This window comes from Schistocerca cancellata, chromosome 1, assembly GCF_023864275.1.
Source record: "Schistocerca cancellata isolate TAMUIC-IGC-003103 chromosome 1, iqSchCanc2.1, whole genome shotgun sequence".
Lineage (NCBI taxonomy): Eukaryota > Metazoa > Arthropoda > Insecta > Orthoptera > Acrididae > Schistocerca > Schistocerca cancellata.
In genome coordinates, this window is record NC_064626.1 from 1,185,737,775 (window position 1) to 1,186,314,490 (window position 576,716).

Sequence of the window (576,716 nt, forward strand, 5' to 3'; positions counted from 1 at the left end):
CTGATCTTCGCCGAGGTCGGCTTCTACCAGTCTTTACATTCGTCTGCAAAGAACTCGTGTTAGTATTTTGCAGCCGTGGCTTATTAAACTGATAGTTCGGTAATTTTCACATCAGTCAGCACCTGCTTTCTTTGGGATTTGAATTATTACATTCTTCTGGAAGTCTGAGGGTATTTCGCCTGTCTCATACATCTTGCTCACCAGATGGTAGAGTTTTGTTAGGACTGGCTCTCCAAAGGCTGTCAGTAGTTCTAATAGAAGGTTGTCTACTTAAGGGGCCTTGTGTCGACTCAGGTCTTTCAGTGCTCTGTCAAACTCTTAAGTCTTGTTCATCGAATATAATCACAGTACTGTGTAATTTTTAATTTACATTACTTATAGTTAACTGCAAGTACTGTCATTGACACAATGAACGTACCATTTGCACTGTATCTTACAAAATGTGCTGAAACTGATGGCCATCAGCCTAAACGGAAGCATGACATTGGGGAACGAGAATCTGAAGCAGCCGCACAAATATCCCTGGTGAGTTGCGAATCACTTCACAGGTAGCTACAATTCTGGCAACTAATTCCATCTCCATATCTACTGGGGTCTCAAACACAAGTGACTTTAGATATCCCCATAGGAAATAATAAAGAGTATTCAAGTCAGGTGACATCGCGGTTATGGAATAGGATCTCCCCTATCAATCCAGAGAACAGGATATACGGATATCACACTGAAGTGAGGCGGCGCTCCGACATGCTGTATCCACATCCTCTCAAGAACAGCCAAGGATACGTTCTCCAACAACTCAGATATGACTCTTTGCACGTACCTCAAGAGTAGGTGGCCATTCCGACGGCGTACTGCACCATGACTTGCTAGTAATTAGGCACGTCCTCCTTTTTTCCTTGCAGTAAACAAAGAATGTACATATAAATAAACAGCACAATATGGGTGAACTTGTACGGTGTTACTTTTAAATATGCTGGCAAACAGTAATACTAGGCAAACCGGTAGACAAGATTACTTCCATGTCTCCTTAAGCTGGCTGCTCCGACACCTGGTTCCCAGCCTCAAATTCTTCAGTGGAGCATTTTGTAAGTCCTTTTTTGCACACTCTTACGGAAACACCCTGTGCAGCAGATCGTCTCGGACTGTTAAGAAAACTCTATTATTTTCCTCTAAGCCTTCCGTAATTTGAATGGAAAAATGTAGGACTGTAACCAGCGTACTGGACGTCGTACACCAATATTTTACTGTCTCAATATCGCAGTTTCACGTAGTAATAATGTTCGGGCGTATACAGAGTTTGCACAAAAATATCGAAAAACTGCATGAAGGCAGATGCTAGCCATGCCTACAGGTTGCGCTGCTGTATTTTACCACAGACGGCACCTGTGCGATGTCCTCAATACGTTGTAAGTGTTGATGGTGCTCAGAAAGGTGTTCAGTGTAAAGAGTCCACTATGTCGGAGATAACCGATTTGATTGGTTAAATTTTGACGGGGAAGCTAAAACAGCTTAGGTCTAAGTCGCCACTGCCCGCACCGAAACCGACTTTATTGTGCGGTATTGCTCCCTGTATATCTAGTAATGCCAACCAATGACTTTAAATAGTTCAAGGAGTCCCTTTACCAGTTATTTGATAGACACTATTTCTCCAGGTCTAGTTGTCCCGAAGATTCTGTTTCTTTTGCACCCCAGTGTTATGTATTCGAAGATTAAATGGTGTGTATTTTCTTCACCCTCATCACAGATGATGTCTTCTTCCGTTATACGAATTGCGTGTAGGTGTTTTCTGAAACTCCCATGATCGGTCATCAGTCCAGTCATGAGTGTGATCTCTTTCCTGTTAAATCCCATGATTTCAGAGCGTCTTTCAAAACATGGTTTGGGCATCACTACCCTACCATGTTATTGTTTATGGACCTTGGTACAATATCCTACTTGCTGTTTCCTAAGCCAGTACCGTAGTTCTAGTTTGATCATAGCCTTGGTGACTGTAAGGGCAGGTCCCAGTCCAATAAATGGAGTCATTGGCCTCATTCTGGCCAGTCTGTCGGCTTGTTCATTGGCACAGATCACTAAATGGCCAGGGACACACGGCAGATTTACCCTATTGCTTCTCCCTAGCTCCACCAGAGCCCTGCGGCATTCTGCAAAAATCTTAGGTCTCGTTGCAGGCGCTGCCAGTGATTTCAGGGCTGCCTGGCTGTCTGAATAGATGTAGATGTTACGGCCCTTGTAGCACCTACGCTTATTCTCCTCCACACATACCCTGATTTCAGTAATTTCAGCTTGGAATACCGAGGCCAATTTTCCTAGAGAGATGATGCCCTCCAGTGTTGGCTGAACCCCGTACAGCCGGCTGGGGTGGCCAAGCGGCTCTAGGCTCTTCAGTCTGGAACCGCGCGACCGCTACGGTCGCAGGTTCGAATCTTGCCTCGGGTATGGATGTGTGTAATGCCTTAGGTTAGTTAGGTTTAAGTAGTTCTGAGTTCTAGAGGACTGACGGCCTCAGCTGTTAAGTCCCATAGTGCTCAGAGCCCCTTTTGAACTCCGTACACTCCTGCCCCAACGCCTTGGTCTGATTTCGACCCATCGGTGAGCCAAACAAAATCCGCCATACGGTGTCGAACTGTTTTTCCCACTGCTCCCTGCTTCCAGTTATTATATTCTAGGACTTGCTGAAGCAGTTAGGAGCTATTATATAGTCGGCCGGCATTTCCCCAGCCATTCCTATATTTACCTCACTCACTATCTTAGTGTGTGATTCTGGATATCCCGACAGATACAGTTTTTGCCAGTTTTAAATCTGTATGCCTCAACTGCTGCCTCCATCTTGACCCAGAGGCGTAGTGGAGGCATGTCTAGCATGGCTTACATCCCACTAGTTGGTGTGCTGCTAATTCCGCCTGTTATGGCTTAGCAGGCCAGTCTGTGCACCTCAGCAAGCTCCTTAGGTGCAACGCGCTGTTCTACCTTCTTCCACCACACTACGGTCACGTAGGAAATCCTAGGTCTAGCCACTGTAGAGTATACCCAGTGCATACCTCTGGGGCTTAGGCCCCAGTTCGGAGATAACTGAATGGGAACGTTGTCAAACTGTCAGTGCTCGTACGGGCGGGTGATTCCGTAACGGCTCCGCAGTATTTAATATTTCAAGACGTACAATATCGAATTTATACCGCAACATTAAAAGCGGAAAAACATCATCAGCTAAGTCACAACGTGGACAAGGTGTGTACTGAGCGATCGTGACAGAAATTCATTGAAGACGATTGTGACAAAAAATAAGAGGACGAGAGCGGCAAAATCCTCTGAATGTTCCACCCCGAAACCCACCAGCACAAAAAAAAAAAAAACAAAAAAAAAAAAAAACACGAAGGGAGCACCGTGTGCAAGAAATTGCAAAGTGCGCTAGAATTTCAAAACGACTTATCAGTGACCGATATTACCATAACAGGAAAACAGGTGCCAAAGCCATCAAACATGGTTTATGGAGGAATGGAAGAAATAATTTTGTCGAATGAGTCCTGTTTCACATTGTTTCCAGCTTTCGGCCGAGTTTAAGTCCCAGGACAGAAAGTTGGCGGGTTTTCGGTGATGATTTGGACAGACATATCACGGTATTTCGTGAGCCCTAGGGCTACTCTGCAAGGTCGCATTACAGCGAAGGATTATGTGATCATTTTGGCTGATCCGCACCATCCTACACTATTGGCCAATAAAATCGCTACACCACGAAGATGAAATCGAACCGACAGGAAGAAGATGCTGTGATATGCCAATGATTAGCTTTTCAGAGCATTCACACAAGGTTGGCGCCGGTGGCGACACCTACAACGTAGTGACATGAGCAAAGTTCCCAACCGATTTCTCATACACAAACAGCAGTTGACTGGCGTTGCCTGGTAAAACGTTGTTGTGATGACTCGTGTACGTAGTTGGTTGTTCTTGGTACAGATTTCTCAGGATCTATGCACCCAAATTGCGTAAAAATATAACCATATGTCAGTTCTAGTATAATATATTTGTACCATCACGTTTCCGACTTTGATAAACGTCTGATTTTAGCCTATCGCAATTGCGGTTTATCGTATCGCGACATTGTTGCTCGCGTTGGTCGAGATCTAGCGACTGTTAGCAGAATATGGAATCGGTGTGTTCAGGAGGGTAATACGGAACGCCGTGCTGGATCCCAACGGCCTCGTATCACTAGCAGTCGAGATGACAGGCATCTTATCCGCATGGCTGTAATGGATCGTGCAGCCACGTCTCGATCGCTGAGTCAACAGACCTGCAAGACAACCATCGGCACGAACAGTTCGACGACGTTTGCACCAGCATGGACTATCAGCTCGGAGACCGTGGCTGTGGTTACTCTAGACGCTGCATCACATACAGGAGCGCCTGCGATGGTGTACTCAAAGACGAACCTGGGTGCACGAATGGCAAAACGTCATTTTTTAGGATGAATCCAGGTTCTGTTTACAGCATCATGATGGTCGCATCCCTGTTTGGTGACATCGTGGTGAACGCGCATTGGAAGCGTGTATTCGTCACCGCCATACTGGCGTATCACCCTGCGTGATGGTATGGGGTGCCATTGGTTACACGACTCGGTCACCTCTTGTTCTCATTGACGGTACTTTGTACAGCGGACGTTACATTTCATATGTGTTACGACCCGTGGCTCTACTCATCATTCGATCTCTGCGAAACCCTTCACTTCAGCAGGATAATGCACTACCGCATGCTGCAGGTCCTGTACGGGCCTTTCTGGATACAGAAAATGTCCGACTGTTGCCCTGGCCAGCACATTCTCCAGATCTCTCACCAACTGAAAACGTCTGGTCAATGGTGGCCGAGCAACTGGCTCGTCACAATACGTCAGTCACTACTGTTGATGAACTGTGGTATCGTGTTGAAGCTGCATGGGCATCTGTACCTGTACACGCCATCCAAGCTCAATGCCCAGGTATCAAGGCCATTATTACGGCCAGAGGTGGTTGTTCTGGGTACTGACTTCTCAGGATCTATGCACCCAAATTGCGTGAAAATGTAATCACATGTCAGATCTAGTAGAATATATTTGTCCAATGAATACCCGTTTATCACCTGCATTTCTTCTTGGTGTAGCAATTTTAATGGCCAGTGGTGTATTTGTTCTCGAACGGTGATGCTACATTCCAATGCGACAGGGCCCCTGTTCACACACTTTTAGTGTAGGACCTTTCTGAGCACGAGTACAAACTGCCACAACTCCCCTGGCCACCACGCTCACCAGGTCTGGGTACTGTTTCACCTTTGCGGGCTATTTTGGTGCAAAGCGTGCGTGATGCCATCGACCTCCATAATCGTTATCTGAAATTGCCACTTTTCTGATTCAAGAATGATGTAAGAATCCGTTAAGAACCATGCAGGGTCTCTGTTAATACATGCTGAGGGTACTGAAAGCTGCGCCCGCATCTAGTGGTCGTGCGGTAGCGTTCTCGCTTCCCACGCCCTGGTTCCCGGGTTCGATTCCCGGCGGGGTCAGGAATTTTCTCTGCCTCGTGATGGCTGGGTGTTGTGTGCTGTCCTTAGGTTAGTTAGGTTTAAGTAGTTCTAATTCTAGGGGACTGATGACCATAGATGTTAAGTCCCATAGTGCTTAGAGCCATTTGAACCAAGACTGAAAGCTGTCTTGAATGCCAGCAGTTTTCGCCCACCGTATGACGAATCGCCGCTTACAACGATTCTGGTGTTTCCATACTTTATGTCCACCACCAGTAGTCTATTGAATATATATATATATATATATATATATATATATATATATATATATATATATATATATATATATATATATCCATAAATAAGAATATTATATTTAATTGCGTTCATTTTAACTTTAGATACAAAACATACTAAGATAACTTCCTTTTTTATGCTAATCAATGCGTCTGAGTACATTTCGGTGTTATCTCGACAGCTTTGGAATGTCGACGCTTGGTTCCCATCAGTTATACTCGCCAACTGATGAAAAAATCTTTTCCGGCATTACCATACTGGAAAGGCGTTTATCACACTCACCTATGTTGTTGACAACGAACATAACCGACACAGCACGAACAAGAAGGAGGGTACGGAACTGGAAATAACTTTCCTTATGAGATATGCTACCTTATAAATTTGTGCCAGCGAATCAGCCTGTTGGAAAACTGACTGCGGAATTACGTGAGTGAGGCTCGAAATCACTCACGATATAAAAGTCGCTGTTCACAGTCATTTATGATGTACAACCACCTTTATCAGACATCTTAGTAGAAGTATTTACTTTCAGATGCTTTTAACACCGTCCATAAACGTCTCTAAGATTAGTTTAAAGGATCTTCTTGTACGTGTGATCTGGTCACCAGACTCACTATTAAGAGATCATCTAGCGAAACAAGTGTCATTTCGTAAATATGGATCATCAGATACCTCTATGTCAACACTCCAGTATCGGTCAGTAGCATCGCCGAACTGTAGAGACATCGACGCCGGAAGATCGAAAACAGAATGTTGCAGATGTGGTTCGTGTACTGCAACTAAATCAAATGACTTTGGTATTGAGCCATATGTATTTCACCAATTTTTAATTGTGAAGCATCTCCATGGTCATGTTTTTTATGGGAATATTGAGTTATTGTTAAATCTTTTGACATGGCCAATGAGTTGTTACTTATAATGATTTAGTAATTTATTACTTCATCGTTCATTGCATGGGCTCTTTCAGAATGAGATTTTCACTCTGCAGTGGAGTGTGCGCTGGCAGATTAAAACTGTGCGCCCGACCGAGACAAGAACTCGGGACCTTTGCCTATCATTTGCCTCTCATTCTAGAAAAATCCCCCAGAGTGTGGCTAAGCCGTGTCTCCACAATATCCATTCTTTCAGGTGTGCTAGTTCTGCAAGATTCGCAGGAGAGCTTCTGTGAAGTTTGGAAGGTAGGCGACGAGGTACTGGCAGAAGTACAGCTGTGTGGAGGGGCGTGAGTCGAGCTTGGGTAGCTCAGTGGTAGAGCACTTTCCCGCGAAAGGCAAAGGTCCCGAGTTGGAGTCTCGGTCCCTCACACAGTTTTAATCTGCCAGGAAGTTTCGCCAGGGCTTCTTGATTGTGAATATTTTACCTTAATGTTAGGCGTTTTCTGCTCTGACTGTTAATTCTAACCACTTTCATGTTCTGTCCTATGATAGATGGTTCATGTCGATGTTTTACTGGGTGTTCAGAAAAGGAAGAAAGGCTATTTTCATATTTCTAGTATCTTATGTGTCCATTATAAGTAAATAGCAACACTACATACAGTAAACATAGCGTAGTGAACATCGGAACTGAGGTGCTCGGTCAGAATGCTTTCGTAAAATACCGATATTAGGTCATCCCTATTGTGTAGACCAAACAAGTAAAAATGCAGAACGGCACACGTGCACTAATAAGATCACAATTCCTAAGTAGAAATAAATAATTATTTACCCTCACGAAGATTTTGCTACAGAAAGTTGTTTCTCATCTAAAATAACAGAATCTGCCATTATTATATAACACAGTCATTATGTACAAAAACAAATTCGTGTTACAAGCCACTGAAGATGCTTTACGCTAATAATAAGCGGAATGCTTATAATACAATATAAACAGTCTTACATTTATTTGTACTAGACGAATCACAAGTCCCAGAATATATAAGCTACCAATGTACGACGGAAAGCATAAAAGATGATAAAATTAGATTATGAGCTTTTCCTTTCAGTAACATATACCGAACACTATGATTATCCGAACTCTGGAAGTAGAGTGACTATTGAAAATATTTTAAACCGCTGAAGAAGGAAAAAACAAGTATTTAGTAGGACACGCCAATAACAATTAATTACTAATTTTCTTCTACAGTAATTCCTGTCTTCAATCATTCACAAACACTTACGTGTAATGCTTAGCTTTGCCTCAGTAACATCCCAAGGATCTCAGACACCCTGCTGGCGACTTCTTAATGTAACAGAAGACTGACTGTCCTCCGCTCTCCTATGGAACCGAATGCCTTCCTCCTACCCGCAAATAAACTACAGCGAGTTCCCTTCGGCACTTTACCTTGCGCGGCTAACACTGCGTGTCTCCGCTTTCAGCCGCTCTAGGTAGAGCTCCCAACCTCTTCTCTTAGTGTTGATTACATTCCATAGATTCTCGCTACGGTCTGCACTCTGTCCGCCCACAACAGACTAAGTGCGAAGTCTGCGTTGCCCCCAAGCTCACCTAAACTGACACACTTTTTCCTGTTTACTCATTTGTTTCTTTCACTAAAATTAGTGAAACCGACTTCTCATTGGCGTTATAGCGATTTCCTTCTACAGCTGTAGCCGAGAAACCATCAGTTCCACTTCCTGAAGGGAAAGCAACTCGTTGCAACTAAGAACCTACATCCGTTTCACGTACACAAATAGCGGCGTGTTCACAGAGGGGGCTAGGATTCCATAACCACTTCTGGTGTCTCATAAACTTCGTAGCAAATGTTAGCTGGACAAGTTCACAATGCCAATGATCGATATTCTCTTGTATATAAGGTTCGCCTACCTTTCTGGTTCACCATGTCGCTGCACAGTACAAGGGACCATTAGCCGGATATCATCTTCCCTGCAGTCGAAGTAAGGCCGTAGTCCACAGCAGCTTTCCCCCACTGGTATCAGATCCAAGAAACATATATGGTTAAACATTCCACTAAACAAACCATCATAGCGGTAACTAGTAGATGAAAAGATTTCTTATTTCATGTCTGACGCAAATAATCGCGTTTGGACCATTGTATAGCTTAACCTCAATTTTCAAATACGACACATGAACTACTGTACCCGTCGCAATGAGACCTGCTGAAGCACAAATTGTCCAAAAAAACTGCATATCTCGATATTCTGACCTCTGTACTCTCTTTAGAACCATTAAAATATCCGAGTCTAATTGCTATCTTATTATTTACTACAAATTGTAAACACTAACTGCGGATGTATTGGGCATTAGAAATCTTCAGGTATTTAAAAAATTAACTAGAGAGAAGAATCAGTAATAAGTATTTTGCTGTTCACTTATTTCTCCGAGCGGTCTAAGGCGTTGCAGTCCTGGACTGTGCGGCTGGTCCTGGCGGAGGTTCGAGTCCTCCCTCGGGAATGGGTGTGTGTGTTTATCCTTAGAATAATTTAGGGTACGTAGTGTGTAAGCTTAGGGACTGATGACCTTAGCAGTTAAGTCCCACAACATTTCACACATATTTGAACATTTGAACTTATTTCTCGTCGTTCATTGTCGGTTCTACTCTTTTTTGGCACTGTTTCCTTCATACCATGGCTGCTAAGAGGAACCCGAGTTTTGTTTATCTATACAACGAATCGATAAGAACATGAAAAAGGAATATATTTTCTCTTCAAAATTAATGTATTTTACAATTTGCACTTTCTACGATGCAACACATATCTTAACAAGAACAGACAACTTCCAGCTTTCTCGCGCCAAAAAATAACACACGCTCGAAGTGGACAAGAACAGCGATATAACAATTTCAAAACCCATAGATGTTTACGTGATCTATATAACCGATTTTCTTGACCAAAGACTTAAAACTGTTTATTATGTCACGAAAGTAAAAGTAAATACAGTTTCCTATTGAATCTATCTCTTGGAACAATTCTGGTAAACATTAAGTATGATTATCATACTAGATGTAAATATTCACGACCCCAGTAATGAACAAAACCGTCAAGTGTATTAGTAACACAAAAATTATTTTGTTTCTCATAAAATAGCTAATTTTATGTCAATGCACGTTTACATCACAATTATAGAACACATACAGTTGACAGTTTCGATCTCTTTGGATCGTGTTCGAAGTTATCGTGTACGCGGTTCTTCAATTCTTAACGAAAAAAGCAGTCTCCTGACAAGTTGCATTACAATACGCAAGTTATCAGTATTTCAACGCAACTGCAGGAACATGGGAGGAGCAGCGTTGTCTACCTTCTGTTAAGAAAGATTATGCAGGTGACTACTGACATCTGAACGTTGGTTGCTTGTGAAATGATTGTGTGTTAAGCCTTGGGTAGGAAAGAGCAGCGCCTACAGGCACGCGTCGTAGTTGAACAGCCACAGGATCGTGACCTTTCGAGACCGCAGTTTATCATTTCGCAACACTGCTGCTCACATTAGTCCGGATATCGCAGTTGCTATGCGACTGTTGCGTGGGTGAGTTCAGAGTTATGCTCAACAGCATGCTGTATCTCAAGTACTCCACGCGAATAGCACCCGGAAGGGAAGACATACTGTTCGCCTTGCCTTGCAGGACCCTGCAGCAACGTCACGTACGTTGCATCAGGAAACGAACTTGTTAGAATCAAGACAAAAATCCTTGCAGGCACTGCGATAACGACTTTATTACTGTTTTTGTTTCCTTGTCGGGAAACACCAAAAATCAACGGATTGCCATGTCTATTACTGTGTAGCAAAACCATTGTAATCCACGAGAGCTTTCAGTTGCCTCTAACATGGTCCCTAAAATGGTTTTCAAGGGAATCCTATTATCGCTGGCAGTAATGCAGCCTTGCAGAGCGTTCATGAGGCCACTGTATGACTGTCCAAGTCATCACCGTAGCCCCGCGTTTTACTCTTGGGATGTAAACTCGGCCAAAAGTTGGTAATAGTATGAAACAGGGATCATCCGACCAAATGACTTTTCTCCATTGCTCCGTAATGCAGGTTTTATCGCGTCATCACTACGTTTTTCTGTCACAGTCATTTGCATCACTGATGCACTGCAGTTCCCTTCGTGTTTTTTGGTGCTGAGAAATTTCTCCAGTGCTACATTCAGTTCTGCGATACCTTCAGCAGGGTGTCCCATTTATCTTGACAACCCTAAATAACTGTTTATCCAGACGCAAATTAAAAAGTGTTTCAAGCAAATGTTCTGTAGGCCTAAGGCGGACATCAATCAGCATTAGTGCCTTCGTTGCATATTTGTTATTTACAAAGATATGAACAGCGGTATAACTTTTTTAAATGGCACCCTACATTTTTTATTTGGTAATTCATTTCTTCTCCTAAAGACCTATTCAGAAATGTATCGCAGTGTACCATTCACTGAAACACTACGTTATTAATTATATAACGCAACATTGACTTTGAGCCCAGGATCACAAACTTGTCCACTTGCTGGAGTTGTCAGGAACCTAATGAAAACCAAGTAAAAACATAACACGAAACTGACTTTGACTCTCTTGTACCATTTCCCAGGAGTACAACATTCAAAGGTACTCAAAATGGTGACCCTGGACACCGATACACTGGTACACTTGTTGAATGACAGAATTATTTACTGCTTCCAGTGTTGTCTGCTGAAGAGAATTACATGCAAGCACGGTACGTTCCTGCATGTCCTCTAGAGTTGTTGGAATATCGCTATAGACAACGTCTTTAATGCATCATCTTTAGTACATTCATCGGTAAATAGAACATTGGAGAAGAAGTTCGGGTGGCGAGGATTTGTTGCTGTGCCCACTGACAGAGCTGTACACGATTCTGGGAATCATTCCCATGCAATTCTTGATGTAAGGATGGAACTGGTGACGTGTAAGAATACGATGTACACTGGCAATCTGTATTCAAGCTGTCGCGTGCTCACATGTGGATTCATAGCAACGGAAGCGAGAACAGTAACTTCGGCAGCTTCGTCTGTGCGAGTGCTAGAACGATTGCGTTCTCGTGGGTTGAAACTTGCCGTTTCCTGAAGCGTGGCTACAAAACGAAGAAACATCCATCGGGAAGGTGGATTCTTGTCAGGATATGTGTCTTTGTACAGTTCCACTGCCTGCGTAGCATTTTTCCTACCTTCAACAACAACAATAAAAGAAACGTTATGTCGATGCAGTTTGTGGCAAGGACAGTATTTAAAAGGACTAAACTACTGTACTAAATGTACCTGTACATAAAAAAACAGTATTACAATTACTGTTCTGCTACCTTACATACCCCATAGATGAGTAGCATTTCTACCTCCTCTTCGTTGGTGTACATTCTACTCACAAAAATAATATTATTATCATATTCTGGTAAAAAATTCAGTTAATGTTACGTGTCTGTTATATGGATGTACATGTGGCTCTTGGCGCAACTTTAACAATTACGTTTAGTACCGAAGTATTGATGTGTCTTTCATGTACATTCAATATCCTCTACACCAGACACGCGACAGACATTCAGACAATAATGAAAGTCTTGAGTTACTGCATTGAAAGCTGCTTGTATTGTGCTTCGCTGTTCACCTATAGTTGCAGGACGAGGAAGTGGTTAGACGTTTGCTGACTCCTCCCCAACCACCCAACACCTCGCTTCCCTTCCAAAAAATAAACTGCTGTGCGATATCGGTTTGGTCCTTACGAACTGTCAATACGTGAGGCAACTCATTAAGAAATGATGTTGCATGCAAACGCCGGCACGACGGTGTTCCGTCCTGACGGAAAATGAAATGTTCAGCACGTTTTCGATATTTTGGATGAAAAGCCAGATTTGCGACGTGACCACGTGCGTGATTCCTGTAATCGGTTTTCGTGCAGAAATGAATTCGCCGAAAGTGCACAATGGTTTTTGTAATTAGTGAGTTTAGATAATTTAATATTGTGTTTAATGGTTTTCTTTACTTGCATAATGTTATTTATCAATAAAGCCGGAAAATCGGCCGGCCGGGGTGGCCGATCGGCTCTAGGCGCTACAGTCTGGAACCGTGCGACCGCTATGGTCGCAGGTTCGAATCCTGCCTCGGGCGTGGATGTGTGTGATGTCCTTATGTTAGTTACGGTTAAGTAGTTCTAAGTTCTAGGGGACTGATGTCCTCTGAAGTTAAGTCCCATTGTGGTCAGAGCCATTTGAACCATTTGAACCTGAAAGTCGTCCTATAGAGGGGCTGACCGATACTGGAAGAAAATGTTTGTACTGGCTGAAAACCCACCTGTTTTTACTTCTACATGACCTGTCACTTTTGTTAAATTTCGAGGAAATGTACATGTTCGTTCATAAGGCATTAGTTTAAGTACCAGATTACTGAATTAAATTCCCAAATTTTTAAATATTTCACATTTTCGAAGTTTTAAACTTTAAGTTACCGAGTACTGCAGGACCCTCCCCCGATCCATTACTGTTTCTTGTGTAAATTAATGACCTGTCAGATGCCAACTTTGTCTTATTTGCAAATGATACAAACATTGCAATAAACAGTAAATCATTTAGAAAGGACAGCTAATCAAATTTTTAGTGACATTAATAAGTGGTTCATAGCCAATTCACTGTCATTAAACTTTGAAAAGACCCACTACATGCAGTTCAGAACTTCCAAGAGATTTCCTTCTGGTGTGTGTATAAAATATAATGACATGGAAATAGGAGAAGTTAAGTGTGTAGAATTCTTGTGATTACAACTTGATAACAATTTCAGTTGGGAGCAACATACTAACGAACTGCTAAAGCGCCTAAACCAGTCTGTGCTTGCAATGCGAATGATGTCAGACATAGGAGACATAAATATATAAAAACTGGCATATCTTGCTTATTTTCACTCCATTATGTCATATGGGATCATATTTTGGGGTAACTCCACAAACAGAGAGAAAATTTTTAGAGTACGGAAGCGTATAGTAAGAGTAATGAGTAGTGTAAATCCAAGAACATCATGTCGAAACCTATTCAAAGAATTGGGCATATTAACCACAGCTTCTCAGTATATTTATTCCTTAATGAAGTTTGTTGCAAATAACACATCTCTATTTCCAACTAACTGCTTAGTACACAGTATCAATACTAGGAATAATAACAATATACATAAAGATTTAAAATCACTAACTCTTGCCCAGAAAGGAGACCAGTATTCAGCAACGCACATTTTCAATAAGTTACCAGCAACCATTAAGAGTTTAGTTTCAGACAAGGCACAGTTTAAACATAATTTAAAAGAATTTTTGGTGGCCAAATCCTTCTATTCCATCCATGAGTTTCTCAACAAGTGCACTAGACCATTTTAATTAAAATTTATTATAGTTTAATTTTTGACAATACTTGGTTGCAACAGCCAAGTAACTGCCTACTGTGTGCATGATGGATGTATGGAAAGTAGATGTAAGTCTGAAGTCTGTAAATAGGGGAAGTTTAATTTTAAATCTTGTACATAATCTGACTGTCCTTAACTGAGGATCACTGAAATGACTAATTCACTTTAATTTTTGACCATACTTGGTGGTAATAGCCAAGAAGCTAGCAAATATCTGAATGATGGATTTAATGAAAGTATTAAACGTGTAAATATTAGAAGCTTAAATTTAATTCGTGTACATAATTTTACTGTTTATTGACTGAGGATCATTGAAATTAATGAAACTCAAGTTTTTCTAGTTACATTTTTGTAATGAGTTTATCTGACATCTTCCACACCCAGGAGGATTCCCTCTTTTATGGGTTTATGGAATTAATAATTGATCTAATCTAATCTAGTACAAACGGATTAATATTTTTGGACCACCCTGTACTATACGTCATACGTAGGATTTTTGCCTACTGCAACACACTAATTTAGAACGCTACGGTAGCGTCCGCTGCGACGCTCGAGTCTTAGAGCCTACCTATCATTATTAAGGGACTCGGAGTGCCTAGAGCGACTCTAATTAACTGCGGAGATAGATCGGTCCATCGCCCGATTAATCAGGTGTCGGCTGCGCAGAGTCTGCTCCTCAGATGACGGCCGGCTGATGCCGCGGTCAGATGAGGGCGCCCGCGTCGCGAGCCACCTGCCGGCCGGGCGGGCGTCCATCAGTCAGGCGCCGCGGCGACTGCGGCGTTCGGCCAATCCAATTTGCGCGCCGCACGGCGTCGCGACGCGCCGCGACGCGCCGTGGCCCGCGGCGGCCGGCGTCCTCACCGCCACACGTCTGGTAATCAACCGAGGCGGTGGCAGTGGCCGTCTTTTTGCCGGACCTCTCCTACAGTCGCAGCTGCTGGGGGAGAGAGCCGAGGCTCCCTATACTGCACCGCATTCTCCTCACGTCGCCTGCAAGTCTGTCCCAGCTAATCGCACCACTGACGCATTGTGAGAGACAGGCGGTGTCTGAAATTACCCTGACTTCACACTCTAGTAGGTTCTGGGAATACAGCCGCGTATAATTTGCAGATGTAATCAAATTTTCCTTTGGCTTCAGTTGTCATTTCTTTACCGCTGTAATAAATCCCATCTTATTAAAAATGTATGTGATGAATAAATAGGCAAAATATGTTGCACTTTAACTTCCCCAAAACCTGACGAAAAATATAAAAGGAGAATCGGTATTCCTATCCCTTAAATCTTTGCTTTTGAAGTTTCATAGAGTGAAGCGTCAAAGAATCGGGTACAGCCATGTGTATTCTAATACAACTATATGCAAACAGGGAGAATACGGGGCTTTGATAGGCAACGCCTATATAAGACCACAAGTGTCTGGCGCTGTTCCTAGATCGGTTACTGCTGCTACAATGAAGGATCATCAAGATTTAAGTGAGTTTATATGTGATGTTATAGTCGTTGCTCGAGCGACGGGATACAGTATCTCCGGGATAGCAATGAAATTAGGATTTTCCCGTTCGACCATTTCACGAGTGTGCCGTGAATATCAGGAATCCGGAAAAACATCAAATCTCCAACACTGATGCGGCCCGAAAAAGATCCTGCAAGACCAAGACACACAACGACTGAAGAGAATCTTTCAACGTGGCAGAACGTGACAGTCTGGAAACGCGCGACCGCTACGGTCGCAGGTTCGAATCCTGCCTCGGGCATGGATGTGTGTGATGTCCTTAGGTTCGTTAGATTTAGGTAGTCCTAAGTTCTAGGGGACTGATGACCTCAGATGTCAAGTCCCATAGTGTTCAGAGCCATTTGAACAATTTTTTGATATATAACGTGTCTTCCGATCCTCTCAAATCATTGTAGAGAATGGCGACCTTGTGCCTGCTCAAGTTTGGAGCATGTGAATCTGGAGACGTACTAGCACACTTTCAGAAGAAGACATCCACAAAATCCAGAAGATAGCAAGGCGCGCAAAAGTGAGATATCGCACTATCAACTTAAGAACTCATGCATCCAAGATGCTGACAAGAATGATACGTGGGAAAATAAAATCGAGGATCTGTCGTATGACGATCAGTTTGGTTTTCAGAAAGGTAAGGGAACAAGAGAAAGAGAGTTCTGATGTTGCAACTGATAATGGAAGCAAGATTTAATAAACTTTAAGACACGTTTATCGACCGGGAAAGAGTATCTGACAGTATAAAACAACGCAAAATTCCGAAATTATAAGAAAAGTAGCAGTAAGCTGTAGCAAAAGGAAGGTATTGCAGAATATGTACGAAGAACGAACTGCTCGAATTTATAGGGGTGTGAGGCAATGATGTAGTCGTTCGCTCCCACTGTTCAATCTATAGATCCAAGAACCACTGACTGAAATAAATGAAAGTTCCAAGAGTCAGATTAAACATCAAGGTGAAAGGATATCAACGATAAGATTCGCTAATTACAGTGCAATCCTCAGTGAATGTGAAGAAGAACAGCAGGGTATGTTATGTGGAATGAACAGTATAATGATTGAGGAAAGTGGATTGAGAGTAAACCCGATAGAAGAAGTAGTCGAAATGAGACTAGCGATAGACTTAAAACCAAAAATTTGGGGCACGTTAAGGAATTTTCTGCCTTGGAACAAAATAACACGTAACACGTGAAGAAAGGAGTGCATAGAAAGCAGATTAGCACATACAAAGAGGGCGTTCTTAGACAAGAGAACTTTACTGGTATTAAACAACGCCGTTAATTTGAGGAGGAAATTAGTAAGAATGTACCTGTGAAGCACAGTATTCTAAGATGGTGAATCTTGGACCGTGGGACAATCAGAAATGGAGAGAATCGAAGTGTATGAGATGTGCTTCTACTGAAGTATGAAAATAAGTTGGACTGGACAGCTAAAGAATCTGGACGTTCTCATCAGATTCTTCGAAGAAAGAAATATACAGAATACATTGACAAGTAGAAGGGATGGGTGGGAGGACTCGTGTTACGTCATATGTGCATCACTTCCACAGTACTGGAGGGGTCTGTAGACGGTAAAAACCGATAGGAGAAGCCTGAAACACCCCGTACAAATAAATGAAGACGCATGATCCAAGTGCTACTATGAGAGAAAAAGGCTGACGAAAAGTGGAATTCGTGGCGGAACGCATCAATTCTGTCTGAAGACTGACGATTGAGAAAAAAAAATTGTTTCATCTCTATGTGCAGCTAAAAGAGGAGAGATGAAGAAGACCCACGTGTTATTCAAATGTCTCAGCAACATCATTTAATAATTTGGTACTAGTGTAAGTGAAGTTCCCGTCGTATCTAGTACAATTTTAGTCTCGTAAATAGGAAGGTCGAAGCTGTTCACTTCGTATGTCGCAGTGCAGATACTGGAGAGGAGTGGTGAAATGTCTTTTGTAGCAAAGGAACCGGCTGCATCCTAACGACATTAAATTTACTGAAAGGAAAGGGGAACGACGGTACCAACTTAAAAGACAATGGAACGGGTTTCAACACTTTGAGAGTGCACTGTATGTTTTCTCTGGACTGTGTGAAGGCATTTGGACACAAAACGAAGGTTCGTAGCTTGCAAGTTTACTTTATTTTGCTACGAAAGCCACGTGATTTGCATCCAGCAATGCTTGAAAGTTGTCAGAAAGTTGAGGAACCAAACTCAAGGAAAAGTTCCGTGTCTTAGTTTTGTTAGCTGGTGCTTACGCATGTACTTGGAAAGTCGCCAACGGAGTAAAACATCGGCGGAGGCCGGCACTGCAGTGCAAGTGAAGCCGCGGCCGCCTCCGGTTTGCACGTACACAGCCTGTAGTTTATTGTAGATGCGGGTTTGGCGAGAGCCGCTGGCGCGGCGCGCCAACGCGGAAAGCTGCTGTTCTGGCCTCTGCAAGCTGACCGCACAAGTCGCCCATTGTCTCCCCAAGAGGTGACGCTCGCACTCAGAACACTGGTCAACTTTTCACTTCTGGCGTCCTCTGGGAGGAGCCATTGTCGAATGGCAGTTCGGTCTCTTTGATTAAGGTTCGTATAGTTTCTCTACAGAGAACTGTCTAATGCTACATCTAGTTCTAAGTCAACATACATACTCAGTAAGCCACTGTGCACAGCTTATGAACAATACTTCGAATCAATGTTAGCCATTCCGTGATACGGACAAGGAGGCCTTGCATGCAGTCAACAAAACTTGTCTCCTTTAATCTACTCACCTACCCTTCCCTCCCCCCTTCCCCAAATATCCCCAGCCCACCACTATTCTACCTCTTTCATCAGAGCCTTTTTCTTCTTTTCCATTTATGACAACGCGCTCGCAGACAATGGAACTAGGATTCAGGTGTCCGATATTCCGGACTTAGGATTTCCCTTGACTACTATAGAGCAATAATTTATCATAAACTGCGTAGATGAGTTTTCAGTATTGCGTGTTACTTCAATGACGCGAATATTATAACAGTATCGGTGGTAGGAAGGAAAAGATAATTCCAGTTTACATTTTCCAGGCATCAGTGTCCAGGGCAGCTAAATTTCATTCAGATACTAAAAAAATGAGGTAAGCGCTTGATATGAAATGACTGAAAAACATTTTCTTTACTACAGTTCCAGCATTGGATCGGACTATTTTTAATCAGATTATTAATTTCGGTGGTTCATGGTGTGGGTTCCTGTGGACGTGTCCTAGTTCATGAACCACGGGCAACGTATGAGTGGCCAAGTAAGTGGTTCCGACAGTCGGGATACTAGTTACCTTGGAAGAAGGCTATGCATCTCGGACATATTCTGAGTCGTGGTCACCTTTGTGCTCATACGGCAAAGACTACCAAATCCACCGGTTAGTCCCTCAAACGTTTGGGGTAAAACCCAATGAGACTCGGGGCAAGTAAGGCTAGCAACCTGCTTCCCTGGTACTTTAAATATGATGCTGGCAACAATCAGAGGAAAATGCCTTGGACCTTTGGAGGTGACGGAGTCCCACCTCTAACTGACAAAGCAGGGACTCCTAAGATACGACTTGACAAACAAATGGTAATGAGATGGGGAGCTATTAATATCAATGAGGGCTACTCTGGGAAGAAGGTAGAGCTGGCAGCGGCTGCAAGTAAGATGGGGCTGGACGTTTTAGCTGTTAGTGACATTCGGGTAAGGGGTGAGAAAGAAGAGGAAGTGGGAGAATACAAGGTCTACCTGTCAGGAGTCAAAGAACGAATAGCACAATGGGGTGTAGGGCTTTACATCAGGAAAGAAATGGAACACAGCGTAGTTGCAATAAGGTATGTAAACGAACGACTGATGTGGATGGATTTTACAGTGTCTAGCAAGAAAATTAGGATTGTGTCAGTATATTCGCATTGTGAAGGGACAGATCAAGATAAGATGGATAGTTTTTATGACGCACTCAGTGATGTAGTTGTTAGAGTAAAGGACAAGGACAGTGTTCTGCTCATGGGTGATTTTAACGCCATGATTGGAAATCGAACAGAAGGGTATGAAAAGGTTATGGGTAAATTTGGAGAGGATATGGAGGCCAACATGAACGGGAAACAACTCTTGGATTTCTGTGCCAGTATGGGCTTAGTAATCACAAACTCCTTTTTTAAACATAAGAACATTCACCGGTATACTTTGGAAGGCAGGGGAACCAGATCTGTCATTGACTATATAATAACAGATCAGGAATTCTAGAAGGCTGTGAGGGACACACGTGTATTCAGGGGATTCTTTGATGACACTGATCGTTATTTAATCTGCAGTGAAATTGGGATTGTGAGGCCGAAAGTGCAGGAGGTCAGGTCCATATGTAGGAGGATAAGAGTGGATAAACTTCAGGATAAGGAAATCAGGCACAAGTACACAACAGCGATCTCAGAAAGGTACCAGTTAGTTGAATGTAGTCAATTACAATCATTGGAAAAGGAATGGACAAGGTACAGGGACACAGTACTAGAAGTGGCTAAAGAATGTCTTGGAACAGTAGTGTGTAAAAGTAGGATGAAGCAAACAGCTTGGTGGAATGACACAGTCAAGGCAGCCTGTAAAAGGAAAAAGAATGCGTATCAAAAATGGCTACATACTAGAACCCAGGTAGACAGAGAAAGTTATGGTGAAGAAAGAAACAAAGCCAAACAGGTAATTGCAGCATCCAAGAAGAAATCTTGGGAAGACTTTGGAAACAGGTTGGAGACTAAGGGTCAAGCTGCAGGAAAACCATTCTGGAGTGTAATTAGCAGTCTTCTAAAGGTAGGCAAGAAGGAAATGACAAGTATTTTGGACAGGTCAGGAAAACTGCTGGTTAATCCTGTGGATGCCTTGGGCAGATGGAGGGGATATTTTGAAGAGTTGCTCAATGTAGGTGAAAATACGATCAGTAATGTTTCAGATTTAGAGGTAGAATGGGATAGGAATGATGATAGAAATCGGATCACATTTGAGGTAGTGGAGAAAATGGTCAATAGATTGCAGTGCAATAAAGCAGCTGGGGTGGATGAAATTAAGTCGGAACTCATCAAATACAGTGGATTATCAGGTCTTAAATGGCTACACAGGATAACTGAAATGGCCTGGGAGTCTGGACAGGTTCCATCAGACTGGACAAAAGCAGTAATCACAGCAATCTTTAAACATGGAAACAGAAAAGATTGTAACAACTACAGAGGTATCTCTTTAATCAGCGTTGTGATTAAAGTCTTCTCAGGTATTGTTGAAAGGAAAGTGAGAGTATTAGTTGAGGACCAATTGGATGAAAATCAATGTGAGTTTAGGCCTCTTAGAGGTTGTCAGGACCAGATCTTTAGCTTATGGCAAATAATGGAGAAATGTTATGAGTGGAACAGGGAATTGTATCTATCCTTTATAGATCTAGAAAAGGTATATGACCGGAGCAAGTTATTGTCTGTTTTACGTGATTATGGAGTAGGAGGCACACTTTTGCAAGCAATTAAAAGTCTTCTCATGGATAGTCAGGCAGCAGTTAGAGTTGACGGTAAACTGAGTTCTTGGTGCAGAGTAGTTTCAGGGGTAAGACAAGGCTGCAACCTGTCTCCACTGTTGTTCATATTATTTATGGATCATATGTTGAAAACAATAGACTGGCTGGGTGAGATTAAGATATGTGAACACAAAATAAGCAGTCTTGCATATGCGGATGACTTAGTTGTGATGGCAGATTTGATTGAAAATTTGCAAAGTAATATTTCAGAGCTAGATCAGAAATGTAAGGACTATGGTATGAAGATTAGCATCTCCAAAACGAAAGTAATGTCAGTGGGAAAGAAATATAATTGGATTGAGTGCCATATAGTAGGACCTAAGTTAGAACAGGTAGACGGTTTCAAGTACTTAGAATGCATATTCTCACAGGATGGCAACATAGTCAAAGAACTGGAAGCGAGGTGTAGCAAAGCTAATGCAGTGAGCGCACAGCTACGATCTACTCTCTTCTGCAAGAAGGAAGTCAGTACCAAGAGTAAGTTATCTGTGCACCGTTCAATCTTTCGACCAACTTTGTTGTATGGGAGCGAAAGCTGGGTGGATTCAGGTTACCTTATCGACAAGGTTGAGGTTACGGATATGAAAGTAGCTAGGATGATTGCAGGTACTAGTAGATGGGAACAATGGCAGGAGGGTGTCCACAATGAGGAAATCAAACAAAAACTGGGAATGAACTCTATAGATGTAGCAGTCAGGGCGAGCAGGCTTAGATGGTGGGGTCATGTTACTCGCATGGGAGAAGCAAGGTTACCCAAGGGACTGATGGGTTCAGCAGTAGAGGGTAGGAGGAGACGGGGCAGACCAAGGAGAAGGTACCTGGATTCGGTTAAGAATGATTTTGAAGTAATAGGTTTAACATCAGAAGAGGCACCAATGTTAGCACTGAATAGGGGATCATGGAGGAATTTTATAAGGGGGCTATACTCCAGACTGAACGCTGAAAGGCATAGTCAGTCTTAAATGATGATGATGATGATATTAATTTCGGCCTGTAATGACCATCTTCAGGCCTAAAACGTAGAATCACGTAGAGGTAGCCTACTGTACAGGACAACTCTAACTACACGAACATAAAGCGGAAAGTAACCATAAAACAATTGTATTCTGCTTTACATTCGAGTGGATAGACGTTTTCTGTAAAGTAGGCTAGCTTTACGTGTTTATATTTTCGAGGTCTGAAGGTGGTCATGAGAGACCGAAATTAATAACTTAACTAAAAATAAACGTTGTGATCCAAGACTAGAATTATAATAGAACTTCTATTTTCCTTCATCATTGGAAACATTTTTTTGACCAAGTCACGACTTGTGAAATACTTAAAAGCTCCGCTTTTTTTTGTTTCAAACGTTGATGCTACATGCATATAATTCAAAACTTTTATCATATAAACTAGCCAAAATTTTGAAATAATTTAGTTAACAGCAGACAATGCTCTTAACAAGTCCACTGAATTACCAACGAATTCCGTAACTTACCCACAACCCAGAACAATTCTCTCTCTCTCTGCCACACTTGGAGTCAACGTTTTACCAAAGACAGGAATGTATCAAAGATAAAAGAAGTTACATTGATATCAAAATGTAAACAGCGATAATAATTTTTGACACACTGAAAAGAACAAATTAATGTGCTATTGCAGAATATAATTTGTATTATTAGTCATAATTATCATTTTAACCAGTGTTTTAATACCTGGATGGCTAATCTTTTCATAGTTGCTGTAATAATTACGTCTTATGAGTATATACTAATTTCTAAAACAAACTACAGATAGGCCAAAAGAATTTCTAGTAACTGAAAATAATACAGATATAACGAGCTCCCCTGCAAAAAGCCTGGCTACGCGCGAATTTACACAAAACGGTACTTGTAATTTTAGTTGAGAAAACGTGTAAAGACGAATAATGTAAGGATTACGGATTATCAACCTTGCGTAGTTGTAATCAAAGTCTATGAAGTTAAATCAACAAATTCTTCGCTGTTTTTATCAGATCTGTTCTTGTACTTTAAATCTAAGAAACTAAATATTTATGGTATGTACAACTTATTCTTCTTTCGATCCTCCATTTCCCTTCTGAACTTCAAATCCTGTACACATTCTTCTTTCAAAGGACTTACAATCTTCTGCTAATTTTCATACCTCTTCATGTGCTGTCTGTACAAATTATCAGTCACTCTCTAGTCGCTCTAGTGCCACGATGTCGTGCGAACTCTAACGTAAGTCGTGGACGTGAAGTAGTGTGTGTGTGTATGTGTGTGTGTGTGTCATTTGTTTCTATGGACTCAATACAGTTAGAGAAACGAACGTGGAGACCACACAGAACTAGGAAGGGAGCCATGATCATTTTAGATCCCTATGACCGTATCGTGAATGAAGTTGCTGATACTTTCGCTGCGTCAACCCAGATTGTCTAACATGTCTACATAGAAACATTATAACACACGAAGCTATATGTCACTGTGTAGGGACAATGGTCGTCAAAAGTTCATAACGAACAGAAACCGTTCAAAAAGTCAGAGACATTTTTGCTGCTGTCAATGAAACATTTCAAACGGAAATACTAGTATTAAACTTTTGCCGTCGGGTACCTCGTTACAAGCTACTGCTGGAGGCAACATGTTTTCAGTGAAAGAAACACACAGAAACTGTTCGATATCTGACAGGAGAGTTTTCAGCGTGCTCACGCTGTTTTAATCTTTTTCTCTTTTCCAATTATCCTCGGCGTCCAGTGCATCGTCGGACCTACACCGCTTTTAACCCGCAGCAGGCTATTCTGTGACACTCTGAGTTGTTTCTCTTACAAGCAGCTGAACTCACTCATTAAAGTTACCATAAAAATCTTCTCGGTGACCAAGTGAAGCTCTTTCTTTTCTTCTGTACCTTTATGAAGAATTAGGAAGAATAAGCAGTGGATATTCCCGAGATGACAACGGGCGTGCTCACGGGACTTCATGCCCATATTCTTCGTTTGTCTAGTGTGCGTCAATTCTTCATTCATCACCCTCGGAAATATACTTCAAGAAGTTACAATGCTACAATATTTAACAACCACGAACTATCACATGGATTCATTACGATCTCCTTTATCCACTTTATACTGTCAAATTTTTCACAGATATAGCTGCAGTCCCGAGACAACGGCCTTGCTGCAGTGGATACACCAGTTCCCATCAGATGACCGAAGTTGAGTACTGTCGGGCGTGGCCGCTACTTGGATGGGCGACCGTCTGGGCGCCATGCACTATTGCCATTTTTCGGGGTGTACTCAGCCTCATGATGCCAATTGAGGAGCTACTCGACCAACTAGTAGCAGCTCCGGTAAAAGAAAACCATCATAACGACCTGGAGAGTGGTGTGCTGACCACACGCCTCCCCTATCCGCATCCTGAGCTGAGGATGACACGGTGGTCGGATGGTCCCGATGGACCACTTGTGACCTGAGACAGGGTGCTAGTTATAGTCCCCAAATCATTCTACGAGGAACGTTCTGTAAGTAATCCGACAAACTTCTTTTCTTCTTCGAAAGCCGGTTGGTTTAATTCATGTTCCAATACACCATACTGTTTCTCATTATTTTGGCTGCAAAACCTAATTTTTCAATATAATCTCTGTTCAATGGTACGGCCTTACGCTACGTTACTGGTAGGGCCTGGAGCCAACGTCTTGCAACACGAGAAACCTGCACATCTTCCACATACGTTTTCTCTTGGGGTGCATCCTTGATTCAGCCAAAAAGGTGTTGTTTATGGTCTGATGATAGGCGGCGAGAGACCCAGTGGGCACCACCTCTGAATGTCCCAACTGGTGGGTGAGTCAGCACTACCAACAGAGACGTCCAGTTGAGCATCGAGGTTTATTAAATTTTATCTACACGTCTAGTTCCGTAGCACCAAATTGGGGAGCACATCTCCAAGGTCATGCAACATATCCGTACATGAAATTAAAAGATAAAAGTAATAACAAATAAAATAAAATGTTTATAAACCCAAAAACGTCAAGCCATAAATTTAGGTAAAAGCAATAAGCAATATAAGATAAAAATAAGCTTAATTTTCCAAGGAATTCCTCAACAGAATAGAAAGATTGGCCCTTGAAGAAACTCTTCAGTTTCCATTTAAAAGCGCGTGGATTACTGCTAAGAGTTTTGATTTCTTCTGGTAGCTTATTGAAAATGGCGCAGCAGTATACTGCACATCTTCCTACTCAAGAGTTAAGGAAGTGCGATCCAAATGCAAATGGGATTTCTGCCGAGCATTAACTGAGTGAAAGCTGCAGATACTGTTAAAAAGAAACGACAGAAAAGAATATGTATTGAGAGGGCAATGTGAAAATACCCAGACTAGTGAACATGCGTCGACAAGAGGTTCGCGAATTTACGCCACTTATTGCCCGAACTGCCCGTTTCTGAGCCTATAATATCCTTTTAGAATGGGAAGAGTTACCACAAAATATAATACCATGCGACATAAGCGAATGAAAACAAGCAAAGTAGACTAATTTTCTTGTCGAACGATCACTTACTTAAGATACCATTCGGATTGTAAAACAGGCAGCATTAAGTCTTTGAACAAGATCCTCAAGTGGGTTTTCCACGATAGGTTACTATCTGAAACTTCCTGGCAGATTAAAACTGTGTGACGGACCGAGACTCTAACTCGGAACCTTTGCCTTCGCGGGAAAGTGCTCTGTCAAATGAGCTACCCAATCACGACTCCCGACCCGTCCTCGCAGCTTTACTTCTGCCAGTATCTCGTCTCCTACCTTCCTAACTTTACAGAAGCTCTCCTGCGAACCCTGCAGAACTAGCACTCCTGAAAGAAAGGATACTGCGGAGACATGGCTTAGACACAGCCTCGGGGATGTTTCCAGAATTAGATTTCCACTCTGCAGCGGAGTGTGCGCTGATATGAAACTTCCTGGCGGATTAAAACTGTGTACCGGACTGAGACTCGAACTCGGGACCTTTGCCTTTTGCGGGCAAGTGCTTTACCAACTGAGCTACCCCAGCACGACTCGCGCCCAGTCCTCACAGCTTTACTTCTGCCAGTTCTGCAGGGTTCGTAGGAGAGCTTCTATATAGTTTGGAAGGTAGGAGACGAGATACTGGCAGAAGTAAAGCTGTGAGGACGGGGCGTGAGTCGTGCTTGGGTAGCTCACGCCCCGTCCTCACAGCTTTACTTCTGCCAGTTCTGCAGCGTTCGCAGGAGAGCTTCTATAAAGTTTTGAAGGAAGGGAAGAGATAATGGCAGAAGCAAAACTGCGAGGATGGGCGTGAGTCGTGCTTGGGTAGCTCAGTTGGTAGAGCACTTGCCCGCGAAAGGCAAAGGTCCCGAATTCGAGTCTCGGTCCGGCACACAGTTTTAATCTGCCTGTAAGTTTCATATCAGCGCACACTCTGCTGCAGAGTGAAAATATCATTCTGGAGTTTACTATCTCTTTGAACACCTAGAAATTTGAATTGTTCAGTTTCAAAAAAATGGCTCTGAGCACTATGGGACTCAACTGCCGAGGTTATTAGTCCCCTAGAACTTAGATCTAGTTAAACCTAACTAACCTAAGGACATCACAAACATCCATGCCCGAGGCAGGATTCGAACCTGCGACCGTAGCGGTCGCGCGGTTCCAGACTGCAGCGCCTTTAACCGCACGGCCACTTCGGCCGGCTGTTCAGTTTCACTAATCATATGCCCATTCTGCGAAAGTAAAACGTGATTTAGCGTTAGTTTATTTTCTAGAAGCCTTGAACTTGTGTCATGAATTTGCACTGTTTGAAAGAGAGTTAATGTTTTACACAACATCCTTTAATATTAAGCTAGTGTCATCAGCAAACAGAAATATTTTAGAATTACCTGTAACACTGGAGGGCATATCATTTATATAAATAAGGAACTGGAGAGGACCCAACACTGATCCCTGGGGCACCTCGTCCCCCCCCCCCTTCAGTAGAACCCCTTAAGGCCACACATAACATCTGGAGAGGACCCAACACTGATCCCTGGGGCACCTCGTCTCCCCCCCCCCCCTACAGTAGAACCCCTTAAGGCCACACATAACAGCAGTTCACAACACTGTGAATAGTGACATTTTTCTGTCAATTGTTAAAGTAAGAAATGAATGAATTGTGATCTAGTCCCTGTATTCCATAATGGTTCAACTTCTGGTGCAGTATTTTGTGATCAACACCATCAAACGCCTTAGTTAAATAAAAAAAATACACCTACCGCTCGAAGGCTTGTGTTTAATCCATCCAGTACCTCACCGAGAAAAGAGAATATAGCATTTTCGAACAGTTTGAGTGATCCCGCCACCACTACCCACTACACTGTCCCTTATAAGCTTTGCCTGCCTCCCCTTCCCATGCCTATTGAAACCCGACCTACTGATAGACTCAGCCCCATGTTAACACGCCTAACAGCCACATTAAGATGAGGCCGATCATTACGCTGAAACAGTTGCACGAAATGCACATTAGTGCTACCAGTTTGAATAGCTATATTTACCACCTGCATCATATCCACCGTCCCTATCAAGGCTATTCCCTGCTCCACCATCACTACCTGATCCTCTTTCGTAAAATTCCTACATAACTCCAACAGAACATTCTTATTTCTGTTAGACTTTGCAACAGACCTAGTCCTCCTAACTGTAAAGGACTACTGCGTGTTTCCCACACCTACAGCTACAAGAGGCTCCTCTCCGCTCAACTCTAAAAGTTGGTCAAATCTATTGCATATACGCAAAACAAAAGTGTCTAATACCTCCTCCTGCTAGCTGCCTTTTTGCCAACTGCCACTGCCCAGTCCCCAGCATCCTGCACCCTCCTCAGCCTATCTAGTTCCTCGTTTGTGTATTGTAACTGTACCTGAAGAGCACAGGTCATACGCTCCTACTCCTCTATCAACTCATTTCTACTACAGATTCTGCATTCCCAGGAGAGGATCTTGCCAGAATGCCCACTGGCTTCTCCACTGCATCCCCCCCCCCCCCCCAAAGAAAATACTTTGAACAAATCCAACACCGTAACCCACTACTCACACACCTACGACAAAGCCCACACTTCTCACTTATGGTAAAATTTAAAATTACTGAAATACACTGTGATCCGTCAATCACCTCGACTGAGAGTGTCCGCACGTTCCAACTTTGCAGGAGTCACAGCTGTGTGCGGGCGGCCGGCACTGGGGTGATCGGACATGTTTGTAGTATCTTGTTGCGATTAAGACAGTCACCTAGCCATGTATCCGCAGTTCACCTAAAGGAATCGGACACTGTAGCATTACTGGTTTACATGTGTACAAAGCTTTACCTTCTCGGACTGTGACGATCACAAAAAGGAAGACAGAAGGCAGGATAAGCTGCACCAGAGGACCTCCTTGCCAGGGATCTATTTCCTCCGCCCTGTCACGTTTGAGGAACTGGATCGGTTTGAATATATCCACGCCCCGGCTGTAGAGCACAGCACAAGCCAACACATGGGCAGTTCGCTCCACCGGAGCTCTGCGCCAATTCATGCGCCACCTCTTAACAGCCCATCAGTCAGAGGCTGTTTGGAAGCCACCGCAGCGAGAAATACGACTTTTCAGTGGTATCTTGAGACGTACCTGTCGGTCAACTGCGCTGATCGCGCAACCTCAGTTGTTAGGGATTATCAGTGCCACAGACTTCACTTCCCACTACGTTTATTCGCTATGTGTTCCAGGCGATGCATGTTAATGTCAGAGGAGTCGTATTATTTTTTTTTATCGGGAAGACCTTTCGTTTGTTATTAAATATCTCTACTGAGGTGGTGATGAAACCTTGTTTTTGTTTACCTTTGTCTTATTGTTTAGCATCACACATTTCCTCCTGGAAGATATAGCACGCCTCACGCCCGACTAACGGTGCATTTGTTCACTACCAGTCTCATAGACATTCTGCAAGTGTCTATAAATATCTTCGATGCCTTGAATTTACGCCGAAAGAAACTCACTAACAGCTCTCTGCTTGGAACGCCCATTCGTTACAGACGCCATTTTGAAGGCTACGTGTAGCACTGTCATCTATTGAACCTCATGAAATTAGAGATTGTGAAGTGAGGATATTCCAATGTATCCACAAAAAAATTTGCATTTTTTCGACCGAAACTGGCCGAGAAAAAGAAATGTTTTGCGTTACTTACTGATAGCCCCTCGTATTCTTTTAGTTTGTACTTCATGGAGATTACTTTATTCATCATGCGTGTAAACCAACGACTGGCAACTATGTTGTCGAAATCAGCGTGACCTTCTGACATTCTTCAATACTTCAACTAGCTTTGCAACTATACACCTTCAGTAAGATTGAATGGTGTTATTGATGTATGATGAAATAAAGCAGCTAATGGCTACCGATGTTTGACCTATGTTTAAAAACTTGTATTACGAGTAAGAAACTGACCACCACAGTTGAGCAATAACTGAAGTGTTCTAGAACTATAGAACAGGAACAAATAAAGGTGAAGGCGAATCCCGACGACACATTGACCAAGTGCTACTGGAGAGGAAGAAGATTACGTTATAAATTCTTCGTCTAGATACATGTTATGGGACTTGTGAACTTCTTCGGGAGTGCTTGGCACAGTTCGTCACCGTCCACTGCTTCTGGAACAGCGGTCAATACGTTTGTCATAAGGGAAATTGCTGTATGCTGCAGCGATAGACCACAACGGATCACATCAATCTTTCGTACGTTACAATATGTTCTTGTCGGATAATACGGTCAATATCGTCAAAAATGTACAACGTAACATCCTGACAAATGTTATGCGCCATTGACGGAAAGCGTCTGACTGCCTTGTACGAGTGGTCGTCATCTTTGTGTCTGTCTCTGAGTGAGCAAGTTGAGAATTAGGTTCAGGAACACCAGTTTTAATGTGAGACTTCCTGGTAGATTAAAACAGCAGGCCTGACCGAGACTCGAAACCGGAACATTTGTTTTCGTGGGTAAATGTTATACCGACCGCCCTATCTAGGCTCGAATTACGGCTTGCCTCCACAGATTCACTTCCGCCAGTATCTAGTTTCTCCCTTCGAGCCGTCATAGAATTTCTCTTGCATACTTCGTGGGACTAGTACTTCTGTAAGAATGGTTGGTGTGCGATATGGCTTGGGGGAGTAGTTTTTTCGGAATGAATTGTCACTCTGCAGTTGAGTGTGCCCCATTTGGAACTTCCTCCCGGATTAAAACTGTGTTCACGACGGAGACTCGGAACCTTTGGCATTCGCAGGTGAAAGTTAACAGGTGAAGTAAATCTTTTTGACGTGTGTTCATTATCTTAACCTGGATCGCTCGGTTGGGAGAGTAATTACGCAAGAAAAGTCAAGGTTTTGCTTTCCTGTTCAGGTAAGCCACACTGTTTTAACGTGTCAGGAAAGTCTTTATCGGCGCATAGATTTTTCAAGTCAAGCCAACCTTTGATTCTCACTTCATTTCGTGACGACAGAATGTGATTAATGTTGCAGTAACCTCAAATTTTGCATAAAATGGAATAAGGTATAACGCACAGAAATTTGGAAGGAAATTTACATCTATGAGCACTACAATAATAGCGATATTCTTAACGAACAAAAAAGCTTGAAAAACCTTGTCCTCCCTGATGCCTATAGTGTACTACAATGTAATTAATTTTAGCTTTGTTACGTCTCATTCATTGCACACAACAGACCATAATCGGTATCTGAAGGTTGCCTATCGAATTAAGATCGCATTTGCATGCAGAGATATCGTTAGATGGTTCCGTTTGCTTACTATCGTTAATTTCCAAATATACTTTTCGTTAATCATAGGGGATCTGAGAGTAGTTTAAATAGTTTTGATGTCTCTGAGCAACAGTGATACAAATACTTTTAAATGAAAAAACCACCATTTGACTATATTGTTTAATTAATTACGACCCAGGTTTCGGCCTTTTATGCCATTTTAAAGTGACTGAGTTTATGTTACTAACATATATGTTAATGACATAAGCTTAGTCACTTGGAAGATATGTTAATGGAGTATATGTTAATTACAAAACCTGAAAATGGCATAAAAGGCCGAAACCTGGGTCGTAATTAAATAAACAACAATACAAACGGCGATGTGTTCATTTAAGTGAGAGATGTCTGGTGTCCTGTCTCGTTGCGTAATACTGATATAGTGTTTTTATTACGTATTCATGTCAGTCTTCTCAAGCACAATTGGTGTTTCATTCACCTTCGAAAGCATTTTATCAGATTTTATATCATTACTGTCCTCTGGCTGCTTTACGTTCCTGCTCCCTACAGCACTCCCCTTTACCTACCTCTCCCCTATTTAAATTCCATCACCTGGTAATTCTCAACCGAAATTGTACTCCCCTCTGGGCATCTGATGTGAAACTTGAGGTGACAAAAGAGATTTCGTAAATTGTAACTCAGTTTTTACAAAATCTATGTCATTATGGTGTTTTTCTATGTTCTTCACAAGTTGCTTTTCACATTATTTAGTTTACGTAGACTAACATTTATATATTTTCTTGGTAGACGAGGCCACACTGCATTACTTTAAAAGTTGTTCATTTACTAAATCTCGGGCGATGAGTTTTTTTAAACACTTATGTATTTGAGTTTCTTTGTTGATGGCGCCAATTGCTACATTTTTCACAGTCTGATCAATTATGCTGCACGTTGTTGCAGATACGACCCGATGACTTGCGAGCCGAAAACAGTTGTTGTTGAAAATATAAGAAAACTAAGCTATCATTTTCATCAAAAATTATTTTCGTTTAGCAATCATAATCATCTGGTCATCATGCTCATTACAATAATATCAGCTTAGTAATTAAGCTCTCTTTGGCAATTTATAATTGGAAACTTAAAAAAAAAGTGTAACAGATATCCCTTGTCACATCGATGTTTGCGAAGTTTCTCTCTCCTAATGAAACTATTCTCGTAACCAGATGCCTTTATTATGCTCATGTCGACCAGAAGAATGTCAATAAAGATCAAAGAAAGTAGGAATAATAAATAGATGTTTCTGTAATTGCTAATTTGCTTTTAAAAACCTCATTTTTAAATTTTAGAAAGCACAATTTGTACAACTGTTCTTAGAGTAACAAACTACTATAAAGGTGTTAGACTTCCTGCGAAACTAAAAAAGGGAGGGGAGTAGAATAAAATATCATTTTACATAGTATCGAAAAGAAAACTGTCCGTCAGTGACATTTTAATTCAATAAGTGTTCTACAAGATAGGTTTTTTCCCCCCAGAAAGTGGCAGGAAGGTATACCATGGACATCGGTGAATGCAGACAGGTATTCCATATGTTACATTTAGTGCAGTGCACAAGGGAATTACGTAGTTTTAACTGCAAAGCATGCTATACGAAGTGGTGAACTCGAAAATTATTTTCGAAACATTCAACTTGCACACAGTGCTTTTTGTGTTTGTATAAACTTTAATTATTTAGGAGTGCCGTGAAACGAAAAAGAAAATGGTGTTTCTCAATATTCGATGAACCGAACAAATGTGGTCGAGTTATATATTCCAAAGCTCTGTCCAGCTATGAAACAGAAATTTGAAATATTGGTTTTTGAGGTAGACACACAATGACATTCCAAAGCCGCCAACCATCATTCGACATTAAAGTTTATTTTTTTAATATGAGAATCAGAATGAATTTATTTCATGGCGCCATTCATCTCAGTTGACGAATGGGGGTAACAGTAGTATATTAGCAACAATAACAAGCAGTTTTTTAATAGTTTTAGACTCAATTATCCTTATCTTTTAAGGCAGTAGTTGTGTTTCTTGTTGCAGCTCGTAATTAAGAGAGATATACGTGAACCTCTTGAAAATGCTTCAGAAGTTTAAATTAGATACCTTAGCTTAACCCTTAAATTGAAATGAATTGTTCTTTTATGTCACCATTTGTAGTACTCAAAATTCATCACATGTAAACATGTCTTTATGTGTTAGTGATAATGTACTATAAAGGCACTGCATATGGCTTATCGAAATTATGCATGCGTTTCGCGACTGAATACATTAATTTAATTCATTGTGTATGAGAAACCTCTACAGCAGAATTGTTCCGCCGTAGATTATTGGCAATGATTCTCCACTATCGGTGAACCCAGTGTGATGACATAAGAATTCAGTTGTCCTTGAATTGACAGCTAACTGCATTGCTAATGAATTTCAAAGAACAGCTTATTATGGAGAAAGGCAATCGACACTTCTGTACCGACATTCAACAAAATACGACTTAAAATATTAACGAATTAACTTTGTTAACTGGTTCAGGGCATCCTCGCAGACTGAACTAAACAGGCCTATCACAACGAGAGCAATATCGTGGCAAGCAAAATTATTGTCAGGATAAATCCGCAGTATCGTTTTTTCTGCATTTCTTGTATATGTAACTGAGCAAGTAATTTAATGGCTCAAAAACACCTTACGATTACAAGAGATTATCTCTGAATCGTGATGTAAAAATTCTGTGGCTAGAATGTGCAACATTACGTGTCCAATGGACTTCTTACTTCGGAATTGTGGCTGGATTTTGGTTTCCATCACATGGAACATACAACGTCGTTAGTAACGGGAGAGGTCCACATATGAAAAGCTATTTTTCGGAAATATTCCAAGAGGGTGTTTTAGCACCATCGCTGTTTACGATGCATATTCAGGTCTGTAAAAGGTAAATTTCACAAAGGCTGTTTGTGGATAACGTGTTGTATCTAGAAAAAGTCTGGCGAGAGAGGCCTGCAGCAAAATGCCGGAGGCGCTACAGATCGGTTTTTGCTGGGATGAGCAGATGAGTAAATAAATGTAACACAAGTAGTTGGATTGATCAGTCACTGTTCAATTGTACTGATGGCGATAAATCAATGGAAACAGTAAGAACCGTAAATTATCTGGAAGTAAGCGTCAGGAGCATCCTAACACGGAAAGACAGCAGAAAATCAACTGTAGGAAATGCACAAACATAGCTATTTCATTGGCATAATACGAAGTAATATAATTCATTCCTGAAATCATTGCCTCACAATATGTCCATTCGACAGATTCTTCGTTGTTACTCCTCAGTTGTGACACTTGTCAGGTACGATTAGCAAGAACGGCAGACGATGATCGAAACAGGGGCTCTATGTTCCTTCACGGTCACGTTTACTAAGTGTGACAGCCTTACGGAGATGCTCATTGAGCTCCAGTGGAAGAGGCATTGCTCATCATGGGGATGGTTAGTGCTGAGTTTCAATGGGAGTACGTTTAAAAAACCGGAGAAGTAACGTAGTTCTCCTTCGACATGCTGCTTACGAAATGAAGAATATGGGAAAAACAAAGCAAAAATATTTTAAATATACGGCCCACCCCTTTGTGCCTTCCAACCAGCCCGCAGCCGAATTAAATCGAAATGGAGTTAACGGAACGTAACGGAAATTTTCAATAACTTATCGCAAGAAAGTAAAGTAGAAATTTGTCAGGAAAATAATGTCGACCTCTGTGTTTGGCATATTAAAGTAAGGGAAGAACTTCCTAGACGATACGTTGAGAAATGGGACCAACATATCTTTCAAAAGATTACTTTCCTGGATCCCAAGAATCGAAATCAAAATCGATAAATGGGGTTCCAGGAAGTATCAGTTCTGAGTGACTGTGGATAAGAGTAGACTACACTGGGGCGACAGAAGCCGTGGGATACCTACTAAAATTGGGTCGGATATCGTTCTGCTCGGCGTAGTGCAGAAACTTGACGTAGTATGGACTCAACAAGTTGCTGAAAGTGCCATGCAGAAATATTGAGGCACGCTGCCTCTATGGCCATCCATAATCACGAAAGTGTTGCTGGCGTAAGATATTGCGCAACAACTGACCTCTCCATTATGCCCCATAAAAATTTGATGAAATTCATGTCGGGCTATGTGGGGGGACAAAATCATTCGCTCGAATAGTCCAAAATGTTTTTCAAACCAGTAGCGAACAACTGTGGCCTAGTGATGTGCGTCATTCTCAACCATAATAAACACATCTTTGGTTGTAAGTATGATGTCCATGAATGGCTCCAAACCGTCTTCAAATAGCCTAACATCCAGAGGACCCAGTACATTCCATGTAATCATAGCTCACACCACTATGGAGTCACCATCAGTTTGCACAGTGCCTTGCTGACAACTTGGGTCCATTGCCTCATGGGGTCTGCACTACACTCGAGCCCTGCCTTCATATTTTACCAACTGAAATTTGTATTCGTCTGGCCAGCCGCGGTTTTCCGGTCGTCTAGAGCCCAAAAGATGTGGTCACGAGCCCAGAATAGGCACTGCAGGGGATGTCGTGCTGTTAGCAGAGGCATTCGCTTTTGCCGGTCTATCCTAACGGATACGTTGGTCGTACGCACCACACAGATTTCTGAGGGTATTTTACTCAAGTTGCTTGACTGTTAGCACTGACAATACTACGCCAACGTCACTGAGCTTTATAGTTAAGAGAACGTCCTCGGCTACAGCGTTGTCGGCAGTGAGAGGTAACGCCTGAAATTTGGTATTCTCGGCATGTTGTTCATACTGTGGGTCTCGGAATATTGAATTCACTGAGGATTTCCGAAATGGAATTCAGCGTTGAAAGCCTGTGACTCCCCTTCGTGCGGTCTTGATCACATCGGTCACATTTTTGCAAGGATCACCTGAGTACAAATGACAGTTCAGCCTACTAAACTTGATAAGTATGCAAGTGTGATTACGCATGTCAATCACATCGCGATTACGGGCAGCATGGGGTTCACGCCTGAGCCCCAGGACGTGCGCTGGCAGCGCATGCCGGATGTTTCAAGCGTCAACTTCGTGTCTTAATATCTCGGGATATAATGGTAATATTGCGATGCAATCAACGCCATTGTGTATGTGCTTTGTCATTCTATGGATTGCTGAAGAAAAAATATAGGAGGTCCATTTAAAAAAACATAAGTTTGTGGTAAAAAACACATATGGTTTCGTTTTAGAATGTTTCCAAATATGTACATTCATGGGCCCCAGACCTACATTGATACCGGTGAAAGTCGTTTTCCAATAGCTGTTATTGTTCCATAGATATTTTGGGTGGACAAGATAGATGGAACACCCTATATATATATATATATATATATATATATATATATATATATATATATATATATATATATATATACGGGATGAAAGCTGGAGGATCAGTAGGGGTTTGAAAGAAGTAGCTGGGTATCCACAACCTGCAACCAGGTAATTGCTACCGGAGTGGTTTTTCGTGCAAAATGTGGAGCAGTGTTTGTTCCGATTTTCCACGCTGGCATTGGTCATCATCGGTTATTTTCAATTTATGTAGTGTTGCTTTGGTGAAAGTATGGTCGGTACTGAAGCGGTTTAGTGATGTCCACATTTTTGTTGATTGCTTCGCTCTTGGCTGTTGGATGGTCGTCTCTGTTTCAGCTGTCTCATGGACTTAAGAGAATGTCCACTGATTTAACCCACAGATTTCACCATTCTTCTCTTAAATCAATTCTTTCTGGTGCAATTTGGACGTTGTTTAACCAGATAGATGGTCCATATTTCATTCGGGCGTGCAGTAACTTGTACATTGCTTCATGAACTGCCACGTCTTGATCTTTTGTGTTTCGTCCTTTCATGTGCTATTGCTTGTTGTCGTCGGAGATTTGGTGTCCCAATGTTGGCGCGTAAGGACAGCCGTCATACTGTTGGGGATTTAAGAGCCCATGCCAAGATCTTCGTTACGTTATGTATTTTGCAGATATGGCTATTTCTACAACTGTAGTCGGTGACAGGATACACAGGAGGCTGACATGTAGTTCTAAGATTTCTACATTAGATCCCCAACTATCACCAGTAAGGTTGTGAAACTAAATCGTCAATACGTGTGTCCGATGTGTGTGCTTGTTCAACGTCAATAGCCCGCTTTGTAAATCTGTTCACTAGACTGCTTGCATTCAACATCGAACTCATTCGATGCCGCAGTATGCGCAATATCCCTACGTAGTTGCACTTTAAGCTCTTAGAGAAACTTATTTACAAAAGAATTTGCTGGTGTATTTTGGAACGTATTCCAATACAACAATCGGGATTTAGGTCTCACCGAAGCTGCAACGATCATATACCAGCTCTGAGAGCTTTCATAGAGGCCGGTTCCCAGCAGAAATTAAAAACAGCCTTTATCGAACTAACTACAACATACGACACCGTCTGGAGGGAAGAAATGATTATTTCCTGAAAGTAATTACGTGGCGATAAACAGCTTCTGTTATTAATGATGTGATAGGTAATCGATACTTTCGGGTGTGAAATGTTGGGTGAAAATAGAAGCTCAGTAAAGAATGGCCTGCCACAGGGCACGTTTCTGGTATCTTTCCTGTTCAGCCTTTATATTTCTGAACTTCCTAACACATCTTCAAGGAAATTCTGCCATGCAAATGATATCGCTCTGGCTTGTCAGTCAAAAGTGCTTGGGCAGCCTCAGGGAACATTAACAGAGGACTTACTGGCCCTTAACTCATATTTTAAAAAACGGGGACTGAAGCAAATGAGCAGTAAGAGCGAAGTTTGTTGACAACGAACAAACTAAAACTGACCTCAATATGCAGTTTGATGGCAGTCTTCTCCGCCACAAGAAGTACACAAAGTATCTTAGCATCACACTCGACCCCACAATAAACCACAAAAAAAAAAAGAAAAAAAACTATGTAACACATTAGCCAAGATAAAAACGCGTTGGGGCTGTGTGGCACCGGCTGGGGCCTTCAATGGAAGTTTTGCGGGTATCGGCCCTTGCACTGTTTTTTTGGCCGCAGAGTGTTATGCTTGAGTGTGGTGTACTAGGTTCACTAGCCCCACCGTGGCGTAGCTGGACAATACCAACGACATTATAAGTGATACAGTCAGACCAGTCTACTGGCTTCCCCTGCTTAGCAATATCTACCCCACCACAGATTAGTAGTACTAAGAGCCTGCTTATAGATCACCACACTGCATTTGAGAAAAAGGAATTAGCCATTCATCACGACATACCTGTCTTACAAAGATATAGCCTTCGTTCGTGACACCTGCTACTACTGTACGCTGTGAAGTAACACCAGAGTCAGAGAGCTTTGGAACCATAACTGCCAACACATTCGAACTTGCAAAGAAAGGGAATGTTTCGAGAAATATTACTGTGATGCTGCGGTTGCCAAACATGAGAGAAAACTGTAGGTCACTTTAAATAAAATACATACTGGATACGGTCGTTGCAGTGAGTCACCCTCTAAGTGGAAAATTGTGGAGTCTTCAAGATGTGACAGGAGTACTGAAACAATCTGTCAGAAATATAAGAGGGTAGTACATCCTACATTGCTGTAAAGGCACGTAGAATCCTTTTATGAACGCCGTGCCTCAGTAGTGCAATGGGTTAGAAACCTAGATATCAGTATTCAGTCAATATATTTTTGTTTTATTTATTATTTATTTATTATTTATTATTTCATACACAGAATAAATGCACTGAAAATGTGTGCCATAGGAATGATGATGACTGATGATTATGATGATGATGATGATGATGATGATGATGATGATGATGACACTCGTCACTCTTGTAGTACGACATGCAACAAAGGATCGGTGTGTATTTTGAACTGAAAAACGGAGAACGCTTTATCCACTGATACGCGTCTTTTCTCTGTATGTAGTATTCACCCAGTCTTCCTACAAAACACCCATCATAGTTGTGACTAACCCTATGTAATCGCTCTACAACTGGAACAACCTTTGGATAAAATGCTCTACTTCTGAGAAGGTCTAGAGCTAGCCCATAACTTCTAAGCTCTATAGCTTCGTTGCATGACGTACCAGAACATGGTTCTCTGATCTCAATTTGTTCCTCAAGACACCCTCCGCAAGTCCAGAATTAGTATCAGTATCATTTGGTAACGACCTTCCTAGCTCTTTGCGCAATATCTAATGTCGTTGTTTATAACATGTGAATAAAGTATGAAACCCCGTTTTGATCAGTCCATCAGCTACAAGAACGACTGATGTACTTAGGACAGATCTGAATTCCAACGTTCACTCGAGAACGACGCGAATGTATCCCGCAGGAGTAACTTCTTCATCGGCGCTCATTACCAGGAGCGACAGAAACTTGTGCACCCACGCTCTAGCATCGTGTCTATGCAGAAGTTTTGCGCACTCGATGTTAGCTCCGCACGCAGCACGCCGCGCTAGAGAGGGCCATTAGGAGCCAGTTAGCGACGCTAGCAGCAGACGCCTGGCGTCGCGACGCCTCCTCGGCTGGTGGGGCGGCGCCGACGCCTCTGCCGGCGCCACGCACCCCGCTGGCCGCCGTCCAGCGCCGCCTTGCGGGCAGCGAGGTCAATAGGGGCGAGGCGAAGCGGGCGTCCGTCAAGTAGCCGGCCCCTCAGCTCAGCTGCGTAGGCTGCCCAGCGTTGCATTTTCCAAGGTGGTACTGCACACCAGACACCGATAACAGCACCAGTTCTAAATACCATGTTGCTTTCGAAGGCGGATTTCATTTTATTTTCCTTTGCGAGGTAGACGTTTATCACTTAATTGACTAATCACATGCTCACGCAGTAGCACATACACATCACGTCCTAAATTGCTTGTATACAGAGTTATTCATTTATACGTCCACAGTTCCATGACACGAAAGTATGAAGACTACAAGATGTACAGGAAACAGACATATATCAGTGGATGGGCGGTGAGTCCCAGTTCTACTTCGGCATCGAGGAGGTTAAGCGCAATACTCGTTGTCAAACAAATCTTTGATCATACCGCATGAGCGAGTGAAATCCTTGTTCTTTTCTTTGAAGTGATATTTATGGTTTAGTGAGCTGCATAGTCTTCGAAAAGCTGAGTGACGATATAAGAGAGCTTTGAATTTGAGTGAAGACTGAAACGAACAGATATTTATTTGGTCTAATGATTCCCAAAAAAATCACATTAAAAGTTAACAGAAAAAGGTTCTCTAAAACCCAAATACAATTAGAAAATGACACTAACCCTGTTGAGAGTTACCAAAATGTGTGGAAGACCGGATGGATAATGTTCAAAAAAATTTGCTCAGCTGGTCAGTTTCCGAAATTTAAGTTAATAATACAACAAGGCTCCACAAACTGTACGCAAATTAAACAACACAAGCTTCGTGGCAAAGTAAGCAAGTAACGTGCTACTCGGAACAGGGATCGCACCACCACGGTTACGATACTTACGTTTACCGAAAATCAGCAAATGGTGTGCCAATCAGCACAAGTGACCATCAGGTAGGCGACCATCAAATAAACACTGTGGTGAAATGTATCAACAATGATACTTTTGGAGGTGGTCAAGGAGGTACTACAACACACACACAGTCACATGCAAACACACACATACACACACACACACAAACACACACACAGAGAGAGAGGGAGAGAGAAACACACACACAGATTACTAGAAATGTATAAAAACGTGATCATTGTAAATACTTGACTTCGAAACAAGTAGTGTCCACACAGATGACACTAAAATGGGATAACATTTAGTACTTCATCACAGAATGAAAGTTCTCATCGCAGTACAGTAGTCTTCAACTGATAGTAATGTAGTGATTGATCTATTCACATGCAGCCGGGTCAGTAATACAACGAAACTGTCGTCGTAAGCGATGATTATAATAGACCGATGATTACATAGAGATTGGACTGAGCGGAAGTACACTCGGGCATAAACAGCTTTACGGCCTTGGCAGCCTAACGAAACACTTGGGGACGTGTCTACACTGATGTTCTGATAAGTTGCTGTGTTTGGCAGTGACTGCCTTCACTGGTGGAGCCACCTTGAAGTACCACATTTTGCATGAGACCTTATTCTGTGTCGGCCGCAGTGGCCGACCGGTTGTAGACGCTTCAGTCTGGAACCACGCGGCTACTGCGATCGCAGGTTCGAATCCTGCCTCGGAAGTGGAACTATGTTCTGTCCTTAGGTTAGTTAGGTTTAAGTAGTTCTAAGTCTAGGGGACTGATAACTTCAGCTGTTAAATCCCATAGTGCTTAGAGCTATTTTGAACCTCATTCTGTGATCGACACCACGACAAAATAGAACATATATCTCCTTTCATTATCTTCTTTCACAACTGTCTACTTTCGAAAAAATTCTGTATGCTGGGGACAACTCAATGCTATTGCCAGTGTGACTGATGAGAATATGATTTACTTCACGAAAAATGAGCAGTTGCTGAAGAAAATTCACACATCGTATGGAAACGCACTTTAACAAGTCCGGTGTTGCTACTGGGAGGGAGCAGTGTCTCATAGATTGGTTTGCATCTGAATGCCACACAAGTTTACAGGGCAACTCAGCGCGATTGACTACAGCAAAATTGAAGTGAATGAAATGAAACTTCCCATACGTGTTGGACTGAGTCTCGTCCTCTAGTGTCAGAACACAATACGCAAAAATATCATGATCAGCTATACTCAGCCTGCCGCCGTGGCCAAGCGGTTCTAGGCGCTTCAGTCCCAATCTGCGCTGCTGCTACGGTCGCAGGTTCGAATCCTGCCTCGGGCATGGATGTGTGTGATGTCCTTACGTCAGTTAGGTTTAAGTCGTTCTAAGTCTATGGGACTGATGACCTCAGATGTTAAGTCCCATAGTGCTTAGAGCCAGTTACGGTCTGAGGATGGCAGCAGTAGCATGGCCCTTATGTTCAGAGCTAGTAAATGCACCGACTCTGTCAACAAAAGCACGAATCATGCAGAAGCCTTACTTCGGAGGACACTGCCCAGCTCGCACTGGATCTTCGCCTATCCGAATGCTATTTGTGGACCATCTCCTGCCGACTAAGAGGTTCCGGATAACACATTACCCGTCAGAAAATCCGCAAACATATCCTACAAGCAAGTATATGCAGTTTAAATAAAATTAGCCACGAATTTATGACAAAAATGAATCAAATATCATGCTTTGATGCCTGACAGTAACGTCACAAGAAACTTTCCCATGTTAATGGTCGTTTCTGGCGAATAGTACGGAAATGTCTGTGATGCGGAAAACAACAAGATATGTTTGTTATTTATTGCCCGGGAATGCAGAATGATACCAGCCTACTTTGGAAATCTCTTTATCGGGTTGGCTCTCTGAAGTCACGTACTAATTCTATGCGAGAAAAGGAGCAGGTAATTGTGTACATGTTATGAATGCACCATAATGTTTCGAACTGCAGCTACGCCTTGGTGGGTACCACCGACTGAAATGTGGAGAAACTGTTTCTGTGCACTGGTATGTGCCATTTTTCTGTATACCTTGTAGTTTTCGGGCCGTCATGCGAACGTTTCAATCATTCTAAGCATGCCAAATTTGCTCTTGGATACATATTTGCAATCACAAAATTTAATAAAAGTAAGGTAACAGGTTTATGTGAAATCTCAGTCGAAACTGTGAAATAAGAAGGTCCGGACTGCAGCTTATTAAACTGTGCAATACCTTGTGCTGCCAAGGAGGCGTGGCATCATTATTAAACTAACGAAATATAGAAATCGAACCGAATTTACAAAATATTATGCGTCTCTCAGCGCCAATAAAATTCTTTTGCCTCTTTTTTCTAAACAGGACACGCGTAGCAGCAAATCGTCAACTATGAAAAGAACAGGAAGTCTCTCGAAATCGATGAAATCCTGCTCAGAACAAATAGTTTTCCTGCGAAATGTAAAATAAAAAGTATATAGAATTAAGCTCTCCATGCCACCTACACGTCTCTGATTTTCTTTCAGACTTTTCACAGTGTATTTCGAGAATTATCGTGGAATATTGTAATACTATTGGAATTCCTGATCATCACACTGTTTTCAGAACACTGTATCTAGACGTGAGTTACTGAAAAGAAGAAGAATATGGCAACAGCCCTTTCTTTGGTATACTGACAGGCGTCAGGCAAGGATATAGATTGTCACTATTCCTTTTCGTACGGGATATAGATTTCATAGTGAGGAAAGCTTTGCACAACTCTAACATGAGCGTACGTTCGAATAAGCAATATAGGTTTACGAACCTGGATTTTACTAATGGTATCGTTCTTCTGACAGAAACACCACAAATGTCACAACTAATGACAACCTAGCGGAATGCAACTGGCATTTCAGCAGGGCTAAAAATAGTTAGTCCTTAGACAAACAGAGTGAGCATAAAAAGTGGTAATCTATTTACTCATATAATAGTGCAGCAGAATGAAGGTAAGTAACTCTGCTACCTAGGCAGCCAAATAACCTAACCTAACCTAACCTAACCTAACCTAACCTAACCTATGACGGACGAAGCAAGGAGAACATAAAAAGCAGAATAGCACAGACATAAAAGGCGTTCCTGCGCACGAGAAGTGTACGTTTCGAGCAAAGAATTGTATGGTAGTTGCACATGGGCTGTAGGAGAACCGGTACAAAACAGAATCGAAGAACCTGAGATGTGCTGCTACTGAAGAAGTTGAAAATTAGGTGGACTGATTATGTAAGATTAAAGAAGTTCTCTAGAGAACCGGCGATTAGAGAAATGTATGGATAACGCTAACAAGAAGAAGTGACAGGGTGATAGGACATGTGCTAAGGCTTCAGGAAATAACTTCTATGGTACTAGAGAAAGCTACAGACGGTAAGAGCTTTAAGAGAAGACAGAGGTTGGAATTCATCCAACAAATAGTTAAGAACGTAGGGTGCAAGTGCTACTCTGAAATTTAGATGTTAGAGCAAGAGAGGAATCCGAGGCAAGCCTCGTCAAAGGAGACAGACGAACAATGACTCAAAAAACGAGATGGAGACAGCAGAAGCAGAATTGGCAAAGTCTTTCAACGAATGCGATCCGCATGTCAAGCAGTCTCTAATAGTTTGTCCACAAAGCTTCAACTGTACTCTTTGAGCACCCTACGGATGGGAGTATACTCATGTGGCATCGGCAAAAGTTAGTAAAATCAGCATACAGGTTCAATGTTTGTCACCAACGATGCTTGAAGTGAATTTTGAAAATCAATTATCGCGACCATGTTTCAAATGATGAATTTCTCAGACGAAATTGCCTCAATGCAGCAGGCACAAAGAGTTGCTGGAAGAAGTCTGAAGCTTGCAGGGCATATTCTACACATGAAACAATGAAGAATCCCTAAACCTGTACTCTTGTGCACACCGACGAAGAAGAGACAGAACACCTGGGAACGATCGTTTGGAGATCATCTTCTACTAGTGGACATGAATTGGGAGGAAGTTTAAAACCTCGCAGCTGATAGAGGTCAATGGAGGAAACTTGTTTTCTGACATACTAATAACAATTTGCAGTAATCTACTTAATTCATATTTGATTTATAGTTTATTGAACAACTGTAGCCTTAGAAATTCCGCCCATTGTGCTCATTTAACCAGCAAAAACAAAATGTATCGCCGATAAACTTATTTGCCAAAGTTTACTGTACTGCGCCCATTTGATGGCGTTCTCATGCCCATGTGCACTGAGCGTGTGGTAAAGTATATTGCACGATATGTTGAACGAGTGAGAATATACCTATCTCAAATTGGCATAATTATTGTGCAACACACGGTATTGTCAATAAAATTGCAACAGATTCATAACGTGACGCCAAACTGTTCATCAGATGCCATTGATACTCCCAGTCTATGATCAGAAGTAAATGACTATTCGTTGATTGCTGGTGGTGGACTCATCCAGATCCGTCATTGGGTGGCTACCTATTGGATCATGCATAATCTCGTCCACAGTGAGAAAACCCTCTATGCCATGTGTTGCTGGTAGCAGAGAAAATCGGCACATACCTGGCAGTTTTGAGATGTGTAGTATACACTTGTTTCGGACTGCAGTATACGTCAGAAATTACACTGTGTAAGGCAGAGCTGCTGGAGCCGTGGTATATTTACTATCAACTGAGTTTGAAGCGGCCCCGGAAAGCAGTGAAGCTCATATTTTATTAGGTACAGAAATCTTGATGGAACATGATACTGAGTGGAGTGAGAAATTTCAGGCAACATTTAAGCATATATTGAAGGGATAGGCTACTGGAGAGTCGGAGTGGTTTATTTGTCGCAGTAGACAAAGAAACTCAAATTTACCTAGATAGTAATTGTAGTTGCCTGCGAGATTGTTTGGGCAAGACTCAGTATGAGGGGTTAGCATAAAATAATAATTCTGCTATCGACCACGAGACTAATCCCTTGATGTAACTCAAGATTTTATAGAAAACCTACTAGTATGTAAGTATTCCCACCATATTGTAATCATCAGAGGAGATTTTTTAACCATCCAACAATCAGTTGGGATAATTAGGCTTTGTTGGACGTCGCAAGACATTCCGTGAAACGTTACTCTATGCCTACTCTGAAAACCACCAAGAACAGGTAATTCAAAACCGAACTCACGATAGAAATATATTAAATTTAATGGTATGACCTCTTTGAGGACGTTCACAAGGAAGCTGGTACCAGTGACCACGAGGGAGTTGTAGCACAAAGGGAAACTGAAACAAGCAGAAATATTTGTATGTTTAATAAACTATAGAGAGAAGCAGAAGAGTGATGAATCATATCAAAATGAGGAACTTGAAACTTTTAGCTGAACGGGAGGGTGTAGAGAAATTATGGCTCAAATACAAAACAACAGTTGACCATGCACTGGATAGATAGGTACCAAGACGAAGTTGATGGGAGCTACCCTACAAGGTGCTGAGTGTTGCTGCGAAGGAACAAAGAAAGAATGGCTGCTGCAAAGTAACTGTAAGACCAACCATACTCCCTCGCACAGATGCTGGATGAAGCACGTTTCGCTGGCAAGAAAGTAACGCGTGAAGCGTTTAATGACTACTGTAGCACAATATTGAAGAAAGAAAGTTTATGGTAACAAAACTTACACTGAATTCATGAGAATATAACAACAGATTCTTATCAACTGTCGGCGATCCACTTCTTTCAGTTACTTAAAAATACGCAAGACTAGCATCTTTGCCGTAATCCCATACCTTAAGAAAGATTAAGAAAATTAATAAATTCATAAATAAATATCTTATTTATAACACATTCTGCTTCCTGGTTTGGGGATATTCTAATTGCGCCCAACGAAAAAAATTGAGGTTGGGGAAATATATTTAGCCCTTCTGACGAGTTTTGAGAGTCGTACGATTTCGTCCGACGCATATGCATATTACATCAAAAGTATCTGGGCACCTCTATGTACCGTGAGATTTGCCACTAGACGTGAGCAGTGGCATACGCGTCACTATAAAGGGAGGCAGCAAGGATTGTTTTGTAAGTGTAGAAGCAATGACAGCAAAAGGGGTCGTATAAGGAGAGCCCAATGACTTTGAACGTGGACTATTCGCAGAGGTGCCGACACTCCACCTTTAACCTGCCCACGCTTGTCTGATAGTCAGGTAGGCAAGCTGCCGCATGGTATCTGCCAAACGGGTGGGCTGATGCATGCCAATCCAAGCCAAACTACGCCCAACCGAAGCAGGCTAAAGGAGTCTTGCAAATTTGCCGTCTTCCTGCAGTGCTACGCTACGTAACAGTTCATTCAGTGCGCCTTCATTGTAGTGTTACGAATAGGGCTGGAAACTTTTTTTACGCGAGTATCGCTAGACGAGGCCAAATATGCCACATACATTCATTCTGAGTCATTGTAGATCAGAAACGTGTGGAATTTACTTGTTCTTTTTTTTCCTTTTCGTCATATTTCAGGCTTATTTATTTACTTCGGCAAGAATGCTTTTATCAGCAATTTCACTCTCTTTCGACTAGTACCGACTCTTCTCAATACAAACTATCATCAGACCACATCTAATATATGCTTTTAGCAGTAAACAGAACAGTGTCTAAAAACCGAGATCCGTTGCACTTAAGAACCTGAAGATGTCAATTGTATTACTAAACCAACTGAAGTAAGGTTTTGGAAGTGTAGTTTCTGTAACGTTAGCGTGTTTCAGTCGAATATGAACCAGTTATAATATTTTAATTTGCTTTTTTCGGGATATGTACTGCGGTTTCTCTGAATTCATTCTACGTGGCCAAAGCAGTTCATTCCAGATTATCAAAACGCATTTTAGCCAACACGAATTTTTGTTTTCATATTACGAGAGTTGGAACGTAAATAGTGGCAACAACGTATTCACAATCGATACAACATAATTACATGTTTGCATCTGTTACTCCCCTTCAAACTAGTCACCAGTGTTGTGCGAAAACCGTTGCCAGCGATGTGGAAGGCTTAGTATACCATTAGCATACCCTTTTCTGTTGATGGTGAGAATGGAGCGGTCTAACGTTATGGTGATTATCGTGTACGACAAGATGGTGTTCTCCTAACGCATTACGTTCCTTCACGGGGCACCGTCAATGGACAGTATTACTGTTCGTTTCTGGAGCATCACTCGCGATCAGCTTTCCGAAAGAAGCGGTGACACTTTCTGTGCATCCCACCCATAATTTTGCACGACAATGCGCAGTCACATACAGTGAAAGCTGTGGCTGCTCTGTTCGGTCTTTCGGACTTAACAGATTCCGAAGATGAAGGAACCACTTCGTGGCATTCGCTTCAGAACTGTTCCAGAGATTCGACAGGCAATAGGCCGCTCCATTCGCCCCATCAACAGAACAGGCTCTGCTAACGCTGGCAAACGGTTCTACACAATGTTGGTGACTACTTTGGAGGACAGTAACAGGTGTAATTTCCGGATTGAGAAGGAGCGCATGGTCACCGACATGAAACCGCCAAGCGGACTTGTGTCGAGGTCCGGTGAGCCGACCAGTCTGTGGATGGTTTTTAGGTGGTTTTCCATCTGCCTCGGCGAATGCGGGATGGTTCCCCTTATTCCGCCTCAGCTACACTATGTAGGCGATTGCAGCGCAAACAAGTTCTCCCCACGCGTACACCACCATTACTCCACCACGCAAACATTGCGCTTACACGCGTCTGATGTGAGACGTTCCCTAGGGGGGTCCACCGGGCGCCGAACCGCACAATAACCCTGAAAGAGTGGTTCGGTGTGGGGCGGCAGAGTGTGAAGTGGACTGAGGTAGTCGTCGTGGGGTTGTGAACCACTGTGGCTGCGGCGGGGCGGAGCCTCTCCGTTGTTTCTAGGCTCCCGGTAACATAAAGTACAATACAACAAGTTGTGAATAAATAGTTATCACTATTTAAGTTCCAACCCTCGTATATTAATCTAAAAATTACTTGTCTGAAAGAAAATTGGTTTCTTTCATACTAAAATTTCTTTGCGCTACGTTGCATACCACCAGAATGTGGTTTTTAATATCCACTGGGCAATATAATTTTCTAACTTTAACCAATGTTTGCCCTAGATGTAGAAAGCCTCTATTCTGCTAAATTTTCTCAAGTACTTAGCACAGATTTCCACACACATCTATACCACTACGTCTTCCTCCTTTTAAAAAAAGATGGAGTAAGGAATGTTCTGGTCAAATTTTTAAACATGTCTTTACAAACTCGAGGTTCTCGAATGACTTTTTGCATAATTTGCATAGCGAGACATCTACCGACTTGTTTATAGCTGCCACATAACAGACGAAAACTTTTCCGTGCTGGTTATGGGCTTTGTTTTTGCGACTGGCATACATCGCTATTTTGAGTCGCTTTGGACTGTCAGTGCAACCTATCGTCAGGGGCAGCAGGCAATACGGGCCCTGTGAAGCATGTCAGGATTGCGTTTGCAGAAACCCGAGTTGGCCTGATTTAGCAGCTGTGCTTCACTACTTCTAACATAATTAAACTAATAGCCTTCAAAGTTATAATTAAAAGAAAATCTTTTAAGCCTTAGTGAAACTTAACACCTTTAGAATTGTAGTTTAGAATCATAATTGTATATAAGATCCAACTCCATGCGTCCATCGTGCACATTCCAACCCTTCTAAAGCTGGCCTTGTCGACTGCTGATGACATGACTATGAATTATAAGCGCGAGGATATGACCACAATTAGGCAAACATTACATAAAAACATACCTATACGAGACCAGAAAAGTCTCTGAAATTGTGTCATTTTATGTGCATATGCAACTATACCGGGATTTCAGGTTGAATCAACCATTTACTTTCTATACTGAGGTGGTATTCCAGAATATAGAGAGCCTCGGAAGTTCTGTTTGTGGGTAAGCAGGAATTAAAAGTAGACTGGGGTGGCAGTGAGAATTTGGATCAAGGAGGGATGCGAACCGGGGTAATCTGTGCAGTTGCGTGGACCGCTGTGCCAACGTGGCTTTGTCGTTGACGCACCTGCTAAGCAAGAAGGAGACACTGGTTCGATTACCGGCCCTGGTGCAAATTTTCACATGCCGCTTCAGTCTACAGACACCAGCCCAACAAGAATGGGGCACAATGGTCGAACATCCCACACGTTTCTGTAGTGAGTGCCAATCAACGATTGAACTGCTGTAAAGACCGATGCCACTGATACGTGAATGACTGAAAGAGACAGATTTGATGTGATAAGTTACGCGATGGAGTGATGAACCACGCTGTACCCTGTAGCAGTCCGGTTGAACGGTTTGGGTTTGGTGATTACCTGGTGAACGTTGCAGCTATCATGTGTAATACCGACAGTCAAGGACAGAGGTAGTGCTGTTACGGTATTGGAGTGTTTTCGATGGTTGGGATATGCATCCCTTACTGTGCTTGGGCAATAATAAATGCGGAAGGATATGAACACGTGTTACAGCAGTGTATACTGTGTACAGTAGAGAAATAGCTTGGAATTGGGGATTGATTATATCAGCATATCAGCATGACAATGCACTCTGTCATAAGGCAGCATCTGTGAGACAATGCTTGTGGACAGAGTACCGACGTAAGGCCAATAGAAAACCTTTGGAATGAGTCAGGACGTCGAATTCGCTCCAGACCCCAACGGTCAATATTAGCACCTTCTCCGGTTTCGGCTCTTGAGGAATACTGGACTGTCATTCATCCACAGACTTCTGAATTCATTCATGTAAGTCTGCAAGCTTTCGTGGCCCTTGTCACTAAATTTAAAATCTTCTGAGTTGTTAGGCCTAATCATATTTCCTTCTAAAATAATCGGCGTTTTGACCGATCTGCTGGTAACTTCCTCTGGATGTTTCAGTATCCATACTGCTAGAACACAGCAATAGAGGACACCGAAACATCCTGAAGAAGATCTCAGCTGGGGTGTCGAAACATCGATTACTTTAGAAGGAAATATGACACGGCCTAACAACTCAGAAGATTTTAGCTCTATTGGGGAACCTCAGTGAAAGTGTCTCCAGCAGAGTTCAAATCGTCATAAAGGATGAGGGTGGAAATATAGAATATTAATGTCCAACACTAGGTGCCCAGACACATTTGACATAATTATGAAAAGAAGGAATAGATCCGGATATTTACTTGAAACCAATACCCACCTTAAATTTATTTTGGTTGTAATTATAGACTTGTTTGCAAATAATGAGGAATTAGTATAGCACAGGTCTATTTCGTGACCCTAGCATGTTTCTCATATAGCGTCATAGTGTAACAAAATCCTGGCTAACCGTTTGCAGTAGGACACAATAAATGACAACACATTTGCAGAATGCACAGTCGACTCCGCTTGGCAAAGCTGGGAATTATTGTCAGGGTGGGTGCCGAGACCAGCGGGCAGGTGTTTCCGCGAAGAAATTCAGCTTACGGTGGGGAAAAAATGCTTTCGCCAGTTTCGGCCTTTCAGATGCAGAACATATCTCACATCTGGCGCTCTATCCGTCGTCTTCCGAGTCCCGAATAAAAGGATTCGCGGGATCCAGAATATCAAATTCCCGCATTAAGGGGCGGGGTGCCGGCGGCCTGACTTGGAACGATTACTAAGAGCTTTTCTTTCGCATAAGGGGTCGCTCCTTTTCTTTCTATGCAGCTACTGCTCGGGGAATGATTTCCACGGGCGAAGTTTGAACTGAAGTAAAAAGTCGCCGTTGCTTCAAGAATGTAAATGAAAATGATAGCAACAGTACATTAACTATTAAATACTCTGCAAATTATTCAGCGCTATGTATGTTTTCTTCGGTTCAAATATTTTGCGTAACATATTAATTTGATCATTCTGAAACCTTGCAGTGTTAACATTAATATGCAGAAGCATACACTGACGACGTTTGGAAAAGTTACACTAAATTTTAATTTCGCTCTTAGATTATGAGGCAGTCCTTTGTATGTTGAGCACTGGCACATTATTATGATGTAGCGCTGGTAGTAGTGAACTGGGTTATGCCCCGCCTCTGTACATCTTAAAATGATACAGCGCTTGTTTCGCCTCAAGCGACCGGACACCACTGCAGTTAGTGAAGGAGTTCATTATAAAAGTACGTACACGTTATTGTATAACGCACTCACGTATTGGTTCATGTGGCGCCAGATAAATTTCCGAAAACGTTTATTGTAAATGCTAACTGCATTATTTGAAGAATAGATAGGGAGTCTTTGGACTTAGTGTCTGGAACCGATACATTAAGAAGATATTTAAAGCGTGTTATATTTAGCTCCAAATTATTTCGCTGACAACGATTTCCTTGACATCTGCTGTATTAGGTGTAGAACTACTATCCAGTAGTGACGTATGATAATTTGTGCCGGACTGAGACTCGAAACCGGATTTCCTACTCATTGAGAGCGTCGCCTTAACCACTTTGGCTATCCGTGCTCGCTTCTCGGTTTGTATCAAACTTCCATATATCACACTACCTACATCCTAATATCTAAGCTACTAAATTCATCACCTAATGCTCGCTATATTACTTTGAAACACGCAGCCTCAAGAATTAGATAACAATGAATCGAGACCAATGTTGTCACTGTGCGGCACAGAACTTCACGTCACACTTTACTTGTAGATCTGTATCTGATACAGCGGGCGTCAAGGAATTCACAGTCAGCGAATTAATTTCGAATGAATGGCTCGAATGGCTCTAAGCACTATGGGACTTAACATCTGAGGTCATCAGTCCCTAGACATAGAACTACTTAAACCTAACTAACTTAAGGACATCACACACATCCATGCCCGAGACAGGATTCGAACCTGCGACCGTAGCAGCCGCGTGGTTCCGGACTGAAACGCCTATAACCGCTCGACCACAGCGGCCGGCAATTAATTTCGAAGTAATTCGTACAAATGTGGATCGTCAACATTGTCTGTATCTTCACTCATGTGTTACAACCATAGCTGGTCTCAGAGCGATATCAACAATGTTCTTGATTCCTCACTGTGTCATGCTCCTGTTGCAGGAATCCAAGTAATGTTGCGAGCAACAGGTAATTAATTTAGTGATCTGTGATGGAAGGGTGTTGACAGTGTGACATGTGGAAGTTTGGGGCGGTACGGGGAGCAGGAGCAGATAGCCGAAGTGGTTCAGTCAGCCTTTGGCTGTGGAGCTGTGCGGTACGTCTCAGCTGCTCCGTGTTGCGTTTGAAGGTCAATTGTTGTTTACCATTACACCGCGCTTGTGTCGAGTGTCGTAGTTACATTCCTGCCATCCGATGGCTCTTTCGTATCGGAAAGCCACGATCAAGCGGCCGTTGGACGCAACGTACTCCAGACCCAAGGCCGACGAGCTGGGCGTAAATCATGTTGACCCCAGAGAGCACCTGGTTATCCACTTGTCTGTCGTCTCTAGCGTTGTATAAGTTCCGTGACGATGAGGCCTGTGACAAACTTCTCAGACGCTCGACGAAAGGTTATAGAATCTGCCACACTGACGGAAACTTGGCTTTAGTAACGCTTGAACGTACTGGACTGGGGCGACACAACGTAACTTTGGAAGAACTACAAGCTGCCATTTGAACGTGTAGAGGATTTGGTCACCCCTGCTCCTCGTCCATACAGCCGAAACATGGAAGACCTTCGAAACTTAATGGCTGCTAGAGGCCCGTATTGAACTCCACCTCCATATACCTCCGTATCTCACGATCGCTGGTCGCAGGGTAATAATTATTTACAACTGCTCCGGATGCGGACACGTAGGCCATGTACGTACAGAATGCATGCCACGTTGTCTCATGCAGGCATCCTCAGACGATCAGGTTCGACAGTCGACAGTGACCTTGTGCCCATTACATATGTTGCGGCGACGAGATGGGAGAAGCCTATGACGGCCCTTTTGTGTTGGTGCAAGCCTTCGAGGCCCCTGCAACAGTTCCTAAGTACCACCCAGCGTTTTTAGCATCGATGCTTCTGTTTCCAGGCGGAACAAGTACAACAAGGATGTAGGAGTCATGGAAGTCCTATCCGACCTACTCGTCTCTCGGAATCCACAAGACCATGCTACGCTCTTGTCGGGGGTGACATTGGAAGAACTACAAGAGGCTATGTTGCGCCGCGCTCGCAACAAAATGGCAAGCCATGGCGGCCTCCTTCTTGAATTTTACAAAAGGTTTTTCGATCTTCTGGGCCCAACGTGGGTCAGGATGTACAAATAAAGTTCTGAATCACGATTTTCAAGTACAATCTGAGTTCACTGAGCGCCTTTTGATTCCGATGCCCAAACCCGAACGAGGCAGTTGCCCTCTGGATTTTCGACCATTGACAATGTAGAACATCGATTACAAACTGCTGACACTCATCCTCATTGAGAGGCTTAAATCTACGCTAATGGCGGCCATTCACCCCGATCAAATGTTAAAATGGCTCTAAGCACTATGGCTCTTAACATCTGGGGTCATCAGTCCCCTAGAACTTAGAACTACTTAAACCTAACTAACCTAAGGACATCACACAACACCCAGTCATCACGAGGCAGAGAAAATCCCTGACTCCGCCGGGAATCAAACCCGGGAACACGGGCGTCGGAAGCGAGAACGCTACCGCACGACCACGAGCTGCGGACCCCCGATTTAATCTGCCTCTGAGACAACACTAATGTTTTTACGACTTTGAGCACCTATAGAGACGTGATGGCGCTGATGCAAACATGCCGTCTTCACGGCGCCCTTGTTGGGCTAGATTTTCGCCGTGCCTTCGTTCGCGTCGAACATGGTTTCCTTCGTGCAGTTATGGAACACGTCGGCATCCCTCGCATGTCGACATCTATTGTGCTATGTTTGATCCATGGGGCGCTCACGAGGATTATGGTAAACGGCTGTCGGTTCACCCCCGTCCGTGTCAAGAGGTCCGTCAGATGAGGTAGTCCTCTTTCTGCCACGTTATTTGCCATTGCCGACGAAACCGCTCTTCACGGACTGGGGCGACGCTCCGCTCCGCTCCGTGACCTATCGATGTGGTGCGTACGCCGATGATATGATTCTTTTAGCACGGACTGCTGACGAAATATGTACGACGCTTTCCTGGCTGCTACAGTATGGGGAGGTGGCTGGCGGTGCGATCAACCTACGGAAATCACTCTAAATGGAGGTGTGACGAGGCATGCCTGGAGAACTGGATGTACCTCTGACAGAGGTTCCAACGCTCAAACGTTTAGGGATGTCGCTCAATCGACAACAAGGCGGCCTTTATGCATTGTAAGGTCTTAGAACGAATACGCACACAGGCTCGCCTCAACAAAATTAGATCGGTAGACATTCTGCAACGAGGTCAGTACGTTAGTGTGTACATGACTGCTCAACTTAAGCGTTACGCCCACGTATCACCGGTGACAGACACGATGGCTTCCACGAGATAGACAGTGTTCGGACACGTAGTGAACACTGCTGCAGTCTGTAAGATCCGTTTTGTTATTCTTACTTTACCCTGCCATAGAGGAGTTCTTGGACTCACGTCAAGCACAGAGCACTGGCGCTCTACCCACGCTCAATGCAGCGACTCTGACTTTCACCAACAGACAATCTTCGTGGCATCCTGATAGCAGAAACTATGTCCACTAGTACCTGTTGGACATTTAGCGCCCTCGCTATCTCATCTTAGGACGTATTTCATGGAACGCAAATATATGTTGGGAGTGGCGCCGACGACACGGAATCCGACAGCTACGATTTGTCATAGTGTTCTCCAACGCTGCAATCCGGCTAAAGATGTAGTACGACGACAACACGCACCCTTCCTTTCCACTTGTTGCAGTCGACGTGGTATGTGCTCACTAACGGGAAATTCCCGAGCCGACGAAGGCTAAATGCCATTCACCTAACTGAGATTCCATGTGACCCCGTTGCACGATAGTAGATACGGACGAACACAGACCGAGCTGTGGTACCGCACCCGAGTATCGGAAACTGATCAGTCAGATATTGACTTTCGTCCTGCGCTGTCTCTAGTCTTCGACTAAGCCCCTGGACCTCTTTCATCCCGATGCCGTCTTTTTCCCAATGACGTGAATGAGTGCGGTCAGTTGGGTAAAAGGAATGGCAATACACTACCTCTACCCCAACGGCGAAAAGAAGTCATCGGTATATGGCAATTATTGATTGACGACAACGCAATACCGGAAACTTTTTGCTAACTGTTTGGGGTCACCGTTCATGAACGCCCTGTTGGGGTGTGCCGTGTGTGAGACGAAGCTGACTTGTGGACGTGATGTTTCCATGATCCCCATACGGTAACGGAAACAGTCTCTGGATATGTGCAGCGGCCCCGGATACTCCAACGGTTGACGATTGGTGATGCCCGTTGAAATGACGACCGCCTCGTACTGGACGCCCGCTTCGCGAAGTGGTCCCCGCGGGCAAGATGACTCTTTTTCCTTCAAATTATAGTCATAATTTTTGGCGTATGGCTCCACTGTATTTGTTGATTTAAAAATAAAAAGTTGTGACGGTGCACTTCGGCGGTAGGAAGGGGGGAGACATCATGGCCAAGCCTCGGGAGTCGACCCCTGCCCGCCTTGTCTCCTTCAGCCTGCTGCTGACTGTGCTCCTCAATTAAAAAATAAACTAAATAATAAAAAATAAAAAAATAAACTTCGCAGCCTGCGGTGCTCTTGGAGTATCGACGCAGCATGTGACGAGTTCCACAAGTGTTTCTTCGAGTTGTTTCTTCCTTCCATGCTCAGTAAAGAAACATGAAACAGTGAGCAATAAAGAAACAAAAAAATCAAAAAAGAAAAAAGTTGTTAGAGTATTTGCCAAAAAATAAAATTAATAGTAGGCACTAGCCTGCGACAGGCAAAGGTCTGACAAAAAGTGGTTATGATGACTGCTTAAGATAAGCTGGAAAACGGGGTTCTAGGGGGGTCTGCCACAAATTTGGGTATGTAACTATACGGTAGTAGATCTACCCCAAATACCCTTGATGTCAAAGAATTCACAGTCAGCGAACTAAATTCGAAATATTTCTTACAGCTTTGGATCGTCAATAGCGCCGTTCTTTCAGACGCGCATGTAAGCAATGTTTAGCTGTTCTCATCGGTAGTTTGAAGGTATTGGTGAGAAAATTTCAAGCGTGATAGTCACTTTGATGATTAATAGATAGTGGAAATTTTACTTAATGTAAAGAACGGTCATAGCGAGACCTTAGAGATCAGAACATTTATTCTTTGGAATTCATAAAAACTCTTAGGACTCTGAACTTAAGATTTTACGCAGGGAGAGCATTATTTGACATGCAGTGAAATCCATATCTAGGACCATAAGTAATTTAAATTAATAACGGAGACATCAGAAAGTACACTCCTGGAAATGGAAAAAAGAACACATTGACACCGGTGTGTCAGACCCACCATACTTGCTCCGGACACTGCGAGAGGGCTGTACAAGCAATGATCACACGCACGGCACAGCGGACACACCAGCGGTGTTGGCCGTCGAATGGCGCTAGCTGCGCAGCAATTGTGCACCGCCGCCGTCAGTGTCAGCCAGTTTGCCGTGGCATACGGAGCTCCATCGCAGTCTTTAACACTGGTAGCATGCCGCGACAGCGTGGACGTGAACCGTATGTGCAGTTGACGGACTTTGAGCGAGGGCGTATAGTGGGCATGCGGGAGGCCGGGTGGACGTACCGCCGAATTGCTCAACACGTGGGGCGTGAGGTCTCCATAGTACATCGATGTTGTCGCCAGTGGTCGGCGGAAGGTGCACGTGCCCGTCGACCTGGGACCGGACCGCAGCGACGCACGGATGCACGCCAAGACCGTAGGATCCTACGCAGTGCCGTAGAGGACCGCACCGCCACTTCCCAGCAAATTAGGGACACTGTTGCTCCCGGGGTATCGGCGAGGACCATTCGCAACCGTCTCCATGAAGCTGGGCTACGGTCCCGCACACCGTTAGGCCGTCTTCCGCTCACGCCCCAACATCGTGCAGCCCGCCTCCAGTGGTGTCGCGACAGGCGTGAATGGAGGGAAGAATGGAGACGTGTCGTCTTCAGCGATGAGAGTCGCTTCTGCCTTGGTGCCAATGATGGTCGTATGCATGTTTGGCGCCGTGCAGGTGAGCGCCACAATCAGGACTGCATACGACCGAGGCACACAGGGCCAACACCCGGCATCATGGTGTGGGGAGCGATCTCCTACACTGGCCGTACACCACTGGTGATCGTCGAGGGGACACTGAATAGTGCACGGTACATCCAAACCGTCATCGAACCCATCGTTCTACCATTCCTAGACCGGCAAGGGAACTTGCTGTTCCAACAGGACAATGCACGTCCGCATGTATCCCGTGCCACCCAACGTGCTCTAGAAGGTGTAAGTCAACTACCCTAGCCAGCAAGATCTCCGGATCTGTCCCCCATTGAGCATGTTTGGGACTGGATGAAGCGTCGTCTCACGCGGTCTGCACGTCCAGCACGAACGCTGGTCCAACTGAGGCGCCAGGTGGAAATGGCATGGCAAGCCGTTCCACAGGACTACATCCAGCATCTCTACGATCGTCTCCATGGGAGAATAGCAGCCTGCATTGCTGCGAAAGGTGGATATACACTGTACTAGTGCCGACATTGTGCATGCTCTGTTGCCTGTGTCTATGTGCCTGTGGTTCTGTCAGTGTGATCCTGTGATGTATCTGACCCCAGGAATGTGTCAATAAAGTTTCCCCTTCCTGGGACAATGAATTCACGGTGTTCTTATTTCAATTTCCAGGAGTGTATTACTGTATGCCCAACTCACCGACAATGAGCAGACATTACAGGACCGTGTTAGTAATGCATGTAACGCAATCCGAAAAATGTGTGCGTGATTTACTGCGAGGAAGTATCAACTGAAGTGACAGGAAGCGTAGTAACCACATGCAGCTCTAACTATACTGTCTACATCTAGATAGGAGGGTGCTCGATACCTCAACAGGTATTGGTATCCAGACATTTCATTCTTGTAGTTTTGCCCAATACTACATCCTGTTGAAATCTGTGAGTTTTCCTTTTTTAAACTACCCAGTGTGTATGGGTGGATGGGTGGGTGGGCTAGTCGCCTTTGGGATAATGGCAGCCCCTGGAGCCAGCGCTACCCAGGAATTCTGAACAAAGACGGGAGGCAGGGGCCAGGTGGCGGCTCGCCGCTGCCAGTTAATTATGAAGGACCACTCAGTGGTTCAGCGCGGCCTGCGGTCGTAATCTCCGCCTCCTGTGGGCTGCGCCGCGCTCTCATTAGCGGTCACCACTGCCACTGTGCCCCACACGTGGCCACCACCTGCGAGCTGACACGTGCCGGTACAGTGCAAGCGCATCTCACCACTCTTCCTAAAGTGTGCCCGCATCTGGTTGTCCATGAGCGGCCAGCAAGGACATATACTACATTCAAATAACATACGGGACTGCAGCGGGCCGATGTCGTCACCACTGTCGATATTTAGACTGGAGCACACCACGCCATTTTAAAGTCGTAACTGCAGCAAATAAGCGTTTTACAAGGGAATTTAATACCTCGGTTTACAGAAAAATATCAGAAAGATGTCGCGCACAGTGTAAACATTACCGCCATCACAAACCAAAGACGAACGACGTCGGAATTATCGACAGTGAAATTAATAATCAACGGGTGAGGTAGCATGAACTCTGTACTTCTGTTTTTTTGGAAGGCAGAGAGGAGGTTTCAACGCAGAATTTAAACAAAATATGCCATCTCTATTTGTAAGGTTACTTGCAAATTCAGTGTCAACAATCGCTTTAATAACACTGATCCAATAGCTGGAAGTGCTTGTCATGCAGCGTTTATAAGAGCGCGAAAAAAATTTGCAGAACGTAGAGAATTTTCCACTGAACAGTTCGAGGTAGGGAACCTGGGGTCGGAGAAACCAGTTTAAGTAGATAATAGGAATACACTAATTGAATTACTTACAGTTAATTGCGAATACCATCGCTTACACAATGAACGTACCGTTTGTACATTCCTACTGTATGTGCTGAAACTGAGGGCATCAACCTCAATGCAAGCAGCACATTGGAAAACAAGATTCTGACGCACCTTGACAAAAAGCGTCGGATGCTCTTTAAGGCTACTCGCCGATGACGCAGTTGTCTGTACCAAAGTAGCAACGCCAGAAGATAGGAAGAATTTACAGAACGACCTGCAGAGAACTGATGAACGATGCAGACTCTGGTAGTTTACCCTGAACATAAAGAAATGTAACATATTGCTCATACCTAGGAAAAGAAATCCGCTACTGTAGAGCAACACTATTGATGACAAACAGCTGGAGATAGCGTCTGCCGTAAAATATCTAGGCGTAACTATCGAGAGCGATCTTAAGTGGAATGACCACATAAAACAGATAGTAGGAAATGGAGGTACCAGATTCAGATTCATCTGAAGAATCTTACAAAGATGTAACTCATCCGAAAAAGACGTGGCTTCTTTATAAGCCAAGTACGCCCGATTCTTTAGTATTGTTCATCTGTCTAGGATCCCAATGAGGTAGAACTCATACAGGAGATAGAGAAGATCCAACGAAGAATGGCGCGCTTCGTCACGGGATCGTTTAGCTGGCGAGAGAGCGTTAGGGAGATGCTAGACAAACTCCACTGGCAAACGTTACAAGAGAGGTGTTGTGCATCACGGAGAGATTTACTACTGAAATTTAGGGACAGCACTTTTCAGGAAGAGTCGGACAACATATTGCTTCCCCCCCCCCCCCCCCTCCACATACCTCTCGCGCATTGACCTTGGCGAGAAAATTCTAGAAATTGGAGCCAATACACAGGGGACCGACAATCATTATTCCCGCGCACTATTCGTGAATTTAACAGGGTTGAAGGGATCAGATAGTGGTACCGAAAGTACCCTCCTCCACACACTATCATATGGTTTGCTGAGAATGATGTAGATGTATGTTTTGAATCACTTAACAGGCAGCTACAATCATGGCAATTAATTCCACCTCCGTATCCACTGGGGTCTCATACACAAGTGGCTTTAGATATCGCCATAGAAAAGGGATTCAGGCTAGTCTACCTCTAAGACCGTGGAATGGAACGTCCCCTTGCATTCCAGCGACCAGGAAATACAGCATCGAGATGGTTGTAGATATCCACACTGACGTCAGGCTGTGCACCGTTATGCTGTGTCCACATCCTCGCACGAACAGCCAAGGGTACTTTCTACAACGAGTCAGAAAGAACTCTGCGGGAACCTCACGTACTCATGGCCATTCAGACGGCCATGTAGTAGATATGGCCCAATGACACTGTCATTGTAAATTTGTAGCATATTAGTTGTAAATAAGTCGAAAAACAGTAATGCTAGACAAAGTGGTAGACAGGTTTACTCCCATAGCTCCTTAAACTGGCTTCTCCGATCCAACGTGCCCTGCCTCATATTGTTCAGTGGAGCATTCTCTTATGTCCTGTTACAGTTTTGCACCCTTTTACGCAAACACTTTGTATACCTGTAGGATGACCCGTCCCAGGACAGTGTTCTGCAAAGCCGGTTTTGCTGCGCTCTTGTAAGCGTGTGTGGCGCTTTTGCTCAGCTCACCGGCCCTCCAAGGTCTTAATAGTCTGGGTAATATATAACATGCCACAACTGCAAGGCACAGCGTTTACTTGCTGCAGTTTTATCTCGAAAAGGGCAGGTTGTGTTCCTGTCGAAACATGGACGGTTGTCGACGACTTCACCCAGTTGCGTTCCTGTAATTTATTTGAACATCGAATACACCTCGTGAAACACAGGTCCCACATATACTACGCACTGCTCGCAAGTGACTTACCTGCCACCTGATGCGAACCACCACGTGTCGATTACTCTGAAGAGCACAAGAAGGTGTTCATGCTCCGTGGGTACAGCGCAGAAAATACTGAAACGGCAAGAAGGATATCAAAGAATGATGGGTTGCATATTTTACATTTACACCACAGGAGCAAGCATAGATGAGAGAATTTGTAGGCAATTTGGATTATGGTAAAAACTTTCTAAAGACAAGATCGCTTTAATATTTCTTTATCTACGAGGTCTTTAATAAAATTCGGGAACTTTGACCTCAAAGTTTTTCTGCGCCTACATTTTACTTACTGTGCATGGTCTCCTTCGAAACACTCTCCTCCACAATCGATACACCGCTCGCAACGCCGCTTTCACTTCCGGAAGCACTGTTGGTGAGCTTCTTGCCAGATCGCGCGAAGCGCCGTCTGCAAACTTTATGTTATCTCGTCTGTCGTTGCAAATCTTCGTTCATTCAATGGGGGTTTTCAATTTTAAAAAATCGTAAGGGCGATGAATTGGTTCGCTACATTTCAGGCCGCTTCCCTCTCACCTTTTCTCGCACGTGACGCAATACGTCCCTACAGAACCACCGAGTAACAGTGTGTACCTGTGGCACTAATACATGAGGAACTAACGCTTCAAAGAAAAATAAAACTCTCAGCTTGGTTTGACATTTGACCGGACCCGACGAGCTTTTTGTTGGTCTTGGAGAACCTTTCTTGATCCATTGTGAAGATTGATCTTGGTGTCAACATCATAATCGGAGACCCACGCCTCATCACCAGTTACGATTCTATTAAGGGACATCTCGTTGTCATTTGCGCCACCCAAAATCTCTGCCGATTGCGAGACGAAAGTGCTACTGGTTTTGACTCATGAGCCGTGGTACGAAGTTGGTGGCAACATGATGCACCCCAAGATGCTGTGTCAGGACATCATGATCGAGCTGAAATGTTATATTCTTCTGCAACCTCGTATACATTGAGTGTTTGTCATGGACAATTTCGTTGACGTTCTGATATGAGCGTCGTCGGTAGCTGTCGAGTGGCGTCCTGAACGAAGGTCCTCTTTAACTTCCGTCGGGCTATTATTAAAGCGTGTGATCAATTCGTAATAACAAGAGCGGCTTAAGCACTCATCACCTTAGGCTTCCTGCATCATTTGGTGTGTCTCTGTATAGATTTTCTTCAGTTTCACGCAAAATTTAATGCAGACGCGTTGCTCCTGTGACTTTGCCATCTCGAAATTCTCAAACTTTGCGATACAACGTTCTACTCGGTACACACTGAACAGTAACTAACAGACACACAACGATAAACCTTCCGGCTGTTACACATTAAACACAGGGGTGTGCATGGATTCCAACGTCATTTTGCTCTAACAACCATTGGCGTCAAATTACAGATGTTCCAGAATTTTTAAACAGACCTCGCACAAACTACCGGTTTAGACAGACTTTGCTATTATGTTCAGAGCTACAGAAACTTAAATTATAATATTTTTGAGGACCTGAAGATGATAGCACAGTCTGTCGAAACCGGTTGTTTGTAAATAAAGAAATAGTTATGCCATCTTAACTTAAAATTTTTGAAGACCTGAAGGTGACAGCAGCGTCTTTGGAAACCGGTTGCTTGCACATGAAATATTTATGGGATCTTGGCTTTAGAAAACGTTTACCAAGTAAAATAGCCCAACCGCTATATGTTATCAGCAGGTGGAAATTAAATTTGGAATATAATTACGTGCCAAATGTAATACGTAGCCTAAGTACCTCTTGAAGCATAGCCCGACTCCAGCCTATTTGCTCACTGTATGAAACTCGGATGATAGACACGCGTGTCCAATTCTTTTCTGCTTCAGCTCTTTGGAAGACTTCATCAAATGCCTGTCTACATGGGGAGGGGGCGGATGTCAGTCTGCTGCCAATGAGAAGACAGATTGACCCGTAACTCAGGATGCACTGGCTTCTGGACATTTCATCATACAATTTTTTCTTGTACTTTTGAGCATTTGTACCAGCTGTTGGAATACGTAACACATTTCTTACGGCTATATATTCATAAAGAAGTGAGCGAAATATCTGATAAAATATTAGTCATGTTAACAATCTAAGAAATGATACAGCTGCGGACAGCCTGACTACCAACGATCGCTAACAATCAGCACGCATTCACCAGCCTGCATCTCCACAAGAGAGAAAGAAACACAGGGGTAACAAAAACACTTCAATTTATTCACATTATATGGATGTTATTTCAGGGCTGAAACTGTATTGTAATGTTTTTAAGAAATAAAATATGCTGCGATAGTCACTTGTTACTTATATTGTATTGGCTTGATGCGTTTCGACAGTGTGCTACCGTTACTGGTGCATTTACAGTTACTTTTACAATGGAATTAACTTGAAGTGAGGCTAATTTCCTTTGCTGAGTTGCCAGTGAAGGTACGTGTCGAAAAAGACGACATTTCATGATGATAAATACGTTATAGTGCGTACATTATGCGACAAGCATGATTACTGACCGCACAAACAAGATGACTAATCATGCATATCAAATAATATACACATTTCAACGTATATATGTTCCTGCATGGGAATCGTTCTTGGCATTCATGTAGCAACTGACACTAGAAACAAGTTCTATCGTAACCCTGAGGAGTAAAGTAAATTAAAGGCTGTGGCACGTGGGCTGTTGACATGAATTTCGAGAGACCAAAGCCTTCTTCACTGCTGCACTTGGGTAACGAGAACAGCGCCATGGTCACTTTTTGTATCAAGGATAGAACCCGGTAGTCATTTGACGGTAAGCTGAGTGGCCATTGAGTCACCTTTGTATGACTGGGAACAGGAAAAGTCCTTGACCCATATTCAGAATTGAACCTGGGATCTACAGAACTAGAGTCTAGTGGTCTAGCCGATAGACCGCCGTTGTTCCGCCCTTAAGAGTACCTATCTTAACAGTGATCATAATTTTTGAAAATTGTGTTGTCTAATGCGAAGAACGATTGTGTTCAGACAATTTTGTAGCTTCAAAGGAGGTTTTTTACCTATTGTGTGGATCACAAATGGGGAGGAAGAGGCTTTACAAAGGGCAAACTCTCGGCCTGCTGCGGCCTTCTCAGTGAAGGGTCTGACGTGTGTGTGAAGCTTGAGGGGCGCTCGCGACCTAATCTCATTGTGCGTGGGCGGATGCTCGCCGGCTGCCGCCGTTGTGTCGTCGTTTGCGCTCCGCACGGTGCCGAGATAATCACGTCATCTCGTGGCGGAGAGCGGCGCCGCGCAGCCGTGTACGCAATTTCGTAAGTAAGCAACGCGACACGGCCCATTACGGCGCTCGTCAGCCCCAGACGCGCCTGACAGCTGCAGCCCGCGGCGCACCCCTCGCAGGCGCCCGCTCTCCTGCAAGGCGGCCGCCCGCCGCACGTCTCGTCGAGCCACGTCCCGACGACGTGCCATGGCACCGAAACGCCGGGCTCGTGTTTCGTGCGTAACATAGCTCATCTGTGGTTCTCATGTTTTGGCAAAAATTATGGCTGATCGCTCCAAACAGTTTTCTTTCTTTGACTTTCACTTCTCGTGATCCCCTATAGGATTTTTGAAGGAAAATTATACTTGCCAGTTCACAGGTAATAATATTTTCTTCTTCGGAATTAGATGATCAGAAATACTTATTTTTTGTTTATTGATATTTAATTTCCTTGCTGCTAGATCTGAGTATGCAGATCGATTCTGAATCAGCTACGATACTGAGCTGGAACCAGGAATCATCATAGTTAGACCCTTGTGCAGAGAAATGAGGTGCAATTAAATATAATTAAAACAGTGAGGTGTAGCAGTGGATCATCTATTTCCGAAACAAGACATTTTGTCTTCTTTACCTAGACGAACGCGATATACCGTCATTGTTCACGAAGTCAGTGAACTGGAAACACAGAGCAGCTGAGGTCAAGTGTTAATTGTACACAGGGTGAAACTGCATTCCATTTCTACAATTTTTGAATATTGTTAAGAGACTTTTCTCTATTTTGCTATAAGGAAACCATAGCCTTCAGTGTGATGGGGGAGAGTAGAAGTATAGCTAATATATATTCGATTTGTTACAGAACTTACATCTGTAAACGTAGAAAATATTGTAAAGTATAGTCACTAATATGTGGTTCGGATAACAGTGAATACTGCTGCAACACTCAGACAGAGAAGTACTGTGATGTGATTAATCAGCGTAGTCACTGTTGTGCTGCTCTTGCACTGCAGCCAAACATGAGGTAACAGTTCTTCATTAGTAAACCTGTCCATAAAGCAGTGCATCACTATTAATATGGATAACACTGGAGATAGACTCGAGCAGTACTGAATTCACATTTGAGAAGAAGGAGTAAGTGGGTATTACTGTTCTCAACAGCAAGTACCATTATTTGATGGTGCATGGAGTCAACACTTCATCGTTGGAGCAGATATCTCCAGTGCAATGTAAATGCAGGGAATTACTGTATAATGGGCTGCAATGTGTCCCATATACCAAAATACTCACTCTGTCGATACTGGTCAAAGCGTGCCCTCGTTCGCCTGTAAAGAGAGAACTATAAATTTCTCACAAAATTCACACCCTCACATATATATCTTTCTACCGTAACAAGTGTAATAGGGAGTATGTATAATAATATTGTAGAATAAATTTTTTTCACACATTTGGTCTCAAATTTTTATGTCATCAGACTATCGGTTTTGGTCTGTAATGACCATATTCAGATCTGTTTTACAAAACCATGTTCTAATATACTGGGCCATAGTGGCACAAGTGTCATGAGTTTCATTCATGAAGTACAGAATATCCTACCAAGGAAAAAGTCAAACAGCACATCCATGATAAATATTCGGGCATGCCTCATGACCTGATGACTTTACGAGTTACTATGTATTGAATCAGATCATCTAATGATGACTTCCTAAGAAGCCGAAATCGGCCATGTCAACAACTGTGTTACCTGAAGATGAAATATAGTTACAAAGCAGTTTCTGTAATGTCCTTCATCGTCAAGCCCAGTCTGTGTACACTACATTGCTCTTAGTGATTTTGCTGCTGATTATGTGACAAATGCAGCCAGTCTGCAGCTAATAGATTCTGTCATTTACGTTGTTTTAAAGAAATTTGTATTCTTTTGTATAATTGTGATGGGTCCTAAGGCCAAAATTTTCTGTAAACCTTTAAAAACATGAAACTCCTATTTTGTAACCAAGAAAAAGCCGATTGCAGCTCTTCCTACAACTCAGCTTCGCAGAATAACGCACCTCAATGAGCGCAAAAAGCTTCCTGACATAATGGTTTTATGGTAGCACATCGTGGTGAAAGAGATGTTGGATGAATGTCGTGACCGAGAAGCTTTACTAATTTCAAAAATGACCCATTTTTGCTGGTATCTTACTGTCAAATGCGTGTGCTGGTGGCCATTAAATCTGCAATGTCAGGACGACAGCAATTAACGAAGTTTCCCTTACTGCGCATTTACAGTACAGACCACAATTACTGTAGTAGGGGAATTGAGAGTATACAGGCTGCAAAATTAGCAAGGTAAACTGCAAATCCTGGCAGCAATAATGGCGATATTCCGCCAGGGCATCGAGCACAAATGGGCTTGGATGACATATGCTCATACGTCATTCCACAGTGGTATATCAGCTCATCAATTGTAGTTACTGGCAAGTGGTCTCTCGGTGACCCAAGACTCGGGATTTTCTCTGGATTTAAGAGATCTAGACAACAATTTGGGCAGGCCATCAGCCAAAAGACTGTGCATCATGGCAGTTCAGGACAGCCAAGGCAACGTACAGTCTTGAGCTATCTTGCTGGAAGATAACGAAATGGGGACCTCAAAGATAAGGGTTAACTGGTTATGAATGTGACAGCCGTTGTCCAAGTTACCGGCTCTGCTTACAAAAGATATCGTGTTGTACTACCAAAGAGGACACCCTACTGTCGCAGTAGGTGATGTCCCTTATGACAATGATGAATGGATTATGGTAACAGTCGTTCTCCTCGGAGTCTACACACGCAGATACATCCATCACAACAAAGTATGCAGAACTGTGACTCCTCAGAAAAAAAAAAAAACCATGTTTCCTCTCAAGCATCCATCTACATCTACATCTACATCCATACTCCGCAAGCCACCAGACGGTGTGTGGCGGAGGGTACCTTGAGTACCTCTATCGGTTCTCCCTTCCATTCCAGTCTCGTATTGTTCGTGAAAAGAAGGATTGTCGGTATGCCTCTGTGTGGGCTCTAATCTCTCTGATTTTATCCTCATGGTCTCTTCTTGTCGTTTTGCACTCCACTATCAGCTTCAAAATGGTTCTGAGCACTATGGGACTTGACTGCAGACTTCATCAGTCCCCTAGACCTTAGAACTACTTAAACCTAACTAACCTACGGACATCACACACATCCATGCCCGAGGCGGGATTCGAACCTGCGACCGTAGTGGTCACGCGGCTCCAGACTGTAGCGCCTAGAACTGCACGGCCACTCCGGCCGGCGCTATCAGCTTCATAACGGTGGTCATAACAATGATCACTTTGCTGACTGGCCATAGTACGGTAGAGCCCTCATTCTCTTCTATTGGATACTTGCAGCGAACAAGTCTATTTCCAGTCTCACGGTAATTTGTGTGGCTGTATATCCGGGCAAACACGATATCCTCTGGAGTGGTAGTCACATGGGGCGGCATAAATCTTGCATGACGATTGAGTACTGCCCTCCTGAACCCTTCCACCCCACACTAGCATGAATATCGTCAGCTCCCAGTAATTTGAACAGCAATATTGTTGGACTATTATCTGCAGTACGTGTAGGGAGCGACCACTCTGCTGTCCAAATTCGACAATTGGTGACAGCTTTTGTTCTTCCTGCACGAGGCCTAACAAGATATTTTTAGAAGTAACCAAAATTAAAAGAAATGGAGAAAACATCTTTTCAAGGTGGTTTCCGAATGAAGAAATGTTGAGCGTAATCTTGCCACAAATGAAGTACGTGTTACTTTGTCCACTAGGAGTGTTTACAGTGCAATGGACACTGAAGTATATAATACCCCTCATGCTGAATTGAGTTTTGTGTGACACATTCTTCCTTGTATTGCACTTTTGACAGCAACCAGTCCTCTTTTGGAGCGTAGTATATTGTCCCTTAGTAACTGGAGGTTTGTGTTATTATGGTCAACGACTGCTGTATGGAACAATTATAGATGGCTACTTTGCCCACTCTCACCGTGCGTCATTGCGCTCGTGTTTTATTTGCGAAGCAGCCTGCTCGGAGCTTGCACACTCACTCACCAACGCGCACACACACACACACATACACACACACACACACACACACACGCACATAGAAATATAAACACAGAGACGCTCCCTCGGGCCGGCAGCATTTCTGCCCGAACGGAGCGGCCGCGGCGTTTTTTAATTGGCAGCCGTCGCAATTACGGCGGCCGTTCGGAGGACAGTGCCCGCGCGGCACATTCCTGGGGCCTCTGTTTATTTTTCACGGCCGTCGCGCAGCCGTGGCGCAGCTATGCGAGATGTCCGAATCAATTAAACGCACTCGGGCGCCCTCTGCGGCCGCGAATGCCGCTGTCACGGTCTGCTTCATTTGACTTCGGTAATGCGGCCCTGCAAATATCCTCCACTGGCGCCGACCGGACTCGGGGAAGGAGCACAAAAACGAAATTACTCCCCACACGTCAGTTGCCATGTAAGCTACTTCTTCTCCCGGCGCTGCAATTACATTTGTTTCCCAATGCGCGCGATTTAGCGTCGGCGTCCTCTTGTCTAAATTAATAGTTTGGGGACCTTGTTTCACCGTTAGAGCGATAATGGAACATTTAAATGTCCCTACAAATTTTCTTTATTTATTGAAGCTTCAGAACAAGAATTATTTTCTTTGTGTCGAACGAACTACATGAAAATTCGCGATTTTCTCCGATTTTTCTCATTACATAGATTCATTCGTTTGAGACTTTTTTTAAAAAAAAAGTACTGCACTGAAAACAAGCACTGGCTTAGCGTTCGGTGCTACTCTCGCGTGGACTGCATGGTCTGCCCCGATTATTATGTATTTCTTTAGTCGAATTTTTAAGTTGTTCATAAATCGCAACACCTGTTAAACTAGTAGTGGTAATTCAAGCCATACAAGCACGGTTTTTCGAATGCATTCTGACCAAAAAGCGATTCCGGTAGCTAGAGTCGTAGGTTTTTGTTCATCAAGCCTTTTGTGGTGCTATTTCCGTAGAAAATTTTATCTCCTAACACATATTTCTTTATATCCAATCGCCGGCTGGAGTGGCCGAGCGGTTCTAGGCGCTACAGTCTGGAACCGGGCGACCGCTGCGGTCGCAGGTTCGAATCCTGCCTCAGGCATGGATGTGTGTGATGTCCTTAGGTTAGCTAGATTTAAGTAGTTCTAAGTTATAGGTGACTGATGAAGTCAGCAGTTAAGTCCCATAGTGCTCAGAGCCGTTTGAACCATTTTTATATCCAATCGATATATGAAATACCGAGTCTCATAGATTTAGCTTTAAAAATTTTCAGTGTAGGAAAATATTTTCTTGAGAATTTTCATTCCGTATTTAACCACTCAGTGGTTGAATTTCCAAAGGCAGTGAAACACGTATTTTTTTATTTCTAACAAAGAAGCTAAATACAGTTTTTAATCCCCTATTTAATTTCCTCAAGGGACTAAATTTTCTAGAAAAGTGAAACACGTATTTCTTTTGTTTCTAACAGAGATGTCAAACACCATAAATTTTTAAATGTAACTTCAAAAAAGCTTTAGTACTTCTTTGATAATGATTAATTTTCAAAACAAAAATTTAACCCACTATTTCACCCCCATATGGGTTAAATTTCCAGAAACTCTGAAACACGTTTCAATATTTCTGATCGCGAAACCAAATACCGGTTCCTGTAGTTATAATTCAACATTGTCTTATTAGCACAGTATTACCAACAAACATTTCTTACCCTATTTCATAACCTTAGGGTAGGAATTTCGAAAAATCCCTTTTTAAACGACGCCTACATTATATGATTATTTCCCCCTGCAGATTTCAAGTTTCTGTCCTTAGTGGTTTGGGCTTGGCGCTGATGAGTCAATGAGTTGAGTCTGTCTTTCGGGACATTGCCCGGACACTATATCACGCCGTTCTTCTCTTTAGCTTCTCAGCATATCGATGTCTCGAACCCTATTTTACAATTCTGTTCAGGAATCTTTCGACATGAATGGCCATGAAAAACTGCGACATTTATCAGGTACAATAATGTTTGGCAGGTTTCCTTCCCTGCAGGTGCTGAGACTTAAACAGATAATGGTTCAAATCAGGGACCTGACTTTCATAAGAATCGTGCGGCTTCCTGATGATGACGGTTTTAAAATGCCCAGTCACTGAACAGCTTATGTCGCTTTTTTACATGCAGCTGAATGAATTTCAAGATATATTTTCCCACTTTGAAACTCTCGTTGACTAATAATTTCCTTTTGTGTACTGTTTGAAGTTACAACTTAACAAGCTTTACGGGGAACTGCAATAAAACAAGATGAAAGGAAGATTAACCTAAAATCGGTTGCTGATTGCACTGGTCGATATTGATCATGACTGGAACAAGTCAATGACTGGTATCTGTAAAATGGAAACATATGACACAATGAGGAACCAGAGTTTACAAATGTTGTTAACTGGAAGGTGTCATTAACAGATGTGACGGTATACATTATCTAAAAGAAAGAATGAGGACACCTAATAGCGGGCTTTAACCTGTGGTGAGTCCACACGTTGCTTTTATGAAGGTATGAATTATACTGGAAACACTTTCAGTAAGGTATCTGAACGACTGTGAAGGAAAGGAAGTTCGTTCATCTTCAAAATACGAAACCAAAGAAGGTAGTGGTGTTGGACGCTGGGGTGTGCGATGAAGTCGGCATTTTAACTTTTCCCTAAGGTGTTCCGTAAGGCGCAGATTGGGACTCTATTCAGGTATTTCATTTCAGGATTGTTACTGTCCACAAAACAATGACTCACAGTTGCTGTTATTATAACAGTTTATTGCTTCGTAATTGACGTCACGTATAGTAACTGTGATGTCCTTTGTTACAATGAAGTCTGGATCGTTATTGCCATCTACCATCCTCAGATGTGGCTCCTGGAAGTGCAGTTTGTCAACAGCAGCTTAAAATTAACGTAAAATAAAAGAAAATAAAGAAAAGAGGCTTATACACCCAACTCAACATGATTATTGTGGACTTTGGGAATCCATTACGAACACCGAGAAGAAAAAATTGTTCTCAAATTCAGAAATTTTTATGTGTCATTAATGTTATTACCATTCATGTATAAGCGCTATTTATTTATGCACTTACACGTCAAGTTCCGTAGGACCAAACTGAGGAGCAAATCTCCAAGGTCATAGAACATGTCAGTACATGAAATTACCACATTAAAGTAATAACTGATAAAAATAAAATGTTTATGAACCTGAAAAAAGTCAGTCCATAAGTTTAAGTAAACGCAATCAACAATACAACAAGAATCAGCTTAATTTTTCAAGGAACTCCTCGACGGAATAAAAGGAATGACCCATGAGGAAACTCTTCAGTTTCGATTTGAAAGCGCGTGGATTACTGTTAAGATTTTTGAATTCGAGCGGTAGCAGTATACTGCACACCATTCTGCACAAGAGGTAAAGAATTCTGATTCAAATGCAGGCTAGCCGGCCAGGGTGGCCGAGCGGCTCTATGCGCTACAGTCTGGAACCGCGCGACCGCTAAGGTCGCAGGTTCGAATCCTGCCTCGGGTATGAATGTGTATGATGTCCTTAGGTTAGCTAGGTTTAAGTAGTTCTAAGTTCTAGGGGACTGATGACCTCACATGTTAAGTCCCATACTGCTCAGAGCCATGTGAACCAAATGCAGGCTTGATTTCTGCCGAGTATTAACTGACTGAAAGCTGCTTATTCTTGGGAATAGGCTAATACTGTTAACAAGAAATGATACTATATCTAGAATGAGATTCTCATTCTGCAGCGGAGTGTGCTCTGATATGAAACTTCCTGGCAGATTAAAACTGTGTGCCCGACTGAGACTCGAACTCGGGACCTTTGCCTTTTGCGAACAAGTGTCCTACCATCTGAGCTACCGATGCACGAGTCACGCCCGATCCTCACAACATTACTTCTGCCAGTATCTCGTCTCCTACCTTCCAAACTTAACACGAGAGCTTCTGTAAAGTTTGGAATGTAGGAGACGAGATACTGGCAGAAGTAAAGCTGTGAGGACCGGGCGTGAGTCGTGCTTTGGTAGCTCAAATGGTAGAGCACTTGTTCGCAAAAGGCAAAGGTCCCGAGTTCGAGTCGCGGTCGGGCGGACAGTTTTGATCTGCCAAGAAGTTTCAAATGATACTATGCAATATATATGTATTCAGAGTCCAATGTCAAAATACGCAGACTTGTGTACAGGAGTCCACAAGAGTTTCGTGAACTTACACCACTTATTGCTCAAACCGCTCGTTTCTGAGCCCTAAATACCCTTTTAGAATGGGAAGAGTGAGCCCACAATATAATACCATTACAACATAAGCGAATCAAAAAAAGGAATTTAGACTAATTTTCGCGTCGAACGATCACTCACTTCAGATACCATTCGAATAGTAAATATGGCAGCATTAAGTCTTTGAACAAGATCCTGAATGTGGGCTTTCCACATCTTTCTATCTTTCTGAATACCTAGACATTTGAGCTGTTTAGTTTTACTAACCATATGCCCATTCTTTGAAATTAAAACATCAGCTTTTGTTGAATTGTGTGTTAGAAAACGTAAAATTGAGTCTAACTGTGATTTAGCGTTAGATTATTTTTTACAAGCCAAGAACTTAAGTCATGAACTGTACTATTTGAAACTGGGCCAATGTTGTAAGCAACATCCTCAACTGCCAAGCTAGTGTCATCAGCAAACAGATATATTTTAGAGTTACCCCTAATACCAGAGGGCATATCATTAATAGAAATAAGGAACAGGAGTGGCCCAAACATTGATCCCTGAGGTACCACCTACTTGACTGTACCTCACTCATGCCTCACTTCACAGCCAGTCTCAACATTGTGAATAATGACATTTTGCTGCATGTTGCTAAACTAAGAGGTGAACCAATTTTGAGCTACTCCCCATATTCCATAATGGTCCAACTTCTGGAGTCATATTTTGTGAACAACACAATCAAACACCTTCGTTAAATCAAAAAAATATGCCTGGCGTTGGAAACCTTTTGTTTAACCCATCCACTACGTCACAGAGAAAAGACAATATATCATTTTCTGTTGATAAAGACTTCTAAAGCCCAACTGTACATTTGACAATAGATCGTGTAATATAAAATGATAAATTATCCTTCCACACACAACCTTTTCAATAACTTTAGCAAACATTGATGGCATAGAAATAGGTCAAAAATTGTCTACATTTTCCTTTTGACCCCTTTTGTAAAGCAGCTTTACTACTGAGCAATTTATCATTCAGGTAGCTGAAGATTCCAAAAGGAAAAATTACAAACGAGGCACAATACCAGGCTAACATACACAGCACAGTACTTTAATATTCTACTAGGCACTCTATCATATCCATGAAAGTCCATAGTCTTCAGTGATTTAATTAATGACTCAGTCTCTCCCTTGTCTGTATCACAGAGGAGTATTTCAGACATCAATCTCAGAAAGGCATTTGCCAAGGAAGTTGTATGATTCCCTGTAAAAACTAAATTCTTATTTAATTCACCAGAAATGCTCAGAAAATGATTGTTAGATACTGTACATGTATCTGAGTTATCAGTAATAGTAATATTTTTACTACGAACTGACTTTATACTGTCGATGTTCTGCTGCTGATTAGACACCTTCTTCACAACTGACCATATGGTTTTAATTTTATCCTGTGAATTAGCTATTCTATTTGCATACCATTACTTTTGGCCTTCCTAATAACATTTTTAAGCACCTTTCAATACTATTTGTAAGGAGCTACTGTTGCTTGATTGTGACTACTTTAAACATTTAGACATAATTCCATTTATTGTACATGATACCCTTAACCCACTAGTCAGCCACCTGGGCTGCCTATTACTGCTACTATCCCGTTTACAATGTTCTAATGGACAGCAGCCCTCAAAGATCACGAGAAATGTGTTAAGTAAAGCATTACATTAATCATCTGTGTCATCAACACATTAAACATCTGGCCAGTCTTGTTCCTAGACAAGGTTTAAAAAACTCTCTAATGCTGTTGGATTAACTTTCCTACATAGTTGGTAATGATATGTGACATTTGTCTGAGTACAAAATCTTATTAGTGTTAAAATTTGTTTATCATGGTCTGAACGGCCATTCATACTTTTACTAACAGAATGCCCACCTAGTAATGAAGAATTAATATAAAATATTGTCTATGGATTTGGTACAGTTCCCCTGCACCCTAGTTGGAAAAACCACAGTGTGCATCAGATCATATGAATTTAGGAGATCTACCAATATCCTTTTTCATGCATCATAATATACAAAATTTTAATTGAAGTCACCACATATAACTAATTTCCGGTACTTCCTACAAAGTGAATCAAGAACCCTTTCTAGCTTGAGCAGATATGCTCGTTTCCGTAGATTCAACTGGTCCTGTACATCATTTAAATATCCGTTCAATTCAGTGCCTGGATACATCTGTGGGGACTCAAATGGAATACAGTTCTTTATGTACATAGGTACTCCACCACCCAGCAAGGAACTCCTTGAAAAACAGCCAGCTGATCTGTATCCTTGTAAAGGAAGCCTCTGAATTGTCAAATTATTGAAGTGGTGCTCCAATATCACTACCGTTTCTCTAATACCGCTTATATATTGATGAAATATGCTAATTCCTTCTCTACTTGGAAACATGAAGTCCTCTGAAGGTGAGCCCTTAGTCATAGGGACTTTCTTTAAGCAGGTATACCTATCAGCTGATTTCAGGTTGAAAAAGGTGCAGCTCTAACATGAATTACTACAACAATATTTCCATAAGTGTTCCCACCACCACCACCCACTACACTGTCACCTATAAATTTTGCCAGCCTCCCATTCCCATGCCTATTGATGTGCAAGCCATACTTAGCGAAATCCGATCAACTGATAGACCCAACTGGCACCACTGAAGTGTGACTCACGCCCTCTGCCATCAGCGTCCTCTCTAGCCCCATGTTAAAGTATCCAACAGCTGCATTAAGATGAGGCCATCAATGACGTTGAAACAGTTTCTCGAAATGCAGGTCACCACCTGCATCATAGTCCCGTCCGTATGAAGACTATTCCCTGTTCCACCCACTATCACTACCTGATCCTGCTGCGTAAAATTCCTACATAACTCTCCTATTCTGTCAGTCACCCAAGCCAACCCCGCACTAGGCTTCACAACGCTGGTGACCTGCAACTGCTGGCCCACACATCTACAGTACGAACAACCTAGCAGCAGAATCTTCTTCTCTCTGTTAGACTTTACCACTGACCTAGGCCTCCTAACCTTGTCATGTGGCTCGTTATTCATTAACTCCATTAAAGAACCGTTCAAATGATGTATGTAACATGTAACTAATTAACTTCGTTAGATACATATGAGACAGAAGGCGCTTATTTCCATTCATACCTCACATGGTAGTATAATATGTGGCCATCTATACTTTGATCTACTTCAATTTAAATACTTATAGCCTGTAAACGAAAAAAAAGATAAAAATTTAGTTTTAAGTGTAGTTGTCTGAGTAGGACTAAAATCTAATGTGTTCATTAATGTAAACAATAATCGTGTCTACGTATCCTGTAAACTAACTCGTTACATAGGATATCGATAAAAAATCGTTCATAAGATCGATAAGATATGTATGTAACTGACTCACAATAATGCAAACCCTACAGCACAGTGATGAACTAAGAAAGGGGGAAAGGATAAAATTGGAACTGAATCTTGAACAGTGGTGTCATGTTGTCTTCAGCATCGAGTATAGGATTTACCTGACACGCGACAATCACCGTAAAGCAGTGTAGTGGTACTAGGTGTCAATGAATGTCTCAAACACATGGGCTCACCCATTCAGTAGGTGACTGTGGGCCTCGTATACAGAAGACGTTTCTAATCGATATCAGTGGTAACGTGTCGACTATGAAGTACTGTGACAGGATCCTGCAGCATACTATCTAGCTTCACCGTCAATATTTCGCCGATGGCCTTATCTTTCACGAAGATAGTGCCCGTCGTACCCACGTCATCGTCCGCCTCTGCTGCTGAGTACTCTGCGTGACTGACTACGAAGTGGAGGACCCGAATTCGATTCCCACTACTTTCAAGGGGTTTTCCTCAGTGGGAGGACTGGTCCTGTGTGGCGTCATTCTCGTTAGACCAACTGGGGAACTAGTCGACCGATTAGTAGCAGTTCCAGCGTGAAGAAGCACGACGACTGCATACAGTGATGACATTCCCAGAAGATAACATGGCGGTCGGTCGTACCAAATCGAACCGTCGAAGACCAAAACGTGGAAACTTACCTTACTTACACTCTTTATCAATACTTTTCTTCAGGTTGCGAGATTCAACCGAATGGTTTGACCTATGGACACAAATGGTTTAAATGGCTCTGAGCACTATGGGACTTAACATCTGAGGTCATTTTCCCCTAGAACTTAGTACTACTTAAACCAAACTAACCACAGGACATCACACACATCCATGCGTGATGTAGGACTCTAACCTGCGACCATAGTGGTCTCGCGATTCCAGATTGAAGCGCCTAGAACCGCTCCGCCTCACCGGCCGGCTGTATGGAAACATTTCAGCATTAATTAGACCGGACGAATGTTGTGTATCACCGCAGCTACCCTCTTCATTCTCTATACCGATGTACAGTGTTCTAGTATTCGCGTGTCTCAATCTGTTACATTATGCTACTCTCTTTGTATACGTAAACCGCAGACTACCGAGCACTGACTAAGCGACATGGCACAGGGCTGATACAGCGCTCTCCAAACGGGAAATATTCACGATTCAAATCTTTTTCTAGCCATCCAATTTAAGTTTTTCAAAAGTCTGTTAAAGGGATTAAAGGAAAAGCCGGTGTGATTGCTTTGTGAACAGGACACGACTGGCTCACCGTCGTCTTTCTTGCATACCATGTGATACGGACCTCGTCGTCGGCGGTGCTTTATAATATCATGTTCCTTCCTTACTTCCATTTAATTCCGACCACATCCCATACAGTTCTGAAGCAGTCTCAGAACATATTATGATTTTATAAGTGTATTGTATTCATTCCTCCACTGACTAAATTTATGTGAATTCTTCAGTCGTTTTCAATTTATAATTACAATAGAGCTTATGTGCCTTTACGGAAGCGCTGAAAAGCCATAAGAAGAGCTCTTGTATGAAAGAGTATTGCGTTTATGATGGTGTGAATAAACTATTACGCACCACATGTCATTCCGCTCCAATTTTCCTCGCTAAAGACACTCGATTTTGATACGAAAGAACTGTCTCCAGCCGGATGTAGGTTAATTACACTGCTTCGGTTGTGACAAACTTTTTACACCATTCAAAGTTTGCAGTGCGGTAAGTACACATGTCGATTAATCCGAACGTTCATCGCTCCGTTTCTCTTAGTATTCCTTTTCTGTTTAGTGCAATGCACGTTCCACAGGAGGTACCATATTCTTTTCTTTTCTTCTTCCGCAGCCGACTTAATTAAATTCCCTTCTTCATTAACTCCTTGTAGCGTGGTGTCCCGCTAGCCACTACCGAGCCTGCGCTCTGCGTCTTTTTCCACTGTTACAGCGATACTCGTCTTTTGATCTTTGTGACACAAGGAGTAACTCTCCAATTACACAATTTAGTCTGACCTGCCGCAGCAATCACGTTCACTTCATGCAGTGCCACGTGTAGATTTACAAAACTACAAAAGGGAATACATAGCAAGCGTTCTAGTTACGAAGGGTTTTTGTCAGAGTTAAAAACTTTTAACGATACGCTTCTCTATTCATAAATAAATCCATATAGTACTTCTGTTTTGTACACCGAAGCTGGATACGTCATATTTTAGGGCGACATTAATTCACGTGAAATCTATATTGTGGAAAATATAGAAAGGCAACTAAATAACGGTCTGGGGTGGTAACCAACTTCCGCCGCGGAAAATACAATATACAAAAAGTTAACATACGATCATGCTGAGAGCAAATTTTAAACGTTTCGCGGACAACTGCGGCGCTCGTCTTCCCTTCCTTAGTTCTCTGGCTGCTGCTGAAAATAAACGATATTCAGGTGCAACGTTAAATAAAAATAAATTTTCCACATTTTCAGTACAGCGGAACACATAAAAATAACGGGATTAATTCTAAATAAAAGGAGAACAATGACACTTTAGTTGTTTGTAGGCTAGCTATAGAGGGTAACAAAGCTGAGCAGTGAGCTCAAAATATATCCAGAATGTATAAATGTATTAGCTGCGGTTTTTGACAAGTTATAGTGGACAATATGGGTGAATTTCTCAGAGTTCGCAAATAATTTATATTTCTGAAAGTCGCCGAATTACGACGTCAATTACGTTTTTTTCCCCTAATGGACCTATGAAACTTTTATTATGGCATTTGAAAGAAACTTCTAACAGATTTTCCAACGACACAATTTATATGTCACTCGACACAATATTATCAAGATAATCGCGAACCTTTGTCCCCCTGTCAAGAGATTCTATAAACTCTTCTCTATTACAGCAAAGGTAAGAAAACACGTAACTAAGGTACGGTTCGTGAGTTTACCTGTGCGCTTGAAGCCCATCAGTCTGTGATGTACCAGTCAGATAACTTTTTTCTAAAGTACTAAGAGCTCGCAATGTATACGACGGTCGAAAACGTGACTATCGATTATGGTGAATGCTGGCAAGCTTTCAGAGCTGAAGTGCGGTTGTATTGTAATAAGTATACAGATAGTGCCGGGCACTCACGTCTTTGCAAACGCTACGAAAATATTTCTACGAACTGTAAGTGTGGAGAATAAAATACGCCAAAGGAAAAAGAAGAGCAACTCATGCAAGAACTGACACTAAAATTTTAGCAGCACTAACACACAATGTAAATGTCACTAAGAGGTTCCTCGTAAGTAGAAGGGGAATAAATAAAACAAGAATTCTGCGAACGCTACATTCTGTCACTTCTCATCCTCTACAGATTTCGCTACATCTACAGCTTCATGGCAGTTACTTACCAAATGGATTAAAGTTTTGCAAATTTTATCTACGAAAAGTGCAAAGAAATGTGGCACATACACACATCAAAAAAGGTATTGCACCACCTCGGTTCAAAGAGTTCCGGAACTTGTACAGAAAATTGGAATTGAGATCAAGATAAACATCATTTCCGCCCTTTTTATTGCTTATGAAAACCAGAAATTGCATGTAGTGCCACCATACAACGAGACCTTCAGAGGTGGTGGTCCAGATTACTGTACACACCGGTAACTCTAATACCCTGCAGCACGACCTCTTGCATTGATGCTTGACTGTATTCTTCTTGGCATACTATCCACAAGTTCATCAAGGCACTATTAGTCCGGCTTGTCCCACTCCTCAACGGAGATCCCTCAGAGTGGTTGGTGGGTCCAGTCGTCCATAAACAGCCCTTTGCAATCTATCTCAGCGATGTTCGATTGGGTTCATGTCTCCAGAAAATGCTGGCCACTATAGTTGAGCGATGTCGTTATACTGAATAAAGTCATTCACAAAATGTGCACAATGGGGGCGTGAATTGACATCCATGAGGACGAATGCCTCACCAATTTACTGCCGATATGGTTACACTATCGGTCGGAGGATGCAATCACGTATCGTACAGCCGTTCCATGACCACCAGCGGCGTACGTCGGCCCCACATAATGCTACCACAAAACAGCAGGGAACCCCCACCTAGCTGCACTCGCTGGACGGTGCGTCTAAGGTGTTCAGCCTGACCGGGTTGCCTCCAAACACGTCTCCGACGATTGTCTGGTTGAAGGCATATGCCACATTCAACGGTGAAGAGCACGCAATGCCAATCCAGAGCGGCTCATTCGGCATGTTGCTGGGGCCGTCTGTACCGCGCAGCATGGTGTAGTTTCGAAGATGGACCTCGCCATGGACGTCGGGAGTGAAGTTGTCCATCATGTAGCCTACTTAGCACAGTTTTAGTCGTAACACGACGTTCTGTGGGTGCACGAAAAGCATTATTCAACATGGTGGCGTTGCAGTCAGGGTTCCTGCTCCGTAGGTAGCGGTCATCCACTGCAGTGGTAGCCCTTGGGCGGCCTGGGCGAGGCATGTCATCGACAGTTGCTGTCTCTCTGTATCTCCTCCATGTCCGAACAACATCGCTTTCGTTCACTCCGAGACGCCTGGACACTTCCCTTGTTGAGAGTTCTTCCTGGCACAAGGTAAAAATGCGGACGCGATCGTACCGTGGTATTGACAGTCTTGCGATGGTTGAACTACAGACAACACTAGCCGTGTACCTCCTTCCTGGTGGAATGACTGCAACTGATCGGCTCTTGCACCCCCTCTGTCTGACAGACGCTGCTCATGCATGATTGTTTACATCTTTGTGCAGGTTTAGTGACATCTTTGAACAGTCAAAGGGGCTGTGTCTGTGAAACAATATCCACAGTCAACGTCTATCATTAGGAGTTCCGGGAACAGGGGTGATGCAAAACTTTTTTGATGTGTGTACATTCAAAACATTGTTTAGGAAATAAGCATCGTACAAAAAGAAGGAGCTCGCCAACCATCGCAGTATGCAATAATCGTCACTTGAAAACCAACGCTGACTCAAAGAAGTGCTTACAATACGACGCTCTTGGTCAATCATCGTGTGGTGAATTTTTCGAAGACTTGAATCAGTGCTGATTTATTGATGGGAATCTGAATGCAGGACAATATCTCCATTTCTAAAGGTATGCTACTGCCGTAGTTATTTGAAGTCATACCACAGAGCATAAGGCAGTCAGAGTGGACCACATTTGGAGAGATTTGGAACAGTTGTTTAGCAAACGCAAAATAGTCTACACACTCATGAAACTTAACATCTGAGGTTTTGTCTGTGGAGAAAATTAAAACAACCGACGACACTCGAATGCACGAAAAACCTTACAAAATGGCGATGTGCAGCCGTTAACTTCATATGAAACTCAATATGCGGTATTATTTCTCCAGAATCGTACTGTAGCGTGTAGCAGTGCTCAGAGTTAACATTTTCAGCACTTGGTATGACGGGAGTGATAGTAAAAATATGAATCGTACCTGAGCTACACACTTGGTTGCAAATGTTGTGAGAGGACAAACGTTTGTCGAACCTCCTCTCTTGATGACTGGACAATGTTTCGCCGCACTGTTACTACTATCTGATCAAGCCCCATACATATTATGTCGTTGAAGTGCCTTTGGAAGAAAAAACAATTACAGTTTTGTTTAAGAAAAGTGGGTGTCGCAATTTGCCTAGTATAAACGATAAAAATTATTTGCCAACGGCATGAATTTCGATTCGTCACACTGGCACTAGATTTCAGCGAAAGTACCACCTCGATATATTACTCATTCTGCAGGTACGAGGGCTATACGGAAAGTAGGTTTCGATCGGTTGCGAAATTTAAAGCACTGTGAAAATCAAAAGTATTTTATTTGCAACAGTAAGCTACAACTTACAGCTACTTGTCTGCATAGTCACCTCTCCGACTTAGTCCATTGTTGTAGCGCCGTACCAGCCTTCCAATACCCTCATCATAGAAGGCAACCGCCTATGCCTTATGCTAATTCGCTACGATCGGTTACAACACGTTGTCTTTGCTAAAATGTTACTTCCATAGCCAACGTTCCATGTGAGTAGAGATCAACCTCACAGGGAGCCAGTTACTGGCTGTAGTGTGGGTGATCAAACACTTCCCATCGGAAACCCTGCAGGAGTATCTTCATTGTCCGTGCGGTGTGTGGCCGTGGATCGCTATGAAGAATGAAACTCATGACAGTTACGTTATATAGGCTGCACGACATCAGGCGATATCTCTTACCAGGCCCTCATACTTGGCGGAAGGTATTTTCTAGGCATCTTTACGTATTCGCTGTGCCAGCAGAATTGAAAAGAGCGGTTAACAGACATACTCAATGCATCTGTGCTAAGCATCATCAGCTTTTCATGGAGTTTTCTATTTCGCGACCGATCGGAACTTACGAGGCTTATTCGGAAAGTAAGGAACAATCGGTCGTGAAATGGAAACCACAGCGAAAATCCGATTAAGTTTTGCACGGGTGTGTTGGGCATTGTCTCTAGTATGCCCGTCGATCGCGTTACGCCGTTCTTTTTAGTTCTGAGCCCATAAAGTTACCTAGATCAATAGTGTCTCCCGCCAAGTACGAGGGCCTGGTGAGAAATTTCGCGTGAAGCTATGCAGCCAACATTATATAACTGTCGTGCGCTTTATTTTGAAGACATTTCTCAGCCACATTCTGCAGGGGCAATGAAGATACTCCTGCATCGTTTTCAGTACAAATGTTTGATTACCCACAATATAGCCCGTAATTCTCTCTCTCTGAATTTCATCTCTGCTCACAATAACCGCTGGCTATGAAGACAACATTTTGGCACTGACAAAGGGCTGTACGCGAGCGTAGAGAATTGGCAGAAAGCACTGGCGGCTGCATTCTATAACGAGGGTATTGGAAATTTGGTACAACGCTACGGCAAACGTCTAAGTCGGATCGGCGAGTATGGAGATGAGTAGCTGGAAGTTGTAGCTAACTGTTGGAAATAAAACAGTTTTGATTTTCAATGCTGTTTCAATTACGCGACCTATCGTACCTTACTTTCCGAATAGCCCTCGGACTTTCCGAATAGCACTCGTAGACTCGTTGTGGCCAATCTTATCTACCCCACCTTGTATTTATCTGAATGGCACCACCAGCTGGAGTACTGACGAGGTAAAATACGTCTCACCGTAGGACACACAGCAACAATCATTTTCGTTGTTCAGTGAATTGTTGGGCATACTGCCGAATGTCTGTAACTTGTAGCCAAGACATTTCAGTAGAGAGCCTTCTGATAGCTTCATGTGTATACTGGCGAGGCCGGCCGGGGTGGCCGAGCGGTTCTCGGTGCTACAGTCTGGAACTGCGCAACAGTTACGGTCACAGGTTCGAATCCTGCCGCAGGCATGGATGTGTGTGATGTCTTTAGGTTAGTTAGGTTTAAGTAGTTCTAAGTTCTACGGGACTGATGAACTTAGAAATTAAGTCCCATAGTGCTTAGAGCCATTTGACCCAATTTTTTATACTGGCGAGAATATGCTGAGAACAATCTGCACCGAAATATCGTGCAGCTAGTTATAAACATTGGAAAGTTTATCCTACAATTTATGGAATAATCCATATGCTGGGAAAGTTTGAAATTTCAAATCATTATCATTATAATTATTACAGCTGCCAAGATGAGATTTTTTTTGTTGTACTACGCAAGACTTATCCGTACTCTGCTCCCAAGAATATTATCCAGACGATAATTGAAATGAAAATAACCAAAACGTACCTTTTAACCAATTAAGGCTGTTGAATTTAGAACTGTACATCACTCTCTTTATCTAGCAGATAGAAATAGTTCTACTTTTGAACTGAAACATACTTTTGTTCTTGGTCAAAGAAAATACTTTTGTCTATTGTAACCTCCCCCTCCCTACTCGGCCTACTGGACTGAGATATAACTGACCGTGATCGCATATGTCTAATGAAATTTTACAGTGAGTAAGGCTATCGTTACCAAAGGAAAAAGACACCTGTTAGTTGGAGGAAAGTGTAGAACAGACCCTTCTGGATGAAGAATCTATTCCAAACCTAATGTAAATACTGATGGTAATTTCGAAATGTATGGAATCTACTGGAATCGCTTACGAACCACACAAAGGAGAAAATGGTAACACGTAATGTTTAATACAACAATTATCGATAGTACAAAGAGAACACTGATTAGCTAAACAGGGTATAATTAAACGGTCGACAGTCCGCTAGACCAATGAATCTCTGGAATTGAAATTAGAGTAAATGAACACTGGCATGGAAACAGAAGGTTAACACTCAAAATTGCAATTTAGTTAAGCTTCTTATATGCAATACAGGAGTGAGCAGTTACTGAGGCAGAAAATTTAGACTGAAACTGGTCTTTAGTAAACATATAAAACGGCCAATAAATAGTTAATCAGTTTTCATAATTTTACGACACGCGGTGATTGCCTGGAAAGGAAAGGGACCCTGCTTTGTAACAGTGTTCGAGGTCCATGACAACAACGGCGCCCTACAGGTTTTCAGCTATTGTAGATTAATATTCAAGTTAGTCATACTTTTTGAAAGAAATGCCTCTGGGTAATGACTACATAAGTTCATAATTTTTCACTTAACAGATGTCGTAGTTGTTTGGATGATGAAGAATGTAGACGACGACAGCGCTGAGCTGATGCTGGTTGAGGACCCCGAGTCTGGTCCAGAGCCACGGATAATTATGGGATAGGCAGTAGTTATAATTAGAGCTTCCTCCGCCTGTCCAATACTGCCGTTCTCTCAATACTCGCGCGTTAGCGAATCAGGCGCGCCTACACTGGCGCGATCATTGCTGCACCCCGCGTCTGCGAGAGTCCCTAACAAACACTTCAGTACTCTTTCGACAAAAAATCCTAGCTTCTCTGCTTCCTCTCTGCTCGCAACGCGACAGAGCCTCTCGACGCACAAAGATAAACAACGTCACATCTAGTGCAATTTCGTCTTTGCTATCGATACATTTCAATTAAGTTCCCTTGGCTATTACTCAGTAATTTTCAATATTTTCATTATAATTACAATCAATTAAATACAGTCAGATATAAGTACACTATTACATCGATTACGTATTAAATATGGTTTCTGTAATAAAGCTTACAGATTCGGAATCAGAAGTACAGTACAAGTTATCAACCGATATTAAAGGGCGAATGTATTTTATCTGCATTTTCGGTGTTATAGCATATTTAATGGTGTACAAGAGAGACACACGAATCATTGTCTGCTTTATTATAGTTACTTCCTTTTTGCGCCACCTTTCGGACGCTTTAATATTCAGATTACTTAAACGATATAAACGTAAAGTGAACATTTTCTTTATGGCACCTATTTCTCTGGATGCCCATTAGTTGCATCGCTAAGCATTTCTAAATTGTAACTCCTTTAGATAAGTGTTCAACTTTTCTGTATTTCAAAACTGTGATGTTCACGGAACCGCCGCGCGGGATTAGCCGAGCGGTCTAGGACGCTGCAGTCATGGACTGTGCGTCTGGTCCCGGCGGAGGTTCTAGTCCTCCCTCGGGCATGGGTGTGTGTCTTTGTCCTTAGGATTATTTAGGTTAAGTATTGTGTAAGCTTAGGGACTGACGACCTTAACAGTTAAGTTCCGTGCGATTTCACGCACATTTGAACATTTTTGTTCACTGAACCTCGGCTAGTTTAGGTTAACTGAGGGTTCATGGGATGTTATCAACTAGAAATCGTAGCTGAAGACTGTGCACGTTGGGGTGGAGCCTGATGGTGGGTGATAATTAACGTGGTCACCGTGGTGTGTTTGTGTGTGTGTGGGGGGGGGGGAGGGGGGGAGGGGATGCGCGCACTCGCGAGCGCTCGCTGTCGTGAGTGCGAACGAGTCTGAGATAGTTTTTCTTTCAATATTCATGACGAAATTACTGCCACAGTTAACGATTAAAGAACTTAATACTAATTACACAGCTGTGGAATGTCAGCGTGGTCTTGGCTAGAGTTCAGAAGCTCTTAAACGACTGAATGGAAGACAAGAACCTCGTGGAACATGCCAAAGATTTTCGCGAAGCGATTTACTGAAACGTCAGCAAATCTAAATAAGCAAGATGGGTCTGGTAACTGAATCTCTCTTCTCCCAAACTTGAAATGAAATGTCGTGTGACGAGGGCCTCCCGTCGGGTAGACCGTTCGCCTGGTGCAAGTCCTTCGATTTGACGCCACTTCGGCGACTTGCGCGTCGATGGGGATGAAATGATGATGATTAGGACAACACAACACCCAGTCCCTGAGCGGACAAAATCTCCGACCCAGCCGGGAATCGAACCCGGGCCCTTTGGATTAACAGTCTGTCGCGCTGACCACTTTTTTTTTTTTAATCTCATTTTTGTTCATTTTCGTTCGTTGCCTCTGCTCGGGGCGGACGTCGTAAGACACCCGTTTAAGTTCGTCGTTGATCGATTAACTCAGTTTTTTATTACAGAGGGCAGCTAACCCTCGGACCGATCACGCTGAGCTACCATGCCGGCATCCACTGAGCTACCGGGGGCAGACCTCCCGAATGTGAGAGCAGTGTAATAACAAGTGCCTCACACATTTCCGATTCTGACGTGTCAGCCCCGTGGGATCAGAAATTAAAAGTTAATAGAAGGGGCACTAACAAGGTAAAAAAACTGAACCATTCGCCGAAAATTTCTCTGATGGCTCATGTAATAAAGGCACGGCCGATCAAAGAAATTGTCTTCACTCCCGTTCCAGAAAATGTTTCTTCGCAAGTTTAATTTAATTGATCATTCGTTGCTGAGCGAAATACATGGAGTCCGTTCTTGATTCAGATCGTTCGGCTGTCATTTATTTCTGACATTAGTGCACCTAATACAAATCTCATATTGTGAGTTATTCACAACTTTAGACCTGAAAATTTTTTATGCTTTCATACCGTTCCCACCTCCTGTTTCTGTAATCAGACAGTAAAGCTGGGCCTAAATTATTTGCATCAAAGTGGTTTCTTTAAAACTGATAATGCAATGAAAGTAAAATGCTAACACTAAAAATTACTGTGTAATATTCGCACTCAGTCGGCAGTATATGCTGTGTTAATTATCAAGAGTTTCACTGAACCGAATAAAAGTTTCTAAAGAACGTATTCATCACTGCTGCTTGCTCTCTGTAGCCAGTGCTGCCAACAACCTATGACTCCGATGAATGTTCATTAACTCTGATTACTAGCACTATACATTACAGGCATGCTGTAACTTTTGTTGTAGAAATGTTAGTAATACCAAAAGGTATATTTACAAAAAACTTTACTGGCGAAGTACAAAGAGCACACGCCACATTAACAGAGATTTGTGAAACTCCTCCTTGTGGGAAATTAATTAATAAATGGCCATGTCGAAAATTATCTATAACAGGTGAATAGCGTGAACCTAAATAGAGAACGAAACAGTTCCTGACAAAATTACGCTTTCTCACGGCTTGTTAATGTTTTCCTTCGATCGCCCCTGGGATAGTAACTGGTGTACAAAAGTATGTTTGCTATGTAGGGGGATTTCATTTACACTCACATTTCGTTTAATTCCTCAAATATCTGCTCCATTTATTGTATACTCAGTTAGTTGATATGAATTCCACTGGATATGCAGGCCCCCTATAGTACCGCTGGTATCAAAATAACGGTTTCCTTCAGCGATAAGCCATTCAGCGTTATGGGGTGACCAGATCAGTTCTTAATTCGTTGTAGATCATGAAGCAAGCTTCAAAGCTATGATTATATGAGTAAATCGGTAAAGAAAGTAAAGAAAGTAAGCTTCGGTCATTTGGTATAAAAATTCAGCGAAAACAGATTGTTAATAAATTTACGTGTTGCCACAAGCCGAAGGGGTTTCCGTATCTTTATTTACTGTAACTTCCAATGTAATTGTTTCTAATGTACTGAATCAGCGGTCTAACATTCATAATTTCGACAGACACGAAGAGTTGTTTGCAATAGTTGTTTCATTGTCCACTAGTTTCCTTGACAGCAACGTAAATACAACAGCATTGGCTGCAAATATTCAAACTTGTAAATGAAATAAAGTCTTTTATGTATTTTATGCTTACTATGCTTTTACGAACACTGATGACTGGGGTTTAGATTATGGTACTTATATTTCCGGTTAAGTTGTCACTGATTTTAACCTAATGTTGCAGAGAACGCTTTGCAGCAAAAGAATTTAGTCACATGCCACATGCGCGGGGGTGAGTCAAATGAGTACCGCCTGCTTGACTCAAACGAATTGAAACCTCTCTGGCAATGTTCCCATGAGTACAGTTGATTCAGAGGACTTCCAAATGTCAGATCTGTGATTCAAAAACGCTGAAACTGGGGAACATCTTGCATATTGCGGTGTATTGAGTCACGCGAAAGTGAAACAGTTAAGCACAAAAGAAATAAATAAATAAACAACAAATAAGGAATTAAGAAATACATTGCGCCACTCTCCTTTGGTAATGGGGTGCTATACTTCGTCTTGTCTTCCCTTGGGGTGAGGTATGGTACTACGGTTGTTGTTGTTGTTGTTGTGGTCTTCAGTCCTGAGACTGGTTTGATGCAGCTCTCCATGCTACTCTATCCTGTGGAAGCTTCTTCATCTCCCAGTACCTACTGCATCCTACTAACGGTACTACGGTATAGGGACTGAATTGTGTTCTAGGACAGCAATGTGCACCTGCAAAAACAGATAAGGTATTAACTTTATAGGATAGCCAGAAATTACAGTCATTATTTTTATCGAACGGTTTCCCTCAATTTAACAAGAGTATCGTCAGAAACTGTGAAAATTACAGTTTCTTAAGATACTTCAGTTAAACTGGGCCAAATCGTTCAAAAGAAATATTGACTGCGTCTTTTGCCTGTCCTATAAACATAATTTCAATAGTCATTACTTCACCTGCAGGCACTACCTGCTCTTTCTAAACAAAAGAGTAAGTTTGTAGCATTAGTTTCTAAAGGAGATAGTTAAAGCGGTGAGACTGCCTCTCCTTAGTGTTCCTTCCAGCAGTCACATCCAGTGAAACGCGATCCTGTCACTCTTTAGCACTGCTCACTTCTGTCGCAATTACCACGTCATGTATCTGTTCGATTTCAATTTGCTTTCACCGTTTCTGTCATAATGACGAAGAAATTTCTCAGGTGTTGGTCAATTTCGTTCCTGTTTTATTTCTCATGTGCTTTTTACTTCGCAAAAATTCTCGAAGAACAGCAGAAATGAATTGTTCTTCATGCGTTGTTTTCTTATGCTTTTGTAATTCACGTATGTCAGTGCTACTACACTCATCGACACTAGTAAGAATATTAATTTGTTCATTGATTTCAGGTTTATCTTGTACACAGACGACCGTAAATCTCAATGATGTGCCTACTCACCGTGGGAATAACGAGCAGAAATGGTAGTTTCAGGAGCTGAGTGCTAATTTCAAATTCAAATGTGTGTGAAATCTTATGGGACTTAACTCTAAGGTCATCAGTCCTCAAGCTTACACACTACTTATCCTAAATTATCATAAGGACAAACACACACACTCACGCCCGAGGGAGGACTCGAACCTCCGACGGGAACAGCCGCACAATCCGTGACTGCAGCGGCCTAGACCGCTCGGCTAATCCCGCGCGTTGAGCTGAGTGCATTGGTAGTAACTGAAACAATACAAATTATCTCATAACATCACCTGCTTTCTTCATTATTGTTTTTATATTCTCCCTTTTATTGGAAGTATTCTGACTATTTAATGATGGAACATTCATTAGTGATTTTTCTCTAGAGTTCCATGCGTTGTAACTTCCTTTGCAGGTTTTGTGGTTCTTTAGTTGATACGGGAGCGAGCAACTGATGCCGTTCGTGGACAGAGAAGTCAGACATTATTTCATTGTACATCAAACAGTAAAAGAATACTAACTTTGTTTGGTGTAGTTACAGCGTCAGTTGCTAACAGTTCATCTGAATGTTGAAATATATACAGATGCTAAAGTTTACAATACAGTCAGGCTTCAACACAATGACTTTTCCGTGTACGACGAGCCCTGAACGCTGTGAAAGTTTGCTACCGTTATGAAATGGCAAACACACAAAGTGGGCTCTGTGTGTTAAGTACACACGCCGTTGGAGCTCCGGAGGGGGGGATGCTTGCAAATCACAGGCAGCGGTGTAAGCATTCGTGGCAGTGACCTCATGCAGCAGTGGAGGCTGTAGAAAATGCGGCGGAGCGACTGGTGGCGGTGAGCGAATTTTAGACTGCGGCCGATCGGATGGCGGCCGATACTGCACCATCATCCAGTGCACCTGCTACAAAATAACTGCGGCCTTCGTAAACACCATCGCTCGATTGGTGTCTTACCACTTACAACCCTGAATTCGTCTGTGACGTCATCCGTACTAACCGCTTGTGCCAATGCCTCGTAGTCTCCCCGGCGGTGGTCACTTTATCAGTTGGTTGAGTATTTCTAGATTTCCGCAAGGCTTTTCTCACTGTACCATACAAGCGGCATGTACTGAAATTGCGTGCTTGTGGAATAGCGTCTCAATTATGTGACTAGATTCCTGATTTCCTGTCAGAGAGATCGTCGTCGTTGTTGCTCTTGTTGTTGTTGTTGTGGTCTTCAGTCCTGAGACTGGGTTGATGCAGCTCTCCAAGCTACTCTATCCTGTGCAAGCTTCTTCATCTCCCAGTACCTACTGCAACATACATCCTTCTGAATCTGCTTAGCGTATACATCTCTTGGACTCCCTCTACGATTTTTACCCTCCATGCTGCCCTCCAATACTAAATTGGTGATCTCTTGATGCCTCAGAACGTGTCCTACCAACCGATCCCTTCTTCTAGTCAAGTTGTGCCATAAACTCCTCTTCTCTCCAATTCTATTCAATACCTCCTCATTAGTCATTTCATCTACCAGTCTAATCTTCAGCATTCTTGTGTTGCACCACATTTCGAAAGCTTCTATTCTCTTCTTGTCCAAACTATTTATTGTGCTCCCCAAATAGCAAAACTCCTTTACTGCCCAGCATCACCCGACTTAATTCGACTACATTCCATTATCCTCGTTTTGATTTTGTCGATGTTCATCTTATATCCTTCTTTCAAGACACTGTCCAGTTCGTCCAACTGCTCTTCCAAGTCATTTTCTGTCTCTGACAAAATTACAATGTCATCGGCGATCCTCAAAGTTTTTATTTCTTCTCCATGGATTTTAATACCTACTCCGATTTTTTCGTTTCTTTCCTTTACTGCTTGCTCAATATGCAGATTGAATAATGTCCCTCGACTCTTATAACTGCCACCTGGTTTCTGTACAAATTGTAGATAGCCTTTCGCTCCCTCTATTTTACCACTGCCACCTTCATAATTTGAAAAAGAGTATTCCAGTCAACACTGTGAAAAGCTTTTTCTAAGTCTACCATATTTTGTAATAATTGGCGGGAAGCCATTTTGTGAAACAAAAGTGATTTCTGTCGTTCCCCAAGGTAGTGTTATGAGCTCTCTGCTATTCCTTATCTATATAAACGATTTAGGACGCAATCTGAGCGGCCGTCTTGGGTTCTTTGCAAACGATGCTGTCGTTTAATGCCAAGTAACATCATCAGACGATCAAAACAAATTGTAAAATTATTTAGAAAAGATATGTGTACAGAGAGAAACTTGTCAGTTGGCCATAAATGGTGACAAATGCGAGGTCATCTACATGAGTGCTAAAAGGCATCAGTTGGCTTTGGTTACGCGATAAACCAATCAAATCTAAAGACCGTAAATTCAACTAAATACAGAGGAATAACAATTACGAGCAACTTAAAAGAAAGAACTCAGAAAATTTTGTGGAGAAGGCAAACCGAAGACTGCGTTTTATTGACAGAACACATAAAATATAACAGATCTACTAAAGAGCCTACTGACACTATACTCGTACTGATGCGGAGTCTGGGATCCTTACCAGATGTGGTTAGCGGAATACATTGAGAAAGTTTAGAGAAGAGCAGCTTCTTTTGCGTTATCGAAAAATACGGAGACACATTTACTGACTTCGTACAAGGTTTGCGGTGGACATCATTGAAACAAACGTGTTTCTCGATGCGGTGGAATCTACTGACCGATTATCAATCACCAACTTTGTCCTCTGAATTCGAAAATATTTTGCTGACGCCGACCTACATAGGGAGAAATGATAATCATAATGAAATAAGGGAAATCAGAGCTCTCACGGAAAGATATATGTGATGGTTTTCTCCGTGCGCTGTTCGAGATTGTAATAATATAGAATTATTGAGTACGTGCTTCGATGAACCCTCGGTCAGATAAGTAAGCGTGATTTGTAGAGTATGCATGTAGATGCAGATGGCGCAGCTTATTGAGCACACTCCCATTTTATACGTTGCAGAGAATACAACGCAGATCCTGCAGTGCGACCAAGTCAACTTCGAAGTTCCGCCAACGTCATTATCCATCTGAATGGATAAGGATGTGTTAGTAAATTGGCCGTGGAATTTTTAAACGCCATATCCCAGAATTTTCTTAATGAGTTTAGGAAAAGCAAATAATTAATACTACATCAGGATTACCGAACTTAGTTTTGAAGCGGATCTACATCTATGTCTACGTGATTATTCTGGAAGCCAATGTGAAGGGCACGGAATAACGTAGATTACTTTCCATTGTATCAAGATCTAACGATCTGTGCTGTTTTTTATCGGACAGTAGTTCATTATAGATAGCTGCATCGTCTGCAAAAAATCTGAAGTGAATATTAATACTACTTGCTAGATACATAGTATATAGTGTACACAGCACGCACCTAAAAAAAAAAAAAAAACTGGCTTTGAGCACTATGGGACTTAACTGCTCAGGTCATCAGTCCCCTAGAACTTAGAACTACTCAAACCTAACTAACCTAAGACATCACACACATCCATGTCCGACTCAGGATTCGAACCTACGAGTGTGGCAGTCGCTTGGTCCCAGACTGTAGCGCCTAGAACCGCTCGGCCACTTCGGCCGGCCACGCACCTCAACACACTTCTCTAGGCACATTGGAAGTTACTTCTACATCTGTAAAAGACTTTCCATCAAAAATAACATTCTGTGCGCTTGCTACTGAGACATTCTTTCCCGTTACAAATTTCGCTTGACACCCGACCTGTCGTGCTTTCGATAATACGTGTGTATATGGTATTGGGTCAGATGGTTTGCGAAAGTTAAGAAATGCTATGTGTACCTCACTGCCTTGATCCAAGGTTTTCAAATTCTCATGTGAGAAAAGCGTGATTGTGGATTAACATGATCGATCTTCTCACAATCCATTGTGTTCGAGATACCTCATTACATCCTAGCCGAGATTATGCTCAAAGATAGTACAACAAATGTACACTGCCGCGAAAATATACAGAAGCTTCAAGGGTTATGTTCACTGTCCCATCAGTATAACATATTGAAACGTCCCCTTAGAAAAATTTATACACGACTGTGCTTAAACTGACACACAATATTTTTTTAGCGCAACGCAATCTGACTTTCAATAATCCCTACAAAACAATGGCCCTGACTAACATTAAGCTATACCTTTCACAAATCACTTACCTCACAAAAATCTTCATTACTCGAACTACTGCAATACAGCGAGCGCCACTACTGCCAGCTAAATAACAGATTCAAACTACGGAAGGCACTAACTACTGATAGGCATAGTTAGCAAATGAAAGATTTTAATAGAGAACAAACAATGTATTTACCTTAATGTTCATAATTGACATCCAGTCTTACAAATTTCAAAACTCTGCCATCTCTCTCCCCACATCCACCACTGCTGGCGGCTCACCTCCAACTGCGCAACGCTACGCGCTGTTCACGTCCAGCTGCCCAACACTACAATGGCAGACAACAATGCAAACTAGCCACAGACTGCACACAATATGAGTACTGAGAAGTCGTAGTGTTAGTGAGACATTTGTCACACTCATTGGTCATCAGATGGCGCTCAGAACGCCTGTCTGTGCACCCACTGTTTTGGCTCTGCAGGCTGTAAGTGTGATAAGATTGGAGGGTATCTGCGTTTGTAGCATTCAATCCAGTTAGCACACTGGACTCGCATTCGGAGGGATGACGGTTCAAACGCCCTTCCTGCTATCAAAATTTAGGTTTTCCGCGATTTCCCTAAATCACTCCACGCAAATGCTGGGATGGTTCCCTTGAAATGGCATAGACAATATCCTTCTTCATCCTTGACACAATACGAGCTTGTGCTCCGTCTCTAATGATCTCAATGCCGACACAACGTTTGACCAAATCTTCTTATACTTCCTTTTTTCTAGGGCACAAGCACGCCCCACCGACGAGTACATATTCCTGTTGAACAGCTTCAGCACTTGAACGTGGATTCCGGACGGACGTATTGACTGACAATGATGATCCTCGGTTTGTGGGGCGCTCAACTGCGCGGTTATCAGCGCCCGTACAAATTTCCGGTATTTACACCGTCCACTCGATCCACTTTCACTAATGATGATGGAATGATGAGTACAATACAAACATCCAGTGCCCGGTCGGAGAGAATCCCCAACCCGGCAGGGAATCGAACCAGGGACCCCGTGATCCAGAGGCTTCAACGATAGCCATTAGACCACGAGCTGCGGACGGATGTATTGTCTACTTGCTGCATATGTTGGGAACAATGTATCGGAGTCAGGGGTCTTTATGAAATAATCACACCCGTAGGTCAGGTTGTGTAAGACCGCATAGCACAGGCGAACAACAACGCCGATGCTTTACGCTAGCCGCGGTGGCCTACCGAACGTTAACCAGGGACGAAATCGGGCACATGCTGCACCTGCTGCGTTGTTGCACCTGCTGCGTCACCGGGGACTATTGGAAACCGTCTTCTTGCTACAGACTGTCACATGTGCCTCTGGCCAAAAAGCTACCACTACCGCCACGACTCCCCCAAGCAAAAACGCTCCATAGTCGTGAAAGAGTCGACTGGAGAGTGGAATGACTCTCTGCTGTCGTCACTGAAGTTCTGTCTGTATGCGAGTGATGGACGTACACGCGTACAGTGTCGACTTGGTGAGCTGCCTATTCCAGAGGGCATCTGCCCCCGCGACCCATTTCAGGCTCCGCAGTACGGAGGGCCATCATTTACAAATGGCGATCGAATATGGTGTTCCTGTAAGGTGAAGTAATTGCCCACTAGACCGCTCAGTATGTTAGTCCTGTGCAACTGCTCTTCGACAACAACATAATGTGCCTCTCCAGCAGGATAACGCACGCCCTATACAGCTGCGGGTACGCATCCTACTATTCGTGATGTAATACAAATACCTGGCTGTAAAGGTTACCAGATCTCTCTCCAATTAAACACGTATGGGACATGATGAAGCAGGAACTTATTCGTTCCTTAGAGCCAGCAGTAACCATTGCCGAACTGCAACAAAAGGAGTAAGGTACTTGGGACAGTCTATTGTGGGATGCCATTCGGCATGTTTATCACGATTTGCATCTAACAGTACACGACCGCGTTGCCTCCAGAAGGGACCAGACTGTTTATTTCATTAGGATGGCGTAAGAGATTCATTTGGTGGCTTGTTAACTAAATTACCTTGTCGTTGATGGTATTCAAATTTATTTTTCGGAGCGTATGTCTAGGATATTGGAGTTTAGTTTTGAGGATCGCTTCTTCTAGCCTGCTTGTAGATGGTTAGATCCTACATTCCATGTAAGAAAATCAAACGCCTACAGCCGTCCTTATGATGTTATTTATTGTATGGCTACCACTTTCTGTGCTTCAGTTCGCCATCTTTAGGCCTTAGCTGATGCTGAAGGAGTTAACACCTTCCATATGCACAATGCAGCAGTGGCAAATACGTATAACTGAATTACGCAGAGCCGGCCGCGGTGGCCGTGCGGTTCTAGGCGCTCCAGTCCGGAGCCGCGCTGCTGCTACGGTCGCAGGTTCGAATCCTGCCTCGGGCATGGGTGTGTGTGATGTCCTTAGTTTAGCTAGGTTTAAGTAGTTCTAAGTTCTAGGGGACTGATGACCACAGCAGTTGAGTCCCATAGTGCTCAGAGCCATTTGAACCATTTTTTTGAATTACGCAGACTACATGTAAAACTGCGATGTTGTCTCGCCTACCATCAACAATCAACGATGTTGCTGGCGGGACAGAGAACATCACGGTTGCAATTAGTCTGCGTAAACCACTTACGGATGCTGGCCACTGATGCATCGTTTATAAGGATGGTGTTAACCCCTTCAACATCAGCAGTGAAGCACCGACACTGGTAGCCATACAATAAATGGCATCGTAAGGACGGCTGCAGGAGTTACATTTTCTTACATAAGTGAATGACCGAAGTCCCCCAGATCTCCAGTCAGATAGATAGTCGTTCAGAAAACTACTCCCTGTTGTCGACGTCACGTCGATGGGTAATTCTACGAAAGCTTTGAAAGTCCAAAGCGAATTTAGATGTGGAATGTATGTACTGATCGATAGCTACCGCGGCGCTAAAAGCTTATTAAGCACCGAGAACTAAGCAAGGATGCGGTGGGTTCTGTAGACAGTCGCGGCTGAGAACCTTTTGCTTTTATCGAGATTGAAATGAAGGGGAATGGACGGACCACTCGTGCGGTGTTTCCCGCCCAGAAAGTAAGACGGACTCTGTTTTCACGTGAAGCTCAGTCCCCAGCCCTACCCCCAGGGGGGGGGGGGAGGGGGTGAGCAGTTGTGTGAGGGCGCTTCGGAGGCGCGCGGGCCACTCTTCGTGGCTCCGTGTGTCTCCACTGTGTTTACTGTTATTGCAGAGAGCGCAGCCAGCGCTCGGAGTTGCCGACGGGCCGAGCAATCTTCCTCCTCCACGTAGCAGAGCGGAGAGCCCGAGATACCGCGGATTGAGCACGGCAGCCGCTTGGCGCCCACTGTGTGATTCCAACTGGGGGGAGCGGGCGGGGGAAGGACGTCCAAAGATGATACGCACTGCGGCACTGGATACATTTTTTTTTCTTTATTGTGATTTTAAACACCTTATACAAAGGCGGGCTGTCAGCAACACAATACGCCGCTCTTCAGCCTCGAGTTTGACAACAAGTAGTACATAAAGGTGGCACAGAGAAGAAAGTCAAAAACGGTGGGCAAAAAATGTAGACACTAAAAATCGAAAAAACATGGAGCCGTTCACGCTGGCCGTGAAACAGCACTAACACTAGGCGACACGGTGCACAGAACATGGATGATGGCGACGGCATGTGAACGGTGGTGGCGTGACGGCGAACAACACGACACACAAACGAAGGCACACACACGAAACACTGACGGCGACGATCTCCGGCGCGCGAATGTTCACTGAGCGTGTACGAGTCCGGGGGCCTGCCAAGCGTGGAGGAGGAGGAGGAGGAGGAGGAGGAGGGGAATGGGAGAGGGGAGAGCAGAGATGCCATGGGCAGTCTAGAGAGGGGGAGGGAGGAAGGGGGAGGGGAAGCCCGGGGGAAGAGGGGAGGAGGAAGGGGGGAAAGGAAAGAGAAGGGAAGGGAAGGGAGGGAGGGAGGGAGGGAGGATGCCTAAAGGAAAGGACACAGGAAGCACTGGCTACAATTCGTCACAAGTATTTATGTTCGTAAATATCTGTTCATCGAAAACTGTGATCCATATGGTTGTTACTATTACAGTGCCATCTATCACAAAACGAAAAAAGTGTTTTTTTTGTTTTTTTTCTTTATTGAATTTCAATACTGGCAGCAGCTTAGTATGGAAAAAAGTGGTCCAACTAAGACATTTATATTTCTTTACGTACTACACGAATATCTAATAAAAATGGGGGTTCCTATTTAAAAAAAACCGTAGTTGATATCTCAGTTTTGTTTTACTGCACACTGAGATGACAAAAGTATTGGGACATCGATATGTATATACAGGATGGTCCATTGAGAGTGACTGGGCCAAATATCTCACGAAATAAGCATCAAACGAAAAACTACAAAGAACGAAACTCGTCTAGCATGAAGGGGGAAACCAGATGGCGCCATGGTTGGCCCGTTAGATTGCGCTGCCATAGGTCAAACGGATATCAACTGCGTTTTTTTAAAAATTGGAACCCCCACTTTTATTAGATATTCGTTTAGTAGGTAAACAAATATAAATGTCTTAGTTGGACCACTTTTTTCGTTTTGTGATAGATGGCACTGTAATAGTAACAACCATATGGATCACAGTTTTGGACGAAAAGTTGGTAACAGGTAGGTTTTTAAAATTCAAGTACCGACCGTATAAGTACGTGGTATCACGTAACATTCCGCCAGTGCGGACGGTATTCGCTTCGTGATACATTACCCGTGTTAAAAATGGACCGTTTACCAATTGCGGGAAAGGTCGATATTGTGTTGATGCATGGCTATTGCGATCAAACTGCCCAACGGGCGTGTGCTATGTATGCTGCTCGGTATCCCAGACGACATAATCCAAGTGTGCGGACCGTTCGCCGGATAGTTACGTTATTTAAGGAAACAGGAAGTGTTCAGCCACATGTGAAACGTCCTGTCTCAATAATTATGCCCCAGTAGGTGTTTTAGCTGCTGTCGCGGCTAATCCGCACATCAGTAGCAGACAAACTGCTCGAGAATCGGGAATCTCAAAAACGTCGATATTGAGAGTACTACATCAACATCGATTGCACCCGTACGATATTTCTATGCACCAGGAATTGTATGACGACGACCTTGAACGTCGTGTACAGTTCCGCCACTGGGAGCAAGAGAAATAACGGGACGATAATAGATTTTTTGCACGCGTTCTATTTAGCGACGAAGCGTCATTCACCAACAGCGGTTACCTCAAGCGACATAATATGCACTATTGGACAACGGAAAATCCACGTTGGCTGCGACAAGTGGAACATCAGCGACCCTGGCTGCATTATGGGAGGAAGGATAATTGGCCCCCATTTTATCGATGGCAATCTAAATGGTGCAATGTATGCTGATTTCCTACGTAATGTTCTACCGAGGTTACTACAAGGTGTTTCACTGCATTATGGAATGACATTGCATTTCCAACATGATGGATGTCCGGCACATAGTTCGCGTGCATTTGAAGCGGTATTGAATAGGATATTTCATGACAGGTGGATTGGTCGTCGAAGCAACATACTATGGCCCGCACGTTCAGCGGATCTGATGTCCCAGGATTTCTTTCTGTGGGGAATGATGAAGGATATTTGCTATCGTGATCTATCGACAACGCCTGACAACAGGCGTCAGCGCATTGTCAATGAATGTGCGAACATTACGGAAGGCGAACTACTGGCTGTTGAGAGGAATATCGTTACACGTATTGCCAAATGCATTGAGGTTGACGGACATCATTTTGAGCATTTACTGCATTAATGTGGTATTTACAGGTAACCACGCTGTAACAGCATATGTTCTCAGAAATGATAAGTTCACAAAGGGACATGTATCACATTGGAAAAACCGAAATAAAATGTTGAGACATATCTACGTTCTGTATTTTAATTAAAAGAACCTACCTGTTACCAACCGTTCGCCTAAAATTGTGAGCCATATGTCTGTGACTATTACAGCACCATCTATCACAAAGCGAAAAATGTGGTCCAACTAAAACATCCGTATTTCTTTACGTACTGTACGAATATGTAATGAAAAATGGGGGTTCCTATTTAAAGAAACGTAGTTGATATCCGTTTGACCCATGGCAGCGCCATTTAGCGGGCCAGCCATAGCGCCGTCTGCTTTCCCCCCTTCAAGCTAGATGTTTCGTTCTTTGTAGTTTTTTCGTTTGACGCTTATTTCGTGAGATATTTGGCCCGGTCACGACCAATGGACCACCCTGTATACAGATGGGGTATAAAAGGGCAGTGGCGAGCTGTCATTTGTACTCAAGTCATTCACATGCAAAGGTTTCCGACATGATTATGGCCGCACGACGGGAAATAAAAGCCTTTAAACGCGGAAAAATGGTTGGAGTTAGAGGCATGGGACATACCATTTCGGATATTGTTTATTAATTCAGTATTAAGAGTTCCATAGTGTCATGAGTGTGCCGAGAATACCAAATTTCAGTCATTACCTCTCACCACGGACAACGCAGTATCCGAAGGCCTTCACTTAACGACCGAGAACAGCAGCGTTTACGTAGAGCTGTCTGTGCTAACAGACAAGCAACACTGCATGAAATAATAGCAGAAATCAATGTGGGACGTATGACGAACGTAGACTTTATGACAATGCTGTGAAATTTGACGTTAATGGGCTGTGGCAGCTGACGACCTATGAGAACAGCGCCTTTTCGGGACCCATGACCACAACGTTTGGACCCTAGACGACGGTAAAACCGTGGTCTGGTCAGATGAGTGGGGTTGGTTTGTTTGGCGGATGAGGCCAAACAGCGAGGTCGTCGATCTCATCGTATTAGGGAAGGGCAGGCAAGAAAGTCGGCCGTGCCGTTTCAAACGAACCATCCCGGCATTTGCCTGGAGCTATTTAGGGAAATCACGGAAAACCTAAATCAGGATTGCCGGACGCGGTATTGAACCATCTTCCTCCCGAATGCGAGTCCAGTGTGCTAACCGCTGCACCCCCTCGCTCGGTGGCCAGAGGGGTCCAGGTTTCAGCTGGTAAGGGCTGATGGTGAGCTTAGAGTATGGCACAGAGTCTACGAAGCCGTGGACCCAAGTTGCCAACAAGCACTCCGTCTTCAGGCCACAAGTGGCCCATCGGGACCATCCTACCGCCGTGTCATCCTCATTTGAGGATGCAGGTAGGAGGGGCGTCTGGTCAACACACCACTCTCCCGGTCATTATGAAGGTTTTCTGTGACCGGAGCCGGTACTGTTCGGTCGAGTAGCTCCTCAATTGGCATCACGAAGCTGAGTGCACCCCGAAAAATGGCAACAGCGCGTGGTGACCTGGATGGTCACCCATCCAGGTGCCGGCCACGCCAGCCAGCGTTTAACTTCGGTGATCTCACGGAAACCGGTGTATCCACTACGGAAAGGCCTTTGCCCAAGTTTTCAACATGGCATTATGCATTTTGCAAACTCGTGGTGGCACTACAATGGTGTGGGCTGTGTTAACACGGAATGGACTGGGATGTCTAGTCCAACTGAACCGACTATTGACTATAAATGGTTAAGTTCGGCTACGCCGAGACCATTTGCAGACATTCGTGAATTTGATGTCCCAAAACCACGACCCACCATGTCACCGTGCTTCAGGTCTTTGCATTTGGTTTGAAGAACATTCTGGATGGTATCAGCGAACGATTTGGCCACCCCGACCCACCATGTCAGCAGGCTTCATGTCTTTGCATTTGGTTTGAAGAACATTCTGGACGGTATCAGCCAACGATCTGGCCACCCCGACCCACCATGTCAGCAGGCTTCAGGTCTTTGCATTTGGTTTGAAGAACATTCTGGACGGTATCAGCGAACAATCTGGCCACCCCAACCCACCATGTCAGCAGGCTTCAGGTCTTTGAATTTGGTTTGAAGAACATTCTGGACGGTATCAGCGAACGATCTGGCCACCCCGACCCACCATGTCAGCGAGCTTCAGGTCTTTGCATTTGGTTTGAAGACCATTCTGGACGGTACCAGCGAACGATCTGGCCACCCCGACCCACCATGTCTGCGGGCTTCAGGTCTTTGCATTTGGTTTGAAGAACATTCTGAACGGTATCAGCGAACGATATGGCCACCCCGACAGACCATGTCAGCAGGCTTCAGGTCTTTGCATTTGGTTTGAAGAACATTCTGGACGGTACCAGCGAACGATCTGGCCATCCCGACCCACCATGTAAGCGGGCTTCAGGTCTTTGCATTTGGTTTGAAGAACATTTTGGATGGTACCAGCGAACGATTTGGCCACCCCGACCCACCATGTCAGCAGGCTTCAGGTCTTTGCATTTGGTTTGGAGAACATTCTGGACGGTACCAGCGAACGATCTGGCTCCCCGACCCACCATGTTAGCAGGCTTCAGGTCTTTGCATTTGGTTTGAAGAACATTTTGGGAGGTACCAGCGAACGATCTGGCCACCCCGACCCACCATGTCAGCAGGCTTCAGGTCTATGCATTTGGTTTGAAGAACATTCTGGACGGTACCAGCAAACGTTCTGGCCACCCCGACCCACCATGTCAGCAGGCTTCAGGTCTTTGCATTTGGTTTTAAGAACATTCTGGACGGTATCAGCGAACGATCTTGCCACCCCGACCCACCATGTCAGCCGGCTTCAGGTCTTTGCATTTGGTTTGAAGAACATTCTGGACGGTACCAGCAAACGATCTGGCCACCCCGACCCACCATGTCAGCAGGCTTCAGGTCTTTGCATTTGGTTTGAAGAACATTCTGGACGGTACCAGCAAACGATCTGGCCACCCCGACCCACCATGTCAGCAGGCTTCAGGTCTTTGCATTTGGTTTTAAGAACATTCTGGACGGTATCAGCGAACGATCTTGCCACCCCGACCCACCATGACAGCCGGCTTCAGGTCTTTGCATTTGGTTTGAAGAACATTCTGGACGGTACCAGCGAATGATCTGGCCACCCCGACCCACCATGTCAGCAGGCTTCAGGTCTTTGCATTTGGTTTTAAGAACATTCTGGACGGTATCAGCGAACGATCTGGCCACCCCGACCCACCATGTCAGCAGGCTTCAGGTCTTTGCATTTGGTTTGAAGAACATTCTGGACGGTACCAGCGAATGATCTGGCCACCCCGACCCACCATGTCAGCAGGCTTCAGGTCTTTGCATTTGGTTTTAAGAACATTCTGGACGGTATCAGCGAACGATCTGGCCACCCCGACCCACCATGTCAGCAGGCTTCAGGTCTTTGCATTTGGTTGAAGAACATTCTGGACGGTACCAGCAAATGATCTGGCCACCCCGACCCACCATGTCAGCAGGCTTCAGGTCTTTGCATTTGGTTTGGAGAACATTCTGGACGGTACCAGCGAACGATCTGGCTCCCCGACCCACCATGTTAGCAGGCTTCAGGTCTTTGCATTTGGTTTGAAGAACATTTTGGGAGGTACCAGCGAACGATCTGGCCACCCCGACCCACCATGTCAGCAGGCTTCAGGTCTTTGCATTTGGTTTGAAGAACATTCTGGACGGTACCAGCAAACGATCTGGCCACCCCGACCCACCATGTCAGCAGGCATCAGGTCTTTGTATTTGGTTTTAAGAACATTCTGGACGGTATCAGCGAACGATCTTGCCACCCCGACCCACCATGTCAGCCGGCTTCAGGTCTTTGCATTTGGTTTGAAGAACATTCTGGACGGTACCAGCAAATGATCTGGCCACCCCGACCCACCATGTCAGCAGGCTTCAGGTCTTTGCATTTGGTTTTAAGAACATTCTGGACGGTATCAGCGAACGATCTTGCCACCCCAACCCACCATGACAGCCGGCTTCAGGTCTTTGCATTTGGTTTGAAGAACATTCTGGACGGTACCAGCAAATGATCTGGCCACCCCGACCCACCATGTCAGCAGGCTTCAGGTCTTTGCATTTGGTTTTAAGAACATTCTGGACGGTATCAGCGAACGATCTTGCCACCCCGACCCACCATGACAGCCGGCTTCAGGTCTTTGCATTTGGGTTGAAGAACATTCTGGACGGTACCAGCAAATGATCTGGCCACCCTGACCCACCATGTCAGCAGGCTTCAGGTCTTTGCATTTGGTTTGAAGAACATTCTGGACGGTACCAGCGAATGATCTGGCCACCCCGACCCACCATGTCAGCAGGCTTCAGGTCTTTGCATTTGGTTTTAAGAACATTCTGGACGGTATCAGCGAACGATCTTGCCACCCCGACCCACCATGACAGCCGGCTTCAGGTCTTTGCATTTGGTTTGAAGAACATTCTGGACGGTACCAGCAAATGATCTGGCCACCCCGACCCACCATGTCAGCAGGCTTCAGGTCTTTGCATTTGGTTTGAAGAACATTCTGGACGGTACCAGCGAATGATCTGGCCACCCCTACCCACCATGTCAGCAGGCTTCAGGTCTTTGCATTTGGTTTTAAGAACATTCTGGACGGTATCAGCGAACGATCTTGCCACCCCGACCCACCATGACAGCCGGCTTCAGGTCTTTGCATTTGGTTTGAAGAACATTCTGGACGGTACCAGCGAATGATCTGGCCACCCTGACCCACCATGTCAGCAGGCTTCAGGTCTTTGCATTTGGTTTTAAGAACATTCTGGACGGTACCAACGAACGATCTGGCCACCCTGACCCACCATGTCAGCAGGCTTCAGGTCTTTGCATTTGGTTTGAAGAACATTCTGGACGGTACCAGCGAATGATCTGGCCACCCCGACCCACCATGTCAGCAGGCTTCAGGTCTTTGCATTTGGTTTTAAGAACATTCTGGACGGTATCAGCGAACGATCTGGCCACCCCGACCCACCATGTCAGCAGGCTTCAGGTCTTTGCATTTGGTTTGAAGAACATTCTGGACGGTACCAGCAAATGATCTGGCCACCCCGACCCACCATGTCAGCAGGCTTCAGGTCTTTGCATTTGGTTTGGAGAACATTCTGGACGGTACCAGCGAACGATCTGGCTCCCCGACCCACCATGTTAGCAGGCTTCAGGTCTTTGCATTTGGTTTGAAGAACATTTTGGGAGGTACCAGCGAACGATCTGGCCACCCCGACCCACCATGTCAGCAGGCTTCAGGTCTTTGCATTTGGTTTGAAGAACATTCTGGACGGTACCAGCAAACGATCTGGCCACCCCGACCCACCATGTCAGCAGGCTTCAGGTCTTTGTATTTGGTTTTAAGAACATTCTGGACGGTATCAGCGAACGATCTTGCCACCCCGACCCACCATGTCAGCCGGCTTCAGGTCTTTGCATTTGGTTTGAAGAACATTCTGGACGGTACCAGCAAATGATCTGGCCACCCCGACCCACCATGTCAGCAGGCTTCAGGTCTTTGCATTTGGTTTTAAGAACATTCTGGACGGTATCAGCGAACGATCTTGCCACCCCGACCCACCATGACAGCCGGCTTCAGGTCTTTGCATTTGGTTTGAAGAACATTCTGGACGGTACCAGCAAATGATCTGGCCACCCCGACCCACCATGTCAGCTGGCTTCAGGTCTTTGCATTTGGTTTGAAGAACATTCTGGACGGTACCAGCGAATGATCTGGCCACCCAGACCCACCATGTCAGCAGGCTTCAGGTCTTTGCATTTGGTTTTAAGAACATTCTGGACGGTATCAGCGAACGATCTTGCCACCCCAACCCACCATGACAGCCGGCTTCAGGTCTTTGCATTTGGTTTGAAGAACATTCTGGACGGTACCAGCGAATGATCTGGCCACCCCGACCCACCATGTCAGCAGGCTTCAGGTCTTTGCATTTGGTTTTAAGAACATTCTGGACGGTATCAGCGTACGATCTTGCCACCCCAACTCACCATGACAGCCGGCTTCAGGTCTTTGCATTTGGTTTGAAGAACATTCTGGACGGTACCAGCGAATGATCTGGCCACCCCGACCCACCATGTCAGCAGGCTTCAGGTCTTTGCATTTGGTTTTAAGAACATTCTGGACGGTATCAGCGAACGATCTTGCCACCCCGACCCACCATGTCAGCCGGCTTCAGGTCTTTGCATTTGGTTTGAAGAACATTCTGGACGGTACCAGCAAATGATCTGGCCACCCCGACCCACCATGTCAGCAGGCTTCAGGTCTTTGCATTTGGTTTTAAGAACATTCTGGACGGTATCAGCGAACGATCTTGCCACCCCAACCCACCATGACAGCCGGCTTCAGGTCTTTGCATTTGGTTTGAAGAACATTCTGGACGGTACCAGCGAATGATCTGGCCACCCCGACCCACCATGTCAGCAGGCTTCAGGTCTTTGCATTTGGTTTTAAGAACATTCTGGACGGTATCAGCGAACGATCTTGCCACCCCGACCCACCATGACAGCCGGCTTCAGGTCTTTGCATTTGGGTTGAAGAACATTCTGGACGGTACCAGCAAATGATCTGGCCACCCCGACCCACCATGTCAGCAGGCTTCAGGTCTTTGCATTTGGTTTGAAGAACATTCTGGACGGTACCAGCGAATGATCTGGCCACCCCGACCCACCATGTCAGCAGGCTTCAGGTCTTTGCATTTGGTTTTAAGAACATTCTGGACGGTATCAGCGAACGATCTTGCCACCCCGACCCACCATGACAGCCGGCTTCAGGTCTTTGCATTTGGTTTGAAGAACATTCTGGACGGTACCAGCAAATGATCTGGCCACCCCGACCCACCATGTCAGCTGGCTTCAGGTCTTTGCATTTGGTTTGAAGAACATTCTGGACGGTACCAGCGAATGATCTGGCCACCCAGACCCACCATGTCAGCAGGCTTCAGGTCTTTGCATTTGGTTTTAAGAACATTCTGGACGGTATCAGCGAACGATCTTGCCACCCCGACCCACCATGACAGCCGGCTTCAGGTCTTTGCATTTGGTTTGAAGAACATTCTGGACGGTACCAGCGAATGATCTGGCCACCCTGACCCACCATGTCAGCAGGCTTCAGGTCTTTGCATTTGGTTTTAAGAACATTCTGGACGGTATCAGCGAACGATCTGGCCACTCTGACCCACCATGTCAGCAGGCTTCAGGTCTTTGCATTTGGTTTGAAGAACATTCTGGACGCTACCATCGAACGTTCTGGCCACCCTGATCCACCATGTCAGCAGGCTTCAGGTCTTTGCATTTGGTTTTAAGAACATTCTGGACGGTACCAGCGAATGATCTGGCCACCCCGACCCACCATGTCAGCAGGCTTCAGGTCTTTGCATTTGGTTTGAAGAACATTCTGGACGGTACCAGCGAATGATCTGGCCACCCCGACCCACCATGTCAGCAGGCTTCAGGTCTTTGCATTTGGTCTTAAGAACATTCTGGACGGTATCAGCGAACGATCTTGCCACCCCGACCCACCATGACAGCCGGCTTCAGGTCTTTGCATTTGGGTTGAAGAACATTCTGGACGGTACCAGCAAATGATCTGGCCACCCCGACCCACCATGTCAGCAGGCTTCAGGTCTTTGCATTTGGTTTGAAGAACATTCTGGACGGTACCAGCGAATGATCTGGCCACCCCGACCCACCATGTCAGCAGGCTTCAGGTCTTTGCATTTGGTTTTAAGAACATTCTGGACGGTATCAGCGAACGATCTTGCCACCCCGACCCACCATGACAGCCGGCTTCAGGTCTTTGCATTTGGTTTGAAGAACATTCTGGACCGTACCAGCGAATGATCTGGCCACCCCGACCCACCATGTCAGCAGGCTTCAGGTCTTTGCATTTGGTTTTAAGAACATTCTGGACGGTATCAGCGAACGATCTGGCCACCCTGACCCACCATGTCAGCAGGCTTCAGGTCTTTGCATTTGGTTTGAAGAACATTCTGGACGCTACCATCGAACGTTCTGGCCACCCTGATCCACCATGTCAGCAGGCTTCAGGTCTTTGCATTTGGTTTGAAGAACATTCTGGACGGTACGAGCGAAGGATTTGGCCACCCAATTCGCCAGCCTGAATCTCATCTACGCATTCGTGGGTCACAATCGGACTGGTCAGTTTTTTCACGAAAATCTGCACCGGAAACTCTTTCTGAATTGTGGACGGAGGCAGAGGCAGCATGGCTCAGTATTTCTGCAGGGGACTTCCAGCGACTTGTTGAGTCCAGGCCACGTCGAGTTGCCGCACTATGCCGGAGCTGAAGCAGATTCGACGCGATATTAGGAGGTATCAGATGACTTCCATTACCTCACTGTATATGTATGGCGTGTTTTATAGGATAGGCTCGGCGGAATAAACACCACGCGTAATGTATAAGTAAGCGTGATTGGTGTGGTATGCTCAGTGCGGGGTCCGAACCCTTTGCGGGGATACAGGAAACGCTGTGAGAAATTGGGATAAATGCACAGGGGCTGTACTTCTTAGTGTGTGGTAAGTCATCAGTCATGGGCGGACAGTATGCGTGCTCGGATAGCTGAAGCGGTTTACCGATACGGTAACTGAACGTGTTCTGTCAGGGAGTTGGCTGCCCTCTGTAATAAAAGAAACTAAGTGAACTATTCAACGATGGACCTCAAGGGTTGTCATGTGACGTTTGCGCATACAAAATAACGAGAACAGTGACGAAAACAATGGAGGAGAAAAAAAAACGATTAAAATGATCGAGTTCCGGCCCGACACAAATTTTCAATTCCCACCACTGAATTATTTTCAGTGCTTAATTGTTGCTGACGGTAGCTCCCTCGAAGTATTCGTAAGCTTTGCTCTTGAAAAGAGTTTCCCTCAATTCCTGAATTTAAACATGGGCTAAACTCGCAGTTTGTCTCTGTGCTGCGGCCATACCCATTCTCCTGTGGCTCTATAAAAATTTGCCTCTATTACTTACTTGTGTTTAGGAGCGAGGGAGGGAGTGGGCCATAACGAAAATGTGCGTTTTTACTTTTATCCTCACCGAAATCTAATGAACAGAGGTGTATGCCCACATTTACAACCGGATGTAGCAGTAGTAGTACCTTTATTCACTGCCTGATCACTTTTACTAGGATGTTGAACATGTCGGGGTATTAGAGTTCAAGAGCAACGAAAACCTCGTAATTCATATATACAGGCCTCTAGGTACTTGAACTTCGACAAGGATGAAACAGGTGGTCGGCTGTGGCCTTATATTTAGAACATTCCCGTCATTTGCCTGAGTAATTTAGGGAATTAACAAGTGGCTGGCTGAAGATGAGCTTCCATCTTTCCGAACAAGAGGCATGTCCCTTTAAAACTATGCTGCCTCCTTCGGTTTACACCTAGTGTACAATATTGTTTGACGAAGAAGTTATTTAACAACTTAAAAGGCTGGTGCTGCACAGTTCGTTATTTTGTCACTCCCAGTCGTAGTACACATAAAGCATTGTTTCATAACGTAACACTATGCACACTGTCAGATGATATCAGGGCCATAGTGAAGACACCGTACTGCAACTTCGGATCTACTGAAAGACTGAGCATCCCTAGATAACGAATCATGTGTAGAGTTCAGGAAGAGAGTGAAGTGTTAGTATTATGCGTTGCATAACTTTGGAAGTCCCCCCCCCCACCCCCCATGAACCATGGACGTTGCCGTTGGTGGGGAGTCTTGCGTGCCTCAGCGATACAGATGGCCGTACCGTAGGTGCAACCACAACGGAGGGGTATCTGTTGAGAGGCCAGACAAACGCGGGGTTCCTGAAGAGGGGCAGCAGCCTTTTCAGTAGTTGCAGGGACAACAGTCTGGATGATTGACTGATATGGTTTTGTAACACTAACCAATACGGCCTTGCTGTGCTGGTACTGCGAACGGTTGAGGCAAAGGGAAACTACAGCCGTAATTTTTCCCGAGGGCATGCAGCTTTACTGTATTGTTAATGATGATGGCGTCCTCTTGGGTAAAATATTCCGGAGGTAAAATAGTCCCCCATTCGGATCTCCGGGCGGGGACTACTCAGGAGGACGTCGTTATCAGGAGGAAGAAAACTTGCGTTCTACGGATCGGAGCGTGGAATGTCAGGTCCCTTAATCGGGCAGGTAGGTTAGAAAATTTAAAAAGGGAAATGGATAGGTTAAAGTTAGATATAATGGGAATTAGTGAAGTTCGGTGGCAGGGGGAACAAGACTTTTGGTCAGGTGAATACAGGGTTATAAATACAAAGTCAAATAGGGGGAATGCAGGATTAGGTTTAATAATGAATAAAAAAATAGGATTGCGGGTACTCTACTACAAACAGCATACTGAACGCATTATTGTGGCCAGGATAGACACGAAGCCCACACCTACTACATAAGTACAAGTTTATATGTCAACTACCTCTGCAGATGACGAAGAAATTGAAGAAATGTATGATGTAATAAAAGCAATTATTCAGATAGTGAAGAGAGACGAGAGTTTAATAGTCATGGGTGACTGTAATTAGGTAGTAGGAAAAGGGAGGGAAGGAAACGTAGTAGGTGAATATGGATTGGGGCTAAGAAATGAAAGAGCAAGCCGCCTGCTAGAATATTACACTTGGTTCAAGAATCATAAAAGAAGGTTGTATACATGGAAGAAGCCTGGAGATACTGACAGATTTCAGATAGATTATATAATGGTAAGACAGAGATTTAGGAACCAGGTTTTAAATTGTAAGACATTTCCAGGGGCAGATGTTGGCTATGACCACAGTCTATTTGTTATGAACTGTAGATTAAAACTGAAGAAACTGCAAAAAGGTGGGAATTTAAGGAGATGGAACCGGGATAAACTGACTAAACCAGAGGTTGTACAGAGTTTCAGAGAGAGCGTAAGGGAACAAATGGCAGGAATGGGGGAAAGAAATACAGTAGAAGAAGAATGGGTAGCTTTGAGGGATGAAGTAGTGAAGGCAGCAGAAGATCAAGTAGGTAAAAAGACGAGGGCTAGTTGACATCCTTGGATAACAGATGAAATATTGAATTTAATTGATGAAATGAGAAAATATAAAAATTCAGTAAATGAAGCAGGATATAAGGAATACAAACGTCTCAAAAATGAGATTGACAGGAAGTGCAAAATGGCTAAGCAGGGATGGCTAGAGGATAAATGTAAGGATGTAGAGGCTTATCTCACTAGGGGTAAGATAGATACTGCCTACAGGAAAATTAAAGAGACCTTTGGAGAAAAGAGGACCACTTGTATGAATATAAAGAGCTCAGACGGAAACCCAGTTCTAAGCAAAGAAGAGAAAGCAGAATGGTGGAAGGAGAATATAGAGGGTCTATACAAGGGCGATGTACATGAGGACAATATTATAGAAATGGAGGACTATGTAGATGAAGGTAAAATGGGAGATATCATACTGCGTGAAGAGTTGGACAGAGCACTGAAAGACCTGAGTCGAAACAAGACCCCGGGAGTAAACAACATTCCATTAGAACTACTGACAGCATTGGGAGAGCCAGTCCCGACAAAACTCTACCACCAGGTGAGCAAGTTGTATGAGGCAGGCGAAATACCCTCAGACTTCACGAAGAATGTAATAATTCCAGTCCCAAGGAAATCAGGTGTTGACAGATGTGAAAATTACCGAACTATCAGTTTAATAAGTCATGGCTGCAAAATACTAAAGCGAATTCTTTACAGACGAATGGAAAAACTAATAGACGCCGATCTTGGGGAAGATCAGTTTGGATTGCGTAGAAATGTTGGAACACGTGAGGCAATACTGACCCTACGGCTTATCTTAGAAGCTAGATTAAGGAAAGGCAAACCTACGTTTCTAGCATTTGTAGACTTAGAGAAAGTTTTGACAATTTTGACTGGTATACTCTCTTTCAAATTCAGAAGGTGGCAGGGGTAAAATACTGTACAGGGAGCGAAAGGTTATTTACAGTTTGTATAGAAAGCAAATTGCAGTTATAAGAGTTGAGGGGCATGAAAGGGAAGCAGTGGTTGGGAAGGGAGTGAGACATGGTTGTAGCCTCTCCCCGATGTTATTCAATCTGTATATTGAGCAACCAGTAAAGGAAACAGAAGAAAAATTCCGAGTAGGTATTAAAATCCATGGAGAAGAAATAAAAACTTTTAGGTTCGCCGATGACATTGTAATTATGTCTGAGACAGCAAAGGACTTGTAAGAGCAGTTGGACGGAATGGATAGTGTCTTGAAGAGAGGATGTAAGATGAACATCAACAAAAGCAAAATGAGGATAATGGAAAGTAGTCGAATTAAGTCGGGTGATGCGGAGGGTATTAGATTAGGAAATGAGACACTTAAAGCAGTAAAGGAGTTTTGCTATTTAAGGAGCAAAATAACAGATGATGGTCGGAGTGGAGAGGATATAAAATGTAGACTGGCAATGGGAAGGAAAGCGTTTTTGAAGAAGAGAAATTTGTTAACATCGAGTATAAAGTTTCACGAAGTCGTTTCTGAAAGTATTTGTATGGAGTGTAGACATGTATGGAAGTGAAACATGGTCTATAAATAGTTTAGACAAGAAGAGAATAGAACCTTCGAAATGTGGTGCTACAGAAGAATGCTTGCTGAAGATTAGATTTCGAAAGATGTAGGTTGCAGTAGGTACTGGGAGATGAAGAAGCTTGCGCAGGATACAGCAGCATGTAGAGTTGCATCAAACCAATCTCAGGACTGAAGCCCACAAAAAAAAAAAAAATCTTTGGAAGTAAAGTTTTCCAGAAAGGAAAACAGGAAAGGAAAAAGGCAAAGTGTGAAAGTGTTATGTGTAATACTAGACGTTCTGTGACCGTTGGTACAATTGTTTATGTGTTACAATTTTTAACCGAACCCCTTCTCTGTATTAGCAAAGTAATCTTTCGACATGTAGAACGAGCTAACTCAGTTCAATTATCCATCTCTTTCTGATAATATCGCAAGTTCGGCATAGGAGGAGAACCTTGGTGCCTTCATTCATAGTTAGGTAGTCAAATACCCATTTCCGCCCAATTAGCTCAACTGTGGTGCATGTTTATTCATAGTTACGTGCTATCCTAGTGAATGTCATAACGTAATGCAATACGATTGTAACTGTGTCACATAGTCCTCTGAGATAACTTCTATAGTTTAAGTCGAAAATTGATAGAATAAGGAGTCCGCAGCTCGTGGTCGTGTGGTAGCGTTCTCGCTTCCCGCGGCCGGTTTCCCGGGTTCGATTCCCGGCGGGGTCAGGGATTTTCTCTGCCTCGTGATGACTGGGTGTTGTGTGATGTCCTTAGGTTAGTTAGGTTTAAGTAGTTCTAAGTTGTAAGGGACTGATGACCACAGATGTTAAGTCCCATAGAGCTCAGAGCCATTTGAACCATTTGATAGAATAAGAAGTCAGTAAGTGTTTATGTTTGCTATTTTTATAATCAGTTGTGTACCGGTAAAAACTTACCACACGAAACCATGGTCGTAAAAAAAATAATAAAGATTTATGTAACATGGTAGAAACGGATTTCGATCAGTTACTATTAGTTAACATAATACACAACGTTTACCCGCCAGGTTAGCCGAGAGTGTGCCGGCACGGTAGCTCAGTGTGTTCAGGTAAAGGATTAAACGATTCAACGATCAACGTGAATGGATGTCTTGTGACGTCCGCGCAGACCAAACGCAACGAACAATACCGAACAAAATGCAAAAAAAAATAAATTAAATAGAATAATTAAAGAGCGCTAATGAGCTGCTTCCTGGACGCGGGTAGGCGCGCCAGCCCCGGTTCGAATCCGCCCTGGGGCTTAACGACGGAGGCCGGTGCGCCGAGCAGCCTCGTTGTGGTTTTTAGGCAGTTTTCCACATTCCGCTAGGTGAATATCAGGTTGATCCCCAAGTTCCGCCTCAGTTACACGACTCACAGACATTTGAAAACGTTCGCACCCTTTCATGACTACCAATAGATGCAGACAGCTAGGGTACACTACTTCCGTCCTGGGGGGTACGGGGTGGCGGCAAAAAAGGGCATCCGGCCACCCCTTAAATTAACCTTGCCAAATCCGATTAACCATGCCGACCCTGCATCATTGCGGGAAAACGGCACTAGCAGAAGAAACAGAGAAGGAAAAAAACAGTACACAACGTTTCCCCAAGGATCCACAGCAGAATGAATTAACATGAAATCTAACAAAGTCATGCGATAGCGGAGCCATTTACTGAAACACTGTTTATTTTACGTCTTCTGCTACAAGACAGTGCCACAGGGAGCAAGATCCCCTCGTGAATTTAACCTCAGTATGCCCAGAACAGTCAGTAGTTGCGGAAGATGCGGACAGTCCTTTTAAAATGGTCTTGCCTCTTCTCCTGAGACTGCAAGGATGAGGTAACCCGTTCTTGGATTTACTTACCGAATCGACACATAAGACATCCTCCTACCTGTTCTGAATAGCGTTATCGTTGATGTCGTCGTCGCAGTAGGTAAAGTAGCGCCCCTGCAACAGTTCTGGAATGCGGAAGTTCTACTTTTGCGACTGTAGTAGCATGTGCCAGAAGCAAATCTACGTCAAAAGACAGAGCAGGATGCCATTACGGTGCTCTTAATTAATAGTGTATAATACTACAGAATTAGTCTAAACACGCGTAAATCAGCAAATTACTAAAAACCGAGAGCATGACTGACACCGAGTTCGGGCCAGAAGTACGTCCTAATGTAGATTTACCTGTCACCCAAGAAGAATTACTAGCTAACTCCATACGACATTGGAAGGAGTCGTACGCTGTCGGTAACCTCTCCACCGTCATGTGTGCTATGTGCGCGGACCTAACCGAATCACGCGCGCCCTGCCGTCGCTCAGCCCGACCGCACATGCGCAGTGGTCGGCCTCAGCTTCACGTCGTCGCGGCCGCCGGAGGTTCATGGCGTTGTCTCCGGCTGAAGCTTCGACCATAAATATAATAGACTGGCCTGACGTCATTTTCGTGGCTCCAACATCTCTAGGCTAAAGTCACGTGAATGTTGGCAAAACATGGTTGTTGCGTGTTGCGCTTATGGCTGTACTCAGCGTTTTGTCGGGGGAAATGGCATCACATTTCACGTGTAAGTGTTTCTATGATAGTGCAGATGCGTTTATTGAAATCTGCTGAAATGACTTTTATATGTTTTTTACACTTTAAATAGAGTATCACGTAAATGAAAGTGATGAAAGTGATGCCTGTAAAGTCAGACTCGTATTACATTTTGGAAAGTATCTGTGATAATTGGGTTACAGAAGTAAGTATAACTGTTTCTCGTTCCTTCTTATAGGTTCCCTAAGGATGAAAACCGAAGGCAGCTTTGTATACAGGCCCTGAAACCGAAAACCTTTAAGGCATTTGCACATACGCGCCTTTTTGTACGTACAAGTGAGATTATAATAAGGTAAGGGCACCTATAGTCGACACAAGAAGAGAATTTTTTTTTACCTTCTAATACTATTAAATAAATGTAGGCTCCAAAATTATTTTCTAAAACTTCAAAGTCTCACCTTTCATCTAAAATATCATTTTTTTGAAACTGATCGTTTAAACTTTTGTAAAAATAGTAGGAACTGAACCTTAGAAGTGCACCTAAAATTGATACTCTAAAATGGACCTGCTCCTAAAGTCGACAATTTTGGCAACTATGGTTGACATAATTCGCATATCACATTTTCTTTTATAAGTGACTAGAGCTCAAAGCGCGGCAAATCCAATGTTTAAAGTTTTGACACGAGCCCACTCTTACTGTTTAAAATAATTTTAACGACATTTTACTTTAGTTGATAGTTTATAGCAATTTCGTCCCGCTGCCCAACAGAGGGGCGTTCGATTTATTTGTTAGATTTTATAAATCGTACTGTGAACAAATCCAGGTCAAATGCAGTTCTGACATAATTTTTCGCAAATGGAAAAGTAATTTTTGTCTGAAGCGTTTGGTAGTCAATTCGAAACGTGGAGAAAACACGATTGAAACATAGGATGGCAGACCGCTGATTTGAAATCCCTCCTCGTTTTGCCAAGAGTCACGCGGTTTATGTTGGAGCCACATCAGCCCTATAGCTTCTGCACAGCAAGGCCAGTCTACTAGTATCTATGGTCGAAGGGCTGAAGACGTCGCGCCACTCAATAGCTCTTGCCTGCAGCTCCCTCTATGGCCACAAGATATAACGGGAGCACAGACCTGACGCCACGGCCACTCGCTCTTGCGCGCTAGTTGTGTTAATATCGAAGTGTTATCGTATAGATCCTGTATTACAACATTGGACTTAGAACTTAGTTACGATTTGGATTGAACTGAGGATTTGTGAACTGTATTGTGAGCTTAATGACGTAGCTGCTTGATATGAGACAAATAGACGGTGCCTGCTTCAGTTCAAATGGCTCTGAGCACTATGGGACTCAACATCTTAGGTCATAAGTCCCCTAGAACTTAGAACTACTTAAACCTAACTAACCTAAGGACACCACACACACCCATGCCCGAGGCAGGATTCGAACCTGCGACCGTAGCAGTCCCGCGGTTACGGACTGCAGCGCCAGAACCGCTAGACCACCGCGGCCGGCCCTGCTTCAGTGTGGAGAACAAAGATAAGTCATCTTCCTGATCGCTGGCGCCTTACTTTCAGACTGATCTTTTCTCGGCCATCAGATGTTGCGTCACAACCCGGTCACGTCCCGCTACCAATTCCAACTTACGTTTGCCACACCAGGCAGACATAAAAATATGTTTCTTATTCCATTTAAGTTACTGCGCAGTGTAATAATACTAACGAAGCTTTAATAACTAATAACCAATATTTGATACAGAAAAAAATAGCTGTTTCGCCTCTGAAATTCAGGTTGTCTCCAGAGTCTACAGTTGCGCGGCTAGATAGGCTCTGACGAATCGGTCGGTTCCTTACACCACCAGCGCGACGATAACCGCTGGCTGGTTGCAGACCTTGGGGATACTCTCCCTTAAGTGTTGCCGTAGAGCTCTCTATTACTAGCAACTTATCGAACTTTTACTTAACTTCAAAATGAAGTTCAAAAAATGAAAATAATTGGAGGTACCCTTAAGAGGAACAAGTATACCTCAGAGTCGTACATACAACACATACATCTATTAATTTGTATATATGCACCTGGTGATGGAGATATAAACCTCTGAAATGTAGTGGAAATTAAATTAATGCTGACTGGTGAGACTAAGGTGGTAATTACAACTGAGTATTAACAGTTGAGAAAAAGATACGTTAACAATAACTGCATTTGGAAATACTTTTGTGATTTTATACTTTTATGAATTTAGTCGCAGTAAAATAAAGGAATTTATTTATTTAACACCATTTCTGCTCTCAGTATGTCATTTTTGGCAAAGATAAGCAGACAGATGACATTCCATATGAAGCCGAAGTAGCGTAGATTCTGTCGCAGCACGGCATGAGGAAGTCTAGATGAAGCAGTTTTCCAGCAGAGAATTTCAGATTTTTCATGATTATAATGGTTACAACCTGTGTGCCTCGGTCAATGATCTTCTCTTACCTCCGTAGACTTGCAATTTTACTACTAGCTCCACCTGGCTACCGAACTAGGGAAAGTCGTAATGCAGTGTTTGTAAGAATATAATAAAAAGGTGTAGTGGGTTTGTTTCTTGGGTCTCAATATTGGCCACGATGAGTGTTATTGAGGTAATGTCACATACTAAGCATATCTCAGTGTCAACGCGACTTGTCAGTAGATATAATCGGCAACACAATGAGAAATTTCATTTCATTTATGTCTGAACTATCTAACAAAACGAAAGAACCACACAAACGGTGTGGTGAGATGTCCGCCTTGGTAGCTGAGTGGTCTACCCAAAAGAACCCGGGTTCGGTTCCCTGCAGGGGAGTGGGTGTTGCGCGTCCTTCATCATCATTAATTAAAAAATTATAAAAATTAAAGAAAGAAATAAAGAAATATAGTCCAACCTGATACCTGCTCTTCCTGATCCTTCGAAGACTTTGCTTCGGCATGGCGGCGGCATGGCCAGGCCTCGTGTGACAACCCCTGCCCTACCCGTCGCCCTGCTCCTGCAGCGGCTGGACCGGAGATTTTCTCCGCTCAGGAACTGTGTGTTATTTTGTCTTCTTCATCATCTCATCTCCATCGACGCGCAAGTCGTCGAAGAGGCGTCAACTCAAAATACTTGCACCAGGCTACTGGTCTGCCCGACGTGTGGCCTTAGGCACCCGGCATTTGTTTTCAAATGGTGAGATGTCAGGGTAAGGTTGTACATATACATACTGTCGGCTGGTATGTTAATAATTAGAGTTCCAGTGACTGGTAGACTGGCGCCAGAATGCGATAGTTTTTTCGTGTTAAATTTTTTACCAGGCCTGATACGGCACTGGAGGGGCGTGAACAACGTCAGACGTTGTGTGACAACTGTGAAGGATTTGAAGATGCCATAAATACAGGTGAGGCAGCATCATCAGTATCTATATGTGTTTTGAAAATGGCCTCATTCTAGGTCTTCGTTTGGCCGGTTGTAATAAAATGGAGCACTTACAGCTGTCCTTACAATATTATACGGCTATTAGTTTAGATGAATCAGTTATCCGTTTTCAGGCCTTAACTGAGGCTCAGGGAGTTAACTCCAATCGTATGCAGGATTTATCAATGGCCAAATCGATAACGTCGCAGACTACCTATAACAACGATGTTGTGTCTCCAACCATCAACTACCAACTCACTGGTGGGCTTATAGTAAATAACATCGTAAGGACGGCTGTAAGTGTGCCACATTATTTCATAAGTGAAATCAATTTAAGATCATTTAACCACTAACAGCCATTGTCATATGCGCAGCTGAAGAATAATCAATAAGGGTTTAAATCAACGTGACGGAAATAAATAAATCTAACTATAAAATCAGAAGGATGGACATCCAATAGTTTGACCAGTTGGTCGAATCGTGCAATATCCAAGATAGTCGAGGAATCGGATGTGACTGTTGCCCAACATTCCTCTGACTGTTCGCTTTCAAGGTTCCTGTCGGGCAGGTATGACCTCTGCAACGAAAGGTCGCAACCTAGCATGTCCTGACCTCTTCTCATCAGCACTACCATCTGAAAACACATAACGGAGTCCCTGAAACACTTTATGCTATCGTGACAACTGCTCAGTCACTAACAGCTGCCGAACAACAAAATTTCTGTCCCGTGAGTAGCTTGCCGCTAACACCACAATAGAAAGTGCTGTCTTGAGGATGCCGGTACAGAGAAGCATGCGTGGCAGGACTCCCCGCAAAAAGAATGGGAAATTCGTCATAACGTCTTTATTTCCTAATATTTTTACACCAGATCTAGATCACCTTCAATGTATTCTCCATTGGTCACAACGCACTTCTTCAAACGATCCTTCCGTTGTTCAAAACAGTTTTTAAATTCACCTTCCAGTGATTTTAGTTTTGTCTCCTCCACAGTGGTAAAACGCTTTCTTTTCATGTCTCCCATTTGAGTCTCGGCATCAAAAACAAATATCACGGTTGGCTAGATCCTGTGAGTAGGGGGGGGGGGGAGGAGGGTGGGCAATCGGTGTCATGCCATTTTTGGTCGAAAACTACTTTACAGAGATGGCCATGTGGGCTACAGCGTTGTTATGATGGAACCAGTAGCCTGTTCACCGAATATGTGCCCTCTTCTTCTGGATAGTCTCCCTCAGGCTTTTCAAAACCTCCAAGTAGATCTGCTTGTTGACGGTTTGATCCGAGAGAACGAACTCCGCGTGCACGACGCCTCTGCTATCGAAGAAACAAATGAGCATTCTCTTGATGTGTGATTTCACTCGGCGAGCTTTTCTGGGACGAGGAGAGCTACTTGTCTTCCACATGCTTGATTGCTGTATTGTTTCGGATTCGTATCCATAGCACCACGATTCATCACAAGTAATCACCTCGTAAAAAAGTTCAGGGTCCTCTCTGAGCTGCTTTTGAAGCTCAAAACATGCGTGAAGTCGATGCCCCCTCTGCTCGTCTGTGAGAAAGTGAGAAACCAATTGGGCTGCAACCATTCTCATGTGTAAATCTGCGGATAAAATCCTCTGAATTGTACTCCGTGATATTTCAGATATCTCACAGGGTTGATCAATTGTTCGGCGACTGTCTTCACCACGAACGAGGGCATTTATTTTGTCGACGTTTTCGTCACTCCTTGACGTTAAGGGGCGTCCTGAAAGGAGTTGGTCTTCAATCGACATTTCTTCACTTTTAAAACTTGAAAACCACTCGTAGAGTCTGTTTCACTTAGGGCAGTGTCCCCATAAGCAGTCTTAAGCATTACAATAGCTACTGCGGCAGATTTCCCCAACAGGAAACAAAATTTCACAGCCACAAGTTGCTCTCGACAATCTGCCACCACGGTTTCACCGAAATGAAAAAAAAAGTTGTTTACTACAAAACACTCTCATGGGCGAACCGATGCACTCACAGCGGCACAACCTTGCTTACTGATTCAGGTGGTGGACCGTAACAAACACCTGATAGAATAAGTCTGCAGGCTTTCGTGGCCGTTGTCATTGAAGTTAAAATCTTCTGGGTTATTAGGCCGCGTCAAGTTTCTTCTAAAATGTTCGACGTTTTGACCCCTATGTTGGGATCTTCCTCAGGATCTTTTGGTGTCCACTACTGCTAGAACACTGTGTGGACACCAAAAGATCGTGAGGAATATCCCAGCAGAGGGATCGAAACGTCGAACATTTTAGAAGAAACATGACGCGGCCTAATAACCCAGAAGCTTTTAACTTCGATTCACCTGATCCAATGATCTAACAATGGGTTCCCCCACTCTCCCTCCCCACCGCAGCCCAATTTCCGTAACTTTCGGGTACCTCCCCCCCCCCCACCCCCGTAGGCTGCCAGTGAATGCCGTTGCATTGTGTTCAGCAATGAATCGTCATTCAGCAGTATCCCAGTTAGTGACCGTCAGCGAGTGTCGTGGAGACCAATGGATTAGGTCCCATCACTATAATGTCTTGAAGAGGCGCAATGGTTAAACTCCTTGCGTCATGGTGTTATGGCCATCGCGTATGGCCAGTTCGCCTCAGGAAACGACTGTATGACATCTCTCCCTACCGTTAGTGAATGCAGCCAAACCGGATGGAGTGCAATCTCATACTGATAAGTGGGCTCATACGGCCAAGTTCTTCACATATTTGACTCGATTTTGCAGTTGGGCCAAAAATGGTTCAAATGGTTCTTAGCACTATGGGACTGAGGTCATCAGTCCCTAGACGTTAGAACTACTTAAACCTAACTAACCTAAGGACATCACACACATCCGTGCCCGAGGCGGGATTCGAACCTGTGACCGTAGCGGTCGCGCGGTTCCAAATTGAAGCGCCTAGAACCGCTCGGCCATACAGGCCGGTTTTGCAATCGGTGCAATAACATACCTTCTCACTGCGTGTAACTGCATTTCGCTTCCTCCTCCTTCTCCTGGATGATCCACTTCTTTTTTTGTCAAGCAGTGTTTCATTTTAGGCACCACTCCTACTTCTCTGTGTGAGATTTCTCTTATTGAGTGAGCAGAGATCCGGAGCTAGAATTTGGCACGTCGGCTGTGTGCACGCAATTTCTCGTGCCAGCCACCTGCGCGGAAAGCGGATTCCTGCGGCAGCCGAGAGCCGACAATGATATTATTATTTGTGCTCTCGTTTAATATGCATAGTGGCGGCCGGACAGCGCGGCTGCTTGGCGAATCTCCCAAGCAGCAGACAGGCTTTTAATTGTGTCTGACGGCCGGCGCTGGATATTCATGTCGCTAACGAGCGCCGCCGGATTGACTACTGCTGAGGCGCGCGGGCCGGGGCCGCCCGCTCGCGCGCGCGCGCGTTGAATATTCAGCGGCCGGCGGCCGGCGTCTGGTGGTGGCGTCGGAGGCGGAGGAGGCGGCGTCGGAGGCGGCACCACAGCGCCGCGCAGAACGGCCCGGGACGGCCGATTGGCTGGGCGCGCACTGCAAACACGCCACCTCTGCTCGCCAAACACTGTGCGACGACGCGCCTCGGGGCTGCGCGGACACGTCGCTCTGTGGCTTCCCCCGCTCGTGGGCAGCCAGGGGCAGCAGGTGAAGGCTCTGCGGGGGGACGCCTTTGCAGAGCCCCCACAAAGTCGTGGAATTTGGGATGGTTGGCTCGACCGCTCTTTACATCGCAATTTACATCGCGAGCCAACGGACTCTGATTTATATGGTTTTTCCAACAGTGAATATCAAATTATTCATTGGACCTCGCAGTACCAAGGTGTTATAGTGTGGTGTGTCTGTGTGTGTGTTGTGTGTATGGGTGTGTGTGGGGGTACTTTATGCCCTCATTCTGAAAACATTGCAATCTAGTCATGTACTGTACCTTTTAAAATTTCGGTAAAATTATTTACTGTTCTTAATTATTTCTTATAGCCGGCCGCGGTGGTCTGGCGGTTCTAGGCGCTCAGTCCGGAGCCGCGCGGCTGCTACGGCCGCAGGTTCGAATCCTGCCTCGGGCATGGATGTGTGTGATGTCCTTAGGTTAGTTAGGTTTAAGTAGTTCTAAGTTCTGGGGGACTGATGACCATAGATGTTAAGTCCCATAGTGCTCAGAGCCAGCCATATTTCTTATACCAGATTCCGCAACTGAACTTTTCGGTAAAACTTAACTCTAAAATTTGGAGAACCAGCATTTGAGGCTGACTGCAGTACAATTTTACTGCCGCCAACTTATATTTCGCGGAAAGACCACAAAGATAAGATAAGAGAGATTTGGACTTGTACAGAGGCATATAGGCTGTCATTTTTCCCTCCTTCTGTTTGGGAGTGGAACAGGGAGAGAAGATGCTAGTTGTGGTACGAGGTACCATCCGCCACCCACCATATGGTGGATTGTGGAGTATCTATGTAGATGTAGGTGAACCCAAAGGCGTAAGTCTTAGTACCGAATCTGACATTTGACGAAAAACGTCATATTCCAAATTTCATATTCATGACTGTTCTTACACACACATTGTATTTACAATGTGTGTTGTGAATAAAACTCAACGACAATTAATGATATTTGTATTTTTTTTTAATTTTTATTCGTGAGCATAAAGCACCATCCGTCTCTGTATAGAGTGCACACATAACGGAAAAGACGTTGGTATTGCTAAGATTGTGCTAAAACACGCTTTTTGATTCTGGACCCTACCTATACATCAGTACATAATTTAAAAAGTTCTTACTAGACTACTGGCTATTAAAATTGCTACACCACGATGACGATGTGCTACAGATGCGAAATTTAATCGACAGTAAGACGATGCTGTGATATGCAAATGATTAGCTATTCAGAGCATTCACACAAGGTTGGCGCCGGTGGCGACACCTACAACGCATGGACATGAGGAAAGTTGCCAACTGATTTCTCATACGCAATCAGCAGTTGACCGGCGTTGCCTGGTGAAACGTTGTTGAGATGCCTAATGTGAGGAGGAGAAATGCACACCATCACGTTTCCGACTTTGATAAAAGTCGGATTGTAGCGTATGGCGACTGCGTTTTATTGTATCGCGATATTGCTGCTCGCGCTGGTCGAGATCCAATGACTGTTAGCAGAATACGGAATTGGTGGGTTCAGGAGGGTAATACGGAAAGCCGTGCTGGATCCCAACGGCCTCGTATCACCAACTGTCGAGATGGCAGACATCTTATCCGCATGGCTTTAACGGATCGTGCAGCCACGTCTCGATCCCTGTTTCAACAGATGGGGACGTTTGCAAGACAACAACCATCTGCACAAACAGTTCGACGACGTTTGCAGCAGCATGGACTATCAGCTCGGAGACCATGGCTGCGGTTACCCTTGATGCTGCGTCACAGACACGAGCGCCTGCGATGGTGTACTTAACGATAAACCTGGGTGCACGAATGGCAAATCGTCATTTTTCCGGATGAATACAGGTTCTGATTACACCATCATGATGGTCGCATTCGTGTTTGGCTGCATCGCGGTGAACGCACATTGGATGCGTGTATTCGTCATTGCCATACTGGCGTATCACCCGGTGTGATGGTATGGGGTGCTATTGGTTACACGTCTCGGTCACCTCTTGTTCGCATTGACGGCACTTTGAACAGTGGATGCTACATTTTAGATGGGTTACGACCCGTGGCTCTACCCTTCATTCGATCCCCGCGAAACCCTACAATTCAGGAGGATAATCTACGACCGCATGTTGCTGGTCCTGTACGGGCCTTTCAGGATACAGAAAATGTTCGACTGCTGCCGTGGCCAGCACACTCTCCAGATCTCCTACCAATTGAAAACGTGTGGTCAATGGTGGCCGAGCAACTGGCTCGTCACAATACGCCAGTCACTACTCTTGATGAACTGTGGTATCGTGTTGAAGCTGCATGAGCAGATGTACCTGTACACTCCATCCAAGCTCTGTTTGACTCAGTGCCCAGGCGTATCAAGGCCGTTATTACGGCCAGCGGTGGTTGTTCTGAGTCTGATTTCTCAGGATCTAGGCAATTGAATTGCACGAAGTACCCCCCCCCCCCCCGTTCAACCTTTTCTCACGCCCCCTTGCTGTTGCATGTTACAGAAAATGTTTTGGAACTGCTAGGGTTAATATGATGATACACTATACATGTGTCGCTCATTTGATCTTTTCATACTTATGCAAATGCATACACTTTGATGGCCTAGGACAATTTCAATTGCACTTCTTTACAGTTAGGTGCTGTACTGTACCTACAAACCTATCTCTGAGGTAACAGTGTATTGACACGGTGCACTGATTGAGAAACTATTGTGCTTGTGAAATACAACTAGTTTTTTATTTGCACGAAGTGAGGAGTGCCATCAACAGCGGAACCCAGATCGGTTCCGTATTTCAATTTTTCCAGAAAACGTTTGACTCTGTACCTCAAAAGAGACTTCTAATAAAGTATGAGCCGATGGAGTATCGCTGCAGTTGGACGACTTTCTCCGTATTTCATTCACTTTAAAACTTAACAGAAGCTCTCCTTCTGTGAAGTTTGAAAGATAGGAGACGAGGTAACGGCTGAAGTAAGCCTGTGAGGACGTGGCGTAAGTCGTGCATGGGTAGCTCAGTAGAGCACTTCCACGTGAAAGGAAAAGGTCCCGAGTTCGAGTCTCAGTCCGGCACACAGTTTCAATCTTCCAGGAAGTTTCATCATAAAACCTATTTACAGAGACCTGACTCTCATCACTTCCCTCCAATACTAAATTAGTGATCCATTATGTCTCAGAATGTGTCCTGTCAACCGATCCTTCTTTTGGTCAAGTTGTGCGACAGATTTCTTGTTTCCGTTATGTATTCAGTGTCTCATCGTAAGTTAAGTGAACGACCCAACTAATCTTGAACATTCAACATAAATCTGTGTTCGATGTTAACAAATTTCTCTTCTTCAGAAACGCTTTTCTTGCCAATCCAGTTTACATTGTACATCATCACGACTTCGGCCATCATTAGTTATTTTGCTGCCCTAATAGCAAAACGCATCTACTGCTTCAAGTGTCTCGTTTCCTAATGTAATTCTTTCAGCGTCACCTGATTTAATTCGACTATATTCCATTATCCTTGTTTTTCTTTTGTTGATGTTTATCCAATATCCTTCTTTCACGACGAACGTCAAGTCCGTTCAACTCCTCTTCAAGTCCTTTGCTGTCTCTAACGGAACTATAATGTAATCGGCAACCCTTGAAATATTTATTTCTTCTCTCTGAACTTTAATTCATACTCCTAAATTTTCTTTGGTTTCCTTTACTGCTTATTTAATGCACAGATTGAATAACATGGGAGATAGACTACAACCCTGTTTCACTCCCTTCTTAATCACTGCCTCCTTTGGAGATCCATTGACCCCTATAACTGCCGTCTGGTTTCTGAATGAGTTGTAAATAGCCTTTCCGTCCCTATTATTTTAACCCTGCTACCCTCATAATTTCAAAGACAGTATTGTAGTCAACAGTGTCAAAAACTTTCTCCAAGCCTACAAACGCTATAAACGTAGGTTCGTCTTTCATTAATCTATCATCTAAGATAAGTGTGTCTCCAGGTCTCTTCCACGTACACAACTTCCTCTTATGATTCTCAAACCAAGTGTTAGCAATGATTGAATTATGCTCTGTGCAAAATTCTAGGAGGCGACTTCCTCTTTCATTCCTTTTTCCCACTCCATATTCCCCTACTATTTTTCTTCCTCTTCCTTTGCCTACTATAGAATTGCAGTTCCTCATCACAATTAAATTTTCCTCTCCTTTAAATATCTGAATAATTTGTTTCATCTCATCATACATTTCTTCAATCCCTTCATCGTCTGCGGACCTAGTTAGCATTTCAACTGGTACTGTCGCAGTAGTTGTGGGCTTGATGTCTATACTGGCAACAACAATCTCTTTAACTCATACTGTAAATATTGCTTCTATTTTAACTGTAATTACTTAAATTTGTTTGTATTCATGACAACTGGTGCTGGATAATCATATTTAGCCGGACCTTAAAGAATACTTCAAGCAACAGCTTATGTTGTTACACAAAGTCATTTCTAAATTCAAATCGTTTTTGGGTATTCTTCGCACCGCAGTACTACCAAGTTCATTTGGTCTGGTCTGCAACCACATTATTACGTTGGAGATGCAGTGAGGGACGTAAAGAACTAGCTGGATGCTAGAAAACCGGAATTAACAAGGTTCAACAATGTTACACCAAGGGCCACAGTAAGTTAAAAGACACTGAAACGAGTTTTTAACGAAATGGAGAGTTTGCAGCTAAAGAATATAAGACAACAGTAACACAAAGAAAAGTCGAGAAATGATGAGCTGAAAGCCTAAATTGTAAAATTGGACAAAACATTCAAGTAGACTTGGTCAAATTCTCCTACCTTCGCAGTAAGACATAAAATAAAGATGAATGCAAAACATAGCAACAAAAATTCACAGAGCTAAATATTACTGTGCATTATACAAGCAGCGGCCAACGTCCAGAATACAAGCATCGGGACCAGACACATGTTCAGGAAAAACTGTGTCAGGATCACATCCGTATATGGATACGAAACATGAGCAGTGTGTAACATACATACGAAATGGTCGGAAGCCTTTCAGATGCGGTGTTATAGGTGACTGTTGAAGACGTACTGCCCGAGTGTGGAATATAGATTTTCTACCACGAGTCAAGGAGAAAAAATGGCTAATAATTGAAACTATCGAAAGATTGGGAGCAAATTATTGATGAAAGTTTGTGGTTAGAGGGGTGAAGGGAGAAAAGAACCACAGAATATTGGATATGAAGGCAGACTATTGATAACGGATAATGGTTGATAATTGTGTGTGGGACAACACGATCCTCTCCTAGCAGCAGGGTACCCTATGTTGCTGGAGGAGCGAAGCGTTCCTAGTGCTTGGGAGCGAAACGCAGGTCGTTTCCCAGAGGTGTCTTCGAATCGACACACAAAATTATACGTTTAAACCTCTCACGTCTATGTGTCACAGAACTTATTTTAAGCTCGCGTATTAGGACATTTATGGAGACCAAATCCTTCCTCGGTTGGAATCAGCTTTTGTTTCGGAAACAACCAACGCGTGAAACCAAGCTCACTCTGTTCGTCCGAGAGAAAGAGAAATCAGTGAATGCTGGCTCCCAGGTTGATGGACTGCTTTTCAATTTCTGTAAGGCATTCGATAAAGTTACGCTCCGACGTCTAATGAACAAAATAAGAGCGTATCTGATCAGCTCAGTGATTGAACTGAATGGTACCAGCAGCCAGAGCACGTCGTTCCCAGCCGAGAGAAATATTTAGCCACCAAAATGAGTTCTAACTTACTCCAAGGAATGTCAGAGAGCTATTAAACTTTACAGTAGATATCAGTAACCTAGTGGATAACGTTGAAAGTACGATGAGGCTTTTTGTGGGTGACACTGTTGTACACATAAAAGTCACAATGCTAAAAAAGTTCTAAAGAAATGCAGAAAGATCAGGAGAGGATCAATGATTGGTGGCGAGACTGATAATTGACCCCCAACATATACAAATTTTAAATTTTCCGCTTAAGTAGGCAGTTTTGAAAAATACATGATACATTTGGTGTCTTGTAATGCCTATCCATTACCACCGTTTTCAGTCACTGACCATCCTTAGGGTAAGAAAGGCTACAATCTTAACACCACATGTCATACATGTCTTCACATAGGAAAACCAAACATAGTAAAAACTTGTAAAACGGTGTTCATACGCACAAAAGCAATGAGGCTCAATCAGTAGAAAGCGATGATATGGCTTCCACTATTCTCCAAGAGAGAGAAGGGGAGAGAGTGGGAGAGAGTGCGTATGCTGTTAACTGTCGTTTGAAAAAATGTTCCATTATTGTATTGTTTCATGATTGAATTACAATCACTAAAAGCAGTCACATCCTTAAAACACCAAAGAGTGTGGGTCCGGATTAAATTAGAGTGGAACGCCCACATAAAACTAATTGCGGAAAGGCGGATACCAAACTGAGAGTCACCGTATGAATCCTTAGCAAATGTAGTCCTCACATAAAATAGGTGGTTTATGAAACGCTCATTCCTTAATACTTGAGTATTGCTCGTCAGTTTGGAAGCCGTACCAGATACGATTGACAGAGGAATTAGAGAAGATGCAAAGAGAAAAACGCCTTCTGTTACAGTTTCATTTGTTCAGTACGAAAGGATTACGGAGATGCTTAGTCATCTGCAATGGGGGGTACCCGTGGTCTAAGGGGGGAGATACCCGTGGTCTAGGGGTAGCGTCTTTGATTCATAATCAAAACGTCTTCGGTCCCGGGTTCGATTCCCGCCAGTGCCTAAATTTAGCCGGCACGGTAGCTCAGCGTGTTCGGTCAGAGGGCCCCGTGCTCTCTGTAATAAAAAAACTGAGTCAAGGAACCAACGATCAATTTGAATGGATGTCTTGTGACGTCCGCCCCGACCACACGCAACGAACTATATCGAACAAAATGACTAAAAAAATAAATAAAAAGGCGGTAGCGTCTTTGATTCATAATCAAAACGTCTTTGGTCCCGGGTTCGATACCCGCCACTGCCCAAATTTTGATAAATAATCGGCATTGGCGGCCGAAGACTTCCGGCATAAGAAGTAACCCTCATTCTGCCAACGGCTTTGTCAAAGAGAGCGGAGGAGCGGATAGAGGTTCAGGGCACTCTCTTGTCCTAGGGGTGGGAAATTGCCCCTAAAGGCGGAAGAACCAGCAATGATCAACGACATGAGGATGGAAACCACTGCATTAAAGACACGTAACGTGTATCCACAGGACATGTGGCCTGCAATTGAAGAAGTGTTATGATGATCTCTCCATTGGCAAAATATTTAGGGATAGTTCCCCAGTCGGATCTCCGGGAGGGGACTGCCAAGGGGGAGGTTACCATGAGAAAAAGATTGAATAATCTACGAAAGAATAACGTTCTAAGAGTCGGGGCGTGGAATGTCAGAAGCTTGAACGTGGTAGTGTAGCTAGAAAATCTGAAAAGGGAAATGCAAAGGCTCAATCTAGATATAGTAGGGGTCAGTGAAGTGAAGTGGAAGGAAGACAAGGATTTCTGGTCAGATGAGTATCGGGTAATATCAACAGCAGCAGAAAATGGTATAACAGGTGTAGGATTCGTAATGAATAGGAAGGTAGGACAGAGGGTGTGTTACTGTGAACAGTTCAGTGACCGGGTTGTTCTAATCAGAATCGACAGCAGACCAACACCGACAACGATAGTTCAGGTATACATGCCGACGTCGCAAGCTGAAGATGAACAGATAGAGAAAGTGTATGAGGATATTGAAAGGGTAATGCAGTATGTAAAGGGGAACGAAAATCTAATAGTCATGGGCGACTGGAATGCAGTTGTAGGGGAAGGAATAGAAGAAAAGGTTACAGGAGAATATCGGCTTGGGACAAAGAATGAAAGAGGAGAAAGACTAATTGAGTTCTGTAACAAGTTTCAGCTAGTAATAGTGAATACCCTGTTCAAGAATCACAAGAGGAGGAGGTATACTTGGAAAAGGCCAGGAGATACGGGAAGATTTCAATTAGATTACATCATGGTCAGACAGAGATTCCGAAATCAGGTACTGGATTGTAAGGCGTACTCAGGAGCAGATATAGACTCAGCTCACAATGTAGTAGTGATGAAGAGTAGGCTGAAGTTCAAGACATTAGTCAGGAAGAATCAATACGCAAAGAAGTGTGATAAGGAAGTACTAAGGAATGACGAGATACGTTTGAAGTTCTCTAACGCTATAGATACAGTAATAAGGAATAGCGCAGTAGGCAGTACAGTTGAAGAGGAATGGACATCTATAAAAAGGGCCATCACAGAAGTTGGGAAGGAAAACATAGGTACAAAGAAGGTAGCTGCGAAGAAACCATGGGTAACAAAAGAAATACTTCAGTTGATTGATGAAAGGTGGACGTACAAACATGTTCCGGGAAAATCAGGAATACAGAAATACAAGTCGCTGAGGAATGAAATAAATAGGAAGTGCAGGGAAGCTAAGACGAAATGGCTGCAGGAAAAATGTGAAGACATCGAAAAAGATATGATTGTCGGAAGGACAGACTCAGCATACAGGAAAGTCAAAACAACCTTTGGTGACATTAAAAGCAACGGCGGAACATTAAGAGTGCAACGGGAATTCCACTGTTAAATGCAGAGGAGAGAGCAGATAGGTGGAAAGAATACATTGAAAGCCTCAATGAGGGTGAAGATTTGTCTGATTTGATAGAAGAAGAAACAGGAGTCGATTTAGAAGAGATAGGGGATCCAGTGTTAGAATCGGAATTTAAAAGAGCTTTGGAGGACTTACGGTCAAATAAGGCAGAAGGGATAGATAACACTCCATCAGATTTCTAAAATCATTGGGGGAAGTGGCAACAAAACGACTATTCACGTTGGTGTGTAGAATATATGAGTCTGGCGACATACCATCTGACTTTCGGAAAAGCATCATCCACACAATTCCGAAGACGGCAAGAGCTGACAAGTGCGAGAATTATCGCTCAATCAGCTTAACAGCTCATGCATCGAAGCTGCTTACTGTGGTGTCACCCCCAGAAACCACACTTGCTAGGTGGTAGCCTTTAAATCGGCCGCGGTCCGTTAGTATACGTCGGACCCGCGTGTCGCCACTGTCAGTGATTGCACACCGAGCGCCGCCACACGGCAGGTCTAGAGCGTCTTCCTAGCACTCGACCCCAGTTGTACAGCCGACTTTGCTAGGGATGGTTCACTGACAAATTACGCTTTCATTTGACAAGACGATAGTTAGCATAGCCTTCAGCTACGTCACTTGCTACGAACTAACAAGGCGCCATTATCATTTGCTATTTATCTTGTGATGCATGTACCGTCGGACCGATGTTCACCAATTATGGATTAAAGTTAAGTATTCCATCAGCTACGTACTTTATTTGCCAGTCTCAATCCCTTTAACTGTTCCAGACCTCACGCCAGCCTGCGTGAGCTTAAACGCGTGCCTTTCGGCTTCCTCATAGTGGCTCGGCTGTTTTGCCAAGTCACAACACTTACAAGAATAATTTACAAAAGAATGGAAAAGAAAATTGATAATGCGCTAGGTGACGATCAGTTTGGCTTTAGGAAAAGTAAAGGGACGAGAGAGGCAATTCTGACGTTACGGCTAATAATGGAAGCAAGGCTAAAGAAAAATCAAAACACTTTCATAGGATTTGTCGACCTGGAAAAAGCGTTCGACAATATAAAATGGTGCAAGCTGTTCGAGATTCTGAAAAAAAAGTAGGGGTAAGCTATAGGGAGAGACGGGTCATACACAATATGTACAACAACCAAGAGGGAATAATAAGAGTGGACGATCAAGAACGAAGTGCTCGTATTAAGAAGGGTGTAAGACAAGGCTGTAGCCTTTCGCCCCTACTCTTCAATCTGTACATCGAGGAAGCAATGACGGAAATAAAAGAAAGGTTCAGGAGTGGAATTAAAATACGAGGTGAAAGGATATCAATGATACGATTCGCTGATGACATTACTATCCTGAGTGAAAGTGGAAAAGAATTAAATTATCTGCTGAACGGAATGAACAGTCTAATGAGTACACAGTATGGTTTGAGAGTAAATCGGAGAAAGACGAAGGTAATGAGAAGTAGTAGAAATGAGAACAGCGAGAAACTCAACATCAGGATTGATGGTCACGAAGTCAATGAAGTTAAGGAATTCTGCTACCTAGGCAGTAAAATAACCAATGACGGACGGAGCAAGGAGGACATCAAAAGCAGACTCGCTATGGTAAAAAAGGGATTTCTGGGTAAGAGAAGTCTACTAATATCAAATACCGGCCTTAATTTGAGGAAGAAATTTCTGAGGATGTACGTCTGTAGTACAGCATTGTATGGTAGTGAAACATGGACTGTGGGAAAACCGGAACAGAGGAGAATCGAAGCATTTGAGATGTGGCGCTATAGACGAATGTGGAAAATTAGGTGGACTGATAAGGTAAGGAATGAGGAGGTTCTACGCAGAATCGGAGAGGAAAGTAATATGTGGAAAACACTGATAAGGAGAAGGGACAGGATGATAGGACATCTGATAAGACATGAGGGGATGACTTCCATGGTACTAGAGGGAGCTGTAGAGGGCAAAAACTGTAGAGGAAGACAGAGATTGGAATACGTCAAGCAAATAGTTGAGGACGTAGATTGCAAGTGCTACTCTGAGATGAAGAGGTTAGCACAAGAAAAGAATTCGTGGCGGGCCGCATGAAACCAGTTAGTAGACTGATGACCAAAAGAAAAAACCTCTATTTGTATCACTTTATTTCGTGACACGGTCATTTCAAAGGAGCTACAGCTGTTGATCGTGATTAAAAAAAAAGGAAAAGAAATTGTATCGTCGTTGCCTGTTAAGGTGACTTAAAGGACGTCTAACTTAAAAATTTCGATACGTTCAGAGCAAACAGAATTTAATAAAGAAATTGCGCCCTCGAAGAAAACTCAGGTGCCACTGTATTAAGAGGAGCTTTACGGGAGAGGGAGCGGATTACGTGCGTAAGTATATCCCCGGGTTTGTTACCAGCAGTGTAACTGTGGTACAAAATAATCGGTTTGTCATTCGAGGCGACCCGGCCGCGCAGTATAATGGCCCAGCGTGTGAGTTTTCCGATATTTCGGAGGCAGTAAAATACAGAGTGGGTGTTAATACATAATCCATACACAGAGTTCGACGCATTTTTGTGGAGGGAGGGGGTGTACGAGACTTTTTTAATGGGGTGATTCACTGCGGGTGTGTTAGGTTAAGAGTTGAGCGAAAGTGTGCGATTGTTGCAATGTATGGACCACCCGCAGGAGAAAATAAATCTAAAATATTGATAGAAATTCTCTAAGATTTGAGAAAAATCTTTTCACCGGAAGGTTAAAGGTATTTGAAATACTTAAACATTGAACCAACTGTGCTACATTTTATGTTTAAAATTTTGGAACGAATAATTTCTGTATACGAGTTCAGGTTTCGCGGTGATAGGTTCTGATAAAATTCTCTCAAGCTTCCAGCCACGTCATGTGCTTTAAAATCCACGAGTTTTCGGCCGAGTACTCCTCGGCCATTGGCAAGTGATGACTGTCTTTTGGTTGTTGCTATCGTCATTACATAGTCACGCTGCTTCCTGTGACGTCACTGGTGCTCACGCCAGCGACATATAAGGTAATGCTTTCCTTGCACACTGGCAGTCCCCGCTTCACTCTTCCAATAGCCGGAGCCCAAGCCGTGCTTAGAAGCAGGCCGCCGTTTTTATAGATGGTGTTGTCACAAATTTCTATCTAGATCGCTCCTTTTACTGCGCTATTCCAGGAGCTATTGCTAAGTGTAGTAACGGATGTCTCATCGAAAGCAATACAATGTCTGATTTATAAGGCATGCTCTGCCACCGCTGATTTCTCAGTATACTGAAGGCGAAGGCTCTCTCGTGTTCTACACAGTGCATTTCAACAGCACGCACAGACTGTCCCGTATAAAACTGTCCACCACTACACGGTGTTTTGCGTACCATACTCTTTGCGTTCTAAGGCTTACATCGTCTTTCATAGGCCTCAAGAGCTGTCGAGTTTTTGCTGGAGCCATGAAAACGGAATAGATTTTATGCTTCTTCATGCGCCAGCTAGTCTTTGCTGTTACTAAGACACAGAACGACAAAAAAGGAATCTTCTTCGAGACCTCCTAGGGGTCCAGTACCTAGTAGGTATTTGAAGGACGTGGGCTTCTTAAATTTCGTCTCTTCTACTGGCAGCAACCCAGAAACTTCTTTATTTAAATGAGTGTGTCTCTACGTAAGTTGCTGAATAACTGAGAAGATGAAACTTCTACGTTATTTGATTCTCAAACAGCTGAGTAAAACTGAACGTTCTGAACCTACTTTCTCTTTACTTTTTCTTATCATGTCAACAATGTTCTAGCGCAACGCAATCTGACTGCTCAAAACAAAGTTACAACCTGACTTCAAAAAATTAATACAAGAGCATGGCCCTGAATGAGAAGCAATCCTGCCAATAGCCTATACATTTAATTAAGCACCTACCTTACAAAAATCTTCATTACGTGAACTACTGCAATACAGTGAACGCCAATACTGCCAGCTGAACAAAAGATTCTAACTACTAAAGCCACTAACTACTAATAGGCATGTCGTTAGGAAAGGGAAGATTTTGTTGCAAACCAAATAATGTATTTTTTGCCTTAATAATGTGACATCCAGTTGAAACACGAATATAAATCGTCATTGACATCTAGTACAAATATATATAATCATGAATAAATTTCAATATCCAAGTCGGATACTTCCAGATCGTTAGCCTACGCTAACATCTCAGACCTCTACCCTCCATCAATGTTAACTTCTCATATTTAACATCCATCACTGCTGGCTGTTCACCTCCAACTGCCCAACAGTACTTCCATCACTGCTGGCGACTAATTTCCAACTGGCCAACACTACTAGCGATTAACTTTCAACAACAAGTCCAATCAGCCACAGAGTCCCTTATAAAATAAGCGCAGTCAGAGATCCAATGCAAAGCGCTACACAGCGCTGCCAACGCAGAAGCAGCCCACTTACAACCCGTCTCTATTCCCTTTATTCGTTCTTCTTAGAATCGTACACCTGTATTAACTGATCTTATTTTCACATTTTTCTATTGGCAATTCAGTTCTTTTAGAATGATGTTGTCAACCTGCAGTTGAATGTACGCTGAGCCCGCAGCTCGTGGTCGTGCGGTAGCGTTCTCGCTTCACGCGCCCGGGTTCGATTTCCGGCGGGGTCAGGGCTTTTCTCTGCCTCGTGATGGCTGGGTGTTGCGTGATGTCCGTAGGTTGGTTAGGTTTAAGCAGTTCTAAGTTCTACGGGACTGATGACTATAGATGTTAAGTCCCATAGTGCTCAGAGCCGTTTGAATGTACGCTGATATGAAACTTCCTAGTAAGTTAAAAGTGTATGCCGAATGAGACTGCAGCTCAAGACCTCTGCCTTTAGCTGGCAAGTATTTAGCCAACCAAGCTGCCCAAACGTAACTAGCGATCCGTCTTCACAGCTTTACTTCGGGCAGTGCCTCATCGCCTACCTTCTAAGCTTCACAAAGTTCTCCGGAGAATCTTGCGGGACTAGCTCTCCTGGAGGAAAGGATATTGCGGGGACACTGCTTAGTCACAGCTTGGGAGATGTTTCCAGAGTGAAATTTTCACTCTGCAGTGCAATGTGCTCTGATATAAAACTTTCTGGCAACTTAAAAATGTCTCCGTGAAACGAAAAACCATTCCAAGTTACTACTTTGTCTTTCTTATTCATTCGATGACTGATTACGGGCCGAGACCCACCTTCAAATCATCATAAAAAGCCGATAATGGCATTTTATAAGATGTCAGAAATGTGCAATGAACACCTACAGTGCATGAATGAAAAGAAAAATTTACAACTTGGACTGGTTTTTCGTTCTACTGATTAGCGGAAGTTAGCCAATCCAGCTTGCTGGAAGTTTTTAAAACTATCTGCGCGATCTAGACTCAAGCTTGGGACATTTGCCTTCAACATACAGAGTTTCCTCTTGTTCGGGAAATGCAAGTTCGAGTCTTGGTCCACCGCTCAGAGTTAATCTGCCAGTAAGTTTCACTATAGTTTATCTTCCACCTCGCTGTAACCATCGCATCATCGCAAACGCCAAAAGTTCCAATTGACAACCTACATTTACAACTGTTCGAACCCATTACGCTCAGTTTAGGGCTTTCACTTTTCAATAAACGTAACAATTATTTCTATCCTAGATTCTCTTTATGATCTGCAAATACCGCTATGAATACACAGTGGAAAATTTATATATACGTGACTGCGAGCAGCAGTAAATTGAGACAAAAGTTGGGAAGCAGAAGGTATTGTAAGATTGCATTGACAGATGAGTAAGCTAATATGCGGATCATTATTTATATGCTGCAAAAAGGAAATGAAATCATCGTGTGGCATTGTTCGCCAGCAGGCCCGAAACGGGGAATTTCGGCTGCCGGCTGCAAGTCTTAGCTGACGCCACATTGGCCGACTCGCGCGTTGGTGATGAGAAACTGATAATGAGAGCAACACAACACCAAGTTCACGAGCGGAGATAATCTCCAACATTGACGGGAATCGAACCCGGGCCCACTGCATTGGAGGTACATCTGCATCTACATCTACATCTACATGGTTACTCTGCAATTCTCATTTAAGTGCTCGGCAGAGGGTTCATCGAACCACAATCATACTATCTCTCGACCATTCCACTCCAGAACAGCGCGCGGGAAAAACGAACACCTAAACCTTTCTGTTGGAGCTTTGATTTCTCCTATTTTATTTTGACGACCATTTCTACCTATGTAGGTTCGGCTCAACAAAATATTTTCGCATTCAGAAGAGAAAGTTGGTGACTGAAATTTCGTAAATATATCACGCAGCGACGAGAACGTCTTTGCTTTAATGACTTCCATCCCAACTCGCGTATCATATCTGCCACACTCTCTCCCCTATTACGTGATAATACAGAACGAGCTGCCCTTTTTTGCACCCTTTCGATGTCCTCCGTCAATCCCACCTGGTAAGGATCCCACACTGCGCAGCAATATTCTAACAGAGGACGAACGAGTGTAGTATAAGCTGTCTCTTTATTGGACTTGTCTCTTTTTTAGTGGACTTGTTTCATCTTCTAAGTGTCCTGCGAATGAAACGCAACCTTTGGCTCGCCTTCCCCACAATATTATCTATGTGGTATTTCCAACTGAAGTTGTTCGTAATTTTAACACCCAGTTACTTAGTTGAATTGACAGCCTTGAGAATTGTACTATTTATCGAGTAATCGAATTCCAACGGATTTCTTTAGCGTCAACTGCCACCTGCCACACCATACAGCAATCTTTTCTATATCGCTTTGCAACTGATACTGGTCTTCGGATGACCTTACTAGATGGTAAATTGCAGCATCATCTGCGAACCTAGGTAATCAAGTAACTACTCAGCTCAGCAAACGGACGTTTATTTGCTGTGTTTAACTGATTTAGAATACATCAGCATCATTCAAAAATGAACCATCTAGAGGCAGTGAAATGAAAACCGCTGAAGGCATCCTAATGCCAATAATTCCGCAAGAAGGTGTAGTCCCTATACGAGTTCTGTAACCTTCAAGGATTGGCACAAGCGACTCAAGCAAGAAGCATTTAGTTGGCTGATGACGGCCGGTCTGTAATGCCGCATGGCATTACCAGTACTGTTGCCCAGCAGTTAGATGTCCTTATTATCAAAGATTGGTGCATTACGGAGGCAACCATTGTCGCAGCGATCGGTTTGAGTGTCGGAATTGCAACGGACGTGCAGTTTTCCTCGTACAGTTGCGCCATTCTCCTATGAATTTCAGTTCCCCCCACTCCTGAGGCTGTAAGGAAATGTGCTACACCCCTTTGCCCTTTCGCTGAAGCATCCGAGGCACTGTTTTCGGTACTTCTGGATGCTGCGGACGATTAGCGTGTGCACGTGCATCTCTGTCGCCTCGCTGGTGTTCGCTCGGATCCCTCTAGTTGCGTATTTTGTGCGCCAGCCCTGTTTTAGGGACGACATCTCCTCCCTTCAGCGGTTTTCATTTTACTGCCCCTGGCATGTTTAATTTTGAGTGACACTAATATGTGAAGGTTGGCAATATTCGCTATTGACAATATTCGATATTCAAACCAGACCAAAATGTACTCGTGCATTATGAGGGATCGTATCCTGTGGTCGGCTCATTCACCTTAACTGCGTCCAGTTAATGATTTCTTCTTCTTTTGATCAATATTAAAAATATTGTAGGTAAATGTTCATAAACAATAAAGAGGACTTATTTGCAAGCATTTTTGCTGCTGGTGAAGTCCGTCAAACGACACTGGAGCTGTATCGAACATTCTCGGATTCTTTCCGCGTCAATTCAGGGTAAAACCCGGAGCTTTCCATGATTTCCAACATCGTCATCGCCAGGAGCAACTGATTGTCAAAATCGCTGCTGTGGCGGCCTTATTAGGCCCAAAGACAGCTTCTAATTGATCTGTTGTTACGTCACGCTATCGCAGATGGGGACGCCACCTCTCCTGTCGTATCGTAAATGTTGCAAAGAATATCTAAGGCTCTTCTATGCATCGAGAACTCGCTTCCACGTACCAATAAGATTATATCCGTTGTCATGGTTGAAGGTTTTCTCACAATTCTTATTTTTACAGCCTGTTTAATTATAGAGTCGCAGTATGTGGGAGCCTGGGATAAACGATGGTTTCGTCAAACAGTGTTTTATGTTTGTTTGTGAGGCTGTGCTCAGCAAGTGCGGATTTCTCCCGCCTTTGATGTTCTGCACAGCGGTCGGAAACGGTGTTGATATAATCTTAGCGGCGCATGCAAGCGAGCTCACGACGCAGAAGAGAGCCATAGATATTCGTCGCAACTTTTACACTACGGGAGGAACGGTGGCGCCACCACCGCAGACATTGACACAATCTGCGACCGCATGACGTAACCACCGACAAATCAGAAGACGTCTTTCGGCTGCATAAAGCCACCGCAGAAGTGGTTTTGACAATGGCGTAAATCATCGAAAGCACCAAGTATTACCCTGAATTGACGCGGCAAGAAGTCTCAGAATATTTTATACAGCAGTGTTTTCGAGAAAGACTTCGTTCTGACATTGAATCTGTTCCACTAGCGGTGACAGAACTTGACGCGGCGACATTATTCCTGCATAGAAGGTGGTGTCACCAATTGTAACAGCTGTTATGAATGTGGCATGTTACACAAGTTGTATAATAGTACCAGTCACCTTACGGTTAAGAACTGCCCGTAAGCTAGACACCACAGTGTTTCATAGGACACAGTGACGCATAATTACAATCACGAAGTTCAATTGGGGAAAAAGCCTGGACGGGACAAACTTTCTGCGTAACAGATCCAGAATAAGTGACAATAGCTATAGCCGGGGTATTTAATCGTTTAATTTTATTAAGAATTTGCGTGGTGTAGTGTCAGGTGAACAAGGTATCCAACCCACTGTATCGGATTTTCTTGAAGTTCTCCTTGTTCACGCTTGAAATCCTCAGGAATGAGAATGTCTAAGATTATTGGCGTGCTAAAATTATGAAAACTGATAAACTTCCTTCGCTCACCGTCTTTTCGTTATTCCGTTTCGACATGAAGCTATAAAACGCAAATACGAACGTTTGGGAATATCGCTACATGGCATGTTAAGATAAAACGTGAAATGAAAGCAGGAATGTAAAATAATATCATATTTATAAAAGAGTTTCCTTTGAGCTCATCGAAAACCTTAAGTCATATTTATTATTTACCGAAGCAGTCGTCCGCCAAAGTTTCAGCCGGTAGCCATGGTGGGAATAATCAGCACAATATTATGTCTTTCATTTTTACTTGAAGAATTTGGCTCTTTATTTCGATGTGATAGGAGAACGAGATAGGAAGCTGTACTCGGCAGGACAAATGTTGTTAACACAATTTTAAATTTCAGATAGTGACTGAAAGCGCTACTTACAACCCTGTGGGTTACGCTCAGCCCCAGAGAGAGGTATGCAAAGAGTTATTCGTACGGCACGTGCTAAACTATATTTAGCAAACCGTGACTAAATGCACACTTATTATAGGCTACAGAAATTAGTGTATATATTTATACGTGCGAGCGCGCGCGCACGCGCGCGTGTGTGTGCGTGTGTATATGTTTCACATTTCCAAAATATACAGAGCGTAAAGTGTATACGTGCACATATTTTTCTATGTGGTACCTCATATCTAAACGTACCGGTGGGTTGGTTGTTTCTTGTCTCTTTTGTGGGTTAAGCAGTCTTCCAACAAACATTCACATGCTTTACGACCTGACGTTTTCTGTCCGATCGTGCTGCACCACAAAGTTGTCTATACCTGTTTGTGTGCATAATTAATTAGAGAGACTCGCTTCAGTTGTACTAATATGTATTCGGACCACGACTGACTTGCAGATTTTAAAATCGCATCTTCAAGTATGTGAAATTATAGTATTTTGTAATGCGCAATATGCGGTCGGGCCAGTCATTCTGTGTAGACTAACCTTCTACGTTCATAGTTCTACACCTGGCCTGCCGCTCATGTGAAACTAAGAATTGATGGCTTGCTCTAACCACATGTACTAGGAGGTATTAACCAATCTAAAATCATACGACTTGTATTGGCTTTAATTATTAGTCTGACAGAGGACTTTAATACTGATGTGATGTTGTTCAGTACACCGTTCTCAGTTAGTAACAGAAATATCTGCATTTGTACCAGTTACAATCGGCATAATTGTATGATACAGAGTTTAGAAGGTATGGTATCTAATATTAAAATGTTTGATAAACTGCGGCACCATGCATGACGTTTTAATTTAGTACTACCAGACTACTATCTCTACTCGCAACACATTTGCCTGGCACCAGCCACATATAGCACTGTAAGCACCTGCAAAACTGTATCACTGTCCAGCTTATTGTCCAGGAGGTACGATGTCATAAACACTGAATACTTGGAAATGAAACGGTGGGCTGAATTCGCTGCAGAAAGAGGTGAAATTTATGTACAAATACGTGTGAACTATGTTAAATAAAGGTGAAATATATTAGACGTGTGTGTACCTGAGGAGATCCATTGCAAGAAAGATCATTCTAAATACATTTAATGTTTTCAAGAAATTTTTTTTGGTCTCATTTTAGTTACAGTCTTTCAAGATATGCTGCAGGCGTAAGAACGATCAACGTGGAGAGAGAAGGGAGGAGAAGGATATGGAAAGCACAGGGAAGGAGGAGATGGGAACTGATATGGTGGTGGAGAAGATTGACAGTAAAAGGGAAGACGAGGATATTGACGAAGGGGTGAGGGGGAGATGGAATTAGAGGGGGAAGGAGCAGTTGGACAGATGAGGGAGGAGCATATGGACATAGAGGAAGGAACAGATTGACAGAAAGAGTGCGGTGGTAGAGTTGGTGGACGCTGAGAGAGGGTGGAGGAGATGGACAGAGCAACAGGGGGGGGGGGGGGTGCACGACGAGATGGGCAGTTAGAGGTGGAGAGAGGAGAAGGGCTAGTTGAAGGAGGAAAGGATAGGATAAAGTTCTGTCGACATAGGGGTATTAAGAGATGAAGCTCAAGCTCAGTTTGAAGGATGGCGAAGGAAATCGGCCGTTTCAATTCAAAGGAACTATACCTGCATTTGCGTGGAATGATTTAGGACGATCACGGAAACCCTGAACCAGAATGGTCTGTTGTGGGTTTGAATGGCCATCCTCCCGAATGCGCTACCTCGTCACGTGTGGACTAATAGAAGATCGCGGTAAAAATATACCCGGACAACACCGGCTACTCAGCTAGTAACTTTATAAGCTGCGTGTGATTACGTTGACAAAAACTTTGGTTCTGGCCACACGCATGAAATGGGTAGTCATTTTTGGATATCATGATGTTTGAGTGCAAGAGGGGACGAAAATGAAAAGATCGAAACACTATGATTACAAAACAATGTATTCACTGAAAGTGGACCTAAAATGCGTGCTGTTTTCATTGGAGGTCATTCATTTAACGCTTCACCGATTTCCTGACAGCTACGAGTACGGCAGAGTCGCCGAGCTTATAAGCTTAAGATTAACGAGTGACGTCCAGCCGACAATGAGGTCACTAGAGTCGGAGCACAAGCACAGATTAAGGAAGGATGATGAAGAAATTGGACAGTGCCATTTCAAAGTAGGTACCTCGGTATTTTCCTTAAGCGACTTAGGGAAATCAATGAATACCTAAATGGGACGGGTTTCGAGCCGTCATCATCCAAAATTCAAGACCATTCTATACTCGATTCGCGATTTACTTTCTGCCCCACTTCCGACCAGCTATAGCAGCATCTAATTTGTTTCTGCCTCTTAATTCACAGTTTCATAGAGATGCATTTGACTTTGAACACCGTCCTCAAAACAGTGTAGCGTCATCAAGGTTACACCCCGCGAGTCTGTCGGACATAGCTGTCCTCAGCAAACACACAACAATGACCACACGAAAATACGGCGACATAAAGTTCAGAAAATGCTAAATGCAGAAGGATATGAACACACTTTTCAGTACAATAGAAGAACAGTTCGGAGACAACGCACGCTGTCATAAGGCACCTGTGAGGGAATGGTTTGTGGACGAGACCATTCCTGAAATTGACTGGCATACCAAGATTACCGGTGTGAACCCAATGGAGCAAGTGTGTGATGAGTTATAAAGTCACTCCAGACCACAGCATCCAACACCAAGACCTCCTACCGAGTGAGGTGGCGCTGTAGTTAGCACACTGGACTCGCATTTGGGAGGACGACAGTTCAAATCCTCGTCCTGCCATTCTCATTTAGATCTTCTGTGGTTCCCCTAAATGGGTTCAGGCAAAAGGCAGTATGGCTCCTTTGAAAGGGCATGGCCGACTTCCTTCACCACACTTTACTAATCTGATGGGACCGATGACCTCGCTGGTTGGTCGCCTCCCTCAAATCAACCAACCAACAACCAACACCAGGGAAGACGAATGGAATATTCCAGAATTTGAAACACGAACAGCTGCTAGCATGAGTTTCTAAGAAGTAGATACCTTAGGGGTTGCGAAGCAACTCAAATCGCTTGATACGGGCAAGTCTTCAGGTCCAGATTGTATACCGATTAGGTTCCTTATAGATTACGCTGATACAATAGCTCCCTACTTAGCAATCATATACAACCGCTCTCTCACCGGTAGATCTGTACCTACAGATTGGAAATTTGCGCAGGTCGCACCAGTGTTTAAGAAGAGTAGTAGGAGTAATCCATCAAACTACAGACATATATCACTGACGTCGGTTTGCAGTAGAGTTTTGGAGTACATACTGTATTCAAACATTATGAATCACCTCGAAGGGAACGATCTATTGATACGTAATCAGCATTGGCCGGCCGGAGTGGCCGAGCGGTTAAAGGCGCTAAGTCTGGAACCGCACGACCACTACGGTCGCAGGTTCGAATCCTGCCTCGGGCATGGGTGTGTGTGATGTCCTTAGGTTAGTTAGGTTTAAGTAGCTCTAAGTTCTAGGGGACTTATGACCACAGCAGTTGAGTCCCATAGTGCTCAGAGCCATTTGAACCACTTTTTGTAATCAGCATGGTTTCAGAAAACATCGTTCTTGTGCAACGCAGCTAGCTCTTTATTCGCAATAAGTAATGGCCGCTATCGATAGGGGATCTCAAGTTGATTCCGTATTTCTAGATTTCCGGAAAGCTTTTGACACCGTTCCTCACAAGCGACTTCTAATCAAGCTGCGGGCCTATGGGGTATCGTCTCAGTTGTGCGACTGGATTCGTGATTTCCTGTCAGGAAGGTCGAAGTTCTTAGTAATAGACAGCAAATCATCGAGTAAAACTGAAGTGATATGAGGTGTTCCCCAGGGAAGCGTCCTGGGACCTCTGCTGTTCCTGGTCTATATAAATGACCTGGGTGACAATCTGAGCAGTTCTCTTAGGTTGTTCGCAGATGATGCTGTAATTTACCGTCTAGTAAGGTCATCCGAAGACCAGTATCAGTTGCAAAGCGATTTAGGAAAGATTGCTGTATGGTGTGGCAGGTGGCAGTTGACGCTAAATAACGAAAAGTGTGAAGTGATCCACATGAGTTCCAAAAGAAATCCGTTGGAATTCGATTACTCGATAAATAGTACAATTCTCAAAGCTGTCAATTCAACTAAGTACCTGGGTATTAAAATTACGAACAACTTCAGTTGGAAAGACCACATAGATAATATTGTGGGGAAGGCGAGCCAAAGGTTGCGATTCATTGGCAGGACACTTAGAAGATACAACAAGTCCACTAAAGAGACAGCTTACACTACACTCGTTCGTCCTCTGTTAGAATATTGCTGCGCGGTGAGGGATCCTTACCAGGTGGGATTGACGGAGGACATCGAAAGGGTGCAGAACAGGGCAGCTCGTTTTGTATTATCACGTAATAGGGGAGAGAGTGTGGCAGATATGATACGCGAGTTGGGATGGAAGTCATTAAAGCAAAGACGTTTTTCGTCGCTGCGAGATCTATTTACGAAATTTCAGTCACCAACTTTCTTATCCGAATGCGAAAATATTTTGTTGAGCCCAACCTACATAGGTAGGAATGATCATCAAAATAAAATAAGAGAAATCAGACCTCGAACAGAAAGGTTTAGGTGTTCATTTTTTCCGCGCGCTGTTCGGGAGTGGAATTGTCGAGAGATAGTATGATTGTGGTTCGATGAACCCTCTGCCAAGCACTTAAATGTGAATTGCAGAGTAGTCATGTAGATGTTGATGTAGAAGACCTTCTCCGGTTTCGATTAGTTGTTTGGTTGATTTGGAGAAGGATGGGAAAGGAAAACTGCCGAGCCCTGTCAGAGCCAACAGCCCGGCATTTGCCTGAAGCGATTTAGGGAAATCACGGAAAACACGGGTTTTTACCGTCGTCCTCCAGAAAGCGAGTCCAATGTTGATAACCACTGCTCCACCTGACTCCGTTCTGGTTTCGGCTCTTGAAGAAGAATGTGGTTCCATTCGTCCACATACAATCGAACACCTCAATCAAAGCGTCCCAGCAGAGATCAATCGGTCGTTCTGGGGAAGTGTTGACACACACCATATTAATGTTCGCTTGTGGGTGTTCTGGATATTTTTGAGCAGATAACGCACGTCGATTCTGGCTACGGCTGCATCTATGACTTCGCAAGACAACACGGAATTTCCAAGACGACGGATGAGAAATGACGTCCCACTCATATATATATATATATATATATATATATATATATATATATATATATATATATATGTGTGTGTGTGTGTGTGTGTGTGTGTGTGTGTGTTTGTGTGTCCCTATGTGGACTTTTCAGGGTATAGCAAGTTCCGTTAGACACTATTTTGGTACTGCTAGTGGTTCAGTGTTTCTGGGAATCACACGCGCTCCTGTGAGACATTGTCGACGTCAGCTAGGGTGAGGACGACCGCTCGCGACCCGATATCGGTCGGCCAGCCCCACGCTCCCTGCCGACTGAATTTCCGACCCGGGGAGGGCATGTTAAGCAGCGCGCTGACACGCCAATGGCTGTCCCGCCAGGGAGCGAAGGCGAAGGGAGGTCACTTCCCACGTAGATTCCCTTTACCCTGAATCTTGTTCGCGATATTCTGGTGTAGTTGGAAGTCAGCGTTGCTGCAGATAACAAACCTGTTTGCTGTGGGTGCATAAAAATTTGGAAGTGTGTTCATAATTTTCACGAAATAGAGGGACATTTTAGACAATTACTTCAATTGCACAGAGAGTGTTCTAGCGTCTTTTATTAGCGTTTGGATGGAACAAGTTGTCAAATGTAGTCATTACTTCCAGCTGAGACCAGATTGAGCGCGGAAACCTTTCTTTCTGACAAGCGGAGATCACGATTTTGTGATCACAGACTTACTTCAAACTTTGTGCACATTAAGTAGGCCATTAGAACAACACAATGTGCGAGTAGTAAGTGCACTGCTTTGGCAGTTCCAAGAATGTCGCGAGAGAAGTCTTACGCATCGATTATGTAAGTGATGTATCTGTGGCCAAGTAGGTAGCGTTCGACTGTAATGAGACGAGCGTATATGAAGCGACGGTTCGACTCCGGCTCATACTCCTATTAACTAATACATCAGTTACACAATAGACACGTAAAATTTGTCTTGCGATTTTCTCGGAACTTCCAGAGTAGTGCGCCTTGCTACTTGCACATTATGTTGTTTTAATGGTCTACTAAACGTGTACAAAGCTTGAAGTAAATCCGTGATCCGTACGATGTGGCTTTCTCTTGTCAGAGACATCCACGCAGAGAACTCACCACTTACGCATCCAAGTTTCTGAGAAGAATAATGTACGGAAGAATCAAAAGAAAGTTAAAGATACGTTAAATAATGGTCAGTTTTGCTTTCGGACAGGTAAGGCTACCAGACAGACTGATATGCTTTATAACGGAAGCATAAATTAAGTAAATTCTTGACACACTCATAGGATTTGTCGAACTGAAGTAAGCGTTCGGCAACAAAATGTGAAGTGGTTGATGTTCGAAATTCTGCAAAAATAAAAGTAAGCTGTAGGGAAATGCGAGCAACGTACGATAAGTACAATATGCAAGAGGCAACTATAAAGCGAAAGACCAAGAATCAAGTGCTCGAATTAAACTGAGCGTAACAAAGGGACGCTGTATTTTGCCCATACCCTTCAAATTACACATCGAAGAAGCAATGACGGAAATGAAACAAAGGTTCAAGACTGGGATTAAAATTCAGGGTGGAAGCATATCAACGATAGAGTTCGCTATTAACAGTACTACTCTCACTGAAAGTGAAGAAGCATAACAGGAAATGTTGAATGGAACGAAATCTAATGAGTACAGAAAAGGAATTGAGAATGAGGCGAAGAAATAGTACAGAGGCTAGGATAACTAGAACTTAAAATAAAAATTGGGCCACAAATTTTACGAAGTTACAGAAATCCTCCCGCAGAACTAATTCGATGCAACAATAAGGAGCAGAGCAGAGCAGGGTGCTAAAAACGAAACCTGAACAAGGAACAACCTTCAAGGGCAAGCTGTATTCATGAGAATTCTGCAAATCATATACAGGCTTCATTTTACCAGTGGGACATTGGTACATAGCAATAACATGAAGAAAATTTCGACTGGTTCCCTGATAACCTGTTGTGAGGCACATACGTCCCAATGTTAGCGAAAGGAGTGAAATTACTCGTAGTTCAAGACATACATAGAGACATACAAAGTTAGGACAAAAACACGGAAACACGGAGAAAAATCTTGACCGTTTCGCTATCTGTCTTCAGGCTTTCTGCTACGTGTAATTAGTTCAGCGCATGCACAAAGACATACAGGGCAAAAAATGGGAACACCACAACAAATGTATGCTTTCCTTACTTCAAGAAGCGGTATTGTCATTGACCACGAACGGTACTTCAGTATGTTTAAAATGTCAATCACGATCGGAATAGTCTTTTGCGTAGTTGTACTTGCATTATGTCAGGACCACCTGGATTCGAACGTGAGCAAATTTTCAGTGTTCGTATCGTGGGTGCTTCGACAATCCAGGTAGCCAAAGTGTTAGGTTTTCAACAAGCACTGTATCGAAAATTTCTATGCTTATAAGAAAAGCGGAAAACATAATCCGCAAAGTCACAATGTGGAAAATGTGTGTACACATATTTAAAAAAGGTTTACATCGACTCGGTTCCGAGAGTTCCGGATCCTGTACAGAAAACTGGAACAGAGGTCATGATAAACATCATTTTCGCCCTTTCTATTGCTCATGAAAACCACACATTGCATGTTGTACCACCATACAGCGAGACCTTCAGAGCAGGTGGTCTAGACTGATGTACAGACCGGTACCTCTAATACCTAGTAGCATGTCCTTGCATTTATGCATGCCTGTATTTCTGTGGCATACTGATGTGTTGGCAGAAGAGCCAACACCGTATAGCTAGAGGAGGCCGAAATGCACGCGTTAAAGCTCACGCATGCTGGCGTGAGGTCTGGAAAATGACAAGGAATTATAGTAGCCAAAAATAGTACATAGCTTCTGGAATACTTAACTTTAATCCACAATTGTTGTACATCGCTCTTGATGATACATAAGTGCAATCTCAATATACACTGGTAATGGCGCCTTGCTAGGTCGTAGCAAATGACGTAGCTGAAGGCTATGCTAACTATCGTCTCGGCAAATGAGGGCGTATTTGTCAGTGTAGCTTCGCTAGCAAAGTCGGCTGTACAACTGGGGCGAGTGCTAGGACGTGTCCTTAGACCTGCCATTTGGCGGCGCTCGGTCTGCTATCCTGACAGTGGCGACACGCGGGTCCGTCGTATACTAGCGGACCGCGGCCGATTTAAAAGCTACCACCTAGCAAGTGTGGTGTCTGACTGTGACACCACACATACTATCCACAAGTGCATCAAGGCACTAATGGTCCATTGTCCCACTCCTCAACGGCGATTCGGCGTAGATGTATCAGAGTGGTTGATGGGTCCCGTCGCCCACAAACAGCCTTTCCAATCTGTCTCAGGCATGTTCGACAGGGTTCATGTCTGGAGAATATGCTGGCCACTCTCGTCGAGCGATGTCGTTATCCTGAAGGAAGTCATGCACAAGATATGCACAATGGGGGCGCCAATTGTCGTCCACGAAGACGAATGCCTCGCCAGTATGCTGCCGATTTGGTTCCACTATCGGTCAGAGGATGGCACTCATGTATCGCACAGCCATTACGACGCCTTCCATGACCACCAGCGGCGTACGTCGGCCCCACATGATGCCACCCCAAAACAGCAGGGAACCTCCACCTTGCTGCACTCGAGTAACAGTGTGTCTAAGGCGTTCAGCCTGACTGGGTTGCCTCCAAACACGTCTCCGACGATTGTCTCGTTGAACACATATGCGACACTCATCTTTGAAGAGAACGTGATGCCAATCCTGAGCGGTCCATACGGCATGTTGTTGGGCCCATCTGTACCGCACTGCATGGTGTCGTGGTTGTAAAGATGGACCTCGCCATGGACGTCGGGAGTGAAGCAGCGTATCATGCAGCCTATTGCGCACAGTTTGAGTCGTAACACGATGTCCTGTGGCTGCAAGAAAAGCATTATTCAACTTGGTGGCGTTGATGTCAGGGTTCCTCCGAGCCATAATCCATAGGTAGTGGTCATCCACTGCAGTAATAGCCCTCGGGCGGCCTGAGCGAGTAATGTCATCGACAGTTCCTGTCTCTCTGTATCTCCTCCATGTCCGCACTACCTCGCTTTGGTTTACTCCAAGACGCCGGGATACTTCCCTTGTTGAGAGCCCTTCATGGTCCAAAGTACCAATGCGGACGCGATCAAACAGCGGTTTTGAACCTCTAGCTTGGCTGACCTACAGACGAGCCGTATACCTCCTTCCTGGTTGAATGACTGTCGGAACCCCTCCGTATAATAGGCGCTGCTCACGCATGGTTGTTTATATCTTTGGGCGCGTTTCATGACATACCTGAACAATAAAAGGGACTGTGTCTATGATACAATATCCACAGTCAACGTCTATCATCAGATTTCTGGGATCCGGGGTGATGCAGAACTTTTGATAATGTGTGCATTTGGTAGTCGTGACGGACTGCCAATCAAGAGGATAGTGACGTAAAATAAGACGCCACTGCAGAACTGAATGCCGCTCTCTCAAACGATGTCAGAACCCCTAACACATATGTTGTTCAGTAAGCACGGAATTGCAGGAGGACCTGGAATTCTAAAACAACAACAGTGATGCAGTTTCGAGCATGGATGTGTGTGATGTCCTTCGGTTAGTTACGTTTAATTAGTTCTAAGTTCTAGGGGACTAATGACCTCAGACGTTAAGTACCCGTAGTCCTCAGAGCCATTTTTGTGATCCAATTGCCCGCAACAGTAATTCGCGGTGCCAAAGGCGTATAATCTGGGCTATGGGAATAAGTAATCTGGTCGGATTAAGCTTGTTTCACACTGTTTCGATCTACTGGCTGAGTTTGGGTCCCAAGAGTGAAATATGGCTGGATTTCAATTATGACTTGAACAGTCGTATCGTGATACTCCAGTGCCTACAAGGTCGAACTAATGTCAAATATTATTTGACTATTTGTCTGCTACGGTCCATCTTATGCTACAATATTTGTTCTCCATTGGTTTTAAGACGACAGTGCCCATGGTAACAGAGCTTCAATTGTCCGGAAATGGTCTTGTCAGTATGAGTATGACCTGTCGCAGCTCCCCTGCCCACCACAGTCCCACATTTGCGTATTATTGAGCCTTTGTTGCCTACACTGGAGATAAGAGCATATGATCGCCTTCGATCTCAGTCACCGTTATCTGAATTTCCCACTACTTCCCAGGACTAATGGTACAAGAATCGCTTTAAAACCATACAGGACCCTTAATTATCCATTTACAGGCGAAGCAGTTTTGAATGTCAAAGGTTGCCCTGCACAGAATTAGGCGTGGTACTGCGTTGTGTAATTAGTGTACCACCATTTTTCTCCATCCCTGTAAATATTCACCTGGAGCTAACAAGTATCCTGTTACTAAATCGTCGTCAGTAAAAGGGCACAAGGTCTTTTCATGAGAGTGGCATATTTTTATAGCTGTCGCGAACAGAGGCTTACTTGGTTTTTCTTCGTCTGCAACCTCCTCTTTAGAGAGCTTTAAATTTTGAAAACAACTTGTAGACGCTTAGGCCCTTCACAGTTTCAGCCTTGAAATTTTTGACGCTGTACAACACCCAGTGTCTTTCTAAAATGAATGTCTTGTGACACAGTAAACATTTTACGATGCCATTTTTTGTGTGAAAACAATAAGATACCTCCCACGGTAGAATGAAATGCGAAGACACTGTCGGTGTTAAAAAATGGCTCTGAGCACTATGGGACTTAACATCTGAGGTCATCAGTCCCCTAGAACTTAGAACTTATTAAACCTAACTAACCTAAGGACACCACACACATCCATGCCCAAGGCTGGGTTCGAACCCGCGACCGTAGCGGTCGCGCGGTTCCAGACTGAAGCGCCTAAAACCGATCGGCCACACCGGAAGGCTGTCGGTGTTACCCAATGCTGTTTTGCCATTGCTGGTACTAGGCTGCACAACAATCACTACCTCATTTCACATTTCTCCTGCGTCATCACGTCCATATTGTGCATGCGCGTTTCCTAAATTACCAACACGGGACAACTGCTCCGGTCGCGATCAAGAACCTGACCAGACGCAATTGAAATATTTAGCGACTTGTTAAGCCCCGATTTAAAATGATATTAGAGTTCTACTATCCTTTACAATTGTTATGATTTCTTCTCTTGGTACAAGTATATCACATATACCGATTTCCGTCCCATTTCGATAATTCCTGTGTGGTGCGTCGGTCTTTTTGTGTGTTAGAGCGTATTATTTTTGTGTTAACAACTATTAAGTTTTATAAGTCTCTCATATCTAATCTCCATACTGTGTAAATTAAAGTTTAATAGTATAACAGGTAACAGAAGTTCGGTTAAGATTAGGCATCGTCTTAGAGTAGGTACTTCAAGTTCTTCTATATTAGCTTCACTTGGCGGGAAACTGACATCGGCGAACCACTGTACCAATTCATAGTGACGTCCAGAACCGATATTAGTTGCAGCTCCTCTACTTTCTCTAGGCCTTTTGGTAATAAAATGTGTCTTTAGGACAATAAATAACATACACATCTTGTTATTTAAGGGTTTTAACATAACCGTCACTGCAATTAAATTTTTTGCGTTAGCAGTTTGGTCTACATGTTTTGTTCGCTTATCCACGGAGCAGCTGTCTGCCTTGTCATCTGGTGCAATCTACTGATCCAGTTGTCAGCTAGTGTAATAGTTCTCACGAACGACCCGACATATTTGAAAGTGCATACTACGGGACAGAGACAATAGAGAAGGTACCAAAAGTATTTGATACGCCCTTACATTCCTGACGTTTACTTGGCAGAGGATTTTTCCTTTTCATGTAACGGCAAGGGATACAGAGTCATCTCATATAATCGAGTATAATAATACGACTAGAGATAGATATCCAGAAAATGAAACACAGTCAGTAACGTCTGCGCCAGCCCTGAAATTCAGTGCCGCAAGCTTGCAGGACAGACATCCTTTTCTTACTTTTGTCCTCTTTCAAAATTCTCATCACCAGACAGGATCCAAAATGGAAAAGGAAGTAAGATTAGTGTTAACGTCCAGTCGACTTCAAGGTAATTAGAGAACGAGTACAGGCTTGGACAGCCTCAAAGATGGAGAATGAAATCACCATTGACCTTTCTAAGGAACCAGCCCGGAATTTGACTCGAGCGTCTTAGGGTAAGAAGGGAGAACAGAAATTTCCATATTCGGACGCGGACTTGAACCGTCGTCCCTCGATCCCGCGTCCAGTGTGCGACAGCCAGTTCGTTTTGATAGGATGCCGTAGGTCCCAAACTCATAAATCCTGTCCACATCGTCAATGAAGAATGGTTTCCAACAGAAACAGAAGACTAGGAAGACCGAAGGAAACAGAGAAAAGGAACAGGTTCTTCTAGACCAAGGTGAAAACATCGTTCTGCTTACAGGAATTTGTTCAAAGGTCCTCTGAAACAGAATCCGCAAAACAATGTATTTTCCTCTGGCGCGGATGTGGTTTTTATGAGTAATTGAACCAGTTTGATAGACGTAAACAGCACTGACATAACGATTTTATGAATGACGGATACTTCGAACTTTAGCTCCGTGACCATCGCTGAACAATTTAATGTGTCAACTCTTAGCAAACTATGTGGGAGCATTGTTACCACAAAAGTATCTTCGTTTTTACTTTCTTAAGGGGGAAAGTCCATGTACTTTTACAGTGATTCATCTGCAGGAGCCTGTGTGACATATTTGAAATGTGTATTCTTACATGACATCTATCCACCCAATAATATCTAAACAGCACACTCTGTACAAAATTTATTACATTACCAATACTAAACTCTTTTAAATAACAACAAATTCATATAACTTACAAAACAAATGGTTAAAGAGTGAGCTTTAAAAACAATAACGGCGGCTTGCCACCATAAAATCAAGAACCTTTTACAATAGTGCTTTTAGAGTTTACCCAAAAGACAAAATCCAATAATAAGTTAACTTGGCATTACAATTTAAAATGATTTATACAAAAAACTTTGAGAAAGATAATGGCGCTTGGCACTATAAAATGAAAGACGCGCATCACACAACAAATAAATATAATAACAAATTAATAATTTGCTACAACCAAAGGGCGAGGGCAACTCCCAACGCAATCACAGACGAGCGAGCTCTCAACACTTCGGAGACTTTCCTCTAGAATCGGTCCCCGAAATAAACCGCTGAGAGCTCCCCGACATGCCTCCCACAACTGCCCATCACTTACGCACCTTGGTTATGTTCCGTAACACATGACATATAACATCAACACAAGATAAAACTCAAAAATACAGTATAACATCCCGACAGCACTTGATAACCACAGCGCCGTTAACTCGGGCGCTCTTAATAAGTGCCGGTAGTCAACACACACAAATCTCGAACAATTTTCGCTTCCTAAAACGAAACTATAAAAGCCAAGCGCACATGAATAGTCAAACCACAGTCTTAGAAGTGCCTTAACGACACCAAACACGACTATTCCACTAAGTAATAGTAACGCAGTAAAAAAATACAGAACATACCACTAAATGCTATTACACAACCGAATTGACTAGATCGTGTTGTTCAGATCCCAGAAGACCACATATACCAAGCAGCAGGAATTCACTATGTATATACTGTACAAAACCGCCCTTCCTAGGCAGCCTTTACCTAAGACATCGACTGCCAAATTTACCATACATGAACGCAACTCCAGGCAGGATTCCAGTGGAGCAAATAAATTAGTACCAACAAATGTCGTAACGAGCCACACACACAGAAAAAGGTTCCAACAACACCGTCCCACATCAGAAAAGTTCAGAAACCGCTGCTGGAGCTTCCAGGGGAAGATCTGAAGAGCCAACCAAGCCCACACCCTAACCTGGCAGACGACTCCAAAATTCAGCAACTAGTTGTCTCCGGGCCAGAGTATCACAGGACCCCACCGGACCTCCACATCAGACAGGCAGGAAGAACAAGTACGCCGACTCCAATTAATCATCACCGCATGGCCAGCACAGCGGCGAGTCTCCTCCGCCCCAGACCACTCTCTTCATATTGCGAGGCACAGCAACCCTAGCGCTAGTCCCTAGCAGGTTAGGCAGAGCGAACTTCACGTTCCTTGCAGTACCCTGAAAAGCGACTACCCTCTCGCTTTCCGCCGGCCACCGCGAACACACGTCAGCGACGTCATAGCAAATCGCCACCGGAGCGCCACCCGCACCAGGACAGCAAACTATAATCGATTACAGTGCGCGCTCTGAACGAGATCACAGGTTAGCGGCGCGCGCCATATCAATATTAATGCTCAAATAGGCAAATTAGAGTAAAAGGTTAAGTAGATATCCTTCTTTTTTCTTTAACTACGATGTTTTCCTCTAAGGTCCATTTCGTATTACATAAAAGCTCCAAGAAGGAATTTCCATAAAAATGGTCATGCAAGGAAAATACTAACAATGTAAAGTAGTGGTTCATAAATACAACACGCAATTCCATTTAAATATTAGGGCTACAGTATGCCTTTTAACAAATGTAACACTGTTGTAGCCGACAACACTAATAATAAAATCAATAATCTGAACACCCATTCAGATGAAGGTAACTTCAGTAGGCTCTCTGGGAAACATTTGAGGAAAGACGTAAAACTCACAATGCATAGTAGCGTGTGTAATCCTATTCTGTTTTATGATGGTGAAATGTTGAGATTCTAAGACAAGTGAAAGATAAAACTTCAGCAGCGAAATTCTAGCAACGGAACAAGGAAGATTAACTTCAAAGTATTTATATGTTTAGTGAATTTAATACTTGAAAAATAATCGATAAATTACGTTACAACGAAAGACAGTGGGTCTCACTATCGCGAAGTATGATCCGCGACTGTCTCCAGCGTACTTTTCTAAGCCGAATAGAAGACGAGGAATCTACTTGCAGATGGCAAGATTGGGCCAGTACTTCCATTAGCTTTGGGTAGGGAGTTATCGTAGTCTGTCAACTCATGGCACGTGCACAACTGGTAACGCTCTTGTCTTTGTGCTACCTTTGCACTCGAAGTCTGAAGATGGAAATAATTTCCGAAACGGGTTTATGATCAATAAAGTCATTCTTCATCTGCTGTATGACTTTTCATGCGACATAGCCAGTATATACATACTAGAATGACCACTAGCCTCGTACATGACTTTAATTAGCCAATCTAACTTGTTTGAAGAAGAATACCTAAACACATTTCCAGTGTCAATTATGGCGATAAAATGTGTGAAACTGACATTCTTAGATGGAACAGTTGTTAATCACAGTCCGTGAATGAAAACGGTGAGCCCATAACCACTGAATGTGGCTTTCGCATGGTTTCTTTGGAGTATGATGCCCCATTAAAGGATCCGTTACCACAGATTTCAAGACAGTGAAGCATAGTAGGGTTTCTACACATTGTGACGAATGAATGCCTAAACTAAAATTACTGTGCACTTCTCCTGTCTCTTGGGGGAAAACTCCAAAAATGAATGACACACCCAGCTTCGTTTGTCCCAGTTCCTACACCGTTAATGAGATAATGGTTCCAAGAGAACAACCCCCCAACATGGTCTTGTTGCAATTCCCAACCTTGAAGATGTACAGGAGATCTTGAACGACCACTGGACGAACTACCATTGAGTGTGGATGGGAGCTAATGTGACGGCGCCTGTCCTGATGTTGAAGCAGCGAAAAGTACTATCTGAAACGATTATAGTATGTCATTTATCATCTGTCCCCTTTCTTACAATGTGACGGAGATTATGGTTTCAAGGACAACGGCACAACATGCACTTATCGCAGTTTCCTACCTTGTAGACGTAAACTTTCTTTCTTTACAGACCCTGAAAGAGCTACCCTTGCATGTAGACTGGCGCTAAAGTGACGTCGCATGTCGTGGATTCCTGTAGTGGCAAAAATCCTTCCATTAAATCAGGTTGAAGTATCGTAGCGTACTGTGTGGAATGACAGCAGTACAGTATGTCTACTGGAGTGTCACAATGTGCAGCTGTTCGAGAGTGTCTCTCCATAAATGCACGACTGTGTTGTTATGATCATATGCTAAGAACTACGCATGCAGTTTATATGAACTTCACGTCAAGATTCTGAGGTCCATGCAATATGGACTGACCACCGCCTTATCCTCTAACAGTTTTATGTCGTATAGTGCAGGATGTCGACAGGACACAATTCTTCCAGACGTTGTGAGCTTACTAGACATCGTAGCCTCTATTTGTCATTGAAGTTCTTCTTCGTTTGATATCGACTCCCTTCGCTTTGTTCGAATCGCTTGGTAGTAATGGATATTGAACTCAAAACTGTAATCCGATGGCTCATGTATGTATGTGCACAGCTTATGCAATATGCACATCAAATTTCAATTATGTCGACCATTTGTTTTTGGTAACGCACTCTAATTGAGTAAAATTGTCTGTATCATGCGCTACACACGAGGTTGAGTATTAATGTATAGAGCAAGATAATTTATGGTTAATTTATTTTATAGAAGATGGCTTCAAAAAGGAGAGACACTACACCCCGACATCATTATTTACGTGTGAAATTAATAGAACTGGTTCAGAAACTGACATGATGGACAATGTACAATAAAAAAAAATTCTCTTCCTTTATTTCTTTTATTGGTTGAGTACTTTTTTTAAGTAGTTAACTAGTTATTTGCATGTTCCACAGAAGTCAAACGAATCACCTTAAGGGGTACGTATGTCTTATTTATTTATATTAATTTATGCCGACGAGCTTACTAATGATACAGAAGCTTCTGTTTCATTAAAATGAACGTATCTTAGTGTTTGAGACTTTTTATGTCACTGGTGTCACGTTTTCGTTAAAATGAACGCCTCTTGGTGTTTGAGATGAAGCACGTCGCTAGTGAAACAAAGTCACCTACGATCAAATTCCTGTGTCTTTTACATTGCTCAAGATAATAGACCAATATCTAAAAATAGCTCTACCGCAGTTTAAGGAACTGTTGTTTCAGACTTTTACATTAATGAGCTAACCACCAAAGATACGGTATAGCGGTATACGGAACACCTTCTGAGCCACGGACACAGTTGCTAATGTGTAAAGGAAAGCGTTTTATGTAACCGTTCTTGTCGACTTACGAAGGATTAATTATGAGAATTTTTTTAGAAAATATGTATTATGTTAAAAACATTTTATGAAACCTCAGTGTTACTGTACTCGCTCTCGTACAATGAGTGAGTGATGAAGTACCCAAGAAAACTATACCTTAAGACAAGTTTGAGGGGAAATACACAACATACTGTACATTAAAAAGCCGATGTGTTTCTTTCAGAAAATATCTGTTATACTGCGACCAGATATCTCTGATACTACTTGAGATTCTGAATAACCTGCATAATCCAGTTCAAATTTTCGATGCTGTTCTGTTTTTGTTGCACTGATCGAAATTCACTCCACTGTTTCAAGGAACAATAAAGGCTGATTTGGAAAGAAAAACTTCATAACTTTTTGAGATACGTTGTTAACGATTTAGAATTATTATGAATAAACCGATCATTTGTAATATTTTGGTTTTCTGCAATAAAATCAGCGCTTGGTACTTGGCAAGTTAGAAACTATTCAGATAAATAAACCAAGTTTTGATCCAAAACTGGACCCATTGGTAATATATATAACATCAAGTTGCAGTAGCAGGGATTTGTCCAAAGGTAACCAAAAAAGTCGGTTTATGATGGATTTACGTGAAGCATTCATTGCAGGCAATATTCCTCTTTACAAACGTACAAACCCTAATCTCAAAGGCTTCCTGTACAGATATTGCTTAAATTAAAATATACCAGCTGAATCAACACTGAGTAAAAATTAAAAATTACATACCAACAATTTAAGTAAATTTCGTGGAAGAAATACCTAATGATCTCAAGGACAGCAGTATCTGGATTTCAGTTGACGAAACGACAGACACTTGCGGCCGTTACATTGAAAAAGTATTGTTGGTGCTTTAAAAGAAAAGCCTTCTTCTTCCTATGTAGCGGCCTGCAAAGAACTTGGGAAAATAAATCATTCCACGACCACTAGATTTGTGAATGAGAGTATTAGAAAAATATTTCCAGAATCCTTTGCAGATGAAGGGGGTGTTTGTGTTTGTTTGAAATACTGCTCCCTATATGATCAAAGCAGGAAAAGTCCTACGAGATATTTTATCCGAATTAGGTTTATGTGACGTACTTTGCTCACAGTATACGTCTCTTCGCTGAAGAAGTACGTTCCTCGTATATGAATGTAAATAAACTGATTTCATCCACAAAGAAAGTACTTCTAAAGGCTCCTCCTCACCTCAAGTGCTACGAAGAAAAACTACCGGATGTGGTTTACCTACAGATCCAGAGGTAACTCGTTGGGGTACGTGGGTCGAAGCTGTGTTGTTTTACAATAAACATTAGAAGGGTTGTAAACGACTTCGATAGAGAAGATGCTTTGGCAGTTTGCCAGTGCAAGGAAGCTTTTTAATGATTCCGCTATTTAAAAAGACATTACTCTGATTATCAGTCATTTTTCCCATATACATGCAAATATTGAAAAGCTTAAATCTCTAGGTTTATCGTTGAATGAATCAATTTAGTTACTGAATAAAAGTATTCCAGTGAACTCCTCATTGCTGGAGGCATTCCCTACAAAACTTAAAGAAAAGTCTGATAACATTTTAAACAATAACCCAGGCTTTGAACCCTTGTGGCAAATTGATAATTTTATTAATGGGACGGATGAACTTTTACCAGAAACAATAAGTGCCAACATTGTACCTAAATTCAAATACTGTTCACTTACCTCAGTTGATGTAGAACGGTTCTTTTCTGCTTATAAAATGTTTCGAGTCATCGAAGACACAGTCTTACTACAGAACATTTGGAACAGTACTTGGTCGTTCATGATTACAATGGTAGGAAAATGTAAAGTAAGTTGTAAATGATGCTTTGGTCCAATAGTATTAATCAAAAGTTAATGCTGTTCAAAAAAAAATCATGACTGTATGTTGTTTTTTAAATAAAATATTAACGAGTTTTTGAACGTGCCCCTCTGCGTGCGACACATCTTTAAGTTGGTCCTGTAGAAATCGACTGTTTCGATGCGACTCACTCGCATCGCATACGCTTGTTACCCACAACAATACCAAAGATGGAACAATTCTTGAAACACGGTATGCGACCCCATTTTGCATATTTTTAGAAAATAATCCCAGAAGGGCCCCGTGCCTAGCCGATACCAGGAAGTGGTCTGCGCTCTTCCTAGTAATAGATATGAAGAGGTTCAACTTTAAGATATAATACGCACAGTAACTACCATGTTTGTTTATTATTTGATCTTGCATGCTTCGACATTTTTCATGCATATATGCAAGCGTATGTTACGGTTTTTATGATGCATATAATCCGATCTCTAGTAATATATTTGCTATTTCTTCCTTCTATCTCCAATTTCGATTTGTTGTTCAGCACCGCATGTTGCACAGGATTTTATATTGTCCAAACCGTGCTTTTTAGAGAGCATTACATTAAGAACAATAAAATTCAGTATATAACCCATAAAACAAACAAACTATTCAAATTTCAATTGACGATCCTTGCGATAATACTGTATCCATCTTCGCAGAATACGTGAGTTTTTGTACTGATACCTTGGGAGCTGGATGAGCGTGATCTGCCGCCCTCTGCAGTTGTAAGTAGGAATGGATTATGAGGGGGTTCCCCTCGTGTGTTCCGCCCACTCACTGGCACCTTACACGGCGTAACGCTCCCACGACGCCTCATATATTCACAGCGCCCCAGCATCTGCCGAAGAGACCCCACGAGCCGCGGCCGCGTGATAAATGGCTACCTTGCCCGGCCCATATTCTCCGCCGGCACCTCCGCCGTGTTCCGCTGATCGCCCGTCGTTCTGGGGGAGTGTCCGTGTGAGAGCCGGCCATACGTCAGCGCCCCCTGATGCTCTGCAAACGAGCCGGAGTGATTCTCCGAATCTTTCCGGAACGAGAAGCACCTGATTTTCTTTCTTCGTACCTAGAACTGTAGGAGCAAATCGTTAGGGCACAGAAATATTTATTTCATTCTGGGAGGTAGTACGTTATGGGATAGTAAACACACCTCTCAGTGGAGCATAATCAGGACGTAATCAATATACATACTTCTAACCATCGTTATGTGTTTCTACCACATACTCAGCCATCTTATTTTAAAACGAGATGCACACTGTCATTCCAAAATGTTCCGAGAGATTTTGTTCCTGGCGTATAAGCGGCGACATGGCAATGAATACTGTTGCAAACTGAACGAACAGCTGTAAACAACAGGTGTTCATTGGGTCAGGCAGTTCTAAAAAGTGGACGTGCGGCTACATCGGCTTAATGTATTGTGTCACAAATCGCGAGGCAGTAGCATCTCCAAATCAAGTGTCAACACACTTCTCCAGGGTGCCCGGAAGCAGAGGAAAGTGTGTCTTGATCATCTTAACTGACGAACGAAAACGTCGACATGTGCATTTCTGACGTGACGTGACTGAAATGCAAAGTGTGGACATTTATTATTTTCTGGAAAATTAAAATCATCACCCCTGACAAGACTCGGTGTTAACAGTAAGAAATTACCACATAACGACAAAGTGCAGAAACTCACTTGAAGGGTCAATGCTTTGACGACATAACCAACGTTCAAGACAACCTGACATGTGAGCTGAGCAACATGGTGAATCAGGATTTCTCCGACAGTTTTACACGGTTGTATGAACGCTCTGAGGGGTGTGCCCGACACGTGAAGCACTGAAAGAATCTTAATTTTTCTCTACTTGTTATCTATTCAGTCTGTAAACTTTTTCACTGACAGTGTGTAGTTTCTCAGATGTTAATGTACTGCAACAATGTTTCCATAAATTTATATCCTTTCGAAAGTATCGTGACTCCAAATTAAAACCTGAACATGTCACCACTGGTGATGGGATTCACCCTTTCCTTTTACCACCCCTTCCCCAACACCACCACAACCACCTCCGCCCAGATACATACTCGGTCGTTGACTGTACTGCAGAAATTTTGGAAAGATGAGAGGTGAAAGAACTGAAATACTATCTTCCCTCTTTCATCATATGTAAAATTCTTTATTCATATATTTGGTTTTCATTTTGGCCAAATTATCAGGAAATTCTAGAACATGCTTTTTTTCCATGGTTTGAGAACCTTTAAGTTCTCAAAATGTCGCTGAAATGGGTTAAAATCTCTTTACCTGTGCTTTATCTCTGTTCTAACAGTTATATCCTGAAGACGGGTTCGAAGCAAGTTTCCAACCTCGACGCTCCCAATCATTCCACTCGATCTTTACATAACAGCCTAACCACTGTATTTCCATTAGAACATGTTTACTTAATTCTAGTTATGGTCTTAGTCCCCATTTTCTCCCCTCCAGACCTAGCTCTATTAGAAAATCAACATTTTCTGATTCTTGTCTGAACTACAAAGAAAATGACAGAGATATCTCTCCAAAAATGTGTTTTTTTTTCTTTTATTGGCTACTCTTTCTCTTCATCAGTCCAGCGCTTTTCCTTTCCCTTTCCTTCAGAATTTTTTTCGGCGTCATTGAGTAGCGCTGATTCATTTCCTTCAATTCTTTTTTTTTCACATCGTAGTTGAAGAACTTTCAGAAATTGTTACACTCAATGAACGACACTGTCGATGAACTAGTTTGATTTTTCCATTGTTGAGAAAGTAAACTGATTTTGAGTCATCCCCAAGACACATGTTTAATTCTCAACGAAGTATCGAATTGATATCTGCCTCGTAATTCTGTATAAAAATAATTTTAATGAACAATCATTCGATATTATAATAATGTATTCAGTTTCTGTCTGTTTGTATTAGTCATGTAGGCTCTGTACATTAAATCACTCATTGACTTGAATCAATTTCTCGACAAATTCGGACTTTGGAAAGAGTTCAAATGGCTCTGAGCACTATGCGACTTAACTTCTGAGGTCATCAGTCGCCTAGAACTTAGAACTAATTAAACCTAACTAACCTAAGGACATCACACACATCCATGCCCGAGGCAGGATTCGAATCTGCGACCGTAGCGGTCGCTCGGCTCCAGACTGTAGCACCCAGAACCGCACGGCCACTCCGGCCGGCTTGGAAAGTGTGAAAATCTTTTGTGACAGACATGCATGGTAACAGAGATGTATCTAACTTCGTTGTGGACGCTTCCCGTAGTATACGTACTATGTTTCTCTGGCATACAATTCTCGCTTGTGTACCGATCAAACAAACAGCTGCAGCTTTTGACAGTGAGTCCTCGACACCAAAACTCGAAATGAATGTTATGTCTCTGTGGCACAAATGATTCCCCAGATTCGTTGTGAAACTGAAGTTGTCATTTACTCTGAGCGATTATGAATGCGCTTACCACGACATTAGTCGTTACTGTCTAGTAGCAAAAGGACTTAAGGTTTCTGTACAACTCTTACTTCACACGTAAGCTTCCTTCAATTCGTGTTCTTCATAACTTAATTTCGCTTACTACTTCTACAACCTCCAGAAGTATGTGGCAGAAATTGGCGGCAGCAGTGTAGAACCAAATCGGCCGTAGAACTCGGTCTAGGAAAATACGCTCTTGTTCCATCATAGAGCGAACATAAAGTTACGCAGGATTTGAAATCTTTGCGATCTTTTTGCGGATCTGTTTCCAATCACTGTTTTCGTACTAGTGTGATCCGGGGACTACGCCGTGTCGAGTACACCGCAGTAATGGATTTCGCCCTTAATAATTCTTCACAATTTGAGAGGAACAATGACGTCCATATCTTCAACACTAGGGAGAAAATTGACGTTCATTACCTATTATTAAACCTGTCAGTGGCTGAGATAGAAGTTCAACACACAGCAACAAAAATTTCTGATCATTGGAGTAATAACATAAAATGTCCGATAGGCGGAAAAGAAACTTATAAAGCTAAACTAACAATATTTTTTCAGGACAACTCCTTCTATTCCACCGACGAATTTCTTCATAAAAAGTAGTATCCAATGACAGTAATAATAATAACTTGTTTTTATCTTAGTTGCTTGGGTAGGACTAAAAAACGTAATGTGTTCATTAACGTGAACGCTAATCATGTATGCATGTCACGTAAACTGACTCGTTCCACAACTATTCGATAAAGAATGGTGCAAATGATCAGTAGAATATGTAAATAACTAACTAACACCATGAACCATGGACCTTGCCGTTGGTGGGAAGGCTCGTGTGCCTCAGCGATACAGATAGCTGTACCGTAGGTGCAACCACAACGGAGGGGTATCTGTTGAGAGGCCAGACAAACGTGTGGTTCCTGAAGAGGGGCAGCAGCCTTTTCAGTAGTTGCAAGGGCAACAGTCTGGATGATTGACTGATCTGGCCTTGCAACAATAACCAAAACGGCCTTGTTGTGCTGGTACTGCGAACGGCTGAAAGCAAGGGGAAACTACGGCCGTAATTTTTCCCTAGGGCATGCAGCTTTACTGTATGATTAAATGATGATGGCGTCCTCTTGGGTAAAATATTCCGGAGTTAAAATAGTCCCCCATTCGGATCTCCGGGCGGGGACTACTCAAGAGGACATCGTTATCAAGAGAAAGAAAACTGGCTTTCTACGGATCGGCACGTTGAATGTCAGATCACTTAATCGGGCAGGTAGGTTAAAAAATTTGAAAACGGAAACGGATAGGTTAAAGTTAGATATAATGGGAATTAGTGAAGTTCGGTGGCAGGAGGAACAAGACTTCTGGTCAGGTGCCTACAGGGTTATAAACACAAAATCAAATAGGGGTAATGCAGGAGTAGGTTTAATTATGAATAGGAATATAGGAATGCGGGTAAGCTACTACAAACAGCATAGTGAACGCATTATTGTGACCAAGATAGATAGGAAGCCCACACCTACTACAGTAGTACATGTTTATATGACAACTAGCTCTGCAGATGACGAAGAAATTGAAGAAATGTGTGATGAAATAAAAGAAATTATTCCGATAGTGAAGGGTGACGAAAATTTAATAGTCATGGGTGACTGGAATTCGGCAGTAGGAAAAGGGAGAGAAGGAAACGTAGTAGGTGAATATGGATTGGAACTAAGAAATGAAAGAGGAAGCCGCCTGGTAGAATTTTGCACAGAGGACAACTTAATCATAGCTAACACTTGGTTTAAGAATCATGAATGAAGGTTGTATACTTGGAAGAACCCTGGAGATACTAAAAGGTATCAGACAGATTATATAATGGTAAGACAGAGATTTAGGAACCAGGTTATAAATTGTAAGACATTTCCAGGGGCAGATGTGAACTCTGACCACAATCTATTGGTTATGACCTGTAGATTAAAACTGAAGAAACTGCAAAAAGGTGGGAATTTAAGGAGATAGGACCTGGATAAACTGAAAGAACCAGAGGTTGTACAGAGTTTCAAGGAGAGCATAAGGGAACAATTGACAGGAATGGGAGAAAGAAATACAGTAGAAGAAGAATGGGTAGCTTTAAGGGATGAAGTAATGAAGGCAGCAGAGGATCAAGTAGGTAAATAGACGAGGGCTAGATGAGATCCACGGGTCACAGGTGAAATATTGAATTTAACTGATGAAAGGAGAAAATATAAAAATGCAGTAAATGAAGCAGGCAAAAAGGATTACAAACGTCTCAAAAATGAGATCGACAGGAAGTGCAAAATGGCTAAGCAGGGATGGCTAGAGGACAAATGTAAGGATGTAGAGGCTTATGTCACTAGGGGTAAGATAGATACTGCCTACAGGAAAATTAAAGAGACCTTTGGAGATAAGAGAACCACTTGTATGAACATCATGAGCTCAGATGGAAACCCAGTTCTAAGAAAGAATGGAAAGCAGAAAGGTGGAAGGAGTATATAGAGGGTCTATACAAGGGCAATGTAATTGAGGCCAATATTATGGAAATGGAAGAGGATGTAGATGAATATGAAATGGGAGATACGATACTGCGTGAAGAGTTTCACAGAGCACTGAAAGACCTGAGTCGGAACAAGGCCCCCGGAGTAGACAACATTCCATTGGAACTACTGACGGCCTTGGGAGAGCCAGTCCTGACAAAACTCTACCATCAGGTGAGCAAGATGTATGAAACAGGAGAAATTCCCTCAGACTTCAAGAAGAATATAATAATTCCAATCCCAAAGAAAGCAGGTGTTGATAGATGTGAAAATTACCGAACAATCAGTTTAATAAGCCACAGCTGCAAAATACTAACACGAATTCTTTACAGACGAATGGAAATACTAGTAGAAGCCGACCTAGGGGAAGATCAGTTTGGATTCCGTAGAAATACTGGAACACATGAGGCAATACTGACCTTACGACTTATCTTAGAAGAAAGATTAAGGAAAGGCAAACCTACGTTTCTAGCATTTGTAGACTTAGAGAAAGCATTTGACAATGTTGACTGGAATACTCTCTTTCAAATTCTAAAGGTGGCAGGGTAAAATACAGGGAGCGAAAGGCTATTTATAATTTGTACAGAAACCCGATGGCAGTTATAAGAGTCGAGGGACATGAAAGGGAAGCAGTTGTTGGTAAGGGAGTAAGACAGGGTTGTAGCCTCTTCCCGATGTTATTCAATCTGTATATTGAGCAAGCAGTAAAGGAAACAAAAGAAAAATTCCGAGTAGGTATTAAAATCCATGTAGAAGAAATAAAAACTTTGAGGTTCGCCGATGACATTGTAATTCTGTCAGAGACAGTAAAGGACTTGGAAGAGCAGTTGAATGGAATGGATATCGTCTTGAAAGGAGGATATGAGATGAACATCAACAAAAGCAAAACGAGGATAATGGATTGTAGTCGAATTAAATCGATGCTGAGGGAAATAGATCGGGAAATGAAACACTTAAATTAGTACAGGACTTTTGCTATTTGGGGAGCAAAATAACTGATGATGGTCGACGTAGAGAGGATATAAAATGTAGAGTGGAAATGGTAAGGAAAGCGTTTCTGAAGAAGAGAAATTTGTTAACATCGAGTATAGAATTAAGTGTCAGGAAGTCATTTCTGAAAGTATTTGTATGGAGTGCAACCATGTATGGAAGTGAAACATGGACGATAAATAGTTTGGACAAGAGGAGAATAGAAGCTTTCGAAATGTGGTGCTACAGAAGAATGCTGAAGATTAGATGGGTAGATCACATAACTAACGAGGAAGTAAGGAATAGGATTGGGGAGAAGAGAAGTTTGTGGCACAACTTAACCAGAAGAATGGATGGGTCGGTAGGACATGTTCTGAGGCATCAAGGGATCACCAATTTAGTATTTGAGGGCAGCGTGGAGGGTAAAAATCGTAGAGGGAGACCAAGAGATGAATACACTAAGCAGATTCAGAAGGATGTAGGTTTCAGTAGGTACTGGGAGATGAAGAAGCTTGCACAGGATAGAGTAGCATGGAGAGCTGCATCAAACCAGTCTCAGGACTGAAGACCACAACAACAACTAACACCAAACCGACGTGAAGCAAAAATAATCATTCGTGTCTTTTTAATAGAAATATATGTTTATTTAGGGTATATCTTATGGGCCAAATCGTGAAGCATTAAGTAATGAGTGAAACACTTAATATCAACCATTTTTCATGCAGACCATTTATCCACTTCATTAATATATCGTTTGAAAGGGGTGGGTCTAATTGATCTATTCTCTTTGCGTCTAACAATGTAGAAGTCATATATCTTATGACAATTTTTAGTAAAAATTGTACCTTTCTTACCTCTTACTAAAGTGTTCCAGGAAACACATATTTCAGGTGGAAGAATCTTTGCTATGCCTTTTTTGCAGGTATGCAACATAAAAGTAATTTCTTAAGAGGTATTGTTTGAAAGCTCTCGCAAGGTATCTGGGTAATTCATTGGTACCTCTTCCATATACTGTCTAGATTCGAAAGTTGCCTTTTCCTGGATACTAGAAGTGTGCTCTATGGCAGTAAACATTGATTCAGTAGACAACGATCTCTACCAACTATGTTAACTACATCCAGCAAGCATTATACTGCTGTGTTGATGCAAGGTTTTTTGGTTTTGGAAAACAAAAAGTGAACTTACAGAATATCTTAACCGCTTTGTGATTCTATGCAGAACACAATGACATATTGAATTCAGCACGCTGATCTTAACGGGGATGGGTTGAAAACAGTTCCAAGCATACCACAAGGAAGTGCTATGCAATGCTTCTTTCATGTAATACTTGCAGGTTGCTTTTACTTTTGAAAAAGAAAAGGGTCATATATTTCTACGGTATTGGTCATAACTAGAAGAAAAATTCCAGTCATGATTTTTCTCGCAACCAATATCTGTTGCGGTATGGACCAATCTGTCTCTCACACTTAACTGCTGAATATAAATATACACCGTGGGCAGTGGTGCATATGGTTACACGCTTTCTGACATTCTTCAAAACCTCTTACCAGTGAAACGCGCACGCATTCAAGTACATGCATTTGTCACATGCTCCTCTAACGTTTGCACATTGGTGATGATTAGGGGACACACCAATGCATTTAAATGTGAAATCCAACAGGTTAGGGGGAGGCCATTCTATCTGACCTCTTCGATCAGTTCATCACATATCGAAAGCAGCGCTGAGATACTGTTGCACAGACGCCGACAAAAAGGAGTGATATCCCACAAACCATTGTAGTTGCCTTTCTGCAACGGTTATGTATGTTATCCAATAGCCCTGGTAACTCTTTCCGCAGAAATCTCTTGTTAGTCCTGCGTCATCTGAAAATGAAATTCAGGCTATGACATGGAGGTCTTGTTGTTGTTGTTGTTGTGGTCTTCAGTCCAGAGACTGGTTTGATGAAGCTCTTCGTCTCCCAAGTACCTACTGCAACCTACATCCTTCTGAATCTGCTTAGAGTAATCTTGTCTTGGTCACCCTATACGATTTTTACCCTTCACGCTGCCATCCTATACTAAATTAGTGACCCCTTGATGCCTCGGAATATGCCTTACCAACCGCTCCCTTCTTCTAGTCAAGTTGTGCCACAAATGTATCTTCTCCCAATTCTATTCAATAGCCCCCTCATAAGTTATGTGATCTACCCATTTAATCTTCAGCATTCTTCAGTAGCAGCACACTTCGAAAGCTTTTATTCTCTTTTTGTCTAAACTATTTATCGTCCACGTTTTCTTCCATACATGGCTACACTCCATACAAATACTTTCAGAAACGACTTCCTGACACTTAAATCTATACTCGATGTTAACAAATTTCTCTTATTCAGAAACGCTTTCCTTGCCATTGCCAGTCTAAATTTTATATCCTCTCTACTTCGACCATCATCAGTTATTTTGCTCCCCAAATACCAAAACTCGTTTACTACTTTGAGCGTCTCATTTCCTAATCTAACTCCCGCGGCATCACTCCATTTAATTCCACTACATTCCTTTATCCTCGTTTAGCTTTTGTTGATGTTCATCTTATATCTTCCTTTCAGGACACTGTCCCTTCCGTACAGTCGCTCTTCCAGGTCCTTTGCTGTCTCTGACAGAATTACAATGTCATCGGCGAACCTCATAGTTTTTATTTCTCCTCCACGGATTTAATTCAAACTCCACATTTTTTTGTTTCCTTTTCTGCTTGCTCAATATGCAGAATTAATAACATCGGGGATGGGCTACAACCCCCTCACACTCTTTTCCAACCACTGCTTCCCTTATATGCCCCCGGACTCTTATAACTGCCATCTGGTTTCTGTACAATTTGTAAATAGCTTTTCGCTCCCTGTATTTTACCCCTTCCACCTTCAGAATTTGAAAGAGAGTATTCCACTCAACATTGTCAAAAGCTTTCTCTAGGTCTACAAATGCTAGAGACGTGGGTTTGCCTTTCCTTAATCTGTTTTCTAATATAAGTCGTAGGGTCAGAATTGCCTCACGTGTTCCAACATTTCTACGGAATCGAAACTGACCTTCCCCGAGGTCGGCTCCTACCACTTTTTCCATTCATCTGTAAAGAATACGTGTTAGTATTTTGTAGCGGTGGCTTATTAAAGTGATAGTTCGATAATTTTAACATCTGTCAACACCTGCATTCTTTGGAATTGGAATTATTATAGTTTTCTTGAAGTATGAGGTATTTAGCCTGTCTCACACATCTTGCTCACTAGATGGTAGAGTTTTGTCACGGGTGGCTCTCCCAAGGCTGTCAGTAGTTCTATTGGAATGGTGTTTACTCCTGGGGCCTTGTTTCGACTTAGGTCTTTCAGTGCTCTGTCAAACTCTCTATGCAGTATCATATCTCTCATTTCATCTTCATCTACATTCCCTTCCTTACCTATAATATTTTCCTCAAGAACATCGCTCTTGTATAGACCCTCTATATACTCCCTCCACCTTTCTGCTTTCCCTCCTTTGCATCTGAACTCTTGATATTCATGCAAGTGGCTCTCTTTTCTCCAAAGGTCTCTTTAATTTTCCTGCAGGCAGTATCTATCGTACCCATAGTGATATGTGCTTCTACATCCTTACATCGAGGTCTTAAATAAACTATATCTTAACAGGTATTCCGGACGTTTTAACATTTTATTATGATGGCAAAAAGTTGGCAGTTGAAGGATGCCATCGGCGATTCCTCAGCATCAAGAATTGTAGCATTTTGTGCATGTGGGAAACATACATGATTGGTTCATTACATCATGTGTTATCATTCACTGGAAACATGCTTTAAATATTTAACTGTAAGCATCTGGGGCTATTTAATATACAAGGACCACACACAACCAAATACATAAAAACCATGACATCCATTTGTAAAATCATTCATGCATGAAAGAAGTAGGTTTCAAAATCACTATTTGGCCGATTCTTCAATCTGAGACCCTTGTCAGTTAATGTTAGTCGAGATCAGTTTACATCCAAAGAAGAGCAGTGTGTGTCGTTACTTTTTCGATTAGTATACGCGAAATTATCGACAGTCTCACTGACTGGAGCTTCAAGACAGAGCGTTGGGCGTCATGGGGTATTTTAAATAGCGATAACGAACGTCACACGAAGAGTCAAGCAACCCAACACGAAGTACTTCTCAATATGAATGAGAGAAAAATCCAAGAAATCGATCACATATAGAGGAAAAGGACGAAAGGACGTGCGTCCAGACATCAGTCAATAATTGTCATGACTCTAGAAGATGCCATTTTCTTCGTCTCTCAGTAGTACAACCATCCACTGTCTTGAAATGTTTGGAGTACATTTGAAACAAGAACATGCTTCACCATAAAGAGTTTTCCAACAATTTTTTGTCAAAAACTAATTTGAGTCCGCAGACAGCCATCAGATATCATCAGTATCTTCCACACTTAGAAAGGTGATATAAAATCAGTGGCGTTAAAAATATAATGTCCGTTATTAGTTGTGAATTTTACTTTTGGCACCATTGATTTTATGTCCCCATGCAAGCTGCTATAAACATTTTATCATACCTGATGATGGTCTGCGGACAGAATCTGGTTTTATAATACAGAAATTTTATCAGCAGCTCTTTGCCGTAAACCGTGAAGTTTCTCAAATATTTACGAGCTGTAGGATATACTGCATTGTCTCTCTTCTAAAGCTGCCTCAGGTATCGTGGATGGTATACCACAATGTCTTAACATAAGAGGGCATATCACCCTATGGCCTCTACTTTTTTTTCCCACAGTATCTAATCGTCGATTCTGCAGAAGACTTCCTTCGCCCTCACCGGTAGCAAGTTAGCAAACAACAAAAAGCTATAGACGTTCACGAACAAGCCTACGTCACATGCAGCAAGTAGGCTGGCGGGCTGTACCTGGGGATGCAGAGGGCTGCAACTGCAGCTGCGGGTAGGAGAGTTTTCATCCCCCCACTCCTCTCCAGTAGTTACCGATTCGTCGTTGCTCCCCCTCCTCTTCCCCCCCTCCCCCCTTCCACTCCTCCCCCAACGTACGTCCTCGGCTGTAAGGAATTACTTCCGTGTCGTAAAACATGCAGCCAGCTCCTGTTGCCGCTGTTTACGCAATCTCTCGAAGAGCGTCGCTCTGCATGCAACATAAATTGTTTGCGATTTTTTTTTCTCCCTCGCTCTGTTTGTCGTGGCTAAACTTTGCAGCTAACGTGCATCTCTTCTTTCGGCGTGACAAAGGAGCGATACCTAGTGCAATAAACTTAACGTACAACGGACTTGTCGATCTTTATCATTATTTCTCTTTACTACTTGACGAAAGGTGTCACTGACGTGATATGTTGATCTTCTTACATACTAGAAAAGACATAATAGTGTCTTTTACTAAAAGACAAATCTGTGTTAGGAAAATTTTATTTACTACTGCGATAAATTTGCATTCGATATATACGTCTGATCGAGCATCAACATTTCCTATGCCAACTGCTCTCGCTGTAGAACAGATGCTACAAATGCACTTACTCTACTGGCCATTAAAATTGCTACACCAAGAAGAAATGCAGATGATAAAGGGCTGTTCATTGGACAAATATATTATACTAGAACTGACATGCGATTACATTTTCACGAAATTTGGGTGCATAGATCCTGAGAAATCAGTACCCAGAGCAACCACCTCTGGCAGTAATATCGGCCTTCATACGCCTGGGCATTGAGTCAAAAAGTGCTCGGATGGCGTGTACAGGTACAGCTGCCCATGCAGCTTCAACACGATACCACAGTTCATCAACAGTAGTGACTGGCGTACTGTGACGAGCCAGTTGCTCGGCCGCCATTGGCCAGACGTTTGCAATTGGTGAGAGATCTGGAGAATGTGCTGGCCAGGGCAGCAGTCGAACATTTTCTGTATCCAGAAAGGCCGGTACAGGACCTGCAACATGCGGTCGTGCATTATCCTGCTGACATGTAGGGTTTCGCAGAGATCGAATGAAGGGTAGAGCCACGGGTCGTAACACATCTGAAATGGAACGTCCACTGTTCAAAGTGCCGTCAATGCGAACAAGAGGTGACCGAGACGTGTAACCAATGGCACCCCATACCATCACGCCGGGTGATACGCCAGTATGGCGATGACGAATACATACTTCCAACGTGCGTTCACCGCAATGTCTCCAAACACGGATGCGACCATCATGATGCTGTAAACAGAACCTGGATTCATCCAAAAAAATTACGTTTTGCCATTCGTGCACCCAAGTTCGTCGCTGAGTACACCAGCGCAGGCGCTCCTGTCTGTGATGCAGCGCCAAGGGTAACCGCAGCCATGGTCTCCGAGCTGATAGTCCATGATGCTGCAAACGTCGTCGAACTGTTGGTGCAGATGGTTGTTGTCTTGCAAACGTCCCCATCTGTTGATTCAGGGATCGGGACGTGGCTGCACGATCCGTTACAGTCATGCGGATAAGATGCCTGTCATCTCGACTGCTAGTGATACGAGGCTTTTGGGATCCAGCACGGCGCTCCGTATTACCCTCCTGAACCCACCGACACCATATTCTGCTAACAGTCACTGCATCTCGACCAACGAGAGCAGCAATGTCGCGATACGATAAACCGAAATCGCGTTAGGCTACAATCCGACCTTTATCAAAGTCGGAAACGTGATGTTACGCTTTTCTCCTCCTTATACGAGGCATCACAACAACGTTTCACCAGGCAAAGCCGATCAACTGCTGTTTGCGTCTGAGAAATCGGTTGGAAACTTTCCTCATGTCAGCACGTTGTAGGTGTCGCCACCGGGTCCAATCTTATGTGAATGCTCTGTAAAGCTAATCATTTGCATATCACAGCGTCCTCTTCCTGGCAGTTAAATTTCACTTCTGTAGGACATCATCTTCACGGTGTAGCAATTTTAATGGCCAGTAATGTACATCCTCGTTTCCTACGAAATCCGTTACAAAATTAAGGTAATCGATTATGTTAAGCAACACCTAGAAGTGATTATGCCGGGAGTAACATCATCTCTGCAGGTGAGTGAAGGCTAGCAATATGCTTAGGCCTTCCAAATGAACCGTTCCTACATTCACGCAGTTTATGTTGGGTAGTGTGGTGACGGGTGGCAGAGGGTTTGAGTAGGGTGTTGGGGGGGGGGGAGGGTGGGGGAAGGGGAGCTCATCTTACAGTACTCAGTGGACATCTACATTTACATCTCCATGGATACTCTGCAAATCACATTCAAGTGCCTGGCAGAGGGTTCATCGGAACACCTTCAAAATTCTATATTATTACAATCTCGTATAGGGCGCGGAAAGAATGAACACCTGTATCTTTCCGTACGAGCTCTGATTTCCCTTATTTTCTCGTGGTGATTGTTTGTTCCTCCCTATTTAGGTCGGTGGCAACAAAATATTTTCGCTTTCGGAGGAGGAAGTTGGTGATTGGAATTTTGTGAGAAGATTCCATCGGCAACGTAAAACGCCTTTCTATTAATGATATCCAGCCCCAATCCTGTATGATTTCTGTGGCACTCTCTCCCACATTTTGCGATAATACAAAACGCGCGGCCTTTCTTCGAACTTTTTCGATGTCCTCCGTCAGTCCTACCTGCTAAGGATCCTACACCGCGCAGCAGTAAAAGAGGACGGACAAGGGCAGTGTAGGCAGTCTCCTTAGTAAGACTGTTACACTTTCTAAGTATCCTGCCAATAAAACGCAGACTTTGGTTAGCCTTCCCCACAACATTTTATGTGTGTTCCTTCCAATTTAAGTTGTTCGTAATTGTAATACCTTGATATTTACTTGAATTAGGCTTTAGATTAGGATGATTTATCGTGTAACCGAAGTTTAACGAGTTCCTCTTAGCAATCATGTGGATGACCGCTCACTTTTCGTTATTTAGGGTCAACTGCCACTTTTCGCACTATTCAGATATCTTTTCTATTTCGTTTTGTAGTTTGTTTTGATCTTCTGATGACTTTATTAGTCGATAAACGACAGCGTCATCTGCAAACAACCTAAGACGGCTCCTCAAATTGTCTGCAAAATCGTTCATATAGATAAGGAACAGCAAAGGGCCTATAACACTACCTTGGGGAACGCCAGAAATCACTTCTGTTTTACTCGATAACTTTCCGTCAATTACTACGAAATGTGACCTCTCTGACAGGAAATCACAAATCCAGTCACATAACTGAGACGATATTGCATAAGCACATAATTTCACTACGAGCCGCTTGCGTGGTACAGTGTCAAAAACCTTCCGGAAATCCAGAAATACAGAATCGATCTGAAATCCCTTGGCAATAGCACCCAACACTTCGTGTGAATAAAGAGGTAGTTGTGTTTCACAGGAACGACGTTTTCTAAACCCATGTTGACTGTGTGTCAATAGACCGTTTTCTTCGAGGTAATTCATAATGTGCGAACACAATATATGTTCTAAAATCCTGCTGCATATCCACGTTAACGATATGGGCCTGTAATTTAGTGGATTACTACTACAACCTTTCTTGAAGGTTGGTGAACGTTAATATAACATCATATAAGATGATTAATTTGATTAAATTTGCATTTGATGGTGCACTAACAGTGCCTAGATACAGAGTAATACTGATACACTCTTTGCCAAAATTTCGCTCTGTCTCTGTAGTAGCATACGCCCCCTCTGGTGGTATACTAAACCTAAGTACTGGGTATGGCGCCGCGGTATTGTTGCATCAGTTACATTAGATGATATTCACCGTGACATGCAGTACTACTTTTCTTTGCAAGACGTGAGATCTCTAGATTTCTGCAGTAACTGTAGTGGCCATTATGGCTACAATCCTTTACTACTGGTAGAGATAGATCTCAGAGCGGAGCTTATAAAGTTGCCTACCTATTTTCGATGTTCAGTGAAAGTGACGTTATGGTGTTTCATACTTCAACTCTGTGCACTTGACGTTTTTCAAACAGCAGTCTTCAGTAGTTGATGTTACGCCACGGAGGTTCTAAGTACAAGCAATGTGATCAGTAGTTTCCAGGAGCGTTGTCCTGCAAGTAGCATTCTGCGTCAAGTAAGTGAGGAAGTCAGGTGTGGATAGCACTACTAAGGCGTCTGGAAATTTCTAACAGAGCACAGACGTAAAAATGCAGACGATTATGAATTTTTGAAATATGATTTGGTAAAAATTGATCATGAACTGTGAAGATGTTTAAGGTAATGTTCCAGCAGTACTTCTCTGGGCGTAGTTTATGATGTGTTTGAAAAGGGGAAGTTTATAGCGGGATTCTTCTTTATTGGTTCGGGTCAGTTAGTGTGATTGTCGAGACGAGATCGAGTAAAAATTACCTGCTCACATTGTTTGCACTTAGAAGTTTTGGATTTACGGCGCCTTTACCAATCTAGTAACTCATTTTGTAAAGAGAGTGGTTTTTGTTAAGGTCACTGCAGTCATTACGTTATTAGATTTCTCAGTACAGTTTTAGAATGCTAGTCTCTTCTACATCGTTTAGTAAATGCAATTTCCGACATGTCTCCTCACGACTATTTTGATTTTTGATTGTGTATCGCGGCATTGCACTTCGAGGATCACAATGGGTAACGCGTTAGTTTAATGTGATTAGAATTCTCTTAGATGCGTTTCCTTGCATTGCAGTGCACATGGGGCATTTTTTTCTTTTTTAGCTAGTTTTCTGCTGCGCTACACTTAATATTAATCACTTTCGAGCAATACCGATTTTCCACAGGCAAGTCATGAAAATCTGTCAGGGTCAGGTTTATACCACAGTCAAGATAAGAAGGTCATTCACAGTAATGTATTGCATTTCAAAGTTTATGTCAGCTACAGATTTAATTCAGATCTCATTTCTGTTAGAGAGTCTTATTCTGACGCTGCAGTGTTACATTTGCGTTTGTATCATCTACTGTTTGGAATTTTAAGTAGTCGGTTTGCAGACGTAAATTTAAGGGCATTTTAACAGAAACATTCTGGTTAATGTATTATTCTAAATTCGGTTCGTAATTTTATGTTTTTATTTTTATTCTGTTGTGTGGCGGAACTGCAGGTCGCGCACTGTGACGTCACGCATTGTAGCACAGTTCATTACGCTTCACAATTCTTAGTTACTAATATTGGCCAGGCCAAATAAAGCGCAGCCGGTCCTTGTCCTCTGTCATTCAAGCCTTCTAGTTCTTTCTGTCAGAGGCATCTTCATCTCTCAGACCAAGTATTTGCATGTCTCCCATGGTATTATACTTCCATCTCGTTTTCGGCAGTCCTAGTTGTCTCACCCCTCCGGCTTCACCATCCGTCACTTCCGTTGTTACCGTGTTCTCACCTCTCCCCCTCAAATGTCCGTAACACCAGAGTCAAGTTTTCACACTCGCAACGGTGTCAGGTAGTGTGCATAATTCCGTTCTTTTCCTATTCTCCGCGGTTCATATATTTTTCTCAGTACTTTATTTCCAAAAGTGGTGAGTTCTCTCTCTCTCTCTCTCTCTCTCTCTCTCTCTCTCTCTCTCTGTGTGTGTGTGTGTGTGTGTGTGTGTGTGTATGTGTGTGTGTGTGTCAGGGTTCACGGAAGCGCCAAAGATACTGGTATAGGCATGCGTATTGAGATACAGACATATATAAACAGGCAAAATACGGAATTGCTGTCGGCAACGTCCAAGTAAGACAAGTGACAAGTGTCGTCTACTGCTGCTAAAATGACAGGTATTCAAGATTTAAGTGAGTTTGAACGTGGTGTGATAGCCGACTTACGCGCAATGAACGCAGTATCTCTGACGTAGTGATGAAGTGGTGATTTTTCCGCACGACAATTTCATGAGTGTGCCGTGAATATCAGGAAACCGGTAAAACATCAAATGCCCGACATCACTGCGTCCTGAAAAAGATCCTGCTAGAACGGGAGCAACAACGAGTGAAGAGAAACCTTCAACGTGATAAAGTGCAACCCTTCCGCAAAGTGCTGATGATTTCAAATCTGGGCCACTAACAAGTGTCAGCGTGCGAATAATTCAACGGAACATTATCGATATGAGCTTTCGGAGCCGAAGGCACACCCTTGATGACTGCACGACACAAAGCTTTACGCCTCACCACGGCACGTCAACACCTACATTCGATTGACAAAACACGTTGCTGGTCGGGCAGTCTCGTTTCAAATTGTATCTAGCGGATGAACGTGTACGGGTATGGAGACAACGTCATGAATCCATGGAACCCGCCAGTCGGCAGGGGACTGTTCAAGCTGGGGGATGCTCTGTAATGGTGTGGGGCGTGTGCAGTTGGAGTGATATGGGACCCCTGATACATCTAGACACGTCTCTGACAGATGAAACATAAGTAAGCATCCTGTCTGATCACTTGCAACCATTCATATCCATTGTGCATTCTGACAGAGCTGGGCAATTCCAGCAGGGCAATGCGACGTACAGGATCGCTACAGAGTGGTTTCAGGAACACTATTCTGAGTTTAATTACTTCCGCTGGCCTCGAAACTCCCCAGACATGAACATTACTGAGCATATCTGGGGTGCCTTGCAACATACTTTTCGGAAGATATCTCCATCCCTCGTACTCTTACGGATTTATGGACATCCCTGCAGGATTCATGGCTTCAGTTCCCACCAGCACTGCTTCAGACATTAATCGAGTCCATGCCACCTCATGTGCGGCACTTCTGTGTGTTCGCGGGGGCCCTACACGATATTAGACAGGTGTACCAGTTTCTTTGGCTCTCCAGTATATTTCCTAGTTATCTTCCCGGGGTTGAATTCTCGTTATGATCTCTTGTTCCATAAGGTTTTGTTGCTTGATGTTAACAACGATGTACATGATTGTGTCTCTCTTCTGTACCGGTAGGTTCCTGATTGTTAGATCGCTTGGCCCTGACTGAAATCTTCTTACTATTACCACGAACTTCGTTTTATTTTCATTCATGCTTTGACCTCATTTCTTAGCTTCTGGACTGCACAGTACAGAATACTTTTTTAAGATACAGTTTTACGTTTTCTAATTATTTCTGGTAGAGATTAACTGCAACACAGTTATTCAGTTTCAGATATTTAGTGACTCTTTATGAACAGGTATATGCGTAATTGCACTACTTACACTGTTCAGGATCACATTCCACACAGTCAAACACGAAGTTAAGTATAGGTAACCAGTCAAGATCAGTTTCGAACAATTATGCCTCTTTCAATATACGTACATGTTACAAGAAGCTCTCGCAAATGCGTTACATCCTTATGCTTCAGTTACTCGTCTACCCGTTGTCGTGCACTATTATCTATCAAATGGCAACCAGATCTGTAAGTGTTACATAAACACCATAGGAGTAAAATGTTGACAGGGGCTCCATCGGATTCATTTAAACTTATATACAGGGTGCTCCATTGATAGTGACCGGGCCAAATATCTCACGAAATAAGCAGCAAACAAAAAAACTACAAAGAACGAAACTCGTCTAGCTTGTAGGGAGAAGTCAGATGGCACTATGGTTGGCCCGCTAGATGGTGCTGCCATAGGTGAAACGGACATCAACTGCGTTTTATTAAATAGGAACTCCCATATTTTATTACATATTCGTGTAGTTCGGAAAGAAATATGAATGTTTTAGTTGGACCACTTTTTTCGCTTTGGGATAGATCTCGCTGTAATAGTCGCAAACGCATAAGTACGTGATATCACGCAACATTCCACCAGTGTGGACGGTATTTGCTTCGTGATACATTACCCGTGTTAACATGGACCGTTTACCAATTGCGGAAAAAGTAGATATCGTGTTGATGTATGGCTATTGTGATCAAAATGCCCAACGGGCGTGTGCTATGTAAGCTGCTCGGTGTCCTGGACGACAACATCCAAGTGTGCGGACCGTTCGCCGCATAGTTACGTTATTTAAGGAAACAGGAAGAGTTCAGCCACGTGTGAAACGTCAACCACGACCTGCAACAAATGATGATGCCCAGGTAGGTGTTTTAGCTGCTGTCGCGGCTAATCCACACATCAGTAGCAGACAAATTGCGCGAGAATCGGGAATCTCAGAAACGTCGGTGTTGAGAATGCTACATCAATATCGATTGCACCCGTACCATATTTCTATGCACCAGGAATTGCATGGCGACGGCTTTGAGCGTCGTGTACATTTCTGCCACTGGGCACAAGAGAAATCACGGGACGATGACAGATTTTTTGCACGCGTTCTATTTAGCGACGAGGCGTCATTCACCAACAGCGCTAACATAAACCGGCATAATATGCACTATTGGGCAACGGAAAATCCACGATGGCTGCGACAAGTGGAACATCAGCTACCTTGGCGGGTTGACGTATGGTGCGGCATTATGTGAGTAAGGATAATTGGCCCCCATTTTATCGATAGCAATCTAAATGGTGCAATGTATGCTGATTCCCTACGTAATATTCTACGGATGCTACTACAAGTTGTTTCACTGCATGACAGAATGGCGATGTACTTTCAACATGATGGATGTCCGACACATAGCTCGTGTGCGGTTGAAGCAGTACTGAATAGCATATTTCATGACAGGTGGAATGGTCGTTGAAGCATCATAGCATGGCCCTCACGTTCACCGGACCTGACGCAACAGTTTTATTTCTGTGGGGAAAGTTGAAGGATATTTGCTATTGTGATCCACCGAGAACGCCTGACAACATGCGTCAGCGCACTGTCAATGTATGTGCGGATATTACAGAAGGCGAACTCCTCGCACGTATTGCCAAATTCAATGAGGTTGACGGACATTATTTTGAGCATTTATTGCATTAAAGTGGTATTTACAGGTAATCACGCTGTAACAGCATGCGTTCTCAGAAATGATATGTTCACAGAGGTACATGTATCACATTGGAACAACCGAAATAAAATGTTCAAACGTACCTACGTTCTGTATTTTAATTTAAAAAACCTACCTGTTAGCAACTGTTCGTCTATAATTGTGAGTCATATGTTTGTGACTATTACAGCGCCAACTATCACAAAGAGAAAAAAGTGGTCCAACTAAAACATTCATATTTATGTACGTACTACACGAAAATGTAATAAAAATGGGGGTTCGTATTTAAAAAAAAAACGTAGTTGATATCCGTTTGACCTATGGCAGCGCCATATAGCGGGCCAACCATTGCATCTGGTTTCCCCCTTCAAGCTAGATAAGTTTCGTTCTTTGTGGTTTTTATTGTTTGACGCTTATTTCGTGAGATATTTGGCCCGGTCACGATGAGTGGAGACCCTGTATATATACAAGTAAGAGACTAAAAAAATGAAAAATTTTCATGCAGTCAGTCGTTTCTTACCACGCCGTGTACAAGAGAGGCGCGGATATAAGAATTTCTTCACTTCCATTTTAGCCAGTGGTCTCGTTAAGGTTCGACAGCCCAGCAAGTTTGTAACAGACGCCCACTACAGCTAGAGGCCGGCAGAGAGTTGGTAACACGGCGACGGCTGTCACAGGAAGCAGAGCTCCGACGGCTAGACAGCCGGACGGTGCCACCTGCCGCCAAGTCAGCGGCAACTTGCAGGCGGCCGAGTCGCAGCGGCTTAGCTCTCCGTCCCCACAGGCGGTCAGCGGAACTCGAGTGGGCTACGGCTCCGGCGGAGTGCGTCTCCTGAAGTGTCACTGGACGCTCCAGGACAGAGGCGCAACTAAACGGACGTGGGAAAGGTGTAGACCATTTACCACAACTCATTTGTTACTTCACAAAAGTCCAAAGATCTTTTATTGCACAGATACCAAAAACAATAATAATATACAAACGATAATAGTTGCTTGCAGTGAACGAAATTAAGAATGTACAACTGATGAGTGACAATAATTAGCACTAGCAATAGGTCTAAAATGTTAACAGCAGCACAAATTTGAGCAGAAATGTAGACAGAATACGACCGTTGCCCAGAAAGTACCACACGGCATTTTTCCCTTCTCTATTCAGCCTTATGAGAATTACAAACACAAAGAATGGTGTTTTACCTAGACACCCTATTTTTCCACGTAATCTAAATCCATTCTATGGCCTCCCTCGTGCACGAAACAAGGGCGCTTATGCCCTGTCGGTACCAATCTTTGTTCTGGTTGCGGAGCCAGTGATTAACTGTGTGAATCACCTCATCGTCCTTTTTTGTGTCTTCCTCGAATGACATCCTTTATTGGTCCAAACAAGAGAAGACAGATTGTGCATCAAGTGTCTCAGGTGTGACAGCCGTGGATGGTCTCCCCGACTGCTGCAAATGGTGGAGCTCCGCCTAACTGCCTTCTGACGACCTCACCCTCCCTGCCCAGTGACTAACTCTACTTCTGTCGACAGCAGATGCCCCATAGGCTTTGCACAATAGTTTGTGAATATTGCCCACAGTTTCTCTCTCTGCAGTGCGAATTTCAATGGCGGCACGTTGCTTGTAATGTACATCACCTGCAGACGCCATTTTGAAACTGTTCCGCAGCTACGCCGTCAATCGTAACTGACGGAAACTTGGCGCACTCACTCATTAGCCTTCAGAAAATACACACGTAACGTGTCGCTTTCGTAACATTGTTTTCGGCTGAGAAATAAAAATGCGGTGCATTCCTTTTTCTGGGCAACCCTCGTAATTAAGGAAAGGTATTCAGACAGTTACTCCAAAACTTCTTCAGTTAAATTAGTTGAAGATAAATTAGTTAATTTAAACGAGTAAGATGTATCAATTTAGGAAGAACTAACAAACTAGTAGTACAATAAAACTCAACTCAAACACGCGCTTAGCGCTGGGCAAACAATGACCGTCATGACCCTGTTGTTGTTGTTGTGGTCTTCAGTCCTGAGACTGGTTTGATGCAGCTCTCCAAGCTATCCTGTGCAAGCTTCTTCATCTCCCAGTACCTACTGCAACCTACATCCTTCTGAATCTGCTTAGTGTATTCATCTCTTGGTCTCCCCCTATGATTTTTACCCTCCACGCTGTCCTCCAATACTAAATTGGTGATCCCTTGATGCCTCAGAACATGTCCTACCAACCGATCCCTTCTTCTGGTCAAGTTGTGCCACAAACTTCTCTTCTCCTCAATCGTATTCAATACTTCCTCATTAGTTATGTGATCTACCCATCTAATCTTCAGCATTCTTCTGTAGCACCACATTTCAAAAGCTTCTATTCTCTTCTTGTCCAAACTATTTACCGTCCATGTTTCACTTCCATACATGGCTACACTCCATACAAATACTTTCAGAAATGATTTCCTGACACTAAGACCCTAAGAATTACAATTCCAACATTTTTTCGATCAAAGGAGGTGTTTAACACTAATGAAAATGACCTACAGGAAGTGTAGCAACGTGAAATTTCACAAGTTTGGTATCTGACGAGTTGAGGTCCGTTGAGCATTACATATTTTACGCAATGAGCACATGAACAATTTTCAACTCAAATATCCTATATTCGATCAATCACAGAAGCCCTTGGGCACAATCTAGATACAGACGTGGAAAAATAATAAAATTCCGTTTAACAGATTGAGCATTACACCAATATTAAAACTATTACGTAAAAACCAAACTTAAACAGGGAAAACGTGGAACGGGCAGGTACGGCCGGCCAGATCTGAGTAAGATCGGTTAGAATAACGGGCATTTCAGCTTAAATTAGGCCCTATTGCTACGAGATAGAAAATCAGCTTATGAGGGATGCCATAGCAAACTGGCAGGCTGCAACGTCTCAGAGGCTACGGTGAGACGGGAAGTAGCTCGCCGCCCACGCGCGCGCACACAGTCGATGTCGAGAGGCTACGCCAGACAAACAGGTGGTTATAGATAATTCCCAAGAAGGGCAACGGCTCCAAACGCCACGAACAGCTCGGAAAGCCAAGAGCCAAGAAGCAAACATCTAATTCATGCATATTAATATGCATATATTATATGAAAATGCTCAAACCAAGACAAGAAATTCAATGTGAACATTGCCCCAAGCCCTAACCAACCTTACGTATTACAACAACAATAATACAATATGAATTACTAAAAGGATTAAGCGGCCAGTCTTACCATAAAATATAAGAAGAAGTTTATATAATAACCAACAAATCACAGGGCTACTCAAATACATTAACTTAAGTGGCTTAAAAGGAAACACGAAAATCTTGAGGGCTTACATTCAAACAACGACAATAGTAACTGTATTTACAACAATAAATATTAATTTTTTTGTCGGGGCAAAGTGTAACTAGAGTTTATGGAACATAATTATCCAACCGCCATACCGTCGTAACAGCAAATAATAATGTATTTGGTACCAGCATACACCAACATAACAGTAACACCATAATAACAAACAAATGAGAATTAAAAAACTACCGAATAGTCTTAAATAAACTAATCACCTAATTTCTCCATAATACATTGGTCTAAAATCACCATTAATGTAAAATAAAATTACATGGTTCCTATAAAAAAGTTGTAGAAAAAATTAAGGATATACGTAACTGCCATCTAACAAAAGTAATGGAAAATGCTACGACAGTGTGTATGAGGAAAACGACGCATACGAAGAGGCAGTCCAGTTGACAAATATCTCGGAACAATATTTACATAGTCGCGACTAAGGGCTTGAAATTATTAAAAACAGCTCTACCTCCCAATTACAGTGGTTCTTTTTTGCGGTTAAAACCGTCTAAATCGCTTAATAGTTGTCTTTATTCACAATGTCGATTCTGTTACAGCTATCATCATATCTTTAGTTAATATAAAAGAAATATGAGAACGAGAGACGTACAATATCACGCTACAAAGTCGCTCAGCAAGACTTAGAACATGTAAAGCAATGTTCAGTGTCACTCAATTAAACCTATACCTATGCGGGATGTCAACTATCTACTAGGTTCAAAAAGTCTTCAAGTTGTACTATACGAGCAAGCGCTAATCGTACGGTGTACGTTGCCTCTATTTTTCTTTCCCTGTTAATATTTTTAAAATATTAGTCTTTAAATTACAAAGACTCGAAGTGAAACCAGGATAGTGGCTTATTCTTAAAGTTAGTTTTTTAGTGGTTTTTTTTTTAAGTCAACATGAACATCTTAATCTGGTATGTATCCATTAAATCTGTTTTACACCCACAGCTCTACAGTAGCAGCATAAACTGTACGCATTAAATATATGTTCCCTTAGCACCGTATCGTAATTATAAAAGTTATTTTTGCTATTATAATTACGTCTATCGGATACGTGAAACGGTACTCCATAAAGCCAAGTAATGTAAAAATGTGTTAACTTGTTAAACATATTTGAATACTTAACTGAAATGTTCTTGAAGGCAGCTTCACAATACAGAAGAATCAGTAACTTGCTCCTCGACGCACCTTTGTTCCATCAACATTAATTACAGATTCGTTGACGGATGTGGAAACAAAGTCATAAATGAAGAAATATATCAAGCGACCTAGACTGTTTTGTGTACAAAATACTCTCAATGTTCGAGGCCCCACCCGGAAATTTTATTTCCCTTATTAATATGCTAATTTATCGGTTTTGGAATGTACCTGTAAGCACAGAATACCCCTTATCGTCAAAAGTGATGTTTCACAATCTGCGACATCGTCGCGAATAAAACAGTGACGCGTATATACAATAAGTTTCCTTTAATTTACGTCTATGGTCACAACATTTTGTTAACAGACTACCGGTTTCGCTCTATAATGACCATCATCAGACCTGTTTTATAAAACCAAAGTCCTGCTGATTCTGCATTTAACATTTGACGATGCCACTATGGCTGCAGTACATTAGGACTTTGTTTTTATAAAACATATCTGATGATGGCCATTATAGAGCGAAACCGGTAATCTGTTAACAAAAAGATTATGACCATAGACGTAAATTAAAGAAAACTTAAAAGTGGTGTTGTTCCACTAGATACAGCTATATATTAGAAAGCTTTACTAAAATAATATCAATGCTTAATTCTCAGAAAAATTTTAGGACCACAAAAGAAACAAACGATATGCTAACGGGAATTTTTTTAACTTTATTTCCAAATTAAAAACCACAACGGGATGGCCAGAAGAGAAACGAAGTGATTTGAGAGAACATAATGTCACAGAAGACACAATACAAGGGAGGAAAATTTTCAGTCTACTAATCAATACTGCAAAATTTCCAATTCAACAAAAAAATCCACGACCTAAGAAGGTGACGTCAGATGAACAGAAGGCACGAATAAGTTCTAAGGTGATAAGAAGAATAAGATTCCATCATAGTTTTAGGTTCTAAGCGTTCTAGAGTTGGCAAAAATGTGTAATTAAAACTAAAAAAAAAGTCAGATTTTTGACCATCATCCAGAATTTATATGAAAAGGAAATAGATAATAATTATATAAATGCTAGATACTAATTACGTGACCTGCACAATCATAAGTAAAAGCTACTATTATTCTTGTATTATTCACGATGTGAAGAGCCAAAGATTTACTTGATTGTCGTCAAACGACATCGATGGTTGGCGAGAAAAACATACCGAATCGGACAGGTATTTGAAATGTTAAAGAAACGGCAGACAAAATTTACTTATTACCTTCTTAGAGTACCATGCAGTCTACAATGACGATATAGATCACCTTCTTTGTACCACAACCTTTAACCTTTAACATCGTTAATTATCAGGAAGTTCACAGTATGACACTTCCTGATACCATGCCCGAATGAGAAGGTTGGGATCGTACCGTACTTACAACGACAACTATCTTGAAATTTATGTAAATAGGAATTAGGAACGACCAAAGAATCTTAAACTTACATATTGAATGTATCTGCGATGTAATTTGTTTCAATGATGTACACGTCACAGGTTTGTTTATATGGTACAGGCAAGTCACTCCGCGTGAAAATCATGTGTTTACACATGACCTGGCTCAAATATTGTATAAGTTCATTTCGGTGTCGATCTGTAGGTATCATGCTTACTGATTAACATTCTTCTAAGTAGAATCCATTCTATTTTATAAAGATCGCTGAAGACGATCTGTCATCCTACTGCTCAAATAAAAATCATTAATGTAAAATTTTGGGGAGTGGTACAGAATGGTTCTTCAAGCGTTCCTCCGAAGTACAAATCCTCGCTTCTTCACGGAATTTCTACAGGTTTAACAAGTAATATTTATTAGGATATGTTGCCCTTTCATTTATGTCTCTAATTTCCACAGCAGGAACCATTTCTTTCTTTTTTTTTTTTTTTTTGAGCCCCCCCCCCCCCTTAATTCTTAGACTACGCACCTTTCACCAGGTAAACTACCTGTAAGATGACCGATTAATGGAAGCTGGAGAAGATTTCTTCAACAGTATACGCCGGGAATGTCAACATTCACATATACCTGCGAGAATTCGTAGCAAATTTGTGAATGATAGTGCACACGTATCTCCACTTATAACATGACATTTAGTTATTTTCCTGAGATTTATGACGAGGAGTAATACTTTTTAAGGAGAACATTATTCTTACAATTACGTAGCTGATGTATTTATACCAATCGTGGAAAAACCAGTTTATATCAAAGTTCCATAATTTTAATTTCCTGAGCCAGAAACGGTCAAAGTTTTAGAACATGACGGAGCATTTGGTTGTGTTCAAAAGAATATTCAGGTGGCGGAAGGTTCATTTATGTGAGGTGATTAAACGAGAACCCATTTTCCTGAATACTTGATGGAGCTCTTCGATCAGAATATTTTACGGCCTAACCACATGACGGTTTCATAGGCGTCACCTCGACATTCGCCAAGCATCAGCGACATGTCAACCTGCTCGTGGGAGGTGTACGGTGCGTTTTTCTATGTCAGCACCCATGTCAGCCCGACCGTCGTCTCTTTGCGCAGTCTCGTATACGAGAATATTCATTTTACAATCCACCCAAACGTGACTTCGAACAGCCCATCGAGGAAGAGTGTTGCTCCGTGTTGCCAGCAACTTTGCATCTCGTCCTCAGGGCATGAATATGGGCTGGCGTTTGAACATCTCATTTAAATGAGTAATCTGCCACTAGAATATCGATCTGTAGACACTGAAAAATTATCTTCTATAAAAAAAATATAGCTCCTCTGGTATATAAGTAAATAAACTATGTTCGTCACTGCTCAGGAACACTGGCCTTTTACGTTTACCTATGTTAATAAAAAACCCTTTCACTTACATATAAAATGTTTTATTCATAAAAGTATACAGTAGGATTAATTATATCTCGTGCTACACGTAGCCCCTTTCTGTAACATCTGCTTTATTTAGTTCTTTCTATAGCACTAACCTATTAGAAATGTCAATGTCATCGATTTGTATGTGTGCTGGAACCTTTGATTTACCATGTTCTATTTACAGTCTAAAATCATGGTCAGGACTCTTCGTGATGTTGATTTATTCAGGTGTACTCCAAACATGTCGTGTTATAAACAAGAGTGAATAAAGTAGCCATCAAAACAAAACAAAATTTCTCCATATTCTAGATTTTATCCTTGCGGATCGAGTAAACTGTATCAGTCGGCGTGGAGGAAAGGAAAGATCGAGCATCATCATCATAACCAGTATCGGTTTAGGCATCCATGCCTGTTCCATTTTCAAGTAGAACGGAGCTGACCTTTCGATGGCTTCTTAGGACACCCAACCTTCCTTTTCCCCTTAAGGTGTATATTTATATATTAATTTAGGTATTCGACTTCTGACATGCCGTTTTTTCTGTATTCCTCTATTTCCTGAAGTATGAGGTCACTCCTTACTTCGCTATTTTTATCCCATCTATGCATCTGTAATCAGGTAGAGGTCTTAGGAGTCTCAACCCTGCTACCTGAATCTTTCCCCTTTAATTGGCGATTGGGGCCCAAGTCTCTGACCCACACATTACAACAGGCGCTCCCATCACGTTATAAAATTTTAGTGGCGTCTCTTTTCCACTTTTTTGAGGACTGTACGATTTATAATGCCTAGAAACTGTTGCATTTTTTGCGAAATGTATTCTTGATTATTGTGTGTGATATATGAGACCTAACAGCCCCAAGTATTGAAAATTATTTATTTGCTTCTAGCTGTTTATCATCAATTATTATTTTTGCTTTTAGATGCTCCCTACATTGGAGTACCGCTATCTTAGTTTTAGCTTTAGATATTGTCATATGACTATTTGCTACCATTTAACACGAACAAACTGCTCTCTGTAATTTTTCTTGTGAGTCTGCTAAGATTAGTCCACCATTTGCAAACAGAAGTGCATCTGTAATTTCACGAGGGTTGCCCAGAAAGTAATGCACTGCATTTTTCTTCTTCAACAATTCTTTATTGAACATAGTGAGAATTACACACGCGAAAAAATGATGTTTTACCGACACAGCTATTTTTCCAGTTAATCTGTATTCCGTTCTATGGCCTTCCTCCAGCGCGAACCAAGGGCGTTTATACCCTGAAAGTACCAATCCTTGTCCTGGCGACGGAGCGAGTGCTTAACTGTGTGAATCACCTCCTCATCGTCCTCAAAATGTCTTCAACGAATGGTGTCCTTTAATGGCCCTAACAAGTGGAAATCCGAGGAGGGTTAGGTCAAGGTTGTTGGGTGGATGGTCTCCCCGGCCACGGCAAATCAAGGACCTCCGCTGAATCGTCTTCTGATGACCTCACCCTCCTTGCCCAGTGACTAACTGTAGTTGTGTCAACAGCAGATGCTCCATAGACTTTGCACAAGGGTTTGTGAATTTTCCCCACAGTTTCTTTCTCTGCAGTGAGAAATTCAATGACGGCACGTTTCTTGTAACGTACATCACCTCCAGACGCCATCTGGAGGTCCTGCAGCTACGCTATCTGTCGGAAGTCACGGGAACTTGGAGCGCTAACTCAGAAGACGTCAAATAATACATAAATAACATTTCACATTTGTAGCATTGTTTTTGGCAGAGAAAATAAATGCGGTGCATTACTTTCTGGGCAACCCTCGTATTATGACGCTTGTAATTAAGTACTACTTTATTCCAACATATATTTACGAGGTCACCAGAAGCAAACAGCGACAGTTTCATTAGCTCTGTAGCTAATGTAAAAAGTGCTGTTGTTGCAGTCGACTAGACTAACAGAGCATGACGAGGAAAGCCGACGTGAGTGCTGCGGAGACAACGATGCCTGGAGGGTAGGCTCACCGTGGGGGGCACGGTTGGGGTTTACCGGCTGACCTTGTCTACCAGAGAAATGTGAGTGCTGACGGTCATTTCGGCGATGAGATCAGCCAGTCGAACCCCAACTCGCAGCGCCTACCCAAGACGACCGACGACGGCGCTGGAGTCGGCGACTGAGGGAGGGAGCCAATACCAGGCGCCAACTCCTGACTGCACTTCCAGCGACTTCCAACACTTTTCATACAGACTCAATACATCAGTGCTGAAGAATTTTGAGTGAGAGTGCCACTGTTCGCTAATGATGTCAATTTTCATTGTGTTTTCTACTTGGAGCGCTAATGTATGGATTGTTCAAACAAGTGTCATGTAACACTGTATGAAAGCAGGCATCTGTATGTGAAAAGTATGAAGTGTGCCTCTCATTCCTGATGATTTTTTTTTTTTGTAATGCCGTTCACACGCTAGGAATTACCGGATTTTCAAAGCAATATTATAACTGTAAGATTTCTGTCAGAGAAAACGCCTCATACAACTGAGTACAGTCATCGATTTATAAAACACGTTAACTGTTCAGCTGAGGAAAATTCCTTCCCTTCCGACGTACGGAGTGGCCGCGCGGTTTGAGACGCTATGTCACGGATTGCGCGGCTCCTCCCGCAGGAGGTTCGATTCCTCCCTCGTGCGTGGGTGTATGTGTTGTTCTTAGAATAAATTAGTTTAAGTTAGATTAAGTAGTATGGAAGTCTAGGGACCGATGACCTCAGCAGTTTGTCCCTTAGAAATTCATAGACATTTGAACATATTTTCTTCCCTTACAACTGCTTGTTTTTAACTGTGGGAAAAAGCGAACAGCACCTTGTGATATAATGAGAGATAGATGAGTGGCACGAACTATATGTGCAACAGTTTCCAAGAGCAGTTCACTTCTGCTATCTCAACGGTCGGCATTTTTGTAGGTATGTGATGCCAATGAATCTCTCTGTTCATAAATTGAAGTATTTTTTTTTAATTCTATTTTTATAAAAAGGTGAACTAAGTGGGACGCTACCCTTGGAAACCATTGCCGTCCATTTTATCACCTGCAGAAGCTTTTCTCGCTACTTTTCGACGGGCTTTCACCTTAAGAACTCATCGATTTGAATTTAATTTTGTCTCTAGTCATATGTGACGAATGCATATTACGACTACAGTCACGCAAATGCCATAAAGACTGTGGGGACTGTCTTTTCCAAAGACGACTTCAAAATTCATCGCCTGATCTCTAGATTCAACAAAGATATTTCCTTAGAGTAGTTTATTCATCCATGTGCAGATCGTCTTACCGAACGTGACATATGAGATGTGCATAGTTACAGCTTCAGTGCAAAACGCTGTACAAAGCTACTGCTCAAAATGAAATCAGATTTGAAGAACATGTTATTGACGTCGAGGGAAATATCACGGAAAGGAAGATGGCGCTGTAAGTCTCTTAACGTAAATTTGTTGTTCTGAGACAAAAAAAGCCCAAAAATGCCAAAAGACATCGGTTTTTAAGTGCCCTGCCTCGAAAAACAGTATAAAGAGAAAAATGACATCGGTTTCGTTCGTGAAACTGGTGCAAGCCCTCTTCAGTATGCTACCCACCGTTTTCGGGCATAAGTTGAAATCGGGAGACAGCGTGTTCCACGTATTACGTTGAGAATGCATTGCGCAATGCGTGCTTTCGGTTAAGACACGTTAGTAACTGGAGCACTGAACACAACATCTTTCAGGTAACCCCACAGAAGACTGTAAGGAAATGACGGTTGATAATTCTAGCAATTCCGAAACGACGCTGCAGCAGCAGCTGTGCAGTGTAAGGAGGAGCGTCATCTGGCATTAAAATGATCCTAACCACGCATCCATGCTGTTGAAGTATTGAAGTGTTGAAGTGTTGGTGGTCAGAAGACTACTGTAGCGTTTGCCAGTGACGGTACAGGTAACACGACACGCGAGACTCATCTCGTAAAAATACGGCCTTATGATAAACGACGCCGTCGTCCCGTACCGCTCAGTCACTTTGCAGAATGAATTGGTACCGTCTGATGTGTGTGCGGGTCTTCCGTTGCCATTATTCTGCATTTCTGGTTGGTGGCAGAAACAGGCTTCGTCTGTCCACAGAATGTTACATCGCCATTCATTGTGTACTTCTATGCGACCATGAAATTTCAGAACGAAAGTTTGTCTCGCTCTCAGGTCACAAGAAATAAACTCCTGAATGTGGATGATTTTATATGGACAGCGATGCAGGACCCTTCGTAGGGTTTTAAGCAACTTGCACTCCGATATGTCCAACGTTCAGGCGATTCCCCATGCACTGCATGTTAGCTCGACCCTTTCTGCAGTATTGTGACCACAGCTTCGACAGACGTCGAATCCACTGCTTTCTTCCCTGTGTTACATTACACTTACAAAAACCTGTGTTTTCGAATTTTTCTCTTTTCTTCTTCTTTAGGGCTACTGCTTCAAAGGCACTATTCTTGTAACAGAGCTTTATCAGCAGTGCTCGATCCTTCGTAGAGGCACTAAAGTTGGGCGTCTCAGAGGCTAACTGAGCAACAGCCGTGTATCGCGCGTCTGTTGGTGTGTGCATTCCGACCCTTACAGCGCCATGTATAGGTCAAATTTTCGTTAACTTTGCTGTGCTCCATGACCTTTACCCCTGTGTCAGTAATACTCTGTTCAAATGTACGTCATTTTGAGCGTTGGTCGTCTTTCTAAGGCATTTTGAAACTAGAATTTTAACAATGGCCACCCTTTATATGTTCATACGAGATGTGTAGACCAACAATCAGGCGTCTCAATAAATGTTTGTCCCGTTTTACCTACATTTTCCAGAATTATCAACCAAATTTTGAATGGCCGTCCATTTTGTATATTGTACAATTATCCTCAGACCAGTGCATTAAAACTGAGAAATCTGGAAATGTGAAGTCCTAAGATGGACTGCCTAATAGGCGGCGATGCCGGTGACAGGTTAATATGCAATAAGAGGCTTCGCCTGAGCTCATTATTTCGGTAAAACAAGGAAGATTATTTTGTATTTTTAGGGACGTATTGGAAATTATGAGGTTCGAGTCCTCCCCCGGGCATGGGTGTGTGTGTTTGTCCTTAGGACAAGCTTTTAGGGGCTGATGACCTTAGCAGTTAAGTCCCATAAGATTTCACACACATTTGAACATTTGGAAATTATGAGTGAGGGAAAAATGGGTAAAGAAATCGTCAGTATCCATTTAAATGGAACTACATCGGCGTTCGAGAAAATCAGTTTAGGAACACCATACAATGTCTGAATCTGGATGTCCAGGAGGAGAATTGAACCCCCTGTGCTCTGGAATGGGAGGCCAGTTCGTTACCACTGCGCCAATCACGTGTGAACACGAAAGGAAAACCTATTTTACCTGAGGAGACTCCTTTCTGGCACACAACGTAAACGTAAATTGCTCAAGCAAATCGGCCTTGGAAGTTGAACGACCTCATGTTAGGATACCGGTGTAACGTAGTGCCGCAAATTGTCAAAAGTATGAGTGGTGCGCGATAGGTTATTCGTAGAACAGTGAGGATGGTTTCAAGAAAACTGTTATGTCATGTAAAAATTTAAACCGTCAATTAATCCTTCAAACATTATAATATTTGTGTGTATATATAGGGGATAATGTTTTATCTTCGTACACAGCCGTAAGGCAGCCCTGTACAATAAGTTTAAAGCATTTTCTTATTTTATTTTGAAAGTATGGCCTACTTCTGAAATTGAAAGAAGTACTCCAGAAAATTAAAGTTTTTACCAAAAGTGAAAATACACTCCTGGAAATTGAAATAAGAACACCGTGAATTCATTGTCCCAGGAAGCGGAAACTTTATTGACACATTCCTGGGGTCAGATACATCACATTATCACACTGACAGAACCACAGGCACATAGACACAGGCAACAGAGCATGCACAATGTCGGCACTAGTACAGTGTATATCCACCTTTCGCAGCAATGCAAGCTGCTATTCTCCCATGGAGACGATCGTAGAGATGCTGGATGTAGTCCTGTGGAACGCCTTGCCATGCCATTTCCACCTGGCGCCTCAGTTGGACCAGCGTTCGTGCTGGACGTGCAGACCGCGTGAGACGACGCTTCATCCAGTCCCAAACATGCTCAATGGGGGACAGATCCGGACATCTTGCTGGCCAGGGTAGTTGACTTACACCTTCTAGAGCACGTTGGGTGGCACGGGATACATACGGACGTGCATTGTCCTGTTGGAACAGCAAGTTCCCTTGCCGGTCTAGGAATGGTAGAACGATGGGTTCGATGACGGTTTGGATGTACCGTGCACTATTCAGTGTCCCCTCGACGATCACCAGTGGTGTACGGCCAGTGTAGGAGATCGCTCCCCACACCATGATGCCAGGTGTTGGCCCTGTGTGCCTCGGTCGTATGCAGTCCTGATTGTGGCGCTCACCTGCACGGCGCCAAACACGCATACGACCATCATTGGCACCAAGGCAGAAGCGACTCTCATCGCTGAAGACGACACGTCTCCATTCGTCCCTCCATTCACGCCTGTCGCGACACCACTGGAGGCGGGCTGCACGATGTTGGGGCGTGAGCGGAAGACGGCCTAACGGTGTGCGGGACCGTAGCCCAGCTTCATGGAGACGGTTGCGAATGGTCCTCGCCGATACCCCAGGAGCAACAGTGTACCTAATTTGCTGGGAAGTGGCGGTGCGGTCCCCTACGGCACTGCGTAGAATCCTACGGTCTAGGCGTGCATCCGTGCGTCGCTGCGGTCCGGTCCCAGGTCGACGGGCACGTGCACCTTCCGCCGACCACTGGCGACAACATCGATGTACTGTGGAGACCTCACGCCCCACGTGTTGAGCAATTCGGCGGTACGTCCACCTGGCCTCCCGCATGCCCACTATACGCCCTCGCTCAAAGTCCGTCAACTGCACATACGGTTCACGTCCACGCTGTCGCGGCATGCTACCAGTGTTAAAGACTGCGATGGAGCTCCGTATGCCACGGCAAACTGGCTGACACTGACGGCGGCGGTGCACAAATGCTGCGCAGCTAGCGCCATTCGACGGCCAACACCGCGGTTCCTGGTGTGTCCATTGTGCCGTGCGTGTGATCATTGCTTGTACAGCCCTCTCGCAGTGTCCGGAGCAAGTATGGTGGGTCTGACACACCGGTGTCAATGTGTTCTTTTTTCCATTTCCAGGAGTGTATGTTGAAGAAAGATGGTCGTCTACCTACGAGAAAATCATCCATTCATATTTAGCTTTCTAGGCAAGAAAATCTTGTCATTACTGTATTTAATAGTCTGTCTTAAAATATTGCTGTACTACACCCCAATAAGCGCATAAGAGAAATGAAACTAAGCGAAAGTATTATTTAAAACCAGTCACAAGTTAAATACATTTTTAAATAGCAAACATTGGAGACTAACATAGTTTTTAATTTTCAAGCGAGGTAAAACTGTGGACATTAAACGTTTGCGATAGAAGCTCCTGAACTAAAATCACATATTCATCAATGCTTTTAGGTGGCCCAGATGTAGCGCTTGAGACGAATACCCGATTTCAGAGTATTTCTCCTTGGTCTGAGCAGAAAATTTTAATTATCATTGCTTCTTACCCCGTGCGGAAGAGACCGAATTCAATTTGGAAGTGATGTCACAAAGGAGATAAATTACAGAGACGAGAATCTGCATCATGGGACAAGAAATTTTCCTTTAGATTACAGTAATCTTATCACATTTATCGAAAAATTTGTAAATATGAATGGTACAAATCGCTTCACGGCCCTGTACCAATTCAGTTACATTTATTCCATAACTAAAAGAAGGCAATACAAGCTACTGGGTTAGCGCTGAAAGATTTTTAAGCAAGAAAGCGACTACCGGAATATTAAGCATTTACTGTGGGATTGCGGCTGACAAGTTTTGCTCAACTGGGGCGGAATTATGTGGATGGTCATGGCCACGCTCGCCGTTTTCTGAAATTGGGCTTTCCGCGCGATAACCCCTTACGTGCAGTTCCAATGATACATTAGCTCCAAAGTGCCCACTTGAGATACAGCAAGAATGTATTCACCATGGATGACAAGAAGTATTCCATTTTCCTTTTCCCAGGAAACGCGAGAAATTTGATACCATCTCAGCAGTGTTTCTGTTCGTCCAATTATATGTTTTGCCTTCCTTAGTTTATGTACACTATAAAGCTACACCAACCAAGAGCTATAGAACTTCAAAATATGTAACTACATAGTAAATTGTTGATGGACATTTGTTTGTAGTATCAGGGAAACTTTTGCAGCGTCCCCTCTGTCTCCATTCTTCGAGACATACACTATGTGATCAAAAGTATCTGGACACCCCAAAAACATACGTTTTTCATGTTAGGTGCATTGCGCTGCCTCCTACTGCCAGGTACTCCATATCAAAGACCTCAGTAGTCATCAGACATCGGGAGAGACCAGAATGGGGCTGTCCGCGGAGCTCACGGACTTCGAACGTGGTCAGGTGATTGGGTGTCACTTGTGTCATACGTCTGTGCAAGAGATTTCCACACTCCTATAATTCCCTATGTGCACTGTTTCCGATATGATAGTGAAGTGGAAACGTGAAGGACATGTACAAAACAAAAACGTTCAGGCCGACCTCGTCTATTGACTGAGAGAGACCGCCGACAGTTGAAGAAGGTCGTAACGTGTAATAGGCAGACATCTATCCAGACCATCACATAGGAATTCCAAACCGCATCAGAATCCACTCAAAATACTATGACAATTAGGCGGGAGGTGAGAAAACGTGGAATTCATGGTAGAGCGGCTGCTCATAAGCCGCACATCACGTCGGAAAATGCCAAACGACGCCTCGCTTGGTGTAAGGAGCGTAAACACTGGACGATTGAACAGTGGAAAAACGTTGTATGGAGTAACTAATCACGATGCACAACCTGACAATCCGATGGTAGGGTATGGGTATGGCGAATATCCGGTGAACGTCATCTGCCAGCGTGTGTAGTGTCAACAGTAAAATTCGGAGGCATTGCTGTTATGGTGTAGTCGTGTTGTTCATGGAGGAGGCTCGCACCCCTTGTTGTTTTGCGTGGCAGTATCGGAGCACAGGCCTACATTGATGTTTTTAGCACACTCTTGCTTCCCACTCTTGAAGAGCAATTCATGGATGGCGATTGCACCTTTCAACACGATCGAGCACCTGTTCTTAATGCACGGCCTGTGGCGGAAAGGTTACACTACAATAACACGCCTGTAATAGACTGGCGTGCCCAGAGTCCTGACCTGAATCCTATAGAACACCTTTGAGATATTTTGGAACACCGATTTCGTGCCAGACGTCACCGACCGACATCGATACCACTCCTCAGTGCAGCACTCTGTGAAGAATGGGCTGCGATTCCCCAAGAAACCTTTCAGCACCTGATTGAATGTATGCCTACGAGAGTGCAAGCTGTCATACAGGCTAAGGGTGGGCCAACACCATATTCAATTCCAGCATTGCCGATGGAGGGCGCCACGAACTTATGAGTTATTTTTGGTTAGGTGTCCGGATGCTTTAGATCGCATAGTGTATATATGTTCTCCATATTATCTATAAGTGTAGTGCTGCTCCTTGGCAGAGAACTTTTTCACTCAGGACTCATCTAATGGCTGTCGTCCTGTGCTGACCGTGCAGTTTCAAGATGTGTCACTTTTACTGATGGTATTAAGCGTTAGTTTTGTATTAATGACAGCTCTCATTTGTTTGGTTATATGTGCATCTTAAATACAGGGGACTTTGCGTTATTTCTCCTGTTAATTCTGAAAATGCGAGTTGTGCAGATGAGAAAGTCTGATTTTCTTCTTTCACTCCTCGTAGGGATGTCAATCAAGGTCCCACATAACTGATTTCAGTACTCCACTAGAGTTTTCTGGGTTTTTGTTTCTCATAGGTGACATTGGAATAAGATTCCATGTTGATTTTGAATATGAATAAATGTTTGGTTATTCTGATATCGACTTCCATTTACGGACTCTACTGATTACGAATTCTCCCTTGACTAGGCGACCCTTATTTACCAAATCAGTAATACACTAAAAATGGTTCCAATGGCTCTGAGCACTATGGGACTTAACATCTTAGGTCATCAGTCCCCTAGGACTTGGAACTACTTAAACCTAACTAACCTAAGGACATCACACACATCCATGACCGAGGCAGGATTCGAACCTGCGACCGTAGCAGTCCCACGGTTCCGGACTGAATCGCCTAGAACCGCACGGCCACCGTGGTCGGCAGTAATAGACTAAGGCGTTGTTTTAACATGACAGTGTTTCCGTTTTATGCAGTGTCCAAATCATTAATGGAATGCAGCCTAACATCCAAAGCTGTTTATTGTGGTGGCGAGTGATAGTACTTACGGGTTTTTATTTCTGAGCTGAAATCGTTACAAATGCAGGATGTCTTTAATTCCCTAGGAACACCCAACACTGGCCACAAGACAAGCGAAAACGAGGAGACGGTCGTAATAACGTTTTCCCTAAGGTTAATTATACAGAGTTTACTTTGGAGCGGGCAGTTCTGTCGGTGCCTGCGGCTAAGAGGAGAAACATTAAGGACCCAGTGGAGAGCGTAACGCTTGGCAGGTAAGCCTGTGCCCTCAAGCTGTGCCAGTAAAGATCACGAGCCACGCACAAGGGGAAGAGATTCAGCTGGGACCCTGTGGTGAGTCGCTCATTAAGAGGGTATTTCTGGTTTGCGTAACGGCCACTGTAAATAACATTTTCTAAACGGACTTTGCCATCTATATTTTTTGACATTCTATGACGAAACAAAAAAAAAATTGAGAAACGATTTTGAAGCACTTAAGTTTGGAATTAGCTTGGGGTACGTGTCCAAAATCTTACATTTTCACATAATCCTCTCCACAATATACATTTTGTGACTATAATTCAATGTATTTTTGTTTCATCTTACTGGAATTTCACTACATGTTTACACACGGTAACTCGCTTAATTTTTTTTTCTATTCAGTGAGTGAAACTGAACCAGAGTGATATGAAGTCTGATGCTATGCTTCACCGATTCATAGCGGTAAAGTACCATACAGTGTATAGACAGCTTGCCGAGGCGAAGGTTTGATTAGACGACAGAAAAGACGCTGCAAATTTATAGTGTGAATTAAGTAATATATAGAGTCATTCAGCTGCCTGTACTTAAGGATTTTATGCAAGTTGCAACGCCTTAAATTTACCACATTCAAATGTTCATATACTTTTGCTCACAATATGCAAACTATTAGCTGTACAAAAAAGATTAACAGGGCATTTTAGTAGGATATTTAATGTAGTTAAATTATGAGCCGGGATACCTTTTCGCTGGAGTCCACGGTTTTAGAGCTATTCAAGAAAGCCGAATTTGAAGCTCACTTTCGTGCCTTTTTCTCGAGTAAATCGGAAACTGCAGCCTCTAGCGCAAACGTACAGTACTAAATTTAATTGTATTAAATTTCGTACAGAAAAGTCCTGTTCACTTTTTCTGTGGGACTAATAGTTTGCATGCATCGAGCGGGAGATAAGCATTGCGGGTTGCATAAAACCGATAGGTAGGGGCAGTGAATCACCCTGTTTGTAAAGGGTGACCAGAACTAAGCCTACAAAATGTTGGTGGTAATTCAGGGATATTTTACGAGTACTGAAGTGTAAAAGACCTCTAGCCTCCGGTGGATAATTAGAGATTACTGCATTACGTTTGACTTCTTGACCTCATTGATCTTTGTATTGCACTGTAAATATCTCCATGACTACTAAAATGTCGACAATGTGCTCTACGTGTCATTTTTTAGGAATACCTGTTCCACTTACTTGTGGTATTCGTTATAGAAAATAGTTAAATCCACTTTATTCTCCTACCTCAAGATTGCATTCAGTACTGCTAGGTTCTGTTTCTTTTTCCCATCTGTGTTCGTCGTTCGTTAACAGTGAGACACAGCAGATATACAGTATTTACTGATGGTTAATTTGGCGAAACGCACCACTTGTGTGGGTTCAGTAATTGTAATGGAAGAGCGACACAAGGACGCTATACTGAGGTGTTCTCCCATTGACAGCGATCTTGTTTTACTACTACTGCATCTATCTGAGGGTTGTTTCCAGTACAAAGTGTTTAGCGTTGTCTTATTAGAGACGTTTCCAGTGTTATCAAGTGTTTACCCACAAACAAACTTAACTGGGAGACAAACTCGACAAGTAATTTCATCATTGCACAATAAAGAGCCATCAGGGACCTTGGATCCTTATGTCAATTTTCTCAAAACATTTCCGTGGACAGGCTACGAAATTTTGTTGACAGAATACTGTTCCACACTCTATATACAGGATGTAGCCGTTATAAGTGCAGATATTTTTATTGTGGTACCTTAATATGTACAAACATCAGTGATTTGGTTGCTTTTTCTCTGCCTCAAACGATCTTCCCACAAAAGCATCACGCGCTTGATGACTTAATGTATTCTTCTTGGTCATGACTGCACCACTGAGTGGACTACGCCGGTTGGTGTTGGCTAACGGCTTTGTTTCCACTCATCCACCGTTCAATACCTGACCTGCGGCCCAGGGGAAAACAAGCATTGCTGGGTTGGTCTTGCCACATGTCCTTGGAGGTACTACCCAACCTAAAAACAGACTATTTGCAATAGCTATAATTATTAGTCTGCAAATAACGTAAATACAAATGACGTTGCTCAGTACACCGTCTGCAGTAACCAAAAGAAAAGTCGGCACTTTTACCCATTAGGCCCTTTATACGATGAGAGTGTGTTTAGTTCAAAATAATTTCAGCTAGCATTCGAGAATTATTTCCACTGCGTATTGTAGATATAGTGGTGAAATATGGTGTGCATGTCCAGAACGGGTGGTTAAGACGTTATTTGGTGGCATTCTCTATAGTAAGTTCCAGGAACGCCTGCGGATTATTGTTTCTCGTATTTGGTGGGTATAGATTTGATTGCGGCTTGAACTAGAAACCACCAATAAAAAATCCTACATGGAATCATTTGCTGACAGATAATGATCACATAATCCCAACTGATTCTGCATCGGCAATTCATCTCAAGATAACCATAGAGATCATCGTAATGATGATGGTTAGATTGGCTGCATTGTATCATATGAAGACTCCTAGCAGCCTACAAAGATACCAAGCACAGTTTCCTGCCGGTTCCTAAAGTACTATAATTTCTGAAATTGCCATGCTTGATGAAAGTAGATGCATCTCAAGTGTTCAGGGTCACAGTAACATGTCTATTTCCTTTAGAGGTTGTACACACTAACTGTCCTAGTAATGAGCATGTAAGAATCTCCACCAAAAGAGCAGTCGTCAGAGGATGTAGAAAACATTTTAGCGACTTCTATAATTTATTCTTCGCAGTATCGTGCAACTGTTGTTCTATTATTGAGTGGACATTTCTTGGGTTGATCCATTTTCTTTGCTTTGTTCGCTTCCCTCTGTTTCCGTTGGAAGTAATTAATCCACTGGGCAGAAACGACCGTACTGACTAGAGTACGTATATGTTTTTTTTATTTCAGTATTAATGTCCAAAATAGAGTTATCTAATCTTCGTCTCTGTCACATTAACCTGCGTAGTGCTGAGCGACGTAGTTACGTCTACTCCTTTTTGATCTTTTAAGGAATGTTTTCTGCTTTTGAAATGTATGTACTTAAAACTTCGGTCTTCTCTTACAAAAAGTAACTTTATTTTAAATTAGGAACGATAACATCCCCAACATTGTGAATACCATTTCACTTGCTCTTGCTGTTACGAAGTTTACATGTTATTTTTTGTGTGCTTCTTACATTTTATTAACAAAAACAGTGTTGTATCGAGTAGAGTTAAAGAATACTATGATGAAGATGTACTATGTACGGACGGATTTCATAGTAATGGGATATCGTAAAATAGTTCCAAAACAGAAAATCCTACAAGCTAATATAGGCCAAAATCTCAAACTATCAACGTAATAACCTGAACGGTGTGTACAATACATAAAAACAATAGAAATATTCAACTACCTGTTAAATTTAGGTGTGTGTACTTTCGTAGTCAGGTTGTCTGACGACCGTGTGGATGACTCACCTTCAATCCCCGGTGCTGCTAACGCACTGATGAGCTTCTGGATGGTGTAGGAAGTTCACAAGGACTGGAAGAGTGGTATGCCCGCCATACCGCATTCATATGAAGTCATTTGACAGAGGATGACACGACGACTGCATCACATTAGCATCTGTACCCGGAACTCTTCCTAAGTTTAACGAAATTTTTAAATCATTAAAAAATATAGTAATAAACTTTGTTAATCTCTGTGTATAGACGAAATGCTATATCTAAGTAATAGAAAATTATTAAGAATTAATCGAATGTCCACATACAAAGACACTGAAAAGTTGTTTCTTTAAATTTCCGTTCTCCCGCTCAGAACATTTGCTGTCTGCTCAAATATGTGTTACGAAAGTTCCTCCTCTTTTATGACTCAGCTGCTTTTTTTATGGCGTATGGAAGACAAAGGATTCAATCTGCTTGAGGCATTTTGTGACTTGCGTCGCGTTTGGCTACACATGGTTTACACAGGATAACCCAGGAGTATAGCACCAATTTAATCCTCGTACCAGTGAAAAGATGAGTGATATAGATAATAGTGTCAGTGGTGTTGAGAAACAGATGAAATCGTTAAAACTGAACAAAGATCTAGCGCCCGGCTGCATCTCTATCAGATTCTGTATCCAAGGTGCACCCCCTCTGTTAAATGTGAGCTATCGCACATCCGTGTCTGTTAATTGGATGAAAGCGCAAGTCACACATGTCTACACGAAGAACATGAGGAGATATCCACAAAACCAGCGTTCAGTATCCTTGACATCCATTTTTCGCAGTATCTTAAAAGACTTTCTGAGCTCAAACGCAGTGAGGTATCTCGGACAGAACGACCTCCTTCCCACCAATCCGCATGGATTTAAAAATATAGATCATGTGAAGCTGGACGCACTTCTCTCACTTAACTTCATAAAAGCCACGAATTGAGGCAGTCAGATAGATGCAATATTTTTCGATTTCCCTATTTAACTCAATAACATACTTACAGTTATTATCAGAAGTATTATCATATGGGGTATTAGGCGAAACATGTAACACGATCGAGGATTTCTTGGTAAACTTGGACGGAGAGTCATCGACAGATGTAGCAATAACTTCACGTGTACCTCAGGGAAATGTGTTGGGTAGCTTGCTCTTCGTGCTGTATATGAATGACAATGCAGATAATATTAATAGCAATATTAGACTTTTCACAGATGATGCAGTTATTTACAATGAAATACAGTCTAATCGACGCTGCCAAAATGTTGAGTCACACCTTGATAACAACACTAGCAACTTGCTGTAAGTAATCAGAAATGTAAAACTGTGCAGTTCACCAAACGAGAAAACATAGTACCCTATAAATATAATATCAGTGAGTCACAGTTGGAATCGGTATACTCATCCAAATACCTGTGTGTAACACATAGTAGAGGCATAAAATGATCGCTCACATATCCTCAGTCGTGGGAAAAGCAAGTAGAGGACCTCAATTTATTGATAGAATACTATGTGAATGCAATTAGTCTAAGATAAAGTCTGTTTACAAAATATTTATGCAACTCATTCTACAAAACTGCTTACGTGTGTAGGACACATACTAGATAGGAGTAACAGTGGATGTAGAATGTATACTGAGAAGGACAGGACGAGTGATCAGGGATTTGTGTGGTAAGCGGGATAGTGTCACAGAGATGTTGAAAGAATGGAACTGGCGGTCTCTTGAAACTAGACGTAATCAGTTCCTAGAAAGAATTTTGACAAAGTTTTGAGAACCGGCTTTAAATGATGACTCTACGAATATATTATAAAGTATCCTTTAATCCCGCGTATATCTGTACCACAGGGATGGTAAGGGCAAGAAAACATTAATTAAAGAATGCTTGGCGGCAGTTAAACAGTCATCCCGCAATCCATAGGAGAATGGAACGGGATAAAAGCTCTAGTACGAGCCATGTCCTTCAGAGTGGTTCGCAGGTTATAGATGTAGATGAAAACTTAGATTTGTTGAAGTGTCTTAGCCTAGTTGCCATATTAGCATCCCTGCATCGTAGACATAGATGATATCCCTGCTAACATGTATAAACAGGACAGTTTCACACTAAGTTACTGTGACCTACATCGACCGACTATTAAACATGAAATAATATCGCAGTGTCAGTGACGACGCTTAGCTCTTGATGATAATGACACGGGAAATCATCGCTAGCTTGAGTTCTTAGTCAAATATATCAGACCAAGACGATCCAGAAAGTTGTATACAAGAACGGCGCCGCAGTACGTAACCTAGCCACAGGCATCGATGGTAAATAATAAATCACGAACTAGTTTTAAAAGCGGTGCAATTTGATGCTGCGCTGTCGCGATTACCCCATTAATTGTACAAATAACTCCCCCCTCCTGAAATTAATTACGGTCAACAATCAAACCCACTACACTGATTAAGCCACCTAATTAGTCGTAACTTCTATTGATCACAACAGTCCAAATCAACCTCAATAATTAATATAGGACGATGTATAAGTATACACCCAACAACAGTATTGCATGAAGTCCATGATGTGCACTGTGAAACGTCCCCTTTGAAAAATTATACATGACTGTGCTTAAACTGACACACAATATTTTTTTAGCGTAACGCAATCTAACTTTCAATAATCCCTACAAAAGAATGGCCCTGACTAACATTAACCTATACCTTTCACAAATCACTTACCTCACAAATATCTTCGTTACTCGAACTACTGCAATACAGCGAGCGCCACTACTGCCAGCTCAATAGTATTCAAAAGTCATAATGAATACAGCAGTTCATGCCATCCAGTCTTATAAATTTCAAATCTCCGCCATTTCTCTCCCCACATCCACCACTGCTGGCGGCTCACCTCCAACTGCGCAACGCTACAAGCTGTGTTCACATCCAGCTGCCCAACACTACAATGGCAGACAACAATGCAAACTAGCCACAGACTGCACACAGCACAGCCAGTGATTTTCATACAGAGCGCTACGTAACGTTGCCAATAAGAAAACCTAAACAGCCTACTTACAACTGAAAAACAATGTAGTGCTCGACGAACGTTGTCAGATCACTGCAGAGAAATTCGGCATCACACACACACGCAGATCACTGCAGAGAAATTCGGCATCACACACACACGCTAGTCAAAACTCAATCTGTTAAAACCACAACAGCGCACGAAGAAGTTAATTTACTTAATTTAAGCATATTCCTTATGTACCCTGAGGCGAAAAAAGGAAGTCATGGGATAGCGACATGCGCATATACTGATGGCGTTATCCGAGGTACAAAAGGGCAAAGCATTTGCGGAGACGTCTCTTGTAGTCAGGTGATCGATGTGAAAAGTTTTCCGGTGGGATTATGGCCGAAATACCGGAATAAACAGACTTTGAACGCAGAATGGTAGTTGGAGCTGGATGCATGAAACATTCCATTTAGAAAATCGTTACAACACTCAATAGTCCGAGATCCATAGTATCAAGAGATTGCCGAGAATATGTTTCCGTCATTGCCTCTCATCACCGACATCACAATGATCGAAGGCCTTCATTTAACGTCCGGGATCACCACCGTCTGCGTGGAGTTGTTAGTGCTAACAGACAGGCAACACATTGCGTGAAATAAGCACAGTAATCAACGTGGGACGTATGACGAACTTTTCCATTGGGACAATGCAGCGAAATTTGGCTTTAATGGGCTATGGGCAGAAAAAGACGGATGTGAGTGCCACTTCTAAAAGTATGACATCGGCTGATTGCCTCGCCCGAGCTCGTGACCATATCGGCAGGACCGAAGACTACTCTAAGACAGCGAAATTGTCGGATGAGTCCCAATTACAATTGGTAGGAGCTAATGGTAGGGCTGGAGTGTGGCACAGTTCCCACGAAGTAATTGACCCAATTTGTTAGTAAGGCACTGTGCAACCTGGCGGTGCGCTGTCTTTATGTGGAATGGTTATGTTTAGCTTCTTGCAGACCATATGCAGCTTTTCATGGATTTTATGTTCCCAAACAACGTTGGAACTTTATTGGTGACAACATGCCATGGCAACGGGCCACTATTGTTCGCGATTGTTTTGAAGAGCATACTGGACAGTTCGAGACGATAATTTGACCGCCCAGATCTCCTGACATGAATCCCATCGAGGAGACAGTTCGTTCATAAAATCTGCAACGGCAACTCTTTCGCAAATATGGACAGTTATAGCGACAGTATGACTCACGACTTCTGCAGCGGACTTCCAACGACTTGTTGGGTCCAAGCCACGTAGAGTTGCTGCATAACACAGGCCAAGAAGAGGTCTGACACGATATTAGCAGGTTACCCATGACATTTGTCACCCCAGTGAAAATCGGGATAGACAGCGGGCTGCAATGTCGTCAGGTCGTCAGTAGTATTAGAATTATTAGAAATGACTAACTATTTAGCTTTGTATATTTCAGGGCTGCATGATATTCAAATCTTTTCGTGTGACTCTACTCTACCGGTAATTTCCTGTGAACTCTTTAACTGACTCGAGTACTATAGTTACGCTCAATGGAAATAAAACTAAGTGAAAGAGGTTTAAGGAACAATAACGTCCAAAATATTCGAGAATTTTAACTTTGATATTGTTCATATTCCAAATGAAGTCGAATAAATGGTAACGTAAACATAGTCTATTCTACGTCAATGTTCTTTCTTCATTTACAGACGCTACATTCTTTACTTGGCTATGATACAAGGGTTTTGTATCACCATCGAACCATCGTTCTTAACACAGCGAAATCGTCAAACGGAAAATTAGTTTTGAGGGTACTCCCGTGGTTGTAATTAGGCCATTATACCTCGAGATAAAAAAAGATCTTCTGTTGTACACAGTCGGTATCTCCATGAGTAAAGTGGCAGATATTACTATTGTATAATTTATACGTAAGTCGTAGCGCAAAATGCGTTGACAACTATACGGGATGGACGCAAGGTGCAGGGTTTGATAACAGAGCAACACAACTGAAATTACGTATTGATTTTAAATATAGCCAAGACCTATCATTTTTCAACTGAACTTTGCTAGGAGGAGAAATCAATCTTCTGATTCAGTTTATGTGTAGCACACACAACATCTTCAACTTTTCATGTATTCCAATTTCTGTCTACCCCTCCAATGTTGGCTCTCTACATCTTCAGTTAGTTGCTGCATATTTTGATATTTATGTCTACCCATGAAATAGTCCCTGTAGTACATGGAAACTATTCCCTAATGTCTTAACACACGCTCCGTCATCCCGGTCTTTGTTCTAGTATTTTCTACAAATATGGTTTCTGTAGCGTCTATGGATAGTCTCGTCGTTTGATTTAAAGGTCCACTGCATTTTAAGCCCCATCTTTCAATGCACATGTCAGGCACTACGATTTCCTTCTTTCCGGGTTTTCTCTCAGTCCTTAATTCAATATGCTTCAATGAATTTCTGACCACGTCCGTTATCGGTAATAGCCATCCTCTGACAGGGAACTCTGTCTTTATCGTGCTCGGTTTCTTTTTCCGTCCATCTTGTTTCCTTAGTCGTGTGTTATTTTGCTTACTAGGTAGAATTCCTTGGACGTGTATTCGACTTAAATGTTAAATTTCTCTGGTGTTCCTTATTACTTTCGATTTTTGTTTTTATCCTTAATCCATATTACTCCAATTCCAGCCAACATGACGCTTAATTCTTCCTCAGTCTCATTGAAGATTGCATTGTCATGAGCGAATTTTGTCATTATAACCTTCCAGATTCAGTTTCAATCTCATATCTGAATCTTTCTTTTGCTTCCTGCAACAGTGTGCACTGAAGAAGAATGGGACGTACATGAAACTTTATCTTAATAGTAATTGGTATCTAGATTTTTGCTGTTTCTTGTTTTGTATATTTCAGTGTTTTAGGAACTTTCTAAGTTAGTACAGGTTAAGATTAGATTTTTTTTAAATATCATTCTTTCTTTTAATTTTTTGAAATTAACATGTATATTTCATGTAGGGGGCTTTCATACTAGTTCGCAGTGGTTAATGAACACTGATTAACGGTGGCATGAAATCAATTTTTTGGTTAACATACCGTTCACATTAGAAGACAGTATCGTTAGTTTCTCCCTCTTTTACTGGAGTTGGCCCATGCTGAGGTGTGATCCTATACATTCATAGACTACACACAGTAAAGATCATTACACGCGGGAGGCGGCTACACGGATAGCGGGAGCAGTGTGGCGTGGACTGCGCGCCTTTTAATGTTAGCAGGTCTTAGAAAGGGCGTTCAGTCTCAAAAAGGGCTCAGGTCGAACACAGGGAGAACGTAGATCTAGGAATCATCGGTATAATAGTTGTACACTGTCGTATTTGTGTAGGGAAAGTATCACAGCTCCAAGCGCTAATAGCAAGCACTGACGCTCAAATCGCTGTAGCCACTAAGAGCTGGATAAAGCCGGACATAAGTTAAGCAGAAATTTTTGCGAAGACCTGATGGTGTTCGGAAAGGATAGGCTAAAGACAGTTGGCTGTGGCGTATTTGTTGCTTTTAGATGTGGTTTATCTTGCAGCGAAATTAAGGTAGATAGTTCCTCTGAGTTAGCAAGGGTAGAGGTTATTGTTGGCAACCGGAATAAAATAATAGCTGGATACTTTTAACGACCTCGTAAATCAGATGATACAACTTCTGGAAGGTTCACAGAAAACTTGAGTCTGATTTCAATAACGTACCAGCTCATAGAATTATAGTTGGTGGTGTCTTCAACGTACCATCGGTATGTTGCGAAAATACATGTTAAATCCGAAGGTAGGCATAAAACATCATCGAAATTTTGCTAATCACATTCTCTGAAAACTATTTCGAGTAATCAGTTCATCAGCCCACTCGAAGAGCAAACAATTGTGAGAACACACTTCACCTTTTAGCAACAACTAATCCAGAGCTAATAACGAGCGTTAAAACAAATACAGGAATTAGCAAACGCAAGGTAGTCGTAGCTAGACTGAATACCGTTACTCCCAAATCCTCCAAAGTAAATGAAAAATATACCTACTCGTACTCAAAAAAGGAAATAAAAATTCCCTTGACGCCTTCCTGAGAGACAATCTCCACTCCTTCCAAAGCAACAGCGTAAGCGTAAGCGATATGTAGCTTGATTCCAGAGAAATAGTGTCGACAGCAATTGAGACATTTATACCAAATAAATTAGCAAATGATAGAGCTGATCCCCCTTGGTACACATAACGGGTTAGAACACTGTTGCATAAACAACGAGAGTGAAAGTCTTTTAGAGAAGCTCGAAATTTAGCACGGACTTCAATGGGAGCAGCTTAAAATAGAACTTTGTCTCAGACCTGGTAAAAAGTCTAATGAGAGTCTGGTCGTATGTAAGTATGCTAGTGGCCAGGCAGAATTAATACCTTCTCTGAGCGATAGCAATGGAATTATTATCGATAACAGTGTTACTAAAGCAGGGTTACTAAACACAGCTTTCCGAAATTTCTTTGCCAAAGAAGTCGAAGTAAATATTCCGAAATACGAAACAAGATCAGCTGCCAACATGAGTAACTTACGAGGTGCATTCTAGTTCTAAGGCCTCCGATTTTTTTTCTAATTAACTACTCACCCGAAATCGATGAAACTGGCGTCGCTTCTCGACGTAATCGCCCTGCAGACGTACACATTTTTCACAACGCTGACGCTATGATTCCATGGCAGCGGCGAAGGCTTCTTTAGGAGTCTGTTTTGACCACTGGAAAATCGTTGAGGCAATAGCAGCACAGCTGGTGAATGTGCGGCCACGGAGAGTGTCTTTCATTGTTGGAAAAAGCCAAAAGTCACTAGGAGCCAGGTCAGGTGAGTAGGGAGCATGAGGAATCACTTCAAAGTTGTTATCACGAAGAAACTGTTGCGTAACGTTAGCTCGATGTGCGGGTGCGTTGTCTCGGTGAAACAGCACACGCGCAGCCCTTCCCGGACGTTTTTGTTGCAGTGCAGAAGGAATTTGTTCTTCAAAATATTTTCGTAGGATGCTCCTGTTACCGTAGTGCCCTTTGGAACGCAATGGGTAAGGATTACGCCCTCGCTGTCTCAGAACATGGACACCATCATTTTTTCAGCACTGGCGGTTACCGAAAATTTTTTTGGTGGCCATGAATCTGTGTGCTTCCATTGAGATGACTGGCGCTTTGTTTCTGGATTGAAAAATGGCATCCAAGTCTCATCCATTGTCACAACCGACGAAAAGAAAGTCCCATTCATGCTGTCGTTGCGCGTCAACATTGCTTGGCAACATGCCACACGGGCAGCCATGTGGTCGTCTGTCAGCATTCGTGGCACCGACCTGGATGACACTTTTCGCATTTTCTGGTCGTCATGCAGGATTGTGTGCACATAACCCACAGAAATGCCAACTCTGGAGGCGATTTGTTCAACAGTCATTCGGCGATCCCCTAAAACAATTCTCTCCACATTCTCGATCATGTCGTCAGACCGGCTTGTGCGAGCCCGAGGTTGTTTCGGTTTGTTGTCACACAATGTTCTGCCTTCATTAAACTGTCACACCCACGAACGCACTTTCGACACATCCATAACTACATCACCAGATGTCTCCTTCAACTGTCGATGAATTTCAATTGGTTTCACGCCAAGCATGTTCAGAAAACGAATGATTGCACGCTGTTCAAGTAAGGAAAACGTCGCCATTTTAAGTATTTAAAACAGTTCTCATTCACGCCACTGGCGGTAAAATTCCATCTGCCGTACGGTGCTGCCATCTCTGGGGCGTATTGACAACGAACGCGGCCTCATTTTAAAACAATGCGCATGTTTCTATCTCTTTCCAGTCCGGAGAAAAAAAATCGGAGGCCTTAGAACTTGAATGCACCTCCTAGAAGTCATTTCCTCACACTAGTGAAGCAACTCAGAACAGTTTTGCGTCCTAAAACCATTAAAAAAAGAAACTCAGGTTAATAATAGCAAATCTTCTAATCCAGACGTATAACAGTTATGTTCCTTTCAGAGTATGCTGATGCAATAGCCGCATACGTAACAACCATATACTCATACAACCACTCGCTCGACTTAAGATCCATACCCAAAGAGTGGAAAGTAGCACAGATCACACCAATATTGAAGATAGGCAATTATCCACTAAATTACACGCCCCTGTCATCAACGTCGCCATGCAACAGGATTCTGAAACATACATTGTGTTCGAAAATTATGAATTACCTCGAAGAGACACATAGTCAATAAGGATTTAGGAAACATCATTTTTGTGAAACACAACTAGCTCTTTACTCACAAGAAGTGCTCCGTCGCCGTTGACAATGTATTTCAAATCGATTCGGTGTTTTTAGATTTGCAAAAGGCTTTCGACACTGAAGCTAACAACCGGCTTGTAATGAAATTGCGTGCATATGAAAAATCGTCTCACTAATGCGACTGGATTCGTGATTTCCAGTCAGAAAAACCACAGTTCTTAGTAACTGACGGAAAATCATGGAGTAAAAAAGAAATGATTTCTGGTGTTCACCAGGTAGTGTTACAGGACCTCTGCAGTTTCTTATCTGTATAAATGATTTAGGAGACAATCTGAGCAGCTGCCTTAGTTTGTTTTCAGATTACGCTGCCGTTTATCGTCTAGCACAGTCATCAGACGATTTAAAAAAGTGCAAAACATTTAGAAAAGATATCTATGTTGAAATAAAATTGGCAATTGACCGTAAGTAATGAAAAGGGTGAGGTCATCCAACAGAATACTAAAGAGGATCCGGTAACCTTCGGTTACACGACAAATAAATCAAATCTTAAGGTCGTAAATTGCACTAAATACCTAAAATTTGCAACTATCAACTACTTATATTGGAAATAAGACATAGAAAATGTTGTGGAGAAAGTGAACCAAAGACTGAGACACACTGTAGGAGCACTCAGAAGATGCAACAGATCAACTAATGAGACTGCCTACGCTGCTCTTGTCCGCCCTGTTTTGGATTACTGCAGTGTGGTGCGGGATCCTTACCAGATAGGATTAACAGAGTACATTGAGAGGGTTAAAAGAAGAGCAGCACGTTTCGTATTATCGAGAAACAGTGGGCAGACTGTCACGCACATGATGCAGGATTTGAGGTGGACATCATTAAAACAGAGGCCTATCACGATGTCAAGGGAACTTCTCACGAAATTTCAATCACCAGCTTTCTCCTCCGAATGCGAAAATATTTTGTTGATGACGACCAAAATAAGGAGTAACGATCCTCATAATAAAATAAAGGAAATGACAGCTCGCACGGAAAGGTAAAATCGTTCGTTTTTTACGCACGCTGTTCGCGAGTGGTATAATAGAGAATTATTGTGAAGCTGGTTCATGAACCCACTACCAGACACTTGCAGAACGCCAGTGTGGTTAGATGGCTGGGAAACGATTCATGATCAAATCTCGTGTGAATTACTGAATTTGTAAACGTTCCATTTTACCTTAATTCTGTGGAAACAGGGTACTGATGAAATCTTTGGCAATATTTTTCCACGATGTTTTATTTTACAACGTTCACTTTTCCTCATTTGCGTCTCACTCTTCTATATGACTCAATTATCAAGTCTGATGGTGGAAATAATGTGTTACTAAATGTGCCGTTTTGAGGGAAAATGTACATTAATTCTTCTTCTGTTTACTTGTATTTAATTCTCCTTTAATCCACATAGAGTTTACGTTCTTGCCTAAGTTTTCATTTACGTTTGTGGCTTTGTTAAAGTTCATTAACAGTAAACTAATTTTATTTAGAAGCTCCTACGACACGTAAATCAAAACGTATATTTTGAGAGACTCTGGAAGTAATCTAGTTACAACTGCGATGCCTGCGTAAAACTATGTCACTGGGAATCGAAATCTATTTCTTCTAAACTTTGCTGTGGCACGCAGACGCGAAGCACGTTCTGCCATTGCCTGTGGACTCGGCACCGTCAGTATTCATCTCGAAATACTCTGGGAAATCATCAGCAACGAAGGCTTTTAATTATCGCACTTCGCCAGCGAATGTTTGTGTTGAAAAGTATAAAACGTCGACTGGTGAAGCTTTTTCGCTATATTCACGTACTACATTCACATATGGTGGGTAAAATTTCTTTTAAATATCGAAGCTTGCTCGTAACTTTGATTTTAGTACATTGTTTATTGTTTATCCATTCATTCCAATCAAAACACTCTTCCGAACTTCGGTATTAGTGAGAGATCAATTGCAGAAAGTTTTTTTTTTCCTTTTTCTTCACGAGGAATACATCTGCCGTTAATTTGAATCTGTATGCGTAGGGCATTTCTGCAATTTCCGGTAACAGTGCCTTTGTTGGCGTGGAACTCATAGACACTGGGACACTCCAGATTCATCTAAATAGGCTGTCATCTTGTTTCGCAATACAAATTAGCAAATGTCTACGAAGTCTCTCTCAAAGAAGCCGTTAAAAGTAAAGTTCTGAGTTAAATATCCGTGTCAGACCTGAATAAATTCCAAAGCATTACATGACAGTCTCCATCATCGTCATCAGGGCATAAATATTATTGTAGGGGAACTGGCGAGTCTTCAACTTTTATAATTTTTTTGAAAACAGTATCAGCGATCTTATATTTATATGATAATTAAAAAACAGCCTTGATGACAAATTTCTTTTAATCGGTTTCAATCCTTAAGGATCATCTTCAGACTCTGAAACAACATATGTACAGATAGATGGATCCTTCCGTATCTTATATACACTGAACTACAATTATAAACTACATATAGCCAGAACGGCAGGTGGATTTCCATGGAGCAAGCTACATCGACCCACGACGCTGAACTGACTGCTAAATGGATAATCAGGGGGTGGTTTTAAATAGCACTAGTCCCGATCACCGTTCTGTGTGTGACATCAGTGCTAACAAGTCACAAGTACGTTGTGTACTAGTAGCATAAAATGTATTACAATAGTCTATTTTATTAAGATTTGAAGAAAAGTCATAGTTAAAATAGTTCGTAAAGTCGCTATGAAACAGCTTCCCGTCAAAAAATATATAGCTTAAAATAAACTAGTCTAGGCTGCCCTCTTTTATCCGTTCCGTAAAATACGCGCTTTTGGCAAAGATATATTGAATAGCTCTCAGAGGTTGCTATAGCGATATAGAGAAGCTACTGCCAAAGATTATCTATGTAAACGTTGAGGGTTGCCGTAGAAACGGCGTCCTCTGTCGATGCAGCATTCTGAACAGCAGGCACAAAGTGCCGTAACGACAGCAAAGACGATCTATGTAGCTGTTAATGGTTGCCGAAAGGACGGCGTCCTCTATCGATGTGACATGTCAAAAATAAATAGAATATAGTAGTGAATATAATAGTCGTTGAAGGTTATTCATAGTAATGTGAATGGCAGAATAGCGAAAGATGGGATGTTATCTTGCCTAATATTTAGGAAGGAAACGTAGATACAAAGGGTAGCTTAAAGTTTTAGATATGCAGAGTTCCGCTGTATCTTGTGTCACACACCATATGGTTATAAATTCATATAATAGATAGTAGTGGTTTTGAGGAAATATCCCACACAATATTAAAGAATGCAAAATCGATTAAAAGGAGACTGTTAGTGAAAAAACTGTTTGTGAAGAAAAAAAGGAATGGTTGGGGACAAAACATTAAGAATACTAACATAACAACAGTGATAAATATGAAGAAACTATAGCGTCAGTAATCATAGAAAAATTCCAATAATAAAATCACGAGTCAGCATTATTTGTATAAAAAGGAGGTAAACTAAAACATAGACTGGAGCAATAAACGAAAGAACAGTCAAAATTATAATAAGTCTTCAAAAGGATCAAAGAAATATTTTTTTCCTAAAATCAAACTGATTGTTCGTCGCAGTGGTACTGAATGAAGCTACAATGAATCAAACTACGCACTATCCCGTAACGTACGTCTTGAGATCCCTTACTCAGGAACAGAAAACAGGCGGGGATTGATAAACAGGGAATCCTTGTACCATCAAAGTTACCAATTTTCGTCCCTCGTCTGGATCGAATTGAGAGGCAGTGCAGACGACAGCGGCGCCCTGCGACATAGGCGCATTCTCGCGGTGTCGTGTGACATGCTGGAGAACGTAGTAGCAGTGGGGGAGGTCGGGGGTTGTCTGCTCGTAAGTCAGAGCGCGTGTGAGGGCGCGGCTGATCCGGGCCTGGGCTTACGGCCCAGCACATCATCATTACGGCGCCGGCAGCAGCGCCGGGCCTTATCATAATAACTCATCATTGCGCCGTAATCAGTGCCATCAGTCTGTGCGTACGGCGGGACAGGGGCGCAGCAGGGGCCACCTCCCCGCGAGTTACACGCCGGCCTCCAGCGCTGTACACGACCGCCGCTGTCGCTGCAATGAATTTATGGCGCCACCGCATCACTTGTTGGGACACACTTTGCTGGTCCGATTCTTGCTTTTCAGTTAAGGATTGTAGATTTGTCTAAAATGAATTTTCACTCTGAGTGGAGTATGCGATGATCTGAAATTTTCTTGGCAGCTTTAAACTGTGTGCCGGAGCGGGACTCGAAACTGGTACCTTTGCCTTTCGCTGGAAAGCACTCACCCGCGTGAATTATCCAATTGAGACGCACGATACCAGTCGATTAAAGGGTTTCAGGGATTAATTTTGGCCATAACTTGCAGAAACGACTTTCAAATACCTCTCAGAGGTTTTCTTTACTCACTGGAAGTCGGCACTGAAGATTTGATATAATGCGCCTGCGTTAAATCCCACCGCAATTATAATTTGCCACTACGTCGGCATCTGTGGAAGTGACAATAGACAAGTTCATCTTCATTCCGAAGTTGGGTACGTGTCGGTCAAGATATGTATCGAGCAGAACTGAGGAGAGCAATGTGACACTGCAACGAGGACAGACAGTAGCATCTGTTTATGCAAAATTTCTCGGTTTTATTGTTCTGATTATAAGAAATTATGTTTTAGAGACCTGAATTTGAGAAGAGCATTTCTCATTTTAAATTTTATCTCAAGCTTCCAAAAACCTAAACGTGGATTTTTATAGCTGGGTGTTGATAGGGAATGGTTGTGTGGTTCAAAAGCTGCGTTCCAATACCTTAAACCTTATAAGTTAAGCACTATGCAGTTTTGATATGCAGGGAAAGTTTCAAATTAGCACACGCTCCACAACACAGTGAAAATTCCGTCTGGAACCAAACCGCAGGTTGTGCCGAAGTCATGTCTTCACAATATCCATTCTTCCAATAGTGTTAGTCCCGCAAGGAGTATGCGGGAGAACTTCTGTGAAGATTAGAAGGCAGAAATTCAGGTTACGGTGGAAGCAAGGTAGTGAGAGCAGGGCGTGCACCGTGCTTCGATAGCTGAGTCGATAGAGAAGTTGCCCGTGAATGGCAGAGTTCCGAGGCTCTAGCGCTGGGGCAATACACAGGGGTTAATCTGACAAGATATCTCACAGGTGTTCGTCTAGCCTTACTACGGGGTTCTGCTTTTTCGGGAACGATTGCAGCATCGAGGAACAAAAAAGAGAGCCTAATTAATGCATTCGTGGAAGGCCAGTTGCTCAGCTCGTTACGGTTCAGGTCCTACGCGGGATTGACTGACGTCAGGTGGTGCGAGGGGCCTACAACACGTTTGAAACTGCCCCCTCCCCCTCCCTTAAAGCGTCCAGGACCCACATTCCTTTTCGCTAGATGTAGATATAGCCTCAAAATCTCCAGTGCTCAACTGAAAATTACGTGAATTGCAAAATCGCAAGAGCTTATTCAAATTTCCTAGATGTTCCCTATTTAAGCGTTTAAAGCATGTAACTTGAGGATAACGATACATGCATGCTTGTCGGAAGGAACAATTCATCATACTTCTTCACAACATAGGCACTACCATCTCGTATTTATCAGGCAGTATAAAATGTCTCCTCTCCACGGGAATAACATGAATAGGATGTATGAGTAGAGGTATTGCACAAGGACGACGACATATGGTAGCGGGGTCTGGCTGTAAATCGTCCTCTAATAGTCGAAGCAGTTAATGTAACCATTCACATATAGTTGGATATCTCGTTTTCAGGTGCTTTGGTACCCAGATTTTCATTGTCCTCATTTCTTTATACAGCTGAAGGTGGTTCATACTTGCAGCTGCTAATACATTTCATTTCGGCAGAGAGCGTCAACGATCCTGGAGAAACGTTGTCAGAGAGTGCCACAGCGGCATAACTAGTGGTGGTAATTCCAATCCCCGTGTACGTTGAACACTTAGCTAAACACCGAAGAGATCGGGTTATAATAGCTATAACCCAGGGATGTAGTCGTTTGCTCCTGTAGTTCAGTCAGCATACGAAAGAAGCAATTAAAGACTGAGATTAAAATTCAAGGCTAAAGGATGTCAATGATAAAATTCGCCAATGAAATTTCTGTCGTTATTGATAGTGAGGCAAGTTACTGGTGCTGTTAATTGGAACGAATAGTCTAATTAGGACACAGTATGCAATGACGATGAGGCGGAGGAAGACAAAAGTTATGAGTAATAGCAGAAATATTATTACCATAAACTTAACTCAATAGCTCGGAACTACAACGAAGACGAGATGAATAAATTATACGTTGCAAGCAAAATAACATGTGATAAACAAAGCAAGGACATAAAAAATTCAATACAACTGGTGAAATAGGCTGAAGTAAGCGTATCAGTATCAAACATTGGAGAAGTAATTTATTATCATTTCCTGTGTTTGTTGTATGGAAAAGAAACATTGACTGTGGAAAACCTGTTAGAAGATAACTAAAGAGTTTGAGGTTGTTATTTTTAAGGATGACAAAAATTAGGTGGACTGATCACATGAGATATGAGGAATCTGTGCACAGAACCAGTGAGCAGAGGAACATATAGTAACACTGATTATAGAACATGCGTTAAGATATACCGAATAACTTCCGTGGTATGTGAGGGACCCATAAGATTAAAAATTGTAGAGCAGACTTTAGAATATATTTAAGTATCACTGCAGTTCATTGTCAAATATTTACTGGTACTGTACGGGAACTGGGTGATATTCAGTACACTCAAAGCACAAGAATAAGGCATCAAATAACTGTATCAAGTAATTATATTGTACATCATGGAGAACACGATTAAGTAATTCGAAATATAGTGGAACTGATGTAACACATCAGTGGCTGTTGACGTGCAATTAAATCATTACCACCGATGGTGCAGTAGACAGAGAGGAATTCGCTATTTCGATAGCAGGAAATAAAACAAAATATTTAACTGTAGTTTTCCGTGCTGTGGAAGATCGTGAAAAATACTGTACGCCTTGTAGTGCTCTTGGCTTCATGAATACGAGAGCGGAAAGTGAATTTCAGGAAGTTGTGGAGCGAGGTGCCACACCCAGTGAAGATAGAATTCCTTGCAAAGTTTCTCTCGCATTAAGTTACGAAGGCGAAAGGATGTCGGCGACGTAACGACCTCCTGAAGCAAGCTCTCGGAGAACGCCAAGTCCTTAAGGCGGCACTCGGCCGAGATTTTCGGTTGCTGGCAGAGTCGTAAGCTCTGGAGCCAGCTGATCCCGGCTCGCTATGTACGCCATGACTCACGGCCTAATGGCTTAATTATTCTCGGGGGAGGACGCGCAGTAACGGGCTGGAAGTAAGGCAGCGCCTACTGCCCGACGGGTCGGCAACCCGCGTAACGAGGGAACCCCTGCCGCTGCAGGTGAGCCAACTTCGCAGCCACTTCGCAAGTTTGATCGTTTTGTAGCGACTGCACCACCTGCACAGGAAGAATGAACTTCTCGCTCATAGTCACTAAGTTGCTCTTTCCAAATTGTTAGTACCATTGAACAGTGTACGCTGGATATCCATAAGTAGGATGTTTCTTATTACTGGCCCAAAAATTAATTAATTCGTAGGTGTGCGTAACGGGCCAAATGCGACTATTTGATCATTCTCAAATGAATCCCCTAAAATAGAGAGATAGTGTAACATACGCAGATGGAAATTTGAAAAGAGTTAAATCTGGCAGTAATAAAAGAATTAAAATATGTTACAGTTCACACTTTATATGTGACAGATTCGTTAATGCACTGTTTGCAGCCACTCGTTACAGTATCCAAACAATGGGCATAGCGAACCGTTACACATTTTGCTACAAATTACTTAACTAAGATAGCGTGTGGGACCGATCTGAAAAACGAAATGAAACTGCAGATACCAACGTACAAAACTTAAGTATATTTTCACGTTTCGACAATGTGTCTACATATCGACTGAGTCATGTTCTGTCGTCTTGATAGGTGGGACATTGTAAAAGTATCAGCATAGAAGAGTAACGGCTTGTGCTATTTTAAGATTAGTCTTCATAATGTGTTGTGCACATAGGTGTGGGAAATCAGCTGCTAAATAATAGTTGAAATTCATGGTAAAAGCATTCAGCCGTCTTTAATTAGCACAGTGGTTGTAGTTACTATCGTAGACTATTTTAACCTTAGCCTAATCGATGAAATACCAAACGTTAGAGATTGTACAAAGTGAAAAGTTAGTGTAAGGCTATAAGCATCGCAGTTACAGGCGTAAGTGGCAGGAATAATATACCATGATGTAAATTATTACACATTGCTGATGCAAGCCAGCCATAGTGAATAAAATTGTCAGCAATATAATAAGTAGACGAAAGTATTTGTCTCTTAGTTTGTTAGTGACTTTCGATGAGAATAAGGCTTCTGGCGAAAAATGCTCTGTACATTTATTATACTGCTGACAACAGCAGCTTGTAATCTTTATATCATGTTATAAAATTACGGCCATCTATGCTTGTAAGTACAATGTTTATAACCTTACAATAACTTCTCAAATTATACAGTCTATAATGTTCTGAATTTCCACATTTAGGCTAAGTATAAAAATTGTCTACGACACCACTGCATAAAACAATAGGTAGCTGAAATGTTTTACTATGAAGTCCAACTAATAATATAACTTACCGGCAGTATGACTATTGTATTTTTTAGAGAAGTGAAATCCTTTATTGATGAGACCTATAACAATCTGCTATAGAAGAAAAGGTCACAAAACATAATAGACAATCATAAAGAAACAATTTATAATTTTAAACTTTAGCATCATACATTCATGCATATTCATGGTATGTTAATGCGTGACACCTTTCCATAAATCATAATTCAACAATAGAGCGAGGAAGCTGAACACAAATCTAGTCTGACAGGTACTTAATTATGACCAGTGCAGTTGAATAACGAATGAGATCGTCCAGTAACAATGAAATCTAGTTCAGAAAGGCCACTGACATTCTTTAATAATGAGTGTAACAATGAAAAACAACGAACAATAATCGATATACAGGAAACCAAATTTACAAGATCCAGTTTTATCTTTAATTGCTGACTAGTTCCCTGTTACCTGCAATCATTTTCAAAAAATCTTCCCTCTCGGCAGTGTATATATATATATATATATATATATATATATATATATATGTGTGTGTGTGTGTGTGTGTGTGTGTGTGTGTGTGTGTGTGTGTGTGTGTGTGTGTGTGTCTATGTATGTAGGGACCGATGACATCAGCAGTTTGGTCCCATAGGAACTTATTATATATACATACAAGTCATATGTTTTATATGGTATTTTGGGAAAATACTGTTTTGTCTGGATGATTTGAAAATGAGTTTAGGTCACCCAAAACTCTTCATCAATTAAATAGAAAAGTGAATATAGCAACTTCGGCCGTTTTCATATTGGACCTGTTAACATAGGTTCCTGTCCTAAAATTAATCCAGCGTGCTGGACAGCCGACAAACTAACTTGCTCCCAACAAAGCTACAGAATTATTGGACTAGTTATTAGCAAATTTATAGCAGAACACCGAATCCCGACTAAAGTGGTCCACACCAGGATTAATGTTTGAAGGTAATATGTAGAAACTCATGCAGTGGTTTTCTGCAAAACGCGTTATAAGCAAACTCTGTCCTCGTTTTAAGCTGCAAAAAGCTCAAAACTGAATAATGATGTGTCTTATGTGACGTTGTGTGGACTGTTGCTGATGCTTAGCTGCTAGTACGCGTAAGAGTGTTCAATGAACACTGTTGACTATGTATGTTGATGTTAAATTCGTTAAGGTATCGCCTGTGAACTACGTTCCAGTCTTTCAAATTTTATTTTAGCACTTCACAAAAGCTTAGCTGTCATTCCTGGAACTGACACTACTATCCTGTTTATGCTGTTTATCTCAATTACACCGTCATCGTACAGGGATTACTTAGGACCGGGCAACTTTTTCATGATAGTCATAAAGTGGAAAACTATACATTTTTTTCGAGTCACTATCTTCTGGCTAGTTTGATGCGGCCAACCACGAATTCCTCTCTTGCGTCAGCATCTTCATCTGAGAGTAGCACTTAAAACATACATCCTCAATTATCTGCTGGATGTCTTCTAAATCACTGACTCCTGTACAGTTTTTATCCTCAGCAGCCCACTCCAGCACCATGAAAGTTATTCCCTGGTGTCACAGCAGATGTCCTATCATTCTGTCCGTTCTCCTTATCACTATTTTCCACATATTCCTTTCCTCGCCGATTCTGCGCAAGACCTCCTCATTCCTTACCTTATCAGCCCATTTAATTTTCAAATTTCGCCTGTGGCACCAGAACTCAAATGTTTCGATTCTCTTCTGTTCCGGTTTTCTCACGGTCCATGTTTCACTATGAAGTGGGAGTTCCGGCTTCAATAACAAGAATTAATATAAGATATAATTGTCTTGACCTGAAGGTCAAATGATCTAAGATATTCTTCCTTTCAGTACTTTTATTTTCTGAATGAAATTTAATTAAATTAAAATATATGAGATAGTATATAGGTATATTCAACTTGAGCCCGAGGACACCAGAGAAAATCGTGCTCTCACGGATTAGGAACGAGTTACGAGTAGTCTTTGAATAAGATAGATATATCTCTCACCTAAGTTCCACTTGTTGTGGTTGTTGAGAACAGGCAGACGTTTCGGACATTCAGTCGCGAGTTGTCAGTTAGTGGGGCAGTATAGAGATGGAACACAATTTCGCCTCGTTTTATTTATAACTGCAATCGATCGTTCTGTTCTGAAGTGTACGTTAAAAGGGTGTACTTCGACGAAGTGAAGTATAAGTGAGTTAAATAAGAGAAAAAAAATGGGTATCATTTATCATTTCCAGTTGTGTGAGAAAAGGTCCTTACAGAAAAAGAATCTGTAACAGGGAACTGAAGTCTATGTAACTGCATGGTGACCGAACTTTTACACAGGATCCAATGAACAATTAATACTCCATCACCTCTTAAATAAAATATGAAATACAAGATACTGTCATAACTGATTAGCAAAACTTGTAAAAATAGAGAACAGTTCTGTATAAAGAAGTACTCTGCAGGAAGTCACTTAAATTATGTTCCTATAGGGGAAATAAACGATGGTATTCTAGAACTGTATCAAGAAGTATCACAACTTCCAGTTGAAGACATTTAAATGTAGACATATAGTGTAGTTTATACAATTAAATAACATCTATCTATTATTCATGTTGTATACTTTGATTACTTTTTAATTAGAGTCTGCTTCACTGGCCACCATGACAGGATCTGTAGCTCTGTTGGAGTACAATTTGCTAACATATGTCCTTTTCCTTTTGTGAGTATAATCACATAAGTTAACAATGTGGTATCAACACAAGCAAATGGATAAAGTAATTTCGACGAATGGAACCATTAATTTTTGGACGAAACGAATGGGTATTTTTCTGATGAGGTAGTAGAAGGCCGCCAAATTTGCTTTTGTCATCCACCGCTGTTGTGACTAATTTCAAAATTTATTGAATTTGCGCAGTAGTAGTTCTATAGAGTGTGCTTAACGTATTGATGAAAGTAGTTAGAAACATATTATTGCAATCCACAAAAAACAAGGAGATTTTATTTGGAGTCTTACGCATCTGGTACAAATTTTTAAGATACACGACCAGGGACGTCAAAATGGCGAGAAGTAATAATAATGAAAATTATTTGAGTGTTAATAATGTTGTAATCTGTGTGAGGCTAATGCACACGTATAAACGCTGCAAAATTTGATGGTCTGTAAAATAATTGAGAATAAACAACTGTCAGGGCTTTTGCAGAGTTCAGTGTGGGTTCCAGATGATGAGGAGTGACGGCACCAGGGCCAGAAGAGGCCAGACTGACGTCACCAAGAAGCGAGGACGTGACGTTGACACAACGATATGATATGCTTAGAGAATATGTTGTGGGAAGTGGACATTTCCTATAATCCCAAACTGGGGAGCCCAATAAATATCTGGAGTAATTTTGCACCAGTAGTACGAATCGATGTGATGTTAGATAGCTGAGGTAATGATAAATTAATCCAACAAATACAAGCCCTATTGGGTAGTAGTATGAAGCAAATGAATGACACTATTAGAAAAATGGCCAGTGGTATAGATGAAAAAATTAACAGTATTGCTAATGATAACAGATAACTGGTTTACTATTTTACAAATGATTGCACTAAAACGCGTCATGACCTTACCAAGGTGCTTGATGATTAACAGAAACCTACAAGTAACTTATATCAATTGTCTACAGGACCTTACTTGTAGCACACATCGAACTAGAAAGAGATGTAATGCTGATAGTGAGTTTTATCGAGTCGTGAAAGGAAACACCAGAAAAGGTTAAGAAACTGGCCAAGGAGGTAGATCAGTTGAACTTACAGTAACAGTGTGCTTTGACAGAAACACAACTCTCGAGCAGAAAGTGATAAACGAACATGGGATTTGTAGCGAGGCTGCTGGAAAACTTGTTACTGAGAAATGAAACGAAATTTCCGCGAGGGTAGATGAGAATATTAAAGCTATTAGGGAGCAAATCCTAAGTGAATTGACACCGGGCACTGGAAATAACTAGAAAACGAATATAAAATAAAAAAAACTGCCAATTTGAACTATATAAGTGTAAACTGGGTATGTACGATGAGAAAGGTTTACAAAGAGCGCAGTAAAAAAACTACTGTACAAGGGATAAATAATGGATAGATGTACAAATGGTGAGAATGGTTTCATGTAACATGAAATCTCAGCACCAACACAAAGTTATATGTACTGAGAACAGATAGAGTGGGAATGTGTGAAGCATGACTGAATGTGCTACAGAAATTAAGTTTTAAACATTTAAGAATATTAAGGAATGATCAAAACAGAAAATCATTTCCAAACGTCATTTTTAAAAAATGAGATTTGGAAGTAACTTTCTGTTTAGCAAAAGCGACAATAAACAGATTTCATAGTACTTGACGGCTCAACCCAAAAGTTTTGAGATGGAAAAGAGCCACCGTGGTACGACAACCGAGTTAGAAAACTGCTGCGGAAGCAAAGGGAACTTCACAGCAAACATAAACATAGCCAAAGCCTTGTAGACAAACAAAAATTACGCGAAGCGAAATGTAGTGTGAGGAGGGCTATGCGAGAGGCGTTCAGTGAATTTGAAAGTAGAGTTCTACGTACTAACTTCGCACAAAATCCAAAGAAATTTTGGTCTTATGTCAAAGCGGTAGGGGATCAAAACAAAATGTCCAGACGCTCTGTGGCCAAAATGGTACTGAAACAGAGGATGACAGACTAAAGGCCGAAATACTAAATGTCTTTTTCCAAAGCTGTTTCACAGAGGAAGACTGCAGTGTAGTTCCTTCTCTATATTGTCGCACAGATGACAAAATGGTAGATTTCGAAATAGATGACACAGGGATAGAAAAACAAATAAAATCGATCAAAAGAGGCAAGTCTGCGGGACCTGATGGGATACCAGTTCGATTTTACACATAGTACACGAAGGAACTTGCCCCCTTTCTTGCAGCGGTGTACCGTAGGTCTCTAGAAGAGCGTAGCGTTCCAAACGATTGGGAAAGGGCACAGGTCGTCATTCTCAATGGAGAGAAGTCTTCGGAAGTAAAAGTGATTTCAGGTATGCCGTAGGGGAGGGTCGTAGGACCGTTGCTATTCACAATGTACATAAATGACCTTGAGAATAACATCGGAACTTCACTGAGGCTTTTTGTGGAGAGGTTGTAACAGACGAAAATTGTACTGAAATTCGACCGCAGCTCGTGGTCGTGCGGTAGCGTTCCCACGCCCGGGTTCCCGGGTTCGATTCCCGGCGGGGTCAGGGATTTTCTCTGCCTCGTGATGACTGGGTGTTGTGTTATGTCCTTAGGTTAGTTAGGTTTAAGTAGTTCTAAGTTCTAGGGGACTGTTGACCTTTGATGTTAAGTCCCATAGTCCTCAGAGCCATTTGCCCCATTTTTTTTTTGTACCGAAATTCAGTAGGAACTGCAACGAATTGATGCATGGTACAGGGAATGGCAATTTAATCTGAATGTAGACAAGTGTATTGTGCTGCGAATACATAGAAAGAAAGATTCTTTATGATTTAGCTAGAATATAGGAAGTCAGCAACTGGAAGCAGTTAATTCCATAAATTATCTGGGAGTAGACATTAGGAGTGATTTAAAATGGAATGATCATATAAAGTTGATCGTCGGTAAAGCAGATGCCAGACTGAGATTAAATGGAAAAATCCTAAGGAAATGCATTCCGAAATCATAGGAAGTCGGTTACAGTACGCTTGTTCGCCCACTGCTTGAATACTGCTCAGTAGTGTGTGTTCCGTACCAGATAGGTTTGATAGAAGAGATAGAGAAGATCCAACGGAGAGCAGCGCGCTTCGTTACAGGATCATTTAATAATCCCGAAAGCGTTACGGAGTTGATAGATAAACTCCAGTGGAAGACTGCAGGAGAGACGCTCAGTAGCTCGGTACGGGATTTTGTTGAAGTTTCGTGAACATACCTTCTCCGAGGAGTCAAGCAGTATATTGCTCCCTCCTACGTACATGTCGCGAAGTGACCCTGAGGATAAAATCAGAGAGATTAGGGTCCACACAGAGGCATACCAACAATCTTTCTTTCCACGAACAATACGGGACTGTGTAACCTCCCCCTCACTTATCGACCTTAATGACAGTGAAAAATGAAACCGCGTGTATCTAATGGGAATTTGGGAAAAGCAATCGTCACCAAAGTTAATTTGTCGGTAAAGAGGGAGGAAAGGGTTACATCTAAATGAAAGGAAAAATGCTAATGAAACTGGTGGAAATTAATTTTGAAAAGGGTAAAGTTAATAAAGAAAGTAAATGTGCGGCCGTTACATTAACAATCAACTAGCGGTAATTAGATATTTGAGGTTTGGGGGAAATTACGGTCGCCAGTCCTAAGGACAATTACTATAGTAACTGAAAAAGAAAGATTATTACACATATAATTAGCACTAGAAGCGTGGCAACTGAAGGTTGACAAGTGTAGTGTGAAAACTGAAAGTTTGTCAGAAGTAATAAATTTCGTTACACACTGACTTAATTTAGCAAAAGAATTAATGAAACCGGAAAATCGAAAGTTAATTTAGTGACTGAAGTTAATAGTGAGCTTTCTTTCTGAAGCACAACGAAATTCAGTAAAACACGGTTAGTGTTGGACTACCTCAACAATCATTTCAAGAGCTACTTGAATCTACGCAATTTAGAAACAAGAGATTTAACTTTGAACTTGAATTAAATGATTCTGAACAATTAACAATAGTAAAATGTAGTATGTACCAAGCTGTGCTGCAGTCACAGGTAAGCTAAAATACGGTAACAAAACTCGCACTCTTAATTTGTGCTTGTGTAATCTGAATATTGTAGCCAGCTATGAATACTTTAACTGAACTTTGAAATTAAAGCAGTGAAATCTAATGATGCTGGCGTTTGAATTTCAACGACACTCAGGTTCATTCCTGAAAAGGAAGGGATCCTGCTTGGTAATGCAATTGGGACAATGAGCAACAAACGTTCATGCTAAGTTGCTGTGATTTTGTGATGCAACAATTTTAAAAGTTTGAAAAGCTGAGGTCTGCCATACAGTCCTAAAACTTTACGTGCTTCCAGTCTTCCTTGTTGGTTGATTGAAGGTTTGAAGCCGTCGATCGAGGAGGTGGCGACAGTCACTCATTGTCGGCCGTCGCTGTTGCAGAAGCTGGATGTTGGCGCGCCTTCTTCTCGACACGGTCACCAGACGAAACGGGCTCTTGATGTGCGCTAGCTAATGCTTCCCGTCCGCGACACCATGTCAGAAACTATCATCGGAAGTCGAGCGCAATTACATGCTGCCAAACCCCGAAAGCGCGGCAACTCGCGGGAGCTTCACACAACACACCTGCTCCACTCGCTACTCCAGCCAGACTCCACGCGGCAGAGTCCACACTACCAAAGATCCTAAGCACTTTGGTTCTCCACACGACCTATCGATGTATCCGTTCGATAGCATAGTTTTCCCTAGGCCAGACCCAGCGTATAAATACAAATAATATTCACAAAACAAACAAACATAAATGCATAAATATATATATATACAAACAGTAAAACAATTACAATATATAAAGAGACAGAAATGTCATATCTTGAGGTAACAAAACAAGGAAAAAAATTATAGTACAATAGACAGAAATAGGAGGATATGCATTTCCGGCGTTACAACTGGAATAGAAGGGAGAACCGATAGAGGTACTCAAAGTACCCTCCACCACACACTGTCAGGTGGCTTGCGGAGTATGGGTGTAATTGTAGATGTAGATAAGTAATAATATTCCAGTACAAACGCAGTGCTGGTATCGTAGGTGGGCCACACTGACATAGATTTATGTATACTGAGTGTGACTGCGAAATTGAATGAATATGCATGTTCATAAGATGTGGTTACAGTGTTTCCCTGAGGCAAGGTCTCAGAAGCGTAATGAATATTATGAGAAGGTTCTGCAGTACTTACATGTGAGAATGATATGATTGAATCAAGTCCTCTGAAGATCAGATCACAAGTGATGTTAAGCCATAAACGCCTAGTAACTTGATGAAGAGGTAGCTTAGTGCACCTCATCCTGGCTGTGCAGTAACTCTACACGTTTACTTACGTAAGATGCAAAAGTGATAGTTAAGAATAAAATTACACAGACAAAATAGTTGTACATAGAATAATAAGATAAATGTACACACGAACGTGTTCGATATTACCAGTGAAAAAGGATTTTAACCATTTAAATGAAACGGTCTGCTTTATTGTTATTTAAATATCAGTAATAACAGAGGAAGATTAGTCACACATATTCAATACACAGGTAGGCATTAGATTGTTGTCGTCTTAGCTGTCTGGTTTTCTGTTGGTGCTGTCGGAGATTTACTCTATAGTATGAAACAATTAATGCTTAAAAATCCTATAGTGCTAAAACTTCTTCAAATTGCCAAAGAAATGATCCATTGGAGTGCATTTAATATCAGACGTTTCTGACTTTTCCACTCATGCAAACGAGGAGTAATCGCGAATTAAGGAGACATTTGACTTTTATGAGGTCATTTTATTCCAAGAGAGGAAAAGAGGGAAGTTGGTTGTTACTCCACGCAAATATTTAGCAAAGACGGTGATAACAAATGTTTCGTGATACAATTAATGTGATATGGCGAAATATGTTGCCTATCGGTATTTCCATATTGCTGATGAAATTCAATGATTTGTTTGTATTGTTGATATGTTTTAAATGTGAAAATAAATAATGACAGTTACCTTTAATTAAAGACAGTTGTAAACTAAATTACGCTTTTACATGATGGTTCACTTTGAGCTATTATACCTCAACCAACTATGATAGCACTTATAATGTTGTGTACAGTGTTCCTATTTTTACATTAATGGAAGTGTTCTGTGAAATACAGATTGATCACTGTTTTCAGGAAGCAAATGTATTAATTTTAAACTTACGTTTCTTTTGCAACAGTAATGTGCGTTATTATTTATAAGGAGATAAGCTTATTTTCCTTTTAATCTAATGTGATTCTTATGTACATGGGAAACATAAGTTTGCATGCTTTCACGCTTTTCAGTTTTGACTACAATTTATTTCGTATTTGAACACAGTTGCATTTCTAGTTTAACTTCCACAGCTGCAAATTTTGTTGAACTAATATGTTCGTTAATGTGTTCCAATTATCGGTTATATATCTGCACCTATTTACGCTATAACAAGGGAAGAGGTGCTTTCAGTTTTATATGTATTATTTCACTGTTGCTACGTGATCCGGAGTTTAATGCGAATAAGGAGATGTGCAGGATCATTAAATGTAACACGTACCTAGTTTTCGCATCGCAGGATGGGTAAAGACCCGAATATCAACCATTAGCGGATACCGGAAGGAACCCCACAAGGGGTATATGGGGAGTACTGGCAAACAACATACTTTCCTCCGATCTGGACGGCTGCACCCGAAACGGATGGAGTCAGCTACAGAGGCCTATTCGCCCCATCCACCCACTGCGGGAAAGTTGATCTGCTAATAAGCAAGTACAGTGCTCTGTAACGAACTAGAAACTACCCGCGTTCTTCACCTCTGGGGAATCACATCTCCTTACACCGAGACAGCTGCCCACACAGCTGTAGAATGTCAGTGCTCTTCTCCATACTTGATGGCGGGACAACGGTTTCCAAAACCTGGACCAAGCATTAAGTTAGCGACGTTAGCAAGTTGTACGACACAGGAAAGAAAATAAAAAACTGATACAAATGCCGATTGCCCAATATGGACCGGTTTATCGTACTCAGAAATCTTTTATGTCTTTTATAAATAGCAATATAAGTTGTTCCTAATCGTTTCATTTCTATGTTTGACAAAGAATAGTATTTATCGTGGGTGTGACAAACGTAGTAGCCTTCGTATTTATACATGTAAGGAACAGAAACGGTCAAACTTCACTGATTTATGAACATGGAACTGTTATTATTATGAATGAAAACCTTTATCCCTTGCAATTCATGATGTAGTAGTTAGACAAGTGGGCATAAGCAAGTGCAATGTGCCCACAGTACTATTCATTGCCCATTCAAAGCAAGTGCAATGTGTCCACAGTACTATTCATTGAACATTCATGCCCCTGCGGCCATTGGGGCCAATGAACTGGGAGACAGGTGGCAACGACAAGAAACTATTATGGGATTTGCTATAGATAATGCAACGTTAAAACGATTCTTCAGATTTCATTTTTCACTACGTATCACCGTGGCTGCTGCTGCAATTCACTTATTTTTCTACACCAAACAGGTGGACTACGCAATTATTCATTTAATTATTTTATTTTCTAAATTACATGTAATTAAACTGAATAATCTGAAGCAGTATACAGAGATATTCAACTTGGGCGTTAGGACGCCACAGAAAAATGTGCTATGATGGATTAGGAACGAGTTACTACGAGTCTCTGAATAAGATAGGTACATCTTTGAGCTGAGCTTTTCTTGTTGTGTTAGTTGAGCCCAGGTAGCCGCAGACGTCACGGACTGTCAGTCCTAAGCAGATGGGAGGCAATGTCACCTCGTATTATTTATACCTGAAATTGTGCTTTCGGTTTTGAAGTTAACGTTAAAAGTGTGGTTTAGCATCAATGGAAATAATAAGTGAATCACGGGAGAGAAAAATGCGTATCCGATATTATTTCAAGGTGTGCCAAAAATGCTTTACAGAAAAAAGATTTCTGCAACAAGAAACTTTAGTCCCCAAACTACTACACATCCGACGAACAATGCTTACGTCTTCGCCTCTTAGACAAAATAGGAGATACAAGGTACTGTCATAACTGATTAGCAAAACTTATAACAATGGAGAAGAGTTCTATAAAGAAAATACTCTGTAGGAAGCCGGTTTAATTATGCTGCGATTAAACGATGGGATTGTAGGACCGTATATACACGCATCACGACTTCCAGTTCAACACATTTACATATAGACGTATACCCTTATTTATGTAATTGAATAACGTCTCTTTATTACTCATTTTTTATAATGTAATTACTTTTTCCAATAGACCCTTCTACAACTCCCGTACAACGAAGCGCTCCAAACGTAAATTCCTCAAATTAAAAAAAATGTTCAAATGTGTGTGAAATCTTATGGGACTTAACTGCTAAGGTCATCAGTCCCTAAGCTAACACACTACTTAACCTAAATTATCCTAAGGACAAACACACACACCCATGCCCGAGGGAGAAGTCGAACCTCCGCCGGGACCAGCCGCACAGCCCATGACTGCAGTGCCTAGACCGCTCGGCTAATCCCGCGCGGCTCCTCAAACTAATTTTTATGTTTCATACTAATAGACTTCCATCGGGGAAGAATGCCCCTTTTTGCCAGTGGTAGTCTGCTTTTTATGTCCTTGCCACATCGGTCATGTTGTTATGCTGTCTAGATAGCAGAATTCGTTAACTTCGTCTAATTCGTCACCATCGATCCTGATTTTAAATTTATCGTTGTTCTCAATTTTGCTACATATTGTTACTTTCGTATTTCTTCGATTTACTCTCAATCCACATTCTACACTCATTACACTGTTCACTCCATTCAGTAGACACTGTAATTATTCTTCGCTTTCACTTAGGATAGTAATGTCATCAACAAATCCTACCTTCGATGTACCTTTACCGCGAAATTTAATCCCACTCTTGAACCATTCTTTTATTTTCATCATTGCTTCTTCGCTGTGTTGGTTGAACAGTAGAGGCAAGAGACTTCATCCCTGTCTTACACCATTTTTAGTTTCAGCACTTCGTTCTTGGTGTTCCACTCTTGTTATTCCCCCTTCACTCTTGTTCATGTTGTATATTATCCGTCTCTCCTTATAACTTACTTCTGTTTTCCTCAGAATTTATTATATCTGGTATCATTTGATATCAAAAAATGGTTCAAATGGCTCTGAGCACTATGGGACTTAACTTCTGAGGTCATAAGTCCCCTAGAAATTAGCACCTAACTAACCTAAGGACATCACACATATTCATGCCCGATGCAGGATTCGAACCTGAGACCATAGATGTCGCGCGGTTCCAGACTGTAGGGCCAAGAACCGCTCGGCCACCTTGGCCGGCCATTTGATATCGTCGAATGCTTTATCCTGCTCGTTAAATCCTGTCAACATATACTGATTTTTCTTTAGTCTTTCTTTAATTTTCAACCGTGATGTCGGAAATGACACTGATGACTTCATCTTTCCAAAAGTCAAACTGATTGTCATCCAACAAATCCTCAATTTTCTTTTCCATTCATCTAAATATTATTTTGGCCAGCAGTTTGGACGCATGAGCTGTTAACCGGATGGTGCGATACTACTCGCACTTGTCAGCTGTTGCAATATATTGTATGATTCAGTTATAGTTTCCCTAAGTTTGATTTTGAACTATACTGAAACCTACTCTTATTCATGAATGGAAGCACTCGAACAGACAGCATCTGAAAAAGCTACGTTATTTCGATAAATCTAAGTTTCGGCATACTAGTAAATGATCTATTCTCTTGTTGTCGGTGTCTGAACTGTGTTTATTTTTTGTAACCATCACTACACATGTTCTCCTATAGCAATATGACAAATTTCCGAAGCCCTATGGGGACTCCATCTGGTCGACAAACATACGGTTTTGTCGAAATGTGTGACATATCATATTTCTTTGCTGTGAATCGTATCATATTGTAAAAAGAATCAATATTTCGCCAATTTTTGAAAGAGGCCTACCTCAGAACGTCGTAAATATATCACCCTAAAGAAACGTACAATTTTTTTTACCTCTGTTGTCAATTTTTCTCTACCAACAATGCCATCGGTACAGTACTATTACATAACTTGATGAATACCACTTGCCACTCGCCGAATTGCTGCTTGGCATTGATTCTGCCACATTAAATGAAAGATACATGCAGTAATGGTGGGAGCTTTCACTCGTTTTAGAACATGACACGCCCCACAAAATCAGATGGGCTTTGTGGAAAAGGACTTCAGTCGCGAAGTTTTGACGACAAACGACACTTTGTCTCCATGCAAGGCTGATAATGAAAGTATGTATCTCTTTTTTCTTTCCTTATAGGAATTAGACCACCGTTCATACAGTTCGTTGTAACTCATAGACTGCAGTGGTCTGTGCTGTTTTGCATACGGTGTGATACATTTTAAGGGGTAACACTACATGACGCGTAATTGCAATATTCTCCATAAGATACTCTTCACTTTTATTTCTCTAACACCAATGCAACGACCATCTCACCACTAGTCGTGGGTCTGATGGGATGGGGTGGCTTACCTGCCTAAACGACACAGGTAGCCGTAACGTAGCTGTAATCACGTGGGAGCAGTGTCGTGGAAGTGGTCAGACACATCTCTGGTTCCTGAAGAAGGACAGTAGCCTGTTCAATAGTTGAAGTAGTGAAAATTTGGACGATAGACTGATATGGCCTTTCAACGTAACTAATACAGACTTCCCATGGTTCTATGAGGGCACTTCAAAACGTATGTCACACACGTTATTCCAAGCTAAGACCATTGGGCGCAGTGTCAGAAGAGAATACGTGTTCTGAGATTCGTAGGGACGCAATTCTGCTGTGGTGGTGCGCTTAGGTGGTGCATCACAGTGTGGGAGTGAAATGCCACGGCCACAGGAAATGTACGTGGGGCGTTTCATAATAGATGTGCCTAGTAAGTAAGGAGATATGGGTTCACGCCCTGCCCATGACACAAATATTAACCCATTTCTTAAGATTCTATTATTTCCAAAATGGCATTGCTGTGCTGGTACAATGAATGGCTGAAATCAAGAACAAAATGCTGCTGTTATTAGTTGTGAGGGTAAGAAGCTTTACTGTATGGTTAAATGATGACGGCATTCTCTTGGGTAATGTATTCTTTCTCGACCAGTTTCGCTTTGCAGAACTGCGGAATTTCTTGTGGAACATCGTGGAATAATCCCACCTCAACCTCTGTTGCTTCATGAAGTTTTGATTGGTGACGACGCTATACACATCCTTCAAAATAGTCTCTGTAACAAAGGTGGGTACGTAGAAGAGAACTGTCACTGAGTTTCTTTTGGCGGAAAAGTTGAGCGTCGCAGACATTCATAGGCCCTTGCAGAAGTCTACGGAGACCTGACAGTGAACAAAATCACGATGAGTCGTTGGGCGAGCCGTCTCAGGTCTCCTGCATGCCGGCCGGCCGCACGCGGCGTGATTCCTGCACTGCTGGAACCTACTGCAACTCTCATTCGAAGTACCTGAATAATGAAAATTTGGAGCAACAACTGTACTGTAATTCAAACGTCGTTTATTGAAAACTCTCAAAAATTGAAATAGGTGAGACAGTACGATTTTTTAATTAAAATGTGTAAACTACACACAGATTCACCGTAAAATTCTGGTGTGTATCGACAATTTACCGTAGCGAACTGGTACCAACGATAGACCAATGCAACACAAACATGGATGATACTAATGAGGACGAAATGCTAATGACATCGAACACTGATGACATTGTCCATGCAGTCAAGGAATTTATAGCAACAATCGCTTGTTTTTTCAAAGAAAATTCCGCGCTGGCTGTATAAACGATTTTTATTAAATCTGCGACCGGTTTGCCACCACTTATCGGTGCATCCTCAGGCAATCTGTACAAAAAATCATATAATAAGAGCTCATATAAACTATACGATCGCCAATTCTGAGCCGGCCGGAGTGGCCGTGCGGTTCTGGGCGCTACAGTCTGGAACCGAGCGACCGCTACGGTCGCAGGTTCGAATCCTGCCTAGGGCATGGATGTGTGTGATGTCCTTAGGTTAGTTAGGTTTAATTAGTTCTAAGTTCTAGGCAACTGATGACCTCAGAAGTTAAGTCGCATAGTGCTCAGAGCCATTTGAACCCAATTCTGAGGCGTAAATTAAACTTTTAAATAGCCAGTTTTTTGAATGATACAAGAAAGTACTCACATAAGCTATTTATAACATACTAATGTTGGACATAGCCCTCTAGCCACTCCCTACCATTCATGTCCAATATACCGTCATCTGGAGAAAGCGGTAGTTGAAATTTAAAAACCTTTTCTAAAATTTTTTTTTAATAATGGGAGCCGCAATGACCTAGAAAATTAACATTAAATACGATAATGATAATACTCCCCTAAACACGAAAAACGAAGAATCGAACATTAGCATGAATTAGGGCCATGTAAACATATCAGAACATACCGTGCAAGTTGAGAGGAGCCACGCTGCAGCGCACACGTCCTGACTGGTCAAAACCCGGAAAGCGCTCACGCAGTGGAGCGAATCGCCAGAGGCCGGATGACATGTACAAAATGTGAAGAGTGGGGGGGTGCTGAAAATTTGATAAACAACTCCTTATATCTATTTTTGAATCTAATACCATACTATGTGCCCATATAAAAAAATGTGTAGTTAGTTAAAACCATAAGAATACCAAATGTGGTGGTTCTGAATGCGTAAGGAGCGGATTACGCTTGAAAATATATTGGATATAACCTACTAACAAGTAAGCTATGGGAGTAAGGCTACCTGTTTAAGTAATCAAAATTTTCTGAAAGATCCTTGTGCCTCAGATCGGTCTGGGCATTAAGTGAGGAGCAAAGGGATTTCTTCAGAACTCAGAAGATTTCAACCTCTTCCTAAACATTAAGGGTGTGGCCCTTACTTTCCAAGTGTAACACCCACATGTTGTTCTGGATACCGATGATATGGTGACCCGTTTCCCGCAAATGCGCACCTACGGCCGATTTTGAGCCTGGTCGCTGATGTGCTCCTTAAAGCGGGTCTCAAAACTTCTTCCTGTCTTGCCTATGTACTCCGTATCACAATCATCACAGGCGATACTATATACCCCCGACGACTTGAAATTATTCCATGTTGCAGCCTGCTTGTGCCTGAATTTCTGTCCATTGTTGAAAGTCATCTGGGGTATATAGTATTCCCTCCGTTGTTTACACAAACTTACTGGCTATGTTTGAAAAATATGGTCATAAATCTGTGTCACTTTGAAATGTAGTGAAGCTTTGGATAAAAAATACTTTGCCTGTCACAATATTGTTTAACTGACTTTTTGAAGTCCTGTTTTGTACTGTTAATAAAATAGAAGAAAATTACAATCGTTATGTTTACTAAGGACATTCAACTCTATTGTTCTGCTCAACGCTTATCATTCTGTCAAGTAAATTTTCCAGAGGTAAAATAGTCCCTTATTCGAATACTCTGTTCGATACTATCAAAACGGATATGGTCTTCGGGAAAAACAAATCCGATGTTCTACGCGTCGGTGCGTGGACATAGAACCCTTAATAAAGCATGTAGGTTCGTGAAGTTAAAAATGAAAATGAATATCTTTTTTCTTCCACCTCGCTGAAGAATGCGGACGCCGGCAGATGCAGTATTGTTACACAGAATAGTTCTTTATTCTCTTTATTTCGAAATTAATCCCTGCAATCCGTATCTGAAGATGTTCCTTTACTATGATCGATTTCGAATCTCTGATTGCTTCATCATCCGGCATATACACTGATAATCAAATCGCTGCAAACCTGCAATGTATACATCTGCATAATCACGGGACGTCATCAGTATAGTTTCAGTGTAACTGCCAACATGAAACAAAATTCCAAGACGATCACCGATTGTAATGGATGGTTACACACAAAATATACACGTATTCATGTGTAACTTGTAACTTCATCAAGAGTACTGGTCACAATCTGTAGGTTTTAATGGTGTACGTAAATTATAAATATGTCTTGCTGATGAAGATATTTCAGAATTGGTGTGAATTGTAAGCCTAGGCACTTTTAATTATTTTCCAATTCAATTCAATTCAATTTTTAAAACATTATGTACAAACCTGTAACAGTTAAGCTTTTTATTCTTGTAAATATGCATTTCTGTATTTGTTTATTCAATTATGTGTACATTGTCACTACGTGTTACCGATGACTAAATTGAGTACGCACTCAAAGGCCAAATAAAAAAATTAAAAAAAACTTAACAATCGACACTTAAGAATTTAGTTGACAGTTAAGACGACAGTTAGGTTGCAGTTACACTTGTATTCATGTATATTTTGTATATTACTATCCTCGATGATTAGTGTTGGGCTAAATATTTTAGCTGATTATGCCAGTTAAGTGGAAGCCATACGTGGATGAGTTCCACGATCATGTGGATATACACTTTTGTGGGTGAGAAACAAACGGTGTGACTGTTCCGGCTTCACCCGATGATGATGCCATCATTTCAGTATAAATCGTATGACATCAACATAATCAAATTCAGCTGTTTGCATCTAATCTAAAAATGAGTAGACATGAACTGGATGAAATTAGATATAGTGACAACCAGTGAGATGCAGTGGCAGGAGAAAAAAAAAAAAAAACAGGAGTTCCGGTTAGGTGAGTAGAGAGCTATCGACACAAAATCGCACAAGCGTAATGCATTAGGTCTAATAATCAATAAGAAAACTGGGTTGAGTGTACTTAGTAGAGACAACACTATCGTATCGAAGGTAGTTAAACGGTAACACCCACTGTATTAGTACAAGTTTATATGTCTACCACCTATACATATGATGAACAGATTGAAATAAACCATGACGAGATAAAAAGAAAAACTATTTCTGTTGTTAATGGAAATGACAGTTTAGTCCTGATGGGAGACCGGAATTCTTTACTAGGGAACAGAAGAGAAGGAAAAATTGATGAGACTTGCGAAGGATAGACTGACACATAGAGCCGCATCAAACCTCTCTTCTCATCTACATACAAATTCTGGAAGCTACCATACGGTGCATGGTAAAAAGTACCTTCCACCACTGGCAGTAATTCCCTTTACTGTTCCAGTTCCAAACTGAGTGAGAGGGAAGCGACTGTCTGTATGCTACCGTAAAAGCCACTGAATTTTCTAATCTTACTTTTGCTGTTCGTGCGCACGATGTATATTGGTGGCAGTAGAATAATTCTGCAGTCTGTAGTAAACGCTGGTTTTCTAAACTTGGACAGCAGAATTTCATGTAAAGAAGGCGTAGTTCTCTGCAGGGATTCCCATTTGAGTTCACAGAGCATTACCGTAGTACAGGCGTGTCGATCGAAACTATCGGTGATGTATCTAGGAGAATAGCTCTGAATTTTTCTGATGGCACCGAGAATCCGACTCGAACAGTATTCAGAAAGAGTCGCACAAGTCTACGCTGTCTCTTTTACACAAGAGCAACACGTCCCTAGAATTCTCCCGTCAAGCCGAAGTCGCTTCTCTACAACCAAGCTTAGGTGCTCGTTCCATTGCATGTTGCTCTACGGCAATACACCAAGATATTTGAGCGACGCGAATGTGTGAACAAGCACACCACTTATACTACATTTGAACATTACAGGACTACTTTTCCGCCAAACAGATATTCTCAACATGTTGTTTTTCGACCTGTTTTCAAATGGTTCAAAAGGCTCTGAGCACTATGGGACTTAACTTCTGAGGTCATCAGTCTCCTAGAACGTAGAACTACTTAAACCTAACTAACCTAAGGACATCACACACATCCATGCCCGAGGCAGGATTCGAACCTGCGACCGTAGCGTTCACGCGGTTCCAGACTGAAGCGCCTAGAACCGCACGGCCACACGGGCCGGCCGACCTGTTTTTCTCTGCAGTTGCAGATATACAAGTCGTATGAGTGCAACTGCAATGAAATTGTTATTAAGACCAAACGCGTTTCCTTCATTCTAAAGCATATTCAGTACTCACTGGAACGATATGGCTTCTTCCCTTATAACTTTGGACGCCAGCATTTCGCATGCTTTAACTCATTACTGTAAACAGTATTACTTCTTACCCTTACTCAAGTTTTCTTTGTTGTTTACGTCATTCCTCTTATTCTTCCACACATATGAACTCGACTTTTGCAGACAATCCTTTCACTAACACTAAATATATGTATGTTTATTTGTTGTCTCTCATTTTCGCCTGTTCTGTTTTGCTATTGTGGGATGCGTTCGTCTCGTCTTTTGCTTGTTTTGATATTGGTGAGATCGTTTGATAGTGCTCTGTGTGTGTAAATGTCTATATTGTCCGACTAGTGTGTGCGTGTGTGTGTGTGTGTGTGTGTGTGTGTGTGTGTGTGTGTGTGTGTGTGTGTGTGTGGAGGAGGGGATATCGCATAGTTTGTGGTACCACTTTTGGTAGGTTCTGGAAATGTTTCTTGTTAGTCAAGCTCATTATTTTCATATCCTTTTCTATTATGGTAGGGTGGTGGCGTTTTTGCCGGAGATGTTCACGAAATGTCAAATATCTGGCACCGTATTTCCAAGCTCTTTTGTGTTCCTTATCCTTTATTTCAAAAGTTCTGCCTGAATCTCAACTGTTACACTCGAGTTCTCAAATGCCTGATCTTCGTTAAATGTCAGTGTGACCTTCCTGCTATAGACATTTCTCTAGAAAGTTATTATTTGGTGTCCTATTTTTATTACTTGCCCCTTAAGGATTTTCCAAATTCTGCATGTCAGTTTGTATCTGTATGTGAATGTGTACAAGCTTTTCTGTTGATTTTCTGTGTTGTGGCCTTGTTCTGTAGTGGTTGTGGTGGTGAGTGGGTATGTGGTGGGTTTTAGTTGGTCTTTAGTATTGCGTGTTGTTTTTAATTTTTATGTTCTTCTGGATTTTCTTGTTCAGGTTAGTTACTAGGTGTTCTTGGTATTCGCTACAGTTTGCTATCTGTATAATTCTGTCCAAACCAGTATGAGCCTGCTAGCATGGCAATAACTTATAAAAAAGGAAGAGATTTCCAGTTTCACGGTCTGTTGATCACGTGAAATGTATTGCTGTAGTAAAAATGCCTGCCCCTTGTCTTTTTGGACAAAACGTATTGCATGCAAAGTAGTCACTTATCGAGGGGCATCACAAGTATTGTGGTCTGTGTGGGCGGCCTGCAGAGAGGAACCGAGGCGGGTCGTCCATTGTTCTTGCGACTGGGACGCCGCCAGATGCCGCGGTCTTTCTTCTGCCCCACTTGGCCTCCCACCACCTCCACCCCACACCCCCTCGCTGCCACCCACACCGCGCCCACTCCATCAGCCTCCGCGGCACGCACCAAATGCTGATTTCCTCCCCTCGCGGTTCCTCACGAGGACCAAATAGGACGGACAGTGGCTGGAATACAAGGCGCGCTGAGGCCCTTGTTTTCCCTTCAGGTTCGTCTGTCGCTGGGTGAGTGCCGTCGCCCTCTCCAACTAGCGGACTCACTCGGGAATACGGACCGTCGGAACATCAATGGCACAGTGATTACAGCAGGACTGCTTCATTGGTTCGTACACATTTATCATACATCTACATCTACATCTACATCCATACTCCGCAAGCCACCTGACGGTGTGTGGCGGAGGGTACCTCTATCGGTTCTCCCTTCTATTCCAGTCTCGTATTGTTCGTGGAAAGAAGGATTGTCGGTATGCTTCTGTGTGGGCTCTAATCTCTCTGATTTTATCCTCATGGTCTCTTCGCAAGATATACGTAGGAGGGAGCAATATACTGCTTGACTCTTCGGTGAAGGTATGTTCTCGAAACTTTGACAAAAGCCCGTACCGAGCTACTGAGCGTCTCTCCTGCAGAGTCTTCCACTGGAGTTTACCTATCATCTCCGTAACGCTTTCGCGATTACTAAATGATCCTGTAACGAAGCGCGCTGCTCTCCATTGGATCTTCTCTATATCTTCTATCAACCCTATCTGGTACGGATCACACACTGCTGAGCAGTATTCAAGCAGTGGGCGAACAAGCGTACTGTAACCTAATTCCTTTGTTTTCGGATTGCATTTCCTTAGGATTCTTCCAATGAATCTCAGTCTGGCATCTGCTTTACCGACGATCAACATTATATGATCATTCCATTTTAAATCACTCCTAATTCGCACTCCCAGATAATTTATGGTATTAACTGCTTCCAGTTGCTGCCCTGCTATTTTGTAGCTAAATGATAAAGGGTCTATCTTTCTGTGTATTCGCAGCATATTACACTTGTCTACATTGAGATTCAATTGCCATTCCCTGCACCATGCGTCAATTCGCTGCAGTTCCTCCTGCATTTCAGTACAATTTTCCATTGTTACAACCTCTTGATACACCACAGCATCATCCGCAATAAGCCTCAGTGAACTTCAGATGTCATCCACCAGGTCATTTATGTATATTGTGAATAGCAACGGTCCCATGACACTCCCCTGCGGCACACCTGAAATTACTCTTACTTCGGAGGACTTCTCTCCATTGAGAATGACATGCTGCGTCCTGTTATCTAGGAACTCCTCAATCCAATCACAAAATTGGTCTGATAGTCCTTATGCTCTTACTTTGTTCATTAAACGACTGTGGGGAACTGTATCGAACGCCTTGCGGAAGTCAAGAAACACGGCATCTGCCTGTGAACCCGTATCTATGGCCCTCTGAGTCTCGTGGACGAATAGCGCGAGCTGGGTTTCACATGACCGTCTTTTTCGATACCCATGCTGATTCCTGCAGAGTAGAATCTAGTCTCCAGAAAAGTCATTATACTCGAACACCATACGTGTTCCAATATTCTACAACTGATCGACGTTAGAGATATAGGTCTATAGTTCTGCACATCTGTTCGACGTCCCTTCTTGAAAACGGGGATGACCTGTGCCCTTTTCCAATCGTTTGGAACGCTACGCTCTTCTAGAGACCTGGGGTACACCGCTGCCAGAAGGGGGCAAGTTCCTTCGCATACTCTGTGTATAATTGAACATAACATAACAAGTGCCTCAGCGCATCTCAGCAAAGTGTGAGAGTAACATGAACCAAATTACCCGTACCCCGTGTATACCTTATCCTTGGTGTGAATGCACCTCAGTATCTGACATCGTGGGGTCAGTACGTGTGACGTAGTCGCACCCTCAAAATTGACAAGCTCTTATATTACTAAACACTATTCCGGTTCTAAGCGCTTCAGTCTGGAATCGCGGGACCCCTACGGTCGCAGGTTCGATTCCTGCCTCGGGCATAGATGTGTGTGATGTCCTTATGTCAGTTAGGTTTAAGTAGGTCTAAGTTCTAGGGGACTGATGACCTCAGCTGTTAAGTCCCAATGTGCTCAGAGCCATATGAACCCCTATTCCGGGATCCGGTACGAATTGCCAGTTGCTGTGTAACGGTTTCCAGGAGCAACAAAATATTTGATTTTCAATGTATCGCATAATTATTCGCCGAATTTAAAAACCTTAAATGCTGTCACAATTTACTCATTAAAACATATAATCTTAAGGTAAAAGCTTAACACAATAACATAAGTGTTTATCTTAAAGCAGCGTAAATGATTGCACGCAAATGCTACGACTATATTTGTCCTGTAATTAAGAGTGAGAGCCCTTATAGACTTATAATGCACTCTACGAAACTTTTATCGCTAACACCCTCCACCAAATGATGATTGGAAAAAAATTCGATATTGAGCGTCGGGTATGACGTTTTAACTGACGGATTCTTTACTACCGACGCTGTTCGCAACACGGTTTGCATCATTATCCACATGTACCACTGACTGCACCTGTAAAATTACACCATTGTACGACATATAGATCAGGAGATACGTCATTAAAATTTAGATTCGCGAAAAACTAGCTTCTGCATAAAATGGTGCACAGTAAATCTTCAACGTCACACACGGTGTTTTAATTTACTATTTGTAACTCCTTTCGAAACATACTTTAAAGGCAGAATTTATCACTGAATATACCAGCAAAATTGTATCGTTGACCAACATATTGTTTAGTAGATGTATCTTTATAAATATTCATATTCTTGATAAACTAGCTTTAGCTAAACATGGCGCACAGGCATTCAGTTTTAATTTACCATTTCTTTACTGCAAACTCTGTTCGAAACACACTTTCCATGGAGTATCTACATAAATCACTCAATGTACCTGCAAAAATTATACAAATATTCGACAAATTGTTTGGGTGATATGACGTCATAAGTATTTACATGCTTGAAAAGCTGTCTTATGCTTAAAATGGAACGCATATTACCAAAATTATATTCTTTCATTGTGTCATAATGAGAGATTTAGCAACTTCCAGCAAAGTTTAAGCATAACTCCAAACCTTTACTAAACTTTTTCCGGAACACGTTAACTTATTTGTAATGTAGTCAGACGTTCAAACCTATTTTATTCACGGCAACTCCAGTCCTTAGAGGACTGGGTTTTTCAATGTTCTTGAAAATTTCTCGGGTATTCAGCTGGGTTGCGTCATCCAAATGGTGCGATGTTTCGGCATGCCGACTTCTTGCCATCTTCAGGCGTTCTTGGAGTCTGACCGATCTCTGATGGATGCCGAATTTGTATAATCTCCACCCCTCTCACGCAGCCTCCGTCTGGGCGCTTCCCAGCGGTCCGCGGCCGGTGGTGGGGGAAGGGCAGTGCTGGGTGGTGGAGGAAGTGCGGCTCCCCGCGATAGATCATTGGCCACAGTCCTTCCGCGGCCACGCCCGATTGCGGAACTCTGCCGTCGTGGTGACAATGCTTCTTCTTCGTTTTCGGGTGTCTTGACACGAACTGATTACCGTGTAGACTGTCGTTGTGTTTTAATCATACTCAAAGCTTGATCCCAGGCCTTGCTTGGTGGGAAAACGCTGTCTTTATTTATTAGTTCGTCATGCAGCCGGAGCTCCACTGCCTCTTTGAGGATACAGTCCCAGAAGGTGTTCGATTGTTTTAACACCTTTGTGCCATCGTAGTTCATGTCATGTCCATGTGACATGCAGTGCTCTGCCACGACGGACTTGGTCGACTCTGCGTTGTCTATGTGGCGTTTAATCTCTCCTGTACCGTCCGGATGGTCTGGCCTTCATGCATTTTCCCGCACTGGCAAGGGATGCTGCTTCCATGTTCATTATAAAGCAGCGAAGGTACTGTTGTAGTCGCGGATGATGGGTGGCTTCTTTGTACAGGGAATAACTCTTGCCTTAATGCGCCGCCAAAGGGCTGTAGTTATAAGCTGAGTGTCGCAGGCTAAACTCATGGCTGAGCGGTATATCAAAATTTCAAATACTATTAGCAACAGAGGCACCGCCATCAGTTAGAAATATCTAGAACTAAGATAGTGTTGTCAAAAGCCACAGCCACAGTGGCCTAAGTAACGTCAGCCAGCAACTTTCCAGATGTGGTTCTAGAGGTCAATAAACATTGGCAGAATGTAAAGTCTGGATACCTCGCGATGATGATGATGTTTGGTTTGTGGGGCGCTCAACTGCGGGGTTATCAGCGCCCGTACAATTATCCAATCTTTGCTCAGTCCAATTTCGCCACTTTCCTGGATGATGATGAAATGATGAGGACAACACAAACACCCAGTCATCTCGAGGCAGGTGAAAATCCCTGACCCCGCCGGGAATCGAACCCGGGACCCCGTGCTCGGGAAGCGAGAACGCTACCGCGAGACCAAGAGCGGCGGACAGGATACCTCGCGATGTTCCATACGGCAGTTCTGGCGTCGATGACAGTAATTATGACCGCGGACTGGTATTCCGAGGGCTTGTAATGGTTCAGTGCTGAGTTAACAGCTACTGGGAGGCTTTAAGTCTGTCGAGGCAAGCTCCATAGCTGCGCTGCCCGTCTAAGCCTTGTCCTTGTATTCAGAACTGAACTGAACGTAGGTAGCAGTTAGTTCCAAGTATGATTTCAGTCATGGGTCGACTGAAAGTATTACACAGGTAATTGTTTACACTCTTTGTGTATTTTATTAACGAAGTCATGGGTCGAGAAAATTAACTCATATGTGAACATTGAGTGGTACATTAAACTTCAGCGTGTTCGTCGTCGCGAAAGTGCAAACGAACTTCTCCTTTTCTAAGATAACGCAAGGCTTCACATAACCCCGAGCACCCGAGAGGAGCTTACAAAGCTTCATTAGACTGTTGTTCCTCATCCACCCTACAGCAGTGAAGCACTTCACAGGATTTAGTACGTGTATGATGGGCAACTTACTGAAGTTGCAAAACGTTGTCTCCAACGTCAAGCAATAGAGTGGTACCACGAGGACATACAGGTCCTCCCTGTTCGGTGGGGAAATGCCGGTTCATTGAAGGAGATAATTTTGAAAAATAATATGATTTTGGTAGCCAAATGTGCTGGGAATAATATGGTGTATTGGAACTCTGAATAGAACTAATCTCCTCTCAGATAAAAAAAGGATTGCAATACTTATTGAACGTCTCCCGTAGTAGGCTGTTCTGCCGATTTTTGACTCCATTTTCCCGTAGGAGGTGTCGACAGTCCACACTGTTGTCTTCTTCAGGTGCAGCGATCTGTATTATTACTCGTTGTTGCTACCAGTGCACAGAATTTCGCTCCATGAACTTTAAATTTACCCATGTTTTGTTGTTACTGTACGCCATAAGTACAGTAAGTGCAATTGCGTTATTTTCTCTACTTCCTGCGTTTCTAGTGTTAATAGGGAGCAATGTTGTTGTTGCTGTGGTCTTCAGTCCTGAGACTGGCTTGATGCAGCTCTCCATGCTTCTCTATCCTGTGCAAGCTTTTTCATCTCCCAGTACCTACTGCCACCTACATCCTTCTGAATCTGCTTAGTGCATTCATCTCTTGGTCTCCCTCTACGATTGTTACCCTCCACGCTGCCCTCCAATGCTAAATTTTTGATCCCTTGATGCCTCAGAACATATCCTACTAACCGGTCCCTTCTTCTTGTCAAGTTGTGCCACAAACTCCTCCTCTCCACAATTCTATTCAATACCTCCTCATTAGTTATGTGATCCACCCATCTAATCTTCAGCATTCTTCTGTAGCACCACATTTCGAAAGCTTTTATTCTCTTTTTGTCTAAACTACTTATCGTCCACGTTTCACTTCCATACATGGCTACACTCTATACAAATACTTTCAGAAACGACTTCCTGACATTTACACCTACACTCGATGTTAACAAATTTCTGTTCTTCAGAAACGCTTTCCTTGCCATTGCCAGTCTACATCTTATATCCTCTCTACTTAGACTATCATCAGTCATTTTGCTCCCCAAATAGCAAAACTCGTCTACTACTTTAAGTGTCTCATTTTCTAATCTAGTTCCCTGAGCATCACCTGAGTTAACTCGACTACATTCCATTATCCTCGTTTTGCTTTTGTTGATGTTCATCTTACATCCTCCTTTCAAGACAATGTCCACTGCGTTCAACCGCTCTTCCAATTCCTTTGCTGTCTCTGACAGAATTACAATGTCATCGGCGAACCTCAAAGTGTTTGTTTCTTCTCCATAGACTTTAATACCTACTCCGAGTTTTTCTTTTGTTTCCTTTACTGCTTGCTCAATATACAGATTGAATAACATCGTGGAGAGGCTATAACCCTGTCTCACTCCCTTCCCAATCGCTGCTTCCCTTTCATGTCCATCTACTCTTATAACTGCCATCTGGTTTCTGTGCAAATTGTAAATAGCCTTTCGTTCCCTGTATTTTACCCCTGCCACCTTTAGAATTTGAAAGAGGGGATTCCAGTCAACACTGTCAAAAGCTTTCTCTAAGTCTGCAAATGCTAGAAACGTAGGTTTGTCTTTCCTTAATCTATTTTCTAAGATAAATCGTAGGGTCAGTATTGCCTCACGTGTTCCAAAATTTCTGCGGAATCCAAACTGATCTTCCCAGAGGTCAGCTGCTACCAGTTTTTCCATTTTTCTGTAAAGAATTCGAGTTAGTATTTTGCAGCTGTGACTTATTAAACTGATAGTTCGGTAATTTTCACATCTGTCAACACCTGCTTTCTTTGGGATTTGTAATTTGACAGTAAAAAGTAATTCAACAATCAGTGATAACCTCTTAGCGAACGAGATGTCGTTGATTCTATGAAACAAACCCAATAGGGATGTGACAGTTGATCCTCCATGTTGCACACGGTGCCCGCAGCAAATGGTAGTGCGCGCCCCTGACAGACCACAGCCCGCGCAGCACTCTCCGAGGCCCCGGCGCTCTGCATAAATCTGCGTGGCGACTCGACAGCACAATCTCCGCGGCCCGCCTTAAGCGAGTTCCGCGACTCGCGACGTCTGTGGCCGCGTCCGCACCTCGCAGATGCGCACGAGAAAGCAGCCATGTCCGCCGAGAACGAGTCGGCGCCGTCACGGCGAAATGAGACCTCCAGTCTCCACGACTGCTCCTACCACTTCTCCTTGTAAACTTTTATAACTAAGCAGCAAGTTTCCAACTCATCCTCCAGACAAAGATTTACCACTTAGAGTCTCCTGTGATACCCACCGTACACGTCAGCTGAGCACTATAATTTTTTAAGCACTGTCTCGAGGTCTGATACTTAAAAAGGTGTGAATGCCCCTAGCATGATATTGAATTACGTAATATTTTGTTTTTCCCCTCCCTTTTGGGGCTTTGTACTTCAGTCGGAGGAAACGGACCTCTTACAGTATCACTTTTTGTCCAACTGTCGGCTGTCCAAGCATTCAGAACCATTTTTATCCAGTATGGGTAGAGGCATCAAGTTGAAATGTACGTCACATGTTGAGGTTTTCGGTCCCTTGGCGATGAAAGAACTGAAGCTTCTGATTCAATGCAGTCAAAAGATACGTCATTTTATGTCATATTTTGATAATCGCTAACGTAGTCATCAAAACCTGCAGGATACTTCATGTTGACCTAGAATCGTGAAATTTACCAAGAAGCAAGGATTCTCACTACAAACAAAGGGGAATATCCGAAATATTTTAATTTGTAATTGTACTCGTATTATAAAAAAGTGTAATTTGATGTCAGAATGTCTGTCTCTCCACCCCTCCCGTAAGACCCCTTTTTCTCAGGAACAGGTACACGTAACAAGTTGAAATTTAGGCACGGGAGGAAATAGAAGCGTTTTAAATGTGATGTTACAGAAGAATGTTGATGATTAGAAGGGTAAATCAAGTAACTAATGAAGAGGTACTGAAGATAATTGGGGAAAAGAGGAATTTGTGGCACAATTTGACTAAAAGGTTGGTAGGACACATTCTATAGTGCTTCTAAGTCAATGCAGTCAAAAGATACTGCAATTTATTTCACACGTTTTGATACAATTTGTTACACAAGTATCTACATGGTACTTCCCTTTGATGTACAGTCATGAATGATACGTGAATTCCTTAATCGTACCACACTTACCCACCTTATCTTAATTACCATAAAAGAGGAAGCGTGATGAAATCTTCGTTGGTAGTCACAAATTATAATTAAGATAGTTTATTGACATAGCCCCTTTAAAAATAATTGACAATTACAAATTGTGGACGAGCTACTAGATAGGACTTCGCAAATACAGTTATAAACCCAACGTACTCAGTACTCTACCAAACAATTTTAGATTAAGATAACCGGATTACTGACAAACTTGAGAACTTTTAACTCTCCATATAGGACTTCCCCCAAAATAGGTATAATGAGACAATTACAGGTAAAGGGTTACTTAACACTAGCGCCTAGCTAAGATTCCATTACATAACATGATAGAACCATTTGAATACAAAAAACTACAACAGACACATTGATCTTTAAAAATAAATGTTTACGTGCGCAGACGTGTTAATAAAAAATTACTAGAAAAAGCTGCACAAGGAACTCAGCAGTTGCTATGCAGTTTACGGTTCAAACAGTTGCCAGTCCCTAATATTTAAGAGAACAATTTCACATACAAATAGGTTACATACAATATACATACCTACGAGCTTAACCCGCCTTGACGGAAGGAGGATAAATGCTAACCTTGGGAAGGCGATATGTAATCAAATTCGGTAGTGGCCAGGTTCTTAAATACTGCCAGGCCTAGACCTCAGATGACATTTCACTCCCCGACAAGGTGCTGCACAATCAATAGTTTCTACCCGAATCACAAAGACAATACAATAAGTCTGAGGCTTGGAGACACTCGGCAGAATCTTGGACTCACTTACACGTGGACAACTATATTAATAGTGTGCTCACTTTAAAAACGGCAACATAAAATCGTTTGATTGCAAGAGACACAAAGTACTAGTAAAACTTCTGGGAAAATTTTCAGATAACGGCTACCATTTAACTAGGTCTTCCAAACCGTCTTAAGGTTCGACTATGAAAGTCTCACCATAATAATAAAGTTTAAAATCTCTGAGTCCTTCGGTAAACAAACAATTACGACGACTTACTCCATATCAGGTACACAATACGAGGGATTGGGCTCCACAGCTTCACCGATTCCCTTCAAAGTTTGTTCTCAGCTAAGTCACAGAACTTGTATCTCCAAGCTGCCCGTGTCGGCAAAACGCCCAACCAATAACAAACCACAACATGTAATGGTCATTACGCTCGTACGGCAGACGTTGACACTCGTCTCCCCGTGAAAGTCATGAGCTCTTGAGGGTTACCCGTCGAAGGCTAACAATCAACCCGCTTCACCTGCCAAGCCGCAAGATAAGACACGCGTAAAGCAAAGATAGCTTACCTCAACCACAATCGATCTCAACGAAACATGAACAAAAATAAGACTGGCGCCAGCTCGCCACTGCTCAATAAAATTTGACAAGAAGAGAGGTTTCACAGTAAAGTTAATGAAAAAAAATCACAAAAATGTTGAATTGTAATTATATCACGCGAAAAAAATATTTCGTTTGTCATTTGTTATCCGTCTTCACTACTGAAAGCAAAACATTCTAGAATGTCTTAGAATCCCTGGAACTGATATCTTGCCAGTATCAACGTCGATAACAGACCAAAATCATCGAGATCCTCGATTTCCACAATGGTAATCTGCCAATGTACATGGTTAAGGTTGTACGAAACCGTCATTTCGCGAGTTCTACTCTCACCTGGCTAATTTTATTCTCTTTTCTTCTGGCTGCTTTGTAGCGACCAACCTCGACACTTCAATTCAGAGTATCACTGCCACCTCTTTATTATTTGTTAAATTTATCCCAGTCTTTGCCTTTTCTATAGTACCATAGAAAATAATTCCTAATGCCTCGAAATGTGTGTCTTATATGTACTAAAGCAACAGTATCAAATGTATTTCCTCATTTTACCCATACGTAAACGATTTTGGCGTTACACTGCACTACTTTCAGGTCCCGTTATGATTCATAGAGGTGCTTGAAAATAGTTGAGTGTGGCACTGAAACCAGTTGTGTATCTGTAACACCACATCTCAAATGTTTCGATTCACTTCTTTTCGAATTTGCCTCAGTCCAGTTTTCTCGAATCAAATCTTATATCCGATAATATAAACCTTTTTATGTCGAAACACGCCTACTTTGACTGTGCTAGTACTATTCTTATATCTTCCTACCTGTTAATTAAATGATTTAAAAATCTATTGTCTCCATGAATCGGATGATTCGACAGAAGCCTAATGGTCACAGAACTGTTCCTAACCTTCCTGTAAATTTCATGTTATATGACCACTTCCAACTACATTTTAACCAAAAATTTTCTTGGGGTTTTATAAAACACTGCCTTAAAAAGAGCCACTCCTCTTTCCAGTCGAAGCTATGGCAATCAGTGAACATATAATTACATATGATTGGCTCAAATGGCTCTGAGCACTATATGACTTACCATCTGAGGTCATCAGTCCCTTATAACTTAAAACTACTTAAACCTAACTAACCTAAGGACATAACACACATAAATTCCCGAGGCAGGATTCGAACCTGAAACCGTAGCGGTCGCGCGGTTCAAGACTGAAGCGACTAGAACCGCTCGGCCACAGCGGCCAGAACAGATGATTGCTTTGTTTACCACAAACTCAGCATATATTCGCGTCTCTACTAAGACAGTTTCTTCTCTGGATGGAAATCAGGGAATTACCTAACGGAAATTAAGAAATTAGTCTGATAGGAATTTTAATTAGTCACGAGATCATTACAAGGCCAAGATCACATGGTTGTGTACCACCATAAATGTATGGCCTCCCAAAACATAATAAGGAAAGTGTTCCATTACGTTCAATAGTGAGCAACACTGGAGCGCCTACATGTATATTTAGCCAAACATCTCGCATCTTTGCTGAGGTCGTTGGTGGGAAAATGCCTACACCACATTCGAAACTAAGCTGACCTTATCAATAGATTGGGGGCTCTCCACCTAAGCAGTTCTGATCGTTTTGTTAGGTTTATTGTGGTAACACTTCCTACAAAGCCCCTCTCGCAGATTCTTCGGCATTAATTGGCAAAAGTTTAGGGTAGACGTCACTGCTTTGTTTGGTACACTATCCTCAAACTGATTTATGTTCAACCAAGAATATTCTAACAGGCTGACGGCGTCGCCATGGGCAGGCCATTGTGTCCTTTAGTGGCCAACCTTTCTGTGGAGGACTTCGAAGACGAACCAGCTGTTTTTGGAGGAATGAGGACTCATGGATAGGATGTACTGGAGTTCCTTCACCACCTCAACTCCGTTCATAATAACATTCGCATCTCCATGGAAAAAGAGAAAAATGTTTTTGTGTACCTTTGCTGGATACCTTGTTTAAAAGAAAGTATGATGGCTCTCTGGGGCAGTTTGTTTATTGCAAACCCACCCATAACAATTTGTATCTCCAAGCGTCAAATTGTCATCACCCATCGCAAACTATGAGCGCCCTGAAAACACTCATAAACAGAACTCAGATCTAGATAGTTTACCTAAAGCGCTCACCCACCAAAAGAGTCCAGAAAAAATTTATATTCCACCCAGCAGTCCGACAGTGGAGAAAGAGGGGAACAAGATGGAAAAGCTTTAGCTTATCTCTCTATTCTGGGCAACATTTTGTTTAATAAAGCAAGAATTCTGTGTAAATTTCAACTGAAAGTGATTTTTCGTCCTCTACCTAAGATTGCAGACATTTTGGGACCGGTGAGGGACGACTTGCTTTTCTTTGCGGAAGTCTGGAATTTACAAAATATATTATCAGTGTCGTATGACATTCCGAAAGAACGCCGCACTGAGCATGAGCTTTGCACTAGCCTTTTGCAACCCAGCAAAGTCCTCTATTGCCAAACATTGTGTTTCCAATGGACATTCAATGGAGTGTGATAGAACTCTGCTTCTGACCACAACTACATCTTTTTGGGATTCTATTATTAAAGAATCCGTTGAAATACCCCTGGCGGAAAATTTGATGAATCGTGATAGCAGATATCAATTGGACAGTGCGGGAACCCCGTCATCTCAGAGATTTGTTCGAATCGATGACGACAGAATGCGCCAACGGCCACGGCGAATGGTAACACAAAGGACAGCTGTGTTCCACGGTCCCACCACGAGAACTCTAACGCCGAGAAGTGTGATCCGTCCGTGAACTTGGATTTTGGCGCATGCGCGAATAATTGGCAGTGGGCTATATAGTGCGCAAGTCTTCACCAGTCTTCGATGGCTCACCTGAAGATGACTGGAAGGTGCTCAATCGAAATATCGTGCAATGAACGACTGGCTGCACGTCTGAAATTTGTTTGAACAAGAGGTTAGTCTGTTCCAATAGAACTACTTACACAAATAAAACATTCTCATCTCATCAAAGAGCCAAAATTCACCAATGATATGAAGTTGGTAACCAATAAGCTACCATTCTCATTTAAAAGCTTCCGAAGCACTGAAAAAGAAGAAAACTAATAATTCATTTATCCTGTCAGTGTTAATTTTCTATATTTGAACGAGGTACACAGAAAACTTTCTAACGGCGATCCCCATGTGCGCTGAAAATACTTTTCTGCTAGTTACCTGCATGCACAAGATTACCATTGACGAATCAGTGTAACAACTGATTGCATTATTGTGGCCTGTATGTGGGATAGAACACGATGCTTCCGAAACTTTGTGGATCGCAGTCCTCTTCACTGGTTTTGTCTTGTTAGGGAACTGATGGGTCAGTTACGACATGACACTTACAATATTTCAAGAACGTGTATGTACATCACCGTATGGCTTTGCTAAGCTATAGGGGACGATATGACAATTTTCTCGCGTTCGCAATTAGGTTTTAATGTACGTGCCGTACAAATGAAACCAGTTTTTTTTATGGCCGTGTTTTCCTTTTCAGTGGCACTGGAAAGAGGGCCAAAAGAAGGCATCGATAGCATCTACGTCTACATCCGTACTCCGCAAGCCACCTGACGGTCTGTGGCGGAGGGTACCTAGAGTACCTCTATCGGGTCTCCCTTCTACTCCAGTGTCGTATTGTTCGTGGAAAGAAGGATTGTCGGTATGCTTCTCTGTGGGCTCTATTCTCCCTGATTTTATCCTCATGGTCTCTTCGCGAGATATACGTATGAGGGAGAAATATACTGCTTGACTCTTCGGTGAAGGTATGTTCTCGAAACTTTAACAAAAGTCCGTACCGAGCTACTGAGCGTCTCTCCTGCAGAGTCTTCCACTGGAGTTTATCTATCATCTCCGAAACGCTTTCGCGATTACTAAATGATCCTGTAACGAAGCGAGCTCCTCTCCGTTGGATCTTCTCTATCTCTTCTATCAACCCTATCTGGTACGGATCCCACACTGCCGAACACTATTCAAGCAGTGACCGAAAAAGCGTACTGTAACCTACTTCCTTTATTTTCGGATTGCATTTCCTTGGGATTCTTCCAATGAATCTCAGTCTGGCATCTGCTTTACCACCTCCTAATGCGTACTCCCAGATAATTTATGGAATTAACTGCTTTCAGTTGCTGACCTGCTATTTTGTAGCTAAATGATAAGGGATCTATCTTTCTGTGTATACGCAGCACATTACACTTGTCTACATTGAGATTCATTTGCCATTCCCTGCACCATGCGTCAATTCGCAGCAGATCCTCCTGCATTTCAGTACAATTTTCCATTGTTACAACCTCTCCATACACCACAGCATCATCTGCAAAAAGCCTCAGTGAACTTCCGATATCATCCACAAGGTCATTTACGTATATTGTGATTAGCAACGGTCCTACGACACTCCCCTGCGTCACACCTGAAATCACTCTTACTTCGGAAGACTTTTCTCCATAGAGAATGACATGCTGCGTTCTGTTATCAAGGAACTCTTGAATCCAATCACACAATTGGTCTGATAGTCCATATGCACTTACTTTGTTCATTAAACGACTGTGGGGAACTGCATCGAACGCCTTGCGGAAGTCAAGAAACACGGCATCTACCTGTGAACCCGTGTCTATGGCCCTCTGAGTCTCGAGGACGAATAGTGCGAGCTAGGTTTCACAAGACCGTCTTTTTCGAAACCCATGCTGATTCCTACAGACTAGATTTCTAGTCTCTAGAAAAGTCATTATACTCTAACATAATATGTGTTCCAAAATTCTACAACCGATCGACGTTAGAGATATAGGTCTGTAGTTCTGCACATCTGTTTGACGACCCTTCTTGAAAACGGGGATGACCTGTGCCCTTTTCCAATTCTTTCGAACGCTACGCTCTTCTAGAGACCTACGGTACACCTCTGCAAGAAGGGGGGCAAGTTCCTTCGTGTACACTGTGTAAAATCGAACTGGTATCCCATCAGGTCCAGTGGCCTTTCCTCTTTTGAGCGATTTTAATTGTTCCTCTATCCCTCTGTCGTCTATTTCGATATCTACCATTTTGTCATCTGTGCCACAATCTAGAGAAGGAACCACAGTGCAGTCTTCATCTGCGAAACACCTTTGGAAAAAGACATTTAGTATTTCGGCCTTTAGTCTGTCATCCTCTGTTTCAGTACCATTTTGGTCACAGAGTGTCTGGACATTTCGTTTTGATCCACCTACCGCTTTGACATAGGACCAAAATTTCTTAGGATTTTCTGTCAAGTCAGTACACAGAAGTTTACTTTCGAATTCATTGAACGCATCTCGCATAGCCCTCCTCATACTACATTTCGCGTCGCGTAGTTTTTATTTGTCTGCAAGGCTTTGGCTATGTTTATGTTTGCTGTGAAGTTCCCTTTGCTTCCGCAGCAGTTTTCTAACTCGGTTGTTGTACCACGGTGGCTCTTTTCCATCTCTTACGATCTTGCTTGGCACATACTCATCTAACGCATATTGATCGATGGTTTTGATATTTGTCCACCTATCCTCAACACTATCCGTAATTGAGACAAAACTTTAGTGTTGAGCCGTCAGGTACTCTGTAATCTGATTTTTGTCATTTTTGCTCAATAGAAAAATCTTCCTACTTTTTTTAATACTTATATTTACAGCTGAAGTCATCGATGTAGTAACAGCTTTATGATCGCTGATTCCCTGTTCTGCGTTAACTGTTTCAAATAGTTCGGGTCTGTTTGTCACCAGAAGGTCTAATATGTTATCGCCACGAGTCGGTTCTCTGTTTAACTTCTCAAGGTAGTGTTCAGATAAAGCACTTAACAAAATTTCACTGGATTCTTTGTCCCTGCTACCCGTTATGATCGTTTGAGTCTATATCAGTCAAATTAAAATCTCCACCCAGAACTATAACATCGTGGGGAAATCTACTCCGGTCCGCAGCTCGTGGTCGTGCGGTAGCGTTCTCGCTTCCCACACCTGGGTTCCCGGGTTCGATTCCCGGCGGGGTCAGGGATTTTCCCTGCCTCGTGATGACTGGGTGTTGTGTGATGTCCTTAGGTTAGTTAGGTTTAAGTAGTTCTAAGTTCTAGGGGACTGATGACCATAGATGTTAGGTCCCATAGTGCTCAGAGCCATTTGAACCATTTTTGAAATCTACTCGAAATATTTTCCAAATTATCCTTCAGGTGCTCAGCCGCAACAGCTGCTGAGCCAGGGGGCCTATAGAGACATCCAATTACCATGTCTGAGCCTGCTTTAACCGTGACCTTCACCCAAATTATTTCACAATTAGAATCTCCGTCAATTTCCTTCGATACTATTGCACTTCTTATGCCATAAACACGCCTCCACCTTCACTGTCCAACCTGTCTCTGCTGTATACGTTCCAATCTGAGTTAAGGATTTCATTACTGTTTACGTCTGGTTTCAGCCAACTTTCTGTCTCTAGTACTATATGGGCATTGTGACCGTTTATTAATGAGATCAGTTCTGAGACCTTTCTATAGACGCTCCTGCAGTTTACTATTGGCACATTAATATTTTTATTCCCTGTTGCATTTTGCCTACTCCTACCTTGCCGCGTCTCAGGAGGCGTCTTGTCGGGACTAGGGAGGGAATTCTCTAACCTAAAAAAAACACATGTGCACTCCACACGTACTCCGCTACCCTTGTAGCCGCTTCCGGCGTGTAGTGCACGCCTGACCTATTCAGGTGGACCCTACATTTCTCCACCCGATGGCATAAAATGAATATACCGTGCCGGCCGCGGTCGTCTAGCGGTTCTGGCGCTGCAGTCCGGAACCGCAGGACTGTTACGGTCGCAGGTTCGAGTCCTGCCTCGGCCATGGGTGTGTGTGATGTCCTTAGGTTAGTTAGGTTTAAGTAGTTATAAGTTCTATGGGACTTACGACTTAAGATGTTGAGTCCCATAGTGCTCAGAGCCATTTGAACCATTTTTGAATATACCGTTGCCCCAAATATGTTCAGAAGTGACAGGTCAGGTGGTTGTGTAAGACTTGATAGTGTTTTCTGAGGACCTAGTATCTCTAGTGAAATTCCCTGCAATAAATGTAGCATTATATCCCTTAGCAACTACAGAGACTTGTGACTAGAGTCTCATCAAAAGAAAAGGAAGCAATGATGCGATCCTTGATACGTCCGCACCATATACTGACAGACTGTGGTCATTCTAGATTCAAAATTCATCAGTCAGTCTAAATTTTCAGCTTATGAGCAGTGCGTATTGTTTCGATTTAAAAGCAATACTTCACATATGAACACAATACTGCAAATATGCATCTCATTAGTTGTGTTATCATAGACATCTCTGGGAGAGTCGTATGTTTTGAAAATCATAGCTGCGTACATGTTAATGGTGCAAAGCGTGGAAAGAATGAAATGCGTTGCAGTTTAGTATAGCAGAACATTACTTTGAACGACACACATTGGACCTGCCTCTTAGTGGAATGTAGACAGTTTGTTATGAACGATAAAAGTTATTTACATTATTCTTAACAGGTACTGTTTTGCTTCACAGGCGTATTTCGTTCATTAGTATGCAGTTCGTTGAAATTTTTATAGTACCAGATTTTTGCCTGTGCTTGGCTAACGTACCTGTTTGATAATTATATTGCACACATGTTTTTTTCTTCCTCTATCTTCACCTTCACCCTCCCCTCATATCTACGTCTACCTAATCCTCCCTACCTCTGCGCCCATCTTCTCCTCCCCACTCCCTTTCTCATTTCATCTCATTTAAGTGTGGTTCATCTGTAAAGGAGACCACATATAACACACTGGTGCGACTTTTCCTTGAATACTGCACGGGTATTTGGAATCTGTACCAGGTGTTATTGAAGGAGGACATCGAAGCAGTTCAGAGGTAGCAGTTAGATTTGTTACCAGCAGGTTCCATAATATGTAGATGTTACAGAATGCTTCGGGAACTCAAATGGGAATCCCTGGAGGCCAGGTGACGTTATTTAGGAGGAATACTATTGAGGAAATTAAGAGAACCAGTATCTGAGCCTGGCTGCCGAATGGTTCCACTGCCACCAACATACACTTAAGGGCCACAAAGATAAGATACGTGAAGTTAGGGCTCATACGGAGGCATATAGACAGTCGTTTCTCCCTCGCTCTATTTTCGAGTGGAACAGGAAAGAAAATATTAGTAGTGATACAGTGGCTTGCGAAATATCTATGTACATATAGATCTCCACCTCTCTCTCCTTCTCAATCTCCTGTATCCCTCTTTCCGACCATATCTCCCTCCCTCTGCCCATTGTCCATCTCCTCCAGTCTCCCCTCTTTCTCTTACATCTGCCCACTGACGCCTTTCATCCTCCTGCCCCTCCCTCTCCTCATCCTCTCCTTGTCCTTATCGTCCTCCCCTTGTGTCCATCTCTCCTTCCCTATATCTCTGTCTATCCACACATTATGAACCTCTCTCTCCCTGTCCGTATTAACCTCTTTCACACTCCCACATTAGCCACCTAATCGTTCTTCACTTGTGATCGGGCTGGAAGGGTACATCAGCGTGTTCAGTCTTAAGGTTGGCTGCCCTCTGTAACAAAAAAAAAAAAAAAGAAGAATAAAAAAGAAAGAAACTCGTGAAGTATCCAACGATGAACCGGAAGAGGTGCCACGTGACGTCAACCCAGTCCAAATGATGAGAAGAATGACGAACAAAATGATGAAAAAAAGTGATATCCTCGTTGACTAGTAATCAAAACTTCTTCCGTTCCGTTTTCAACACAGCCACTGCTTAAACTTTAAATAAAACTTCTTCAGTAACGGCGGACGAAAACTTCCGGTAGCAGAAGTCACCCACGATCTGCCAACGGCCTTGTAAAATAGGGCAATGGAGCGGATAGAGGTTGAGAGCACTTTCTCGCTCTTAGGGTGGGAACCTGTCCTCTAAATGGCGGAAGAATCACCAACGATCAAAACTTTGAGGTTGCAGAAAGCAATGGAAACCATTGCATTGAATACACATGACGTGTACCCACAGAGCATGTGATCACTTTATTGATTTACTGGGAACAGATTCTGGACTACTTCTTCATTCGGATCTCTGGGAGAGTACTGCAAGGAAGGGGTGGGGGCTTGACAATGAGAAAAAGACTGAATAACCAACAAGTTGAAGGGAGTGATGTTAGAAGTTTAAACGTGGTAGGGAAGCTAGGAAATCAGGAATTGGAAATGCTAAGGCTCAAGCCACGTAAAGAGGGGGTCAGTGAAATGAAATAGAAAGGAGAAAATAATTTCTGGTCAGACGATTATTGAATAATAACAACAGGCAGAGAATGAGTCACTGTGACGAGGTCATTGATAGGAGTTTCCTCATCAGATTCGACATAAACCCTACACCTGCTACGATAATTCTTTAAGGACTTTGTAGGGCTGCATTTCGATTGAACGTGATCACACCCTTTTGGAGTGCAGCGCGACCACAATTTTTGCCCTCCTGCTCCGTTTGGAACGACTAGAGAGCGTTCAAAATCGTTAGACAAAATCTGAACATGATTAGAAGCAACAAAGGATACTTACGCATTTTCAATCTTCTTGTTTCCACCCTCCTGTGACGTGATCACGCGAGAGTGCCACATTAACATGTGCGTTACTAAAACGTCCAAGTGTCGCTCTAAGAGCCCCCCCTGTCAATTCGTTAACACCCTCGATGCCACTTATGCGACTTTGTTAACCATGTTACAAATGTACCTGTCAAAACCTTTTGGCTGGTGGATACACAAACACCTGAATATAGGCAGGGCTGTCGAAGAGGTTGCCTAACACTCAGATGCTAGAGTTTATCTCGTCACTGAGCCAGAGGGTGACGTCGCAGAACGCCACGCTTTTGCACCGTTATAGAGGAAGGTTGAACGCAAATTTGAACCGAATTTCTTACACATCGCAGTGGGAGATTTAAAAAAAGGGGTCTTTTGATCCTTTAATTGTTTTGTGCAATGTTTATGAGGAAATTGAACGGAAAATTCCGTCTCCAAAGGGAGATAAAAATCTAATCACGAAGGGGAATTAGAAGCCAATTGTATGTTTTCCTTGAAATATTCTAAAACACCGCCTGTAACTAGAACGTATCCAAGTACATAATTTAACTATATAAAACTTCTGTTAATTTTTTTGTAAGACTGATAGTTTGCACGTAGCAAGAAAGGGAATATAAAGATCTAGCCCAAGGTATTTGAAGGCGTTGTGAGTAGCATGGTAATGGCCTGTTAATCACCCTGTCTACATAGATTTAGGACACTTCTTGGGGGCTTGGTATCATCACGGTAGTTTGCAGCAAACAACCTTGGCACTGCTCTAACAGTTCGTCGACATTCACTATAAACGACAACTATGTCCGCTTTTGCGACTTTCGTATAAGTTAGAAATGTTTGTACAGCTTCACAAGTATGTTGCCCGATCGATGCAACAGTGAAGCATGGTCTTCAAGCGCTCAACTAAATACGCGAACCGAATGTGGGTTACGTATTTCGTTACATTTTGTGCAGTAAAAGAGACGTTTGACGGACTCTCTCCCCTGATTTTGGAACCCTTGTTTGCGCTGCTGTGTTCTTCTTACTGTTTGATTAAGATCCACGCATTTTACGTCTCTGAAGATCGCGTCACAAACTGCTTCTAGTGCCACTGGCAAAAGAGTAAAATTCGTCGCCACTTTTTGGCAACCACAAACATCAGAAACTTCGTAAAGACGTAAAAAAATTGACAAAGTCGTCCGCTACAGCCTTGCGAAAATTACGTCTTGATATACTGAATCGTTTTGCATTTATATGGGATAGCCTAGATTAGCAGCTTCAACCCGTATATTAAATGGAAACACGATCCAGAATTAATCTGTTTACAAAGCTTAATCGGGCCAAACGATTAGAAACTACCCATGTAACCAACGTGTATGTCTCGTGGTCTGCTGCGCTGAAACATATGGGGTGCAAAGTGTTCAGCTCGGGGCAATATAAACACCGCGCTTAATGGCACACCACGCTAGAACAAGATTTGCTATACGCATTGCAGTGAAAGGTTAATTTTCCTATTTATCGCCAGCTACAGAGGGCAGCAGGATACAGCATTTGGAGCGGCGTTTTGCTTTCAATTATTTGCTCGTTAATACTTACAGCATGACTAACCCAAGGACACCTCAAAATAATTCTCTATCATTACCTGGTAGATTCCTTCTTCAGCGTCACTGGCCTTGTTATAAATTTTTAACTTAAGTAGGGGAAGAGATACCTCACTTTTCGACTAATGTAGTGGACATAATATATTGGATACAGAGAAAAGCAAAGAATTCCTAGAAATAAAAATCCACAGCTTTGTAAGAAAGACGAAGACATATACCTAGTTATAGGAAATACATATACCGGGCTGAGAATCATGTGAAGAATCGTAAGGAAGTGTAATTCATTCACGAAAGACGCAGCTTATAAAACTCTCTTTTGACTGATTCTTCCCTTCTGCTGACTCTTACCATGTTCGCTTAATAGATCTAATAGACTATATCCAACGAAGAGCGGCGCGTATTTCTCCATTGTTTCGTATATTAGGTGTGAGAGCATTACGGATGCTGAAAACCTCAATGACAGAATTTAAAAGAATGCGTCAAGGAGAAGTTTACCAATAAAACCCCTACGTTCAAAGAAAAGTAACATACTATTTCCTCCAAGAAAGTTTCACAAGCTGAAAAATCACAAATATTAGAGCTCATTGTCTCACATAGCATTCGCGCATGGAACAAGATAGGATGGGATGTAGTATGGGGCAAGGAGTACCCTCCTCCACAAATCCTGAAATGACTTGCGGAGTACAGATGTAGAAGTACATGTGCGTCGCATATCCTATTTTGAGGTAAACTATATGCGGTATTAACATAGTGCATAACATGTTGAGGAGGTGTACAATTTAGGAATTACCATGTAGATCGAATAGCTAAGGAAGATGTACTGAAGATGTACTTGAATAAAAGAAGGGTTCGCTCGATAGATCAGATCCTGAGGCATGAGGGAATCGTCACGCTGGTAATGAAGGTGTGGGGTAAAAATTGTAAAACGAGAACAGTATCTACGTTCCAATGTATATCAGTTGCAGTAGTTATGTTGAGGTTAAGAGGCTTGTACATAGTGGAGTATCCCGAAGAGCTGCATCATACCAGGAAAATCAGAAATTCTTTTAATTTGTTTCTAAATGTTGGTTGGCTATCTATCAGACTTGTAATGCTCTTTGGCAAACGACCAAATACCTTTCTGGCAGCATAATTACCCTCTTTCTGTGCCAAAGTCAGATTTATCCCCGAAGAGTAAAGATCTTCCTTCCTTCTAGTGTTGTAGCTATGCTCTTCACTATTATTTTTGAATTGGGATGGCTTATTAATAACAAATTTCATAAGTGAATGTACGTATTGCGAAGGTGCTATGAATGCCCCAAGTTCCTAACAAATGTCTGCAAGGTGATAATGAGTGTTCTCCACCTATTATTCTGATTACACGCTTCTGTGCAAGGAATTATTCTTCTTTTAATGATGAATTACCCCTAAATATGATGCCATATGAAAGCAGTGGATGAAAATGTGCATGTTGGCTAATATACTGATATGTTTACCATCAAAATACGTAATAAACCTAATAGCGTAAGTAGTTGATCCTAACCGTTTTAGCAGATCCGCGATGTGTTTCTTCCAATTCAGTTTCTCATCAATACACACACACCCAGAAATTTTTGGATATTCTGCCTTAGAAACAGACATCTGTGCTCAAGTAAGAACACAAGCCATCAACTTCTATTAATTGCGACAACTCATTATTAAGGCATTCACGTATGCTGCTTATAATTTGTGAAGCAGGCATTGTGTATCACAATATTGGTTATTAAGTATTTAGACGAGGTATTTTGTAACGCTGTTACTTTGATTTTATGGGATTTACATCTAAGTACGCGCAGTCGTGGTCAAACAAATCAGATGTGAGAACTGAAAGTTATTGCATGTTAGTATAATTGAAAACACACTCTTATCATTTAGCACAGGCCTACCTCGCAATATATTACAGCCCTGCGCAGTAATGTCATACGTAGTTACCTACCAAAAATAACTTCCTTAAACTTTTCAAAAATTTTCTATTTTAATTGTTTACTAAATCCTGTGAGTTATGCAGTAATTTTTTCCACGATGGGGTATCTTTCTTTTATGTGATACCATGGAATCGGACAGCAAAAAATTAAATCACTAATCTTTTCCAGTTATTGCAGTAAATCAAAATTCTGTTAAAATTTTTTCTCGCTCCCTCCTTTCATCCACTGATGAGCCACAAAGTCAATCTAAGCCAATCTCTAACTCCATCATTAGAAATTTATACTATTACTTTATAGTGCCAACTGATTAATCTAGTGTATTCTGTGCAATAATCTTTTTAATAGAGGATGTTTTAACTTGCAAGTAAGGTACCAATTAATGAGCAAGTAAAGACAGAAGCTCTACAACGTTGTCACCTTCGTCAAAAGCCTCGTTATTTCTGAGAACAAGAGGTAGTGTTTAAGAAGACATTTCCTTCAAATTCCCTTTCTTCCATACACACCATCTGCTAGTTATTCTCTCATATGTATGAGTTTTGGCTACAACGTAATGGTTTATCGTTATACAAGGGCCATGGTGTTGAGTCCAGTGACCCTAGTTTGTCACGTAACGCCAATCTCTGCGCTAAGTCGCGGTGCTGGAGATGTGGCTGTAATCGCGAATTAGAGGAGGAAACCCACTTGATTGCATATTCCTATTACTCGCGGCTCATGCCTCTATTAATTAGCAACTGTCGTAAACGGGGACAAATACGAGGCGCTGTTTAATTAATGCCTAACCCAATTTCATGGCCTGATATACGCTTCGCGAATGAGCTTTGTTATGAGTTGCGTAGGAGCACCTCCGATGATCACGTACTAAACCAATGCGGCCCCGCCCACTCCGAGGCGATTTCGCGTATGAGTGCCCATGAACAAAGCTTTATTTCAGGCAGATTAAAAATACGGTTCCGTTAACTGCTAAAATTTCTTTTACCATTCTACAGACGTGACACCAGATAACAGTAGGTTGCAGAGATTTCTTGCGTCCTCTCGAAATATTGTTCGTGTCAACTGTTTTCTTGAAGGTATGCATTAACTCCCCGAAATATTATTTGGAGATAACAAACTGGATAACATTTGGGGACACCTGAAGCTAAGTTGTGAAATCTTGTTTCTCTTTCGCTATGGATAATGTGCTTTTGCACGTCTATGTGCTATTTAACAATGGTACATGTACATCATAAGTAGACTTCAGTTGAGTTATCCACTTCTTAAAGTGTTATTTAAATCTGTAAAAATTGTAAATAATGCCGTTTTAGTTGTCAATTTTCAACATGATAATATTACAGGAATGTGAAATATAGATAGCTGACAGCTTCTTTGAAGAAAGGAACCATGTATTCGACCACACACGTAATTAGCCTGGTTTGCAGTTCCTATAAAAATACTGATGTGATTTGTATTACGACTTGTAATCGGACAAAAGATCTGCGATTGAGAAAGGTAGGGAAATTTGTAAAGAGAAAGAAAGTTCTGTTGTTAGGTAGTTCCCATGGTAGAGGTGTTGGCCAACTACTGCAGGAAAATCTAGGTCCAGAGTACCAGGTCACAAACTTTTTCAAGCCTGGGGCAGATCTGGGTCAGGTAACAGAGGATGTAGGTACTTTATGCTAGGACTTAACAAAGGAGGATGCTGTGGTTATAGTGGGTAGTCCGGAAATAGCTTGACAGAGACTCGGAATATTCCATACAGATGGACCTGGTGAAGATAGCATCAGCAACGAAGCATACGAGTGTGGGATTTGCGTCTATGTTGAGACGCCATGATCGGCCTCATTTGAACTCTTTCGTTGGAGTTGGAGTGGCTGCTTACGACGGATGTAGGGTCCCATATTGGTTTGATTCCTGTGGATGCTATCGATAGGTGGGACTACACTAGGCATGGTCTTCACCTCATTAGGAAAGGGAAGGGAAAACTGTCTCGGTTGATTGCAGAAAACGTAAGGGGGGACACTGTCACAAGTGGTAAAATACCAGTGGTCACAGGTGTCAGAGGGATTCCTTTTTTAGGATAGGGAAGGGGGAAAGAAAACGAGTTTTAAGAGAGATTGGCAGACGCACTCAGTTTGAGAAAACAGATGCACAGGAGTCAGATTTTAGCATACAGCCTCCATTTAAACAATGTTTAACAGAAAGTAATCAGAAACTGCCAGTTCTTCTTCGCCAATGCAATGATAATCCCATTGGCATGCAGTATCAGTTATCTTTATTACAGCAGAACATTCCGGGACTCAGAAATAAAGTTGATGAACTACTCATTTGTATCGATGAAATGAATTCATCTAACCAAATTGACATAATCAGCGTCTCTGAACATCAAGTGACAACTGGTATAGATATCTTAGACATTTCAGGATTTAAGATAGCTTCCTACTTCTGCAGAGTAGATATGGATGGAGGAGGAGTTGCCACATTTATTAAAAACTGCCATAAATTCAAGAACATTGACATTAATATATTCTGTTTAGAGCAACATGTAGAAGCATGTGCAACAGAAGTAGAGTTCCATAACAGATCCTATTTAATAGTAACTATTTACCGAGCACCTGCAGGAAATTGTAATCTATTCATAAATAATCTAGAAGCTCTTTTCGGTTATTTAATAGGAAGACAGAAAGAAATTTTGATTGCTGGTGACTTTAATATAGATTATCTAATGCAATCTTCCAGTAAACATTCACTGCAGTTAGTGATGTTGTATTTCAATCTAACTCACACAGTAAACTTTCCAACTAGAATCACTAAATCCTCAAGGACAGCCATTGATAACATTTTTATAGACAAATCAAAGGAACAAAATCATATCATAAAACCTGTTATAAATAGACTATCAGATCATGACATGCAGCTCCTTGTTTTAGATGTAAATTCTAAGCAGATTATCAAGACTGCAAAATCTGAGTACAGGAGAGTAGTCAATCAACCAAAAGTTGAGTGTTTTAGAAAGCTGCTCAAAGATATGAACTGGAAAGATATTTATAGTGCTCATTTCATGAATGAAAAATATAACACATTTATGAACAATGTCAGTACCATGTTTGAAAACTGTTTTCCTCTAAAAGATACTCAAATTAAACAGAAGTCTATAATAAAACCATGGATTACACAAGAAATAAAGATTTCCTGTAAAACGAAAATGTATCTATCGACCAAGAATAGCTCCAATGCTGATGATTTAGCTAAATACAAGGAATACTGCAAAATATCAGAAAAAGTAATTCAGACGTCTAAACAAATGCACTACGAGAAGAAGACAGCAATGTCAGGGAACAAAATAAAAACAATATGGGATATAGTGAAAGAGGAGACTGGTAGAACCAGAAAGGAACACGAGCAAATAGCACTAAGGGTAGATGACACATTAGTAACTGATGGGCATAGTGTGTCAAATCTATTTAACAAGTACTTTATATCCGTTACTGATAGAATGGGACTTTCAGGATCAGTAAATAATGCCCTTGAATATTTGACAGTAGCCTTTACAAATAGCTTCAGGTACATGAATGTGTCACTCACTTCACCAAAAGAAATAACTTCCATAGCAAAATCTTTAAAAACAGGGCATTCTAGTGGTTACAATCAAATTTCAACAAAGTTAATTAAGGCATATTCTTGTGAGATTATTACAATTCTAAGTTACTTGTGTAACCAGTCAATTATAACTGGGACATTTCCTGACTGGCTAAAATATGCAGATCTTAAGCCTCTATTCAAAAAAGGGGATAAAGAGATACCATCAAACTACAGACAGATTTCACTTTTGCCAGCATTCTCAAAAATTTTAGAAAAAGTAATGTACATGCAGCTGCTCAACCATCTGACCACAAATAACGTATTATCAAGAACACAGTTTGGATTTCTGAAGGGTTCTGATATCGAGAAGGCTTTTTACACCTACAGTGAAAGTGTACTTAATTCATTAAATAACAAATTACAAGCAGCAGGTATTTTCTGTGATTTGTAAAAGGCATTTGATTGTGTGAGCCGCAACATCCTTTTAAGTAAATTAGAATTCTATGGTGTCACGGGCAGTGCTGCAATATGGTTCAAGTCATACCTCATTAACAGGGAACAAAGGGCGTCAGTGCAAGGGACTAGTGAATTACGTCATCAGTCATCATCAGAATGGGAAGAAGTTACATGTGGTGTCCCACAAGGACCCATCTTATAGCCATTGCTTTTTCTTGTGTACATTAATGATCTTTCATCAGTTACACTGCCAGAAGCAGAGTTCGTTTTGTTTGCAGATGATACTAGTATTGCAATAAATAGTATGTCGAGTGTAGATCTAGAAAGATCTGCTAATGATATTTTCATGGATATTAATAAATGGTTTAAAGCCAACGCACTGACATTAAACTTCGAAAAGACTCACTATATGCAATTCAGAACCTGTAAGAGGTTTCCACCCAGCATATGCATAAAGTACGAAGAAGAGCAGATAGAAGAGGTTGACAGTCTTAAATTCCTGGGATTACAACTTGATAATAAATTCAGTTGGGAGGAGAGCACCACAGAACTGCAGAAACGCCTTAACAAATCTGTATTTGCAATTCGAGTGTTAGCAGACATAGGAGACATAAAAATGAAAAAGCTTGCATACATTGCCTACTTTCATTCCATAATGTCATATGGTATAATATTTTGGGGTAATTCCTCAAGTCAAACAAAAGTTTTCAGAGTTCAAAAGCGTGTAATACGTATTATTTGTGGAGTAAATTCACGGACGTCCTGTAGAAACCTCTTCAAAGAACTGGGTATACTAACTACTGCCTCCCAGTATATTTACTCCTTAATGAAATTTGTCCTAAATAATATATCTTTTTCCAACAAACAGCTCAGTTCATACATACAATACCAGGAACAAAAATGATCTGCACAAGGACTTAGAAGCACTTACTTTAGCTCAAAAAGAGGTCCACTACTCAGGAACACTCATCTTCAATAATTTGCCTGTAAACATAAATAATTTAGTTACAAATAAAGATCAGTTTAAAAGGAGCCTGAAAGACTTGCTAGTGGCCAACTCCTTCTACTCGATTGACGAATTTTTTAATAGAAACAAATGATGTATTGTATATATTCATACTATTAGTATTGTTATTTCAGCTTACAAAAAATTATATATTCCACATCCACGAGGATCTCCTCAGCATGGATCTATGGAACGAAAAACTAATCTAATCTAATCTAATCTAATCCTCGGACGATACGAAATTCTTCGTGAAAATGAGTGTGGTCGTCAGTTACTTGCTCACATATTTAACGCAGTTACCTGGCTTATAGCTTTCAGTGATTTTTGTTGAGCATAATTTCTCAGTCACATAAAAAACGGTGATCAGATACAATGATATTGTGGAGGAAACCGCAAAATTTTGCAGACAGTGTAGAGGTGTAGAAATTTTGTAATTTTTGGAGTACCGTATGTTATCGTCACGATGGTTTGATGTAGCTCTTCACGATGGTATATTCTGCACAAGGCTCTTCCTCTTATCACGTGTAGTGCAACCAGCTTTCTTCTCAACCTGCCTAACAATTTTACCAAAGAACGAAACACGCAGTTGCTTGTCCGATTTTAGACAATGATGTTTTCCAACTTCGTGAAAATAACTGGACAGATAATGGACAACCAATTAAGTGAACAACAAATCTTTTTCCTTAGTGATCAATAACAAGAAACTTCCAACAGAAGTGGTAACACTGACTAAGGAAAATGAAAATGTGACGCCACGGCAAATCACATCTGATACTGATTATCATACCAAGACGAAACAGTATTACCAAGTAAATGATTACTGTGTGTCTTGCACTGTTGGTAAATAAAACTGTTGGCGTGAGGTAAGAATAAATGCGCCAATTTGTTGTAAGAACAAGGGGCTTTCAGAAAGCGGGTTGGCCTTGTTCAGGATATCAATACACCATATAATATCCAACTCATTCGGCTATAAAATCTTACTTTCAACACTTAGTGGGAGGACCCATATCCCTGCGTGGTACCACTCAACAGGTTTACGCTTGAGCCTGTGACGATGTTCGACGCAATACTGCCACGGTCAGCCTCGTAACGTGCAAGCAGGGCGCAAAATTGGTCATTCGTTGCTCTTTACGCCCTTCTGTTAGGCAGAGAGGAACCCAGCTGGCTCAAACCACTGAATACCGCAACTGGTGGACGAGTGTGTCAGCACTACCAACAACGAATTTCAGCGAGATGTTTCACTGTGATCCGTCGATCATCTCGAATGAGAGTACTTGCAAGTTCCAACATTGGATCGGAGGAGATTCTCTCTGGTTCAAAAATGGTTCAAATAGCTCTGAGCACTATGGGACTTAAATTCTGAGGTCATCAGTCCCCTATAATTTAGAACTACTTAAACCTAACTAACCTAAGGACATCACACACATCCGGCGACCGTAGCGGTCACGCGGTTCCAGACTGAAGCGCCTAGAACCGCACGGCCACACCGTGGAAACCACAGAAAGGGCGCCCGTCTAAAAGCGGACTGGTAAAACTCAGTTAGTTAGTTGCAGAAACGAGCGGTATTGCAGTTGTAAGTTCTCGTAGCTGTGTTTGTAAATAACCAAAGCTCCAAGCCGTAAAAGAAAGCACTCAAGCTCAAATAAAGTTACAGAAAGATGGCTAAAGGCGGAAATAAGTTCAGCCGAAATTTTTTCAAATCGGTCTAACAGTGTTCAGGAAGGACAGATTCAATATAGTGGGTGGCGGAATATTTATTGCTCTCGGAAGTAGTTTGCCTTGTAGTGACGATGAAGTAGATAGTTCCTGCGAAATACACTCCTGGAAATTGAAATAAGAACACCGTGAATTCATTGTCCCAGGAAGGGGAAACTTTATTGACACATTCCTGGGGTCAGATACATCACATGATCACACTGACAGAACCACAGGCACATAGACACAGGCAACAGAGCATGCACAATGTCGGCACTAGTACAGTGTATATCCACCTTTCGCAGCAATGCAGGCTGCTATTCTCCCATGGAGACGATCGTAGGTAGTCCTGTGGAACGGCTTGCCATGCCATTTCCACCTGGCGCCTCAGTTGGACCAGCGTTCGTGCTGGACGTGCAGACCGCGTGAGACGACGCTTAATCCAGTCCCAAACATGCTCAATGGGGGACAGATCCGGAGATCTTGCTGGCCAGGGTAGTTGACTTACACCTTCTAGAGCACGTTGGGTGGCACGGGATACATGCGGACGTGCATTGTCCTGTTGGAACAGCAAGTTCCCTTGCCGGTCTAGGAATGGTAGAACGATGGGTTCGATGACGGTTTGGATGTACCGTACACTATTCAGTGTCCCCTCGACGATCACCAGTGGTGTACGGCCAGTGTAGGAGATCGCTAACCAAACCCTGATGCCGGGTATTGGCCCTGTGTGCCTCGGTCGTATGCAGTCCTGATTGTGGCGCTCACCTGCACGGCGCCAAACACGCATACGACCATCATTGGCACCAAGGCAGAAGCGACTCTCATCGCTGAAGACGACACGTCTCCATTCGTCCCTCCATTCACGCCTCCGCGACACCACTGGAGGCGGGCTGCACGATGTTGGGGCGTGAGCGGAAGACGGCCTAACGGTGTGCGGGACCGTAGTCCAGCTTCATGGAGACGGTTGCGAATGGTCCTCGCCGATACCCCAGGAGCAACAGTGTCCCTAATTTGCTGGGAAGTGGCGGTGCGGTCCCCTACGGCACTGCGTAGTATCCTACGGTCTTGGCGTGCATCCGTGCGTCGCTGCGGTCTGGTCCCAGGTCGACGGGCACGTGCACCTTCCGCCGACCACTGGCGACAACATCGATGTACTGTGGAGACCTCACGCCCCACGTGTTGAGCAATTCGGCGGTGCGTCCACCCGGCCTCCCGCATGCCCACTATACGCCCTCGCTCAAAGTCCGTCAACTGCACATACGGTTCACGTCCACGCTGTCGCGGCATGCTACCAGTGTTAAAGACTGCGATGGAGCTCCGTATGCCACGGGCAACTGGCTGACACTGACGGCGGCGGTGCACAAACGCTGCGCAGCTAGCGCCATTCGACGGCCAACACCGCGGTTCCTGGTGTGTCCGCTGTGCCGTGCGTGTGATCATTGCTTGTACAGCCCTCTCGCAGTGTCCGGAGCAAGTATGGTGGGTCTGACGCACCGGTGTCAATGTGTTCTTCTTTCCATTTCCAGAAGTGTAGTATGGGTAGAGGTTATACCTGCAATCGGACTAAACTATTAATTGGATCGGTTTACCAACCCCCGTCTCAGAAGCCTCATTTCAAATAGGTTCCCCACACATAGAATTATAGTCGGTGCTGTCTTCAATCTACCCTCGATATCACGGAAAAATTATACATTTAAAGCCGGCGCCAGGCATAAAACGTCGCCGGAAATTGTACTCAGTATTCTTTCTCAAATAATTGTGTTGAACAATTAGTTCATGAGCCCACTCGAAGCGTAAATGGTTGCGAAAGCCAAATGGCTCTGAGCACTATGGGACTTAACTGCTGAGGTCATCAGTTCCCTAGAACTTAGAACTACTTAAACCTAACTAACCTAAGGACAGAAGACACATACATCCCCGAGGCAGGATTCAAACCTGTGACTCGAGCGGTCACGCGGTTCCAGACAGTAGTGCCTAGAACCTTTCAGTCACACCGGCCAGCAACCTGCGAAGCATACTTGACCTCTTAGCAACAAATTAACCTGAACAAATTGCGAGTTTCGTACGAATACAAGGATTAGCGACCACAAGGCAGTTACTTCTAGGCTGAATACCGTAACGCCTACAACCATTAAAAAACCGCAAAATATATCTATGTAAAAAAGCTGATAAAAATGATCTTAACGCCTTTTTAAGAGACAGTCTTCATTTCTTCCAATCTGATCATATAAGCGCAGAAAAGTTGTGAAATGATTTCAAAGAGATAGTGTCGACAGCAATTGAGAGATACATACCACATAAATTAGTAAGTGATGGTACTGATCCCTCATGGTGCTTGAAACGAGTCAGATTGCTGTTGCAGAAGCAGCGAAACAAGCAAGCCAAATTTAAAAGAACCCAAAAATCCCCAAGTCTGGAAAAATTTTACAGAAGTTCGAGATACATCGCATGCTTCAATGCAAGATGCTTTGAATAATTTCCACAAGTAAATTCTGTCTCTAAATTCTGCAGAAACCCTAAGAGATTCTGGTCATACATAAAGCATAACAGTGGCAAGAACGCAATCAAGACCTCACTGCGCGATAACAACGGTGAAGTCACTGATGACAGTGCCACTAAAGCAGAGTGATAAAACTCGGTTTTCCGAAACTCCTTCACCAAAGAAGACGAAGCAAATTTTCCTGAATTCGAACCAAGTACAACTGCAACATGAGAGTCATAGAAGTAGATACCCTCGGTGTCGCAAATCACCTGAAATAGAGGCAAGGCTTCCGGTCCAGATTGTATACCAGTCAGGTTCCCTTCAGAGTATGCTGATACAATAGCTCCATATTTAGCAGTTATATACAACCAATAGCTCACAGAAGGATCCGTACCTAAAGACTGCAAAATTGCTCAAGCAACACCTATACTCAAAAAGGGAAGTAGGAGTAATCCATTGAATTACAGGCGCCTATCACTAACGTCGATTTGCAGTAGGATTTTGGAACATATACTCTATTCGTATTTTATGCAGTGTAGGGTACCTCGAACAAAAGGATTTATTGACACACAGACGGCCGCTGTGGCCTAACGGTTCTAGGCGCTTCAGTCCGGAACCGTGCTGCTCCTACGGCCGCAGGCTCGAATCTTGCCTCGGGCATGGATGTGTGTGATGTCCTTAGGTTAGTTATGTTTAAGTAGTTCTAAGGCTAGGGGACTGATGACCTCAGATGTTTAGTCCCATAGTGCTTCGAACCATTTTTTTGTTGACACATAGTCAGCACGGATTTAGGAACAAATCCTTCTTTCGAGAAACAACTCTCTACTCATTAAGTAATGAGTGCTATCGACAAGGGATATCAAATTGATTCCATATTTTTAGATTTCCGGAAGGCTTTCGACGCTGTTCCTCACAAGCGTCTTCTTACCAAACTACGTACCTATGGAATATCGCCTCAGTTCTGCTAGTGGATTCGGGATTTCCTGTCAGAAAGGTCACAGTTAGTAGTAATAGACAGAAATTCATCGAGTAAAACAGAAGTAATATCCGGCGTTCCCCGAGGAAGTGTCATAGGCCATCTATTGTTCCTGATCTATATTAACGACAGACAATTTCAGTAGCCGTGTTAGATTGTTTGCAGATGATGCTGTCATTTACCGTCTTGTAAAGTCATCAGAAAACCAAAACGAATTGCAAAATGATTTAGACAAGATATCTTTATGGACGAAAAGTGGAAATTGACCCTGAATAAAGAAAAGTGTGTAGTTATTCACACGAGGACTAAAAGATATCCGCTGAATTTCGATTACGCTATAAGTCACAGAAAACTGAAGGCTGACAATTCAACTAAATTCTTAGGGATTACAATTACAAATAACCTAAATTGTAACGATCGCAGAGATAAAATTGTGAGTACAGAAAACCAAAGATTGCACCCAATTGGCACAGCACTTATAAGTTGCAATAGGTCTACTAGAGAGACTGCTTACACGGCGCTTGTCCGGCTTGTTCTGGAGTATTGCTGTGCGGTGTGGGATCCCCGTCAGGTCAGACTGACGGTTGACAGAAAAAGTACAAAGAAGGGTGGCTCGTTTTGTATTATCGCGAAATAGGGGAGACAGTGCCAGTGATATGATACGTGAATTGGAGAGGCGATCTTTAGAACAAAGGCATTTTTCGTTGCGAAGAGATCTTCAGTTTTCACCTGCGATTGCGGAAACATTCTGTTGGCACCATCCCACATAGGGAGAAACCATCATCACTATAAAATAAGAGAAATCAGGGCTCGCACAGGAAAATTGAAGTTCTCGTTTTTCCCGCGCGCAGTTCGAGAGTGAAACCCCACAGAGCTTGAAGATGGTTCATTGAACCCTCTCCCAGGGTCTTTATTGAGAATGGAACACTAATGACAAAGATGTAGATGTGCAGGCTAGCACACGACAGATCGGACAGCTTTGCACGACCATGTTGCGATGATGACAGATGCTTCGCCCACTCACTGTGCATTTATTCTCTGCCAGGTCTCTAGAATATCTGTGAATATTGCGAAGCTCTTGTTTTTAGCCAAAAGAAACTCAAAGACAACTCTCTGTTCGGAATGCACCACCGTTAAAGACGCCAGTTTGAAAGCTACGCATAGGGCCACCACCTGTCGGAACTTCATGAAACTATAGGGGCCGAAGCTAGAGTATCCGACGATATCCCACAACAAATTTTACGTTTTTTTTCAACAGCAATTAGCCGAAAAGATGTATTACATTACTTATTGTACGCCCCTTGTAATTACAAGAATTCAAAACATTAACTTCCTCAATATCTCCTGCAGGTGCCTATTAAATTTGTTTTATACATAAAACGAGAAGGCAGCAAATATCTCTGTAGCTGACACGTAGGATGATAATGCTGTTGTATGACTAATAAGACGAGGAGATAAATGTGACAACCTATGCCTAAGATAAGACGGTGATGTGTACTTGAAAAATGGTTCAAATAGCTCTGAGCACTATGGAACTTAACATCTGAGGTCATCAGTCCCATAGAACGTAGAACTACTTGAACCTAACTAACCTAAGGACATCACACACATCCATGCCCGAGGCAGGATTCGAACCTGCGACCAGAGCGGTGGCGTGGTTCCAGACTTAAGCGCCTAGAACCGCTCGGCCACACCGGCCGGCACGGTGATGTGTACTAATGCGTCACCTTGTAAGCTGCAACAGTACCAGTAGACAACAAATCGCCAATCTAACATATGAAGACGTAATCACAATGAAAATAACAAACCGATACAGCGTGCGCACAGCAGCTGTCAAACATAGATATTTCCCTCTATACAACTGTCAACTAAAAGTAGCACATAAAAAAACCTGTTGCATTTCCAGCGTAGTGTGTTAATAACAGAACAGACTAGCAACTAGTGTTAACCAGTCCTGGTGCAGGAAACAGTAAAATTTGCGAAATTCATTTTACTTTATTTGCAGATGTCGGGTTTTGGATATCAGGAAGCATTCGTAAATTTCTCTTAGGATGATTTGAGAATTCGTCCTGGTACCCAACCTATAATCAACTGATTAAAAAGAAGTGAATTTCTTAGGTTTGAGAGTTTTCTACATCAAGAAACTTGTGGTTGTCCAGAATGTGACCTTTCAATAACAGTTCAAGTCATTAGTGACGACGATATTAAAAACATTTACCACGAAAGTAGTTTTCGTCCTGTTATACTGAAAATGCCCAGTTATATGTTTTCGGTACTATAAATTTTGCTAGGAAAATAATGGAAACGAGCAAACTCAAAGAAGCAGAAAACTATTCTATTTGGTACGTAAATCGTATACGCCCTCGGAATACTGTGATTTAATTTAAAGTGATGGCTTAGGAAGATATTTAGTTTTTCTGTAATAAAATATTGAGACTGAATTCAGCTAGTGAAACTACGTACTGTACTTATCGACATCAACGACGTAGATAATTTTTAAAAATTATAAAAACAATTGTTTCCAAGATACAAATGAGTAAAGAGTTCAACCTGACTATTGTCTGTACGTTTCTAAAATATAGACCGCATATTATTATTCGCTGTTCGAAAGCAATTAATTACGCAACTTGCCTCCAACAATTCGCTATTTCGCTTTTATTGCGGTGCTGCGCGGTGGTGCGCGGTGGTGCGCGGTGCTTCTTTACCGGATTCCACTATGCGCCGTTCATAATAAGGCGCGTGCAACAACGCGAGGCGATTGTTTTATATTACCCGCCAGTCTACTTCAGAAGATTTGCAGTGCACTTGCTCCAGTCGTAGCTGAGTAAGACTTTTTTTTTTTCATCAGTCTACTGACTGGTTTGATGCGGCCCGCCACGAATTCCTTTCCTGTGCTAATCTCTTCATCTCAGAGTAGCACTTGCAACCTACGTCCTCAATTGTTTGCTTGACGTATTCCAATCTCTGTCTTCCTCTAAAGTTTTTGCCCTCTACAGCTCCCTCTAGTACCATGGAAGTCATTCCCTCATGTATTAGCAGATGTCCTATCATCCTGTCCCTTCTCCTTATCAGTGTTTTCCACATATTCCTTTCCTCTCCGATTCTGCGTAGAACCTCCTCATTCCTTACCATATCAGTCGACCTAATTTTCAACATTCGTCTATAGCACCACATCTCAAATGCTTCGATTCTCTTCTGTTCCAGTTTTCCCACAGTCCGTGTACCCCATACTTAAATCCTCAGAAATTTCTTCCTCAAATTAAGACCGGTATTTGATATTAGTAGACTTCTCTTGGCCAGAAATGCCTTTTTTGCCACAGCGAGTCTGCTTTTGATGTCCTCCTTGCTCCGACCGTCATTGGTTATTTTACTGCCTAGGTAGCAGAATTCCTCAACTTCATTGACTTCGTGACCATCAATCCTGATGTTTAGTTTCTCGCTGTTCTCATTTCTATTACATCTCATTACCTTCGACTTTCTCCGATTTACTCTCAAACCATACTGTGTACTCATTAGACTGTTCATTCCGTTCAGCAGATCATTTAATTCTTCTTCACTTTCACTCAGGATAGCAATGTCATCAGCGAATCGTATCATTGATATCCTTTCACCTTGTATTTTAATTCCATTCCTGAACCTTTCTTTTATTTCCATTATTGCTTCCTCGATGTACAGATTGAAGAGTAGGGGCGAAAGGTTACAGCCTTGTCTTACACCCTTCTTAATACGAGCACTTCGTTCTTGATCGTCCACTTTTATTATTCCCTCTTGGTTGTTGTACATATTGTATACGACCCGTCTCTCCCTATAGCTTACCCCTACCTTTTTCAGAATCTCGAACAGCTTGCACCATTTTATATTGTCGAACGCTTTTTCCAAGTCGACAAATCCTATGAAAGTGTCTTGATTTTTGTTTAGCCTTGTTTCCATTATTAGCCGTAACGTCAGAATTGCCTCTCTCGTCCCTTTACTTTTCCTAAAACCAAACTGACCGTCACCTAGCGTATTCTCAATTTTCTTTTCCATTCTTCTGTATATTATTCTTGTAAGCAGCTTCGATGCATGAGCTGTTAAGCTGATTGTGCGATAATTCTCGCACTAGTCAGCTCTTGCCGTTTTCGGAATTGTGTGGATGATGTTTTTCCGAAAGTCAGATGGTATATCGCCAGACTCATATATTATACACACCAACGTGAATAGTCGTTTTGTTGTCACTTCCCCCACTGATTTTAGAAATTCTGATGGAATGTTATCTATCCCTTCTGCCTTATTTGACCGTAAGTCCTCCAAAGCTCTTTTAAATTCCGATTCTAATACTGGATCCCCTATCTCTTCTAAATCGAATCCTGTTTCTTCTTCTATCACATCAGACAAATCTTCATCCTCATAGAGGCTTTCATTGTATTCTTTCCACCCATCTGCTCTCTCCTCTGCATTTAACAGTGGAATTCCCGTTGCACTCTTAATGTTACCACCATTGCTTTTAAAGTAACCAAAGGTTGCTTTGACTTTCCTGTATGCTGAGTCTGTCCTTCCGAAAATCATATCTTTTTCGACGTCTTCACATTTTTCCTGCAGCCATTTCGTCTTAGCTTCCCTGCACTTCCTATTTACTTCATTCCTCAGTGACTTGTATTTCTGTATTCCTGATTTTCCCGGAACATGTTTGTACTTCCTCCTTTCATCAATCAACTGAAGTATTTCTTCTGTTACCCATGATTTCTTCGCAGCTACCTTCTTTGTACCTATGTTTTCCTTCCCAACTTCTGTGATGGCCCTTTTTAGAGATGTCCATTCCTCTTCAACTGTACTGCCTACTGCGCTATTCCTTATTGCTGTATCTATAGCGTTAGAAAAATTCAAACGTATCTCGCCATTCCTCAGTACTTCCGTATCCCACTTCTTTGCGTATTGATTCTTCCTGACTAATGTCTTGAACTTCAGCCTACTCTTCATCACTACTATATTGTGATCTGAGTCTATATCTGCTCCTGGGTACGCTTTACAATCCAGTATCTGATTTCGTAATCTCTGTCTGACCATGATGTAATCTAATTGAAATCTTCCCGTATCTCCCGGCCTTTTCCAAGTATACCTCCTCCTCTTGTGATTCTTGAACAGGGTATTCGCTATTACTAGCCGAAACTTGTTACAGAACTCTATTAGTCTTTCTCCTCTTTCATTCCTTGTCCCAAGCCCATATTCTCCTGTAACCTTTTCTTTTACTCCTTCCCCTACAACTGCATTCCAGTCGCCCATGACTATTAGATGTTCGTCCCCCTTTACATACTTCATTACCCTTTCAATATCCTCATACACTTTCTCTATCTGTTCATCTTCAGCTTGCGACGTCGGCATGTATACGTGAACTATCGTTGTCGGTGTTGGTCTGCTGTCGATTCTGATTAGAACAACCCGGTCACTGAACTGTTCACAGTAACACACCCTCTGCCCTACCTTCCTATTCATAACGAATCCTACACCTGTTATACCATTTTCTGCTGCTGTTGATATTACCCGATACTCATCTGCCCAGAAATCCTTGTCTTTCTTCCACTTCACTTCACTGACCCCAACTATATCCAGATTGAGCCTTTGCATTTCCCTTTTCAGATTTTCTAGTTTCCCTACCACGTTCAAGCTTCTGACATTCCACGCCCCGACTCGTAGAACGTTATCCTTTCGTTGTTTATTCAAACTTTTTCTCATGGTAACCTCCCCGTTGGCAGTCCCCTCCCGGAGATCCGAATGGGGGACTATTCCGGAATCTTTTGCCATTGGAGAGATCAACATGACACTTCTTCAAATACAGGCCACATGTCCTGTGGATACACGTTACGTGTCTTTAATGCAGTGGTTTCCATTGCCTTCTGCATCCTCATGTCGTTGATCATTTGCATTGAGGCCAACCTAAAATTCGTCAGTTACGTACACTACCCCACATTAATTTCAATACAGCCTGGTATTTCAGATTTACAACACAAATCAAAAGTTATTTGTCACAAATTATGATTATATTAACTTCCACATATATAATAAAATCCCCTTATATTTTACTTTCTTCAAAGTACCCTCATTTGGATATAGTAAATGCCTCACAAACTCGAGGGATGCGATAAATCAGTTTTTGTAGGTATCGTGAATCTATATGATTCTACACACCTTTAACAATATTCCAGAGACGTTCCTTGTTGGATATATTAACTTCCCTGACACGTCTGTCCACTTCAGCACAGGCCATATCAATGGGATTGCAATAGGGTCATTGAGGTGGTCATACCATATCATTCAGTACTTTTGTTTTTCCTTTGATGCAATGCATAAGGGGCATTCAAATGAAACCCGGCCGCAAGTGTTAGGTAACGGCAACGATTTTATTAACTCAAAAATGTAGTTATAGACAGTATACGTAATCAAAAATAGTCGCCAAAACTGTTGGCACATTTACCCCATTGCGACACTAGACGGTCGATTCTGTCCTTGAAGAAGCTAGTACGCTACTATCGGATCAAGGCCTGGACCCTGTCACACACTTCGTCGTCCATTGCGAATCGATGTTCGCGAATAGCTTCTTTTACATGTCCAAACACATGAAAGTCACACGATGAAAGGTTGGGACTGTACGATGGATGTTGACCGCTTGCTTACCGGTTCACAATTATGACAACATGTTTCGTCACCTGTGACAATACGTGACAGAAAGCCGTATTCTTCCTCATGATAATGTTACAGACGACTCAAAGACAGCGCCATTTGAGTATTGTGCTTTTCGGCGGTCAGTTGGTGGTGAACCCACTGTGCGCAGATTTTTCAGAATTTCAAATGTTGCTGCATTATGGTGTGGGCGGTGCCTACGCTAATTCCAGTATCATTGTAGGCAAAACCACCCCTTCCTTCCGCCTCCTTGATTTCTATCTCACCATCTATGGCCGTCGTATCGCCCTCACTCCCACCCTTAAGTACCTTGGCGTCACCCTCGACCGTCGCCTCTCCTGGACTCCCCATTTCCGGACAATCCAAGCCAAGGCACGCTCCCGACTCCGTCTCCTGAAGCTCCTTTCCGGCCGTACGTGGAGTCTGGACCCCTCCACCATCCTCCACACCTATAAATCCCTCATCCGCCCTATCCTTTGTTACTCCCATCCGGCTTGGATCTCCGCCCCCCCCCTATCTTTTATAAATCCCTCCAAATCCTAGAACGCCATGCTCTCCACCTCGCCTATCGCATCCGTCTCCCCTCCCCCACGCGGATCCTGTATGATCTCATCCCCTTCCCCCATCTCCTCTTTTTCCTTGAAAGGATGCGGATCCTGTACACCTCCCGCAAATTCGATCCTCCTCATCCGCTTGTCTCACCCATCCACTCCCACCCCCGCCCGCTACCGCACCTGTATTCCCACATCCCACCCGGTCTCCATCTCTCCACCCTCCTTACCCCCTCCCAAGGTGGCTTCCGTCAGCTCCCCCTCCCTGATGATGTCCTCCTCCCCTCTGTCTACCCCTCCTATCAACTTTGATCCTGCCCCCCCTCCCACTTCCGGTGTCCTTTCCTTTAGTCACCCTCCCTCCCTTCTTTTCCCTTCCCTTCTCTTTCCTTTTCCCCCATTCCCCTTCCTCCACCCCTCTTCCCCCGGGCTTCCCTTCCCTCCCTCCCCCTATCTCCCCTGCCCGTGGCATCTCTGCTCTCCCCTCTCGCTCTCCCACTCCCCCTCCTCTTCCTCCTCTCTTGGCAGGTCCCCGGACTCGCACACGCACAGTGAACATTCGCGCGCCGGAGATCATCGCCATCAGTGTCTCGTGTGAGTGCCTTCGTTTGTGTTTTAGTGTTTGTTCGCCATCACGCCACCACTGTTCACGTGTACCGTCGCCATCATCCTTGTTATGTGCGCCGTGTCAACTAGTGTTAGTGAAGTTTCTCGTCCAGCGTGAACGGCTCCATGTTTTTTGTTTTTTAGTGTCTACATTTTTTTGCCCGCCGTTTTGATTGTATTCTCTGTGCCAACTATATGTATTACTTATTGTACAACTCAAGGCTGAAGAGCGGCGTACTCTGCTGCTGACAGCCCGCCTTGTAAAAGGTGCTCAAAATCACAAAGCAAGAAAAAAGCACTGCTGGGCTAACCCTTCCCCTAAAAATCGCCGAACACATATTCTCGAATTTCGATTGGGCAGTGAATAACATCTTCGTCCACTCTTCTGATATCCAAATGCGAGGTTTTCTAGCCCATTCAAGTTTCTTCTGTTTATTTATGAGTCTTAGAATGGGTTTTGTTGCTGTGACACATCCTTTCAACCCGGCTTCATTCAGTCTCTTTTTTACTTTTGCAATAGATATTGTTGTTGTGTTTATTTCTACCAATTCTAAACGAATGTGTGGCTCTGTTTTGAATCTGTTTGTCCTACTGGTAATTCTCATATATTTATAATCACTTTTAGTTGTTTTACGAGGTCATCCTGATCTTGGTATGTCCTTATTGCTACCTGTTGTCTTCTGGCGGTGAAGGGTGTGTTGCACTCCCCCTACAGACACACTACACTGTTTCGCAATTTGGCGAATAGACAAAGTTGCTTGGCTAAGCTCTACCACTGCAGCATGTTTTTATATGGATATCTCCACTCATAGAGCCATACTAGCGATGTGCACTCTTCAGTGTCACAAAGGAACTCAGGTCCAGGAACCACATGTTACGTATCGTAGCAGTGATTTTAAACATGGCTGTGGCAGCAACTGTTAAAATTCTTCACAATAAAGGATGACAGCCAAAAACAGTTGCAGGATAAAATTTTTTATTAAAATTCTTGACCAAGGTTTCGGTATATATAAATATACCTTCATCAGAAGTAAAACTTCCTGAACAGAAAGACACATTCATTAGAAAAGCCATATCAACGAAAGTGAGAAACAGAAGCTTAAGTAACGGTGAAATTACTACAGTAATGTAGGCACAAAATCATTAGTACTTACTAAAATTACATCATGCAATGGAGAATAATAAAAACAATTATGCCAAAGGCGTCGTCAATAATTAAAACATCATCTCCATTTGTACAACATGTGTAATGGGCACAAGGTCGAAGCGAACAGTATTAACAGCATTACTTCACTTATGAACTTTTGAGACACGAGTGTGAAAGCACTAGGGCAGATGGTTTCGCCGAGAGAGGGCACTTGCATGTGCCAGACTCGCGCATATTACAATCCATAAGTACTTACATAAGCGCATCAAAAAATTATTAAAAGTTGTGTTAATTCAAACTCTGTCTTAATAAGTAAAACGTATCAGGCCAATTAAAGACATTTATATAAAATAGAAATATAGAACCAATTTATCTGTATCCTAGTGTCAAACGGATAAAGCTTGCGCTTGGAACATCTGACGAGAGAGGGCACTAGTGTAATGCGCGAGAGTCTCGCGTAACATAGGCAGTGAAATACATACTAGCGAAACGACCAAAAACTGTTATAATAAAACGAAAACATCTGTCATTATGAATAAAACATAGTAGTCATTTAACCATACATACACATTGAAATTCATAACGAACAAACATCACAATACGTAGAATCCCAACAAGACAGGAAAAGCGCATTTCACCGGCATTAACAAACAAGAAAATAACTGCTAGTCAGCCAGAATATGTTACATTAAGGCAATGAGGGGTTTGAAACTATCTAAAAAATTTTTGTTTCGAAGCTGCACCTGTTCATTAAGAACAAAACCGTCATTTAGAGACAGATGCTTGAAAATCTCTAATTCTTCGAGCAAGTCTAGTTTGTAACCTTTATTAGCTTCATGAAGCAGCTCTACGTCGTCCAGTTCACTTGGCGTGTGCCGTAAGAGCCATAGATGTTCAGCAAAGGTGGAATTATAAACGTTTTCCCCATTTTTACCTAACAAGTGTTCTTTATACCTAACTTTAATGGGTCTACCTGTCTGCCCTATGTAATAGTTTGGGCAGTCGTTACACGTAATTTTGTATACCCCGGACTTAGTGCTGAGTTCTTCTCGTGTTCCAATATTATGAATTACTCTACGTTTCAGGCTATTATTTACGGAAAAGGCAACTCTATAACCGTATTGTTTCTGTAAAAGTCTTCTTATCTTATATGAAACGTTCCCTAAAAATGGAATAGAAATAAAGCTATTACTCTCATACTTTTTTCCTCTGTTATCTCCTAAAGTAGAAAATTTTACAGCTGTTTTTTTCTTAGCAATTAGGTCAATTAATTTAGGGTCGTATCCATTGTTAGCAGCTATTGATTTTAATAAAGATATTTCATTTTCAAAACAATTCTGTGCTAAAGGTGTGTTCACAGCGCGATGAACTGCGGAATGAAAAAAGGCGATCTTGTGAGTTTGAGGATGACAGGAATCTGCTGGAATAATATTATCAGAAAAAGTTTCTTTACGAAAAATGTCGAAGTTAATAGTGTTACCCGATAACTTGAGTTTCAAATCAAGAAAATGGAGTTCTCTCTCGTTATTTTGAATCTCTTTTGTGAATTTCATTTTCTCATGTAAACTGTTGAAAATATGAAACAGTTGTTGTAGATCTTGGTCACACCCTTGAAACAGTATGAGTATATCATCAACATAACGAGCATAAAAAGAAATCTTATTGCCTAACGTAGGATTGTTTTTGAAGAAATTTTCTTCTAGTGCATTCACAAAAATGTCAGCTAAGATGCCAGCTAACGGGCAACCCATGGCTAAGCCAAATGGTTGTTCATACATTTTACCATTAAACTGGAAGTAATTGTAATCTAGTACAACATGCAGTAGTGACATAAGTTCCGACAACTGTAGCTCACTTAGAGTTTTATGTTGTCGAATGTTACCTTCAATAATCTTAAGAGTGATATCCACTGGAACATTAGTGTATAAACTTACGACGTCAAAAGAAACCAAACGAGAGGAAGAAGTGATCTCTATCGACTTTAGCTTGTTTATTACCTCAGCACTATTTTTAACAGAGTAGTTGTTTCCAAAAACAAAGGCTTCTTTAATTTTAGTGTGTAAAAACCTCGCTAGTTTATGATGTGGGCTCTTTATTCCGTTAACGATGGGACGAACTGGGTGTTGTCTTTTGTGTACCTTAAACTGACTTCTAAGCATAGGTGCTCTAGGGTTCATATTAATTAAGGTTTTCTTTTGAAACTCTTTCATAAGGTGTTTACTTCTTCTTAACGTATCCCTAATTTGCTTTTGTAACATAGGGGTATGATCCTGCTCAATTTCAAATATACCATTTTCTTCGAAAAAAGCCAAAGTTTTAGCAATATATTCACTTTTATAGGCTACAACAAGCGAATTTCCTTTGTCTGATTTAGTGATGAGAGCCTCATTATTTTTTAGTTTACGGTTGATACTAGTAATAATGTTAAAACTCTAAGTGAGCTACAGTTGTCGGAACTTATGTCACTACTGCATGTTGTACTAGATTACAATTACTTCCAGTTTAATGGTAAAATGTATGAACAACCATTTGGCTTAGCCATGGGTTGCCCGTTAGCTGGCATCTTAGCTGACATTTTTGTGAATGCACTAGAAGAAAATTTCTTCAAAAACAATCCTACGTTAGGCAATAAGATTTCTTTTTATGCTCGTTATGTTGATGATATACTCATACTGTTTCAAGGGTGTGACCAAGATCTACAACAACTGTTTCATATTTTCAACAGTTTACATGAGAAAATGAAATTCACAAAAGAGATTCAAAATAACGAGAGAGAACTCCATTTTCTTGATTTGAAACTCAAGTTATCGGGTAACACTATTAACTTCGACATTTTTCGTAAAGAAACTTTTTCTGATAATATTATTCCAGCAGATTCCTGTCATCCTCAAACTCACAAGATCGCCTTTTTTCATTCCGCAGTTCATCGCGCTGTGAACACACCTTTAGCACAGAATTGTTTTGAAAATGAAATATCTTTATTAAAATCAATAGCTGCTAACAATGGATACGACCCTAAATTAATTGACCTAATTGCTAAGAAAAAAACAGCTGTAAAATTTTCTACTTTAGGAGATAACAGAGGAAAAAAGTATGAGAGTAATAGCTTTATTTCTATTCCATTTTTAGGGAACGTTTCATATAAGATAAGAAGACTTTTACAGAAACAATACGGTTATAGAGTTGCCTTTTCCGTAAATAATAGCCTGAAACGTAGAGTAATTCATAATATTGGAACACGAGAAGAACTCAGCACTAAGTCCGGGGTATACAAAATTACGTGTAACGACTGCCCAAACTATTACATAGGGCAGACAGGTAGACCCATTAAAGTTAGGTATAAAGAACACTTGTTAGGTAAAAATGGGGAAAACGTTTATAATTCCACCTTTGCTGAACATCTATGGCTCTTACGGCACACGCCAAGTGAACTGGACGACGTAGAGCTGCTTCATGAAGCTAATAAAGGTTACAAACTAGACTTGCTCGAAGAATTAGAGATTTTCAAGCATCTGTCTCTAAATGACGGTTTTGTTCTTAATGAACAGGTGCAGCTTCGAAACAAAAATTTTTTAGATAGTTTCAAACCCCTCATTGCCTTAATGTAACATATTCTGGCTGACTAGCAGTTATTTTCTTGTTTGTTAATGCCGGTGAAATGCGCTTTTCCTGTCTTGTTGGGATTCTACGTATTGTGATGTTTGTTCGTTATGAATTTCAATGTGTATGTATGGTTAAATGACTACTATGTTTTATTCATAATGACAGATGTTTTCGTTTTATTATAACAGTTTTTGGTCGTTTCGCTAGTATGTATTTCACTGCCTATGTTACGCGAGACTCTCGCGCATTACACTAGTGCCCTCTCTCGTCAGATGTTCCAAGCGCAAGCTTTATCCGTTTGACACTAGGATACAGATAAATTGGTTCTATATTTCTATTTTATATAAATGTCTTTAATTGGCCTGATACGTTTTACTTATTAAGACAGAGTTTGAATTAACACAACTTTTAATAATTTTTTGATGCGCTTATGTAAGTACTTATGGATTGTAATATGCGCGAGTCTGGCACATGCAAGTGCCCTCTCTCGGCGAAACCATCTGCCCTAGTGCTTTCACACTCGTGTCTCAAAAGTTCATAAGTGAAGTAATGCTGTTAATACTGTTCGCTTCGACCTTGTGCCCATTACACATGTTGTACAAATGGAGATGATGTTTTAATTATTGACGACGCCTTTGGCATAATTGTTTTTATTATTCTCCATTGCATGATGTAATTTTAGTAAGTACTAATGATTTTGTGCCTACATTACTGTAGTAATTTCACCGTTACTTAAGCTTCTGTTTCTCACTTTCGTTGATATGGCTTTTCTAATGAATGTGTCTTTCTGTTCAGGAAGTTTTACTTCTGATGAAGGTATATTTATATATACCGAAACCTTGGTCAAGAATTTTAATAAAAAATTTTATCCTGCAACTGTTTTTGGCTGTCATCCTTTATTGTGAAGAATTTTAACAGTTGCTGCCACAGCCATGTTTAAAATCATGAAATATGTACCTGCCCAGGTTTCAAAGGCTGTTTCTAAATACATGGACATCTCATTTAAAATCCTGAAAACAGGTATGGCTATTGACTTCACTAAACAGTGTGAGAGACGCCATTTGACACCGAATTACGTGAAGGCCTTTATCAATGTAAAACAGTGTAAGAAGTTTCCATCTACTAAAGCTAAACTGGTGAAACAAATTATGAGTGACAGAATCAGTGACCTTTATAAGAAGAAAGATAAACTAAATGAAGAAGCTTACTCTTTGTATCTCTATATTACTAGAATTTTTAAAGATTATTTTAACTTTCATGTAGACAGTATTTGGCATAGTGTTAATGAGTGGTTACACAATCGTAAGGTTGAAATTCAGTGTAGGCATGATTTTAAACTTCATAAACTGGAAAATGTTACCCCAAAATCTAATGTAGTTCATGCAAAAAGAACTGTCAATTGCGAACACCAATTTTTCGACAGAGTAATAAACAAAACTTCTATAAGCTTTACCCCTCAAGAAAGCGCCATGCTAGCGAGAGGTTTTAAATATAATTTCATGCCTAATATTAACGATCCTAAAGTGGTAGATAATTTTATTGTTGACCTTAAAGTTGGTCTTGATTCTGTAAAAACTGAAAAATCCCAACAAAATAGGATTGCTCATGAATGTAGCGCAATTATAGAAAGAGAGGTCAAGTCGGTAAAAAACAGTGATTTAAAACAGAGAGGGGGTAACATTATTACTAGTATCAACCGTAAACTAAAAAATAATGAGGCTCTCATCACTAAATCAGACAAAGGAAATTCGCTTGTTGTAGCCTATAAAAGTGAATATATTGCTAAAACTTTGGCTTTTTTCGAAGAAAATGGTATATTTGAAATTGAGCAGGATCATACCCCTATGTTACAAAAGCAAATTAGGGATACGTTAAGAAGAAGTAAACACCTTATGAAAGAGTTTCAAAAGAAAACCTTAATTAATATGAACCCTAGAGCACCTATGCTTAGAAGTCAGTTTAAGGTACACAAAAGACAACACCCAGTTCGTCCCATCGTTAACGGAATAAAGAGCCCACATCATAAACTAGCGAGGTTTTTACACACTAAAATTAAAGAAGCCTTTGTTTTTGGAAACAACTACTCTGTTAAAAATAGTGCTGAGGTAATAAACAAGCTAAAGTCGATAGAGATCACTTCTTCCTCTCGTTTGGTTTCTTTTGACGTCGTAAGTTTATACACTAATGTTCCAGTGGATATCACTCTTAAGATTATTGAAGGTAACATTCGACAACATAAAACTCTAAGTGAGCTACAGTTGTCGGAACTTATGTCACTACTGCATGTTGTACTAGATTACAATTACTTCCAGTTTAATGGTAAAATGTATGAACAACCATTTGGCTTAGCCATGGGTTGCCCGTTAGCTGGCATCTTAGCTGACATTTTTGTGAATGCACTAGAAGAAAATTTCTTCAAAAACAATCCTACGTTAGGCAATAAGATTTCTTTTTATGCTCGTTATGTTGATGATATACTCATACTGTTTCAAGGGTGTGACCAAGATCTACAACAACTGTTTCATATTTTCAACAGTTTACATGAGAAAATGAAATTCACAAAAGAGATTCAAAATAACGAGAGAGAACTCCATTTTCTTGATTTGAAACTCAAGTTATCGGGTAACACTATTAACTTCGACATTTTTCGTAAAGAAACTTTTTCTGATAATATTATTCCAGCAGATTCCTGTCATCCTCAAACTCACAAGATCGCCTTTTTTCATTCCGCAGTTCATCGCGCTGTGAACACACCTTTAGCACAGAATTGTTTTGAAAATGAAATATCTTTATTAAAATCAATAGCTGCTAACAATGGATACGACCCTAAATTAATTGACCTAATTGCTAAGAAAAAAACAGCTGTAAAATTTTCTACTTTAGGAGATAACAGAGGAAAAAAGTATGAGAGTAATAGCTTTATTTCTATTCCATTTTTAGGGAACGTTTCATATAAGATAAGAAGACTTTTACAGAAACAATACGGTTATAGAGTTGCCTTTTCCGTAAATAATAGCCTGAAACGTAGAGTAATTCATAATATTGGAACACGAGAAGAACTCAGCACTAAGTCCGGGGTATACAAAATTACGTGTAACGACTGCCCAAACTATTACATAGGGCAGACAGGTAGACCCATTAAAGTTAGGTATAAAGAACACTTGTTAGGTAAAAATGGGGAAAACGTTTATAATTCCACCTTTGCTGAACATCTATGGCTCTTACGGCACACGCCAAGTGAACTGGACGACGTAGAGCTGCTTCATGAAGCTAATAAAGGTTACAAACTAGACTTGCTCGAAGAATTAGAGATTTTCAAGCATCTGTCTCTAAATGACGGTTTTGTTCTTAATGAACAGGTGCAGCTTCGAAACAAAAATTTTTTAGATAGTTTCAAACCCCTCATTGCCTTAATGTAACATATTCTGGCTGACTAGCAGTTATTTTCTTGTTTGTTAATGCCGGTGAAATGCGCTTTTCCTGTCTTGTTGGGATTCTACGTATTGTGATGTTTGTTCGTTATGAATTTCAATGTGTATGTATGGTTAAATGACTACTATGTTTTATTCATAATGACAGATGTTTTCGTTTTATTATAACAGTTTTTGGTCGTTTCGCTAGTATGTATTTCACTGCCTATGTTACGCGAGACTCTCGCGCATTACACTAGTGCCCTCTCTCGTCAGATGTTCCAAGCGCAAGCTTTATCCGTTTGACACTAGGATACAGATAAATTGGTTCTATATTTCTATTTTATATAAATGTCTTTAATTGGCCTGATACGTTTTACTTATTAAGACAGAGTTTGAATTAACACAACTTTTAATAATTTTTTGATGCGCTTATGTAAGTACTTATGGATTGTAATATGCGCGAGTCTGGCACATGCAAGTGCCCTCTCTCGGCGAAACCATCTGCCCTAGTGCTTTCACACTCGTGTCTCAAAAGTTCATAAGTGAAGTAATGCTGTTAATACTGTTCGCTTCGACCTTGTGCCCATTACACATGTTGTACAAATGGAGATGATGTTTTAATTATTGACGACGCCTTTGGCATAATTGTTTTTATTATTCTCCATTGCATGATGTAATTTTAGTAAGTACTAATGATTTTGTGCCTACATTACTGTAGTAATTTCACCGTTACTTAAGCTTCTGTTTCTCACTTTCGTTGATATGGCTTTTCTAATGAATGTGTCTTTCTGTTCAGGAAGTTTTACTTCTGATGAAGGTATATTTATATATACCGAAACCTTGGTCAAGAATTTTAATAAAAAATTTTATCCTGCAACTGTTTTTGGCTGTCATCCTTTATTGTGATGTATCGTAGCAGTGCTTGCCGTTTGCTGTGGACATCACATCATACCACAGGGAACAACACAGGTGCACCAAATGCGGCGTCCGTCGGCTAATAGTTAAACAGACGTACTAGATAGGTACTCAACGTTTATGTACGCAAAAAATTTTTGTTGGATGCTATTGTATATGGACGATCACAAACAAAAATCATGAAATGTGTACAACTGTTGTACTATTCCTTTGCTTCCTCGACCGTACCCACGGTATTAAACCTTATCTGCAGAGAACTAGATGTCATTTATTGGGTGTATTAGAATTAACACGCGGTAGTGTAATCACTTCCATATGAGACAAAAGAATAAAACCAAATAACTTCCAGCACCATTCTTTCTACAGTAAATATAGAAACACATATCAAATTCACACTACAGAAAAATAACTACACATTTTCCATTACGGCAGTATCTATAGATACTGGCTATGAAGTCACAACAAGATACTATAATGATCTTCTTTGATCTCAGAAGAGTCAATACAAAGGACGATTTGGTCAAATGCACGACAGAAGTGAAAAAGTACCCTCTTCATTCCCTCTTACGGCATGGACCTCGAGGATGAGAGTTCAGTCACTGTTATTTCCCTTTAAACAACTATATATTTTGCAAACTTCCAGTATAGGTACCAACTGTATACTGACTATCTTCACTTTTAAAGAAGATTTCTATGGTTCTTTTAAGTAGAACACCTGAGTGGGAGCCTAAATGAACTACACTTTATCGAAGTAATCCTCATATAGTAACCACTCAGCAGTTCTCATATACGTGTACCCGTTAATTCAAGTCATTCTAAATTACTTTCAAAGTCTCATTCAGATTTTCATGTAGTTGAGTACTGGTATCGGAGCAAAATACAGTATATTTGACGCAAGTTGGTCGAGTCATTTTATGCTACACACAAACACAGGACTTTTGAGTAGAAACAACTGAGATAAGCATCATTGTTACCAATGAAAACTGTATAGTACAAAATTCCTTTGTGGGAACAACATAGACCAATATTACTACTGAAGTTATATTTGTTTCAAGTTTCTATGTTCCACATCTAACTTATCTGTAACATACAGTATATAGTTTAAAAGCACGTTCATAACCGTATCTACGAAACTTCAACTTTAAACCGACAAACTGAATTAGGTGGTGTGTGATTGGGAAGCTGAACTTACTTTAGTTATGGGCTAAGACCAACTTTATATTCGGTCATATGTAGATACTCAACTGTTGGCTTAAATAGGTTGAATTCTGTCTCTAGTTCATCGATCTGAAGTCCCACTGTCCCCAAGACCTCACCATTGACAAGGCATTAAATTATAATCTTCCTATTTCTTCCTTGAAACTGGGTTTACTTTGCATTTCTAATAGCCATGACAATGATGAATAATTAAACCGTTTCATTTTTCCCTCCATTGTCACGGTGACATACGTGATATCTATAAAATACAAAAGCAACAACAGTAACTTTTGTCAAAGTGGCCATTTTGTTAGTTATACGAGCATCCATTTTATACATGCATAAGTGTGATGTGTATATTAAAAGTATTTCACAGAAATAACATAAACAAAATATAATGGCACTTACTTGTGTCACCCACAGAATTATCTCGCTGTAGCTAAATTCCATCGTAATTTGTGTTTCTGCTAGTTCAGTTCCTTTATATATCTTTGAGGAGAGTAGATGTCTGAAACATTAGTTAATGAATGTAATGGAACTATACGTTGACAGATATCGTTAGTATCAGTCATTACTACAGCCGAAAAGTAAAATAAGTAAAGAAAACTAAACAATGTCTTATATTATTAGAATCTGCTCCATATTCTTCTTTGAATGCTTGAAATTTGAAGTACATATGTATAATGATTCTGTTCAGCTTAAAATTAGGCTCAATATCGAATTTAAAATTAATCTGAACATCGACATGATTCCAACAAGGAAAATTAAACTGCTTATTTGATGAAATTTCACAAGCTGCAGCGTTTTATGGAGCAGGCAGCTACAATGGTAAAATCACAAAGAACTTTACCGTTATGGGACTAAATAAAACAATACTGTACAACGGTCTTAGTCGTTGATAAAGTACTTAATGACAGCTTTCAGTATGTACTACAGTCTTAATATCTTACGAAAATGATATGCATTTTTAATCCCCATGGAAAAGATAGACCTTCTAATATTCTTAATCTATACCAAAGACGTAGAAGAGAACGAAATAATTTGACTAGGTATTCGCATGGTGTAAGAAGTAGGGGTGGACCACCAACAAATAAGGATGTCAAATTAAACACCTTTCAGCTCTCTGGATTCCAACCTTACATTATTTGACAACCAGTTTCAGCGTTTTACTGCACCATCTTCAGGTCCCTGACCGACGTGTAGGAAGATCTCGGTTGTGAATGAAACAGGGGCCAATAATACTGGTATTAGTAAATTTTTCCTATAGCGATAACTTCAACCATCTGGCTGGCAGATGATGATTGAAGTGTTCGCTACAGCATGTATCTACTAATACTAGTGTTATTGGCCCCTGTTTTGAGCACATCAGAGGTAGAATCTTCCTACACGTCGGTCAGGGGCCTGAAGATGGTGCAGTAAAACGCTGAAACTGGTTGCCAAATAAAATAATGTTGGGAACTAGAGAGCTGAAAGGTGTTTTATTTGACAACCTGTATCGAACAGACGAGTCCCACAAACCATCTCTAAAAAGATGGACACACAGAGACAAACAAGTAAACCCTCCACGTGAGTACAAAAAGAGATCCGTTAAATTCTGGTCAACAGGTAAAGCGCTCAAATTTAAAGTTTGTCGTTTCAGTCAAATACGAAGAGACTGCAATTACGAAAATGAAACCATCACAAAGGACACTTAGAAGGTGCAGCAAATCAGCATGGTAGAAATGACCGTTAAGAAAAAGCGAAAGAGAGAAATCAGAGTTCATACCGAATTATTTAGAAGTTCATTTTTTCCACATTTCACATAAGTGTGGAATGGACAAGAAATAGCCTTCATCTGACTCAATGCGCCTTCTGCCAAACACATACGTGGTTGCTACGATCATTAGAGGTAGGTGGAAATGTACATGAAAGTTGTCCTGTAGTTAAGCAACAACTGTTTTTAGAGGATTATAGTGGTGTAATCATTGTAGAACCTCTCTAAATTCGCACAGTGGGTCTGAAGCTGTGAGGACTTCGCTGCCACTGGACTCTGTGGGATTAACAGCTGGAACAAGCCTCGGACGACACAATGCTCAGTGTGGGCACAGGGGCTACAGCGTCTGGTTGGCACCGCAGTCGGCACGCCGCATAGAATCAATCTGCGCGTTTGCCGGCCCGCGAACAGCACCCGCGAGCGACATAACGTAAAATGTTACGAGCGCGCGCCAGGAAATGTGTGGCGGCTGCCTGCGACTGCGGCGGTTTCCTTTCCACCCCGTGCCTGGCGGCTGGCCACGGTCTGCCCCTCCCACCCTCCCACCTACTCTCTCCAGCTCGTCCTCCTACGAGGACTTCAGAGGTTCGGCTTGGACGCGCGCCATCTTCTGTGCGGTCACGATCCAGGGTGCTGACCTCGACCGATTTACCGTGAGCTGCAGTCTCAGTGAAAGTAAAGTAAACTAAAGTGATTTATTGTGTTCCATCTTAGGGACTACACTGTGGTGTTAAACCTCTTATCCCCATTCTTGGACGCAATATTATTTGGTGAGCGTTAAGAAAACAGTGAGCAAACCACTCACGTTGCTATAAAATGTAATTATTTGGATATTAAAGGACAAAGCATTAGGAGTGATTTAAAATGGAATGATCATACAAAGTTGATCGTCGCTAAAGCAGATGCCAGACTGAGATTCATTGGAAGAATCCTAAGGAAATGCAATCCGAAAACACAGGAAGTACGATACAGTACGCTTGTTCGCCCACTGCTTGAATACTGCTCAGCAGTGTGGGATTCGTACCAGATAGGGTTGACAGAAGAGATAGAGAAGATCCAACGGAGAGCAGCACGCTCCGTTACAGGATCATTTAGTAATCGCGAAAGCGTTACGGAGATGATAGGTAAACTCCAGTGGAAGACTCTGCAAGACAGACGCTCAGTAGCTCGGTACGGGCTTTGGTGAAGTTTCGAGAACATACCTTCAGCGAGGAATCAAGCAGTATATTGCTCCCTCCTACGTATATCTCGCGAAGAGATCATGAGGATAAAATCAGAGAGATTAGAGCCCACACAGAGGCATACCGACAATCCTGTCCACGAACAATACGAGACTGGAATAGAAGGGAAAACCGATAGAGTTACTCAAGGTACCGTCCGCCACACACCGTCAGGTGGCTTGCGGAGTATGGATGTAGATGTAGATGTAGAAGCAGCTGGATTAAGTCCACCTTTTACCTTTTCCTTCTCCAATTATTATTTTTCCTGCAGATTTTTTAATATCTTGGATATTGTCGTTTATTCAATATGTGCTCATTATCTAAAAATCTCGAATATTGGCCTAGGGCTAAGTGAACTTAATTTACTGTTACTTTATTTTCATCACCAGGAGTACACTGACCTACCAAGTTTGGGTAAGACCATGTCAGGTATGGAATATCAGTGGTTTCAAGTTGCATTTTCTTTGTTCATATACTGGGTGTTTCAAATAGGACTTTACAACTTTAAAGTCGGTCGGTGTGGCCGAGAGGTTGTGGGCACGTCAGTTGGAATCGTGCAACCGCTACGGTCGCAGGTTCGAATCCTGCCTCGGGCATGGATGTGTGTGATGTCCTTAGGTTAGTTGGGTTTAAGTAGTTCTAAGTTCTAGGGGACTGATGACCTCAGATGTTAAGTCCCATAGTGCATAGTGCTCAGAGCCATTTCAACCATTCGAATTTACAAATTTAAATATTCACATAAATTTATTGGAAGATGATATAGGGCTGGTTTTTTTTTTTTTTTACCTTAAACTACTGATGTTTTATATGGCTTCCGTTGGTTATCCTGCACACATCACATCGGAAGTCAATTTCTTCCCTAACACGCTGCAGCATTTCAGGTGTAACTTTCTCAGTGGAGGCGTAAATTCTTGCTCTAATTTCAGGTAGGGATCCCGGCACTAGAGGTACAAAAACGATATCGTTGATGAATACCCTTAAGAAAAACATCGAGTGGCGTCAGGTCTGGGGAACGTGGGGGCCATGCAATTGGCACATCATGGCCAAACCATTGACCTTGAAAGGGGTCACTGAGAAAATCCCGGACGTCAGTGGCGTGGTGCACCGTCTTGTGTGAAGTAAACATTTCGTTCTTGGTCATCCTCATCGACCTGAGGTATAAAAAATTACTATAACCAATCCAGGTACGCCATCCCATTGAGAGTTCTCAAACGGAAAAAAGGGGCTGTAGACTATGTTCTGGCTCAGTGAACAAAAAACTTACAGTTTAGGGCTAACGAACTACGCGAGACAAAACATGATGTATTTCCCTTCAAAGACACTTACAGGGCTACTATGAATTAATTTGTATGAATTTTCAAAGTTGTAAAGACCGTTTTGAACACACTGTATAACCATATACACGATTCCTAACTTCCAGATAAATTAGATGTAAAAGCCATACAAATCAATAAGGTAAGAACCATTTACGTAATAGCAACTCCTGCACTCATTTAAGTACAACCTGTAGACAAAACATTGTCAATGAAATATATTCTAATATTTAGGAAATTTAAGCAGTGTAGTACAGAAATTATTACTCTATCTGAAAGTTCTTGTTCAAACGAACCTCCAACCTCTATTCAGTTACTCAGAAATACAAATATTTAATTGTAATTTGTGAAGATCTGCAAATGAACAATGAACGAATTAACTTTTACTATAGGAAAATTACGTAACGTGCAGGTTGGAAGCCACGTTATTTCAGCTTGAGTTTAGTCTGTGGTAGGTTTTCAACATAGCTGCATCTAGGTACGCCTGTATAGCGTAATTTACCACGTTCATTTTAGTACATATTACAGATCGGAAAATATACATGTATTTTATCTAAATTTTGAGACTAGAGTTTATGCCATAATGGAGTGACTGTTGTAATGATAATTTGGACCATGAATATGTAATTTATCTCAGAGGCTGCGTCAAACTTCAATAATAGTTATCACGTACTGTGAAAATGGAGATAGGTTACGAGCATTGTTGTTTGCAGAACTCATACTTATAGCGCATGCTTTATTCGTTCTGAATGGTTATCTGTTTGGAAGGACAGTGTAATGAGTTACTTTTATGGTGATTCTGTCAATGATTTACTTGCCATACATTTACAGTAATTGTGATCATGGTTAGGTTACTGCACTTCAGACAATACTATGGGCCATCAGCCGTATGTTATATGTGTTTACGTGTTTATCTGTACATAATTAAAGAAAATGAGACTATAAGAGGCCATAAACAATAGTTCAACAGCAACCAAGCGCAGTTAACGTGTATGAACTTTAATTTTTAGTGTGGACATTATTACCGACAATAGATTATTCCTACCACAGACTTCTCAGCCAGTTTCAACGAAGGTGCAGTTATTGAGGCTGACTGCTCGGAGAAAACAGGTAAGTTATAATTAGAGCACTTCATTAAATTAATTTCATTTGTCAACAATTTACGTTGGGCTAAAGGTGGGAACCTACAATTAAAGATACCAAGGAAAGTAATGCATTTGTCATAGTGGGTTATTTTATTTTTGGAATAATCACCTCATTTCATGATACAGCTATTAGCTACTTTCATTCCCTTGTGCATTATCGAACTACCTGTTACTTACGTCACAGTGAAGAATGGTAAGCATATAACAAAATAAATTCCAGACAACTATGCAAAGGAAGCCATATCTGGTGGCTTCAATAACAGTTTCTCAAAATCGTGATAGATAGGGGCACAACTTTCTCAGACATGTAATCCATGTGTAAGAAAGGGAAAAGTACGACCCTTACGCAGGTTTTGTCACCGCCCCAGTGTGTAACACATAATTTCGTCCGTCAGAGCAGCCGTCTTTCACTCTTTGAACTGAACTGAAACTCCAATATCCGACTGACATTGTTTTCTCATTTCTAGCTTTGTGCGTGAGAACTGTAGGCCGTTTAGATGTCTCCATCTTAAGAACTACTGATAACATGACAAATACTATATACAGAGAAGACGTACACGTCTGAGACTTTTGTGCCACGAACTGTACGAAAACTGATTGAAACCTCGGAACGTTTAGATTTCTGTTTCGTAGCCTATCATTCTGTTTAGTGAATTCACGTAGTTGCATCGAATTATGATTGATAGAATACAATACAGTGAAAGTACATTGTAAACAAATTAAACTAAGTATCAGAGACACATTAAAGTCATTGCCACAGAAACTACAGCGTCATTAAGACTCTGGCAAATATCTTGAATTTAATGCTTTCAAGACAACTTTTTAGATATCTGCTGTACGATGAGACTAAAATATTCTACTTCTCTGATTGTGTGTCAGTAAAATGTTGGTTCTACAATTCCCCTCAATAGCTATATGGAACAATTATATTGTTAAACGTCCATTTATTTTTGTAACTCATTCTCTTGAGGCGACAGCATCGGGGGCACTAAGGAGGTGAACATGATAGTCGAATAAGAAAGCCGTGATCGATACGGAATACTCATTTCAGAACTAACCTATAGTAGGGCTCTTACAGCTAGATCAACAGATCCCTCAGCGCTTTCTTTCACGAGAATCGTTTTCACTATTAGTGCACATTCCGCCTGCAACTCTAAGAAGAGAAAAGAGTCGTGTAAAGAAAGCAGTTTGGGTGGCCTAAGGTAAAGCTTTACTCAAGAACCAATGTAAATGCAATTTCAGGAATGTACCTTTGACGTTTCTATCCTCGGCTGGTGCGTCCTCTTCAGAGGTAGGACAGGCACGGTCGCGCCAGCCGGTTATTAAAACTGCCATTGCTGTGGCGTGGGGGTTGGAAGGAGAGGGAGGGGGGGGGGCAGGGAATCGCGCATTTACTGCATCGCCGCCGCGCCAGCGCCCGCAAACTTTGACGACGACATCAAAGCGAAGAACTCGCCATATAGAGGCGGGCCACCGCCTCCTATGTGGGCGAGGGAGAAAATTTTTTTATGAAACCCAATAACAGTATACGGCTGAAGAAAAGTCCTTAAAAACAAGAATGTTTTGCAGAAATTGTTGTACCATGATGTTTTGGCGAGGAAGGATGGCGGCTACCGTTCCCAGCGAACACAGCACTTTGAAGGTAGCCGACTGTGCGGCTGATCCCGGCGGAGGTTCGAGTCCTCCCTCGGACATGGGTGTGTGTGTTTGTCCTTAGGGTAATTTAGGTCAAGTAGTGTGTAAGCTTAGGGACAGATAACCTTAGCAGTTAAGTCCCATAGGATTTCTCACATATTTGAACCTTTTTTTTCGAACATTTTTGATGGTAGCGTGCTTCTGCTTAGCAAAAATAATATGTCAGTTATATGTAGACTGATGTATTTGACTTCTTTAAATTAGCCGCATTATGCCAGAATATCAGCAGTTGTTAGTTACTAGTAACCAGTTTTATATTCACCCACACTCTCAACAAATCTTACAGTTGTTTATAGTTTACATTATTCTCAGCAAGCTAGTACAAAAAAAGAAAAAGATTATCACTACGTTATGCTTCAATGTTAAAACTAGAACCTAAAACACATTCCACATAAAATAGGCACATAAGAAGAATGAAGAAATATATCGTTCAGCTTAACTTAACTTACTAGCTGTTAGCTGTGGCGGTGCTTGCATATCAGCAGCTTTGTTATGATGAGTGACGGAGACATAGTAAGCCACTGTGCGTGCAATAACGTCAGCTGCCCTCATAAGTCAGCCTGTTCAGGTAAACATAGCTCGTGATGTGTGTCACACCCCCAACCGTCCCACAACGCGTGCATCGCCACCGACCGATGGGAGCCGAGGGGCGTAAGCATTCATTAAAAACATAAACATTATGGAAGAAATTTCACAATTTTTTAACACAGCTATGGTTCACGGATGCGAAAGAAAGATATGTTTCATTCCTTGCTTCGCATCCTTTGCGAAATCTCCACACGGAAATTCACTGAAATCAGTTCAATAGTTTAGTCGTGAAAACGGAACCGGTGGAGTTGCTCCCGCATTTACTATTATGAAAGAATGGATCATGACAATGAGAATTGTATATTTATTGTGTTCTAGCTGTTACCCGTTGCTGTGGTAGCATATTTGTAAAATTAAACGAATTGCGCGTATTGCTTAATTGGCCAGAAGACCTCGTTCGGCATGTTTGGCCGCTTAGTGTTAGTCTTTTTATTGTACGTCACGTCAGTGAGTTCAACGAACTGCTGGTGGATGATGACGACAACAAATACGCACCCAGTCCCGAGCGATTCGGACCGAGGACCCCGCAATTGAGGAATAGCATGGCTGATCACATTGCAAAGAACTGTTGACACGTATCAGTAGTCGCTCGACAGGTGTTGGCTGAAGTAATCACTACAGCCAAAATTTACTGAGACCAGTATCGCCGGCACCTGTTTTGATCACAACGGAAATAGATTCTTCCTACACGTCGGTCAAGGGCCTGAAGATGGCGTAGTAAAACGCTGAAACTAAGTCTCAAATAAAATAAAGTTGGAAGCTAGACTGCTGAAAAGTGTTTAATTTGATATCCTTTATCGAACAGCCGAGTTCCACAACGATCTCTAACAAGATGGACATACAGATACTGCTAGTAATTCTGCTATTATGTGTGATGGTGACAAAACTAAACTAAAATGTGTACTTTTTAAAGTTATTAAGTAACTTTAAACTGATGAAGGAAGGGTAAAAATAATTTCAAACTGTGCGCAAAACAAGTTTTATAATACTTGCATACATCAGCACCCCTTACATGTCTGTCTGTTGCAAGCCACTGCGTTCGCATATCATAATAAAATGTAGGCTCACTAAAATCCACGCACGTCTTACACGCAGAGGTACAATGTCTCTCTATTTGTCTTAAATCATTTAAATGACGCCGCCGTTGAGAGTCTTGAAGCACCTCAGAAGGTATAAGATATGCATGAACATCAGCGGTTGAAGTACAACAGGCTGGCGACTAATATTGGCATGGAAGTAAAATTAAACACGTTGGGGATTTACTCATTACATTCAATCGCATTGCACTGTACGTATCAACCAACAGAAGAGTTTTCAGAAATATGATAAAGGTCAAAAGTGAAAGAGTAAATAACTTCTTCAAACAATAATGTTATTCCATATTTCACATTGTGTTCTTCAAATCAATAAATGTCTTGTACTACACGCTTTCCCAAGTAACTTACATTCTTTCTCAGTATTTAAGCTATCACCAGTCCAAATTTCACGAAAATCTGTTAGGCGGTTTAGTCGCGAAGGTGTACCAGACAGAACTACTTTCTGATTTACAATATTAGTATCAAATTGGATTAGTATGGGTTATAGCTCTTGTTTTGCCTGTGAACGTCGTCTTCAGTAATCCGGCTGGTGTTTTTGTGATTGCGATCTTTTCCTAATTCCAAACAAGAAAGCTACAGTGTTTTGACGATGTTTTATTGAGTGTCAGCTATCAGATATTTTCTAATAATACCAACATATAAACGATTGTTTCTATGAGTAAAGAAAACAAGTGCTCTGAAAGCGCTATTTAAAAGCACAGAGTACTTCATCTTAATTGAATTTGACTGCCTCGGTATGTTTAGCTGCGGATGATTACTGAAGCCGATGTCTATACCCGAATCAAGATGCACGAAAGGCGAATGTAAAGTGATTTGCATTGTTGCAAGTGTTTAAACTTCAACGGACATGAGCCAGGTAATACACTGAGGTGATAAAAGTCAGGTAGCATACACAGATGGCTGCTACAGGAACTACAGGTATCACTGTCGGACGTACGATGAACATTTCCGTTTGGTCAGTACTACGTCATTTCGAGTTAACCGGTTATAGCAATAGACAACAGACGCCACTGCCTTTGGTAACAGCAGAACCTCACGTGCAGAGCCTCTCCTGATCTCGTCACCATATCCGTTGGATCCTAGACGACTGAAAAGCTGTGGCCTGGTTAGATAAGTCCCGATTCCAGTTGGTAAAGGATAATATTGGAGGTCGAGAGTAGCGAAGACCTTAAGAAGCCACGTACCCAAGTTGTCAAGCTGATGGTGACTCCAAAATAGTGTGGACAGTCCTTACATGAAATTGACTGAATTGTCTGGTCCAAGTGCACCGGTCACTGACCGGAAATGGTCACTTTCGGCTATTTATAGACCTTTTGCAACCATACATGAACACAATTTTCCCAACCATCGATAGGACTTTTATGGACGACAATGCGCCTGTCACGGACCACAATTGTACGCAAATGGTTTGAAGAACATTGCGGACAGTTCGAACGAATGATTTGGCCATCCACGTCGCCTGACGTGGGTCTAATCGAGAGCTCATTTCGTACACAAAATCCCGCACCAACGACACTTTCGCAATTATGGGCTTCTGTAGGGGCAGCATGGCTCAATATTTCTGCAGGGGACTTGCAACGACTTGCTGGGACCATGTCATGTCAAGATGCTCCACTACGCCGGACAAAAGAATGTCCGATTCGATATGGGGAGATACTCCATGACATGTGTCACCTCATTGTGTAACAGTTGCCTGGATATTGTGTCACGTCGCACTTGGAATAACTGTCAGTGAATAAAACCGACTGTCCTAGCAATGCTTCCAGTGGTCAATCTGCGGTTCTATTGCCTGCTCATCATAATAGTTTTTGGCTTGTTTCCTTGTGATAGAGTTCTTACGGACCTGGTAACAGACACAAAACTTGTTTACAAATTGAAATTAAAATTGTTTTATACTTTAATTCTTCAACATATTGCTTTATAGCAAAAATCAAAACTAACGTTGTGAGATCCACCGCATCAGATCTGTGCACATTTCGCAACGAGACTGTCCAACACTTAATTCTTTTCAAAACCTTTTGCAGAAATAGCCCAAGTGACGTGGATTATGCAGATGCAACACTTCGTTCTTTTTACTGTCACTCCTGGCCTCAGAACGTCTGGTCGGCAGAAGCTGGAAAATCTACGATGAAAACGTGTACGTTCTTCTGGATTACCATTCGTTACACAACAATAAATATTTTCTTCTGGATGCGCAATGGCTACGAATCTTTTGAATGACTCTATGATTCCTGTAAATTATAATTTTTATTATACTTTTGTAGAGTTGTACAATTTCAGCCTTTAAATAATATTACACCCGAGGCTTCAGAAAAAGAAGAGTATTTTTTTAAGTAAACAAGGCAATTCGTACAATTAGTTTCTTAGAGCTTTCATTAGACTTCTCAGAATTTTTTTCATATTGACGATTGAACAGGTTAATTCAAATTCCAATGGTTAATTTATTGAGAACACCAGCTCACTGTTACAACTATTATATTATTGCCTTGTTTCTTGCCACGCCAGCACTGCACCCACTGAGAGACTCTTTTCCACCTAGGGCTTGTTTGGTCAAAATTAGCAACTGAGGCAGGAGAGAATATAATGAAGATCTATAAATTGCTGCAGACTTACAACAAGATGTAAATTCAAATTTACAGTCATGACAATTTTATTTCTACAACTTAAAGCGTTCTTTTATTTTCTAGAAGTGAGAATGTTACTTAGCTGTGTTTCTTATATCGCAAGAAAAGTTGAAACGCAATATTAATAAAATATACTCTTGTGACGGTTTAGCTGTTGCAACAAATATGATGGCTCTTTTTAGTTTGTGTGAGGCTAAATAAGTAACATTTTGTAAGTTAATGAAGTATCGTTGGGCTTCACTGTGCTTTGGCGATTATTTTAAATGCATTCTTTAAAAAAATCCTCATGTTCTTTTAAGGTCGGTTTACTTTACAGCCCTGTTAGACGTACAGTGTAGCAAGTTAGAGTATAATATCTCCAGATTTCGGAATAATCGCAGATAATCTAGAACACTATTTCAAGATCAAAAGGAACTTACAACTGTCTTTGTATCGTACCCCGAAAAGCTGAAGCATTTTCAAAATCAGGAATTGACAAGATCACCTTCGAAAAATGCCATTGATTTTAAATTGGCCAAATGGCAATAACATTTAGCAAACATTTTAATGAATATTCGACCATGTGTGAAATAACTCTTCCATCTCGTTAGGGATCGTACTGTAAACCACTTAACTCTAAAGACTGGACCCATGCTCTACTCGAAAAACGTAAGTTTAAGTTGATGCACATATTGGAAGAAGTGAAAATTTACAGTCATTTTTAAGAAGAGTGCGACACATTTTAAATGAAGATAATTTCTCGACAATTAGGTACTCGTTTTACTACGAATTCATGCAATACCTTAGAGCTCACCAGCTTCGTCACGATGACACAAAATAAACGCAGACACAATTAGTTATGAAAATACCTTAATCCTAGAACTTTGGGGTTTTGATAGGTACATGTAAAAACTACCACATTTTATTATAAATGGTAGATTATAAACTGTTATAGTTGAATTATTGTTAACGTTACCCACTTCTGGCAATTTATCACTGAGACATAGATAAACGTATGAAGTATGTGTGTTTTATCTTTGCAAAAAATTCAGGTTGTGGTATGCATAATATTTTTGTGACAACACTTTCCACTAAGTTGGCAATACTTCTGACGAATTTCAACGAATCAGAATGCTGCGCGATATATTTCGGTTTGGAAGTCTCGTGACCACAATATAAAGAGATATTCCTCTTGCGATCCCGCTTGCATTGTGGACATGCCGCTTTGTCTTGTGATAGCTTAATGGACACAATCGTCCGACTTCGTTCTGGATTGTGGTGAGGTTGTTACTTTCTTTGTTCATTTGCGCTACGTTTACGTGATTGTGAATAACGTGGTCTTTGAAACCCTGAAGAATTCCGTTTCTTTCCGTGATATGTTTTGCAACTGCATTTGGCTTGTGGAATGTTGGCTCTTCGTTCGCCCTTTCAACTTCCTTAGATCACTTGAGGAACAGCAGCTATTTCTAATTTAACCATCCATTGTTTCAAGTGACTTACCCCAACACTCTTCCACTCGTAAAGCGAAGTTTCATGAACTCATAATAACATTATGTAATTCTCTCTTGGTAATCATATCTCTTGGAGACGTAAAACCATATTGTCTGTTGAATCGTATCTACCCACTAAGTATACTAAACTGAGTACTAATGTCGATTACATTTTAGAGCAGTTGGTATCGTAAGCATTTATTGGCATCATCTCTCTTCTTTGTTTAATTACTCTTTCCACTTGTTCCAGACCTCCACATGTGTTCACTAATGAACTTGTGGAGCGGTCGGGTAGGAGTATGGTGTTTCTCTACTTTGGAACTTCGGATGTTAGTTAGTCCTTTGCAGTTTTGAGATACCACAGTCTCTTACAAAAACCTGAAAACTGTTTATGCAGACTGGTAGAAAGCCATAGAGAACGTACTGTCCACAGTCTTCATTGCACAGTATCACATCTCAGTTTGCTCAGCCTGAAATAAAATATTCTAACTCTCTAAGAATAATTCAAAAGACTCATGAACTACGACAATAATCAAAAGTCTACTGTCTATTGAAAAAAAAAAATATGGTCAATGTTCACATGCACACGAATGAGTGTAAGGATCATTAAAGCTTTTCCTATAATTCTCAGCACTCGAAACCGTCCAGAGACGATTTCTACTCTTTCTTCCCATGTATGAAAAGTTGAATGTACGACTTAAAAGTGCAGAATAATCTTCGACAAGTGCCACACGGTTTTCTACAATATAGCGGGTGGCATACAAAACAGAACACTGAGACGGTAGCACTAGTTTTCCAGATAAATGCATACTCCAAATAAATTCACATTTGCACAGTTTCATGAGTTTTAAGCTTGATGTCATTCGACAGCAACACAGTAATCTCAGCCATTCCCAACGCCACCAGAGTCATAAGCCAATGCGAAACAGTTTCATAGCACAATATAGCACGTTCCTGTATGACTGAAAACTTTTCAGGTGCAGGCATCTCGTTACTTATAAATGCTTGTTGCGGATAGTAAAGGGAACACTTGCTAGAGCTGCTTCAAGTATTGGCAACACTGTCCAGGGAGCAACCCTTATGAATACAAAATTATTTATATAGTTACGTCCTTGGCAAGACAGTGCTTATATTTTGAACTCCATAATTTTCCAAACACAACCAACGGTATGAAGTCGCGTGTGACGTGTCTAAGTTATAGCTTCTGAGCCTTGAAGCTTTACAATATTATCTTATTCTTGATGCGTCTTCATAATTACACATAATGAATATAGTATTGTTATCATGGCGTTGTTGTTAATAACAAAGATTTAGTTAATCTAGCTGATTTCACAAAATTTAGGTACAATATTTGGTTTTCTCTTAAAAACGCAAAATGTATATAAGTAATCTTCATGGAAACTTCTACTATATTTTTTTGTGATAACTTGAACCCAGTTCAGCCGGCCGCTGGTGGCCGAGCGGTTCTGGCGCTACAGTGTGGAACCGCGCGACCGCTACGATCGCAGGTTCGAATCCTGCCTCGGGCATGGATGTGTGTGATGTCCTTAGGTTAGTTAGGTTTAAGTAGTTCTAAGTTCTAGGGGACTAATGACTTCAGCAGTTGAGTCCCATAGTGCTGAGAGCCATTTGAACCATTTTTGAACCCAGTTCCAGGAGTCAAATTTATAGCATACTTGCTTCAAATAGTTCGAAGAAAGTGGAACAATTCAAAAGTGTGCAGCTTCCTGAAAACAGTGATCATATGTTTTTATGGTAATGTGTATCATATTTCAAAAGTAGATTTTTCTAGCATTAATATTACGCGACTCGTATAATTCATTGGCAAGCCATGTTGAGATTCTCAATATTGAACCTTTGATTCCGACTAAGTTTTGAAACAGCATCTAATTTTGTATAAGTATAAGGTGAAATCTCTTTTTTACGGCTCACAGCATTAAGTCCTGTGATCTTTTGGGCTGACTTCGGCTGAGCAGTTGGGAAAAATCAGTTCTTCACTCGCCTCGCTACAATTACTTCCTTGGTCATAAATTACGTTTTCGAAAATTTCCCCATTTGTTATTAATTGTATTTAAAGCTAGGATGAAACAGCCTGCATCACAATTCTGTAAGAATTTCAACTTCTGAAGTAAGTCTATGACACTGTGCACTTTGAGCCACATACTGACAGAGACAGAGTTATTGCAATGACTTCTGTCGGAGACGGAGTCACTGCAATGTTTTCTGTTGCTAGAAAACTCCCGCTTAGTGTCACGCTTGGGAGCATTTGCACCAAGTCGATGTAACGCCTACCTGTCCAGCGCGGCCCCAATCGTTACCGACCAATGACAGTTGGATTGCCATCCAACAGCAGCGCCTGGCGGTCATGTGGGTCGTGGACGCTGCTAGCGAGTGCCAGAAGTAAATAGCAGCTTCACCTAAAGTCTTCACTGCCAGTCTGTCACTCTACGTACCTGAGAAACATCAGGCTCGGATCTGATGGAAGACGGGCTTGATATTTCGTCCACTGTTTGGTATCTACGGAAACAGCATGCATAATGGAATAGTTGACCCATACGGACTTTCTTGGTGATCATCTCAACGTGTAGACTGCGCGAGAAATTAGTTGGAGCTATCCTCTGGGCTGTGGTGTTCACATACTGCGTGCTTCCTTCAGTTAACGCCAATGTTGCCAAGAGGTGCTTACCATTAGTTACAATCGTTGATTTGTTCTGTGTCACGTTTATGGCAGTCAGTAGCCTTTATGCTCTGCGAATAATTGTGAAATATTACGATTTGTGTCTGTAAAAAAAATGGAATTGGGCGTATGGCATCGTTTGCCGGGATGTCTTATCTGAAGAAGTTCAGCCGCCAAGTGCAAGTCTTATTTCAGTCGACGCCACATTGGGTGACTTGGGCGCCGGTGGTGAGGACAGCACAACACCCAATCTCCGAGAGGGGAAAATCTCCAACCCGGCCGGGAATCGAAGCCGTCCCGCTTGCATGGGAGGCGAGCACGTTATCACCCAGCTAAGCAGACGGACCTGTGTCTGTAATATGCAGTCAGCATAAAAACAAAGTTCAGTTTTCCTATCTTGACTGACACAGTGTGGGCATTCTGGTTCAAATTATACAATTATATATGAATTTTAAAATTCAAAGCAATGTACTTTGCTGCCGGTGTCTGTCCGTTTATGTTACAAATATTCCCGTACATTGGGCAGGAGACCAATTTGTAATTTGGGAGTATTATTTGGGATGGCTTCGTGAACAGGGGTAAATATATTACTGTTAGTTGAAGCCTGATGAGCATTATTTCTAAAATTTATTTTTACACCTTTTCTAGTGGCCCATTTGTTTTACAGTGATTTTTAATAGTGGATCGTTGCCTGATGTGAGCTGATAAATAAATATCAAAATGTCGATTTATGTTAATTTGTTGATATGCAACATCTGCTAATGGATATCCTTTTCTGTTTCATTATTAGTTAATATGTGTTGTAATAGAGCCACCCTAGTGAGGTGAAGTTTAATAGAATGCTATCTCCAGCTAAATATTTCAGTCTCCAAAACTGAGAGTTTATTTATTTATTTGCATTTGCTTGGACTTTACAGTTAGCTTTCTTCAGTTAAACTTCAGTTTCTAATTTTAAAATTGTACTGTTCATTTGTTTGTTTTTATTGAAGTTACTAAACACATGCTAAGGAAATATGTAAATGTTTGCGCTACTATTTTGTAACTATTTTGTTATTTTCTGTTTAAAATGTTATATTCCTGAACCTGGCACTTTACTACAGTCAGGTGTTAGTTAGCTATAGCGTTTCTATGGTAGCAACAATTGTTTTCAAGATGCCATGATGAAAAACGTAGTCTGCTTTTCACATAAGTCATTTTTTCCCAATCCATGACGAGATTTTGAAAAAAGTTTGTTTTCTTCATGGAATGTCATAATGTCTCATCAAATACTGTCTTTATTTTACTTGTTTCAATTATTTAATGAAAATTGTGGCATAGTTACAGTTTCAACTATAATACCAATGTTTTTCCTGTTTGCTGCTTTTGTATTTGTGTACTGTTCAGCCTCTTTTACCTTTTAAAATGCAGTACCACCACACTCTCAAAGATTGCATTTACAGTATGATCCCTCACATCCCTTCATTTTCCTGCATTTATTCATATCCTGATATTGCGTAAGTTACTTGTATAATCTGTAGTTACATTGATAATGCTTTCTTCTTTTAATTGGTTTGTGTATGCCACTCTCCATGTTTTATACCTCCTGAAGTAGGCTTGTTGAGTACTAATTTTATTTTATTTTGTTAGTTTTGTTTATTAACAGAAACTGTTACGTAGGCATGCTGTTCCTACTTTGTGTTAAAGTTTCTTGTTGTCTAGTCCATTTTTAATTTTATTTATTTACTGTTCAAAAATGTTCTACTTTTTACATTGCATTACCACGACACTGTCAAAGATATTACTTACCTTATGTTCTTGCTTCAATGTAGACGTTTAAGTTCTCTTCCAATGTTGTTTACAGACATTGGAACATTTTTGGTGGCAAGACTCAGTAACTGTCTGACGATCGCCTTGTAAGCCAGAAATCCAATAAAAGTAATACTGCAAAACAAAAGTAAACTAGTGCTTTCCATTCATTATAATGTTGTTCTACCAAGAACCGACAGAAGATTCAGTTAACATGAACGTCATAATGTTTGAGCTTATGCTCTTAGAACCGCAGCCCACGAGAAATACGAGCATTGCAACTTACTTGTGACATCACACTTGTTCCCTTGCCCGCCATACTTCGCGAGCGATCGGCTCTGTGCATACCCACGGGAAATCAATATGTCAATGAAAATACTAAAAGTTTTAAATGTATCAAGTCCTCACAGGAGATGCCTTGTGTCACTTGCAAGACCTTCAGTGTCAGGTTATGTGGCGAACTCGCCACTGTCTGACTTCCTTTGGACCTGACGTTATAAGATTGGTCTCTGACGCAGCGTATGAGGTATGTTATATCTGGTCTGTCACCCTTTTTGTAAGTACGGGTTATCCGCGCTCTTGTCCTTTGACATTGGTCTGTTCACTGTGTAAGCGATTGTCGTTAAACGCGAGCTGGCACAGGGGATAATTCCGCGGCGTATTCTGTGTAAAAATTAACTACTCTCCCGTCAGAGCCTGGTGCTTTGTTCACTTCAACCAGCTTCAATTGCTTTTAAATACAGGTGGCTTTAACACTGATATTGCTCGTTTATGAGTCTATGTGTAGGTCAAAGATTGGTACGCATTTTAAAATGAGATATTTCAAACCTTTGCTTCCCCTGCGCTGCGTTGTTTTTCGACAACGCACAGGTCCATGAGAGATTGAATCGCATTTTTGGGAGCGTTCGTTGACATGACACACCGTAAAATGCGGTAAATAGAAAGTTTTCAACTTCAAAAGAGGAAATTAATAACTTTAAAAAGAAAAATAAGTATCAGAATTGTATAGGATTAAACTAAATTATTGGCATAACATTTAACTTTGTTGCAAAAGTTCTTGTTCACGCAGAGAGGGGAGAGTAGAAACAGCAGTGGCAATTTTATTATTTTCTCTATTTATTGGTTTTTGGTGTGAATAACTAACAGTGTACATAAATTTGTTTTGAAGCTGCACCAATAAGGAAAAGGATTTTCGGTTAAATACTTCTTATTAAATACAACAGCAAAATATTTTGGATGAATTGATTTTTTAGTTCTTTTTTCAGAATACATATGTAATTTTTCTAAGGACTTTATTATAACATTAAGTTTATGAACTTGGTTGTTAACACATTAACTCACGTACATCACTTTCATTTTTATTTACCCCATTGCTTCTATTGACCCCGTTTTATTGTATTCATAGTTTTTCCCAAAGCAGCCACTTTTGTACGTTACATTCGAAGATGCAATAGAAATTCTGTTTATGTCTTCCGATTATGCTAGTGTGGCTTAGACTTAATTGTTATGCTACATATACTGCTTTAATCAGGATTGGAAGGGGTATTTACTTGCAGAAAGAGACTGTGTGATGACATTTTTTCTGATCATAGATTAGAATTAAGATCAGAGGGTGCAAGGATGCGCCACACGGCTAAGATCCGAATCTAATGTTTCTGTTATTTCTGAGAATAGTGTGGCAGCCATGCATTTTCAGTTGAGGGCTTTTATGGTACAAGAGGTAGGTGTGATGTGTTAGCTGTTGGCGCTTTGAAACTCTCGACGTATAAGGTCAGTTTATGCTTTCGAACTTTCGACCTAAGTATGCTATTTGTCTGCTATAACAAAATAGCAACGAATTACCAGTACCTCATATGTAAGTATATTACCTAATTCTCGCTAAGGCGCTGGTTCAACAAGTAGCTATTAAAGGCAGCTGATACCAGAAGTTCAGAAACAGGGCCACGGGGCAAAAATCCTACAACACGAAGGAATTATAGTCGTGGGCTGCAAGCAGGCATTGATTGAAATTAACAGAGAAAGTTGAAAATTATTTTTGCCGGTCCGCTTGCAGCCAATATCTACACTCTTGGAAATTGAAATAAGAACACCGTGAATTCATTGTCCCAGGAAGGGGAAACATTATTGACACATTCCTGGGGTCAGATACATCACATGATCACACTGACAGAACCACAGGCACATAGACACAGGCAACAGAGCATGCACAATGTCGGCACTAGTACAGTGTATATCCACCTTTCGCAGCAATGCAGGCTGCTATTCTCCCATGGAGACGATCGTAGAGATGCTGGATGTAGTCCTGTGGAACGGCTTGCCATGCCATTTCCACCTGGCGCCTCAGTTGGACCAGCGTTCGTGCTGGACGTGCAGACCGCGTGAGACGACGCTTCATCCAGTCCCAAACATGCTCAATGGGGGACAGATCCGGAGATCTTGCTGGCCAGGGTAGTTGACCTACACCTTCTAGAGCACGTTGGGTGGCACTAGATACATGAGGACGTGCATTGTCCTGTTGGAAAAGCAAGTTCTCTTGCCGGTCTAGGAATGGTAGAACGATGGGTTCGATGACGGTTTGGATGTACCGTGCACTATTCAGTGTCCCCTCGACGATCACCAGTGGTGTACGGCCAGTGTAGGAGATCGCTCCCCACACCATGATCCCGGGTGTTGGTCCTGTGTGCCTCGGTCGTATGCAGTCCTGATTGTGGCGCTCACCTGCACGGCGCCAAACACGCATACGACCATCATTGGCACCAAGGCAGAAGCGACTCTCATCGCTGAAGACGACACGTCTCCATTCGTCCCTCCATTCACGCCTGTCACGACACCACTGGAGGCGGGCTGCACGATGTTGGGGCGTGAGCGGAAGACGGCCTAACGGTGTGCGGGACCGTAGCCCAGCTTCATGGAGACGGTTGCGAATGGTCCTCGCCGATACCCCAGGAGCAACAGTGTCCCTAATTTGCTGGGAAGTGGCGGTGTGGTCCCCTACGTCACTGCGTAGGATCCTACGGTCTTGGCGTGCATCCGTGCGTCGCTGCGGTCCGTTCCCAGGTCGACGGGCACGTGCACCTTCCGCCGACCACTGGCGACAACATCGATGTACTGTGGAGACCTCACGCCCCACGTGTTGAGCAATTCGGCGGTACGTCCACCCGGCCTCCCGCATGCCCACTATACGCCCTCGCTCAAGGTCCGTCAACTGCACATACGGTTCACGTCCACGCTGTCGCGGCATGCTACCAGTGTTAAAGACTGCGATGGAGCTCCGTATGCCACGGCAAACTGGCTGACACTGACGCCGGCGGTGCACAAATGCTGCGCAACTAGCGCCATTCGACGGCCAACACCGCGGTTCCTGGTGTGTCCGCTGTGCCGTGCGTGTGATCATTGCTTGTACAGCCCTCTCGCAGTGTCCGGAGCAAGTATGGTGGGTCTGACACACCGGTGTCAATGTGTTCTTTTTTCCATTTCCAGGAGTGTATTTTCCCTGTGTCTTATTCCATAATGGATGCTGGATCAAAATGCCTGTTCTATCGAACATGTCCGAAAGAACAGACACTACATAAATAAATATCCTACGAACTAGCTGGTACAAATGTCTGCATCTCTACCTTACTCCCAAAACGTTTTGTTTTATATTTCGGTATTATTGCAGAACACGACGACAGTTACAGTATCAATAAAACTACTCCAACTTCACGTTACAGAGGCTATGAGAGGAAACGTCCACCATCCTGCTGTCTTCTTAAACGTCAGATCAGGTTTAGAAGGTAATGGAAAATATATTAAGAATGTAGCTAGAATGCTTGGGTGTAATGAATCCACATTACGTAAAAGACGTATAACGAGCAATGGAGTGGCATCATTGGGAGGTTTCTAAAGAGTATTCTTGGTCAGTTATAATGTTTACTACTATCACTATGATGGTGACAATACGATAACGATTGTGATGACGGTGATGATTATGATACAGTACAACATTATACGGTTTATTTCTCAAAAATATTAAACTTCGCGGACCCTCAGATAACCTTCAACTTTGCTAAGATCGAGAGTAACAGCAATAATACTGACGAACACAGCATCACAGAGACGAGGACCAAGTATCACCACAGATGTTACAAGAGGGTGGAGAGGCACTTCACAAAGATATTTATAACCTTATCACAATGATCTAAAAAACTGAAACACTACCTAAAGACTGCTAAACTACAATAAATCGCCCCAGACACAAGAAAGGAAACGAAATTGAATATGGATATTACAGAGGAATCAGTTTTCTAAACATAACGTGCAAGGTACTGTCAGTGATCATTCTCGAAGAGATTATGCCTTATACAGAAAACGTTATACAAGAGTAACAAGCTGGATTTTGGCCAAACTGTTCCACAAAGAATAATCTGTTTACTCTGTGGCAGATCTTTGAGAAAGACTGGGAAATTAACAAAAGCATCGACTGTCTCGTTATTGATTTCCAGCAAGCCTATGACAGCATCCACAGAAGTAACCTCTACAACACACTAAGTGAATTTAAGATAACCAGTAGAATCATTAGGATGATACAACTGTGCATGGATGGCTCACAGGCTGTAGTGAAGTTCAGAGGATTCATTTCCCCCAACTTCCCAATCGAAACAGGGCTACTACCGGGAGACACCTTTCATGTGTTCTGTTCAGCCTTGCATTAGAGAAAGTTATTGAGAGAGTAATTTACATCTATTCAAAAGTCTCCGATACGAACATAGTAAAGTAAAACTCCTGACATATGTGGACAATATACTCTTACTCAGTGAAACAGTAGAAGGGCTGAAGGACATGTACAGATCTCTCAGGCACAGTGTCAGAAGAACTGGACTTTTCATAAACCAAGAGAAAACAGAATATATGGAAATAGCTTGAGTCATCAACCCAAATCCACGATTTGAAACCGACCAATATTTTTAGCCGGCCAGGGTGGCCGAGAGGTTCTAGGTGCTTCAGTCTGGAACCGCGCTGCTGCTACGGTCGCAGTTTCGAATCGTGCCTCGGGCATGGATGTGTGTGATGTCCTTAGGTTAGGTATGTTTAAGTAGTTCTAAGTTCTAGGGGACTGATGACCTCAGATGTTAAGTCCCATAGTGCTCAGAGCCATTTAAACCAGTCATTTGAACCATTTAATGCAAGGGCCGGGGCAAAAATCCAATTTCTTCATTTGTAACATTCTGTTAAATATAATTTTTATACATCATAAAAGCAATCTTGAACTTATGGTGTCGTGGAAAGTATGAACCTAATTTTATTGTGTACAATTTTCAAAAAAATTGTTTAAATGGCTCTAAGCTCTATGGGACTTACCTCCTGAGGTCGTCAGTCCCCTAGAACTTAGAACTACTTAAACCTAACTGACATAAGGAAATCACACACATCCATGCCCGAGGCAGGATTCGACCCTGCGACCATAGCGGTCGTGCGGTTCCAGACTGTAGCGCCCGGCGTACAATTTTCATTGCAATGTAATGTGAAATGTAAAAGGAAAAATAGAAATTTCGTAAGTAAGCACCCTTGACTTGCCTAACCTACAGATTATATAGTTCTGTAATTGTTAGATCACTTGCTTCATTCGCGAATATGTCGCTGCTGATAGAAATATTAAAATCCTTCTCTGAGTTCGAGAAAGGTAACTAAAACGGACGCTGACAACATTCGGCTACCCTCAGACTCCAGCGTACAGAGATATGGTGTGGAGTCGGAGTGTGGAGGGCAGCGATCTATGCTAATAGACGCTGGGCAGGCGCAGGCGGTTGTTTGCACACGCGTCTCAGATGCAAATGACCGGCCGGCCAGGGACTTCTTGCGAGTCTCCGCGCGCTGGACCACGGCCATGTAACCCGGAAGAATTATCAACAACACACAGAATGATGTGGTGTAACATTTTATACGGATATGACCTGGAGTGATTGAGTATGCTCGAGCCTATCGAAAGCAGGTGGTAGACTTCGGTTCATTGGAACGAAAATACCAAAACGCAGACAGCTTTCATATGAGGTACGATAAGTAACAAAACATTGGTGCGACCCACCCTAGAATAGTGGCTATTTGTTCAGGATCCATACAAATGGGTCTAACAGGATACAACATATAACATATGCGTAGTGCCACATCAATGGTGAATGATTTCATTGATCCATGCAATAGTGCTGGAAATACGCAAGAACAAGAACGGTCCGTGATTTGAAGATGGGCGCCAGTAACCTCATTAAATATATGTGTTTCATAAAGTCATGAAGGAGGCAGGCGACTCTTACTATAATAATCAGTAGTTCTGCATTAGGGCTGACTGGGTCGTGATGGCAAAAGTCAACCATCAGGCAATGACCTTGTTGTTCATGTGACACGTTTCGTAATTTCTCTATCGTCAGACTAGTGTGCCAATATTTGTTTCACATACAGCTTGACCCTGTTAGACTGAATGTCGAAATACTGATTATTGTCTTAAAATCTGCTTTCTAATTTTGAAAAGTTGCATTAAGTGATATTTCGAGGAATATAGAGCACCCTGCTACGTATCGATCCTGCAGGGAGACGCCGCAGACAAGTTTACACTAAATACAGTCCGCACAGCGTGAATTAAGTGGACAATCTTCTCGTGCTTTTACTTGAATGGAATCTGAAGAATCCTTAATACTTAGCAACTCGGGAAGTAACCCCTACCACACACTAAGGTGATTTTCAGCCTCTATTACTTATCTCTTTCAGCACTGTCGGTAGGACTACAATCCCCACACTGTTGACCAAAAGTAGTTTAGCTAGTATACAAATCAAATTTCCAGCTACCTTCTGTAGATGTTTCTATTGTTGTTAGTTGTAAAAACTAGTCGATATAACAACTACCTTGATCGTTGTGCCAAACGATCGAATACTCAGTACTCACTTTCAATTATTTCTGTTGCATCGTTAGCCCATTCTATTAGATTTTACCGGCTGTACTCGATTTAGAAAAAACTATATTCCTGATGTGGTACAAAAAGACAAAGAATCTCCTTCACGAAAGATGACGATTTATATAGTTCAAAATTCGGATCATGAACAACTGCCAATATAACTAACTTAGAAGAGATGCAACTTAAAACACGTAAGAAAGGCAGGCTTCCGGTCCAGTTTCTATACCAGTCATATTCCTTTCAGAGTTTGCTGATACAATAGCTCCATACTTAGCAATAATACAAGATCGTTCGCTCATAGAAAGATCTGTACCCAAAAACTGGAAAGTTGTACAAGTGACAGGAATACCCAAGAAAGGAAACAGGAGAAATCCGCCAACTAACAGACCTGTGTCACGAACGTCTATTTGCAGCACGATTTTGGAACATGTACTGTGTTCGAATTTTATGAATCGCCGCTCATTAAATGATATATTGACAAATAGCCAACATGGATTCAAAAGGTATCGTTCTTGTGCAAAACAACTACGTATTTATTCTCGTGATATAGTAAGTAATCTCGACAGGGGACGTCATATTGATTCCATATTTTTGGATTTTTCAGAAGGCTTTCGACACCGATACTCACTAGCGACTTCTAATTAAACTGCGTGCCAAGGAAAGTCATCGAGTAAAACAGATGTAATTTCTGGTGGTTCCCAAGGAGGCAGTTCCCTATTTACATAAACGATTTAGAAGACAATCTGAGCGAACCCCTTAGATTGTTTACAAACTATGCTGTCATTTACCATCACGTAAAGTCATAAAACACGAATTGAAAAAATTTGTAGACAAGATATCTGTATTGCGACGAAAGTGGCAATTGACACAAATCATGAGAAGTGTGGTTGTCCCCATGAGCACTAAAGAGATTGGGCTACGTTTTCATTACACTGTAAATCACACAAATCTAAAGTCTGTAAGCTCAACTGAAAACTTAGAAATTACCATTACGAATAACTTACATTGGAACGATCACATAGATAATTTCATGGGGAAGGCAAACCAGAGACTGAGATTTATGGTAGAGCGCTTAGAATATGTAACAGGTCTACTAAAGGGACAGCTTACATTACGCTTGTCCACCCTCTTCTAGTGTATTGCTATCCAGTGTGGGTTTGACATCAGATAGGACTGACGGAGGACATTGAAGAAATTCAAAGAAAGGCAGCTCTTTTTTTATCATCGCTGTATTAGGGATACCATGGCACGGCTATGATACACGTATTGGGATGGCACCAATTAAAACAAAGTCGTGTTTCGCTGTCACAGGACCTTGTCATGAGAAGTTTCGATCACCAACTTTCTCTTCAGAGAGTGAAAATATTTAGTTGGTGCCTATCTACATTGGAAGAAATGATCATCATAATCATATACGAGAAATCACACGAAAAGGTTATGTTTGTTTTCTACCGCCTGCTGTTCGATAATGGAACTGTAGAGAAGGAGCTATAAGATGGTTCGGTGAACCCTCTCCCAGGTACTTAACGATGAAGTGCAGAGTGATCATGTTTATGCAGACGTAGATGTAGAAAAAAAGAGGTCATATTCGAGAAATCTGGAGGGAAAACACATGGTGCACCTTAGTGTATCCGAGAATGTAGCGTGAGCGTAGTCTGCTTCATACCCGTTATCTGGCATCATGTTATAGGCCGTTTTTTTCCAGCGTTATGAATTTTCGCCGGTTGCAAGATTTCCGTATTTACCGCATATAATTCTTGCTCCACTCACTCTTAAGTTATCGAACACTACCTGAGGACTTGATCAATACCTCTTAGTAACCCTGGACCTAAATGCGGTGTTGTTTACCTCCGGAAACTTTCTACGGACTTGCAGCATCCGTGTCACTGAAGATGACGCAGCACGCTATTAGGGTGGTGTTAATAACGTTCTGCCTTATCATCGTATGCAGATAGGTGTTCCGCTGCACACGTGCTTGACATATAACGATAGGTGATCAATCACTGCGCAAACCGACAGGTGAAACAGCGGACGACCGCTACGAATAATGATCTGCCCACCCTCGTTGTCGTAATGAAAATATTCATAAGCCGCATAAAGCAGCGCAAAAACAAACACGTTTTGAATTGATCATCACTCACGAATTCTGTGTCCTTACTCTGCAAGACTGTAATGAAAAAGGCGTTAATTTTGCTATTAAATTTGTCTAAAATACAAGGATAAAACAGTTGCTAATTCTATTACTAAATTTATATTCGTGTTTATGTATATACATGGTTTTCAGAACTTCACTATAAATTTTATGGTGTAATAACTGCAGTAGTTCAGAGAGTAGCTGTTGAGCTAGTGGACTTGATGTGTGATCGCACTAGCATGAAAGTAGGTTCTGAGATAAACACGTGTGTGTGCTGTGATCCCATCAGCGTGTCGTTGCTGTCGAATAACTGCATCGCTTTATCGAAGAGCAGATGAGGTACTGGTGATTAAGATCAGCAAGAGAGATTAAATTTATTAGTAATATCTAACGTATATTTACGGATACCCTGAGACGTTTCCATTTTTGCGCACTTTACTTCAACGAGTGAGAAAAAGTCTTCATCGGGTCCTCTTACGATTGTTCGCTGCAGCGGATGATTCTTCTACTTACGCACTTCTTGTGTTTCCTTACCCTTTGTTGGTTTCCCTTATTGTTGTTAGGGGATGTCATATATAATGATTGTTTCTGATGTTGAAATTTTCCCGTTGTGGACATTGGTAATATGGCCTAAGTACTAGGTGGCTATTTAAATATGCTAGTAATTGGAATGTAGCCTCCTACTTGCATCCAACTACTTGTATCCACCTAACATTTTCTGTAACAGGAACGGATCGTTGGCCCAACAACATACAGTGTCTGACAGGGAGCAAAGCAAGTGTTAAATCTTATATTAGATCATTTATCGTGGACAACTCGTTCTGTTCCGTTGACGTCTTTCTATTTAAAGGACTTGTAGCCAGTAAGAAAAATATTAAAAAATTATGTGTAGTTGAGTGAGTAGAAATAAAAATAGTAATGTATTAATTAATGTTACCACTAATCACATATACATATCCTGTAAACTGACTCATCCACATAATTTCGATAAAAGAATGGAACACGTAACTAATTAAGTAACCTAACCAAGGAATCAGTGATAAGTGATGAGTGAGGTCCTATTCAGTATTCTAATGTATATCATCACATGCGTGCCTCAGCGATACAGATAGCCGTACCGTAGGTACAACCACAAAGGAGGGGTATCTGTTGAGAGGCCAGACAAACGTGTGGTTCCTGACGAGGGGCAGCAGCCTTTTCAGTAGTTGCAAGGGCAACAGTCTGGATGATTGACTGATCTGGCCTTGTAACAATAACCAAAACGGCCTTGCTGTGCTGGTACTGCGAACGGCTGAAAGCAAGGGGAAACTACGGCCGTAATTTTTCCCGAGGGCATGCAGGTTTACTGTATGATTAAATGATGATGGCGTCCTCTTGGGTAAAATATTCCGGAGGTAAAATAGTCCCCCATTCGGATCTCCGGGCGGGGACTACTCAAGAGGATGTCGTTATCAGGAGAAAGAAAACTGGCGTTCTACGGATCGGAGCGTGGAATGTCAGATCCCTTAATCAGGCAGGTAGGTTAGAAACTTTAAAAAGGGAAATGGATAGGTTAAAGTTAGATATAGTGGGAATTAGTGAAGTACGGTGGCAGGAGGAACAAGACTTCTGGTCAGGTGACTACAGGGATATAAACACAAAGTCAAATAGGGGTAATGCAGGAGTAGCTTTAATAATGAATAGGAAAATAGGAATGCGGGTAAGCTACTACAAACAGCATAGTGAACGCATTATTGTGGCCAAGATAGATACGAAGCCCACACCTACTACAGTAGTACAAATTTATATGCCAACTAGCTCTGCAGATGACGAAGAAATTGAAGAAATGTATGATGAAATAAAAGAAATTATTCAGATAGTGAAGGGAGACGAAAATTTAATAGTCATGGGCGACTGGAATTCGAGTGTAGGAAAAGGGAGAGAAGGAAACGTAGTAGGTGAATATGGATTGGGGCTAAGAAACGAAAGAGGAAACTGCCTGGTAGAATTTTGCACAGAGCACAACTTAATCATAGCTAACACTTGGTTTAAGAATCATGATAGAAGGTTGTATACATGGAAGAACCCTGGAGATACTAAAAGGTATCAGATAGATTATATAATGGTAAGACAGAGATTTAGGAGCCTGGTTTTAAATTGTAAGACTTTTCCAGGGGCAGATGTGGACTCTGACCACAATCTATTGACTATGACCTGTAGATTAAAACTGAAGAAACTGCAAAAAGGTGGGAATTTAAGGAGATGGGACCTGGATAAACTGAAAGAACCAGAGGTTGTACAGAGTTTCAGGGAGAGCATAAGGGAACAATTGACAGGAATGGGGGAAAGAAATACAGTAGAAGAAGAATGGGTAGCTTTGAGGGATGAAATAGTGAAGGCAGCAGAGGATAAAGTAGGTAAAAAGACGAGGGCTAGTAGAAATCCCTGGGTAACAGAAGAAATATTGAATTTAATTGATGAAAGGAGAAAATATAAAAATGCAGTAAATGAAGCAGGCAAAAAGGAATACAAACGTATCAAAAATGAGATCGACAGGAAATGCAAAATGGCTAAGCAGGGATGGCTAGAGGACAAATGTAAGGATGTAGAGGCTTATCTCACTAGGGGTAAGATAGATACTGCCTACAGGAAAATTAAAGAGACCTTTGGAGATAAGAGAACCACTTGTATGAACATCAAGAGCTCAGATGGAAACCCAGTTCTAAGCAAAGAAGGGAAAGCAGAAAGGTGGAAGGAGTATATAGAGGGTCTATACAAGGGCGATGGACTTGAGGACAATATTATGGAAATGGAAGAGGATGTAGATGAAGATGAAATGGGAGATACGACACTGCGTGAAGAGTTTGACAGAGCACTGAAAGACCTGAGTCGAAACAAGGCCTCAGGAGTAGACAACATTCCATTGGAACTACTGACAGCCTTGGGAGAGCCAGTCCTGACAAAACTCTACCATCTGGTGAGCAAGATGTATGAAACAGGCGAAATACCCTCAGACTTCAAGAAGAATATAATAATTCCAATCCCAAAGAAAGCAGGTGTTGACAGATGTGAAAATTACCGAACAATCAGTTTAATAAGCCACAGCTGCAAAATACTAACACGAATTCTTTACAGGCGAATGGAAAAACTAGTAGAAGCCGACCTCGGGGAAGATCAGTTTGGATTCCGTAGAAATACTGGAACACGTGAGGCAATACTGACCCTACGGCTTATCTTAGAAGCTAGATTAAGGAAAGGCAAACCTACGTTTCTAGCATTTGTAGACTTAGAGAAAGCTTTTGACAATGTTGACTGGAATACTCTCTTTCAAATTCTAAAGGTGGCAGGGGTAAAATACAGGGAGCGAAAGGCTATTTACAATTTGTACAGAAACCAGATGGCAGTTATAACAGTCGAGGGTCATGAAAGGGAAGCAGTGGTTGGGAAGGGAGTAAGACAGGGTTGTAGCCTCTCCCCGATGTTATTCAATCTGTATATTGAGCAAGCAGTAAAGGAAACAAAAGAAAAATTCGGAGTAGGTATTAAAATCCATGGAGAAGAACTAAAAACTTTGAGGTTCGCCGATGTCATTGTAATTCTGTCAGAGACAGCAAAGGACTTGGAAGAGCAGTTGAACGGAATGGATGGTGTCTTGAAGGGAGGATATAAGATGAACATCAACAAAAGCAAAACAAGGATAATGGAATGTAGCCAAATTAAGTCGGGTGATGTTGAGGGTATTAGATTAGGAAATGAGACACTTAAAGTAGTAAAGGAGTTTTGCTATTTGGGGAGCAAAATAACTGATGATGGTCGAAGTAGAGAGGATATAAAATGTAGACTGGCAATGGCAAAGAAAGCGTTTCTGAAGAAGACAAATTTGTTAACATCGAGTATAGATTTAAGTGTGAGGAAGTCATTTCTGAAAGTATTTGTATGGAGTGTAGCCATGTATGGAAGTGAAACATGGACAGTAAGTAGTTTGGACAAGAAGAGAATAGAAGCTTTCGAAATGTGGTGCTACAGAAGAATGTTGAAGATTAGATGGGTAGATCACATAACTAATGAGGAAGTATTGAATAGGATTGGGGAGAAGAGAAGTTTATGGCACAACTTGACCAGACGAAGGGATCGGTTGGTAGGACATGTTCTGAGGCATCAAGGGATCACCAATTTAGTATTGGAGGGCAGCGTGGAGGGTAAAAATCGTAGGGGGAGACCAAGAGATGAATACACTAAGCAGATTCAGAAGGATGTAGGTTGCAGTAGGTACTGGGAGATGAAGAAGCTTGCACAGGATAGAGTAGCATGGAGGGCTGCATCAAACCAGTCTCAGGACTGAAGACCACAACAACAACAACATCATCACATGTAAAGTGAGATGATGCTTGTTAAGCACTAAGCGTATACTGTGTACCAGCTTTTGAATAAATTTTGGTATAATGTGGAATGCACTAAAACAAGAAAGTGGAACTCTACAATGCATACCCTTATACATGCCTAAAGCGTTCTTAACAATCAGGCTCAGAATACCATATTACCACCAATATTACGATGGTGGCAAACCTTATACGTTCGATATTATGACGAAATCTTACGTAAATTCTAATAGTTAAAGACGTTCGAGTGATCAGGAGAGGATCAGTTTATCGACATTCTACAAGTAACTAATATTCTATTCCTGTGTGTGTGTGTGTGTGTGTGTGTGTGTGTGTGAATCATCACTTTTCTGATTGGTTTGATGCGGTCCAGCACTGCTCTCAGTTATTTATGTATTCCAATCCCTGTCTTCGTCTAGAACTTTTACCCTCTACAGCTCCCTCTAGTACTATGGGAGTTATTCCCTGATGTCTCTCCATATGTCCTATCATACTGTCCCTTCTTCTTGTTAGTGTTTCCCATTTAGTCCCTTGTGCGACGGTTATCCGGAGCACCTTCTCATTGTGTACCTTATCAATCCACCTAATTTCAACATTCTTCTCACAAATGCCTCGATTTTCTTTAGTCTTCGTTTCCCCACAGACCATGTTATACTAACATACAATGATGTGCTCCAGACGTACATTTTCGGAAATTTCTTCCTCAAATTATGGCCCATGTTTGATACTAGTAGACTTATCTTGTCCAGGAACGGCCTTCTTCCAGTGTTAGTCCGGTTTTTATATTCTCCTTGCTCCGTCCATCATGAGTTATATTGCTGCCTCGGTAGCAGAGTTTCTTAACTTTAGTTTCTGGCTGTTCTCAGTTCTGCCACTTCTTATTACTTTTGTCTTTCTTCGATCTACTCTCTACCAATATTCTGCACGCGTTAGACGGTACATTCTGTTCAGTTTGTCCTATAATTTTTCGCTTTCCCTGAAGATAGCAATGTCATCATCAAATATTATCATTGATATCCTTTCACTTTGAATTCTAATTCCACTCTTGAATTTTTCTTTTCTTTCCATCACTGCTCCTCCGATGTACTGACTGAACAATAGGGGCGAAAGCCTACATCTGTTTTTTTTGAGACATTTGTCTTGTGACTGATTTTATGCGGCCCGCCACGAATTTCTCTCCTGTGCCAACCTCTTCATATCAAAGTAGCACTGACCTCAATTATATGCCGGATGTATTCCAATCTCTGTCTTCTGCTACAATGTTTGACATCTACAGCTCCATCTAGTACCACGGAAGTCATTCTTTGATGTGTTAACAGATATCCTATCACCCTGTCCCTTCTCCTTGTCAGTGTTTTCCACATATTTCTTTCCTCTCCGACTCTGCGTGGAACCTTCTCATTCCTTACTTTATCAGTCCACCTAATTTTCAAAATTCGTCTTTAGCACCGCATCTCAAATGCTTCGATTCTCTTTTGTTCCAGTTTTCCCGCAGTCCGTGTTTCACTACCAAACAATGGTGCGCTCCCTGCCTTACACCTTTTTTAATCTGAGCAATTCATTCTTGGTCTTCAGTCTTACTGTTCCCACTTGGCTCCTGCACATATTGTACTTTATCTGTCTTCCCCTATAGCTCACTTCTATTTTTTTTTTTCATAATAGTGGACATCTTACACCAATCGACATTGCCGAACGCTTTTTCTAGGTCGACATATCGTATGAAGGTGTCTTGATTTGTCTTCAGTCTTGCTTCCATTACCAGCCGCAACACGAGAGCTGCCTCTCTGCGGCCTTTACATTTCCTACCGCCAAACTGATCGTTATATAACAAAAACTCAGTTTTTTTCGTTCTTCTATATAGTATTCTCGTAAGCAACTTGGAGCTGGTAAGCTGACTGTGCGTAATTCCTCGCGCTTGTCGACTCTTGCAGTCTTGGGAATTGTGTGGATGAGGTATTCCCGAAAGTCAGCTGATAGGTCCCCAGACTCACACAGTCTACACACCTACGTGATCATTTAGTTGACACTTCCCTCAATGATTTTAGAAATTCTGATAGAACGTAGCATATCCCGTCTGCCTTACTCGATCCTAACTCTTCCAAAGATCTATTAAATTCTGATTTTACTCCTATCTCTTGTATAACGACTAGTGTTTCTTCTTCTGTCACGTCATCAAGAAAATTTTCCCCCTCATAGAGGCCTTCAATGCACTCTTTCTACCTATCCTCCCTCTCCTCAGCTTTTAACAGTAGAATCTCCAATGCACACTTAATGTTATCACCCTTGCTTTTAATTTTCTTCTCTTTCTCCCACCTTAGTACCTTCTTTATTATTGTGATATCTGTGATCGCCCTTTTTGGAGATGTCCAATCCTCTTGAACTGAACTACGTACTGAGATGTTCCATATCGCAGTACCTATGCCTCAGACAACTTTAAGCGTATCTCTTCATTCCTCAGTACTTGCATGTAATATACCATTGTGGAATTATTCTTCCTGGTGAGTCTCTTTAACTTCAGCGTAGCTTACTCTTTATCATGACTGTGATCTGAGTCTATATCTGCTTATTGGTACGCCTTTACAATCGAGTAACTCATTCTATTCGTTAAAATTATGTAACGAGTACCGCAGTTGAGTGATCCATTTAATCAGATGAAAATTATTCTCGTTCATATTCGCCAAATATTTTTCATTTACCCGTAACCATCCCTCTCATCAGTGTTTGAAATGACTGCGAGGATTTTATGTAGCTCTGTGACTTCGTTAGATTTCAGCTTAAACTGGACACCCAATGTAGTTACTCTACCCTGAGTTAAAACGGTATATTGGATATCCGAACAGTCTGCTCTGCAGGGCATGTTCCCTACATAACTCAAAGAGTAAACCGCGTGTCGTAGCAAAGGAAGTCTTGCAAGGAACCACACAAAACATCGAATGTAGTGAATTCTGTAGTACGTAAATACCATCATTTGGAAACATTATGCATGCAAATATCACCAGCCCTCTTTGCTTCATTAGATCATGAAAATTCCTATACAACCCACTCATCAGAATCCAATATGCGTAAAATATGTACCGTAACAGGAATAAGAGCTCTTCTCTTGTCATCACATTTGTTGCTTTCATTGAATAGCAGTCAAACTGTCACATTTCAGCTTAATCTTCACCTATGAAACCATTATGAAACGGGTCAACACTGAAGTCCGCTATCCACAGATTCAACTTACGCTCTCACAGAAGTCATTAGCTGAAGAAATGAAGATATTTTTGGCCAAATTTCATTCTCATTATTGAAAGACTCTGAAGCTTCAGTTATAAAACCCAAATGGAACGGAAATATAGGTTTATAGTGGAAATTGTGAAATGAATTCCAATTTTAAAACATCATACTCATAAATGTAATAAGATATTCATAAGAGCGAATTTGTTAATACTGTAAAGGAAGAAAACTAATAGTTTGCGTTAGAGGCCTGCAGTGACTCTTTGTCGGTTGCCGAATTATCAAATTCAGAGACGTGAACGGCGAGTTCTGTGTACACTTAGGGAGCCTGTATAGCTGTCTTCAGTGCCACGGTTGATTACAGTCATTATATTACACGGCAATACCAAGAAAACCGAACTGTCTTTCTTGTGTGGTGTTTACCTAAATGCCGCTGGCGTACGTCACCTCTAAAAACGTGAGGTCTATGCGTCACTTATTCGATACCCTGAGGGCGTATCCATACCTGTATGAGTTGCGGAATTCCTAGTGGTTACTGTCGCTCATGGAATCGTTGCCTCGTTATAGTAATACCGAGTAGTTGGTGAAGGAGCTGGCTAGTACAGGCAGACGTTATTCTGATTTTACTCATTTGTTCTACTTTATTTAGTTTGTTCCCAAATGAACGGATAAAGGGAGAGAGCGCAAGTATTTTATTCTGTATTTGTTCTTGTTTTGTGCCCCTTTATGTGTCACTAGGTTGTATCTAAAGTTGAGTTATTGTTTAAATAACCTTTAATTCATTCTGTGGTTACTGAACCCAGTTCGTTCAATTACTAGCACTGTACTATGTGCTACTGCGTTGTCATTATTGTTTACTATTATACTCCTGCAATTTGTGTATGTTAAGTATTAAGGCCAGTAATAAACATTTATCGTAAAATAAGCCCACGGCTGTGCAACCCCCAGGTCATACCCAATTCCACCGACAAGCTATCCTGTATGTGTGCTTCATGATGTTGCGATGTATTACGAGGGCTATTCGGAAAATAAGGAATGATCGGTCGTGAAATGGAGACACAGATATGTTGGACAGTGTTTCTAGTATGCCCGTAGATAGCGTCACGTAGCTGTTGTCGGTTTTGAGCATACAGTGAGCTCGTAAAGATGCCTAGTTCTGGTGCCTGCCGAGAGGTTTCGCCAGATTTCATATAACGCCACATAAGGTAACTAACATGCAGTTCCTTCTTCATGACAGTCCTCGGATGCCACTGCAAGGGAAATGACGATGCTCGTACCGAATTTTCGATGGAAGCCGTTTAGTCACACGCCATACGGGCCAGTCATAACCGCTGGTTATGAAGACAACATTTTGGCTCACATAACAAGCTGTAGTACAGCGTGGAAAACGGTCTGAAAGCACGAAGGCTGCTTGAGTGGCGAGGGTATCGTTAGGTTCGCACAACGCTACGTGCATACGTCTAAGTCGGAGCGGAGCCTATGTACAGAAGCTGCCGCAAAGCGACATAACCGTTGCAGACAAAACAGTTTTGATTTTCGCAGTGGTTTCCATTTCGCAGCCGATCGTTCCTTATTTTCCGAACAGCCCTCGTATAAGAGAAAGTCAAATGAAAGCGAAACAGTAAAAGTTAAGTAAACTGTTTATTATTTCAAAAGTAATCGCCGTAACAGTTAATACATTTAAGCCACTCTACGTAACCATGGTTGTATCCAGGTATGGCCATTATGTTGCCAAAGTTGTTTCGAATATGCTCCAGATGTTTCACTTTGAGCTCTTACACATCCTCTGCACAGTACTACACAGAACTGATCTCTCTTTTTTTCTTTACTGTCGATTTCCACATTTTTGGAGCCCTGAATAAAGACATTTGGGGACTTGGATTTGCTTCGGTCGAATAGGTCCACACCTGGTTGGAATGATTTTTCCGTAGGCAATGCAACCATTTTTTCCACAGATGGCACTGACCGTCTTGTCTCACAGAGGAATAAATGTACTTACAGATATGGCGATTCCTTTTGAAATAATAAAAAGTTTACTTACTTTTATTTCCATTTGTCTCTTTTTCATCTGACTGCCACTTATATAACAAACACAGACTTTATTCATGTTCAATCAATACCATATCAAACGTTATGCGGAGAGTTCAACCTACGATGTACAATAGCTTTTCAGCTCAGTTTGCATAATGCTACGAAGAGAAGCAAAGGTATCATTACCGCCAAAGTATATTTAAGAAACGTAGTGCTCAACTACGAAACGTTTTATTGGGGATTGTAGTACGTCGCTTCCCTCTCACCCGTTAACCGGCTTGCTTCGTAACTTACACAAGACCTTACGACTTAAGTTATTGACATATTACGTACCCACAAAGTATTGTCTCCGGTCAAAGGCCCTCAAACCCATCGTATGACCGTGGGATCCACAACATGAATCTTTGACTTCTTTCATTTGGATTACGAACCGTAGTCGCGTCGTTTTCTTACTCACTGATAAGCAATTGACACTAGTGGTAGTGGATTTACCTGTAATCAAGACATTCTGATGCCTGTGCACCGTGTTTATCCTGTGAGCCTTAAGCACATATTAGTTCATGGACAGAGGTTGTCAACAGAAGACCAGAGGGGTAGCTCAGTGGTTAGCCCACTGGACTAGTATTAGGGAGGACGACGGTTCAAACCCGTATTCGGCAATACTGCTTCAGGTTTCCCGTGATTTCACTAAATCGCCTAAGGCAAACGCCGAAACGGTTTCTTCAAAAGGGCACCGCCTCTTTCCTTCTCCGGTCTTCGCTAAACCGAGCTTGTGCTCCGTCTCTAATGACCTCGTTGTCGACGGCACGTTAAACACTAATCTCTTCTTCTTCCTCTCCTCTCCTCAACAGAGGAACACGTCACGCACTGGAGATCTATCGCAGTCGTAGCTGGAGAGGCTGTCCTGCGAATCGGCCTCGTGTCGGCGGAGGGGTGGCTGGGGGTGAGTGGGGGAGGAGGACTGTTGACAAACGGCAGACGTGGGCGTCGATTGCCGGCCGTTGGACGCGCCGCGCGTTGAATGTAACGCGGCCACTTATTGGTTTACGATGGCGCTCTGTAAAGCGCGAGCAACAGCTGCTTGCCAGAGTGAGGCTACTGTGCACGCCTGGGGGTGTGGATCGCTGCACGAACTCGTGGGCGTTGTCCGGGGAACTCTGAGCTACTGTAGACTCCACGAGTGAGGTAGTCTCCTTTCCATTCCTTCCAGTAGACGCAGGTAGTGATCACTCATAAAGCGCAAAAAATACGTTATTCTTTACTTTTAATTGACAGTGTTAAACAGAACGATTATAAACTTCATCGTCTTGTTTAAGTGTGTAATTGTGTGACTGTTTTCGATTTACTCACTTTCTATTCGATATCTAAGAATTTGGTTAAATTTATTTGCGAAATTCCAGAATCCTGGAGTAACTTGGGTCAGCAACTTCTGTTAATCAAGCGATCGAAAAACCAATCAGAATTGCAAATATTTTATTTTTCATGCGGTGGCTAGTTTTGGGCCGACACCCATTTTAAAACCAACATAACAAATTTGGAAATGGCATTTCAGAAGATGTCGAAAAATGTGTAATTTACGTGACAGTGCATATGGGTAACTGCAGTTGTCTAGAATGAGATTTTCACTGTGTAGCAGAGTGTGCGCTGATTCGAAACTTCCTGACAGATTGAAACTGTGTGCCGGTCGAGACTCGAACTCGGGACCTTTGCCTTTCGCGGGCAAGTGCTCTACCAACTGAGCTACTCGAGCACGACTCACGGCTTGTCCCCGCAACTTTACCTCTGTCAGTACCTCGTCTCCTACCTTAACACATAAGTTATTGACATATTCCGTACTCAAAAAGTATTGTTTCCGGTCAAAGGCACTTAAACCCATCGTATGATCGTGGGATCCGCAACGTGAAATGTTGGCTTCTGGAATTTGGATTACGAACCATAATAGCATTCTTTTCCCACTCGCTGCTATTCAAATGACACTAGTGTTGGTGTAGGTAGGAGACGAAGTACTGGCAGAAGTAAAGCTGTGAGGACGGGCAGTGAGTCATGCAGTTGTCCGTATGTACAGTAATGTACAATACACATACTTAGACATCTTAGGAGAAGCCATTTTCTACTTTGTTATGTTTATCTGAAAATGGGTCTCTGCCCGAAAGTAGTCATCGAATGAAAAATAATACAAAAAATATGTGCAATTTGGACTGGTTTTTCGCTCTCTAAGTTAATTTGGTTGGTGCAAATTTCGTAGCGGTTTTCCATACGTTTAAGTGGTAAGTCCATAAGTTTAAGTGGTAAGTCAGGCAGATACACATTATAGGGAATTTTTTCTTAAATAATATATTCTTATTCACTATTTACAACCGTCTGCCAATGATGGAGTAACTTTTCGAGTCTGTGACTGTACACATCACGTGATTAGAAAGCAGGAAAGGTGAAAGCTAAGGGTACAACATCAGGTGAACAACGTTGTGGTTGCGGAATGACTTTCCAGCCTAACGAATGTACAATAATTTTTATCACTGTGGAAGAATACGGTCGGCCTTTATCTTTGAGTAGGATTACTTCACGCAGTCTTTCTGGTTGTTGTTCTTGCTTTTCGTCTGCATGACAACTCAGTTGTTGACAATAAATATGAGAACTGAATGTTACACGTCGGAAAACATTTCACAGTAGCCCACATCGTCACTATTGTCAAGATGCAAAACATTATCTTTTTTGGATGCGCACACTTCTTTGTATGGTGACTTGCCGTTGTGTTTGAGCTTAAACATTCTATTATTTCTCTTATATTAGCGCAAATGCATCATTACGCGTCACAGTAACGATGCAGGTTAAGATGTGGCCTGTGACGTTCACGAGCCAATTGCTGACTAACAAGCAGAGGTGAACATGTGGCTACCCGCTGATTTCTGTGATTTTGTCTTAGAGCACGCGGTGTCCATACATCCGGTTCTTGAACCTTTATCATTGCATGAAAATGTCACACGATGGTGGAATGATCGCACTTAATCACATTTGTTAGTCACCTAGTACACTATGTGGATCGTTGTGGACTAATGCTTTTAAACAATCTTTATCAAACCCCGAAGGTCTCCCTGAAAATGGAGGATCACTGACTGCAAAACGAGCCCCCCTAAAACGAGAAAACCATTTTCTTGCTGTGTTTCGTCCAATGGCGTTATCCTCATACACGTCGCAAATGTTTCTAACTGCCGTCACTTCTTTTGAATTCAAACAGAAGAATTTGTCGCAAATGTCCTGATTTGTCCAATTTGCATTCCATTTTTCTGGCGTCCCCAGCACCACTCACTATGTCCAAGTGAGAAAATGACGTTATATAAAATCGAATAGCGATAGTCAACTACAAATGAAAAATGACAAACCGATAAATAAACCCACAGTAACCGGAATAACATCTTTCAACACAAAAACGCAGAATCGAAGATGAGCAGATCGACCGAGAAGTGAATAATTCATACTCTTGATAGTTTTCTTCTCTACAGACGAATAAAGTAAATGTCAACGAAAATCTTACCATTTCTGTAATACAGATACTTTTGCTATGCGACACCCGATCTATTTCGAAATGTACATCTTCAAACGATCGAAGGTTGACAAACATCCATCGTAATTTATTCTCACAAAGTGGTGAAAGTGAGCTATTATCATGAATCAAAAATGTCGGCACAATGTTTCAGTATGCTATACGTTTTTGAGAATGTGCCTTTTAGCGCCATGTATGGCAATTAGACATTTTGCAGTCATGAGACTAGCACTTTTCTAAAGGTTTGTGAGAATTAGCTGTAATGTCTATTGGGTTAACTCTGGATCACCTGATCGTGTTCACATATGGCGAATACAACTGTGGTGTATTAAACGTACCTGAACTACAACTATGGTGGTTTTTATCGACATGGGAAATCCATGAGAATAAACACAACTGGGAAGTACAGCCTCGAAGTAATTATTTTTTATTCAAAAAACAGTAAGTACAAAAAAATACAGTACATAAATCCAACACGTGCCGACATAGGTGCTGGGAAGATCCACAATGGAAATCTGAACGCCATTTAGAGCTGCCTGACAGAGATACTGGATACAGCCAGCAGTAGGCACGTAGGCCATGGTTTGCAATTCTGCACAATCTAGGTTAATAGTGATGTCTGGAAATCAGAAATTTTTGTTATTATACCTGGATGTGTCGTTTCCAGAGCGTAGACGACTGAGACCACATCTCCCGGTGGCCAAGAGGGAGGTTTTCAGATGGATGGTCATGGTTGGTGACCAGATGTGTCCCTTACACGGTGCCAGGAACCACACGACTCATGTCTAGGGAAGCAGCACTTGCAAGATGATGCACCTTGCCATTTGAATAATCAGGCTATAGTAACTAAACTTAAGTGTATGGTTATCCATTTTCAGGATGCAAGGTAGCACTTGTTATATTTCAACAGTAGTAATTGGTAGCAGTCATATGTTTCACTTCTTGGAGACTATTCAACAACGACGTCAGGTTGATGAGGCTACAACAATAAAAATTCTGGCAATAAATTTGCGTCGTGTATGAAATAAAATTAATACCGTCGACTTGTGTCCCATCCAGTGCCGTACCGTATTCTTTGGTACGTCCTCCTGATTAGCTCTGGGCTCCAAAATAACGCAAGTGTCTGCGAGTACTTGTGAGCTGACGTGTTAGAGATACTACTGTGTAAGCGCAGCTATTGGCTCAACTATGATGTTATTCTATTGGTCAACCAATTTTCCTGTCTTCAAATGTGTTACCTGTGTGCTGTTTTTTACAACCGTGAGACTCTACTTGTTTCGTCAAAGAATATTTGCAAATTTATAATTACGAATCTGATTCAAAATACACTGACGAGCCAAAGAACCCGGTACATCTGCCAAATATCATTTAGGTCCCCAACGAGCACGCAGAAGGACCGCAACACAACACGCTGTCCATACATCCTTAAGAGTACGAGAGGGTGAAAATCTCTTCTGAATAGCACGTTGCAAGGCATCCCAGAGATGCACAATAATGTTCATGTCTGGGGAGTTTGGTGGCCAGCGGAAACGTTGCAACTCAGAAGTGTTCCTGGAGTGGTTCAAAATGGTTCAAAGGGCTCTGAGCACTATGGGACTCAACATCTTAAGTCATAAGTCCCCTAGAGCTTAGAACTACTTAAACCTAACTAACCTAAGGACATCACACACACCCATGCCCAAGGCAGGATTCGAACCTGCGACCGTAGCAGTCCCGCGGTTCCGGACTGCAGCGCCAGAACCGCACGGTCACCGCGGCCGGCGTTCCTGCAGTGACTCTGTAACAATTCCGGACGTGTGGGGTGTCGCATTATCCTACACGAATTGACCAAGTGCGTCGGAATTCACAATAGATATGAATGGATGCAGTCTATCAGATAGGATGCTTAGGTACGTGTCACTTGCCAGAGTCGTATCTAGACGTTCAGGGGTCCTATATCACTACATTTGTGCAAGCGCCACACTATTCCAAAGCTTCCACCAGTTACAAGAATCCCCTGCTCGCATGCAGGGTACACGGATTCATGAGATTGTCTCCATACCCGTAAATGTCCATGCGCTCGATACAATTTTACACGAGACTCGTCCGACAGGGAAACATGTTTCCAGTGAGCAACAGCCCAATGGCGGTGTTGACGAGCCCAGGCGAGGTGTTAAGCTTGGTGTCGTGCAGTCATTTTGATGATGTTTCGTGGAATGGTTCACACACTGGCACTTGTTGATGGCCCAGCATTGAAATCTGCAACAATATGCGGCAGGGTTGCACATCTGTCACGTTGAAATGGTTCAAATGGCTCTGAGCACTATGAGACTTTTTTCATCTGAGGTCATCAGTCCCCTAGAACGTAGAACTTCTTAAACGTAAGTAACCTTCTTAAACGTAAGTCACACACATCCATGCCCGAGGCAGGATTCTAACCTTCGACCGTAGCGGTCGCGTGGTTCCAGGTTGAAACGCCTAGAACCGCTCGGTCACTGCGGCCGGTCTGTCACGTTATAAGATTCTCTTCAGTCGTCGTTGGTCCCGTTCCGGCAAAGATCTTTTTCCGTCAGCATCGATGACGGGGATTTGATGTTTTACCGGATTCCTGATATCCACGGTACACTCGTGAAATGTTCGTACGGTAACATCGTCACTTCATCGACGCCTCCGAGATACTGTGCCCCAACGCTCGTGCGCCGAGTGTAACACCTCGTTCAAACTCACTTAAATCTTGATAACCTGCCATTATAGCAGCAGTAACCGACAGTACAACTGCGACAGAGATTGGTTGCCTCATATAGGCGTTGCCGACCACAGGGCCGCATTCTGCCTGTTTACGTATATCTGTATTTGAACACGCATTCCTATGACAGTTTCTTTGGTGCTTCAGTGTAATTGTAAAAACCTGCAAACAAATCTCTTCTATTACGTTTCAATTAAAGATTAACACTCTTGCCATATTTTCTTTTTTCAATTTCCCATTGTCCTAGCAAGTCGAATTTTTATCCCTTCTTTTCTATTTGCAGGATTTCTACGACCTTTTTTCTCTTAACGGGTTGACCTGCTTTTTCCACATAGATCAAAACTGTTGACCTTTCGTAGTTATTTAGTCTGAAAGCACCTTCATGAAACTTATACATGGTCGAAAATGTTCTTCCGCTTAGTTTAGTGTAAGTTACTTTGCATAAGAGGAAGTTTTATGTATTTCATATATTGCCGATGTTTCTAACTTGTTTACTCTCTTACCATCATTACGCTTTCAAGACATATTCCCACCGATTTTTTGTCTAGATCGCTATTTTGATACCGTAAAGTTTAAAAATGTTCGTGATATTTTGCGAGGCTATTCCATAACACTGCATGGAGAACACTTTCATTTTTTCTTTGTTTAGTTTCTTCCTCCCTTTCTTATTAGTTTTCCGCTGGAATTTATTAACAAAATCTACTCTGTAACAGTTGTTGTTCGTTATCTTCTTAATAACCTTTCAGTTCGTCTTTTTCCTTTCATGCTCATTCGGACATTGACCGTCTCGTGCACCAATAAGAAAAGCAGCCTGCCTCTTTATGAGCTTTTGAATGGCATAAATTATTGGGAAATACAGCACCAGCTGTTCTCGGTTTCCCTTTAAACAGTAAATGCCTTTTTTTGTTCATTTCGAGAAAATGAAAACTGCTGTCAGTTTAATGCTACAAGGGGAATTCAGTATTTCTGTGGGTGTCGTTAAATATACATTATTTGTTCTATATCTTCCTCAGAACCGTCTGGGAACAGTAGTCTGTCGCTTGGGAGACGTTTATAATAAAGAGTTTTACCCCTGACGGCTTGGCCAGATTTGAAAGCTTTATTTTCCACGTAATTGAGTTGTGAGTAAGAAATGAAACTGTTGATTTACTGTTACATTTAAATACTTGACGTTACACATCAGACACTAAATAAGATTGGACACTGTGTCTAGTTCCTGCCTGAAGAAACGAGTCACGCTACAATAAACTGAATAATCCAAATCAGAGTTGTCCAAATCGCATGACTACTGGGAACTTGACTATAGCCCTGCTAGGCTCCACGGATATTTTTAGCCATGTCGATAAACTGCTTGTCAAAGGTGCAACTGAAGACCTGCTGTTAATATAGCTCTTTCTGTGGTACTGCAGTTTTAATTCTCCGGAGATGTACATAGGTAACTACATTTCTCCAGAACAGCAACCGTGTTATGTATAATCTTAGATACATTTTATCGTTAATAGCGGTGAGAAGTTTCGTAAGGCGGGAAAAGTAATAAAAGACCATCTTCCTCACGTATTTGCTGTTTCAAGACAGCGCTCTCCCCTATTCACACTACGGAGGGATGCTGCTAGCGCTTCTGAATGTCACTGACAGTGGCAGGCAGTTTTCTCTCTCAATGGTAGGCGTCATTACCTCATCTTCTAAAAAATTGTCTCATTTCTCCTTCATCTAACGCATTACTTCTTCTCTTTTGATACTGGGAAAATTTGTAGAGGGCATCGCAGAGTTCCCTGACCTCAAGAAGGTACTGCCATTTACCTTAGAACTGTGTCCGACGAGTTTTCCTTGAGAGATTATAGACCAGATAGTGGTATTTCGTTTTTACCGGACCGAAAATGGATCCTTTTCTGGGTGCCATGAGGACGCCTTTTGCGTCAGATGGAAATATGGTCACCTTCTGGGTATCTCTGCTAGCGGTTATATTTACTCGAACGAGAAAATCCACACTTGAGTGTGAAAAACTGTTTAGGTAAGTGATCCAAAACTCGCTACTACATTTGATTACACTTGCGATTTCTGTTCCGACGTTCTTAAATGTGTATGCAAACATCTTCATAATTGATAATGCCGATGTATATATGTTGCATGCAGAATATCTCGTATTGATAAATGACCTGCCACTGCGACAAGATTTCGTTGATGATATATTGTCAAATATGCTGTCTTAAAATCAGAATCACTAGAGTATCCCAAATGAAAACTATAAATCTAATAACTTACGTTAACAGAAGTAGGTTATAAATTGAAAGTGAATTAGCTTTATCTGAATCATAGCCAGCGCATAACCTCTTTTCTTCACGGATGACGCCATACAAAACTACTTGTTATAGACATTTGTATTTCCGCAGCATTTTGTGTTTAGATTAGAATGTGTGCCACGTAAGTGTGGTGTACCTTCCTCAGTTTCTGTTAGATACCTATAGGTCAGCAGTGGTTGTCGAAGAAGTGTAGTAGATCGAGTTTTACTTTTGATCATATGCCCGGAAGCGGACTATTGGAACTTGTGTTATGATAATGAACTGACTTAAGCAGTCATTTACGCGAGAAATGGACGCCGAATGACTTAGCATTCTTCACATATCTAAACCACTGGAAGGGTGAAAAATGGGAAAAGGCACAGGAAACATCATGAGTTAAATCAAGGTTGGAGACTTGGCCTTTGGAATAGGTCTGACAGATACGAGCCATCCTGCTACAGCCAGTACTGTCATAATAATCCGCCATTTTAAGTTCAAATGCAATGTATCGTTAAAAACAACTTCAGCCGTCTACATTTGAGTGTAATTTATTCATGCAATAAATTTCGGCGGTTCACTATGCTCTCTTCAGGCCCCCTGACTAACGCCGAAACTGGTTGCATAAGCAAATTACATTCAAAATGTAGACAGATGAAGGTGTTTTTAGTTTGACATTTTATGCTCAACAGTCGAAGTCCTCGGACATCTAGCGCAAAAAGAGACTTAACAGAAATTTTAAGTTCGCACCACTCCTGAAAAACAATTTAGAGCTTTTGTGTTTCCACCGATAAAGTAAACAAAAGACTGCATTTGTAGTTTCATTTCGACGAAAGACTTGGGATATTTATCAGCATGACACGACACACGATGATTTTCAAACAGAATGGATTACACTAATGGTGTACTTGTTTCCATGTTATGTGTTATATACTGTTAATCAGCCGCGCCGAAAAGTCCTGGGAGATCACCTGGAATACTGTAGTTAGCATAAGAGGCAACTGCCTCAACAGTGTGGCAAAAGAATCGTCAGCATCGTGTATCAGTCACAAATTTTAGAGCTATAGATTGGTGAGGAGCTGATGAACGCAGTTACCAGGCTGAGATGTATGTATTTAAGTTACAGTGATTTCTACCTGTCACACGTCATTCAACTTCTCATGTTACAAGAATCTTATCACAGCACATGTGGAAAAAGCTAATCTCAGGTATCTCCCGACAATTCATTTTTAGGTGACTTGTGGTGCCGACCGCGGTGGCCACGCGGTTCTAGGCGCTGCAGTCCGGAACCGCGCGACTGCTACGGTCGCAGGTTCGAATCCTGCCGCGGGAATGGATGTGTGTGATGTCCTTAGCTTACTTAGGTTTAAGTAGTTCTAAGTTCTAGGGGACTGATGACCTCAGATGTTAAGTCCCATAGTGCTCAGAACTATTTGAACCATTTTTTGACTTTTGGTGACAAGGCAAAGGAGAAATCAATGTAAAGGAGAAATCCAGGAGATGTTTCTTCTGCAACGATCAGTGTTATGGAGAAACCGAGGAGATGCTTCTTCTGCAACGAAAAGGGCTCTAAGCCACAGCTCGTTCTGTTACAGCGTTACCTGAAATACGCGTCGGGGTTATGTGTGAGCCGCATCTCTCATTTTTGTGAGTAAACTAGGACACTTTGTCACCAGTCTCGAAAGGACGCCCTGAGGTTTTCAGGGGACGTCCCCATCATCAGCAGTTGCTCAGCAAATTTTGCATCGTTGGCATAGAGAGCAAGGAAATATCATCCGTAAGTGAATTGTTGTTGTTGTTGCTGTTTTTGTCATCTTAATGGTCTTTGTCGTTAGCGTTCCTCTTTCATCGACTCTGCATAGTTACTGTAATCTACGTGGGGTATTTTTTTAAGATCCAGTAGGTAGCGAAATCAAAAATGTTTTTATTTTCAACATTTAGCTGCACCTTTAAGACTCTTCTCTGTATAGTTGTCGTTCATATTTAGACATTCGTCGCATCTAGTACCAACTTCTCAATCCTGTCATCATCTTCATAGCCAGCGGTTCATGTGGACAGAGATGAAACTCAGACGCAGCCAATTACGGGCTGTATTGTGGATGAACAAACACTCCCCACTGAAAACACTGCAGGAGTATCTCAGTTGCCCCTGCAAAGTGCGGTGAGAATTGTCGAAGGAAAAGCATGACAATTATATTGTTCGGGCTGGAAGACATCTGGTGAAATCTCTCGCCAGGCTCCCTTACTTGGCGGGAGATAATATTTTCTGAACATCTTTGCGTGCTCACGGTCAGCTCAGAACTGAATAGAGCGGCGTTAACCGATCACAAATCTGTGCATATCTTCTTCGGATTTTCACTCTGGTTTCCATTACGCACCGGATCTGATTTTACTTTCCGAATAGTCCTCGTACCCATTTTAATATGCGTATTAGATTATTAAACCTTGATTTCCCTCCACAAGTTATTGTGTTCCCTCTCCCAGCCCCCTCCATTTGAGTCTGCATTAGCAAACAGTGTATTCATTGATGCCTACGGACATCTCCTGTCATTTCTTTCTTGCACTCAAGTTGTATCATAGAGTCCTTTCTCCTCTTTCCCCATAAATTAGATATGTGATGTACCCAGCTAAGCTTCGGCACTGTTGTGTAATACCACAACTTTCATTCTCCATTCACTTCAAGTCTACAGGGTGGAAAGTATTTAAACCGACAAACTCTGGGAGGTTGTAGGGAACATCAAAAACAAATATTTTTCCCTGATGTCATTTTTTCCTATGAGGATTATTTAAACCATTGGAGGCCATATTACGCTCCTCAGTTGTTAGTTGTTAGAGGGCGTATTACGCTCTTCAGTTGTAGGCAACTGCTGTCCACCAGTGTAGTAGTGCATTGTCTCTGTTTACTAATGGATCGATACACCTGGAGTGAGTACACTAATATGGTTGGTACGTACTACGTAGCACACCACAACGGACGAGCTGCACAGCGGGTTTATCAACAACAGTATCCTAATCGCCGTATCTCGCATCATACGACTTTTGCTGCTGTGTACCAACGTCTGTGTGAGACCGAGTCATTTAGCAGATTACCTGGAAAGGGACGCCGTCGCACGGTAAGAACGCTGCAATTTGAGGAAGCTGTCTTGCAGCATGTGGAGCGGAATCCTTCAATCAGAATTCGTGCAATTCCACGTAACATGAGGACGAATCAGACGAATGTAAGAACAGTCCTTTGTGAGTGATTGTTACGTCCATTTCACTTACAGCGTGTCCACAACCTGGAACTAGTTGATTATCCACCCAGAGCACAGTTTTCGCAATGGTACCTGGAACAGTGTGAAATGCATCCTACATTTCCATCCCCTATGTTGTTTACCTATGAAGCAACGTTCGGGCGTGATGGAGTCTTCAAGATACACAATTCGCATGTTTGGAGTTAGGATAACCCATATGCCACAGTTACTAGCGCTCATCAAGTGCGGTTCTTCTTTAATGTGTGGGTCAGTGTTGTTGGCGACTGTTGAATTTGGCCGTATCTGCTACCTAGGCCATTAACTGGCAGGTACTATTACAATTTTCTCGCCAGACCATTGCCAGAAATGCTGGAAGACATCACGCTCCCTACAAGACAACACATGTGGTTCCAACATGACGGGGCGCCGGCACATTTCAGTCGTCATGTGCGTCGATTACTGGACCGACGGTTCCCAGAAACGTGGATTGGCAGAGGAGGTCCTGTACCATGGCCTGCTCGATTCCCAGATGTGACCCCTCTGGACTTTCTTGGGTTCGGAGAGATGCGCAACCTTGTTTACGCAACTCCTGTTGCACCAGAAGAGGATCTGGTTGCCCGGATAGTAGCAGCAGCAGGAACAATTCAGGATACTCCTGGGGTTTTTGCCCGTGTCAGACAGAACATGATTCGACGGTGTAACCTGTGTTTACGTGTCAATGGAGGCATTTTTGAAAATCTACTGTGATTGAAATTAAGTTGTGTGAATGTGTTGTCTCTTGGTCATAAAAAATGGAAAAGTGTTTGTTGGTTTATTTAATTTGCCGCCAGATAAATCTTCCTCTACCGGTTTAAATACTCCTCATAGGAAAAAAAATGACATTAGTGGAAACTATTTGTTTTGATGTCCCCTACAACCACCCAAACATAATAATGGTCCTTACGATTATTAAACGATGCGTTTATCCACCTGTCTAGAGCCAAGGCCCTTTTTTGGCGTATTGTAAATCGTATTTTTTTCGGTTGTAACACAACAATTAAATGACGTCAGAAGTATTACAAACACCCAACCGAACTGAAAACTATAATTCTGTAATCATTTTAGAGTAAGGCGGCAGGACGCTTGGTCTGAACAGAAGACATACTCATCGTTACACATTGGTATTTACTGACTGACACATTCACATCGCATTCACGGTTTCGGTGCGTAGAACAGTTCACTCGGCAGAAATTTTGTACGTGACTGACGGAACGAAATCGGTTTTGAAAGACAGGAAGTGGCCCCCGCCAGCACGTTCTCAGATTTTCGATGTGTGTGACTCGAGCTGAATCAGCGTTCATTTGGCGGCGTTGGCTTTCGCTGGCAAATTTTCCTTCACCTCGCAGGTGTCCCAGTGGAGGTGAAATATTTGACTGCTCGTAAAAGCTGTGCGGCAATGGACATATCTTTACAGCTGCCGTAAAATTTACGGTTTACGCTCTGGCGTAATGCTTCGCGACGTTAGGGCACATTGTACTGCCGGTGGCCCCCAAGACCCTCTGCGATCTCGCACCTCACGAGCGACGTATAAAGATTTAATCACTCGTAATGTGCCACCGGTGACTAGCAGTTAACGACGAACTAAGCGAATTTTATGAGACTGTAAGAAAACTACGCTCATGATGGTCATTCTTGTATCTCGCCGTAGAATAACCATTTGATGGCACTTGCAGTGGAGGTGAGAACTTATGATGTGAAGTACTTTCACTCTCCAACTACTTAATAGCTAATTTTTGTGTTGAACATTCTTACCTCTTTGTTAACTGGCTATTACAGAGTGATATGGTTACTCCTTGTAGCACTTTTTTGGTCATAGAGAAGTCCTACTGACATTTCATGGCACTGGAGATTGTTTCCATGTTGTAAAATGTCCGTTTCATCAGAGGACGACAAATTTTGCGCGTAATTCGCAGTTTTAGGAAGGACTTGCAACGTGATTTCATTCATTTACACATCGCGACGAGATGGAATTATTTGTATACGAATGAGAAATGGCAGGAAAGACTTTATCGTAATTGCAATACACCACATCTCTTCAACATTCTTGTTTGTAGACGGGAGGACTCCATAAAATAAGTTAATGTTAATATCAGAGGCCAATCCTACCAGATCTAATCCCACCTTTCCCCTCTCCCCTCCTCAGAGCTCCCTCTCTCCATCCCTTTCCCCCCTTCCCTTCTTTGTCCTTTTCCCCTGCCACCCAACTTCTTTCTCCTTTCCACACCCCCTGGCCTTCCTCCCCTCCTCCATCCCCCTCCACCCATCTTCTGGATTTTCCTTACCGTCTCTCGCCCCTTCCTTTTTTTCATCCCCCCCTTCCCTTCACATGGTGTTAGGTCCACCCACTTTGGTGCAGCGGTTTTTAACGTTTTTGTTGTAGTGTCACTGTTTCTCCAGTGCTGTGTGCAGTGCTAGTTACATCTCCACCAAAAGTGTCGCCACTGTCACTCATTTGTGTTCCCACTGTGGTACTTCTTTGTATTCGCTTTGGTCTACAGTGCTCATTCGCCGCATGTGTGTATGGCTCTCATCTATGTTTTTTAATCTACCTTTTATACTCATCCGTTTTTTTATCGTTTATTCACCCATTTTTACCATTCCCCTTATGTATTCTTTTTTCATGTGCTTTTAGCTGAAGAGCGGCGTATTGTGCCACTGTCAGACCTCCCCATTATGGGGAGTGAAATAACAATAAAGGAAAAAAAGTCAGAGGCCAAGTAAATTTTATTGCATTCTGTACACACACTGAAGCGCCAAAGAAACTGGTATAGACATGCGTATTTCTATACAAATGTAAACAGGCAGAATACGGTCCTGCGGTCGGCAACTCCTATATAAGACTATAAGTGTCTCGTGGAGTTGTTAGGTTACTGCTGTTACAATGGAAAGTTATCAAGATTTAAGTGAGTTTCAGCGTGGTATTATAGTCAGCGCATGAGTGATGGGACACAGCATCTCTGAGGTAGCGACGAAATGAGGATTTAGCCATATGACCATTTAACGAGTGTACCGTGAATATCAGTAATTCGGTAAAACATCCGATTCCTCATATTCACAGTAACTCGTGAAATGGTTGATGGGAAAATCGTCACTTCATTGCTGCGTCCGCGAGAGGTCCTGCAAGAATGGGACCAATGACGACTGAAGATGAGGAGGACGATGGGGAGGAGATCAGCATTTAACGTCCCATCGACAATGAGGTAATTAGAGACAGAGCACAAGCTCAGATTAGGGAAGGATGTGGAAGGAAATCGGCCGCGCCCTTTCAAAGGAATCATCTCGGAATTTGCCTCAAGCGGTTTAGGGAAATAACGGAAAACCTAAATATGGCTAGCTGGAAGCGGGTTTGAGCCATAGTCCTCCCGAATGACGACTGAAGAGAATCGTTCAACATCACAGAAGCGCTACCCTACGGCAAATTGCTTCAGATTTCAGTGCTGAGCCATCAACAAGTGTCAGCGTGCGAACAATTCGACGAAACATCATCGATATTGGCTTTCGAAGCCGAAGGTCCAGTCATGCATCCTTGATGACTACATGACACAAAGCTTTACGCGTAGCCTGGGCCTGTTAACAGTGACATTGGCCTGTTGATGACTGGAAACATGTTGCCTGGTCGGAAGTGTCCCGTTTCAGATTCTGTCGAGCGGATGGACGTGTACGGGTACGGAGATAACCTCATGAAGCCGTGGACCCTGCATGTCGCTGTTGAAGCTGGTGGAGGGTCTGTAATGCTGTGGGACGTGTGCAGTTGGCGTAATAAGGGACCCCTGATACGTCTAGATGCGATTCTGGCAGGTGGCACATAAGTAAGCATCCTGTCTGGTTACCTGCATCCATTCTTGTTCATTGTGTATTGCGACGGACTTGGGCAATTCCAGCAAGACAGTGCGACACCCCACACGTCCAGAATTGCTACACAGTGGCTCCAGGAACACTCTTCCGAGTTTAAACGCTTCCGCTGGCCACAAAACTCCCTAGACATGAACATTATTGAGCGTATCTGGGATGCCGTGCAACGTGGTGTTCAGAAGAGATCCCAGCCCCCTCGTACTGTTACTGAATTATAGACAGTCCTGCAGGATTCATGGTGTCAGTTCCCTCCGGCAATACTTCAGACATTAGTCGAGTCCATGTCACGTCATGTTGCGACTCTTCTGCGTGCTCGCGACTAGACATGAGTATCAGTTTGTTTGGCTCACCAGTGTAAATGACACTGTTTTTCGACATGGTTACTAACTCTCGCTAAACAATTGTCGGAATGTTGTAGAGTCGTTGAGATCCTCGACGAAGGATATTCCCTCCTTGGTCAATGAGCCAATCGAGAACTGCTGTGTGTATATCCTCAGTGTCGGAAAATCTTTTCACCCCAGGTTCTTCCTCTTGTTGAAAAGATGTAACTGATACAAGATCTTGACTTTATGATGTACATTTTCTAACGTTCCATCGAATGCTTTGAAAAAATGCTTTTGTTGTGCGCACCTTGCGGGGTGTTTCACTCTCGTGCAGGATAACAATCCTTTTCTTTGTTTTCCACACCTCTTGTTCTTTATGGAGTTTCGCACCAATGTCAGTGTTGCACTTTACGAATCAGCGTTAGAGATTGTGCCATTGCCATAATCTCTTAGTACACAATCCCTTCATAGTGAAAGTAAAAGTTGCCTGTGCCCTTCTCTGCTGATGATGTAGTGATGGGAGAACAGGCTGGTTTTAACAACCAGTTGATGAGTCGATTGTTCTTCAGTTCGGTCGGTTTTTTTCAGAGGAATGAAATAACCGAACTCTGGTGCCATGTCAGCTATATGAATGTTTCCAGTCATTCAACGGGTTTACGAGATTTGACTCAATGCGGGACAACCGACTGAAACAAATCTCTGCGGCCGTGGTATGAATGTTTTCACTCACTGACCTGGTTTGAGTGGTTTCGTTCAATGCCACACAACCGACTGACAGAAGTCTCTGTCCGTTACGACGGTTATATGAATGTTTTCTCTCAGTCTCCGGGCTTGAGCGATTTTATTTACGCATATTTTGAGCATTTTTGTCTATACGCGAAGCATGATTAGGATCGACACCTTTTTTACAGACATATATAATATGTTATTTCAAGAAGATACGAAAAAAGTTACATTTCTAAATATTTTTAGAATGTGTGTATTTACGTACTTAAATAGGAATTTTTGTGGTTATGGCATTAAATGTAATTTTTTCCTTCTATTAAAAAGGTTATATCTGTTGCTGTAAAAATCACTTCTTAACACGTTTTCCTCATTCGATCTCTTCTCTGTTTTTGAGGTGCAAATTTCGCAATTTATTTTATTTTCAAATAACTTCCGGGTAAGCTACAGACTTGAAACTTCCAGCATAGCTCAAAACTGGATGACAGTGCAATATTAACTCGCTTTCGAGTTTTGGCAGAGGGTACTTTGTTTTTCGGTGTGACTATCCGTTAGGTACAAATATTGCAACTGATTTTAAAGTGAACTTCCAGACAAACTGAAGACTTGAAACTTTCAAATTAACTCAGCAGTGGATGACAATGCAGTATAAACCCACTTTCTTTTCTGGTGTATGGAAGAGAGTACCCGGTCTACCAATAGACTTGGTTTCCTGGTCCAGTCGCGAATGTTTCGTATTTAAGAACTGTGGCTGCTAAGTTTCCATGTGAGTTCTATCCTCTCTAACTTTTAAATTTGTGGCCTCTTCGTGAGATGCATGTAGGAGGAAGCAGTGCTTTGACAGGGTTGAAGAAAACCTGAAATAAACCTAAAATTGACCGTATGTCTCTCTTTTAATCTCATCAAAATATTTGAAATAAGCTGAAAAATTTCACATACACAAGACTAAACTGCTGAAAATAACTATTTCATTAAGAAACTTTTTAATGCAACACGTTTCGAAAACTGACTAACAAGAAATTAATAATACCTCCTAGCCCTATACAGGCTCCTAATGCCACACAGATAGTCTTGAAAATTTATAGTGTTCGTGAATTTTCAGTAGCTGTGACCTTACTTGTAACTGTGAAAACGGAAAACATGGGACACGTGCAGTGAATAATGATAAAAGGTGTAGAGAGTAACGGCCGTTGAGAAACCACGGAATACTTCCTATATTTTGAAGCGCAATAAAACTGTCAGCGTCGTAGGTGAACTATTCGCGAACATTAACCACTTACTATTTTTATTGGTTACTTCACTTGTAGCATTTTAAGCATGTACTGCAACTTGTGGGAAGTATTTTCTAGTTAAAAATATTGGTCAACATGTGTTAATTTCCTGTGAATTTCATAATATGAACCATCCTTGCAGACACTGTACATCGCGCTTAATTCCTCTTGAGATTCACGTCTTATCCAGTCATATGGTATCTTCCATTCATATGTATTACTCTGATTCTTATATAGATATATTTATGTAATAGCTAAGGCTTCTTTGCTTTCATCAGGATTTTGGTAGGTCAGAATCACTCCCAGTGTTATTTGTTTCCATTTAAGTGACAGAAACGAATATAACACGTTTATAAATTAAAAACTTTGCACATTCTTAGAAGAATCGAATCAATAATATTGACGCTGCATTCCAAGGTTACCTTTGAAGGCAGTCTTGTAGGTATTGAAATGTTCCTGAGTAATAGTACTAATATATTAACATGTTTTTCGTGTTGTAAGCCTTGGTGTATCGTCTAAATGAGGCTGAAATGGTAAACCAGCTCAGTATTTCCCTAGACGAGTGTGGACAATCCGCGTAAGAAATCCCACTGAGGCTGGCTGACCAAAGCGATTCGAAGTGGACGTGAATCAAACCGAGGTGGGACTCGTCTTTCCAAGTGTGGCGCACAGACACACTTTTGCAAAATATACCTTAAAATTTCGCAGTTGATTAACATTGTAACACCTTTTACCCATGTTAAAATACGCCGAGAGCGTGCTCGCACGATTTTAGTATGAACTGAAAAGATACACCATTTAATTAGCTTCGGAGAAGCTTAATGCTTGCAACACTGGATTTCCCCTGAGTGGTTGCAGTTGTGATGGCGACCTGGGCATACTGGAGGCCATTTATACAACTGTCTGAACTAAATGGTGATCGTTTTTCGTGCCTGAGAAAATCCGATTGGTTCGAAATAAATACACTGTAATAAACTTGAGGTAAAATTCATTGAATGAATTGTTATGTCGTGATATGAACGACACGCTCCTCAAATCATCTCACCGGACACAGAAACAGGGAACAACAACATCAGGGTGCTGAACCGTGTCTCCTACAGAAGCAGCAAGACACAAACACGTGCAACGAAGTAGTTGGTAGATTCTTCGTTTTAGCCTACTAAAAATCCAGAATCTAGCACGCTTAGATGCTCTCCTCTACACTTACAGGACTTCCAAAAGATCTGTACGACTTCGATCATGTATGTTTCTGAAGCGTGAACTGGTAGAATTGTGCGGTTTGTGGCATAATGTTCATACACAACCCAAAGCCGTGTTATTTTTCTTACTTTTCCATGTTAGTTATTGGACAAGTTGGTACAGTGTGTTGAATGGTTGATACAGACCAGATTTGACGCCCAGGTCCTGTGGAAGCACATTACAATTTGTTCTTTGGGCTTGACCTGCAGGAGTTGCGAACTCCCATTAAAGCAGCGACAGCACACGGTGACGAGGTCTCGCTTGGCTGGACTTGGAACTGGAATATCGCTCATCTGTCCTGTGTCCTACAGATGACGCACACATTTAAGATGACCATTCGTCCCTCCTCTTTTTCCCAGACAGTAACGGTTTTTCTAGCTGTATCCGGATTGTTTTCATAAGTTCTTTGGGAAGCCCAGTCGTATCGAATTTAACAATTATGAAACTACACTCCTGGAAATGGAAAAAAGAACACATTGACACCGGTGTGTCAGACCCACCATACTTGCTCCGGACACTGCGAGAGGGCTGTACAAGCAATGATCACACGCATGGCACAGCGGACACACCAGGAACCGCGGTGTTGGCCGTCGAATGGCGCTAGCTGCGCAGCATTTGTGCACCGCCGCCGTCAGTGTCAGCCAGTTTGCCGTGGCATACGGAGCTCCATCGCAGTCTTTAACACTGGTAGCATGCCGCGACAGCGTGGACGTGAACCGTATGTGCAGTTGACGGACTTTGAGCGAGGACGTATAGTGGGCATGCGGGAGGCCGGGTGGACGTACCGCCGAATTGCTCAACACGTGGGGCGTGAGGTCTCCACAGTACATCGATGTTGTCGCCAGTGGTCGGCGGAAGGTGCACGTGCCTGTCGACCTGGGACCGGACCGCAGCGACGCACGGATGCACGCCAAGACCGTAGGATCCTACGCAGTGCCGTAGGGGACCGCACCGCCACTTCCCAGAAAATTAGGGACACTGTTGCTCCCGGGGTATCGGCGAGGACCATTCGCAACCGTCTCCATGAAGCTGGGCTACGGTCCCGCACACCGTTAGGCCGTCTTCCGCTCACGCCCCAACATCGTGCAGCCCGCCTCCAGTGGTGTCGCGACAGGCGTGAATGGAGGGACGAATGGAGACGTGTCGTCTTCAGCGATGAGAGTCGATTCTGCCTTGGTGCCAATGATGGTCGTATGCGTGTTTGGCGCCGAGCAGGTGAGTGCCACAATCAGGACTGCATACGACCGAGGCACACAGGGCCAACACCCGGCATCATGGTGTGGGGAGCGATCTCCTACACTGGCCGTACACCACTGGTGATCGTCGAGGGGACACTGAATAGTGCACGGTACATCCAAACCGTCATCGAACCCATCGTTCTACCATTCCTAGACCGGCAAGGGAACTTGCTGTTCCAACAGGACAATGCACGTCCGCATGTATCCCGTGCCACCCAACGTGCTCTAGAAGGTGTAAGTCAACTACCCTGGCCAGCAAGATCTCCGGATCTGTCCCCCATTGAGCATGTTTGGGACTGGATGAAGCGTCGTCTCACGCGGTCTGCACGTACAGCACGATCGCTGGTCCAACTGAGGCGCCAGGTGGAAATGGCATGGCAAGCCGTTCCACAGGACTACATCCAGCATCTCTACGATCGTCTCCATGGGAGAATAGCAGCCTGCATTGCTGCGAAAGGTGGATATACACTGTACTAGTGCCGACATTGTGCATGCTCTGTTGCCTGTGTCTATGTGCCTGTGGTTCTGTCAGTGTGATCATGTAATGTATCTGACCCCAGGAATGTGTCAATAAAGTTTCCCCTTCCTGGGACAATGAATTAACGGTGTTCCTATTTCAATTTCCAGGAGTGTATTTATCGCAAATTACATGTTCACTTCGCCTGTATCAGTATGCTGCTACTGAATGGGTATTTTCCCAAATAAGTAATGTATGGAACCAGGAAAAGTACAGGTTGTTGTAGCAACTACATTATGAAACAATTATGAAACTATTTATCCCAAATTACATGTTCATTTCACCTATATCAGTACGCTACTATCGAATGGATATTTTCCCAAGTAAGTAATGTATGGAGCAAGGAAAAACATAGGTTGTTGTATAAACTACAAAAGCAATGAGGGAACTTGAGGGAATTATGATGAAACTTGAGTTTAATGTTTTCATGTGCTGTTGAAGAATACAGACGCGTTGCAGAAGATCTGCAGTGGCGATAAGTACTGGATGTCTGCTCGCACTCCATCTTAGGCGGTGATAGTTAATTTACTTTCTTCAATAAATTAAAGTGGAAACTTGCATTTATTACATTTAATTAACACTTTTTTTAAAGTATCAAATGTCGAATTTCGGGGTTAACAGGCTAAACTATGTTAAATGGCTACTACAACCTTACGTGTGTATGAACATTACTCCGCTACCCACACGTTTGCATCTCTCGGAAATGGCTACTAGAACCTTAGGTGTGTATGAACATTACTCCGCTAACGACACGTTTCCATCTCTCGATATTTCCGAAATGAATGTGATCAAAATTATAAAGATCATTTTCGAACACCCTGCATTTTCGGTAATTCTTTAATGAGACAATAGAAGCCGCCGACAATTGGCCATCGCATGCAGCAGGACGCCTTACATGTCAGACAACAGGATATTTTAAATGTCATTCCTTCTACTCACTGAGCTGTATTAAAGCTGACATAATTTACGATCATATCCCTTACTGCAAATGAATACTACGTTTGAACACGAATGTCTCTACAGTGCAGTTCCTCAAATCCCTGTTACTCTCGTGTTCAAATCACATCTGCTGATCGGTAGGAGTTTCACGCACCGGAACACAACATAGGAAAGATTCCTCGCCTCACGTCCGGGCTACCCGTGGTACATCGTGGCCAGCGGCCAAATTATTGTCCACAGACTGTGTGTGTCCGGGACAATAACCCGATCTGACCCACATGTCCGGGGTTTCCAAAGTTTTTATCAGGGTCGGCAGTTTATGTGATGGCAGGCCTACACCAGTGATACGTCAGCTCATTTAGTTAAGCGTTAATAGCACCTGGAACAATTTAATCCACAATATGTGAATCAGTTTTAAATGACGAAAAGAAAAATTACTTCTTTCACTACACTGTTTTCACTTGGAAATAAAGAATGAATAATTCAGCGAAAATGCAAAGCTACAACGGTGTCGGAAGTTTTCATTCGGTTTCTCCCGCAAAATGGTTCACTCGAAAAAAAAAAAGAGTAATGGTACAACCGACACGTATCTTACGCACTACCGTCGTAAGGTTGCCTGGGAGTGGAATAACCGGGCAAGCCCGCATCTCGTGGTCGTGCTGTAGCGTTCTCGCTTCCCACGCCCGGGTTCCCGGGTTCGATTCCCGCCGGGGTCAAGGATTTTCTCTGCCTCGTGATGGCTGGGTGTTGTGTGCTCTCCTTAGGTTAGTTAGGTTTAAGTAGTTCTAAGTTCTAGGGGACTGATGACCATAGATGTTAAGTCCCATAGTGCTCAGAGCCATTTGACCGGGCAAAATAAGGGTTGAACATCATTCGTATCAAAATATTTGTTAACACTCTCCAGGAAAAGTAATTTCACCAGTTAGGTCAAAAGGACCTTCACAAATCAACAGCAAACTATGCAGTTGGATACAGCAATTTAAGAACAGATACTGATAATCGACCAACTATGCGTTTCAGTGAGATCAAATAACAAAAATGTTGCAGTGTTAATTCAAATACTTGCTTTCAACACTGCAAAAGCAATTCATGAGAACCTGAAGTACGGAAGTCGAAAAGTGAAAGAAACAATTTTTAAATGTCGCTGGAATATGATAAGGTAAACGGCCAAGGCGCCCATCCCGCAATTACACCTGCTAATGAAGAATTTCAGCGGCCTACTGAGATTCAGCTTCAAATCACGCCACGAAGCAGAACGGAAAACATAGGTGGAACAAAGACGCGAAATGTTGGCAGGTTGTTAAGACATCTGTTAAGATATCAGGGAAAAATTTCCAGCCAGCTGTTGTGGCAGAGCGGTTCTAGGCGGTTCAGTCCGGAACCGCGCTGCTGTTACTGTCGCAGTTTCGAAGCCTGCCTTGGACATGGATGTGTGTGATGTTCTTAAGTTAGTTAGGTTTAAGTAGTTCTAAGTCTAGGGGACTGTTGACCTCAATTGTTAAGTCCCATAGTACTCAGAGTCTTTTTTTATTTATTTTTTATTGGCAGATGAACCTCACCTCCGTTAAGCACAATCTTGGCTTGGACGTATAACACACCAATTATATGCAACAAGAGTTGCCGCGTAAGACGCGTAGGCTTCCAGCCTCCAAATAACTAAAGAAAGCGACTTGGTGATTTAGTGCACTACATACCAGGCAAGAAAAGTAGTTTTTAACGTCATGAATGATGACATATTGAACATAAAGAGATGTACAAAACCCGAGTAATTTAAAACACACAATCAAATCAAAACACTATGGCAATTACCGAGTGGAATCTGTTATGTTTTGACACAAGCGACGCGCTCCTCAAATCATCTCACCAGACACAGAAACAGGGAACAACAACTGCAGGAGGCTGTACTGAGTCTGCTAGAGATGCAGCTAGACACAAACACGTGCAGGAAACGAACCAGTCACAATCATCACTCTCACAGCGGGGTCCGAGATTAGTCTTTAGTAGTGGAGTCGAAACAACGAACTAGAAGCAGTTCACCGAGCGTACAAAGCCGCTCTGCGATGACAAAAAGTTGAAAAACTTGGAGCCGCAAGGAGATTTGTGGATGGCGACGACCAATCGCTGGCCTCCAGACCTGAAAGTCCCAAGAAAAGTGTGTCCTCTCCCGTGTCCGGAAAATGCTCACATAGACATGTAACCTCCCCCTCACTTATCGACCTTTATGACAGTGAAAAATTATACCGCGTGTACCTAATGGAAATTTGGGAAAAGCAATCGTCACCGAAATTAATTTGTCGGTAAAGAGGGAGGAAAGGGTTACATCTATATGAAAGGAAAAATGCAAATGAAACTGGTGGAATTTAATTTTGAAAAGGGGTAAAGTTAATAAAGAAAGTAAATGTGCGGCCGTTACGTTAACAGTTAACTAGCGGAAATTAAATATTTGAGATTTGGGGGAAATTACGGTCGCCAGTCCTAAGGACAATTACTATAGTAACTGAAAAAGAAAGGTTATTACACATATAATTAGCACTAGAAGCTGAAGGTTGACACGTGTAGTGTGAAAACTGAAAGTTTGTCAGAAGTAATAAATTTCGCTACACTTTGACTTAATTTAGCAAAAGAATTAATAAAACCGGAAAATCTAAAGTTAATTTAGTGACTGAAGTTAATAGTGAGCTTTCTTTCTGAAGCACATCGAAATTCAGTAAAATACGGTTAGTCTTGGACTACCTCAACAATCATTTCAAAAGCTACTTGAATCTACGCAATTTAGAAATAAGAGATTTAACTTTGAACTTGAATTAAATGATTCTGAACAATTAACAATAGTAAAATTTAGTACGTACCAAGCTGAGCTGCAGTGACAGGTAAGCTAAAATACGGTAACAAAACTCGCACTCTTAATTTGTGCTTGTGTAATCTGAATATTGTAGCCAGCTATGAATACCTTAACTGAACTTTGAAATTAAAGCAGTGAAATCGAATGATGCTGGCGTTTGAATTTCAGCGACACTCGCGTTCATTCCGGAAAGGGAAGGGACCCTGCTTGGTAATGCAATTGGGACAATGAGCAACAAACGTTCATGCTAAGTTGCTGTAATTTTGTGATGCAACAATTTTAAAAGTTTGAAAAGCTGAGGTCTGCCATACAGTGCTAAGACTTTACGCTCTTCCAGTCTTCCTTGTTGGCTGATTGAAAGTTTGAAGCCGCCGATCGAGGAGGTGGCGACAGTCAATCATTGTCGGCCGTCGCTGTTGCAGAAGCTGGATGTTGGCGCGCCTTCTCCTCGACACGGTCACCAGACGAAACGGGCTCTTGATGTGCGCCAGGTAATGCTTCCCGTCCGCGACGCCATGTCAGAAACTATCATCGCAAGTCGAGCGCAATTACATGCTGCCAAACCCCGAAGGCGCGGCAACTCGCGGGAACTTCACACAACACACCTGCTCCACTGCACCACCCCAGCCAGACTCTCCTCTGCCCGCGCTCCACGCGACAGAGTTAACACTACCACAGATCCTAAACACTCTGGTTCTCCACACGACCTATCGACGTATTCGTTCGATAGTATAGTTTTCCCTAGGCAAGACCCAGCGTAAAAATACAAATAATATTTACAAAACAACCAACTATACATCGACACACACACACACACACACACACACACACACACACACACACATATATATATATATATATATATATATATATATATATATATATATTTAACAAACAGTAAAACAATTACAATATATAAAGAAACAGAAATGTCATATCTTGAGGTAACAAAACAAGGAAAGAAAATTATAGTACAATAGATGGAAATAGGAGGATATGCATTTCCGGCGTTACAGACAAACTTGGGAGTCATATGGGCTGCAGAATAAACAGCCGGCCCGTTGCCCCGCACAAATGCACTTACCGTGCTGCTTCACTCACTGCCTCTCCGGGAAAACAGCCTCAACGCCTCGCACGGCAAATGGGCCACGCCCCCCTCACGCCGAAGATCGTGGTCTAGGAGACGTTTCGCGAGCTATCAATCGCGCAACGGTTCAGTGCAAAACTACAACCGACTGACTCGAAAGTTATCATTCTGCTGCTCCCAGAAACTGATTTCAGTCAAAAGAATGGATGAGTAGTCCAACCAACTGAATAGATTGTTTTCAACTAGTTGCGCCCACAGGCTAGTTTCACACAAAAGAATGGACGAATAATTCAACCGCTAAATAAAACTGCAACCGAATGAGTCGATCGTTTTCCAACAACCGAATGCAGTGATCGTTTTCATTCGGTTGTTCCCGTCACTATTGAATGCCTTCCGCGTAGCCGGCCACTGTGGCCGAGCGGTTCTGGGCGCTTCAGTGCAGAACAGCGCTGCTGCTACAGTCGCAGGTTCGAATCCTGAGTCACGCATGGATGTGTGTGATGTCCTTAGGTTAGTTAGCTTTAAGTAGTTCTAAGTCTAGGGGACTGATGACCACAAATGTTAAGACCCATGCTGCTTAGAGCCATTTGAACCATTTTGAATCTTCCGCGGAGGTGAAGAGGTGTGCTTCCCTTCTTGCAGACTTTCACTCCGTTGCAGATGGGGAATGATGGTCCCATGTCTCATCACCCGTAATGCCTTCCGCAGTGTAACGCTCAAGGATGAGAATCACCTTGAGCGTTTGTGTGCAGGTGACACTGACAACGGAGCACATCGTGAGCATAAGTGATACTGCAGACGACCTCGGATGATAGACTCAGCAGTGCTTATTGAGGTGCGCCTCTGCTGAGCAACTCCCGTGGTATCCACCGTGCAATGGTACTCACCCTGCAATGGCCGCGAATCAGTTCTCTGTTTGTCTGGACATTATCACCTGTGGGCAATGTCTATGGTCTTCCTTACTTACAGCATCAACTAAGTTTTCTCCACGTACTTCAGCTTTAGTATACGTTTCCTGTTGGTGGGCAATTTCAATCCCACACTGTGGTGCACCTGATAGATTTCAGCCGTCCTGCAGTGAGTCCCATCATGGCCATAAAAAGGGTTGGGTTCAGAAAATAATCTTTCCTGTGCTGGGCAGGGCGAACCGAAACAACGTGATAAAAAGTTGAAGCAGGGAAGAGAACGGACGTCGAATCTAGCGAAGTTTTTACAGTGCACAGGCATGGAGCTACGACCATAAAAAGCAATCAGCGAAGAGCGCACCAAAATGGGTGCGTTTAAAGTAACTCGAGCAAGCTAATACCTGCCGTGCTAAAGATGAAAGTTAATAAGTGAGGATGAAGGAACAGAATCTGGACTGTATCTTAACTGAATATTTAATCTCGCTGACTTTGGAGCGTGGGTTCGAATCCCGGTACCATATCAGATTTTTCTAAGCTAGGCTGATGTGGAATGGTGTTCATTCAGCATCGGTAGGAAGGATAATGACCTTCTTTGATGAAGAAGCAGCTCCTTCATCAGGATTAATCCACCGGAAATAACGGCTGGAGGGACTGTGATATGCTGATCACATGTGCCTAATCTTTGAGTGGTAATCTAATAGGTTAAGGTTGAACTGTCGAAACTAAGCCAACTTTAAATTCCTGTCCATAGCTGGTTACGGTAGATGCAAATCTTCTTGGATGTTTATTGTGTAACCATACCGTAATGTCCTAAAGCTGTAGTGCAAGAACAGTTCCGCTGCAAGATAGTCAACATATGATACTATAAGAAAAAACTGCTCTAAACTGGTCTCCAACCTCCCTCCACCCCACCCCACCCCCCTCGTTCTCTCGTTCTGCATTCTCCTGAACGCTAGTGTAAACTGTAGTTTAGCCTCCTACCAGCATGTAGCGTAGCGCACAACTTGCCCACTATACCTATCTCTAATCAGCTCGCCGTTATATGTTTTGACAATTTAAAATAGTTTACATTGTACCACATTTTTCATTACTTCTAGATATTGGCAGGTGAGCTCTCGACCTGTATATGTTGTTCAGCTGCGTGGTTTAAGGTTATTGTTTATGCTCGAACTGCTTTTTCAGATGTTTGGTTAAAAATGTACGGGATGAACAAAATAAAAGCTATAGAAGCGATAAATGGATCTTCAGTAGCTTAAACCGGACCCGTTACTAGACCCATGTCTGCTTTTTCATATTTCAAATCTGCCTGTAGTAGTGCACACTTTTATTCTGTTGGAATTCCAAGATGGCAGTGGGAAAGGTTTATCAAAGAAAGTGGAGTACGTCTAAAATTACTCAAGCTATTGATGCAGTTCAGAAAAAGAAGAACTGGAAGAAGGCAGCAAACACTTCAGTGTTCCAAAAAAATCACTTACGAGGTTGTCCAACATGAAGGACAGTGCAACAAATACAGTAAAAAAAAGCGCAGACGTACAATTTCGGTTTATGAACTTGAAGAAGAGATGGTTTAATATTGTTCTGCTAAGGAAATATCTTTCTTTGGGCTTACTTCTAATGACTTGTGAACAATAGCCGTATAATTTTCTGAGAGAATTAATAATGAATACCCTTTCCAAGACAAAACTGATGTGAAAAAGTTGGTTAATCTTTTTATTAAAGGCCAAAAAACGAAACGGTCAGAAAGAAAGCCCACAGGAACTTCCTATAGTAGTGCTCTTGCGTTCAGCAAAGAAAACAGACAAATTCTACACCTTCTACATGATATACACGTATCATTGTAGCTACGATGAAACTAAATTATTTTTGCTCTGACTTAAGATGTTTCTGCAATTTTCTTTACTGTTGTTTTGATTCTTTTTATAATGCAACTAGCTTTCTAATTCTTTAAATGAATTGTTTATGGAGATAAGTTTTATAATAAATTTTAATTATATTGTCTAAGAGTAAAATGTAAATCCTACATAACATTGTACACTAAATATACATGCGTTTAAAACATTATTTTTCACTTCTTTTTTTTTAAACCAAATCGGTGTCCAATTTTGGACATTTGGTTGTAATAGTGAAATCGAAATGCCACAAGTATTTTTTTTTGGTATTTTTAATATACAGAGAGTATATTTTCAATCATCCGCTGTGGCCGAGCGGTTCTAGGCGCTTCAGTCCGGAACCGCGCTGCTGCTACGCTCGCAGCTTCGAATCCTGCCTCGGGCATGGATGTGTGTGGTGTCCTTAGGTTAGTAACGTTTAAGTAGTTCTAAGTCTAGGGGACTGATGACCTCAGATGTTAAGTCCCATAGTGCTTAGAGCCATCTCAACCATTTGAAACATTTTTAATATACAGAGAGGATGAGTTAACTCTTATACCGGTAAGGAGGATACAGGAGGCGTACATCACTATGTGTGAATTAAAACAATAGTGAAGAACCTAATTGAAATTAAATACTATATGCTTTTTTTCGGTAGTCACATGTTTTACAATAAATTCCTGAACATCAGAACAAAGCTAAGAATCTCTACCAGCGCAGCTTCTAGAATATTTCTTGCGAACACCCAAACAAGTTTATATAAATTAGGGTTAGGGCGCGAGAAAGTAAAAGAAAGGAAAGAAAATACTGATGTCAGCTTCATCGGGACTTCGAGCGGAATCAGCGGCGATCAGTGACAATGTGTGCCGGACGGGGACTCGAACCCGGGACCTTCTGCTTACTAGGCAGTTACCTTAACCACTACGTCACCCGGAGCAACTGCACGCCTGTCTCGGTCCGCCCCTCGCACTACCCACACTCCCACATAATCCCACCTACCCACTGTCCCTGTCCATGTCTTCCATGTTCGCTAGTGTAAGACGGCGCGGGAGGTTGGACGTAATGGTGAATCCGCACTGAAGAAGTTGGATCCGTTGCCAATTAATTAAATGAATGCGTTGTGGCTGTTTTATCGTATATGTCCGAATGCAAAGACACCACACATTCATACAAATGAACTTGTTTAGTTAGCAAGAAATCCGCGCACTCGACGCTGATTTGCTCTTGTTTAATGGAATTAGCTTCAGTACGGTGCTTCTCCAACATATTGTTGTCTGGTGAATTGTGCTTGGTCCGGTATCACTACTGTGCTCTGACCCTATTCCAAGTTGTTTCCCCGTATACTATCTCTTCTCGTTGTCTTGCTGAGGAACTTCACTGAAACGTCCATAGTCAAGATACTTATTCACGGATGGTTATACGCGAGGCTATCGCTTGCTCTATTCGAGCATGGCATTTTATTCCCCTGCTGCACCAGATCTTCGAGCACCTGCCATCTGGCGACCACGCGCCTGTTCTTGGAGCTGGATCACTGGCTGCCAGGACGTGGACAGCTTGTATGCTGCTCGAGGGCTCGAAGGTGCCACGGGTGGGAAAAAGGAAGATTCCATATTACTACACAGTTTCAGTAGCTCGAAGGGATATGATTAAATGGAATACGGCGAAGACGATGAAAAACTGATACTTGAGTCCATATATACACTCCTGGAAATTGAAATAAGAACACCGTGAATTCATTGTCCCAGGAAGGGGAAACTTTATTGACACATTCCTGGGGTCAGATACATCACATTATCACACTGACAGAACCACAGGCACATAGACACAGGCAACAGAGCATGCACAATGTCGGCACTAGTACAGTGTATATCCACCTTTCGCAGCAATGCAGGCTGCTATTCTCCCATGGAGACGATCGTAGAGACGCTGGATGTAGTCCTGTGGAACGGCTTGCCATGCCATTTCCACCTGGCGCCTCAGTTGGACCAGCGTTCGTGCTGGACGTGCAGACCGCGTGAGACGACGCTTCATCCAGTCCCAAACATGCTCAATGGGGGACAGATCTGGAGATCTTGCTGGCCAGGGTAGTTGACTTACACCTTCTAGAGCACGTTGGGTGGCACGGGATACATGCGGACGTGCATTGTCCTGTTGGAACAGCAAGTTCCCTTGCCGGTCTAGGAATGGTAGAACGATGGGTTCGATGACGGTTTGGATGTACCGTGCACTATTCAGTGTCCCCTCGACGATCACCAGTGGTGTACGGCCAGTGTAGGAGATCGCTCCCCACACCATGATGCCGGGTGTTGGCCCTGTGTGCCTCGGTCGTATGCAGTCCTGATTGTGGCGCTCACCTGCACGGCGCCAAACACGCATACGACCATCATTGGCACCAAGGCAGAAGCGACTCTCATCACTGAAGACGACACGTCTCCATTCGTCCCTCCATTCACGCCTGTCGCGACACCACTGGAGCCGGGCTGCACGAAGGTGGGGCGTGAGCGGAAGACGGCCTAACGGTGTGCGGGACCGTAGCCCAGCTTCATGGAGACGGTTGCGAATGGTCCTCGCCGATACCCCGGGAGCAACAGTGTCCCTAATTTTCTGGGAAGTGGCGGTGCGGTCCCCTACGGCACTGCGTAGGATCCTACGGTCTTGGCGTGCATCCGTGCGTCGCTGCGGTCCGGTCCCAGGTCGACAGGCACGTGCACCTTCCGCCGACCACTGGCGACAACATCGATGTACTGTGGAGACCTCACGCCCCACGTGTTGAGCAATTCGGCGGTACGTCCACCCGGCCTCCCGCATGCCCACTATACGCCCTCGCTCAAAGTCCGTCAACTGCACATACGGTTCACGTCCACGCTGTCGCGGCATGCTACCAGTGTTAAAGACTGCGATGGAGCTCCGTATGCCACGGCAAACTGGCTGACACTGACGGCGGCGGTGCACAAATGCTGCGCAGCTAGCGCCATTCGACGGCCAACACCGCGGTTCCTGGTGTGTCCGCTGTGCCGTGCGTGTGATCATTGCTTGTACAGCCCTCTCGCAGTGTCCGGAGCAAGTATGGTGGGTCTGACACACCGGTGTCAATGTGTTCTTTTTTCCATTTCCAGGAGTGTAAAATGTGCTGCAATGGCGTTATTAATAGGTCAAATAGAACGCTTTGCAGAGGGCTGGACTGCAGGTACAACTCCCATTCAGCCATTTAGTAATACACATACAGACAAACACACACACAGACACACACTCACACATACACACGCACACATACACACACACACACACACACACACACACATACGTGCGCGCGCGCAATGTACTCACAAGATCCTCCATATAATAGAACATAATAAATTACTTTCACAATAATACTGTCGAACGTAGTTTTGGAATACGGCGGACTACCGTATTCATTTTTAAACGGAATGAAATGATTATAGTACGCAGTCACCATGAACTGAGTGTCTGTTGCAGGCTGACACTGAACTTCGTTTCAGAAATTTTAAATCTGAATGTGTCATAGCATATAATGAAATGCTGTCAAAACAACTTAGAAGGGATCTAAACAATATTGTTGGGGAAAAAATTATCAAAGTCAGTGGACCATCACATGTACTACATCTCCATAAGAACAAGCCACACACACACACACACACACACACACACACACTCACACACACACACAGACCAACATCACCCGAGAGAGATAGAGGGGGGGAGGGGGGTGAAGAGAGAGAGAGAGAGAGAGAGAGAGAGAGAGAGAGAGAGAGAGATCTAGCAGCAAAGCAGAGAACAATAACGCAAGAAAAGAGAAAGAAAGAAAGGAAGTGAGAGAGGGAAAGAGAGACAGATCGGGAAATCGGAGGGGCGTTTCAAGTTAGTGGAGACCGAATGAGAGACAGAAAGAAAAAGATGGAGAGGAAGAGAGAGAGAGAGAGAGGGGGGGGGGGGAAGGTTGGAGATTTGTGGGGACAGTGAGAGGGCGAGAGAGATGGCGGATGATGAAGAAAGGCAGGAAGTGCTTACCAATTTTTATGCTCCTAAACGCTGCGCTGCTCTTCAGACACTAGAACGAGTTATGCAAAAAGACGTAAAGAGAGACTTTCCGAACAGGTTCTGCAAAGAAATGGCAGAATGAAGGCACCAACATAGCTGGATGGACATTTCGACAGCTTCGTAGACGTTGGCGATTGGACCGTAATTGATGTCGTCTTGTACTTCATTTCTTAGGGTTAATTGGCTAAGTTTGATTGCGCCGCGGGCGGAGAAGGAAGAAAAAAAATTTACCTATCACCGACCCGCTTCTCTGTTTCTTACAAAAGTCATATCACTCAGCGGACTCGTTCCAGAAATTGTGGTGTTACGCGTTTCTTGTATTTTCCTTGTATTTAAATTCAGCGACCCGTCAAATATTGACCTAGTACAACTTTGTAATTCTTGACGTCTTAAGGAAGCAGCATGCGGTTTCCATTTGGCATTTCCATTCGGCGACTATATTACTGACAAGGGAACCTCCCCATCGCACCCCCCTCAGATTTAGTTATAAGTTGGCACAGTGGATAGGCCTTGAAAAACTGAACACAGATCAATCGAGAAAACAGGAAGAAGTTGTGTGGAACTAGGAAAAAATAAGTAAAATATAAAATTTGAGTAGTCCATATGCAAGATAGGCAACATCAAGGACGGCGCGATCTCAGGAGCGCAGTGGTCCCGTGATTAGCGTGAGCAGCTGCGGAACGAGAGTCCTTGGTTCAAGTCCTGCCTCCAGTGAAAAGTGTAATATTTTATTTATGTGACAAACTCTTATGTTTTCATCACTTTTTTGGGAGTGATTATCACATCCACAAGAAAACCTAAATCGGGCAAGGTAGAGGAATCCTTTTACCCATTTGCCAAGTGTACAAGTTAGGTGGGTCTACAACATATTCCTGTCATGTGACGCACATGCCTTCACTAGTGTCGTATAGAATATATCAGACGTGTTTTCCTGTGAAGGAATCGGTTGACCTATGACCTTGCGATCAAATGTTTTCGGTTTCCATTGGAAACGCACGTCCTTTCGTCTACTAATCGCACGGTTTTGCGGTGCGGTCGCAAAACACAGACACTAAACTTATTACAGTGAACAGAGATTTCAATGAACGAACGGACAGATCATAACTTTGCGAAAATAAGAAATTAAAATTGTAACTCGAGGGCGGACTTGAACCATTGATCTTTCGTTCCGCAGCTGCTCACGCTAACCACGGGACCATTGCGCTCTTGACCTCAGACTATCATACATGTTGCCTATCTTGCACATAGACAACTCAGTTTGTATATTTTGCTTATTTTTTCATAGTTCCATACAACTTCTTCCTGTTTTCTCGATTGATTTGTGTTCAGTTTTTCAAGGCTTATCCACTGTGCCAACTTACAACTAAATCTGAGGGCGGTGCGATGGGGAGGTTCCCTTGTGAGTAGCACTACGAAGCTACTTTAATCTCGTAATCTAAAACGTATCCGCTCTGATTTCATTTAAAACTACCCTCAGTGTGAACAAAAAAGTTCATAATCATCTAATTGGTGTTATCCAGTGGTTTCTTCACTTTCAAAGTACGTCTGTATACACCAGAGAAAAAATGACTTTGAGTACTATGGGACTTAACATCTGAGGTCATCAGTCCCCTAGACGTAGAACTACTTAAACCTAACTAATCTAAGGACATCACACACATCCATGCCCAAGGCAGGATTCGAACCTGCGACCGTAGCGGTCGCGCGGTTCCATACTGAAGCGCCTAGAACCTCTCGGCCACACCGGCCGGCTATAAACCAGAGAGTTATCTTTTTTACTAATGTATAATTGACTTCTGGCGTACGTACGTCTTACTGATCGCAAATGAAAAGGATTTGCTGAGATATTTAAGTAGCATTTGACTGTCTTCGTATAAATGTTCAGGACACTCTTTCTTAAATTAGTGTTTAGATGAAAACTGTATATTCAATTATACCACCAGGCCAGATACACGTTAACGGCTAACCAGTTGGTTGTATGAAAACCTCCATTTCAGTTCTTTAGTTAATTTCAAAGTCCATCAATTCTTTTAAATTTTTGTGTCATCCAACCTTGTAAACTTGACTGTGATAGGTCGTGCGCTCCTGGTTCTATTTCCAAGAATGGGATACTGTAAAGCGACAACCCCTTCACAGAAGGGTGTGTCTAACACGCAGAATTTATGTAAGTGGGTGGTGGATGATACATGACTGAGACACGTACCTCAGAAAGGGCAAGAACACTGGTAATAACAACAGGGTGTCCGTCGATTATCCTGCATATGTTTTTTCTTCAATGTATTGAGTTTTTGAATGTCAATGAACTGTTTACTTAGGATCGAATTAGAGCATTGACACAAAAGGAAATACTGTATAAGATATTAGTTAAGACAGTTATTCTTGAACATTGCTTTCTATCTGCCATCGGACTTGATGTAATTTTTATCCTGACATCTTTCCATCTTTTAATTAAAAAATATACTGATGTGTTAAAATTCAAGGCATAGCGGTATGCAAATACAATGATGGCGGTTGTATCGCCTCCACAAGCTATAGTAGGGCAGAGCAATGGCAGAGCCGTCATTTGTACCCGGATGTTTCATGTGAAAAGGTCTCCGACGCAGATATGGCCGCACGACGGTTATTTATAGATTTTGAACGCGAAATGGTAGTTAGAGCTGGACGTATGGGACATTCCATTAGGGTTCAAATGGTTCAAATGGCTCTGAGCACTATGGGACTTAACTGCAGGGGTCATCAGTCCCCTAGAACTTAGAACTACTTAAACCTAACTAAGCTAAGGACATCACACACATCCATGCCCTAGGCAGGATTCGAACCTGCGACCGTAGCGGTCGCGCGGTTCCAGACTGTAGCGCCTAGAACCGCTCGGCCACTCCGGCCGGCGAAGTTGTTAGGGAATTCAATATACCGCGAATCACAGTGTGCCGACAATACCAAATTACAGGCATTATCTCTTGCCAACGACAACACAGTGGCCGACGGCCTTCTCTTAACGACCGAGAGTAACGGCGTCTGCGTAGTGTTGTCAGTGCTAACAGACAAGCAACACAGAATGAAATAGACGCAGAATCAATGTAAGACGTACGACGAACGTACGTGCGGTGAAAGGGGAGAGTGCGGTGAAATTTGGCGGTATTGTGTTATGGCAGTAGACGACCGTCGCGAGTGCCATTACTAAAGGCACGACATCGTCTCCAGAGCTTCTCCTGAGTTCGTGACCATATCGGTTGGAGCCCACACGATTTGAATTGGTAAGAACTCATGGTAGGATTCGAGTGTGGTGCAGACGCCGCGAATCCATGGACCCAAATTGTCAACAAGGCCCTGTACAAACTGGTGGTAGCTCCCGACTGGTGTTGGCTGTGTCCACATGCAATGCTGAGGTCCAACTGAACCTTAATTGACTGCAAATGGCTATGTTCGACTACTTGGAAACAATTTCTAGCCTTTATGGAATTCATGTTCCCGAATAACGATATCATGTCCTTGGGCCACAACTGTTCACGGTTCGTTTGAAGAACGTTCTGGACAGTTCCAGCGAATGATTTGGTCACCCACATTGCCCGTCATGCATCCCATAGAATCTTTACGGCGTAAATAAAATATCGTGTGACTAGGACCTCCCGTCGGGTAGACCAGGTGCAAGTCTTTCGATTTGATCCCACTTACGCGACTTGAGCGTCTATGGGGATGAAATGATAATCATTAGGACAACACACCACCCAGTTCCTGAGCGGAGAAAATCTCCGACCCAGCCAGGAATCGAACCCGGGCCCTTATAACTGATATTCTGTCGCGCTGACCACTCGGCTACCGTGGCAGACCTACGGGGTACAATTGCGAGGTTAGTTCGTGCATATCCTACACTACAACTTTCGTAATTATGGACTGCTGTACAAACAGCATGGCTCCATATTTCTGCAGGCACGTAGGGTTCGCGCGAACGAAAGTATGTCCGACACGATACTGGCAGGTTTCCTCCAGTGCTTGCATGCGTCTTACATACTGAAACTCCGTTATCGCAGAACGTTATTTTGACATTGAGAGAAAATTAAACGCCTCGCTATATATCGCTACCAATTAAATCATTATGTTCCACGATCCCTATTTCACACAAACTGTTACATACCTAATTTTCACTTTTTACGGAAGTTATACTATTTTGGGTAACCTTGCTTTATATGTTACAGTGATTCCACTGACACACTTGTTTATAGAATTTGTTACTAGTTTTTAATTATTTTAATAAAAAGATTGCATGCAACAAACTAAAACTTTTAGATGTGGCGCTTTCCTTTGGTAGCGGGGCCAAGTGGTTCGTTGCCAAACACTGTTAACAGTTGCAAGGAACTATGACTGATTTCGATGCATGGTGTAATGAGACAGGCACCCCTTTCCTCAATCACATTTGCTGGGGTTGATGAGGGGTTGGCGGCTTCCGTCTCATGCTTCTGCGACGGCGCCTCATGCTGCTGAAGCTGGCAGCATCTGTAGGCCACGGCCGTTGACGTCAGTGATGCGTTGTGTTGTGCTGCCATGGAGCCTACTTGGGGAGGGGGGGGGGGGGCGGCGGCGGCTCAAGTCTGCGGCGTGCGGGGTACATCTTGCTGCCCTCGGACAGAAGTCAGCCGTTGGCTGGCTTTTGGCGTGAAGTCCTACTACGTACCCAGTGTCAGTGGTGGCACGTAAGAACTGCATACCGGCAGGGCGGTGGCACCAAGTCTCGTGAACGAAGGCGGGTGCAACATGGTCTCGAACCCGCGGCTTCAGCTGACGGAGCCCAGTGGTCTCGCTGTCTGGCTTTGCCTTGGCATCCTGGTGGTACTGATTGCTTCCAGCGGTGACAACTGCTCCCCGCCTTAAAATCCAGGCTATATGAGCTATATGAGCTATCTACGATCCGCAGTCCATTGGCTTGTCTGTTATTGTGACCAACATGTTCTCACACTAGTGTTTACTAACCCATGGCCGTTAATGCAAAACTCAATGGCGCCTCCATGCTGCTCCTTTTTACTTTTCTTAAAGATTAATAATATTCTGTTCAAAGACAGGGTCGCGGCACTACAGATTATATATCCGACATAATGTATGTACTAGCGCGATGTAGCAGACTAAGATTCATTACTGGAGGTAGGAAGTGTGTCAAAACTGCTCAAAAAATGCAGATGAAGGACACCACTCACAAACGTCCCGTGAAATTGGGCCAATAACAGTCTGTTTTACGGATTATAAGTTGCCGTTTAACACTCCAGTGTACAATGGCGTAAAACATAATGTCCATATCTCTCGTGAGCGGTTCAAGATATCGAAATAATTTTCTTCCATGTTCAATAGTTTAACTATCGTATCTATTGAGAGTCTGATTTAGATATTCTTGTCTGATTGAATTGTTTACATTTCTAAAGATATTAGAAACTTCTTAAAAAGAGAGTCCACTGAGATAAACCATGTTAACGTTGGTGCTGAACGTTTTTCAATGATATCAGATAAATCTGTCATGTCGCTGTGCTATCCTTAGCGGTAGATCAGTGCGCTGAGTGCGCTCTACAAGTGGGTTGAAGACGCCACTGAACAGAGGTTGATTGTCTGCCAGAAGCTGAAAGGCTCAAGAGCAAATAGCTATAAATTTGAGCTAATAAGAATTTGGTTGACAGCTTAGGAGATTCTGAAAGTATTACAACATAAAACATGGTCCGATTTAACAATTTTTAACATACATTATGTGATCAAAAGTATCCGGACACCCCCAGAAGCGTACATTTTCATATTAGGTGCATTGTGCTGCCACCTACTGCCAGGTACTCCATATCAGCGACCTCAGCCGTCATTAGACATCGTGAGAGAGCAGAATGGGCCGCTCCTCGGAACTCAGGGACTTCGAACGTTATCAGGTGACTGGGTGTCACTTGTGTCATACGTCTGTACACAAGATTTCCACACTGCTAAACATCCCTAGGTCCATTGTTTCCGATTTCATCATGTGATAGTGAAGTGGAAATGTGAACCTCGTGATGACTGGGTGTTGTGTGATGTCCTTATGTTAGTTAGGTTGAAGTAGTTCTAAGTTCTAGGGGACTGATGACCATAGATGTTAAGTCCCATAGTGCTCAGAGCCATTTTTTTTGTTTTTTGAAATTTGAAGAGACACGTACAGCACAAAAGTTTACAGACTGACCTTGTCTATTGGCTGACAGAGACCGCCAACAGTTGAAGAGGGTCGTAATGTATAATAGGCAGACATCTATCCAGACCGTCACACATGAATTTCAAAGTGCATCAGGATCCACTGCAAGTACTATGACAGTTAGGCGGGAAGTGAGAAAACTAGGATTTTATGGTCGAGCGGCTGCTCATAAGCCACACGTCACGCCGGTAAATACCAAACAACGCCTAGCTTGGTGTGAGGAGCGTAAACATTTGGACAACTGAACAGTGGGAAAACGTTATGTGGAGTGACGAATCACGGTACACAATATGGCGATCCGATGGCAGGGTCCGGGTACGGCGAATGCCCGGTGAACGTCAGCTGCCAGCGTGTGTAGCGCCAACAGTAAAATTCGGAGGCGGTCTTGCTTCATGCTGTTGAAGAGCAATTCGGGGATGGCGACTGTATCTTTCGACTCGTTTGAGCACCTGTTCATAATGCACGGTCTGTGGCGGAATGGCTACACGATAATAACATCCCTGTAATGGACCGGCCCGAGCAGAGTCCTGACCTGAATCCTATAGAAAACCTTTGGGATGTCTTGGAACGGCGACTTGGTGCCAGGCCTCACCGACCGACATCGATACCTCTCCTCAGTGCAGCATTCCGTGAAGAATGGGCTGCCATTCCCCAAGAAAACTTCCAGCATCTGATTGAACGTATTCCTGAGAGAGTGGAAGCTGTCATCAAAGCTAAGGGAGGGATACCACCATATTATGATGGAGGGCGCCACGGAGTCATTTTCAGCCAGGTGTCCGGACACTTTTGATCACATAGTGTACCAAGGAACGATTATACAAGTGTTTCTCTCATTCGACCCAAATTGAGATTCAGTGAAGGTCTTAAGTGATGCGTTGAATAAATGAATTTTCTGACTTGTTTCAGTATAATTGTAATAGTAATCGCAGCCGAATGATTTTTCTGTCTTAGTGTCTCTAGATTGAGAGACCCTGAGGCTTTCCACGGTCAGCTATTTATAATTTTTTGTTTAGTTTCTTCATTCAGATTGGAAGAATCCTCTGTTAGTGCTAGAAGTCACATTTTCCTTCTTATCTGGAAACAGAAGTACGGTATTCAGTTGGTGGTCCGATTTCAAATTCTGCGTCGCCGATTGACCTATACTTCCGACTTTCAAATCGTCGGACCTTTCTCCCGTTTCACTTTCGTTATCAATTTTAATGTGTATCTGCTGTAATCGTGTATTTTATGGCTGGAAGACTGTAAGAATTTTTTATTACTTCGTCTCGGTGGGCCTTTAATTTTCAGTTTTGGACATCACTTAAATGTGACATATTTGTGCACATTGTGATTTTGTCTTAATGCTAGCATTTAAAAGCAGCCTATATCACAAAAACTAGCATTTCTTTTTTAGTAATGCATGCAAAACTTAGATGAAAATAAAATAAAATGCATTACACAGATTACTGACATAAACAATTGAAATGTCCATTGACTTTCTGTTAGCAGTTCGCTTCCACAGTAGCACTGCGCCTGTCACAAATACACACATGGGCGGAGGCAAGGGGGGAGGGGGCTATGGGGCGTTTAGCCCCCCACCCCTCACCAACGGAGTGTCATATTACACTAGAAAAAATGACTACAGAAATCAGCGAATGTATTACTGCAACAGATTCAATCTTTTTTTTATACTTATGTAGCAATATAGGTTGCACGTATTTCAAACGCATTTTAACATAAGAGCGGAAAATAGCTTGCTATCTAAACCAATAAATATTATTTAACTTAAAACTGTCGTCTTATTATTTATTAATACACATTGGATGTATATTAATGTACTACTTACAATAACCAAGAAAGCTAAATATGCCGGGTATCCCTACCAACACTTAAAATGCTGACCCCAGACAAAAACTTCGAGGTCGCTTGACACCTGGGTCAAATCGTACCATTTTCCCGGACACACACTCTCTGTAGACACGGTTTTACCCCGAACTCCAAAACAGTTACCAAAAACTACTTTTTAAACAATACCAGATTTTATCAGTTTGCCGGTGGAGGACCCCAACTCTCCTTTTGTTAAGCTGTATTCCATTCCCCCAACCACCCCCCCTCTCCCCACCTCTAGCTCCCTCACCCTTGACCTCCTTCTAGAATTGCCACTGAATATACAAGAAAACTAGATGACTGTCATTTAAATGTGCCTGTCTGCAACTTGACACACGTTCTTTACCGGTAAGTTGCAATCTTTCTTTTCCTGCATTGTTGATATTCCTAAATAATTGTGAGAGTGCGTATTGTTGTCAACAACAGTTGAAGCAAACACACAATAAAGGAAGTAGCACAATTCTGAGCGGTACTTTGCTTACCGGCCACAGCTGATGTAGGGAATTAAAACTCTACGTGCAATGTTGGTTCCACCGGCTCTAGCATTCCAGCTAACACAAGACAAGAAACGAAACGAAAGATCTGTCTGCTACTCCTTAATGAGTTTCCATGGCTAAACGGAATATAAGAATACATTTTTGAGTAAACCGCTACATTCAACTTGTCCCCCCCCCACCGGTCCCCCCCCCCCCCCACACACACACAGTGCGTTGTCTCCGGGACCGCTACTTACGTAACTTCCGGGGCTATGTTAATTCACCCTCTTGCTGGAGGTCACAGTTAACAAATGAGCACACAAGAGAAACACACAGCTATTCAGTTAACCGGCACCAGCTGAAGATTTGCGTGAATGCAGTCTACAACTACACAAATGAAGAGGAAGTAGAAAGGCTTCATCGAAATCAAGTTTGTGTAACGTTTTTTATTACGCCAGGTTCACGAGAATGGTACGATACGACAGGGTTTTGAACAACGCTTATTTTGCTTCTTGACGCCGGTCGGAGTGGCCGTGCGGTTCTAGGCGCTACCGTGTGGAACCGAGCGACCGCTACGGTCGCAGGTTCGAATCCTGCCTCGGGCATGGGTGTGTGTGACGTCCTTAGATTAGTTAGGTTTAATTAGTTCTAAGTTCTAGGCGACTGATGACCTCAAAAGTTAAGTCGCATAGTGCTCAGCGCCATTTGAACCTTTTTCTTTTTATTCTTGACATAAAAGATGTTGTGATTGATCAAGGTAAATGGAACAGTCGTACATCAACATTGCAAGGAAATTAAATGTATGCAGTGTGTTCCAGAAATGTTGCGACAGACGTCGAGGTGTTGCAGAGCGTGTCTTGAGGAAGAAATCGCGGATAGGAATCCGTGTCTGGAAATGTCATCCAACGACGCTACAGACTGGCTGCCTATGTGACTTTGTGTGTTAACAGGACGTCCCGGAACGTTGTTTGTTCTTCTGTGATAGCGACCGACTGCCACGATCGTCGGTTGAGGAGACCGCTGTTGGATCACCTGCTGCACTAGCTGCGCATTGCCCTCTGTGGTCGCTGTATGCGGTCGCCCTACCTTTCCAGCGATAGAAATACACCGTTGTTGCAATATGCTTGGGACAACAGTACATTTTCAGGCAGACAAACTTTCGAAATTATAGCAGTTACAATTGTCAACAACAGATGGCGCTGCGGTCTGGGAAACTCTATAGTGCGATATTTTCCACATATCCACCATGCATAGCAATAATATGGCGTAGTCTCTGAATGAAATTACCCGAAACCTTTGACAACGTGTCTGGCGGAATGGCTTCACATGCAGATGAGATGTACTGCTTCAGCTGTTCAATTGTTTTTGGATTCTGGCGGTACACCTGGTCTTTCACGTGTCCCCACAGAAAGAAGTCACAGGGGTTCATGTCTGGCGAATAGGGACGCCAATCCACGCCGCCTCCTGTATGTTTCGGATAGCCCAAAGCAATCACACGATCATCGAAATACACTCCTGGAAATGGAAAAAAGAACACATTGACACCGGTGTGTCAGACCCACCATACTTGCTCCGGACACTGCGAGAGGGCTGTACAAGCAATGATCAGACGCACGGCACAGCGGACACACCAGGAACCGCGGTGTTGGCCGTCGAATGGCGCTAGATGCGCAGCATTTGTGCACCGCCGCCGTCAGTGTCAGCCAGTTTGCCGTGGCATACGGAGCTCCATCGCAGTCTTTAACACTGGTAGCAGGCCGCGACAGCGTGGACGTGAACCGTATGTGCAGTTGACGGACTTTGAGCGAGGGCGTATAGTGGGCATGCGGGAGGCCGGGTGGACGTACCGCCGAATTGCTCAACACGTGGGGCGTGAGGTCTCCACAGTACATCGATGTTGTCGCCAGTGGTCGGCGGAAGGTGCACGTGCCCGTCGACCTGGGACCGGACCGCAGCGATGCACGGATGCACGCCAAGACCGTAGGATCCTACGCAGTGCCGTAGGGGACCGCACCGCCACTTCCCAGCGAATTAGGGACACTGTTGCTCCTGGGGTATCGGCGAGGACCATTCGCAACCGTCTCCATGAAGCTAGGCTACGGTCCCGCACACCGTTAGGCCGTCTTCCACTCACGCCCCAACATCGTGCAGTCCGCCTCCAGTGGTGTTGCGACAGGCGTGAATGGAGGGACGAATGGAGACGTGTCGTCTTCAGCGATGAGAGTCGCTTCTGCCTTGGTGCCAATGATGGTCGTATGCGTGTTTGGCGCCGTGCAGGTGAGCGCCACAATCAGGACTGCATACGACCGAGGCACACAGGGCCAACACCCGGCATCATGGTGTGGGGAGCGATCTCCTACACTGGCCGTACACCACTGGTGATCGTCGAGGGGACACTGAATAGTGCCCGGTACATCCAAACCGTCATCGAACCCATCGTTCTACCATTCCTAGACCGGCAAGGGAACTTGCTGTTCCAACAGGACAATGCACGTCCGAATGTATCCCGTGCCACCCAACGTGCTCTAGAAGGTGTAAGTCAACTACCTTGGCCAGCAAGATCTTCGGATCTGTCCCCCATTGAGCATGTTTGGGACTGGATGAAGCGTCGTCTCACGCGGTCTGCACGTCCAGCACGAACGCTGGTCCAACTGAGGCGCCAGGTGGAAATGGGATGGCAAGCCGTTCCACAGGACTACATCCAGCATCTCTACGATCGTCTCCATGGGAGAATAGCATCCTGCATTGCTGCGAAAGGTGGATATACACTGTACTAGTGCCGACATTGTGCATTCTCTGTTGCCTGTGTCTATGTGCCTATGGTTCTGTCAGTGTGATCATGTGATGTATCTGACCCCAGGAATGTGTCAATAAAGTTTCCCCTTCCTGGGGCAATGAATTCACGGTGTTCTTATTTCAATTTCCAGGAGTGTATTCATTCAGGAAATTAAAGACGTCAGCCGTGCGATGTGGCCGGGCACCATCTTGCATAAACCACGAGGTGTTCGCAGTGTCGTCTAAGGCAGTTTGTACCACCACAAATTCACGAAGAATGTCCAGATAGCGTGATGCAGTAATCGTTTTGGATCTGAAAAATGGGCCAATGATTCCTTTGGAAGAAATGGCGGCCCAGACCAGTACCTTTTGAGGATGCAGGGATGATGGGACTGCAACATGGGGCTTTTCGGTTCCCCATATGCGCCAGTTCTGTTTATTGACGAAGCCGTCCAGGTAAAAATAAGCTTCGTCAGTAAACCAAATGCTGCCCACATGCATATCGCCGTCATCAATCCTGTGCACTATATCGTTAGCGAATGTCTCTCGTGCAGCAATGGTAGCGGCGCTGAGGGGTTGCCGCGTTTGAATTTTGTATGGATAGAGGTGTTAACTCTGGCGCATGAGACAATACGTGGACGTTGGCGCCATTTGGACCGCAGCTGCAACACGGCGAACGGAAACCCGAGACCGCTGTTGGATCACCTGCTGCACTAGCTGCGCGTTGCCCTCTGTGGTCGCTGTACGCGGTCGCCCTACCTTTCCAGCACGTTCATCTGTCACGTTCCCAGTCCGTTGAAATTTTTCAAACAGATCCTTGATTGTATCGCTTTTCGGTCATTTGGTTACATTAAACCTCCGTTGACAACTTCGTCTTGTTGCAACAACACTGTGTTCTAGGCGGTGGAATTCCAACACCAGAGAAATCCTCTGTTCTAAGGAATAAAGCATGTTGTCTACAGCACACTTGCACGTTGTGAACAGCACACGCTTACAGCAGAAAGACGACGTACAGAATGGCGCACCCACAGACTGCGTTGTCTTCTATATCTTTCACATCACTTGCAGCGCCATCTGTTGTTGAAAATTGTAATTACTGTAATTTCGAATGTTTGTCCGCCTGAAAATGTACTGTTGTCCCAAGCATATTGCAACAAACGGTGTATTTCTATCGCTCGTTTAGTTTTTATTGCCGTTTCAAATATACCGGTCATTTTTGAAACACCCTGTAGCTGCTGCCTTTTACGTCCTGTCCCCTATGAATGCGATGATCTTTGTGGAAGACTGTTTCGGACAAAGAGTTTCATCTGTGGTGCATTGCTTTCTTGTCTACCGAAATAGAATTGAGATTTTAGAGAGTTCCTTGAAAAAGTTGACTGCAGATGGAAACGCACGTCCGAAAACGTTCTCCACTAGGGCATTAGAGAATCGCATTAAGAGGAGATAAGGCGTTTCAACGCAGCAGGTAACTCCCTGTTCTCGCTGGCGATCGTGGCAATCAGTCGCGATTACTGAATAACAAACAACACTGCGAGACGTTCCGTCAGCGAGAGAAGTCACGTTTGCTGTCGAAAGAGTGGCCGAGTGGTAGGCGCCAGCACATTTAACTTCGACGCCCTGTTGCACCGTTAGATGACATTTTTGGACAAGAGTTCCTATAATCTATTCGTTCCTGAAGACACTTACATCCCCTCGAAGTCAGTCGCAACATTTCTGAGAGACAAACTGCATAAACTAATACTTAGCCATGTCAATATAGAGAGTGCCTCTTCACAAAGCATTTCGTCCTGTCCTCGATTAATTCGTCAAGTCACACTCCACGGCTCTTGCAGTTTGTCGCACCATTTCTGTAACACCATGTATAATGTTAAGCATCAGCGACGATGGTGATGTTTGGTTTGTGGGGCACTAAACTGTGCGCTCATTAGCGCCCAGACAAAGTCACAAATTTTACACGGTCCGATTTCTTTCACAGCCCAATCTAGCCACTGTCACGAATGATGATGGCCATTATGACGAAATGACGAGAACAACACAAACACCCAGCCCCCGGGCAGAGAAAACCCCAACCCGTCGGGGACTCGAACACGAGACTTAAGCATCTGCGATGCACTATTTAGTGATTTGCACTTAATATAGATGTCACTCTTTTCCCACGCCATTGAGAAAAAAACATGGTACAATTTATCGCCAAAGTACGTCTGCTTGTACTGAAAAGAGAATCGGAAAATATTAGTGATATTTGGTTGTGACACAAGCTGCGACATCGTCACGAAAAAACAGTGACCCGTATATGTAATAAGTTTTCTTTTCATTATGGTCGGTGTGTTGTTCTTAAGCTGTATACAGTTTGGCAGTGCATTTATGTTTTTCCCATTTTTGCAGCACATCTGATGATGGTCATTAAAGACCGAAACCGGTAATCTGTTATCAAAAGTTTGTCATCATACACGTAAATTAAAGGAAACTTATTTGGTTGTGAGTTTCAGGGAGAAAAAAGTTTATTTATTACCAAAGAATCTGTGATAATAGCTCGCAGTTGTCGGTGAAAGTGTAGAATACACTCGGGAACAGGTGTGGGCGTTGGTACGACATGAGCAGTGAAAGTGCCATTTGGCGGGACAAGAACTATCGACGCGGCGACAGCGCCAGGTGGGGACGTCACGGGAGCTGCTGGCGGTCGCGGTGTGACGGCTGACGTAGTGACGTGGCGGGCGGTGCTGGCGCGTCGGTGCCGTCAGGGCCAGTGCGATAATAGCGGCGAGGGGCAATTAGGCGCGCTGCGGGCAGGTGGCTAACGAGATGGCGCCAGTCCCATGTCGCCAGTTAGCGGCGGCTCCGTGTCCAGCTGCAGGCTGGTCTGCTCGCTGTACCTCGCCGTTCACTGTGGGTGATTTGGTTTTCCGGCGAAAGAGACGTGGATTCTGAATAGAAAGGGGACGTTGTAACAGCCTCTCGCAGTCGAAACAAAGTCAGAGCAAATATAAAATGATTTGGTACTTGTGTACATTGTGAATGGTGTGTAATTACTTTTCCTTATACTTCACACCAACTAATGTTTGAGCTGTTCTGATTGCCGCGACAGTAATTGAACAATTCGCGGCGAAAATTATGGGGCAGTACTTTATACAACTAATACATGAATGGTTCACCAGATGTATACTGAATGTGCCCCAAACTTACTCGTTATACACTAAACCTAAACGTTATGTCCACCGCGGCATTGGACGCCACCTGGTGGCGTTGCCGGCCTGTGACCGGTAACAAAAGTATGTCAGTGGAGTACATACGGACGGAGTTAGCCTAGCGAAGATATGGGGCAATCCGTTGAGATAAGCGACTCTGATAAAGGGCAGATTATTATTACGCAGAGCCCGTGAACGAGTAATTCGAAAACGGCGGAGCTGGTCGAATGTTCACGTGCTACTGTCGTGAGTATCTACAGGGTGTTTCAAAAATGACCGGTATATTTGAAACGGCAATAAAAACTAAACGAGCAGCGATAGAAATACACCGTTTGTTGCAATATGCTTGGGACAACAGTACATTTTCAGGCAGACAAACTTTCGAAATTATAGTAGTTACAATTGTCAACAACAGATGGCGCTGCAGTCTGGGAAACTCTATAGTACGATATTTTCCACATATACACCATGCGTAGCAATAATATGGCGTAGTCTCTGAATGAAATTACCCGAAACCTTTGACTACGTGTCTGGCGGAATGGCATCACATGCAGATGAGATGTACTGCTTCAGCTGTTCAATTGTTTCTGGATTCTGGTGGTACACCTGGTCTTTCACGTGTCCCCACAGAAAGAAGTCACAGGGGTTCATGTCTGGCGAATAGGGAGGCCAATCCACGCCGCCTCCTGTACGTTTCGGATAGCCCAAAGCAATCACACGATCATCGAAATATTCATTCAGGAAATTAAAGACGTCGGCCGTGCGATGTGGCCGGGCACCATCTTGCATAAACCACGAGGTGTTCGCAGTGTCGTCTAAGGCAGTTTGTACCACCACAAATTCACGAAGAATGTCCAGATAGCGTGATGCAGTAATCGTTTCTGATCTGAAAAATGGGCCAATGATTCCTTTGGAAGAAATGGCGGCCCAGACCAGTACCTTTTGAGGATGCAGGGACGATGGGACTGCAACATGGGGGTTTTCGGTTCCCCATATGCGCCAGTTCTGTTTATTGACGAAGCCGTCCAGGTAAAAATAAGCTTCGTCAGTAAACCAAATGCTGCCCACATGCATATCGCCGTCATCAATCCTGTGCACTATATCGTTAGCGAATGTCTCTCGTGCAGCAATGGTAGCGGCGCTGAGGGGTTGCCGTGTTTGAATTTTGTATGGATAGAGGTGTAAACTCTGGCGCATGAGACGATACGTGGACGTTGGCGTCATTTGGACCGCAGCTGCAACACGGCGAACGGAAACCCGAGACCGCTGTTGGATCACCTGCTGCACTAGCTGCGCATTGCCCTCTGTGGTTGCCGTACGCAGTCGCCCTACCTTTCCTGCACGTTCATCCGTCACGTTACCAGTCTGTTGAAATTTTTCAAACAGATCCTTTATTGTATCGTTTTCCGGTCCTTTGGTTACATTAAACCTCCGTTGAAAACTTCGTCTTGTTGCAACAACACTGTGTTCTTGATGGTGGAATTCCAACACCAGAAAAATCCTGTGTTCTAAGGAATAAACCATGTTGTCCACAGCACACTTGCACGTTGTGAACAACACACGCTTACAGCAGAAAGACGACGTACAGAATGGCGCACCCACAGACTGCGTTGTCTTGTATATCTTTCACATCACTTGCAGCGCCATCTGTTGTTGAAAATTGTAACTACTGTAATTTCGAAAGTTTGTCCGCCTGAAAATGTACTGTTGTCCCAAGCATATTGCAACAAACGGTGTATTTCTATCGCTGCTCGTTTAGTTTTTATTGCCGTTTCAAATATACCGGTCATTTTTGAAACACCCTGTACCTAAAGAGGTAGAAGGGCAATGAAACTACCACCAGACGCTAAATGGTTGGACTTCCATGACTCTTCACAGAACGTGGCATTCGGAGGCCTTGCTGCTCTGTAAAATTGATGTGATGTCCTTAGGTTAGTTAGGTTTAAGTAGTTCTAAGTCTAGGGGACTAATGACCACAGATGTTAAGTCCCATAGTGCTCAGAGCCATTTGAACTATTTTTTAGTTCAGACGATGGGAACTCGACCGTCGAGCAAAGGAAATGTGTCGGCTCGTCGGGCGAATCACATTTTTGTTACACTAGGTTGATTGTCGTCTTCGCAAACGCCGTCATCTACGTGAACGGTGACTCGAAAGGTGCAGCGTGCCACGGACGCAGGCTAGTGGGAACATTATTATGCTAGGGCAGACATTCTACTGCGCTTGCATGGGACCAGTGGTAGTAACCGAAGAAAAGCTCACAGCTGGGAACCACCGGCATGTTTCATGCCTTCCCCGACGGAGATGTCAACTTTCAGCAACGTAACTATCCGTCTCTCGGAGCAAGAACTAGACTACAGTGGTTCGGGGAGCATTATGGTGAACTCAACTCATGCTGATGTCTCGGCGACCAAATTCGCCTGATGTAAATCCTATGGAAGTCATCACTGTGTACGCAAATCAGCGGCTCGCTGTTTATGGGAATTACATGCAACGAGATTAGATATCTAATGCCACATACCTCCGGAAACCTACCAACAAACTGTCGAATCCAAGATATGTATAATCAGTGACGTATCTCGTTGCATGGACAGAGCCATTAAGCAGATGGTCTTTATGTTTTAGGTCATCAGTATAAATCATCAGTATAAATCTCACATATATTTTCATAGCTATTAAAAATTCTCAAGCATAAATTTTCTGTACTGCCTCTATGGAGTTAGGAATCTGTGTTCGGAAATATGAAAAATATTGTATATTATTTTAGCGTATTTAAAGCGTGTTATGTACGGAAATTTGATTTTATTTAAACAATTATTTTCTACTTTTTAGTCTTGTGTGACATGTATGGTAATGAAACATGGACTGAGGGAAAAACAGAACAGATAAGAATCGAATCATTTTATATGTGGTGCTATAGACAAGTGTTGAAAATCAGGTGCACTGGTGAGGTAAGGAATGAGGAGGCTCTGCGCAGAATCGGAGAGGAAAGTCTGAGATGAAGAGGTTGGTACAGAACAGAAATTCATGGCGGCCCCTTCCGCCGAGGGTTCGAGTCCTCCCTCGGGCATGGATTTGTGTGTTGTTCTTAGCATAAGTTAGTATAAGTACTGGGAAGTCTAGGGACCGGTGACCTCAGCAGTTTAATCCCTTAGGAATTCACCCACATTAAACAAATATTTACATGTGTAGCATCCTTTTATTCGCAGCTTCATCTTTACACACGTATGTCTCATATTACTCGTGAGCTCAAATACCACCTGGAACGCATTCTGTTCCTAAGTGCACGGCACGCAAGTACTGCAGGGAAATCCTAAACATTTTAACACCTGTTCCCAACTTCCCAGTCACCTGTACCGAGCAGACCGACAAGTGAGCGAATATTGCATTGTCCTCCAGTTGTCAGCTATGTTTAAAATCTAGCTGATCGGAAAGTTAGTCAAAATCAGTTGCAAAATTTGTACCAAACAGAGAGACAGGCAAATAAGTGATGGGATAAAAAGTTGTTAAAAATCATTGCTAATACTCTATTTGAAGCAAGCGCAAGACACAAATATCCGTTTTGTGTGGAATTGATTGAGGTAGGCGAAATAATTTTTGTGAAAAACTATTTACTGCTTGAGACCTTCACAACTATTTATTATACAGATGCGTTTCAACAGCCAGCGGCCATCATCAAGTGCACTACAGTTTCATGTACATCAATCTCACGTGTGAAGACCTCAATTCCCTTGGTATTCTGGTGAGGTCATGTATTGAAATATAACCCTGTGCATAAACATTCGTTTGAAAGCTTTCTATACAGTGTTAAAATTCAGAATATAACCATACTGGCACACACGGTAGATAAGACTTTAATATAGCCATAACTGTGATGCACCTGACGACAGTAGTATGCAACAAATTTTCTTCTTGCTAAAAAAAATATTAATAAAAAGTGACTGAGGTAGTAAATATTATTTTATAAAAAAATACTGAGGTATGTAATAAAGTGACAGTTCTAAGCGCAATCGTATATGGAGCTCATCATGGGTATTAACCACCGGCTAAGAACACACTGCATTCCCATACTGACACACTTGCATGCATACTCAAAGACACTCTCACAGACAAAGAAAACACAATATACACTAATATACTGAACGTGGTGAGAGTTACTGGTAGCAAAGCAGTCAGTTTGTTTGCTGGAACAGCGTACGTATTTGTGTCTAGGTCTGAACGATATCACACATGCACGTATGTCGAGGCCTCTTCTTCGTGTGAGGCAAACACAGGCGCACGGCGACAGGAGGCAAGGTGCAGGCGTGTAAACGCACCTTTGTGGCAATGTCTGCCATTGATCATATGTTGTTTTGTGGTCACGATTTGATCACAATGCGTGATGTTTTCGTGCATACTGCGTCTTCCGATTTCTGGATGGTGCAGTCCTGCCAACCAAAGTTTGAAATACCGGCGGTTGTCGACGATGATGCGCGGCTGCATTCCCCCAGGTCATGCGAACAGTCACGGACCGGAGACTGAAATTTTGGGTGGTTACACTATTGCACTCTTCTCCCTGTTCATACAACGTCAAATGGGACTTAAGACTTGAGCTTTCTGAGAGTAACGCCATATTCTTGATCAATAAGTGACTGCCAGCAGAGAGCGGAGGCTGCTTTCTTGATGGTCGCATTCAAGAATTTAATTGATCAGGGGGCGTCTCTTGTTCTCTGTAGGCTCTGTGATGTCAGCTACTAGTATCCTGATGCAGACTCACGGATGGGCACAAAACAACCTATGAGAAAATGTAAGTCCTCTCCCACACATCGATATACTGGGAAACCGCAATAATAGAAGGTGTAGAAGTTTGTATGTGCAGTAACGATTTTCGCAGAGACCGTGGCTACAATCTGATTTGGTGCCTGGGGCCCTATTCTGTATCTTTCATACCGATCGGTGTAGTAGGTTAGTCTCGGTAGTGACGTCATTTTCGGTTGTTTATCGAAATATCCTATGCAGTAAGCTTCTGAGACCTGTTACCGAACGGTCCTCCCACCGATTTTACGACAGATGTACCGACAGGTTTTGGATTTCGGTGTGGCCCTGTCGATCGGTGAGCTATGGTTTATGTACATCTATAATTTCTTATTTTAAACATATTTAGCGGTTTTAGCGATGGATTTAGTGATTTTGTTAGTAAAGAATCACCACAGGATGCAACGAGTTGGAAAGTTAGTTTATAGTAGACTATTTTCTTATGTTAAAAATATGGTTAGGTTAGGTTGTTATTGTGAATGTTTCCATCCAAAAAAAAGCGTTTTCGGTCAATATTCTCTCGAAATACGTGTTACTTTTATGCAAATAAGACTTTAAAGATCATTAAACGTCAATACATCGGCTCTGCTTATGTATATTACATGAGTGTGAACTGACGTTACTAATGACTTTGTGTACTTTTTCCCACAAATGATTTAGTTAGTAATTATCGAAGCGTGTTTACAACTTTCATGGAACAATGGAAAGCAATTATGTGATGCCTGATATTGGTAACCTTCCAAATTATCATGCATTTATGACTTACGCAGCACCGTTTGGCAACGAAGTCAGCCTACGTTCCTCTTCATAGTAGTATAAGAATTGAAGCGTACGTTCACGTTGTTTGGCGTGGCTAATTGGTTAGCGCGCGTTTATGCGATATGAGAGGACACGGGTTCGAGCACGTTTGGGGTATAAATTTCTTTTGTCTTTTTCATATATGCAACACGTTCTAAGACAAAGTTATTTGTGTAATTGAAGATTTTTCTGCAATATTTGCTATTAATTACATGTAAGAGCGCACTTCCTCAGTAATGATTCCGTGATTTCTGTGTGTTTAAAAATCGAAATATGAAATTGCTGTGAGTGAAACAACCGACAGTGACCTTTATATTTTTTCTTGTCCGAAATAATTCACCATTTTTACCGAATATGTAGCGATTTCCGAGTAAGCGGTTTGACAGGAATCTAAGAGCACAAAATACTGGTAATGTAACCAGCAGCAGTCATCTTCATAATCTTGCTTGTCATAAGTATTTATCTGCGATCGAATCTTCAACAGGAGTAGACAGAGATTAAAGATCTCTGCTGTAATATTTTTAGACTGTAGCATCACATAAGAAACATTTTCACTCATGAGATGCATGTTATGAACGTCGACGAACTGCAGGATCTCTCGAAAATACGTTTTTTTTTTCAATTTTGTTTTTAATAGGCAAATCGTTGTATCATATATGGAAGTGTGCTACTTAATCATTTGCATCTTTTGGAGCGAGTTACAACCATATTCTGTTTATCTTCTTATTCGTTGAAACTCTCAGATTGAATTTTTCGGTGATTTTGTAGATGTGTTAGTACAATGTGGTTCTGCACACTATTCCTGACTCATTTTCCGAAACGTAAAATCCAAAACACGATGTCAGTGTGAAAGAGAATAAGATGACATAATGCGGCATTTACGACAATCTGCAGAATACAGTCAAATACGCTATCTTTTCGGCACTTCGAAGAATATCGCTCCTGTGTCGTCTGCTAGCTGCTTTGTGTTCGTGGCGCTGTGCGCTCTGCAGTGTGCATGCGCCGGCCTCTTGCTTTTGATTGGCTTGCGCGACGCGAACCGACAACAGTGCTTCGGTTCTCTAGACCCGAACGGTAGCGTACCGAAACGATCGGCACAATAGCGGAAAGATACAGAATAGGCACCCTGGAGACTACTACCTGAGAAGGAGTCTCTTCAAAGAAATTCAACTCAAAATCGTATTTCTTAAGGGGTTTAGTGGTGCCTTTTTCCCTTCCACAGGGAGATAGTATACTGCAAAATAGGCTATGTCCTGCATTTGTGCACGCGGATAACGATCTTCAGCTGACGTCACATCGCCGACAGTAGTTTGAAATCCAAGCGACTTCAGCTTAACAGTGACAGTCTTGAACGCCACTCTAACTGAAGCAGACTTTTCTTCCGACAGTCAGTCATCTCCTAACGCAGAAAATGGTTATAATCCCTAAAGGGTCGAGTCTTAACTCTGATTTGAGGGTGTCTGAAATCCGAAAAGATTTTATACAATCAGGGTCAGCTCGGCTGCGGTGTAGTTTAAACGGAAAGTACTGTCACCGTTGGTGAGTGGTTCGCTTCTCGGCCACCGCCGCGAGCGCCCTGGTGAGAACGCGGAAGCGCTTTCGCTGCCGCGCGCAGCCCGGCTGCAGTTGTTGCCGCGGCGGCACCTGCAACTACAACTGGACGGCAGGCGGCCGGCGGAGCGTGTAACCGGCTGTCCGGCTGCGGTGCTGCCGACACAATGGCCGCCGGGCGATAATAGAGCGGCCAATTAGGGGGGCGGCAGAGGGAGGGGGGGGGGATGCGGCAAGTAGCGCGCTGCCGGGGCGGCGCTAACGAGCCGAGTGCATCCTCCGCCACACTCCTCTGCCGCCCACCGCCGCCGAATTTAGTTCCGAAAGCGGTGCGGCCCCGCCGGTAGCACTGTAATTTTTGGTTAGCCCAAGTGCCCGTTCACTAAATTAGTTCGAAAGTTTGTGTTGCACGCTGTGTAACGGGGTAACAACGTTTGCATACTACTACACGTTACTGAAACAAGATGGGGCGAAACTGTCTACCGGTTGATCAAAAAGTCAGTATAAATTTGAAAATTGAATAAATCACGGAATAGTGTAGATTGAGAGGTACAAATTGACACACGTGCTTGGAATGACTTGGGGTTTTATTAGAACCAAAAAAATACAAAAGTTCAAAAAATGTCCGACAGATAGCGATTCATCTGAGCAGAACAGCAATAATTAGCATAACAAAGTAATGAAACGTCCCCTTTGAACAATTTATACAAGACTGTGCTTAAACTGACACGCAATATTTTTAGCGCAACGCAATCTGACTATCAAAGATCCCTGCAAAAGAATGGCCCTGATTAACATTCAACTATACCTTTCACAAATAACTTACCTCACAAAAATCTTCATTACTCGAACTACTGCCATACAGCGAGCGCCACTATTGCCAGCTAAATAAAAGATTCAAACTACAGAAGGCACTAACTACTGATAGGGATAGTTAGCAAATGAAAGATATTAATAGAGAACAAACAATGTATTTACCTTAATAGTCATAATATAAATAGCAGTTCATGACAAATTACAAAACTCCGCCATCTCTCTCCCCACATCCACCACTGCTGGCGGCTCACCTCCAACTGCGCAACGCTACGTGCTGTTCACATCCAGCTGCCGCTGCCCAACACTACAATGGCAGACAACAATGCAAACTAGCCACAGGCTGCACACAGCACAGCCAGTGATTTTCATACAGAGCGCTATGTAACGTTGTCAATAAGAAAATATAAACAGCCTACTTACAGTAAGACAAAGCAAAGTATTTCTTTACAGGAAATGCTGAATATGTCCACCATCATTCATCAACAATAGCTGTTGTCGAGGAATAACATTGTGAATAGCACTGTAAAGCATGTCCGGAGTTATGGTGAGGCATTGGCGTCGGATGTTGTCTTTCAGCATCCCAAGAGATGTCGGTCGATCACGATACGCTTGTGACTTCAGGTAACCCCAAAGCCAATAATCGCACGGACTGAGGTCTGGAGACCTGGGAGGCCAAGCATGACGAATGTGGCGGCTGAGTACACGATAATCGTCAAACGACGGGCGCAAGAGATCTGTCGGACATTTTGTGAACTTTTTTTGGGTTCTAATAAAACCCCATATCATTGCAAGCATGTGTGTCAATTTTTATCTCTCTATCTACATTATTCCTTGGTTTATTAAGTTTTCAAATTTATACTGAGTTTTTCATCACCCGGAATATTCAAGACACGCATGAAAGCCATTTTTATATCTTGGTAACGAAACTGAATTAGATTTCACGTCTCACGCACCTAATATGAAATTTAAAACTGGCGTTTCGTACCGGAACATGTTACATTACTTCAATATCCTGTATTAGTTGACAGGTTACTAATACATAGATTGTTCCGAAAAAGAGTCGACATTTTAGCGTATCTGCTGGTAGCATGCTAAATGGAAACTTATATCCTTATTTAATTTAAAAAAAGTTAGATTTTCCGAAAAAGAGTCGATATTTTAGCGTATCTGCTGGTAGCATGCTAAATGGAAACTTATATCCTTATTTAATTTCAGAAGAGTTTGAAAACTATGCAGGACGCTTATCCAGAAACTGGATCGTGTAGAAAGACTCTCCCCACACTCATTTACACTCCTCCTGTCCACCTCAAGCCAACCCCCAACCCCCCCCCCCTCCCCCGAAGTCACTACTAAGAATACGAAAAGTGAAATTATAAATATGTTTAGTAGGATTATACGTTTACTGTATTAATATATTTGCTAGAAGTAACCATATCTGACATACAGAGTCAGGACACGCAGATAACTAACAGGCTGCTAAATGCGCAGCATATGTAAACGAATTCTGGCAGATTTACATAAGTGTGACTCTTTACTTTTCTGTACAGTTACCTAGTGATTGTTAGGTGTCACCGGGTGCGCTTTTCTGTTTCATAATTTGCATTTTATTTGTTTTCAACTTTGCGGTCGTTCACAGTTCCACCCACCCAGTTGCGGACTTGTCTTGTTTATTCTCTATATCGTGTACTCTGACCGAGCGAGCAGGGATCAGCCTACCATTTTGCTAAACGAGCGCGGGAAACCGCCAAATACTTCTCGCGATGCCGGGTGCAACTGTCAGTTTTATGAGGGCGGTCTGAAAACTACCTGTAACGTCCGGTGCGAAGGCTTAAGAAATCAGAATTCTTCATTGTATCATTAATCTGTAACTGATTATTTTCCCGTAGTTGTGCTTTCTCTGTTCTCAGAAATAGTACAGACTTTTTACTTACAATGACAGGTCCCCAGAACTGCGATCGACTTTTTGAAACCATTTGTACGGTGATGTAGGTTGAAAGGGTCCTATAGTCCCCTTTCGTTATTTTATTTGCTTTTAGTGCACTTTGCATACTACAGAACAAATCTGGTGTTTTATTTTCTAAACCAAAGAAGACTGAGCTATGATTCAATATAGCCCTAGCCTATTTGTTTCTACGATTTGCAAGCATCATATGGCTGTTATGTTGGTTCCATTCAGACTTGAAAATGCGTCTATAACACCATTATAAGTCTTCCATGTTTTTATATGTAACCCAACTCACGACTGCAATCCTGGAAATGGAAAAAAGAACACATTGACACCGGTGTGTCAGACCCACCATACTTGCTCCGGACACTGCGAGAGGGCTGTACAAGCAATGATCACACGCACGGCACAACGGACACACCAGGAACCGCGGTGTTGGCCGTCGAATGGCGCTAGCTGCGCAGCATTTGTGCACCGCCGCCGTCAGTGTCAGCCAGTTTGCCGTGGCATACGGAGCTCCATCGCAGTCTTTAACACTGGTAGCATGCCGCGACAGCGTGGACGTGAACCGTATGTGCAGTTGACGGACTTTGAGCGAGGGCATATAGTGGGCATGCGGGAGGCCGGGTGGACGTACCGCCGAATTGCTCAACACGTGGGGCGTGAGGTCTCCACAGTACATCGATGCTGTCGCCAGTGGTCGGCGGAAGGTGCACGTGCCCGTCGACCTGGGACCGGACCGCAGCGACGCACGGATGCACGCCAAGACCGTAGGATCCTACGCAGTGCCGTAGGAGACCGCACCGCCACTTCCCAGCAAATTAGGGACACTGTTGCTCCTGGGGTATCGGCGAGGACCATTCGCAACCGTCTCCATGAAGCTGGGCTACGGTCCCGCACACCGTTAGGCCGTCTTCTGCTCACGCCCCAACATCGTGCAGCCCGCCTCCAGTGGTGTCGCGACAGGCGTGAATGGAGGGACGAATGGAGACGTGTCGTCTTCAGCGATGAGAGTCGCTTCTGCCTTGGTGCCAATGATGGTCGTATGCGTGTTTGGCGCCGTGCAGGTGAGCGCCACAATCAGGACTGCATACGACCGAGGCACACAGGGCCAACACCCGGCATCATGGTGTGGGGAGCGATCTCCTACACTGGCCGTACACCACTGGTGATCGTCGAGGGGACACTGAATAGTGCACGGTACATCCAAACCGTCATTGAACCCATCGTTCTACCATTCATAGACCGGCAAGGGAACTTGCTGTTCCAACAGGACAATGCACGTCCGCATGTATCCCGTGCCACCCAACGTGCTCTAGAAGGTGTAAGTCAACTACCCTGGCCAGCAAGATCTCCGGATCTGTCCCCCATTTAGCATGTTTGGGACTGGATGAAGCGTCGTCTCACGCGGTCTGCACGTCCAGCACGAACGCTGGTCCAACTGAGGCGCCAGGTGGAAATGGCAGGGCAAGCCGTTCCACAGGACTACATCCAGCATCTCTACGATCGTCTCCATGGGAGAATAGCAGCCTGCATTGCTGCGAAAGGTGGATATACACTGTACTAGTGCCGACATTGTGCATGCTCTGTTGCCTGTGTCTATGTGCCTGTGGTTCTGTCAGTGTGATCATGTGATGTATCTGACCCCAGGAATGTGTCAATAAAGTTTCCCCTTCCTGGGACAATGAATTCACGGTGTTCTTATTTCGATTTCCAGGAGTGTATGATTCGATATTATGTTTATCCCTTGTCCTCCTATTCCAAGATGCTGTGGCATGAGTGAGTGAATGAATGTGGGTGTGTTTCATTTTGCTGTACAGTGGTTTAGTCTGCTGCAGAGAATCAGCGGTAGTCTTACAGAATGGCCAACCCTTGCAGTTTTCAGGTAGCAAAGAGGTTTGTTCCCCTTGTGTGAAAGTTACCGGTGTTAGGTTGGTGGTGGAAGCCTCATCTCTGGGTTTTCCTGGCCACGGGATTATGTGGGAGAAGTTTTAGTGTGAGATGGGCAGTCTGCTTCGAGCTCTCCAAGGGTCTTCAGCCGAGGTCCCTTCGAAGAAGGGTAAGGTGATTTAACCGCGTGGCGCGTTGTCTCATAGCGAGAAGGTAACTTTTAATTTTGGGCTCGCTTTCCGTTTTATAAAGATTGTTTTGCTGGGTCGCAGTAAGGAATGCAAAGCTTTTACAGACTTTCAGTTTGATTCCTATTGCAGACTTCCGTCGGTAAGAAGAACGTAGCACAAAGGTGTTGCATATGTTGAAACGATATCACTTAGGAAGTGCGCCCTCGGTTCAGTGTGAATCTTTGTTTGCCTACGACTGCGTGTGTATACATTCTAATCTTTTCCGAATTTTGATACTTTTTGCCTCTTTGTGAATTTTCTTTGTTTCATTATTATACGTGCGTTGGAAACCAACCAGATGAGTTCATATTAGAATCTGTTGTCCCTCTGCCGTTACCCTTTTCTCTGTTCTAATGCATCCTCTGTAAACTGTTTATTGTTCGCGGCTGCGTATTTTAATTTTGCTAAAATTTGGCCGTGATACGTAGAAATTCTCTCTCCACCAACCACGTGACCACACGAGTTAACTGTGAGCGTAACATTCCTCTGGCCCCTGCCTCTGTCCTCGACTTTACTTATTGGTCTGATTATCGAATATTAAATACATCGTCTCCGGATTATTCAACTGTATTTGTGGTTTGCGATTTCACGTTAAGCGCGTAAGCGCGTGTGTGTGGCCCTCGTTGAGGCTGCTTCTCCAAACCAAGTTTCAACTTTAAACGCAACAATGTTATTCGGATTTACTCTTTTATTTAATAATTTCTCAACTCAGCGGAACAAACCTCCTAGCTGTTCTTTGAGTCAATGTGAGTCTGAATGCGAGTATTAAAACTGTCCAGGCCCCGCTCCAATTACGACCGCGATACAAAATTAAGAGATTCCGTTGTGACTGTATAGCGTTTGACAGGAAATCGTACGTAGTTACCAGGCAACAGCAGTTACATAGATGTCTTTCATCATTGTCTTAAGATATAATAAGTCCATCGACAGCGTATCCATGCGCACAGGTCCAATAATTGGTGTTCCTTTCTATTTAAAAAGAAATCTTTTGGACAGGTCTTATATTCAGTAATGTTGCTGCAGGTTGCTCCTATTCACAGTGATCACGCACTTTTTATTTTAATTTAATATTTGGCGCATGTGAACAATCCCTGGCTGCTATTAATAATTGCGTCCCATTTTTTGTGAGTGACATTACCATGAATGTTCTTTTATGAGTTTTTTTCTTATGACTAAATTAATTAATTTTCCAAACGCAGTCGAACCTCTTGTTTATCGTGTGGCTAGGGCTGGTGGCGACCCAATCTTTTACTTCGATTTTATGTCAGATAGCATTTCTAATTGTGTGTGGCTCTCTTACTCATCAGGATATGGCTCTGGGCTCCATTCGCTTCATAAACACAACTTAACTGCGCGTCAGTTACAAAGTTAAGATCGCACGTGTCACACGCCGTAGCCATTCACCCTGGTTGTCTCTCGTTTGTGAGTAACTGACGATAAAGGAAATCGGAATTTTATGTAGAAACCAATAGCATTAAGAAAGGTGCATCGGCTAGAATGATTGAGTGGTGTAATGGACAGAATAAGAGCTTCAAATGCGTGAGGTCGTCTGTTCGCGTCTTATAAGGTGCTCTTTTTCTTTTTTTTTTTTTAAAGTCTATCGAAACTACGTTGGTAATGTAATGATTATGAAAATCGATTCGATAAAAATTCTAAAATGAAAAAAATTCTATACCTGATGAATTTCGAATGCACAAAATCCTGCACGCCAGGCTATTATCCTATTCATAACACAACGCAGTCAGGTAATATAACACATTTTTCTTAACGCTATTGAGTATCACACAAAATTCCGATATATTTTTTCCTCAGTTAATCGCAAATGAGGGCCCACCAGGTGAATGCCTGCAGTGTGTGTTAGCTGGCATCTTAACTTACAGCACCGTGCCGGCCGCGGTGGTCTAGCGGTTCTAGGCGCGCAGTCCGGAACCGCGCGACTGCTACGGTCGCAGGTTCGAATCCTGCCTCGGGCAAGGATGTGTGTGATGTCCTTAGGTTAGTTAGGTTTAAGTAGTTCTAAGTTCTAGGGGACTGATGACCACAGATGTTAAGTCCCATAGTGCTCAGAGCCATTTGAACAATTTTTTACATCACCGTCTTACATAGTTTCAGAAACTCGATCGCACCGGGAACGTCTCCATCTTAGTTGTTAACGTGTAGTTTGACGGCTTGATTCCCGAGGCAGGATTCGAAACTGCGACGGTGGCAGCAGCGCGGTTCCGGACTGAAGCGCCTAGAACCGCTCAGCCACAGTGTCCGGCCACTTTCAACATTTAATGTGAAAATTTGTAAGTAAAAATTATATATATGTATATGATCCGTCAGGGTAGCCGAGATGCTAACGCGCTGCTTCCTGGACTCGGGTACGCGCGCCGGCCCCGGATCGAATCCTCCCGGCGGATTAACTACGAGGGCCGATGTGATGGCCAGCCTGCATGTGGTTATTAGGCGGTTTTCCACATCCCGCTAGGTGAATACTCGGATGGTCCCCATGTTCCGCCCCAGTTACACAGCTCGCAGGCATCTGAACACTTTCGCACTATTCCATGGATTACACTCGACGCAGACAGTTGGCGAATACAAATTCTGTCCCGGGGGGAGGGGGAGGTGGGCGGTACTGGGTGACGGCAGGAAGGGCGTCTGGCCACCCCTTAACCATTGACATGCCAAATCCGGTTAACGATGGCTGACACTGCGTAACTGCGGGACAAGGCTCAAGCAGGCACGGGGCATTGTCGGTAGTAACAGCAGAATCGGCTGGGAGAGCTACCTTAGTGTGTGGTCTAGTTCTCGGATAGCACCTAGCAGTCTATCAGGGAGATCTGAATCCTTCTAAACCCGTCCAGGATCACCAATGTAATTGTGGAGAAGAGAAAGAGCTACCCACATAACCACGATAACACTGCGCTTAAGTGCGTATTGAGGAGTGTAGCTCTAAGAAATAATCTGAAATCAGCGGAAGGAGTCACTGATGAGTTGCAAAGTGCTACCTGCAGTCCACCTACCAAAACTTATCCGTTGGAAGTTAAATGCACTGGGGTACATTGGTCGAGCAGCTTCTCATAGACGATTGGCAAGCGATGTTGATGTAAAGAGCGACACCACTGGAAAGTGGACGACTGGAAACGATTTGGAAGATGAATCACGCTGTACTCTTTGGCAATCCGACTAATGGATTCGCATTTATCGAATATGGGAAACGACACCTGCCATCACGTGTTGGGCCAAAAGCGAAGTATCTTGGAGGTGGTGTTGAGGAATTGGAAATGTTTCACAAAGTTAGGGTGTGACATCTTAATGGTGCTTAAGAAGGATCTGTCCACGTTTTACAGCTTTTTTTTTTGCTGTGTACAAATAGAGGAACAGCTGGAAGATTGTACTGATTGTATCAGAATGACAGTGAGCGTTGTCTTAAATCAGCATCTGTGAGGCACTAGATTGCGGACAATAACAGTCCTGAAATGGACTGCCGAAGTCCCGACTTGAACCCAATGGAACACCTTTTGGGATGAGTTAGAACGCCGACTCCGTCTCAGCGACCAGCATCATTATCTCTTCCGGTTTCGGCTCATGAGAAAGAATGGGCTGCCATGCATCCACATACAATAAGGCACCTAGTTGAATATGTCCTCAACGGATTTCAAGACGTCATGAAAGCTAAGGGCGGACACATTCCATATTGATGCTTAGTAATAAAAGATGGCTCAAATGGCACTAAGCACTATGGGACTTCAAACCTAACTAACCTACGGACATCACCCACATATATGCCTGAGGCAGGATTCGAACCTGCGACCGTAGCAGCCGCGTGGTTCCAGACTGAAACGCCTAGAACCGCACGGCCACAGCGGCCGGCGCTTAGTAGTAGCTGTCCGGATATATGTAATCGGAAAATTTAACAGACAATATTTTTGGTAACATTTTTGGGAACAGCGATTTTGTAAGATACATAAAATTAGTGAGAAGACAGTCTAGATCCCGATGGTTATTTTGTTTAAAATGACGTGTTTCTGCCTAGTCGTAGGGCATCTTCAGAACAGCAACAGCAGCTGAAGTTGTCGATGTCCAGAACAGTCAGTACATACACGTGTCACTGAAACTGATCCCAACAGTATTTTAAATAAAATAACCATCGCGATATAAACTGTTTCTTCACCGATTTTAAATGTAACGTATTTTATAAATGACTCGATTTTAAAAGAAACTTAGCTGGCTATTTGCGTAATGAAATAACTATAAACCAATTAAAGAAAAGTAAATATATAATAAACTGTGACATGCGGCCTCATTCGAATGCGATATGGAGGGACACTGCTGAGCGTTGTCGACTTTCCATATGGCGTCCCCATATGTTATCATGAAATGCTGTTCGGCGAAATATATATGAGGCTGTATGAAATTAGCAGAACACGTCATGTGGACGTACGGACAAATGTGTTACCCTAAATAATTACATTGTAAAAGTTACTAATACACTGAATCACTACGATATGCATCGTATAGACGTATTATGCTAACTGTATTGACAACAACTCTGAGACCTCTTGCAAGATGAAGTTTTCATGTCTCTTACCTGATCGACGGTGTTCTCACTTTTTATTTTGTGAGCAAGCACAAGGGTGCTTTAGCAACCTTTTGGGTGGTACACAAGACATTGTGATAGTTAGGGTGGAGATAGGGCGAGGCCTTTCGGTAAGAAATGTGGAAAGTGATTCAGAATTTTTATTAAATTAAAATGAAATATGTGGAGAAATAGTTGTTCATCGCTTAGTTGCTGACCGAGGACTGTAAACTAAGAGACCATTTACCATATCAACAAATCAGTGTTGAAAAACATCAAGTGGCGTGATACTGAGAGCTGGGGAGAGACGTTGGAACACATAATTGGGGCTGAAGTAAGCACTGAGAGATGGTGAGATTCTTAAAGTTCTCTCAGTCTGCCAGCACCATTAGCGTCGAAGTAATTTAGTTAAAGATTTTGCCGCTGTAGAATAGTCGCTCCTCAATGAATAGTGGCAGTGGCCTAGTGTGAACTTAGGGTTACGTTGTGAAATAATCACGCAATAGATACAAGCGAAAGAAGAAGCACTGGAATAACAATCAGGTAAATGGAAATTTAAATATTTGTATTTAGCTTTTTCCTTGAGATAAAGTGGGGAAGAAATAACTTCCAAGGAGACAACTGGGAACTACTTTTGACAGAAGCGTAAAATATTTTAAACGTAGGGCCTATTGTCGGCAACCATCGTCTTTAAAGTATTAAAATGAAAAAAAAGAATACCGGTATATATTGTGAATCTTTCAGTCGTTATTGGAGTGTGTTACACTGTATACCTTAATTTTATTTTGTATACAGTTTAGTTAACAAGAATTTGAACAAATCGCTGCTATAATTAGGATAAATCACTTATTTCATATCTTAAATCAACCTTTTTTTATGAATATTTAGTAAAAAAGTGACATTTTCTGTACATGCAAAAATTATTTTTTTCATGGATAAAAAAAAATTATCAAAATTATCCAGAGGAAAAAAAAAAGATACCTCCGTTGGTAAGAACACTGATCGTGGATGGGAAGGTTCCGTGATCCAGTGTAGGGCACCGATTTAATCTGCCATGTGGTTTCAAATATTAATTACTCCATGACACCTGAACGTATATATATAACACATTGCGCATACATAGGAAAAACTCGGCTACTGTACAATTAAACAATTAATGACAAACTGCTGGAAGCAGTATCTACCATAAACTATCAAGGAGTGACTCTCTAGAGCAACCTTAAGGGAAATGACATCATAAAAAGAACGGTAGGAAAATCAGATTCCACACTTATTTCACAGGAAGAATCGTGAGGAAATGTAAGTCGTCCGTGACACAAGTGACCGAGCGAGGTTCGACTCGCATTCGGGAGGACGACGGTTCAATCCCGTGTCTGACCATCCTGATATAGGTTTTCCTTGATTTCCCTAAATCACTTCAGGCAAATGACGGAATGGTTCTTTTGAAAGGGCACGGCCGACTTCCTTCCCCATCCTTCCCTAATCCGATGAGACCGATGACCTCGCAGTTTGGTCTCTTCCCCCATATCAACCCAATCACACAGAAGTGACTTATAAGGCACTTATTTGCACGATTCTTGAGTATTGTTCATTAATATGGGATCATTACGAGGCATCACTGGTAAAAGAGATAGAGATTATCTAACGAAGAGCTGCGCGTATCGTCACGGCATCGTACAATATACGTGAGAGCATTACGGAGACTTTCAACGAACCCCAGTGGCAGACGTTACAAGAGGGGCGTTGTGTGTCTGGATAGAACTTTCCGAGAATACTCGGACAACACATTACTTCCTCCCACTTACCTCTCGCGAAATAACCACGTCGGCAATATTCGAGGAATTAGAGCTAACATAGAGGCCTATCGACAAACATTCTTCTCACGTCCTATTCACGATTGGAACAGAGGTGGAAGGGATCAGTTAGTGATACCAGAGGTATCCTCCTCCACAGTACATTAGGTGGTTTGGCGGAGTATATTGCTGTGGATGTAAAACGTCAGTGACAATGTTTTGAATATAGACAATTTTTCGCGCTCTGTTAAATAGATATAATTGGAATATTAGCTGCATTACAAAATTGTTGCACTGTTATCGTATGAAAATGATAAGGTCAGAATACGCAATTGGCCATTAAAATTGCTACACCAAGATGAATTGCAGATGATAAACTGGTATTCATTGGACTAATGTATTATACTAGAACTGACATGAGATTACATTTTCACGCAGTTTGAGTGCATAGATCCTGAGAAATTAGTACCCACAACAACCACCTCTGGCCGAAATAACGGCGTTGATACGCCTGGGCATTGAGTCAAACAGAGCTTGGATGGCGTATACAGGTACAGCTGCCCATGCAGCTTCATCACGATACCACAGTTCATCAAGAGTAGTGGCTGGCGTATTGTGAAGAGCCAGTTGCTCGGCCACCATTGACCAGGCGTTTTCAGTTGGTGAGAAATCTGGAGAATGTGCTGGCCAGGGCAGCAGTCGAACATTTTCTGTATCGAGAAATGCCCGTACAGGACCTGCAACATGCGGCCGTGCATTACCCTGCTGAAATGTAGGGTTTCGCAGGCCCGCGGAATTAGCCGAGCGGTCTATGGCGCTGCAGTCATTGATTGTGCGGCTGGTCCCGGCAGAGGTTCGAGTACTCCTTCGCGCATGGGTGTGTGTGTTTGTCCTTTGGATAGTTTAGGATAAGTAGTGTGTAAGCTTAGGGACTGATGACCTTAGCAGTTAAGTCCCATAAGATTTCAGTCACGGTTTCGTCGGGATCGAATGAAGGGTAGAGCCAGGGGTCGTAACACATCTGAAATGTAACGTCCACTGTTCAAAGTGCCGTCAATTCGAACAAGAGGTGACCGAGACGTGTAACCAATGGCACCCCATACAAACACCGGGTGATGCGCCAGTATGGCGATGACGAATACACACTTCCAATGTGCGTTCACCGCGATGTCGCCAAAAACGGATATGATCATCATGATGCAGTAAACAGAACCGGCTTTCAACCGAAAAATGACGTTTTGCCATTCGTGCACCCAGGTTCGTCGTCGAGTACACCATCTCAGGCTCTGCTGTCTGTGATGCAGCGTCAAGGGTAACCGCAGCCATGGTCTCCGAGCTGATAGTCCATGCTACTGCAAACGTCGCCGAACTGTTCGTGCAGATGATTGTTGTCTTGCTAACGTCCCCATCTGTTGACTCAGGGATCGAGACGTGGCTGCACTATCCGTCAGAGCCATGCGAAGTTGCCTGTCATCTCGACTGCTAGTGATACGTGGCCGTTGGGATCCAGCACGACGTTCCGTATTGCCCTCCTGAACCCACTGATTCCATATTCTGCTAACAGTCTTTGGATCTCGACCAAGGCGGGCAGCAATGTCTCGATACGATAAATCGCAATCGCGATAGGCTACAATCCGACCTTTATGAAAGTCAGAAACGTGATGGTACGAATTTCTCCTCCTTACACGAGGCATCACAACAACTTTTCACCAGGCAACGCCGGGCAACTGCTGTTTATGTATGAGAAATCGGTTGGAAACTTTTCTCATGTCAGCACGTTGTAGGTGTCGCCGCTGGCGCCAACCTTGTGTGAATGCTCTGAAAAGCTAATTATTTGCATATCACAGCATCGTCTTCCTGATGATTAAATTTCACGTCTGTAGCACGTCATCTTCGCGATGTAGCATTTTAATGGCCAGTAGTGTAATAGGATAAGCCAATGCTCATACATTAATGTACATTTCCGGTGGTTCCTTTTGTTGCGGCCACGGGCTGAGTCGCGTATGTAAATGTATGCTTCTCTCGTAACTTTTTGTTTGTACAGTACAACGGGTTGAAATCATTAAAAGCAATTTTCGGCCACAGTGTTTAGTCCTCAAATAGCGCAGTGCCATTTGTTTAAACACTCCCCCGTTTATTTTTCGCTCGACGCATAATTCGGAGAGGTGCAAAAGAGGAGTGAGTCGTTAGCAGTGCTGAAGCGTCGATAGTGCAGATTTGCAGTGTTCGGCGTTGCAGCTGTGCAGCTGTGAGACGGTCGCAGCTGCAGCTGACGGCGCTGTGGTAATGGGGCTCGAACGTGCGTGCCGCGGCACCGACAACTGCATGGTAATGAGGCCTGCATTCATTAGAGGAGGGGGAGGGGGCGGCAGCCGAGATGAGGACCGGCTTAGGGCGCGGGAAAAACGGAATCAGCGCTGCACGTGCTGCCTCTATCCTAACGATCCTTCGCCACAAGAGCAGCCCCTCTCGGGGCTGAGTGAGTGATTAGGGATTAGCAGCCTGTCGGCTACCCCGTACACACCACCTGCTCTTTCCGTGCTCCTTTTCTTGGCCCGGTGTCCACTTGTGCCCTACTTCACACTGAAGTTTCCCAGGCGTCGTTTGGAAAATTTCGATTGTAGGTTTCTAATAAATCTGACGTACGTCTCAAATTTCAGAGTTTTTGTTTTGCCCCTGATAATCATACGGGGGACCCGGCTTTTACCATCCTTTAAAATGTGGATAAATTGCTAAGAAGGGGAGAATAGAGGTGAACAACAACAAAAACAATGCAGTTATAGAACTGTCCTCTACCCTTCGATAGCAAAGTAGAATGTGTCCTCGGAGTCTTTCGCGGTGACATTTTGTACAAAATATGCTCGGGTTTCAAGTCGCAGCAATTCGAATATAATTCTCGTGGCTTCGGTGGCTATCCCCGCCATCGTCTTCAAAAATAAAAACGACTGACTTTCAGGCCTGGCGCCATTTTCCACTTATACAGGAACGATTGAGCCTCTGCCACCAATCAGTGAGGGCCGAAACCACACGTACGCGTAGGTGAGACAGGTAGCTAATAACGGCTCTAGAACGCCACGGGAGCGAGGCCCACGTGAAAGACAGGCCGTGGAGCGTACGTCACACTACGCAATACTGCAGGCCTTACGAGTACCAGCAACTGTCTCCGGTGGGGAGTAAGTATCTGTTCCAGAAGGGGTTATCAATTCATAACTGCTCGTTTAAATGCATGCAAGTTCTGGACAGAGCACGACAAAATTAAGAACTTTAATCAGTATCTTTTGAATTAAACACTGATTTCACGTGGGTCGTGCATAGAGCCGAGCATTGCCGAGATATGGCGGACAAGCCTACTAGTGTGACGTCATATGTTCGTTGCAGGGTCCGTACATCTTGTTTGCGTTGTACAGGACCGGGGCGAACGAGGTGTAGGGGCAACGCAACGAACCTGTCACATCACACTAGTAGGCCCGACCGCCACATTTCGGGATCGCTCGGCTCCGTGCAGGGACCAAGAGATATCATCATTTAAATGATAAGGCACGTACTAAAAGTCTCAATTTCCTCGTGTTCTATCGAGAACTTGCAAGTAGTTCAACATGCAGTCAAGAATTATTAAACTCGCCTGAAATAGTTACTCGCTCCCCGCTGGAGTGTCACGTACTGTGATGTACGCGACTCGGCCTGCCCCTCTCGTGGGCTCCTGCACTGGACCAAGTCACGTCAGATCGCGCGAGGGGCTGGTGCCACATTTTGACCTACAGTGTTTGCATAGAATTCTCAGTCCTAACAGACAAGCAATACTGTGTGAAGTAACAACAGAAATAAATGTTGGATGCACAAGGAACATATCAGTTAAGAGTGTGCCGCGAAATTTGGCGTTAACGACTGACAGTGCTTTTGCTGAGAAACACGGCATCGCTTGTAGCGCCTCTCCTGTGCTCGTGACCATATCGGCTGGACCCTAGCCTAATCGAAAATTATGGCCTGGTCTGATGAATCCCAATGCAAATCTAGACACAGTACGTGATGTTGATCCCCTGATCTGTCCCTGGTACTACATGTATGGGACTATCTAGGCCGTCCATTCCGTTGCAGTGCCAGTATCCTCGTATCAACGACCATTTACAACAGTTATCTACCGGCTTGCCTCAGGAGAGGATACAATGCCTTTTTCATCTACATCTACATCTACATTTATACTCCGCAAGCCACCCAACGGTGTGTGGCGGAGGGCACTTTACGTGCCACTGTCATTATCTCCCTTTCCTGTTCCAGTCGCGTATGGTTCGCGGGAAGAACGACTGTCTGAAAGCCTCTGTGCGCGCTCTAATCTCTCTAATTTTACATTCGTGATCTCCTCGGGAGGTATAAGTAGGGGGAAGCAATATATTCGATACCTCATCCAGAAACGCACCCTCTCGAAACCTGGCGAGCAAGCTACACCGCGATGCAGAGCGCCTCTCTTGCAGAGTCTGCCACTTGAGTTTGTTAAACATCTCCGTAACGCTATCACGGTTACCAAATAACCCTGTGACGAAACGCGCCGCTCTTCTTTGGATCGTCTCTATCTCCTCCGTCAACGCGATCTGGTACGGATCCCACACTGATGAGCAATACTCAAGTATAGGTCGAACGAGTGTTTTGTAAGCCACCTCCTTTGTTGATGGACTACATTTTCTAAGCACTCTCCCAATGAATCTCAACCTGGTACCCGCCTTACCAACAATTAATTTTATATGATCATTCCACTTCAAATCGTCCCGCACGCATACTCCCAGATATTTTACAGAAGTAACTGCTACCAGTGTTTGTTCCGCTATCATATAATCATACAATAAAGGATCCTTCTTTCTATGTATTCGCAATACATTACATTTGTCTATGTTAAGGGTCAGTTGCCATTCCCTGCACCAAGTGCCTATCCGCTGCAGATCTTCCTGCATTTCGCTACAATTTTCTAATGCTGCAACTTCTCTGTATACTACAGCATCATCCGCGAAAAGCCGCATGGAACTTCCGACACTATCTACTAGGTCATTTATATATATTGTGAAAAGCAATGGTCCCATAACACTCCCCTGTGGCACGCCAGAGGTTACTTTAACGTCTGTAGATGTCTCTCCATTGAGAACAACATGCTGTGTTCTGTTTGCTAAAAACTCTTCAATCCAGCCACACAGCTGGTCTGATATTCCGTAGGCTCTTACTTTGTTTATCAGGCGACAGTGCGGAACTGTATCGAACGCCTTCCGGAAGTCAAGGAAAATGGCATCTACCTGGGAGCCTGTATCTAATATTTTCTGGGTCTCATGAACAAATAAAGCGAGTTGGGTTTCACACGATCGCTGTTTCCGGAATCCATGTTGATTCCTACATAGTAGATTCTGAGTTTCCAAAAACGACATGATACTCGAGCAAAAGACATGTTCTAAAATTCTACAACAGATCGACGTCAGAGAGATAGGTCTATAGTTTTGCGCATCTGCTCGACGACCCTTCTTGAAGACTGGGACTACCTGTGCTCTTTTCCAATCATTTGGAACCTTCTGTTCCTCTAGAGACTTGCGGTACACGGCTTTTAGAAGGGGGGCAAGTTCTTTCGCGTACTCTGTGTAGAATCGAATTGGTATCCCGTCAGGTCCAGTGGACTTTCCTCTTTTGAGTGATTCCAGTTTCTTTTCTATTCCTTGGACACTTATTTCAATGTCAGCCATTTTTTCGTTGGTGCGAGGATTTAGAGAAGGAACTGCAGTGCGGTCTTCCTCTGTGAAACAGCTTTGGAAAAAGGTGTTTAGTATTTCAGCTTTACGCTTGTCGTCCTCTGTTTCAATGCCATCATCATCCCGGAGTGTCTGGACATGATGTTTCGAGCCACTTACTGATTTAACGTAAGACCAGAACTTCCTAGGATTTTCTGTCAAGTCGGTACCTAGTATTTTACTTTCGAATTCACTGAACGCTTCACGCATAGCCCTCCTTACGCTAACTTTGACATCGTTTAGCTTCTGTTTGTCTGAGAGCTTTTGGCTGCGTTTAAACTTGGAGTGAAGCTCTCTTTGCTTTCGCTGTAGTTTCCTAACTTTGTTGTTGTACCACGGTGGGTTTTTCCCGTCCCTCACAGTTTTGCTCGGCACGTACCTGTCTAAAACGCATTTTACGATTACCTTGAACTTTTTCCATAAACACTCAACATTGTCAGTGTCGGAACAGAAATTTTCGTTTTGATCTGTTAGGTAGTCTGAAATCTGCCTTCTATTACTCTTGCTAAACAGATAAACCTTCCTCCCTTTTTTTATATTCCTATTAACTTCCATATTCAGAGATGCTGCAACGGCCTTATGATCACTGATTGCCTGTTCTGCACTTACAGAGTCGAAAAGTTCGGGTCTGTTTGTTATCAGTAGGTCCAAGATGTTATCTCCACGAGTCGGTTCTCTGTTTAATTGCTCGAGGTAATTTTCGGATAGTGCACTCAGTATAATGTCACTCGATGCTCTGTCCCTACCACCCGTCCTAAACATCTGAGTGTCCCAGTCTATATCTGGTAAATTGAAATCTCCACCTAAGACCATAACATGCTGAGAAAATTTATGTGAAATGTATTCCAAATTTTCTCTCAATTGTTCTGCCACTAATGCTGCTGAGTCGGGGGGTCGATAAAAGGAGCCAATTATTAACCTAGCTCGGTTGTTGAGTGTAACCTCCACCCATAATAATTCACAGGAACTATCCACTTCTACTTCACTACAGGATAAACTACTACTAACATCGACGAACACTCCACCACCGGTTGCATGCAATCTATCCTTTCTAAACACCGTCTGTGCCTTTGTAAAAATTTCGGCAGAATTTATCTCTGGCCTCAGCCAGCTTTCTGTACCTATAACGATTTCAGCTTCGGTGCTTTCTATCAGCGCTTGAAGTTCCGGTACTTTACCAACGCAGCTTCGACAGTTTACAATTACAATACCGATTGCTGCTTGGTCCCCGCATGTCCTGACTTTGCCCCGCACCCGTTGAGGCTGTTGCCCTTTCTGCACTTGCCCGAGGCCATCTAACCTAAAAAGCCGCCCAGCCCACGCCACACAACCCCTGCTACCCGTGTAGCCGCTTGTTGCGTGTAGTGGACTCCTGACCTATCCAGCGGAACCCGAAACCCCACCACCCTATGGCGCAAGTCGAGGAATCTGCAGCCCACATGGTCGCAGAACCGTCTCAACCTCTGATTCAGACCCTCCACTCGGCTCTGTACCAAAGGTCCGCAGTCAGTCCTGTCGACGATGCTGCAGATGGTCAGATCTGCTTTCATCCCGCTAGCGAGACTGGCAGTCTTCACCAAATCAGATAGCCGCCGGAAGCCAGAGAGGATTTCCTCCGATCCATAGCGACACACATCATTGGTGCCGACATGAGCGACCACCTGCAGATGGGTGCACCCTTTACCCTTCATGGCATCCGGAAGGACCCTTTCCACATCTGGAATGACTCCCCCCGGTATGCACACGGAGTGCACTTTGGTCTTCTTCCCCTCCCTTGCTGCCATATCCCTAAGGGGCCCCATTACGCGCCTGACGTTGGAGCTCCCAACTACCAGTAAGCCCACCCTCTGCGACTGCCCGGATCTTGCAGACTGAGGGGCAACCTCTGGAACAGGACAAGCAGCCATGTCAGGCTGAAGATCAGTATCAGCCTGAGACAGAGCCTGAAACCGGTTCGTCAGACAAACTGGAGAGGCCTTCCGTTCAGCCCTCCGGAATGTCTTTCGCCCCCTGCCACACCTTGAGACGACCTCCCACTCTACCACAGGTGAGGGATCAGCCTCAATGCGGGCAGTATCCCGGGCAACCACAGTCGTAGTCCGATCGGGGGATGCGTGGGACGAGCTGGCCGTCCCCGACAAACCCCCATCCGGACCCCCACAGTGATGCCCATTGGCAACAGCCTCAAGCTGTGTGACCGAAGCCAACACTGCCTGAAGCTGGGAGCGAAGGGATGCCAACTCAGCCTGCATCCGAACACAGCAGTTGCAGTCCCTATCCATGCTAAAAACTTGTGCAAAGAACGTCTGAACTAATCTACAGAGAGCGCAAACAAAACGACACAAAATTGAAGCGGTTATTAAAATACAAGATTGCCTAGTAAATGCAGTAATGCTGCCACTTGTGCACTGCTGACACACTGCTCGGCGGCGGAAGGAGACTACGCGATTTAACACTATTCGATTACTAAAACGTGATGCTACAACTCTCAAATACTATAATACGCCCGAAATTTATGAATTAAACAATGCAAGTACCAAAAACACGCAAAGAAATTAAGAATTAAACTATGTAACAAATGAGTGAGCTAGGAGTATACGACTTGCTGCTGCAGCTGCTTATCCAACGGCGGCAGGGAGCACTCTTTCCAAGCCGGCCGGGGAGGCCGAGCGGTTATAGGCGCTAAAGTCAGGAACCGCGCGGCCACTGCGGTCGCAGGTTAGAATCCTGCCTCGGGCTTTGATGTGTGTGTATGTCCTTAGGTTAGTTAGGTTTAAGTAGTTCTAAGTTCTAGGGGACTGATGACCACGTAAGTTAAGTCCCATAGTGCCATTTGAACACTCTTTCCAAACGAATCAGTGCCTGTGTCCAGGCCAGTGAGGGAGCTACCTCGTATTGATAATTGGGGTCACAATGCCGATTTTATTGTCAATATGAATAGATTGTCTAATCAGTGAAGGAACGTCACATTCTCTGTCAATCCAAAAACTTTCCTTTCGTCCGCCTCACCTTCAACGTGCTTCGCATTGTTATAAGTGTGTATGTATAATTATTTTGCTCTGAGCCACTGCATATCATAATATCCACACCAGAAAAAGTTTTGCATCACCCCGGTTCCCAGAACTCCTGAAGATAGACGTTGACTGTGGTTATTGTATCAAAGACACAATCTCTCTGACTGTTCAGATATGTCACTAAACCCTCCCAAAGATGTAAACAACCATGCATGAGCAGCACCTATTAGACGGAGGGGGTCCTAAAGCCGATCCAGTCATGCCAGCAGGAAGGAGGTATACGACTCGTGTTGTCTGTAGTTCAACCATGCCTAGACGATCAATACCGCGTCCACGTTGTTACTTTGAGCCAGGAAGGGCTCTGAACGAGGGAAGTGTCCAGGCGTCTCGGAGTCAACCAAAGCGACGGTGTTCGGACATGGAGGAGATACAGAAAGATAGGAAGTGTCCATGACATGCCTCGCTCAGGCCGCCCAAGGGCTACTACTGCAGCGGATGACCGCTAAGTACGGATTATGGCACGGAGGAATCCTGAAAGCAACGCCACCATGTTGCATAATGGTTTTCGTGCAGCCACAGGACGTCGTCTTACGACTCAAACTGTGCACAATAGCCTGCGTGATACGCAACTTCACTCCTGACATCTATGGCAAGGTCCATGTTTGCAACCACGACACCATGCTGCGCGGTACAGATGCGCTCCACAACATGCCGAATGAACTGCTCTTGATTGGCATCACGTTCTCTTCCCCGATGAATGTTGCATATGCCTTCAACTAGACAATCGTCGGAGACGTGTTTGGAGGCAACCCGGTCAGGCTCAACACCTTGGACACACTGTCCAGCGAGTACAGCAAGGTGGAGTTTCATTGTTGTTTTGGGGTATATTTATGTGGGGCTGACGTGCGCCTCTGGTGGTCATGGAAGGCGACGTAACGGCTGTACGATACGTGAATGCCATCCTCCCACCGATAATGCCACCATATCGGCAGCATATTGGCGAGGCATTCGTCTTCATGGGTGACAATTCGCGACCCCATCGTGCACATCTTGTGAATGACTTCCTTCAGGATAACGACATCGCTCGACTAGAGTGTCCAGCATGTTCTCCAGACATTAACACTATCTAACATGCCTGGGACAGATTGAAAAGAGCTGTTTGTGGGCGACGTGACCCACCAACCACTCTGAGCCATCGCCGTTGAGGAGTGGAACAATCTGGACCAACAGTGCCTTGATGAACTTGTGGATAGTATGCCAAGATGAATATAGGCATGCATCACTGCAAGAGGTCGTGCTACTGGGAATTAGAGGTACCGGTGTGTATAGTAATTGGGACCACCACCTCTGAAGGTCTCATTGTATGACGCTACAACAAGCCATGTGTGGCTTTTATGAGCAATAAAAATGGCAGAAATGATGTTTGTGTTGATGTCTATTCCAATTTAGTGTACAGGTTCCGGAACTCTCGGAACCGAGGTGATGCAAAACTTTTTCTGATGCTTGTGTATAATCCATGATAATTTGGTTCGTGTCTTTCTCTTACACCGTTGTTGTTAACAATGAATCACATTCAGTCTTATGATGACGAATTAAATCAATGTCCTACAGCCTTTTACTGATAGTAAGTTATACTAGGTACCAACATTTGAGAAAATGTAAGTTCTTTCATAACCTAATTTCCATGCGGTTCCTTCGTGCACTCCGTGACATCGTATTTTACCTTGAATATATCTGTAAATATTCTTTATTCACTGAAAATCTTAGTGGGATTTTGGCTGTTACTTTGGAACTTCATTGAAATTTTTGCTGTTAAAATATACTAATCATGACAGTCCAGGGACATATCGCCTGTGAATAAGCATTTTTTTTTTTTTTTACGTTGATCGACATTGTCTGTTCTGGAAATATTGAACCGTTCTCAACTTCAGGAATGCTATGGTATAGTTCAAATGTGAAAAAATCTGGAAAATTATTTCCTTTCAAGCTGAGTCTAGGCGGGTTTATAGCTATAAATAAACACTTTAGGCATGTCACTTCGTCTATTAAATGTAATGTGTTATTTTGGATCGTTGGAAAGGTTGACACCTAACTATTGAAACAATGTGTGACTACTTCATTTAAATCTTTCTGGGTTCACTGCTGCATCGTCTTATAAAACATTGAACTACACAGACATTTAGGTCGAGTTCCTGCAGCGTTCCTCTGGGCAAGCAAAATATTTGTACCTAGAAGCTCTGTCTACGGATAGACTTTTTGTGTAGTGCCGCGTTCAGAAGTCTCGATATTTGTGGAAGATGACTCTCACACAATTCTGTTAGGTCACGAGCCGTTCTACTGAGCTACGGCAGTGCAGTTACATCCATTAGTCTGTTGGACCACTAGTGCATTAGCAGCTTGATTATAAGAGGGTGAGCGCAACGCGTTTGTCCCGAAATCGATAACTATTATTATCTGTAGCCTGTATGGAAAAATCTGTTGTACTCGTAAAAGTTACTGAGTTTGAAATCTGACACACACTGTTTTCACTCTCGTTTAGGTTAATCACGAGAATAAGCGATACTTACTTTCTGATCGTTACAGTTATTGTTGTTGTTTCGCTCATCAGCCGCTATGTTCTTCATTCCTGTCAATTGACAACCTGTGGGGCGGCGAGTTACTCGTGAAAATAAAAATTGCTGTATGAATGCTTGCAATTCAAAATGTTTGAATCAGTTTCAGGCTTTTAAAATGTTGTTAATGCTGTCTTTCGCCGTTCTCAACACTGGCTCTCTATTTACCTTTTAGCACCCAGAAAGTGATTTAATAAAACGTGGAGCCTGTAAAGAGAGTTCCTAGTGCCCACTTCATCTGAGAATACCATTATAGCTGCAGCTTATAGCTCTGAGGAATTAGGAGATTGTTCGGGATTTCTAATCAAAACGATTTTCCAAAATAGTTGAGTATATTCTGAAATTCACTGATAACAAACACAAGTATCCCTACAACCTAACTAACAGAGCAGTTCAGAGTCTAATGCGCTGATGCAACTATAAATGTCCGAATTAAATGTTAAAAGAATGCTCGCCAAGATTTGATGAGAATATTTCATCAAACGCCACGCTATAATAATTGGTAGAATGTCTGTCCCGCGACGGCACGTGAAAATACGACAATACGCAAACTGAAGCTAGATAATGCAAATCATCTCAGAATTAATCCTTTACTTGAAATGCTTTCACGGTTCCGCGTATCTCTAGTAACTTAATACGGCACCCGAGGCTGTTTGTAGCAGTGCTTCCGAGCGAAGCGACTCCCGACACAGCTGACGTGCTATTCAGCGTCTGGAGAGAACTGTGGCCTTCCTTCCTTGCGCAGCGCTCTTATATATATATAGCCGCGGTGCGGACGGCTAAGAGAACGCCTGTTCAAATCGGCTCTCCCGACTAGCCGCTGGGCTAGTAACGCACCACTTCAAGTTACATAATAATTTATAGCTTCTTTTGCTGATGGCCGATGAAGCTCTTAATTTAAACGTGCATTCACCACGCAGGTAAGTATTGATAATAAAATTTTGACGTGGATAAGTTAACTATTTTTGGCGAGAGAATTAATTAAATTACGCTGCACGCAGCAGATGAGCTCTGAACTGGCCCTTTTGAGATCCGCTATCGCTATAATTTTATAGGTATTCAAAAGAAACTTTTCACATCTTCATAGTCATAGCGGACCTCCAACCTATTTAAATCTAAACATCCTAGCCTTATTTATTAGTCTACTTAATCTATCTTGCTTCCTTCAGTTTTGAGACGAAAACCAGAAAATCATGAATTTCCACTAAAGTCTTAATCTGTGAAATCCAAAGTACTGTTTTTATTAAATCATTATGAAAGATGAATCTAAATATAAATTTTGAAGTCTCTAGCTCTTTTCTGTTGCGCCAATGATTTTTTCAGAAAAACGTCCAAATTTCAAAAATGGCTAAAGTTATCGAACTGATATATAACACACATTAATTTAGTATTATTCCTCACATGCTAGAAAAGTTTTAAGTCATTTGCTTGATTTTTAAGGTATTGCGCAATATTTATGACGTCAGAGCTAGTTACAGCAGACTAGCTGGCACACAATGGAAACTGATGTGAATTTATTACAGCGTGAGTAGGCTGCTTCCCTACATCACCCTGTACTTAAATTTTTTGTTTATGAATGTTAATGACAAACAAACACATACGAATTGAAAAATTATGAAAATCTTAGATCCATTAAATACATTAAATACATTTTTACATACACAAATTCAGAGAAATAACATGATACATAAACAGATGATTATCTCTTAGCAGTCTTTTCTAAACCTGAAAGAAAAGTTCACAAATAATTTTTACACACGTGGTTGTAGCCGCTTTGGCTGGCGTCCTACACTTCCATTCACAAGGGTAGAGGAGGGGAAGTTGCTATGGTGTGCGTCCTTCACGTTCTCTCTAAATTACATGGGGGAAAGGGGAGGGGTCACTGTGAGTTGTGTCCAAGTCACTCCACACTTTCACGCAGCTACCAGGCTGCCATTATCTGGTTTGTCCTGTAGAACAAACAAAAAGAGTGCCTCAGACTCTGTTCACTTAACATCTAAGGGTGGGTCACAATGAAATGGGGATATATACATTTTATCCTTTAATATGTTGCTGGAACAAAGTTAACAGAACTTTTTCAACATTACTCTCGCGGTTACTTAAATGTCATGAAATCGGTAAACAAATGGCTCAATACGCCGTTAAGTCACTTACTAGAGAAAATTTATGCTCAAGGCATACAATCGTGAATTCTATTTAATTTCAATTTATTATTTCTGGGCCGGAACACTGAACCAATGCTCGGTACATTCCTGACACATTTGTATTTTAAGCACTTAACTGACTCATCTTCAATTACCTTATTCTTAGAGATAGTATGAGTATGATTAGTGGTTGTTTTCTCAGCTTCTTTGTACATGTGAGTAACTTTTGGTAATAGTACAGTTGTGAGTGTTCAAAACACACTACGTTTAGTTGACTACAAAATCCACTTATTGGTCCTCTGCTGTTGTGTTAGTTCCACATCTGCAATTAGGTACTTACTTACTTTGAAGTGTACTTATGCTGAGCAAAAATTAATGTTTTACGTCTGCCATTATGTTATTTATTTACTTTGCTAGTGTATGAACTTAAGTAATACTCACTCCATTAAAATTTAAAGCATAGGATAGCACATTTATTTCATATTCATAGTGTATTTGCAGCTGATTAGTTTGCTCATGTGGCAATCCATTTCCACTTGATCGGACGCTGAAACCTCAGGTAGTCTCTCTCAGACCTACCACTAAACTGCATCAAGTAATTATGGACGAGCGTAATGCTAAATTCCTTAAACCTATGGGACACCATGAGCTGCTCTGTCTCATCTAACATAAGGGTACCTACGGTCGCATTCACGCCTCCAACTCATAACCTCAATACGTGTAGGTGTATCCTGTCACACTCTACACTAAAATAATGGCCAGCTCCAACCTTGTAAATACTTCAGGGACGTGTCCTTCACGTCTCAACCACAAACTCTGCTCAATTCTATTACACTGCCTTTCCTTGCTACACCAGGTGAGTTTAATCTTACAACTTATCTGCATATTTTTCCTAACACTAAGCAATGTCTTTTACTATTTCTTGGTTAGCTCTAATGCATACATTAGGTTTCACTACCACTTCAGATCCTGCTTGTATATGAACTCATATATCTTTTTAAATTACTGTTGGTGGACCATTTCCAATAAAACAACACTTTGTACTTACTATATTACCAGGGTACTATACATAATTGCTACTCAGATACATTTGTATCTTAATTACGTCATACTTCTCTATTGTTTGTCACTATTAGGTTTGTCACATTAGGTATTTTTCTTCACTAATCGGTAGATAGAATGGTTACATAACTCATGGCTTGATAGTCATGACAGAAAATTTTCATGTCTGGAAAGAAGGGGTCGATTTTTTTTTTTTTTTTTTTTTGTGGATAGGAAAGATGAAGAATGAGTGAGACCTGAAAGGGAAAGATCTCACACAGCTGGGACTGCACAGCTGCCACACTGTGTAGAGGTTACAGAACAACCTCCTCCCTACAGCATTCATTAGTTTAATGATGTATTGATAATCATACCGGAAAATTTAGTGTATGAAAGAAGAGGTGGAATTGTTGAGGACAGGAAAGAGGAAGAATGAGTGAGACCTGAAAGGGAAAGAAGATCTCACACAGCTGGGACTGCACAGCTGCCACACTGTGTAGAGGTTACAGAACAACCTCCTCCCTACAGCATTCATTAGTTTAATGCTGTATTGATAACCATACCGGAAAATGTAATGTATGAAAGAAGAGGTCGAAATTTTTGAGGACAGGAAAGAGGAAGAATGAGTGAGACCTGAAAGGGAAAGAAGATCCCACACAGCTGGGACTGCACAGCTGCCACACTGTGTAGAGGTTACAGAACAACCACCTGCCTACAGCATTCATTGGCTGAATGCTGACTTGATAGTCATGACGGAAAATTTTAGTATTGCAGAAAAAGGAGTCGAAACTTTGGTGGATAGAAAAGATGAAGATTGAGTGAGACCTGAAATGGAAAGAAGATCTCACACAGCTGGGACTGCACAGCTGCCACACTGTGTAGAGGTTACAGGACAACCTCCTCCCTACAGCATTCATTGGCTGAATGCTGACTTGATAGTCATGACGGAAAATTTTAGTATTGCAGAAAAAGGAGTCGAAACTTTGATGGATAGAAAAGATGAAGATTGAGTGAGACCTGAAATGGAAAGAAGATCTCACACAGCTGGGACTGCACAGCTGCCACACTGTGTAGAGGTTACAGGACAACCTCCTCCCTACAGCATTCATTGGCTGAATGCTGACTTGATAGTCATGACGGAAAATTTTAGTATTGCAGAAAAAGGAGTCGAAACTTTGGTGGATAGAAAAGATGAAGATTGAGTGAGACCTGAAATGGAAAGAAGATCTCACACAGCTGGGACTGCACAGCTGCCACACTGTGTAGAGGTTACAGGACAACCTCCTCCCTACAGCATTCATTGGCTGAATGCTGACTTGATAGTCATGACGGAAAATTTTAGTATTGCAGAAAAAGGAGTCGAAACTTTGGTGGATAGAAAAGATGAAGATTGAGTGAGACCTGAAATGGAAAGAAGATCTCACACAGCTGGGACTGCACAGCTGCCACACTGTGTAGAGGTTACAGAACAACCTCCTCCCTACAGCATTCATTAGTTTAATGATGTATTGATAATCATACCGGAAAATTTAGTGTATGAAAGAAGAGGTGGAATTGTTGAGGACAGGAAAGAGGAAGAATGAGTGAGACCTGAAAGGGAAAGAAGATCTCACACAGCTGGGACTGCACAGCTGCCACACTGTGTAGAGGTTACAGAACAACCTCCTCCCTACAGCATTCATTAGTTTAATGCTGTATTGATAACCATACCGGAAAATGTAATGTATGAAAGAAGAGGTCGAAATTTTTGAGGACAGGAAAGAGGAAGAATGAGTGAGACCTGAAAGGGAAAGAAGATCCCACACAGCTGGGACTGCACAGCTGCCACACTGTGTAGAGGTTACAGAACAACCACCTGCCTACAGCATTCATTGGCTGAATGCTGACTTGATAGTCATGACGGAAAATTTTAGTATTGCAGAAAAAGGAGTCGAAACTTTGGTGGATAGAAAAGATGAAGATTGAGTGAGACCTGAAATGGAAAGAAGATCTCACACAGCTGGGACTGCACAGCTGCCACACTGTGTAGAGGTTACAGGACAACCTCCTCCCTACAGCATTCATTGGCTGAATGCTGACTTGATAGTCATGACGGAAAATTTTAGTATTGCAGAAAAAGGAGTCGAAACTTTGATGGATAGAAAAGATGAAGATTGAGTGAGACCTGAAATGGAAAGAAGATCTCACACAGCTGGGACTGCACAGCTGCCACACTGTGTAGAGGTTACAGGACAACCTCCTCCCTACAGCATTCATTGGCTGAATGCTGACTTGATAGTCATGACGGAAAATTTTAGTATTGCAGAAAAAGGAGTCGAAACTTTGGTGGATAGAAAAGATGAAGATTGAGTGAGACCTGAAATGGAAAGAAGATCTCACACAGCTGGGACTGCACAGCTGCCACACTGTGTAGAGGTTACAGGACAACCTCCTCCCTACAGCATTCATTGGCTGAATGCTGACTTGATAGTCATGACGGAAAATTTTAGTATTGCAGAAAAAGGAGTCGAAACTTTGGTGGATAGAAAAGATGAAGATTGAGTGAGACCTGAAATGGAAAGAAGATCTCACACAGCTGGGACTGCACAGCTGCCACACTGTGTAGAGGTTACAGAACAACCTCCTCCCTCTAGCATTCATTCACTACCTATGAATTTCTTTAGGTCGATCACGTTCCTGAGACCTAATAGCTTTTTACTTTTAGGGTACTCTAGCCTATATGCATTGGCATGTGGTTTTCCTATGATCCTAAAAGGTCCTTGGTATACGAACATGAATTTCTTTGTTTCTGCATTTACTTTCTTTGATTCTTCTTTGGTTTTAACAAGGACTAATTGACCTATTTCAAAGCTAGTAGGTACAGCTTTTGCGTCATGACGCTTCTTCCTTTCCAACGCTCTTTTTCTCATATTAGCCCTAGCCTTTAGTTTCTTCTCGTCTGTGTTCAGCTTACTGTTACTAAGATTAACACCTTCGTCCCAATACCTCCTATTTTTCAGAACTCGTATAGGCAGATCCCAAGTTTCATCATCAGTTACTACATGTTTATCATTAAAAGGTACTATAATTACTCCGGTTATTGGCAAGACCATTTTTAACTGGCTTCTTTCAAAGTCAACAACACTCTGATATTTTGACAAGAAATCTATGCCAATTAAAACCTCAGTACTGAGATTGTTTACAATTAAACATGGATGATCAATTAAATTACCATTAATGTTAAAAGGTAGTAGAGCTTCTTGCTTTACCGTTTTTGAAACCTTGCCAGTAGCACCAATTATTCTTAGTCCTGATACCCTCATTACTATAAGCTTGTCTTTACCAGGTAACGCATCAAAGAAGGACTGAGATATAGCACTCACCTCACTTCCACTGTCTAAGAGACAACGTACATTGATACCCAACATATTCACTATTATTATAGGGTGGCTTATTCTAGGTAGTACAGGTGGTTTCTCAAATTCATCTAGTAGTTCCTTTTGGATTTGTCTCCAACTAAAGTGATTGACATCTGTCTTCATTACATTTAGGTCACAGTGTGTAGGGGTTTCCTGAATTACATTTTCAGCTACCTTTTCCAGTCGGTCTATAAATTTTAAATCGAAACACCGCACGACTTCATTACATTTAGTTTGCTGAACATAACCCAAATTACTATAGTCTGAGCGATTCTGCGTCTCCAGACCGGGCATAACACTAGTTACAGCTAAACCACTTTCACCATTATCGTCGGTTTCCTTCTCAAGTGACAACTGGTCACAGCTACTGGGTTCATCGACCCTCAACAGCCTACCCTCTACATTCTCACTTATCTCCTGTCCTAAATTTATAAGTACATTATTAACATCCTGCACAGGCACTTTAGATAAGAGCATATCATCCTCATCGTAAATATAAGCATGAATTTCTTCTGCTTCTTCACCTGTCAATTCAGTATTTTGTAGCTCCTCCCTATTGTTACACTCTGCGCCTTCTCTTTCTCTTTCCACTTAGAAAGCGTTTCTAACACGGTATCTATCAAATACTGTGAGTGATCTAATATTTCTGTTGTATCCTTAGATGCTACCGACTCTTCATCCGCATGTTCAGTTTGAGTATTCTGATCTGTCTTATCAATTCCCTTAACTACTGGCTTAGGAAAAGTAACCGCCTGGTGAGCGCCAGTGTCCTCATAGACGGGAACTAGTTTTCCTGCCTCGGCCTACTGCTGTTTCCTTTATTTTCATTATAGTTAACTGGCACAGCATTACTTTCCGTACTGTTGTTTACATGCATATTTCTGTTTGGAACAAAATTATTATCCCTTGGACGCCATTGTTGGTTCTGATAATTATTTCCCCGATTCCTACCTCTCTTAGGATGGCGAATACCTACTGTTCTGATGTTTACATTGCCATTTTGCTCGTTCCTAAAATTACTATTATTGTTATTGGCATTTCTGTTATTACGTGCTTGCTCCTCATTGGCCGCAACACGTTCTACACGTTCCAGATACTCAATGAAACGATCCAGATTGTCTCTAGGGGCAAATATAATTCTAGTTTGCCAGTACCATGGCAGTTTGGCTTCAAGACCTAGTATAATCATTTCAGGTTTCAGCTTTTCGTCCAAATGTGACAAACGTGAAATCCATGACCTAGCAAATTCTTTAATTGATTCCTTGCCTGCATTGAAGCGTTTTCCACTCAAAAATTCTCTCAACACTTCATTTTGCTTATTGCTAGACCAATATTCATTAATGAAAGCTGTTTTAAACTCCGCTAATGTTTTACACTTCAACATAACATCAGCTGACCAACGCATGGCGTCACCTGCTAAATGGCTTTTAATAAATGAGATTTTCTCTCGTTCAGACCAAGTTGGTGGAATCACATCTTCAAAATCGTTCCGGAAATCTAGCGGGTGGATATTTTTATCTGGATCAAACCGCAAGAACTGCCGACACCCGATAAAAGCGGCGTTTGCAGCTACAACTTGTTGTATACTACCATTACCAGAAGTTACTGAAGCTACTTTACTCTCAATGTTAGCAATGTTAGTACTGATATTTTCTACTTTCATTTCAACATTATCTACTCTTTGTACAATATGAGTAGTATCAGTTTTAATTGCATCTACGTCTGCTTGACATATGTTTACTTTAATATTAACATCTTTAAATCTATCTGAGCACAGTTCAGATTCCGCCTCGATCTTTTCTGTTAACTTGTGCTCCAGCTTCGCATCTTCCATTTGGAAGTCTTTGCGAACCTCAGCAACTTCGGATTTAACTGTTTTATACATTTCAGAAAACTGTTGAGCAACCTTTTTCTTAATATCCTCATGGTTGTAGTCAATTTTATAATTCAAACTGTCTAGATCCTCTTTCAACTTATTGCAACCAGCCTTGAAGGTATCGGCCATTACCTCCATTCGTTTATTAAAATTAGTTTGACTGGCCACAATCCTGTTATTTACCTCAATTATATCAGATTTTAATTCAGCATTACTGGCAGCTATTGCTTGTAATATAACATTTAAATCAATAGCCCCAGCATCTTTGGGTTGCTCACTAGCTGGCTTTTTATCACACTCAGGTGACGAAAAACTAGCTCCAACACCAGAATCATCAAAATTAAATGAAACTTCTGATTGATTAGTCCTATCTAACTTCTCCTTCTTAAACTCTACCATCTCTGATGACTGTTTCATTTTTAATTCATCAGAGAAACTATCATCCAATAAATTTACAATTTCTACTTTCTGCTTTACTACAGGGGTCTCTATTATTGAATCATTGCCCCTTCGCACACTACTGTCAGGAGACAATACTTCATATTTCACTTTAACATTACTACTTTCATGCATATTTACACTTGAACCGTTGTCTGGATTTACAGTTCCTTCAACAGACATAGGTTCTGATTTAAGTTTAACCTCAGTTTCTTTTGGCGGTTCCATCGCAGACAGTCTTTTAGTGCAGGTTAGTAAAATTTTTAACAGTTTTTCACTTAACTTATTTCCTTCTGCAAGACGTTGTCGGTGCGGCGTACCAGGATTACTGATGCGACGTGACACGTTGAACTGCAGACGGCACTCCGATGGCTGATGTGTTTGCGTGGCCCGCAACTGCAGGCGCGGCTCCGGCTGCTGCGGCGGACGACTGCGGTACGGCGAAACTGTCTTCTCGCGATGCCGGCAGCACCGCTAAACTCAGTGCCAGCTCCGTCAATCCAGATGCGTTGTTAATCCAACTGCGTTGTCCACATGCCCACGTAACACTTTCACTGTTCTATTACTCAGCTGCGTGTCGCATTCCACTCGCGAATCCGAATAGTTAAAAATCACTTTCACTTAGTGGATTTCCCGGCCGATGCACCGTATGTGGGGCGGCGAGTTACTCGTGAAAATAAAAATTGCTGTATGAATGCTTGCAATTCAAAATGTTTGAATCAGTTTCAGGCTTTTAAAATGTTGTTAATGCTGTCTTTCGCCATTCTCAACACTGGCTCTCTATTTACCTTTTAGCACCCAGACAGTGATTTAATAAAACGTGGAGCCTGTAAAGAGAGTTCCTAGTGCCCACTTCATCTGAGAATACCATTATAGCTGCAGCTTATAGCTCTGAGGAATTAGGAGATTGTTCGGGATTTCTAATCAAAACGATTTTCCAAAATAGTTGAGTATATTCTGAAATTCACTGATAACAAACACAAGTATCCCTACAACCTAACTAACAGAGCAGTTCAGAGTCTAATGCGCTGATGCAACTATAAATGTCCGAATTAAATGTTAAAAGAATGCTCGCCAAGATTTGATGAGAATATTTCATCAAACGCCACGCTATAATAATTGGTAGAATGTCTGTCCCGCGACGGCACGTGAAAATACGATAATACGCAAACTGAAGCTAGATAATGCAAATCATCTCAGAATTAATCCTTTACTTGAAATGCTTTCACGGTTCCGCGTATCTCTAGTAACTTAATACGGCACCCGAGGCTGTTTGTAGCAGTACTTCCGAGCGAAGCGACTCCCGACACAGCTGACGTGCTATTCAGCGTCTGGAGAGAACTGTGGCCTTCCTTCCTCGCGCAGCGCTCTTATATATATATAGCCGCGGTGCGGACGGCTAAGAGAACGCCTGTTCAAATCGGCTCTCCCGACTAGCCGCTGGGCTAGTAACGCACCACTTCAAGTTACATAATAATTTATAGCTTCTTTTGCTGATGGCCGATGAAGCTCTTAATTTAAACGTGCATTCACCACGCAGGTAAGTATTGATAATAAAATTTTGACGTGGCTAAGTTAACTATTTTGGGCGAGAGAATTAATTAAATTACGCTGCACGCAGCAGATGAGCTCTGAACTAGCCCTTTTGAGATCCGCTATCGCTATAATTTTATAGGTATTCAAAAGAAACTTTTCACATCTTCATAGTCATAGCGGACCTCCAACCTATTTAAATCTAAACATCCTAGCCTTATTTATTAGTCTACTTAATCTATCTTGCTTCCTTCAGTTTTGAGACGAAAACCAGAAAATCATGCATGTCCACTAAAGTCTTAATCTGTGAAATCCAAAGTACTGTTTTTATTAAATCATTATGAAAGATGAATCTAAATATAAATTTTGAAGTCTCTAGCTCTTTTCTGTTGCGCCAATGATTTTTTCAGAGAAACGTCCAAATTTCAAAAATGGCTAAAGTTATCGAACTGATATTTAACACACATTAATTTAGTATTATTCCTCACATGCTAGAAAAGTTTTAAGTCATTTGCTTGATTTTTAAGGTATTGCGCAACATTTATGACGTCAGAGCTAGTTACAGCAGACTAGCTGGCACACAATGGAAACTGATGTGAATTTATTACAGCGTGAGTAGGCTGCTTCCCTACAAACCGTCCTTTTTATTTCAACAAATCTGCTGCATCTTACACGCAGGTGTTGGACAAAAATATTGAAACACTACGAGAAACGCATGCTTGAAAATAAATGCAGATGCTAGCCAAGCTTGGAGGTTGCGCTCTTATATCTGACCACGAACAGCACCTGTGCAATGTCCTCAAGAAGTTTCTCAGTCGTGACCAGAACAGTGTTCGAAGAAGCTGTGAGTGCGTTACGTCTGATCTAATTCGAACATGGGCAAACTGTTGGCGCTCATCTGGTGGTGCTTCCTTAACCAAGGTAGCCGAAGTGTTTGAGACACCGTATCGAAGATATATACTGCTTACAACGAACGTAGTGAAACATTATCCGCTAAGTAAGGGCTATTACAAATGATTGAAGCGATTTCATAAATTCACTGTAGCTCCATCCATTGACATATAGTCACGACACACTACAGATACGTAGAAAAACTCATAAAGTTTTGTTCGGCTGAAGCCGCACTTTAGGTTTCTGCCGCCAGAGCGTTCGACAGCGTAGTGAGACAAAATGGCTAAAGGAGCCGAGAAAGCATATGTCGTGCTTGAAATGCACTCACATCAGTCAGTCATAACAGTGCAACGACACTTCAGGACGAAGTTCAACAAAGATCCACCAACTGCTAACTCCATTCGGCGATGGTATGCGCAGTTTAAAGCTTCTGGATGCCTCTGTAAGGGGAAATCAACGGGTCGGCCTGCAGTCAGCGAAGAAACGGTTGAACGCGTGCGGGCAAGTTTCACGCGTAGCCCGCGGAAGTCGACGAATAAAGCAAGCAGGGAGCTAAACGTACCACAGCCGACGGTTTGGAAAATGTTACGGAAAAGGCTAAAGCAGAAGCCTTACCGTTTACAATTGCTACAAGCCCTGACACCCGATGACAAAGTCAAACGCTTTGAATTTTCGGCGCGGTTGCAACACCTCGTAGAAGAGGATGCGTTCAGTGCGAAACTTGTTTTCAGTGATGAAGCAATATTTTTTCTTAATGGTGAACAGACACAATGTGCGAATGTGGGCGGTAGAGAATCCTCACGCATTCGTGCAGCAAATTCGCAGTTCACCAAAAGTTAACGTGTTTTGTGCAATCTCACGGTTTAAAGTTTACGGCCCCATTTTCTTCTGCGAAAAAAACGTTACAGGACACGTGTATCTGGACATGCTGGAGAATTGGCTCATGCCACAACTGGAGACCGACCGCGCCGACTTCATGGTGCTCTTCCGCACTTCCATCATGATGTTCGGCATTTTTAAAAAAGGAGATTGGAAAACCGATGGATCGGTCGTGGTGGAGATCATGATCAGCAATTCATGTCTCCCGACTTAACCCCATGCGATTTCTTTCTGTGCCGTTATGTGAAAGATTCAGTGTTTAAACCTCCTCTACCAAGAAACGTGCCAGAACTGCGACCTCGCATCAACGATGCTTTCGAACTCATTGATGGGGACATGCTGCGCCGAGTGTGGGAGGAACTTGATTATCGGCTTGATGTCTGCCGAATCACTAAAGGGGCACATATCGAACATTTGTGAATGCCTACAAACCTTTTTGAGTTTTTGTATGTGTGTGCAAAGCATTGTGAAACTATCTCAAATAATAAAGTTATTGTAGAGCTGTGAAATCGCTTCAATCATTTGTAATAACCCTGTAACAACACGGACGAAAGTGTCTGTTGAGTGATGGTGGCGGACGATCAAATAAGAGGATTATGCCGAAAAATGAGAGGTCGACGGCTGTAAAGTTACTTCAGAATTCAATGTCACACTTACAAATCCTCACACCAGCAAAATAACAGAAATGCAGCACCATAATCAGGAAATTGCAAGGGGAGCTGGAATTCCGAAACCAGTCGCCAGTGCTGCAAATGCCCCTAACAAGAAGACGTGGTGCTGAAGCAACAAATTCTGGACTATTGAACAGAGGAGGAAAGTCACTTGGTGGGATCAGTGTTGCGTAACACTGTTTCCAGCTTCTGTCAGAGTCCCAAGAGTGAAATATCGCGGGGTTCTGGTGATGATTTGGGGAGACACATCGTGTTATTGCACAGGCCCCTTGGATACTGTGGGAGGGCTCATTACTGTTGAGGATTTTGTGACCACGTCGGCTGGTCATGTTCATTCATTGAGACAATGTTTGTTCTCCACCGATGATGCTGTGTTCGTTGATGACAAGGCCATGTTCACAAAACTCGCATCCCCGAGGGCTCGTTTTGTGAGCACGAGGATCGCAATATTGGTGAGCTGTCCATGTCCTTCGTCGTTATCTGAACTCGCCACTTTTTTTAGAGGAACAATTGTAGAAGATTCCCTTGAAAGGTGTACGGGTATCTATTCTGAGAATCCTGGAAGCAGGTATCCTAAACCATTTTAGGCACAGTAAGGCATTGCGATTTTCGTGTCTCCATATTTTTCTCCACTCTGTGTACAAGTAGCCCTGCACTTGCAAATGTTTGCTTTCACCACACTGTAACCGAAGATGATGTCACATGTACTCGATCAGAATTTCTCTAAGCTTCCCTACGTTCTTCACTTCATTCTTTTTTGTCCTCAATTCACTACAGCACGTCTCCATTCCTTTGTCGATCATTCATCTCACCCTGAACAACCTATTGCAAAACCTCATTTCAAAGGTTCCTAATCAATCCAGTCTGCATCTAAATCTTCTGTCTGGGAATCACTGAAGTGCGTGAAAGACACTACTTTCACTGTACCATATATTAACGTTTTGCACTTTCCATTCAGCGTTGGAACGTGAGAAAGACAACTACTTATCTCAACTACACGAACGTGTTAGGTATGTCTGCTGCTAAGAAATATTTAGTGTGTGCACTGCAAACTATTGCACGAACGGGATAGATATGTGGACGACTGAAGAATACTCAGATTCTGCATTGACAAATATTCTTCAAGATTTATGAGAAGGTTGTAGCAACGTGTACGGAATTCTTCTTAGATTGTCTGTCAATTAACATTTTCCAACATTACTGTTACACCTTCTGGTCAGTGAAACAAATCTATAACCATTCATAGTCCCTTATTAGTGTATGATTGACAGTTCATGTCAGCTCGACCTAATAAGGCCCAAATACACTTTAGCAGTATCGATGTTTGGGCCACACTTGAACTGCAGCTTCCCAGAATTGTAACAGCAAATCGTAGACTGTCAGCAGTTATACATAATACTGAGTCCCATATGACCGTTCCAGATAATGTTTGCTCTTAGATATTTATATGACATTAATAACTGTAGTTTTTATAAACTTTGCTGTAAAGAATGTCTAGCTTTCATGTTTCTAATACAGCATAACTTGTCATTTCTGTTCCTTAAGAGCTAGTTGCCAAAAGTTTGCACAAGACCGTTATCCAGCCAAACTTCATTGCATTTTATAGCGGTTAGAATTTCATTATTATACATCTTCATCATTTGTGCAGCTAATATTATCAACCGCTAATGTGTAATGTCAACAGATATAGTGCTTTTACTGTCCTCTGGGGCCTTTCGATTATTACTTAATCGTCTGTAGTTGACTCTACTTCATGAATTATGTGCTGCGTTCCAGCAAGTATGAAATTTTCGATTCAGTGGTAATCAGGCAAGATGAATGAATGACGGTTGGTACCTAAGTTTACCTATGACTTCAGATTGTCTGTGGAGTTGATCAGATGATCCCATGAATCCAAGTTGTGAATTGTCTTGTGCTGGTTCTCAATACATAGACAGGGCCTTACAGGTTGCTGACTATTACTCAGATTTTGACTACACGCCCCACTGGCCACAGATGGCCGTACGGCAGTAATAATCTAATTACGCGATTTTGATAAAAAAATGTTCATGTCTTCAAAAGGACTAGAAGAAATAAATATCAATTTGGTACAATTTCCATACTTGGTCAACATTTCCTGTCTGTTAATACTGACCGTCATCATGTCAGATATTTACTTAGCTGTAGTAAACAATTAAATCTCCACAAACTGCATTTAATTATAACTCACAATATCTCTCCCTACATCTTTGTAATTAAGTGTAAAACTTTACAATTACACCCTTGGTAAGAGGAGAACACTTAAGTCATGAAGCCAAGTTCGCATTCCATTCCAAATGCGATTGCAGGTTGTAGTAATGGACTAGTTGCTGACTTTCGACGTAATATAACTAAGGATCGCAGACTCTCATTCCATTACAATAAAGTGATAATTATCAAAACTTGTTAGATAGTTGAGTGTCTCACAGTTGAATGTATTTGACTGTAAATATGGCAAAGAACTATCAGTTCAACCACTAGAACAATACTTGTCGAAACTGTATCACATTTAATTAGCAACCTCTACCTTAAAATAGAGTTAGTTCGCCATATCGCGTAAACAGCGAATCCCGCTGGGAAGTGAGATAGTCTTTTGACTGGTTTGATGGTATCGTTCCACTTTTCGAATACAGTGCTAGTCTTAGTACGTCGACATAACTATTGCACTATTGTACAGTCCACAGACTTTTGAACAGGCACTATTTCCTTAAACACTGTGGTTTCAAGTACGCTTTTTTAACTGCTTTCCCGTTTCCGTTTCGGTATATCATATAAAAACAAATCTGTTACAGAACAAAGCATATTTTTCACCCTTTTGCCAAATAACACATCATTTACAACTTTAGTGAATTTTGTGCTAAACAGTATTATTTCTTGAACCCCTTGTGCCTTCTTAGTCCTTACAGTCATTAAACATTAAATAAATATTGTACATAAGTACAAAGTTTTACATATGTGTGACTCCTCTTTACTTCGATCCTAGGTGACTTGCTTTGCCCTTCTTTGTGCTTTTCGTTGAACATTTTTGTATTTGCTCTTTTCCGTGGATTAACTGAATGATTTGGCCTCTTACCGCTACCTTCCTTGTTGCTACCTTCCTTGTACTAATGTCTGTCCGCCCAACTTCAGTGAGTGTCGATTTTAGAGACGTTCATTTCTCCACAGCTAAAGTGCCTACCATTGTATTCGTTATCGCAGAGTCTACAACTTTGGATAAATGGTAACAGGTCTCTTAATACCACAGTTCCTCAATATTCCCTTTCTTTTCATACTGACATGTCCGAATGATTCTCATAAACTTCAATCTACTCCTCATTGTTACTAAATTCTCATTCGAGACTGTATCAGCTTCTAGGTACAACTTGTAATTCAGTATATAACTTCAGAACATATGTTTGACTATGATTTAATCGAGATTGTGTCTTCTCGCCTTTCCAGATTCTGCCTCCTAGACTTGTGATTTTTGAATAGTGTATTCACTGATATTAGCTGAAATTAACTGCAGTGCTTAATTAGTCTTTGTGCTCTCTCATTGCTAATACCAAGTCCATATTCTCCCGTAACTCTTTCTTTCATTGCTTCCCCTATTGCAATACTCTTTTCTCCCACGATTATTAGATAGCGACCTTCCTCTACATACGTGAGAGATATCCTCATGTACCTTATCTCATTTTCTGCTTCTGACGTTAGGAGGCATACCTGAGCTATCGTTGTTACATTGGTTTGCCGGAGACGCTGGCGATAACAACCCTGTCACTGAAGTGTTCGTAACTCGCTCACTGCCTTCTTTCCTATTTATAAGGAGTTCTACATTGGGTACACTATTAGTTTTTTTCTTGTCGGTGATATTACTGTATTCTTTTCACCAGAAGTTCTAATGTTGAAATGTGGGTGAATTCCTAAGGGACCAAACTGCTGAGGTCATCGGTCCCTAGACATACACACTACTTAAACTAACTTACGCTACGGACAACACACACACCCATGCCCGAGGGAGGACCCGAACCTCCGTGCGGCTGATCAGAAGTCTTTATCATCCATTTCAGTTCTCTGACCCCTGCTAGATCTATATTGAGGCTTTGTGTTTCCATTTCCACATTTTGTAACTTCCGATATTCCACACTCTGACTCACAGGATGCTATTCTTCGACTTATTATTCAATCTTTTTATCATGAGAACTTCCTTTTTGGTCGTCCCCTTCCAGGGTTCAGAATGGGACACTAATCTGCAAATATTATGCCAAAGAGACATGACAATTTTTCAATTCCACACCACATAACGTTTGGATACACATTGCTTGTCTTTCATGCCATGCTATGCATTGCATTCTGCATCCTCATGCCATTGAGCATTGTCGATTCTTCTGCATCATAGGGGTGGTATATTACCACAAGCAACAAGAAAGTGCTCTGAAACTCTGTTCAATTCTCCACCATCTTTGACAAGTCCTATGGGCGACTCCTTTTAGCGAAAGTCGTCAGCGATCACTGCTGACGATTTTTATTAGAATTAGCTATACGCCCATGCTTCGCAACGGTAGTTACAGAAGGACCTTGGCATAATGTCCCTCAACTGGTAAAAAAGGAAACTTTACAGAATCGCTTTGTCAATAAATACGCGTTTCTAGCCAAGAAGTGAAATATAAATCAAGCCTAACGAAAGAAGAAAAACAGTTTTGATAAGTTTTCAGCACACAAAACGAAATTAGTACATCCTTGCATGCGATCCAAGTAGCTCAGTGTTAGTTTTTATTTTTTAAGATAAGACTGCGGCGACAATTCTATCATTAACACAAAATTTCGAAAACACTTAAAAATACTCAGATGAAAAATACTTAAGTGATGTGTATTGGTTCTTTGGTGAACTACGCCGTCACTAAGAAAACTTAACGAACTACTAAACTGAGCAGACGCCCCAAGCTACTCTCAAATCTAGTAGTTTGGGCGATTAGCGCATTCAACCATACAAACAGATAGTACGGGGGTTTTAGAAAAAACTCTAAAGTACAATATCATTTTTTCCGTTATCAAATTGATGAAATAAATCGGTAACTTGTAACAAGTTAGGCTGAAGTTACCTGTGAAAACGCCGTGAAAATTCGACAGGTAGTTTTGGAGATTAGCGTATTTAAGAAGACGGACCCGGCGATTTTACAACGTTTTTAGCATAAATTTAAGCAGTGGCTGGACTATAGCCCGGGACACAGGACGTTTTGTTGTTTTACATGAAATGTATTCCCTGTTGCGAATGCGGACAACCATTTGTCGTACATTAAAGGCGCCAGTGAAAATTTGTGCTGGTCTGCGGGACCGAAACCCCAAGTTTCCCATCCTATCACGGATATTCTATTGGCACCCACCTGCACATGGGGGAAATGATAATAGTGATACAGTTTAAGAAATCAGAAATTGCACAGAAACATTTAAATGCTAGTTTTTCCCGAGCACTATTCGAGAGTGGAACAGTAGAGAAACAGCTTGAAGGTGATTCGATTAACCCTCAGCCAGGCACTTTATTGCGAACTGCAGAGTAGTTATGCAGTTGTAGTTATAGACATAGGTATAAATTAAACTATCCGAGCACGCTTTACAGCCAGACCAAAACTTCCGTCTGTGTACAACCAGCACTCGTACGTCTATTAGGTGTATTCCTATGCCGGTGAGATATTCAAATTTAATCTCACTTGTCCCGTGTCGCCGAATAAATACCATATTTCACTGCCTGTGTTATAAAGTGTTGTGCCTGTGGTTCATCACAGTATTTTCCCGTAGACCACGTCACGTAATTTGGCTCTTGGACCCCACATTGCTAAAGATGTGTGGATTCCAGCCACGTCTGCGTGTGGGAGTTCATACGATATAACTCTGAAGCAGATGTCAAATTAAACACCTTTCAGACGTCAAATTTCCAACCTTATTTCATTTTATTTTATTACGCAACCAGTTTCAGTGTTCTAGTACGCCATCTTCAGGCCCCTGACCGACATGTAGGAAGAATATTGTGATCAAAACAGGGGTCAGCAATACTGGTATTAGTAGATACTTGCTACAGTGATCACTTCAACCATCACCTGCCGACAGTCTGATATGTGGTTGAACTGATCACTGATCACTGAACTGAAACGTCCCCTTTGAACAATTATACATGACTGTGCTTAAACTGACACACAATATTTTTAGCGCAACGCAATCTGACTTTTAAAAATCCCTACAAAAGAATGACCTCGACTAACTTTAACCTATACGTTTCACAAACCACTTACCTCGCAAAAATCTTCGTTACTCGAACTACTGCAATACAGCGAGCGCCACTACTGCCAGCTAAATAAAAGATTCAAACTACTGAAGGCACTAACTGCTGATAGGCACAGTTAGCAAAAGAAAAATTTTGATAGAGAACAAACAATGTATTTACCTTAATATTGTTCAAAAGTCATATTATATATATATATATATATATATATATATATATATATATATATATATATATATATATGTATCAGTTCATGACATCCAGTCTTACAAATGTACTGTCTCTGATGGACACACGTCCAGATTATCCACTCTCAAAAATCCGCTATCTCACTTCCCCACATCCACCACTGCTGGTAGCTCACCTCCAACTGCGCAACGCTACACACTGTTAACAGCCAACTACCCAACGCTACAATGGCCGACAACAATGCAAAGTGGCCACAGACTGAACACAGCACAGTCAGTGATTTTCATATAGAGCGCTACGTGGCGTTACCAATAAGAAAACATAAACAGTAAACAGCCTACTTACATAGCCCCCATGCTCCCCCCAAAATTTTTACAAATTGTTATGGGCACTGGCCAATACATATTTGTTAAAATTTTTTCACAATTACAATAACAACGAAATCATATGCACACACTTATTGATACAATGTTGGTCAAATATAAAATTTTCTCACAGTCCATAAAGACAGTCCTCATCGTTCATCACAGTAAAATAGCAGTGCTTTTCTCAAAGTCTGAGCAGTAAAAGAAAATGCACACAGAATTAGTGGATTTCCATGCAGTTTTGAAGAAGTAGTGCTGTCCTTCCAACGGAAAGACAGTGCTGACTCTCGACATGCAGACAGGTAATGGGCCACAACAGAGCAAACCCACCGCAGAGTCAGTCGAAGTTTTGAAGAATATTGGTAGGTAGGTCATCACAGAGTAGACCCACTGTAGTCCTGGTAGAGACTTCGGTATTGGTGGGCCATCAAAGATGCAGACCCACTATAGTCCTTGTAGAGATAAAGGTATTGGTGGGCCATCAAAAGTGCAGACCCACTGTAGTCCTTGTAGAAATGATTATATTGGTGGGCTATCAAAGATGCAGACCCACAGTAGTCCTTGTAGAGACGGCCAGCAGCCATCGGTTGCGACTGTGCAGGTGCACAATCACCATCGAAGAGTCTTGCGGACAATATAGCAAGTCCATAAGTCCATAAACCACCACTTGTGCACTCTCAAATCTGCATATACTATGACCACCAGAAACGTGTGCAGTGAAATGTAACTTACAAGTTACTTAATTTTATGAACTGCTGTCAATTACAATTTTATAACATGAGAATACAATAACAAAGGTACAAAATACATCATTAAAGAACATAACAATACAGATAACATTTGTAGTAGTACAGGCTTTACAAAAGAATAGAAATAAACAGATACATCACTGTTACAGGAATTATGACATAAGTACATACATAAAAGATCAGAATAACTTTTGAAACATCAATTTCCTACATGAGCATTAAAACAGAACAGAATAAATAATTATACAAGATAAATCTTATTAGCTAAACCCATAAAGACAGGTAAGAGACAAATACACAAGGTTACATAAACCCATAGCGGAATAGTACAAAAGGAAAGACAGGATTCGTTTTCAGTGTAAATTTGGTTCTGCAGTCCAACCCAAAACTTCATTCCATAGATCTTTCCTCTTATTTCAACATTTGCTTCCACCAAAAAAATCCTATCCGAGCATGCTTTCTGTATTTATATGTTCACATATTTCTTACCTCATTATTTATTTTCCATTATCTTACTTCATCATTTATTTCCAAGAAAATCGTACCTAAACCTGTTGTCCCTAAACCCTACTTCTTTTTCATATCCTCTTTCAAAATACTTTTTTGGCCAAACCATTTTCGTATAGCTTCTCAATGCATTTCCTCCAATTCATTACAACTCGTTTTCTTATATAGCCTACCCCATCCTAATCTAACTTAAATCTACTGAGCTCAGATGCTAAACTAAGGGACGAGGCAATGCGCCAGCACAAAACAATTAACACAAACAACAATGACAAAAAATGGAAATGGCAAAGCAAGCTACAGTAAATCTAAATTTCCAAGAAAATGCAACATTACAACTAATATGAGCCAATGTGCAGCAACAAGAAAAATAAATCAGTAGTAAAACTAGCTTAACAGCGTAATACAAAGTGAAATTTAGTAGCACTATGCCTGGCAAACAGCAGCAGCAAATGCAATAACTTATATCTAAACATGACGAAGCTCAAGCAGAAAAAGTATTACAGTAAAAATGGCCATGCTTAATACCTATGTCACATCTTAACACTAGAGTGATGCATCACGATAACTTACTCTACCAAAAAAATTACCAAGTAGTTGAAAAGAAAATTATGTATGCTGTTACTGTTATTAATCACTTCTTATTGTTCTTTCCATTCCAAGTGCTCCTTTTTCGAATAATATGGATCATAAAATTATTATTTAATAGATCTGTTGGCAGAAAGTGTTCACATTAGAAAATTCACTTAATTTTATTTTATAAAGCAAATGCTGCAACACAGCTGGAAACCAGATATTAAACAAAATGAGCAATCTCTCAACCAGAAAGACAATAGATGTAAAATGTTTCTCATCATTTCATTAGGCATTTTAGTAAATATCATAAATTAAGAGCTCCACAGTGTAATCATATATTTTCAAGTTTGAGTGTGTCGTATTTGTGATGCTTTCGACAAAGAAATGTCAATAGCTAGGATAATGGCCTCTTTTTTTCCTCCACCTAATGGCTTTCTTTTGTCAGACGACTATCTCTCAGCTGGGCGCCCAAAACGCATTACGTCAAGGTGACCTACCTTCCTTACCGAAATATTTACGACATCAGTTTCCACTACAGTGACAGTCTCATATAAAAATTTCACAGGTCGAGAATTTGCGTTACAAATGTGTAGAAACAAAATCCTGTAAATATAACAGTGTTCAAAACATTTTTGTAGGCATTGTGGTACATTGACGCATTTACACACATTTGATAACTCTTAAAGTACGATTCTTGGTTTCCAACATCCTTTTTCACAAGTCAGAGTCCCTAACCACTACTCATTATTCCTTACCTTTTTACACATACAAATATTCGTCGACACTTCTTCAATATTTTATCATAATAAATACGTAGCATAATCAAATTCCTCATATAGCATCAGCTTATTGATCATAAACATACGTCAACAGCATAATCAACGTTGTCATTGTAATAATAACATCATAAAAACTCAGCCAAATCTCAAAAACGTCGTAGCTTTCTGCAATAATTTCGAAACCTAAAAAAATTCTCTGCTCATTTCAATAGTGTCATCTACCTCAATCGTACTTTAAAAATCGTGAGCCCATACCAAATTTATCATTCAAAGCTCTCATAATATCACAATGGTTCCGAAAAAATATGAACAGTTCACAAAGTACAGACAAAATACAATTTCGTAAGTGTGAAGTTATCCAACAGTGTAATTGTGTAAACATGTGTCACTAATGTAGTGAAATAAATGTTTGTCTCCCTCAGTTAAATGATCAGATAGCTGTGTAATTTATGTGTTAGAGAAATATGTTACCGAAGTGTAAAGTTGTATAAGCAAATACCATATTAGCTAGGGCTCCTTGTGCTTGCCAGACACATGGTACACAAATTAAGCGTGTACCCCCTGAGGATTAATCTAATTATACCCTCAGGTGTTACAGATTACAGCAATCGAATGAAATGTATCACCGAAAACTTTCTTTGTATCTTTGTGATACAAACATCTTTAAAAATAAATGTTTTAAGTACAAAATTAATCACTCAAGTGCGTGTCCGGTAGCGCTAAATGTGCATCTTGCTGTAAGATAATTCTGCGGAAGTCTCGTAGTTATCGTCCTCTGTAAGCAAAGTTCTGCTGAAGCCAATGTACTCACCTCATCATAAAGAAAAGTGAAATTCCATGCGTATAGATATTGTAGCTATTACGTACATTACTGTGATCAAGAAAGTACTATACTGTAACGTATTGTTGTGATATGAAGAAGGCTGACTCATTGTCGCTATACCACAAAAGTTACTACTAAAACATGTTTTACTTTCCTGAAGAATTCAGAAAAACTGTGCAGATATAAAACAGATACACCACAAAAGCAACAATGTAAATTGTGTCACACATTAGTAGCATCGTGATATAATCCTGTAGCTGTCAAAGAAACCAAATGCTAAGTCATCATTAATCTTACAGAATGTACTTTAAATCCAGAATGTATTCTCAAGTTAACCAAAATGTTGCATTAAACTCTCGTTAGCAGTACCGGTATGTTCTAAGTATGTGAACCTTATAGTCGTTACGTAATCGTACAACTAACAAGCAAGAATGTACACACACAATAACACTATGTCATCTGTTTACTATAACAACATATTTGTAATTACTGTCTAAATATGTTTCCTAGGTTCTAGACTGGATAGTTAACTTTAAAACATAGTTGAATGTTAACAGTTTCTAAGTCTGACAAAGCATACTAGTAACGTGAAGTGAAAAAATTTATAGTAAAGACTAAGTTAAAAAACAGGTTACCTCTCAATAAACGGTTTTACAGGTGAAATGTGGCGTAATCTTTTACCTTTTCTAATATGCAGAGTCTCAACATCATAGCAATTATCATGTTGCATACTTCGGTAAGGCATACTAAAATTTCTCTCAAGTTTAGCGTCTGTACCATTTTTCTCTGAGCCAGCCGCCGCACGTGGCTACCTGCGGTGCGTGTCATTGTCTGTCTCTTTGTTGGCGCACGTTGTTATTAGGGTTAGGAGACCTAACTTCTACAAATTCACCTTGTGCAAAGGGCCCTGCCCTGTTTGAATCCCGCCAGTTATGATGAAATTCAGGTCTGTCGTTATGAATATATCGTCTCTCGTCATGTCGATAGATTCCATGGTTTCTTTCTTGTCGGTCACGTCGTGGAGAATTTCTCCCTGAATCGTAGCTGTGCGCTGCACTGTTGCGTCTGAAGTTATTCTGTCTCCCGTGATAATAATTGTTTTGGTTCCCATATTGTCTGTTTCTGTGGTTACCTCTGTCATATTCATTACCACGGAAATGCGATCTTTCTCTGTAACTATTATTCTGCCAATGGTTGTCATACTGGTGGTGTCTGTTTTGTTCACGATTTACGTTGTAAGAATAGCCTTGTCGTGTCCAGTTATTATTTCTTTCATTGAGGAACTGTGACGGATGTGACCTGTAATTGTTTTGTTCTTGTTTTCTCGTCCCGCGATTGTCAGTGACAATTTCCAATTCTTGTAAGAGTCTCTGAAAAGCTTCAATGTCGTCTTTGCAACGTCCTGCTAAAATAATATGTCGTAAATGTTCAGGCAAATTGATTAAGCAAATGCGGATGAGTTCTGAGGGGCTGTATGGGTTTGAAAGATACTGATTCTTATGTAATATGTTTTCGAAATATTTGACAAGACTAGATAATTCCGATTGTTCGAAATGTTTTATCATTATGATGCTGTGTTTTACTCGGTCTTGTGTAGCTTGAGACCAATATGCTGAGAGGAAGGTATGATAAAATTCTCCTTCACTGTGACAATCGTGAATGACCGATCGCATTCTTACAGTTGGATCATTCTCTAAGTAGCCACACATAAATTCTAACCTTTGCCCTACTGACCAGTTGGGAGGAAAACAATGAGAGAATTGATCAAGCCCCGCTTGTGGATGAATGTCGTTGCCGGAATTCTTAAATGCTTTGAATTTACGTGTAGTAATGAACAGCTTATAGTCAAAATCATCGTGTCGGCGAGTCGCATATCGGTCATTGTTACGTCGTGTCGGCGGTTCCATCTCAAAATTCGGTGCACCTTGCCAATTTCTTTCATAATTTCCGAAATGCCCTGTGTTATTATTTTGTGGCTTTCCCGTATTTCTAAGTCCCTCTTCCGGTGTTGGACTGCGAGTGTCCTCTCAAATATGTAATAATTGTATAATTTGTGCCAACTGATCTTGTACTTCCCGGATTTCTCTTTAGTGTTGCGTATTAATTTGATTCTGATTTTGTTTGAAATTCCTAATTTGATCGTACTCTTCTGTGTCATTAAATACTACCGGTCTTGCGTCATTCAGATTATCATCTACCTTTGTAGATAAATTATTTAGCTGATTTGAAAGTTCGACTACTTTCTCTGATAATAAACTAATTTCCTCCATGTGTCTTTCTGAACCAATTTTCAGAGTATCTACTGTGTCTTTTAAGTTTTCCTGATTTTTTAAAGTAGCGTAACCGAATCGGTAGATGCAACTGAGACAATTTTAGCCGACAAGGTCTCATGATTTTCATGAACAATGGATTGCAGCTCTTTTATGGCTGCTTCGTGATTCTGTAATGCATTTTCATGCCGCGAAAAAATAGGCTAAAAATGCTCACAAATTTGTGTTTTTACGTCAATACAGACTTTTTGACATTTCGATTCAATGTTATATAACTCAATAGATAAATCTTCACGTGTTTGTTCAAGTGTGTGTTCTACTGAGTCTAATTTTTGAAGCTTTTGTTCCATTGCGTCTAACCGTTGCTGTGTTTGTCTCTGGTGTTGTTCCATTGTATCTAACTTTTGAAGATTTTGTCCCATTTGGTTCTGATTTTGTTCAAGCACTGTGTCTAACTTTTGTAGCCTTTGTCCCATTTGTTGCATTAAGTGTAATAACAATGCACTGGTGTATGAAACATGTTCCTCAGTGCTTTTCGGCAGTGAAGTTGCACCGGCAACATTCACATTTTGACAAGCAGAAATGTGTCTTGACTTATTTGAGAAAAAGGTGAGGGCGCAAAACCTAAATCTACAGTATTTGCAAGATTGTGTCCTGTCATTTCGGATTCCTGAGGCGAGCTGTTGCCGACGGATAATGCTTCCCTGTTCACTAATTGTTTCACAGTCTACACCATTGTTTGCCGCCCGCTCCACTTCCCTATGCACAATTACCAAATTACTATGTTGAACATTAGTTAATTCATTACTCGGCGGCGCTAACACACTGCTTTCGTCTTCACTGTCATTTCTCAGTTTACTTTGGAGCCTAGTATTACGTTTTTCACACGCCATTATTGTCACAATATTTCACAAGACAACACAGAAAAGCACAATTTGAAGATCAAAATAAGAAAACACATTAACATAGCACTGAAAATAATATCTAGTAAATCGCAAGTGCAGCTGCGAAATACTTGGTGCAAATCTACATGCATGCCACAACTGTTTTACTGTACAACAATGAAAGACTGCAACTACTAAGGAAATTCTCTCTACAATTACGTGCTAGCAATAAACAAAGGCTGCAGTAATTACACAAAGTACAAGGAAAATATCAGAAGATTCCAGTGAGGTATCCTCGGCTAAGGGTCGACATATGAAACGTCCTCTTTGAACAATTATACATGACTGTGCTTAAACTGACACACAATTTTTATAGCGCAACGCAATCTGACTTTCAAAAATCCCTACAAAAGAATGACCCTCACTAACATTAACCTATACGTTTCACAAACCACTTAGCTCACAAAAATCTTCGTTACTCGAACTACTGCAATACAGCGAGCGCCACTACTGCCAGCTAAATAAAAGATTCAAACTACTGAAGGCACTAACTACTGATAGGCACAGTTAGCAAAAGAAAGATTTTGATAGAGAACAAACAATGTATTTACCTTAATATTGTTCAAAAGTCATATTATATATATATATATATATATATATATATATATATATATATATATATATATCAGTTCATGACATCCAGTCTTACAAATGTACTGTCTCTGATGGACACACGTCTGGATCATCCGCTATCAAAAATCCGCCATCTCACTTCCCCACATCCACCACTGCTGGCGGCTCACCTCCAACTGCGCAACGCTACGCACTGTTAACAGCCAACTGCCCAACTCTACAATGGCCGACAACAGTGCAAACTAGCCACAGACTGCACACAGCACAGTCAGTGATTTTCATATAGAGCGCTACGTGGCGTTACCAATAAGAAAACCTAAACAGCAAACAGCCTACTTAAAGTATCTACTAACACCAGTATTGCCCCCGATTCTTCCTACATGTCGGTCAGGGGCCTGAAGATGGCGTAGTAACACGCTCAAAATGGTGGCCAAATAAAATAAGGTTTGAAATTTGACGGCTGAAAGGTGTTTAATTGTATCGAACACCCGAGTCCCGCAACCACCCCTATAAAGATAGCCATACAGGAACATTGAAGCCCCTAGGACGAGACGGTAGGAACGTGTCAATCGTGTTGCGTTTTATTAGTCAAAAGTTCAACGACAGAATTGCACACGTGTGTGGACACTCGACAGCGTCTTATTTTGGCAATGCTTCTTGAGGTCAGAGTACAGGCAGGCCACCTGTTTGCTGGTGGAAGGCGGTCGCCCGCAGCAGCGCACCTGAGGCCACAAGAAGGCGCGGCGCCTCTGCCCGCCCCGCTCACAGCGACGTCGTAAATAATCGGCTGCAGCTACTGGGAGGGCCGTCCCACCGAAGCGACGCGACGGATTAAGGCGCCGGAGACGCCACAGACGGCGCCTTCCGAACGGGAAGGAAGCGGTGCGGTCGGGCGGGTAGCCGCTGCCCAGATTTGTGCGCCTCGCGCCACCTCACGCGGCGCTCCAGACCGTATATATACGAGCTGCAGCGCCGACCGGAACCAGAAGAAAGGGACTCCTAAGTACTTAATGTTGTAGGGAAAACGTACGGGGCCGGTGCTACGCTCCTATTTTGTGAGATCCAGTAAGGTGTACGTCGTCGGATGGAAACGAAGTACCTCCACCCGTGATACAATGTACAGTGCCGTTGCAGTGAGAATTCCCATCGCAGCGGACGACAAAAGAGAGCTTTCCGCTGCGATGCAACAGCACTTGAGCTTGCTTCATTGATATCTCAGTAAATCACTTGACTAAGAAGTATCGCGCCTCAGTTCCTAAAATCGAATAACAGACACAAGGCTGCAGACGCTGTAACTGTTTACAAAATCTGAGTTATTAGGTTGTCTTTTATTCCTATTCAAACTTCTAGAATATTCGGCGTTTTGACCTCTCAGCTGGGATCATTTTCAGTAGCCCTCCTTACGACATTCCAACCACTCCGAGCTAGAAGAAAAATCCTGAAGAAGATTTCTACAGAAGGTTCGAAACGTAGACTATTAGAAACCTGAATATCTTATGAATCTGCGGGTAGTTGCTCTCTCTGTTACTTTTCTTCAACCACTTTCTTATTCTTTTGCCTCACACATTACTTTCGTGTAAATGCAGAAATGTACAGACAAACGACCCTGACGGTGCTAGAGCAGACACGTCAACTAATTGTATTATCATGTTTTATACGGTTTTAGCCGTACAGCTTAGAATATTGCCCTAGTATTTGTTGAGTGGTGGAGATCTGAAAAAGAGTTACACGTCTGTCAAAGCATGCTGACATGCTTTGCAAATATAGAGTGCAAAGAGATCCGTCCGGTGTAGACCATTTGTCTGAGAATTATCAATAGTTGTATACAGATAAGTAATACTGGTGCGTGTAGAAGAAAACCTATGCACTTGTTTGTGCAAAGCCAGCACAGGTTTATTCATCTCAATTGTTCCATGCATTCTTTCTAGGCGCCAGATGATAAATCTGTCTGTCTTAAGAGTAGCTGAAGGAAAGAAATTGAACATTCCTTCGTCAGTATTGACCAACTAACATCCCTTTACATTCTGTGAATATGTAAGAAAACCGATTAGCAAAAGAATGGGTGCATGAACAATTGTGGCTTGCAGAACAGTACAGTAGCAGTACCATTTCATTTCTCTTTTCTGTCTACTTGCGTCGAGACAGCTCTGTATATTTTAGAAAAAGACTGATGTTATTAACAGTCCAGGTGGGAAATCATGTCCTTTCTACTTTCGGCCGAAACATAAAGCTAGCTCTCTCTCTCTCTCTCTCTCTCTCTCTCTCTCTCTCTCTCTCTCTTTCACACACACACACACACATACATATTTCCCATGGCTTCGTCCACATATGCATTCGTCGTACTTATTAAACTCATTAACAGATCTACACATCTCCTTCTTCCTCTTTCTGTCCCCTCATCTTACTCCCTCTGTCTGTCCACATTATCCTATCAACCGGTTCGCACACGATATTCGTGTGGTGCAGGGCAGCCTACATGAAAAAGGCTGGATGAAACACATTTTTGCGCATATCTCCGCATATCTCTGCTCCTATTGGAGATAGTAGGTTATAAGCTACTAAGTGCTTATAGTGCGAAGCCTGATGTTTCTTTGCCAAATTTTGATGGAACCGATCAATGGGTTTGGGAGGATATCACTGACATACACTTGTACACTCTGCTTTAGGTACGTAACAGATTGGAAAGAGGAACACGTAACTGTGTTGCTTCATTAATATTCTTAAATGTCGTATAAACAGAGATATTTCAAAAAGATATATTTTTCCTAATGACATCCAAAACGTCTCGAAAATTATAGTTAAGACATATTCGCTTGTTGGTGTTGCTGTTGAAATTTGTCACAAAAATATCAAAGCCATGTACTAAAATGGAAGGAGAAGTGGCTGGAATCGACTTTTGCAGTGTAGGAGTCACCTCTACCCCTCCCCCACCAGAGAGGGTCTCTGATGCCACACTCCGCCGCTGAATCAAGATTTTCACTGGTAAATGTTTCAACCAAATGGTTCATCTAAATCCGAGCATGAACTCAGATCTAAATTGTTCTCCTAAGCAGCTCCTAAAATGCTGCAAATTATGACTTACAGCAGTCATAACTGTCACTGAATCTACGTAGTATGAAGTAGGGTCAAGAGAACTTGCGTTTAATCTTAGCAGCATAGGTCCACCTTCTTCCTGGATGTAACGAAGAAACCAGGTGTGATAGCTACAACTGCTGTGCTTGCGCTGCAATAGATGAATTCAATTACGAAAGAAATAACAGAATTTCAGATACTTTTACTGGTCCGATATGAATATAATCTGAAGTGGCGAGTGAAAATTTGTACCAGTGGTCTCCTGCTTACGAAGCCACCTTGGTACATGAAGAGCCTCAGCAAATCTCTTCGCATGTCAGGGAGAATTTAAAGTAGACTGGGGCGGTAGTGAGAATTTGGATCGAGTAGGCAGGTATGCCAGGGTAGCCTGCACAGCTCTGGGTGCCATTGTGCTGAGGTAGCTTAGTGGCTAACGCACCTGACTAGTAGGCAATAGAGTGGGCTCCATTTTCAGCCTTGGTACAAATTTTCACTCGCCGTTTGATTCAATACACAAAGGGTTCCAACTACCTTACATTCAATTTATTGGATAACTACACCATTAACAAGCGTTATATGACTGTACTCCTCATTTCAGTTGCTTTCGAATGCCATCAAAGAAAGTATACCGTTGCATTTGAAAAAAAAGTATTCATTTAAACAATGAAAAATACTTTCTCGATACCTTGATTAATTTAGAATTTGTGAATACGACCCATTCAATAAAATTTATTACCCATCTGCTTACTACCAGTTCCAGAAAATCTCATTTTGATGTATTAATACAAAGGGTAGAGTAAAGATAACAATATAAAAAGAAACAGAAAATATAGTTTGGAGAAGTTCATGTTTCAAAACGAAAGGTGGCAGGTGGTACAATAATAAAAATAAAAGGACAGATAGATATATATACGTTTTTCTGTAGTCAAAACACTGTTGAGAAACAAAACTACTTGATAATGAAATCAATGGTGTGTCTAACTGAATTCCAGGTACGAATCTATGTAAAAAATTAAAATCCGTAGAAGTTGTAGATGTTTTGGCAGAAATGTTTAATGCTGATACAAAAGTAGCTTCCAAAAATGATAACACAACGTCCAAAATTGCAATAAAGCTGCAATTGTGCTACTTTAAAAGATAAAGATGTACATGACACCAAAACCTTCAGACTCTTAGCTTCCATCTCTTAAGCAATGTGCATACAAAATACATACCGAAATCATTAGCAAGATTTTGAAGTAAAGGATATCGGTTAAGCGAAAGTATTGGCTTTTGATGTGAATATAGCACCTCAGAACCCTGTCTGACATCATTCACAGCTGCTGTGCCAGTTGCTTATCATTCGAGTCGCAGAATTACAACGTGCTTCTTGTGCGACTTGTGGAAAACAGTATTTTATTCCTACTGTTCGTAATTTTAAAGAGCTTGATCCAGTCGACATGTTCCTATCTTTCTGTAAATTTAAAAATACAATAAAGGTAGCTCCACCTTTTCGTAACCCATTTCGCAACATCAGTCGGTGCTACTACAGTCTCGCTTGTTGCTATACTCCCTGAAATAGGAAGTGAAAGGTTCTATTGGTCTTTCCTTTTGTCCGAACTGTTTTCGTAGGTTCTATTGGTCGTTACTTTTGACTGAACTGTTTTCGTATTTTGTGACCACGGTTTTTTAAATTGAAGGTACGTAAATATTCGTACCCGTCGTCACATACCTTCTTTCTAATTGATATATGATGATGATGATGAGCCTTTCACATATTTTGCATACCATGTAAAATAGTTTTTTCGGAGATAGCTTGCAAAAGTGAGGACATCACAGCAGTGTCCAGCAGTGTCCATGGCTAGTAATGGATAGAGGCGTGAATACACACAACTACTACAAATTCTATGTAATGATGGAATAAATGTATGAAACTACTGTAGCCAGCTTAGTCGATTCACATTGAACGATAGCTTTCTTAAATATATTCATTCATTTATTTTTTCGTCCCTTTGTATTGCTGTAAGGTTAGTGGGACAAAACACGCGTAACACGTTAAAAACACAACTACAAATATAAGAAATCGAGTTCCTTTGAGAAAATTGAGTATTGTCACTACAATGTTTGTTTTAATGGCACGATCATTACAGTTCTTGGTTTACCTGTAACTATAAATCCGGAATGTCGGGAAAACGTATTGCTAAAATGCAGGACGAATTTTTAAAAATTCGCTGCTGTTTCCTGCGCACATATTCGTCCCTCCCAAGGAGTGATGGCCGACCCACATTTCAACGCACGCAGTGGGGAGAAACGGGAAGCTGCTTCGTGCGAGTAGAATGTGCCATAAATGTTGCCAACGATACGCTGCAACGCGAGAAGGTTTGGATCTGGCAGACCTGTTCCAGAGGCGTAACATTCAAACTGCCAACATCCAAACTGTCCATCCACATATTTTTGCGTAAATCGTGAAACAAAGCTATTACAAAAGTTACTTAGAAGAGATAGCGATCGTTTTCCTGCCGAAATTTCGTCCAGCTGGACCTTTTTCTCCGTCTAAAATAGCCCATCTGTCTTGCCATAGGTCTTAAATGCGAGCTCTCCTTCCGATACAGATTTCTGTCGGCAGGATAGATCACAGCAGTGCGTCGTCTCACAGAAATTCTTTCCTTCTCTAAATAGGACCCCTCGTTTATCTCAGACAGCACGATTCGCAACCACTGCAATTCCCGGTCCCAGATTCTCCTGAAGCGATGTGGGACAGATGTCAAAAAGCAGTTTTCGAGTCGACAGCGGAGGTCTTCAGTCCTCATCAACGCAGATCTTACTGTGCGCTGATCTCGCCGCGCCGATCCGACTTGCGCTGCGGATATTGGTTTCAGCGCAGCTCAGCGCCACACACTCACAGACACACACACGCACAGCGCCAGCATCGCTCTACATGCCGTTGGCCGCCTCTCCGGTGCCGACTCCCTTTCCGCCAGACCGGAGACAATCTCATCAGCCAGTCGCAGGCAGACAGCCAGCCAGTTCTGGTACCTCCCCTCCTTCCTCCTCCCTCCTTCCCTTTCCCAACACTCTCAGCCCTCCAATAATATTCCTTTCAGCCGTTTCGCCACGCCGGCGCCGGCGGCTAAGGCCGTGAAATTGTCGCCTCGATGTCCGCGAATCTGTGCCTGGGAGGGCAGATCGTTCGTATGTGTGGCCACGCGTGCGCTGGTCCATGTGTGCGTGTGTGCGTGTGTGTGTGTGTGTGTGTGTGTGTGTGTGTGTGTGTGCGCGCGTATGTGCTACGCGCCTTCCGTTGGTCGTGGGCATGCATTTGAAAAGGGACCTCACATGAATGAAAAGCAGGCCAACAGACTGCATCTCAAAATCAGAAGTTACTTGTTACATATCGCACGTACCTTCCTGTTCATCTTCATAAAATAGACGAAAATGTTTCTGCTGTACGATACCCACATTGCGTCCCATAATATACCAGGCGGTTGCGATTAAACTGACGGTATTCCGAATGTTGCAGTGCGGGTTGTATACATAGCAGGACGTTGAAACATCGTAGGTATGTTCATTATTCGTAGCGCTCGCGGAGTATGATGAAATGCTAATTCCACTTTCTGGCACTAGGTCAAAATACTTTTCTGTAATGTATGTGCTGTACTTGACCAGGGTGCACATCAGGGAAATTTTGAGAAACCATTTTTCTTCACAATAAAACTGGTCACAGTGAGCAGAGAGAATGTGCTGTGGATGATGCAAAGGGAAGGAACGGGGTTCTGAGACACGTTTATTAAGATATGGTTACAAGTTACAATATGTGTTCGTACGGTATCGACAGTCAACAATACGCTGCATTCGTAACATGCAAATCAACAGTTGCTTGCAGCAAATCAGTTGTAATAAGGAGTGATATGTTGTCGTGTGTCATTCTTCCAATCAGGAGAAGTCCGTATACATCCGTGATAGACACGATTTTCAGGTGTCTCTGCAACAAGAAGCCAGAAGTCAAATGGATTTAAATCGGGGAAGCTGGAAGGCAATACACCTTCTAACTGCCTAGAGATGATGCGGTCGCTACCGAATGTTTCTCGAAGTAGATCTTCAAAATGACAAACGATAAGCGGTGACACCCCGTCTTGCAAGAAATTAGCGGTCGCACTTATTTCGAAGCTGCAATCACGTCCTACAGAAGGAGGTCCTCATAACTAGAAGATGTCACTGTCATCTCCTGGAGGAAAACCCGACTAAGAATGAAGGAGCTTGTGAAACCACACTGCACAGTAACATAAGCCGAGGACAGTGGATCTTCCTGCCCAAAATGTGTCGCAGTAAAACGCCGTAAGTGAGTTCTGTGCATTCACGGCACCCTGCAGAGTAAAATGTATCTCGTGCGACCAAGGAATAATCTCCAGCCAAATGTCTTCCATTTCCAAGGGTGCCAAAAATACGAAGCGCAGAAAAAGGCGTTGTATTATCTCGTGCCTATTCTGAATCTGGCAGGGATACCAGTGTAAAGTGTGCCGCAAAAATGTTTGAACTTTTGACCACCGGAGAAAAAATTCCCTTGACACAGCTCAAGAACTGGCTGCAGAATTTCAGGCATGTGCTGCACAGTCGGCTATAGCTACAACAGCTTCATCAAGAACTCACAATTAATAAAATGTTCCGGGCTGTTATACCGTGGTCGAATGAATTTCGCCTTAATATATAACGTTTCGTCCTCGTCTACGAAGGAAATTTTCAAGGGTGATCATAGCTACTTTGAATTCCTAGTTAACACCCTTGCTTGCAACTTAGTAGGGAGCCAGGGTGTGAATCCGACATTCAAAGCTAAGATTCCCCTCGAAAATGTCTTCTCAGATTAGGACGAAACATTAGGTTTTAAGGTGCAATTAATTCGACCGCGGACTAATAGGCCGGAACACTTTATTAATTGTGACATTTCCTTCCGTAATGTTTACATTTTACGATTCTTCAGCAACCATCGTGCAGAAGGGCCACCTATCTCTCCCTGCTGCACCACCACATCACCTAATTCATCTGTTGCTTCAAACTTCTTGATCATCGTTTATGGACATAGTAACTCTTTGCGGATGTTTCTGTCGGCGATATTCACGCAAAGCAGCGCCGCTATTGCTGCTGTCCTGGTAAAATAAATTTACCGCCAGTGGACGGTCCTCTTCTGAAGTGCCATTGCGATTGATAAGAAAACCCCTTACATTAACAGCCAATTCACAAAAGAAATCGGCGCGAATAGGCATGCGACAAATAGCATTCTGACGTCACAAGAAGAAATGTTTCACATCCTGACTCCTTACCTCCGTAGATTTTCACTTGGTAGCAGAGAGTGGGACTCCTTCGAGCTCATCGATTCATAAACATACATACTGTGTTTCCACGCTGTGCGATGTATAAATTTAGCACTGCAGCCCTCTGAACACTGTCAGTTCAATTGCAACCACCCAGTACCGGAAATACCGGTAATTTTTAGCTGTTATATTCACGGTGATTCAGTGAAGGTCTGTGGTCATCGTTCATTTTTTTCATTTTTTTGTTGTTGAGTCATCAGTCTTGTGCCTTGATTGATTCGGCCCGCCACGAATTCCTCTCTTGTGTCAACTTCTTCATCTCAGAGTAGCAGTTCCTGTCTTCAATATACAGTTTTTGGCCTCAATAACTCACTCTAGTACCATGTAACTCATTCTCTGATGTCTTAACAGATGTCCAATCAACCTGTCCCTTATCCTTGTCAGTGTTTTCCGCACATTCCTTTCCTCTTCGATTCTGCGCAGAATCTCCTCATTCGTTTGCTTATCGGTCCACCTGATGTTCAGCATTCGTCTGTACCACCACATCTCAAGAGCTTAGATTCTCGTCCGTTCCGGTTTTCCCACAGTCCATGTTTCACAACTAACGCTGTGCTCCAAACGTACATTCTTAGAAATTTCTTCCTCAGATTAAGGCCTATGTTTGATACTACTAGTCTTGGCGTTGTCCAGGAATCCCCTTTTTACCAGTACTGGTCTGCTTTTGATGCTCTCCTTGCTCCATCCGTCATTGATTATTTTACTGCCTAGGTAGTAGAATTCATTAACTTCATGTGCTTGGTGAGCGTCAATCCTAATGTGAACTTTTTCGCTGTTATCATTTCTACTACTTCTCATTAGTTTCATCTTTCTTCGATCTGCTCTCATTCCATATTCTGTACTCTTTAGACTGTTCATTCCATTCAGCTGATGATGCAGTTCTTCTTCACCTTCACTCAGGATAGCAATTTAATCAGCGAATCCTATATGTGATATCCCTTCCCCCTGAATTTTAATCACACTCCTGAACCTTTCTTTATATCCATCATTACTTCTTAGATATACAGATTGAAGAATGGGGACGTAGGACTACATCCCTGTCTTACACCCTTTTTAATCCGAGCGCTTCCTTCTTGATCGTCCACTCTTATTATTCCGTCTTCGCTCTTGTGCATATTGTACATTATCTGTCTCTACCTGTAGTGTATCCCTATTTTTCTCAGAATTACGAAATTCTTGAACTGTTTTACATTGTCGAACACTTTTTCCAGGTCGACAAATTCTACCAATGTGTACTGATTTTTATTTACCATCCATCATCAATCGCAACGTCAGATTTGCCTCTCTGGTGCTTTTCCCTTTCCTAGAGCCAAATTGATCGTCATTTAACGCATCCTCAAGATTCTTTTCCATTCTTTCTATATTATTCTTGTCAGCTTGGATGCATGAGCTTTTAACCTGATTGTGCGATAATTCTCAGATTTTTCAGCTCTTGCAGTCTTCGAAATTGTGTGGGTGACATTGTTCCGAAAGTCAGATGGTATAACGCAAGATTCACGCATTCTACAAACCAACATGATTAGTCGTTTTGTTTCTATTTCAATAACGATACTCGAAATTACGATGGAATATCATCTTTCCTTTATGCCTCCCTTGAGCTTAAGTCCTCCAAAGCTCTTTTAAAGCCTGTTTCTAACACTGGATCCGCTGCCTCTTCTAAATCGACTCCTGCTTCTTCATGTATCACGTAAGATGAATCTTCCCCCTCATAGGGTTTGCATTAGTACGTTCAAACTGCATGGTTGGAGGTGGAGGCGGTGCATTGTGGAAATTAGAATGCGCATGCATGGTTTGGTTTAGCGACGAAGTACACTTTGGTTCGTTAGTTTCTTTCGTCAGTCGACACAAGTACATCGAGTTATCGAGGAGCTGTACTTTCCTAAGTAGCACGCGCGTCCGCTGCCTGTTTGTCCTAGACTATCCTACTATGTACACGTTGTACAAAGTATTTGCTCGTCTATCTGCATCTATTGCTACAGTAGAAAGACGTTTTTGAACATTGTGGCGCACAAAGACATGGATGAAGTCGACGATGAAGGAGGATCGACTTAATGGCCTAGCTCTGTTGAACACTCACCCTGACATTGATTGTCGTATAGACGATGTAATTAACCAATTTTCCAGGAAGAATAGGGGTATAGAACTCATCATTTAAGGAAGGGAACCACAATTGTAACTATTTTGTATCATAAGATGGCATTGTCTTGTATATGTGTATAATCAGTTTAAATAAAACGTTCTTAAACCTTGTTTGTGATGTGATTTTTTATTATGGTAATAGTGGAGGTAGCTCAGGATATCTTTAGCGCCCCTTCCTTGAGTTTTTTTTTGTATCCACCACTGCAGTTCAACGCCTGTGCACAAAATTAAGTATGGTTTGGGGAAGCGCTGGTGTACTAGGCAGAAGATGAAGAGAAAGCCTGAAACGACTGGTGAGCTCAAAATAAATGTCTAGACTCATGCACCAGAGTAATTAATATGCCTCTCGAATACGTCTGCCTAACATTGTTCGCATTAGCCGCTCAAACAGCTTCCAACCGTATCAAATGTCTTTTTACCAACAGATTAACTAACGGGACTGCAGAAGACATATGGAATTGTGTCGCCCAATTATGAATCGCCATGAGCGCAATAGGTTATTTCTTTAAAGAAGTACTTTATTGCTGGAGGAGCCCTAACAAATCCCAGAAAGCTGATGTGAGAAACAAAGCGTTGTGGGCCACTGTGAACACGCTCTGGCTGAAGCCGGGTTGGACATCTGAGACAGAAGAGTATAGAAATTTCGTGCGAGATTACTGGAGACTACGTGAATTGTCTTTACTATACTGAATACATGTTAATAGGAACGGATACGCACAGTATCTTACATATTTACTGTCAGCTTTCCTGTAGGAGGAAACACTTGAAGTGGAAGTACATGTCCCTAGCACGGAGGTTTCCCGGCTCGATACTAGCTTGCGGCCAGGAACGCGCCCGTAGCACCTTCCAAGTCGCTGGATAGAATGCTAAGGCGTTATCAGTTGGCGTGCACGTTAGACAGATTTGGCGCTAGCGGATATTTTACTCTGGGGTTGAAGATAAAGATGAAGTCTGCGCAGAAGTTCCGACGACCAACACATATTTTAAACCTCGCATGTTGCAGCATGTCCAATGATATCTAAAGAATCATCTTAGTGTATTCAGAAGTCCTTGCACTAGTGACTATAAACGTCTTTTGCTGTGGATGGCGGTGATTTCGAACACTTCGTGACGTAATTGGAATTTCGTTGCGACGGGTCCATATCCGAGATAAACTACGTAATGAGCTAAACATTTTACTAGACAATTCTTAAACATGGGAAACTTCGTAGTACAAAAAATAAAAATTATTTGGCAATAAATAACGTTCACTGCAGGAAACTTATTTCTTTCATAAATGGAATTTTAAGGAAGCGCTTATGATCACGTTATTTTGAGATTTCCTTTTTTGTTGCTGTTGCTAATGCAGTGTTGCAAACGTAAGTGTGTATGTCGGCATTAATCTCAAGACAAGAAGTTATTACTTAACAATCATCGTACCTCATTTCTGTGTTTCTCTAACCCATTCAACTTTTGACGTTCATCTTTCGTTCAACGTTCTGGCAGATACCTGAATATATTGTTGCCGCAGTTAACTGGTGGATCATCCTCAGTCATCCTTAAATGTTACGTCCTTTGCCTTCCAGCTGGCGCGTCGGTAGCACTACAGGTAGCAGAAAGTGATTACTGTCAGTATAAAATTCAACTTTTCTCCACTACTCCGCTTTTGTAAGCAGGCTCTCTTAGCTGCGTCAGGCACAAGACCCTCATCAGCCTGGCGCGACGATTCCGTGTGCCGACATGAAACTGCATAAGACAGAAACCGGTTTCATGTTCTAAACGGATAAATTCTAATTTCAAAGTATCGCAATTTTTCCGAAACTACTGATCTTATTTAGTAGTACATTAACATCTCCGAAACTATTACTTAATTCATTATATAATAAATTACAAGCAGAAGGTATTTTCCTTGATTTGTCAAAGGCATTTAATTGTGTGAACCACAACATCCTTTTAAATAATTTAGAATTCTATGGTGTCACAGGCAGTGCTGGAAAATGGTTCAAGTCATACCTCGCTAACAGTAAACAAAGGGTGTCAGTGCAAGGGACTAGTGAATTAAGTCATCATCAGAATGAGAATAAATTGCATGTGGTGTCTCACAAGGATCCATCTTAGGGCCATTGCTTTTTCTTGTGTACATTAATGATCTCTCATCAGTTGCACTGCCAGACGCAAAGTTCGTTTTGTTTGCAGATGACACAAGTAATGCAATAAATAGTATGTCGAGTGTAGTTCTAGAAAGATCTGCTAATGATATTTTCATGGATATTAATAAATGGTTTAAAGCCAACTCACTGACATTAAACTTCGAAAAGACTCACTATATGCAATTCAGAACCTGTAAGAGGTTTCCACCCAGCATATGCAGATAGAAGAGGTTCACAGTCTTAAAATCCTGGGATTACAACTTGACAATAAATTCAGTTGGAAGGAGCACACAACAGAATTGCAGAAACGCCTAAACAAGTCTGTATTTGCAATTCGAGTGTTAGCTGACACAGGCGACATAAAAATGAAAAAGCTTGCATACTTTGCCCACTTTCATTCCATAATGTCATATGGTATAATATTTTTGGGGTAACTCTTCAAGTCAAACAAAAGTTTTCAGAGTCCAAAAGCGTGTAATACGTATTATTTGTGGAGTAAATTCACGGACGTTCTGTAGAAACCTTTTCAAAGAACTTGGTATACTAACTACTGCCTCTCAGTGCATTTACTCCTTAATGAAGTTTGTCCTAAATAGTACATGTCTTCTTCCAACAAACAGCTCAGTTAATACATACAATACCATGAACAAAAATGATCTGCACAAGGACTCAGAGCACTTACTTTAGTTCAAAAGGGGGTCCACTATTCAGGAACACTCATCTTCAATAATTTGCCAGCAAACATAAAAAATTTAGTTACAAATAAAGATCAGTTTAAAAGGAGCCTGAAAGACTTACTAGTGGCCAACTCCTTCTACTCCAGTGACGAATTTTTTAAATAGAAACAAATGATGTATTGTATATATTCATACTATTAGTATTGTTATTTCAGCTTTAAAAATAATAATAATAATAATAATAATAACAATAAAGACATTGACATGTTCCACATCCACGAGGATCTGCTCAGCAAGGATCAATGGAACGAAAAACTAATCTAATCTAATCTAATCATACTATCTTATCATAATTTCAGGTGTGAATCATAGTTACGTTTGTCCCTTTTAGAACTATGATAGTAACAGGAGCAATTACTACATATCGATGTGGACAACCTAAGTTGATACCTAAACATCCGTAATTAATTTAGTTGTGAAACGGGACTGTATGTGGAGGGTTAGTACGGGCTCTTTTAGAGTTCATGTTCGTGAAAACAATATTAGAATACCTTAAGCGGTGTACTAAATGACTAAGGTGAGAGACTTAACTGAATGTATTGTCTAAAGTTTGAAATATGTGCATCCGCCCCCTCGCCCGGTGGTGACGTTCTACATACGCTGTGTGACAGCACAGCTTAAAGTAGCTTGTAGCTGACGTATAAAGTCCAGTTTTACGACGTCGTCAGGACAAATACTGTTTGCAGTTGCCACGAAAACGCTGCGCATTCCACCGCCACAAAACATCATTTTAAATTATGTATTTTCTACTAAAATCACGCACAAAAATCTTAAATTCGCGGACGCTATAGATCTCTGTAGTGTCTCTATAAATGGACACAATGTTTTGTTAACTTTGATTAAAATCAGAGCTAGTTCAGTTTCTTTCAAACGGATGAAATAGTTCTAAACATAACGTCATGTAACAACTACTGAACTGAAATACACTTTTTATCCGTTTATTACCAGAATACCTCGCCCAATAACGGGTTCTCCAAAATTAGTTTAGCAACTGTTATGCACAGCTTTCGGAAATGAATTTTTTTTCTTGATACTTCTATAGTTATAGGTATGAAGCTTAAGATCTATATTTCCGTAAAATAGCACGTAAAACTCCCAGAATTCACTTGTGGTGTAGTTCTGTGTATTGACCCGTACAGGTAGTTGAGCGCTTTAGTGCACCGCTTCTGGGACTCCATGAGGTGAGCAACTCCCGGATCAGATCCACCACGCCGATTTGCGACGAAGGCTGGTGAGCCAACCAGCCTAGATACGGCTTTTAGGCGGTTTACCGGATCCAACTAAGTTAATACCTGGCTGGCACCCACATCCTGCCTCAGACATTTAGAAGACGGTCTTGCACTTCGGCATGAGATTACTCTAGACGCATATAACGGGATACATTGATCACAAATTCCGTCCGGCAGGGATAATGGAGGGAGGGGGGTTGTAGTGACGTCAGTAAGATTTTTCAGCCACTTAAGATGCGGAAGTGACAACAAAGAGCCTACAGTGACAGCACAGCATCCACTGGTGAACTGCTGACGGGAGCAGCCACTAGTTATCGAATGGGAATAACGTAAACCTATGTTGGTTAAAACTCGTGTTCCACATAATGAGATTTTCACTCTGCAGCGGAGTGTGCGCTGATATGAAACTTCCTGGCAGATTAAAACTGTGTGCCAGAGCGAGACTCGAACTCGGGACCTTTGCCTTTCGCGGGCAAGTGCTCATCTGAGCTACCCAAGCACGACTCACGCCCCGTCCTCACAGCTTTACTTCTGCCAGTACCTCGTCTCCTACCTTCCAAACATTACAGAAGCTCTCCTGCGAAAGGCAAAGGTCCCGAGTTAGAGTCTCGGTCCGGCTCACAGTTTTAATCTGCCAGTTAGTTTCATATCACGTTACGCATGTTTGAGAAATAGGTCGAAATCAGTCTCCCGTGAAGAGCATCATTACACATTAATTAAAATAACAATTGCAACTTAATTGATTCTGAAAATCTAACTGGTAGAACGTTCTGGATTCAACTGAGATTTTCAAACTTACTTTAAGTTTATGGGAGCATTTTATTAGGAAGAAAAAAGAAAGTTTTCACAAATGAGTTCAGAAACATATTTTATCTCATGACAATGAAAAACATGAAATATTGCGTTCAATGTGGTGTTTCAGGTTTTCTCGGCGCGATAGACTAATGGTGTGCTTCTTGGGGTTCTGCCGAGCTGTTGCTTCCATTTTAGTCTCAATACTTTGAAGACCGACTCAGCCGCCATCTTCAGGTGCAGTAAGTTTATCTAGAATCTGTACTCTCCGCTTGGACTCCAGCTAGACTTGCTGGAGACCAGGCAGGGAGTGCAGATAATAGCAAAACTCGGAGCACCTGAAGAAGGCGTCTGGGTCGGTCGCCGAAATGATGTGCCCAAAATGGACGCAACAGCTCGGCAGAACATCCGGAAGCGCACCATTATTCTGTACAAATTATCATAACATTTTATGATGGTTTTTGTACGTCACATACAAGTGTCTCTTTTCTTTGTTTCATTTACATTTTATGAAGATTGCTGAAACATTAACTAGCACTAGGTTATCCTTTGGATAGTGGATGAAGAACTTTAAAAAAAGCAAAAATGTTCACTTACATACAGTCTCTCGTATTTCCTTAGTTACAGACACATTTTTGTTGTTAAATGTATCCTTCGTTTCTTTGTCATTTCAGAATTTCACTGGTCTACACACGTGCAGAGTATGGTAGCATTATCTTTGTCTGCCGGTTTCTTAATGGGAATTCCAGAGCAGCTGTTCGCGTCCTAATCGCAGGGTTCCAGGTAGCATCGTATTTAGGAAGGTGTTATACCGCATGGAATGCTTCGAAGCGTAGTGTTCTGTTTGATCGTCCCGACCAACAGGATCTAGTGATGTTGAGAACATTCTTGAAATGATGGAAGGAAGCCTAATTACCAGCTCTAGAAGACTTGCTGCACAGCCTGGTATTCGACAAACCTGAGTGATGCGCACAGTAGATGAGTAGGGTCTGGATCCGTATCATCGACACTGTTTTCAACATCTGCATGTCGGAGATGATGCAAAAATAAAGGAGCTCTGTCAGTGGACTATTGCCAATGAACGCTTTATTCCACGTATTCTGTTCACTGCTGAATGAACAGTTATGTAAATTGTTGGTGGAGGGATGGCGGGAAGAGCAAGGAAACGAAGGGGAATGGATTACTGATGTCAGCTGCGTCGGAATACTACGCGGACCTGTAGTCAAACCCTGGATCTCCTGTTTACTAGGCAGTTGCGTTTATCACTGCCCCATACGGAATACGTTTGAGGCATCGTGGGATACCACTCCTTCAGCACGTACAGCTTCATGACGCTGTAAGTAGCCTTCCAAATAACGTCTATAACGGAGATGCGTGGCAAGCAGAGAGCTATCATTGAGTTTCTTTTGGCGAAAGACTAGAGCATCCTAGGCATTCATAGGCCTTTTCAGAATGTCCGCGGATACCTGGTAGTGAACAACGGTACGGTGAGACGTTGGGCGAGTCGTCTGTCATCAATCCAAAATAGTCGCTCAAATCTATCCGATTTCCCGCATGCCGGACGGCCGTAAACAGCTGTGATTCAGGCAGTGTCGGAACATGTGGGTTATCTCATTAGAGGGATCACAACCAAACACTTCGCTGCTCAGCTGGACGTCTCTGTTGTTAGTGCTGATGCAGTCGTCCACCAGTTGTGGTACTCAGAGGTGTATGCCAACTAGGTTTCTCGATTTGGCTCCCACGTCGATAATTAGAGTGGTAATTGCGGGCATACAGGCCCTGCCAGTAACAAGGCGTAAGGTCGTCGCACAGAACAGAGATTCTGTTGAAAAACCGGGTTTTATACCCAAAAGAGTGCGGAATGATCGGATGTTATTAAGATACGGAATAAAGCCAACGTACTTTAAGAAAAAAAGTGGTGCATCACTTGTTGAACCCCCTTCGTACATAATAGGTTATGACGCTTACGTTCGTTTGCAGATATGGTCCTCTGCAGTTCATTAACACTTTCTGGTCACTTGAAAGCACTTGAAGTGCAGAGCTAGAAACGCATGTGAAATGGGAAAGATTGCTGTGTAAAGCCACACATGATCAAAATAATTACAAATAGGCCACGAGTTCGAATCGACAAGACTTTGGGACGGAATCGACGTTCTCTTCTAGGAACGGAACATTCAAACATACGAGGGTTCGTCAATATTTGCTGTTGCCTATCCCCGGACGTATCCAACATCCGCCACTTTTCTGCAGACAGTGGCACTCGCCGTTCCCTCTAAATACTGAAGGAGCTGTTCTGAAAGATGGCGACTACTAATGACACCAGTACCTTTTGGCGAGGGGGCGAAACAGGGCACAGTGCGACTGAACGTATTCAGTTGTTCTGGCAAGAGTCTTCGTTTAATTTCCGATATCCACCGTTGGAAAAATACGGCTAGCACGAACGCTCGAAGCAATTTGTGTGCAAACTTTGTTTTCGAACAAAGCCATTCGGCTTAATATAATCTTCAGTGAAAGGTTAATAGTATTTCTGTCTACTTTCTTTCAGCACGGTTCTCTAAATAAAGGCTTTGCAAATATTTTCTGCCTGTGTACACTTGCTGGAGCTACAGGCTGAATTAGGACAGCGTGGAAATTGAGCACCGCCTTATGTTTCATACAAATTAATTGATTCATTCAGCATATAGAGTGGTGGCCTGGTGTGACGAATAACTGTTTTACATGGACCGTATTTTTCCATTTGTCCAAATTTCAGGCGAGCATCCGGGACATCATCCCTTCCTCTCCAATACTTCGGCTGTGAACATAATAGCCACCTTCTAGCCAAGACGGTGAATTCCAAGTGGCTGTTTTTTTTTCTCTTTAATAATCATATCATCCCTTTGCCCCCTCCCCCCCCTTTTTCAAGCAAATGATGTTCATATATATCCACATATATTTTGCATTTAAAAAATATTACGATGATAAAATTAAAATGTAACTAAAGTCTCTTCTCCTATTGATATATACAATACGCAGATAGCGATAGTATCGTTGGTGTTCTGATGATGATAATGGTGATTGCGACGGAACCTAACTGTTACTGCTGAGTTCTCTTCTAAACAGCAGTCTATAACAGCAAACCATTTGCGTCTTTGATTGTAGTGATTTGTACTATACGTACGTGGGCTATACTCGGCTGTGTTTAAAGACAACAGCTCGATGTAGTCACAGGGTTGAGCTGCGCACGTCTGCTTCTAAGCCCCACAGCTAATTCACTGCAAATAATATCCTGTAGCTTTGATCCTTCGATCAAGCAGTCTATAATTACGATTTAATAAATTACACAGATTCATGAAATTAAAAATTGATTACTTTCATAACAAGGGTTATATTTTTACGCCTGTAACTGATTTCTATGATCGAGAATTATGCTGAATAATGTTTATTCCACAAAGAACATCTCAAATAACTAGAAAGTATTCATACGATATTCATTTAGTTAGCTACATATTCCATGGATAATTTTGTACGATAGATAAATATCGAGTGGAACGACTCCTTTTAACTCCTTTTCCATTCATATTCATATCGCAAATTAATTTATACGTACGGTTACATTCTGAACATTTCTAAGTTTTTCTTGCAAAAAGAAGAAAAAGTACGCAGATGTGTGTTAGCAATTCCCACCCACCACCTTTTACAAATTCCATAAATACCAATTCTCCTGCGGAATAGAAGAAATTGTAAAGGAGAAACTTTCTCAGATTGTTATCAGATTTTACTTTGCTGTCTGTCGAGCATTTTATATCATTGGGTAAGTGATCCAAAATTTTTGTTGCAGCATTGTGCACCCCTTTTTGTGCTAAAGACAGCCTTAATAAGAAGAAACTAATGTCAGTTACAATATAGATAGACAAGACCCTTATCACATGCAGTAAAGTTACTCTGAGAGCATTACGAGAATGTTAACAAAATCCCCAAACTAAAGCCTCTTAGAAGATATGCGGAGACTAAGCCCATGTCGTAATCACCATACACGAAAAGTTCACCAGCTCAAAACAGTTCAGAGCCCTACATGGTGATTCATGAATTAATATGCGTGGTGCAAAGAATATTAACTCATAATGTGTCTATTCTTACTTCCGTAAATCAAGCTACAAAAGTTAGAGCCCTATTATGGAGCACATTCAAATCTTTCGAAATGTCGGTCTCTTCAGAAGTTAAAGTACTGTAGCGGCTTTTCGCGGCCCAGAAACAATCTCCTGGAAGACCGAATCACGCTCCTTGTCCTAAACAGGTCGGTCTTCTTCTACAGCTCGGGTGAAAGTGTGCAGAATCACTCCCTTGAGCGCTTTAGTAGAAAAATCGCAGTCTCCAATAACGTGATTTTCTCTTTATGGGTTGATTGTAAGTGATCGTTATGTTGCGAGACGCCAAGTCTTTAATAGTTCCCTCTAATAACAGTTAACTTCGTTTCCAAAATTCCCGGTCGCCGTCTTGTTCTCTCATGAAGTAGAGTCATGCTGTGTAGTGCCACGTATTTGACCGCTGACTGATTTTCTGATTGCCGAGGGTCGAGGGCTATAAAAGAGCTTCTACATCCAAAGAACTAACTACGAAATCACAAAAGATGGTTTCCGTAATTACTCTATATTCAATCAAGGTTTTGAGTCACAACAACTGATAATTAATAAGCTTTTCAGATGAAATGTTCAGTACTTGACCAAAACCATCATTTCATACTTAAATTTAATAGTATAGAGTATATATAACAACATTAATTTAGTCTTTAGTGCTCCACAATTATCGCCAGACTCTTTCTTCTGTGGAGTCCACCACATCACCAAAGCACTACTGCAAAGAGCAAGTGATCCCTCACTTGCCAGTCCAAATTATACATCCGTTGTAGCTTTTGGAGCTGTGCCCGCATTTTTCTGTCTCATATCTGTGCACAAATTCCAAAAAACCCAGGCAGAGTACACGCCCCCTACGCTAATACTAATTAATGCTACGTTTTTACACACATGTCTTTCATCGGTCTAGTAAAAGGAACGTGAGGCTTGTTGCTACACTTTCTAGAAACATGTACCACTAGATTCCATCACTAAGATGAACGATATTGTCTGGAATAGCTTACACAACTAGAGATATTGTAGATTATGTTATGAGAAATCCATAAATTAATTTCACTTTTATGCTGAGGTCTCATGTGATCTAAATTCAGTGCATTCCTTCCAGCATCAAATCGATACATACAATCGTCATCACACACACACACACACACACACACACACACACACACACACACACACACACACACATATATATATATATATATATATATATATATATATATATCACTTATCGCCAACTTTCACACTATACTTCTTTAAGATCACTATTTTAATAACATGGTTACTTTAATTACTATAAAATGCTAAATATACCTTAAGGTGCTACATGTTGACGTTTCATCTTATCTTACTTTCCACCCTCACAAACCTCAGAATTATTCTCGTTCAACGTGTATTTAATAAGGAAAAGTCTAAGGCCTCAACCGAGTCCCAGTACGTCCATACGCTGTGTTGTAGATTACTTTTTATTTAAGTCACTTTTCCAGTTTTGTATTTTTGTGTTCACTGCATTCTCATCTGAGCGTCTAGACAGATACATCTAACAGGCTGTATTGCCTTCACCATGTAAGTAAGTGCTCCTGGACTATATATGATTAAGAAAAAATGGATCACATCCTATCTTCTTTGGATCAACCTGACCTTAGGTATAGGTTCCCTCTTTCATAAGCAAACCTAAGCTTTCATTCCTACCATAATGGTTCAGGTCCTTCCTTCTTTGGTTTCACCTGATCTCATGTATAGGTTCCCTTCTTCATGGAGAAACTTACCCTCTCATCCTCCTACTTCTCTAAAAATATGGATAAATACTTATAGTCATGTGCCTAGTCTTTTACCATTTGTAATAAAGAAGTTTTGTCCTCAGCATAGTTATCTTACCTAAAATCTATATAAAATATTGGTTTCCTACTTCCTTCTTTCTTCTTATCGCTCCCATATGTCAAGCTCTTTTATTTATGTATTACCTAAGTGCTTATGAATAACTGAGCCTACATTAGTACGTCACTTTGTAATTTCTAACCTTTAACCCCTTCTGTCCTACCTCATCCCCCTCCCCCATTCACATGAGATCACTAATATAAGCTAAACCATACAACCATTGAACATACTGGAGATAAATAACCGCCTTAATGAGAGAAAAAAATTCAGGCTGTGTCACAGTGCCTTTTTTGTTAAGATCTCTCGGTTTCACCTGTGAAAACAGTGTGTCACTATCATCATATCTTTCAAATAAGAGAAGTGTTACACTGATGATAAAATATGCATATGGAAAGAGGGAGGAATGAGTTGGTACTCCTAATGGAGATAAATGAAAAGAAAGTATAAGAGTAACTGTCTTAGGATCCAGAAGAAGGATACGATAAACCCCAAACGCAGATTCTCTTACCGCCCCACACCCAAGGTTTCCTCCCTGCTCAGATTCTTGACTGTGACACCGGAAGAGAAGATGGTTGGAATTCGCATCAGAACGGACTTTCACAACTTCACCATCGCAGGCCACTATGGATAGCGAGAGGACATGTGGTAGTCACACGGTATTCGTCATTTTGTTGTTTTCATATGTCCTAATGGCTGTGTATCTTAATAATCGTGTCGTTACTTGGTCATTCTATATACACCCAACTTGTGACGGGTACTACTGTACATAGAAAAATATATTACTCATTCCAGTAGTTAAAATCCCATACAAAACATACATAAATCTCTACCTATTGTTTATGTGGAAGGAAAAAATACGAACTCGAACATACAAAATACATAAAAGTATTTGGATCATTTCCATGAATGTTGTACAAATAAATATCTAATTTTATTGTAGTCTAGTATTTTCCTCAATTATTATTGAAAAAGTTTAACCTCCTACAACGACTTACGAGGATTATGCTGATCTTATGTATTCGAAATGTAGGTATATCTGTACTTTTTCATGTTGACAAAATCTCACTAACACAGTAGTAGAAAGTTGAAAGACTATAGAATACTTAAAGAGGAAGGAACTGCCTAATAGTAAACTAAAGTGGAAGAGAAAATGATGCGATTACCTCAGAACCTGGAGGTCGGCACCCCACCTAATCAGCAAAGAGGGCAGAGTAGCCTGAAGACTACACATTTTCACTGTACCAATGTTATAAAGTCCTTTTTCGCAGTTCGTATTGTGATCGATCAGAAATACTGCTTTGGGATGTGGTATCCCTAATGCCTTGAAACGTCCAGCAGACTTTGGGAGAAAAATACTCGTCTGTTTCTTTATATTTGAATTCTGGGTCATAAATCGAGAAAATGCTATTATGAAATACGTTGGATGAACTTCTCCTTCCGGCTTAAACTTTGGAAACTGCTAATTCTTCTAGTGATTCTGGCTATAATCCTTTGTTAGAAGCAGCCATTTTGCTCCTAAGTGCCTATTTAATGTTTATAATTCTTTCCACAATTTATGTAACTCATTCTTGTTATTAATAGTTTCGCTCACAGAATTACAGACAACGCTGTTGGTATATACTTTTCGGTGTACCTTTTGCTCTTCCACTTCCTCCACCATTCTCCAAATCAGTTAAAGTGTTTCGATAGCTAGAAGTTTAAGTAAATTTTATTGTTTATTTCTAATGTCTCTACCCGGTCCTGAGTCCCTGAGATTTGATTGCATATAGTTTCATAATTAAATCGGCAATGATTTTTATAATTTTGTCATCTCACCATTCACATTTTTAAACTGTGTTTTCACTTCTTTCCTAACCATCTCACAATGTTCGACTAATTTCGTTTGGAACGCCATGGATACATTAGCTAAAAATTTCCCTAATTTCGACATTTTTTCAGTTTTTGTCGCCAAATCATCTTATTTTTTATTGTTTTGAGGTAGTTCGTGTAGTTGCTCAATTTTACCAGACATCTCTTCTAGTTTTTTTAGTTGTTCATCTAGTTTTTGTAATACGTTAAGTTTATCTATAATTGCCACTAAGACCGTGCCATCCATACTCTTGTTTGTGATAGCTATATAATCTAAATTACCGTACAACGTAAGACTTATACCACACTAAGACACTTCATTGCTTATCAATGTATTTACACCATCACCAAATATTATTCAATGTTATTCACAGTCAGGTATTTCAGACAAATGTGGAGGCGGAACATTGTGCAGCTCATCTAATTTGCCTAACCAGCTGCTGCAGCGCCCTATCTATGCCATCGTGTGGTAGTGCAATCTCGGACACCCTCTGTGTAGCCACTGCCATAGTCAGCTGCATTGCCAATGCGAGTCAATGGATTGTGGCAGTAAGAAGCCGTAACATCACTCGTGGTGATCGAACCCGTTCGCCAAAAACTCCTGTTTATCTTCTCGTGATTTATGCACCGAGAACGTTCTCTAACGCATGGATAAAATTCGTTGTTGACCAGTTTGCACCACTACAGCGTATATGTTTTTGATGTAATTGGTGATTTTTTTATTTCCGTCGTCCTATACAACGGCGTACATGTTCTCCTTCCTCGTAAATATTAGTTTTAATTTCTTTTTATAGCTCTCTTACTTTATTTCCTCTCGTATGTATCTTTTAATGAAGTTATCAGCTCACAACAACTGATAATTAACAAAGCTCTTCAGGTTATATGTTTCAATACATGTTTCTTCAGTGCTTGACAAAAAGCATAGGTTCGTACTTAACTCGAGTTAGCATACTACAGAATCACTTGCCTTCGCCGCCTCCCGGCCTGCTGACCTACTGTCGCCGATTGCAGCCTCAGCTCAATCGACCGCTGACGTCACCTGGTTGCTTCGCCTGCTGCAACAGTCACTCTTCGTTTTTCAATTACAGAATGTACGCCTCCGGTAGCTGAGTGGTCAGCGCGACAGAATGTCAGTCCTAAGGTCCCGGGTTCGGTTCCCGGCTGAGTCGGAGATTTTTCTCCGCTCAGGGGCTGGGTGTTGTGTTGTCCTAATCATCATCACTTCATCCCCATGGACGCGCAAGTCGCCGATGTGGCGTCAAATCGAAAGACTTGCACACGGCGAACGGTTTACCGGACGGAAGGCCCTAGTCAAACGATATTTACATTTTTAATTACAAAATGATACCACTATCTATATTCTTAAAACATTCCGTCTTATGTACTAACACTCCATGGTATCACAAGTGAAATTGTGAGGCGCATACAGTGCGATGTACAGCTTTTCACCATTTATCTGCATAGATATAGCATTCAAGCCCATTTTCATTTGTTTTTATGGTTTTAACTTTGATCTTATATAGTACATTACATTTTTTATCACATGTGATTTTTCCATTTATTAACTTTTTTTATTACTATGCTGCATTTTTGAAATGTGTAAAAACATTTCCTTTCTACATCTTCTAACACTTTCAGCTGTCTGTAAATGGTATGTAACTAATACCACTCGCATTGATCACAGTAATTCCTAAATTTGTACTTGATGCTCTTTTTCTTTTATGTAGGGGGAGTGTTGTGTCTAGATGATAGTCCACAAGGTACAGGCGATGGGATTTGGTGGTACTCCAGTGTAGTGCGTTGTTATAGCGATGCCCATAATCATTTTGCCACGTTCTACAATTTTTTTTGCTAGACATGACATAACGTTTCGTGCAACGTTGTCAGCTAGTTTACTTTCTACTCTTTTATAGTAAGTGCTGTGTAATATATTAAAGCTATCTGTAACACACTCTTAATTCTTCAGTTACACAGATTTATGGTGATTAAAATGCTATATATATTTACAGAACATGTAACCAGATAGGTTACAATTTGTCAGTTATGTATCTTGTACCTTGAAACATGTAGCACTTGCAGCTGAACTGTCTTAGAAATTTTACCTCTCTTAAAATGGAAATTCATTTTAGTTTCCAGTGGCTTATGTTTCAAAATATACATAACTTGTGATTGTTTTTTGAGAACATTTCACCTTCATTTGATATCAGATATTGATTAGTGGTATGTAACAGTGTAGTAACGTAACATATAGAAGATTAAATACGGTATTAACAGGATTTTGTCGGTTACAACGTTTTTAAATTTCGATAGAACATTCGTTCCTGGGAACATGACCATGTTGTACTTTGGAACATGTTTTCGCATTTAGAAACATATTAATTTCCGGTAGTAAATCTTCGTAATTTCAGGAAAGTACTGCAACACACACTGGACTTTCGGTATGTTTTGGAAGACGACAGGCGACTCATAGTTACCACCTAGACAGTAATCATTTTAACTAGTAATCCTTCCACTGGTTACCAGCTCCATGTGTCTGCTAAATTGATTTTGCGCTTTTCTTGAATTTTTTGGCGATAGGCTGCATTAGAAGTTATCACAGTTGTCAGAATGTAAGTGAACATAAATGTTGAAGCGGTGTTAATGAAATGGCGGCCTGCTAAATGTTGATGGGTGATTATTATATCAAGAAGGAAATGATCTTTTACAAAAGTAATAGCACAAGTTAATTGATTAAGAAAGGATACAAAAATACATGGTAAGTGTAATGACAATAACAACATGACCTGATGGCAGCACAAAAATGCAATGAAAAGCTAACAACAATATGTGACGGCTGATTGATAAAAACTGCATTTTGTCTCATTGAACTGTTTTCTCTGGTTCAAAATATGGATAACGCAATCGAAAATTGTCTAGCACTGAATAAATCTTTGTGGCGTAGTGCCTTCATCGCTCCTGTCACCCGTTAGGACGATATCGTTATAGGCATGAGTCATGGACAGATGTCACCAGCTGACATGGACCTGAGTTACAAAGCTGCACGTAGTTGTACTAGTAGGCGGAAGAGGTCAGCAGTTGACGGACAGTGCTAGCAGTCGTAGTCAAAACAATGTTGTATTGTTATGTTTGATTAATATTTAATGTATTTGCATAATTATAATTGTTTTATATGTGTAGTAATTAGCAGTGTGAGTGTTGTATGAGAAAAGAAGAACAGATGTAAATGAAAATTGTTTGGTTTATTCGCGAAGTACCAGTTAAACTATACAGGGGATTTACTATAATTAAATGTGCAGTCAGTTTGAAACGTCCCCTTTGAACATTTATACAAGACTATGTTTAAACTGACACACAATATTTTTAGCGCAACGCAATCTGACTTTTAAAAATCCCTACAAAAGAATGGCCCTGACTAACATTAACCTATACCTTTCACAAATTACTTACCTTACAAAAATCTTGGTTACTCAAGGTACTGCAATACAGCGAGCGCCACTACTGCCAGCTAAATAAAAGATTCAAACTACAGATGGCACTAACTACTGATAGGCATAGTTAGCAAATGAAACATTTTAACAGAGAACAAACAATGTATTTACCTTAATAGTGTTGAAAAATCATAATATACATGTTCATGACATCCAGTCTTACAAATTTCCAAACTCCGCCATCTCTCTCCCCACATCCACCACCACTGGCGGCTCACCTCCAAGTGAGCAACGCTACGAGCTGTTCACATCCAGCTGCCCAACACTACAATGGCGAATATTACAACAATGCCACCCAGCCACAGACTGCACACAGCACAGCCAGTGATTTTCATACAGAGCGCTATGTGGCGTTACCAATAAAAAAACCTAAACAGCCTACTTACATAGCCCCCATGCTCCCCACAAAAAATTTTACAAATTGTTTTGGGCAGTGGCCAACACAGATTTGAAAAAATTTTTCATAATTACAATAACAAAGATATCAAATGCACACACTTATTGATAAAATGTTGGTCAAAAGCTAAAATTTTCTCACAGTCCATAAAGACAGTCCAGATCATTCATCATAATGAAACTGCCGTTTCTTTTCTCAAAGTCTGAGCAGTAAAAGACAATGCACACGGAAGTAGTTGATTTACATGCAGTCTTGAAGAAGTAGTGTTGTCCTTCCAACGGAAAGACAGTGCTGACTCTTGACATGCTGCCAGGTAATGGGCCACAACAGAGCAAACCCACAGCATAGTCATCCGACGTTTTGAAGAATATTGGTAAGTAGGTCATCACAGAGAAGACCCGCTGTAGTCCTGGTAGAGATTACGGTATTGGTGGGCCATCAAAGGTGCAGACCCACTGCTGTCCTTGTAGAAATAATGGTGTTGGTGGGTCATCAAAGGTGCAGACCCGCTGCAGTTCTTGTAGAGATTGTGATATTGGTGGGTCATCAAAGGTGTAGACCCACTGTAGTCCTTGTAGAGATGGCCAGCAGCCATCTGCTGCGACTGTGCAAGTGCACAATCACCATTGAAGGGTCTTGCGGATAATATAGCAAGTCCATAACCACCACTTGTGCACTCACAAAGTTTTTGGAATTGTTCTTAGAACGGCAGGGTCGCCATATGAAACGTCCCCTTTGAACATTTATACAAGACTATGTTTCAACTGACACACAATATTTTTAGCGCAACGCAATCTGACTTTTAAAAATCCCTGCAAAAGAATGGCCCTAACTAACATTAACCTATACCTTTCACAAATCACTTACCTCACAAAAATCTTCGTTACTCAAGCTACTGCAATACAGCGAGCGCCACTACTGCCAGCTAAATAAAAGATTCAAACTACAGAAGGCACTAACTACTGATAGGCATAGTTGGCAAATGAAAGATTTTAATAGAGAACAAACAATGTATTTATATTAATAGTGTTGAAAAATCATAATATACATGTTTATGACATCCAGTCTTACAAATTTCCAAACTCCGCCATCTCTCTCGCCACATCCACCACCGCTGGCGGCTCACCTCCAAGTGAGCAACGCTACGCGCTGTTCACATCCAGCTGCCCAACACTACAATGGCGAATATTACAACAATGCCACCCAGCCACAGACTGCACACAGCACAGCCAGTGATTTTCATACAGAGCGCTATGTGGCGTTACCAATAACAAAACCTAAACAGCCTACTTACAAGTTTATGGTACTAATAAATCGCAAGTAGAACACAAATTAATTGGAAATTTCAGGAGTAATTTTATATTTGATACTTTTCTAAATTTATTTATTTAGCAATTGTCATAGAAAGAAATGTTTTACTATGATTGGTCATTGAAGTAAAGCGCGGGTTAGCGCGGGATAATACTGCAACCTGATTTGCTGTTGGTGATATCAACCAATCAGAAAAATGCGTAGATCATTTCAGAAACGCCATAGACGTTGCACTCCTTCCAAAATAGTTTGGCAGGCCTGAGGCTTCTGTAGGCCAAGGGACAATACCACCTGACTGCTCCGTCGATACTGTCCTGTTCGCTGTAAACATGGAAACTCGCGAAAGTTTTATGGTCGCCATCCCAATTCACAAAGGGCACTTCCGATGCTGTCGTAACGCCTTTGCTGCAAGACCTACATTTGTCTCGCATCCCTGGCTCGTACTGTGGCAAGAAGCGCCTAACATCTAGGTCCAGGTAGGCTATTTTTCTGCCTCGTAGACCGACCGCATTGTCTTGACACTGCAGAAGAAATTCTTGGGCCCAGCATTGTATCTGCAGTAAGTGCTTTGAAATGTTCCTTTGCTTAATAGCTGCACCTGGCTTTCAGGCTCCAAACGTCTACTGCAAATTTACTGTTAAATGATCAAACTGCCTGCTTCTTCTCAGCTCCAGAAAAAAATATTCAAAGGAGAGTCAGCACAAAGACCCCATGGGCATTTACGACGTATATAATCCCATCAATACGTGTTCATGCTGATAACATCCTGTCGTCTCACAAAGACGGTGCCTTCGGTGAAAATGTAACCTAAAACTGTACTTTTGAACATAGAGACCAGTCAGAGAGTGACTCGTCCTCTCTCAATTTAAATGAAGAATTACACTGTTGGCTAGAGGCAAAGATGGGAAAAGTGTGGCGAGGTTCAACACTATCCCATGCTCCTTAAGTTTTAGGTAACCTCTTCATTTTATTCGTTCATTTAATGTCCTTTTCTTATTTTCTAAGTTTATTGATACGTTTTTGTTTATCTTGTCTCAATTTTGGATCTGATGCTAGTTGAAGAGCCGAAACCGGTAGTCAGCATTCACAAAACAGTGTGCGACCAAGACAAAGACTTTTATAGTCTAATGACGTGTAGAAGTCACCAGTTACCTCAAGAGCTATGAGGGTGTGCTTGGAAGTAATGCCTCCCCTATGTGAAAACTCTTTATATTTTTTAAGTAAAAAAGTTATTACCATTATACTTTTTATTCCTCATGTCTACTTCTTTATTATTTCTCCCAACGACAGATCAGTTTCCTGACAGCGTAATGTAGAATGTTCGACACTGTTGAACGAGCGACAACTTCACTTCTGATTGCGTCTCTTGATCCCTACCAAGTTGAAGTCCTCGAAGGTGTCCATTAGGTTTTGGAAACAGATGAAATCTGATGGAGCCAAATAGGGACGGTATGGACGATGATCGATGTCTGACATCTCGAAGCGTCGGATTGTTCCAGACGTAGCTACCCTCGTGTGACGTCTGTCATTGTCGTGCTGAAGAAGAGAGTGCTTCATGAGTGAACAAACTCTGTCAAATCGAAACTCGATTGCATTACGCAAATTCTCACGAACCGACGTAGTTACGTTACACAAGGCCAGGTTATACTCTACATTTCAGAGCCCTCTAGCGGCAGTGGGCTGCAAATATATAGAAATGATTAACGAAGAAGTATAAGGTCAATCACGCTAGCGTGATTGAAAAAGCATGAAGAGTTTTCACACATAAAACTCGGAGGCATAACTTTTCAGCAAGCCCTCGTGCTATCGGCTTCCTTTCGAAAAATGCGTAGTAAATTATTGTCACATTCGTAGTGGTCGTCATTTTGTGTCGATATTGTGTACTGATGATGCCAAATAGCAGAGTGTTGGGTACGATGTAGGAACTATGGGCCTGGTCGTCTATGCAGCAGGCTGGTTCCAGCGACGTGAGGGGATCGGTGCAGACGCTCGCAGGTGGTGCGCGGTTGCCTGATTTAAGGCGCCGGCGCCGCAGTCCATCCCGGCGTTGGGCGTCCGCGGGCCCGGAATTCCGGCACTAAGTCGTCCTAACGAGGCCGCAACTTGGCGCCACTTAATTGCAAATTGCAGGCCCGGTCCGGGAGTCAGCGCCAGCGCCTCTGCCTTCCGACGGAAGACAAGCGCCGGGGTCCTCGCTCGAGACAGCGTCCGGGTGCGTCGCTGGTTGCCGCTACGCCAGGGACAGAAGGGACCGGCCCGGACTTACGTAATGAAGCCGCGTGCCAGCTGAGATGTAGGAGCGCGTTTATTACGTGTAGCCTAAATCAGCTGCAGTAACTACAAAGTTATGAAAGTTATCAGAGGACACATGAAGAAAAATACACTATAAGAAAATGATATAACTACAACACGAATGGAAGAAGAGGTAAAGCTGCTGACTACCGGAGCTGGTGTCATCGATCACGAACTGCTCTAGAGCAACAGCTCTATGACGTGAATTGGTACCGAGCGAGGTGATGCAGTGGTGTAACGTACCCACAACAATTATAGCCTACGTTCGTCTGTGAAAATGGACTTTATAAGCCACCTGAGCTATCAGTAATCGGAATCTAATCTGCATAGCACTGCGTGCCTGTTGTATGTGTGTCAGTTTCACTGTCATTTAAACCTTCAACAGATCGTTACATGAAAAAATTAAGACTAACACTTGGATAAGCAATCTGACTGTGTAGTTGAACATGAAGAACTACAGGAACAAATGAACCTGTTACAAGGAATACCTAACCTATCTGACTGCGTATTTGAATAAAAATTTACAAGTGATACAGAATCTGCTTTATGCAACGGAATTTACTGGATTAGACTACACGACATGTTGTGGAATGTCAGTGTCTCTGTTTTGGTCCTATGTTTTGCACTCACCTCGGTATACGACTGCATTATCCCACGTGGTTTACATCAATTCGCAGCAGCACGCAAGAGCAGCGGCTAAAGCTTATTGTTACAAAGAATGAACTTAATAAAAAGGAGATTGCTTGGATCCTGTTTACTACTAAATAAATTGTTGCATGGGATTTCATAAATGAAGTGTATTCAAAAGCTCCTGAAATCGTCATGACCAATAACAGTTTGACAAGTATTAATAATACCGAAATGTCTGACAATGACCTTGTAAGTGTCAATGACGAGCCGCGCGAAGTGGGCGTGCGCTTTGAGGCGCTGCGTCATGAACTGCGCCGCCCCTCCCGCTGGAGATTCGAGTCCTCCCTCGGGCATGGGTGTGTGTGTTGTCCTTACCATAAGTTAGTTTAAGTAGTGTGTAAGACTAGGGACCGATGACCTCAGCAGCTTGGTGCCTTAGGAATTCACACACATTATTATTATTATCAATAATGGCTGAGTTCCACGTTAACAAATTATTTCAGTTTCAAAAGTACGTTAACATTTTGTAGCCACAGCATATTTATGAATTAGATGTGGAGAATAATTATTACCATTTTGATGATAAGGAGGGTTCCTTAAGTGACAAGCAAAACAAGCGATTAATGCCAACTCAGACTAAGAATCACGAGCCCAACCCTGCAATTGGGCTCTAATGTATGCTTGCGAATTTTACCTTTAATTCCATCTTCAAGAGTAGTTAAGCCATTTATACCTCTACTAGCGATATAAATGGGATCAGTCCTTCACTATGATAATACCTGCCATGACCGACGTGAGGGCAGACTGACACGTCTTCTGTCTCCAAGCTCTCGACCAACACAACTGAAATTTTGTTGTCGGAGACACACCTCACGACAGTGCTTAGAATCTGGTTCCCATGTTTCGCCCTCAGATTGTTTCTATCGACATCTGAGTGCTTATTTATTTCCATAGAGAATCACAGAATCTTATACAATGCAAAGAATAGCCTTAACTTGGCTATATTGCTCTCTATACCGAATGTAATATTTATTCAATGGCATGGAGAGTTCTGATACACTCCTTTCAGTGGTTAGCACACCACACTCGCATTCGGGAGGACGACGATTCAAACCCGCATCCCGCCATACTGAATTAGGTTTTCCGTGGCTTTCATAAATCGCTTTAGGCAAATGCTGAAATGGTTATTTCAAAGTGCACGGTCAACTTCCTTTCCCATCCTTCCCTAATACAATGGGGCAGATGACCTTACTGTTTGGTCCCCTCCCCAAAATCAACCAGCCATCCAACGCGCATTGGCTTCACATAAATAGCGACAGCTCCGGCCACTGTCTCCAGAATTCCGTCAATGACAGCCAATAGCCGTGAAATACGAATAAAACGAGTAAAAACACAATTGTAGATCACGGCCACAGACAAGTATATATAAAAATAGCCTTGCATAAAGTATAATAAAGGAATGTGTAAAAGTAGCATAATAAAATAACAGACCTTTAGTATTCGAAATACTCCCAATGTAACCTCTACCTTTGAGTAACTTATGTACAGCAAAGGTATTCAGTAGGACACCACCAGTAACCATAGTAACGGTAAAAAGATCGATGTGTTCCGATTTCTAGTCAAAGATCCAATAGTATGGCTTACAACGTCATAACTTATGTTATATACACTGAGGTGACTAAACCATGAGATAGCGATATGCACATTTACAGATGGCGGTAGAAACGCGTACACAGGTGGCAGTGCATTGGCAGAGTTGTCCTTTGTGCTCGGGTGATTCATGTGAAAAGATTTCCGACGTGATTATGGTCGCATGACGAGAATTAGCTGACTCTGAAAGCCAAATGGTAGTGGCACCTATTCTATTTCGAATATTGTTAGAGAATTCAATTTCCTGAGATTCACAGTGTCAAGAGAGTACCAAATTTTGGTATTACCCCCTCACCATAGACAGCAAAGTGGCTGATTGCCTTCACTTAACGTGGCGTATGCATAGAGCTGTCAACGCTAACAGACAAGCAACACTGCATCAAATAACTGCAGGAATCAATGTGGGAAGTACGATGAACGTATTCGTTAGGAAAGTGCAGCGAAATATGGCGTTGATGAGATATGGCAGCAGACGACCAACGCGGCGGCTTTTGCTAACAGGACGTCATCTCCTGCAGCACCTCCCAGGGTTCATCACCATATCGGTTGGAGGCTAGACGTCTGGAAAACAGTGAACTGGTCGGATAAGTCCCGATTTCAGTCCGAAAGAGCTGACGGTAGGGTACTAGTGTGGCGCAGACCCCATGAAGTTGTGGTCCCAAGTTGTTAATAAGACACTGTTGGTAGTACCATGATGATGTGGACCGTGTTTGCACGGAACTGACTGGGTATTTTTGTCCAATTGAAACAGGTCAGTGACAGTTTGTGGTTATGTTTGGCTACCTGGAAACCATCTGGAACCATTCATTGACTTCTTGTTCACAAACAGCGAGGCAATTTTTATAGATGACAGAGCACCATGTCACCGACCCAAAACTGTTCACAACGTGCTCACAGAACATTGTTTGAATAACATTCTGGACACTTCGAGCGAATGATTTGGCCACTCAGATCGCCTGACATTGGACATAATTGAGTGGTCATGGTAACAGCATAAATATCAACGTGCTCCGATACACATAGCAGGTACAGAAGTATTGGGTTGTTACTACAACTTTCATTCAAACAGTATAGACACCATAATATTATTACGTACAACAGAGGTATGGGTACACAAAATAGATTAGTAAGAGTGCCACTGACTATAAATGTCAGACACACGGTACCTTCTTGTGCCTAACGTATGTCTAGCAGAGGTGGCCCTAAAAGGGCGGCGTCAGTAAATATGGTTAACTTGATAAAGACTAATATGTTCCGATTATACAATAAATATTGTCCAGTTATTACAGCTTCATTCGGAACAATATGTGCGTCATGATATAATTATCTACAGTAAAAATAAAACATTCATTAGATACATTAAGAAAATTATTCATTATACCAATGAAAATGCATATATAGCCATTAAGTGTCCTGAGTATAAACTTCCACAGAACGTGTGCAAACTGAAAACAGCTCAAAAAAGAAAAAAAAAACAAAGTACTCTGTGTATACCAAAAGGCATTCCTAGAACCAATCACAAAAGTATAGAAGCATTGACCAGTCATTGAAACTTCGTCTTGAAACAGATACGTCTTTTAATGAGTAACATAATAACGTCAACTTATTTCATCTATCAAATGCCAGCAATTAATGAACACAATGGTTAGTACAGCATGCAGTTACAGCGTTAACATTGACGAAAGGAATATAGATGTTTTGTGATAAAAGAGATGATCTGTTTCTCAATCTACAGGGTAACCGTTTGAGAGTGATCAAATGATTAAAGATTGATGAAAGCCAGTCACAGTTTCTAAGGTAAAATATTTTGTGCAGTCTGGATTGTTTCCATTACATTTTTAATTTTTCACTATTGCTCACAGAAACCAGCTGCGGCGGTAAACCTTGTTTTTAGTTTGCTCTGTGTATCTATCATTCCATGTGACTTGTGTCACCCATCGAGTGTTGACGTGAAAGAGACCTTAGTTTTAGGAGTCTGTAATATGATTTTTGTCGTCAGTGAATAATCGTAGTGATCGTTCTAAAAAAGAGGACCGAAGTAAAGTATTTATTTTTAATTTCGCCGACAGAAACTGCGGTAAAGAAGATCAGGTTCCTCAACAATAAGACTGACAATGTCGGCCTACAGATACCATTCGCGAAAAAAGAGTGCATGTCAAATCAAAAAGATGAAGTGGTTAGGTTAGGTTATGTCAGGTGCATGTCAAACCAAAAGGACGAAGTAAAAACAAAAGTAAAACAGGACAAAATATGGTGAGATCAAGGGAGCTCAAAATAGTAAGTATGTTACGGAAATGATACCAGCAAATGACAGAGAGAGAGAGAGAAAGCTCTCGGATAGATGTAAAATACAACATTCTCATCAAGCTAGAAAACTATTGAGCATCACAAACGTTGGCCATGGATAAGAAACGTTCACTAGAAAGTATTAAGAAACAAGGGCCCAGTCAGCAGAAGAAGCCTACACACTTTTGACTGGACATGAGACCGTACAGATATCTAATATTGTACATCACCCACAGGTAAACTGACTGAAATTTTGAAAAATACCAGGAGAATGCCAGACTCCGAAATATAAGCAGATCTTTGAGAACACAGAAAGCACTAAGTACGCGAACTGTGAGATGCGTCGTCCAACGTGCGTCTCACGAAATTTTTTAGTTTTGCTTTATAAATTTCGGAAGAATATCATTTATCTGCATGTATTTCCTCATATTTTCCATGCCAGGGAGCATGATCAAGCTGGAAAGATAAACTGAGCGGGCTTACTTTCATCTGAATTTCCATTGGCAATCAGTAAAAGTTGTGATTAGTTCCAAAAGTGGGGGATTAGTCGGTTTAAGCGAATACGCGTGTATTTACAAACGCATGCAACTGGGCAAAATCAGACGGAAGTTTCTCAGATTTCAAATAGCAGCCTGGTATGGCAGTAGTTTACTGTTTAAGCCCGCTCTGATGGCGACAGATTGTCGTGACACTTTGTCGGCAGTCGGCTTTACCTCCATAGACGTGCGGCCACGCGGTTGGTCATTTCGAATCCAAGCGCAGGTATGCCGTCTTAAAATTTCAGCATTTCAACAGAGAGGCAAAGTTTAGGCTGAAAGAACCAGTCGTGGCCTCTCCTGTCTTTGATTGCAGGAGATGCAATCTCTTAAGAGAACTCGTCTTCGTGATTGGTAATTACACCTACGTAAGTCTGTACACTCTCTGTACCGAGAGGCGAGGCAATTTAGTTCTTAAAGACAATTTACGGACTACGGGAGAAATGAGACACAGCATCAGTCGCTGCTCCGTGTTGAAGGAAGTACGATTCAATCGTGAGAGGCAGTGCCGAAAATTTTCGAGTAAGGATTTCAGTATCATTTTACGTAAATTCAAGTGGATCTGAACTTGATCCTTAATCGGTTTCCATTCTCTTCACGAACCGAGTGCCCAGTTACATTCCATGATTCCTTTCGTTGTGTGTCACAAACTGACTTTAATGATTCAGTTATTAACGGAAAGTGGTGTAAATTACTTTCGATCACTCGGTGGGCTTAAATCTTCGTGTGCGAGCAATTTCACGCCTATGTTGCTTAAGCTTCATCCATTAATCACGGCTAACTAGTAACATCGGTGCATTATTATTGTTTGTTAGTAAGGACCCATTGGGTTGTTTTCCCATGAAGCAGTTTCATGAGGAGACTCCACTAGTTACATAAATCTTCATTATACAGCTTACCTACTTTGTTAAACCTCGTCATAGCATGCATACCGGCACGGCTTACCTCCTCCTGTTACCTGTAGCCTAATGTACCCAGGGAGAGAAACGTCCTCGAAATGTTTAGTTACTTGCATTCACTGATCCACTGTTCAGGAGTTCACTAGCTATACATACATGGTGCAGTCTTCTCCTTAGGACAAAAGCTGCTGCTAATAACCAATAATCGTGGAAGATAAGACGATTTCGCACTCAGCCCAAGGAACATAATGTTAAACAGGATGTTTGTAAAGCAGACAGTTAATGTCAGAAAAGATCTGATAGATGCTGGCAAGAGAGTCTTTTTTGACTCATCAGTCTTTGACTGGCTTGATGTGGCCCACCACGAATTACTCTCCTGTGCCAAACTCCAGCACTTGAAATCCAATGTGCTCACTTATTTGTTGGATGTATTCCAATCTCTGTGTTCCTCTATAGGTTTTTCCCCTGCAGCTCTCTCTAGTACCATGGAAGTTATGCCGTGACGTCTTAAAAATGTCGTACCATCCTGACCCTTCTTCTTGTCAGTGTTTTCCATACATTCTTTTCGCCACTGATTCTATGGAGAACCTCTCGTTGCATACTTCACAGTATAAGCCCACTTATTTTTCAACAACCTTTCGTAGTACCATAATTCAAATGCTTCGATACTTTTCTTTTTACATTTTCCCACAGTCCATAGTTCACTACCATTCAATGATGTGCTGCAAACGTACATTCACAGAAATTTCTTCCCTCAATTAAGGCCTATTTACGACATAAGTAGACTTATCTTGGTCAGAAATGCCCTCCTTTCTTTATGTCCTTCTTGCTGTGTTTGTCATGGGTTATTTTGCTGCCTAATTAGCAGAATTATCTAACTTCATCTACTTAGTGATCACCAAACCCGATGTTAAGATTCTCGGTCTTTTCATTTCATTTCTGCAACATTTCATTACTTTCACCTGTGTTCCATTTACTCTCAGTTCATATTCTGTACTCATTAAACTGTTCATACCATTCAGCAGGTCCTACAAACCTCCTACACTTTTTCGGAGGATAGCAAAGTCATCAGCTAATTTCACTATTTAAATTCTTTCACCATGAATTTTAATTCCACTCTTGAACCTTTCTTTTATATCCTCCATAGGTTCTTAGACGTGTAGATTCAAAAGGAGGGGCAAAAGACTACATCCATCTCTTACAGCATTTTAATCCTAGCACACCGTCCTTGGTATTAAACTCTTACTGATGCATTTTGGCTGTTGTACATTTTATTATCCGTCGTTACTTATAGCTTACACCTATTCACCTACTTCAGTACTTATAACGTCTTGAACCATTTTGATATCGAATATTTTTTTCCAGGTCGACCGCTCTTATGAACGTGTCTTGATTTTTTCTTCAACGTTGTTTCCATTATCAACAGAAACGTCAGAATTGCCCCTCTGGTGCCTTTACCTTTCCTAAACTAATCGTTTTCTAACAAATCATCAATTTTCTGAGATAAAAACTCTAACACAGGATAGCGCTGAGAGATGTATGAAACCATTATTGAAGTACTAATGACAATAAGAAAAATCATACCACATACGACACCCCAAAACAGCTTGTTTTACCTCCGAATTAATATGTCCCTTTACACATTTTTGCAAAGAAATTGTAACGAGAAATAGATTCCATTGTAAAAGGTGCCACACTGATCGAGTTATCAGTTGCCAACGACGGAATATATTCGTTGAGAGAGGATACTACACAACACTTTTACGTAAAATGAAGCATCATAATTCAATTTACAAGTGCTTCATTTGGGTGCTTGCGTTTTCACCTCCGACTCTCTCGCTTTACAGCGGCGTGACTTTAGTTTTCCAAGTCGAGAATACAGGAAGGATTTTCCTTATCTCGCGTTATCCAGCCCGCCTACGTTGCCGGCCCCGGAATCGTGACAGAGCGCTGACTCACGATTCCACCGCCGCGAGCGCTGGCGTCGCCGCCTCGCGCGCGTGCCGTCGCTACGGCGGTTTCTCATTACGGACGGCGCGGCGCGGCCCGGTAACCGTGGTAACAGGATTACAGGCAGAACCCGGCGTAGCGCGGTGCGGCGTTCTGTTGCGCGACAATTGCGCTCTGCCCGCGAGCTCACGCGCCGAGAAAGGCAAGGCGATAACTGAAACGAGGCACACTGCGAGAATCATTAAGGGCGAAATAGTGCTCTCTTCGCGATGTCAGACTCTCTCTGCTTGGAGCATGTGAATGAACAGTAGCCGTATTGCAGTGTTAAGCTATGCTCCGCGCTATTATCAACTACGCTACCCTGTTACCTAGTAATAATAGAATACGTTACCATTAATGCCTCACTAAATCTCACTAAAGGTGCGTTTAAAGCCGTGCGTCCTGCGCTTAGTCGCCTTGCGACTGTGGTGGTCCCACATGCAATTAACGGCAAGCGTGTCGGCTACTTGCCTCTTCCTCAACATGTGCGTGTCAGTGTTTCCACTCTCACCCGTTTTCACTCTGGGCGCCTCTTCTTCTGTGTGAGGCAAATCTACAGTCGTGTGGCGACTTGCCGCAAGGCGCACAGGTGCAATCTAAGAATTATTTTTTCCCTGATCTCGGATGTATGCTGATCCGATTAAGATGGAGGTACGAGTTGTAACTATCTAGTGTAATAAAGTGTTTGCAACGAACATTCATAATCTTACGTTACCTAGTTTCTTAGTCCTGATCGATGAAATATTTAAGAGACTTTTCAGGAATTATGAATATCACGTCTGTTGACCTGAAACAAAAGTTAAAATTTGACGTGAGTTGTGGAATATCGTCCTATCTAGTGCTAGTTAACTTTATAACTCTCCCGTTTGCTACTGCTATACCATAACCTCAAAGCTGGAGGCAATTTGTAAAACAGAATTATTTTGTTGGATTAATAATGGTATAAAGCAACAGAGCAGTGTTACCCTCTGAGAGGAATTTTGTTATGTTGACCGTGATGTTCCTAACGGACGTGGCTTATCGGAAATGAAAGTCAGAATTACGTAAATATTTGAATAGTAACAAACAAAATTTTGCCTAGCTATACTGTTTATAGAATAAGGGAAACGGTCGCCAGCCTAATTAGGCAAGAGAAAGATTACCGTTCTCGTTTAAGAAAGTAGGTTTAAGTAACTACAACGGACAAACACAACCTAGACTTAGCCACACGCGAGTGCAATGAACTGTGACAGACGTATGCTTTAAGATTGAAGCTAACAACTGGAGCAGCACAAACTATTTGCAAAATTATAAGAGATACCGAAACACCCTATTACTTTTAGGCTTACATAAAGTGAATGGTCTTTAGAACATTACTATTAACATGCACTTCTAATACACAAGATACACAAACACTTAGCAAACATAAATATATAATGTTTCACAACTGCAGCTTTCTCACTTTCACTACAGCGAAACACACTACTGACCAAATTGCAATAAACTGACTCACCTTTTAGAATTTACTACAGACAATAATGTGATCATTTGCCTTATAAGCCTCAGTCTTAAGAACTTTTAATATTGAAGTTAGCAACAGCACTTTAAATAGCAGTTTTAATAGGAAAATTATTTTGAGCAAATAACATTTACTTTAACTCACTCTAGTGCCACATTAATTTTAACTTTCTTTTTACTAAGTTCAAGGGGCATTAATTAGCAAAACTCTAGGCTTTAATTTCTTTTAGTAAGGACACTCGGATATCACTTTAGCTCAAACGGAGAGGAACCTGAGAGGTGTTATGATGAGGAGAAAAATCAAGGTAGGTACATAAAATCTGATACAAATTACATTATATTTCAGCACATTAGCACGTCCATTAAGCTGATCCTTCACTGTACATCATTATAGTATTACGTTGCCATGATTGCGCAATGTGGTGGCAACTGCATGTAGGTAGGTGGAATTGTAGGCAGAATTTCTGGACTATGTCATTTCTTGGTGGCGGTGATAGATACAAACTCCAGAATAGTTCCAGCTATTTATCCATCCATCCGAGGCCTTGGAAAGAAGCAGGAAAAGCCTCTCTCGGAATCAGCACAAAATGCATCTTTTACATGGCAGTGCACGGACTCGTAGCTCGTCCCCGACTGCTGGCTCGTCCCTGACTGACTATCAGTTCCACCTTTTCTACCTAGGCCAACCACAATTTGCGCGCGCTACACAGTTCCGTTCCCGAGGGGAACCACAACAACTTTTACATACACAAAAACTAAGAACCCTAAGTGAGGATCAGCAGTTTACATAACAGCAAACAAATACATTAAATAAGACAGAACATTTGCACATATTGACATTTCTACAAAAAATTATTCACACAGAAATTACAATTATATATTGTAAGTTTTGTTCCCTCCAAATGGGACAAACATTTTAAATTACAGATACACTACTTTGCATAGAATCAGACCATGACTCAAAGTTTGTACAAAGAAAAGAGTATACGTTTTAACGTTATCGATTCAAACAAACATTTACAAATACTCAATGTTATAACATTAAATAAAACAAAAACAAAATAGATCTGTACAGCAGAAGAGGAATGGTGTTACAACTTCCATGATTTTTAGTTATGCTTTCGTTTTGCTGCAAATTAACCTTTACTCCTGATACGAGTCCGATGCAAAGCTGAACTTCATTCACATTAAATTTCAGTTATATTCATATTATTTACACCAGACCGGACAAACAGCAGAAACTAGTGCATATGATACCGAGTCTCGGTAGTGACCGTCTCCTTGTCTGCTGACACTAATGCCAACTTTGTCGGATCCTCAAGGTCAGTTTCATGCCATGGTATTGTTACACAGTACATGACGTCGTAGAAACTATTTTCATTCGGTGTACTGAACGGTAGTTCTTTATGTGTTCTCGTACCTAAATACTTCAGAAACCTCTGAACTATGCTTCGAGGAAGATACCTAGGACTCATACAAGGGATTTTCTGTTCCAATCTGTTCATGTATGGAACATGGAAAAATGAGTATAGTTACATATCATCTACATTACCTGAACTATTTTTTGTTGAAATAATATAGAAAGAGTTAGCTTAGAGGAGAGTCCACAACTGATGTTCTACGAGACAGTTTACACGAGAGTTATTTCTCAGAGAATCATAAAATAACCTATGAGAATCATCGTTACCAATATATTCCGAAATTCACTCTGTTGAGATTTTATTGCAACACAAGTTCAAAATCGTTCAAATGGCTCTGAGCACTATGGGACTCAACTTCTAAGGTCATTAGTCCCCTAGAACTTAGAACTAGTTAAACCTAACTAACCTAAGGACATCACACACATCCATGCCCGAGGCAGGATTCGAACCTAAGACCGTAGCGGTCTCGCTGTTCCAGACTGCAGCGCCTCGAACCGCACGGCCACTTCGGCCGGCTGCAACACTAGTATCGTCTACAAAAAGTACCAATACTGCATGATGAATGTTAAGTGGAAGGCTGTTCATATTACAAGGAATAGGAGTGGACCGGGAATTGAACCCTCAAAGATTCCACAATGATTTCTGTCCAGTCACTGGCAAGTTCTCTTCTTAGAGCAATGTGAGCGTTTCAGTACTAATATTTATATTTTGTCTGTTAAGTATGTTTTTATCTAATTGTAGGTAAAACCATCAATGCTATAAAATTTAACTTTGTCTAAGAGAGTGACATGATCTCCGCAAGACAAAGTTCTCAAAAAAACAGTGAAAATGACAACTGGCGATACTGTTATTATTCAAGGCTTGTAATAATTGATGACTGCATGCATGGGCTCCATGGTTACTCTGCAAGGTTGCATTATCGGTGATAATGGCCAATGTTTGTGCATTCCCTGTATATGAAAGACAGCTGACCACCACTACTATCGTAAGCGTTGAATATCCAGTCCTTTTTCTGTGTTATTTATATTGTCATGATTTCCCTCCTTAGACGAAGTCATAATGTTATGCAACTCTGGCAGCTCATTACCATAGTTCAACGACTATGTTGTCGTGTAGAAAGGAAAATTGTTAGTGAACAGTCATATAATGCTAAAATATCGATATCGGCAAGGACAATACTCATACTCAAGTAAAAGATATCGGTATTAGATTTCCGGGCGAGTGCTAAGCTTCTGTACCTTGCGACATCGTTTAGAAATGCTTCTAAGTAGAACGAAGACGTTGGATCCGGACAAGAGTATGATGTGCTAGTAGGATTTAGGCTAAGAATATATTCTTTCGTCTCTTCACTATAGAGAAACATCCTATGAAGTGCAAATGCAAAATGAGGCGTCGCAATAACTCGTAAGTTAACTACCGCAGATAACTATGTGTATATAAAATATTCTTTCGTTCTTGTGTTAAGAATAACAATATTTCTTCTTACGATACTTCCGCTGTTAAACGTATGCACCCATCTTCAATTAGGTGAATGACTCAATTAAATATTGGAATGGTTTTAATTTCGGATTACTATTGTCACGAATGCATGCCTGAAGCATGATGGATTATTCTGTCTGTTGGGGAAACTACAAGAATCCCAGTTATATTTTTACTTTCAATTTTAGGTTTTGTTGAACACTATATTCTTTGTGGACTTTAGCCACTTGTTACCTGACATGAATTAAAAGCCCGAAACCCTGTTCGTGACGAAAACCTGTTCGTAACGAAATTCTGTTTGCAACAAGTACATACTAATGAAACAAAGACGATATCGTAGGTAGTCACTCTTAGACAATGCATTGGTTTAGAATATCGCATGGACTACTGCAACATTGTCTAGAGCATAATCTCCGTGTCTAGAGTGAAATTAACCTAAAGAAAATTGAAAGAACTGAGCGATATGCCGCTATGTTCATAGCAAAACCATAAATTCATTACGAAAGTATAACAAAGATGCAAACAGAAATTAAACGAGAATAGCTGAAAGTCGTGTTTCATTGCTCTTGTGGATTTCTGTTGAATAGATCAAGGGAAACAACACGCCAGGTAGACAGTTCAACATCTCCGTGAGGGTAATACAGCTTATGACCAGTACTAGGGCTTTTACGAAAACTCCCCGCGTCACTGATATAAAACATACGTATGCAGTATGACCGTTACCTACAGTGTTATTAATTTTGTCAGATTACATTGCGAAACTGTCGTGAAAAATGTAAACGCGCAATGACAATACGACCGGCGAAATTATAAAAGCTTCGCGGTGGCAAGTGAAAAGGAAGTTGCAGTATTTCCAGCTCCGAAATGATATTGTAATTAGCTTATGGAGGCCTTGTCCATGTCGTTATTCATGACATATGCTAGATTATGTTTTATCGCAGAGAGGATAGTAAATATTAAGTGTTGCGTCAGTCAATGATTATCAATGTGGAGTGACTGAGGAAATAGTATACAATAGAAATTATGGTGCATTCCGTCGGAGGAACCGTGGTTGTGAAATCTCAGAGTAACGTTAAAATTTCCACAGATAAGTGCCTTTATTTTGAAAATGTGACTAAATAAGTAGTGCTTTAGACATATAAAAAATAAAGGCATTAAATCATGAAAAAATTTTCATTTTATTTGTTTACTGTAATAATCCTTTCGGATGTTACAATAAATCAACTTTTGTTTTGCTTCTTTGTGTTTAATTTTCGTGCTTCCCAGAACTCCTCCATTTTTCAATAGTGTAGTTCCTTTTCTTCATGCGTCCACTTTCTTCCATTTGTACACTTCTTTCCTTCCTAAAATCTTGCCTCTTGTGTTGGTTTCCTAAAAATTATTCTATTATGTATTAAGTCCATTCTAATTTCAGTGTCTTTCATATTCTTGTCAATCTCATTGAACCATGTGGGTTTGGATTTGTAGCTGTTTATTGAATTGAATATCAGCATAGTTAGTCATCGTTATCCATTCGGTTTATGTGCCCGTAAAACTGTAGTCTTCTTTCCTCAATAAATCAATTAACTTTCTCAGTTTAATGTATAGCCCCCTGTTTCATCTTAAAGCGTATTCAACATTAGCATCATTTCTAGGTCCCAGTATTTTACTTAGAATTCTGCTTTCAACTTTTCCACTTTTTCAAGATCCCCAAATCATGTCAGTTTAAGTGTTTCTGCCGCATACAGATTTCATGCCTTCCCACTGTTAGATATTGTCTTACTTTTGTGTTCAGGTATAAAGCTGTTTTCTGTATGGTTTTTGTCATTTGGATTGCCCCTTACATTTTACGTACTCTTATTTCTTTTGTATTACTTGTTCTCCATTCTCCTAGGTATTTGAAGCTGTTCGTTTTGAATATCGTGTTGTCGCTAATTTTAATATTTAGAGAGGAATGACTTATTTGTTATGAACTGCGTTTTTCTTTTCAAATATTTGTAGTCTCATATCTTACTGTTAGGTTCAGCAGTTCTGTGATTTGTTCTTTGCGGAGTCAGTAATTATTGCCCCATTATCTTAAAGCTAGATAATCTATGGTGATTTTATTTGGATTTATTTCTAGTTATACATCCTTGGTGTTAATGGATATTCTTCATTCTCTCATTACTTCCTCTGGTGCACAGTTGAAAAGTAGGGGCAATAATCTCTTCATCTATTATAAATTTCAAGCAGAGACCTGCCACCCAGTCAAAATAGAGAAATTTTTGCCTTGAAATACTGACAGAGATAAAGTGCATAACGATAATTAGATGAAGCATAAAAATTACAAAGATAGTCATACTATATATACAAAATAACACATTCTAAATTGTAGAAAACTAAAATAAGTTACTGGAAAATGAGTTTATAACGAGACATAATTTAACAAAATTGACTTATTACAGAAATCTTCTAGTTCTACTCGGGTAAAATTTTTGCCATCTGCTTTAAAACAGTTTTCAGATATCTTCGTAGCACTTGCGAGATATGTGGTACAGAAACCGTGCGTGCCTGTGTGCATGCGTGGTTTTGTGTGTGTGTGTGTGTGTGTGTGTGTACACGTCAACGTGTGGACGGGCAGACACGAGTTCTCTGCTGGATCCCTGGCGTGCACGCACCTCCACGAGCTGTTTCCTCCAGGGCCCAAAGTTCGTTATCAGGGCTCAACTTGCGGAGCTCTTAAGCACAGCGGGGCGCGAGAATCCACTTGAGTACTCTAACAGTGCCGGAGTAGATGAGAGATGTCTGGAGAGATAAGATCCGCATTGTTGCCAGGATAAACGAAAAAGGTTCTTAAACCAAGGGATGTTATGAAGGTCCCCGAGAGAGGGTCTTTTCTTCATTAGTTGTTTGCGTGTTAACTGAATTAAGTTTATTTCCACACACTGTTTGTTGATGGTGTTTTTGCAGAGTTCCCAGCACGAATTTAGTAACTTACCCTTAGAGGTGAATTAGTTCATTGTATCTCCAGGGCTTCACCTCGGGCATGTCTAATTCAATGACTTCATTTTCGCTCGTCGACTATGAACTCCTAGAAATAAGCAAAAGATTAGATACGCTGATAATTTCTATTCTGGTAGGATTTTTCCCCAGCCAAATATTTACTTCTTTCTCTGTAACAATTCAAGCTCAGACCCTCTGCAACTAGCATGCAGTTTGTCGTGTTGACAAAATTTCACAGTACGATCTAAAGAGTAACGTTTCACTGTCTTTCCCGGTGATTCCAACTTAAGCTTTCTGCTCTGCGCACTCGTCGAGTTCCGCCTTGAAATCATAGAATATTGTATCATTAAATAAAAACTTGTTTGTCGAAGATGAAGAGTTGCAAGTCAACAGTACAGGAACATTTTTGCCAAGCTGCATTCTTTTCGTTCCTTGGAGCGTGGTAAGAATTACAGATTATACGAGGTGCTGCTTGTGTAATCTATGTATAGCCATACTAGGGGACGAGTGTCAAGAGTTTTGCAGACTTCCTTCAAATTTTAACAAGTTTTCAATATTTCATTTGCACTTTTTCGCAAGTTCACCCTGGCAGCCTTAATGCCACACTTCCTTCCAAACTTTCTGTGTCCCCTATTATTATAGCCTGACGGTGAACCCATACACTTCAGCAGTGTTAAAGTTTCGTACGTGTTTACAATGCAAACTTTAATACAAGCAGCAGTGTGTTATTCTAGAGATGAGGCTACACTTCATATGTCCACAACTGTTTACTAAAAATTTTTATATGATGTTTCTGCAATACTTTTAATCTTGAAGTTGTGAAACACTCAACTTTATTTGCTTCAACACTAACGCCTTTCCCCATGCTTCGTAAAAAAAAATTTGTTCACCATATGACTGTCTATACTTAAATGAAAAACTTTGTTTGGCTACAGCTTTTTAAACTGTGTAATAGTTCGAAACAGCTCACAGTAAATACAGATTTTGGGACTGCTGGAAGCCTTAGGGTAACGTAACATAATTCTGAGAGTGCACTCGGAGCATGTTTCTTAGCCAGTCTCACGCAGTGTCTCTTCGTAAGGCGACGCTTCAGTATAAACAACGTGACAGGCACACAGTAAACTTCGTCTCGAAAACTGCATCGCAAAGCAAGCACAGTCCTCTCCCTCAACACCCGCTGTTGCATACAGGGTTTCCTAGGAGGAATAGTCAATATTCAGAGGTATGAGAGAAACGATCATTCGAATCTAAATTTCTAGTGAATATTGGCTATAAAAGGCATACCTTAAGAGACATCAGCACTTCTTCATCTTCGATAAAGTGAAACAGATCTCTATAGCGCAAGCCCTTTCCTTTTCATACTTTGAGAGGTGATACCCATAGTTCTTAACGTAGGCGTTTTGCAGCCCATGTTTATTGGTCATTTTTTTTATTTTGGTCCATATTACCTCCTCCCAAGATACTGGAAGCCAAAAGCTTGCAGTACAAAGGATTTCCTTTACGGTATCGAAGTGCTCATAAGTCTTATAGTGTGGATCTTAGGCTCACTTTTTTTTTTTCGAATGATCGTTCCTGTCGCATCCCCGAATACTAACCATTCATCCTGGGACATCCAGTAGAGCCCGGTGACGTACAGCAACAAGTGTATACTGCACTACCTTGCGCTGTGTTACCTGTGTCACGGTGGGAGCCTGGCCTGAGTGTACTGTACGGGAACTTTTTTTGGGGAACGTACCGCAGGAGCTTTAACGGGACTACACATCTTCATTTCAACTGCACAATTTATCAAGCGTCGTTTTGTTTCGCGTGACAAGCAAAATTATTTTTAAATCGGAATTTTATGTGCCCATTCGACAGAACGTTCCCCTGTTAGTCTAGTATGGTATTCGTTTTATTGATATATATTTACAGAGACAGTAAGACACGAAGAATAACCGAATACTTCAGCAGTGGCCGAACATTATTGCTGCATGGCGGTAAACGTCAGCGTATTTTATTGTTCCTGTTAATATATGTATATAAAGAGAATATCGCACTAAGCTCTGTCGAATGGGTACGTAAAATTACGATTTAAAAGTTATTATCTTTCTAACGTGAAACAAATCGACACTTTCTGCCGACACTGGGCGTCGTGTGAAAGACGTGACGACCATTTTCTATTTTTGGGCTACTTGCACCTACACATCTCAAAAAATTGCTGAAACAACTGAGAAAATGTGCTTGACAACTCTTAGGAGAAACACACGATATGCGACTTTCCTACCACGGTCTTCTTTTTAAGTTTCCAGAATTTCCTTACTTCTTGCTGAAGGCCTCTTTAAATGCCCAGTACCATTATCATTTTGCATTCATATTCTAGGTGGCCTTCTACGTTTACTTTGTTGTGCTGGAGATAACTGAGAGATCAATTTCGGACATCGGTTGTCATCCATTCGTTGCAAGGCTACATCAGGTTAACATGGTAACCAGGATAGTGCTTTTTTTCTCCTATAATTTCCCATACCATTTCATTCGTGTCGTTTTCCAGTTTGGAGTTGCGACAACGCCTTCCCCAAAAATCCATCTCTAGGTAAATTGTTTATCTCCTCTTTGGTTGTCAAAAATTGGTTCAAATGGCTCTGAGCGCTATGGGACTCAACATCTGAGGTCATCAGTCCCCTAGAACTTAGAACTACTTCAACCTAACTAACCTAAGGACATCACACACATCCATGCCCGAGGCAGGATTCGAACCTGCAACCGTAGCAGTGACGCGGCTTTGGTTGTCGAAGACTTGATTTATACAAGCAAGACTTTCGTTTCCTTATTAATTTTGTGCCTCTATAACAAGGTATTAAGGGTACATAGCAAGGGATTTAGGTGGATTAAGGCCATGAAGGCAAAATTAGAGAGATTTGAGCTCATACGGAAGCCTATCAGCAATCGTTCTTCCGCAGACGATTCTTGACTGGAACAGGAACGGGGGGCGTGACTGCAGTACACAAACTACCCTCCACGGTACACCTTGATGTGGCTGGTGAAGTATAGACGTAGACTTAGATGTAGAACTGAGAGCAAAACTAAAGGGACAAATTAATGTAGGCTGCACACAGTCAGTTCCGATACCCACAGATTTTAACATGGATGTATATGTGCACAGGTGATCTGAAGTTGCGGAAGCCTCTTTAGAGACCTCCAGGCGTGAGGAAAAGTTTACCGACCGGCTGCACTGGGGGGGGAGTCGCCTCCTTTTCGGTGTTACTGTGCAGTGCCGGGATACGGGAAGAGAGCGCTCCATTAGGCTAGGGGCCCGGCCAGCCGGACCCAGCCGGGTCATTAGAGCGGCCAGCCGGTCCGTAATGAGTGACCCGGCCCATTAGCCGCTGCCGGCGCACCTGATAGCACCAGCCAGACGGCGGGCCAGCCAGCATGCGCCTATCAATCACCAGGGCGAGCTGCGCTGCGTAGCGCTGCGCAGCGGGTGGTGCGGCCCCCAGGCGCTTAGCGGCCCCGTCTTGCGAAGTATACTGGCTCAACTGGCAGCAATCAGCGGCAACGTCGAGACACTGGATTATCGAGCTGCATTCCATTAAGAACAGTGGTGCTCAGCGACCGTGCAAATGCTATAATCAGTGATGAGCACAGCAATCAGTCACATGTAAGTGTGTATTTTGTTACACAGTGCTAGAAAGGATACGTTAAATAGGGAGCTGACATTTGAATTCGATATAACGAAAAGCATTTTAGCAGTTCTGCAGCTTAAATATTACATTAGAAGACAAACATACCCATTGGTACCCAGTGATGTAGACAAATGCATCTAAGTGCATATGTTTTCAAAATGAATTTGGCCTGCCCATAGTTGAATTCACATTGACGCTGTTGCCAGTTACTGTGCTTAATGTCTAATTCCTATGTTATACCTTTCAGCACTGCTGATGGCAGTTTTGAAACTCTCTAATTGCCTCTTATTACGACCCAAAAGTTTCAAACTCAGCTCGAATGTTTCAGCCCAGGTGACGCTTCGAAAAGCAAAGTGTCGACACATGCCAGGAAAAGGCCAGGATTCGGAAGTTCATCTGAGTTGTGAAGTGGGATACTGAAGTCGCATTGGCACTAACCCCATAATTCTTTCCCGCTCACCCGTGGATGTAACCTACACCGTGAGAAGGTCATCACAGCACCTCTTTCCCACATTTCATCCCTTCTTTTTCTCTCTCTACGGTGGAGGTAAGTACCGTGATAAACAGTGTTGAAGTGACCCAATTCAGAAACTCCGCCGCTCAGAATTGACACAAAGAGGCCTCAGGGTGATGACATGAAGGTCGTCAATGAGACGAACCTGCCTGTGGGGCATTTATTCTCACTCACCTAGCGACTGAAAATGACAGTTGACTGTGCGATGAGAAACAGGACGTTGACAACTTATCACTTTACAACTCTTCTCTACGGACACTGTGGGACTGCATCCTCACTGAACATGATCACATCGCTTTCGAGTGCAGCGCAACCACAATTTAAGCGCTTGTGCACAAGCTGGAAAAACTAGAGACATTTTAGAAGTATTCCACGAACTTTGAACACGATGCGAAGCAGAAAATGATACTAACGGTTTCCTAACTCTCTTTTTTTCCACTCTCCTGTGTCGTGATTAACATGTGCGTGAATGAAACGCCGCCTAGCCCGAGGATAATGTCGCAGGACACCACAGTTCTGGGCCATTACAGAGCAAGGTTTTAGGGAGCTTCGAGCCAAATTTCAAAGTTGTGCGTTTGGACTGATTGCTGTGTTCACCCATAATTATAGCAGTGGATTATGTAAAGAACGGTAAGCCGTCATTTTAACGAAACGACAAATGTCTGTGTGACTAATTTATCATATTCGGGGTTCATATTCATTTAGATTTCTTTTCTTGAGGACGTCACATTCACCGTTGACTTAAAAATGATTTATTTCACAATTTTAATTCGGGCATTTGTACCATTTTCAAGTGGTACTGCAAAATATTTTGCTTCAGCACATGTAAGACTTTAAATTTCCGACATGTACACGATGACGAAATGTATAGGTGTCGGAGGATGTCAAGGTCTGACATGTGCTGAACCAAAATATTTTGCAGTACCACCAAAAAATGGCCCAAAGGCCAGAATTTCGTTTGTGAAGCAAATAATTTCTGTCGTCAACGGCGGATCTCATGCCCATGAACAAAAGGGGCTGCCTTTAGGCTGTTGTGTCTCAAGAGGTGAAACTGCACTCGTTTTGTTACGAAGTTACATAATAAATTAAATAAAGTTAAAACACTGCTGTCCCAGTTCTGTATTTGTCCAAGAGATGAGAGTGGAACGGAAATTCCATTTTATCTATTCGTCTGTATAGAAGTAATTGTGTACCACGTTAATATTAATGCAAGGCGTTGCAAAGTGTAATTATTAAGTGTCCGGTCCGCTGCAGGGCTCGGGACGCAAGTTCCAGAGGGATACCTCCTTAGGAGGTATTTGGCGGTTTGGACCAACCATGTAATAGGTACCAACGTAGCTCGTAGCTCGTAGGACAAAGATATTTTTTTTTATTTTGTTGGTAGAAACGCCACTTGACGGAGGTACAGAAAATAGTACCTACCCTGACAGTTTACTGTCATCTCGCTGATGTCGAGTTTTTAAATAAGACCTAGCAGGGTCTCTCACGTGTTATAATAACGGACTTACATTACTGACCTGGAGCAGGCAACATGTAGTGGCCACGCAGTTAACCGTAGATAACTACGTGGTAGGCATTATATTAGTAAAGGTCTGGTTCTAGGACCACATACACTTACAGGAGTGCTGTGAGTCTCTGAAAATGGAAAATGACGTGCACTACTCATGAGACATAAATGACCCACAAGGTCATGCGGTCAGAAGACAACTTCCTGCCACCATCTGCGTAAGCCGGCATGATGCTACGGCGTGCAGACTAGGTAACACACAATTAGACTCCACTGTTTCCGCTCATCGCTTGAAAATGTCCCTCTCACTCGTCTGAACAAGCCAGAGATTCCATATTTGATGCTTATTATTGGTCTTCGTTCCTCTCCATTGACATTTTAACTTTTCATGTTCACTAGCATTTGTACCCATGGTATTAGGTACTTCACGAAACCCGCAATTATTATAAACTCCTAGCTGAACCAGTCTCAATTTCGTCAATGACACGCTTGCTATTAGCATGTTTACTAAACGAGAGAGCGTAAATTGTTTGCCTGCGCATGAGTGATAAATAGCCATTTCTTTCTTTGCCAGTGTCAACATTGTCCGAATCTGTGTCATTTTCCTCTAAACCCATTTGTTAAAATTTGGGACATGCAATACCTTTGGATCGTTGATAATTTGTTTCATCGTATCCTCTGCCATTAATCAACGTTGCGTGATAAATTGCTGGGTGGACTTAATCTACGATGATAGCTGATTGCAAGTTATTAACTGAATGGCCTTGACTCTGTACCAACGTGTTGTGTACTCCCCGAACTGAAAGCAGTTTTATTTTAGTTTGCTGTATGTCATTGCTTTCAGCGATGGCGCACGCACCTCAACAGAAATATCATGGTCTCTAAAAGGAGCAATAACATGACTGTTTGCGTTAATCCTACGTCTGGAAGTCTGTTTTTACACTGTGCACATTTTTCCTGCTCCCAAAATGTAACGGACAATTTACAAACTGTTCAAACTTTTAATAAGGTATCGGCGTCCGCAATGGCCAGATGTATCTACGTTTCACGTCGAACCCGCGAGACAGTTCGCACGCAAATTGCTTCTGTAGAGAACTACAAACGAGAGACACGGCTCGCACACTTGATTTCTCACATCTGTGGCTTTATGTGAAATGCAGTTTTTTCAGTTATCGGAATGTAATATTTTTCGCTCTATATGTTGCAGTATTATACTTAATATCCCAACGATCTCCCATGTACATGGTGTTCGAAAATTCCCGTTACAACTTTGTAAGACTAGTGGAGAGGAGTACACAATATTTTCAAAGGAACCTTTGTCCGAAAACATGAGTTCATATGTGTGTCGCGTCCACGTCAGCTAAGGAAAGGAGAAAAGTCTCAGAGTTGATTCCAGTAGTGTGCAATTGGGCCGACAGGACTACCTCTTGTGGGGTTGTATGAGAAGTTTAATTTTCAAACTCAATGTTTTTCAGACTGAGGAATATACGGTCGCACGAATTCTGTGCGCTGCACTAGAAATTGAAGAGGCATCAAGTGGGATGGGAAGTGTTTACCAGAACATCATTGGTTGGTGCAGTGCCTGTCATAATGTTCATCGTTGCCACATCGAGCCGTTGTTGTAATGCATAAGAACTGTTCTGAGGGTATAGAATTCTGGTTTCCTTCTTGTTTTGGGATAATGTTAACACGTAATGTTTAGGTGTTAATATAAACAAATGTGCTTCAATGATAAATGGATTTTTCGTTATTTTCCTTTCCAACTGTTAACTAATTATTGTATGGCATCGTGCCTAATTCTGTCTCTCAGGCAGAAGTGGATGAGTTACTCATTTGAATCGAAACGGCGCGATACGAACATGGGTTCCTATTAAAAATATTACGAATTCCGTCCTTTCTGCAAGTCGTAGAATTTGGCAATGGGAATTTCGGAGCATACTGTATATTCACAGTTTTGTCTTCCGTTGCTAATTGCATTCCTGAACTCAGATGTGCTATTAAAATGCCGCTTGTAATAAAGGTTTCCACGCACCTGTTTCTGCTAGTCCCTCTTCATTTCATGCTTTATCTGACGATAATATTTTTAAAATCCTTGTATACTGCCAAATTTCAAACACTACCAACTTCTCCAGACATCATATAGTACGTGGTTCGTTTCCACGAAATGCTGTGTCCCAGCTATAGAAACAGAGTAAAGTTGTTTTCAATTTTATGTCAACGCCTGATTACATTTGAGATATTTTACTGAAGAATGCGGCCACAGCTTTCCACAACTGATGTCTGCCCTCCTACCTTAAATTGCTTCCTAATAAAGAAAATTCTCTTTTTATAGAATAATGTGCCAGGGAAAATGTACGGTAATCAAGCGACTCTCTTTTCTACTTCCGTTACGCAATGTCGTCCATATATTATTCATTTGAACCACAATATGTACAAAATACGTGATGTATTCCGTTAAAATATCATTATAAATCCACAAATCCTGCATAGCTTTGGAGAGAAGAGGCAGTCATCTGTCAATTGCAGCTTGCAGCTTTTATATCTCAACATACAGACGTTTTATTGTTTTATCGGGTTTTCATTCACTGTCTGTTTTCTTTTTTTTTAACAATAGGAAGTATAAGTTGGGATACGGTCTTCTATTCTTCTCCTCACGATTTCCCTTCATCTCCTTAACATTGGTATTACTTTTTATACTCGATTTGGGCCCCCTATGGACTAAGTAACTTACTTTATCTGTTTTGCGTTTTAACTTTCGGTTTTTCCAACATCTTTACATTTGATGAGTGTGTTGTTATGTGTGAAGCTCTGAAGACTTTTCTCCAGTTTTCCTTTTTCGTTTCCTCTGGAGCTGGGAATCTAATATCTTTCGAAACGCATCTCCGTCCACAACTTTAAATCTTCATCTCGTTCAGATTACATCTCATTTCGTGGAGCCACTTGCAACGGGAAAATGTTATGAAGTTGATACGTGAAAATATTCTCTTGAATATCCCGTTTTCATTCATCCGAATCAGTTGGTAGTAAAACACCGTTGTATGCTTTCATATCCTTTCGATTAGTTGTTAAATGTCCATGTACAGATCTTCATTACTCCTCTTTCCGTATGCACTACTGCATCTTTATTAGTCTCAACATCATTCTTTGGACTCTCCTGTTTCTCTTTCACATGATTTCTACTTCTGTCTCAATCAGATCCAGGTATTCGCTTGCACATTCTGGTTTTACTACTTTAACACAGTGCTCTCACATTACTTCAGAGTAGACAGATTGTTTATTGCACTCATTGTCATTCAACTGGTAGGCCATTTCCATGTTCTTGTCTTGAGTTCATTAGCTACCGCCTCACAGCCGCCCTTTTCTTTATGACATATAAATTTATTGACTAAAATCTTTCTTTATTCTGTATTTATGTTCCATCTGTTGATTCCTTTAGATTATCTGTTTGAGCCTGTACGTTATCGTCGTCCGTCTAGTGTTTTATAAAAAATTTTCACGCTCTCTCAGAATTAATAATTTAAAATATTCAGCCTGATAGTAAATATCTTAACCGCCCAGCTACGAGTTAATGAGAGTACGAGAGCTATGGTATAGTTTAATAATTATCTTTTGAATTTACAGTGCACATTACCAAATGTTTCACCTACGCAAAATTATTACTCTTACTTCCAAATACTCAAGGAGTATTGAAATGGCATATTCCGTTTCCTTGAATGAATTTTATATCTCCTGCCGGAGGAACCAAATAACGACTAGTGCCAGTGGGACAAAAATTGTTGTTTTCTAGCTGAAAGGAATAAAGCAATACGAATAATCTAGAATTCTATTTCAGCACTCTAAAATTCCGAAATACTTGGTAGTTAGTTTGAATCGAACTGCATCTGCAAGAAACAGTGAACGAACACTAAGCGATGAATAACTTTTGGGAACATTGTTGTTGGTTCAAATGGCGCTGAACACTACGCGACTTAACCTCTGAGGTCATCAGTAGCCTAGAACTTAGAACTAATTAAACTTAACTAACCTAAGGACATCACACACATCCATGCCCGAGGCAGGATTCGAACCTGCGACCGTAGCGGTCACGCGGTTCCAGACTGAAGCGCCTTTAACCGCACGGCCACACCGGCCGGCAACATTGTTGTTCTAAAGTATTGAGAATATCATATATGAGCCATGACCTGAATCCACAGTTAAATTGGAAACAGTCTACCGTAGATCTCATGAACCAAAACAGTTCTCAGTAACTGGAAGGAAGCATAGGTCACACACGTCTGCAAGAAGGATAGCAGAAATTATATACAATCCTAGACATGGATTTGTTGTAGAAACTTAGGACATATTCTTAGCTCAAACGTAATAGGCTTTATCGAACCCTTTGCTAAGATTGTTTCGACTACACATTTTTCATACGGTACCTAATGCTTCCAAAAGTTTCCACATTTTAGGAGCCCTGCAGAAAGATATTTGTGGTTGTCGATGTGCTTCGAATGAAGACATACACGCTTGAGGACAGTCATGGTCCCGTAGCCAACTTCAGATATTTTTACATGTGGGCTTTAGTAGTCTTGTCTCACAGTAGGATAAATGCATTAAAAGTTATGTGTATTACTTTTGAAATAATAAAGACGTTGACTACTTTTGCTCCATCTGTCTCCTTTCCATTTGACTGCTCATCATTAGTTGTCCCTTTTGTCACCTAATCTAAGTTGCACATTAGTTTGACTTTCACGTAATGACGTTCTCAAAGATATCTTCTAGTCTTCAGATACCTCTTCTGTTAACCACTTATATGATTTCGATTAGCTTGTCCAGAAATTTGTAATTAGATTATTCATTTTATTTGTCACATATTATATTTTTTTGTTATTTTCGCGTAAACGAAACTTTTCTTTAGGTGACAAACCGAAGCAGAAGTAACAATCCCAAAAAATCTCAGTGTAGTGTCCGAAAATTGAGTTTTAGCTAGAAATGCGTTGGACGTGAGGTAAAATATCGACGGGATGTCAAATACTAATCTTCCTCCTTCCCTTCTGTTAAAGATTGGAAACAACGTATTGTTTCTGAGGACGATGTATCACCAATAAAAGTATTCCTGACCTATGGGTCACGCTAAGCAGGGAACACCAGGAAAGACGAATTGGAATTAGGAAGGATACTTAGAGACTACAATTCTTAGAAGCAGTGCAGAGATGGAAGATTCAAGAGTTGAACGAAAACATAGCGTGAAACAATAACAATCATACAATTCGGTAATGAAATTGGTATTCACAATGAAAGTGAGGAAGTGTTGCAGGAGGGGAATGGACCAGGCTAATGAGCACACGCTATGGACAGAGAGGAAATAGATGAAGGCCGAAAGTAATACGGAGTATCAGATATAAGATAAGCGATAAACTTGACATGAAAATAGGGGCAATGAAGCCGAATAAATGATGGAATTCTGATACCTTAGAAGTTCAACACATAACGGACGCAGCAAGGAGGACGCAAAGAGGAGGTTAGCAAAGAAGGCATTCCTGGCCTGGAGAACTCTTGTACCATCAAATATCGTACTTAGTTTGAAGAAAATGTGCCTGGGATTATTCATTTGGGGAACGGGTGGGAATCATGGACTGTGTAAAAATGGTGCAGTACAGGGTGAAAAGTATTTAAACCGACAATCTCAGGGAGGTTGTAAGGAACATCAATATATATATATATATATATATATATATATATATATATATATATATATATATATACTCTCCTAACTTTCTGACAACATTGCTTAATCCGCTAGAGAGCGAATTTGTCATAATGATCTCTTCCTGCTTTGTCGGTAGAGGGCGTATTTCACTCTTCAGCTGTAATACTTGTTTCACATTCACATTTAGTTGTACGTCTTGACTCAACACTGTACTTGCTTACAATTGAGCGATGCACCTAGTGAGTACATTGATATGGTTGAGGCTTACTACATAGCGATGGGCTTTTCACCATCCACAATTCACATGTTTGGAGTGAGATGAATTCATCTTCCACATTTATTCAAGCTCATCAAGTTCAGATCTACGTGAACATGTGAGCTGTCGTTTTTTCGTGAGTTTTTAAAATGGCCATTCCTCGTTCCTCAGCCGTTAAATGGCAGGCGTTATTGCACGTTACTCGCCAGAGTACTTTCAGAATCCTGGATGACTTGCCACTCTCTACAGGACAGCGCATGTGGTTCCAGCATGACGAGGAGCCGGCACATTTCAGTAGATGTGTACGTCGATTCTGGAACCAACAGTCTCCAAAAAAAAATTGCAGTGGCAGAGGTGAGCCTGTTCCATGGTCTACTCTAACCCCTGCTTTGACTCCTCTGGACTGTTTTATGTGGGGAGAGATTCACTGAATTGTTTAGAAAGCTTATATTGAATCAGAAGAGGATCTTGTTGCCGAGATAAAAGCAGCAGCGGCAGGAAAAATTAAAGACGGTCCTGCACTCTTTGACTGTGTCGAGAAAATACGGCCCTGCGATGTAATCTTTGTTTGCAAGACAGTGGAAGAATTTTGAAGCTGTTGTATCTGGGTAGTAAAGAATTTAAAATTGTTTGAGTTTACTTTTGTCTGTTGTAGGTACAAAAAAATCTTCAAATGTGTGTGGATTCCTGAAGGACCAGAGTGCTGAGGCATCGGTCCCTAGACCCACACACTACTTAAACTACATTATGCTACGAACAACATACACACCCATGCCCGAGGGAGGGAGGGGCCACGCAATCCGTTACATGGTGCCTCTAACGGCGCGGCCACTCAGCGCGTCTGTAGGTAAAATTTGATATCGTCGTACAACGGTACTTCACAGGAAAACGTATTAGAAGAAGTGTTTTCAGTATCCCGTGCTACCTTATTGTTAGTTCAGTTGACTTCCATCCAGAGAGAACTCCTTTCACCGGTTTAAAAAGAAAAATCCTTGTAGGAAAATTTGACGTTAGAGAAAAATACTTGTTTTGGCGCCCGTGGAGCCTCCCAGAGTTTGTTGGTTTAATAATTTTTACCCTGCAGAAGGACGTTGAAAACGAAGTGGACTGATGAGGTAAGACGTGAGGAGGTTCTTTTCTTCGCACAATCGGCTGGAGTATGTGGAAAATAATTACATGAAGAAGGCATAGTATGATAGGACATCTTTTTAGACATCAAGGAATAAGTGCAATGGCACTTGAGGGAGCTGTAGAGGGAAAATACTATAGGGGAAGAGGGTGCAAGATGTACTCTGAGATGAATAGGTTGGCGCAGGAAAGAAATTCGTGGCAGACCTCATCGAACCAACCAGAAGACCAGTGAAATAAAATTTACAGACTGACCCGTGCGAAACGAATGTTGATTAACTACAGCCCTTAATTTTAAAAATTTAGAGGCTTCCTTTGAAAAAAAATGGAATGTTATTTTCTCTTGTTCCACTATTTAAGCTTGCACTCCGTCTCCAGTCACCCTAATGACTGAGACAGTAGACAGCACAGTGGGCCCGATTTAGGAAGCTCGACGCTTTTATTATCCTTGCAGCAATCTAAATTTAGGTTCTCCGCGATTTCCCTAAAAGGCTCCAGACGAATCCCCGTATGGTTCTTTTGAAAGGGTTCGCCCTCCACATTTCCCCCAATTCCTTCTCCGAAAGACATCGCAGTCGATGGGACGTTTAATTCGTCCTTCTCCTAATGACCCCGCCATTGGCGGGACATCATGTAACAATCTTCCTTCCTTCAGTTGTGGAATTTCACTGGTTTCGACCATTGGATTGTACTGCTGCTGGGAATTGTGGTTCTCGGCGGTAACTGCAGCGCCGGAGAACGGCAGAGGAGAAGACTAACGATACGTGTGGCCGGCCAGCATAAGGCCGGTTCCCGGTGACCACCGCGCGACGCCGAGGTTTCGGGCGGCCCGCGATATAGTAGGGACGGCGGTATTGGAAGGGGCGCGCCGGCACGCCTGCTATCGACCGTTCGATTGGCGCGTCGGCAGGCCATTGCCGCCTGTTACTTCTGGGCAACTACGCCGCCGACTCCGGGCCAGCCCGCTGGAAATTGCTTTCCCGCTCTTTATGTGCGCCGGCCAAGAAACGCCGCGGGACGACAGCGCGGCTTCAGCGCTGGCCGTTGGCGTCCCGTCAGCATGACGCTCCAGTGTTCCGTAGCGCCCGCAAGCGACAACCTCTGTCTGAAGTTGTTGGTGATGTAGGCTGACGAGCCTTTACGTTCCTTTTCTTAATTCGTATTCAATAAATGCCAAGCGACGTATCATAGAAGACAGTTAAAGTATGGCAAATGTGGTTGTGTAGACTAGAGAAATATTTAGAAAACATTCGTGGCAACAGGAGGTTTATTTAACGCATGCCGCCGCCACTGCTTCAACATGAGGCAAAAATCTAAAAGGACAAAGCTGCATATAGCATATGGTGTCCATCTGGAAAGAGGCTCACAAACAAACATTTGCCTACACTGCACTTAAAGGCTTTGCGTAAAACTCAGTAACTATAATGAAACGAACATGTCATTCCTTGTTCATGGGGAACTAATGTTGAATCACAAAGGGTGCTGGAAGTGACCGCCCTCAACTTGTAAACAAAGTTGAATACTGCAAACGGACATCCTTCTATAGCACTACTTTTCCTCAACAGGAGTAGTCGGTACCAGAAATACTTTTCGAAGTTTCGACTGGTCAGTATTATTTAAGCTGTTTTTCTGGAAATTTTCACATGCTGTATTTCAAGCTAAATTTTATTAAAAGGGATTACTTTATTTTCTTTGTTACAATCGATATGTACTAGCTGTGAATGAGAAGTTAACTTTTCTTTGAAACATTTGAAATAATGAAATATTCGGCACACTTAAAATTTTATTTTATTTTCATTTATTTATTTATTGTTCCGTGGGACCACGTTAATGAGAAGTCTCCATGGTCATGGAACGAGTCAAGACATGAAATTACAACATGATTGTAGAAACAGATAAAATGAAATATAAGAAACATATTCAGGTGACACGTCATTAGTTTAAATAAAGAAAATCAAGAATGTAACAATGGAATTTGCTTAATTTTTTAGCTCTTCCAGGAGCTCCTCGACAGAATAGGAGTGAGCCATGAGGAAATTCTTCAGTTTAGACTTAAAAGCGTTTGGGCTACTGCTAAGAATTTTGAGTTCTTGTGGTAGCTTATTGAAAATGGATGCAGCAGAATACTGCACTCCTTTCTGCACAAGAGTCAAGGAAGTGCGTTCCACATGCAGATTTGATTTCTGCCAAGTATTAACTGAGTGAAAGCTGCTAACTCTTGGGAATAAGCTAATATTGCTATTCTATTATGAATTACGAATTATATTATGAATTACGCAATCTAGTACTGTTTATTGAGTTTATTTCTGGATTCATTTATAAAACAATAATTTAAACTAACAGAAATTCATTTGTCAAGACGAACTGTAAACCCTTTGGAAAATTGTTATTACCGCAGAGTGAAGTAGCAGTAAGCATGCGTCCGATGTGATCAGACGTATTTCTGTATTCTGGAAGCACAATGCAATTTCGGCTTTGCTAATGTGAAAATTCAAAAGGCAATCTGATATGGTAAAACGTGAGACAGTAAATTATCGTCAAAACAAAAGTTCTGTAAAGATATTCTTCAAAATTATTTTGATCAATCGAACCGTAACAACTTAAAATGTGAGAATTTCAGCTTCAAGAATCAGACCCCTAAACATGAAAAACTGGAACCAAATGTGCCAGAAAAGATAAGTAAAACGTTTATTGTAAATATTACTCCTCTCGAGTCTTCTGAAAAGACTCCACCATCGCGGACAGTTGCAACAACAAGAAAGGCAGGGGTAGATTACAATACGATGCTCCAGATTCTCGAATCTTGCTGCTAGAACCTCTGGTGTCACTGCCAAGATTTCATCTTCCAGGGAAAAATGGTTCGACCTCAGCCATGGACACTCGAGACGTGTGGCATCTGGTGCCATCCCGTTGGTATTAACCGAGGGTAAGTTCTTCATCGTCAAACTGGTTCACAAATTCCCGAAACATTTCGATATAAACTGCCCTTGTCACAATAGACTTGAAAAAAGTTGGTCTGATGATGCGACACTGTGATATTGCTCAGAACACGCGAATATTTTGTGAACGCAGGGGTTCTTGGACCAGTGCACTTTGAGTTTCATTACACCAAAACCGTGTATTCTGGAAGTATACATAGCCACAGAGACGGAACCACGATTCATCACTGAACCACGTGTACTGCAATGTTCCTGGCCTCTGAGCAATGAATTGCTGAAACCAACGGCAAAATGTAATGCTTTTGTCGTTGTCATTGACAGTTATTTCCTTAAAAACTGTACGGATAAATGCCGACTTTCTTCGCAGCTCTGTGACATGTGCTCTGTCATATTCGTCGGCCACTGTGACTGAGCGGTTCTAGGCGCTTCAGTCTAGAACCGCGCTACCGTTACGGTCGTAGGTTCGAATCCTGCCTTGGGCATGGATGTGTGTGATGTCCTTAGGTTAGCTGCATTCAGACGGTATACGCCGGCCACCAAACCGTTCAACATATATTCGCTGATATGTCCTAATGGAACCACTAATCCAATATTGTTTCGTAGGGAACACGCGCTCTTCGAAAGAACTGATGACCTCAGGTGTTAAGTCCCATAGTGCTCAGAGCCATTTGAACCATTTTAGAACCGTCATATTCTACATTCCTGATGTAAACGTCGAACCGACTTCGCAGGAGAGGGCAACAATCGTTTGATCACGTCAGCCACTTTTCTCTGGTAATGGTGGTTGTTCCCATCCGTGAAGGTCCAACAGTATTCCACTTATCCCCACTTGTTCACTAACTTTTGTATGCTGCATTCAGACGGTATAAGCCGGCCACCAAACCGTTCAACATATATTCGCTGATATGTCCTAATGGAACCACTAATCCAATATTGTTTCGTAGGGAACACGCGCTCTTCGACAGAATAGCGATACACTGTCACTAAACACTGGACACTGAGCTCCAGCCGCAGTGATAAGGAAACACACTTTTGCCTCAAAAGATATTGCACAGTGCAGTGTTGCCGCGTTAAAAGTCTCAAATTACACGGTGCAATTTCAGAGGAATTGCTACGCATGTATGTGGGGCCTCTTTTGAGTGGGACACCCTTAGCTTCAATTCAACGTTGACCAGTGCCTTTGAATCTCGGACTGTGAGTAGGAAAGCCAGATGTAAGCAGCAGAATATACCTCCGAAAAAAAGAAAACAATACCAGGAGGCACAGATTCCGAAAATCGGGTAAGCACAAGTTGGGAAGCCTATGGGGGAGATCATGCAAATACTGAAGTGGTTTGGACATCTTCAGGGGCCGGCTGGCGTGGCCGAGCGTTTCTAGGCGCTACAGTCTGAAACCGCGCGACCACTACAGTAGCAGGTTCGAATCCTGCCTCGGGCATGTGTGTGTGTGTGTGTGTGTGTGTGTGTGTGTGTGTGTGTGTGTGTGTGTGTGTGATGTCCTTAGGTTAGTTAGGTTTAAGTAGTTCTAAGTTCTAGGGGACTGATGACCTCAGAAGTTAAGTCTAATAGTGCTCAGAGCCATTAGAACGATCAAGCCATCTTCAGGGAACGTTAGGGTTCGGGTGAAAATGCTAATGAAGGGAAAAAGAATTAGGATAGTCAAGAAACGCGGTGGAGAACATGAAAGAAGAGTCACAGGAGGAGCTTGCAAGTACAACAGGAGACGAAATATCTCTTAGTCTCTACATCTTGAATTAAATGAGAGCTAGATTATAAAAATACCTATGATGACTCTTCTGTCACGCTTTACAGCACTGGGAGGTTTTGTTTTTGTTACAGTGGTGCGCAGTGGGACACTTGATAAAAATATTGTCTCCATTGAGTTACAAGTTTACTGTGAGAGCGAAGTTGTCTCTTCGTATATAACAGGTCTAGGTGAAAACAAGTAAAGTGTTGGATGCCTTCAACGGCCACGAAATTTTGCTGTGACACTTCTAGAGTCATTCAAAGAACGCCTGTGGTCGGTAGAGCGTAAATACTCAGATAATGCGTTGCTAGTAGGAGGCAACTCTAGCATACCGAGTATAGACGAGGATGTCTTTGAATTCATTACAGACAGATAGTTACGCGAAGTGGTTTTGAACATGTTTTCTGAAAACTGTCTTGAGCAACTAGTTCGGCAGCCTAAACACAATGGAAATATTTCAGATCTTTATCTTTTTGAGTCGTTTGCCTTCAGACTGGTTTGATGTGCCCCTCTACGAATTCCTTTCCTGTGGCATCCTCTTCATCTCAGTGTAGCAGTTGCAACCTACGTTCTCAATTACTTGCTCGATGTGTGTCCAATCTCCGTCTTCTACAGTTAATGCCTTCTATAGCTCCTTCTAGTACCGTCATTCCCTGATGTCTTAGCAGATGACCTATCATCTGGTACCTTCTCCCTGTCAGTGTTTTCCACATACTCCTTTCCTCTGCGATTCGGCGCAGAATCTCCTCATTCCTTACCTAATAAGCCCATGAAATTTTCAGGCCTAGTACCAAAACATAGGCCGGATCTTGTCCACAACTATAGTATAGAAACGGGAATGAGCAATCACGATGTCATTATAACTGGTTACTTAGACAGTGATCACTTACACCGTGACTTGACATCACTTAATTGCAGTAAAATAGACATAGAGGAATCATAGGCAAAATTTAGGCAGATTGTGAAACGTGGTCTGATGAAATATGTGCCTAGTAAGTGGATTAAGGACGGAAGAGGCCAAAAATAGTTTGATAACGAGATTCGGAAAATGCTGGGGAGGCAGAACCTACTGCACTCTCGACCCAAAAGAAAACACACAAATGAGGACAAGTTAAGATTTAGTAGATAATTGTGCGTCTGTGAGAAGATACAACTACTACCACCGTCATACCTTAGTAAAAGATCTGTCAAAGAACCGAGAAAATTCTGGTCCTATGTAAAATCGTTGAGTGGCTCTGTGGCTTCCATCCAGCCACTTGTTGACCAGTCTGGTGTAGCAGTAGAAGATTCCAAAACGAAAGTCGAAGTTTTAAATTTAACGTTCAAGAAAACATTCACGCAGAAAAATCGTAAAAACATACCGTCGTTTGACCACCGACCAGACTCCCGTGTGAACAACATAGTAATAAGCACACGTGATGTAGAGAAACAAGTGAAGGGTTTGAAACAAATAAATCACCAGGTACAGATGGAACCCTAATTTGGTTTCCAAAGAGTACTCTACGGCATGGCCCGTTATATAGCCTCCATTTATCGCGAATCTCTCGCCCAGCGAGAAGTCCCAAGCAACTAGAAAAAAGCGCAGGGGCTCCTACGTATAAGAGGGGCGAAAGAACGGACCCCAAAAATTACACAACAACATCCCTAACATCAGTTTGCTGTAGAATCCTTGAACATATTCTGAATGCGAATATAATAAATTTTCCTGAGACCGAGGATTTTATGTCCACTAATCAGCATGGTTTTAGAAATCATCGCTCTTGCAAAATTAAGTTTGCCCTTTCCTCACGTGACATACTGAGAACTATGGGTGAACGGCAACGGGCAGATTCCATACTTTTATATATTCGCAAAGCGTTCTACACTCTTCCGCATTGCAGGCTGCTAAAGAATGTTTGAGCATACGTAAGAGATTCACACAGTAGTGCCCCAGAGACTATTATTCTCTCTCATATATATATATATATATATATATATATATATATATATATATATATATATATATGTGTGTGTGTGTGTGTGTGTGTGTGTGTGTGTGTGTGTGTGTGTGTGTGATTTGGCGGACACGGTCGGCAACAACATGCGGTTGTATGCTGACGCTGTGGTGTACGGAAAAGTGTCGAAGTTGACCTACTGTAAGAGGATACAAGATGACTTGGATAAAATTGTTCGGTTACAGTGGTAGTAGTGTCCTACTTGACAATGCCACATTGTTTAATATCTGGTCATAACGTTACAAAGCTATATGAAATGAAAAGAGCATGTGAAGGGTGTGGTAGGAATGGGGAATGGTCTACTTAGGTTTATTGGGAGAATTCTAGAAAAATGTGGTTCATCTGAAGGGACACCGCATATAGGAAGCTAGGTGACGTATTATTGAGCACGGTTCACCAGGACGGATTAAAGGAGGACATCGAAGCATTTCAGATGCAGGCTGCTAGATTTGTTACTGGGAGGTTCGAAAATAACACAAGTGTTACGGAGCTGACTTAGGAAAAGTGGTTCAAATGGCTCTGAGCACTATGGGACTTAACATATAAGGTCATCAGTCCCCTAGAACTTAGAACTAGTTAAACCTAAGTAACCTAAGGACATCATACACATCCATGCCCGAGGCAGGATTCGAAACTGCGACCGTAACTGTCGCGCGGTTCGAGACTGAAGCGCCTAGAACCACTCGGCCACAATGGCCGGCGATGTCTTAGGAACTCAGCTGGGCATTCCTTTTTGAGAACGCTGTCGAGAAAATTTAGAGAACCGGCATTTGAAGCACGCTGCAGAACGATCTTGTAGCCACCAGCGTACATTGCCAGTAAGAAGCACGAAGATAAGATACGAGAAATTAGGGCTCATGCGGAAGCGTATAGATAGTAGTTTTTCCCTGGTTCTATCAGCATGTGGAACAGGAAAGGAAATGAATATAGCAGTGTTATGGCGTACCCTCAGCCACGCGCCGTAAGGTGGATTGGGAAGTATCAACGTAGATGCAAATCTAGATGAAACGACTGATGCGCAAAATGACCTGTTAATGTTTGATGTCTTAATATGATAAATTCACAAAACCGACAGTACACTATTTATACAGAAATTACACAGGCTGGACTAACCGTTTTCTACTGAATAATTTTAATATAAAAACTTTGTTTGTCTCGACCACTGTTTTCAGTATACAATTAATGCACGATAACACGTTTCAGTTGTTTTCTGCAACCATCCTCAGATCGTTTAAATCGTTAAAATGGGATGAACGTGCATTGAGAAATATCATCATTAACTGTAATCATACGATGAAATGCATTCTTGTTATGGCTCAACAAAATTATTATGACAGTTTGTATTTAAGAACTTCACTGTAAGCGTGTCAGCTTATAAACCATAACCTCACTACATGACGGTAATAAAGAAGGAAAAGCGCTAGTTGTACTCGTAAAACTTGCACGACATGCATTCGAAATGTATTACACTACCGTACTACTGCTAACCACGGGCGTGTGATGCAAGTTCTACTAGTGCAACCGGCAATTTTCCTTCCTTACTACCGCCATATTGCGCGATTGTGATTTATAACGTGGCACGCCCATGACGAAGTTCTTAAATATAATCTATCTTAGCAAAGTTGAACCGTAATACGATTGCGCTTCGTCTCATGACTATAGTTAATTATGTTGTTTTCCAATGCATGTTCACCGCTTTTCTACAATTTGAACGTTCTGAAGAGGGTTGCAGAAATCAACCGAAACTAGTTGTCATGCATTAATTGTATACTGAAAACCACCGTCTAGGCATAACTTTTTGATTTTAGATTAAAACGGTTTTTACTTAATAAGTTACACTGAAACCGTCGTCTCGTCCCTGACAAAAGTCAGGCTTCACTATTAAACATTTTCATTACTACTGTTAAGCAGGTGCCTTCACTCCTTAGTGGAATACACTCATCAGCAGCTTACAGGCCATCAGTCTCAGACGGTGGTTCTTCACCACCAAACTGAGTGCAATACGCAGATGAATAATCTTACTAACTTGGAGATCATACGGTACTAGAATCGTGCCAATATGGCAAAATTACGGTCTCCTTTCTCAGCATCGGCGCAGAGTCGGCATGTTTACTTTAAGTAGTGGCAAATTGCCCCTCGTGTAGCCATCCCATTACAACCAGGGACAGATTATGGTACTCCAAAACTCTGTGTTGTTATTCATGTGAAAATGATCCCATATATTTCTAAATATATGCGAATGATGTAAATGAGTCGTGACTGGTAACCACCACCACCTAGTGGGATTTGGAAGACCGCATAAAGACCACATCCAGACTGACCACCAGGCTGAGCCTGGACATTAATACGTCAGGCGGATTCGATTTGTGGCCGGTGCACCTCCAGTGCTGAAAGCTGCGTTTTAAAACACACGACAATCGGATGGGGCCGAGACGGGGAAACAACAATACATATTTAGAACGGGTGGTAGGGACAGAGCATCGAGTGACATTTTACTGAGTGCACTATCCGAAATTTACCTCGAGCAATTAAACAGAGAAACGACTCGTAGAGATAACTTGTTGGACCTACTGATAACAAAAAGACCCGAACTTTTCGACTCTGTATGTGCAGAACAGGGAATCAGTGATCATAAGGCCGTTGCAGCATCCCTGAATAAGGAAGTTAATAGGAATATAAAAAAAGGGAGGAAGGTTTATCTGTTTAGCAAGAGTAATAGAAGGCAGATTTCAGACTACCTAACAGATCAAAACGAAAATTTCTGTTCCGACACTGACAATGTTGAGTGTTTATGGAAAAAGTTCAAGGCAATCGTAAAATGCGTTTTAGACAGATACGTGCCGAGTAAAACTGTGAGGGACGGGAAAAACCCACCGTGGTACAACAACTAAGTTAGGGCCGGCCGCGGTGGTCTAGCGGTTCTGGGCGCTCAGTCCGGAGCCGCGCGACTGCTACGGTCGCAGGTTCGAATCCTGCCTCGGGCATGAATGTGTGTGATGTCCTTAGGTTAGTTAGGTTTAAGTAGTTCTAAGTTCTAGGTGACTGATGACCACATATATTAAGTCCCATAGTGCTCAGGGCCATTTGAACCATTTGAACAAAGTTAGGAAACTACTGCGAAAGCAAAGAGAGCTTCACTCCAAGTTTAAACGCAGCCAAAACCTCTCAGATAAACAGAAGCTAAACGATGTCAAAGTTAGCGTAAGGAGGTCTATGCGTGAAGCGTTCAGTGGATTCGAAAGTAAAATTCTATGTACCGACTTGACAGAAAATTCTAGGAAGTTCTGGTCTTATGTTACATCAGTAAGTGGCTCGAAACAGCATATCCAGACACTCCGGGATGATGGTGGCATTAAAACAGAGGATGACACCCGTAAAGCTGAAATACTAAACACCTTTTTCCAAAGCTGTTTCACAGAGGAAGACCGAACTGCAGTTCCTTCTCTAAATCCTCGCACAATCGAAAAAATGGCTGACATCGAAATAAGTGTCTAAGGAATATAAAAGCAACTGGAATCACTCAATAGAGGAAAGTCCACTGGACCTGACGGGATACCAATTCGATTCTACACAGAGTACGCGAAAGAACTTGCCCCCCTTCTAACAGCCATGTACCGCAAGTCTCTAGAGGAACGGAAGGTTCCAAATGATTGGAAAAGAGCACAGGTAGCCCAGTCTTCAAGAAGGGTCGTCGAGCAGATGCGCAAAAATGTAACCCTATATCTCTGACGTCAATCTGTTGTAGAATTTTAGAACATGTTTTTTGCTCGAGTATCATGTCGTTTTTGGAAACCTAGAATCTACTATGTAGGAATCAACATGGATTCCGGAAACAGCGATCGTGTGAGACCCAACTCGATTTATTTGTTCATGAGACCCAGAAAATATTACATACAGACTCCCAGGTAGATGCTATTTTTCTTGACTTCCGGAAGGCGTTCGATACACTTCCGCACTGTCGCCTGATAAACAATGTAAGAGCCTACGGAATATCAAACCAGCTGTGTGGCTCGATTGAAGAGTTTTTAGCAAACAGAACACAGCATGTTGTTATCAATGGAGAGACGTCTACAGACGTTAAAGTAACCCCTGGCGTGCCACAGGTGAGTGTTATGGGACCATTGCTTTTCACAATATATATAAATGACCTAGTAGATAGTGTCGGAAGTTCCATGCGGCTTTTCGTGGATGATGCTGTAGTATACAGAGAAGTTGCAGCATTAGAAAATTGTAGCGAAATGCAGGAAGATCTGCAGCGGACAAGCACTTGGTGCAGGGAGTGGCAACTGACCCTTAACATAGACAAATGTAATGTATTGCGAATACATAGAAAGAAGGTACCTTTATTGTATGATTATATGATAGCGGAACAAACACTGGTAGCAGTTACTTCTGTAAAATATCTGGGAGTATGCGTGCGGAACGATTTCAAGTGGAATGATCATATAAAATTAATTGTTGGTGAGGCGGATACCAGGTTGAGATTCATTGGGAGAGTCCTTAGAAAATGTAGTCCATCAACAAAGGAGGTGGCTTACAAAACACTCGTTCGACCTATACTTGAGTATTGCTCATCAGTGTGGGATCCGTACCAGATCAGGTTGACGGAGGAGATAGAGAAGATCCCAAGAAGAGCGGCGCGTTTGGTCACAGGGTTATTTGGTAACCGTGATAGCGTTACGGAGATGTTTAACAAACTCAAGTGGCAGACTCTGCAAGAGAGGCGCTCTGCATCGCGGTGTAGCTTGCTCGCCAGGTTTCGAGAGGTTGCGTTTCTGGATGAGGTATCGAATATATTGCTTCCCTCTACTTATACCTCCCGAGGAGATCACTAATGTAAAATTAGAGAGATTAGAGCGCGCTCGGAGGCTTTCAGACAGTCGTTCTTCCCGCGAACCATACGTGATTGGAACAGGAAAGGGAAATAATAGCAGTGGCACTTAAAGTGTCCTCCACCACACACCGTTGAGTGGCTTGCGGAGTATAAATGTAGATGTAGATGTAGACACCCCTGAAACCTATGCCCCTTAAACATGTATGGAACATTTATACCGAAGCGCAAAAGAAATTGCTGTAGGGATGCGTGTTAAAATACAGTGATGTGTAAACAGGCAGAATGCGGCGCTGCAGTCTGCAACACCTATATAAGACAACAAGTATCTGGCGCAGTTGTAGATCAGTAACTGCTGCTACAATGGTAGATTATGAAGATTGAAATGACTTCGAACGAGGTGTTATAGTCGGCGGACGAGCGATGGGATACAGCATATCCGAGGTATCGATGAAGTTAGGATTTTACCATACGACCATGTGACGAGTGTACGGTGTATATCACTAATGCGGTAAAACATCGAACCTCCGACATCGCTGCGGCCGGAAAAAAGTTCCTGCAAAAATGGAGACCAACGTCGACTCAAGAGAATCGCTCAGCGTGACAGAAGTGCAACTCTTTCGTAAATTGCTGCAGATTATAATGCTGGGCCATCAATGAGTGTCAGCGTGCGAACCATTCAACGAAACACTATCGATATGGGCTTTCGGAGAGGAAGGCCCACTCGTGTACCGTTGATGACTGCACGACACAAAACTTTACGCCTCGCCAGGGCCCGCCGACACCGACATTGGACTTTTGGTAACAGTAAACTTGTTGCCTAGTCGGACGAGTTTCGTTTAAAGTTGTATCGAACGGATGGACGTGTACGGATATGGACACTACCTCTTGAATCCGTGGAGCCTGCATGTCAGCAGTGGACTGTTCAAGCTCATGGAGGCTGTGTAACGATGTGGAACATGTGCGGCTGGAGTGATATGGGAGCCCTGGTATGTCAAGATACTACTCTGACAGATGACACGTCCGTAAGCATCCGGTCTGATCACCTGCATCCATACATGACCATTGTGGGTTTTGATGGAGTTGGGCAGTTCCAGCACGGCAGTGCGGCACCCATCCAGAACTGCAACCCAGGAACACTCTTCTGAGTTTAAACACATCAGTTGCCAAAAAACTCCCAAGGCATGAACGTTATTGAGTGTATCTGGGATGCCTTGCAACGTGCTGTTCAGAAGAGTTCTCCACCAACTCGTACTCTTACGGATTTATGGACAGCCCTGCAGGATCCATGGTGTCAATTCCCTCCAGCACTACTTCAGACAACAGCCGAGTCCACGCCAAGTTTTGTTACGGCATTTCGGCGTGCTCGCGGGGACCCTACACGATGTTAGGCAGGTGTACCTGTTTCTTTGGCTCTTCAGTGTAAGATAGGTTAATTTTTAGTGAAACAATGCTTCATAGTCGAGGGTGAAACATAGACACGCTAGTGACCTTGTTAAGACTGACGTCGTCGTAAAAAAGACCAAAGACCTTAGCGTGTTCAGCACAATTTAATTTTTAAAAACTACGTTTTGGCAACATCTAATATTCAGTCGTAGTAACAGCGACAAGATTTTTCCATGAATTGAGACGTATCAAAGAGGTGCATTAACGCTAAGTACGAAAGCCTGTGAATATAGCCTCTAATTATGTACAAAAAAGTACTTAAAAGTTGCCTATGTACTCTTCTACACAACATACATCGGTAACAAGAGACCGTAATTAATCCGATTTAATGCCTACTGCAAGCTCTGTTTTAAACAAAAAGTAGCAGAAGGAAATACCGTCAGGCGCAAACCAAACACAGGATCACACTTACAGGGTAACATAAATGGTAATATCCGAACGCTAACAAAGTAATACGTCAAGAACGTCGTTGGTCAGGATGTGGTTCTCACAGGTTAACGCAATAGGTAATATTCGAATGCAGACTAAATTAAACGTCGCAAAACATCAATGGTCAGAACCCAGTTCCATTGTGTGTGAATTTCTAAGGGACGAGACTGCTGAGGTCATCGGGCCCTCGAATCTCACACTACTTAAACTAACTTAAGCTAAGGACAACACACTCACTCCCATGCCCGAGGTAGGACTCGAACCTGAGGCGCGAGGGACCGCGCAGTCCATGACACGACGCCTCAAAACACGTAGCCACTCCGCGAGGCTTAGAACCCGGTTTCATGGAAACAGTAATTTGTTTTATTTGTTTTCATAGTACCTCCGCCACAGTCCGAAGTTCAAATCTTGACAAGACGAGACAGCCAATTACACAGTCTATAGTTAAGAAGCAGGTAAATGGCACAAAAACAAAACTTACTTCTTGCATTCAGTAAATTGCTGAATGAAATGAATCTCTCCTCATACATGTTCCCTCCTGCTGATTTACGTACTGTAGACCAGCAGATAATAAGTACCAACGCAACAAATACTTGAGGTTATCAAGGACGCTACAGTACGCGCTGCTCTTCCATTAAAGTGCAGTCGGTGTTTTCATACTCGTGGTATTTGCAGAACTGTGTTCTACGTGAGGCGAACCTCCTCATTCTGAGGAAAATCCAAGGCCACCTGCCCTGCTGCTCCGACAACCTCATCGACTTCACTGCGGACGGCAGTAGAAGCATCAACCCCGAGGACAAAAATACAGCCGGTGAAGTAATGTGTTGCGCAATGGCATAGAGTTGTTATGATTTTCAGTCACAAGACTGGTATGCTGCAGTTCTCCATGACAGTCCATCCTATTGAAGCTTCTTCATCTCCACGTAACTTTGCAACCCTCATCCATTTGGAAGTGCTTTGTGTAGTGAAGTCTTCCTCCGTAGCCATTACGAAACCGACAATTCATCATCATCTCCTTCTCCTCCTCCTCCTCCTCCTCCTCCTTCTTCTTGTTTGACTTTTCTCGCTAGAAGTTAGTCGTTTCCTTCTCTCAAAAGTCTCGATTACACCAATAGAAAACTGTTAACCGCTTTTCAAAAAAATGGTTCAAATGGCTCTAAGCACTATGGGACTCAACATCTGAGGTCATCATTCCCCTAGAACTTGGAACTATTTAAACCTAACTAACCTATGGACATCACACACATCCATGCCTGTTCGAACCTGCGACCGTAGCGGTCGACAAAGCACCTAAAACCGCTCGGCCACACCAGCTGGCCAACCCCTTTTCATCCATTGCTTGAGCAATATGCAGGATGCCCAATTAGGAATGGTCGGTTTTCAGGTATATGATAAGAAAGATCATATGAAGCAAAACTGTCCAGTAAACATGGCTCTAAAATGCATACCTTAAGAGCTCTGAGCATTTGTTCATTATATGTCCTGTGGAACACATCTATTCCATTTAACCAGTGCTCATAACTTTTAAGGTAAGCATTTCAAGACGCTATGTTTCCTAATTTTTTGCTTCAAATGCTCGTTCCTGTCATATCCCTGAGTATCGATCACTTCTCCTGGGACCACCTGTGTTGTTGTTGTGGTCTTCAGTCCTGAGACTGGTTTGATGCAGCTCTCCATGCTACTCTATCCTGTGCAAGCCTCTTCATCTCCCAGTACCTACCGCAACCTACATCCTTCTGGATCTGCTTAGTGTATTGTTCTCTTGGTCTCCCTCTACGATTTTTACCCTCCACGCTGCCCTCCAATGCTAAATTTGTGATCCCTTGATGCCTTAAAACATGTCCTACCAACCGATCCCTTCTTCTAGTCAAGATGTGCCACAAACTTCTCTTCTCCCCAATCCTATTCAGTACCTCCTCATTAGTTACGTGATCTACCCACCTTATCTTCAGCATTCTTCTGTAGCACCACATTTCGAAAGCTTCTATTCTCTTCTTGTCCAAACTATTTACCGTCCATGTTTCACTTCCATACATGGCTACACTCCATACAAATACTTTCAGAAACGACTTCCTGACACTTAAATCTATACTCGATGTTAACAAATTTCTCTTCTTCAGAAACGCTTTCCTTGCCATTGCCAGTCTACATTTTATATCCTCTCTACTTCGACCATCATCAGTTATTTTACTCCCTAAATAGCAAAACTCCTTTACTACTTTAAGTGTCTCATTTCCTAATCTAATCCCCTCAGCATCACCCGATTTAATTTGACTACATTCCATTATCCGGGACCACCTGTATAATCCCACAATAAAGATGACCGCCGCCTTTTACGAGTAGTATTCTCAGTGCCCTCTTTCCCACAGGGCTCTCTGGGCAAGTGCCCAGGGCCCCGCGATCGATAGGGGCCCCCTAGTTCCTGCCAGATCACCAAACGATAACCGATATGTTACCGAAAAATATATATATTCGAAAAAGTCGAACGATGATGACTGACTACAATATCTAATTGCTTACTAGCTTCGCACAGTGCTCAGTTCTACACGGAGCGAATAGCGACGATAAATTAAACATGACCGACCGACTTAAATAAATCGACTCCAAAATCGGGAAATCCCCTTTATTTGTCTGTGGTGTTGTGACGTTTGTTTTGGGTGTAGTTGTTACTGACTGTGCTCTGAGGTATTCTTTGATTAAACCGTCGTTTGCCTATTTTGTATTGTGTAGCGAATATTTTCGGTGTAAAAAGAAATACTGAGGTATAATATAACATGTTGAAATAGTCATATCCTAGTAAATCTCCAAAAAGGAAAAAAAAGGCAGTATTACAAAAGGAAGTTATTGAAAAGTTAACAAAATTTACAGCGTATTCTACTGCTACTACTGGATCAACTTGTGTAAGTAGCAATCAAATAATCAATCTTCCACGTGAGGAGTCGTGTCGATCACAAATTGTGGGAATTCCTGCATGTTCATGTTCTACAAATGGCGTGGCTGAAATGGCTTTGAGCACTATGGGACTTAACATCTATGGTCATCAGTCCCCTAGAACTTAGAACTACTTAAACCTAACTAAACTAAGGACATCACACAACACCCAGTCATCACTAGGCAGAGAAAATCCCTGACCCCGCCGGGAATCGATCCCGGGAACCCGGGCGTGGGAAGCGAGAACGCTACCCCACGACCACGAGCTGCGGACATGTTCTACACAAGTTTCACATTTCTACCAATTTAGGAAAGGAAATTGAATCAGAAAGCGACCATCCCTATGACCAAAAGTGTAACATCATCGGTCACTTCTACATCTACATATCTACATACATCCTCCGCTACCCACCAGGCGATGTGTGGTGGAGGGCACTATTCGCGCCAAAGTCGTACTGCCCCCCCCCCCCCTACCCCTCTGTTCCGATCGCGCATCGCGCGTAGCATAAACCTCAGTACGAGCTCTAATTCCCTCTTATCTTTGAATGGTGATCATTGGGCGATATGAAAGTTGGTGGTAATAATATATGCTCTACATCCTCGGCGAAGAACGGACACTGGAATTTAGTGAGCAGCCCCTTCCGTTTAGCGCGTCGTCTATATGCAAGTATGTCCCACTTCAAACGTTCTATGAGATTTGTAACGCTCTTGCGATTGCTAAACGTACCAGTAACGAATCTTGCCACTCATCTTAGGACCTCCTCAGTCTCTTGAATCAGACACACCTGGTAAGGGTCCCATACAGACGAAAAATAATCTAAGACTGGACGAACGAAACTATAGCAACCAGTTACCTTTTTTGAAGGACTGCATCTCTTCAGGATTCTACCAACAAACCGCAATCTGGAGTTCGCCTTACCCGTTACTTGTGCCGTTTGATCGTTCCATTTGAGAGCATTCCGAATAATCACACCCAGATACTTGACGGATGGAACCGCTTCCAAAGACTTGGCATTTATTTTGTACTCGTCCATTAATGGGGATTTTCGCTTTGTTGGGTTACACTTACTAATATTAATAGATAACTGCCAGTAATTACACCACGCATTTATTTTCCGCAAATCCTCATTGATTTTTTCACAATTTCCTGTGATACTACATCCCTGTAGACTACAGCATCATCGGCAAACAGTCTAATGCCGATATCAAAACCATCAAACAGATCGTTTATGTAAATCGTAAAAAGCAGCGGACCTATTACGCTGCCATGGGGCACACCTGCTCTTACGCTTATTTCTGTTGAAGTCTCCCATTCAGGACGACATACTGCTCTCTGTCTGTTAGAAAACTTTCTATCCAACCGCATATGTCATCGGATAGACAGTAAGCGCGCAGTTTTTGGAGCAAACAACAGTGCGGAACTTCACCAGCGTCAACACTGACAAAAGTTGCAATTGAACAACAGCTATTCAACCCAGAATAAATATCACACGATCTCGCTGGTTATTTTGAAGACAATTTTACAGAAAGAAATCGCGAAATTTTGATTCTTAAGGGATCTCTATATTTTCAAAATAAAGATTATAACTTTTTCGAGGCATCCAGAACGCGCAAAGATGGTAATAAATCGGTAACCAGGTATTTCAACAAAGCATTGTTTATTCGCTAATTAAAGAACAATGAAAGCGTAGAAAGGAAATAGTTTTTGTACTCGCCTTCCAAAACCTCTCTTCTGCTATTCATGCTGCTTATTTAACCCTTCTGGTGAAAATCTATGCTCTCCGAGTGGATGTAATAATTAGAAGCTCATTAATCACATAATCTTAACACATGAAAATAGCTCAGAACATAGGCAATCTATGCTGACTTATCTGGCACGAAGCGGTTGGTAGAATAGATACAGACTTATTGTCTCGACATAAAAAAGTGGATTACTGGAGAAATGTACTGAAACTGGTTGTAGCTGTTGTAAAACTGTTAGCATCGAGAAGGCTTGCATTTTGCGGTGTCAATGAAATCGTAGAATCTCGAAACAAATTCGGGATGCGTGGAATTATTGAGTGAATTCAAACCATTTCTTGCCGATCACTAACAAATATTTGAGAATCCAGGAAAAGGCAATATTTATTATTTATCAGCAAATATCTGTAACGAATTTATTGACGTAATGGGAAAACTGGTCCTAAAAAGCTTATAAATGAAGTTGAATTAGCAAAATATTTTTCATTTAGCGTTGACAGTATGCCCAATCTGTCTCATGCTTGAACACATAACTTTTATAATTCCATACGTCAAAGACCGTCTTCCCGTTGAAAGGTTCCTGAAATTTATACCTATTAAAGGGAGTTTCAGGGAGAGCATAAGGGAACAATTGACAGGAATGGGGGAAAGAAATACAGTAGAAGAAGAATGGGTAGCTTTGAGGGATGAAGTAGTGAAGGCAGCAGAGGATCAAGTAGGTAAAAAGACGAGGGCTAGTAGAAATCCTTGGGTAACAGAAGAAATATTGAATTTAATTGATGAAAAGAGAAAATATAAAAATGCAGTAAATGAAGCAGGCAAAAAGGAATACAAACGTCTCAAAAATGAGATCGACAGGAAGTGCAAAATGGCTAAGCAGGGATGGCTAGAGGACAAATGTAAGGATGTAGAGGCTTATCTCACTAGGGGTAAGATAGATACTGCCTACAGGAAAATTAAAGAGATCTTTGGAGATAAGAGAACTACTTGTATGAACATCAAGAGCTCAGATGGAAACCCAGTTCTAAGCAAAGAAGGGAAAGCAGAAAGGTGGAAGGAGTATATAGAGGGTCTATACAAGGGCGATGTACTTGAGGACAATATTATGGAAATGGAAGAGGATGTAGATGAAGATGAAATGGGAGATACGATACTGCGTGAAGAGTTTGACAGAGCACTGAAAGACCTGAGTCGAAACAAGGCCCCCGGAGTAGACAACATTCCAGTAGAACTACTGACGGCCTTGGGACAGCCAGTCCTGACAAAACTCTACCATCTGGTGAGCAAGATGTATGAAACAGGCGAAATACCCTCAGACTTCAAGAAGAATGTAATAATTCCAATCCCAAAGAAAGCAGGTGTTGACAGATGTGAAAATTACCGAACAATCAGTTTAATAAGCCACAGCTGCAAAATACTAACACTAATTATTTACAGACGAATGGAAAAACTAGTAGAAGCCGACCTCGGGGAAGATCAGTTTGGATTCCGTAGAAATACTGGAACACGTCAGGCAATACTGACCTTACGACTTATCTTAGAAGAAAGATTAAGGAAAGGCAAACCTACGTTTCTAGCATTTGTAGACTTAGAGAAAGCTTTTGACAATGTTGACTGGAATACTCTCTTTCAAATTCTAAAGGTGGCAGGGGTAAAATACAGGGAGCGAAAGGCTATTTACAATTTGTACAGAAACCAGATGGCAGTTATGAGAGTTGAGGGGCATGAGAGGGAAGCAGTGGTTGGGAAGGGAGTGAGACAGGGTTGTAGACTCTCCCCAATGTTATTCAATCTGTATATTGAGCAAGCAATAAAGGAAACAAAAGAAAAATTCGGAGTAGGTATTAAAATCCATGGAGAAGAAATAAAAACTTTGAGGTTCGCCGATGACATTGTAATTCTGTCAGAGACAGCAAAGGACTTGGAAGAGCAGTTGAACGGAATGGATGGTGTCTTGAAGGGAGGATATAAGATGAACATCAACAAAAGCAAAACGAGGATAATGGAATGTAGTCGAATTAAGTCGGGTGATGTTGAGGGTATTAGATTAGGAAATGAGACACTTAAAGTAGTAAAGGAGTTTTGCTATTTGGCGAGCAAAATAACTGATGATGGTCGAAGTAGAGAGGATATAAAATGTAGACTGGCAATGGCAAGGAAAGCGTTTCTGAAGAAGAGAAATTTGTTAACATCGAGTATAGATTTAAGTGTCAGGAAGTCATTTCTGAAAGTATTTGTATGGAGTGTAGCCATGTATGGAAGTGAAACATGGACGGTAAATAGTTTGGACAAGAAGAGAATAGAAGCTTTCGAAATGTGGTGCTACAGAAGAATGCTGAAGATTAGATGGGTAGATCACATAACTAATGAGGAAGTATTGAATAGGATTGGGGAGAAGAGAAGTTTGTGGCACAACTTGACCAGAAGAAGGGATCGGTTGGTAGGACATGTTCTGAGGCATTAAGGGATCACCAATTTAGTATTGGAAGGCAGCGTGGAGGGTAAAAATCGCAGGGGGAGACCAAGAGATGAATACACTAAGCAGATTCAGAAGGATGTAGGTTGCAGTAGGTACTGGGAGATGAAGAAGCTTGCACAGGATAGAGTAGCATGGAAAGCTGCATCAAACCAGTCTCAGGACTGAAGACAACAACAACAATACAAAGGCCATAAATCTGAGTATTTAGCGTAAACCAATTTGAATTTCTTAGACAATCGTTATATTCCCATAGAATATTGCAGAGGGCAAAGCTACGACAATTCTTCAAATATGTCAGGGAAGTATACTGGTCTGCAAGTAAGAATCAAGGATAAATGTGAATTTGCTCTCTTTATGCGATGTGCGGCAAATTCAGTAAACTTGGTAGTGTTCAAGCTGTTGGTTGTGTATCAGAGGCAAAAAAGTTTTTTGAAACGGTTCACAAAGTGTCCAATTTCATGTCGAGCTCTACCCACTGGCGAAATATATTGACTGAATATGTACGTTCAAAAAAGTTGTTACAAGTCTTTCACAAACCGGATAGTTAACCAGAGCTGCTGCGGTAAGTGCCTTGCATGAATGTCATAAACAAATTTTAGAAATTTGGATGTCAATCCTAGAAGTAGTAGAACAGGCAAGAGAAACTAGATACAAAGGCCATAGTCTCTCCAGAAAAATGGGAAAGCTATAATTTATTATACGAACGGAAATTCGGAGCTCTATATTGGAAATAATAGACAAAATAACTTATTTTATTCAGAAAGAAACGTTAACACTGCACGTTGCAATCCATTTGTTAACTTCACATGAAGATTTTATTTTTAATCTCAGGGATATATTGGATGACTTTCAATCATCCGCCAAAGAAAGAAACCCGAAATATGGTTACAAGGACCTATCTCAAAGAACAAAACGTAGAAGATCACGCCAGAGTTTTTGATGGCTCTGCATAGTCAGTCCATCTGAATGGAAAACAGAAATTCAAAGTAGAAACCTTTCTTCCCATAACTGACACCCTGAGCGTTCATCCACAACAGCGATTAAGTTCGTATGAAAACAATAGTCAACGTTTCGGATTATTTTTTCACTTGAAAACTTTGAATTCCGAAGATCTGAAACAAAGTCGCAAAGAATTTGCTGAAATTTAATATGAAGATGTTTACGAGCAAGAGTTGGAAACGGAATGTCTGCATTTATCATAATACTCGAACATTTTTCATAGTCAAAATGGCAAACTAACCGTTTATTGGAAATATATCACCTTTTGAAAGAAAACAAAATAGAAGACACATTTTCAAATGTAGAAATAGCATTGTTCATTGAAAAGAATAGAAAATGAATTAAGAAATACAATGCTTCAAGAGAGATTACCCAGTTTATCACTGATGTCCATACAATATGATATGCTCAAAAATATAGATTTTGAAGAAGTAATTAACGACTTGCCCATCTCAGATCTAGAAGGATACCTCTTCAATCAACATAGATTTTTAAGCATTAATCTGTGAAAGCTGTAGAGTTACTTTTGTTGATTATATTATATCATCTATTTTTTTATGTGACTGTAAAGAAATAAAAATATATCTACAATCTCGCTTACCTACTTTATTTGTCTTTTCTAACAAATTAGTGCCCTGTCAAGGTAGTAGGGCAAAAATGTTCAAATGTGTGTGAAATCCTATGGGACTTAACTGCTAAGGTCATCAGTCCCTAAGGTTACACACTACTTAACCTACATTATCCTAAGGACAAACACACACACCCATTCCTGAGGGAGGACTCGAACCTCCGCCGGGACCAGCAGCCCATGACGGTAGCGCCCTTACACTGCTCGGCTAATCCCGCGCGGCGTCATAGGGGCCCCATTAACTTAATGTGCCCAGGGCCTCCTATGGCTTGCCATATTAACAGCTGCCTAGACCACCTGTCATTCCTCATTTTTATAACATGCCCAGACCGCTGCAGACTATTACTGTGTGTACTGTTCGTTATGGACTGTTTCACTTAAATTTTTTCCCATATATTAGATGTTTTGGTTTTAGCTGCACAGGTGACCTGAAGGCATCTTCTAATCAAATCTTATTTAACTGTACTGATATTTCCCCTTCTTTTCTTCGCAACTGAGTACATTGTTTACATAATAAGTAACTGTATTATCGACGATCAGACTACCCTTATTTTAGTCTCTTGACTAATTTTACTTTTCCAAATCAGCCCATATAGCGGCTTCTTAGGTTTGACGGTTCCTTGACGTGAAAGGATGCTTCCAGTGATCCCTTCTCTCCTTTAGTCAAGTTGTGCCACAAACTTCTTTTCTCCCTATTTCGATTAAGTGCCCGTCCACTGGATGGAAGGCATGTAATTTGTTTTATCAGAGGAAGAAACTATAGTAGTAACTTGTGATATAGAACAAGTTTCCAAGCTGTGGCAAACGGTCACTTACGTTACAACGACATGACCAGCTGGTAACAGAAAAACAGGAATAGTAAGTTTTTCACAGACAAAGAAAGCCATTTTACGATCTATACTAGAGTGCATATGGGATCGCTAAAAGCTCCCCAGGGCTTAAGTGCAGTTAGTGAACTCGCTCGTTTGTTTGCGAGCCAGGTCTTCTTCACGAGAATATCTTTAGGCGTTTGGGCGACATGAATTTTCATTCCGGCGAGAAAGGAGCGCCGAGGAAAACGTCAGGGGCTTGTTGAGCAGGTTGCAGAATTTACGAGGCTGCCCCTAGTTAGTGGGCCGGGCCGGGTCGCGACGTACGTGACCGCCCTGGCGATCAGAGCTTCGGCGCTGCCCCTCAGGATCCTCCAGGGAATTCCGCGCCGTCGTTTGGAGTTCAGGGCCGCACAGAGTGTTGGCCACCATGTTGCTTCGTCCCTGTGACATCTGTTGCGGTTCCTTCCTCCTGGACGATTTTCCTCGGTTGCCACTCTGTCGTAGGGGATGAAATAAAAATATGAGAGTCGATAAATACACAATGGCCCCCTTTTTACAGCCTTTCAAATATATATTTAGTAAAACGTCCATTTGGTGCTTCAGATTTTATTTTTCTCCTACACATGTGCGAAGTTTCGAACGATTCTGGCAAATGACAGACCCATACTAGACCACCATGAACTGTGTTTGAATTGTTGCTTGCGGAATAACAAAGCGTGCTGAGCAAACGTAAACGTTACAGCACAGTGTATGACAATGATGCAGTGAATATGAGTACTGTTCAGCAATGGGCAAAGAGACTTAAACCGCCAGGATGTGCAGAAACTGAGCTCCATGGTCGGCCACATTAGAGACATTCTTTCACAGCCGCTGCACCGGATACGGTGAGTCTTGCGGAAGTTTTAATTCCACAGTTGGCACGGATACATGCTACATAAGGTCTTTGAGAGACCCTTCAACCATATTCTGCACTTATAATAAAGCTCCCATCTTGGCTGCAGGTATTTACTATATTTCTTTAACGCTTAAGCCCTTCAGCATTAAACTATTTTTAGAGAAACTAAATGAAAAAAAGCTTGCATTGAGAAACACCAGTTTTATCTAATATGAGCACACCAAAATTTCTACTTACAGAAATTCTATTGAATGAATCTATCGCGCCAGTTACATAACGCAAAACTACAAAGAGGACTACTTGCGACCATGGAACAATAAGGAAAATAGCCCTACCACATGGTGCTTGAATACGTGCATACATAAATACTTACATACATACACATACGTGGAATTTTCTTGCAGTGAATACATATTTTTTTTTTACATTTACTCATACAAAAATAAGGAGTGCAGATTGTACAATAATATAAACACATTGCATATTACACTACCGTACACAAATATCGAGAGCTCAGATGGAAAACCAGTTCTAATCAATGAAGGGAAAGCTGAAAGGTGGAAGGAGCGTATAGAGGATCTATACGAGGGTGATGAACTTAGAGGTAATATTATAAAAAGGGAAGAAGTCGAAGATGAAGTTGAGATGGATAACTCTATACTGTGAGAAGAACATGACAGAGCTCTGAAAGATCAAATTCGAAACACTGGAGTAGACGACATTCCGTCAGAACTACTGATAGCCTTGAAAGAGCCAACCATGAGAAAACTCTTCCATCTGTTGTACAAAATGTTTGAGAAAGGCGGAATACCATCAGATTTCTAGAAGAGTGTAATAATTTCAAATCCTAACAAAGCGGGTTCTGACAAGTGTGACTGTTTACGAACTACCAGTTTAATAAGTCTTGGTTGCAAAATACTAATGCGACTTCGTTACGGAAGAATGGAAAACCTGGTCGGACTCGACCTTGGAGAAGATGAATTCAGATTCAGAAGAAATATAGGAACACGTGAGGCAATATTGACGCAACGACTTCTCTTTGAAGATAAGTTGAACAAAGGCGTACCTATATTTATAGCATTTGTAGACTTTAAGAAAGCTTTTGACAATATTGACTGGAATATTCTCTCTGAAATTTCGAAAATAGCGGGGACAAAATATATGGAGCAGAAGGTTATTTAGAACTTGGCATAAACCAGGCAGCACTTACAAGAGTCGTGAGGCATGAAAGAGAAGCAGGAATTGAGAATTGAGTGAGACAGGGTTGTAGGCTAACGTCGATGTTATTCAGTTTGTACATAGAGTAAACAGTTAAGGAAATCAAAGAAACCCCTTGAGTAACCATTAAACTTCAGGAAGAAGATTTAAAAACTTCGAGGCTCCCCGATGGCATTAGAATTCTGTCAGAGATAGCAAAGAACTGTGACGGGCAGCTGATGGAATGGACAGTGTTTTCAAAGGACGTTATTCACATCAAGAAAAGTTTTGTATCAACCAGTTCCTAGAATTTCTGAAGATAGACGTTGACTTTAGCTATTGTATCACAGACACAATGCATTTGACTGTTCAGAGATGTCACTAAACCAGCACAAAGATGTAAACAACCATTCAAGAGCAGCGCCCATTAGACGGTGGGGGTCCGACAGCCGAACAGTTCCAATCATTCCACCAGGAAGGAGGTACACGGCTCGTTTGTCTGTAGTTCAACCAGGAGTAGATGGTCAATACCGCGGTTCGATGGCGTCCACATTCTTACTTTGTGCCAAAAAGGGCTCAACAAGGGAACTGTCCAGGTGTCCCTGAGTGAACGAAAGCGATGCTGTTCGGACATGGAGGAGATACAGAGAGACAGGAACTGTCAATGACATTCCTCACTCAGGCCTCCCAAGGGCTACTACCTGCAGTGGATGTCCGTTACCTAAGGATTATGGTGCGGCCGAACCCTGACAGTAAGGCTACCATGTTGAACAATGCTTTTCGTGCAGCCACAGGAAGTCGGTTTACGACTAAAATTGTGCGCAGTAGGCTTCATGAAGTGCAACTTCACATCCCGACGTCTGTGGCGAGGTCCATCTTTGCAAACACCCCACCATGCAGCGCGGTACAGATGGACCCAACAACATGCCGAATGGACCGCTCCGGATTGGCACCACGTTCCCTTCACCGACGAGTGTCGCATATGCCTTCAACCAGACAATCGTCGGAGACGTTTTTGGAGGCAACCCGGTCATGCTCAATGCCTTAGACAGACTGTCAAGCGATTGCAGCAAGGTGGAGGTTCCCTGCTGTTTTGGGGTGTCATTATGTGGGGCGGACGTACGCCGCTGTTGGTCATGGAAGGCGCCGTACGGCTACATGATATGTGAATGCCATCCTCCAAACGATAGTGCTACCACATGGGCATTCGTCTTCACGGACGAAATTTCGCGTCCCCATCGTGCACATCTTGCCAATGGCTTCGTACAGGACATTGCTCGGCTAGAGTGGCCAGCATGTTCTCCAGACATGCTCGGGATAGATTAAAAAGGGTTGTTAATGGACGACGTGACCCACAAACCACCCTGAGGGATCTACGCCGAATCGCCGTTGAGAAGTGGGACAATCAGGACCTATAGTGACTTGATGAACTTGTGACTAGTATGCTACGACGCATACAGGCATACAAGAGGGCGTGCTACTGGGTATTAGAGGTACCAGTGTGTGCAGCAATTTGGACCACCACCTCTGAAGGTCTCACTATATGGTGGTACAACATGCAATTTGTGGTTTTCTTGGGTAATAAAAAGGGCGGAAACGATGTTTGTGTTGATCTATATTCAAATTTTGTGTACAGGACCTTGAACTCTAGGAACAGAAGTGATGCAAAACTTTTTTTCATGTGTGTATAAGATGAAAATCAACGAAAAAGGACGGATAATGGCATGAAGTCGAATTAGGAGAAAATCAGGAAATGCTGAGGGAATTAGATAATGAAAAGTTACACATGAGGTAGAAAATAAGGTTTTCAATCTGGGCCTCGTAATAACTGACGATATCCGATGTAGAAGGACATAAAATGTAGACTGACACTCGCTAAAAAAGCGTTTCTGAAGACTGGAAATTTGTTAACGTCAAATATGGATTTAAGTTAGGAAGACTGTCCTGAACGTATTTGTCTGTAGTATGACCAGGTATGATACTGAAACATGGACGGTAAACAGTTCACACAAGAAGAGAATAGAAGCATTTGAAATATTGTGCTACAGAAAAATGCTGAATATCATGTGAGTAAATCGCGGATCTAATTTGTATTGTACAGAATTGGTGAGACAAGAAATTTTGGCACTAATTGACTAGCAGAAGGGATCGGTTGATAGAACATATTCCGAGAGATCAACAGCTTGCTAATATAGTACTGGGGGGAGGTATGGGCAATAAAAATAGCACACGGAGACCAAGAGATGAATAAAAAAAGATAAAGAAACAAAAACAATAAAAGAACTTGGGAATGTTCATAATGTAACCGTAAGCCAAATTAATTTTCGATGTAAATATAAAAGACTCGTTCCATATAATTACGATTTAGCGTGCAAAATGATCCATTGAACAGGTAACTAACTACAGTAAGCAGATACAGAAGGATTCAGGTAGCAGTAGTTACTCGGAGCGGAAGAGCCTTGCGCAGGATGGTCTTTTATGAGTAGAGGCATATCAAACTAGTCTTCAAGCGTATGGATTCAGTCTTCAGGCGTATCATATCAGTCTTAGGACTGAAGACCACGACAAAACGTAAACAGGCAATATATATTAGCCACGAAATCTTGGTAGAAGATTGTTGCAGTGTCTGTGTGTTTATGGGTTGCATTTTTTCATATGACTTGTCAAGCCAATGGCAGCACGGCATCTCTTGCCGCAATAGTCACAAGTGTATTTGGCTGCTGAGGGAGGAGCAGTGGTAGCATTGCGAAGCTTTTTCTGCCTTAATCTGTCTAACAAGCCTTCATCATGCTAGTGTATATTAATATACTAAATGTGAATATTTTCAGTATTCCCTGATCACTGTTCGTAGAGGAGAAAACAAAATACAAATTTATTTACTGCTTCAGAATTAATTTGAGGCAACAAGGTTTGTTTGTTACTCACATAATTTCTTGGGATTTTACTTTTCACGGAGAACGGTTTACCGGGACATTCAAGCGACGAAATATCTATTTGTGATTCTTGAGTGGAACGCATTATGAAAAAGCGTTTGAAACGCCAAGAGATTGAAACTGCACTCAAATCTTGGTATTACCACTTGCAAAGCAGTTTATGAAGTACACATGATGATCGATGTACGAACACAGCGCTATAGAGAAAATGTTATGCAGAAATATTTGTGACGTATGATGGGAAAAACATGAAAGCTAACGAACCTATATAATATATGCAAAAGGTAACTGCCATAGCCTAATACGATTCATTATTATTCAATTCATGCTGTTAAATCACCAATTTCTTCAGAAGTATGGCAAAAATGCGGAAACAAGCTACGTAATTGGAAGGCTGCGATGCTTTGATGCTGGGAAGGCATTTCCCATACCGGGCGCCCTTCATCTACAGGCTTCTGAGGCCTGTAATCTCATCCACCCTTTCGGACCATTAACGAAGCAAATGACTCCATTACGCCTTTACTGAGCCAAGCTGTAGCAGCTATGGAAGTTACATGTAAATTTCATTAACTCGGCGCTGAGGTTAGTCTATTAAATCCGCTTACGTGGTCCTTGCTTCCAAGAATTTTGTGGTTGAGTGGTTAGAGGTTTAATTTCTTCACATTTTTTTTTTAAAAGAAAGGTGCATTCAAATATTGTTTCAGTGCAAAGCGATGTTTTTCTTTCAGTTACTTCAAGGATTATATATTTATTACATTCTTATTGTTCTTCATATTTCCAGTAGCTTTTTTGGCAACACACCTCACATAAATCACTTTCGTTAGTAGGATGATGTCATTCCCCTAGGAACATATTTCATTATTGTTCCGAAATTATTTAGATTCATCACCTTTCTACATCTACATGATTACTCTGCAATTCGCATTTAAGTGCTTTGCAGAGGGTACATCGAACCACAATCATACTATCTCTGTACCATTCCACTCCCGAACAGCGCGCGGGAAAAACGAACACCTAAACCTTTCTGTTCGAGCTCTGATTTCTCTTATTTTATTTTGATGGTCATTCCTACCTATGTAGGTTGGGCTCAACAAAATATTTTCGCATTCGGAAGAGAAAGTTGGTGACTGAAATTTCGTAAATAGATCTCGCCGCGACGAAAAACGTCTTTGCTTTAATGACTTCCATCCCAACTCGCGTATCATATCTGCCATACTCTCTCCCCCATTACGTGATAATACAAAACGAGCTGCCCTTTTTTGCACCCTTTCGATGTCCTCCATCAATCCCACCTGGTAAGGATCCCACACCGCGCAATATTCTAACATGAGTGGAACGTGATAGAAAAATAAGTGATATTAAATAGCACACCTAATGAAGCTAATCTCTAATAGGCTAACGTCACCAAGTTTCAGAACAGATTGAAGCATTCAAAAACAATGCCTGAAACGAACACGTATAATTTAGGAGGTGGTTGGTTATTAATTAGATGAGGCTAGGAAATGAAGGCACACAATCACTCGACGATCACTACACAGGAAAACTGTTTGAACTTACTTAAAATCTCATGAACCACAGTGCAGAAGTATATCCACCCTGCACCGAGCGAGGTGGCGCAGTGGCTAGCACACTGGACTCGCATTCGGGAGGACGACCGTTCAAACCCGCGTGCGGCCATCCTGATTTAGGTTTTCCTTGATTTCCCTAAATCGCTCCAGGCGAATGCCGGGATGGTTTATTCGAAAGGACACGGCCGACTTCCTTTCCCGTCCTTCCCTAATCCGACGAGACCGATGACCTCTCTGTTTGCTTTTCTCCCCCAAACAACCCAACCCAATATCACCCCCTAGTTTTCCTGGGAAAACTTAAAAATTTCAGTGATAATCCAAAGGTCTCTAAATCTAAGATAAATATTTTATGTGTGTCACACTACTTCTATAGTTTGCAGGAATTACTAGTAGATTAGAGCGTTGATCTTTGACGTGTTGTTTGTTGTGTATCCTTTCGTAAATAAAGTAGTTTTGTGTCTATTGTTTTATGGCCTTGTTTTTCATTTTTAAACTTTCAAGTCTCACTTATATGTTATATAAAGTGACTCTTCTCAAAAGCACGAGATTGCTGTACTTCGGTACGGTATGACAGGAATTAAGCAAAATGATATAAAATTCATGTTTTCGTTTTTAAGAGCATCGACAGAAGGAAGTAGTGAGATGAGTGTTTAATACTCGCATATTTTTCCTTTGTCCTATGTTACCTGAGATCCTCCAATTTCTTAATGTTCGTCATCATCAATTGCTGCAATTATGATGCATTTGTTAATCTTAGTTACGTAGGGCAACAATAACAGCTAGAGGGTTGGTTAAATGTGTGCAAAGGATACAGAGACGGAACTAAGGCATAACAGATACTGTTGCTTCACATAAGTATTTATATTTAGCACTTTCCTCACCTTTCTTTGGGAAATTATTTACCCCAATGGTGCATTCCTGTTTACAATAAGGGGCGATCACAAAGTTTTCGTTTGAAGGCCGTACAGTTCAGAATCGGTATCCCAATAAGGTAAAATCGCCGTGAGCACTGACGCAATCGTCTCATCAACAAATCCGGTTGAAGATACTCGTCTGATAGATTATCGTGTTATGCTACGTGAAGAAGTCAGTAACTGCCTGCTGCACGTCCTCGTGGGATGGGAACCTGCAACACTTCAAGGCTTTTGTCAAGGGATTGAAGGCATGATAATCGCATATGTTGGTGGTCGTAAAATCATTCTGCAGTCCATAGAAAATGACGGTTCCCTAGACCTTCACAATAGTGTTTGACAAAAAGAAATTCTTCCCTACAGGCATTTCCAGGGCGGAACTTGGAGGCCCTTTCCAAAACAGTGATTTTCAACAGACGGGCAGCTCCACACACGTTATTAATTTTGTTATACAAGTCACCAGGTGTTTGTCTTTCGGCAGTCAAGAAAATAATAGCAGCGTGTAGGTCCTGTTAGAACACATTTGATATAGCTTCGCCATAGTTTATGATTCCGCGGTTACTGCACACACGTCGGAAAGACACTAATGGCAGTCCAATACCTTGTTTTTTTTTGTCTTTGCCCCATCTGGGGAGGGCTTTCAGCAGCATAAGCCCTGCTCTTCAGCAAAAATGCATTAATTACACAATAGAAGACATTAAAACTAACACAAAGGTGAAAATATGGCGTACGTAGATATAAAAAGGGGGTATGTTATGGAAAAGAACAGAGAAAAATGGGACGATTCCTTGTTTACATGTTGGTGCTTATATCTCCGCATATGAATCGTGTTACGTTGCATATACGCTGCAGCGGCGCCCTCAAAAGGAAAATGTTTGATCGTCCATCATAATTCATCCATAATATCATAAGAGCCTACGTATTTATTAGCGTAAACAGTCCTGAGCCTCTTCAGGAGAGATGCTCGACCAGAGGAGATAGTATTCCTGTATGTACCAGCCTGCAGTGATTTCTGTTCAGAAACTCAAAGATGGAACTTCCAACCGTACCTGACATTTAGGTGTTCTCATCGAAAGATTAGAATAAATGTCTCTACACCAAATGCTAATCGAGCGGACAATAATATATTGTAGAGTGCTTCTTTGGAGCAAAACTGCTTTTTTCTCGAGCTGAGCTGCATTACTTTATTGACGCAAGGTTTAATGGTCCCATTATTGAAATATTGAGTCAATAGAGGCCACTACATTGCCTTACAGTACAGGGAAGCCGATGGAGAGAACGTAATGGTGACTAGTGCATCTGCAAGAAGTGCTATCCAAAATGTCTGCAGTAAATTTCGTAGTCAGATACTGCCAAAAGATCTATCCAAATATTCAAGGAAATTTGAGTCGTATGTAAAGTCACTGAAGGTATCCAAACTGTCCATTCAATCACTCGTGGTACAGTCCTGTAACGAAAGTAAAGACAGCGGACAGAATCCGAAAATATTAAATTCCGCTTTGAAAATTTGTTATTTTTTATTATTATTTTCACACCAATGTTCGGATGTCTCCCACGCTCCGATATGAGAAATACTGAAATAAGCAACCTCGGTATTGAGAAAAGAAATGCAAATATCTGTAATGATGGTGAGCAGATATGTAGGAATTGTAATGCATATGTGAAGGCTTGACATCGCAAGCGAGACGTTAGTGTAACTAATTTTAGTGATTCTACGGTTATTTATTCCAGTGTTCGGAGTCCTTATCTACTGGGAGTAACAACAGAACTCACAGAACTGTAACAACTAAGTATAAACCGTAGCAAAATGCTGAGGAATGTAAGCGGAAATCTTTTAGTGCAAGGCGAAGTCTTCTTGCGGAACCCTCCAGTTACAGAACTGGGATCCGAGAAGACTTTCCGAAAATTCTATTGTCACCTCCGTGTATAGGATGTTTCAGGAGGAATAGCAGATATTTCAGAAGGGGCTTATAGAGACTGATTCGAATAAAAAAACTGCATATGAGATGTATCCGACTTTTTTAGGTTTCAGATATAAAGCTCTTAAACCGAAATCCAAGCAAATAAGCACAGATGACTGAATCAAAGGCAGAAGACTAAGTTCAATGTTGATTTCATGAATTCTACCTCCAACGTCAAAGAACTTCCGAATTCTCTTGACATCACGGCATTTAGCTATTATTAAGTTGTTTTGGCATCCTTTTATGGGAGAGCCACTATTCATAATCCGAACTATAAGTTCGTCTCTTACGTTTGCAGTTCCCCATGAGACACTGCACACACGGACCAAGAGAACAGGATAAAATAGTGTTAGGTGGTTACGTACAGATGTAGACAATCATTTTCGCCTCTTTCAACACGTGGCTAAAATAGAGCAGAACATACTGGTAGAAAATAGCATCCGCTATTCACTCATCTGTAGCTATCGATATGTATACATGCACTAGTAGCCATTAAAACTACAGCCATATGATAGCAGCATGCGACATACGTGACACTGACATGAAGTGGATGCTTAGATACGCAAATGAGTAGCTCAGCAGCGTAATCGTATAATGCTGGTAGGACTATACCACCTACGTTTTGTATACAAAGACACTGCAGCAAGTTCTTTACTTAGAGACTGCATATGAATGTTGGCTCATTGTGGGATTGTCATTTTATACAATGGATAGCAGGGGCACATGTGAAGGTATTAATGAGACTGTAGTTTATCGCCCTATGATATTGTTCCTCAGGTTGGAGCAGATGCCCCGAGTTCCATGAGAACTTGAGATCGGAAACTTCACGAGGGCCTTACACAACACAAGGCAGGTTTTCAGTGACCACAAGAAATTAGCGCTCGAGAAGACGTGTATTGTTGACTCATGCTTAGAGAATTGTACAGCTCGACACGTATCATGCAACAAGAGAAAACTTCCATCCTAACAGTGCGCCGGCGTCTGGAACACAACGGACTGCCCACACGGTTACGATTTTAACGTCTCGCTTGATGAGGTAGCAGAGAGAGTTTTGCCGACTGTGATGGGTTCAATGGCGACGCAGCACAATGGAATAGTATCACGTTGCCGTTTCAGTACAGTCCCAATTCTACGCGTCGCTTGACGGCGGACGTATTCATCTACCGAATCCTCGAGGAGAACAAACGTCGCCATACTGCATTCGTGGTCATCATGCAGAATCAGTACATGACATTTTCGAATGGCGTGTCATTGGCTACACAACACGACTTTCTTTCATTCATTTACACAGTAATTCAGACAGCAGGTGGTACGTCTTGGGAGGTAGCAGGCTACTTTCCTTGAGGTCCAAGATAAGCAGGGCAGTGTGTTGCCCTATGTTTCTTCACCTACCTCGATAGAAAGAGTACTTCAAAATTTCTCTTGCCAGCGTGTTGGCAATATCTGTCGTCCATTGAAAACATCTGGTCATGGGTTTCCGAAAGAGTAGCACACCACCACTCTCCAGTCAATAGGATTTATACATTCTGGCTAGAACTGAAGCAGTATGGAAGTACTTATCCGCATTTATCATCCGAGCTCAGGACTCGATACCCACACATGTTAGAGCAAATCATAATGAAAATGACTCACTAACATTATTAAAGAAACTGAATGAAATGGAACGCATAGATTCATGCTTTGTGTTAAATATGATATTTGACAAGCTGGGCATGTATTCGTCTATGAAATTACAGATTCTGTACATGAAACCCACAAAATCACTTCTTATCCAAAACTAAACGGAATTACATTTATTTGTATTTGAAACACAGTGTTTGTGGTAGATTGCATGATACTGCTTGTCAAGGAAACTAAACATGGAGAACTACGTTTTAATTTTCATTTTTTCTTTCTTTTTACATCGGGAATAACTGGTTGTCTTCCAGGGCGTTGATCTGAGTGACTGTCCTCGGCCCAAAATTCTGTGTTCCATCGACATTGCAATGTCATTCAACGACTGTCCTGTTTTTATGACAGGAATATCATTTCCTGACAGCCCAATCAAGCTGAGGGACCTGATTTTTAAGGACGATCAAAATTTTTTTGCATTCTGCATAAATGTAAAATAAGTTCTCATCCTTTATCATTATTACGTTATTAGACCATATATCTCAAGTACTTCCAAATGATTTCTGCTGCCTCTTCTGGAATCATTGTCTTGCTTCTCTTTTGTTTTTTTATCAATGATGCCGATGGCATGTAAGAATGTCTTGAAATTACAAGTTTCAACTCGCCATATTAAATGGAAAATGTTTTGGCGGCATACTGATTTATAAGCACAGATCTCTATCAGAAAAAACAACTACTTGTTAACAACACGACATCCTCCGTTGGCGAGATACTGTTAAAGCAGACTTTACCGTGAAACTTCCTGGCAGATTAAAACTGTGTTCCGGATGGAGACTCGAAGTCGGGACCTTTGCCTTTCTCGGGCAGGGAGTGCTAGTTCTGCAAGGTTCGCAGGAGAGCTTCTGTGAATTTTTGAAGGTAGGAGACGAGATAATGGTGGAAGGAAGGCTGTGATGCTGGGTCCTGAGAAGTGCTTGGGTAGCTCAGATGGTAGAGCACTTCTCCGCGAAAGGCAAAGGTCTCCAGCTCGAGTCTCGGTCCGGCACACAGTTTTAATCTACCAGGAAGTTTCACATCAGCGCACACTCCGCTACTGAGTCAACACTTTGTTCTGGGGACATTACCTTGTCCGCGCCAGCAGCTGTGCACATACAGCTTTCTCTATGTAGCGAGTACGTTTTCAGCTAAATCTGATTATATCCAGACATACCACCTTATCTGTGCTACAGGGCTGACCACATGCCGCTTTCTCGATACAAAACCTGAAAAATGGAATTTTTTATAGATGCGACCTTTTCCACGTCAATGCTTCAACTGTTGCTGCCACAACTGTGTACTAAATTTCACTTACTGTATATCCCGACTAAAATAAAATTTGGGAAATATTCTACCACTAATACTGTATGCGCACAAAAAGTAAACTTTCGTTATTTGCTATCTTTACTGGTGTTGTCGCAGTAGTCTTCAGTCCAAAGACTGGATTGCTTCAACACTCCAAGCCACACACACACACACACACACACACACACACACACACACACACACACACACACATACATACTGCCGTTACAAATAGACGACACCTCGCTGTCTTAGGATGTGTCCTTTCAACCTCTGCCTCTTACCAGATTATGGCACAAACTTCTTTTTTTCCCCCGTTTGATTCAGTACCTACCTATCCATCAAATCAACAACAACCTTCTGTAGCAATAGACCTTAAATGCTTCACTTCATTCCTTGTATGCATTGTTAATCATCCTCATTTCACTTCCATACAAGGCTACTCTCCAGACAAATACCTTCAGAAAAGAATTCCTAGTGTTTACATTTGTATTTAGAGTTAACAGATTTCTATTTAATGTCCAAAATGTGCAAAAGTGTACATAAAACGCCTATTTGTGCATATAAAACTAGTATATGTATATATAAAATGTACTTGTGTACTGCTTGGCGTTGGAATTACATTATAAAAGATTGCAAATAACAAATATAAACCGAAGTACGCCTTCTTTAAGTATCACTATATACTGGTTATTCAATAATTCACTTACTCTCCTCAAGGGCTGTTAAAAACACTTGTGACGTGCCATTCACGTAAACATGGTATCATTAAAAACTTAATACAGAAATGGACACTGACACTGATGTATTTGAACATATCGCAAGTACCTGAAAGGACGAAACTCGTCCACTTACTGGAGCTGGCAATAACCAAGTAGAAAGACAAGAAAAATGCGCACTGGTCATTGAGTGAGGCGTTTTCAGATTAAGGTTTTTGTAAGGAAATCAAAGACTACGTTTACTGTTCTTCTAACTACTACAATATCTGTCCCGCAAATAAGAAAACATTGTTGCAGTTACTCTCTTGCTAGCTCATATTCTCCATAGGTGAGTTTCTTTTGTACCATCTCTTCTTTGGTGCTCATTGTAGCCGGTTGTTACAACTAGAACCCTGCGAGTGACGCCTCAGAAGCCAAAGTGCGTGTCCTGCAGGGTTGCCTCGTCGGCAGGAGTTAGGCAGTGAGCGATCGCATTACTTCTGGTGCCAGCCCCGGGACTTGCGTAGGCGTTAGGCGCGAATGGGAGAAGGGGAGGGGGAGCATGAGAGGGAGGTTGGACGCGCCTCTTATTGCATTCCGCACCCACGGCGAAGAAGACCACTGGCCCGCAGACCGGAATATCGATATACCGCGAATAAGGTGCTTAAAGGCGGAGAGCCGACCCGCTAATATGGCCTGTGGACGGCGTAGTTAAGTTGGTTACCTCTAATCCCTGCCCACACTAAAAGGCAGTTAGTCCACGGCAGTCTCCAGCTGCGAAGGTGATTCTCGAAGCTACATACGATGAATCCTTGTTAAATAGACTCTATGTTTTTGTTAAATGTTCCTGTTATACTCCCTACTGTCTCCATTACTTACACTGCTAATGTTTGTTTGTAGTCATTAAGAGTGATAATGAAATACTCTTAACTGTGTAAAATTCTGTGTTATACATATGTTTGTAGCTCTATAGCGACATTCGTAGGCACTATTTTGTAAATCTAGGTCACGTTTTTATTTATATGTTTAAGGACGTTGAAACAGTTTTAGATTAGGAACACTTCCTCAAAATATTCACCATAGATAACGTAATGCAGAAAAGTAAAACTGCCGCTTTGTCTCAACACCACTGTGTTGCACTTCTAATCGTCCCATATCAGGGCTTTGACTTTTTCCGACCTGTCAAATGGCTTAAACAAACAGTTATGGGAGAACCTACTGCCTAAAACAGATCTGGAATTTTTGTGTATCACGAAAATACTGACGTAAAGAAATATGGCAGACAGAAACGCAGCCTGAAGATAGTCGGCGGTCGAATGCCTGATCTTTTAGTTTGGCATTTATCGAGTGATATATGTGAATGCTCTATACTTAAAGGTATCAATCTCAAGCTCTGAAGGACGTTAGTGTATAATAATCACTTTTATTGCAAAGGTGTATCTTATCGGATACACATTTTGACATCTTTATTGACGACATTGTTAGACTTTGGACATCCAAGGTCAATCGGGCATATTAAAATAACTGGTTAAACTGCTTTTCTTTTACTTACGAGCTATTAATTTTACAGCCGAGAGGGCCATCTGAAAATGACAAGACACTGCCTAGTAAAGACATGAAACTACTACCATTCTAATATCTCTCACAGACAGACCTAGGTTATGACTTTTAAAGACTAGAACTCTGAAAATTCCATGTGTGTGTGGTAGGTGGACACGTTTTACACTGAAGTGTCAAAGAAACATATATAGGCACGCTTATTCAAATGCAGATGTAAAGACACATAATAGGGACCTGAGGACGGCAACGCCTATGTAAGACAGCAAGTGTCTGGTGCACTTGTTAGATCGGTTACTGCTGCTACAACGGCAGTTTTTCAAGATTTAAGTGATTCTGAAAGCAGTGTTATTGTTGGCGCACAAGCGACAGGTAGCATCTCAGAGGTATCGATGAAGTAGGGATTTTCCCATACGGCCATTTCACGAGTGTACTTCAATATCACTAATCCGGTAAAATATCGCTGCGTCCAGAAAAAGATCCTGTAAGAACGGGACCAACGACGGCGAAAGAGAGTTCAACGTGACTGAAGTGCAACCCTTCCGCAAAATCCTGCAGATATCAATGCTGGGCCATCAACAGGTATCAGCGTGCGAATCATTCTACGAAACATCATCAATATGTTCTTTCGGAGCAGAAGGCCCAGTCGTTACCCTTGATGACTGCGTGACACAAAGGATTAAGCTTCGTCTCGGTCCGTTAACACCGACAATGTATTGTCAATTACTGGGAACATGTTGTCTAGTCGGACGGCTCCCGTTTCAAATTGTATCGAGGAGATGGACATGTATGGGTATGGTGAAAACGTCATGAATCCATGGATCCTGCACGTCAGCAGCAGGGGGACTCTTTAGGCTGGTAGAGGTTCTGTAATAGTGTGCGCCATATGCAGTTGGAGTGGTATGGGACCCCTGATATAGTACGTCTGGATATGACATGGCACGTACGTAAGCATCGTGTCCGATCACTTGCGTCCATTCATGTCCATACAGCATTCCGACGTAATTGGGCAATTCCAGCAGTACAATGCGGCACTCCACACGTCCAGAATTGGTGCAGAGTGGCTCCAGGAACTATTTTCTGAATTGAAACACTTAAGATGGCCACCAATCTTCCCATTCATGACCATTATTGTACATGTGTGGGAAGCCTTGCAACATGCTGTTCAGAAGAGCTCTCCACCCGCTCGTACTCTTACGGATTTATGGACAGCCCTGCAGGATTCATGGTGTCAACTCCCTCCAGCACCACTTCAGACCCTAGTAGAGCTCTTGTCACGTCATGTTGTGGTACCTCTGGGTCCTCCTGGCAGCCCTACACAATATTGGGCAGCTGTACCAGTTTCTTTGGCTCTTCAGTGTAGAACAGGATTCATATTTTAATCTGGTAGTATGCAACTCCCGATACTAGCTCGAAATTAACATAGAGTATATATCTACATCTATGGCTACCCACCCTACTTTTTGTGGCGGAAAACTCTTTGTACCATTTGTTAATTTCCCCTTCCATTCTAAGTAGCTTCGCAGGAAGAACAATTGTTGGTACTACTCCTTGCTAGTTATAATATCTCTTATTGTTCATACGTGCATGGTTTCTTCACGTGATGTAAGTATGAGGAAGCTTTATATTTATAGACTGTTCTAGGAACATACGCTCTAGGAACTATAAAAGTAAAACACCGCGTGGTGCAGAATGCTTCTCATGCAGCGTCTGCCACTGAAGTTGACAGACCATCTTAGCGGCGGTTTCGCGTTTACAAAATAATCCTATATCGAAACGCGTTGCTCTGTTTTGATCTTGTATTTCTATTCTATCACTCCTGTTACGGATGGCTGGACTGACGAGCAATAATCAAGTATTAGTCGATCGTGGGTTTTGTAAGCCTCGATTTTTATGGGTGGTCTTTACTTGCTGAGGATTTTAGTAACAAATCTCAGTCCAGTATCTGCACTACTTGCGATTAATTTTATGTTGTCGTTCCCCTTCAGATAGCTCCGTAGGCATGGCTGTGATATTAATTATATATGTTTTGTGGTACAAGACACAGAGCGCCAGGTGATAAAATGTGGAAAGAAACACGAATAAAATATTGTAACGTAATGGCTATATGCCTTTTGAGACACGGCGCAGAGCAGTGGGCATTTCGAAAACAAGTCTAAAGGCGTAAGAAAGCCAATGAAACGTAATTTTATGAGATGTACCAGATGTTGCAGTTTGGTGGGTAGTATCGGGAATGAAGACACTGGAGTCCTTGCTGTGACTTTTTTCGTTTGACGAGTTAATAACAGGAAAGAAGATTAGATGGTTAGGACACTTCTGTAGGATGCCCAAGTGAAGACTAATATACGAGTATGGAGCTGAAAACTACTAGGAAAGTGGGATACTGGAAGATCACTGAAGAGATTGCTCGTCTGATTTTGGAACAGTCGTTTAACTGACTTCTAGAAGAAGAAAAAGAAGACGAAGGCAATATTTTAAGGAACAGACTACACACAGTAAGACAGTGAAACGACGCGCCATCAATGAATTATCGAGTTGGGATGCCAATTAGTAAATGTGATGTGCCTGTAACAAATGGCTGCAAGAACAACTGGATGATTTATTCAAAAGACAGAGATTCACAAACTCAGCAGGACAATAACGCGTTTTCCATCTCTGGCACGTAGTTATTCGGCTTGGCATTGATTACAAAGTTGTTGGACGTCCTACTGAGGGATAGTTTGACAAATTCGGTCCAATTGGATTCATAGACCATCAAAATTTCAAGTTGATTGGAGGGTGTGTCCGTAATGCTCCAAAAGTTCTTAACTGAGGAGAGATCCGGTGATCTTACTGATCAACCTAGAGTTTGGCAAAAAACACGAAGACAAGCATTAGAAACTGTCGCAAGGTACAGGCGGGCACTAACTAGCTCATATGTATGAAATTGCGCCTAAGACCATTACTCCCGGTCGTATGGCGGGTGACAGTCACGTTGCTACCCCAGAGCTATTCCCAACTTCTCCAGAGGCGTCTTCTCTGGTCATACGCACTTCATTCTAAGCGGGAAGCATCACTAGAGGCAGTTTTACTCCAGACAATGAGAATCAAGCAAGAGGCATATCTTGAGACACCCTGGAAATTAGGTGGGAGGGGGGGGCAGCACACAAACAATTCTGTATTCAAACATTATGGGATTATTATTCCCTCTCCTACGTAATAACTTACAGTTTTTTTTCATCTAGAGGGAGCCTCCATTGATCAAACCAGCTAGAATAAGTCTTCTTGTACCCTCCCACAGTCGGTCCATGATACCTTCTCGTACACCTTAGCAGACAGCCGTCGACTGCTGCTCAACCTCCCTTCAAGATTTTATGTACATAGAGAATAAGAGTGGTCTAGGTAAAGCCTCTGGGGCACTTCTGACGTTACCCCAGTCTCTGATCAATCCTCTTCGTCATGAATATCGTGCTCTGTTCCACTTTATAAGAAATATTTGAACCTTTCACATCCCACTGTCAACGAAATTTCTGTTATTCCTCATTAGCCCGTCGTTTACGAGTAATGAAAATGATGAAGTTGTCTCCATGGTACCGTACCAGAATCGTAGCTAGCTGCTATTACCTCTATGTACCTCTATTGTGTCTTACCAGCTGTGAGATTCTGGACTCGACGAGGACAAGGATATGTGATTGTATGGATAGGTGAGGAAACAGTATTGGAAAAGTCGTTTAGTTGCATAAGCACATTGATTTCCCGAATGGCAACAGACAGTCCACAATAACTTTGCTGTTCTTCTTCGATACGTTCCAGCAACGGTGAGTCCCTCTTCCATGTTTCCGATGGTAGCTGTGATGTGAAAACAGCATACGTTTTCGTTACAGAGGCAGAGAAATTTATTATTTTATCAAGTTACATAAGCAGAAATTGTTTAGAGACATGTACAGGGAGCAATGTGCGATGGTCGCAAAACTCTTTGAATGTTAGTGGGAAGTACCGTGTAAACGACTTCAGTAGGAGCCATCCCCAGCTTACACAGCGCGTTGTTGGCAGCTTGGGTCCACGACTTCGTTGTTTCTGCGCCACACTCGAACCCTACCATCAGGTCTTACCAACTGAAATCGGGACTGGTCTGAACAGACCACTTTTGTTCAGTCGTCCAGAGCCTAACCGATAGGGTCACGAGCCTAGGAGAGATAGGCCATTAACGCCAAATTTCGTGGCACTGTCGTAACGGATACGTTCGTCGTACGTCCTACTTTGATTTCTGCGCGTATATCATGCATTGTTGCCTGCGTATTAGCAGTAACAACTATACTCAAACGCAGCTGCTCTCAGTCGTTAAGTACAGGTCGTCGGCCACTGTGTTGTGCGTGCTGAACTTTGATGTTCTCGGCACACTCTTCTTGACACTGTTTGATCTCGGATTATTGAATTCCTCTAACTACCATTCCACGTTCAGAGTTTGTGAATTCCCTTCGTGCGACCATAAACTCGTCGGAAGCCTTTTCGCATGAATCACCTGAGCAACAGCTGTGTCTATGCGCTACACTTTTGTACCTTCTGTTGGCGGTACTACCGCCATCTGCATGTGTGCGTATCACCATGTGATGACTTTAGTGATCTAGGTGTAAAAATGCTGTGTAATAGTTACCAACGAAATAGGAGTCCTGTTAGTTTCGGATAGTATCACAGAGAGCGTTAGTGTCAACTAAAATACTATTTTAAATGAGACTGCTCTTCTTAATGTGATTAGTTTATGATAAAAAGGAGTCGGAGATTAGTCCTTTTTTGTGTCACCTTAACTTGTTATTTCGCTTGTTTTGACACGTGGTACAAAGTGAGTGCTTGAAAACGACAAACAAATATTGTTACTACATCGATAAAAAAGGCTCGAAAAGTAATCCCATGCAAAAAAATCCTTCGATAGGTAAGCGGAACAAGTTAATCGTTATAATTTCGTCAAAATGAGAGTCATTCGCCACCTGTGAAAAAAGGTCACTTTTACGGTGCTAAAATTGCCGCGTACGGGTTTGTTCAGTATCAAATGGTTCAAATGGCTCATAGCACTATGGAACTTAACATTTGAGGTCATCAGTCCCATAGAACTTAGAACTACTTAAACCTAACTAACATAAGAACATCACATACATCCATACCCGAGGCAGGATTCGAAACTGCGACCGTAGGAGTCGCGTAGTTCCGGACTGAAGCGCCTAGAACCGCTCGGCCACTACGGCCAGCTCTTGTTCAGTACCGATATTAAAAACGCAAACTGAAACTTCAAATGATTGTTGTTTCAAAACAACATTTTTTATGTTGGTGGAAGTTATAACTCATACAATATGCATGCAAATACATCACACATTTTTGTAACTTTAATGTCGGCGTTTTTTATTCTCTAGTACGGAGTATTTTTGCGATAAAATTTAATTTCGATTTTTGGTGCGTGTTTTTATAACGGTTTCTTTGTCGGAAATCTTGACTTTCATTTCAAAGGGCTGCCAATTTATTAAAACTACTTTTCAAATATCGCTATGTTGTACGTATACAATATCATCAGTTCCACAGTAGTTTTATAATTTTGGTGAAAAATGTGGCGTTTAGAGCTCTCACCGAAAACCTAACACTCCGCGAAGGCCTTTCGTCGATGCAGTGTCTTCTGGGTGTCAATTTTTTATTTGAAAAAGATTCGCAATGCAACATTAAGTGTGTAGAATTAAGGCCTAAAGCCAGTTCCATAATATGTTGGTTATTTTATCAAAATAGCGCTATAAATCCGAAAAATAATGAAATACTAAATTATTATTAATTCTTAATTGTTAATTATTAATTAATTCTTTTCAAATGTATAAAAGTGAAACTGCAGCAATTTGAGAAATGAGATAACAGAAGAAGTTAGATTTTGATGAGTATTACACAGTTATACAATTATGAAAATTCGGAAAGTCGGAAGGATATTGAATACTGAAAAGTAAATCCTCAAAGTCTGTGTTTCGACTTCGATACCCAAAATAGCCTTTCAAAAGTAAAAATCATGGTGATTTCATCTGAACATCCACCTAGTGTTTTCGTGTTAACTGCACCGAATCATCGCAAATCGTGCTTTTCACCCAGAGAATAATTCAGCTTCTCAGCGACAATCATTGATGAAAGGCGCGTCACATTCAAGGATTATTATTTGTTGTGTGAGGTATTCCTTTGAGTCTACTGCTTGCTGGTTATCCGCGTTTCATATCTGAAAGCACAGATAATGATTAGCAACCCTCATAAGTTGTTTAAATTTTATTGAAGTATGTTCGAGTAAAACTCGTGTATACAGTCTGCCCTGAGACTCATTAGATGCTCGATATCATCACAGAAACAAACAAAAAACTATAGAATACGGCTGGATTCTCTAGCAGGGCGTTGTTGTTGTTGTTGTTGTGGTCTTCAGTCCAGAGACTGGTTTGATGCAGCTCTCCATGCTACTCTATCCTGTGCAAGCTTCTTCATCTCCCAGTACCTACTGCAACCTACATCCTTCTGAATCTGCTTAGTGTATTCATCTCTTGGTCTCCCCCTACGATTTTTACCCTCCACGCTGCCCTCCAATACTAAATTGGTGATCCCTTGATGCCTCAGAACATGTCCTACCAACCGATCCCTTTTTCTGGTCAAGTTGTGCCACAAACTTCTCTTCTCCCCAATCCTATTCAATACCTCCTCATTAGTTACGTGATCTACCCATCTAATCTTCAGCATTCTTCTGTAGCACCACATTTCAAAAGCTTCTATTCTCTTCTTGTCCAAACTATTTACCGTCCATGTTTCACTTCCATACATGGCTACACTCCATACAAATGCTTTCAGAAATGACTTCCTGACACTTAAATCTATACTCGATGTTAACAAATTTCTCTTCCTCAGAAACGCTTTCCTTCCCATTGCCAGTCTACATTTTATATCCTCTCTACTTCGACCATCATCAGTTATTTTGCTCCCCAAATAGCAAAACTCCTTTACTACTTTAAGTGTCTCATTTCCTAATCTAATACCCTCAACATCACCCGACTTAATTCGACTACATTCCATTATCCTCGTTTTGCTTCTGTTGATGTTCATCTTATATCCTCCCTTCAAGACACCATCCATTCCGTTCAACTGCTCTTCCAAGTCCTTTGCTGTCTCTGACAGAATTACAATGTCATCGGCGAACCTCAAAGTTTTTATTTCTTCTCCATGGATTTTAATTCCTACTCCAAATTTTTCTTTTGTTTCCTTCACTGCTTGCTCAATATACAGACTGAATAACATCGGGGATAGGCTACAACCCTGTCTCACTCCCTTCCCAACCACTGCTTCCTTTTCATGCCCCTCGACTCTTATAACTGCCAACTGGTTTCTGTACAAATTGTAAATAGCATTTCGCTCCCTGTATTTTACCCCTGCCACCTTTAGAATTTGAAAGAGAGTATTCCAGTCAACATTGTCAAAAGCTTTCTCTAAGTCTACAAATGCTAGAAACGTAGGTTTGCCTTTCCTTAATCTTTCTTCTAAGATAAGTCGTAAGGTCAGTATTGCCTCACGTGTTCCAGTATTTCTACGGAATCCAAACTGATCTTCCCCGAGGTCGGCTTCTACTAGTTTTTCCATTCGCCTGTAAAGAATTCGTGTCAGTACTTTGCAGCTGTGGCTTATTAAACTGATTGTTCTATAATTTTCACATCTGTCAACACCTGCTTTCTTTGGGATTGGAATTATTATATTCTGCTTGAAGTCTGAGGGTATTTCGCCTGTTTCATACATCTTGCTCACCAGATGGTAAAGTTTTGTCAGGACTGGCTCTCCCAAGGCCGTCAGTAGTTCCAATGGAATGTTGTCTACTGCGGGGGCCTTGTTTCGACTCAGGTCTTTCAGTGCTCTGTCAAACTCTTCACGCAGTATCGTATCTCCCGTTTCATCTTCATCTTCATCCTCTTCCATTTCCATAATATTGTCCTCAAGTACATCGCCCTTGTATAGACCCTCTATATACTCCTTCCACCTTTCTGCTTTCCCTTCTTTGCTTAGAACTGGGTTTCCATCTGAGCTCTTGATGTTCATACAAGTAGTTCTCTTATCTCCAGAGGTCTCTTTAATTTTCCTGTAGGCAGTATCTATCTTACCCCTAGTGAGATAAGCCTCTACATCTTTACATTTGTCCTCTAGCCATCCATGCTTAGCCATTTTGCACTTACTGCCGATCTCATTTTTGAGAAGTTTGTATTCCTTTTTGCCTGCTTCATTTACTGCATTTTTATATTTTCTCCTTTCATCAAATTTAATATTTCTTCTGTTACCCAAGGATTTCTACTAGCCCTCGTCTTTTTACCTACTTGATCCTCTGCTGCCTTCACTACTTCATCCCTCAAAGCTACCCATTCTTCTTCTACTGTATTTCTTTCCCCCATTCCTGTCAATTGTTCCCTTATGCCCTCCCTGAAACTCTGTACAACCTCTGGTTCTTCCAGTTTATCCAGGTCCCATCTCCTTAAATTCCCACCTTTTTGCAGTTTCTTCAGTTTTAATCTACAGGTCATAACCAATAGATTGTGGTCAGAGTCCACATCTGCCCCTGGAAATGTCTTACAATTTAAAACCTGGTTCCTAAATCTCTGTCTTACCATTATATAATCTATCTGATACCTTTTAGTATCTCCAGGGTTCTTCCATGTATACAACCTTCAATCGTGATACTTAAACCAAGTGTTAGCTATGATTAAGTTGTGCTCTGTGCAAAATTCTACCAGGCGGCTTCCTCTTTCATTTCTTAGCCCCAATCCATATTCACCTACTACGTTTCCTTCTCTCCCTTTTCCTACACTCGAATTCCAGTCGCCCATGACTATTAAATTTTCATCTCCCTTCACTATCTGAATAATTTCTTTTATTTCATCATACACTTCTTCAATTTCTTCGTCATCTGCAGAGCTAGTTGGCATATAAACTTGTACTACTGTAGTAGGTGTGGGCTTCGTATCTATCTTGGCCACAATAATGCGTTCACTATGCTGTTTGTAGTAGCTTACCCGCATTCCTATTTTCCTATTCATTATTAAACCTACTCCTGCATTACCCCTATTTGACTTTGTGTTTATAACCCTGTATTCGCCTGACCAAAAGTCTTGTTCCTCCTGCCACCGAACTTCACTAATTCCCACTATATCTAACTTTAACCTATCCATTTCCCTTTTTAAAATTTCTAACCTACCTGCCCGATTAAGGGATCTGACATTCCACGCTCCGATCCGTAGAACGCCAGTTTTCTTTCTCCTGATAACGACATCCTCTTGAGTAGTCCCCGCCCGGAGATCCGAATGGGGGACTATTTTACCTCCGGAATATTTTACCCAAGAGGGCGCCATCATCATTTAATCATGCAGTAAGGCTGCATGCCCTCGGGAAAAATTACGGCCGTAGTTTCCCCTTGCTTTCAGCCGTTCGCAGTACCAGCACAGCAAGGCCGTTTTGGTTATTGTTACAAGGCCAGGTCAGTCAACCATCCAGACTGTTGCCCTTGCAACTACTGAAAAGGCTGCTGCCCCTCTTCAGGAACCACACGTTTGTCTGGCCTCTCAACAGATACCCCTCCGTTGTGGTTGTACCTACGGTACGGCTATTTGTATCGCTGAGGCACGCAAGCCTCCCCACCAACGGCAAGGTCCATGGTTCATGGGGGGGGGGGGGGGAGCAGGGCGTTAAATACATAATAAGTTCAGGTTATTGGTGTACTTGTGGCGGTAAATGGAAAGATTTATATCAGGCGAACGCGTTAGCAACATAAGCACACCATGTTCGATCTACACATTGATTTCCGAGGTCGGCAGCTGTGGTGGTGCACCAACAACGAGATGTGTTGAAGTCCCCCACGTTGGAAACGGATGCTACAATGCTCATCAAGCGATACTATGTCAAGATGTTCCATATGTATTGCATACAGACATTGATCTTACGAACATCCGTTTAGACGTTTTGACACATGTGCAGGTTTTGGAAGATGATTACGGATCATTTTGGTCCAAATGCGAACGGATGAACAATGAATATTCTGGTTCTTCATACGCACGCATGTCGCTGTTCCAAATGTTTAATCAACTGGAAAACGTGGTCTAGGTCAATGTCTCTGAATACCACTTTTGTGACGGACATAACTTCATTGTAATTCCGTTTATGAATGAATCCCGCACCATGTTCTAAACAGAGATGTTCTAGTGTTAACACGGAATGATCTAGGTCCTCTAGTTCAACTGACGATTATTGACTGGAAATCGTTATGTTCCGCTACTTAGAGGCCATTTGCAGCCATTTGTTCATGTTCCCAGTTGACGATGGAATTTTTATGGATAGTAATGCACCATGTCAGCGGGCTACAATAGTTCGCGATTTGTTTGGAGAATATTCTGGACATTTCCAGCTAATGATTTGGCTACCCACCGAGCATTCTTGGGATTTAATCGAGATATATTTGTGCACCAAGTCGTGCACTCGCAAGACTTTCGCAACTATGGACGGCTATAGAGGCAACATGGCTCAGTAATCCTGCAGGATCTTCAATCGACCTATTGAGTCAATGTCAAGTCGACTTGCTGCACTACACCGGGATAAAGAGGGTCCGACATGATATTAGGAGGTATCGCGTACCTTTTGTCACTTCAGTTTATAACAGGTACAGACTATATCTTCTAGTCATGGTGATCCCTTACCGTGACGTCCGTTCAGCAAAAGGGTACAGGTATCACTGACGACCATATTTTCTGTATCTGTTCAATTTCAATCACACCTTACAAAAAGCATCCGCTACTCAGGTACAGCTCGTCAGATCGAGTACGAAGAAAAGGTGCTTGGCTTCCATTAGAATCTCATATACCATCTATTTAAGTGCTACAACCGACCCAACTCAACGCTTCAGTCCTCCAGAGTTTCTGCATTGTTAACGAAACAAAGTACGGTTCACAGATGGCTCCGTAGCTTTACATTTGCAGCGACGTAACCAAATCTTGCTGGTTGAAGTCACGTCAGTTCATTCAGTGTTCAGTAACAATCCCTTTCCAGCTTGTGTTCATATTATGTTTTGAAGAATTTTAGATTTGAAATGTGGGTCACACGTATCTCACGTAACGTAAAATCTCCCCAGAGTCGTAACATTATGTTATATCGACATGGAAAAATGAATTCTTCATTCACTGTACTAAACAGAGTGAAAGTGCATGAAATGATCAATTAAAGCATGTCATAACCAAGACGTTCAGTAGCTCGGTACGGGCTTTTGTTGAATTTCGAGAACATACCTTCACCCAGGAGTCACGCAGTATATTGCTCGCACCTACGTATATCTCGCGAAGAGACCACGAGAATAAAAGCAGAGAGATTAGAGCCCACACAGAGGCATACCGACAATCCTTCTTTCCACGAACAATACGAGACTGGAATAGAAGGGAGAACCGATAGTGGTACTCAAGGTACCTTCCGCCACACACCGTCAGGTGACTTGTGGAGTATGGATGTAGATGTAGATGTAGAAGTGTAAGGAAGCTAAGGGAATGATGATCCAAGAAAAATGTGAAGAAATTGAAAAAGAAATGTTTATCTGAAGAACTGACACAGCGTATAGAAAAGTCAAAACAACGTTCTGTGACGTTTAAAGCACTTTCCGTTACTTTAATGGTGCAATGGGAACTCCATTGTTAAACCGAGAGAAGAGACCGGGTAGGTGGAAAGAGTACACTTCAGGCCTCTACAAAGAGGAGTACTGGCCTGATGCCGTGATAGAAGTTGAAACAAGAGTGGACAAGGAAGAGATAAGGGATCAAGTATTAGAATCATAAATTACAATGTGAAAGGTGCAAGATTTTGACTTTTGAGGAAAATAGGGGTAGTTTATAATATGTACAGGAAGCTAGTGGGACGAATAAGGTGGAAGACCAAGATCTATGTTCGAGGAGTAAGAAGGGATGCAATATGTCGCCCATACTATCCAATCTATGTGTGGAAGAGGCGATGAATGAAATAAAAGACAGGTTCAAGAGTGGATTAAAATTCATTGTGGAAGGATGTAAGAGATAAGTTTTGCTTGTGAAATTGCTCTCCTGAGAGATAGTGAAAAGGAATTACAGGATGTGTTGAATGGAATGAGTAGTCTAATGAGTTCAGAATAGGAAGAGTAAATCGAAGAAAGACAAAAGTAATGGGAAGTAACAGAAATGAGGAATGCGAGGAACTTAACATCAGTAGTGGACTTTGCGAAGTAGACGAAGTTGAGGAATTCTGCTATGTAGGCAACAAAATAACGAATAGAACAAGGTGAACATAAAAAGCAGACAAACATTGGCAAAAAGCACGTTCCTTCCCAAGAAAATTTTACCAGTATTAATCGTAGGTCTTGATTTGCGGAAGAAGTTTTGAAAATGTCCGTTTAGAGCGCAGCATTGTATGGCAGTGAAGCATGAACTGTGGAAAAGTAGGCTGCAACTGCGACTCTGAGGTGGAAACGTTTGCAGGGGAGAGGAATTCGTGGCAGGCCAGATTTAATCAGTCAGAGACTGATGACTCAAAAAGAAAGAAATCCATCTTAATAGACTGCAAAACACATTTAATAACGCAGTGTGTTAAGACTGTACCTAACGTCTGGTCCATATTTCCCGCACAGTTCATTGTACTTTCCAGGGAATTTGACTCCAAAAATGGCTCTGAGCACTATGGGACTCAACTGCTGAGGTCATTAGTCCCCTAGAACTTAGAACTAGTTAAACCTAACTAACCTAAGGACATCACAAACATCCATGCCCGAGGCAGGATTCGAACCTGCGACCGTAGCGGACTTGCGATTCCAGACTGCAGCGCCTTTAACCGCACCGCCACTTCGAATTTGTCTCCCTTAGATATGGAAACCACAATAAAAATTACCATTAGTATTATTTTTATGTACTAGATTGAATGAAAGTGGCAATCTGCTATTTCATTGGCTTTACATTGGCTTCATCTCCTTCATATTAACGTCTTGTGTTATCTGGAAAAAAGCTCGACTACAGAGATAATCGTTATTATCGGTATGGCTCTTAAAGCGGTGGTGCGACGAGAAAAGCAGCCAATTTGCAAGCAACGCATCTAGAGCATGCGCAGTGCTGATGAAGTCGTGCAGAAATTTCATCCGAATTCGTGTAGCACACGCTAAACTAATCGCGTAGCAGAGACAACACTCCAATAGCTGATTTACATATTACATATACTGCGCTGGCTCCAAGCACTCTAGATGCAAAGGCAAGTCCCTATGACGACAACATTGTGAAGCAATTTGAAACTGCGTCTCCTAAATTGTATGCTCATACAGCAATTCTGCTTACGTCATTCAGAAACACTCGACCCTCTAACAGAATAAACATGGTTTTATTCAATTTCTAGTATTCTGTTTGTTTTTAATTTGACAAATAACGATGATGACGAAGCAATTTGGTTCAGTGTTGAAGCACAAACAAATATCAGCTTCCTCCCACGCGAAACTGATCCGAAACTCGTTTGAAACTTAGGACTTCACAACGTCTGAATTCTTTTGCAATCATTATATGAGGTATAATTTTCCTTATCATCTACACACCTTTTTGTCTATTTTCTAATGCATTGCTTCCGTAGCTCAGATTTCATTCTAAATCAGTATGTACCTGATACTCCGCAAACATACATTGATCTTCCGGGTGTTATAGTATCACTCCCACTTGCCCATTTGTTTGTTGTCAGGGACGGTTTCTTTACAAGAGTCCAGATTTCCTCACTGTTCAGTGCCCTTAAACGACTCTATAGTGTGTAACGAACATAATGTGGCAATTAGAATCTTTTACTCTATCTGAAGTGATTAAAATGTACACTGGCACTTATTGTTGCAAAGATAGACACATACAAGATTTTGTTAATCACTTTCCTTCATCTATCATCTCCGTAACGCTTTCGCGATTACTAAATGATCCTGTAACGAAGCGCGCTGCCCTCCGTTGGATCTTCTCTATCTCTTCTGTCAACCCTATCTGGTGCGGATCCCACACTGCTGAGCAGTATTCAAGCAATGGGCGAACAACCATACTGTATCCTACTTCGTTTGTTTTCGGATTGCATTTCCTTAGGATTCTTCCAATGAATCTCAGTCTGGCATCTGCTTTACCGACGATCAACTTTATATGCTCATTCCATTTTAAATCACTCCTAATCCGTATTCCCAGATAATTTATGGAATTAACTGCTTCCAGTTGCTGACCTGCTATATTGTAGCTAAATGATAATCTCTCTGTGTATTCGCAGCACATTACATTTGTCTACATTGAGATTCAATTGCCATTCCCTGCACCATGCGTCAATTCGCTGCAGATCCTCCTGCATTTCAGTACAATTTTCCATTGTTACAACCTCTAGATATACCACAGAAACATCCGCAAAAAGCCTTAGTGAACTTCCGATGTCATCCACAAGGTCATTTATGTATATTGTGAACAGCAAAGGTCTTACGACACTCCCCTGCGGCACACCTGATATCACTCTTACTTCGGAAGACTTCTCTCCATTGATAAAGACATGCTGCGTTCTGTTACCTAGGAACTCTTCAATCCTGTCACACAATTGGTCTGATAGTCCACATGCTCAGACTTTGTTCATCAAACGACTGCTGGGAACTGTATCGAACGCCTTGCGGAAGTCAAGAAACACGGCATCTCTTTGGGAAACCGTGTCTATGGCCCTCTGAGTCTCGTGGACGAATAGCGCGAGCTGGGTTTCACACGATCGTCTTTTTCGAAACCCATGCTGATTTATACAGAGTAGATTTATTGTCTCCAGAAAAGTCATTATACTCGAACATAATACGTGTTCCAAAATTCTACAACTGATCGACGTTGGAGGTATAGGTCTATAGTTCTGCACATCTGTTCGACGTCCCTTCTTGAAAACGGGGATGACCTGTGCCCTTTTCTAATCCTTTGGAACACTACGCTCTTCTACAGACCTACAGTACACAGCTGCAAGATGGGGGGCAAGTTCCTTCGCATACTCTGTGTAAAATCGAACTGGTATCCCATCAGGTCCAGCGGCCTTTCCTCTTTTGAGCGATTTTAATATTTCTCTATACCTCTGTCGTCTATTTCGATACCTACATTTTTATCTGTGAGACAATCTACAGAAGGAACTACAGTGTAGTCTTCCTTTGTGAAACAGCTTTGGAAAAAGACATTTAATATTTCGACCTTTAGTCTGTCATCCTCTGTTTCAGTACCATTTTGGTCACACAGTGTCTGGACATTTTGTTTTGATCCACCTACCGCTTTGACATAAGACCATAATTTCTTAGGATTTTCTGCCAAGAAACACAGAACTTTACTTTCAAATTCTTTGAACGCATCTCGCATAGCCCTACTCACACTACATTTCGCTTCGCGTAATTTTTGTTTGTCTGCAAGGCTTTGGCTATGTTTATGTTTGCTGTGAAGTTCCCTTTGGTTCCGCAGCAGTTTTCTAACTCGGTTGTTGTACCACGGTGGCTATTTTCCATCTCTTACGATCTTGCTTGGCACATACTCATCTAACACATATTGTACGATGGTTTTGAACTTTGTCCACTGATCCTCAACACTATCTGTACATGAGATAAAACTTCTGTATGGAGCCGTCAGGTACTCTGAAATCTGATTTTGTCACTTTTGCTAAACAGAAAAATCTTCCTACCTTTTTTAATATTTCTACTTACGGCTGAAATCATCGATGCAGTAACCGCTTTATGATCGCTGATTCCTTGTTCTGCGTTAACTCTTTCAAATAGTTCGGGTCTTCTTTGTCACCAGGAGGTCTAATATGAGACGGCCCGAACTTCAGGAACACAATTAGGAAAAACTGTCGACTAGAAAACCATGGAATAAGCACAAATAAATTAAACCAAGACAACTCAAGCCTCTTTCAACGTTACTACCAAAAGGCACCTTTAGAAGCCAATGTCCTCTGAGTAAACCGAATAGTAACTAATCCATCAAATGAAACTGCAACAAATCTCAGAGCGCCAAGCAACACAAGAACCGAGTGATCCGACTGGTAAATACGAGGGTTATTCGGAACGTAAGGAACGATTGCTCGGGGAATGGAAACCACGGTGAAAATCCGATGAACTTTTGCACCGGTGTGTTGGGCCGTGTCTCTAGTTGCCCGTCCATCGCGTTACGTCGTTGTTTTTAGTTCTGAGCACACAGGAATCACATGAAGATACCTAGAACAATAGTGTCTCCTGCCAAGTACGAGGGCCTGGTGAGAAATTTCGCCTGAAGCTATGAAGCTAACATGACATAACTGTCATGCGTTTTCTTCTTCAAGACAATTCTCAGCCGCATTCTACAGGGGCAATGAAGATGCTTCTGCAGAATGAGATTTTTACTCTGCAGCGGATTGTGCGCTGATATGAAACTTCCTGGCAGATTAAAACAGTGTGCCCGACCGAGACTCGAACCCAGGACCTTTGCCATTCGCGGGCAAGTGCTCTAACCATCTGAGCTACCGAAGCACGACTCACGCCCGGTCCTCACAGCTTCACTTCTGCCAGAGCACTTGCCCGCGAAAGGCAAAGGTCCCGAGTTCGAGTCTCGGTCGGGCACACAGTTTTAATCTGCCAGGAAGTTTCATATCAGCGCACACTCCGCTGCAGAGTGAAAATCTCATTCTGGAAACATCCCCCAGGCTGTGGCTAAGCCATGTCTCTGCAATATCCTTTCTTTCAGGAGTGCTAGTTCTGCAAGGTTCGCAGGAGAGCTTCTCTAAAGTTTGGAAGGTAGGAGACGAGATAGTGTCAGAAGTGAAGCTGTGAGGACCGGGTGTGAGCCGTGCTTCGGTAGCTCAGATGGTAGAGCACTTGCCCGCGAAAGGCAAAGGTCCCGAGATCGAGTCTCGGGCGGGCACACAGTTTTAATCTGCCAGGAAGTTTCAAGATGCTTCTGCATCGTTTTCAAATGGAAATGTTTGATTACCCATAATACAGCCCGTAGTTGTCTCCCTCTGAGTTTGATCTCTGCTCACATGAAACACTGGCTATGAAGACAACATTTTGGCACAGACAACGAGCTGTAGCCCAGAGTAGAGAATTGGCGGAAAGCACTGGCGGCTGCCTTCCATAACGAGGGTATTGGAAAGTTGGGACAACGCTACGACAGAGTCGGATCGGCTACTCCGTTTTATCTAAGTAATCCTTCAGTGTGTAAAATGTATAAGATAAGAAGTACTTTTTAGCTGCATTTTTAATAAGTGTATTTTTTTGATTTCTTTTATCTCTTTTGGTAATTTATTGTACAGTTTTATTCCTTGGTAGAAAATACTGTTTTGAGTTTTGTGTTTATTTTTTCTTGGAAAATGTATGTTGAGTCTGGCTCTTGTTCCTCGATCATGGACAGATCGGTTTGTGTAGTAATTACCAGTGTAATTTTTGATGTGTACTACTGATTGGTAAACGTATTCACACGGAGCAGTTGAAATGCCCAGTGTTTTGAACATATCTTTACAATGAACTCGACTACCATTTTTGGTTTGGTTATGATTCTTATGGCTCTTTTCTGGAGTTCGAAAATTGGGTTCACATTTTGTGCATTTGTTCCCCCAAAAAGATTGCCATAGTTAAGAATTGAGTGTACATATGAATAGTATGTCACTAAAAGACACTGCATGTTACACTCTGATGACAGGATTATAAGGGCATAACAAGCTGATGACAGTCCGTTTGCAAGTACCTTTGTGAGTTCACACCACTTCAACTTAGAATCAACATTCATTTCCAGAAATTTTGCTTTTCTTACACAGTCTATAGAGGTGCCATCTACATTTAATTTAACATTGTCATTTTCATTCTTCAAACTGAAATTCATGTTCAATGTCACTTTAATGTTTATTGACCACTCATGTTCAATGTCACTTTAATGTTTATTGACCACTCATAAGCTTCCTTAAGAGCTTCATTTGCTTTTTCTGCAAGGAATCTTTCTTATAGTGAGTGGTTCCCCATAAAAGGGCACAGCGTTTTGGCTTGACGTTTCTGGTCAACAGACCCTGCGTAAATTGAGCTAAAACCAAAATCTCCTAAAACGAATGAACTCTCTTATTCTATGCAGAGTAGACATTGCATTTCATAGGCAAAGGAAATGCAGGAAATGCAACATAGTAGTTTGTAATTGGGAAATACAAATCCTGTTGTTACCACTCGCATACTTTGACCAGTAATGTCGATAAAATGACTGACATAAGCCACTCACTCAATTTAACCTGCTTATATACGCCTCGTAACAAACGGTATGGTCACTTGTACGGTATCACATTTGTAGACATCACAAAATTCATTACCAAATCCTGCGCTTCCAAACTAACTTCGAGCTGTGCTAACAAGTTAGTATATCACCATAATCAACAATACAATTATTATGTAAATAAAAACCTTTAAATGTAACACATTTTTAAAACGGACTAAAAAGTATAAACTATTGTCTCCTCAAATACAGATTCCTAACCCTTTACAGGTAGTCTTGAAAATTTTTGCTTCTGAATTTTTAATGGCTATGACAATCCTTGTTGAAATTAAAACGAGAAACTGCGGTGTATGCAGTAGATAATAGTAAGGAGGTGAACTATTCACTTATTAATTACGTATTGCATGCGTCTCAAGTTTTTCTTTTCGAATTCTACAAGTATTTTTATAGTTATTAAAACTTCACAAGTACAAATTTTCGTGAATGACTGTATGTGGTCAGGGGTCCCTACTGGGCTAACAGAAATTACTTTATCGTGCTTAGCGCGTTTTAGAAACATTAAAACCATTTGTATGGAAATATCAATTTTCTGCTTTTTACTACTTTGTGTGTGCTAATTTTGCAGTCTATTTCAGTCATTTCGTTTGTTTGAATCTCTCTTTACCTGAGTCTACCAATACATGGCTTCCTCCTGAATTATCTCATGGAAAGACATCAAAGGGGAAATTTAGAGGAAATAGAGCTCACGTGGGGACTTACCAGTAACCGTTTTTACTACGGAACATTCACAAGTGGAACAAGAGAAGGGGAAATAGCAGCGGGACACAAAGTGCCCTCTGCCACACGCCAGACACGTAAGGGAGATAATATTGCATTATCATAGAGTTCTGAATTGTTGAAAAATTCAAGTCTCTAATTCATCGGGAGAAAGCACTCCGTCTTCAGGCCACACTGTTTCGCGTCGTTCTTCGTTCACTCTTTTCTATTATTATTACTATTGCTTGCGTAACAACGCATATATGAAAAGAGCCGCGAAATATCTTTTAGTAATGCTGTGCTATGAATTTCTTTATCATCATTACTTTTTAACAAAACAGAATATATTGAGTTCTTATTGTTCTGTATCTGGCCTTCTATTAAAGGAACATTTTTCGTGACTGTAACTCATTCTAAAAATCAACATATCTTCCCTACTTTATAGTTATTGAAAATGAAAATTACTTTGTTATGAATACTGATGTTACAGTTCGTATGATTGTTCAACAACAAGATTTTGCAGTGGATTTTGTTTCTCGGTAAAACACCATTCAATACCACGACTAGCACAAGAACATGAGACTCTTATTGAAAAAATACGTTTTCACTATAAAGTTTGCCAGATCAGAACCGAGCACAGCAAGATTCCTATTAGATTTTGAAGGTACATTATCTTTTTTGTACTGTTAGCTATATATTATCAGCAGCCCGCGTCAACCTGCAACACATCATAAAATCTGCTGCTCTGCACTGCAAGTCGGGAAGCTAAAAGAAATAATATTATTCCACTGTTACTTTCCCGCTTCCTTGCGGTATGATAGATTCTATTTGAGGTAGTTTGAATACGCCGCGGCAGCGGCTCTTTCGTTCGCCGCGCAGCTCGGAACCACAGATAATATTTTAAATAACTGAAAAATGTCTCAACGTGATGGGATAATATGCAAGCAAGCTTTAACAATTAATAATGCAAGTTTCATTTAAATAACTCTATTCAAACATTTAAATACACACCTTTAAAATGCGCACGCAATGGCGTACATCTTTCAGTCTTAACAAAAGAATGCTACGCTAGCGTCCAATACAACGTCACAGGATATCCTACTCGCTTAACTCCAAGAAGAAGAAGACAGAGAAATTAATGTTCGTCAAGTATTATATACTAGTTACCTATTCTAATCTTTGTTTGCTATTTATCGTCTGTGGCGGTTTCATTACTCGCCGACGCAGATATACTCTAAAATAAATAATAAAAAAATACATAAATTTATACAATAACACAATATGATACATATAATTTTCTCGTTACTGCATAATATGTTTTTTTTTTCCTACTAGACGTTACAATGCCCCCTGGCAGCAATTGACTAACGTTAAGAATGTTCGGCAATATGCTGCCACTAACGTCTGTTTGGTTATTGCCTGTCACCTTGATTGGGACATCCACTTTTCACTTCTTAGTTCTTTTGCACTATAGTTTTAATTACACTCTTTATAGTGTTCTTACACTTAGCGAGGTGACCGTAAACCTAGTCCCAGGGTCATTACAGTTATCTGGCTCCCCCATTCGGGCTACGTGCGGTCAGAAAACCTGGGAAAACTGCGCCGGAGCCATGGTCATCTCGCCTGGTTTGTCTTACGCACAGTTTGATTGTTCATCACAAAAAAGTTCAGACTTTATCCAATGTTCACAGCTAACAAATGCTATTTATGACAAAATGTTAAACTTTTAGTCTCTTTGTTACAAATGTACCTTTTACCAACGTGTTCTGTGTTGCAATGAAAGTCAATCATTAAACAGTTTTACAGAAATGTAATTGATTGTCTCTGCACTTACTCACGACAATTGTTCTATAATGTTCTGGCATTCGTGCGAGTTTACTTCATTCACATGATGAAAACACATTATATCTATATATCACTGAACCAATGAATATTTTGAGTCTGCACCCAGTAACTAAAGAAAAAAATGTTTGTCACGTCATTTCGTGTCCAATAAACCATTTTCATATTAGCACATTAACCACATAGTTGATAGTTCATTTGAATGACAACAATGTACGGAGCGTGCTGCGCGAAGCAATTGTTGAGTAGCGTCGTCTGGAACGCAGCGTGCCGACGACTGCTGGGGTCGACGACCGGCTCTCAGTAACAGCGACGTCGTGCTGACGTGGCGCCCAAGCAGTCGCGAACCGCGCCGAACCATTCACCAATGTCGGCGTGTTGCAGTGGTTTACCGCGACCGGCTGGCTGGCGGCACGGCACTCGTCTCTGCTTCTCCTCACGGCTCCTCGTCGTAGCGCATGAAACAAATATTCCACAACGGTGTACTGACTTTAAGGACACAGATTACTAGCTGTGGAAGAAAATGCAACTTGTTTAAAAGCGTTTATTGTTCAGTAAGCCGTCGCTTCACTGGTATGCACAGGATGTTTTGGCGTGATAACAGGTTTCTTGTGGCATTGTGACACTGGTATTCTGGGCTCGTCACACGCAACTTGTACTACACACTTTCACCTGCTCTCACTGTTGATACACTGCCAGAGCGTCTCTCAACACGCGAGAATGTTTCGGTTCACACATACTAAATGTCTCCGTCGAGCGATGTTTGTTTGAATCGACTCCAAACGGATCAATAACTATTGTTTTTATACACTGTCTCTTGTTCGTTGAGCACTGCACTATGACAGTCTGTCACTCAACACTTGACTTATATCGACGTATATATTGGTGCAGATACAACAGTCATTTTCTGCCCATACTACACACAATATTCCGTCCTTTCCTCAATTGTTTGTGCACACAGTTTCCTTTTAATGCATCTTAACTGTTCTTAGCATAATCACTCTCATCTACATTGCGTCCATTGTTTTTACTTTGTCACTACACACTTTTAATGCTATTACTAGGCGTATATGGCACTTTTGAAATTTTTTAAAGATGTGTGATTTTTGGTACATAGCTTTCCGTTCCTTTTTTAGTGTAGCTTGCCTGGTTATCACCCATCTAGCAAACAGATTTTACCATGTGCATGACAGCTTGACTTGGGCATATTGCTCAATAAATACTTAATTTAGTACTAGCATTATTTTTAATGATCTTTCCTACATGACTACAGTGTAGGTTCCGCATTGATTAACTTGGTTCGCGTAACGCGTAATTAATATTCAAGGGTGTGTACCAAGTACACAGGCTTCAATTGAAGCATCGATACATACAAAGCGGAGTTTACACGGAACGGGTTTGTTTTTGATTAGCTCCTGCTCCAGTGTCGTTCTCAGATCACTACTGGCAACAAACGTTACATCACATAATTGTTTCATATTACAAAGTCAATTTTTGGCTAATAGAGACTCTCTCTCTCAGGGTTTCTTAATTCTAATACCATTACATCTATTACTTTACTATATGAGATTGCATCATTAATTGTACTTACATACTACACATGGAAAATGATTCAAGAAATTAACCCTCACTTTATCAACAAGAAGATTGTTCGTTGCTTGATGAGCATATAGTATTTTAATGACTCTAATTGTCTGTAAACAAAGTCTTCCCTTTGTATGCTATTGCTCACTTTACTGATTCCACTTCCTCCAAGTTTAATTACATACAAATTTTTTCTTAAAACTAACATACTTATACTCTAAAACACAATTGAAATCGTCTTATTACTATTACTGTTTACATCTGACATGTCACTGAATAAATAATTTTACTATCCCACTCTAACCTCTTTCGAATCTCTTTAGCCACTACTTCCCTCCTCGACCAAGGGATGGAGTAAGTTGCGCGACAGTATGTTTTGTGGGGCATCACCTCTATGTGATAGTGGTACCCTTTGACTATTCCTGGTCGGTCGGTAAATACCATGGTATATTCCGATAGCAGCTGCGTCAACTGTTGCTTTTGTATATTGCTTAAACCTTCAGATTCCTGTACTTTGGTTTGAAATGCCTCAACATTTGTTTCAAAATTTCGATCCTCTAAATTCGGGTAATAGAGGTCTGCTACATGTGAAAAATCATCGAGGTGTAGTACCCAGGGGTTCCTACATTTGATATTCATTCGATTACAACATGGCACAAGTACCTCATTCGATTTCATCATAGACAATTCAATCCTCCTACCTTTATTAACTATGCTCAGTTTCCCCAAGGAGAGGTCGATCACTGCGTCCCTCTCACGGAGAAAATCTACTCCCAGAATGCAGGCCACCTTTAACCCTTTAACAATGAGGAACGAGCTCACTATGGCTTCGCCCTCCTTACAAATCTCTACCTGCACCTGGTACTTAACTAATTGGCTCTGTGCACTTATGGCTCCAGACACCTTGCAATTATTAACCGGGAAAGTCGGTATGCTACGTCCCTTCCCCAGCGCTTTAAACAACTCTATACTCATTACACTCACTGAGGCACCTGTGTCGATGATTATATTCACTGCAACATCATTGATTTTCGCTTCTATTATGGCTTGCACATTTTCGTTGTTATCTTTCTTACATTCGTGCGGTTTGGTCAGTAGATCTTTATCCATACTGATACCGTCGTTGTATCGTAGCATACATATTCCTGGTATATTATTGTCATTCGTGTTGCTCTCACTCCACCCCTCGGCCAGCGATGGAGAGCATATCGAGGCCGATTCTAGTTTGTTGGATTGCTTGCTCGTGAGGTACTTGGACGGCTATTGTCCGCAACCTCTACTATGTGTACGCTTTGATTTGTAGGCCGCCACGACTGCGCAATAGGCGCGTTTTGCGGTAGCGGTCTGTTGTTGTCGTACCGGTCATTACACTGTCGCTCTGGGCTTGTTCGCTGATTCTGATTCCAGTTGCGATTACTGTCACTATAATTGCTATGCCATTGACCTCGCGCATTTTTCCAGCGGTTGGTCCCTGACATTCCGGAGTCGTACCGGTCGTCAAATCGACGCTTTTTGTTATAGGTTGGTTGCCCATACCCGTTCTGACTTCTCCCATTATTACCATTTTGCGAGTGCTCTTGCCGCTTGTTACCACCCCCACCATTTCCATGGTTGTGGTTTTGTGCACTATTATTTCTGTCATGTTTACACCCTGATCCATTATTCCGCGAGTGATCACACGCTGCTTTTGCATCCTCCTGAATTAAGTCTATTGAATCTAGAACAGACAGGAAATGTTCCATATCGCTCTCTGGTACGTGTATTAATTTCTCTTTGATATGAATGGGTAAATGTGATTTTAGGAGTCTTATTATGTCTCTTGGTGATATAGGCTCGTCCCAGTAGCGCGTTTTGTTTATTTACTTTTCAAAATACCGTCTAAAATTCCCAAGACGGGGTGAGTACGGTTCTAGATTGTATACTTCTTTTCTTAGCCGCTCTTGTATACAAGGCGACCAATATTTCGACAAAAACGCCCTTTCGAACTGTTCATACGTCATGCAGCTGTCTGCTACTTCCGTAGCCCACAACGCTGCATCACCCTGAATGTATGACATTACGTATTGAATTTTCTGTGCTTCGTTCCACACACTAGGCAAGATATTTTTAAAGCTTTTTATGAATACTACTGGGTGTACTGACTTCCGTTCAGTAGTAAACGTTTGAAACTGCCTATTTTTGATTAAACTTTCTTCAATTAATATTTTTGGACTATATGGATTTGCTCCTGGGACATAGGCTGTATGCTCCGAACTGAAGCTACAGCTCTTCGCATTATCGCCTACAGCTTCACCATTGTTGTGTCGCGTATAAGTTTGTGCGTTGCCAAAAACATTGGCTGTTGGCGACATAGTTTCATATTCTAGATGTTTTCTGCTTTGTGCTAAACCCTTTTCCAAGTCGGATATCCGTTTACTAATGTTCACTTGCCACTGCGGAATATCCTCACTGAGTATTTGTTTGATGGTTTGCACATCATTCTGTACCTGACTATTTACTGCGGTACTGAACGATTCAGCGCCTCTATCTACCATGGCTGCTTGTACCTTAGAATTAATATTTTTGTCGATCTCACTCTCCTTCGCTTCTAACCATGAGTTGAATTCGGTTTCAATTTTAGTCGCTTGTTCGTTCCACTTCTGCTCTACAAGCTGTGTGGAATCTATTTCTAGCTTTTCTACTCGGTTAGCTAAGACACCTATCTCGTCTACTCTGTTAGTGTTTGCTACTTGCAGGTTGTTGACCTGTACAGTCAACTCCTGCACGGCTTTAGGTATCGACTCATAATTCTGTTTCATACAGGCAATCTCCTTTTTCATAATTTCTAACGATTGCATAAGTTGCTGGTCCCGCTCAGCTTGCTGGCGATCCCGCTCAGCTTGCTGGGCAAGAAACTTTTCCTCTAGCTGGCGATCTCGCTCAGCTTGCTGGGCAAGGAGATTGTGTGTTAACTGGCGATCCCGCTCAGCTTGCTGGCGATCTCGCTCAGTTTGCTGCGCGAGAAAGATCTCAATTTTTTCATCCTTTTCAGCTTGTTTTTGTGCGAATTTTGACTGATAATCCAGCACGCGCTCTAATATCGCCTGAAGTGAATACCCACCAGGCAGATTACCACTCTCTGGTTCCTGCTTTTCTGGGGGTGGTGCAATTTCTTTATCTACATCTCCTTGAGCACTGGTGGGTGGTGGCACACCACTTCCTGTGCCCCTGCCCCCACATTTTCGCATGGTATATCCTCAAAGAGAGTACTTGTACTGCTTAAGGTACCCGTTTCTACATTTCCTGCACTAACTAATTGCTGTTCCTCAGTATCCATATTGCTCGGACGTTGGCTACGCAATTTAACCATATTCCTAGATTTCCTACTCTAACACAAGATCTAACAGTTTTGCCACTTGCACACAAAATACGTTAATTTATCTACACTACACTGCACACTAAAAATTACTATCTACAATCAACTTTGTCCTGTCATAAACACTAACATCAAACTACGCACACCACTAGCGATTTGAGATCACTTCACTGGAGTTCAGCTTCTACAAACAGGACAACTACACTGTAGTCTTACCTTTAGTTTATCTGATCTCTGGGTTCGGCTGCCCCCGGATTACGTAGTCGTTACAGTTTCTCAGTACTATCAGGATCGTCTCCTCTGACTCGCTTGCAGTAGTGCGTTTTTTCATGAAAGAGTGTTTGTACATTCATTAATACATTGCATTAATCATGATACACATACATACATTTATCACTAAATACATACATATATACATATATAAAAATAGACACTGAAAGGAAAATACATAAAAATTTTATTTCTGGGGCCACTGCAAATTCGTGCCCCACGTTTTTGGGCGACAGTTTCGCGTCCGGTTTTCGTTCGTGTCTTTTCTATTATTATTACTATTGCTTGCGTAACAACGCATATATGAAAAGAGCCGCGAAATATCTTTTAGTAATGCTGTGCTATGAATTTCTTTATCATCGTTACTTTTTAACAAAACAGAATATATTGAGTTCTTATTGTTCTGTATCTGGCCTTCTATTAAAGGAACACTTTTCGTGACTGTAACTCATTCTAAAAATCAACATATCTTCCCTACTTTATGGTTATTGAAAATGAAAATTACTTTGTTATGAATACTGATGTTACAGTTCGTATGATTGTTCAACAACAAGATTTTGCAGTGGATTTTGTTTCTCGGTAAAACACCATTCAATACCACGACTAGCACAAGAACATGAGACTCTTATTGAAAAAATACGTTTTCACTATAAAGTTTGCCAGATCAGAACCGAACACAGCAAGATTCCTATTAGATTTTGAAGGTACATTATCTTTTTTGTACTGTTAGCTATATATTATCAGCAGCCCGCGTCAACCTGCAACACATCATAAAATCTGCTGCTCTGCACTGCAAGTCGGGAAGCTAAAAGAAATAATATTATTTCACTGTTACTTTCCCGCTTCCTTGCGGTATGATAGATTCTATTTGAGGTAGTTTGAATACGCCGCGGCAGCGGCTCTTTCGTTCGCCGCGCAGCTCGGAACCACAGATAATATTTTAAATAACTGAAAAATGTCTCAACGGGATGGGATAATATGCAAGCAAGCTTTAACAATTAATAATGCAAGTTTCATTTAAATAACTCTATTCAAACATGTAAATACACACCTTTAAAATGCGCACGCAATGGCGTACATCTTTCAGTCTTGACAAAAGAATGCTACGCTAGCGTCCAATACAACGTCACAGGATATCCTACTCGCTTAACTCCAAGAAGAAGAAGACAGAGAAATTAATGTTCGTCAAGTATTATATACTAGTTACCTATTCTAATCTTTGTTTGCTATTTATCGTCTGTGGCGGTTTCATTACTCGCCGACGCAGATATTCTCTAAAATAAATAATAAAAAAAATACATAAATTTATACAATAACACAATATGATACATATAATTTTCTCGTTACTGCATAATATGTTTTTTTTTTCCTACTAGACGTTACAACTGATACCATCCGACCGCCATGTGATCTTCAGCTGAGGTTGCGGATAGGAGGGGTGAGTGGTCTACACACCGCTGTTCCGGTTGTTACGATGGTTTTCTGTGAGGCGCTACTATTCGGTCGACTAGGTCCTCAATTGGCATCACGAGGCTGAGTGCACCGCGAAAAATGGCAACAGCGCCTGGCGGCCAGCATGGTCACCCGTCCAACTGCTGGCCACGCCCGACAGCGCTTAACTTCGGTGATCTGACGGGAACCGGTGGATCCACTAAGGCAAGGCCGTTGCCCAATTCATCAGGAAGATAATTTAAATTCAACAGCAAAATTCCTATCGAGAAAACAACGTGAGAGAAACCTGTTAAAAATAAACAGAAGCGTGATAAATGAAGTCAGTGTTCTGTTCTGTCTCTGTTGGAGCACGTATAATGTCACAATCTTGAATACTATGACACCATGAGTTGAAGTAAATATTCGTTACGATTGAGTTCAATTAACCCTACAATCATCATGAGATGAAGTGCACCGCTTAAGGCTAAGCAGCCTTTACTTTTTACTGTTAGAGACTAATTAAGCAATCTATTCGGCGTCTCCGGATGTAACCTCACTTATTTCATCAACAATAACCGAACAACACTACGGTCGACACTGAACCCATATAGTCGCTTACTTGAGTGTGAACATTAAGTTTACATTGTCTCGATATGTCTTCGTCGAAGTTCCTGGTTGATAAAGGAGCATGTAACTGTGCAAAATAAAAAGACAAGAGCAAGAGAGAAACAGTTTAACTATCAGAAAGTTACGGTGGAAGAGGTCTGTGTTCAGCCATACAAGGAAGTATGTTACATGCTCGGGTCATCCACATTTCTGAATTTAGAACAGAACACATTCGGTGAATTACGATGTTTATGGGAGCTTTAAATCCCGCACTGAAACCTTCGGTCCTACCAATAGATATTTATGACCCAGGTGAACAAGTCCCAAACCGCTAGTAGTAAATGCAGCTACGGTGTAGGACGGCGCGACCACTTCTTACCCCTACTTTGCGCTGCTTCCGTAATGAAGCGGTTCTGTGTGGTGAGCCGTTGGGCGACGCGTTTAATAGAAAGCGCCTGACGGGTAGTCGGGCGCCGATTTACAAGCCAATATACTGAGCGCCGGTCGTGTTTACTGCCGCACGCGAAACGGAGCGGGTCAATTTTCGGCGAGCCTAGTGGACACGGGCCGGCCGGCCCATTCAGGGGGGAGCACCTGCTGCAGGGCTGCCAACGGAATGGCCCGCTACATCACCCAGCCTACGGCCCGCTGCATCACCTGTGCGGCCGCCCGCCTTGAGTGAATCATGAGGCTGCTGACGCCACTGGGAGGTCGAAGGACTCCTCCGCTTCGCTGTTCTACGTTCCTCCTCGGAGATGTACCGACGTGTTCCTGCACCCCGAGCAGAACTATAAATCTCACCCCCACTCACCACCACCAACAACAACAACAACAACAACACTACCAGCACTACCAGCACTAGCTTCCCTATGAAACTAACTTCCTGCAATTTTTCATTCACAGATTTAACCAGTTATATAATTCTCTATGTATGTTCAGTAAATATGTAGTATTGTTGAAAAGTGTTACGTTAATGAACTATATTATAAAAAATACTGCTTACAAATTATTAAACAAATCAGTGCAGTAAGCCAATTGCAAATTGTATGAACTATCTAACATAGTGAGATTAACCAAATTTTCTTTCTTAATGTTTATGACAGATTGGCTTTAGTGCGATTTCATTATGATATACAATAAATAACAGCCTTTATCTGTTCCTAATAAATTTTTACAGTGCATAAATTATTAATCATAAACAAAAAAGGTTTACTATTAAGAGATGTGGAAATGTGCCTCTTATGTTTGTTTGAACGATAATTCACTTCCGGTGAAGACTAGCCTGCCATCACATAAACTTCTGACCCAATACAGAGACGTTGAAAAGACATTTGGCTCAAATCGCATTATTTTCCTGGACACCTATAGTATGTGGATGATAAGTTGGTCGATGGCGGGGCGGAGCGGCCCATGCGGCCGTAAACTGTGGTCAGCTTCTCGGTGTCCCGTATAAAGAAATACAAGTAAAATAGAAGAGATTCTAAGCGTGCTTGCACCTGCTTTTATAATACAAAATAATTATTTAAATACGAACATATTAAAATAACAAGTTTTTAAAATGGAATAAAAAGTCTAAAATTATTGCTCCTAGCCCCAAACATATTCCTAGCCGCATACAGACAGTTCTGAAAATTTTGATTGTTATGACGATACATGCATTTAAAACGAAAAATGTGGGTGGGATGCAATGATAGTGAGAAGCTAAACCATTCATACATCAGTTATGTATTACATATGCCACACGTTTTTCGTCTTAAATTCCAGTGATATTAGCACGACTACTGGAAGTTGACAAGTGCAAATTTTCAAGACTATCTGTATGCGAACAGGTGTATCTAATGGGCTAGGAGAAATTATTTTATACTATTTAGTCCGTTTAAAAAGTATTGAACAAGTTGTATACTTAAGTAATTATTTTCTGATTTTTAGTTATTACATGTGAGTCAAAGTTTTCAGTCGATTTCAGACATTTTGACGAGATTACAAGAGAGATATATGATGAACTTAATTATTATTTGACTTTCTCTTCACCTGAGCGAAATTACAGATTCCCTCCGTCTATGTTATCTCACGAAAATACGTCGAAGGTAATAACTGAAGAGAATCCCGCTCACATGGGAAACTTATCAACTGATCTTACAAAAAAAAAAAAAACATTCGCAACAGGAATAGGAAACGAATGAAATAGCAGTCGGCTCATAAAGCACCCTCCACCACACACCACTCACGGAAGATGTTTAATATTACAGTGAAATTGACTTCTGAACCATGCTGAAAGTTTCAGGTCTCTAGCTCATCAGGAAATGATAGTTGTAAGGAAAGTACCCTCCTCATAAACCATACTACACTCCTGGAAATTGAAATAAGAACATCGTGAATTCACTGTCCCAGGAAGGAGAAACTTTATTGACACATTCCTGGTGTCAGATACATCACATGATCACACTGACAGAACCACAGGCACATAGACACAGGCAACAGAGCATGCACAATGTCGGCACTAGTACAGTGTATATCCACCTTTCGCAGCAATGCAGGCTGCTATTCTCCCATGGAGACGATCGTAGAGATGCTGGATGTAGTCCTGTGGAACGGCTTGCCATGCCATTTCCACCTGGCGCCTCAGTTGGACCAGCGTTCGTGCTGGACGTGCAGACCGCGTGAGACGACGCTTCATCCAGTCCCAAACATGCTCAATGGGGGACAGATCCGAAGATCTAGCTGGCCAGGGTAGTTGACTTACACCTTCTAGAGCACGTTGGGTGGCACGGGATACATGCGGACGTGCATTGTCCTGTTGGAACAGCAAGTTCCCTTGCCGGTATAGGAATGGTAGAACGATGGGTTCGATGACGGTTTGGATGTACCATGCACTATTCAGTGTCCCCTCGACGATCACCAGTGGTGTACGGCGAGTGTAGGAGATCGCTCCCCACACCATGATGCCGGGTGTTGGCCCTGTGTTCCTCGGTCGTATGCAGTCCTGATTGTGGCGCTCACCTGAACGGCGCCAAACACGCATACGACCATTATTGGCACCAAGGCAGAAGCGACTCTCATCGCTGAAGACGACACGTCTCCATTCGTCCCTCCATTCACGCCTGTCGCACCACTGAAGGCGGGCTGCACGATGTTGGGGCGTGAGCGGAAGACGGCCTAACGGTGTGCGGGACCGTAGCCCAGCTTCCTGGTGTGTCCGCTGTGCCGTGCGTGTGATCATTGCTTGTACAGCCCTCTCGCAGTGTCCGGAGCAAGTATGGTGGGTCTGACACACCGGTGTCAATGTGTTCTTTTTTCCATTTCCAGGAGTGTAGGAACTGCCATCCTGCTCTCAGCTACGTGTTAATTTTCAGGTCTGCAGGTCACCGGAAAGTTAATTTACAATCAATTGCAAAATTTGTACCTAATAAACAGACACGAAAGCGATCAAGTAAAAACATGTTAACAAGAACGAAACTACCTTACGCCAGTCCTCATTTAGTTGAAATGTATGAAACAAGACTCATCTGATCCAATCACTTTCTTTCACCTCTCCATAGTCCAGGTTTTCCCGTTAGGAACATCTGCATCGATGATGAGTGGTTTTGGAATTCCAGTTTGTTACGCCCAGCTTATTGGGTTTCCATTGTGTTGTTTTGGTACTGAGACGATTCGCGAGTGGGACATTCGCTTCTGTAGCGACTTTTGCAGCTGTCGGCCTTCCATTTTTCGTTAGAATCCTCTTCTGTGACAGCATGTCGCGACCACTCGACAAACAGTTCTGTCCGTTAGGTGACTTAGCAGACGACTTTCTTCCGCTTCCCCTTGTGTTGTTGTTGTGGTCTTCAGCCAAAGACTGGTTTGATGCAGCTCTCCACGCTACTCTATCCTGTGCAAGCATCTTCATCTCCGACTAACTACTGAAACCAGCATTCTGAATCTTCTTACTGTAATCATCTCTTGGCATCCTTCTACCGTTTTCGCCCCTACTCTTACCTTCGGTACTAAATTGGTGATCCCTTTATGCCTCAGAATGCGTCCTACCAACCGATCTCTTCTCCTACTCATGTTGTGCCCCAAATTGCTTCTCCCTCCAATTCTGTTCAGAAACTCCTCATGAGTTACGTGATCTACCCATTTAATCTTCAACATTCTTCTGTAGTACCACATTTAAAAAGCTTTTATTCTCTCCTTGTGTAAAACGTTTACCGCCCAAGTTTCATTCATACATGACTACATTCCATACAAATACTTTAAGAAAGGGCTTCCAGACATTTAAATCTGTACTCAATGTTAAAGTAATTTCTCTTCTTCAGTAAGGTTTTTCTTGCCATTGCCAGTTACATTTTATATCCTCCCTACTTCGACCATCATCAATTATGTTGCTTCCAAAATAACAAAACTCATCTACTACTATAAATGTCTCATTTCCTAATCTAATTCCCTCAGCATCACCTGATTTAAATCGAGTACATTCTATTATCCTCGTTTTACATTTTTATGATTCATCTGTTTATTTCTTCTACCTGGACTTTAATTCCTACCCAATATTTTTCTTTTCTTTCCTTTACTGCTTGTTCGGTATACAGGTTGAATAAGGTCAGGGATAGGCTCTATCCTTGTCTTACTCACTTCTCAACCAGTGCTTCCTTTTCGTGTCCCATCGACCCTCATAACTGCCATCTGGCTTCTGTACAAATTGTAAATAACTCTCTGCTCCCTGAATTTTACCCCTGCCTACTTACGAATTTGGAAGAGAGTATTCCAGTCAACAATGTCGAAAGCTTTCTCTAAGTCTACAAATGCTATACATGTAGGTTTGCCTTTCCTTAACATACATTCTAAGATAAATCATAAGGTCGGTATTGCCCTGCGTAGTTCTACATTTCTATAAAATTCAAACTGATCCGCCTGGAGGTTGGCTTCTACAGTTTCTCCATTGGTCTGTAAGGATTTCGTGTTAGAATTTTGCAACCGTGACTTATTAGAGTGATATTTCTGTAATTTTCACATCTGTCAGCATCTGCGTTCTTTGGAGTTGGAATTATTATATTCTTCTCGAAGTATGAGGTTATTTTGCCTGTGTCATACATCCTGCTCACCATATGGGATAGTTTGGTCATTGCTGGCTCTCTCAAGGTTATCAGTAGTTCTAACGGAGTGTTTCCTACTCCCGGGGCCTTCCTTCGACTTACGTCTATCTGTGCTCTGGCAAATTCTTCCATTTCCATAATACTGTCCTCTAGAACATAACTCTTGTATAGTCCCTTTATATACGCCTTCCACCTTTCTGCTTCCCTTCTTTGCTTAGAAGTGGTTTTCCATCTGAGTTCTTGATATTCATACAGGTGGTACTGTTTTCTCCAAAGTCTCTTTAATTTTGAGGTAGGTGCAATCTATCTTACACTTAGTGATATATGCCTCTGTAACCTTACATTTGTCCTCTAGCCATTCCTGCTTAGCCATTTAGCACTTCCTGTCGATCTCATTGTTAGACGTTTATATTCCTTTCGGCCCGCTTCATGTTGGTGCATTTTTATATTTTCTCCTTTTACCAATTAAATTCAACATTTCTTGTGATATTGGGTGGTTGGTTCGGGGAAGGAGACCAGACAGCGAGGTCATCGGTCTCATCGGATTAGGGAAGGACGGGGAAGGAAGTCGGCCGTGCCCTTTGAAAGGAACCATCCCGGCATTTGCCTGGAGCGATTTAGGGAAATCACGGAAAACCTAAATCAGGATGGCTGGACGCGGGATTGAACCGTCGTCCTACCGAATGCGAGTCCAGTGTCTAACCACTGCGCCACCTCGCTCGGTCTTGTGATACTCAAGGATTCCTACCAGCCCTCATCTCTTTACCTACTTGATCCTGTGCCACCTTCACTATGTCATCACTGAAAGCTACCTATTCTTTCTCTACTGTGTTCCTTTCCCCTGTTCTTGGCAATCGTTTGCTAATGCTCCCTCTGAAACTCTTTACAACCTCTGATTCTTTCATTTTATCCACGTTCCATCTTTCTAAAATCCTGCCTTTTTGCAGATTCTTCAGTTTTAATGTGCAGGTCATAACCAATAAACTGTGGTAAGCGACCAGATCTGCCACTGGAAATGTCTTACAATTTGAAACCTTCCGGTGTCTCTAGGTATTTTCCATTAAAACAATCTTCTTTCATGATTGTTAAATCAATTGTTAGTTATGGTTAAGTAACTCTATGTGAAAAATTCTATCAGTCGGCTTCCTTCTTCATTCCCGCAGTCCAAGTAACGCTCTGTGCAAAATTCTATCAATCGGTTTCCTTCTTCATTCCCGCGGTCCATATCCACCTACTACTTTTCCTTGTCCCCCTTTTCATACTATCGAATACCAGTTCCCATGACTATTAAATTTTCGTCTCCCGTAACTATCTTAATCCTCAACCTCCCCCTCACATGCGGAGCTGGGCCCGCATCTCGTGGTCGTGCGGTAGCGTTCTCGCTTCCCACGCCTGGGTTCCCGGGTTCGATTCCCGGCTGGGTCAGGGATTTTCTCTGCCTCGTGATGGCTGGGTGTTGTGTGCTGTCCTTAGGTTAGTTAGGTTTAAGTAGTTCTAAGTTCTAGAGGACTTATGACCACAGCAGTTGAGTCCCATAGTGCTCAGAGCCATTTGAATTTGCGGAGCTGGTTGGCATATAGACGTATAGTACTATGGTATGGACTTCGTGTCTATCTTGGTTACAATACTGCATTCACTTTGCTGTTCGTAGTAGTTTATGGGCATTCCTAATTTTTTATTCATTATTAAACCTACTCTTGCATTACCTCTGTTCCATTTTGTATTTATAACCCTGTATGTGATATAAATCTTCGATACGGTGCCACTTCAAATACTTTGGCTACAATGGCTAAGTAAGCATCCATCATGGAAGCAGGAACAAATTGCCCACTTTCTAGGTCACTCAGTTCCGACATAATGCACTTAGAACTACGTTGAACATTTTTCTGATCTCGACTGGCATGTGCTACGTATTGAGGATATTGTAGAGATCACATTCATGGTTAGATACAACAGTACTAATTGCAGTTTGGCTTACATCTGTATTTACATTAAAACTCCCATTTCTCCCGATGTTTCTATATTTCTGTCGATCCCCTATATCGTCGCAGTACGTGTGGAAAGATATCTTCTCGTGGAAAATCAGAGTTTGTGTTTAAGAAAAGTTGCTCTGCTGAGAATTCCATTTAAATATTCACTCGCCAAATTTTTCACGCATTAAATAATAAAACAGCACCGTCTGGTATTTTCTGCGACCTGTTTAAGGCATTTAATCGTATGAACCACTGTATTCTCCTATAAAAATTGTAATTTTGTGGCGTTGATTTCATAGTCTACGGATGAATGATGTTATATTTAACCAAAAGAATCGAGGAAGATGTATTTAGTAATTAAAACAGTATAGTCTGGGGACGTAGTTCTGACCGGGAAGAAAACACGTACTGAGTTGCCCAAGGCTCAGTCTCAAGTGTACTATCCTTAATTTAATGATCTTCCGTCTAACGTGCAACATGTGGAGTTAGTACTTTTTCAGATGACACTAGTAATTAATCCAAACAAACATACAGGAAGAGAAAAAATGATAAACAATTTTCTTAAAAGAGTTATTTACTGGTTTTGTGTGGATTGTCTCACCTTCAATATTAAAAAGACAAAATATGTACAGTTGTGCACATCTAGGGTTTATACCCCATTAATAAGCGTAACATGTGGTGAGGAAATAATAAATAGGGTGAAAAGTTGAAATTTCTTAGACGTCCATATTAATGAGAATTTAATCCCATAAAAGTACATTTTTTAACTCCTAAAACGAGTTGGTTCGGCCACATTCGCACTGAGAAACATTGAAAATCTTTGGTAGTGACAAATCAGTAAGTCGTGGCATTTTGCATATTTTCGTTCAATAATATGATATGGGATAATGTTCTGGTGTAACGGATTTTTAAGAAGGAAAGTGTTCGTCGCTCAGAAACACGCAGGAAAAATAATGTGTGGAGGTCAACCACGATCATCTTGCAGATAACTATTTAAGCTGCTGGGAATTTTGACTCATACTTCACAGTATACTTATTCCCTCGCGAAGTTTGTTGTAAATAATCCGCTACAGTTGGAAAGGAAAAGTTATGTACAAAATTACAGTATCAGAAGGAAAAATAACTTTCATGAGTGCAGATAAGGTCTACATCTACATCTACATCTACATTTATACTCCGCAAGCCACCGAACGGTGTGTGGCGGAGGGCACTTTACGTGCCACTGTCATTATCTCCCTTTCCTGTTCCAGTCGCGTATGGTTCGCGGGAAGAACGACTGTCTGAAAGCCTCTGTGCGCGCTCTAATCTCTCTAATTTTACATTCGTGATCTCCTCGGGAGGTATAAGTAGGGGGAAGCAATATATTCGATACCTCATCCAGAAACGCACCCTCTCGAAACCTGGCGAGCAAGCTACACCGCGATGCAGAGCGCCTCTCTTGCAGAGTCTGCCACTTGAGTTTGTTAAACATCTCCGTAACGCTATCACGGTTACCAAATAACCCTGTGACGAAACGCGCGGCTCTTCTTTGGATCTTCTCTATCTCCTCCGTCAACCCGATCTGGTACGGATCCCACACTGATGAGCAATACTCAAGTATAGGTCGAACGAGTGTTTTGTAAGCCACCTCCTTTGTTGATGGACTACATTTTCTAAGGACTCTCCCAATGAATCTCAACCTGGTACCCGCCTTACCAACAATTAATTTTATATGATCATTCCACTTCAAATCGTTCCGCACGCATACTCCCAGATATTTTACAGAAGTAACTGCTACCAGTGTTTGTTCCGCTATCATATAATCATACAATAAAGGATCCTTCTTTCTATGTATTCGCAATACATTACATTTGTCTATATTAAGGGTCAGTTGCCACTCCCTGCACCAAGTGCCTATCCGCTGCAGATCTTCCTGCATTTCGCTACAATTTTCTAATGCTGCAACTTCTCTGTATACTACAGCATCATCCGCGAAAAGCCGCATGGAACTTCCGACACTATCTACTAGGTCATTTATATATATTGTGAAAAGCAATGGTCCCATAACACTCCCCTGTGGCACGCCAGAGGTTACTTTAACGTCTGTAGACGTCTCTCCGTTGATAACAACATGCTGTGTTCTGTTTGCTATAAACTCTTCAATCCAGCCACACAGCTGGTCTGATATTCCGTAGGCTCTTACTTTCTTTATCAAGCGACAGTGCGGAACTGTATCGAACGCCTTCCGGAAGTCAAGAAAAATAGCATCTACCTGGGAGCCCGTATCTAATATTTTCTGGGTCTCATGAACAAATAAAGCGAGTTGGGTTTCACACGATCGCTGTTTACGGAATCCATGTTGATTCCTACATAGTAGATTCTGAGTTTCCAAAAACGACATGATACTCGAGCAAAAGACATGTTCTAAAATTCTACAACAGATCGACGTAAGAGATATAGGTCTATAGTTTTGCGCATCTGCTCGACGACCCTTCTTGAAGACTGGGACTACCTGTGCTCTTTTCCAATCATTTGGAACCTTCTGTTCCTCTAGAGACTTGCGGTACACGGCTGTTAGAAGGGGGGCAAGTTCTTTCGCGTACTCTGTGTAGAATCGAATTGGTATCCCGTCAGGTCCAGTGGACTTTCCTCTGTTGAGTGATTCCAGTTGCTTTTCTATTCCTTGGACTCTTATTTCGATGTCAGCCATTTTTTCGTTGGTGCGAGGATTTAGAGAAGGAACTGCAGTGCGGTCTTCCTCTGTGAAACAGCTTTGGAAAAAGGTGTTTAGTATATCAGCTTTACGCTTGTCATCCTCTGTTTCAATGCCATCATCGTCCCGGAGTGTCTGGACATGTTTCGAGCCACTTACTGATTTAACATAAGACCAGAACTTCCTAGGATTTTCTGTCAAGTCGGTACCTAGTATTTTACTTTCGAATTCACTGAACGCTTCACGCATAGCCCTCCTTACGCTAACTTTGACATCGTTTAGCTTCTGTTTGTCTGAGAGGTTTTGGCTGCGTTTAAACTTGGAGTGAAGCTCTCTTTGCTTTCGCAGTAGTTTCCTAACTTTGCTGTTGTACCACGGTGGGTTTTTCCCGTCCCTCACAGTTTTACTCGGCACGTACCTGTCTAAAACGCATTTTACGATTGCCTTGAACTTTTTCCATAAACACTCAACATTGTCAGTGTCGGAACAGAAATTTTCGTTTTGATCTGTTAGGTAGTCTGAAATCTGCCTTCTATTACTCTTGCTAAACAGATAAACCTTCCTCCCTTTTTTATATTCCTATTAACTTCCATATTTAGGGATGCTGCAACGGCCTTATGATCACTGATTCCCTGTTCTGCACTTACAGAGTCGAAAAGTTCGGGTCTGTTTGTTATCAGTAGGTCCAAGATGTTATCTCCACGAGTCGGTTCTCTGTTTAATTGCTCGAGGTAATTTTCGGATAGTGCACTCAGTATAATGTCACTCGATGCTCTGTCCCTACCACCCGTCCTAAACATCTGAGTGTCCCAGTCTATATCCGGTAAATTGAAATCTCCACCTAAGACCATAACATGCTGAGAAAATTTATGTGAAATGTATTCCAAATTTTCTCTCAGTTGTTCTACCACTAATGCTGCTGAGTCGGGGGGTCGGTAAAAGGAGCCAATTATTAACCTAGCTCGGTTGTTGAGTGTAACCTCCACCCATAATAATTCACAGGAACTATCCACTTCTACTTCACTACAGGATAAACTACTACTAACAGCGACGAACACTCCACCACCGGTTGCATGCAATCTATCCTTTCTAAACACCGTCTGTGCCTTTGTAAAAATTTCGGCAGAATTTATCTCTGGCTTCAGCCAGCTTTCTGTACCTATAACGATTTCAGCTTCGGTGCTTTCTATCAGCGCTTGAAGTTCCGGTACTTTACCAACGCAGCTTCGACAGTTTACAATTACAATACCGATTGCTGCTTGGTCCCCGCATGTCCTGACTTTGCCCCGCACCCGTTGAGGCTGTTGCCCTTTCTGCACTTGCCCGAGGCCATCTAACCTAAAAAACCGCCCAGCCCACGCCACACAACCCCTGCTACCCGTGTAGCCGCTTGTTGCGTGTAGTGGACTCCTGACCTATCCAGCGGAACCCGAAACCCCACCACCCTATGGCGCAAGTCGAGGAATCAGCAGCCCACATGGTCGCAGAACCGTCTCAGCCTCTGATTCAGACCCTCCACTCGGCTCTGTACCAAAGGTCCGCAGTCAGTCCTGTCAACGATGCTGCAGATGGTGAGCTCTGCTTTCATCCCGCTAGCGAGACTGGCAGTCTTCACCAAATCAGATAGCCGCCGGAAGCCAGAGAGGATTTCCTCCGATCCATAGCGACACACATCATTGGTGCCGACATGAGCGACCACCTGCAGATGGGTGCACCCTGTACCCTTCATGGCATCCGGAAGGACCCTTTCCACATCTGGAATGACTCCCCCCAGTATGCACACGGAGTGCACTTTGGTTTTCTTCCCCTCCCTTGCTGCCATATCCCTAAGGGGCCCCATTACGCGCCTGACGTTGGAGCTCCCAACTACCAGTAAGCCCACCCTCTGTGACTGCCCGGATCTTGCAGACTGAGGGGCAACCTCTGGTACAGGACAAGCAGCCATGTCAGGCCGAAGATCAGTATCAGCCTGAGACAGAGCTTGAAACCGGTTCGTCAGACAAACTGGAGAGGCCTTCCGTTCAGCCCTCCGGAATGTCTTTCGCCCCCTGCCACACCATGAGACGACCTCCCACTCTACCACAGGTGAGGGATCAGCCTCAATGCGCGCAGTATCCCGGGCAACCACAGTCGTAGTCCGATCGGGGGATGCGTGGGACGAGCTGGCCGTCCCCGACAAACCCCCATCCGGTCCCCCACAGTGATGCCCATTGGCAACAGCCTCAAGCTGTGTGACCGAAGCCAACACTGCCTGAAGCTGGGAGCGAAGGGATGCCAACTCAGCCTGCATCCGAACACAGCAGTTGCAGTCCCTATCCATGCTAAAAGCTGTTGTGCAAAGAACGTCTGAACTAATCTACAGAGAGCGCAAACAAAACGACACAAAATTGAAACGGTTATTAAAATACAAGATTGCCTAGTAAATGCAGTAATGCTGCCACTTGTGCACTGCTGACACTGCTCGGCGGCGGAAGGAGACTACGCGATTTTACACTATTCGAGTACTAAAACGCGATGCTACAACTCTCAAATACTATAACACGCCCGAAATTTATGAATTAAACAATGCAAGTACCAAAAACACGCAAAGAAATTAAGAATTAAACTATGTAACAAATAAGTGAGCTCAGAGTATACGACTTGCTGCTGCAGCTGCTTATCCAACGGCGGCAGGGAGCACACTGACTGACCAACCGACACTGGCCGTTCAAAACTAAAACAGATGACAGACGACTACGCGAATTTACACTATTCGAGTACTAAAACGCGATGCTACAACTCTCAAATACTATAACACGCGAGAAATTTATGAATTAAACAATGCACGTACCAAAAACACGCAAAGAAATTAAGAATTAAACTATGTAACAAATAAGTGAGCTCAGAGTATACGACTTGCTGCTGCAGCTGCTTATCCAACGGCGGCAGGTCGTCTTTAGAACAAAAATTTGTGCATAAGTCTGTAATTAAAATTTGTTATAACTTACACAGTGTTATAAAATGTCTGACAGACTGCAAAGTAACATCTGAGAACAAAGTGAAAAATTTTCTCCTTATCAATTGTTCTTTACTGTAGAAAAAGCCGGCCAGTGTGCCGGGCGGTTCTAGGCGCTACAGTCCAGAACCGCGCGACCACTACGGTCGCAGGTTTGAATCCTGCCTCGGGCATGGATGTGTGTGATGTCCTTAGACTAGTTAGGTTTCAGTAGTTCTAAGTTCTAGGGGACTGATGACCTCAGATGTTAAATCCCATAGTGCTCAGAGCCATCTGAACCATCTGTAGAAAAAATTCTGTAATTGTAATGTGTAAAAGGTGGTGGGTAGGAATTACTGACTGACACCTGTGTATTTAAACTCTCTTAACAATGTAGCCATGTTTACAACTTTATTTTCGATTTGAATGTTAAAAAATATATGGGCTCAACCACTTGTTTATAGTGTAAAACAATAAGATTAACGCGTTTCGGAAGTCAAGCTTGCATCATCAGAATAATAAACAGTAAAAGAACCTGTTAAAACTCACTAAAATAGAACATTCACCAGGCACAATAAAATTGATAATAAAATTAAAACATCGTGCTTTTTCACTTGTTGTAGCCGTGTCTTCCAAGGTGCATTTCCACATAGTCGTTAAAATATAAAAAAAACTCTAAAATGGTGTCCCCTATGGTGTTCAACATCTAACCACAGTGTCGTGTTTGGCTATGTGGTGTGTGGTATCAACGAAGACGCACCGGCGGTTTACGACGATAGAGGAGAGAGCCATGTGATTAGATGTTGAACACCGTAGGCGACACCATTTTAGAGTTTTTTATATTTTAACGACTATGTGGAGATGCAGCTTGGAAGACATGGCTACAACAAGGGAAACAGCCACGATGTTTTAATTTTATTATCAATTTTATTGTGCCTGGTGCATGTTCCATTTTAGTGAGTTTTAACATGTTCTTTTACTTTTATTATTCTTATGATGGAAGCTTGACTTCCGAAACGCGTCAATTTAGTGTTTCAAACGTCCCCTTGGAAAAATTAATGAATTAATGTGCTTAAACTGACACACAATATTTTTAGCGCAACGCAATCTGACTTTCAATAATCCCTACAAAAGAATGGCCCTGACTAACATTAACCTATACCTTTCACAAATCACTTACCTCACAAAAATCGTCGTTACTCGAACTACTGCAATACAGCGAGCGCCACTACTGCCAGCTAAATAAAAGATTCAAACTACTAAAGCCACTAATTACTGATAGGCACAGTTAGCAAAAGAAATATTTTGATAGAGAACAAACAATATATTTACCTTAATATTGTTCAAAAGTCATAATATATATAGCAGTTCATGACATCCATTCTTACAAATGTACTGTTTCTGATGGACACACGTCCAGATCATCCACTCTCAAAAATCCGCCATCTCACTTCCCCACATCCACCACTGCTGGTGGCTCCCCTCTAACCGCACAATGCTCTGCGCTGTTAACAGCCAACTGCCCAACACTACAATGGAGAACATTGCAACAATGCCGACCAGCCTCAGACTGCACACAGCACAGTCAGTGATTTTCATAAAGAGCGCTACATGTCTTTACCAATATAAAAACCTAAGCAGCCTACTTACATGTTTTACACTATAAACAAGTGGTTGAGCCGGTATATTTGTTAACATTGACATTCACAACCACGACCTCTGATCCAGTATGGATAAAATCAAATTTCCGATGTGAATGTAAAATGACTCGTTCTACACCATTACAATGAATCGTGCAAAATGATCCGTGGAACTTGAAACTAGCTAATTCCTAGAGGCGAAAAACTTGAGATGTATGTAGGTATTCTCATCATTTTGGCTTTGTTGTTATGTTCTGACAGTCGTTACACGCTCTAACTGCTATAAAATTTACGCGGAGGGAGAAAGCTCGACGTGTTCTTCACCTGGGCCATAGCCTATTCATCTACATCTACATCCATACTCCGCAAGCCACCTGACGGTGTGTGGCGGAGGGTACCCTGAGTACCTCTAGCGGTTCTCCCTTCTATTCCAGTCTCGTATTGTTCGTGGAAAGAAGGATTGTCGGCATGCTTCTGTGTGGGCTCTAATCTATCTGATTTTATCCTCGTGGTCTCTTCGCGAGATATATGTAGGAGGGAGCAATATACTGCTTGACTCTTCGGTGAAGGTATGTTCTCGAAACTTCAACAAAAGCCCGTACAGAGCTACTGAGCGTCTCTCCTGCAGAGCCTTCCACTGGAGTTTATCTATCATGTCCATAACGCTTTCGCTATTACTAAATGATCCTGTAACGAAGCGCGCTGCTCTCCGTTGGATCTTCTCTATCTCTTCTATCAACCCTATCTGGTACGGATCCCACACTGCTAAGCAGTATTCAAGCAGTGGGCGAACAAGCGTACTGTAACCTACTTCCTTTGTTTTCAGATTGAATTTCCTTAGGATTCTTCCAATGAATCTCAGTCTGGCATCTGCTTTACTGACGATCAACTTTATATGATCATTCCATTTTAAATCACTCCTAATGCGTACTCCCAGATAATTTATGGAATTAACTGCTTCCAGTTGCTGACCTGCTATTTTGTAGCCAAATGATAAGGGATCTTTCTTTCTATGTATTCGCAGCACATTACACTTGTCTACATTGAGATTCAACTGCCATTCCCTGCACCATGCGTCAATTCGCTGCAGATCCTCCTGCATTTCAGTACAATTTTCCATTGTTACAGCCTCTCGATTCACCACAGCATCATCTGCAAAAAGCCTCAGTGAACTTCCGATGTCATCCACAAGGTCATTTATGTACATTGTGAATAGCAACGGTCCTATGACACTCCCCTGCGGCACACCTGAAATCACTCTTATTTCGGAAGACTTCTCTCCATTGAGAATGACATGCTGCGTTCTGTTACCTAGGAACTCTTCAATTCAATCACACAATTGGTCCGATAGTCCATATGCTCTTACTTTGCTCATTAAACGACTGTGGGGAACTGTATCGAACGCCTTGCAGAAGTCAAGAAACACGGCATCTACCTGTGAACCGGTGTCTATGGCCCTCTGAGTCTTGTGGACGAATAGCGCGAGCTGGGTTTCACACGACCGTCTTTTTCGAATACCATGCTGATTCCTACAGAGTAGATTTCTAGTCTCCAGAAAAGTCATTATACTCGAACATAATACGTGTTCCAAAATTCTACAACTGGCCGACGTTAGAGATATAGGTCTATTGTTCGACGTCCTTTCTTGGAAACGGGGATGACCTGTGCCCTTTTCTAATCCTTTGGAACGCTATGCTCTTCTAGAGACCTACGGTACACCGCTGCAAGAAGGGAAAGCCTATTAATTCATCTCCCTGCCTCAAGTGATCTAGATTTCTTACACGTACCGGAAGGAAAATATTCCGATTTGTATACCGCACAAGTACTTGATATGCTTTATAAATGTGGAGAGCCCCTATTCCGAGGCCCTCCCTTCGAGGCACTCGGAACGCGCAGCAGGGAACGCCATCTTCGGCTTCGACGTCGCGAGTCCTCCAGATGACAGGCGTCTCTGTGGGCCCACAGCGGCGCTGGAGTGCGTGTGACGTCAGCCCAGAGAGGCGGCGCTGCGCCGTGCTCCTGAATAACCCTCTCTCGCCCCTTCCTGCTTTCTACCTGACGGTCGCTTCGCTGCATTCGAGGCGCACGCTCGTTTGTGGGGACTATAAACGCGCTACACCAAACAACCTTCATGTCAGTCAGATTCATTGTGAAAGCGCTGTCGCTCACAGAATCTTAACTGAAGAGGCTGCACTTCAGATTTGGCACAAAGGATTGTTACGTAATTTAATTCACGTGTTATATACAGAGATGTAATTAAGTAATGAACAGGGTAGATTTGATCAGTGGAACGAATTGAGGCAAATCCTTCCCTTCATGCCACGCTTCACAGATCTTTAGAGTGGAGTCCACTATAACTTAACTGTATCTTGCGGATAGGTAGTTGACAATCTTTTTCCTTAAAAATGTAAAGAAGGCGCTTGAAACTGTGGTCACTAATATGGCTTAGACGTCATTTTAGCTCTTCTAAATATCCATATTTGCCGAGTAAACTTATTTTATTTCCCTTGAGAATTATATATCTGATGGTTTCCCCTGTTTGTGTTCATGTAGAACAGTGCTAATAATTTTCACTCTGCTGAAATAATGATAATTCCATATGAAACTGGAAGCGTGGGAAAGATGTCTTGCGCATATACTGTTTTAAACTACTGCCGATTTATCTATTACGTAACCGTAATAATTCTTTTTACTTTAATTCACCACAAAAATGCAAACTGTCTGCGGTAGAAACAATGTAGCATGCTTATATAATATTGTAAACAGTGGTACCTATGAAAAGTTTCTATGAAACATGAGTCAATTGTTTAAACAACACATGAAAACAAAAAAAAAAAAAAAAAGAAAACTGCAACGCAAAGCAGTGACTGAAGGAAAACACAGTCGATACATATATGTGTGTACAATCATAGAAGAGTTTCGTCTTGCATAAATCGGACATTTACTCGAATGGTTTAAAAGTTTATTTGTGCGTTTCAGCTCACCAGGCATTATCCGAGCTGATGTATGTGAACTATAACTGGAGGAAAAATTAGCCATATCTTTTCCAAACAACTATCCTGATATGGGGCCATCAGATGGCAAGTGATCATGATGGTGAGCAGGGTTGTATTTGAATATTCTGTTTCATTTTGGTACTTTACGTGTTACTTGTTTAATTTAGCTTAGTGGATGTTCAGGGATCTGTGGTCATCACGTACGATAAGTTACGAGGAGAACGAGATGTTTACAGGAGCAACAGTTAAAGAGTTTCCTTATCTGGCTGCTATTGTCATTTAACTTATTATTTATCCCATACACTTAGATCTCTCTCTTTCTTTCTCCTTCTCTCTCTCTCTCTCTCTCTCTCTCTCTCTCTCTCTCTCTCTCCTTGTGTGTGTGTGTGTGTGTGTGTGTGTGTGTGTGTGTGTGTGTGTGTGTGCGCTCTCGCATCAGAGAAAGAGACAGACAGACACCGACTGAATGTTTGTCTCGGCTTGTTCGTCTGTTTGCCACTTTTTCCGTGGCCGTCACCATATACTGTATTGACACGTGTCGAGTGAAATATGCTGTCTGAACTAAAGAAATATTTTATTTACAGCTGGATCTGAAATACTTCCCATTCTCATACTTTCCAGTTTTTTTTTTTTTTTTTTTTTTTTGTGGGACCCACAACCTCCAGCGGATTGACGGGGGTTAGAATCGAGTTTTTTTACTGTTTTCGGATTTTTATCTCATTGTAAAACTTGCAGTTTTCAGAATTATAATCTCACATGGGAAGTATTTTATTTTACTTTTTTGAGTACAATCTACACCACCTGAAAATGTTTAAATTTTCACAAACATTACTTCAATATCTAATAAAATAAGTAATTTTTTGATGCAGAAGGCTGTGGATTGCTGTGCTATGACGGTTAAATTACGTTTTTCTACTGGTAACAACATTAAAAACAGTATCGTATCGTTTTATACTATAAACACGCGTTACATGTCGAAGTTTTAACGTTGTTCCGAAGAAAAGTGAAGAATAGTTGATAAATCTCTCAAAAAGTAAAGTATGACGCCATAACGAAGTAATAGATTTTCGAATAAAGTGAAACATTGTGTTCAACCCGTGGCGTGTGAAGTTACATACAATGAAGTACAGGCAAACTCAACAGTATCTAGATAAACACCCATTAGTGCTTCTAAGATTAAAATAAAACGTTGTGATACACATTTTTCGTAAAACGAAAGCGATACAAATGGTAGTTTAGGTTATATTCTGACAGATTTATACATCCTAACAAGGGTGTTTGGTAAATGCGTATGTTGTAAAATATGTGGAGGGCCAATTAGTTTACATGAATACAGTGAGGTACCAAATGGACTAGCTAACAAACTTATCATCAATTGTGCCAGTTGTAAATATACTCATTCATTTTGGAATTCTAATAAGATTAGAGATAATTATTTTGAAGTAAATGTTAGGTGGTTTTATGATTGAGATCTATTGGCAAAGGTCACACTGCAGCAGAAGCAGTGTGTGCCGTGATGGATATGCCACGACCAACTTGTAAAGTTGACAAGTATGCAGGATTAATTGGAGCTTCTGTGGGATGTGTTGCATGTAAGGCAATGGAGGGTGCTGCAAAGGACGCTCTAGAAGTAAATGGTGGTATGATCGAGATAACAGTACTTTTTGATGGCACTTGGCAGAAGCGCGGCTACAGTTCTAAAAATTCTGTTGCTATGGTGACCAATGTGGATATTGGAAAGGTAGTAGATTTCCAAATTTTAACTAAACCTTGGTACAAGTGTAAATGAAGTGTAAGTGAATGAAGAAGTGCATATCTGTTATAGGTTCAAATGGCTCTGAGCACTATGGGACTTAACTACTGTGGTCATCAGTCCCCTAGAACTTAGAACTACTTAAACCTAACTAACCTAAGGACATCACACACATCCATGCCCGAGGCAGGATTCGATCCTGCGACCGTAGCGGTCACACGGTTCCAGACTGTAGCGCCTATAACCGCACGGCCACTCCGGTCGGCTATATCTGCTATAGATATTATAAAGGAACGAGTGGTGGTATAGAGGCCTCTGCAGCTTTTAAAATTTTTAGTCGATCTGTGAACGAAAGGGGAGTGTGTTACACTAAGTTCTTACATGATAGAGAGTCAAAAGCATATAACAGTGTAGTAGCCGCTCAGCCGCATGGTGAGAATATTATCACAAAACTGGAAAACTGTTGGTCATGTCTAGAAGAGGATGTCACCAGGTTGAGGAAGTTGGAACGAAGTTTGACAGACAAGAAACTTTCTGATAATAAATCCATAAGAGGCAGGCTGACAGACAAAATGATTGATGAAGTACAGCAGTATTATAGGATGGCCATTAGAAGTAATACTGAGGATTCATTGAAAATGAAACAGGCACTAAGGGTTACCTTCTTCCACAGACTGTCAACTGATGAAAAATCAGTACACCACCTTTGCCCTCCTGGACGTGCTTCATGGTGCAATTACCGTAATGTCCAGAACTCAAACAGTGCATACAGCCATAAAAATTCTATCCCAGCGACAGTCATGGATATCATAAAACCTATTTACGGAGACGTGGCAAGTCTTGAATTACTGCAGAAGTGTCTGCATGGTCAAACTCAAAAAATGTTTTTATTGGAATGAAGACACTGAAAGTGTGTGTGTGTGGGGGGGGGGGGGGTGGAGAGGCGTCAGTGATGCTGTTATTGCTTTTAATGATGGCAACATTGGTAGGGTGAAAGTGCTACAGCGTATGGGAATTAACCCTGGAGCAAACTGCATCAGAGAACTTGAACGATGGACAAGGTTCGTATGGATAAAGCAGAGTACGCAGCACAGTTGGTCGCTAAGGAGTCCAGAGAGAAAAAAAGACGGAAAAAATTGGGAAAATATCAAGAGGATCACTTACAGTACGGTGCAGGGTGCGTCTGAGTGACTAAAAATAAAAATAATATGCGTATATTAACTGAGTTACAGTCTCTTCAAACTTTTGAAGCCGTTAGAGAAAATTTACATTTTCTGTTGCATTTTTCCCTAAATCTCAGAAACCACTTCGAGTGGAATATTCAAAATTTCAGGGAGTAATAACATACAAATCCTGAGTCTACTGAACAAAAAGGAGAGCATAATGTTATGTATAATTAAAATTATTTATGACAACGTAAAAACGTACAAAAAATTTTAATCGCATAATTAAATAATTGTGTTTCCGAAAGCAGTGCCTGAAATGCAATTACTGTAATTCAGCAGACTCAGAACATACAGTTTAACGTTCTGTAAAAGTTTCATTTCAGTGGCTACAGTGGGTCCTGAAATACAGGGAAGTCGAGTCACTAAATTTAATATTGTTAGGACAGGGCGTTCCAACTCCCCTTAATAAACGTAAACATGGTCCGTAGTAGGCTGTAGTGCGATGTTTATTTAATCGTGCGATTCGATAATTTTGATCTATTCGTAAAATGACGAAATAAGGCTACTTTTTACTTGTAATTAAGAGTAACTTGAAAATGACGTGAAGTACAGATGTTACAGAAGTGCTTGACAATGACGCTTAGTCGAAATAAGCTAATAGCACCATTAAAGGTACACCGCATTACATCCTACTGCGGACAGTGTATACGTTTGTTAATCATTATTTTTAAATTTGCCGTAATGGATTTTTCTCATTTTTATCTCTTGCCAGCTATAGTTCGTGATTCAAGAAACCTTCTGCATATTAAATTGTTAACAGATTGTCTAGGTCTTCCTCTGCGATCCTTTTTCTTCCTCCATTACTTCATCTACTATCTTCGACTCGTTTGTCTTTTTCTTGTTGACTGGTTGTAGAACGGTTACAGTGCTTAGGCGAACAATCCATCACACTCCGGTTTCGTAACACTACGTTCCAAAGTGCTCCAGTCGCTTTATGTAAGTTTTCGCCATTGTCCATGTTTTGAACTCACGCAGAACTGTGTTGCAAATATACCTATTCAAGTCTTTTTTGTTTCAGCAAGTGTTGCATTTTGTAAAAGGGATCGTTGGCCTTCTGAATCCAACATTTCCACCTGCTCTGTGCACTGGTAATTAGTACATTCTGAAAGTTGTAAGGAACCAACTCGCCGACGTTGTGGTGAGAACAAACGTAATCTATAGTCAGCGTATAACATGTGGTCTGTTTTGCAGAAGAGATCCACCGAATTATCCATCCCGCCCTTTACCTTCCAACAGCATTTGAGAAATGTAGAAACGTGATCGTCCAATTTTCACGATTCACTATTCTTTCTGTACAAAGTTATTCTAATCTATTTCCTCAACCTTTTATAGGAGAAATGCAATGTTCATTACAAGCAACATCCCTTGAACTACCCTGTCAACGGGTGGAGCACCGGTTCCAGAGATGTTGGAAACCTGTACGATCGACATCGAAATTATTCGCGGTGGCATACATGTATAAATTATTGTTGTTCAGACCAAGTCAAAAGGGTTAACGGAACATCTTGCTGACCTTTTTTCACCTGGCATTGTAAAATCTCTTAAAGATCTTTGATGATCACTTAACTTTTTGTACGATGGAGAGTGTTGAAACTGACACATGGTACTGCCGTGGGCTCTCCATGATCGTGAACCATTGACAGCTTCTTCATCGAAGATATTTCAGAACGGGCTTACATTCTGCTGATCCTCACGCAGCATGCTTTTACGTGGGCGATATGCTTTTAATCTGGCGTCAAGGAATGAATACATTCCATTACATCTTGGACCACATAAACTCTATACATGTACACATCAAATTTACTATGGAAGTAGAAACATTTTTGGAGGTGTTGGTGGAAAGTAAATTGAATGGACGACACGGTCATCCTGTTTACAAAAAGATGCCTCAAACATCTTTATTTAATTCAGTGCAATTTCCACCATACAGCTCAAAAGCGCCGGCCGCGGTGGTCTAGCGGTTCTGGCGCTGCAGTCCGGAA